Raw genomic sequence first — 576,716 nt, 5'->3', positions numbered from 1 at the left:
GAGAATTGTGTTGCAAAAAATAAAAGGATCTAAGTGCAAAATGATTATGAACTGAGAAAATGTATGCATAGGAGTCCCTGGTAGAGGATGAAACAATAGAATGTTGAGATCAAATCCATGACGTAAGAGAGAGTGGGAAATTATGAGTAATTGAGAGAAGAATAGTCTTTTGTAGAGAAAAAAGAGATGCATAGCAAATCTATATGTTTCAATCATATCCGAGCTAGAGGAGAAGAGATGTTGAGTAGATCTTAATGTTGTGATTAGATATGGACCAGAGGTGAAGAAAGGTAGTGCAGAGAGAGAGAGTATGATTACAAAAGAAGGCTAAGGAATATTGTGTATGGGATATTTTTAGATGTTGTTATGTTTAGATCTAAAAGAGCCAGTAAATAACTAACGATGAGAACAACTCTAAGAAGGAACATAAGAAACCTTAAGAAAGACCAAGTTAGAGCAACAAATAGGAAGTTATATGAGAAAATTTGTTTTAAAAATCATGTGAATCTAAGTTTGAAAATGTAATGAAAAATAGATTTGATAGGTAAAGGAAGTAGGTTCTTGTAGATCACGGGATTGGAGTCTCCTTCTGGTTGGTTCTTGTAAGTATCAAGGGATTGGTTGTTGGAAATAATACTGAGAGGGGGGGGGGGTGAATCAGTATTATCTAATTCTTTTAATGAACCTTCCTTATTTGATATTTGAATTATATTTGCATGTCAGTACCATAAAATAATGTGCATGAACAAAGAAAACAGATAGTCACACCAAAGAACACAAGATGTAAGGTGGAAACCCAATGTGGGTGAAAACCACCTGCTGCAATATGTCTCTATCTTCTTTCAAATTAGAAACTTCTTTTACAATGGTTTTGTACTGGTGCAGTCCTTTACCAGTACGCAGGCTACAACCTGCAGAGAGCTACAACTCTCTCTCGTTTTCCAGTCTCTCCTGGAAGGGAGCTACAACCCCCTACTTCTTTTCTTACAAGGACCACTTTTCATAAATTTTCAAACTGGATCCATAAGCATCAATTGATCATCAAGTATGAGAGAATCACCCAATCAACTGTAGTAACCAGATCAAACAGTATTAGGACCAAACCCAGAACACAACAATGATAAACAAAGATTTTAAGAGAAGGAAGCACCCTGCTCCACTGCTAGCCTGCTTCCGGACTCACCCTGCTCAACTGCTAGCCTGCTTCCCGGACTCACCCTGCTCAACTGCTAGCCTGCTTCCCGGACTCACCCTGCTCAACTGCTAGCCTGCGTCCCGGACGCACCCTGCTCAACTGCTAGCCTGCGTCCCTCGCTCTGAGTCTATTGAACTGCCTGCATCCCGGCGCACCTGAACCCTTCTGTGCCTGCGTCCCGACGCACCTGAACCCTTCTGCGCCTGCGTCCCGGCGCACCTGAACCCTTCTGCGCCTGCGTCCCGGCGCACCTGAACCCTTCTGCGCCTGCGTCCCGGCGCACCTGAACCCTTACTGCACCTGCGTCCCTCCGGGCATAGATGATTTCAAGACTTCAGAAGTAACCCAGACAGTCAGATCTATAGATCTGAACATGCGCCGAAGAGATCTCGGTCCATCAGTAGATTCGCCTTGTTTAGATCTAGACCAGATCTAGCCCTCATAAGATATTCAACCAAAACCATGCTCAAACCAAATGATCTCCTTTGCTTTATATAGGCAAGCTCCTCCTAAAATCATGGAACAATACCACGAGCCGACACCATAATAACCCAATACCGTCGGCTAAATACCAAGAGTAAAACATAAGAAACCCCATGTGTGCTTTTCTCTGCCTTGAAATGTGTGCACTGGGGGGACGCACCTCCTGAACGGCTGCCCTGCGTACCTGGACGCGGTCCCTGCATGGTGTACCTGCGGGTACGCACCTTATGAGCTGATTTCCTGCGTCCTTCTTAATTTTCAATAAAATGAGAGCCTTGCCACGGGAGTTGCCATCAAGTACAACATCTGTAACATATAGCCATACCAAAAACATAATGCCAACAATCTCCCCCTTTGGACTTGATGGAAACCTCACAAACTTCAGCTTCATTCTCCCCCTTTGACATCAAGGGCAAAGGGGTATGCTCCCCCTAAGATCATGCTCCTCCTGAAAATGAACCAGATCTGCAGCAAAGAATCATAATCCACCATGAAAGAGATAGAGACATATTGCAGCTATTTCCAAGATCTTCTTCTGACCATCCTCCATAATGCCAACAATGCATTATATGCTCCCCCTGAACCTGTGAGCCAACCATGACTGAACCATTTCCTGAGTCTGTTCTGCTCCCCCTGAGCCTGAGCCAACCATGACTGAACCTGAGTCTGTTCTGCTGCCCTTTCTTCATATACGCGACTTTGCAGCCTGTAACTCGCGTATATACGCGACTTGTCTTTATTATATCAGCGTATGCAAGATGGAATACTGAATTTCATCACTTTCAGATTCCCCTGTGTCTGTTATGTCCGCTGTCTGAATTATGCCACACCTTTCTGTCTCTGTCTTCTTCAATTCCTGCAACTGTGATGATGTATGGTCCTTTTGTTTTGAATTTTGAAATCTGCTCCTGCATTCCCTTGCTTTATGCCCATAGTTGTTGCATGTATAACATCTTACATTTTTCATCTTCCTTCTATCACAATCAATTGCTTTGTGTCCATATGCATTGCAGGCAAAACAATATCCTCTGAAATACCTGGGATGCGATGATCTTTCTTGAACCATTCTACTTCTACATCTGGCTGCAACATGTCCAAGATTATGACATACATAACATTCAACATTTTTCAGTGGAGGAAATAATCGTCTATCACGTCCATAGTTAGGAGTAAAGGATCTTCCTTGAGGAATTTCTTTCCTTGGTTGTTCCTTGTTGAGCATTTCAGATTTCTCATTAGAGTTTCTTGCCTCACCTTGTGAACTAGATTCACCTTCAACATATTCATGAAAACCAAGACCAGTCTTGATAGCAGGAGACCTTTGACTATTAAGAATATCATCCAAGACTTTAGTACTATCTTGAAATCGTAAAAGCTTATCCTTTTCTTCTATTTTACCTTTCAAGATATTTACCTCAACTTGATGTTGTTCTTCCTTTTTCAGATATTGATTCCTTAGGTCTTCTTCAACTTTTCTTCCTTCTTCCACTTGTCGCTTTAGTTTGATCACTTCATGTTCTTGATCTTCAAGATCTTCTCTGTTCTGTTCTCTTGATTTTTTAAGATCTTCTTTTAGAGAGAGGATCCTTGATTCAAGTTTCTGAATAGTTGTACTCTGATCCTTTACTATATCCTGCAATTGCTCCCTTACCCTGATTTCTGTCTCCAATTGTTCTTTTAATTTGGCAACTTCTTCAGTTTCTGCATTCTTCTCTTCATGTGCCATGAGACTTTTAATATCTTCGCTATTATTGGATGAAGCATTCTTCTTCTTATGTGCCATGATACTTCTAATATCTTCACTATCATTGAATGAACTTTTAATATGGGTATAATAGCTTCTACCATCTTCTTCAGATATCTTTCCTTTGTTATGAGGACATCTAGCAGCATAGTGACCAACTCTACCACATAGAAAACATTTGAAAGGTAGCTTACCTTTGAACCGTCCAGTTACTCGTTCAAGATTCTTGACAAAATTTACCTCATCTTCTTCCTCTGACACTTCGAATGCGGCTTCTGGTGGTACCTCTTGTCGCATTTCAAAAGCAGTTAAGATCCCATGAAGTTGTGACATGGTGATTTTCTGCACATTCTCCTTTTCTTCTATGGCAGATACTTTAGAATCAAATTTAGCAGACAGAGATCTCAAAACTTTTTCAACTAAGACAACTTCCTCAAATTCTTCACCTAGATCCCTCATACAATTCACAATCTCATCCATACGCAGGAAATAATTAGCTATGCTTTCATTATTACACATCTTAAGAGTTTCATACCGGATTCTGAGAGTTTGAAGCTTTGCTCTTTTTACCTGATCATCTCCTTCGTAGCTTGTGACGATTTTGTCCCATATTTCCTTAGCTGATTTGAAATGCATGATCTTCATAAATTCTGATTGAGTCAAACTACTCAATAGGACAGTAACAGCTTTGGCATTGAGCTCATATTGCTTTTTCTCTGCTGGATCTGTAGGAGTTGCTGATGGGAATTTGTATCCTCCTTCTACGATTCCCCAAACTTCTGCTCCAAGTGATTGTAGATATGCAGTTGTTCTTATCTTCCAGTGAGTAAATTGTTCCCGTCAAAGATTGGTGGCCTGATGTGTGCCTCTCTTTCTGGATTAGCCATTCTGATGGATCTTTTCCTTCAAGCGATCAAGCTTCCTCAGAAGGACCTCCTCTGATACCAATTGTTGGAAATAATACTGAGAGGGGGGTGGTGAATCAGTATTATCTAATTCTTTTAATGAACCTTCCTTATTTGATCTTTGAATTATATTTGCATGTCAGTACCATAAAATAATGTGCATGAACAAAGAAAACAGATAGTCACACCAAAGAACACAAGATGTAAGGTGGAAACCCAATGTGGGTGAAAACCACCTGCTGCAATATGTCTCTATCTTCTTTCAAATTAGAAACTTCTTTTACAATGGTTTTGTACTGGTGCAGTCCTTTACCAGTACGCAGGCTACAACCTGCAGAGAGCTACAACTCTCTCTCGTTTTCCAGTCTCTCCTGGAAGGGAGCTACAACCCCCTACTTCTTTTCTTACAAGGACCACTTTTCATAAATTTTCAAACTGGATCCATAAGCATCAATTGATCATCAAGTATGAGAGAATCACCCAATCAACTGTAGTAACCAGATCAAACAGTAATAGGACCAAACCCAGAACACAACAATGATAAACAAAGATTTTAAGAGAAGGAAGCACCCTGCTCCACTGCTAGCCTGCTTCCGGACTCACCCTGCTCAACTGCTAGCCTGCTTCCCGGACTCACCCTGCTCAACTGCTAGCCTACTTCCCGGACTCACCCTGCTCAACTGCTAGCCTGCGTCCTGGACGCACCCTGCTCAACTGCTAGCCTGCGTCCCTCGCTCTGAGTCTATTGAACTGCCTGCGTCCCGGCGCACCTGAACCCTTCTGTGCCTGCGTCCCGACGCACCTGAACCCTTTTGCGCCTGCGTCCCGGCGCACCTGAACCCTTCTGCGCCTGCGTCCCGGCGCACCTGAACCCTTCTGCGCCTGCGTCCCAGCGCACCTGAACCCTTACTGCACCTGCATCCCTCCGGGCATAGATGATTTCAAGACTTCAGAAGTAACCCAGACAGTCAGATCTATAGATCTGAACATGCGCCGAAGAGATCTCGGTCCATCAGTAGATTCGCCTTGTTTAGATCTAGACCAGATCTAGCCCTCATAAGATATTCAACAAAAACCATGCTCAAACCAAATGATCTCCTTTGCTTTATATAGGCAAGCTCCTCCTAAAATCATGGAACAATACCACGAGCCGACACCATAATAACCCAATACCGTCGGCTAAATACCAAGAGTAAAACATAAGAAACCCCATGTGTGCTTTTCTCTGCCTTGAAATGTGTGCACTGGGGGGACGCACCTCCTGAACGGCTGCCCTGCATACCTGGACGCGGTCCCTGCATGGTGTACCTGCGGGTACGCACCTTATGAGCTGATTTCCTGCGTCCTTCTTAATTTTCAATAAAATGAGAGCCTTGCCACGGGAGTTGCCATCAAGTACAACATCTGTAACATATAGCCATACCAGAAACATAATGCCAACATTGGTGCCTCCAGAAAGTTGGTGCTTGCAAATAGTGGGAGTTGGTGCTTCCAGCAAGTGGGTGTTTGCAAAGAAAAAGAGGGCGGTGTCTCCAACAGGTTGGTTCCTGCAAATAGTTGGAGTTGGTGCTTATAGCAAGTGGGTGATTGCAAAGAAAAAGAGAGTTGGTGCTTGCAAATATTGGGAGTTGGTGCTTCCAACAAGTGAGTGCTTGCAAAGAAATGAGGGTTGGTGCCTCGTGTAGGTTGACGCCTACAAAATATTATGTAATTTGAAGTTGGTGCTTGCATTTACATTATAATTGAAAGAAGAATTGTGGTTTTCTCTAGTTTTGGTTTCCATGTAAATTTCTTTTGTTCAAGCTATATGTGATTGGTGCACAATTGAATTGTTGAATGTGTTTGATTTGATAAATATTTGTCAAATTTTATAAAACATTAATTCATCCCCGTCTCACTATTTTCCTGGTTTCCAACAAGTCATTCACAAGAAAATGTGTAGGTGTTAAAAGGGCTTGGATATTCTTATTTTTAAACTCTATTTTCAATGTTATGATAATGGAAAAGTGTTATTCTTCAACTAGTTGTCATTAGTTGTTCACAAGTTCCTTGTGAGGACCTTGGGTAGGGCACATCTAAGACACTTTAAAGGACCTTTTGTACCTTTATTTATGCTACTGCAATCATTTTAGTTTCTTTTCCTTATACTAGGGATAATGCATAATTAAATGTACGCTTATTGTAGTAGCTTTGTTATAGCATTTCATTGTGCCATTACTTCTTCTATGACAAAAAAACAATTTTCACCTAGTTTAATCAAATAGATTTTATTTGCATTATATGGTTATTATGGTATTTTCCTTTCTTGTAGGCATTCCTAATTTCCTATATAATTTTAGGTGCCATTGTTTGTATGCTTGCAAAAATTTTTATGGCAGCACAAAATTCTTGTAGTAGAGTTTCTAGCTATGTTTCATTTCATTTGTAGACCTTGTTGGAAGCAGATCATCACACATAAGGCACACACATGAACACAATGATATAAGGTGGAAACCCAATGCGGGAGAAAACCACCTGCTGCAAGTCATCTCAATCTTCTTCTTAATAAGAAAAATTCTTTTACAATATTTGTACTGGTGCAGCCTTATACCAGTACGGGAGTTACAACCCCCTTTGCTCTTGCACTAGCCGATCCATTTACTAGTACGCAGGCTACTACCTGCTACAATGCTCCAAAGATTTCCTTTAGCTCTTGTACTAGCTTAGATACTAGTACGTAGGCGCCGGCCTACAATCTTCTCTCCTTCAAGTACCACGTTTCATCAATTTTCATACTGGATACACTGAAGCACAACCCATAAACTGAAAGGCCACATTTCATCCAATTTTCATACTGGACCCAACAATAACATTGAAGCTCAAACAACCTTCTGAAACACCCAATCAACTGAAATAACCAGATCAACAATAATAGGACCAAACCCAGAATACAACAATGATAAACAAAGATTTTAAGAGAAGGAAGCACCCTGCTCAACTGCTAGCTTGAGTCCGGACTCACCCTGCTCAACTGCTAGCCTGAGTCTCGGACTCACCCTGCTCAACTGCTGGCCCGCGTCCCTGGACGCACCCTGCTAAACTGCTAGCCTGCGTCCCTCGCACTGAGTCTTCTGAACTGCCTGCGTCCCGGCGCACCTGAACCCTTCTGCGCCTGCGTCCGGCGCACCTGAAACTCTTCGCTCCTGCGTCCCGGACGCACCTGAACCCTTACTGCACCTGCGTCCCTCCGGGCATAGATGATTTCAAGACTTTAGAAGTAACCCAGACAATCAGATCCACAGATCTGAACATGCGCCAAGAGATCTCGGTCCATTAATAGATTCGCCTTCATTAGATCTAGACCAGATCTCACCTCATAAGATATTCATCAAAAGACATTCCTAAACCAAATGAACTCCTTTGCTTTATATAGGCAAGCTCCTCCCCAAAACATGGAACAATACCACGAGCCGACACCATAGAAACACAAAACCGTCGGCTAGATACCACACAAGAAACCCCCACGTGCTTTTCTCTGCCTTGAAATGTGTGCACTGGGTAGACGCACCCCCTGAACGGCTGGCTGGCATCCCTGGACGCGGGTTCTGCATGGTATACCTGCGGGGACGCACTTTCTGAACCGATTGCCTGCATCCTTCTTAATTTTCAACAAACTGAGAGCCTTACCACTGGAGTTGCCATCAAGTACAACATCTGTAACATACAGTCATACCAGAAAACATAATGCCAACAGACCTTAGTAAGAATTAGAAATGGTGTATTGGACCATGAAATACTCCATCTTTACTTCATAAGGATTCATTTTCCTTCATTTATCTTAGTTCAACCTGTGTAGTAGAATAGATTATAAATAATGTTTACTTTGTTTTGACTTGCATAGATCGCTGCAACTTGATTTATAGCATGTTTAACTCTTTCCTCGCCCTATAAACTTTCTTTTTTCCCCTTCATTCAGTGAATTTATAGTTTTTTAGCATTTATTTTTAAAATATTCTTTGATTCTTTCAATTATCAACTATAACACTCCCTTATAGAGTAATTTAAAGTGTATGTTGAAGAATTAGTCTTCATATAAAAATACACATATAAAATCTGCATACATAATGCACCATACTTTTTAAGTTTAGACAAATCCCAACTTAACATTATAAATGTTGAGCTAAGGAGTAGAACATTTTTTCTATTATTATGAGCTCCATCACAATTAAATAAATAAGATTAATTAAAATACTAGTAGGAAAATTGGAGAAAAATACCTCAGATTTAAACAAAGCCCCACCTCACTGAGGGTTCCAATGTAGAAACGCATGTTCCCTTATGCTAATGTTATTACGGATAGTTTTGGAACATAGGAAAATTACATCAATAATCATATGAATGAAAAAGGACTTGCACAAATTCATATTCATAAGGCTCCAAGATTGAATCTTATTTAAATACTTATACTAAAAAGAACGGTTTCATGTTTGTTTCCAAACTTTCGTAAAACTTCTTTATAGAAGTATCAATGAGAAGCTTCTTTATAGCACTACAAGCGTGGGGAATTTCTTCGATTTAATTGTTGAGTGTTGGAGTTGTAATAAGAATCTCTATCCTATTATAATGTACACATGTTTCCCTTTTAGATGTTTGCTTAATGCAATTGGCAAAACATTATACAGCTAGTTGAAAAAGGAAATTTCACCTCATCCATCTTGTTAAGTAGGGAATTTCACCTATCGACATGGGTGGGTTGATTAAAAACAATCATAAATGCTTCTAAACAAAATTTCCTAGAAATCATTTTCTTATCCTAATTGATATGATTTAGTTTTAATAATCTATTTTTTTTAGATTTGTGAGTATTATTTAGTTTCACCCAGAAGCTTTATATAATCCAAATAATCCCATTTGTATTTTATTATTATATAATCCAAATATACCTATTTGTATTTTATTATTATTATTTTTAATTGAGTCAATTTTATTTTTTAATTATTTTTTATTATAATTTTAATTTCTTATTTTTAATGTAATTTTATTTTATTTTTAGCATTTTTTTAATAATTTTTTTAGTGATCCAAAAGGTTTTTATGCAAAACTTGGGATCACTAAAGTGAATCCATAAAATGGGAAAATTTTAAATGAGGAGGAATGAATATCCACACACGTGGGCGCCTAAATAACCTAATACTTTTTAGTGCGTATTTTACATCTACATTACACTTAATTTCTTTCATGTTTTTTTCCAGGTTATGAATTGTTATCTTCTTTGCAACTAAGAAAGTGATTGAATAACTCTCTCCCTCCAACTGCTTATTTTACATTTACACTACATAAGTTAATTCTTTTAAGGTTTGATTGAATTTTATGCATTGTGGGTCAAAGGATACTCAAATATTAAGAAACTAATGATGTTAGAAATACGATATATATCATTATGAGAGAGCACTCCTACCATGAATAGTCACAGAAAATAGAATAATTAAAAGATGAATTCTTATTATTATTAGGACAATATGTCTTCAAAAAAATTATTTTTCATAATCTTGAGATTTGAGATTAAGTATATAAAAACTAAAATAAATAAATAAATAAAATAAACAAAAATAAATAAATAAAATAAAAATAAATAAATTATGGGCATTATATTTATTACAACTAAAATTAGAAAAAAAAAAAATAAGAATAATGTACTACAATATTATAATTTATTTATTACACATGTGGTTTAGTATAAATCAATCTAAATCCATCATAAACTCAAATCCATCAAGTGATGAGAGGAATCAAATCTCTCAAGGTGTGAACGATTCCTTAAGTTTTCACTCAAAAATAGATTTGCACCTCAAAAGATTTGATCCCTTTCCACACATGGTAGATCCAAGGTAAAGATAAATCTAAATTGATTCATATTAAATTTACTATTATTATATTTTAAAATTTATATAATATTATATATTTCATCAACATATGTTAACCTTATGTTATTATTTCTTGAATTCTTAAGTGTAAAATGCATCTTACCTTTCTGGAGAGAGTTTTATTTTAATGGATTAAAAATTGTATTACCTTTTGCATAGGAGATTACATTAAAAGATGGAAATTTTGGATTGGTTAGTCACTAGAAAACTCAACAAACTCCAAAACCAAAAGACAAGTTAACCTAAGATTGAAAATACAAATACATATAGTGAGATTCTGGTCTTTGAGGCCATGACTAGTCATGGGTTTTTCCAAGGGTCTTTTATTACGAACATCAATCCATCTCAAGAAGTTGTCAAGAGTAGATGGTTCGGAGAAAATTGCTACATTTTATTGAGGAAATTCCATTTATGGAGGGTCTCCAATCGTGGTTGCTTCCTTATCATTGTCCAAGTGATCTGATTCATGAAGACATTTGTGTCTACTCATGGACAAAACCAAGATCATGGATGTGCCTCTTTCTTCTAAGGGATGGACCCCAGAATCTAAGGGATGAGATAGCGTTAAAGCTAAGGGACTAGATTTTGTTGCAGAAGCTTTTTGTTGTTGCATGTTGTGTTTCTTATAAATTGAGGAATGCTTAGATAATTTTGGATACTTTGGGTCTTTCCATCCCTAATTCTTTTTCTTAGCATCTAGGGGGAGAGAATTCCCTCAATAAGGAGGGCAAACATTTTGGCCTATGACTGGGATGTTGACAGGACCTGTTATCACTCCAGGAAACTCTCCTAGGTTACAGCTTGGAGATGCCTGGTAACATATAATCTTCAATATTGTTCTTTGAACTATTGGAATGAATGATGGTTTGGATCAAGCCAGATAACCATTTCAACTCTGTTTTTACTCAAGACATGCATGAACACCCTCAGCTTACAAGGCTTTAGACCACTAATGCTCAATAGTTTGTAGATTCAATGAATAAATGGAGAATACTGACCATACCGACCGATGCATATATAAAACATATGAATGGCTAGCTATAGGCAGTAAAAGAAGCTTTCAAATCTAATTTATCAATGCAGAGATAAGATGACAATTATTTGGCATTAGATACAGAAGAAACATGAACAACCTGTTCAAGTGAAAGCTTAGAATAGAAGAGAAAATAGACATTGAACATATAATAGCAAAAGAAGCTTGTATTGCTAATGAATGAAGATGAGAATCTTGAGTAGAAAAGTCCCAATAGTCTCCAGAAGTTGAACCCTTGTTACATTTAGTTTCCATCATTTTATAGGCCTTTTACAATGCTCCTGAGCTCTCAAAGGCTTGGAGTCTTAATCTATCCTCTCTGTCTTGTTAATTGATTGATGCCCTGACTAGGCAAGAGTGGGCTTGGAGGTTTCTTCTTCTGACAGAAGATTAACCATATTTGGGTAGTTTGTTGCACTGTCTAGGAGCTCCCTTGTGCTAGAGATGCCCCACAATCAGTTTTGTTTTTTTTGGTTGAGCGTTGTTTGCTCCATGATTGTTTGTTTCAGGTTGCATCATGTTTTGTTGTGTTGTGCTGCTCCATGACTGCTTTGTCGGTTTGGGATGAGTTGTGTGTGTTGTGGCCCTTTCAAATGCTTAACAATGATTGCTTTATGTTAACACAGAGCAACGCTGCCATATTGTGGACTTCTGCCAAAAATAATGATTGTTTCTGTTTTAAACAAAAAATGCTGCAACAATGAGAAATCCCGCCCATCTCTGTCCTTTTCGGACTTCAAAAGTCCTAAAAAATGGTTTATTCCTCTATCGGGTCCGCCCTTTGGGTCGTTGTCGCCTATCGCAAGTGGCCTGGTCCCTTGCTTCCTTTGTATTTTGAAATACGCTTGAAAACACTGAAAATACATGAAAATTGGCCTCCCTCCGAACTTCAAATATTATAGATTTCATTCCCAAACCCTTTCGGGTCTGGGACTCATCGCAATCGGCGCTGCCAAGCTTCCCTTTGTATTTGGTTATATAACGAAAATACACGAAAATACATTAAAAAAGGCTTACCTGCAGACCTGAAATATTATAAAATAACACTTATAATGCCATCGGGTCCGGGACTTATCGCATCGGTGTCACTCCTTAAGGTTTCTCCAATTGTGATCCACCGATGCGATGTGGGCCGTCGATATGCACACGCGATCAATGGTCCACGTTTAATCACTGATTGTAATTGCAATGCCCATACTGTAGTCATCGATTTGCCTCCGTTGATGCGACCCGCCGATCTGATCATTGGAGATTGCTGATCGACGGTGTCTTGCACCGATTGCCACTGCCCGCCGATCAGATTCGCCGATTGTGATTTGCCACTTAGAAATGGGCCATTGATCAGCCAGATCTAACGGATGCTGTGCGTTCTTCAGTTTAAGCCTCCGAAACATGGTTTTTTTATGGTTTTCAAGTGTTTTTAGCCTCCCGATAGTGTTTTTCCTCCCTTTGAAGGGCTCTCCTCTTGCGCTTATTTCAATATTTGGATGATCTTAAGAAATATTTGAAGACTTCAAGAGCATATATGGATCCATTGGCATGATTTTAAGCAAATTTGGAGACTTTGTGGCATATTTGGTTCCATTTTTGGGCCATTTTCCAACAAGGCTAACACTGGCTCCTTCTGGGGATGAAAGCCTCCCTGTGACGTTTAAAGAACTACAAAACAATGTCTTTCCTGTAAAAAAAAAGATCAAATCTTCCTCCTAGTGTTGCATTGGGCATGGAGTCTATTTAGAATGAAATAAAAACTTGAAAAAAAAAACATATTTACAATACCAAGGCTTGAAAGCCTTAACTGAAATAAAGTTTGAAGAATAGCCCATTGACCGGGCCATCAAAAACATCTCCTCCTTCCTTAATTGACCCTTTTTACCTTTCTGCCAAAGGTTTCTTTTTATTGGTCAATGTGCATATCAACAAATTCATCAAAGACTTGCAAAATCCTATTAATTTGATCATCTACTTCAAAAACTTTCCAGCATTTGACATTATCAAGCAAAGATGGTCTATATTTCACCTCATCTCTGTATGCTTTCAGCCTTGGATGTTTTGCTTGGAAGGTTTTGTTCACCTGAAAAGTTAATATAAAATATGAATTAATGCATTCCTGTGTGGGGGACACAAGGACTACACCTGCTCATGCAACTTCTTTAGAGCAAGCCCCATCAAAGAACATATCCCAAATATGTGGGCCTTCTTCCTCTATGATCTGGAAAACTGGTTTCTTAAGCTGAGTGGAGGCCAACTGAGATTATTCAATCTGAAGGAAACAAACTCCAAAATCAATGTCAAAAGCATAGATGGGATGATTGGTGGGATTCCTTTCATCACTGATTATATAAGTCAACTGAGCCTCTCTATATAACCTCCTGCATTCGCCTCCAAAAACTGGGACATAGGATAGATCATTTTGTAATGTTCCACCTAATCTCTTGATCCAGCCTCTGGAAAGCAACATGTCAAACTTGGGGGGTACATTTTCTACCACAACATCCATCATCATGCTCTTTATGGGAAGCTGAGACAAAGTGATGGCTAGGTCCTTGATTAGTCCTAGGCATTCCACTTTTCTAGAGTCAAAAGAAAATAGGTCATGGTAAGGCTTGGTAATGTCAAGACCAAATTTATCCATGATAGCCTTGGGCATTATATTATGGCTGGCTCCAGTGTCGAGAAGGCAATTGTGAAGGATTCTATCATGAATAGACAGAGAAACATAGAATGATGGGGAGCTGTCTTCACAATTTTCAATCAATGGGTTGAGAATAACAGCTGGTTGGTCATCTTGCAGATTTACATAGTCGGTGGAGGCTTGGATGGCTTTAGGCTCAAGAGCTTCAAGGATAGATGTCTTGAAGGACTCATTCTTCACTAGTTCAATCAAAGGCATAGGTATTCTTAGCTTCTAAATTTCTAATTGAAAACTGAAAGAAGAAGGGGACTTGTCAAGGCCTCTTACCTCTATGGCTGGAGCTTTGAGGATGATGGGATCAACTGCTAGTTGCTTCTGCTTATTAGCTTACTATACTGCAGGGAAAACAACTCTTTGAATAGGAGTTTCCTTGGAATTATTCATCTTTGACCTCAATTTATATCTTTGCTGATCTTTAGTTTGTAGAATAGCTTCGCCGTCCCACTCTTGGCTGATCTGGTCATTGCATAATGACTTTTCATAGGCAGCTTTGGTAAAAAAGGGGCACTGCCTTTGTCTTCCATACAATGGATCTCCTCATCTTCTTCAAACTGCTCTTCTTCTATGACTACATTTTGAAAAGGGGTCTTCACCCTTTGGTCTTCATTGGCATCTTTGTTTCTTTGCAAAATCTGCAACTGCTTATTTGCTCTTCTATATGGATTTGGATTTGGAGGAGCAAAGGTGTTAGGAACTCTTCCTTTCCCAGAGTGCTGCTCAACCTTTAATTTCGAAATTTCAGAGGCTAATGACTTTATCATCTTGGCCATTTTATCGATCTTGGGATCTGAAAATGATGGAGACTCGCCCCTCTGTCTCCTCCTATCAACATTACCTTTGGGCTTTTCTGCAGCCATGATGTTTGATTCTACTTCCAAGGCTGCATCTTGCATATCAACCAAAGTATCACATCGCCTCTCCCTTAACAATAAACAGAAGTCAGGATCAAAGGCACTGGCATAAATGAGTCTAGCAGAGGTGGTGGTGAGTTTTACTTCAGCTGGTATCTTGTTGTACATGTGGTTAAACCTCTTATTAAAATTAGACAACAACTCACCATTTTCCCTCTTTAAGTTCCCAAACTCAGTGTGGTAGTAGAGGAGATCCTTCTTATCCCCCCAATGCTTTAGGAATGCATCATTTAAAGCCTCAATATCTACTATAGATCTTGGGGTCAGTTCTCTGAACCATTTTCTAGCCTCTCCATCTAGGCTTTGGACAAAGACTCTCATCCAGACATCATCTTCACTAATATCCAGGTTATCAGCATAGCTATAGAATGACTCAAGGTGTTCTTCAGCTCTAACACCTTTAGTCCCAGTGGACTTAGGCATATACTTCTGATATTCTCTAGTAGGCATGGCATTCGAAGGAGTGGGCAGTATTAGAGGTCCATACCTAGCAGCTATGATTCTTTCCATTTTGGTGGGTGCTTGTGGACTTTCCATAGCTGTGGTGGCTATAAGAGTATTGGCAGTCTGAATGATAGAGGGCTGAGGAGTGATTGATAGGAATGAGGGAGTATGATGGATAGGAGTTGAGATTTCCTTTGGTCATATGACAAAAGGAGAACCTAAATAATAAGGAGCTTTATGAATATCTAAGATTTTTTCTTCACTGCTAGTATTAGAAGCTATACTCTCAACATGTATTTGTTCTATTACAGGCCTTTCTTGAAGAGATATAGGAGATTGTTTAGGTTTACCTGAACCTGATGCTCCTTTATGCAATACCTTTCTTTCTTTGATGATTTTTTCAAGGTCAAGTACTGGGTCAGCTTGTGACTTCTAAGGATTTCTCCGAGTATGCCTCACAAACTGAGCCAGAACTATGAAGTGGAGTTGCCAAGAGGTTCGACCTCCAGTAGAGTCACCAGATAGATGATTACAACCAAAAAAGTGCCCAGAATTTGTCTATCATTAAAGCTAGATCTCTGTCATTTCCCAGGGAAGCTGAGCTTCAGTTTCCTCTCCCTGGCAATGGCGCCAATTATGTTATCACTCCAGGAAAATCTCCTAGGTTGCAACGATGCTTGGTAACATATAATCTTCAATACTGTTCTTTGAACTATTGGAATGAATGATAGTTTGGATCAAGCTAGATAACCATTTCAACTCCGTTTTTACTCAAGACATGCATGAACACCCTCAGCTTACAAGGCTTTAGACCACTAATGCTCAATAGTTTGTAGATTCAATGAATAAATGGAGAATACTGACCATACCAGCAGATGCATATATAAAACATATGAATGGTTAGCTACAAGCAGTAAAAGAAGCTTACAAATCTAATTTAACAACGCAGAGATAATATGACAATTATCTGGAATTAGATACAAAAGAAACATGAACAACCTGTTCAAGTGCAAGCTTAGAACAGACGAGAAAATGGACATTGAACATATAACATCAAAAGAAGCTTGTATTGCTAATGAATGAAGATGAGAAGCTTGAGTAGCAAAGTCTCAATAGTCTCCAGAAGTTGAACCCTTGTTACATTTAGTTTCTAGCATTTTATAGGCATTTTACAATGCTCTTGAGCTCTCAAAGGCTCAGAGTCTTAATCTATCCTCTCTATCTTGTTAACTGACTGATGCCCTGACTAGGCAAGAGTGGGCTCAGAGGTTTCTTCTTCTAATAGAAGAGTAACTGTATTGGGGTAGTTTGTTGCGCTGTATGGGAGCTACCTCGTGCCAGAGATGCCCCATAATCTATTCTGTTGTTTTTGGTTGAGCGCTGTCTGCTCCATGATTTTTTGTTTCGGGCTGCATCATGTTGTGTTGCGCTGTGTTGCTCCATGACTGCTTTGTCGGTTTGGGTTGAGCTGCGCATGCTGTGGCCCTTTCAAATTCTTAACAATGATTGCTTTCTGTTAACACAGAGCAACACTGGCATATTGTGGACTTCTACCAAAAATAATGATCATTTCTGTTTGAAAATGCTGCAACAATGAGAAATCCCTCCCATCTTTGTCCTTTTCGGACTTGAAAAGTCCTCGAAAATGGTTTATTCCTCTATGGGGTCCGCCCTTTGGGTCGCTGTCGCCTATCGCAAGTGGCGTGGTCCCTTTCTTCCTTTATATTTTGAAATACGCTTGAAAACACTGAAAATACATGAAAATTGGCCTCCCTCCAAACTTCAAATATTATAGATTTCATTCTCGAACCCTTTCAGGTTTGGGACTCATCGCAATCGACGATGCCAAGCTTCCCTTTGTATTTCGTTATATAACGAAAATACATGAAAATACATGAAAATACATTAAAAAAGGCTTACCCGCAGACCTGAAATATTATAAAATAACACTTATAATGCCGTCGGGTCCGGGACTTACCGCAATCGCAATGCCCATACTGTAATTGCCAATTTTCCTCCACCGATGCAACCCGCCAATCCGACCATTGAAAATCGCTGATCGGCGGTGTCCTGTGCCGATTGCCACTACCCGCCGATCAGATCCACCGATTGCGATTTGCTGCTTAGATCTAGGCCGTTGATCCCAGATCTAACGACCGCTGTGCGTTCTTCAGTTTAATCCTCCTATACATGGTTTTTTATGGTTTTCAAGTGTTTTTAGCCTCCTGATAGTGTTTTTCCTCCCTTTTAAGGGCTCTCCTCTTGCGCTTATTTCAATCTTTGGATGATCTTAAACAATATTTTAAAACTTCAAGAGCATATATGGATCCATTGGCATGATTTTAAGCAAATTTGGAGACTTTGGGGCATATTTGGATCCATTTTTGGGCCATTTTCCAACAAGGCTAACAGGGCCTACAATGGAAGTTGTGATTTTGTATTTCATTAGATGCGAAAAGGTTAGTCCATTCCAATTGATGAGGATTTGATCAGGCATCCCTTCACTGAGATATATTTCGATTTAAGTGCATGTAAAGGTTAAAATACCCCTACCTAACCTGTTTTTATTTATTGTAACAAAACAACCAAGCAAGTTTCCTACAAAAGCTTAGATATCTAGACTTAACAAATGAATGGGAATATTAAGGAGTCTTACCCAAACTGGACTGGCCAAATCTACCATGGATAGAGGGTTGAATTTAGGAAACCATGGATGAAAGGAGAGCCTAGAGAAACCCCAAAACCAAGGTCCTTGATAAAAAATCCTTTGAAGATCCCCTTGATTTTTGAAATAAACCACAAAGAAATGCTTCAAACTAAAAAACCATTCCCTAGGACTGTGTTTGATTCACCCATTCCTAGAGTGGAGATGTCGATGGCCAAAGCCCATTAAAATGGAAAATAATGGAAATTTTCTCATTTTCCGTAGGAGAAATATTAGATTGGGGGTTATCCACCTCTAGGGTTGGAATATTTGTTAGAAATATTGAACAATACTAAGAGGTGGGGGGAATCAGTATTGTGCCTTATGAACAATTTTTACCAATTTTTCTTTTCTTATTTCAAAACCTTATTTATTCATCCACTAGCAACATAACACATAAGAAGATCTATGCATAACCAGCTCTCTCGTGGAGCATGTTTCAGTATTTCACACTGGATCCACAACCTTCGAAATCAAAAAACTTGTGAGCCTAATTTCTTCCATTTTCATATTGGACTCACAACATCCTCTATGGTCATCAAACTGAATATAATTTGCAACACAATATCAACCACAATCAATTTCAACCAATGCATCATCCCAACATCGTCAATCTACTTTACAAGATCAAGTTCTACACACTCAACCATCAATAACACAAACTAGTAGCAATACAAAAACTCGACTTTGATGCTACATCAATACATTCTCTACTAAAACCCTCGCAACACAAATACATCAATAATTTGAACTCTATTGTAGCATCTAAAACAAAACATTAATCTCCATATCAGAAGCAATTGGGAGCAACACAATCTGCAACACAAATATATTAGACATCTAGAACTATTGTAGCTCCATCATCCTCTAAAATATGCTCCAAGTTTGAGCTCTGATTTACTCTCTGACTCTGAAAACTTGTAGCATACACTCTCTCTCAATCTAATCTCTTATATGGCACTCTCCAACATTTTATAATTGATGGACGGATGAAATCAATACACATCACTAAACCTCCTCATTTTTTACTTGAGCACCTTCTAAATGATGATTAAATCAAGGTGACTCTCTCCATCAAAAACCATATGCAATTATCATGGTTTATGCCAATGGAAATCATTGGGATATGCATAGAATCTGGAAAACTGAGTCTAGAAGGGGTAACACAGGTAGTCCCTTCAGGAACTGAGTTACTAACACTGGTAATACATTGAGAAATTATGTTACCCTAGGGTATAGCATTGGTATTCCATTGGAAACATGAATTACAATTTACCCGTGTTCAACCCAAAAACTCAGCTAAATTTGCTCCAACTCCTCCTAAACCTGACCATTTGTTCCTACAATCATCTCCTAAGCCTGTAGATACTCTGCAACCTCATGTCAAGCCTTTGAATATTCATCTCAAGGCCTCCAAACTTATTTATGTCAATGCCAACATAATCAAATCCTCAGCTGACTCCTTAGGTGGACACCTAGGTTGACATCCTAACTTGAATACCATAAAAAATTGACTCCACAGCCGAGTCCATAGCCAAAAACTTCTGTAAAACAATAGGATCATGAAATCCCTCACATAAATTCCAATACCATGAGACTTTTTAAACCAATAGGATCATTAGGGCCACCACTAGTAGGTTGATATCATGAGGACTACCCCTACTAGGACGACATCAATGCCAACACCATGACACAACATGTCCAACAATATATTATATTCGTTCAACAATGAAGGCTAGCCCCGAGAGATATTTGTTAGTTGGTTACGAGAACCTTGGCTTTAGAGCATCCTTAAAGGATCATGACTGAGAGGAAGAAGGTGCACCCCAACCTTTAACTCATTTTTTCAATCTTGAGACTAGGAGGATTAAGGCTTCCTTAGCTATACAATCATCTTTAACTAAATGACCTTCTTAAAGTTTCCTTCCCCCATGTAGGAGACGCAATGAGATGGAAGATATTATTGTATAGTTTTTAATTTTTGTTGCAAGTCTAGAGACAATGTTAGCAGCTTTCACTTGCATATAGAGGGTACCCCATGAAATAAGCCTTATCAAGACTGAAAAGTTTGAGAGACCTTGAGAAATGACATCATTTTGGAGGAAGGAAAAACCCTATTGCAAAAGAAATTCCCCTTGGTTTATCGGATCTGTAGTAATCACACCAAAATTGGGTGGCTTTGAACAAAAGGAAGAGTCCTTATTAAGCTAAAAATCTCCTAGAGATAGGGTAGCGACAGAAGGTGTTGGGGTTTCCATTGCGATCTCTATATGAAGTTTATATTTACTTTTCTTGACAAAGTTAAATATTAATTAAAAATAGATTAAATCTCAATTATTAATTAATTAAAAATATTGCCCACGAGGCGTAGAATAGATGGTGATGGGGTGTACTGTTAAGTCACTATGTGATGTGAAGGTCATCGGTTCGAAACTCCGTGGGTAAAAATCCAGTCATGTTAAGAGTTGGTGTGGTCCAGGCTAGGTGTGATCCCCGAGTGATTTTAACAACTTAGATGCCCGTGGGTCGTGGTTTCTCAAGCTATAGGTCAAGCTTGATGTAATCTCTCGAGAACTCAGACAACTTGACCAAATTTTTTTTTTATTAATTTTTAAAAATAGTTAGTAATAATAATAAAATTAATCTAATTTTATGATTACGGCTAAGTCAAACACCAAGTTGATGTATGAGACACCCTTGTTTGTGGGAGAAAGGACCTTCCACACGAATTTATATTATTACTAAAACATTTTGTCTTCAAAGGATATATTTTCCATTAAGTCTATAAAAAATTAAAAAATTAAAAGTTTTTTATTTTTATTTTTTTTCCAAAGGAAAAAGCGAAACTTTTTATTAATATTTATAAAAAGTTTACATTGTAAATGCAGAGCATCACTGATCCGTCTGAGGGATTACCATAACTGTTTTACAAAAACATGATGTCTTATACATCACCTGTTCCTTAGTAAGCTGCTGAAACTGTTTTGTTACCTCTGAACCGAGGTGCCATTCAAATGCTGAAAATCAAAGTACTGTTTGCACAAAAAAATAAACCAGCATGCCGGGCCTCCTCAACATAGAGGAAAACAACCCGACACCTGATATGGAGTTTTATAAGCCGATCTACCAAAACTGTTATGTTTGTATGGAATTACGAAAATTTTTGGAAATAGTAGCGTGACGCAAAAAAACCGCCAGAGTGTCAGAAAGGTTGATTATAGGGCGGCTGATCAGTTCTTCTGGTTTGTCCTTGGTCTTCTTCTACGATCTTCCAGCTGCCCAAATCCTGTTGAAGACCATCTTTAGAAAGCTGGTCCGCTGATTCATTTCTTTCCCTGAAAATGTGGCAAAGAGAGAAACTGTTAAAATAAGATTTTAATCTCTGAACTTCTCCCAGGATTTGTTTTAATAGTTGGTTTCTACAGGTGCTTTGTCCATTTACCCATCTGATCACTATTTGGGAGTCTCCAAAAATTTGAATTGTGAGGGTGCGCCTTTGAATGAGCCAGCATATAAGGAGTTTCAGGGCAAGTAGTTCAGCATAGTTATTAGAGCCAGTTCCAAGTCCCACAAAAGCTCTTAAAACATGAGATGGGGATTCATTGATGACTAAACCTGCTCCAGCTTTATTGTTTTGAGATGCACCATCAAAGAAAGCCCAGGGGATTCCTTCTGTGATCTGCATTTCTGGGATGATTCTTTGGGGATGAGCTTCCTTAGGCTCAGGGATACTAGAGAAGATGGCAACGCTCTGGCTTGCGGTGATAGCTATAGGAATTTCCTTATCCTGGAAAATACTCCTGTTCCTAGCTATCCAAATACCCCAACTAATGATGAGAGGGAGGTTGTGCAGATTCCCGTTTGGATGAGAGTCCCACCACTTTTGCCAAGCTTCTTGCACAGTGTGTCCATCCCATTCTAACTTTTTGTTCATGAGGTTCCCTACCTCGCCCCAAATTTTAATAGCTTCTGAGCACTTTAAGAAGAGATGGTTTATAGTTTCTGCTTCTGATTTACACAGAGTGCATCTCCCAGGCCCATACATAAATCTGGTCTGCAGGGAGTCCCAAGTTGGGATTCTGCTTTTTAAGATACACCAGAACAGGATTTTTGACTTTGGGGGGCTCTTAAGTTTCCATAGTTGTTTAGACCACCACTCAGGATTTTCCCATCCTTTTCTTGACATGAGGAAGTTATATCCACTCTTTGGAGCGTATTCCCCAGAGTCTGCATGGGCCCAAATTAACTCATCCTGTCTGTCATTCAGCCGGACATTTGTTCTGAAGAGTTCTTGAGTAAAGGTACTCCATTCGTTCCACCATCTTTGCTCCAGATCCAACTCTTCACCATTCTTCCAAGCTTGGCCCCAGATGGTTGAAGATCCCGGATTTGCCACTTGGCTAAGGTAAAGAAGCCCTTTATCCTCTAACTGCTGAACCAGTTCGGGGGTAAGGGCAAAACTTTCCGTACAGCCGACCCAAGGGTCCTTTCCTATCTTAACCTTTTCTCCATTCCCGACTTTCCATGCTAGACCTTGTTCAATCACTTTAAAAGACTCGAGAGTTGCTTTCCAGATTGCCGACACATTCTTATGGCTCTTGACTGGGTTCCTGATCCAAACTTCCAAAGGAGTTGGATCTATGTATTTCCTTTTAACTGTTCTAGTCCAGAGATTTTCCATCTTAATGAGGTGCCACCCTGATTTTGCTGACAATGAAAGTCTGAAATCGGGTAAACTTTTTATCCCCCAACCGCCCCAGTCTTTTGGTCTCGCCACTTTCTCTCATGCAACCCAAGGGAGAACCGAAGATTCTTTGGATCCTGCCCACAAAAATCTGCTACAGATTCTCCTAATTTTCTCCAGCACACCTTTAGGGACCCATATTAAAGCTGCCCAGTATACTGGGATGGCTAGTAACACAGATTTTATCAGGGTCAGTCTCCCTGCTCTAGAAAGCCATTTAAAGCTCCAATGCCTGATTCTAGCTTCAATTTTTGCAATTAGCCAAGACCAGTCCTCCTTCTTATAATCGTTTGGCTTCAACCAGAAACCCAAATACTTGAACGGGGATGCCATATTGCACATTTCATATGGAAAATACAAGCTGAACTGTTCCTTTTCCTGTCTACTTAGCCCTTCCATAATGATTTGTGATTTCCTGGGGTTTATCTGCATTCCGGTAGCTTTCAAAAAGAGGTCAAAGATATTTTTTAGCTCCTTTAAATCATTTATGGAGCCATTAGTAAAAACCAGAATATCATCTACAAAGAGAAGATGGGATATGAATAGGTTTACTGCTACCTCTATACCTTTTATCTTACCTTCCCTTCTACTTTTATGAATCAGCTGGCTTAGACCTTCAGCCACCAAGAGGAACAGCAGGGGGGACAGAGGGAAACCTTGCCTCAGTCCTTTTTGTCCTTTGAAGAAAGGTTTTGCAGCTCCATTTATGAGTATTGCATAACTAACATCCGTGATGCACCCCATGACCCATCTGATGAAATCCACTTTGAATCCAAGGTGCATTAGGAGCAGGCGAATATATGACCAGTTTATCCTGTCATAGGCCTTTGATAGGTCAATTTTTATTACAGCCCCCTTCTTGTTTTTCATCTTTACACTTTGAAGGACCTCCTAGGCCACCCCTATTGCTTCATGAATTTGTCTCCCATTCAGGAACCCAAATTGTTCAGAAGAGATATGCCTTGATAGAATTGGTTTGATCCTGAGAGCTATCACTTTTGCAATTATTTTATAAATACTATTGCAAAGGGAAATGGGTCTAAAGTCCTCAAAGGATTCCGGGGCTTCCTTTTTTGGAATGAGAGCAATGAAGGTTGCATTGAAAGGACTATATATTTCTCCCTTTTGTCTGGATTCCTCCACAACTTCTGATATTTCTTCTCCTATCTGCTCAAAGAAGTGCAAGAATAGCTCTACCGTCCAACCGTCCGGCCCGGGGCTTTTCTCTTTTGCCATGGATTTTATGACACTTTCCACTTCCTCCTTCGAGACCGGCTCCATTAGGAAATCTGCATCTTCCTCCTCCACATATCTGTGAAAACATTGCGCTGTTTGGATGACTTCCGCAATGGTAATCTCACCATTGTCTTTGAATAAAGATTGGAAGTGATTTACCCCAAGGGATGATAGGGCTTCAAAAGTCTTAGCCTCCCTTCCATCTTCAGACTTTAGGTGCCAGATTGTGTTTGCACTCTTCCTTCCTTTTGCATAATTATGGAAGAAGCTGGTGTTGTCATCCCCAGCTTTGAGCCAGATTGCTCTGCTCTTAAGTCTCCATTCTTCCTCTCTAGCCAGCAGGATTTGATTCTTGTGCTTTTCCAGGGCTACAATTTTCTCCTTTGATTCATGAGTCGCATATCCATCTGCCTCTATGCTTTCGAGATTTTGGAGTTCCTCGGTTATCTTGGATAGGTCTTCATTCTGCTTTAGTTTCCTATCCTTAGCCCACGATATAGTTGCCTTTTTCAGTCTTTTGAGGTTTTCCATAAGTAGAAATCCTTTATTCTCTTGAGAACCTCTGGCAGGATGAATCCATATTTCTTGGAAAAGTTTGATGTATGATTCTTCTTGAAGCCAGGAGGCATTGAATTTGAAGGGAGCTGGAGGCTTTGAGGGGCCAATGGAGAGCTCAAGATAAATCGGAAAATGATCCGAAGGGCCCCCTTCTTCTACCCATTGCCTGAATAAAGGAATTGCATTAGATAAGGCCTCATTAATTAGGAAACGATCTAATCTCTTCGCCACTCTGGCAGCTCCAACTCTTCTGTTTCTCCATGTTGGTTTCATCTTGATGAGATTCGCTTCAATAAGATTATTTGAGGCTAAGGGATCCATAAAAAACTCTGATTGCGGGTCCTCTCTTGCAGCAGGGCCCCAGGCTTCCGCTCTTCCTAAAGAGAAGTTTAGATCTCCTCCCATTACCAGGTAGTTATTCTTCATAAGCGAGTTTCCCATCAAATTATTCCAGAATGGAATCCTTCCTTGACACGGCCCATAAATATTGATGATTGTTAAGGGGAATTCGAATTCTGTGGACTGGCATTCTATCCCCAACACCTGCTTCATTCCCCACCGGTTCCAGATCTTAATTTTACCTTCTCTGATTCCAACAGCCAAGCCTCCAGAGTGGCCGTCAGAATCCATGGCTATAAAGGACCATCCTGGAAGGAGAGCATTAAGCATTGATTCAATGTCCTCCCCTTTCCCCAAAGTCTCCTGAAGAAGGAGAACATCCGCTTTTGAATTCATCACTAACTCCCTAAGGGCCAGTTTTTTGGGTTTACTGGCTAAACCCCTACAATTCCAGGAGGTAATTATCATTTTGAAACAGGTGCGGGGCTTTGCACTGCTCTAAGTGCCCCTGTTATTGAAAGTTGTTTCCCATCTGCCACATCGAAGATAGCCTGGACTTTGGCTTCAGAGAGCTTGGATTTCCTACCCCTTTTTTTCCCTGGCTGGCTCAGAGATGAGGCTGGGTCGATGCCCCCTACAGCTGTCATGGAACCAGACTTGCTTACAAGGGAGCGGAGGTTATAGGGACATAGGGGTTGTTGGTCCGGGGCAGGGGAGATTAGGCAGCACCCATCACTATTCAAATCCAGGGAGGGGATAGTAGCTGATAAATTTTCAATTGAGTTTTCCAGTTTGCCATCTTCCATCATTACATTTTTAGCATTTAAATCAGAATAAAGAGATTTAATTGTTGGATCATCAGATGAACGTTTATCCATACAATTGTCTTTATTTTCCACAATAGAAGGAGAAGAGAGAATTGAATTTGAATTCATACCCTTTTGATCCTCTACAAGGCTTGGGGTTGCGGTCGATGGTGCCTCTTCAACGGCCTTTAGAGATTCCCCTGGTTCCGGATCGGCAACATTTCTTTCCTTTGGTGGTGCCTGGGTTCCTGCTTCCTGGCCTTGGCTCTCCTGCTGCATGTATATATCCATATGATCATCCTCCTGAGCTGCTGGGATCTCCTTGTTTGGATGGAAATGAGGGCGCCTGTAGGTCTTTTCCGTCCTCTCCCTTGTTCTCTGAAACCTTCTCCAGCGTCTTCCTAAAGGGAATTCCTTTGCCAAATGCCCATACTCATGGCATCTATAGCAGCGAAACGGTAAATATTCATAGTCCAAGATTTGTTCAAAAACATAATCTTTGTACTGAAGGATGATTTTCTCTGCCAATCCTCCAATGGGCTTAAGATTAACCAGGATCCGAGCCATTGTCCTGTTGTGAGTTTCCTGAAAAGACATATCAGCCTCCAAATAAGTGCCTAGCCGGTTCCCGATCGTCTTGAACACCGATTCGACCCATAGGAACGATGGTAGCCCTGGTGCTCTAACCCATACCGGGAAGACATCTGCCTTTTCGTGGTCTGCATCAAACATTGGACTCCAGTTTTTAAAAAGCACCGGGATGTTTCCAAGCGACCAATGTCTCTTCATAACCCAATCTGCTGCCTCTTTATTGTCGAACCTGACTGAGAACCATCCTTTAGGTAAGGTCATAACCCGGAAATCTCTAATTAAATCCGATTGCCAGTTCTGCTTCCCCCAGGCTTGAATGAACTCGGAAGAGAATTTCTTCCCTCTGACTCTGCCAACCAGGGTACATTCAGCGACCTCCAATACTTCTTCAATCTGGACATCCATTCCAAGCACCAAATTCCCTTCTACCCCTTGGGATTTGATCAGTTTCTGCTTTTTCCTCTGCCCTTCTGAAGCTTTGGTTCCTCTTGTGGTGTTTCTTAGGGCTTCGTCCGTCTGCAATCCTCTATGAGGATCTGGCCCAGCGATCTGGGGAGAAATTCCGAGCTCCGGGCTAATCTCCTTCTCATAAGAAATCGGAGGATTTAGGGATTCAATCAGAGAGGGATTAATTACCTGAGACCCTTGAACAGATCACCTTTCTTCCTCCCTTGACTCCTGGATTCCTTCGTAGCTCTGATCCGGTCTCTCAGTCTCTTTAGGGCTGTTCCTGCTAGATGCTAAAGATACTCTTGAAATGGGTGCTGTATTTCCGGCTTCTCCTCCCGGCCTTTGCCCTAGCTTTGAGCCAAGGTTTACAATATCTTCCAAGCCGCCTGAAAGAAACGACCCTGGAAACCCTGATTTCCCTTTATTTCCGAAGTGGGGTATGATCGAGCTTGTCTGTTGAAATCCCTTGGGCGATCTTGGCAACTGGTGCTGAAACTTTCCTTTTGGGAGTTCTGCTGCCGTCTCATGCGTTTCTTTGGTCGCGATTGAGAGGGTATGAGGGGATCTAACAGAGTCCGAACAGAACGGAGAAGGTGCTAGGTTTTCCACCGTTCCGAAGTAGCGATCAACGTTCTCAGATGTTGGGTCCTTCCCCCAGACAGAGAGAATATCTTCCATAGCTGGGTCCAGGTCAATACCCTCCTCCGGATTAACCATGGTTACAGAGCAGATCACGGTTTGCTGTCGGCTTGTCGAGTGCTGAGAAGTCGCTGTTTGTAACAATGCAGTTCCTTTTACCCCAGAGGGATTAACCTTCACTATTTACTGTAACTGTGATCGCCAGGTGTCCTTCCTTGCGAAACGAGGACCTCCACCTGCCGAAACCTGCCTACCTTTCACCTGAACGGGTTCAGTCTGCTGCTACCTACGCCCCGTCCGTTTGGTGATGGGCCCTAACCTCGGCCCTACGGGCCTAGGTCTGGCTCATCGCCTGCTGCCGACAAACTTCCTGCTGCGATCCTCCGTCCTCCATCCGAAATATCGAATTGTTCAGTTTTTTATTATTATTATTCTTATAGGTATTCTATTTACTACATCAAAAAGTAGAAAGCCAAGAATAAAGTACTGCAATATTATAATTTTCTTATTACATAGTTGTAAAATAAAAGGAAACAAATATTAATTATTGAACATTGAATAAGCATTATAACAACATGTGGTTTAATATAAACCAGCCTAAATGTGTATTAACCCCAAATCAATAAGTGTTCAAAGGGATCAAATCTCTCAAAATGCAAACATTTTCTCAAAAATTGTATTTTTAAAAAAAATATTGCACTTGGAAAAATTTAATCCATCTCTACACTTGATAGAGCATAAATTTACTATTATCACATTATTTTGAAGAATTTTTTTCGTGATTTTTATCCACAGTGAATACATTTCAAGTCCAGATCAAGACTCATCATCAATTTAATCAATGTTTCAAGTCCATATCAAGACCCATCATCAGGAGTAATTGATGATGGGTCTTCATATAGACTTGAAATGCTCATTAAAATTATTCATTGTGGATAAAATCTGGAAACAAATTCTTCAAAATATGAAAACCAGAAATTTGCAAACAAGGAGAATATTTTATATTTAATCAACATATTTTAACCTCATTTTCACTCTTAAAATGTAAAATGCATCTCAATTTTCCCCCCTAGAGAAGCTAGACAACCATTATAGGAGAGTAGATGTCTAGGCATACATGTTTAACATTTAACATTTATATGTAGATAAAAGGTTAAAAGTAATATAGAATCCACTATGGGGGAGATGTTGTGTGTAAATGAGTGTAAACATTTAAATCTTGGCTCAATTAATAATAAAAGGTTAAAAGTAATTAATTTTATTTTGCACGAGAGCTTAAACCCTCCAACTTAGGTTATCAATTATGATATGTGAAAAATTGCATATACAATTATAAGCTAGATTGGTCAAAGATAAATTAATAACAGTTGATAGACAAACCATGCTATGGTCTTGCTTTGGTGGGAACTAATAAATTGAGATGTGAAGTGGATCAGTAAATTGTTTGTTTAAGCATAAGAACTTGCATAAATTTTGGTGGGTAGTAACCACTGGTAAGCCTATGCATTTACAGTTTTACTTCTCCATAAGTGCTAAGCAAAACATAAATAATGGTGGTAAATATGTTATTTACTTGAGTATAAGTTATTTTCAAATATTTTATTTTTAGAAGGTTTTCTTGCAAAGCATATGAATAAAAAATCACTACACAAATATCTAAAAATCATGCATGAATATTGCAAGCATATCTATAAATAATGGCATAAAATGTGTAAGGTGGTCATCCACATGGCATTAGCTTCAAGTTATGGTCCAATCAAATGTTTGAAAAATATTTTTTTTAATAATATTGAAAAAAAATATTTACAATTTGTTATATTGTAATTTTGGTTTGCACAAGAGCTGAGCACCTCCAACTTAGGTTAGAAATTATGCTCTGGGAAAAATTGCATATACAATTATAAGCTAGATTGGTAAAGGATAATTTAATAATGGTTGATAGACAAGTCATCCTGTGGTCTTACTTTGGTAGGAACTAATAAATTGAGATGTGAAGTGGATCAGTAAATTGTCTTGTGGTCTTACTTTGGTAGGAACTAATAAATTGAGATGTGAAGTGGATCAGTAAATTGCTTGCTGAAGCATAAGAATTTGCTTAAATTTGAGATGTGTAGTGGATCAGTAAGTCTATGCATTTACAGTTTTACTTTGTAACAACCCCAGTGAAAATTCCATGTAAAGATATATAAATACCACGGATGTAAAAATATGTAAATACCAAGGCTGATGGGACATGTATTCCAAGCTGAATGGTGGGAAAGATATCCTAGGGGGTGTTCATTTGGTTGTTTATGGCTAAGGAAATTGGAAAAGGAAATGGCTAAGGCATTAAAGAGGCAAGAGGTATTTTGGCACATTTATTTATGAAAATAATGGAAATTAGGAGAAAAGGAAGGTAAAAGGTCACAGGTTGCATGTGAGGAGGAAAACGAAGGAAAATAATGGAAATTAGGAGAAAAAGGAGGTGAAAGGTCATAGGTTGCATGTGAGGAGGAAAATGAAGGAAACTAATGGAAAATGAAGAAAATAGAGGCCTCATTAGGCTCAGACTACAGATGCATGGTAAAGCTTGAGAGACTAGGAGGCACTCAAATTCCTCACGGTGTAGGCGGAGAACTCGGGTGGCATCCACATTGATTGGTGTTTTTTGATGTGTTCTATGAGTCCGACATTCATGCTTGGAATATGGCACGGGGGTGATTGGCTGAAGAGAGACTTGGCTCAACCAATCTATGGTTGGGTGGAACGTGGTAGTCCCATCGCCGATTGGTTCATTGCATTTATATATGGATTTTGATTGTTGATATGTTTATTGTATTTCATTTCCTATTATGTTGTTTATATGTACGTTTACCTCTGAGGGTGTTACAAGTGGTATCATAGCATGGTTCAAACACTTGGACTGGATGGGCTATATCATAAGTAAAATGAAGAACAAAGGTTACATTTTAGACCTTTCTGTCATATCTGTTATAACTTTTTTTTTGTGGAATATTAGAAGTAAAAGTTTTGTCCATACTGAAGGTAAATCCCACTGATAATGTGGTAAAAATTTCAGATATTGGTTCACAATACTTTAGGAATTATGATCTAAGGAAGATGACCTTCCTGAATGGACCTTTAGACAGGTCATGTTGGCTTTTTTGCAATAACTTTTCTTCTGTAGGCTTTGAGAAGCTGAAAAGTCGTCCACATTGAGGGGAAATACCAATGATTATGTGGTAGAAATTTTAGATATTGGGTCGCAATATTTGAGGAGATGTGAGTAGAGGGAGTCGAGCCTTCTGAATGCTCTTAAAATCAAGCCTTCTGAATGCTCTTAAAATTAGGTCTCAAATAGGTCATGATGAAATTTTTGTTATAACTTTTATTCTGGGCACCCTTAGGAGTTGAAATTTTTTCCACAATGAGAGGAAATCCTAGTGATATTGTGATAAAAATTTTAGACATTTGTAGGCTATATTTAAGGATATATGACTAGTGGAAGTCGAGATTTCTGGATACTCCTATAATTGTGCACCAAATAGGATTGTGTTGGTATTTTTGTTATAACTTTTCATCTATGAAATATTAGAAGTGAAAATGTGAACCATAGTGAGGGATAATTCCACTAATCATATGGTTCAGTTTCCATAACTTGTTCTACTACAGTTTAGGATATATGCATTGAATCATTCACTATATTAGTTTGCATGCAAAGTGTTTGATGAAATGATTAAATGGTTCAATGATTAATTGCATACAAACTGTTTGATAAAATGCCACAATGAGTATGTTGTTTGTGGTTGGGGATAGTATTGATGTGTAATAGTATTTATGTAATTGATATATTCTTACTTGTATGCAAATAGTTTTCTATATTACTGTTATCACTGACAAAATTTCAAAGAAAAAAGGTAAGGGAAGAGTTAATTGATCCTGGACATATTCATGCTGATCCTGGACATATTCATGCTGATCTTGGTCATGTTCATGCAATAGACATTTGATACAATTCTTAGTTTGAGCAAACAAGCCCACGGTGAGCAGACATTAGAAGTCTTCATCAAATTCAAGCAAGGCAAGATACATCAGATGGATTAATAATAGGCTCAGACCCAACATCAGAATTATGAAGAGGCAAATTGAGGATTTGAAGATACAACTAAGCCAGCAGAAAGGATTTCCTTAGCTAAGGAAAATCTCACAGCAAACAAGGTTAGTCCTAAAGTTTGATCATTTACCTTTTTGAAGTTTTCCTTAAAGAGTGGTTCCTCTGCATTCAGTTTTGAACAGCTTCAGGGCACCGAAAATGGAAATTTCAAGATAAAGAAGCTCAAGATGGTCAATTTTTGGCATTAAAACTGCATTTTTGAAATTACACAGCAGTTTCGTAGCGCGCTACGAAACTGCTGAAGATGATGCCTAATGCACAGCAGTTTCGTAGCACGCTACGAAACTGCTGTAGCTGCATGTTATAATTCAGTTGATCAATTGAGAGTGAAAAAGGGCAAATCATTAACAAAGTATGAGCATCCAGCAAAGGCAGAACAAGCAGAAGAAGGACATATATGAACTCTAAAGCTATGTGTTATAAAATGGTCATTATTCATAGCTAGTTTTGTTCATGATGCATCAGGTAGCATTAAATGGTTTTGTTTTCAAATATACATGGGCCAAGTCTGAAGTGTATGTAAAACAAGATAATCCAATGCAATTTTATGAAGAACAACAGGGATAATTGATTTCGAAGATCCTTGTGGAGACCAAAAGCAAAAAAGGAGGAACTTTCTCTCCTTGTTTTTACCAGTCAATTTCTAGAAGAGTTTATGAGTAGTTAAAAACTCATCTCTAAAAAGTGAAAGAGGTTTTCATTCTTAAGATACTGAAGTACAAAAACCTCTTCCACTTTCTTCGAATCCATTATTATTTGAGAGAAATGAATGATCAAAATTGCGCTACGAAACTGTTGTAGGTGCAGTTTTTCATCTCCTGTTTTACACCTGTTTTTCAAAGACACATTCTGGAAGGTAGGGAAGGTGTTTCAAAAAACCAAGAGAGGTTTTTGTTCAGCATGGATTGGTTCACAAAAGCCTCCTTCAGTTTTTCCAAATACGTTTTTTGTGAGAAGTTATGAGCTCTGTCCCAAGACCCATTTTTCAGCTAGAACAGAGCAAGGGACAGTCTCCTAGTTTCTAGGAACATCAAAAGGATGAGTCATCAAGGACCAGCTGGAAGGTTATGAGCACCATCAAATTCGACTTCATGGAGTTTTAGGTGTCAAATAATGTTTTAAATTTTTAGATAAGGTTGTTGTAATCATAATAAGGAGTTACACTCCTAGTTGTATTAGGCCTCTAGGACTCCTAGTTAGCTGTCCTTTGTATTAAATAGTTAGTTTTAAGTGTCAATAGGTGTTAAATTAGGAGGAATTCGAATTCCCCTCATGCTGGAGGAATGAATCTACATGAACTCTATATATGGGAGAAGAACTAATGTACAAGGGGTTGGAAAATGTTAGAGAAAAAGACTACTTTTGTAAATGATACGCAGGGATTTATATATACAGAAGCAGTTGGACTTTTCTGAAGCTGAGATTCTTAGTGTACTTCAGTGAGCTTCATCTTTTATCTTTGAAATGCTTTATTTCCATAGTCTTAATGCTTACTTCTCAGGATTCATGAAGGATTTTTTATGTGCAGAATATGTGATGTTGTCCTTTCCTTAATTCTTACAGTGGTATGGATGTATAATCACTCAGAATTCACTGAATGTGCTCTGACTTCCTGTATACATTCATAAACTGTGTGGTCCCATATGAGTTTATGTTCTGAATGTTTAAATGCTGAATGCCCTGACTTCCATGTAGGTATTAAACTCTGATCTATCACTTTAAATTCTTTCCTTTTGAATACCTTGATGTATCATTACTCAGAATTCATGCCCACATGCTCTGACTCCTATGAACTTCAAGTTATTGAGACTTTCTTGAATGTGTCACTCTTTCATTGAAGTATATACAAGCCTCAGTTTTATAAGAAGAGCTATTTGTTATCCTTATCTCTGTCACTGACTCCATAGCCCAATGGTAGCAAGTCTCCATCTTCCAATCTACAAACATATAAAATCACAAACCATAGAGTTAGCCATCTATCCATATCTTTAATCAATATCATTAACCCTTTGAGAGAGCCCTCTCAGGCTAAGGAGGCTAAGCCTCAGCCTAAAGTAGGTTTGAAATAGTTACTTAGAGTCAACCTGACCATCAGCCTATCAGGGCCTGATTTTGAGATAACAATTAGTTTGCATATAAAATGTTTGAAAAAATGCTTACATCCAAATGTAATAGTATAGTAGTTGTTTGTAGAAAATGTAAAAGTATGGTAATTGTTTAAAGAAAATGTTATTTTTTTATTATGGGATAGTATTTTAGTATGATAATATGGAAGTATTTGATCTATTCCTAATTGCATGCAAAGAATTTTAAGAGTTGCCTGTAGGGAATTTGAAAGGTTGCATGCAAGGAATATGAAAAGTTGCATGTAAGGAAATGGAAAAGTGGCATGTTTTTAGTTCTGATGTTACAAGTGGAATAAGTGAAATATTTTTGACTTAGTCTCATACAAATGTATGAGAAATAAAAATCAATTTATTTTCAAGTATGGTTAAATTTAATAGAGCATTGGAGATCCCATTTCCATAATTGGACATTGGATATTGGGCCTTTATAGTAGCTTCCTCCTTCTACCTTAGTGTGGACCATGGATAGTAAGGGGGTATGCTTATAGGTTGTTAGTATTGGTGAATATTGATTTCAAATTAATAGACACGATGTATTGATTTTTGGAACGTTCGACTGACTGTGTATGGATTATATGCCGCTTACATGTTGATTTCATGATACCTACTTACATCCTTGTATGTTAGGTTATGTTTTTCAATATTTTGGATTACATGTATTAGTCTTGTAGGTTGATTACAAGATTTGATTGCTTATGTTCGACTACATGCATTTATGCATAGGTGTAGTTGATTTGGCATTGCTTATGCATATTGTTGGTTGCATGTGGTAGTGTGTGCAATGGAGTAATGGTTGTTGTCATGCATGAGGTCATGGTTTGTGTAGTTGATATGGTCATGCATTAACGATTAGACTTTAGCTAGAATGATGTGTGTATGGTTTGGTACTCATTTGTTATATGTCTATATACAATTGTTATGCATGTATGGTCTTGGTTATAGTTTGAATAATAGGTCAAACATTTCTTTTGAAGTCATGGTATGCAATTTAGGTCATCATGATGCTATTGGTTGTTATGATGCTAATGTGTTGGCTGAGATAGAGCAGGAGACGTAGATTATCATAATGAGGTTGCAACATTGGACTTTGGGGTAAGAACAGATCGTCATACATGTATTGTATGTTCGACATGCAGGAATGTAAGTTAAGGATTTTTATATGCATTAGGTTTATATACATTAGGTTTATGTACATGTCTTTTGATGTTATGGTTACATTCATGATAGTTGTTGGTTGATTAGTGTAGTTATATGCACATGTGTCAGATAGTCAAGAATGATAGTAACCTATAGTTGTATACATTGCTATTGTTGTTTTATATTAGATAACCTAATGATTATTTTGTATGTTGTTGATGAGTATGATATAAAGCTTATTGTTGTTATGTGCTATTAACTTGATGATTAGAGTTATTTCATTAAGATATTGATGTCGTAATTTAGATTGGTCATATGTGTGATGGTTATGTTCATTGCATTAAAGATCTTGATGTTATATGTATTGTGCTAACCTGGTTTGGCCTATGCAGATGCTTATGATTGTAATATTTAGGTATGAGCCGACATATTTGTGATATGGTGTCATACTAATCTAGATTTATCATACATATGTGATTGTTATGCATGAATGACAAATGCTTATGAACTTATAACGTGAACATGTTAGTTAGTTACTATTAGGGATATCATGATTTATGTTTGAGTTGATATATTCTGATTTATATCATGCTAACCTAGCTTTATTGTGTAGACAAGAAAGCCTCCTCTGATATACATTAAGGTATGAGTTTTCTTATGTCGTATATTTGGTGCTTGGTTGTTTGATTATGACGTCTATTTGGTGTTTGAGTGTTTGGTGCCTAGTTGATTTATTTAACATGGCATGTTTGCAAGTGGTTGAATGATTGTCGAATTTCTTAATATGAGTAGGTGTTCCAATGATCTTGTTTTAAGATGATTGCACTAACATGTCTGTGTTGAGACAATTGATCTGTACTTGAATGTAGTTTATAGTTGTAGCATTATGTCTAATGACTATGGATTATAACATGATTGTTTGTAAAAGTTGTTTTCAAATTGATAAATATGATTGTCTTGATATTTTGAACATGTGGTTGACATCTGTGAGCATGATGTAGGGAGTTGCATGGCAAGAGAGGTTGCCATGAAATCTTGAAGAAGGCTCAGGTTGAGCTTTCCCTGGGAACCATGGGAATTAAGTCATGGTGTTTGTGTTAGTCTTCCGATTTTGGTATTTTATGAATTTTTGAGCTTGACTTGCGGCTTTTTTTATGTCTAGTGTATGGCCATGCCACTTTGTTTACAGAGTTATGTTGTTATTGATTTTTATGGTCTTCTTCTTGTTTGTTTCTTGTCTTGCCTTTTATTGTTTTGAGTCTTGGGAATTGGTTGGGAAAGAGGAAAGTTGATAGATCTCAGGGAGAGATGTGTGGTACACAAGAGGTGATGTAAGACTTAGATGGAGCTTGGTGTATGAGTAAGAAAAATGGAAGGGAAGATTATGACAGTCGTTTGGACTGGTTGGGTTCATTGTGGTAAATGGACCATGACAGTACATACATGAGAAAGGTAACTAGAAAAGGTAGAGTAAATGGATATGAGGCCTCAGATGCCTTGTCTATGTTGGGAACTATTGTTCTCAATATCATGCATGTCATGCATGAATAAAGGAAGTTCTCTTAACCTTGACCTTATGTTATCTGACAATTTTGTTAAGATCATGATTATGTTGATGTTTATATATGTATACATGTATCTATGTATGTATGTCGTTGTCTAACAAGATCATGATTGTTTTATTCTAACGTTTATATATGTATGTATGTATCCATGTATCTATGTTACTATCTAACATAGTTGTTAGGGATCACTCTTGTGGAGGAATGATTGCTTATGTGGGAGAAAAACGTGAAGAGGTTCATGGTCTTATGAGGAATCAATTGGGCAGAATAGTCACGACAAATATACGAGGTCAACATCATATGGATATGATTTGATATTGCATACTTGTATTATGCCTATGTCTATGTTATAACAGGTAATGTTCAAGGATACATCAACAAAGTGAAAGCAATGTGGTATGCGGCATGCTAGGATAAGCATGGATGAGATACTGGAAGCAAGGTTTCTTGGTAAGTATAGTATGGTTTTGGATGTGTGGTACTACTGTTATGCATATGTTGTATATGTTGTACATGTTGTATATATGATGTGTGAACTTGTGGTGTTGTGTATATGTAGCATGTGTACATGTTATTTATGCAATGTTATGTACATGATGGTACAAATAGGGTTGTGCGAATATTGCATGTGGGGTGTTGTATACATATTGTAATGTCTTCATTACGTATATGCGACGTGTGTGCATATGATGCTATGTACATGTTGGATATGCAGTATTGTGTACATATTGTACTGTCTGATTGATGAATATGCAATGTTGTTTGCATATGGTGCTATGCACATGTTGGATATGTAGTGTTGTGTGCAGATGATGCTATGTACGTGTTGGATATGCAGTGCTATGTACAAGTGGTGTTGCATGCATGTGGTACATTGGTACTATGTACATATGGTGTGGTGTGCATGATTGTACAAGTGGTGTCGTGTGCGTGTGATGCTATGTACGCATTGTACAAGTGGCGTTGTGTGCATGTGGTGCTATGTACATGTCGTGCATATGGCATTGTGTACATGTGGTGTCATGTATATGTCATGCGTGTGGTACTGTGTACATGTGGTATTGTGTACGCATTGTATAGTGGTGTAGTGTACATGTGGCGTTGTATACACGTTGTGCAGGTGGCGTCGTGCACATGTGATGCTGTACACATGTTGTGTAGGTGGTGCAGTGTACATGTGGTACTGTGTACATGTTGTACATATGGTACTGGTGCATGTCGTCGATGTTGTGTTATGGGCATGCAGTATTATGTATGTGCATCATGTAGTCATGGTATTGTGGCTTGCGTACTCGTTGTGTTGTACTCTATGTAGGTACATGTATTGGGTGGTATTGCACATCGGGTATAGATGGATGCATTGTATTGTATACACTAGGTGTAGGTGTATGTGTTATATGTGAGGTGTAGATGCATTTTGTGGTATGTCATGTGGTTGTATGTGTGTGATGCACACTATGTGTCTATGCACATGGTTGAGGAGAAGGCTCTGGGTGTTTGTCGAGTGTAGCAACTGATCCAGAGTGCGTATGGAATAAAGACAAAGGTAGAAGCTAAGGATTGATGAAAGGATAAGTATCAACATTTTATTTTAGTTTTATTATGCATGTGATTTATGACTATGGTATATGATGATTATATCTGATCTATGATTTTGGTTTATTTATGATTTTGATCTATGATGGTTGTGTTTGAGCTAACCTGATGTGATATTTTTATACATGTTGATTTGGTCAAAGATGCTAGTTTGACTTCTTGTGACAGGAAGTGAACAAGATTCCAAGTGTACCTTATTGACGAACTACCAATGAGGTATGATTTGAAGTTATTTCAATTTATTTTGAATCTAATGGAAGTTATGTTCTTGGTACAGGAAGAATGAACATGTCCGATTGGGTAGTTGAAATCAACTACAAGAATTAGCAGCTTGGTATGGTGGTTTGGTGGTTGCTTATAGTGGTTGGGTAGTTGCTTTATGATGGTTTAGTATTTGATTTATGTTGGTTTAGTATATGCTTTATGGTGATTGATATATGCTTTATGATGGTTGATATATGCTTTATGATGATTTGATATGTGCTTTATGTTGGTTGATACATGCTATATGATGTTTTGATATATGCCTTATGATGTTTTGATATATGCTATATGATGATTAGTCTATGATTGATATATGTTTGTTATATGATTTGGAATATGTTTTGGTATATATATTTTGATGATGTTGTTATATGTACACCCGTGTATAGATGCAAATACCGTAACGAGCTATGTTATAAAGCTTCACCATGCGGTATGGGTGTAATGCTATTATGCTATCATGTAGTTATGTTATCATGATGTTATGATGTCATATGAGTTTTCTTAAGTAGAATGATCATTGTAAATACCGTAATGAGCTGTGTTATAAAGCTCCACTATGCGGTATGTTTTCATGTTTCCATGATGTTTTGATTTTGACAGATATTTCATTGTAAATATTGCAGTGAGATATGTTATAAAGCTCCATCGGAAGTATGTTTTGTTTTCAAAAGTATTTTTGGTTATAGGTGTCATTAAACACCGAGGATGGTGTTCCCCCAAGGGGGAGGGTCTTGTAACAGCCCCAGTGAAAATTCCATGTAAAAATATATAAATACCACAGCTGATGGGACACATATTCCAAGCTGAATGGTGGGAAAGACATCCTAGTGGGTGTTCATTTGGTTGTTTATGGCTAAGGAAATTGGCAAAGGAAATGGCTAAGGCATTAAAGAGGCGAGATATTTTGGCACATTTATTTAGGAAAATAATGGAAATTAGGAGAAAACAAAGGTAAAAGGTCATAGGTTTCATGCGAGGAGGAAAATGAAGGAAAATAATGGAAATTAGGAGAAAAAGGAGGTGAAAGGTCATAGGAGGCATGTGAGGAGGAAAATGAAGGAAACTAATGGAAAATGAAGAAAATAGAGGCCTCATTAAATAAAAGGTTTCTGAGGATCAGTTGCCAAGACTTGGTTAGTTTAGATTTGGAGCTCTCTCATTACTCTCTCTCTCTCTCATACTTTTGGACACTTAGAGTTTTCTTGGAACACTTTGGCATTGGAGCAAGAAAAGCAAAGAAGGCAAGAGGAAGGAAGGATCAAGCAGGGAAAGTGATGCCACCCTAAGCCGATAATACCCACATTATGCAAATAAAATTGCATATCACTGGTCCCAGGCCTTAATCACCTGATCTATGGTGAAAATCTTCACAAATTAAGGTTTAGGATCTTAATTAAGTTTATGCGGAAACATTACTTTTGACCATCCAAGTCTGATCCTCAATTAACCTTTGAGTGGTACTTTACTCAACCTTCAATAAACTTTGGTTAATTCTATAATCCCGCACGTATTAACCATACCCTCTTAACTCTGGTCTCGGCTTAACTCAACATTAACCACATCATGGTCCCAGACTTGGTTAAACTCAAATTAACCTTTTAATTCATTAATCTCACTTTATTTCTATTATAATTCTCTTATAATAGAAATATAACATAAACCGCACTTAACCTTACCTTTTCGCCAATCCACGGCCTTTGCACATTTTTCGACGCTCACCTTTATCTGTTCAATCTTCCACCGTCGATTTCACTTCCTCAGATCAACGGCTGCTGTGCGATTTCCGTTCATCCTCCAGAACTCAAACAAACTTAAACTCACGTCCCTAAACTTATCGGGTCCGCTCAAGCCCAAATCCTATCAACTTCAATCTCCGTCGTTGATCTCATCCTTCAATCCGACGATTGATAATACACTCGAGCATAGCACATCGTAAATCACATTTTCTTAAGGCCAAGGTTCATCCACTCATGAAATATTGCGATGCAAAACTAATGAGTGATCTCCCACCGTTGATCAAAGCACACTTGATCCAACGTTTAACAGCGATATTGGGTGAGGCACTTGCATGAGGATTACCTGACCTTACGGAGTCGATAAGGAATATAAACCCTTGATCTATAGATTTTCAGGTCTGATTTTGAATTTATTGTCTGATCACTTTATGACCGGATATCCATTGGATATAAGAGGCCATCAGATCTACGGTTTGTGGGACTTTAACTAGCACATGGCTTAAAACGGCCTTAACCCCCACAGTTGATTGTGATCTAAGAGTTTGAACATGAGATTGATGGCAAGGAGTGAGTGCAGGACTTCAGCCACGATCAAGAAAATCCGTACTCTCCTACCCCCGCAGTTGCTGATCACCGTCGATCTAACAAATATGTCGATTTGACAATCCATATCTATTCCTCCACCATTCTTCTTCTGCTAACACTTAAGTTAATCTCCACCGTTCATTTCTTTTACTTTATGCTACGCGACTTAATCTTAGTCACCCATCTCCTTCAACCTCGTTATTTGATCTTATAGATCCAACGACTCCTGTGCATCATCACCTCATTTCTTCGTCCTTCTCTTTACTTCGGTTTTATGCCATTTCTTCAGTGTGCTTCTGTGGTTTCGGGCTTACTTCAGGGTTTCTGGTTTTTTTAGTTGTTCTGCATAACAACTTCCTCCTAAGCTTAACTCTGTGTACCCTTATTCACTACCATCCTTGAACTTCACTTGGATCCTTTGATCAGATTCATTGATCAAAACCTGATTCTACATACTCCCCTTCTTTTCTGTATTCAGCTCAAATTTCACCTGCATACATATACTATGCAGAAACTTCTAATTCACACACAATTCGTAACTCCACTAATAAATACACACCACATAATACATAATCGAACTATCTGTATTGATAAATAAATATTTACATACGAGTCTCTCTCTTTCTCTAGACTAATATTCTAATCAGTGGCCTCTGTTTTCCTACATGCCCGTAGGCTTACAGTCAAACCTCTAACTCACAACCTCTAACTAGCTAACCAGCTAACTATCTAACTTGACTAACTTGACTAACTCTTTTTATGCCTTTTAGGCTTACATTTATACAAAAGGATTCGACAACCAATTCCTGGTTTAGATCCATAACCTTCTCAACAAAATCCTAAAATATCTTCCTTATCTCTAAGGATCCTCTCTAATCCACAAAATCATGAACTAACTCCTAATCTATGTTTTACAATTAATTCTAAAATCTCTCAATCTCTCAACTATCTTGATTCTCTCATGTTGTCCTACACTCAAGAGCATTTACAATATGCCTCACAATACTTAATTAATTCCTATTTTCATTAAAATCACTCTAAAACCTAAATAATTACATTAATTTGACACTTGGGAAACCAACTTCCTTAAAATACAAGACCCCCTATGTCTACTAAAATACAATGATTTTTATTGAGCTGAATGCTTCTGCATCAAACTCCCAAGGTAGAAAATATTCATGATCTCCTGATCATGTGTCTTCATATGTTGATAGAAAACCTCCAGGGTCCCAAACTTTATTTTGTAACTGCCCAAATGCCTTGCACCTTTGTTGCTGCTGTATATATGTTGTCTTCTGATTCATTTTCTTCTCTTCAATCATTTTCAAATTCTAATTGAGGACTCGTCTTGCTATCATTTTCCTCAACCTGGACTGTTTCATCATTAACTGCCATAGTTCTTCAATCTCCATTTCCAGCACATCCTTGGGCTAGTCCATACTCTGCCATTTACTACTATCTCTTCCTCTCTGCTTCAGGTTGTTGTTGTTGTCCACTAACTTTGGCACCTTCACATTCTGCATCTCACTGCACATTGTCCATTCATATTCAAATTGCTGATTACTTTCCTCAACCTTTTCTACTTCAGCTTCTGCTATTACTCTTGATATTGCTCCAGGTACTGTTGTAGATATTGCTTCCACCCAAGCTTCTTGAATATCCTTGAAGATATCTTCCTCTGCAACATCTAATTTCTACTCCTTGTCTGCAACAAAACCTGTAATCATAAAACAATTGTTAAAATAAAAATCATAAGGCTTTTGTGCCTTTTCTTCCTTTGGCAACAATTCAGCTTGCTGCTCTAATTCTTCCTCCTCTGTCAGCACATTAGTATGTTGTTTTGAATTCTCAACAGAATTCACGAGACTGTCAGCTAGTCTCTCCTCCACACCATTTGTTTCAATGATGTCTTCCTGTCCTTGTCCACTGTAGTGAACTTCTTCTTTCTCATTCAGTTCTGATTTTACAACCTGAACACTTACTTTTTGGTTTTCTAACCTTTTCTCCAAAATACTTAACTCATGCCATAAATTTGCCATATCATTTGGAATTTCTCCTAAAAGCTCTGTACAATCCTCACTATCTTCTTCTTGGTCACAAGTATAACTTCTTGTTGACACTACTTCTACATTCTTGATTAGAATAAAATTATGATCCTCCATCTCTATGATAGTTTTAGATGTTTGTCCATCACTCTCCCTTTGGCCATTTAAGAAAGTCAATTCTTCGTTGTTCTTACCATTAACAAATTTCTTATCATAAGACATAATTGTCTCATCTCTACTGAAGATATTTCCTCCACTAAGCAAGTAATTTATGAACTCCTTCTGCTGTAATAACTCAACTTGATATTCATTTGAAAGACAGTCATCATCATACTTTGCTTGGCAACTTTCAGCTTCATTCAAGACAGTTCCATAAGATGTTTTGTCTTCTGCAATACCTGCGTTCACACACAACTTGTCAGTTGTAAAACCACAAGACCTCATGATCTCATTTGATGATTCAATCACCAAGTCCTACTATTGTTCCAAGTTGTTTACATGACTCAGAAATATTTCAATGGTCTTCTCTTCAATCTCATCAAGTCCTTCACTTGATTGCTTGATAGCCTTCTCTACTTCTCATTTTAGAACAAAATTTAGATTCTGCCTGTCTTCTTTCTCCTTTATGTCAATATCAGCAAATTGTCCTTCCTCACATGTTTCACCTGCAAACATACACAAATTGTCAGATTTAAAATCATGTGACCCTTTGGTCTCACTTGAAGTTTCAGTCTTCAAGTCTTCATCTTCACCCAGAACTTCACCCTGTTCTGCTTCACAAATGGAAACTTCCATTTCCAATTTAGCTTCTCTGAGTTCTTCCACCAAGCTCTTCACTTGCCTCTGTTATAGCCTTCTCTGTAACTTATGCCACTTCACTGGATTTTTCTTCAAGACCCAACCTAGTCTTTGGCTCTCCTCAAGTATCATACTCAATACATTGAGTTTTCCTTTCATCTCAGCAATCTCTTTGTCAATTTCCTCTTGACTCGTTCTCTTGCCATTTGCCTTGGCATTCTCTTTCTTCACTTTTCTTATACTGTGTTCTTCCTTAGAACCTCTGCTATAACTATCAGTAGTCATCTTATTCTCCATCCCTATGAGTTCTTCACTTGCTCACTATGAGCTGCACTAAAGCCTCTGCAACAACAAGTCCTCCCTGCTGCCACTTACCTCACCAAGCTTTCCTCTATACTTGGTTTTTTGGCAAGCATTTGGTTCTCTATTTTTGGAACCTATTTGAGCACTTCTCTCTGCTCCTTCTAGGCTTCAACTCATCTGCACCTTTTAAGAACACAACTGTCTTCTTGATCCAACCTCTATTGGAATTACTCAAAGTTCTGCCACATTCTTCTTTCATTCAGAAACTTTTACCAGCTTCTTTTATCCCTTAGCAATTCTACCCACATCCTCTATGGAATTGCCTTTGTGAGCTGCAACAATACCTCTGCAGTAACAAGTCTCCTTCTTGCTACATATGCCTCACTAAGCTTCTCTCCTTTGAGCTCAATCTTTTGGCATCTCTCTAGTTCTTTCTTCTGGAACCAATTGAGCACTCCTTGCTCTAGGTTGCTACAATCTTCTCACCTTCTTATGCTGCTACCTTCAAGATCTCTGCATGATCTTGTTCTACCATTCTCCTGCACTTTGAATGGATTGTTCTCTGTTTCTTGCATCTGTAAATTCTGTTGCACTTTATCCCTGTGTGCCTACTGCTTGTCAGATTAAAATCTGATCTCCTCTTGCTTGCATACACATCTTAAAACATAACTCTGTTATAAATTTCTCAAAGGTATTTTACACAGAATTTCCTTATTCTGTTATGATATCAATTGTTTCAACCACAATTCTTCTCTGATACCAAATGATGCCAGTCTAAGCCGACAATACCCACATTATGCAAATAAAATTGCATATCACTGGTCCCAGGCCTTAATCACTTGATCTATGGTGAAAATCTTCACAAATTAAGGTTTAGGCTCTTAATTAAGTTTATGCGGAAACGTTACTTTTGACCATCCAAGTCTGACCCTCAATTAACCTTTGAGTGGTACTTTACTCAACCTTCAATAAACTTTGGTTAATTCTATAATCCTGCACGTATTAACCATACCCTCTTAACTCTAATCTCGGCTTAACTCAACGTTAACCACATCATGGTCCCAGAATTTGTTAAACTTGACTTAACCTTTTAATTCATTAATCTTGCTTTATTTCTAGTATAATTCTCCTATAATAGAAATATAACATAAACCACACTTAACCTTACCTTTTCACCAATCCATGGCCTTTGCATATTTTTCGACGCTAACCTTTATCCGTTCAATCTTCCATTGTTGATTTCACTTCCTTAGATCAATGGTTTTTGGGCGATTTCCATTCATCCTCTGGAACTCAAACAAACTTAAACTCATGTCCATAAACTTATCGGGTCCGATCAAGCCCAAGTCCTATCGGCTTCAATCTCCGTTGTTGATCTCATCCTTCAATCCGATGGTTGATGATACACCCGAGCATCACACATCGCAAATCGCATTTTCTTAAGGCCAAGGTTCATCCACTCATGAAATATTGCGATGCGAAACTAATCGACGATCCCCCACCATTGATCAAAGCACACTTGATCCAATGGTTAACAGTGATATCGGGTGAGGCACTTGCATGAGGATTACCTGACCTTACGGAGCCGGTAAGGAATATAAATCCTTGATCTATAGATTTTCGGGTCCGATTTTGAATTTAAAGTGCGATCAATTAATGGCCTGATATCCATTGGATATAAGAGGCCATTAGATCTATGGTTTGCGAGACTTTAACTAGCACACGGCTTAGAACGACCTTAACCACCATAGTTGATTGTGATCTAAGAGTTTGAACATGAGATCGACGGTTAGGAGCAAGTGCGGGACTTCAGCCACGATCAAGAAAATCCGTACTCTCCTACCCCCGTAGTTGTTGATCACCGTCGATCTAACAAATCTGTCGATCTGACAATCGAGATCTATTCCTTCGCCATTCTTCTTCCACTAACACTAAGTTAATCTCTGCCATTCATTTCTTTTACTTTATGCTACGCAACTTAATCTTGATCGCCCATCTCCTTCAACCTTGTTTGTTGATCTTATAGATCCAATGACTCCTATGCATCGTCACCTCATTTCTTCATCCTTCTCTTTACTTCGGTTTTATGCCATTTCTTTAGTGTGCTTCTGTGGTTTTGGGCTTACTTCATGGTTTATGGTTTTTTTAGTTGTTCTACATAACAACTTCCTCCTGAGCTTAACTCCATGTACTCTTATTCACTGCCATCCTTGAACTTCACTTGGATTCTTTGCTCGGATTCAAACCCCGATTCTACATACTCCCCTTCTTCTCTGTATTCAACTCGAATTTCACCTGAATACATATTCTATGCAGAAACTTCTAATTCACACACAATTCATAACTCCACTAATCAATACACACCACACAATTCAGAATCGAATTCTCTGTATTGATAAATAAATATTTACATATGAGTCTCCCTGTCTCTCTGGCCTGATATTCTAATCAGTGACCTTTGTTTTCCTACTTGCCCGTAGGCTTACAGTCAAACCTCTAACTCACAACCTCTAACTAGCTAACCAGCTAACTATCTAACTTGACTAACTTGATTAACTCTTTTTATTAGGCCTACATTTATACAAAAGGATTCTACAACCAATTCCTGGTTTAGATCCATAACCTTCTCAACAAAATCCTAAAATCTCTTCCTTATCTCTAAGGATCCTCTCTAATCCACAAAATCATGAAATAACTCCTAATTTAAGTTTTACAGTTAATTCTAAAATCTCTCAATCTCTCAACTATCCTGATTCTCTCATGTTCTCCTACATTTGAGAACATTTACAATATGCCTCACAATACTAAATTAATTCCTATTTTCATTAAAATCACTCTAAAGCCTAAATAATTACATTAATTTGACACTTGGGAAACCAACTTCCTTAAAATACAAGACCCCTGTGTATACTAAAATACAATGATTTTTCTTGAGCTGAATGTTCCTGCATCAGAAAGGTAGGATCAAGCAGCTACAACAGGGTTCATTGCAGGTATCAACTTGCATGTGTATTTTCCTTGCTAGATTTGGCATGCATGGGATTGCATGTGTATTTTCCTTGCGATATTTGGCATGCATAGGATTGCATGTGTTTCTTTTTATACCATGGCATGGGTTTTTCCAGGCATGACATTATTTTCAGCCTAGCCTTGCCATTTCCTGATAGCTTTGATGAGATGGGTTCTCTCATGCATTTTCTGGGGGATGGCTGGATTGGATTCGAAGCTGGGTGGGGTGGATCTCCGAATTGACAAACACATGGTGGTAGTGGTCCCTGAACCAGACTGAGGATGCATGAAGCCACTGGCCTAGTAACCCCTGAACAAGACTGTTGGTTGCGGTAAAGCCAGATTGTGTGCCTCATTGGGCCTAGGAATCCTTGCCAGTGAATGGCGGGATATATAGTGAAGCCAAGAGGTGTATTTTCTCTCTGTTGGGCCTAGTGATTCTGGGATGGAATGCACGATAAAGGCTAGAGAGTATGTCTCGGTGTAGGGCCTAGTGATCCCTGGATCAGACTACAGATGCATGGTAAAGCCTGAGAGACTAGGAGGCACTCAAATTCCTCATGGTGTAGGCGGAGAACTTCGGTGGCATCCACATTGATTGGTGTTTTTTGATGTGTTCTATGAGTCCCACATTCATGCTTGGAACATGCCACGGGGGTGATTGGTTGAAGAGAGACTTGGCTTAGCCAATCTATGGTCAGGTGGAACGTGGTAGTCCCATCACCAGTTGGTTCATTGCATTTATTAATGAAAAATTAATTCTCTTGATTTTCATGTGAACATGTACTGATATATATATGGATTTTGATGGCTGATATGTTTATTGTATTTCGTTTCCTATTATGTTGTTTATATGCACATTTACCTTGGAGGCTATTACATACTTTTCCCTAAGTGTTGAAGAAAACATAAATAATGGTGGGAAGTAACTCCTGTAAGTATACTTTTTGCATCTTATTCCTATCCATTTTTATGCAAAAACTTGCTTAAATTATGGTGGGAAGTAATTGATGGTATATATGTTATTTACTTGAGTATAAGTTATTTTCAAATATTTTATTTTTAGAAGGTTTTCTTGCAAAGTTTACCAATAAAAAATCACTACACAAATATCTAAAAATCATGCATGAATATTGCAAGCATATCTATAAATAATGGCATAAACTGTGTAATTCAATGATCCACATGGCATTAACTTCAAGTTATGGTCCAATCAAATGTTTGAAAAATAATTTTTGAATAATATTGAAAAAAATATATATTTATTTTTCATAGTTAGTATTATAATTTGCATTGGCCAATGCTAAACTAATAGTGATCAATAGACAAATTGATTGTTAACCTTAAACATATTTAAATTCGACTAACAAGTACATAAAAACGTAATACTTACAATAAAATTACAATATAACAAGTTTCTTAACCATGGATATCCACTCCTATTGGGGCCTTTGTTTTGAGATTTTGTGGAGAAAGAAGTCGACGACAAGCGGCGGAGATGATCGTTGGAGTTGTGGAATTGGCAGTCAAGGGAAGATTAGAAATTGAAGGATGACTGGAAGTCGTAGAGAGGTGGTAAGAAGAAGCAGGGACAGTCAAGCGAGGGAAGAGTAGAGGCAACCAAGCGAAAGGAAAGCAAAACTAGCAGTTTGAGCAGATGGCAGGAGACAAAAAGCAGAAGAAAGAGCAAGGGAGGGTTGTTGTTGCTAGTCAGTAGAACGAGTTTGTCGCAGTTTGAGTCTTCCTATGTTGTGAAGTAATGGGAATGACTCCATGGCCCTGTTTGTTTTAGTTCATGCTAGTTGTGTTATTCCTGTTGTTAATGATCGTGCCTTGAGCCTTATGTATTGCTTTATGTTATGTTAATGGAGAATATTTTTTCAGAACCACCTTGTGTCTTTAAGCATTGTGTTAACTCTTTAAAAAATTTAATGGATGCATTCTATTAGATAGTCTCTTGATATAGTATGAGTATATTTCTGAGATTTGGTTCGTTTGGATGTTAAACCATTATATTTCGGTCTCTTCTACTTGGTATTACTCGGTATCTAATTCTACCCTCATCCAAATTCAGTTGTGGCACGCCTCGGGTGAGACTCCTTACCCTCTCTGGGTAAGGTGAAAATGTTGGCATTGCTCTAGACTACAATGGAGCCTTATTAGCCCCTTGTGCCTGAACCCAGGGTCTCAACCCTGCTATCATTTTCATGCCAACAAATGGTTTCGTTGTCGGGAACTAAAATAAAAAAGGAGAGTTCAGAATATGGTATCAAGGATTTTTAAGAAGCAAATATGAAACTGGTGGGACGAGCAAGTGGATTGGGTTATTTCTCAGCAAGCTCTACTTCGTCGTCTAGCTGTTGTGAAACTAAAATACAAAATCGTGTACTCAAAGGCCACAAGCGATTAGTACGAGATCTTCTGCTGTAAGTTTCTAGAAGAATTTTGTAACTGGTTGAGAAGATTGCAGGTGAAGGGTAGGTCGGTAGGACAGACGTTGTCTCATCGTGACTGGACTTCGGTGGATCTCACTGAACTCTATTGTCTTGACATGGATCTGACAAGAGAAATATATTTCTGGGTGCAGACTACTGTAGAAGGGTAAATTTTTGAGTTCGTGGCAGAAAGCCACCAGTCCTTTTCAAAAGTCAACATTGTGTTTCAAGTGGGGTTGAGAGGGAAGTTGTTGAAATAAATAACCCTCTAGATTAAAGTCTTAATGGTGGAAGGAGGCCTGCTTATATTTGAAAGTCCAAGCATGGCAACATAAACCCCTATTACTGGAGGAAGGATCTAAGGGTAGAAATGTTACCTAGACAGGGATCATGAGGCTATTAGAAGGATGGACGCAGAGGATTCACAGAGGTCCAGGGAAGTGAGAGCACAAAGGAGGGTGCAGATAGTGGAGAAATAACAGGAAAGGGCCATGCAGGCTATTAGAATCCAATTGTAGGAACTACACCAAGAAGGAGTGGTGATGAGGAGCCCATAAGAGGAAGATGGGATGGAGGAGAACTCAGTGAAAGGGATAGAGACGAATAGGACAGTTGGAAGTTCAAAAGGTGATAGGAGCCCTCCCTCGCTGATTGCAGGGGAGGGTTCGAATGGAATTGGTTGTGTTGGCTTAGAGGAAGACTTAGAGAATGAGATGTGATTTTTTATGAGGAGATTGTTCGTTGAATATGATGCGTCTAAAAGAATCAAAGATTCAACCCCATGAGGCTCGGGTAGCATCTCCCCCGACCTTCCCCTGGTACTCTACAACAGCCCTGGAAAATTTCTTTCTAAGTTGCTTAAGACGATAAGAGTGAATAGTGTGAATGTTAACTATAAGAGTGATACTGCTAGTAGTAGTGGTGGAAATAGTAGTAATAATAGTTTGGAGTTACAAGGATCTCAACAGCTGGGATCATAAGGTTTTGTGCTTTTAGCACAAACCCAATCTATAATGGCGGGGTCATTTACAAGATATCCAGAATTCTCCAGTAGAGGGAATGAAGACGTAGAGAAACACTGGTACCTATGTGATGCTATATGGAGGGCTTTCCATATGCTTGACAACGTGAATCTGATAGAATTCCATACCACTCTCAGGGAAAGGGCCCTGAGTTGGTTCATCAAGTGGTTGGAGTTACACCAAAACCCGATGGTTGATGAGATTAAAAGAGAGTTTTTACAGGAATTTAAACTCCTCCAGATGGATCAGCAAGGGTTGTCAAAGTTGTGGGAGATCAAGCAGCGGGAGGGAGAAACTGCTTAGGAACTAATGCAAAGGTTTAAAGACGCAATTGGTAAGTTCATCTATACCATAGAACCAAATCACCAGAGGGATTGGTTCATCAAAGCCCTATTACCCCTCATGCAGATGCTGCTAACACAGTAGAAAATTGAGACATTGTGGGATGCCCTAGAGAAAGCAACCCAAATAGAGGCTATGGTGGGGTATCCATACGAATATTAGGGAGGGGATCCAATTCACACAACCCCTCTATCCTGGGTCTTTAACACCAAATTTCAAGTCTAACGAAGAAGCTGAAAGATCTACAGCTAGCCCACCCAGCAAGACAGAATGTGTGGTGTACCAACTCCTTAGTGGAGGGTCATGTTTCCATAGAGTGCCTGAGGTTGAGGGGCGCAGGTGCCATGTTAGGGCCTAGGGGACCATTGGGTCCCCCACCTACTATAGGAGTCGCGGTGGTAGGGTCGCAAGGAGCATATCTGGGCCGCAAACAACCAGAGTACTGCAAAGTGTGTAAGGGGTATGGACACCCTCTGCGCCTGTGCCTGATATTACAGAAGTATTGTAATGTCCCGAATAACAACTACTGTGAGTTTTGTGTGTCCACCACTCACCACACTGACTAGTTTCAAGTGTTAGATGTGCTAGCGAATTGGTTAGACTGCTCGACCTTCCAGGTCAACGAGACAACTTGTGGTGGGCGAGTAGGGGGAGGAACGAGAGGAGGAAGGGCAAGGGGTAGGGGACCTCTTCGCTGTTACAACTGTGACCAAGAGGGACATGTCAAATAGGACTGCCTTCTACCAAGGAGACCTTGGTGCTCTCAGTGCAGGGTTAATGCCCATGTGACAGAGGATTGCTTGGAGCTAATCGCAAGATGGGAGGAGCAGAACAGAGAACGTGGGACGAATTTGATCAATGCAGAGCCCCCAGGATTACAGAGGCAGCCCTGTTGTCCAACATAAACATATTTATCTGTGGCAGCAAGAAGACTAGAGATTACTAGGGAACTCTAGACCAACCCACAATCATCCAAGTAGCCTCCCCAAAGCAGTCATATAACTTTGAGAAGCAGAAATAGTACTACAAAGAAGAAGCCAAATTGTTTGACAATCTAACTGAGGGCACATGACCATCAAAAGAGAAGACAAAGACTCGTAAAGAAAAGGCTTCATACCTTCCAAAATCCACAAATATTATACCTATTGAGGAATGGTTCATGCTATTCCTACAGATTGCCAATGATAATTAGATGTTGGGGCAACTACATAGAAGCCTGAGGGCAGCCATACCGAAAGAAGAAATTGAAGGGGGGGGAATCTCTGCCAACTTGCCCAAATGGCACACTAGGAGATTAAAGGGAAATAAGAGGAGAACAGGTAGGGAATTCAAAATCGATGGTCAGATTGCAGGATTTCAAATCAAGGACGCTATGTTATACCTGGGCTCCGATGTCAACATCCTACCAAGAAAGACATGGGAGGCAATGAGGAATCCTCAGTTAACATTCTCACCAATCCAGTTACAAATGGTAAATCAATGTTGTATGCTTCCAACTGGGAGATTGGAGGGCATGGACGTGGATGTAACAAGGGTAAAGATACATGTGGATTTTGAAATGATCGATATAATGGGAGACAAAGATCCTTCCTTGGAACTGCTAGGTATTGACTGGGCCTATGAAAATTATGCCATCATAGATTTGAAGAATGATCTGATGATATTTGAAGTAGAGGGAGTAAGAGTCATCCAACCACTAGACCCGTATCAGGGGCCCAGATTCATAGAACCTGTAGACGATAGAGAAGATCCATGGATGTTAGATCAACTCTACATATTAACGGCAGGTAAGAGAGAAGATTAGATCAACCCAACAGTTGAAGGATCGGTTAGTTGGAGGAGTATCTAGAACTTTTAGGTTAGTTCAGAAGCTGCATGGGATGCTTGGAAGCAAGGCCGATATGAGGTCAACACCAGATGTTGCGCTACAGTATGATGCATCAATTGGATCAGAACGGGGGTAAGATATTTTCCCATCTTCAGTGGAATAGAATCAGTGGATTTATTTCTTAACAAAGTTGATGTAACCGTAAGGGAGGAACATAGAATACCGTTATTAGATGTTGCACTGCAAGTGACCCCAACATGATGGTGGGGGTCCACTGCAACTATCTCCAAGACTAGGAAAGAATCAAGATAGAAATGAAGGAAAGATTCAATCAGGCGGGGGAATATTCGTAGGGATTTGCAAAATATATGGGGGAATTTGATCCGTGACAAAAGTAGAAAATTGTAAGGATAGATGGAACTAAGAGGGGGTTCCGAAATAACTTTGGGCGCATGGGTTCATACACACATTGGGTACATTCCCTAAAGCCTGGTATGTATAAGAAAAAATAAGGAGGCAAATGGGAGATTGGGACGCCCTGGCAAAACATTCTATTCGTAGTTTCCCTTTTAGGGACAATGATAGAAGGCTAACTGAGGAATTGTATGCTATCAAATGGATCCTCCTTACATCAGGACAACTCTGGGATGGATGCATAGACCAAAGAATCTTACAATATTTCTATCAGGATATCCAGAGGCGATGGCCTATGGGAAGGTGGACAAAGAACCAGATGAGGATGACCTAGAAGGGTTACAAAATTTGTCATTCCATGAAACTGAAGGGGGGAGAGATATACAGAATGGACATGTAACTAATGCTCCACACTTTCTCCCATTGAAGTTGCAGAACCACAACATTGGCACAGAGGATAAACCTAAGCTGGCATCAATTGGATAATATTGGGATAAACAAACAACAAAGGACATTTTTGATCTCCTAAGGGAGTACGAGGATCTATTTCCCTCATCAATTGCGGAGTTAAAAGGGATTAAGGGAGACATAGGGGAAATGAAAATTGTACTGAAACCAGATTCAAAGCCATTGAAACACAGGCCATACAGGTTGAACCCAAGAGTCAAAGAGAAGGTGAAGAAAGAAATAGACAAGATTCTAGAGGCAAGACTTATTTTTTTGATGAATGAGGCAGAATGGGTTAGTATGATAGTGGTACAGAACAAAAAGGATGCTACAGAGATAAGAGTATGTGTGGACTACCGTAGCCTTAACAATGCCTGTGTGCACGACGCATTCCCAACACCATTTAACAATGAGGTCCTAGACAATGTAGCAGGGAACGAGGTCAGAATCTTTGAAGAATACAAGAAGAATACCACCTTTACTACAGAATGGGGGTCATATGCCTACCATGTGATGCCATTCGGTCTTAAGAATGTGCCCACAGTATTCTCGAGAATTGTGATTTCAGCCTTCGGGGATTACATCCATAGGTTCTTGGAGGTATACATGGATGACTTGACAGTATACAACCTACTCAATAAATATTCAAGCCTACTTAGGATAATGTTTGATCACTACTGACAGCTACAAATATCCTCGAACTTGAAGAAATGCATATTTGCGGTCCCATTTGGAACATTTTTGGGCCACATTGTGTGCAAAGACGGGGTATGTGTATATCCTTCCAAGGTTGTAGCAATAGTCAACATGGACCCACCTGCGAACGTCAAGCATGTCATATCGACATTGGGGCACATTGGATGCTACCGAAGATTCATCCACAACTATGCCTCCATCACCACACCAATGGAGAAGTTACTAAGGAAAGCAGAAGCAATTGCATGGTCGAAGGAGTGTCAAGTTGCATTGAACATACTAAAGGAAAGGATGGTAAGTGCATTGATTCTAGTCTATCCTGACTGGAGTAAACAATTCTATGTCCATATTGATGCGTCCAATATTGCTCTAGGGGAAGTGTTGGCACAACCGGGGGAAGGGAACCTAGACCATCCAATCTACTTTGCTAGCAGGAAGTTATCTACTGCAGAAAATAATAACACTACGACTGAGAGGGAAGCACTAGCCATGGTCTATTCTCTTCAGAAATTTAGACATTACTTTCATGGGGGTCCATTTAAGTTATTTACTGACCACTTTGCATTGAATTACCTAGTCAACAAGCTTGTACTTGAGGGGAGAATATGTAGATGGTTGCTAATATTTCAGGAATTTACTTTTGAGGTGATCCTCAAACTAGGTCGATTGAACGTCGGACTTGACCACCTTTCAAGGTTGCATTTAGGAGAAAGTGGAGGTTCCCTGGATGACCACTTCCCGATGTCGATTTGTTCATAGTAGAAGAAATACTGGATTATCTAGAAGAAATCACATCTGTTAGAAATTTACTGCATAACATAAATAATTACTGAGAGGAATAAATATAAAAATAGCTAGCAACAACCATAAACACATAAACACAAATGTTTATCCAGGAAAACCCCAAATCTGGGAAAAACCCAACCTAATAAGATCTCATTAGCATTGGCCAAAACCCTGGCCAATCCGACCAAGTGAGCCTTCACCACTCACCTCCAGGTCTTGCATTACAATGAAGTCCTTCCAGCCTTTTATAAGCTCCATTACATATAATACCGCGGGCAGAATACTATAGGTGCACAATACCATGTGCCCCAAAACCATCATTGTTTAACCTGGTCAACTTTGACTCTATCCTGAGTCAAGTTTACCTAACAATTCCCCCCTTAAACTTGACTTGGGGTTCCTTGACTAACTCCAGCCAAACCTGCTAAGTGAGACAATCCCGCTCACTCTAGCTCTTACCCCCCTTAGAGTTTTTACCTGGGGTATTGTTAATCTGACATCCCCCTAATCACCTAGGTCTAACCCAGACTTTATCGGTGATCATCGAGGGGTACACATGCCTTACTAGGTCTTACAGTAGTATGCCCATTTACATGCAATAATTTTGACTTCACTAAATTTTTTTAATTTTTTTTGTTTATTGTTGTTGTGATTCTGATCCATCCTCTCTCAATTTGATTTGCTCAAAAACTTCTATCAAACGGCTCCAATTGCGAGCCGTAACTGCACTGTGATCACTAGTAGTTACGACACTATCTTCCGCACATTCTCCTCAAGTTCTTCCGCGTACGATTGTTCCACCATTATTTTCAAGACCTAGATCTGTAAAAAGGCTGCATTGATCTCATCAGGCACTATAAAACCCTGGCATCAAAGAATCCCTTTGAAGCCAATATCTGGCTCTGATACCAATTGTTAGAAATTTACTGCATAACATAAATAATTACTAAGAGGAATAAATATAAAAATAACCAGCAACAACCATAAACACATAAACACAAATGCTTATCCGGGAAAACCCCAAATCTAGGAAAAACCCAACCTAATAAGATCTCATTAGCATTGGCCAAAACCCTGGCCAATTTGACCAAGTGAGCCTTCACTGCTCACCTGCAGGTCTTGCATTACAATGAAGTCCTTCCAGCCTTTTATAGGCTCCATTACATATAATACCATGGGCAGAATACTATGGGTGCACAATACCATGTGCCCCAAAACCATCATTGTTTAACCTGGTCAACTTTGACTCTATCCTGAGTCAAGTTTACCTAACAACATCTTTCCTAGCTATAGGGAAGTATATGGATGACTACATGGCTACGCAAAGACGACACATTGTCATGCAAGCAGCTGATTACCAACAAATTGCAGGGTACCTATACAAACCGGGCTTGGATTAGGTGTTTCGGTGATGTGTCATTCACCACAAATGACATGAAGTTTTATGGGAGTGCCACTCAAGAGTTGCGGGTGGCCACGTATGGGGAAAAACTACTGCGCAAAAGGTGTTATAGGCAGGGTTATTGTGGCCAATGATCTATAAAATATGCCAAAGAATATGCTAAGGGATGTGATGTGTACCAGAGAGTTGGGAAACCATCACATCACGACGAACTTCAATTACAGCGATGATGTGCCTTACAGATATTTGAAAAATGGGCAGTTGATTTCATAGGGTTGATCAATCCGCCTATGCGTCACACTCAAGCCAGGTACATAATCACAATGAAAGAGTACTCACAAGATGGGTTGAAGTAGCACAGGTGAAATAATGCACAATGGATATAGCCACAAGGTTTATGTTTGAGAATATCATCTCATGGTTCGACTACCCTAGGAGCCTAAACAACGACCAAGGAACTCATTTCATCAACGAAACAATTGCTTCTCTGCTTCAAAATTTCATGATACAACATCACAAGAGTAGTCCATATCACCCGCAGACCAATGGAACTATAGAAGCATTCAACAAAATACTGGAAAAGGGATTAACTAAGGTGTGTTTGACCAATAGAGATGATTGGGATGAAAGGGTGCCAGCCACGCTATGGGCATATCACACAACAGTGAAGAGACTACACAAACATACACCCTTCCAATTGGTGTATGGATGAGAAGTCGTGGTTCTAGTAGAGTTCGCCATCCCAAGCATCTTTATCGCCCAGGCCACAAAAATGACAGAGGAGGCATCACTCCAGAAGCGATTGGATGAGTTATTGGAGCTAGATGAAGCAAGGTTCCTGGCAGATTTTCACTAGTCGGTCGAGCAGAGAAGGCAGAAAGCATGGCATGACAAACACATCAAGAAGAAAGCATTTATAGTCGGGGGGCATGTTCTATTATATGACAGCAAGTTCTAGAAGTTTCCGGGCAAGCTACAGATGCATTGGTTAGGCCTATTCATAGTTGCATAAATTAGAGAGTCTGGAGCCATCAAGATCGCACAACTAGATGGAGTACTGATACTAGGTTGGGTGAATGGCGCACGCTTGAAACCCTTCCACACATCAAATATTGACATTTAAAATTGATTAGGTCTCTAAAAAGAGATCATAGGTAGGGTTAGGAAAAATCAGTAGGAGTCAGTTAGTCAATCTAGGGCAAGTTTAGTTAGTCCGTTAGCTAGTTGTCAAAATATTTCCAATAAAAATTTGGGATGTCAGTTCAGTTACGGCTTCCATGTCACCACACTGCAACTATTTGTGGTCTGGGGGTAAGTCACACATGCTAGGAGTCATTTTCGTAATAATCAGACAATAATGTTGGTGTCAGCCCAGATTTCCATAAAATCTTTCCCATTATAGAAAAATTAATTCCTAAATGTCTTCCATTACGTTAGCATAATTACCCATCAACTCCACCTTGTCTTTTTCTGAACTGCGTCAGCCAAGTCAGGTCCATCTCATCTAACAATGGATTAACATGTTCGATTCTGCATAGGGAAATTTGTCGTAGTAATTAGCTAGCGAGTCTCTTCAGAAACGTCATGACGTGTTGGTCTACTTATTTTGCATGGCAATGTAGAATTTCTCAAAGTTTGAAGCTAAGGTGATAGAGTCACTCTAGTCACAGTCAAGTTCTCAGTGCTTTCATCCAAGAATTTGTTATTAGCCACTGGTAATTGTATTCTATCAACGACATTCCAGCATGACAAAGCCAATTCTTTCCATTCTTGAAGTCAGGTTGGACGCAAGTATTTTAGTTGCAGAATCGCTCTATGGCAAATACAATAAGGCCATGCTCGTCGACAATGATTTATCAGATTATTTTCAATTCCCAACCCTGAAGTAGGAAGTATATATAGAGACAGTCACAAAAGAGGACATGACAACAATAGTTAAGGCCAAGGTCGAATACAAGGGAATTCAATGGTCCACATTATTAAATTTGAGGACTTTTCCTGTGTTTGGCACGACTCTCGCAGCAATGCAATGGACTAAATTGTTGATCAGAAAGATGCATGGCGGGTTGCTTTGGCTGGAAAAGGAGTACTTGATTCATGTGGTCGATATTCAGAGCTTGCAGGTCTATCAGCAACAGGGGATGCAGTTTCAGCAACGTTCCAGTCGAACTCAGAAAGATAAAAGGAGGGAGATGCCAATTACTATGCCAAGTACAACACCAAGAGAGGAGGGAAGGAAGCGTGAATCGACCTCGTCAACAAGGAAAAATTAAGTTTTCTTGCTACATCATTGCAGGGAAGTTGATGCACCATTTCTCAAGGAATGAGTGCACCCTGGACACAATATCAGTTGCAGAGCATTGTACAGAGGACGCCCAACTGAACTAGTGCACGCTTCTACTTAATATGTTGTTTGAGGCTTGTGAAGACATTTATAAGTGGAGCACCAACTTCATCTATGGCTATCTAGTAGTGGCTCTAGAGATGTGGAAGTGGTGCCCACCAGAGAGCAGGGACTTGGGGCCAATTTCATAGGACCAACCCTTAACTCTCCAATATGTACCCTGGAGGACTTCGGGAGACCCGAGCATCAATATAATAAATGAGGATTCCTTTAGAGGGTGGTATGCCAAAATTATCGAGGTGATCAAAGCCATGGAAAGAATCCCCAAGTCGCTGTTAGATGAGTATTCAGAATAAATTTGGTTTGGGGCTACTCATGGGAATACCTTCATAACGTTGCATTGCATTCACCCGCACACCTTTCAGATGCAGGCCTAGAAATTCGTGCTATCAGCTGAACCTTTTCATGCGAAGGTCGAGTCATGGCCAGGGGTCACAGGGGCAATTAGAGAACAAAAGTACTTGTACTTCTTTGATAGGATGGTACCACCGCCGTTACCAGGAGAAACAGTCATGGACACCAAGAAGCAGATCGTTGAGCATGAGCTGCAGTCAGTCTTCACTGAAATGAAGAGGCAAATGAGTTTGCTCAAGGAAACCATTGTGAGCATAACCAATTCATCAAGTGTGGTTCCTAACTCAATTCAATTGCAAGGTTTTATGCAGTAGAACCCTTTGGTCACCACCCCGCTTATTGTTGCCATACCACCTGTAAGACCTCATTCGCAGTCTAAGCCAATCATTCCCAAACCTCGAAAAATAAAAAGCACCAAGCCTCCATTTGTAACCAAGAAGAAAAAGGTAAAACTTGTAGTGGCAATCGTCAACCTCACCATTGAGGGACCCCATACTGTTATGGCCTCCCCAATCATAGAAGAACTCCCACCCTCCACCTCCACCATTTCACCAAACTCGCGTGACCCATCCCTGCATATCGCATCCACTTTCGCAACCCTGTCAGATACCATCCCCTCTGGCACACGGCTAGGCATCGAAGATATGAAGGTTGACTCCATTGTTCAGTCTGCCATGACAGTCCCCAATGGAGAAAATTTCATGACCTTCATGATATCCCTACTGTTAGAGTCAGGCCCACTGTTGAGCGCAATACCCATCATCTCCCAACCACTTATTATAGCTATCGAGCCCTTTGTGTCCCACTTTCCTTTAAATCTCCCGATTGTACTAGCTCCTATCTATATACCAACAACAACCCAATTTGTAGAACCATCGTAGTAGGCCACATCACACCATGACCATTCAGAAAAATATGTTGGTAGTGGAGAGCCCTTGCAGAGTCGGTTCCCGAATCCATCCAGCATGCACCAGAATGACCTCCAGAACTAGCTTTCAACTCAGTTATTCATTTTTATACAGCAAGCACTGCAGAGGGTTGCAAAAATTCATAATGATCTTTTCACCAACCACGAGCAACAACAACAAAAAATTGTTTCCCTTACGGCCGAACGAGACCAGATCCACCAGAACAATCAACAACTACAGGAACATGTTGATCAGATAACTTCACGGTTCTAGATGCTTTGTATGCCCATCTCTAAGGTAGTCATTGAAGCTCTGGAAGAATTTTCCTCTTGCAACCTGGTTGAATGTTGCAACCACATCCAAGTTGCATGCAACGGGTTAATCTCCTCTAATAGAGAACTCAGACAGAGCCTTGATGTTGCAAGGAAGTAGCTACTAGATCCTTCCATGGCATATGTCGCTGAAATTGAACAAAAGATAACTGCTGCAACCGCTCTGAAAGCCTCCATTCTCGATGCTCTGAATGATGGGTACACATTGATGCAACAGGTCCATGACTATTCCGACAGTCTAGCAAAGAAAAATCAACCAATCTACCCACTCCGCCAGAGAATTAATAATCTCCTCGTCGACTTCAAGAGCTCTAAGGACAAGGATCAACAGAAGAAGAAGATCGAAGCGAAAGTAGTCTCTCTGGAGGTCCGGATCTAGCAAATCGAGGATGAATCGACGAAGACAAAACAAAAGCTTTGCAATCTTCGACTGTTAGTCTGAACTCATGTCAACGCCCTGCGAGAGCTCAACGAATAAATGGAGGAGCAGTGGGCTTCCCTATTGAGAACCCGACCAGCCCAACCAACTTCTAGCACGGCCATAGAGTTCATCAAGCACGTCGCGATAATCAATGAACCCTAGCAACCAACACTCGATAACTACACTCAATTCCGCCAGGGGACAACAATTGTCATGCCAGAGTTACGACCTTCATTTGGTAAAGAAGGCCAAGAAGAAGCAGTAGCATGACAACAAGAAGCAACAGTAGCGGCAGGGGAAATACCCGCAACAGTAATAGCAGAGGCAATGGCGGAAATGTCAACCGCACTAATGATCCTAATAAATGGGTAATTATATGGGCTCATTTTACCTCCTAACCTAGTCAAATCAACCATTCTCTTAGCTTATTGTATGATTTTCTAATTATATTTAGGCTTATAGAGTGAGTTGAGTTAGTTATGATGCCATATGGTCTAACATGTGTTTAATATAGATTATTGATGATTTTCGAGGTCAAAGTCAAAGATCCAATGGAAAAATCGTAGCAATAACTCGAAGTGGACGAAGGAGAGGACCTATAGGAGGGAATCCCCCTCATTTATTACTCCTCACTTCGAATTCCCATTCATTGAGCTCGGAGTACAAGCAACCAATTCATGCACTAGAAGGCATCCAAGCAAGTGGAGGATGACTGATGATTATCTCGAGTTTAGGGAGCCAAGCCTCCTTGATTTTAAGGAAGTTGTTGGTAGCTTCATTTGTATAAGTAGAGCCTCACTAGGGTCGGAAGTTTTGTCGGATTTTTGTTGGATTTTTGTTGTACTTTTGCTTATGTAAACTCTTCTCAACTTCGAGCTTACTATTTTTGTGACAGTTTCATGTAATCTTGTTATTGTTTTGAAATAAAGATGGAATCCTTTTTGAGTTAGCACTGAGTTACCTCAGAGGGCTGAAGATCTTGGGTTAGGGCCCAATCCAAGAATCCAAGCTCCTCTTTACTTGTATTTGTATGTTTTATTTCAGTTTGTAGATTAGGTTGTTGTTGGATGAATTTCTTTTATAATCAAGAATAGATTGCTTTTGATGATTCAATAGTTTGCTTCCATTTGTGTTTTCTATAGCAGGTTAAGCTATGATAAAGAAAAGATCCAAAAGGCTAGCAACAGTGCCTTGGCCTCTCTTCCTCCCTCTGGGACCATGATTTGAGGCAAAGACCCTCTTGTTGCCCCAAAAACACAGATTTTCCTCATTCATAGGACTTCTAGTGTTTACAACTTTTTAGTTGGTTAATAGTCTAGTTTTATTTGCTTCAGAACTTCTTCATCATGCTCACTTCTTTATTTACCATAGTCTTCTTCCATGCTTTCCTTTCTTGCAGCAGTTATCAACATTTCCTTTCATAGATCACAGTTTAGATTAGTTTGATGCAAAACTTTGTTTTTCTAGATGCACTTATTTCATTGCTTGCTTAATCTCATTGGTTGACTGTCAGTTTTTTATGCAGCAAATATCTTCTAGCAGTAGGCCAGCCTATCAACCATCCCATCCTCCATCTGATCCATGCCCTACAGGTCGCCCAAGTCTCCCCTCAATTCTGCCTTAGTTTCCTGCATTTTCCATAGAACTTTTTCCTCTCTCCTTAAGCAAATCCAATCATCTTTCTCTCTCCCAATGATTCTTGGTAGACCCTAGGTGCCCTAACACTTCATTCCAACCTTCATCCACCTTTTCCACCCACTCTCACACCCTCAAAACAACCAAAACTGCTCTCGGCCTCCTCCTGTAGGCCTCCTATAGAATGTTGTTTTTCCTCCTGTAGATTTTCTTGTAGGCTTTCTTTTGAAGGCCGAGTGTGGGAAAAGCCTCCAAAAGGCCACTTGAGACCTCCTAGGACCCAACCACACCATCCTACATCCTCTCAAGTCCCAAAACTGCCCTTCAACACCACCTATTCGTTGCCACATTCACAAACAATAAATCACATGCATGTTAAATTCACCTAAAAATACATAAAAATTCAAAAAGATGTTTTTTGCTCATTTACTTCCAGAAATAGCTTAGTTAGATGTTTTTTACTTCCTTGAGTAGGTAATGACATTATTTTCATGGTTTTCATAGTGCTTTATGCAAAAGTAGGATTCATTGGTTAATTAGGATTTACTTGGTTTGCTTTACATTTCAGTGTTTCTCCTTTCTGTAGTTAGAGTAGTATCTGTAGAGTAGTCTTTCTCTCCTTTCATCACATATAGAGCTTCTTCTAAAATCCATAGAAGTTGGCTTGAGCTCCTAGTGATCTTGCGCCGGCTGACCAAGTGACAACCTGCAGTAAGAACTAGTACTTGTGCATACAGCACCGTCGCTTCCAAGTTTGTTACGAACTACGAGGTTGATCAGAGTCTTCTGTGATTACTGCTTTCTTCTATTTTCTATTGCAACATTATGCTAATAGTTTATTTCAGCAAAAGTAGACTAGTCCTTTCTTTTCCTTCAAGTTCTGTATTTCTTTGCTTTCCTTTTCAATTCTGAAAATTTCATTTCAGCAAGAGTAGACTAGTCATTCTTTTCTTTCAAGTTCTGCATTTCCTTGCTTTCCTCTTCAATTCTGCAAATTTCCATTCAGCAAGTTTATTTCAGCTAGTTGCAATTTGTTTTGTTCAATCAATTTCAGTTTTGCAGGTACTATCAGTGTGGGGAAAAAGAAACAAAAACCAACCAAAAAGATTTCCTTTCATGCCTCGTAGCAATAGAGATAACTCAGGAAAATTCTTGCCCAACAACCCCACTGTTTCACACAGCCAACCTTTTCTCTTCTTCGGTGGCTATGATCAAGAAGAACCCTTAGGTGAACAGCTAGACTTATTTGAAGAACCGATAGGGGAAGAAGAAGAGGAAACCATTCCTTTGGAGCCAATGGTTGAACACAGAAATGCCAGGGTGAATGGAGAGAGAATAGAGGGTACCTTTCCTATTCAAAAGACCAATGGGGACACCAAAATGAAGAATATAAGCCCTTCTGCCCTACCTCATTTCCACAGTCTGACTATAGAAGATCCTGACACCTTTTTGTTTGAGTTTGTTGTTATCTGTCGAACCTATGACTATGCAGAAGATGAGAAAAAGTTGAAACTATTCCCTTCTACTCTCAAGGATGTAGCATTGCACTGGTTCATGGGATTACCTGGCAATAGCATCATAACTTGGGCTCAGATGCAACAAGCCTTTAACAACAAGTATCAAGACTATTGTAGGTCAAAAGATACTAAAGAAGAAATTTTCCGAATGACTATAGGTAGTGATGAGTCCCTGGAAGACTATGAGAAGAGGTTCTAGCTCAGTTACAAAAGGGTCGGGTGTACACTTGACCCTGAGTCTCTGAAGCTGGTCCTGCTCAGGGGAATTCGGGAAGATCTTTTAGACACCCTCCATCTACTAGCTGGGGGAGACATCTACCAACTATCCTATGAGAACATAAAGACTGTTTTCAGGAACCATTCTAGAGCAGCGAGAAAGAAAGGTAGGGGGAGTCAACCCATAACCAGTACCTCTTCCTCTAACTCATCTATTAGAGGAGAAATTGGAAACATGCTAGAAGATTTCAAGAGTGAGATGCTGCAGAATCTTTCCATGGAAATGGATACCTTGCATATCAAAAGGAAACAAGAGGAAGTAGAGAGGGCTTTGGCCATTTTTTTCCCTAGATGCACCAGGAGGCATATTAGGAATGAATGCCCATTTAACTCTATAGAGGTTTGTTCAGTCTGTGAAGAAAATCATTCTACAGACAAGTGCCCTTCCTTACCCAGACTTAAAGCTGTATATCAAGGGGCTTAGGGAGTCACTGAACAACTCTATTACATAAACGAAAGGAGGCCACATGGACCTAGACCATATCAGTAGGGGATGCAAGGGACATCTCAGGCATACTACAACCCCAACCAAGTCACTTACATACTTTCTTGGGCCCCCCCTGCTCATCCTTCCTGGTCCACACCTCCTCCTTGGTCCTTCACATCTCCATATCATGCCCAACTAGCCACCCATTCATTTCAATCCTATGCTCAGCTGCAACCTCAGTGGAATGCATCTCATTAGGGGTGGAGGCCCCAATATAACTCTCCTCCCACTCTTTTGCCTCCACCACCTGCCCAACCACAATTGTTACCTCTTGCTCCACCAAAGTAACCCCAAATGCCTGCCTAGCCAAATCCGAACCCGAACAACAGACAGGCTCAGCAAGTGTGTAGTGGGGAACCATCATGCCCGACTTATGTTGTGGAGATTCAGGAAATTCACTTGTGATATGGGAAATTTCTCCTAGATAACTAGCCTCCACCCAGGGAGGTTAAGGAAGATAAAGAGGAAAGAGAACTTAAAGAAAATCCACCCTTCCCTGAGAGACTATCCGCAACAGTCCAACCTACCCCAGAAGAAACTAAACTCTTGGGATGATTGACACATTTATGTGTGAAGATACCACTTCTCCAAGCCATAAAAGATGTGCCTATCTACAATAGGTTGATCAAAGAGAAGTGCTTTAGGCATCTAAGAAGGCACAAGAGGGGTGCCCCAACCATCAATGTCATAGGGCAACTGTCTGACCTGATGTTGGGGCAAGTAATCTGTCCAAAATATCTGGACCTTGGAAGCCTAGTAGTTGATGTCGACATCAATGGCACCATGATCCCACACACCTTGTTTGATCTAGGAGCTGCCATTAATGTGATGACAAAGGACACAATGCTCAAACTCAACCTCCAGGGCTCCTTGAGGAAGACCATGACCGTGCTACAGCTTGCAGACCGCTCCACCGTGACCCCTGAGGGGATTTTGGAAGATGTGATGGTCTCCATTGATTCTTGTGAGTACCCTGCTGATTTCTTAGTTCTCCAGCCAAAGGCAAAGCTCACTGGGTATCCTCTCATTCTGGGAAGACCTTGGTTGGCTACCACCAATGCCTACATCAGCTATCGAGCTGGGAACATGACCATAAAGAACGAACATATGTCTAAGTAGTTAATCCTATATCCTCCTACCCAACTCTTGCTAGAACATGATCTACCTCTCTAGTTGGAGGAGGAAGATGAGGATGAAGTCTATTCTGCACCGCTTTGTGCATTAGAAATTGCCATGGGGGGGAACCGCAAGATGAGAATGATATGATTGAAAATATGATTCCGAATCGACCTCCCAGTGTATCACCATTAGAGGACATAGTAAGAGAAACCCAAAACAACCCATCAACTGATCTCTGTGCAGCTGACTCCACTCCTCTCCGTGTTAAGAATATAGAGTTCGACCTAGAAAGAACTTTGAAAATCAATCCATCCCTATCCACTTCCCAGGAGAAGGAACTGTGTACCTTGCTGAGAAAACACCTAGATGCCTTTGCCTGGAGTTATAAGGAGATGAAGGGAGTGCATCCTTTAGTATGTACTCACCCTTCCAGTTAGGCAGGCTCAAAGGAGGATGAATCCAACACTTAAAGATATTGTTAAGGAATAATTGCAGAAATTGCTTGATGCCAGATTCATTTATCTCATCTCCGATAGTGAATGGGTCTCTCCTTTGGTGCTAGTGCCAAAGAAAAATGGTAAGTGGACAATCTGTGTCGACTATCGGGAATTGAACAAATCCACTGAAAATGACCATTTTCCTTTACTTTTCATAGTTCAAGTGTTAGACGATCTGGCAGGGAAAAAGTTCTTCTCTTTCCTAGATGGGTTTAGTGGGTACAATCCGATTCAAATCAGCCCAGAAGACCAAGATAAGACCAATTTCACTTGTCCTTGGGGTACCTTTGCATACCAGGTCCTTCCTTTTGGTTTGCATAACGCTCCCGCCACTTTCCAAAGAGCGGTATTTAGTGTATTCTTTGAATTATTTCATGATGCAGTAGAGATATACATGGATGAATTTACTCCTTATGGCTTTGACTTTCAGGAAGCCTTATCTAATCTAAGAAAAGTTCTAGACAAGTGTATTGAGATGAACCTGTCCCTCAGTTCGGAAAAATGTGAATTTTTGATAACTGAAGGGATCGTGCTAGGTCGCGCAATATCTCAACAGGGATTACTGGTGGACCCCAACAAAATTGCCTTCATCCAAAGGGTCCCACCTCCTCAAAAAGTGAGAGATGTCAGATGTTTCCTAGGTTTAGCTGGGTATTACCAGAGATTCATTAAACTTTTCAGCAAGCTAGCCTCTCCTTTGTTTGGTCTCTTAGGTAAAGATGTCGAGTTCATATGGTTGGAAAACTGTCAAGAAGCCCTAGATACCTTGAAGAGCAAGCTCGTGATTGCCCCAATTCTGAGAGGCCCAAACTGGGCCCTACCTTTCCACATTCACACAGATGCCTCGAACAAAGCAATAGGAGCAACCTTGGGACAAATTGATGAAAAGTTGCCTTATGCCATATACTTTATAAGCAAAAACTTGTCAAAGGCAGAGTTAAACTATACGGTGACCAAGAAGGAACTCCTAGCTGTCGTGCATTCCTTAAACAAATTCAGACATTATATCACAGGCTATGAAACTTTTGTGCACACTGATCATGTTATAATTATATATTTAATAAACAAACTGGATGTAAATGCTCGCATTATTAGATAGTTGCTTTTACTGCAACAGTTTGACTTGACCATTATTGATAAGCTTGATAAAGAAAATGTTGTCGCTGACTTTTTGTCTAGAGTAAATTTGCCTGTAGGTGAAGAAGGAATGGTGGATAACCAAATGCCAGATGAACATATGTTTTCTATCTGAGTACTCTCTCCATGGTTTGCTAATATAGCAAACTACTTGGTTTCAACATAGTTTCCACCACACCTGGCCTCAAAAGAGAAGAGCAAGATAGTAAGGAAAAACACCCCTTTCACCTGGATTAGGGGCAATCTCTTCAAAATTGGCCCAGATCAGATCTTGAGAAGATGTGTCAGGGAGGAGGAAGTCTTTGACATCCTCCTGACCTGTCATGATGGGCCTTGTGGAGGTCATTTTGCAGCAAAAAGAACTGCCTTCAAGATACTGCAAGCAGGCTACAAAAGTGGGCTAATACTAGTGGGCAGAGACAAAAGAAATCAAAGCAGCGACAGAGGAAAAAGTAGCTGAATTTTTGAGAGAGAACATATTCTACAAGTTCGGGTATCCAAGAGAATTGGTCACAGATCAAGGTAGTCAGTTAACTGCCAATTTGATTGAAGACTTGCTCACACATCATAGAATCAAGCACAGGGCTTCAACTCCTTACCATCCACAAGCCAATGGGCACATGGAGGTTACTAATAGAGCATTAGAAGGGATCCTGACAAAGGTAGTGAGCGGCAGCAGAAAAGACTAGGCGGAAAGATTAGTTGAGGCCACTTGGGCCTACAACACAACTTGGAAGACCACTACGGGGTTCACACCCTATGAGCTAGTCTATGGGAAGAAGGCGTTGCTGTCAATAGAATTTGAATTCAATACCCTAAGGATGGTAGCTCAGCTGGATCTAGACCTCAGCCATGCACAGAAAGAAAGATTACTTCAACTCAATGGTTTGGATGAACACAAAATGTAGGCCCTTCTCCATACAAAGGTAGTTCAGCTTCAGATAAAGATATGGCATGACAAAAATATCAAGGAGAAGTAATCCCAAGAAGGAGATTGGGCACTACTATATGATTCAAGATATAAAGATTTCAAGGGCAAGCTAAAGACAAGATGGCTGGGACCCTACACTATGGAGAAATGCAATGAAAATGGTTCAGTTCTGATCAAAACCATTGATGATGAAGCCATCCCCATGCTTGTCAATGGACATTGTTTGAAAGTCTACAAGAAACCCCTCTCCAAGCGAGAGTTCATTGAATATTTGAATAAGACAGTGATGGTAGTGGAGCATGTCTTAGCCTCCACTTCACCCACTCACTGAAGAAAAAGAAAAAAATAAAAAATAAGGACTCAAGTGAAAACCTCCATGAGGCGCTTGAGTCCCATCATTGGGTTGAAAACCTCTTCTGAGGCAGCCCAGTGATGTCAAAAAAAGAAGAGAGAAAAATAAGATCCCTGGGTGAAAACCTCCCTTGGAGGCGCCCAGGGTAGGCAATTAGGGTGAAAACCTCCCTGAGGCGCCCTAGTTGTTTTCAAAAAAAAAAAAAAAAGAGAAAAAGAAAAATGAATTTCTAGTTGCATTGCAGGTTTGCAGGAGGACTACAAGAAGTAGCAGAAGGTGCCAAGGGAGCCCTGAAACCAATACCAACACTTATCCTACCTTCCCACACCTTTCTCCATCATTCTTGGCATTTTTTTCACTTCACTGCGCTTATTTTTCAAAAACTATGTTTTCTATAGGAGGCTCTGTGTTTTCTACGGGAGGCTCTTGTAGGAATTACAGAGAGCCAGAAATGGATATAAAAGGTAGTTTGAGGGACAGGGAAGCTTCATAAAAAATCTATAAATCCTCCTGCAGTCTTCAAACCTCCTTGCCATCATGTCCAAGCCTGCATCACACCCCAAGCATCATTCTTCTTCCTGTCCAAGAAAAACATAGAAAAAACAGTTCTTCAGGAAAAGAAAAAATAAGAAAGGGAACAACACCATCAACCTCACCTGAAGCCTACCTATTACCTCTCCATCTCTATCTACATCTCTGGCATCATCCTCACAGCTCCAAGCACAGAAAGAAGCTGAAGTTTCAAGGGGAGAAGCAGCTACAGGAGCTCCTGTAGGAATTCCTGTAGCAGCTGATCCCATTAAAATCCAACATCAGCAGCAAGAGGGTGCAAATATGAAGGTTGAAGAAGACACTTGAAGCTCAGATCTAGCCAGAGAAGAACCTACACAAGGCACAACCACACATCAACAAGCAGACATGATGCATCAAAAGAAACAAGGGAATGCAACAGAGAGAAAGAACCACAACACCTCACAAGCAAATACATTCGGATCTCAGGTAAGTAACTAACCCGGTCCTCTATTTGCATTTGTGTAATTAGAAGGCATGAAAAAGTAATGAGATGGTTGAGGTTGAACGAGGGAAAGGTGGCCAGTTAAATTGGTCACCTTCATCTAGTTGACTCTACTCATCCTAAGATGTCACCCACACGTGCGCATAGTCAACTCAAGAAAGATGTCAAGGACAAGTAGTGGAGGAAGTGTGAACTTCGATGCAATCATGAGGGATGATTACGAGGAAAGGGCCATGATGAGAAGGCAGGAGGGGACCAACGGTCCGAATATGGCCAATGTATACTTTTCCTGCTCACCCTCCATCACCGAAAATATCCATAGAAAGTAATAAGTACTCCTACCCGATCACTCTCACCACCTTTTCCTTCATTCTCTCCTCGAAACTCTGCTCCTGCAATCTCCTCGTGCCCCCACAGCCTCGTAACCATCGTTCTCCATTAACCTCTCCCATATTCCTGTTGTCGGCGTTTTCTACAGGAGCACTTACAGGTTCTACAGGAGCACCTACAGGGATTCTACAGGAGGGACAATAGTCTTCTACAGGAGGGCCAGTGAGTTGTTTTGAAGGGAGAAAACACGGGTTTTAGCACGATTCTTGGGCTGAGGAGGTAGGTTCCATGCATACCCCCATTGAATATCAAAATATGCAAGCAATGGTTTAAATTGGAGGGTGAAATCAAGCCTTTAGGTGGAGGAAATACATAAAAAATTTCTACTTATTTCTATAAAAAAAATAGTCTCTTTGTTTCTCTATTTTTCTTCAAAAATTGTTGTCTCCTTCTCCACATTTTGTTTTCCAAAGAAGCATAAACAAAATGATAGGAGTTTTTAAGAGGAAAGAGCCCACCAACTCCTCCAAGCTCCATGCACATCCCCAAGTAGTGGTCATATTCACAAGAGTAAATTGGATGAACTTTTTTGAGAAATTCCGAGGGTTTGATGAGGAAATTACTCAAGAATTTTCCCACTCTCTGGTCCCTCACACCAGAACACATGCCACTGTCACCTTTAGAGGTCTTTTCATGGAGATAACCCCTGAATTTATCAGTAGGGTCACTACCCTTCCTCTTGGATTGCCTTGGAGTAAGGATGAGAAACCAATTGGCCAGGCTGCTAAGAAAAACTTCTTCCAAAACAATGAAACCCCTATAGAGGATAAAAATGGCATTAGAAGGGCTAGCATACCATATCCTTGGGATGAGGTTAGCTACCAAATAATCAAATATATTTCCTGTGAGGGGAGGTATAGCATTGTCTATGGCTACCACTTTAGAATCCTTCATGAATTAAGGTATGGCATGGACACTCCAGCCCCTTAGAAGCTCAACATCCCTTACTTCCTCCTGCAGTCTCTCATTGACTCTAGCACTAAAGTTCAAGTAGGGAATTCAAAGCAGCTCGCTCACCATGGGTTAATCAAAATTATAGTAGAAGAATCCATCAATACATTTACACTCCCTATAGCATGGGAAATCTTTCGAAACATGACAGTAGAGGATGACATAAAAGCCCTAACCTATGATATCAGTCCTACTGGTAGTAAGGAGGAAAAGCAGCAAGGGGGAGAAGGTGAAGCAACTGGTGACTTAGCAGAACAAGAAGGGAAGGAGGAAGAAACTAAGATAGTGGAGGAGAAAGCTAAAGAAACAGAGCGGGAAGAAACAGAGCAAACAGAGACAGAAAGAGAAACAGAAGGAGGAGAAAAATGGGCAGAGAAGACAGAACAAGGAGAAGTGTCCCTTAAGACTCTAGAAAGAGAGGCAGCAGCTACTCTCACTGCCCTCAGTACACCCATCAAGCCAAAACAGAAGAGGAAAAGGTAGACCTCCACGTATTTCAGGGCTAGGAAGAGCACAAGAATCAAAATAGGGAAACCCCAACCTTCTTCAAAAGTGCCAATTATAATTGAAGATTCACCCTCTGCCCAAGGAAAAGAATCCCCTCCTAGGGCACCTATCACATATGAAAGGGGGACTCCTAGAGCTCCCACATGGAAAGAAAAGGTAGAACTACAGGACCCGAAAATAGTCCTACAGGAGGCACAAACAATTCTACAAGAGACATTGTCAAAACTACAGGAGAGCCAAAAGCTTGAGAAAAGGATAGAAGGATAGCCAAAGGGAAAGGAGGAAGAAACATAGCTACAAGAACTTGATCCCCAGCCCAGTCTTGGCTTCTACTACAGTCTTCTTGAGGGGGGAAGAATAATTCCACAAAAATTTGCAATTCCATTGTTCTTTGAATCAAAGAAAGAGAGGATAAGAACACATAGGTGGATACAAATAGCCACATCCAAAGGAGTTGAGGACATTGGCCATATGGAGAACAAACTTAGAGAAATGGGCAGAGAGTTGAGTGCTATCAGACATAGGGAAGAAATTACAAGAAGCCAACTTGAAACAGAAAATGAATTGCTAAGGAGGAAGCTGCAAGACCCAACTGGCATGCATGGCCAGCTAGTCCATGGAGGCATTGCAATGTAGAACACCAAAAAAATCCTATGGCCTGTATCTCAAGGACCAATGGTTGCAATTTCAGATAAAGACTTTGGCACAAAGAGGCACAATGCCTTTCCAAGATTACAGAAAGTTTATGGACCTGTGTGACCAAAGCACATAAGAATATAAGGCAAAGATGGCAAAATTCTACCTACATAACATAGCCCTAACAGACATGAATGTGTGGGACCCCAATGTCAGGCTAGGGGACCTGCAACTAATGGCCATGGCCTCATGGATGAACCATGAAGAGTTAAGGGTAGTAGAAATAAGAAGGCTGATGGTAAAGGAGCAGAATGAGCCATTAATGATCAGAGTTGAACCATCAGACCCCATGGCACTCATCAGCACACATAACCTGCTTGCTAATAATCCTTATATTGCCCCTAGATATATAAGTGATCAGGCACAAGCCATTGCACACTTTGAGGATATGGAAAGGCTACTTGGGGATGACTGTGTGCATGCATGTATGAGGAGATGGAACACCTTACCACACAGTCTGCAGATCAGGGAATATCATTCCCCAATGAGGATGAGGGAGGCATTAAGGAGAGTGCCATTGTATAAGCGCTCCATGCAGAGGCTAAAGGTCAATTGGATTGACCTCAAATTGAGTCCCCCATTACTGCTAGGCATGCTGGAAGGCAGAAGAGAAGAAGAAGAGCAGGAGATGTGGGAAGAGATAGACAGGAAGGCAGGATTCTATGACAAGGAAGAGGAGACCACATCAGAAGAATGGGATGCTAGAGAGGCCACCAGGGCCATAAAAGATGAGGAGATGGGCTAAGTTGCTCAGAGGATGAGAAACACTTTCAGTAGGGGGTGATGATGAACCTCATAAATGGGTAATTATATGGGCTCATTTTACCTCCTAATCTAGTCAAATCAACCATTCTCTTAGCTTATTGTATGATTTTCTGATTATATTTATGCTTATAGAGTGAGTTGAGTTAGTTATGATGCCATATGGTCTAACATGTGTTTAATATAGATTATTGATGATTTTCGAGATCAAAGTCAAGGATCCAGTGGAAAAATTGCAGCAATAACTCAAAGTGGACAAAGGAGAGGACTTATAGGAGGGAATCCCCTTCATTTATTACTCCTCACTTCAAATTCCCCTTCATTGAGCTCGGAGTACAAGCAGCCAAGTCAACACTAGAAGGCAACTGAGCAAGTGGAGGATGACTAATGATTATCTTGAGTTTTGGGAACCAAGCCTCCGTGATTTTAAGGAAGCTATTGGTAGCTTCATTTGTATAAGTAGAGAGGCCTAGGGCCTCACTAGGGTTGGAAGTTTTGTCGAATTTTTGTTGGATTTTTGTTGTAATTTTTCTTATGTAAACTCTGCTCAACTTTGAGTTTATTATTTTTGTGACAGTTTCATGTAATCTTGTTATTGTTTTGAAATAAAGATGGAATCCTTTTTGAGTTAGCACTGAGTTACCTCAGAGGGCTGAAGCTCTTGGGTTAGGGCCCAATCCAAGCAACCAAGCTCCTCTTTACTTGTATTTGTATGTTTTATTTCAGTTTGTATATTAAGCTGTTGTTAGATGAATTTCTTTTATAATCAAGAATAGGTTGCTTTTGATGATTCAATAGTTTGCTTCCATTTGTGCTTTTTATAGCAGGTTAAGCAGTGATAAAGAAAATATCCAAAAGGCTAGCAACAGTGCTTTGGCCTCCCTTCCTCCCTCTGGGACCATGATTTGAAGCAAAGACCCTATTGCTGCCCCAAAAACACAGATTTTCCTCATTCATAGGACTTCTAGTGTTTATAGCTTTTTAGTTGGTTAATAGTCTAGTTTGCTTTGCTCCAGAACTTCTTCATCATGTTCACTTCTTTATTTACCATAGTCTTCTTCCATGCTTTCCTTTCTTGCAGCAGTTATCAGCATTTCCTTTCATAGATCACAATTTAGATTAGTTTGATGCAAAACTCTATTTTTTTAGATGCACTTATTTCATTGCTTGCTTAATCTCATTGGTTAATTGTCAGTTATTTATGCAGCAAATATCTTCTAACAGCAGGCCAGCCTATCAGCCATCCCATCTTCCATCTGATCCATGCCCTACAGGTCGCCCAAGTCTCCTCTCAATTCTGCCTTAGTTTCCTGCATTTTCCATAGAATTTCTTCCTCTCTCCTTGAGCAAATCCAATCATCTTTCTCTCTCCTAATGATTCTTGGTAGACCCTAGGTGCCCTAACACTTCATTCCAACCTTCATCCACATTTTCCACCCACTCTCACACCCTCAAAACAGCCAAAACTACTCTCAGCCTCCTCTTGTAGACCTCCTGTAGAACGTCGTTTTTCCCCTATAGATTTCCTGTGTCCTCCTGTAGATTTTCCTGTAGGCTTTCTTTTGAAGGCTGAGTGTGGGAAAAGCCTCCAAAAGGCCACCTGAGATCTCGTAGGACCCAACCACACCATCCTACATCCTCTCAAGTCTCAAAATTTCCCTTCAACACCACCTATTCGCTGCCACATTCACAAACAATAAATCACATGCATGTCAAATTCACCTAAAAATACATAAAAATCCAAAAAGATGTTTTTTGCTCATTTACTTCCAGAAATAGCTTAGTTAGATGTTGTTTAGTTCCTTGAATAGGTAATGGCATTCTTTTCATGCTTTTCATAGTGCTTTCTATAAAAGTAGGATTCATTGGTTAATTAGGATTTACTTGGTTTGCTTTACATTTCAGTGTTTCTCCTTTCTGCAGTTAGGGTAGTATATGTAGAGTAGTCTTTCTCTCCTTTCATCACATATAGAGCTTCTTTTGGAATCCATAGAAGTTGGCTTTAGCTCCTAGTGATCTTGCGCTGGTTGAACAAGTGACAACCTGCAGTAAGAACTAGTACTTGTGCAAACAACACTGTCACTTCCAAGTTTGTTACGAACTACCAGGTTGATAAGAGTAAAGTAGGTAGCCCAGGAATTGCAGCATTATTGTTGCAACACTGGCGCTCACCACGCACTGACAGCACCAAAGGAAGATTGACTCGGGGACGAGTCAATAGACTGTGGTTAGGGCCTTTTGGGGCCTTCGTTTTGAGATTTTGTGGAGAAAGAAGCCGTTGACAAGTGGCAAAGATGACCATTAGAGTTGCGGAATTGATAGTCAAGGGAAGATTAGAAACTGAAGAATGACTGGCAGTCGTGGAGAGGTGGCGGGAAGAAACAAGGACAACCGAGCAAGGGAAGAGTAGAGGCAACCGGGAATGAAGGTAGTCGAGTGAAAGGAAAGCAACACTAACAACCCAAGCAGATGGCAGGGGACAAAAAGCAGAAGAAAGAGAGAAGGAGTTGTTGCTGCTAGTCAGTAGAATGAGTCTGTGATAGTTCAAGTCTTCTTGTGTTGCAAAGTAATGGGAATGACTCCATGGTCCTGTTTGTATTAGTTCATGTTGGTTATGTTATTCCTATTGTTAATGATCAGGCCTTGAGCCTTATGTACTGATTTATGTTATGCTAATGGAGAAGAATGATCAAAACCACCTTGTGTCTTTAAGCATTGTGTTAACTCTTTAAAAATTTCAATGAATGCATCATGTTAGATAGTCTCTTGATATAGTATGAGAATATCGCTGAGATCTGGTTCATTTGTATGTCAAGCCACTATATTTTGATCTCTTCCACTTGGTATGACTCCCTTGGTATCTAATTCCATGCTCATTTAACTTTAGTCGCGGCACGACTTAGGTGAGACTCCTTACCCTCTCTGAGTAAGGTGAAAGTGTCGGTGTTGCTTTATACTACAACAGAGCCTTGTTGGCCCCTTGTGCTTGAACCAAGGTCTCAACCTACTTTCATTTTCATGCCAAAAACCCCCACTTTACCATGGATATTATTAAGTTGTAAATATGTTTTGTTACAATACCATGGATCAATACCATGGCTTATTGATACCACATGCCCAAAAACCATAACTCATTTCACAATAAAAAAATAGAATGTAAGATATATTAGACATTGCATATTATAATACCATTGATAACATTGAGTGAAAATTCTGGATCATATGGATGGAGGCCACAGAGAGAAAGAGAGAGACAATTGTGGATCATATGAATGGAGGGGGGAGAGAGAGAGGAGAACAAAGACATAGATAGATAGAGGTAGAGAGAGAGAAAGGGAGTGACAAGGAAGAGATGGAGAGAGAGAGAGGGTGAGAGGGTGAGAGGAGATGAGGGAAGATAGAGAGAAAGGGAGGAGAGAGAGAGGGAGACAAAGGTGTTATCACTTAGAATTTAAAAAAAAAAATTCTTTTTGCATATAATCCTTTGTCCTAGTTCAATGTCAAAAGTCTGTGGCAAATTGTTTTCGTTGTATGTTTCTTACTTAGAGTTGGAGCTTTAAAGGTGTTTGATTTAAATTATACTCGAATTCTATTGGTCCTCCTCCACCATCATGGTTTCATAAGTCATGTCTTGTCTTATCCTAGTCACCGATTCTTTTCGTGATTTCGCAGCGTAATATCCTATTGGCCAGTTTCACAGCGTAATCATTGTTTAGCCATTCCGCAGCGCGTTATCATTAAGCCGTTTCGCAGCGCATTATTAGAATTCAAAACTAACCGCACTGCGAAATCGTGGATTCGTGCATTTCGCAGCGAACCTTTCCCAAAGTGTCAAGTCCGTTGATGAGTCACCAATTCTGTCCTCTCATGTCAGTTTGTGTACCTCCCGTAGCATGTCTAAACGCTCATTAGTCACTACTCCACCAATAGATTTGTTGAAATGCACAGAAATATCATTCCAATGGATTTTACCGTGCATGGATCTTTATGATGATCGTAAGTGATGCATAAGTGACAAGCTCGTATGATGATGTATTTGAGTTTTCAAGCGAGGTTGTTTTCAAGCGAGCCTGATTACAAGCGAGGCCGAGTTAAAGAGAACTGAACCGCCATTTCAACTGAAGCTGTTGGTCATTGTGTGTGTGAAGATTTCAAAAGCAAAATGGAGAGGAAAGAACATAGATCTGGAAAATGCCAGAGGACAGAACCCGAAGGTTTGGACATAGCATTGAGAGATGAAGGCGTGAAGAAAGCATTCAAAGATGCCGGGTGCTGGAACTTTTGTAAAAAGCTGCAAGGAGGACATGCGCAGGTAACCAAAGAGTTTGCTTTAAACTTCACCGGTTTAAATTCAAAAATAGCTATGTTGGAAGTTCAAGTGTCTCCGGAGGCAATAGCTGCTGTAACAGAGATCCCAAGAGGTCGGCAAGAATGGTTTAAGAATTTTAAGTTTGATATGAATCCATGCAAAGAGTTTTTAAAAGAGGCATATGTGAATGAAGACCTAACAAAAGCAGTGCCCAGAAACTATGTCAAGGAGCATTATGCCCTTCTTCTCACCTGTATTCAGAAATACTTGACCTGTGAAGGAAGATACAATAAGGTCTACTCTTATCACTTCAAGCTGCTTTTACATTTCACTGGGAAAGCTTCCATAGACATTCCTTTTTACTTATTTCGCAGTTTGAGTAAAATGTGTGATAAGGTGCAGCTGAGGAAAGAGGATTGTGAAACCTCTTTGTTTCACCATGGTTTGGTTAAATTGTTAGTTTTAGATGGCCTCCAGAAGATAGGCAGAGACTGGAATTCGTTCATCTTCATGACTGGTTTCCAAAACAAAACTGGCCTTACTCCACAACCAGTTAAAGAACAATCAGTCAAAGAACTCACGATAGCTGAGCTTCAAAAATAGGCAAGAGATAAAAAGCAAGCCAAGTCACAGCTAAGAAAACCAGTGAAGCCACTGATCATTAGAGAACAACCTCAGCAATCAACAAAAGAAGAAGCTCAGCATAAGAGGACTGTACTTGAAACAAGTAGATCTGAAACAGTGTCAAGGGTAAGGACAAGAAGCCAAATAAGTAAAGAAAAAGGTAAAGCCTTAGCTGTTGAAGAAAGCCCAGTATCTAAGGCAAGCCTGAATGATTTATTGGAGGCCATTGAGTTTGAGCAAATTGAACCAGTGCATATTGATTTGACACAGTCATCACTAGAAAGTACCAAGAAGTCTAAGGCCTCAAAAAGGCTGAAGTTTGATGAGCCAGGTGAAGAATTCATTTTCAAACCCAGAAGACCTATTACAAGGAAGCAAGTAAAGGAAGCCGAGAAATTGCCTAGAACAGAGGAAGCCGAGGAATTGCCCAGAACAGAGGAGGCAGAGAAAATTAAGCAAAAAGACACAAATAGAACAGTCATCATATCTCAAGGAGGTAATATTATAGCTATAAGGAAACAGTTAGAAGCAGCTAAACATGAGATTGCTACGGTGAAGAATGCCACTAGGGAGACTGCAGTCAGGTATGCAAATTATCGTAAAGCTGTATGGAAAGGAAGTGAAAACCTAGTAAACCAGTTGGATTCAGTAGCCGATGTTTACACATGGACAGTTCCGGCAATTAAAGAGGCTAAATTCATCAGAAAGATAAATATGCATCTAAGAGCTGAAAATAAAGCTATGAGGAAGAAAGTTGAAGACTTGAAGGCACAGCTAGGCCAGTTAGCTGCTAAATGAAGTTGCTGTTCAAAGAAAGGTTTTGTTCTAAATTTTGTCAAATTTTGCTTAGTTTTATTGTTTTGAGGACATGTAGATCCCTGCTATATGTATCAAAGATCAAAAGGAGTTTTGGCAATCAAATGTCTAGGCGGTAAATACCTCAGGGCAAAGACAAGCTGTTTAAACAATTCAGCAGTTTCGTAGCGCGGTGGTGTTTTCAACGCAGACAAACAGTTTGGTAATATGTGCGGAAATTTTCAAAAGGAAACACCTGAAGGATATGTAAGAGACCAAATGAAGCCATCACAACCATTCAGATCAAGACAGCTGTACCTTTAAAAGGTGGAATGCTTTAACTCAAGTTTAAAGTTTCTGTTATAAAGCCACTTTATTACCGGTCATAGGGTATTGAATGAGTTGCATACAAGGAATTTTGGCTTGCACACTTGGCCATCGATGAAGCCTCCAACACATCAGGAACATGGTGGTGTTCTATATTTTTGGGTTATTAAAAGGGCTAAAAAACATGCTGCTGTATTTTCGAAGTTATGGAGGACTGGAACCGAAAAGCAAGGGATATCATCTAACAATCACTGAGCAGTTAAAGCATTCAGCATCCGAGGCCAACATGGAGCATTAAATACTCATCTCAGCCATCTCAGCCAAACTGAAAGGAGACCACGTGTCAAAGAACAAGAAGGAATCATTCTACGAAGAAGATAGAGTTAGAGTCATAGTCAAATTAGAACTCTTTAGAACTCCAGTTAGCACTAATTGTATTTAATAGTTTGTTGCAAAGCAGATAGGTGTCATAAAAAGTAGTTGTTGAATTCCCCTCATGCTGGAGGAGGAATCTCGAATTAGGTAGAATAAGAATTCTATATATAGCTAAGACAGTGATGTAATGAGGGTTGGATATTTTATAAAACAGAGGACTGTTTTGGCTTATGTAAAAAACAGAGTTCAGTAATATAAATGACTGTTTTACTTCTCAGGATTCATAAGGGATTTTCTTGTTCAGAATGTGTGATGGTATATTTTCTTTAGTGTTCTTTTACAGTTGTACAAATGCATAATCACTCAGAATTCATTGATCATGCTCTGACTTCCTGTATGTCTTTGTAAACTGTGGTTTTATATAAGTGGTATTCTGAACATCCAAATGCTAAATGCCCTGACTTCTATGTAAGGCATCATCATTGTTTGCTGTAGTATGTTTGACTCCATAGGCCCAATGGAAATTTATGTAATGTTTGTCCAGCCTTCATTATTTGTCAATGTTATTCACAAGAGTTAGCCATCTTATTAATAGTCAAAATCAATAATCCTTTGAGAGAGCCCTCTCAGGCTAAGGAGGCTAAGCCTTAGTCTAAAGATTGGTGTGAAATAGTTACTTGAAGTCTTCCTGGGTTGCAGCCTTCCAGGGCTTGATTTTGAGATAACAAAAGGGAAGAGAGAGAGGGAGACAAAGAGATAGAGGGGGGAGAGAGGGGAAGAGAGAGGGAGGGAGAGAGTAACAAAGTTGGAGGGTGGAGAAAGGGGGGGGGGGACAGAGGGAGGTGGGAGAGAAAGGGAGAGAGAGGAATTGAGAGAGAGAAGGAGAGAAGAAGGGAGATAGAAATAGAATTGAAGGGGGGGAGAGAGGAGGGAGGGGAGGAAGAACAAAGGCATAGAGACAGAGGTGGAGAGAGAGAGGGAGTGACAAGGGAGAGTTGGAGAGAGAGCAAGTAAGAGAGGAGATGAGGGAGGAGAGAGAGACAGAGAGGAGAGAGAGAGGGAGAGAAGGGAAAGAGAGAGAGAGAGGGAGACATCAAGATGGAGGGGGGAGAGAAAGAAGGAGATAGAGAAGGATATAGTGAGTGTAGAGAGAGAGATATAGAGAGAAGGGGAGGTGGGAGAGAAAGGGAGAGAGATAAAGGAAAAAAGAGAGGTCTTGAGAGAGAGAAGGAGAGAGGAAGGAGAGAGAGAGAGATGGAGTTGGAGGGGGAGGGAAAGGGAGAAAAGAAGAAATACATAAAGAGAGAAAGGTGGAGAGAGATAGGGGGTGACAAGGGCGAGAGAGAGATGGATCCAACCTAGATATGGTCTGTGTGTATATAAAAGCCAACCTAGATCTATCTTAACCTCGGATTTATCAAGTGCCAAGAGGGATCAAATCTCTTGAGGTACAAACATCTTTTTAAGTACAAAACTTAAAGAAAAAATTGCACCTTGAAAAAATTGATCCTCTAAACATTTATATATCAAAAATTAAAATAAATCTAAACTCAGCTTACAAGGCTTTAGACCACTAATGCTCAATAGTTTGTAGATTCAATGAATAAATGGAGAATACTGACCATACCGACCGATGCATATATAAAACATATGAATGGCTAGCTATAGGCAGTAAAAGAAGCTTTCAAATCTAATTTATCAATGCAGAGATAAGATGACAATTATTTGGCATTAGATACAGAAGAAACATGAACAACCTGTTCAAGTGAAAGCTTAGAATAGAAGAGAAAATAGACATTGAACATATAACAGCAAAAGAAGCTTGTATTGTTAATGAATGAAGATGAGAAGCTTGAGTAGAAAAGTCCCAATAGTCTCCAGAAGTTGAACCCTTGTTACATTTAGTTTCCATCATTTTATAGGCCTTTTACAATGCTCCTGAGCTCTCAAAGGCTTGGAGTCTTAATCTATCCTCTCTGTCTTGTTAATTGATTGATGCCCTGACTAGGCAAGAGTGGGCTTGGAGGTTTCTTCTTCTGACAGAAGAGTAACCATATTAGGGTAGTTTGTTTCACTGTCTAGGAGCTCCCTTGTGCTAGAGATGCCCCACAATCGGTTCTGTTTTTTTTGGTTGAGCGTTGTTTGCTCCATGATTGTTTGTTTCAGGCTGCATCATGTTGTGTTGCGTTGTGCTGCTCCATGACTACTTTGTCGGTTTGGGATGAGTTGTGTGTGTTGTGGCCCTTTCAAATGCTTAACAATGATTGCTTTATGTTAACACAGAGCAACGCTACCATATTGTGGACTTCTGCCAAAAATAATGATTGTTTCTGTTTTAAACAAAAAATGCTGCAACAATGAGAAATCTTGCCCATCTCTGGCCTTTTCGGACTTGAAAAGTCCTCAAAAATGGTTTATTCCTCTATCGGGTCCGCACTTTGGGTCATTTTCGCCTATCGCAAGTGGCCTAGTTCTTTGCTTCCTTTTTATTTTGAAATACGCTTGAAAACACTGAAAATACATGAAAATTGGCCTCCCTTCGAACTTCAAATATTATAGATTTCATTCCCGAACCATTTCGGGTCTGGGACTCATCGCAATTGGCGCTGCCAAGCTTCCCTTTGTATTTTGTTATATAACGAAAATACACGAAAATACATTAAAAAAGGCTTACCTGCAGACCTGAAATATTATAAAATAACACTTATAATGCCATCGGGTCCGGGACTTATCGCATCGGTGCCACTCCTTAAGGTTTCTCCAATTGTGATCCGTCGATGCGATGTGGGCCGTCGATCTGCACACGCAATCGATGGTCCACGTTTAATCACTGATCGTAATTGTAATGCCCATACTTTAGTCGCCGATTTGCCTCCGTTGATGCGACCCGCCGATCTGATCATTGGAGATCGCTGATCGACGGTGTCTTGCACCGATTGCCACTGCCCACCGATCAGATTCGCCGATTGTGATTTGCCACTTAGAAATGGGCCATTGATCGGCCAGATCTAACAGATGTTGTGCGTTCTTCAGTTTAATCCTTCGATACATGGTTTTTTATGGTTTTCAAGTGTTTTTAGCCTCCCGATAGTGTTTTTCCTCCCTTTGAAGGGCTCTCCTCTTGCACTTATTTCAATATTTGGATGATCTTAAGCAATATTTGAAGACTTCAAGAGCATATATGGATCCATTGGCATGATTTTAAGCAAATTTGGAGACTTTGTGGCATATTTGGATCCATTTTTGGGCCATTTTCCAACAAGGCTAACACTGGCTCCTTCTAGGGATGAAAGCCTCCCTGTGACGTTTAAAGAACTACAAAACAATGTCTTTCCTGTAAAAAAAAAAGATCAAATCTTCCTCCTAGTGTTGCATTGGGCATGGAGTCTATTTAGCATGAAATAAAAACTTGAAAAAAAAACATATTTACAATACCAAGGCTTGAAAGCCTTAACTGAAATAAAGTTTGAAGAATAGCCCATTGACCGGGCCATCAAAAACATCTCCTCCTTCCTTAATTGACCCTTTTTACCTTTCTGCCAAAGGTTTCTTTTTATTGGTCAATGTGCATATCAACAAAATCATCAAAGACTTGCAAAAGCCTATTAATTTGATCATCTACTTCAAAAACTTTCTAGCATTTGACATTATCAGGCAAAGATGGTCTATATTTCACCTCATCTTTGTATGCTTTCAGCCTTGGATGTTTTGCTTGGAAGGTTTTGTTCACCTGAAAAGTTAATATAAAATATGAATTAATGCATTCCTGTGTGGGGGACACAAGGACTACACCTTCTCATGCAACTTCTTTAGAGCAAGCCCCATCAAAGAACATATCCCAAATATGTGGGCCTTCTTCCTCTATGATCTGGAAAATTGGTTTCTTAAGCTGAGTGGAGGCCAACTGAGATTATTCAATCTGAAGGAAACAAACTCCAAAATCAATGTCAAAAGCATAGATGGGATGATTGGTGGGATTCCTTTCATCACTGATTATATAAGTCAACTGAGCCTCTCTGTATAACCTCCTGCTTTCACCTCCAAAAACTGGGACAATAGCATAGGATAGATCATTTTGTAATATTCCACCTAATCTCTTGATCCAGCCTCTGGAAAGCAACATGCCAAACTTGGGGGGTACATTTTCTACCACAATATCCATCATCATGCTCTTTATGGGAAGCTGAGACAAAGTGATGGCTAGGTCCTTGATTAGTCCCAGGCATTCCACTTTTCTAGAGTCAAAAGAAAATAGGTCATGGTAAGGCTTGGTAATGTCAAGACCAAATTTATCCATGATAGCCTTGGGCATTATATTATGGCTGGCTCCAGTGTCGAGAAGGAAATTGTGAAGGATTCTATCATGAATAGACAGAGAAACATAGAATGATGGGGAGCTGTCTTCACAATTTTCAATCAATGGGTTGAGAATAACAGCTGGTTGGTCATCTTGCAGATTTACATAGTCGGTGGAGGTTTGGATGGCTTTAGGCTCAAGAGCCTCAAGGATAGATGTCTTGAAGGACTCATTCTTCACTAGTTCAATCAAAGGCATAGGTATTCTTAGCTTCTAAATTTCTAATTGAAAACTGAAAGAAGAAGGGGACTTGTCAAGGCCTCTTACCTCTATGGCTGGAGCTTTGAGGATGATGGGATCAACTGCTGGTTTCTTCTGCTTATTAGCTTACTATACTACAGGGACAACAACTCTTTGAATAAGAGTTTCCTTGGAATTATTCATCTTTGACCTCAATTTATATCTTTGTTGATCTTCAGTTTGTAGAATAGCTTCGCCGTCCCACTCTTGGCTGATCTGGTCATTGCATAATGACTTTTCATAGGCAGCTTTGGTAAAAAAAGGGGCACTGCCTTTGTCTTCCCTACAATGGATCTCATCATCTTCTTCAAACTGCTCTTCTTCCATGACTACATTTTGAAAAGGGGTCTTCACCCTTTGGTCTTCATTGGCATCTTTGTTTCTTTGCAAAATCTGCAACTGCTTATTTGCTCTTCTATATGGATTTGGATTTGGAGGAGCAAAGGTGTTAGGAACTCTTCCTTTCCCAGAGTGCTGCTCAACCTTTAATTTCTAAATTTCAGAGGCTAATGACTTTATCATCTTGGCCATTTTATCGATCTTTGGATCTGAAAATGATGGAGACTCACCCCTCTGTCTCCTCCTATCAACATTACCTTTGGGCTTTTCTGCAGCCATGATGTTTGATTCTACTTCCAAGGCTGCATCTTGCATATCAACCAAAGTATCACATTGCCTCTCCCTTAACAATAAACAGAAGTCAGGATCAAAGGCACTGGCATAAATGAGTCTAGCAGAGGTGGTGGTGAGTTTTACTTCAGCTGGTATCTTGTTGTACATGTGGTTAAACCTCTTATTAAAATTAGACAACAACTCACCATTTTCCCTCTTTAATTTCCCAAACTCAGTGTGGTAGTAGAGGAGATCCTTCTTATCCCCCCAATGCTTTAGGAATGCATCATTTAAAGCCTCAATATCTACTATAGATCTTGGGGTCAGTTCTCTGAACCATTTTCTAGCCTCTCCATCTAGGCTTTGGACAAAGACTCTCATCCAGACATCATCTTCACTAATATCCAGGTTATCAGCATAGCTATAGAATGACTCAAGGTGTTCTTCAGCTCTAACACCTTCAGTTCCAGTGGACTTAGGCATATACTTCCGATATTCTCTAGTAGGCATGGCATTCGAAGGAGTGGGCAGTATTAGAGGTCCATACCTAGCAGCTATGATTCTTTCCATTTTGGTGGGTGCTTGTGGACTTTCCATAGCTGTGGTGGCTATAAGAGTATTGGCAGTCTGAATGATAGAGGGCTGAGGAGTGATTGATAGGACTGAGGGAGTATGATGGATAGGAGTTGAGGTTTCCTTTGGTCATATGACAAAAGGAGAACCTAAATAATAAGGAGCTTTATGAATATCTAAGATTTTTTCTTCACTGCTAGTATTAGAAGCTATACTCTCAACATGTATTTGTTCTATTACAGGCCTTTCTTGAAGAGATATAGGAGATTGTTTAGGTTTACCTGAACCTGATGCTCCTTTATGCAATACCTTTCTTTCTTTGATGATTTTTTCAAGGTCAAGTACTGGGTCAGCTTGTGACTTCTAAGGATTTCTCCGAGTATGCCTCACAAACTGAGCTAGAACTATGAAGTGGAGTTGCCAAGAGGTTCGGCCTCCAGTAGAGTCGCCAGATAGATGATTACAACCAAAAAAGTTCCCAGACTTTGTCTATCATTAAAGCTAGATCTCTGTCATTTCCTAGGGAAGCTGAGCTTCAGTTTCCTCTCCCCGGCAATGGCACCAATTATGTTATCACTCCAGGAAAATCTCCTAGGTTGCAACGATGCTTGGTAACATATAATCTTCAATATTGTTCTTTGAACTATTGGAATGAATGATGGTTTGGATCAAGCTAGATAACCATTTCAACTCCGTTTTTACTCAAGACATGCATGAACACCCTCAGCTTACAAGGCTTTAGACCACTAATGCTCAATAGTTTGTAGATTCAATGAATAAATGGAGAATACTGACCATACCAGCAGATGCATATATAAAACATATGAATGGCTAGCTACAAGCAGTAAAAGAAGCTTGCAAATCTAATTTATCAATGCAGAGATAAGATGACAATTATCTGGCATTAGATACAGAAGAAACATGAACAACCTGTTCAAGTGCAAGCTTAGAACAGAAGAGAAAATGGACATTGAACATATAACAGCAAAAGAAGCTTGTATTGCTAATGAATGAAGATGAGAAGCTTGAGTAGCAAAGTCTCAATAGTCTCCAGAAGTTGAACCCTTGTTACATTTAGTTTCTAGCCTTTTATAGGCCTTTTACAATGCTCTTGAGCTCTCAGAGGCTCAGAGTCTTAATCTATCCTCTCTGTCTTGTTAACTGACTGATGCCCTGACTAGGCAAGAGTGGGCTCGGAGGTTTCTTCTTCTAATAGAAGAGTAACTGTATTGGGGTAGTTTGTTGCGCTGTCTGGGAGCTCCCTCGTGCCAGAGATGCCCCATTATCTATTCTGTTGTTTTTGGTTGAGCGCTGTCTGCTCCATGATTTTTTGTTTCGGGCTGCATCGTGTTGTGTTGCTCCATGACTGCTTTGTCGGTTTGGGTTGAGCTGCGCATGCTGTGGCCCTTTCAAATTCTTAACAATGATTGCTTTCTGTTAACACAGAGCAACGCTGGCATATTGTGGACTTCTACCAAAAATAATGATCATTTCTGTTTTAAACAGAAAATGCTGCAACAATGAGAAATCCCTCCCATCTTTGTCCTTTTCGGACTTGAAAAGTCCTCGAAAATGGTTTATTCCTCTATGGGGTCCGCCCTTTGGGTCGCTGTCGCCTATCGCAAGTGGCGTGGTCCCTTTCTTCCTTTATATTTTGAAATACGCTTGAAAACACTGAAAATACATGAAAATTGGCCTCCCTCTAGACTTCAAATATTATAGATTTCATTCTCGAACCCTTTCAGGTTTGGGACTCATCGCAATCGGCGATGCCAAGATTCCCTTTGTATTTTGTTATATAACGAAAATACACGAAAATACATTAAAAAAGGCTTACCTGCAGACCTGAAATATTATAAAATAACACTTATAATGTCGTCGGGTCCGGGACTTACCGCAATCGCAATGCCCATATTGTAATCGCCGATTTTCCTCCACCGATGCGACCCGCCAATCCGACCATTGAAAATCGCTGATCGGCGGTGTCCTGTGCCGATTGCCACTACCTGCCGATCAGATCCACCGATTGCGATTTGCTGCTTAGATCTAGGCCGTTGATCGGCCAGATCTAACGACTGCTGTGCGTTCTTCAGTTTAAGCCTCCTATACATGGTTTTTTATGGTTTTCAAGTGTTTTTAGCCTCCTGATAGTGTTTTTCCTCCCTTTTAAGGGCTCTCCTCTTGCGCTTATTTCAATCTTTGGATGATCTTAAACAATATTTTAAAACTTCAAGAGCATATATGGATCCATTGGCATGATTTTAAGCAAATTTGGAGACTTTGGGGCATATTTGGATCCATTTTTGGGCCATTTTCCAACAAGGCTAACAGGGCCTACAATGGAAGTTGTGATTTTGTATTTCATTAGATGCGAAAAGGTTAGTCCATTCCAATTGATGAGGATTTGATCAGGCATCCCTTCACTGAGATATATTTCGATTTAAGTGCATGTAAAGGTTAAAATACCCCTACCTAACCTGTTTTTATTTATTGTAACAAAACAACCAAGCGAGTTTCCTACAAAAGCTTAGATATCTAGACTTAACAAATGAATGGGAATATTAAGGAGTCTTACCCAAACTGGACTGGCCAAAGCTACCATGGATAGAGGGTTGAATTTAGGAAACCATGGATGAAAGGAGAGCCTAGAGCAACCCCAAAACCAAGGTCCTTGATAAAAAATCCTTTGAAGATCCCCTTGATTTTTGAAATAAACCACAAAGAAATGCTTCAAAGTAAAAAACCATTCCCTAGGACTGTGTTTGATTCACCCATTCCTAGAGTGGAGATGTCGATGGCCAAAGCCCATTAAAATGGAAAATAATGGAAATTTTCTCATTTTCCGTAGGAGAAATATTAGATTGGGGGTTATCCACCTCTAGGGTTGGAATATTTGTTAGAAATATTGAACAATACTAAGAGGTGGGGGGAATCAGTATTGTGCCTTATGAACAATTTTTACCAATTTTTCTTTTCTTATTTGAAAACCTTATTTATTCATCCACTAGCAACATAACACATAAGAAGATCTATGCATAACCAGCTCTCTCGTGGAGCATGTTTCATTATTTCACACTGGATCCACAACCTTTGAAATCAAAAAACTTGTGAGTCTAATTTCTTCCATTTTCATATTGGACTCACAACATCCTCTATGGTCATCAAACTGAATATAATTTGCAACACAATATCAACCACAATCAATTTCAACCAATACATCATCCCAACATCGTCAATCTACTTTACAAGATCAAGTTCTACACACTCAGCCATCAATAACACAAACTAGTAGCAATACAAAAACTCGACTTTGATGCTACATCAATACATTCTCTACTAAAACCCTCGCAACACAAATACATCAATAATTTGAACTCTATTGTAGCATCTACAACAAAACATTAATCTCCATATCAGAAGCAATTGGGAGCAACACAATCTGCAACACAAATATATTAGACATCTAGAACTATTGTAGCTCCATCATCCTCTAAAATATGCTCCAAGTTTGAGCTCTGATTTACTCTCTGACTCTGAAAACTTGTAGCATACACTCTCTCTCAATCTAATCTCTTATATGGCACTCTCCAACATTTTATAATTGATGGACGGATGAAATCAATACACATCACTAAACCTCCTCATTTTTTACTTGAGCACCTTCTAAATGATGATTAAATCAAGGTGACTCTCTCCATCAAAAACCATGTGCAATTATCATGGTTTATGCCAATGGAAATCATTGGGATATGCATAGAATCTGGAAAACTGAGTCTAGAAGGGGTAACACAGGTAGTCCCTTCAGGAACTGAGTTACTAACACTGGTAATACATTGAGAAATTATGTTACCCTAGGGTATAGCATTGGTTTTCCATTGGAAACATGCATTACAATTTACCCGTGTTCAACCCAAAAACTCAGCTAAATTTGCTCCAACTCCTCCTAAACCTGACCATTTGTTCCTACAATCATCTCCTAAGCCTGTAGATACTCTGCAACCTCATGTCAAGCCTTTGAATATTCATCTCAAGGCCTCCAAACTTATTTATGTCAATGCCAACACAATCAAATCCTCAGCTGACTCCTTAGGTGGACACCTAGGTTGACATCCTAACTTGAATACCATAAAAAATTGACTCCATAGCCGATTCCATAGCCAAAAACTTCTGTAAAACAATAGGATCATGAAATCCACCACATAAATTCCAATACCATGAGACTTTTTAAACCAATAGGATCATTAGGGCCACCACTAGTAGGTTGATATCATGAGGACTACCCCTACTAGGACGACATCAATGCCAACACCATGACACAACATGTCCAACAATATATTATATTCGTTCAACAATGAAGGCTAGCCCCGAGAGATATTTTTTAGTTGGTTACGAGAACCTTGGCTTTAGAGCATCCTTAAAGGATCATGACTGAGAGGAAGAAGGTGCACCCCAACCTTTAACTCATTTTTTCAATCTTGAGACTAGGAGGATTAAGGCTTCCTTAGCTATACAATCATCTTTAACTAAATGACCTTCTTAAAGTTTCCTTCCCCCATGTAGGAGACGCAATGAGATGGAAGATATTATTGTATAGTGTTTAATTTTTGTTGCAAGTCTAGAGACAATGTTAGAAGCTTTCACTTGCATATAGAGGGTACCCCATGAAATAAGCCTTATCAAGACTGAAAAGTTTGAGAGACCTTGAGAAATGACATCATTTTGGAGGAAGGAAAAACCCTATTGCAAAAGAAATTCCCCTTGGTTTATCGGATCTGTAGTAATCACACCAAAATTGGGTGGCTTTGAACGAAAGGAAGAGTCCTTAAGCTAAAAATCTCCTAGAGATAGGGTAGCGACAGAAGGTGTTGGGGTTTCCATTGCGATCTCTATATGAAGTTTATATTTACTTTTCTTGACAAAGTTAAATATTAATTAAAAATAGATTAAATCTCAATTATTAATTAATTAAAAATATTGCCCACGAGGCGTAGAATAGATGGTGATGGGGTGTACTGTTAAGTCACTATGTGATGTGAAGGTCATCGGTTCGAAACTCCGTGGGTAAAAATCCAGTCATGTTAAGAGTTGGTGTGGTCTAGGCTAGGTGTGATCCCCGAGTGATTTTAACAACTTAGATGCCCGTGGGTCGTGGTTTCTCAAGCTATAGGTCAAGCTTGATGTAATCTCTCGAGAACTCAGACAACTTGACCAATTTTTTTTTTATTAATTTTTAAAAATAGTTAGTAATAATAATAAAATTAATCTAATTTTATGATTACGGCTAAGTCAAACACCAAGTTGATGTATGAGACACCCTTGTTTGTGGGAGAAAGGACCTTCCACACGAATTTATATTATTACTAAGACATTTTGTCTTCAAAGGATATATTTTCCATTAAGTCTATAAAAAATTAAAAAATTAAAAGTTTTTATTTATTTATTATTCTTATAGGTATTCTATTTACTACATCAAAAAGTAGAAAGCCAAGAATAAAGTACTGCAATCTTATAATTTTCTTATTACATAGTTGTAAAATAAAAGGAAACAAATATTAATTATTGAACATCGAATAAGCATTATAACAACATGTGGTTTAATATAAACCAGCCTAAATGTGTATTAACCCCAAATCAATAAGTGTTCAAAGGGATCAAATCTCTTAAAATGCAAACATTTTCTCAAAAATTGTATTTTTAAAAAAAATATTGCACTTGGAAAAATTTAATCCGTCTCTACACTTGGTAGAGCATAAATTTACTATTATCACATTATTTTGAAGAATTTTTTTCGTGATTTTTATCCACAGTGAATACGTTTCAAGTCCAGATCAAGACTCATCATCAATTTAATCAATGTTTCAAGTCCATATCAAGACCCATCATCAGGAGTAATTCATGATGGGTCTTCATCTAGACTCGAAATGCTCATTAAAATTATTCATTGTGGATAAAATCTGGAAACAAATTCTTCAAAATATGAAAACCAGAAATTTGCAAACAAGGAGAATATTTTATATTTAATCAACATATTTTAACCTCATTTTCACTATTAAAATGTAAAATGCATCTCAATTTTTCCCCCTAGAGGGGCTAGACAACCAGTATAGGAGAGTAGATGTCTAGGCATACATGTTTAACATTTAACATTTATATGTAGATAAAAGGTTAAAAGTAATATAGAATCCACTATGGGGGAGATGTTGTGTGTAAATGAGTGTAAACATTTAAATCTTGGCTCAATTAATAATAAAAGGTTAAAAGTAATTAATTTTATTTTGCACGAGAGCTTAAACCCTCCAACTTAGGTTATCAATTATGATATGTGAAAAATTGCATATACAATTATAAGCTAGATTGGTCAAAGATAAATTAATAACAGTTGATAGACAAACCATGCTATGGTCTTGCTTTGGTGGGAACTAATAAATTGAGATGTGAAGTGGATCAGTAAATTGTTTGCTTAAGCATAAGAACTTGCATAAATTTTGGTGGGTAGTAACCACTGGTAAGCCTATGCATTTACGGTTTTACTTCTCCATAAGTGCTAAGCAAAACATAAATAATGGTGGTAAATATGTTATTTACTTGAGTATAAGTTATTTTCAAATATTTTATTTTTAGAAGGTTTTCTTGCAAAGCATATGAATAAAAAATCACTACACAAATATCTAAAAATCATGCATGAATATTGCAAGCATATCTATAAATAATGGCATAAAATGTGTAAGGTGGTCATCCACATGGCATTAGCTTCAAGTTATGGTCCAATCAAATGTTTGAAAAATATTTTTTTTAATAATATTGAAAAAAAATATTTACAATTTGTTATATTGTAATTTTGGTTTGCACAAGAGCTGAGCACCTCCAACTTAGGTTAGAAATTATGCTCTGGGAAAAATTGCATATACAATTATAAGCTAGATTGGTAAAGGATAATTTAATAATGGTTGATAGACAAGTCATCCTGTGGTCTTACTTTGGTAGGAACTAATAAATTGAGATGTGAAGTGGATCAGTAAATTGTCTTGTGGTCTTACTTTGGTAGGAACTAATAAATTGAGATGTGAAGTGGATCAGTAAATTGCTTGTTGAAGCATAAGAATTTGCTTAAATTTGAGATGTGTAGTGGATCAGTAAGTCTATGCATTTACAGTTTTACTTTGTAACAACCCCAGTGAAAATTCCATGTAAAGATATATAAATACCACGGATGTAAAAATATGTAAATACCACGGCTGATGGGACATGTATTCCAAGCTGAATGGTGGGCAAGATATCCTAGGGGGTGTTCATTTGGTTGTTTATGGCTAAGGAAATTGGAAAAGGAAATGGCTAAGGCATTAAAGAGGCAAGAGGTATTTTGGCACATTTATTTATGAAAATAATGGAAATTAGGAGAAAAGGAAGGTAAAAGGTCACAGGTTGCATGTGAGGAGGAAAACGAAGGAAAATAATGGAAATTAGGAGAAAAAGGAGGTGAAAGGTCATAGGTTGCATGTGAGGAGGAAAATGAAGGAAACTATTGGAAAATGAAGAAAATAGAGGCCTCATTAGGCTCAGACTACAGATGCACGGTAAAGCTTGAGAGACTAGGAGGCACTCAAATTCCTCACGATGTAGGCGGAGAACTCGGGTGGCATCCACATTGATTGGTGTTTTTTGATGTGTTCTATGAGTCCCACATTCATGCTTGGAATATGGCACGGGGGTGATTGGCTGAAGAGAGACTTGGCTCAACCAATCTATGGTTGGGTGGAACGTGGTAGTCCCATCGCCGATTGGTTCATTGCATTTATATATGGATTTTGATTGTTGATATGTTTATTGTATTTCATTTCCTATTATGTTGTTTATATGTACGTTTACCTCTAAGGGTGTTACAAGTGGTATCATAGCATGGTTCAAACACTTGGACTGGATGGGCTATATCATAAGTAAAATGAAGAACAAAGGTTACATTTTAGACCTTTTTGTCATATCTGTTATAACTTTTTTTTTGTGGAATATTAGAAGTCAAAAATTTGTCCATACTGAAGGTAAATCCCACTGATAATGTGGTAAAAATTTCAGATATTGGTTCACAATACTTTAGGAATTATGATCTAAGGAAGATGACCTTCCTGAATGGACCTTTAGACATGTCATGTTGGCTTTTTTGCAATAACTTTTCTTCTGTAGGCTTTCAGAAGCTGAAAAGTCGTCCACATTGAGGGGAAATACCAATGATTATGTGGTAGAAATTTTAGATACTGGGTTGCAATATTTGAGGAGATGTGAGTAGAGGGAGTCGAGCCTCCTGAATGCTCTTAAAATCAAGCCTTCTGAATGCTCTTAAAATCAGGTCTCAAATAGGTCATGATGAAATTTTTGTTATAACTTTTATTCTGGGCACCCTTAGGAGTTGAAATTTTTTCCACAATGAGAGGAAATCCCAGTGATATTGTGATAAAAATTTTAGACATTTGTAGGCTATATTTAAGGATATATGACTAGTGGAAGTCGAGATTTCTAGATACTCCTATAATTGTGCACCAAATAGGATTGTGTTGGTATTTTTGTTATAACTTTTCATCTATGAAATATTAGAAGTGAAAATGTGAACCATAGTGAGGGATAATTCCACTAATCATATGGTTCAGTTTCCATAACTTGTTCTACTACAGTTTAGGATATATGCATTGAATCATTCACTATATTAGTTTGCATGCAAAGTGTTTGATGAAATGATTAAATGGTTCAATGATTAATTGCATACAAACTGTTTGATAAAATGCCCCAATGAGTATGTTGTTTGTGGTTGGGGATAGTATTGATGTGTAATAGTATTTCTGTAATTGATATATTCTTACTTGTATGCAAATAGTTTTCTATATTAGTTTGCATATAAAATGTTTGAAAAAATGCTTACATCCAAATGTAATAGTATAGTAGTTGTTTGTAGAAAATGTAAAAGTATGGTAATTGTTTGAAGAAAATGTTATTTTTTTTATTATGGGATAGTATTTTAGTATGATAATATGGAAGTATTTGATCTATTCCTAATTGCATGCAAAGAATTTTAAGAGTTGCCTGTAGGGAATTTGAAAGGTTGCATGCAAGGAATATGAAAAGTTGCATGTAAGGAAATGGAAAAGTGGCATGTTTTTAGTTATGATGTTACAAGTGGAATAAGTGAAATATTTTTGACTTAGTCTCATACAAATGTATGAGAAATAAAAATCAATTTATTTTCAAGTATGGTTAAATTTAATAGAGCATTGGAGATCCCATTTCCATAATTGGACATTGGATATTGGGCCTTTATAGTAGCTTCCTCCTTCTACCTTAGTGTGGACCATGGATAGTAAGGGGGTATGCTTATAGGTTGTTAGTATTGGTGAATATTGATTTCAAATTAATAGACACGATGTATTGATTTTTGGAACATTCGACTGACTGTGTATGGATTATATGTCGCTTACATGTTGATTTCATGATACCTACTTACATCCTTGTATGTTAGGTTATGTTTTTGAATATTTTGGATTACATGTATTAGTCTTGTAGGTTGATTACAAGATTTGATTGCTTATGTTCGACTACATGCATTTATGCATAGGTGTAGTTGATTTGGCATTGCTTATGCATACTGTTGGTTGCATGTGGTAGTGTGTGCAATGGAGTAATGGTTGTTGTCATGCATGAGGTCATGGTTTGTGTAGTTGATATGGTCATGAATTAACGATTAGACTTTAGCTAGAATGATGTGTGTATGGTTTGGTACTCATTTGTTATATGTCTATATACAATTGTTATGCATGTATGGTCTTGGTTATAGTTTGAATAATAGGTCAAACATTTCTTTTGAAGTCATGGTATGCAATTTAGGTCATCATGATGCTATTGGTTGTTATGATGCTAATGTGTTGGCTGAGATAGAGCAGGAAACGTAGATTATCATAATGAGGTTGCAACATTGGACTTTGGGGTAAGAACAGATCGTCATACATGTATTGTATGTTCGACATGCAGGAATGTAAGTTAAGGATTTTTATATGCATTAGGTTTATGTACATTTCTTTTGTTGTTATGGTTACATTCATGATAGTTGTTGGTTGATTAGTGTAGTTATATGCACATGTGTCAGATAGTCAAGAATGATAGTAACCTATAGTTGTATACATTGCTATTGTTGTTTTATATTAGATAACCTAATGATTATTTTGTATGTTGTTGATGAGTATGATATATAGCTTATTGTTGTTATGTGCTATTAACTTGATGATTAGACTTATTTCATTAAGATATTGATGTCGTAATTTAGATTGGTCATATGTGTGATGGTTATGTTCATTGCATTAAAGATCTTGATGTTATATGTATTGTGCTAACCTGGTTTGGCCTATGCAGATGCTTATGATTGTAATATTCAGGTATGAGCCGACATATTTGTGATATGGTGTCATACTAATCTAGATTTATCATACATATGTGATTTTTATGCATGAATGACAAATGATTATGAACTTATAACTTGAACATGTTAGTTAGTTACTATTAGGGATATCATGATTTATGTTTGAGTTGATATGTTCTGATTTATATCATGCTAACCTAGCTTTATTGTGTAGACAAGAAAGCCTCCTCTGATATACATTAAGGTATGAGTTTTCTTATGTCTTATATTTGGTGCTTGGTTGTTTGATTATGACGTCTATTTGGTGTTTGAGTGTTTGGTGCCTAGTTGATTTATTTAACATGGTATGTTTGCAAGTGGTTGAATGATTGTTGAATTTCTTAATATGAGTAGGTGTTCCAATGATCTTGTTTTAAGATGATTGCACTAACATGTCTGTGTTGAGACAATTGATCTGTACTTGAATGTAGTTTATAGTTGTAGCATTATGTCTAATGACTATGGATTATAACATGATTGTTTGTAAAAGTTGATTTCAAATTGATAAATATGATTGTCTTGATATTTTGAACATGTGGTTGACATCTGTGAGCATGATGTAGGGAGTTGCATGGCAAGAGAGGTTGCCATGAAATCTTGAAGAAGGCTCAGGTTGAGCTTTCCCTGGGAACCATGGGAATTAAGTCATGGTGTTTGTTGTTAGTCTTCCGATTTTGGTATTTTATGAATTTTTGAGCTTGACTTGCGGCTTTTTTTATGTCTAGTGTATGGCCATGCCACTTTGTTTACAGAGTTATGTTGTTATTGGTTTTTATGGTATTCTTCTTGTTTGTTTCTTGTCTTGCCTTTTATTGTTTTGAGTCTTGGGAATTGGTTGGGAAAGAGGAAAGTTGATAGATCTCAGGGAGAGATGTGTGGTACCCAAGAGGTGATGTAAGACTTAGATGGAGCTTGGTGTATGAGTAAGCAAAATGGAAGGGAAGACTATGACAGTCGTTTGGACTGGTTGGGTTCATTGTGGTAAATGGACCATGGCAGTACAGACATGAGAAAGGTAACTAGAAAAGGTAGAGTAAATGGATCTGAGGCGTCAGATGCCTTGTCTATGTTGGGAACTATTGTTCTCAATATCATGCATGTCATGCATGAATAAAGGAAGTTCTCTTAACCTTGACCTTATGTTATCTGACAATTTTGTTAAGATCATGATTATGTTGATGTTTATATATGTATACATGTATCTATGTATGTATGTCGTTGTCTAACAAGATCATGATTGTTTTATTCTAACGTTTATATATGTATGTATGTATCCATGTATCTATGTTACTATCTAACAGGGTTGTTAGGGATCACTCTTGTGGAGGAATGATTGCTTATGTGGGAGAAAAACGTGAAGAGGTTCATGGTCTTACGAGGAATCAATTGGGCAAAATAGTCACGACAAATATACGAGGTCAACATCATATGGATATGATTTGATATTGCATACTTGTATTATGCCTATGTCTATGTTATAACAGGTAATGTTCAAGGATACATCAACAAAGTGAAAGCAATGTGGTATGCGGCATGCTAGGATAAGCATGGATGAGATACTGGAAGCAAGGTTTCTTGGTAAGTATAGTATGGTTTTGGATGTGTGGTACTACTGTTATGCATATGTTGTATATGTTGTACATGTTGTATATATGATGTGTGAACTTGTGGTGTTGTGTATATGTAGCATGTGTACATGTTATTTATGCAATGTTATGTACATGATGGTACAAATAGGGTTGTGCGAATATTGCATGTGGGGTGTTGTATACATATTGTAATGTCTTTATTACGTATATGCGACGTGTGTGCATATGATGCTATGTACATGTTGGATATGCAGTATTGTGTACATATTGTACTGTCTGATTGATGAATATGCAATGTTGTTTGCATATGGTGCTATGCACATGTTGGATATGTAGTGCTGTGTGCAGATGATGTTATGTACGTGTTGGATATGCAGTGCTATGTACAAGTGGTGTTGCATGCATGTGGTACATTGGTACTATGTACATATGGTGTGGTGTGCATGATTGTACAAGTGGTGTCGTGTGCGTGTGATGCTATGTACGCATTGTACAAGTGGCGTTGTGTGCATGTGGTGCTATGTACATGTCGTGCATATGGCATTGTGTACATGTGGTGTCATGTACATGTCGTGCGTGTGGTACTGTGTACATGTGGTATTGTGTACGCATTGTATAGTGGTGTAGTGTACATGTGGCGTTGTATACACGTTGTGCAGGTGGCGTCGTGTACATGTGATGCTGTACACATGTTGTGTAGGTGGTGCAGTGTACATGTTGTCCATATGGTACTGGTGCATGTCGTCGATGTTGTGTTATAGGCATGCGGTATTATGTATGTGCATCATGTAGTCATGGTATTGTGGCTTGCGTACTCGTTTTGTTGTACTCTATGTAGGTACATGTATTGGGTGGTATTGCACATCGGGTATAGATGGATGCATTGTATTGTATACACTAGGTGTAGGTGTATGTGTTATATGTGAGGTGCAGATGCATTGTGTGGTATGTCATGTGGTTGTATGTGTGTGATGCACACTATGTGTCTATGCACATGGTTGAGGAGAAGGCTCTGGGTGTTTGTCGAGTGTAGCAACTGATCCAGAGTGCGTATGGAATAAAGACAAAGGTAGAAGCTAAGGATTGATGGAAGGATAAGTATCATCATTTTATTTTAGTTTTACTATGCATGTGATTTATGACTATGGTATATGATGATTATATCTAATCTATGATTTTGGTTTATTTATGATTTTGATCTATGATGGTTGTGTTTGAGCTAACCTGATGTGATATTTTTATACATGTTGATTTGGTCAAAGATGCTAGTTTGACTTCTTGTGACAGGAAGTGAACAAGATTCCAAGTGTACCTTATTGACGAACTACCAATGAGGTATGATTTGAAGTTATTTCAATTTATTTTGAATCTAATGGAAGTTATGTTCTTGGTACAGGAAGAATGAACATGTCCGATTGGGTAGTTGAAATCAACTACAAGAATTAGCAGCTTGGTATGGTGGTTTGGTGGTTGCTTATAGTGGTTTGGTAGTTGCTTTATGATGGTTTAGTATTTGATTTATGTTGGTTTAGTATATGCTTTATGGTGATTGATATGTGCTTTATGATGGTTGATATATGCTTTATGATGATTTGATATGTGCTTTATGTTGGTTGATACATGTTATATGATGTTTTGATATATGCCTTATGATGTTTTGATATATGCTATATGATGATTAGTATATGATTGATATATGTTTGTTATATGATTTGGAATATGTTTTAGTATATATATTTTGATGATGTTGTTATATGTACACCCTTGTATAGATGCAAATATCGTAACGAGCTATGTTATAAAGCTTCACCATGCGGTATGGGTGTAATGCTATTATGCTATCATGTAGTTATGTTATCATGATGTTATGATGTCATATGAGTTTTCTTAAGCAGAATGATCATTGTAAATACCGTAATGAGCTGTGTTATAAAGCTCCACTATGCGGTATGTTTTCATGTTTCCATGATGTTTTGATTTTGACAGATATTTCAATGTAAATATTGCAGTGAGATATGTTATAAAGCTCCATCGGAAGTATGTTTTGTTTTCAGAATTATTTTTGGTTATAGGTGTCATTAAACACCGAGGATGGTGTTCCCCCAAGGGGGAGAGTCTTGTAACAGCCCCAGTGAAAATTCCATGTAAAAGTATATAAATACCACAGCTGATGGGACACATATTCCAAGCTGAATGGTGGGAAAGACATCCTAGTGGGTGTTCATTTGGTTGTTTATGGCTAAGGAAATTGGCAAAGGAAATGGCTAAGGCATTAAAGAGGCGAGATATTTTGGCACATTTATTTAGGAAAATAATGGAAATTAGGAGAAAACAAAGGTAAAAGGTCATAGGTTTCATGCGAGGAGGAAAATGAAGGAAAATAATGGAAATTAGGAGAAAAAGGAGGTGAAAGGTCATAGGAGGCATGTGAGGAGGAAAATGAAGGAAACTAATGGAAAATGAAGAAAATAGAGGCCTCATTAAATAAAAGGTTTCTGAGGATCAGTTGCCAAGACTTGGTTAGTTTAGATTTGGAGCTCTCTCATTACTCTCTCTCTCTCTCATACTTTTGGACACTTAGAGTTTTCTTGGAACACTTTGGCATTGGAGCAAGAAAAACAAAGAAGGCAAGAGGAAGCAAGGATCAAGCAGGGAAAGTGATGCCACCCTAAGCCGATAATACCCACATTATGCAAATAAAATTGCATATCACTGGTCCCAGGCCTTAATCACCTGATCTATGGTGAAAATCTTCACAAATTAAGGTTTAGGATCTTAATTAAGTTTATGCGGAAACATTACTTTTGACCATCCAAGTCTGATCCTCAATTAACCTTTGAGTGGTACTTTACTCAACCTTCAATAAACTTTGGTTAATTCTATAATCCCGCATGTATTAACCATACCCTCTTAACTCTGGTCTCGGCTTAACTCAACGTTAACCACATCATGGTCCCAGACCTGGTTAAACTCAACTTAACCTTTTAATTCATTAATCTCACTTTATTTCTATTATAATTCTCTTATAATAGAAATATAACATAAACTGCACTTAACCTTACCTTTTCGCCAATCCACGACCTTTGCACATTTTTCGACGCTCACCTTTATCTGTTCAATCTTCCACCATCGATTTCACTTCCTCAGATCAACGGCTGCTGTGCGATTTCCATTCATCCTCCAGAACTCAAACAAACTTAAACTCACATCCATAAACTTCTCGGGTCCGCTCAAGCCCAAATCCTATCAGCTTCAATCTCCGCCGTTGATCTCATCCTTCAATCCGACGATTGATAATACACTCGAGCATCGCACATCGTAAATCACATTTTCTTAAGGCCAAGGTTCATCCACTCATGAAATATTGCGATGCGAAACTAATCAGTGATCCCCCACCGTTGATCAAAGCACACTTGATCCAACGTTTAACAGCGATATCGGGTGAGGCACTTGCATGAGGATTACCTGACCTTACAGAGTCGATAAGGAATATAAACCCTTTATCTATAGATTTTCGGGTCTGATTTTGAATTTATAGTCTGATCACTTTATGACCGGATATCCATTGGATATAAGAGGCCATCAGATCTACGGTTTGTGGGACTTTAACTAGCACATGGCTTAAAACGGCCTTAACCCCCACAGTTGATTGTGATCTAAGAGTTTGAACATGAGATCGATGGCTAGGAGTGAGTGCAGGACTTCAGCCACGATCAAGAAAATCCGTACTCTCCTACCCCTGCAGTTGCTGATCACCGTCGATCTAACAAATATGTCGATTTGACAATCCATATCTATTCCTCCACCATTCTTCTTCTGCTAACACTTAAGTTAATCTCCACCATTCATTTCTTTTACTTTATGCTACGCGACTTAATCTTAGTCACCCATCTCCTTCAACCTCGTTATTTGATCTTATAGATCCAACGACTCTTGTGCATCATCACCTCATTTCTTCGTCCTTCTCTTTACTTCAGTTTTATGCCATTTCTTCAGTGTGCTTCTTTGGTTTCGGGCTTACTTCAGGGTTTCTGGTTTTTTTAGTTGTTCCGCATAACAACTTCCTCCTAAGCTGAACTCTGTGTACCCTTATTCACTACCATCCTTGAACTTCACTTGGATCCTTTGATCAGATTCATTGATCAAACCCTGATTCTACATACTCCCCTTCTTTTCTGTATTCAGCTCAAATTTCACCTGCATACATATACTATGCAGAAACTTCTAATTCACACACAATTCGTAACTCCACTAATAAATACACACCACATAATACATAATCGAATTCTCTGTATTGATAAATAAATATTTACATACGAGTCTCTCTCTCTCTCTAGACTAATATTCTAATCAGTGGCCTCTGTTTTCCTACCTGCCCGTAGGCTTACAGTCAAACCTCTAACTGACAACCTCTAACTAGCTAACCAGCTAACTATCTAACTTGACTAACTCTTTTTATGCCTTTTAGGCTTACATTTATACAAAAGGATTCTACAACCAATTCCTGGTTTAGATCCATAACCTTCTCAACAAAATCCTAAAATCTCTTCCCTATCTCTAAGGATCCTCTCTAATCGAAAAAATCATGAACTAACTCCTAATCTATGTTTTACAATTAATTCTAAAATCTCTCAATCTCTCAACTATCTTGATTCTCTCATGTTGTCCTACACTCAAGAACATTTACAATATGCCTCACAATACTTAATTAATTCCTATTTTCATAAAAATCACTCTAAAGCCTAAATAATTACATTAATTTGACACTTGGGAAACCAACTTCCTTAAAATACAAGACCCCCTATGTCTACTAAAATACAATGATTTTTCTTGAGCTGAATGCTTCTGCATCAAACTCCCAAGGTAGAAAATATTCATGATCTCCTGATCATGTGTCTTCATATGTTGATAGAAAACCTCCAGGGTCCCAAACTTTATTTTGTAACTGCCCAAATGCCTTGCACCTTTGTTGCTGTTGTATATATGTTGTCTTCTGATTCATTTTCCTCTCTTCAATCAGTTTCAAATTCTAATTGATGACTCATCTTGCTATCATTTTCCTCAACCTGGACTGTTTCATCATTAACTGCCATAGTTCTTCAATCTCCATTTCCAGCACATCCTTGGGCTAGTCCATACTCTGCCATTTACTACTAACTCTTCCTCTCTGCTTCAGGTTGTTGTTGTTGTCCACTAACTTTAGCACCTTCACATTCTGCATCTCACTGCATATTGTCCATTCATACTCACATTGCTGATTACTTTCCTCAGCCTTTTCTACTTCAGCTTCTGCTATTACTCTTGATATTGCTCCAGGTACTGTTGTAGATATTGCTTCCACCCAATATTCTTGAATATCCTTGAAGATATTTTCCTCTGCAACATCTAATTTCTACTCCTTGTCTGCAACAAAACCTGTAATCATAAAACAATTGTTAAAATAAAAATCATAAGGCTTTTGTGCCTTTTCTTCCTTTGGCAAAAATTCAGCTTGCTGCTCTAATTCTTCCTCCTCTGTCAGCACATTAGTATGATGTTTTGAATTCTCAACAGAATTCACGAGACTGTCAGTTAGTCTCTTCTCCACACCATTTGTTTCAATGATGTCTTCCTGTCCTTGTCCACTGTAGTGAACTTCTTCATTCTCATTCAGTTCTGATTTTACAACCTGAACACTTACTTTTTGGTTTTCTAACCTTTTCTCCAAAATACTTAACTCATGCCATAAATTTGCCATATCATTTGGAATTTCTCCTAAAAGCTCTGTACAATCCTCACTATCTTCTTCTTGGTCACAAGTATAACTTCTTGTTGACACTACTTCTACATTCTTGATTAGAATAAAATTATGATCCTCCATCTCTATGATAGTTTTAGATGTTTGTCCATCACTCTCCCTTTGGCTGTTTAAGAAAGTCAATTCTTCGTTGTTCTTACCAATAACAAATTTCTTATCATAAGACATAATTGTCTCATCTCTACTGAAGATATTTTCTCCACTAAGCAAGTAATTTATGAACTCCTTCTGCTGTAATAACTCAACTTGATATTCATTTGAAAGACAGTCATCATCATACTTTGCTTGGCAACTTTCAGCTTCATTCAAGACAGTTCCATAAGATGTTTTGTCTTCTGCAATACCTGCGTTCACACACAACTTGTCAGTTGTAAAACCACAAGACCTCATGATCTCATTTGATGATTCAATCACCAAGTCCTACTATTGTTCCAAGTTGTTTACATGACTCAGAAATATTTCAATGGTCTTCTCTTCAATCTCATCAAGTCCTTCACTTGATTGCTTGATATCCTTCTCTACTTCTTCTTTTAGAACAAAATTTAGATTCTGCCTGTCTTCTTCCTCCTTTATGTCAATATCAGCAAATTGTCCTTCTTCACATGTTTCACCTGCAAACATACACAAATTGTCAGATTTAAAATCATGTGACCCTTTGGTCTCACTTGAAGTTTTAGTCTTCAAGTCTTCATCTTCACCCAGAACTTCACCCTGTTCTGCTTCACAAATGGAAACTTCCATTTCCAACTTAGCTTCTCTGAGTTCTTCCACCAAGCTCTTCACTTGCCTCTGTTATAGCCTTCTCTGTAACTTATGCCACTTCACTGGATTTTTCTTCAAGACCCAACCTAGTCTTTGGCTCTCCTCAAGTATCATACTCAATACATTGAGTTTTCCTTTCATCTCAGCAATCTCTTTGTCAATTTCCTCTTGACTCGTTCTCTTGCCATTTGCCTTGGCATTCTCTTTCTTCACTTTTCTTATACTGTGTTCTTCCTTAGAACCTCTGCTATGACTATCAGTAGTCATCTTATTCTCTATCCCTATGAGTTCTTCACTCGCTCACTATGAGCTGCACTAAAGCCTCTGCAACAACAAGTCCTCCCTGCTGCCACTTACCTCACCAAGCTTTCCTCTATACTTGGTTTTTTGGCAAGCATTTGGTTCTCTATTTTTGGAACCTATTTGAGCACTTCTCTCTGCTCCTTCTAGGCTTCAACTCATCTGCACCTTTCAAGAACACAATTGTCCTCTTTATCCAACCTCTATTGGAATTCCTCAAGGTTCTGCCACATTCTACTTTCATTCAGAAACTTTTACCAGCTTCTTTTATCCCTTAGCAATTCTACCCACATCCTCTATGGAATTGCCTTTGTGAGCTACAACAATACCTCTGCAGTAACAAGTCTCCTTCTTGCTACATATGCCTCACTAAGCTTCTCTCCTTTGAGCTCAATCTTTTGGCATCTCTCTAGTTCTTTCTTCTGGAACCAATTGAGCACTCCTTGCTCTAGGTTTCTACAATCTTCTCACCTTCTTATGCTGCTACCTTCAAGATCTCTGCATGATCTTGTTCTACCATTCTCCTGCACTTTGAATGGATTGTTCTCTGTTTCTTGCGTCTGTAAATTCTGTCGTACTTTATCCCTGTGTGCCTACTGCTTGTCAGATTAAAATCTGATCTCCTCTTGCTTGCATACACATCTTAAAACATAACTCTGTTCTAAATTTCTCAAAGGTATTTTACACAGAATTTCCTTATTCTGTTCTGATATCAATTGTTTCAACCACAATTCTTCTCTGATACGAAATGATGCCAGTCTAAGCCGCCAATACCCACATTATGCAAATAAAATTGCATATCACTGGTCCCAGGCCTTAATCACTTGATCTATGGTGAAAATCTTCACAAATTAAGGTTTAGGCTCTTAATTAAGTTTATGCGGAAACGTTACTTTTGACCATCCAAGTCTGACCCTCAATTAACCTTTGAGTGGTACTTTACTCAACCTTCAATAAACTTTGGTTAATTCTATAATCCTGCACGTATTAACCATACCCTCTTAACTCTGATCTCGGCTTAACTCAATGTTAACCACATCATGGTCCCAGAATTTGTAAAACTTGACTTAACCTTTTAATTCATTAATCTTGCTTTATTTCTAGTATAATTCTCCTATAATAGAAATATAACATAAACCACACTTAACCTTACCTTTTCACCAATCCATGGCCTTTGCACATTTTTCGACGCTCACCTTTATTCGTTCAATCTTCCATTGTTGATTTCACTTCCTTAGATCAACGGTTGTTGGGCGATTTCCATTCATCCTCTGGAACTCAAACAAACTTAAAATCAATCCATAAACTTATCGGGTCCGATCAGGCCCAAGTCCTATCGGCTTCAAACTTCGTTGTTGATCTCATCCTTCAATCCGACGGTTGATGATACACCCGAGCATCGCACATCGCAAATTGCATTTTCTTAAGGCCAAGGTTCATCCACTCATGAAATATTGCGATGCGAAACTAATCGACGATCCCCCACCATTGATCAAAGCACACTTGATCCAATGGTTAACAGTGATATCGGGTGAGGCACTTGCATGAGGATTACCTGACCTTACGGAGCCGGTAAGGAATATAAATCCTTGATCTATAGATTTTCGGGTCTGATTTTGAATTTAAAGTGCGATCACTTTATGGCCTGATATCCATTGGATATAAGAGGCCATTAGATCTACGGTTTGCGAGACTTTAACTAGCACACGGCTTAGAACGACCTTAACCACCATAGTTGATTGTGATCTAAGAGTTTGAACATGAGATCGACGGCTAGGAGCAAGTGCGGGAGTTCAGCCACGATCAAGAAAATCCGTACTCTCCTACCCCCGTAGTTGTTGATCACCGTCGATCTAACAAATCTGTCGATCTGACAATCCATATCTATTCCTTCGCCATTCTTCTTCCACTAACACTAAGTTAATCTCTGTCATTCATTTCTTTTACTTTATGCTGCGCAACTTAATCTTGATCGCCCATCTCCTTCAACCTTGTTCGTTGATCTTATAGATCCAATGACTCCTATGCATCGTCACCTCATTTCTTCATCCTTCTCTTTACTTCGGTTTTATGCCATTTCTTTAGTGTGCTTCTGTGGTTTTGGGCTTACTTCATGGTTTATGGTTTTTTTAGTTGTTCTACATAACAACTTCCTCCTGAGCTTAACTCCATGTACTCTTATTCACTGCCATCCTTGAACTTCACTTGGATTCTTTGCTCGGATTCAAACCCCGATTCTACATACTCCCCTTCTTCTCTGTATTCAACTCGAATTTCACCTGAATACATATACTATGCAGAAACTTCTAATTCACACACAATTCATAACTTTACTAATCAATACACACCACACAATTCAGAATCGAATTCTCTGTATTGATAAATAAATATTTACATATGAGTCTCCCTGTCTCTCTGGCCTGATATTCTAATCAGTGACCTTTGTTTTCCTACTTGCTCGTAGGCTTACAGTCAAACCTCTAACTCACAACCTCTAACTAGCTAACCAGCTAACTATCTAACTTGACTAACTTGATTAACTCTTTTTATTAGGCCTACATTTATACAAAAGGATTCTACAACCAATTCCTGGTTTAGATCCATAACCTTCTCAACAAAATCCTAAAATCTCTTCCTTATCTCTAAGGATCCTCTCTAATCCACAAAATCATGAAATAACTCCTAATTTAAGTTTTACAGTTAATTCTCAAATCTCTCAATCTCTCAACTATCCTGATTCTCTCATGTTCTCCTACATTTGAGAACATTTACAATATGCCTCACAATACTAAATTAATTCCTATTTTCATTAAAATCACTCTAAAGCCTAAATAATTACATTAATTTGACACTTGGGAAACCAACTTCCTTAAAATACAAGACCCGCTGTGTATACTAAAATACAATGATTTTTCTTGAGCTGAATGTTCCTGCATCAGAAATGTAGGATCAAGCAGCTACAGTAGGGTTCATTGCAGGTATCAACTTGCATGTGTATTTTCCTTGCTAGATTTGGCATGCATGGGATTGCATGTGTATTTTCCTTGCTATATTTGGCATGCATAGGATTGCATGTGTTTCTTTTTCTACCATGGCATGGTTTTTGCCAGGCATGACATTATTTTCAGCCTAGCCTTGCCATTTCCTGATAGCTTTGATGAGATGGGTTCTCTCATGCATTTTGTGGGGGATGGCTGGATTGGATTCGAAGCTGAGTGGGGTGGATCTCCGAATTGACAAACACATGGTGGTAGTGGTCCCTGAACCAGACTGAGGATGCATGAAGCCACTGGCCTAGTAACCCCTGAACCAGACTGTGGGTTGCGGTAAAGCCAAATTGTGTGCCTCAGTGGGCCTAGGAATCCTTGCCAGTGAATGGCGGGATATATAGTAAAGCCAAGAGGTGTATTTTCTCTCTGTTGGGCCTAGTGATTCTAGGATGGAATGCACGGTAAAGCCTAGAGAGTATGTCTCGGTGTAGGGCCTAGTGATCCCTGGATCAGACTACAGATGCATGGTAAAGCCTGAGAGACTAGGAGGCACTCAAATTCCTCATGGTGTAGGCGGAGAACTTCGGTGGCATCCACATTGATTGGTGTTTTTTGATGTGTTCTATGAGTCCCACATTCATGCTTGGAACATGCCACGGGGGTGATTGGTTGAAGAGAGACTTGGCTCAGCCAATCTATGGTCAGGTGGAACGTGGTAGTCCCATCACCAGTTGGTTCATTGCATTTATTAATGAAAAATTCATTCTCTTGATTTTCATGTGAACATGTACTGATATATATATGGATTTTGATGGCTGATATGTTTATTGTATTTCGTTTCCTATTATGTTGTTTATATGCACATTTACCTTGGAGGCTATTACATACTTTTCCCTAAGTGTTGAAGAAAACATAAATAATGGTGGGAAGTAACTCCTGTAAGTATATTGTTTGCATCTTATTCCTATCCATTTTTATGCAAAAACTTGCTTAAATTATGGTGGGAAGTAATTGATGGTATATATGTTATTTACTTGAGTATAAGTTATTTTCAAATATTTTATTTTTAGAAGGTTTTCTTGCAAAGTTTACCAATAAAAAGTCACTACACAAATATCTAAAAATCATGCATGAATATTGCAAGCATATCTATAAACAATGGAATAAACTGTGTAATTCAATGATCCACATGGCATTAACTTCAAGTTATGGTCCAATCAAATGTTTGAAAAATAATTTTTGAATAATATTGAAAAAAATATATATTTATTTTTCATAGTTAGTATTATAATTTGCATTGGCCAATGCTAAACTAATAGTCATCAATAGACAAATTGATTGTTAACCTTAAACATATTTAAATTCAACTAACAAGTACATAAAAACGTAATACTTACAATAAAATTACAATATAACAAGTTTCTTAACCACGGATATCCACTCCTATTGGGGCCTTTGTTTTGAGATTTTGTGGAGAAAGAAGTCGACGACAAGTGGCGGAGATGATCGTTGGAGTTGTGGAATTGGCAGTCAAGGGAAGATTAGAAATTGAAGGATGACTGGAAGTCGCAGAGAGGTGGTAAGAAGAAGCAGGGACAGTCAAGCGAGGGAAGAGTAGAGGCAACCAAGCGAAAGGAAAGCAGAACTAGCAGTTTGAGCAGATGGCAGGGGACAAAAAGTAGAAGAAAGAGCAAAGGAGGGTTCTTGTTTCTAGTCAGTAGAACGAGTTTGTCGCAGTTCGAGTCTTCCTATGTTGTGAAGTAATGGGAATGACTCCATGGCCTTGTTTGTTATAGTTCATGCTAGTTGTGTTATTCCTGTTGTTAATGATCGTGCCTTGAGCCTTATGTATTGCTTTATGTTATGTTAATGGAGAATGTTTTTTCAGAACCACCTTGTGTCTTTAAGCATTGTGTTAACTCTTTAAAAAATTTAATGGATGCATTCTATTATATAGTCTCTTGATATAGTATGAGTATATTTCTGAGATTTGGTTCGTTTGGATGTTAAGCCATTATATTTCGGTCTCTTCTACTTGGTATTACTCAGTATCTAATTCTACCCTCATCCAAATTCAGTTGCGGCACGCCTCGGGTGAGACTCCTTACCCTCTCTGGGTAAGGTGAAAATGTTGGCATTGCTCTAGACTACAATGGAGCCTTATTAGCCCCTTGTGCCTGAACCCAGGGTCTCAACCCTGCTATCATTTTCATGCCAACAAATGGTTTCGTTGTCGGGAACTAAAATAAAAAAGGAGAGTTCAAAATATGGTATCAAGGATTTTTAAGAAGCAAATATGAAACTGGTGGGACGAGCAAGTGGATTGGGTTATTTCTCAGCAAGCTCTACTTCGTCGTCTAGTTGTTGCGAAACTAAAATACAAAATCTTGTACTCAAAGGCCACAAGCGATTAGTACGAGATCTTCTGCTGTAAGTTTCTAGAAGAATTTTGTTACTGGTTGAGAAGATTGCAGGTGAAGGGTAGGTCGGTAGGATAGACGTTGTCTCATCGTGACTGGACTTCGGTGGATCTCACTGAACTCTATTGTCTTGACATGGATCTAGCAAGAGAAATATATTTCTGGGTGCAGACTACTGTAGAAGGGTAAATTTTTGAGTTCGTGGCAGAAAGCCACCAGTCCTTTTCAAAAGTCAACGTTGTGTTTCAAGTGGGGTTGAGAGGGAAGTTGTTGAAATAAATAACCCTCTAGATTAAAGTCTTAATGGTGGAAGGAGGCCTGCTTATATTCGAAAGTCCAAGCATGGAAACATAAACCCCTAGTACTGGGGGAAGGATCTAAGGGTAGAAATGTTACCTAGACAGGGATCATGAGGCTATTAGAAGGATGGACGCAGAGGATTCACAGAGGTCCAGGGAAGTGAGAGCACAAAGGAGGGTGCAGATAGTGGAGAAATAACAGGAAAGGGCCATGCAGGCTATTAGAATCCAATTGTAGGAACTACACCAAGAAGGAGTGGTGATGAGGAGCCCATAAGAGGAAGATGGGATGGAGGAGAACTCAGTGAAAGGGATAAAGACGAATAGGACAGTTGGAAGTTCAAAAGGTGATAGGAGCCCTCCCTCGCTGGTTGCAGGGGAGGGTTCGAATGGAATTGGTTGTGTTGGCTTAGAGGAAGACTTAGAGAATGAGATGTGATTTTTTATGAGGAGATTGTTTGTTGAATATGATGCGTCTAAAAGAATCAAAGATTCAACCCCCTGAGGCTCGGGTAGCATCTCCCCCGACCTTCCCCTGGTACTCTACAACAGCCCTGGAAAATTTCTTTCTAAGTTGCTTAAGACGATAAGAGTGAATAGTGTGAATGTTAACTATAAGAGTGATACTGCTAGTAGTAGTGGTGGAAATAGTAGTAATAATAGTTTGGAGTTACAAGGATCTCAATAGCTGGGATCATAAGGTTTTGTGCTTTTAGCACAAACCCAATCTATAATGGCGGGGTCATTTACAAGATATCCAGAATTCTCCGGTAGAGGGAATGAAGACGTAGAGAAACACTGGTACCTATGTGATGCTATATGGAGGGCTTTCCATATGCTTGACAATGTGAATCTGATAGAATTCCATACCACTCTCAGGGAAAGGGCCCTGAGTTGGTTCATCAAGTGGTTGGAGTTACACCAAAACCCGATGGTTGATGAGATTAAAAGAGAGTTTGTACAGGAATTTAAACTCCTCCAGATGGATCAGCAAGGGTTGTCAAAGTTGTGGGAGATCAAGCAACGAGAGGGAGAAACTGCTTAGGAACTAATGCAAAGGTTTAAAGACGCAATTGGTAAGCTCATCTATACCATAGAACCAAATCACCAGAGGGATTGGTTCATCAAAGCCCTATTACCCCTCACACAGATGCTGCTAACACAGTAGAAAATTGAGACATTGTGGGATGCCCTAGAGAAAGAAACCCAAATAGAGGCTATGGTGGGGTATCCATACGAATATTAGGGAGGGGAGCCAATTCACACAACCCCTCTATCCTGGGTCTTTAGCACCAAATTGCAAGTCTAACAAAGAAGCTGAAAGATCTACAGCTAGCCCGCCCAGCAAGGCAGAATGTGTGGTGTACCAACTCCTTAGTGGAGGGTCATGTTTCCATAGAGTGCCTGAGGTTGAGGGGCGCAGGTACCATGTTAGGGCCTAGGGGACCATTGGGTCCCCCACCTACTGTAGGAGTCGCGGTGGTAGGGTCGCAAGGAGCATATCTGGGCCGCAAACAACCAGAGTACTGCAAAGTGTGTAAGGGGTATGGACACCCTCTGCGCCTGTGCCTGATATTACAGAAGTATTGTAATGTCCCGAATAACAAATATTGTGAGTTTTGTGTGTCCACCACTCACCACACTGACTAGTTTCAAGTGTTAGATGTGCTAGCGAATTGTTTAGACTGCTCGACCTTCCAGGTCAACGAGACAACTTGTGGTGGGCGAGTAGGGGGAGGAACGAGAGGAGGAAGGGCAAGGGGTAGGGGACCTCTTCGCTGTTACAACTGTGACCAAGAGGGACATGTCACACAGGACTGCCTTCTACCAAGGAGACCCTAGTGCTCTCAGTGCAGGGTTAATGCCCATGCGACAGAGGATTGCTTGGAGCTAATTGCAAGATGGGAGGAGCAGAACAGAGAACGTGGGACGAATTTGATCAATGCAGAGCCCCCAGGATTACAGAGGTAGCCCTGTTGTCCAACATAAACATATTTATCTGTGGCAACAAGAAGACTAGAGATTACTAGGGCACTCTAGACCAACCCACAATCATCCAAGTAGCCTCCCCAAAGCGATCATATAACTCTGAGAAGCAGAAATAGTACTACAAAGAAGAAACCAAATTGTTTGACAATCTAACTGAGGGCACATGACCATCAAAAGAGAAGACAAAGACTCGTAAAGAAAAGGCTTTATACCTTCCAAAATCCACAAATCTTATACCTATTGAGGAATGGTTCATGCTATTCCTACAGATTGCCAATGATAATTAGATGTTGGGGCAACTACATAGAAGCCTGAGGGCAGCCATACCGAAAGAAGAAATTGAAGGGGGGGGGAATCTCTGCCAACTTGCCCAAATGGCACACTAGGAGATTAAAGGGAAATAAGAGGAGAACAGGTAGGGAATTCAAAATCGATGCTCAGATTGCAGGATTTCAAATCAAGGACACTATGTTATACCTGGGCTCCGATGTCAACATCCTACCAAGAAAGACATGGGAGGCAATGAGGAATCCTCGGTTAACATTCTTACCAATCCAGTTACAAATGGTAAATCAATGTTGTATGCTTCCAATTGGGAGATTGGAGGGCATGGACGTGGATGTAACAAGGGTAAAGATACATGTGGATTTTGAAATGATCGATATAATGGGAGACAAAGATCCTTCCTTGGAACTGCTAGGTATTGACTGGGCCTATGAAAATTATGCCATCATAGATTTGAAGAATGATCTGATGATATTTGAAGTAGAGGGAGTAAGAGTCATCCAACCACTAGACCCGTATCAGGGGCCCAGATTCATATAACCTGTAGACGATAGAGAAGATCCATGGATGTTAGATCAACTCTACATATTAACGGCAGGTAAGAGAGAAGATTAGATCAACCCAACAGTTGAAGGATCGGTTAGTTGGAGGAGTATCTAAAACTCTGAGGTTAGTTCAAAAGCTGCATGGGATGCTTGGAAGCAAGGCCGATATGAGGTCAACACCAGATGTTGCGCTACAGTATGTTGCATCAATTGGATCAGAACGGGGGTAAGATATTTTCCCATCTTCAGTGGAATAGAATCAGTGGATTTATTTCTTAACAAAGTTGATGTAACCGTAAGGGAGGAACATAGAATACCGTTATTAGATGTTGCACTGCAAGTGACCCCAACATGATGGTGGGGGGTCCACTGCAACTATCTCCAAGACTAGGAAAGAATCAAGATAGAAATGAAGGAAAGATTCAATCAGGCGGGGGAATATTCGTAGGGATTTGCAAAATATATGGGGGAATTTGATCCGTGACAAAAGTTGAAAATTGTAAGGATAGATGGAACTGAGAGGGGGTTCCGAAATAACTTTGGGCGCATGGGTTCATACACACATTGGGTACATTCCCTAAAGCCTGGTATGTATAAGAAAAAATAAGGAGGCAAATGGGAGATTGGGACGCCCTGGCAAAACATTCTATTAGTAGTTTCCCTTTTAGGGACAGTGATAGAAGGCTAACTGAGGAATTGCATGCTATCAAATGGATCCTCCTTACATCAGGACAACTCTGGGATGGATGCATAGACCAAAGAATCTTACAATATTTCTATCAGGATATCCAGAGGTGATGGCCTATGGGAAGGTGGACAAAGAACAAGATGAGGATGACCTAGAAGGGTTACAAAATTTGTCATTCCATGAAACTGAAGGGGGGAGAGATATACAGAATGGACATGTAACTAATGCTCCACACTTGCTCCCATTGAAGTTGCAGAACCACAACATTGGCACAGAGGATAAACCTAAGCTGGCATCAATTGGATAATATTGGGATAAACAAACAACAAAGGACATTTTTGATCTCCTAAGGGAGTACGAGGATCTATTTCCCTCATTTGCGGAGTTAAAAGGGATTAAGGGAGACATAGGGGAAATGAAAATTGTACTGAAACCAGATTCAAAGCCATTGAAACACAGGCCATACAGGTTGAACCCAAGAGTCAAAGAGAAGGTGAAGAAAGAAATAGACAAGATTCTAGAGGCAAGACTTATTTTTCTGATGAATGAGGCAGAATAGGTTAGTATGATAGTGGTACAGAACAAAAAGGATGCTACAGAGATAAGAGTATGTGTGGACTACCGTAGCCTTAACAATGCCTGTGTGCACGACACATTCCCAACACCATTTAACAATGAGGTCCTAGACAATGAAGCAGGGAACGAGGTCAGAATCTTTGAAGAATACAAGAAGAATACCACCTTTACTACAGAATGGGGGTCGTATGCCTACCATGTGATGCCATTCGGTCTTAAGAATGTGCCCACAGTATTCTCGAGAATTGTGATTTCAGCCTTCGGGGATTACATCCATAGGTTCTTGGAGGTATACATGGATGACTTGACGGTATACAACCTACTCAATAAATATTCAAGCCTACTTAGGATAATGTTTGATCACTACTGACAGCTACAAATATCCTCGAACTTGAAGAAATGCATATTTCGGTCCCATTTGGAACATTTTTGGGCCACATTGTGTGCAAAGACGGGGTATGTGTAGATCCTTCCAAGGTTGTAGCAATAGTCAACATGGACCCACTTGCGAACGTCAAGCATATCATATCGACATTGGGGCACATTGGATGCTACCGAAGATTCATCCACAACTATGCCTCCATCACCACATCAATGGAGAAGTTACTAAGGAAAGCAGAAGCAATTGCATGGTCGAAGGAGTGTCAAGTTGCATTGAACATACTAAAGGAAAGGATGGTAAGTGCATTGATTCTAGTCTATCCTGACTGGAGTAAACAATTCTATGTCCATATTGATGCGTCCAGTATTGCTCTAGGGGAAGTGTTGGCACAACCGGGGGAAGGGAACCTAGACCATCCGATCTACTTTGCTAGCAGGAAGTTATCTACTGCAGAAAATAATAACACTACGACTGAGAGGGAAGCACTAGCCATGGTCTATTCTCTTCAGAAATTTAGACATTACTTTCATGGGGGTCCATTTAAGTTCTTTACTGACCACTTTGCATTGAATTACCTAGTCAACAAGCTTGTACTTGAGGGGAGAATATGTAGATGGTTGCTAATATTTCAGGAATTTACTTTTGAGGTGATCCTCAAACTAGGTCGATTGAACGTCGGACTTGACCACCTTTCAAGGTTGCATTTAGGAGAAAGTGGAGGTTCCCTGGATGACCACTTCCCGATGTCGATTTGTTCATAGTAGAAGCAATACTGGATTATCTAGAAGAAATCACATCTGTTAGAAATTTACTGCATAACATAAATAATTACTGAGAGGAATAAATATAAAAATAGCTAGCAACAACCATAAACACATAAACACAAATGTTTATCTGGGAAAAACCCAACCTAATAAGATCTCATTAGCATTGGCCAAAACCCTGGCCAATCCGACCAAGTGAGCCTTCACCACTCACCTCCAGGTCTTGCATTACAATGAAGTCCTTCCAGCCTTTTATAAGCTCCATTACATATAATACCAGGGGCAGAATACTATAGGTGCACAATACCATGTGCCCCAAAACCATCATTGTTTAACCTGGTCAACTTTGACTCTATCCTGAGTCAAGTTTACCTAACAATTCCCCCCTTAAACTTGACTTGGGGTTCCTTAACTAACTCCAGCCAAACCTGCTAAGTGAGACAATCCCGCTCACTCTAGCTCTTACCCCCCTTAGAGTTTTTACCCGGGGTATTGTTAATCCGACATCCCCCTAATCACCTAGGTCTAACCCAGACTTTATCGGTGATCACCGAGGGGTACACATGCCTTACTAGGTCTTACAGTAGTATGCCCATTTACATGCAATAATTTTGACTTCACTAAATTTTTTTAATTTTTTTTGTTTATTGTTGTTGCGATTCTGATCCATCCTCTCTCAATTTGATTTGCTCAAAAACTTCTATCAAACGGCTCCAATTGCGAGCCGTAACTGCACTGTGATCCCTAGCAGTTACGACACTATCTTCCGCACATTCTCCTCAAGTTCTTCCGCGTACGATTGTTCCACCATTATTTTCAAGACCTAGATCTGTAAAAAGGCTGCATTGATCTCATCATGCACTATAAAACCCTGGCATCAAAGAATCCCTTTGAATCCAATATCTGGCTCTGATACCAATTGTTATAAATTTACTGCATAACATAAATAATTACTAAGAGGAATAAATATAAAAATAACCAGCAACAACCATAAACACATAAACACAAATGCTTATCCGGGAAAACCCCAAATCTAGGAAAAACCCAACCTAATAAGATCTCATTAGCATTGGCCAAAACCATGGCCAATTTGACCAAGTGAGCCTTCACCGCTCACCAGCAGGTCTTGCATTACAATGAAGTCCTTCCAGCCTTTTATAAGCTCCATTACATATAATACCATGGGCAGAATATTATGGGTGCACAATACCATGTGCCCCAAAACCATCATTGTTTAACCTGGTCAACTTTGACTCTATCCTGAGTCAAGTTTACCTAACAACATCTTTCCTAGCTATAGGGAAGTATATGGATGACTACATGGCTATGCAAAGATGACACATTGTCATGCAAGCAGCTGATTACCAGCAAATTGCAGGGTACCTATACAAACTGGGCTTGGATTAGGTGTTTCGGTGATGTGTCATTCACCACAAATGACATGAAGTGTTATGGGAGTGCCACTCAAGAGTTGCGGGTGGCCACGTATGGGGAAAAACTACTGCGCAAAAGGTGTTATAGGCAAGGTTATGGTGGCCAATGATCTATAAAATATGCCAAAGAATATGCTAAGGGATGTGATGTGTACCAGAGAGTTGGGAAACCATCACATCACAACGAACTTCAATTACAGCGATGATGTGCCTTACAGATATTTGAAAAATGGGCAGTTGATTTCATAGGGTTGATCAATCCGCCTGTGCATCACACTCAGGCCAGGTACATAATCAGAATGACAGAGTACTCACAAGATGGGTTGAAGTAGCACAGGTGAAATAATTCACAATGGATATAGCCACAAGGTTTATGTTTGAGAATATCATCTCATGGTTCGACTACCCTAGGAGCCTAAACAACGACCAAGGAACTCATTTCATCAACGAAACAATTGCTTCTCTGCTTCAAAATTTCATGATACAACATCACAAGAGTAGTCCATATCACCCGCAGACCAATGGAACTATAGAAGCATTCAACAAAATACTGGAAAAGGGATTAACTAAGGTGTGTTTGACCAATAGAGACGATTGGGATGAAAGGGTGCCAGCCACGCTATGGGCATATCACACAACAGTGAAGAGACTACACAAACATACACCCTTCCAATTGGTGTATGGATGAGAAGTCGTGGTTCTAGTAGAGTTCGCCATCCTGACCATCTTTATCGCCCAGGCCACAAAGATGACAGAGGAGGCATCACTCCAGAAGCGATTGGATGAGTTATTGGAGCTAGATGAAGCAAGGTTCTTGGGCGATTTTCACTAGTTGGTCGATCAGAGAAGGCATAAAGCATGGCATGAAAAACACATCAAGAAGAAAGCATTTATAGTTGGGGGGCATGTTCTATTATATGACAGCAAGTTCTAGAAGTTTCCGGGCAAGCTACAGATACATTGGTTAGGCCTATTCATAGTTGCATAAATTAGAGAGTCTGGAGCCATCAAGATCGCACAACTAGATGGAGTACTGATACTAGGTTGGGTGAATGGCGCACGCTTGAAACCCTTCCACACATCAAATATTGACATTTAAAATTGATTAGGTCTCTAAAAAGAGATCATAGGTAGGGTTAGGAAAAATCAGTAGGAGTCAGTTAGTCAATCTAGGGCAAGTTTAGTTAGTCAGTTAGCTAGTTGTCAAAATATTTCCAATAAAAATTTGGGATGTCAGTTCAGTTACGGCTTCCATGTCACCACACTGCAACTATTTGTGGTCTGGGGGTAAGTCACACATGCTAGGAGTCATTTTCGTAATAATCAGACAATAATGTTGGTGTCAGCCCAGATTTCCATAAAATCTTTCCCATTATAGAAAAATTAATTCCTAAATGTCTTCCATTACGTTAGCATAATTACCCATCAACTCCACCTTGTATTTTTCTGAACTGCGTCAGCCAAGTCAGGTCCATCTCATCTAACAATGGATTAACATGTTCGAGTCTGCATAGGGAAATTTGTCGTAGTAATTAGCTAGTGAGTCTCGTCAGAAACGTCATGACAAGTTGGTCTACTTATTTTGCATGGCAATGTAGAATTTCTCAAAGTTTGAAGCTAAGGTGATAGAGTCACTCTAGTCACAGTCAAGTTCTCAGTGCTTTTATCCAAGAATTTGTTATTAGCCACTGGTAATTGTAGTCTATCAACGACATTCCAGCATGACAAAGCCAATTCTTTCCATTCTTGAAGTCAGGTTCGACGCAAGTATTTTAGTTGCAGAATCGCTCTATGGCAAATACAATAAGGCCATGCTCGTCGACAATGATTTATCAGATTATTTTCAATTCCCAACCCTGAAGTAGGAAGTATATATAGAGACAGTCACAAAAGAGGACATGACAACAATAGTTAAGGCCAAGGTCGAATACAAGGGAATTCAATGGTCCACATTATTAAATTTGAGGACTTTTCCTGTGTTTGGCACGACTCTCGCAGCAATGCAATGGACTAAATTGTTGATCAGAAAGATGCATGGCGGGTTGCTTTGGCTGGACAAGGAGTACTTGATTCACGTGGTCGATATTCAGAGCTTGCAGGTCTATCAGCAACAGGGGATGCAGTTTCAGCAACGTTCCAGTCGAACTCAAAAAGATAAAAGGAGGGAGATGCCAATTACTATGCCAAGTACAACACCAAGAGAGGAGGGAAGGAAGCGTGAATCGACCTCGTCAACAAGGAAAAATTAAGTTTTCTTTCTACATCATTGCATGGAAGTTGATGCACCATTTCTCAAGGAATGAGTGCACCCTGGACACAATATCAGTTGCAGAGCATTGTACAGAGGACGCCCAACTGAACTAGTGCACGCTTCTACTTAATGTGTTGTTTGAGGCTTGTGAAGACATTTATAAGTGGAGCACCAACTTCATCTATGGCTATCTAGTAGTGGCTCTAGAGATGTGGAAGTGGTGCCCACCAGAGAGCAGGGACTTGGGGCCAATTTCATAGGACCAACCCTTAACTCTCCAATATGTACCCTGGAGGACTTCGGGAGACCCGAGCAGCAATAAAATAAATGAGGATTCCTTTAGAGGGTGGTATGCCAAAATGATCGAGGTGATCAAAGCCATGGAAAGAATCCCCAAGTCGTTGTTAGATGAGTATTCAGAATAAATTTGGTTTGGGGCTACTCATGGGAATACCTTCATCATGTTGCATTGCGTTCACCCGCACACCTTTCAGATGCAGGCCCAGAAATTCATGCTATCAGCTGAACCTTTTCATGCGAAGGTCGAGTCATGGCCAGGGGTCACAGGGGCAATTAGAGAACAAAAGTACTTGTACTTCTTTGATAGGATGGTACCACCGCCGTTACCAGGAGAAACAGTCATGGACACCAAGAAGCAGATCGTTGAGCATGAGCTGCAGTCAGTCTTCACTGAAATGAAGAGGCAAATGAGTTTGCTCAAGGAAACCATTGTGAGCATAACCAATTCATCAAGTGTGGTTCCTAACTCAATTCAATTGCAAGGTTTTATGCAGTAGAACCCTTTGGTCACCACCCCCCTTATTGTTGCCATACCACCTGTAAGACCTCATTCGCAGTCTAAGCCAACCATTCCCAAACCTCGAAAAATAAAAATCACCAAGCCTCCATTTGTAACCAAGAAGCAAAAGGTAAAACTTGTAGTGGAAATCGTCAACCTCACCATTGAGGGACCCCATACTGTTATGGCCTCCCCAATCATAGAAGAACTCCCACCCTCCACCTCCACCATTTCACCAAACTCGCGTGACCCATCCCTGCATATCGCATCCACTATCGCAACCCTGTCAGATACCATCCCCTCTGGCACACGGCTAGGCATCGAAGATATGAAGGTTGACTCCATTGTTCAGTCTGCCATGATAGTCCCCAATGGAGAAAATTTCATGACCTTCATGATATCCCTACTGTTAGAGTCAGGCCCACTGTTGAGCGCAATACCCATCATCTCCCAACCACTTATTATAGCTATCGAGCCCTTTGTGTCCCACTTTCCTTTAAATATTCCGATTGTACTAGCTCCTATCTCTATACCAACAACACCCCAATTTGTAGAACCATCGTAGTAGGCCACATCACACCACGACCATTCAGAAAAATATGTTGGTAGTGGAGAGCCCTTGCAGAGTCGGTTCCCGAATCCATCCAGCATGCACCAAAATGACCTCCAGAACTAGCTTTCAACTCAGTTATTCATTTTTATACAGCAAGCACTGCAGAGGGTTGCAAAAATTCATAATGATCTTTTCACCAACCACGAGCAACAACAACAAAAAATTGTTGCCCTTACGGCCGAACGAGACTAGATCCACCAGAACAATCAACAACTACAGGAACATGTTGATCAGATAACTTCACGGTTCTAGATGCTTTGTATGCCCATCTCTAAGGTAGTCATTGAAGCTCTGGAATAATTTTCCTCTTGCAACCTAGTTGAATGTTGCAACCACATCCAAGTTGCATGCAACGGGTTAATCTCCTCTAATAGAGAACTCAGACAGAGCCTTGATGTTGCAAGGAAGTAGCTACCAGATCCTTCCATGGCATATGTCGCTGAAATTGAACAAAAGATAACTGCTGCAACCGCTCTGAAAGCCTCCATTCTCGATGCTCTGAATGATGGGTACACATTGATGCAACAGGTCCATGACTATTCTGACAGTCTAGCAAAGAAAAATCAACCAATCTACCCACTCCGCTAGAGAATTAATAATCTCCTCGTCAACTTCAGGAGCTCTAAGGACAAGGATCAACATAAGAAGAAGATCGAAGCGAAAGTAGTCTCTCTGGAGGTCCGGATCTAGCAAATCGAGGATGAATCGACGAAGACAAAACAAAAGCTTTGCAATCTTCGACCGTTAGTCTGAACTCATGTCAATGCCCTGCGAGAGCTCAGCGAATAAATGGAGGAGCAGTGGGCTTCCCTATTGAGAACCCGACCAGCCCAACCAACTTCTAGCACGACCATAGAGTTCATCAAGCACGTCGCGATAATCAATGAACCCTAGCAACCAACACTCGATAACTACACTCAATTCTGCCAGGGGACAACAATTGTCATGCCAGAGTTACGGCCTTCATTTGGTAAAGAAGGCTAGGAAGAAGCAGTAGCATGACAACAAGAAGCAACAGTAGCGGCAGGGGAAATACCCACAACAGTAATAGCAGAGGCAACGGCAGAAATGTCAACCGCACTAATGATCCTCATAAATGGGTAATTATATGGGCTCATTTTACCTCCTAACCTAGTCAAATCAACCATTCTCTTAGCTTATTGTATGATTTTCTAATTATATTTATGCTTATAGAGTGAGTTGAGTTAGTTATGATGCCATATGGTCTAACATGTGTTTAATATAGATTATTGATGATTTTCGAGGTCAAAGTCAAAGATCCAATGGAAAAATGGTAGCAATAACTCGAAGTGGACAAAGGAGAGGACCTATAGGAGGGAATTCCCCTCATTTATTACTTCTCACTTCGAATTCCCCTTCATTGAGCTCGGAGTACAAGCAACCAATTCATGCACTAGAAGGCAGCCAAGCAAGTGGAGGATGACTGATGATTATCTCGAGTTTAGGGAGCCAAGCCTCCTTGATTTTAAGGAAGTTGTTGGTAGCTTCATTTGTATAAGTAGAGCCTCACTAGGGTCAGAAGTTTTGTCGATTTTTTGTTGGATTTTTGTTGTACTTTTGCTTATGTAAACTCTTCTCAACTTCGAGCTTACTATTTTTGTGACAGTTTCATGTAATCTTGTTATTGTTTTGAAATAAAGATGGAATCCTTTTTGAGTTAGCACTGAGTTACCTCAGAGGGCTGAAGCTCTTGGGTTAGGGCCCAATCCAAGAATCCAAGCTCCTCTTTACTTGTATTTGTATGTTTTATTTCAGTTTGCAGATTAGGTTGCTGTTGGATGAATTTCTTTTATGATCAAGAATAGATTGCTTTTGATGATTCAATAGTTTGCTTCCATTTGTGTTTTCTATAGCAGGTTAAGCTATGATAAAGAAAAGATCCAAAAGGTTAGAAACAGTGCTTGGCCTCTCTTCCTCCCTCTGGGACCATGATTTGAGGCAAAGACCCTCTTGTTGCCCCAAAAACACAGATTTTCCTCATTCATAGGACTTCTAGTGTTTACAACTTTTTAGTTGGTTAATAGTCTAGTTTTATTTGCTTCAAAACTTCTTCATCATGCTCACTTCTTTATTTACCATAGTCTTCTTCCATGCTTTCCTTTCTTGCAGCAGTTATCAGCATTTCCTTTCATAGATCACAGTTTAGATTAGTTTGATGCAAAACTCTGTTTTTCTAGATGCACTTATTTCATTGCTTGCTTAATCTCATTGGTTGACTGTTAGTTTTTTATGTAGAAAATATCTTCTAGCAGTAGGCCAGCCTATCAACCATCCCATCCTCCATCTGATCCATGCCCTACAGGTCGCCCAAGTCTCCCCTCAATTCTGCCTTAGTTTCCTGCATTTTCCATAGAATTTCTTCCTCTCTCCTTGAGCAAATCCAATCATCTTTCTCTCTCCTAATGATTCTTGGTAGACCCTAGGTGCCCTAACACTTCATTCCAACCTTCATCCACCTTTTCCACCCACTCTCACACCCTCAAAACAGCCAAAACTGCTCTCGGCCTCCTCCTGTAGGCCTCCTATAGAATGTTGTTTTTCCTCTTGTAGATTTCCTGTGTCCTCCTGTAGATTTTCTTGTAGGCTTTCTTTTGAAGGCCGAGTGTGGGAAAAGCCTCCAAAAGGCCACCTGAGACCTCCTAGGACCCAACCACACCATCCTACATCCTCTCAAGTCCCAAAATTTCCCTTCAACACCACCTATTCGCTGCCACATTCACAAACATTAAATCACATGCATGTCAAATTCACCTAAAAATACATAAAAATTCAAAAAGATGTTTTTTGCTCATTTACTTCCAGAAATAGCTTAGTTAGATGTTTTTTACTTCCTTGAGTAGGTAATGACATTATTTTCATGGTTTTCATAGTGCTTTATGCAAAAGTAGGATTCATTGGTTAATTAGGATTTACTTGGTTTGCTTTACATTTCAGTGTTTCTCCTTTCTGTAGTTAGAGTAGTATCTGTAGAGTAGTCTTTCTCTCCTTTCATCACATATAGAGCTTCTTCTGAAATCCATAGAAGTTGGCTTGAGCTCCTATTGATCTTGCGCCAGCTGACCAAGTGACAACCTGCAGTAAGAACTAGTACTTGTGCATACAGCACCGTCGCTTCCAAGTTTGTTATGAACTACGAGGTTGATCAGAGTCTTCTGTGATTACTACTTTCTTCTATTTTCTATTGCAACATTCTGCTAATAGTTTATTTCAGCAAAAGTAGACTAGTCCTTTCTTTTCCTTCAAGTTCTGTATTTCTTTGCTTTCCTTTTCAATTGTGAAAATTTCATTTCAGCAAGAGTAGACTAGTCATTCTTTTCTTTCAAGTTCTGCATTTCCTTGCTTTCCTCTTCAATTCTGCAAATTTCCATTCAGCAAGTTTATTTCAGCTAGTTGCAATTTGTTTTGTTCAATCAATTTCAGTTTTGCAGGTACTATCAGTGTGGGGAAAAAGAAACAAAAACCAACCAAAAATATTTCCTTTCATGCCTCGTAGCAATAGAGATAACTCAGGAAAATTCTTGCCCAACAACCCCACTGTTTCACACAGCCAACCTTTTCTCTTCTTCGGTGGCTGTGATCAAGAAGAACCCTTAGGTGAACAGCTAGACTTATTTGAAGAACCGATAGGGGAAGAAGAAGAGGAAACCATTCCTTTGGAGCCAATGGTTGAACACAGAAATGCCAGGGTGAATGGAGAGAGAATAGAGGGTACCTTTCCTATTCAGAAGACCAATGGGGACACCAAAATGAAGAATATAAGCCCTTCTGCCCTACCTCATTTCCACAGTCTGACTATAGAAGATCCTGACACCTTTTTGTTTGAGTTTGTTGTTATCTGTCGAACCTATGACTATGCAGAAGATGAGAAAAAGTTGAAACTATTCCCTTCTACTCTCAAGGATGTAGCATTGCACTGGTTCATGGGATTACCTGGCAATAGCATCATAACTTGGGCTCAGATGCAACAAGCCTTTAACAACAAGTATCAAGACTATTGTAGGTCAAAAGATACTAAAGAAGAAATTTTCCGAATGACTATAGGAAGTGATGAGTCCCTGGAAGACTATGAGGAGAGGTTCTAGCTCAGTTACAAAAGGGCCGGGTGTACACTTAACCCTGAGTCTCTGAAGCTGGTCTGCTCAGGGGAATTTGGGAAGATCTTTTAGACACCCTCCATCTACTGGCTGGGGGAGACATCTACCAACTGTCCTATGAGAACATAAAGACTGTTTTCAGGAATCATTCTAGAGCAGCGAGAAAGAAAGGTAGGGGGAGTCAACCCATAACCAGTACCTCTTCCTCTAACTCATCCATTAAAGGAGAAATTGGAAACATGCTAGAAGATTTCAAGAGTGAGATGCTGCAGACTCTTTCCATGCAAATGGATACCTTGCATATCAAAAGGAAACAAGAGGAAGTAGAGAGGGCTTTGGCCATTTTTTTCCCTAGATGCACCAGGAGGCATCTTAGGAATGAATGCCCATTGAACTCTATAGAGGTTTGTTCAGTCTGTGAAGAAAATCATTCTACAGACAAGTGCCCTTCCTTACCCGGACTTAAAGCTGTATATCAAGGGGCTGAGGGAGTCACTGAACAACTCTATTACATAAACCAAAGGAGGCCACATGGACCTAGACCATATCAGTAGGGGATGCAAGGGACATCTCAGGCATACTACAACCCCAACCAAGTCACTTCCATACCTTCTTGGGCCCCCCCTGCTCATCCTTCCTGGTCCACACCTCCTCCTTGGTCCTTCACATCTCCATATCATGCCCAACCAGCCACCCATTCATTTCAATCCTATGCTAAGTTGCAACCTCAGTGGAATGCATCTCATTAGGGGTGGAGGCCCCAATATAACTCTCCTCCCACTCTTTTGCCTCCACCACCTACCCAACCACAATTGTTACCTCTTGCTCCACCAAATTAACCCCAAATGCCTGCCTAGCCAAATCCGAACCCGAACAACAGACAGGCTCAGCAAGTGTGTAGTGGGGAACCATCATGCCCGACTTATGTTGTGGAGATTCAGGAAATTCACTTGTGATATGGGAAATTTCTCCTAGATAACTAGCCTCCACCCAGGGAGGTTAAGGAAGATAAAGAGGAAAGAGAACCTAAAGCAAATCCACCCTTCCCTGAGAGATTATCCGCAACAGTCCAGCCTACCCCAAAAGAAACTAAACTCTTGGGATAATTGACACATTTATGTGTGAAGATACCACTTCTCCAAGCCATAAAAGATGTGCCTATCTACAATAGGTTGATCAAAGAGAAGTGCTTTAGGCATCTAAGAAGGCACAAGAGGGGTGCCCCAACCATCAATGTCATAGGGCAACTGTCTGACCTGATGTTGGGGCAAGTAATCTATCCAAAATATCTGGACCTTGGAATCCTAGTAGTTGATGTCGACATCAATGGCACCATGATCCCACACACCTTGTTTGATCTAGGAGCTGCCATTAATGTGATGACAAAGGACACAATGCTCAAACTCAACCTCCAGGGCTCCTTGAGGAAGACCATGACCGTGCTACAGCTTGCAGACCGCTCCACCGTGACCCCTGAGGGGATTTTGGAAGATGTGATGGTCTCCATTGATTCTTGTGAGTACCCTGCTGATTTCTTAGTTCTCCAGCCAAAGGCAAAGCTCACTGGGTATCCTCTCATTCTGGGAAGACCTTGGTTGGCTACCGCCAATGCCTACATCAGCTATCGAGCTGGGAACATGACCATAAAGAACGAGCATATGTCTAAGTAGTTAATCCTATATCCTCCTACCCAACTCTTGCTAGAACATGATCTACCTCTCTAGTTGGAGGAGGAAGATGAGGATGAAGTTTATTCTGCACCGCTTTGTGCATTAGAAATTGCCATGGGGGGGAACCGCAAGATGAGAATGATATGATTGAAAATATGATTCCGAATCGACCTCCCAGTGTATCACCATTAGAGGAAATAGTAAGAGAAACCCAAAACAACCCGTCAACTGATCTCTGTGCAGCTGACTCCACTCCTCTCCGTGTTAAGAATATAGAGTTCGGCCTAGAAAGAACTTTGAAAATCAATCCATCCCTATCCACTTCCCAGGAGAAGGAACTGTGTACCTTGCTGAGAAAACACCTAGATGCCTTTGCCTGGAGTTATAAGGAGATGAAGGGAGTGCATCCTTTAGTATGTACTCACCCTTCCAGTTAGGCAGGCTCAAAGGAGGATGAATCCAGCACTTAAAGATATTGTTAAGGAAGAATTGCAGAAATTGCTTGATGCCAGATTCATTTATCTCATCTCCGATAGTGAATGGGTCTCTCCTTTGGTGCTAGTGCCAAAGAAAAATGGTAAGTGGAGAATCTGTGTCGACTATCGGGAATTGAACAAATCCACTGAAAATGACCATTTTCCTTTACTTTTCATAGTTCAAGTGTTAGACGATCTGGCAGGGAAAAAGTTCTTCTCTTTCCTAGATGGGTTTAGTGGGTACAATCAGATTCAAATCAGCCCGGAAGACCAAGATAAGACCAATTTCACTTGTCCTTGGGGTACCTTTGCATACCGGGTCCTTCCTTTTGGTTTGCATAACGCTCCCGCCACTTTCCAAAGAGCGGTATTGAGTGTATTCTTTGAATTAGTTCATGATGCAGTAGAGATATACATGGATGAATTTACTCCTTATGGCTTTGACTTTCAGGAAGCCTTATCTAATCTAAGAAAAGTTCTAGACAAGTGTATTGAGATGAACCTGTCCCTCAGTTCGGAAAAATGTGAATTTTTGATAACTGAAGGGATCGTGCTAGGTCACGCAATATCTCAACAGGGATTACTGGTGGACCCCAACAAAATTGCCTTCATCCAAAGGGTCCCACCTCCTCAAAAAGTGAGAGATGTCAGATGTTTCCTAGGTTTAGCTGGGTATTACCAGAGATTCATTAAACTTTTCAGCAAGCTAGCCTCTCCTTTGTTTGGTCTCTTAGGTAAAGATGTCGAGTTCATATGGTTGGAAAACTGTTAAGAAGCCCTAGATACCTTGAAGAGCAAGCTCGTGATTGCCCCAATTCCGAGAGGCCCAAACTGGGCCCTACCTTTCCACATTCACACAGATGCCTCGAACAAAGAAATAGGAGCAACCTTGGGACAAATTGATGAAAAGTTTCCTTATGCCATATACTTTATAAGCAAAAACTTGTCAAAGGCAGAGTTAAACTATACGGTGACCAAGAAGGAACTCCTAGCTGTCGTGCATTCCTTAAACAAATTCAGACATTATATCATAGGCTATGAAACTTTTGTGCACACTGATCATGTTATAATTAGATATTTAATAAACAAACTGGATGTAAATGCTCGCATTATTAGATAGTTGCTTTTACTGCAACAGTTTGACTTGACCATTATTGATAAGCTTGGTAAAGAAAATGTTGTCGCTGACTTTTTGTCTAGAGTAAATTTGCCTGTAGGTGAAGAAGGAATGGTGGATAACCAAATGCCAGATGAACATATGTTTTCTATTTGAGTACTCTCTCCATGGTTTGCTAATATAGCAAACTACTTGGTTTCAACATAGTTTCCACCACACCTGGCCTCAAAAGAGAAGAGCAAGATAGTAAGGAAAAACACCCCTTTCACCTAGATTAGGGGCAATATCTTCAAAATTGGCCCAGATCAGATCTTGAGAATATGTTTCAGGGAGGAGGAAGTCTTTGACATCCTCCTGACCTGTCATGATGGGCCTTGTGGAGGTCATTTTGCAGCAAAAAGAACTGCCTTCAAGATACTGCAAGCAGGCTACTACTGGCCCACTCTTCATTAGGATGTGAGGAGATATACTAGCCAGTGTGATCAGTGTTAGAGGATGGGGAAACCTACTCTAAAGGATGAAATGCCCATGCAACCTCAAGTGACCTTTGAGCCATTTAAGAAGTGGGGCATGGACTTTGGGGGGCCTATCAGCCCTCCTTCAAAGCAGAAGCAATACATCATTGTGTGCATCAATTACCTAACAAAGTGGGCAGAGACAAAAGAAATCAAAGCAGCGACAGAGGAAAAAGTAGCTGAATTTTTGAGAGAGAACATATTCTACAAGTTCGGGTATCCAAGAGAATTGGTCACAGATCAAGGTAGTCAGTTTACTGCCAATTTGATTGAAGACTTTCTCACACATCATAGAATCAAGCACAGGGCTTCAACTCCTTACCATCCACAAGCCAATGGGCACGTGGAGGTTACTAATAGAGCATTAGAAGGGATCCTGACAAAGGTAGTGAGCAGCAGCAGAAAAGACTAGGCGGAAAGATTAGTTGAGGCCACTTGGGCCTACAACACAACTTGGAAGACCACTACAGGGTTCACACCCTATGAGTTGATCTATGGGAAGAAGGCGTTGCTGTCAATAAAATTTGAATTCAATACCCTGAGGATGGTAACTCAGCTGGATCTAGACCTCAGCCATGCACAGAAAGAAAGATTACTTCAACTCAATGGTTTGGATGAACACAGAATGTAGGCCCTTCTCCATACAGAGGTAGTTCAACTTCAGATAAAGATATGGCATGACAAAAATATCAAGGAGAAGTAATCCCAAGAAGGAGATTGGGCACTACTATATGATTCAAGATATAAAGATTTCAAGGGCAAGCTAAAGACAAGATGGCTGGGACCCTACACTATGGAGAAATGCAATGAAAATGGTTCAGTTTTGATCAAAACCATTGATGATGAAGCCATCCCCATGCTTGTCAATGGACATTGGTTGAAAGTCTACAAGAAACCCCTCTCCAAGCGAGAGTTCATTGAATATTTGAATAAGATAGTGATGGTAGTGGAGCATGTCTTAGCCTCCACTTCACCCACTCACTGAAGAAAAAGAAAAAAATAAAAAATAAGGACTCAAGTGAAAACCTCCATGAGGCGCTTGAGTCCCATCATTGGGTTGAAAACCTCTTCTGAGGCAGCCCAGTGATGTCAAAAAAAGAAGAGAGAAAAATAAGATCCCTAGGTGAAAACCTCCCTTGGAGGCGCCCAGGGCAGGCAATTAGGGTGAAAACCTCCCCGAGGCGCCCTAGTTGTTTTCAAAAAAAAAAAAAAGAGAGAAAAAGAAAAATGAATTTCTAGTTGCATTGCAGGTTTGTAGGAGGACTACAAGAAGTAGCAGAAGGTGCCAAAGGAGCCCTGAAACCAAAACCAACACTTATCCTACCTTCCCACACCTTTCTCCATCATTCTTGGCATTTTTTTCACTTCACTGCGCTTATTTTCAAAAACTATGTTTTCTATAGGAGGCTCTGTGTTTTCTACGGGAGGCTCCTGTAGGAATTACAGAGATCCAGAAATGGATATAAAAGGTAGTTTGAGGGACAGGGAAGCTTCATAAAAAATCTATAAATCCTCCTATAGTATTCAAACCTCCTTGCCATCATGTCCAAGCCTGCATCACAGCCCAAGCATCATTCTTCTTTCTGTCCAAGAAAAACATAGGAAAAACAGTTCTTCAGGAAAAGAAAAAATAAGAAAGGGAACAACACCATCAACCTCACCTGAAGCCTACCTATTACCTCTCCATCTCTATCTACATCTCTGGCATCATCCTCACAGCTCCAAGCACAGAAAGAAGCTGAAGTTTCAAGGGGAGAAGCAGCTACAGGAGCTCCTGTAGGAATTCCTGTAGCAGCTGATCCCATTAAAATCCAACATCAGCAGCAAGAGGGTGCAAATATGAAGGTTGAAGAAGACACTTGAAGCTCAGATCTAGCCAGAGAAGAACCTACACAAGGCACAACCACACATCAACAAGCAGACATGATGCATCAAAAGAAACAAGGGAATGCAACAGAGAGAAAGAACCACAACACCTCACAAGCAAATACATTCGGATCTCAGGTAAGTAACTAACCCGATCCTCTATTTGGATTTGTGTAATTAGAAGGCATGCAAAAGTAATGAGACGGTTGAGGCTGAACGAGGGAAAGGTGGCCAGTTAACTTGGCCACCTTCATCTAGTTGACTCTACTCATCCGAAGGGCCACATTCATCTAGTTGACTCTACTCATCCGAAGATGTCACCCACACGTGCGCATAGTCAACTCAAGAAAGATGTCAAGGACAAGTAGTGGAGGAAGTGTGAACTTCGATGCAATCATGAGGGATGATTACGAGGAAAGGGCCATGATGACAAGGCAGGTGGGGACCAACGGTCCGAATATGGCCAACGTATACTTTTCCAGCTCACCCTCCATCACTGAAAATATCCATAGAAAGTAATAAGTACTCCTACCCGATCACTCTCACCACCTTTTCCTTCATTCTCTCCTCGAAACTCTGCTCCTGTAATCTCCTTGTGCCCCCACAGCCTCGTAACCATCGTTCTCCATTAACCTCTCCCATATTCCTGTTGTCGGCGTTTTCTACAGGAGCACTTACAGGTTCTACAGGAGCACCTACAGGGATTCTACAGGAGGGACAATAGTCTTCTACAAGAGGGCCAGTGAGTTGTTTTGAAGGGAGAAAACACGGGTTTTAGCACGACTCTTGGGCTGAGGAGGTAGGTTCCATGCATACCCCCATTGAATATCAAAATATGCAAGTAGTGGTTTAAATTAGAGGGTGAAATCAAGCCTTTAGGTGGAGGAAATACATAAAAAAATTCTACTTATTTCTATAAAAAAAATGGTCTCTCTGTTTCTCTATTTTTCTTCAAAAATTGTTGTCTCCTTCTCCACATTTTGTTTTCCAAAGAAGCATAAACAAAATGATAGGAGTTTTTAAGAGGAAAGAGCCCACCAACTCCTCCAAGCTCCATGCACATCCCCAAGTAGTGGACATATTCACAAGAGTAAATTGGATGAACTTTTTTGAGAAATTCCGAGGGTTTGATGAGGAAATTACTCAAGAATTTGCCCACTCTCTGGTCCCTCACACCAGAACACATGCCACTGTCACCTTTAGAGGTCTTTTCATGGAGATAACCCCTGAATTTATCAGTAGGGTCACTACCCTTCCTCTTGGATTGCCTTGGAGTAAGGATGAGAAACCAATTGGCCAGGCTGCTAAGAAAAACTTCTTCCAAAACAATGAAACCCCTATAGAGGATAAAAATGGCATTAGAAGGGCTAGCATACCATATCCTTGGGATGAGGTTAGCTACCAAATAATCAAATATATTTCCTGTGAGGGGAGGTATAGCATTGTCTATGGCTACCACTTTAGAATCCTTCATGAATTAAGGTATGGCATGGACACTCCAGCCCCTTAGAAGCTCAACATCCCTTACTTCCTCCGGCAGTCTCTCATTGACTCTAGCACTAAAGTTCAAGTAGGGAATTCAAAGCAGCTCGCTCACCATGGGTTAATCAAAATTATAGTAGAAGAATCCATCAATACATTTACACTCCCGAGTCCCTATAGCATGGGAAATCTTTCGAAACATGACAGTAGAGGATGACATAAAAGCCCTAACCTATGATATCAGTCCTACTGGTAGTAAGGAGGAAAAGCAGCAAGGGGGAGAAGGTGAAGCAACTGGTGACTTAGCAGAACAAGAAGGGAAGGAGGAAGAAACTAAGATAGTGGAGGAGAAAGCTAAAGAAACAGAGCGGGAAGAAACAGAGCAAACAGAGACAGAAAGAGAAACAGAAGGAGGAGAAAAATGGGCAGAGAAGACAGAACAAGGAGAAGTGTCCCTTAAGACTCTAGAAAGAGAGGCAGCAGCTACTCTCACTGCCCTCAGTACACCCATCAATTCAAAACAGAAGAGGAAAAGGCAGACCTCCACGTATTTTAGGGCTAGGAAGAGCACAAGAATCAAAGTAGGGAAACCCCAACCTTCTTCAAAAGTGCCAATTATAATTGAAGATTCACCCTCTGCCCAAGGAAAAGAATCCCCTCCTAGGGCACCTATCACATATGAAAGGGGGACTCCTAGATCTCCCACATGGAAAGAAAAGGTAGAACTACAGGACCCGAAAACAATCCTACAAGAGGCACAAACAATTCTACAAGAGACACTGTCAAAACTACAGGAGAGCCAAAAGCTTGAGAAAAGGATAGAAGGATAGCCAAAGGGAAAGGAGGAAGAAACAGAGCTACAAGAACTTGATCCCCAGCCCAGTCTTGGCTTCTACTACAGTCTTCTTGAGGGGGGAAGAATAATTCCACAAAAATTTGCAATTCCATTGTTCTTTGAATCAAAGAAAGAGAGGATAAGAACACATAGGTGGATACAAATAGCCACATCCAAAGGAGTTGAGGACATTGGCCATATGGAGAACAAACTTAGAGAAATGGGCAGAGAGTTGAGTGCTATCAGACATAGGGAAGCAATTACAAGAAGCCAACTTGAAACAGAAAATGAATTGCTAAGGAGGAAGTTGCAAGACCCAACTGGCATACATGGCCAGCTAGTCCATGGAGGCATTGCAATGTAGAACACCAACAAAATCCTATGGCCTGTATCTCAAGGACCAATGGTTGCAATTTCAGATAAAGACTTTGGCACAAAGAGGCACAATGCCTTTCCAAGATTACAGAAAGTTTATGGACCTGTGTGACCAAAGCACATAAGAAGATAAGGCAAAGATGGAAAAATTCTACCTACATAACATAGCCCTAACAGACATGAATGTGTGGGACCCCAATGCCAAGCTAGGGGACCTGCAACTAATGGCCATGGCCTCATGGATGAACCATGAAGAGTTAAGGGTAGTATAAATAAGAAGGCTGATGGTAAAGGAGCAGAATGAGCCATTAATGATCATAGCTGAACCATCAGACCCCATGGCACTCATCAGCACACATAACCTGCTTGGTAATAATCCTTAGATTGCCCCTAGATATATAAGTGATCAGGCACAAGCCATTGCACACTTTGAGGTTATGGAAAGGCTACTTGGGGATGACTGTGTGCATGCATGTATGAGGAGAAGGAACACCTTACCACACAGTCTGCAGATCAGGGAATATCATTCCCCAATGAGGATGAGGGAGGCATTAAGGAGAGTGCCAATGTATAAGCGCTCCATGCAGAGGCTAAAGGTCAATTGGATTGACCTCAAATTGAGTCCCCCATTGGTGCTAGGCATGCTGGAAGGCAGAAGAGAAGAAGAAGAGCAGGAGCTGTGGGAAGAGATAGACAGGAAGGCAGGATTCTATGACAAGGAAGAGGAGACCACATCAGAAGCATGGGATGCTAGAGAGGCCACCAGGGCCATAAAAGATGAGGAGATGGGCTAAGTTGGTTAGAGGATGAGAAACACTTTCAGTAGGGGGTGATGATGAACCTCATAAATGGGTAATTATATGGGCTCATTTTACCTCCTAATCTAGTCAAATCAACCATTCTCTTAGCTTATTGTATGATTTTCTGATTATATTTATGCTTATAGAATGAGTTGAGTTAATTATGATGCCATATGGTCTAACATGTGTTTAATATAGATTATTGATGATTTTCGAGATCAAAGTCAAGGATCCAGTGGAAAAATTGCAGCAATAACTCAAAGTGGACAAAGGAGAGGACTTATAGGAGGGAATCCCCTTCATTTATTACTCCTCACTTCAAATTCCCCTTCATTGAGCTCGGAGTACAAGCAGCCAAGTCATGCACTAGAAGGCAACCGAGCAAGTGGAGGATGACTAATGAGTTTTGGGAACCAAGCCTCCGTGATTTTAAGGAAGCTATTGGTAGCTTCATTTGTATAAGTAGAGAGGCCTAGGGCCTCACTAGGGTCGGAAGTTTTGTTGGATTTTTGTTGTACTTTTTCTTATGTAAACTCTGCTCAACTTCGAGCTTATTATTTTTGTGACAGTTTCATGTAATCTTGTTATTGTTTTGAAATAAAGATGGAATCCTTTTTGAGTTAGCACTGAGTTACCTCAGAGGGCTGAAGCTCTTGGGTTAGGGCCCAATCCAAGCAACCAAGCTCCTCTTTACTTGTATTTGTATGTTTTATTTCAGTTTGTATATTAAGCTGTTGTTAGATGAATTTCTTTTATAATCAAGAATAGGTTGCTTTTGATGATTCAATAGTTTGCTTCCATTTGTGCTTTTTATAGCAGGTTAAGCAGTGATAAAGAAAATATCCAAAAGGCTAGCAACAGTGCTTTGGCCTCCCTTCCTCCCTCTGGGACCATGATTTGAAGCAAAGACCCTATTGCTGCCCCAAAAACACAGATTTTCCTCATTCATAGGACTTCTCGTGTTTATAGCTTTTTAGTTGGTTAATAGTCTAGTTTGCTTTGCTCCAGAACTTCTTCATCATGTTCACTTCTTTATTTACCATAGTCTTCTTCCATGCTTTCCTTTCTTGCAGCAGTTATCAGCATTTCCTTTCATAGATCACAATTTAGATTAGTTTGATGCAAAACTCTATTTTTTTAGATGCACTTATTTCATTGCTTGCTTAATCTCATTGGTTAACTATCAGTTATTTATGCAGCAGATATCTTCTAACAGCAGACCAGCCTATCAGCCATCCCATCCTCCATCTGATCCATGCCCTACAGGTCGCCCAAGTCTCCCCTCAATTCTGCCTTAGTTTCCTGCATTTTCCATAGAATTTCTTCCTCTCTCCTTGAGCAAATCCAATCATCTTTCTCTCTCCTAATGATTCTTGGTAGACCCTAGGTGCCCTAACACTTCATTCCAACCTTCATCCACATTTTCCACCCACTCTCACACCCTCAAAACAGCCAAAACTACTCTCAGCCTCCTCTTGTAGACCTCCTGTAGAACGTCGTTTTTCCCCTATAGATTTCCTGTGTCCTCCTGTAGATTTTCCTGTAGGCTTTCTTTTGAAGGCTGAGTGTGGGAAAAGCCTCCAAAAGGCCACCTGAGATCTCCTAGGACCCAACCACACCATCCTACATCCTCTCAAGTCTCAAATTTGCCCTTCAACACCACCTATTTGCTGCCACATTCACAAACAATAAATCACATGCATGTCAAATTCACCTAAAAAAACATAAAAATCCAAAAAGATGTTTTTTGCTCATTTACTTCCAGAAATAGCTTAGTTAGATGTTGTTTACTTCTTTGAATAGGTAATGGCATTCTTTTCATGCTTTTCATAGTGCTTTCTATAAAAGTAGGATTCATTGGTTAATTAGGATTTACTTGGTTTGCTTTACATTTCAGTGTTTCTCCTTTCTGCAGTTAGGGTAGTATATGTAGAGTAGTCTTTCTCTCCTTTCATCACATATAGAGCTTCTTCTGGAATCCATAGAAGTTGGCTTGAGTTCCTAGTGATCTTGTGCTGGTTGAACAAGTGACAACCTGCAGTAAGAACTAGTACTTGTGCAAACAACACTGTCGCTTCCAAGTTTGTTACGAACTACCAGGTTGATAAGAGTAAAGTAGGTAGCCCAGGAATTGCAGCATTATTGTTGCAACACTGGCGCTCACCACGCACTGACAGCACCAAAGGAAGATTGACTCGGGGACGAGTCAATAGACTGTGGTTAGGGCCTCTTGGGGCCTTCGTTTTGAGATTTTGTGGAGAAAGAAGCCGTTGACAAGTGGCAAAGATGACCATTAGAGTTGCGGAATTGATAGTCAAGGGAAGATTAGAAACTGAAGGATCACTGGCAGTCATGGAGAGGTGGCGGGAAGAAGCAAGGACAACCGAGCAAGGGAAGAGTAGAGGCAACCAAGAATGAAGGTAGTCGAGTGAAAGGAAAGCAACACTAACAACCCAAGCAGATGGCAGGGGACAAAAAGCAGAAGAAAGAGCGAAGGAGTTGTTGCTGCTAGTCAGTAGAATGAGTCTGTGATAGTTCGAGTCTCCCTGTGTTGCAAAGTAATGGGAACGACTCCATGGTCCTGTTTGTATTAGTTCATGTTGGTTATGTTATTCCTATTGTTAATGATCAGGCCTTGAGCCTTATGTACTGATTTATGTTATGTTAATGGAGAAGAATGATCAAAACCACCTTGTGTCTTTAAGCATTGTGTTAACTCTTTAAAAATTTCAATGAATGCATCGTGTTAGATAGTCTCTTGATATAGTATGAGAATATCGCTGAGATCTGGTTCATTTGTATGTTAAGCCACTATATTTTGATCTCTTCCACTTGGTATGACTCCCTTGGTATCTAATTCCATGCTCATTTAACTTTAGTCGCGGCACGACTTAGGTGAGACTCCTTACCCTCTCTGAGTAAGGTGAAAATGTCGGTGTTGCTTTATACTACAACAGAGCCTTGTTGGCCCCTTGTGCTTGAACCAAGGTCTCAACCTACTTTCATTTTCATGCCAAAAACCCCCACTTTACCATGGATATTATTAAGTTTTAAATATGTTTTGTTACAATACCATGGATCAATACCATGGCTTATTGATACCACATGCCCAAAAACCATAACTCATTTCACAATAAAAAAATAGAATGTAAGATATATTAGACATTGCATATTATAATACCATTGATAACATTGAGTGAAAATTCTAGATCATATGGATGGAGGCCATAGAGAGAAAGAGAGAGACAATTGTGGATCATATGAATGGAGGGGGGAGAGAGAGAGGAGAACAAAGACATAGATAGATAGAGGTAGAGAGAGAGAAAGGGAGTGACAAGGAAGAGATGGAGAGAGAGAGAGGGTGAGAGGGTGAGAGGAGATGAGGGAAGATAGAGAGAAAGGGAGGAGAGAGAGAGGGAGACAAAGGGAAGAGAGAGAGAAAGGGAGGAGAGAGAGAGGGAGACAAAGGGAAGAGAGAGAGGGAGACAAAGAGATAGAGGGGGGAGAGAGGGGAAGAGAGAGGGAGGGAGAGAGTAACAAAATTGGAGGGTGGAGAAAGGGGGGGCGGGGACAGAGGGAGGTGGGAGAGAAAGGGAGAGAGAGGAATTGAGAGAGAGAAGGAGAGAAGAAGGGAGATAGAAATAGAATTGAAGGGGGGGAGAGAGGAGGGAGGGGAGGAAGAACAAAGGCATAGAGACAGAGGTGGAGAGAGAGAGGGAGTGACAAGGGAGAGTTGGAGAGAGAGCAAGTAAGAGAGGAGAGGAGGGAGGAGAGAGAGACAGAGAGGAGAGAGAGAGGGAGAGAAGGGAAAGAGAGAGAGAGAGGGAGACATCGAGACGGAGGGGGGAGAGAAAGAAGGAGATAGAGAAGGATATAGTGAGTGTAGAGAGAGAGATATAGAGAGAAGGGGAGGTGGGAGAGAAAGGGAGAGAGATAAAGGAAAAAAGAGAGGTCTTGAGAGAGAGAAGGAGAGAGGAAGGAGAGAGAGAGATGGAGTTGGAGGGGGAGGGAAAGGGAGGAAAGAAGAAATACATAAAAAGAGAAAGGTGGAGAGAGAGAGGGGGTGACAAGGGCGAGAGAGAGATAGATCCAACCTAGATATGGTTTGTGTGTATATAAAAGCCAACCTAGATCTATCTTAACCTCGGATTTATCAAGTGCCAAGAGGGATCAAATCTCTTGAGGTACAAACATCTTTTTAAGTACAAAACTTAAAGAAAAAATTACACCTTGAAAAAATTGATCCTCTATACGTTTAATATATCAAAAATTAAAATAAATCTAAAATAATTAAAATATAATTAAAATTAAATTAAATTCCAATGAATAATAAATACTAAATAATAAATTTATATAACTACTATCAACAAAATAAAATAATATAATGGTTAATAAGAAATAAATTTCGTACGCATATGTTGAAAATATTTAAGAATACAACAAGTAAAGTGAAGTTTTTTATTTTTTAAATGATAATTTTGCCAAAAATAAAATAACATGAAAAAGGAAAAATTTAAACCTTAAGCATTTTAATATTAACCAGAGATAACATTTGAATTGAACCATCTATACTCGTTTTTAAAATTATATATAATTCCATAAAATAAATAAATGAAAATCAGAAAAAGAACAAGTTTAATAAAACAAAACAAAATAAACGTTGTTAATTGATTTTATAAACGTTAAGTTACAAATCGAATTTCTGTTATCTCAATCAATCAATCAAATAGAATACAAAACTATACACACCAATCATGACAAAAGCTCTCAAGAAAAGTATCTAACAATGGATGCCTCTTTTACTTTCTGCAAACAAAGAGCCTGCTAAAGAGTTTAGTGGGAGCTTTAGCTTTGGATTGGGACTGTGTGATGGGAGTAGGTCCGGGGGACGCTTTACTGCTGAAATTGATGCCTCTTTCGTTCTCATCTTGCCAAAGCCATTTCTTGTTCTCAGCCTCCAAATTAGAAAGAGCTTCTTCAGAGGATGACAATGCTTTCAACTGTGTTCCCAGAATTTGAATAGTCTGTTGACATTTTACTAATTTTTCATTGGCTTTCACAGCTTCCACCTCCACCTCCTGTTCATAACAACCAATTCAAAATTGTGATTAACAAACTGGTATCCTTTTCCAGGTTTCTTAGATTAAAGATATTAGAAGATTAGTGTGAAACCATTTCAGAAGAAGAGAAAAAATATATATTGTAGCTGACCATTTTCACCTTCTGGTGTTCATCCTGTGCTTCATTGGTCTCCATGAGGGCTTTCTGGTACCTTAATCTTTGAAAACAAAAATCCATGAATTGGACAAGTATCAGTAAAAATATCAATACTAATAATAATTCTAATTTTTTTTTAAAGTCACAGCAAAGTCAGACTCCAAATTGGTATTCGACAGCAAAGTCAAACTCCAAATTGGTATTTGAGAATTTTTTATTTCTGTGATAAAAAATCTTTAAGATATATCTATCTTTCTGGTAACTTATAACCCATTATGAATGAACTCATATTCTTAATCATTAAAACCAAACACAAAAATGTGGTTCCATTAAACCCACTGCCATTAAACCCACTGTGGTAAATATTGAATAGAGAAGCCACACAAATGTAGTAAATATTGAATAGAGAAGCCACACAAATGTAGTAAATATTGAATAGAGAAACTTACTTTTGTAGGTCTGTTTGAATCTCCTGGTGACGTGCTACTAAATCTCGATGCTCTTTCTGCTCAGATTCAAGCTCCTTGTTCAACCCATCAATCTGTTGATGCAATTTATCTATTTCCATTTCACAGTCCCTGATACGAGATTGCAATTGGGTTATAGTCTCTTTGGTATCCTCTCTTTCTTGGGTTTCCTTGAGAGTACTGCTCACAGAAGAATTGGCTCTCTTAACACTTCTGAGATGATCAACATGATAGCCACTCAGATTGCTGATGCTGTCGCATTCTTCCTGATCAGAGAAGCCATTTGGATGCAGGGAGCTGCCATGGGATAAGATGGGATTGAGGAGGGAGAGGAGTTCTTGAAGAAAATGGAGCAGGGGAGCAGTGGCATTGTCCTGAAATCGATGTTGGGTGATTTCCTCTTTGGCCTGAACAAGTTTTCCCATTTCAAGGTTCAAACTGGAAGCTCCAGGATGGATGATTTGAACTATCTCGCCAAGGATGGCAAAATTGGCAGAGCTCTGCTCATTTTTTCCGGCCTTCTTGAAGTCATCGAGCTCTGCCAAGAGGGCAGATGCCCACGATTCAGCACAGCTCATTTCATCTTCATTATTCTCATCCATATGTACTGTAGATGCCACGCTGCTGGCATTATCTACTGAATGTCGGGAATGGGAACGGCGGGGAGATTTCAAGGTGGGTAATTTTGATGCAGAGAGCTGGAGGAGGTCATGGTCCAACAAGTTTTTGCTTGAATCAGGTGAGGCTGGACACGGCTTGGTTAATGATGATCTGCTTGGCTGGGATATATTCTTGCCCTTCTTGCCCACTAATCCTCTCAGCCTCTGGCATTCTGATTGGAGCTGAGCAATCTTTCTGACATTCTCCAGGTATTGCATGTGGGAAACCTCTGCAGCTTTCATGGAGTGCTCCCTCTCTTCGCTCCGGATTTCAATTTCCTTGTTAAGCAAGTGAAGTTCATACTTCAAACGAGACTTTTCCTTTTCTGCAATCTCCAGTTTCATCTCCATGGTGCGTAATTCATCTTGGGATCTCCTTTTGGAGTGGAGGGCGTCCTGGTATGATGTGAAGAGAAGATTCTTTTCGGATTTCACCTTATCGATCTCTTCCCTGCCCAATTGAAGTTCTATCTGGCATTCATTCAAGGCTCTTTTCAGTTCAACCTTCTCTGCAATTGCGACCTCCAGCTCACGCTTTGAAGTTGCCGCTTCAGCTTGAGCAGTTTCCCATCCTACCTCGAAAACAAAAGGAAAATAATGTATTATCAAATTTCAAGGATTGTTTTTTCAATGGGTGGGGTAATCTACAATAGAACGCCACTGGATGCATGAAATTGAGTATGATCCAAACAATCTGGGGCTCATAAAATACACCACAGGATAATTGGAACTCAGTGCCATGTGAAAGTAATTGAAGGTTATGTGGAAATAAGCAATTGAAACCCACAAATTCTTAATTATTATTTATTCATGTGATGCAAAGGGGTTTTAGAGAAATAGGTTCGGTTTACCTGTATATTTTTATATGCATTAGATAATGCTGGTAATGTTGGTAGTGATAGGTATACTTTATTTGTTATATGTTCTGGAAGGTTGTTTTTATATTTTTTTGTTTAATTTGTTTAAAATTTAATAGAGATCTATTGAAACTATATATTTAAGTTGTGAAATTTTTATAATCTAAGTATTTAAAAAAAATTTCAAAATACTAAATTCATATATATCATCAAAAACTCCAAAGTCAATAATCAATAATCAATATGAATAACTGTGAAAATCTTCCGATAATATATAATATTAATAAAGAAATTGAACATGGAGAATCAAAGAAATTTCACAACTAGGCGAAGCATTTGTGTTGGCTTACCAGTTTGAGACTGTTTCTAAGAAGCAATTCTGACAGCAGGTGACAAACTACTGGGTCAAGGAGAAGATATACAAGGTCTATAATCTATTTTTCGAGACATCAAACTTTGCCATCATATTCAAAAACACTCACACATACTCACTGACAGAAACACGTTACACATTGTGGAGAAGAAAACTCAGAAAACATATATATTCAGCTCACAAGTAAACAACCACAAATCATCACCTAGAATGAATGTCAATCGAAGAAGTTACACAACCAGGTCAACCAATTTGATATTGACTAAACCGTTTTGACACAATCTCTGGAACGTGCTTGCTTCTTCAGCTCACTGATCGCATATTGAAATTGAAGATATAAACAATCTTGAGGTGTATCCTAACCGTGCCTGTAAATGGGTAGAAGATTGTTACCTGAAACTGCCTCTTCCAAAAGTTTTTCACGCTGCTTCACCATATCTTCTTTGCTTTCTGTTGCCAATTCTTCCTCCAAGTGCACTTCCTGCTACACCAATAATATAGAACATCAAAAATCATTTCAAAGCATTAAATCTATATAACATGAGTTCTGATATATAAGAAATTAATGCCCCACCTCATGAGTCTGACCAGACGAGCAGGTAACATTAGGCTTCTCTTCTTCCCTTTCCTCCTGCTTCTTTTTCCATGGCCAATTTTTTCGTCCCATCTGGTTATATAAACATGAAATACAAAAAGCTGGTTCATCTACCCAATTTCTTCAAGCTTTGTCACATTGAAACTTAACATAATAAAATTAAGGAAAGCCAAATTCCTTGTGCTTCGTTGCAGCTTTGTCTATCTAAATGTAATAAAGTGCATCATCCATAGTTACCTGCACTGCACCCTGATCAAGTACTGTTGCAGAATGTCAAATGACAGGACAGTATTGTTATTTTGTTGGAGATATGTCATTATAGTTGGATTGGATTCATCTTCTTCAAGAAATGTGTAGGCAAAAGTTCTTTATTCCCTGGCTGACTAACTTTCAAAGGATCGCTTCCTCTGGCTAAGGTTGGAAGAATATCATAAAACAAAAAAGCATGGAGGTCCAACACTAAAGTTGAAAAAAAAAAATCCAAAGATACGCTACCCACAGGGAAAAAATGGCAGGGGAACCAAACAGAAAGAGTTCATCACGCATCTGCCACCTTTTTATGACTTTACTTCATCTCAAGGGACCTGGAAGACAATACACATGGATACTTAACCAAAAGGCAAATCTTTGCTACTATTTTAATGGAAAGTTTGGAAGTTCGTTTAATCAAACCAAAATCTTAGAATGCAGTAAGAATCACACTAGCTTACAATTAATTAATAAGCACAAAAAGAAAAAGAAAAAAGTATGTTCTGTATTATTCCTTTGCCGAAAGCAAATGGTGATGTGAGTTTTTCTCACAACAAAGCCCCCACATGTTATAAATTTTTTTATTTGACATGAAATTTATGTCAACGGAAGTGGCTCACCATGCTCACAGTTTCTCCTGTGTAAATGCAGTTTCTCCTGTGACATTTACAGACTGTCACAATAATTCTTCATACATGGCATCCATTAGAGCTTTTCACATTATATATATCTTAAGTTTTGTCTTCATTTTCATAGATTAAGATTTGAATTTAAGATTTCTAGTTCGGTTTGGCTTCATTTTTACAGATATTGCCAATTAAACTACACATTTTCATATTCAAATTTTCAACTTCACTCCAGTTTCATATTCTTTATAGCTTTATAAGTATATATTTTTACACTTCTCTTCAGTTTCATATTCTTTACAGCTTTATAGGGTATATATTTTTACACTTCTCTTCATTTTCATACTCCGGTTTTCTTTCTCAGACAATGTGACACTCCCAAGTCAGTTTTCATATTCAGATTTGCATTCCTGTGACACTTTCACTTCAGTTTCATGTTCAAATGTGCACTGTCAACTCAGTTAATCAGATTTGCATGTTTAAATAAGGTTTGAGTTGTAATATTTATTGGTAAAGCATATAGAGTATCTTTGACTCACCTATATTTAACATTTCAATGAGCGCAATTCCAATTAATAAAGAAAGCATAAAACTTTAAGAATCTTTCTTATTTCTGTGTAATATTATAAAATGGTGAATCATTTTTTAAGTCAATTTATATGTTTATTTAATTTATGTTTTTAGTCGATTCTTTAATATATTATATGTGAACCACTTTCATTTGGTATTAGAGTAATAAGTTATTGAAGCAAGAGGAGTGAGGGGATGTTCTATTATTTGAACATTTTTCAAGAGATGGATAGTTTAAAGTTGAAAATGTCATTTTCATCAATATCATTTATTTATTTGGTGTTAAGAGAAATAAGTTATTGGAACAATAAGAGTGACTAGATGTTTTATTATTTGGACATTTTTTAAAATTTTCAAGAAAAAATAGTTCAAAGCTGAAAAAATTATGGCAATTAAGGGTATTTAGCTTTAAATTATTGAATTCTGATTTTTGAAGTATTAAGTTGAAGAAGTCATTTTGCTCTCACAATTTATGAAATCTGATTGCTAGATACCTAATGTTATATAGTTTTAAAATTTATGATTTATGTGTTCTAACTAAAGTTAGATACTTAGTGTTTATTGATCAAATCACTTGTAGTTATGACATAAGATAAAAAAGACTAGTCTTTTTTTTAATGTGGTTCACGGTTAGGGATTGGTGACCACTACATCCACGAAATCGCTATACCAGGAAGATCTACCCAAAAGGATCACTTCATGCTGGATCCATCATGGAGCCTATTAGTTTATGTAGCTTGGACAGGTGTACTAGCTTCATATGGTGTCTATGAGGCTATGGAATACATTTTCTCCAATACCAAGAATTGGTCTCGTGAGAAAAGGCCCTGATTAGATTTAATTAAGTAGTTAGTTAAATTTTCCTAAGTCTAACTTAGGGAAATAGCTTAATTAATCAGTGTTAATTGGGGAAAATTGATTATGCTCTAAAGACTTCCAAAAAAGTTACTTGATGGAGGCAAGATGATCTTAGTCAACGATTGAGATTAGATCATAGTCATTGATTGCTCAACAAGAGATTATAAAAGCAAATCGATGGGGTTGGAGAGACACACTTAAGCAAATCGACTCACCTAGTTGCAAAAATAGTAAGGGTGCAGTTGAAGCAGAGGAAGACACCGACAACAATGGTTTCAACAGAGATTTGGGAGGAGATTTCTACAAAGGATTTCCACATATTTTCCAATGTTCTAGTGACAGGAAAGGAGGTCGGTTTATCTGCAGAAGAGAAGGTTGATTCAACTAGTGCAATTTAACTAGTTTACCCAGTGCGCTTAGCTACAACAATATTTCCATTTCCAGTAGTCGGAAGAATTACTGAAGGAGGTGCAAGTAGCTTCAGGAGGCAATTTTACTTGAAGGGAGAGAATCGTGAAGGTAGTGTGAATTTTCTAGAGAAATTAGTGTGCATTTCTAGGCAACAGTGCAAGTACCAGGGAGGAATGCGAGTTTGTTGAAACTTGAAAGAGGCCAGATCAATTTGCAGAGGAGAATTTTTGTCTCCAGATTATTTTACCAGTGGAGATTATTATTTGTGAGAGCTTTGTCATCATCATGCAAGCAATTGTAATTTCTCAAATTGTTGAAGCATTAATAATATAAACCCTCATATGTTACATTGGGCTTCCCAACATTAGGGTTTTTCCCAGTACGATTTGTCCAAAAATAATGGTGCCATTTATCTTGTGTGTGCATTATTTTCTTAGTTCCTGTATTTAAATTTGTGAAGATTGTAGTAGTGAATTTATCGTTATTTATTGTAATTTTCTGAAGATAGATAAACTACATAAGTTAGGAGATTAAATTCATTTATTGCAATCAGTGTAAATTTCACTGAGTCTGGCCTTGAGAGTGTTGAGAGAATTGAACTCGTGACCTATCAATAGCAAAGGTGCTTTAACAATGGGGACTTGACCCACTGAGCTAACCCTCAAGACTATGGATAAAAAAGACTAGATGTTACAAAAAGAATAAAAATGACTTAAAAATGGTCTTCTACATTCAACAAGCCATGCATCAATTGACCTTTTTAATGTTGCAATAATGACCGAGTCAAAGGAAGCATCTAAAACATGGGATTTTTTTATAAAGTGCATATCAAGGAAAAAGATGTAGTAAAGATTATAAGACTTCAAATGCTAAAAGGGATGTTGAGAATTTGTTAATGAAAGCATCAAGATCTATTGGTAGGTGTAAGCTAATGATGGTCTCTCATGACATGTTAGTGGTAATGAAAACATGAAAAAAGACAATATATTAACAGGGAGGGATTATTTTAAGTACTTTTACAATTAATTTGAATATGGTGTCCAAAGATGAAATGTAGGAAATTGAATTAGCTTTGAGAATATATGAATTTTATTTAGCGAGTTTGTGCATAAATATGTGAAATTTGATTTTTTCTAATGGTGGTATGTTATTTTTCATGCAAAATATAATGCATGTGTTTCCATAAGTGTGGGTGTTGAATATCTTAACAATGGAATTTCCTTAAATTGAACTGTAGAGAACACATTGTTCTAGTGTAAATTTTTATTGCAAAAAGTATTAATTTATTTTTTTAATTTCTTTTAAATTATGAAAGTGATTATATCCTTGAAATTACAAGGCTTTGCATTAGTGCAAAGTACAAGGACCTTGACATTATCAAATATTTCTTAGAATATGATATAAGTCAAAACAAAAATATATTAAAAATAGAAAAATGTGTGTGTGTGTGTGTGTGTACAGTTTCACCCAAAACATATTCATATAGCCTCCACAAAAAGACTGTCAAAAATAGAGTTATTGAGAGGTATTGAGGAAAATGGAGGTTTTAATATGTTTGCATCCTATACTACTAAGTTTGTCACTCTTAACCTAAAGTTTGGGTAACCAAATCAACAAATATGTAGGTGAATGTTGTCACTCTTTGCTAATAGAATTGAAATGGAAGGAACACACACACATTATTGAGCATGTGCACATTCAAGAAATGTGTGTGTTCAAGGAAAATACATGCACTTTTTTACTAACTACTCAAAAGGTGGTTTCAACAAGAATGTTCTAAATAAAGTTTGTAGGCATCTAAGTCCCAAAACAACATGTTTACCCACCATAAAGAACCTTTCAAAGGTATCCTTGGTATCCTTATTAGGATAGACAACATTCATATGGGTATTGGGGCCTTGGACATGACTCATGGAGGAAACATGAACATTAGACCCTAAACCTTCCTCCTATCCTTCATTCCCACCACTCCCCCTCTTCTAGTTACCGACCCTTAACCCTTTCTCACATACTACCCCCTTTTCACTCTCACCACACCCCCTCATGCCCACCTCTCCTAGTATCACATATCTCCCTCTCTTCTCCCTCCTCACCCTCTACCTCCCATGCCCATCTACATTCCTTACCTTATCACCTCATATCCCAACCTTTTGATGGTTTTTCCCTCCTTTCCTTCATTCCAACCACTCCCCATCCCCTACCCATCATTTCTTTGCCTCTTCTCATCTCCCTAGCCCATTGTTGCAGTACACACACACAAGACTTCATCAAGACCTCACTTATGTCATCATTTGACCCTCTTCCATACATTATTAGAGGTACATATTATCAATTTTCTTTCACTACTATACCTTCCTTACGATTTGGGATTATCTTATACTTTTAGCATTTTTCTATTTTTAGTAAGCTTATTTTTAGCAAAGGGCATTTCCTAGGATGACATGTGGTAGTGACTGAGCACTAATTGGATAATGACATGGTGACTTTGATTGTGAGAATTATTTCAGCAAAATCACATAGAGAATCATTTGTCGACGCATTTTGAACCAACTAGTGTGGTTCATCGTTAGGACATGGTGACTTCCTCTCCATTATTATGCATCACCTCATTCCTAAGGTCACTAATCACTAATTCTCATCCCCTTTCTTCTTCCTTTTTGAGTCTACCTTATCCACTCACCTACCAACATTATCCTTTGACTTTTAGTCCTATTTTTGTGGTTTCTTACCATTTTTTAGTTAGTAATTACATGAGGGAGTACATGCTTTAGTTCTAAATTATTTTTAACTCCACTTAAATTTAGTCAAACCCTATTTTATATTCTCACTCTCTTTTAGGGTCTCCTACTTTGATTCCAGGCTACTAGCTAATCAAGGAAAGTAATTTTCTATTTTCTAGGGTGGTTGCACTATTTTTTTTCCATTTATTAAGCAGATTTATATTACTGAGATATTGCAAAAGACACAAAAATGGCTAGTTATAATGGTTTTCCATAGGGGAAACCATATGAGTAGGATAACACAAGAGTTTTTCCATGACATATTGTTTGAACTTGAAAACAAAATTAACTAGATAATAATTTTTTAGCATATCTACCTTTTTGCTAATAGAGACACTAGAGTTCATAGCTATGGTTGCAACATTGTAGTTGATGAAAATAAGCACAAACATTAACTGAGAGGTCATTTAAATTTATGATTAATCAACCTATATTGCATCAGGATGAGTCTTCTCTTCATCTAAAGTTGAGAATCGAGAGTTAGATATTTTTTTTTCCATGATTGATTTTATGTCAATGCGATTTTTTGTTTTCATTTGAATTTTTTCTATACATAATAGTATTTCTTGTTGAGTCTTTTATCACACCACTAATACAATCCCCATGATCATCTTCAACAACTAGTAGATGTTAATGGTTTGCATATATTTTGGATTTTGGTAGTGGTACTCCTAGTATCTGGGACCCATCCTCCAAATTTAGCTTCCACATCTGCATTTATAACGAAAAAATATTCCTTCCTTTCCTCCTAGTCAAACTATTAGATTTCATGTCTAAAGAAAGGAGAATTGAGTGAAGATAAATTGAAGTTGAATTCTCAATAGAGCACTATGCATTAGAGCTATAGGGGAGAGGGTTATTTCTCCTTCCCCCACTTCCTTTAGGTTGATGCCTTAATCTACCCATAGTAAAAATAAATAGAATGGCATTGGGGTGATAGAAAGAAAGGAGGAGAATAGGGTAGGGATGTGAAAATTCAAAGCACAAAGGAGAGTGTTAGAGATCCCATAGATGGGAAAATCCAAATCAAAGTATTAGGAGCGCACAAACACCTAGAACCAATAGATAGAAAAACCTAAAATCAGGGAAGGTTTCCCAACTAAAGAGAAAACAAGAAACCTGCACCAAAATGGATAAAAGCCTTCAAAGTAGAGATGACATGAAAGAGATATAAAAACGAAATATTAAACTGAAACTAACATAATCCCAATTTATCCAAATTACTAACAAAATGTTGTTGATCCTGAAGAAAAAATAGGGAAAAATGATGTTATGGCAAAGAAAAATGAGTAGATTGCAATCTACTAAAGGGAGTGTCATATACTATCCCCCAAATTCACCTTGGTTGAGACTGATTTATAGCTCACGAGTACATTGAGAGAAGGAACCCACTACTAGAATACCCAATTAAGAAAGAAGTTCCCAAGGACCCCTTTATTAACAACTACTAGAGCCTCACATTTGTGCTTGAGAAAGTTGGTATAGTATGAGTAGGGGTTCTTTTTAAACCTATAAAATGTGCATAATGAAGGACAACTGGAGACACTAAAGGTTATCAATCGATCATCATGAAGGTTCCTAGATCCAATTTCCCATATCTTTATATGATTCCATTCTAATTTCCCCCTGATTGTGTCTTTTCTTCTCATACACTCCCCATGAAATGCCATGAATGTTTCCATGTCTCAAGTGATCTTGTGAAAAATATGAGTTCTCATCGTCTAACTCAATCACTCTACATTATATTTGTTTTTTTTAATCATTGTTTAGTTTCATACCATAGTGATTATGATGATGCCAGATGGGGGCTATCGCAATCTCCCAGTTGCCCCTTATGTTCCATCACTATCCACTTGAATTAATAATTTTCGTGTTCACCAAAAGTGGGGGAATAATATTTCAATGCAATGTTGATGCATAGTGATTTGAGGGGCTCTTATATGTTATCATTCTAGTGTGTATCTAGGGAGGATGTTCATAATATGGTTTCCCTCATTACCAAGTCTATCAACTAGCTTATAACCTATTCTCCTGATATGATTTAAGATGGATGTTGGAAGTTCAAGAAGCAACATTTTTGTTTTTTCCAACCCCCTTCCAATCTCCAGCTTATTGAGACTTTGCATAGGATGAGCCATCTTGAATTCTCTTGTCCATTCCTATAATCAATCGAGAGTCCCCTTCTATAATAAGATTAAGCTAATTATTTTATATGGCCGCTTGAATCCCATGATCTAGAACATAGATTTTATCCATATTATCATTTTCATAGTCTAGATATATAGCATACACATGAAGAATTGATCATTTATGATCTATGAATCCCCCTCCCCGAAAAAAATAAAAAATAAAATTATATATATATATATATATATATATATATATATATATATATATATATATATATATATATATATATATATATATATATATATATATATCTTGATTGTCAGCTCTGGGTTGCCTTTGAGGCTCCATCAAAGTTCGGATTTATAAATCCCTATAGAGGAGAATTCCAACAATTTGGACTAGATCATTTTGGAGGGATTGAATTATTCAAGGTAATTTCCTCAGTACGAATGATGAATAAAGACTTTAAAATGGTGGCTTCCCTTCTACTACAAGACCAAACCTGTATGGAATAGTTGCCAATTAGGATGGTTTCTTTGATGTGTCTTTACATTATTTCCCATACACTTTCCTCATTGTGTGCTTCCTCCAAAATTATTATATTTGTCTCCTTCCATAGAACCCAAATTATGAAACCATGGAGAAATTTCCATGCTCCATTAACTATAGGTTGTGAAAAAGTAGAAGATGTTGAATTAGAGAGAGTTTTGGATATGTTGTTGTTTGTTCTATCAGTTTGGAAACATATGGATTTTGATTTTAATCATGGAAAGGAGAAGATGCATGAGTTAAAGAGGTGTTCAACATTTTCCATACTATTTTTACATTTTGGGAAAAGTCCTAGTCCTTGATGATCTCTTCTCTAGAGGTGATCCAAGTCAAGGTTTTTCCATGAATTAATAACCAAATGAAATTCATCATTTTGGGTCATATATGAAGACTCCATAGCTTTCTCCATATTTATTCTCGAGGTAGGTCATTTGAATCAATTGAGTGGTTATAGAATTCTTTAATATTATAATTTCCAAGTTCCTTATAACCCCATCTAAGTTTGTCTTTCCCCTACTGAATTTTAATTTTCCTTTGGTTCAGCTCTATCCATAGTCATTATCGATTCAAATTCCCTTGATCTTAATACCGATTCTCTCTATTAATCCAAATTCTTTATATTTCTTGTTCAAAATTATTATCCCAATATTGCACTATTGTTTTCCTCCCTTCCTACTACATATTAAGTTGAATGCTTTAGAGATCCTTCAGTTTTACAAGCTGATTCCAAGAATTGTCCCAAAACAAAGCCTAATTACCATTTTGTATTTCCCAAAAGCTATGAGTTTTTATATGCGGCATTCCATATGTGTGAGCCTTTAGGGAGACCTTTAACTCCAATTAATTAATGTTTTACTAGATGGGGTGAATAATTTGATTTCCATAAGATTCCCAATAAATTTGTGATTGAGTGGAGTCATCTCCACTAAGTTTTCACCTCCAAAATTTCACATATGTTTTCAAGATCCTAAATTACTAGTCCTCCTTATGATTTGGGATGAAATGTATTTTCCCAAGCCACTAGAGCCACTTACCTTAAAGAATCTCTCCCCTCCAAAGGAATTTTCATTGGAGATTCTTGATTTTATTAATAATGTCTTTGGGGATGCTAAAGCTAAGAAGATATAGAGGGGTGTTTTTTGCAAGATAGATTTTAAAAGGGCCAACCTCCAACAAAATTGAGGTATCCAAAAGTCTAATTGGTAAACATTTTCTCAAATTTGAGGAGAATATAATCCCAAATAGCATGGTGAAGAATGTTCTTAATTAAGGGGGAAGCTAAATTTTTGGATGGAAGAGAAATCCTTTGAAATCCAAGGAGAAAATTGGTATGAGTCTCGATGGAAATAAGAGTGTTAAAAAAAGAAGAGTTGTGATTTCTCATGATTAATTTTAGTTCCATAAGCTTCTTGGAAATCCTCTAAGATTCTTTTGAGAGACATCAATTATTTCATCATAGGAGTTCCCATGAGTAAGGTGTCATCCATGAATTGCTATTGTGAAGAGGAAGTTTCACAGTTGTTAAAACAAATACCTTTTAATCTATTTTTAGCCACTACCACTTTAATAAATTGACCCAAACTTTCAACGATGAGAAGAAAGAGAAAATGTGACAAAGGATCACCCTACCCCATTCCTCTCGATGGTGAGAAAGTATGGGATGGTAAGCCATTAATGAGGATTGAGAAGAAAGACTTATATACATTAAGGAAATTTTTAGGTTAAAATGGTCCTTAAAACAAAACTGTACAAATAAAATTAACTTTAAAAGAAACAATATGATTCAATATGATAATGCCATCCCTAGGGATAAATATCATGGAGGGAAAAGAAGAAAACTATTTTTATAATTATATTTTATACTTATATATTTATAGGTTTACTCAAATGTCAAGTGTAGACATTCAATCGATCTAGAATCAAATTCCACATCCAATGAGTACCCACTCTGCATACTTCTTAGTAGACCCACATAAAAAAATTGAAAATACATGAAAAAACTTGTTCAACAAACTTGTTTCATGTATTTTTAATTTTTTTCGATGTGGTTCTACTGAGAAGTATGCAGAGTAGGTACTTATTGGGTGTGGAATTTGATTCTAGATCCAATGAATGTTTACCCTTGACATTTGAGTAAACCTATAAGGAAATAAGCCAAAATAAAATTAAAAAGTAGTTTCCTTTCTTTTTCTTTACAAATTCATCACTCTTATTTTATTATCTTAACTACTATTTTGTTACTTTCCTTAGGATGCCCATTTTAGACCTCAAAATTCCCTTGACCTAATGAATCCAATTTCCATCAAATCAAGAAGAAGAGAGCATAGGGAATATGTTTTACCAATTGATTCTGTCAAAGGCATTGGAGAGGTCTAAATTTATAAGCATCCCAGATTTTTTTGTGATTTTTAATGAATGGGCGATCTCATGGGCTAGAAGGATACCATTAAGGATTTGACGAACTTGAATATAACTAGTTTTATCTAGGGAAATGAGGCCATGAATCAAATATTTCAGCATATTCACAATAAATTTGGATGTGATTTTATACATAGCATTACAGAGGGATATATGTATAAAAGAGGAGGGGTGTTTAGCTTGTTTTCTTTTGGGGTGAGAGTTATAAAGGTGGTGTCTAGGGCTGAAGATATAGAAGTTGTCCTTTGATATTTTTCCATATTACTGTGGAAACCATTGCTTATAATAAACCAAATATATTGAAATAAATTAGCATTGAATCCATCAAGTCTATTGGATTTTCCATTAGGAATTTCCATCACACACATTGCACTTCCGAGAAATATATTTCCTGAAGAAGGGATTTTTTATACCCCATGGTGATTGTTGGTGGCTAGATTTGCATACTTTTACTCACCCTTTTACCATGTTCTTTTTATCCATTTCACGCCAATAATGGTTAATCGATATCTTAAAATGCACAGGTATACCTCTTGTCATGTCTTTATGGATTATTGGTCAATGAAGCATAGTCGTAGGGGATTATTACCTAAGTGGCTTGCTAATTCAGTTATTTATGTAGATTTGAAGGGAGAACCAAGACTGTGATTCACTGGATAATACCGTCAAATTTGGGAGCGCTATCCTTGGATATTGGCTACAACAGTGAATCAATATTTTGATTGACACACTGTTATCTTTTACATTCTGTTTCGTTCTGAAAACCACCATGTAATTAAAGGAAGACAGTGTCGTAATTCTAGGAGTTGTATTATTGAAAAATTGTATAAAGTAGAGTTGCGGGCTATGAAATCTATCGTTGTTAAGAGTCATTAAGGTTACAGGAGAAATACTCTAACTTTGAGTCTGTAACAACATACTTGTAATATTTCTTTAATTAATGACAGTTTGATCTTCTGAGCATATCGTGATTCGTTGATCTCACCACAACCCTGATCAGGGAGTTGGGTCCACTCTCCTAACCAGGTGCTATTGGATTAGATGTGTGTTAGGTTTATTTTCATGATTTTATTATTGTTGTGAATGTTTATCAGTGTGTTACTGTGAGTCCTAATTGTTGTTACAATTATTACTTGTTGTTACTCTTATTTGTTGTTACATTATTGCTTGTTGTTACACATTGATGAATTTATAATTAATGTTCAATACTAGGTAGGGAAATTTTGGCCTGCACATACAGTGCACAATTGCCTTGAAACAACGGGTAGAACCTTGGGTTGACAATTAAATGTGGATTGGGTGAATTGCATGATTCATACTTGGACACCAACATTTTGGCGTCATTTCCGGGGAGGTTATCAAAGGTGTTAAAATACGACCAGTATTGACCATAGGACTGATCTCTCGTCTTGGGGAAGGAAGCTTACACCTTGATCCAGGTCATGAGTATTAGATCGTTTGGTTTTTTTGTTTCTTACTTTTCTTGTTTTTTGTAGGATTATTCTCTCATCCTGGGGAAGGAAGTTTTTATCAGATTGCTCTAGGTCTAGAGATTTAGATTTCTTTGTTTTGCTTTCATTAGTATTGCTCTCTCGTCCTAGGAAGGGAGGTTTTATTTTTCACCCTGTTTCAGGTCCTGAGCTTGATTTTTTTGATTTGTTTATTTTCTCTCTTGTTTGCTTTAGGGGCCACTCTCTCATCATGTGGAGGGAAGTTCATATCCTACTCTAGGTCTTGAGCTTTTAATTTTTTTTAATGTTTCCCTTTTATTTCCTAATTGTATGATGAAAGAAACCAATAAAAGGGGTAGAGGGAGACCCCCGAAAAGAAAAGGGGTTGATTTGGGTAGAAAAACTTACATCCAAGAAATCATCTCAAGGGATGAGTTTGGAGCATCGTCACTAGCTGTTGCTAGGGTAAGATATCATATGAGACCTGGAGGACAATCAGTTTCACAAGCAGAACCTCCTCCAATAGTAGAAGTGCAATTCGGGGAAGAAAAAGTAGCAAGCAGAGGATTTGAGGAACTGCATATTGCAAGTTCAGAGGAAGAATCTTTGAGGGAATTATTTGCACCATTTGATAAAGGAAATGTTGTTAAACAACTTTCATCATCTATTATAGAACAGCCAGAGCTAGAGCCTATTGAAATTCCAAGTGGGTATTGGCAGATATTCATGGTTCTTGCAACTTCTTCGATTGAATTTCCAATTGGAGATATCATAGGTGATGCACCTATGAAGCCTATTCCTTTGACATAACTACCTAATTTCCATGGACTTAATTCCAATGATCCGGACACATTCCTTTTTTAATTCGATGTCATTTGCTTGGGGTATGATTGCATTTGTAATGCTCAAAAATTGGAGATACTCCCCGCTACTTTGAAGGGAATAGCTTTGAGATGGTTTATGGGTTTAGGAGGAAAATCTATTGCTACATGGGATGATATCAAGACGATTTTCCTTGAGAAATATTAGGACTATTGCAAATCCCGAGATGTAAAGGAAGAAATTTTTAAGATTATGCATAAATAGGATGAGAATATGGAATATTTTGTGGAACATTTTCAATATAGTTTTCAGAGATTAGGCCATAGTGACTTGGATAAGAATACCTTGAAGATCATTTTTCTTAAAGCACTGAGGGAGGAATCTCTGGAGCTATTGAACATAATAGGGAAAGGAGATATATCGAAGGAATAATTTTATACCATCTATGAATTATGGATCAAGTGTTCACGAGGGGCTGTGAGACAGAGGTGAGAATCCAAACTCTCAAAACATCCAGTGGTGGATTTACGAAGGCTGAAATTGGGAATCTGTTGGACAACCTGAGAAACGATATCCTGAGCACATTATCATCACAATTAGACGTGTTGCAGGCAAAGCAGAAGAAGATGGAAGGAGAGAAGGCTATGTCTATTTTCTACCCTTAATGCAGGAAGAAGCATCTATTGAAGGAATGTCCATTAAATTTTGTGGATACTTTTCTGATATGTGAATAGAGTCATTCCACTAGCACTTTCTAGTCGCTTCCTGGATTGAAGGGAATCTTTCAGGGAACAAATGAAGAACCAAATCAACTTTATTTTATGGGATCAAGGAAACCATGGCAACCACGGCCGCCGAACATGAATCAAGGCATGCCTCAACACCTGTCTCAGTATTTTAATAATATGAATTTTGGTCAGAAACCTGTACCTTTTTCACCTTCTTGGCCATAGTCTTACCAATATCCAATGACCTGGCAACCCTAGTACCCTCAATCTGGTCCATATTCTTCATGGTTTGAGAACTGGCATGGACCTCCTCCTCCTCCTTCAGGACAGTTCTCCTAACCTATCCCACAACAACAGCTACAAGTGTCTGCTAATTTGTTTTGGAGAATTTAGCATCTAAAGATAAATACTAATTCACTAGACAAGTAGCTGTGCCTAGAACAACAGCTTAAAGTGTTTTAGACTTTCCCTATAAGCAATAGATAAGAAGAGAGGATAGAAGGCCTACCTGTAGTTCCGCTTTCCTCTCATCTCCCTTGTATCGATTCTGTCGCTCCTTCTTGTACTTAATCCGCTTGAAAAGTACCCTGTCAACACAATAGAAGACGAAAACCCATCAAAGCATATGATCCATTGAATATAAATGAAAGGAATCAGAAGCAATTCATACATATAAGCATTACGAAAGATAAGCTTGGATCCCATCCACATCACATCAAAAGCAAGACAAGCTTGTGGCATCACATCATTTGCTCCAAAGTCAAGTCTCATAGCAGTATTATCTCCTTATAATTCAACATAATCCAGCCAACCCCTGATCACTTAGATGAGTGGTCAATTTATAGGAAGATGAAGGATGTTTTGTCATTAATGGTGACATTGAATGGACTTCCATACTTAGAATTAGTTCCATGGAGGAAGGGACGAGAGGATAAGATGCTCCTTAACTCATTCCTTATCCATTTTCGAGCTCACAAGAGTTGATAAGACAAGGAAACTTCTAGATGACTCCAAAAGATAAGAATATTCCCCAAACCCTATGTGAATTTCGCTCATTCTCACCTAGCGTAGATGAAAGGAAGCCTAAGTGCTCTGCAGAGCACCCTGGCAGTGGACTCAACTGCTCTACAGTGCACCTTCATAAGGGCTTACATGTGCTGGTCCCTCTAGAGGCAATTTCTAGATGTCTTCAAGTCATGAAACTCTCTCGGAAGGAGGCATTCAAAGGGTTGACTTGTTTAGGGCATGAAACAACTAAATTTAGGGTTTGATGAGTCCTAAAACACTTATCTGAATGTTGGGATTTGATGTGCCCAAATGGATCTGTAACAATTGCCCCCTAAAGCATGAAGTCAGAAAAATGCCAATGTCGAATGAAATGCTTTACGATGTGATGAGGAGGTATCGAAGTGGAAGGTGACCTGCATAAATTACAATACATATATCATGATATTTAATTTTACATGAATTTTTGAGGGAAGGCATACCCATGCTCATCTTATAATCTTTCATTACATGTACATAAATATTCGTCTATAGATATAGACCCATGATCAGAATGACTATCAATGTAAAGCTATTGTACATATGATTTAGTACTCCTGATATCGCAGCCCGGATGGATGAAACTAGATCTGGGGTCTTCAATCTCGTTCAAACATTCACTCAAGTACGAGTGTAACCATGTGAATATGTGATTTGAAGTCGAACATGGGAAGACACCATCTGATTACCAGCCGATGATGTAAGCTGTTAATAGATGTGAGAGAAATCATCAATAATTATAATGATCCTCAAGGTACTACAGTAAATTTTGCGTGGTGTGAATGGATGATTTGATGGCAAACACCATACAAAGTATTTTGGTCGAAGGCCATTGATGTATGCCTATCGCCAAAAGCGAGAAACCTGCCATTGATGCATGCAAGCTTCAAGGTACTAAATGGGTGTTTCTAAGTCAACTTCTTGGACAATGAGTTGATGTCGACAAGAAGCGACTCGTCGTAGGAGGGCCTTGATGTATCCCACATCAATGGCACAAAACGAGTGTAGTGATTTTAGAGATGGAATTTGACTGATGACACAAGGTTTAGGAATGGTAGTCATGAAAATGAAGGTTTATGGTATTGCAAAATATGGATTTTGACTGGATGATTTCTCTTGAACATGTCGGCGACACTAAAGTGAATTGGTAGCATTGACCCAAAACAAAGTGATGGATGCTATGATAGACCAACGGTGTGATAGTCATCAAAGATAATAACCCAACCCAGATAGTCACGGTGATGGAGTGAAAGTGTCATGTTCAAGAGCGACCTACTACCATAAAGTGGTTTTCCCCTTTTTCCATTTTCCCCAGTCATTGCTGACCAGTACCTCTTTATTTTTGTTTTTATTTCGATCCCCAGTGGAGTCGCCAATTTGTTTTGGAGAATTTAGCATCTACGATAAATACTAATTCACTAGACAAGTAGTTGTGCCTAGAACAACAATTTAAAGTGTTTTAGGTTTTCCTTATAAGCAATAGATAAGAAGAGAGGATAGAAGACCTACCTGTAGTTCTGCTTTCCTCTCGTCTCCCTTGTATCGATTCCGTCGCTCCTTCCCGTACCTAATCCGCTTGAAAAGTACCCTGTCAACACAATAGAAGACGAAAACCGATCAAAGCATATGATCCATTGAATATAAATGAAAGGAATTAGAAGCAATTCATACATATAAGCATTATGAAACAACACATATATGGAAAAAGGTTCAAACACTTTATTAAATAGAAGAAGGAATTACAACCATCAGTGTCTGATTCAAATTCATTCCTCCAGCATGGATCCCATCCACATCACATCAAAAACAAGAAAAGCTTGTGGCATCACATCATTTGCTCCAAAGTCAAGTCTCATAGCAGCATTATCTCCTTACAATTCAACATAATCCAGCCATCCCTGATCACTTAGATGAGTGGTCAATTTATAGGAAGATGAAGGAGGTTTTGTCATTAATGGTGACATTGAATGGCCTTCCATACTTAGAATTAGTTCCATGGAGGAAGGGATGAGAGGATAGGATGCTCCTTAACTCATTCCTCATCCATTTTCAAGCTCATAGGAGTTGATAAGACATGGAAACTTCTAGATGACTCCAAAAGATAAGAATATTCCCCAAACCCCATGTGAATTTCGTTCATTCTCGCCCAACACAAGTGAAAGGAAGCCTAAGTTCTCTACAGAGCACCTTGGTAGTGGACTCAACTACTCTGCAGCGCACCTTCATAAGGGCTTACCTATGCTGGTCCCTCTAGAGGCAATTTTTGGATGTCTTCAAGTCATGAAACTGTTTGGGAAGGAGGCATTCAAAGGGCTGACTTGTTTAGGGCATGAAACAACTGAATTTAGGGTTTGATGAGTCCTAAAACATTGATCTGAATGTTGGGATTTGATGTGCCCAAATGGATCTGTAACATAATGTGCCCACTAGTAATCCTCCTCTTCATCCTCAACTACCTATCCAATCCAATCCAAATCCAAATAACATAAGGGCTCAACAGGTTGAGACACTCAACCTCCCTACATATAGTATTTCCACTATGGAATGTAACAAATTAAATCTTCAATCTGGTTGGGTGGTCAATGCTTAGAATTCACCTATAATTGTTGAGCATACATATGATGAAGTCTCAAAACCAGAACAAAGAACATAGGGGATGAGCCAACACAGATTCCTATAAATCAACAAACTCGTTCACAAACTATTGTTACTAGAGGATGTCAGACTGGTCCACCCTATCCTTAAATATTATCTTTAAGCAAATAAAGTCCTCATCCCGAATTTGATTTTTTAGGAGAATTGTAGAATTTATTCGTTAAAATTCTATTACTTCAAGCTATGAAGGGCTTAGTGATGTATGCTAAGACAATTAAAAAATATTGTTCTAAGAAACCTAGTAGAAAACCAAAGGACCCACTTACTATTCATGTCATGGGTAAATTATCAGATATAATGTTGGGGAAATCTATACCTGTCAAATACGGGGATCCTACGAATCTAATTTGACAGTGTAGATTAATGGGGTGGATATCCCAAATGTACTAGTAGATTTGGGGGCAACGATTAATGTTATAACCTCTGCAACTGTGATTACCTTGGGTCTGTGGAACCTTAAACCAACTCCCACCGTCCTAGAATTGGCAGATCAATCTACTATTAGACTGGTAGGGAAGCTAGAAGATATCACTATTTTGGTAGACTCATGGCAGTACCCCATTGACCTTTTGGTTTTACATACCCAATCCCCAGTCGGTGGGCATCCTTTGATTTTAGGAAGACCTTGGCTTGCAACTGCAGATGCTTACATTGGGTGTCGATATGGAAACATGGTAATATCCAATGGGGAAGTTACAAAGAACCTTATCCTTTATCCCTTGTAGAACCAAGTTCATCAAATAAACCCGGATTTACCTTGATACAAAATTCTCTACCTACCAAAGAGCCTGAATCTGAGAATGAAGAAGTTAGACCCATCCTTACCATTAGCGAGGCTCTCTGTTTTAAAGATGAAATGGAAGATGATGCCATTAGCACCTTTCTCAGCAATCCCAACTCTGTTTCTAATTCAACCCGTCAGCTATTAGAAATTGTCATGATCTACAATGTTCAAGAAGATATTGAACTAGAAACAGAAGTAGAAAACATTCCTGAAATTGTACCTCGTAATAGTGTTCCTGTAGAAATTGAACCAGGGAAAACATTGAATATTAATCCTGACCTTTCACACTCCCAATCCGAACAACTGTTGAAAGTCCTTCGGGAGCATAAAGAATCCTTTGCTTGGGAGTATACCGATATGAAAGAAATAATTGCTGATTTATGTACTCATCATATATACATTAAAGAGGAATTTCGACCTATTAGGCAATCACAAAGAATAATGAATCATGCCTTAAAAAATATTGCTAAATATGAATTGTAGAAGCTATTAGATGTGGGTTTAATTTATCCGATATTGGACAGTTAATGGGTTTCCCCGTTGGTCATTGTCCCTAAGAAGAATGGCAAGTGGCAAATCTGCGTTGATTACATGAAACAAAGCAACTCAGAAAGACCATTTTTCCTTACCCTTTATTGACCAAGTCCTTGATACATTAGCTAGGAATGAGTTTTTCTCCTTTCTAGATGGATTTAGCGGATATAATCAGACACAAATAGCTCCCAAGGATCAGGAAAAAACTACCTTCACATGCCCTTGGGGAAGCTTTTCTTACTGATTTCTTCCATTTGGCCTCTGTAACGCACCTGCTACCTTTCAAAGGGAAATATTAGTAATTTTATCGAGATTCCTTTACAGAAGATTTGAAAAACTTAGAGAAAGTACTTGAGAGATGCAAGCAAACACATGTTTCTCTTAGTATAGTCAAATGTCATATAATTATGAAAGAAGGAATAGCGCTAGGACACTTGCTTTCAGCTGCAGGAATTTGGGTTGATCCTACAAAGGTAGAGTTAAACTTAAAATTTCCTAAACCTAAGACACTGACACAGGTACACGACTTTATTGGTTATGTTGTCTATTATAGGCATTTCATAGAAGAAAATTCTAAAATAGCATTCCAACTTTTTCAATTGCTACCTAAGGATGTAGAATTTGTGTGGACAGATGAATGTGAAGCAGCTTTTGTAGAAATCAAAGAACTATTCTGCAAGGATCCAATACTACATTGTCCTAACTGGAAACTCTCGTTTCACATCTCTATTGATGCTTCTCAAACAGTAGTAGGGGTGGTTTTGGGGCAACAAGAGGACAAGAAACCGTACACATTTTACTATGTCAGCGAGAATTTGACCCCTGCTGAATTAAACTATACGGTAACTAAAAAGGAGTTATTGGATGTAATTTATGTTGTTAATAAATATCGGCATTATATCACAAGGTATCCTACTTTCATGCACACTGATCATACAACTATCAGGTATCTGATGAACAAACCAATAACCCTTGGTCACATTACAAGATGGTTACTGTTAATTCAAGAATTTGATATTACCATTGTAGATAAACCAAGGAAAGATAATGTAGTTGCATATTTCCTGTCTAGGACAGATACTAGTGATGAAGGTACACCTCTAGAGGATAGTTTTCCAAATGAACATCTTTTTGCAATTTCTAATCACACTTCGTGGTATGTAGATATTGCTAACTATCTTGCTACAGGAAAGGTGCCTCAACACTTTCCTTACAAAGAACAACGAAGGATTATCCATCATAGTGCTCATTATTCATCGATAGAGGGATATCTATTTTACACAGGATTTGATCAGCAAATCTGGTGCTTCATAAGTAGAGATGACATCTATGATGTATTGAAAGTTTCTCATGATGGCCCCTATGGGGGAAATTTTGCAGAAAAGCAGACAGGCCATAAGGTGTTACAAATCGGATAATATTGGCCTTCTATTTTTCGTGATGCAAGGAAATATGTTAGAGGGTGAGATATTTACCAGCGGATGGGTCAGCTTGGTCAGGTAGATGAAATATTGTTACAGCCCCAACTAGCTCTTGAGCCCTTTGAAAAATGGGATATCAATTGTGTTGGCCCACTTAGTCCACCTTCACAACAGAAAGTTCACATTTTGGTTTGCACGGATTGTGTGACAAAGTGGGTAGAGGCCAAGGCTGTTGTGAAAGCAATAGAACAGGTTGTCTCTGACTTTTTATTTGAAGAAATTCTTGAATGGTAAAAAGCTCTTAAAGAGATAGTTTTGGATGGAGGGGCACCATTTACATCACATCTGATAGCAGGACTTATGAAAAACTATGGAATCAAGCATAGGGTAACATCTCCATATCACCCTCAGGCGAATGGTCAAGTCGAAAGCACAAACAAGGTACCAGAAAATATTCTTACAAAGACTATAGTGAACCATTGCCAGAATTGGGTGGAAAAGCTTCTTGAGGCATTGTGGGCTTATAGAACAACATGGCGAAACACAACACGATTTTCACCATATGAGATTGTCTACGGGAAATCTCCTTTGTTTCCAGTGGAATTCGAAATTAAGGCACTCAAGACTGCCCTTGAAGTAGGTTTAGATCTTTCAGAAGCCCAGAAATACCGAATGGAATAGTTGAATGAAATTTGTTTGGTAGTTTTCCAGAATACTACTGCAATCCAAAATCAATGAACTAAATGGCACGACAAATTCATTAAGAAAAAGTTGTTTCAAAGAGGAGATTTGGCATTACTCTATCATTCTCGATTCAAGGATTTTGAGGGAAACTCTGCTCCAGGTGGATGGGACCATCTGAAGTTGACATGGTGTTCGATAATGGGATAGCTAGAATTATAAAAATTGATGAGGCACATACTCCTTTGATCGTGAATGGACATAGCCTCAAATTATATGTTGGCTTAAGGGGGTCTAACCTAGGTTCAGAGTTATTCACACCAACCAACAAAACCCTAACTACTGACCCTTTCAATAACAACCTGCGTAGCGCAGGCTGTAGTCTCACCCAAAGCAATATTACAGAATGCTAGAACCAGGTTTCTACATCCAGGGGCCTATGTGATGGTCTTCCTAAGGATATTATAGCTTAGATCTTCCTTCGCTCAGATCTATTCCTTCCAATTGTCAACTACTGCAACTCTATTGAAATGACCTTCAGACCTTCGTGAATGTACCTAATTTTACTTAACATGCATAAAATATACAGATTCACTACTTTAGCACAATAAACTGTATATTCTGAAGCCCTTATGACCTAGATCTGTTGTCGCGTAGATCTACCATTTCTAAAGAGTTAGCAAAATAATATCTATATAGAAACTTCTCGATCTCCATGAAGGAGGTTAATTATACCTATTATGGCTAAAAATTACATATCCATCCGTTTCGCGCAGAAATTAATCATTAATTCACATCAAACAGATCACAAAGCGAAGATACATAAACTTAAACATAAGTAAATAAACAAGGAACTTGTGCACAAATTCAGCTCAAAATAGTCTTTGTTAAGATGTAAACATCGAGATATAGACTTCTTATCCCTGCGCACCCAGTTGCAGGGGCCCGCTCACTCAGTTACGGACTTACCAAGGTCTCCGCGCACTCAGCTGCAGGAACCTTCCCCTTTCGCCTAAGTACAGGAAATAGACTTTTCCTAACTTAGCACCTTGCCCTTACAATTATTCTTCACCAAAATTTATCCCTTTAGACTCATTATATATAGCCTTTTCGTTATAATACCATGTCCTCTGGACCATGGGTGAGTCTCAAAACCATCCTATCACCTAGCCATACAAGGGACTCATGCGCCTTTGACTCTTACTTAGCTTCACACTCAGCTTCCATATTTTGCGGAGATTTTACATTATTTCACAAAAGCTATTGCAAAAATTAACTTTACTGACAAAATTTGACCTTATAGATCCCATCCCAACAGGCCCCCAACACAAATATGGTGACTCGCCCTCGAGTCGCTCAGTTGGCTTCTCCACTTTGTTGCAGAGTTCATTGAACTCCATCTTCAAGACTTCAAGGTCCGTTGTGCTTTGTACAACAACCTTCTGCACTTCTTCGACTAGCTTCTTTATAGTTGGCCCCTCCATCGTGAGGCGCATGGTCCTCTGCGTCTGCTGGAAAGTCTTCAGCTTCTCTTGGATAGCCAAAGTAATTTGGCTCGCTTCCTCTATTGATGGTTGAATATGAGCCTTCAAAACTTGTTATTTTCACTGCATCTCCTCAACCTTTCCCTGCAGCACCTTCAATTCTAAGCGTGCGAAGCACTGGATTGGCCTCAAAGTACGCATAGTCACCCTAATCTCATCGACTTTCTATTGTGCCTCTCTGATCTATGTACCCAATCTCTGTAGTTTTGATTCCTCATGAAAAATGGTGCATAACTCCATTTCATTTTCAAAGAAACAATTGCATCCCATTACTGCATTATCCAAGGTAGACATGTGTTCTCCGATGGCTATGCCACGCTGCTCCCTAACCTCTGGTGGAGTAATCAGCTGCACTTTCAATTGTAGTTCCGAGATATTCATCTGGAAATCAAAAGTAACTTGGACTACCTCCTCCTTAGATTGTTGCACTACAACGGCCAATTTCTGAACCTTTTCTGAAGTTGATGCATCCTCTGGAATGTGTAGCTCCGATACTAAATTACATGCTTGTGTCATTTCTGCTTCTAGGCTCTGGCTTCGCATTGCTAGCTCTTCCTTTTCTTTAAGAGCCTGAAATTTTTCAGTGAATATCTACTCATTGTTAATTTTGACTTTGCTAATTACCGAAAGTGCACACTGCTCTCTAATCTGAAGCTCATCTGAGACCCCCTGATGCAGCGCATGGAGGATTTGAAAGGGTAGTGCGACTAAATTCATACCCAGGCCCTTGATCTTTCCAAGCTGAGAGTTATCTGCCTTTGACTTTGAGTGTAATTTTCCTTCTCACAAGGGAATGAATCTGAGGTCGAGGGTTCATTCTATTTCCATTATGCTCTCACTTGCGTGCTGCAGGCTCGCTTGGACCCCACTCGCTTATTCCACGCTCACCTAAATTCTGCCTTCTTGAATCTGCAACTCGTGTAGATCCTTTTGAACACTCCCCAATATCTGCATGTACCACTGATCAAATTGAGTCCACAACTATGTTGTTGTGTTGCAGACCTTATCCCTAATCTCATCCAAGTCCCCCTCAATGTGGACCATTGGGTCCGTGTGTGCCTGCTTGTCTGATTTTTACTTCTTTCGGGGTCAAGGAGTCATTTCCTTGGTCCTCTTTTGCAATTTGAAGGGAGTGCTCTACTCGTCACCCCTGCCTCCTTCCTGCTCGGATTATTCCTACTCTTTAGTATGATGGGAAGTCGATGCTTCGACTTCTACTATGGCCTCTTTTGTAACGCGCTCTTTATCGCTAGTTTCCTTAGCAACAGTTGCTTTAGCAGTAGCTTCTTTCTTCTTCTGATCAACTAACTATAGCACTGATGGTTGTGTTGATTCTTTCTGTTTCTGTGCAGCTATCGTCTGCGCAGAAGAGATTTCTACGCCTTTGTTGGTACCTGTGCCAAGATCTATGTGTTGTAGCCACTCTACTGGCCATGACCCAACAATCTCATGTACATCAGCCTTCGTTACTAGGTATGGAAACTTGTGCCATACCTTCTTAGGATCTCGCTTTGCGCAGATGGATACATTATGAAAATTGGACTTAAATTCCACGAAGGTCCGCAAATGCTCAAACAAGGTTGGAGATAACCTTGGCCTCCAACTTATCACTACATGGAGGTTCATCACGACTAGTATCCAAAATACTTTTGACTCTGTAATCCTCTATAGATCCTTTGTCGCCCACAATGAGGCAAACTACGCTGCCTACAGTGAATTTTGATCCTATGGAGGGAACTGACTATCATCCGGAAGTCGCCATGCAATGAGTACAATTAATAGCAGGGGCCAGACATAGTGAAATTCCTTTCTTTCCTCCTGCACTTCGTGAAAATTTATTAAAAATTCCTTCTAGAGGTATTGCGTGATGAGCCTAGGTATTGCAGCAAGAATGCTACAACCCCAGGGCTACCAGCTTTACTTATCAACCTGAGGTTCGTACAAACTTGGAGGTGACTGTGCTATATACACAAGTAGAAGTGAAGGTACTGCCTGTTGTCACTGCTCATCTGGCAAGAGACACCAGGGGTTCCAAGCCAGACTTCTATAAGGTCAGAAGAAGTTTGATTTTGATGGAATGAGAGCAGACCTATACTAGGGGAGAGCTATTCTACTGCAGAAATGAAAAAAGAAATCATGTAATGCTAAACTCACACCAGACCTAGCTAACCAATTAAACAACTATGCTAAGCAGAATTACTAGGTCAATCACTAATCTAATGATAATTATCTAAGTTGCAGAAATAAGAGGATCAAAACTAAACTAAGGGGTAAACAATGGAAACTAAGCTGAGTTTGTGTTTAAGCGGAAGAAGTAGTCGGAGGTCAAATTAGTGAAAAGAGGATGTGAGGGAGCAACAATGCCTAAGAACCGTTGGATCAGGTGGGTGAAAGGCAAACTAATGGCTAAGATTAGATCGTTGGAGGGTACGTAGGTAGATGGGTGAACAGGGTGAACTAACATGATGAACGACTAAGATTATATCTCGCAGGTGGTGTCAGGAGATGGACAGACAGGATTAATCGGCATATGGATGGGGGATATTAGATCGCGGGAAAAAGAAACATGGGAAATGGTATCGGGTGATGCGATGGCCGTCATATTAGGAGAAAGATTGACAATAGAGATTGGAGTGCTTAAAGGAATGTGCAGAAATAAGGGAGCAGGTTTAGATGGCAGTAAGAAGTATTTCGCATGCCCTCAAAGCTGGAAGCAGTTTTCTTAAATTTCACGTGATTAGCCTTCCTAGTCGACATGTAGCACGGGGAAACCACCCATTTTGCGTACCCTCGGGCAGATAACAATCAGATAGAAATCCACGCGATATCGTGTGATGGCTGTCTGATCTGGTGAGGCAGATCAATGGTGAAGTTTTGACCAAGATGGTTGGTGAGCAGGTACACGATAGCTGTCAGATCTGACAAGGAAGATCGATGGTTGGGATTTAAAGTGCACAAAGTCAAACACTAAAAGTGAATTTGGGCGGTGATTGGTCAGTTTTGCTGTGTGAGGCGATCTATGGTTAAAAACCGTTTGGACGTGGATTAACAACTTCCGCTCAGCTTTTCATGCTGAAGGAGAATGAAAGGGATGTGAGGGAGATCAAATGATGGGAAGAGAGCGAAGGAGCAGATGACCATTAAAGGAACAGAGTGATATGAAATGAGCTCAGTGATTGTGTTAAACAACAAACTCCCTATGAAAACCAAAAACATGTGTTTTTGGGGTTGCTGCAGGGTTTCTTCCTCACGTCATGGTCCCAGAGGGAGGAGGTGAGGCTGAGACACCTATGGCCAACCTTGTGGATCTTTCCTTTGCTACCATGCTACTTGAACGAAAGCATAAATGAAGTAAACTGAAACACAACTAATATGTTCTACCCTGTTGTAATGGAAATGCAACTACTTAAACAAATAAATAGAAAAGCAGGAAAGTACTTAAGTAAATGAACAGAACTAGAAATCTATGCTATCATGCTGTAATGGGAATGAACTTACTGAAGCAAGTGAACAATCAAACCATGCATCTATGCTACTATTGTAATGGAAATGAACTACTTCAATAGATGAACAAAAATCTATGCTACTTAACAATACAATAAAGAGGAACTTTGGCTGCTAGGGTCAGGCCCTAACCCAAGATATTTAGCCCTCTGAGCTAACTCAGTGCTGGCTCAGAACAAAACTCATCTTCATTATAAAAACACTGTATTACATCAAGAACTGTTACAGGTCTATTTCTATAGTCAAAAGTTTGAATTCTTGCTAACTCTTGGTAACTGACTATTGGTGACTAACTGTGACTAAAATAATTGAGGTCCTACGCCTCTCTACTTATACATCTGAAGTCTCCAATGACTTCCTTAAAAATTAGGGAGGTACAGCTCCCAATTCAATGATAAACTTGTGCTTTCCCTTTCACTAGCTCGGTTGCCTTCTAGTAGGGAGGCTTGGCTCCCAACTCAAGATAAATTCGTACTTTCACTTGCTTGGCTACCTTCTAGTACACCTGATTTGGCTGTTTTCACCTTCACTTGCTTGGCTACCTTCTAGTACTCCTAATTTGGTTGTTTGTACTTTCAGCTGATGGAGGGGCGGTAAATGAGTAGGATTTACCTCCTGTAATTCCTCTCCCTTGTCCCATTCGAGCTTTTACTAAGGTATTTTACCATAGTTTCTTGCTTTTATCTTTTTATCCCTACATTTTCCTTGCTTTTTTCCTTTATTCCTGCATTACATGCACATTAGACCACAAAGCAAAATATCCAACTCTACTCATCTCATAAAAAAAATATAATCAAAAGTATGCAATAAGTTGTGAGAATAGTTGGTTTGACTAAGCTAGGAGGTGAATTAAGGCCAGTTAAGGCCCATATAATTACTCAATGATGAGGCTCATCATCAACCCCCTATTGGAAGTGTTGCTCATCCTCTAAGAAACTTAGTGGCTCTAATAGCCTCTTTGACATCCTATGCTTCTGTTATGGTCTCTTCTTCTTGTTCATAGAAGTCTGCTTTCCTTTCTACTTCTTCCCACTAATATTCTCTGATCTTCAAGCTATGTGGCAATGTTTTCCATCTCCTTATGTAGGCAAGTATATTATCATTTCTTAGTAGCCTAAACATGTCCTCAAAATGTGAAATTGCTTTCTCTTGGGCAGCAAGATACCTAAGTGCCAGCTGAGGATCATTTTCAATTAGATGGTGTGGATTAGGGCCATGGGATTTGATTGTTCAGCTGCTTCTCTGTCCCTGAAGCCACTTAGCTCTTTTGTTTCTTGCTGCTCTTTCATTTTTTCCTATGTTTTCTTCCTCTTCTATTTCAGCATCATGTTCCTTTGTATTAGTGTCTTCTTCATCATGTCCCTCTGTATTAGTTTCTTCCTTATACACCTCATCCCTATCTAGCTCTGTATCTTCTTCCTCTTGTTTTTCCTCCTCTTCACTGACAGAAGGACTAACACCATAGATGAAGGTTCTGATGTCATCCTCTGCTGCTAAGGCATTGAAGATTGTCCATGTTATAGGGATCCTGGGGTTTAGGAGGGAATCCTAAATGAGGATTCTTATCAATCCATGGTGAACCAATGGTTGGGAATTTCCTTTCTTTACTTTTCTATTGGAGTCCACGAGTGATTGCATCGGAAAATAGGATATGCTGAATCTTTGGTGAACTGGTGTTTCTACCCCAAATCGTAGTTCTTCAAGCATTCTAAAATGGTATCCATAAACAATATTGTAATTACCCTCATATGAGATATACTTGATGAACATCTTGCTTGTGAGGCTTGAAGAGGAAATGAGCAAATTCCTGAGAAAATAGAGTTTCCTGTTTATGTAATCCACTAGCATTTTTTTTAGAGGAAATTAGCCACCTTTTTACTTACAAACCAACTACCTCTTAACCTTTACAACTTTTGATCAAATGATGCATATGAGTGAGTGAGAAGGATACTTACATGTGGCCTTAATGCCACACTATAGTTGTCAAATATCAGAGGTGCTGCTGATGGGCATTCTTCTTCCTCCTCTGTTGTCTGCTGATGGTTTCTTGACTGCAGATCTGATGTTGTTGAATGGAAAAAGGGAGTAGGAGTGTGTGTGAAGGTAGAGATGATGGTAATGGATGAGGTGAGGGGTCCCTGTAGAAAACACAATTTTCACCTGAATTGGAGAAATGAAGTGAAAAACAATGGAATTTATGGAGGGATGCATGGTAAGGAGTGGAGGAGATGAACATATGTGAGGCAGGGCCCCCTTTGGATCTTCTCTTTGCTCCCTGATTTTCTTTCTCATCATACTTAAAATAACAATTATGTTTTTTTTCCCTTTTTTCTCTTATATATATATAAACACCTAGGTTGCCTCAGAGAGGTTTTCACCCTAGATATTTTCCCTAGGCGCCTCAAGGAAGGTTTTCACCCAAGGATCTTCTTTTTATTTCCATTTTTCTCATCCTTGGGCCGCCTCATGGAGGTTTTCAACCCAAAGATGGGACTCAGGCGCCTCATGGAGGTTTTCACCTGAATCCTTATTCTATTTTTTTCTTTTTCAGTGACCTGATGAGGGAGGAGCTGAAACTTGCTCCACCATCATCACTGTCTTATTGATACTGTCAATGAACTCTTGTTTAGATAAAGGCCTCTTGTACATTTTCAATCTATGTCCATTAACTAGTAATGGAATGGATTCTTCATCTATAGTTCTGATCTGCATTGAACTATTGTCATGGCATCTTTCACCACATAAGTTCCGAGTCATCTTGTCCTTATCTTTCCCTTGAAGTCTTTATACCTAGAGTCATATAAGAATGCCCAGTCTCCTTCTTGAAATTGCTTCGCCTTAATGTGCTTGTCATGCCATATTTTCCTCTGAAGCTAAACTATCTTTGTATGGAGGAGGGCCTGCATTCTGAATTCATCCAAGCCATTCAATTGGAACAATCTTTCTTTTTGTGCCTGACTGAGATCCAAATATAGTTGGGCTGCCATCCTCAATGTATTATATTCAAATTTGATGGAAAGAAAAGCCTTTTTCCCATAGACCAGCTCATAGGTTGTAAATCCAATGGTGGTCTTCCATGTCGTATTATAGGCCCAGGTGGCCTCAACTAGTCTTTCTACCCTATCCTTTTTGCTACTATTCATTACCTTGGTTAGGATGTTCTCCAGTGCTCTATTGGTCACCTCCACTTTCCCATTAGCTTGTGGATGATAAGGATTGGAGGTCCTATGCTTGATTCTGTGAAGGTTAAGTAGTTCTTCAATCATGTTGGAGGTAAACTGGCTACCTTGGTCTGTGACTAGCTCTCTATGGTACCCAAATTTGTAGAATATATTCTCCCTTAGGAACTCAACCACCTTTTCTTCTGTTGTTGCCTTAATTGCCTTGGTTTCAGCCCACTTAGTCAAGTAATCAGTGCACACAATAATGTGTTATTTTTTCTTTGAAGGAGGATTGATAGGCCCAATGAAGTCCATGCCCCATTTGTCAAATGGCTCGAAAGTCACTTGAGGTTGTAGAGCTATTTCATCTCTTGAGTAGGCTTTCCCATCCTCTGGCATTGATCACACTGGCTAATGTACTTCCTCACATCCTGATGAAGAGTAGGCCAATAATAGCCTACTTGAAACACTTTGAATGATGTCCTCTTTGCTGCAAAGTGACCTCCACAAGGCCCATCATGACAGGTCAGAAGGATGTCAAAGACTTCCTCTTACCTTACACATCTTCTCAAGATTTGATATGGGCCAAGTTTGAACATATTTCCCCTAATCCAGGTGAAGGGGGCACTTTCCCTGATTATCTTGCTCTTTTCTCTGGAGGGTAGGTTTGGTGGGAACTGTGCTGATACCAAATAGTTTGCTATATCAACAAACCATGGGGAGAGCACTGAAATAGCAAACAAATGCTTGTCTGGTAACTGATCATCCACCATTCCTTCTTCACCTGCAGGCAGATTCATCCTAGATAGAAAGTTAGCAACAACATTCTCCTTACCAGGCTTATCAACAATAGTTAGATCAAACTGTTGCAATAAAAGTAACCATCTTATGATTCTAGCATTTACATCTAGTTTTTTCATTAAATATTTAATTGCAGCATGATCAGTATGCACAAATGTCTGATAGCCTGTAATGTAATGCCTAAACTTGTTCAATGAATGCACAACAGCCAGGAGTTCTTTTTCGGTCACAGTATAATTTAACTCAGCCTTTGATAGGTTTTTACTGGTAAAATAGATGGCATAAGGCAATTTATCCTCTACCTGACCTAAGGTTGCTCCTATGGCTTTATGTGAGGCATCAACATGGATATGAAAAGGGAGGGCCTAGTTTGGGCCTCTAAGGATTGGTGCAGTGGTTAATTTACCCTTTAGAATGTCTAAGGCCTATTGCCATCTCTTTGACCATATACATTTAGAATCTTTGGCCAACAACCCAAACAAAGGAGAGGCCAACTTGCTGAAGTCCTTTATGAACCTTCTGTAGTATCCATCTAACCCTAAGAAACTCCTGACATCTCTTTGCTTGTGTGGAGGTGGGACCCTTTGAATGATGCCTATCTTGTTTGGGTCCACCTGCAGTCCTTGCTGAGATATGGAATGACCTAGCACAATCCCTTCAATCATTAAGAATTCACATTTTTCTGGACTGAGAGACATGTTCATTTCAATGCATTTGCATAATACTTTTCCTAGGTTAGTCAGGGCTTATTGGAAATCACTGTTGGGTTGTGTTATATTCTTTCCACGACTAGCCCATGTAGTTAACTAGGGGGTTAGAGGGGGGCGGAGGCCCCATTTCATTGCGTCGATTGCATAGTGGGGGGGGGGGTCATAGGGGGTTTGAGGGGTGCAAGTAACCCCACCCTATGGGGTCACCTTGGAAAATTTTGGTTTTGGAACCTATGTTAGGTTGGGCGGACCCACCTATGCTTTTGTGCATGATTTTCGCACATGTTTTTGGACGCAATGGTTTTCGGTCCATGGTTTTGGACGCGATGGTTTTTGGTCCATGGTATTGGATGCTTTGGCATGTATAAATATGTATTGTAACATTGAAAGGAATATAATGAATCAAGCCGGTAGTCTCGGTTTTGGGATCCAAGGGAAAACCTCTGTGTATATGTGTTTTATGCGTTATTTTCTCGCATGGTTTATTTTCTGTGTTTTAGAATTCGTATGCAGGTAATTTCTGTATGGGGTTAAAACCTACATTTGGTATCAAAGTTGTTTTGGCTTCAAGGGGACGCCTTTATTGCTGAGGGGTTTCGCTGGGGCCTATGGTAGACCCTGTTCAGTGGGAGATCTATGAGATCGTTTTGGTGGTGAAAGAAGATGGTGAGAAGTGGAAAGATAGAGATCGAGAAATTTAATGGTCGGAGTTTTGAGTTGTGGAAACTCAAGATGGAGGATCTGTTGGTGGATAAAGATCAGTGGATCGTGGTAGATCCGGGTACTAAACCAACAGGAGTGTCTGATGAAGAATGGAAGAAGTTGGATCGGAAGGCAAAGAACATAATACGGTTGTGTGTCTTAGATTTAGTATTGCTAAATGTATCAGGGAATCTATGACAAAGGCTTTGTGGGAAAAGTTAGGGACTTTGTACCAATCTAAGCCTCTGGTGAATAAACTGTTCCTGCGGAAAAATATGTATAACCTGAGATGGAGACTTGGTGACAGAGCATCTGAATGCATTTAATACTATGGTAAGTCAGTTAACATCTGTTGATATTAAAATTTCAGATGCAGATAAGTGCATCAGTTTGTTGTGTTCTCTACCAGATTCGTGGGATAGTCTGGTTATTGCAATAGGTATCAATGCAACTGTCTTGCAGTTTGATGAAATAGTCTCATCCTTGCTTACGAAGGAGATGAGACAAAAAAATATGGAGAGACAGAATGGTGATGCCTTGTTTGTATGAGGATGGTCCTAGAACAGAAACAAAAATAAGTCATTGAGTGGGAGATATAAATCTCCAGGAAAACCTATAAAGGTGGTGTGCTGGAAATGCAGAAAGGAAGGGCACTACAAAAGGGACTGTAAATCTAAAGCTCCTGATAAAGGAAAGGGATCTGATGATGCTCCTTCTGCAGAGGCGAAAACCACCTCAGATGAAGGTGGGGATGTGTACTTGGCTTCTTCAAGTACACATGTAGATCATGAGGCATGGTTGATTGAATCAGGTGCATCCTTTCACTTCACTCCTCATAGAGAGTGGTTTTACGAGTATGAGAAATATGATGGTGGTGATGTCTTCTTAGGGGATGATAGAAAGGCTAGAATTTTTGGTCATAGAAAAGTAAAGTTGAAGTTGCAAGGTGGAAGGGTTAGGACACTTCCGGGTGTTCTGCATATTCCTGCATTGGCCAGAAATCTGATTTCTGTAAGCAAGTTAGATGATGTAGGTGTAAAAACAGTGTTCGAGAAGGATACCTGCAAGATGGTAAGGGAGCACTGGTATTGATGCGAGGAGTTTGGATTGGAACTCTGTACAAGCTGCAAGGTAGCATGGTTGTTGATGGGTGCAACAGTTTTGTGGTTCCTGAAAGTGGAGCAGAAAATCTAGTGGTCTCTGGAGAGAAGACCATGTTGTGGCATCAAAGGCCTGGACATATTGGAGAGAAGGGATTTCGAATACTTCATGGTAAAGGTATGGTAGAAGGTATGAGTAATAGCTCTCTGGATTTTGATTTATGTGAAAATTGTCTATATGGGAAGCAGAATCGGGGGAGTTTCCCCTCTGGTGGTAAGAGGGCGAAACATATATTAGAGCTTGTGAATAGTGATGTGTTTGGACCTGTGAAGGTTCCATCACTGGGTAAGTCTGTGTACTATGTATCATTTATAGATGACTTCTCAAGGAATACATGGATATATTTCCTTAAGAAGAAATCTGAAGTCTTTGACAAGTTTAAAGAATTTAAGGCTCTGGTGGAAAACCAGACAGAGAAGAAGATAAAGGTGTTGAGGACAGATAATGGTGGAGAGTTTTGTAGTAAGGAATTTGAATAATTATGTAAGAAGTGTGGTATAGCACGACAGAAGAATACTCCATATACACCTCAGTAAAATGGAGTTCCAGAAAGAATGAACAAGACGTTGATGGAAAGGGCAAGAAGCATGCTCAGTGGTGCCAGGTTAGGACAAGAATTCTGGGTAGAGGCGGTGGAGACAACATGTTACCTGGTCAACAAATCACCTTCATCAGCATTGGAGGATAAAACTCCACAAGAGTTATGGACTGGTAAGAAACCCTCTCTTTCACATTTGAGAGTATTTGGATGTGATGCATATGTACATGTTGCAAAGGAGAAACGAACCAAGTTGGATAGAAAATATGAAAAGTGCATCTTTATTGGGTATAAGGTGGTTTAAAGGGTTATAAGCTTTGGAACCCGGTAATAAGGAAGGTTGTGTACAGACGAGATGTGGTGTTTAGGGAGGTGAAAGATATTATTAAACATGAAGTCCAACCAAAGGAACCTGAGAAGATAGAGTTTGAGCTAAAGGAGGAAGAATCAAACTCTACAGCAGAGGAGGAATTAGAAGATGAAAAGCCACAAACTCCGGGTGTGAGAAGATCAGTTCGAGAAAGAAGGCAGCCAGAAAGGTATAGTCCATCTGCTTTCTCTTCAAATTTTTCTTTATCTATTACTGATGATGATCCCATAACTGTGAAGGAAGCAGTAGATTCAAAGGATGGAAAACTCTGGAAAGAGGCCATGGTTGATGAAATGGCATCTTTGTACAAAAATGAGGCTTGGGATCTGGTGGAGTTGTCGGCTGGAAGGAAACCCATTGGCAACAAATGGGTGTTCAAGAAGAAGACAAATGTAGAAGGAAAGTTGGAGAAATACAAAGCTCGGTTGGTAGCAAAAGGTTATTCCCAGGTGCCAGGAATTGATTTTGGTGATATTTTTTCTCCTATTGCCATGGTAACTTCTATTAGATTACTTTTATCTGTTGTTGCTGCTTTTGATTTTGAGGTAGAACAAATGGATGTGAAGACAACATTTCTTCACGGGGATCTGGAAGAGGAAATCTACATGAAGCAACCTGAAGGCTTTGCGGTGAAGGGTAAGAAAGCACTGGTATGCAAGTTAAAGAAGTCTCTATATGGGTTAAGACAGTCACCAAGGATGTGGTATCAGAAATTTGATACATTTATATGGGGACTTGGCTTCACCAGAAGAAAAGAATATCACTGTGTGTATTTTAAATTAATTGGTGACCATGTTATTTATTTTGTCTTGTATGTGGATGATATGTTTCTGGTTGGAAATGACAAAGAAATTATCCAGGATTTGATGACCCAATTTTCCTCCAAATTCGACATGAAAGATATTGGTGCTGCAAACTATATTTTGGGCATGGAAATTAAAAGAGATTGGGCAAAGTGGAAGCTCTGGTTGAACCAGAGGAAGTATGTCGAGAAAATATTGCAAAGATTTAATATGCAGGATAGTAAACCAATGAAGGTTCCTATTCCTATAGGTGTAAAGTTATCTATTGAACAGTGTCCTAAGACACAAGAAGAGGACATGTCCCATGTTCCATAAACAAATTCAGTCGGTAGCCTGATGTATGCAATGGTTTGTACTAGACCAGACATTGCACATGCAGTGGGAGTATTGAGCAGGTTTATGTCAAAACTAGGAAAGGAGCATTGGACACCAGTGAAGAGGGATTTAAGGTATTTGCGTGGCACTAGTGATTATGGTTTGTGCTACCAAGGAAGACCAGGATTGGACAGAGTGTTGGATATTCATGGCTTTGTTGATGCAAACTGGGCTGGAGATCTAAATCAAAGAAGATCTACAAGTGGGTATGTGTTTAACCTATTTGGAGGTGCAGTCAGTTGGATGAGTAAGAAACAATCTGTAGTGGCACTATCAACTACAGAGGTAGAATACATGGCGGCCACTCATGCAAGCAAGGAAGCAGTTTGGTTGTAGAGATTGTGTTCAAGTATGGGTTAGTACAGGGAGCTATAAGGATAGACTGTAATGGCCAAAGTGCAATTTTCTTGGCAAAGAACCCTGCATATCATTCAAAGACAAAGCACATCAATGTTTAGTATCACTTTGTGAGGGATATGATAGAAGGAAAAAATGTGTTGCTAGGAAAAGGTGGACACTTTGAAGAATACTGCAGATGCATTGACAAAATCTGTGAGCTCTGAGAAGTTCTCTTGGTGTAGAGAAATAATGGGCATTGCAGGGCTGGATAAATGACTAGGCTCTCTTGTGGCCCCCTGTGGAAAGAAAACAACAAGTGGGAGAATGTTGGGTTGTGTTATTTTCTTTCCACGACTAGCCCACGTAGTTAACCGCAGGGGTTAGAGGGGGGCGGAGCCCCCCTTATTTGCGCCGATTGCGTAGTAGGGGGCTCATAGGGGGTTTGAGGGGTGCAGGAAACCCCACTTTATGGGGTCTAGGGCAGCCCCCTAGAAAAGTTTGGTTTTGGAACCTATGTTAGGTTGGGCGGACCCACCTATGGTTTTGTGCATGATTTTTGCACATGTTTTTGGATGCGATGGTTTTCAGTCCATGGTTTTGGATGTGATGGTTTTCGATCCATGGTATTGGATGCTTTGGCGTGTATAAATATGTATTGTAACATTGAAAGGAATATAATGAAAAATCAAGCTAGTAGTCCTAGTTTTGGGATCCAAGGGAAAACCTGATCCGGATTTAAACAGGAACGCAACAAATTACAGAGATAACCATATACACAAAGATGCAGCGGAAATAACACTTCATTTCATTAATGGAAAATACTGAAATATGCTTACAAACAGAAATGGCAATAAACTAGCTAGGGCGATGGTAGCTTATCTCTGAGAAGAGATGTGATGGCTACATGCCTCTGAACTGTGTTACAATGAGGCTCGAAGGCCTATTTATTGTTGAGAAACAATGGAAAAACCCTTAACATTCCAAAACCTAACCCTAGGAGATGAAACGCCAAACTGTGGGCCCCGTTTGGGGGTAAGTTGGTACATCAACTTCCCGGGGTCGTAACTTTGGCATATGATCTCCGTTTGACGCGTACAATAGCTCATTAGAAAGATCTATCCGAGCACTATCATTGCTGGAACGGGCAACATGAGTCCATTCCATGGACTCGTGTTGCCCCTGGATTCCCCAAAAAACGTCGTTTAGGGCCTCAAAACGGCTCCGGAAGTTCAGGACCCGAAAAACTGCTAAAAATAGTAAGTTGTGCTACAATTAAGGAAACTGAAAATGCTGAGAAAGACAATGGTGGGGGTCCAGGTGGACTTGGCAGGTGGTCACCAATATCCACCTGGATCATTCCTCCCCCCTTAGGAAGCAATGGTCCCCATTGCGTTGAGCTCCTCCATGAGATGAGGAAACTTCTGCTGAACTTGTTCCCTGGTGAGCCACTTGCCCTGCTGAAGGAGTTGGCCCGCTTTGACAACTCGATACAGTTGGATATTCTGTTGGCGAGTGTTCTTGATCTGTGTGTCCATGATCCGATCAGTTGCAGCTTGTTCCATGCAATCTGGATTTAATTCTGTGGGTTTGAGCTGTTCTGCAATGTCGGATGTGTCTAGCAATGGTGGAAAGTATGGCCGAAGGCGGTCCACATTAAATACTGGGTGCAGGCCAAGGAATGGGGGAATGCTGAGCTCAAATGCATTGTCTCCCATAGCCTTAGTAATGGTGTAAGGACCATATCGGAGTGGTCTCAATTTCCGATAGGCTCCAGTAAGGCGTTCCTTTTGCAAATGCAACCAGACATTGTCGCCCACCTGAAACTTGTGTGGCACCCGATGTTGATCATGTCGCTGCTTGTACTTGGCATTTGATTTCTCAAGAATGTCATGGACCTGCTGGCGAATATGTTGGATGCGCTCAATGAAGCTGGTGGCCTTATCTGTTTTGGACTGGACATGAGCTGAATTCATGTGAGTAGCTGCAAGTGGCATGGCCACATCAATGGGGCATAGTGGCTGGAATCCCAAACCCACCTGAAAAGGGCTATGGCCAGTGGAGCTGTGAAGAGCTCGGTTGTAGCTGTGCTGAACGTAGGGGAGGCTCTCGTCCCATGTGCGTGGATGCTTTGAGTTATACATGCGCAGAATGTGCACAATCATCCTATTGACAACCTCTGTCTGGCCATCAGTTTGAGGATGGAAGGCTGTGGACTTCGTGAGTTTGGTGTCCAACATTGACCAGAGACTGGACCAAAAGGTGCTGAGAAACCGACTGTCCCGATCTGAGATGATAGACTGTGGGATCCCAAAGTGCACCCACACTCGTTCAAAGAAGAGTTTAGCAGTGGCTTCTGCTGTGATATTCTTCTTGCAGGCCATCATAATGGCCATCTTTGAGAACCTGTCGACGACCACAAAAACACAGTCATTTCCATGCTTAGTGGAAGGAAGGCCTGACATGTAATCCATGGAGATGGATTCCCAAGGTCGACTAGGGGTAGGCAACGGGGTATAGAGGCCTTGCTTCTTAATGGTCGGTTTGGCAATGGCACAGGCAGTACATGATCGGATGTACTTCCCAACATCCTGTCGAAGATTCGGCCAATAGAAATAGTTTTGCAGTACTGCCACTGTTTTCTCGACCCCGAAATGCCCAGCAGCCCGACTGTAGTGTGCTTCCCAAATCATCTTGGCACGCTCGCTTGAAGGAACACAAAGGTGACCGAGGTGGCATAATAGGGCATCCTGTAGGTGAAAATCTGCAACCTGCCGACCCTCCAAGAGTGTCTGGTATGTGTGGCCGAATTCTGGGTCGCTTTTGTAGAGAAGTGGCCAATCAGAAGTCTCGTGCCCGCAAGAGTTGAGCACGGTGGTTAGCGCCATGATCGGTGGTCGACTGAGGCAATCTGCAACATTATTGGTGCTTCCCTTTTTATACTTGATATTCAAGTGAAACTGTTGCAGGTATGTAGACCACTTCTGATGGCGATCATTCTGCAATTTCCCTTGGGTCTGTATGAACTGCAGAGGTCGGTGGTCTGTGTGGATGACCGTTTCCTTCCCCAAAATGTAATGCTTCCATTGTCGGCAGGCCTGTACAATGGAATACATCTCTTTATCATAAGTGGGGTACTTTCGGACTGTGTCTGAAAGTGTTTCACTGTGATATGCCACTGGATGTCCATGTTGAGTAAGGACTGCCCCAATAGCATAGTCAGAGGCATCTGTCTCGACCTCAAATGGTTGTTGTAAATCTGGTAACGCGAGCACTGGTGCCGTGCAGAGGCGATCCTTCAACTCCCTGAATGCCTTCTGTTGAGATTCAGACCAAAAGAATTTTGCTTTCACCCCGCCCTTGGTGACTTGACTCAAGGGCCAAGAAATATGAGAAAATCCCAACACAAACCTGCGGTAGAAGTTGGCAAGACCTAGAAAGCTGCGGAGCTCTGTTAGAGTGGTTGGAGAGGGCCAATCCCGAATGACTTGGACCTTGGCTGGATCGACATGCACCCCCTGTTCATCAATGATGTACCCAGATACTGAACCTCGGTCATGCCAAAAGTGCATTTCTCCAAATTGGCACATAGCTTGTGTTGCCACAGTGTTTGGAGAACCTGTCGGATGTGGTGGAGGTGCTCTTCCCAACTCTGGCTGAAGATCAGAATGTCATCCAAGTATACTACTACAAAGGAGTTGGTGAATGGCCGCAAGATGTCATCCATTAGCCTCATAAAGGTTGCAGGAGCATTCGTCAATCCGAAAGGCATGACCAACCATTCGAAGAGGCCCTCCTTGGATTTGAAGGCAGTCTTCCACACATCTGAGGGTTCAATTGGTACCTGGTGATATCCTGACTTCAGATCGATCTTGCTGAAATATTTCGCCCCCTTTAGTTGGTCTAGGAGGTCATCAATCCGCGGGATCGGGTACCTATTACGGACAGTGATCTTGTTCAGCGCCCGATAGTCAATACAGAGTCTCCACGTCCCATCCTTCTTCTGTACCAACACTATCGGGCTCCCACAGGGCGAAGAACTCGGACGGATGTGACCTTTCTGTAGGAGCTCCTGAATCTGCCTCTTGATTTCATTGTTCTCCAGAACGGAGCGCCGATAAATTGGTCCATTGGGTAGCGGCGCACCTGGGGTCAGATCGATGGAGTGCTTGACTTGACAGTGCAGAGGAACCCCTGCCGGGGAGGTGAAGATGTCTTCGTACTCCTCCACAATCTTGTCCATCTGTAGCTGTCGTGCAGAGGGACCCCGTTTGGAGGCCGCGACCACTGTCTTCTTCTTCCCTTGAGGGCGTATCATCAGGAAAACAAATTTCCTGGTTTTGGAAATGATCTTACTGCATTGTTTTGCAGTAATCAAAGAGATGGCGGCAGGTGGTGCTACCTCTGGTATCCTGAACAACTTATTTCCCAATGTAATAATAACAGCACGGGGCCTTGATTCATACACAGCATGTCGCTTCCACAAGTATGGTTGTCCTAGTAATACATCACAAACTTCAAGGGGAGCAATGTCACACAATACCTCATCCGTGAAGGGCTTGATGTTGTATGGAAGGCGACACTGCTGGCTCACGCGAAGATCTCGCCCTTGGTGAAGCCACCCAATGGTGTATGGTTATGGATGTGCTGTGGTTGGTAGGCCCAACCGCTTCACGACCTCTGCCGAAATGGGGTTCTTTTGACTCCCGCTATCAACAATGAACTGTATCGGGGAGCCCTTTACCCACATCTGGGAGTGGAAGAGACGCTCCTCCTCCTCTGGATCTTCGGGTTCATTTTTCTGGATCTTTGCGGTAGCAACAGTGGCGCTGGGATCCGCATCAATGATCTGCTTCCCTTTTTCATACCCCTTATCGGGTTCTGACTCAGAGTCAGAACATGCATCTGATTCTGAAACCTTTAGCTCAGCCACCAGTGACTGCTTGGCCCGACACTCACTTGTGTTGTGAGTGGAGCTCTTATGGAACTCGCACCATTTTCCAGTGTCCTTTCTCGGCTTCGCGGCGTTGCTCTTTGCTTGCAGCTTCGGCTGGTTGTCTTGGGCTGTCCCGCCTTGGCTTTGTCCTTTGTTCTGTGGTTTAGGGGCACCTTTCCCCTGCTTTGGATTCGCAGATCCAAAGTCTCGCTTCTTTTGTTTAAACTTCTGCTCGACCTTGACGGCATACCGGTATGCTGCGCCGAGCGAGGGGATGTTTAGGAACTGTATTTCTTCCTGGATGTACTTGTGCAGGCAGCCACGGTATTTGAGTATTGAATGTTGCTCCGAATCCTTGATACCCAACTTTGTGCGAAGGGTATGGAAAAGATTGGTGAACTCCGGCACGTCTTGGTCCCTTCCCTGCCGCAGCGTGGTCCACTTTATGTATTCATCCTCATAGCTTCCGACAGGGTAGTACTGCTCCTTGATGGCATCCCGGAACGAATCCCAGGTGGGTGCGGCTGAAAATAGTGAGCCAGTACTTTCATCCTTCTGCTCGCAGTAGGTTTCCCACCAGTCCTTGACGTGGGGGGCTGCTTTGAGAAGAGCAAAAACAATCTTTTCCCAACTCGAAAATTCATGAACAGAAAAATAACCCTCTAGCAGATTTAACCATTTATCTATGGCATCGGCGTCTATCTGACCCTCGAATATGGGGATTTCAAAATTAACTTGTACCTTAAAGGGTGTGGCGTTTCCAGAGGAGCTGCTGGAAGCCGATGCGCCGCTTCTGGGTAGCCGCTGAAGGATCTGCGCAAAGCTGTCCATAATCGCGTTCCGTTGTCGCTCGAGCGCTTCTTCGAGCAAGATTTTGATGGGATCTCCTGCCCCCTCGTCTTTCTTCTCGTCCGCCATGGGAGGCCGTCGGGATTTGCGAGGCTGGTCTTGCAAAGGTTCAACCAGTTCAAGCCCTAACTCCTTATATCCCGACCTTGTTGGGGACATGCAAAGAAAAACAGAGAAAAAGCAGACCGCTCTGATACCACTGATCCGGATTTAAACAGGAACGCAACAAATTACAGAGATAACCATATACACAAAGATGCAGCGGAAATAACACTTCATTTCATTAATGGAAAATACTGAAATATGCCTACAAACAGAAATGGCAATAAACTAGCTAGGGCGATGGTAGCTTATCTCTGAGAAGAGATGTGATGGCTACATGCCTCTGAACTGTGTTACAATGAGGCTCGAAGGCCTATTTATTGTTGAGAAACAATGGAAAAACCCTTAACATTCCAAAACCTAACCCTAGGAGATGAAACGCCAAACTGTGGGCCCCGTTTGGGGGTAAGTTGGTACATCAACTTCCCGGGGTCGTAACTTTGGCATATGATCTCCGTTTGACGCGTACAATAGCTCATTAGAAAGATCTATCCGAGCACTATCATTGCTAGAACAGGCAACACGAGTCCTTTCCATGGTCTCGTGTTGCCCCTGGATTCCCCAAAAAACGTCGTTTAGGGCCTCAAAACGGCTCCGGAAGTTCAGGACCCGAAAAACTGCTAAAAATAGTAAGTTATGCTACAATTAAGGAAACTGAAAATGCTGAGAAAGACAATGGTGGGGGTCCAGGTGGACTTGGCAGGTGGCCACCAATATCCACCTGGATCAAAACCTCTGTGTATATGTGTTATGTTCTCGCATGGTTTATTTTCTGTGTTTTAGAATTCGCATGTAGGTAATTTCTGTATAGGGTTAAAACCTACAATCATAGCCATAAGGTGTAAAGTCATCCATATAGATTTCCACAACGTCATGCACTAGTTCAATAAAAATACTCAAGATTGCTCTCTGGAAAGTGGCAGGAGCATTGCATAAGCCAAAAGGAAGGACCCTATAGGAAAAAGTACCCCAAGGACAGGTGAATGTGGTTTTATCTTGGTCTTTTGGGCAGATTTGGATTTGGTTGTACCCATTGAATCCATCTAGGAAATAAAAGATTTTCTTCCTTTCCAGGCCATCTAGCACTTGGTCAATGAAGGGTAGGGGAAAGTGATCCTTCTTTGTGGCTTTGTTCAACTCCCTATAATTGACACAAATCCTCCACTTACCATTCTTCTTGGGAACTAACACTAAAGGAGAGACCCACTCACTGCCAGAGATAGGGTAAATGAACCTTGCATTTAACAGTTTTTGTAGTTCTTCTTTGGCGATGTATTTAAGGGTTGGATTCATTCTCCTTTGTGGTTGCCTGACTAGCTTGCAAACTTCCTTGATGTATATGTGGTGAGTGCACACTGAGGGGTGTACTCCTTCATTTCCTTATAGCTCCAAGCGAAGGTTTCTAGGTTCTCTTTCAATAATTTGCATAGTTGTTCCTCTTCTAAAGTAGAAAGAGATGGATTAATCTTCAAGGTATTCTCTGGGCCAAATTCTATGGTTTTGACTTAGAGTGGGTTGGAATCGGCCAAGCATAAGTCAATTTGATGATTTTTCAGTGTTTCCTTTACTTCTTCTTCTAAGGGTAATGAACTAGGAGTTGGACTTTGGAGCAGGTGTTCAATTAAGTCATCCTCCTCTTGTTGTCCTCCTCCTATGATTACTTCCATAGCATAAAGTTGGGAAAAATAAGGCTCATCTTCTTCCTCCTCCTCCAACCATAAAGGTTAATCATGTTTTCGAGAGGGTTGAGCAGGAGGGTATAAGACTAATTGTTTGGACATGTGCCCATTCTTGATGGTCATATTCCCAGCTTTGTAGCTAATGTAGGCATCAGCTGTGGCCAACCATGGCCTCCCAAGGATGAGAGGGTAACCAGTAAGCTTAGCCTCTGGCTGGAGAAATAGGAAATCTGTAGGGTACTCCCAAGAGTCAATTGAGACCATCACATCCTCCACAATCCCCTCAGGGGTGACTATGGAATGGTCTGCAAGCTTCAACACTATTGTGGTCTTCCTTAATGACCCTTGGAGGTTAAGCTTGAGCATGGTGTCCTTGGTTATCACATTAATGGCAGCCCCAAGATCAATCAGAGTGTGTGGGACAATGGTGCCATTGATGTGCACATCAACTATAGGGATTCTAGGGTCTAAGTATTTTGGACATATTACCTGCCCCAACATTAAGTTAGATGACTGCCCAATGACATTAATGGTAGGGGCATCCCTTTTTCTTCTTCCTGGATGCTTAAAGCACTTCTCCTTAATCAATTTATTGTAAATAGGAACATCTTTGATTACCTGGATAAGGGGGATATTTACACATAGGTTTTTCAATTCTCCCAGAAGTTCATTTTCTTCTGGGGTAGGCTAGAGTGGTTAGGCTAATCTTTTAGGAAAGGGTGGATTTTCTTTAAGGTTGCTTTCCTCTCTTTCCTCCTCATCTGCCCTATGTGGAGAGGGAGGTTGGTTATCTGGGAGAATTCTACCAGATCTTAAGTTGATCTCATGGATTTCTACAGCATAAGATGGGTATGATGTCTCTCTACTGTATCCTTGTCGAGCCTACCTATTGTTTGGGTTTGGATTTGGTTGGGCAGGCATCTGGGGTTGCCTAGGTGGAGTAGAGTGCAGGAGTTCTGGTTGGGTAGGTGGTGCAGGCAATAGGGTTGGAAAATTGTTAACTTGGGGCCTCCACCCCTGAGGTGGGGTATTCCACTAGTGTTGTAGCTGAATGTAAGGTTGAAATGGCTAGCTGGCTAGCTGGGAATGATACTGAGGTGCATAGGACTAAGGAGGGGGTGTAGACCAGGAAGGTTGAGCAGGGTATCCCCAAGAAGGTATAGTTGTGGTTTGGTTGGGTCTGTAATATGCATGGGATGATCCTTGCATACCCTGCTGGTATGGTCTAGGCCCAGGAGGTCTCCTTTGGTTGATGTGGCAATGTTGCTCAATGACCCCTTCAGCTCATTGATATATAGCTTTGAGTCCAAGTAAAGAATGGAACTTTTCTGTGGAGTGGTTTTCTTCACAGACCAAGAAAATCTCAATACAGTTCAATGGGCATTCATTCCTAGGATGCCTCCTAGTGCATCTAGGACAAAAGATAGCCAAGGCTTTCTTTGCTTCCTCTTGCTTCCTTTTGATATTCATGGAATCCAATTGTAAGCCAAGGGTTTGAAGCATCTCACTTTTGAAGTCCTCTAGCATATTTCCAATTTCACCCTTGATGGATGAGTTGGAAGATGATGTACTGGCCATAGGTTGACTACTCCTACCCTTTTTCTTGGCTTCCCTAGAATGGTTTCTAAATACGGTCTTGATATCCTCATAGGGTAGTTGGTAGATATCTCCTCCTACTAACAAATGCAAGGTATCTAAGATATCCTCCCTTACTCCTCTAAGCAGAACCAACTTCAGTGACTCAGGGTCAAGTGTGCATCTAGACCTTTTGTAACTGAGATGGAATCTTTCTTCATAGTCTTCTAAGGATTCATCCGGGCCTATGGTCATCCTAAAAATCTATTCTTTTGTGTCTTTTGACCTACAGTAGTCCCTATATTTGTTGTTAAAGACCTGCTGCATCGGAGCCCAAGTTATGATGCTATCTCCAGGTAAACCCATGAACCAACGCAATGTTGCATCCTTGAGGGTAGATGGAAACAATTTTAACTTTTGCTCATCCTCTGTATAGTCATAGTTTAGCATATAACAAAAAACTCAAACAGGAAAGTGTCAGGGTCCTCTGTGGTCAAGCCATGGAAATGAGGTAGAGCAGAGGGGCTTATATTCTTCATTTTAGTGTCCCCATTGGTTTCCCTAATGGGGAAGGCACTCTCAATTCTCTCTCTATTTCCTCTTTCATCTTGGTTTTCAGCCATTAGTTCAGTAGGAATGGGTTCTTCCGTAGAAATTTTGAATAATTAAACACTTATTCACAGAGATTATCTTGATTATACACTAATGCGGAATACATGCATAATACATAACCTCCTCTATGTTGATCATCAATTTAGCATCATTATAATCAATGAAACATCAATCGCATGCGCACATTAACACAATATGTAACCCAGGGAAAGCATACAACTGAAAACCCCACACTACATGTAACAATACATAGTACAATACTCCTCTCAAGTACTGAGTACTATCTCCACCTGTTACTCACAAAACTAGCTCAGATCCGAACAAGTCACAAGTTCAAATCTCCTCCACTACTTTGCCTGCCTCCACTGCACAATCCCGCAAGAGAATCACGTGAGCACAAGCTACAATTGCCTTGATATTTGCCCACACCGCGCAGTCCTCATTGGCATTACTCAAATCCATGCATGTGCAAATCTCATGCACAACTGATAGTCACAACTCACCCTTTCACTTACCTCTAACACCTGTCTCTGTTGAACTGCCCATGCACTGAGTTAACTGATGTATTCTTTAGTTTCTTTATGAGTTAATAATTAGTGAATTTATCAACAATCAATTCACACAACTCATCACTAGTGTATTCTTTAGTTAGACTAAATACAACTAGTTCAACTAATTCAAACTGAACACAACTCCATTAACTCCACATCCAACTCCACAGAACTCACATGCATGAGTTCTAACTGAAGTCCTCCATGCAATAGCTCAACTAACACATAAGAAACCACGTGATTCATTTTGTCAGCTGCATGTGCCACATTTGTAGCTCGAATTGAAGTGCTCCAAGAGAATAAGATAATGTTTAGAGTCCAAATATTAGTAAGGGCTAATAATGTTTGACTGTTTCTATTTTTAGCCTGCCAGTCTAAAAATAGACTCTAATCACTCCGCTGTGAACCAAAAATAGAAGTCCATCTATTTTTCCCAACATGACCAATCATCCATAAACAGCATCCTGCAACTCATAGACCATGATCCATATGTCTAAAAATAGACTTTGCGCCAAAAATAGCCTGCAGGCCCACTTGGTGAAGGCGACTCTTTTCCACTAAGATCCATCATCTTGTTGCATTTTCAACATCTTCCTCTTCTTATTCCCCTATAGGTTCCTCAAATAGGTAAGGTTTCTCACCTAAAGGGTCTTCCAATTCACCCATAGTGAAGAAGAAAGAAGGTTGAATGTTGGATGTAGTGGGGGTTTTTGACAAGGATTTTCCTGAATTATCCCTATTCTTACGAGGCATGAAAGGAAATGTTTTTGGTTTTTTGTAAGATTCTTCTTTAAAGCTGGAAAGTATTCTACAAAAAGGAAATTTCTGATTAAATGAAAAACTACTAACAGAATGGAAACTACTTGCAGAATGAAATTGCTTGACTGAATGAAAGACTACTAACAATAGGAAACTACTTGTTGAATTGAAATTCTACTTGCAGAATGGAAAGGAAAGCAAATAAATGACAAATGAAAGAAAGAAACTAGATTACTTTTGCAGAAATAAACTAATGGAAGAAAATTGAAGACTAGAAGTAGAAGAAAGGAAAGCTAGAGACTAGAAATAGAAGAAACAATAATTCACATCCTACTTTGACACCTCCCCAGCAACAGTGCCAAAAAGTAATGAGCCTAGGTATTGCAACAAGAATGCTGCAACTCCCAGGGCTACCAGCTTTACTTATCAACCCGGGGTTCATACAAACTTGGAGGTGACTGGTCTATATACACAAGTAGAAGTGAAGGTACTGCCTGTTGTCAATGCTCATCTGGCAAGAGACCCCAAGGGTTCCAAGCCAAACTTCTATAGGGTTAGAAGAAGCTTGATTTTGATGGAAGGAGAGCAAACCTATTCTAGGGGAGAGTTATTCTACTGAAAAAATGAAGAAAGGAATCATGTAATGCTAAACTCTCACCAAACCCTAGCTAACAAATTAAACAACTATGCTAAGCAGAATTACTAGGTCAATCACTAATCTAATGCTAATTATCTAAGTTGTAGAAGTAAGAGCATCAAAACTAGATTAAGGGGTAAATAATGGAAACTAAGCTGAGTCTGTGTCTAAGCGGAAGAAGCAGCCGAAGGTCAAATTAGTGAAAAGAGGACATGAGGAAGAAACAACACGTAAGAACCGTTGGATCAGGCGGGTGAAAGGAAAACGAGCGGCTGAGGGTACGTAGGTAGATGGGTGAATAAGGTGAACTAACAGGATGAACGGTTGAGACTATATCACGCGGGTGGAGTTAGGAGATGGACAGACGTGATTAATCAACATATGGATGGTAGAGATTAAATCGTGGGCAAAAGAAATGTGCGGAAATGGTATCAGGTGATGTGATGGCCATCAGATCAGGAGACAGATCGACGGTAGTGATTGGAGCACTTAAAGGAATGTGCAGAAATGAGGGAGTGGGTTTAGAGGACGATAAGCAGTATTTCACGTGTCCTCAAAGCTGTAAGAAGTTTTCTCAAATTTCACGTGATTAGCCTCCCAGCTGACACGTAGCATAGGGAAACCACCCATTTCGCATGCCCTTGGGCGGATAACAATTGGACAAAAATCCACGTGATATCATGCGATGACCATCAGATCTAGAGAGGCAGATCAATGGTGAAGGTTTGACCAAGCTAGTTGGTGAGCAGGTGCGCGATAGCCATCAGATCTGACAAGTTAGATCGACGGTTGGGATTTTAAGTGAACAAAGTCAAATGATAAAAGTGAATTTGGGCGGTGATTGGTCGGTTTTGCTGTGTGAGGTGATCTACAGTTAAAAACCGTTTGGACGTGGATTAACAACTTCCACTCAGCTTTTCATGCTGAAGGAGAATGAAAGGGATGTGAGGGAGATCAAATGATGGGAATAGAGAGAAGGAGAAGATGACCATTAAAGGAACAGAGTGATATGAAATGAGCTCAATGACTGTGTTAAACAACAAACTCCCTGTGAAAACAAAAACCCTGTGTTTTTGGGGTTGCTGCAGGGTTTCTTCCTCACATCATGGTCCCAAAGGGAGGAGGTGAGGCTGAGACACCTGTGGGCAAGCTTGTGGATCTTTCCTTTGCTACCATGCTACTTGAACGAAAGCATAAGTGAAGCAAACTAAAACACAACTAATCTATTCTACCCTGTTGTAATGGAAACGCAACTACTTAAAAAAATAAACAGAAAAGAAGGAAACTACTTAAGTAAATGAACAGAACTAGAAATCTATGCTATCATGCTATAATGGAAATGAACTTACTGAAGCAAGTGAACAATCAAACCATGCATCTATGCTACTACTATAATGGAAATGAACTACTTCAATAGATGAAAAAAAAGCAATGCTACTTAACAATACAATAAATAGGAGATTTGGCTGCTAGGGTCGGGCCCTAACCCAAGAGCTTCAGCCCTCTGAGTTAACTCAGTGCTGGCTCAGAAAAAAACTTGTCTTCATTATAAAAACATTGTATTACATCAAGCACTGTTACAGGTCTAGTTCTACAGTCAAAAGTTTGAATTCTTGCTAACTCTTGGTAACTGACTATTGGTGACTAACTGTGACTAAAAAAACTAAGGTCCTAAGCCTCTCTACTTATACATTTTAAGTCTCCAATGACTTCCTTCAAAATTAGGGAGGTACAGCTCCCAATTCAATGATAAACTCGTGCTTTCCCTTTCACTATCTCAACTACCTTTTGGTAGGGAGGCTTGGCTCCCAGCTCAAGATAAAATTTTACTTTCACTTGCTTGGTTGCCTTCTAGTACGCCTGATTTGGTTGTTTTCACCTTCACTTGCTTGGCTTCCTTCTAGTACTCCTGATTTTGTTGTTTGTACTATCAGCTGATGGAGGGATATTCAGATGGAGGGGTAGTAAATGAGGAGGATTTACCTCCTATAATTCCTCTCCCTTGTCCCATTCAAGCTTTTACTAAGGCATTTTGCCATAGTTCCTTGATTTTATCTTTTTATCCCTACATTTTCCTTGCTTTTATCCTTTATTCCTGCATTACATGCACATTAGACCACAAAGAAAAATATCCAACTCTACTCATATCATAAACAAAATATAATCAAAAGTATGCAATAAGTTGTGAGAATAGTTGGTTTGACTAAGCTAGGAGGTGAATTAAGGCCAATTAAGGCCCATATAATTACTCAATGATGAGGCTCATTACTATGCCCAGTTGTACTGCACCCCCTTTGTGCAGCCAACGAAATTACTGGCACCAGAACCTTGTCCGCATGACATTTTTTCACGACCTTCCTGGCCAAAATTTGAGCAGAAAACTGCATCGTTGGGCCTGTAATAGAGTGGATAGAGTATCCGCATGACTTCTTGACCAATCCAAACTTAATTTTCATTTTATATACAAGTTCCTTCTCTTTGATTTTTCCTCCAAAATCCTTAGGGAAACTTTGTAATTCTATGGATCACCATGTCTGTTATGGGGATGGGCTTCTAACCACAAACACCCATCGTGCACCAACATAAGAAATTGGCACACATAGACAATAATGATAATTGACCTGTGAAAGTGTAGCACACACACCATATGTAGAAATTCGGCCTTACTAGGAGCGGGATCCCCCAAGGGAAGCTTTGGGGCTAAAAACCCATGTTTAAGTAAATTTTTGTAATATTATTTTAAAGAATCCATATTTTGTGGTCACAAAGCACGAAGGTGTTATGTGTCATAAAGGGTAGTCTACCCTTAGTTTTTTAAAGTAAAGTCAGTTGTAAGAGATCTACACATGGTCAGCGGACCATGGGATTATAGAAAAAGAGCTAAGCTCTAAGTAGTTTGAAGGACACAAGAGGGAAATAGAGTCATAGCCGTGAAGAAAGAAGTCTAATTCTTGGGTTTTAGTGTAGATAGAGGCTCTGCAGCTAAGTGTGTAGAGGCCTAGGGTAGAAGTCTGTAGTTGAGTGCGTGGAACCCTGCAGCTGTGTGCGCAAGGTGAACAGAGTCTGTAACACTTGGGAGATATTAATAAAAGGAGTTATTCTGCGATTTCTGTGTATTTTTTTTTTCGATGAGTTTGGATATTTGTGTATGAATTTCCTTTATTATGCTTATATTATGCATGAATGAATGCAATTACACTGAAAAATTGAACGCAATTACGAATATCTACTTATGCGATAATAACCTCAAGTATTTGATAAGATAGGTAAGTCACTTAGGATAATTGAGGAATCCGCACGGCACGCTACCATAGCAGCACGAAAGTACTTGAGCCACAGGATAGGGCTACGCGAAGGTCGATCGTATACTTTCACGAAGTTATTGAAGGCTAGAATATAGGGTTTGTCTTACAATCCCTAGAGTGGGACCACCTGTGCGCAGGTAAGGATAGAAGAAATCAACGATATTACAACCATCTCAGGGTGCGGAAACTTGGTCCCAACATCCCCCCATACTACTTTGGGTGAGACTTTAGACCACTCTCCACGGGCTGATACCGAAAGGGCCAGTAGTGTAGGGATTTTTTTGGCTAATTCCAGGTTAGGGCCCCTCAAGCCAACAAATGGTTCTGTTGCTGGGACCAGAATCTACATAAGAGATGTGTGATGTCGTATCACTAGAATCCAACTAAGAAGGAGATTGGAGACTAGTTGGATAGAAAGATCCACGAATTTGCAGCACAAGAGAATAGAAACCCACAACTGACAAAATAACAGTGGTTGGACATATACCTATATATAGAGATCCATGAGATATTTTTCTGCTCCTTCCCTATCGAGATATATGAGTGGATCGTGAAGCTAACAGATAGCCAAGGAAGGTGGAAACTTGACGGTCCTATTGTGTGGACCCCGGAGCTAGTGTGAAGGTTGGAAGCATCGGAGGATAAGATCGCCCGCATTGTCGATCATTGGCTCGATCGTGTCATAGGAGGATTTGTGACTGAATTCGTGGTTGACACCTTAGTCAGCTACAATGAGGTGGAACGACGCTTTTTCAAAGGACCACGAGGTAAGTACATAAAGTCTTTGAATACTTGGATTAAAATGATATTGTGCAAAAAATGGGTTATGCAGCTACCTTGATGTTCAGAACTACGCGAAGCAGAAAAACTTACAGGAACAAAGGAAAAATGGGTCCAAAGTATAGCCCCTCGATTTCGCCTCCACTAGGTGACGAAGAAGGGATAGCGAAGGTTTCTCCGTGAAGTGTTATTCAGTTAATAAGTCAAGGATTCTTGCGAATACCACCTCCGCCCACACCACCTCCAATTTCACCACCCTCACCTCCAAATTCACCCATACCACCTCCACCTCCACTGCGGTTCAGTATGGCAAATACAGTGAAGTTGCCTTTATTAAAAGGCTTTGAAAATGAGGACGTGGACCAATTTTGGTTCGTAGTAAGGGCTGAATGGGAAGCTCAAGGCATTATAGATGATCATATAAAGAAGGTGACACTAGTTAGTGCTTTGCAAGATCGCATGCTAACCTAGTATATTAAGTAGTATAACGATAACCCAGATGCTGGAGTAGTAGACATCCAGGCATAACTAAATAGGGAATTTAGTAGGCCTAAATCTTAGGTGCAGTCAATTGTGGGATTCAAAGAGATTGCGATGCAACCAGGCAAGACAACTTGGGAACTAGATCAGAGGCTAAAATGTATAATCCACAAATCCAACATGAATTTGACAGATGGACAACATTGCGAGTGGTTTGTGGCTTCGCTACTGCCACATTTAAGAAGTGCGCTGTCGTAGCAGAAGATAACAACTCAAGCCGAGGCCTTGGATATTTCCATGAGACTACACAAAACTCCGATACAAGATCCTAATATAGGAGTTCAGCAAATCCATGCACAACTGAAGAATCTGTGCCTTGAGATGAAAAGTCTGAAGCAGGATAGGACGGTTCGACTAGAGGTGCACGAGGAGGTATGGTGCTTGAAATGCAAGATTCAGGGTCATGACAAAGACCACTGCCTGGTATTTGTAAACTATATTGCAGGAGGATGACCGATGCCTTTAAGGCTAGAAGCTCAAGCAGGACCTAGCGTGGGGCCTACATTATGGTGCGCTATCTGCCAAGTAGCTGAAAAAATGCCACATATAATTGTCACTTGCTACAGAAGTTTGTATAGTCACCGCAACAGTTGTTCTGCAACTTTTGTAGGTCGGTAGGTCATGATGAGCGTACTTGCAGAAGCTATGAACTGATGATGGATAGAACTCTCACCTATAGGGTTCAAGCCGAAACGCAACCCCTTGACCAGAGCGAAGGAATGGCGCGGAAAAGATTTCAGGGGCAAAGAAGAGGTCGAGGTGGAGGAGGACCTATTAGAGGTCGAGGACAATTGATTTGCTACAATTTCGAGGACCAAGACACTATGCCCGTGATTGCAATAATCCAAAGCATCCCTCATGCAAGTATTTCACACTGTTTGATCATGAAACAGAAGACTGTCCTACGCTGATAGCTAGGATACGTGACAAAGGGGTGCTACCAACCCCGCCAACTCAGAACCTGCATATGATGAGGTATGAGTCGCGTGAGGAATATCTGAATGTAAATATAGTGCTCATAAGTGGGATCACAATAGGAGATGACAAGGGGAAACAACCAAAAGATAGTACATGGGTTCGCAAAGCCCAGGAAAAGGAGGGGGAGTTCAACTTGGAGCGCACTCGTGAAGCCTTCATGAAAGCTAAGAAGAGCTTTGCTGAGGCCTCCACCTTAGGAAGTAAGGATAAGCCTGAGCAGGAGATGGACCCCTCGATGCTCACAACTCTCCTAGAAACCTGTATGAAATTAATGCACGACAGTAAGGCTATGAAAGGGTTACAAGAACTAATCAATAGATATGTTGGAACCACGCCATGTGAGCCACGCGTAGTACGAAAGATTGGCAAGCATAAAACAAGGACGGGACGGGAGATGAGACTGACCACACAGATAGGAGAGTATGAAATAGATTAGGTCATTTTGGACCTAGGGTCAAATATGAATGTCCAACCAAAGCAGACTTGGGAGCAAATGGGGAGACTTGCATTGCAATGGTCTCCGATTCAGCTAAGGATGGTGAATCAATAGAAGATCATCCCCATGGGGTGGCTACAGGGGGTGACCGTGGATATTGAGGGAGTAGCACACTAGCTGACTTTGAAGTGGATGACAACAATCCCATCCTGCGCTCCTGGGAATTGACTAGGCTATTGACTTGAACAGGGTAATCAATCTGAAGAAGCAAAAAATTATCTTTGAGAAGAAATCGTTGTGCGTAATAATACCCCTTGATCCTACTGAAGGATTGCGCTATACTGAACCTGCCCACGATTATGAGAGTGATGACGACTTGGACTGTATCTATAAGATAACAACGCGAGACCAAGATTGGGTGAATCCCACCACGGATGGACAGATTACATGGGATCGCAAGAGTTCTTGCACTTCGGACTCCGACGAAGAAATAAAATGCTGGCAAAATCGGTTACATGAAGTAAATACCCTGAATCGCAACATGATGACCCATTCGCTACGTTGTGTGTCGTCAAAGGTAAGAAATCTACCTACTTATGATGGTCTAAATGAGGTAGATATCTTTTTGGATGCCTTTGAAAGGGAGGTACCAGAAAAGCAGTGCTTCTAGGCCTTGGACTGGGCATTGCATGCTACACCTGTAAGATGGTGGGGTACAAACAAGGGAAGATTTGATGACTGACACGAATGTAGGAGGATGATGAAAACACGATTTGGGAAGCCTAAGATTCAGCTGATAGACAAGTATGATGGGAAAAGCGATCCGCACACACATTTGGCCAAATGGACCCTGGCTTATGGAGAAAAGCCCCAGCCTGAGTGGGTGCACCTGCTCTATCATACCCTAGATGTTATCCCAATGAATTGGTATATAGAAATAGAGATCCACTATGGGACAAGTGAATGGGATATCATGTGTAAAGGATTCATGATGACATTCAATTTTGAGGATGGGTTTGATAGTATTGATGAAGTGCTACAAGACGTGAAAGCAACAATATTTAGGATACCGCAGGAACCTTTAGACATGACTCAGCCTGAATGGGCTACTCAGCTAAGTTGCGCAATAGAATGTTATAATGTAACTGCTGAAGAAGAGGACGGGGATCCACGGAAGATTAACATTCTAGAAACAGAAGGTCATTGCGAGGTTCAAGGACCGCAGATTGAGAACCCTGATATAACCGCACCGTTGAAAACGAAACAAGTGAACATTGGTATGGAGGCAAAACCCAAATTCGTAAAGATTGGAGACTACTGGGACGATGCGATGATGGATAAGGTCGCTGAACTGCTCTGCAAATTCCAAGACTTATTTTCTACCAAGTTCACGGATCTGAAAGGAATAATTGGGGACCTAGGAATGATGAAGATCACGTTAAAGCTCGATGTGAAGCCAATTAAGCAAAGGCCTTACCGTCTCAATCCGAAATATAAGGAGAAGGTCCGTTTATAACTAGAAAAAATTCTCACGGCAGGCATCATTGAGCCTATGGAAGAATCTAATTGGGTAATCCCAAAGGTGGTGCAAGAGAAGAAGCAGAAGGATGAGATAAGGATATGCAAGGATCTCAGAAAACTGAATGACGCTTGTGTGCATGATCCTTTCCCTACTCCGTTCACGGATGAAGTGTTGGATAATGGAGGTAGCCAGGAAGCATATTACTTCACTGATGGGTTCTCTGGGTACCACCAAATCAAAATCAGATCGGAATATAGGAGCAAGACAACCTTTGCAACTGAGTGGGGTTGTTTTCAATACATTGTAATGCTATTTGGATTAAAGAATGCACCTACAATCTTTTTGCACGTGATTGTTGTGTCATTCAAGGAATTTATTCATAAGTTCTTGGAGGTATATTTTGATGACTGGACTATATTTGGGTTGGTTAAGTGCCATGTAGCAAGCTTGCACATGATACTAGATACCTGTCGAAGATACCAGATCGTGCTCAATCTCAAGAAGTGTTTATTTTGTGTTCCATTTGGGAACCTATTGGAGCATGTGGTTTGCAGATAAAGATTGATGCTAGACCCCGTGAAGATCGTGGTGATACTGAACTTGGAAGTGCCGAGAAGTGTGAAACAACTACATGCTACTCTGGGACATACGGGATATTATAGAAAGTTTATCAAAAGCTATGCCTAGATCACCGCGCTTATGGAGAAATTGTTGAAGAAGGATGTCATGTTCTGTTGGAACGATGGCTATAAAAAGAGCTTGGATATATTGAAAGAACATATGGTTACCACACTGATTCTAGTCTTCCTAGACTAGAAGAAAGAGTTTCATGTACATGTCGACGCGTCATGTATAGCGCTGGGAGCAGTACTAACACAGGCTGGTGGAGAAGGCTTGGACCATCCTATCGTGTTCGCAAGCTACATATTATCCAAAGTAGAGAAGAACTATTCCACCACTGAGCACGGGGGGATAGCTATGGTGTACGCGCTCCAGAAGTATATGCACTACTTGCTAGGAGGCCATTTTAAGATGTATACGGATCACTCTGCGTTGAAGTACTTGGTCAATAATTATGTGTTGGGGGGCAGAATCTGCAAATGGATCTTATTATTCTCGGAGTACGATTGTGAAGTTGTTGTGAAGCTTAGACGATTAAACATGGGACTAGACCATTTGTTGCGCATCAAAATAGGAGAGGAACCTACTAACTTGGAATAAGGATTTCCTAACACATAACTATTTGTAGTGTGTGTTGTGGATGGTCATTTTGAGGATATAATCCACTTCCTAACAATAGGAAATACACCGAAAGGATACACTGTCCAACAAAAGAAGGAATTAGTGGTGCGCACAGCTGATTTCTCTGTCATTGATGGGCATCTATACAAGATGGGGACTGATGAGATATTGTGATGGTATGTACCTGAGTTCGAAAGAAGTAGCATCCTCATAAACGATCATGGGGGCACCGTAGGAGGACATTATGCAGGGAGAGAAACCGTGCAGAAGATTCTACATGCAAGATTGTGGTGGCCAACCCTTCATCAAGATTCAAAAGAATATTGCAAGGCGTGTGACATATGTCAAAGAATGGGCAGGCCATCACGAAGGGATGAAATGCCTCTGAATCCAAAAATGGCATTGTAACCATTCGAGAAGTGGGTGACAGATTTTGTAGGACCCATTCAGCCACAAGGGAAGACAGGAGCAAGGTGCATTATCACTGCAAGGGAGTATTTGACTCGTTGAGCAAAAGCGCAGCCGGTGAAGGATTACCAACGAAGGAGCAGTACAACTAGTCAAGTTAAATGGAGAAACCTTCCCAGGAAAGGTGAATGGCATTTTCTTGAAGCCATACACCAGTGGTCCATCCATGTGACTAATGAAAGTAGCACAATCTTAATTCTCTAAGCAGCTGAAAGGAGGCGCGAGACTATAAACTACACTGCCAGGGTTGGGAAGCTGCATGATTGGAAAATGGTGCGAAGCAAGGACTTGTCACTGGGTCTACGACAGCGTGGAGGGAGTTACTCTACCCTGGAAGAAATCATGCAAGTCAGCCGGAAAGTGACCATTATAGTCATTGTTCATGAAAATACAGTAGAAGTGAGGCCAAATGGAGTGGGCGGCTGGCATTTAAGACGAAACTTATGGCTTAGATCCTTGAAAATATTCTGCCAATCCAGCACTAATGAACTGATTTTGGGGGGAACAGTCGGATTTGAATTCAAAATGCCCTATAAACTACAAGTGGTTGCGCAGTGAAAAACACTTGGCATTTTGAGAATTGAGTTGTTGTGCTTTCAGGTGCACATGAACTGTGAATTCTTTCAAGATCTAATAGTGAGTCCGACGTTTGAACAATTTTCAAAGGGGACCCAAGACCTAGTGAATAGCATCATGTCGACCCACGCAGAAGTTATGGACATCAAAGGAATCACAGTCGAGGAGAGTGTGCAGGAAATTTCAATGGGAGCCGAAGTAGTTGCCCCGGAAGTGGCCGAAATATTGGTGGAGGTCCCTAAATCTTTGAGAACACCAAGACCAAAGCCCACCCCAACCAAGGAGACCATGAAAGACAAGAAGGGCAAGAAACCTTGCACACTGGTGCGTGTGTCACCAAGATGAAACCCACCAAAGCCCATTGCCCAAGAGAAAGGCAAGGCTATAAACCTAGAAGGAGAAGAGGAGGATATCGAAGACATCCCCATGGACAATGAGGATGTGGGAATGGAGATAGAGGAGGTTGAAGCCTCGGGTGCAGATTCTATTACACAGTTGACGGAGTATGTCCCTCTGCACAAGCCTAAATCCAAGGTCCCAAAGGACATTAATGAAAGGAAGTCTCCCCTGCAAACCCCTTTGCTACCGGATGAAATCTATTTCGACGGTCCGCGTTTGGCATGGGTACCGATATTAAAGCTCAAAGACTGGGACTTTGCAAACCATGAGAAGTTCCCACACCTAGCGATCAAACAGCTGATGCATCACATCATAGACACAAATATGGGGATGACTTCACTGGAGTTGCAGAAGTGGCTCAAAGGAGTAGAGAAGGCAAGATTACTCAACCTGCTCTGGGTGCCACACTATAACCGCACCCCCGTGACAGTTTTGGTCATCAAGCAGCTGTTGTGCTTGGTGCATGATGGGTGTCTGTGGCTGGAGGAGCCGATACCCATCACTGATATGTTGATTCACAGAATAACGTGCCTACCGTATACAGGCAAAAATCTAGCTATGATCTTTCGTGGCAAGGGTTGTGAGCAGGCACTCACAGAATCAATGAAAGAATAGTTCAAACTGGTCAAGAAGTCGTGCGAGTATACTTTCTCTAGCATCTGCGACCCTGTTGTGAAGGTGGCAATGCAAATCCTTGCAGGGAAGGTGATGCGGAAGTACGGCGCTGATGAGGTGCTGACGGATGTCATCGCGCTCGCACAACAGTGCGTGGAAGGAGTCTAGTTTAACTAGTTAGACTACCTTTACAGAGAGTTCCTGGCGAACTGCTGCGAAGCACAAGAGCAAAGCAAGACCTTCCACTACTTGTAGCTCTTGCTATCGATCATGCTCGTAGCGTGGGAGCTACCAGAAGAGAGCCAATTCCCCTCGGTCGCGCCATACCTTCCTGAAGCAGTGAAGTACGCTTTGTTGTGGGCGACTAAGGATGCAGAGCGTGTTCGGGACAACAAGATCTTCTGGATCTTAATCGAAATGAATATCAGGATGGCTATCAATTGCAAGTCACGATTGTCTCCCATAGTGTATGCTAACCTACAGAGTTATGCCGAATTTAAAGTTGATTTCCATCGGATATCAATCAGGGCACAGAAGGACCCTACGCAGAAGTGGTACAATTTGCTATACCTAGCCATAGATGATGCCATCAATGTGGTGTTGGATAAATGGGCAGCGGAGTGGCGCACCACCACGGACTTGGTGGTGGGTGGAAGAAAGTCCACTGAATAGAAGAAGAAGGAAGAGGCCAAGTTGAAGATGGCACAGCTGGTCGAAAAGAGGAAAAAAGAGGCCACTAAGAAGGCTCAGATGGAATAGGCGGGAAAGGAGGCAAGAAAATAGACAGGTGGCATAGAGAGGGGCTCTGCTAAAGGCGCGTGATCTCCTTCACCTGAGACCAAAAAGGAGGACACAGATCAGCACGGCGCGGACCTTCAAGAGACATCCAACCGCATTAAGTGCCCGAGAGGGTTGGAGAAGGGAGGGTCTAGAAAGAAATCCAAGGCAACCAAAACCTCACTGGACCCTATCACATTGATGGAGGGCGACTTATATGACATCAATGACACAGTTCGAGATGTCACCACGGAGGCCCTACAACAATTTGAAAAGCAACAACAGATCATCCTAGGGGCCATCCAGACTAGATTGCAGGAGTTGCAGACCCACGCATCACAAGTTGGTACGATGTCTACCAGCTTGGCTATCAGCGCATCAAAGGTTGTTGATATGCTGTGCACGAAGGCTTCCAATGTGCTAGTGCTGCCAGATGGAGCACTGACAACAGAAAATGAGGCTGACAGGCCCACTGTCAACGCCTTGAAAGGATTTGGACTGAACCTAGCAACGCTCCCATGCGAAGCACTCCACCTCTTGCAGGACGGAGTTATTGTAGCGCTGAGGGCCCGTGAACACCGTGCCCTCCAAGTGATCAGTGAACATAAGATAAACAACCAGCGAATGGCCCTACAAAGTAATGCTACCATCGTCACTGAGGCTGAGGCAACCAACCAGAGCAAGAAGATCCTATAGGTCGTGGTGGAGGCATGCAGAATGGTCCCGGAATTGGCCATTCTGGAGGAGGATCCAGTCGAGGTACGCATCTGCAAGTTGGCCACAGGGGTGCGTGACACTCGGACAGAGATAGTGCAGGTTTAGTTGGAGCTGAACCTATAGATTACAAAGCTCTAGTTGAGGGCCCAACATTCAACACAGCCAGAGGTAAAGGAACAGTGGACAGCTGCTATCACATAAGTAGTCGCGATTGTGGAGAGTGTAATAGCAAACTGCACACAGTTGTTCGAACAATTGTTTTAGGTCCTGACTGACTTGTAGGAGGACCCAAACATCTAGAGGCTAGAGATGGAAGCGTGCAAACTCGAACAATGCTATGATGAAGTTAAGGGCACAGTGTGAACCATCATGTTGACACAGAGGTTAGCCAAGTTTCAGGAAGCCAAGCAGCTAAAGGAACAGGTGGACGCAATGTTGCACAAGGAAGTAGTGTTGAAGGCATGACTAAAGCCTTGGCTGGAGGAAGCTTACACAGTCACAAGAAACATTGAAGGCAAGCTTGCGACTCTGCAAGCAACGCAACAACAACTTCACGCTGATAGTGCAGGGGAAGTAACCGAGAAAACAGTTGAAGATGCAAAGCAGGAATCAACTTAGTGCATAGTCGAAGTTGCAGTTTTCAGGGTCGAGCTAGACGAGCTTCGCGCAAAGATCTTTGCGCCTACCAAGTGACTCGAGGGCGAGTCACGATGTTTGTGTTGGGGGCCTGTTGGGAGTGGGATTCCCCAAGGGCAGTTTGGGGCTAAAAGCCCATGTTTAAGTATATTTTTGTAATATTATTGTAAAGACTCCGCATTTTGTGGTCACAAAGCATGAAAATGTTATGCATCATAAAAGGTAGTCCACCCTTGGTTTTGTAAAGTAAATTCAGTTGTAAGAGATCTACCCATGGTCTGCGGACCATGGGATTGTATAAAAAGAGCTAAGCTCTAAGTATTTTGAGGGACACAAGAGTGAAATAGAGTCATAGCCGTGAAGAAAGAAGTATAAGTCTTGGGTTGTAGTGTAGATAGAGAATCTGCAGCTGAGTGTGCAGAGACCTAGGGTAGAAGTCCACACTTGAGTGCGCAAACGCCTACAACTGTGTGCGTAGGGTGAACAGAGTCTGTAACACTTGGGAGATATTAATAAAAGGAGCTGTGATTTCTATGTATTTGTTTTGTCGATGAGTTTGGATATTTGTGTATTAATTTCCTTTATTATTCTTATATGATGCGTGAATGAATGCAATTACACTGAATAATTGAATGCAATTACGAATATCTGCTTACGCAATAATAAGCTCAAGTATTTGACAAGATAGGCAAGTCACTTAGGATAATTGAGGAATCTACATGGCACGTTGCCATAACAGTGCAAAAGTACCCGAGCCACAAGATAGGGCTGCGCAAAGGTCGATCGTATACTTTCGCGAAGGTATTGAAGTCTGGAATAGAGGTTTTGTCTTACAAGCCCTAGAGTGATACCACCTGCGCGCACGCAGGGATAGAAGAAATCAACAACATCACAACTATATTAGGGTGTGGAAACTTGGTTCCAGCATCCCCCCATATTGCTTCGGGTGAGACTTCGATCCGCGCTCCGCAGGTTGATGCCAAAAGGGCTAGTAGTGTAGGGATTTGTTTCGCTAATTAACGTTGAACCTAGGTCAGGCCCCCTCAAGCCAATAGGCCTGCTCAACCCCTTTTACCCATTTCATTGGTTACAACCGTGTGACCCTAGTCTCTTCATAATAAACCTTGGTCATGTACTTATTGGTGGCCAAATGTGGAAATTTCTCATGGTTAGTGAGATCCCAATCCTCTACTTTTAACACATGGATATGCGCTAAGAGCGCACCTTCAAATACCATTTCTTCCAGCAGTAGCGACATAGATATTGAGAACTTGCTTGAATCTGAGTCCTTGGTTACCTTTTCTTTTCCTTTCCACGAAGGGATATATGCTGGGAGCCTAGCGATAGGCTCAACCTCATGAGCACCCAATTCCTCAACTCCATCATGGAGTTATTATGTGTCTAAATCCATGGCTTCATATGGTTGTTTTTCCTTGTCCATCCTCCCTTTCTACCGAACCTCCGCAGGGTTCTTCCTCATTGACTGCCTCACCGGTACAGGTTGTGGTTTCTTCTGCTTTTCCTTAGCAGTAGATTACTTCATCCTAGGCGACTGTGGTGTCGTAGGCATAGATGGTGTACCTTCCATTGAGGCAACTTCAGGGGCCTCTGCTTGAGAGACAATGGCTTCAGAACTTACAAGCTCGATAGACATCTCTTCAAGGATAATCTTCTGGTTCCACTCAGGAAATCTTGCAAATGTCAAGTTTGAACTAAATCCTCCCAAGCCTTCCATTTGATAGAGTGAAAACAAGAAAGCTTATACGTTATTTGCAGAAGGAAAACTGTTCTATAGTAGACCAACATTCCAGACTTATAGGCAATTTTGAATTCAAATCCAACATTTCCTCCATTTTCTGATCATAAATGCACCTTTGGTGGCAGATCTCCAAAGATTTTCACCATAAATATCACCTACCCGCTCCTCGTAATGAGATTTTTTCTATCCAATCGTGAATAGTGACGCAACCTCCTTACTGTGTTCTTCTTTTCTTTGGGAAGTGTAGTTTATAGTTCCGCTCTCCCTTGGAACTTCCTGAAGCACTAAGATTGTCCTGCTACCATGTAGTCATTGCGCAGGGGCAAGATCCCTTGTATACAACTTCAACCAACTGCCATTCACCCTTCTATGGAACAATTCGCCATTCAACTTCACGAGCTGAACTGCGCCACCATCCTTGATTTCCTTAACTATATACAGGCCTAACTAGTGGATTTGGAACATTGTAGGAAACTTTGTAAAATTACTATCATGGAGAAAAACCAACTCGTTCACTTTGAAAGTGTGCAGCTTAATATGCCTATCATGCGAGGCCTTCTCACGTTCCTTTTGCACTTGCTGGTGAAATCCTACAAGAAATAGGTCTTCTTCCAACTTTAGTAACTATGCAAGGCACTCCTCCATGGTCTCGCAATCCATCTCAGTCAATGCTGCAATCCATAAACCTAGCATAATATACTCCATCGACATGACTGTTTCTATCCCATAAACCAGTATGAACTAGAATTTGTCCTGTTAGCTTCTCACATGTCGTCCTATAGGCCCATAGGACTACAGTTATGTGCAAATCCAAATAATTCCTCTTTGTGTTACAAACCTTTGTTAATGCATTCTCGAGAATCTTATTAAATGCTTCCACTGTACCAATGTCTTGGGGATGATAGGGTGTACTCTTTTGATGGTACACCTCGAATTCTTTGAGCATCATGCTAATTGTTTTATTCAGGAAATGTGTACCCCTATCATCCATTAATACCTTAGGGTACCAAAACCATGTTAAGACGTATTCAAATAGGAACTTCACAGTGGTAGCAGCAGTACAATATTTCATCGGCTACGCTTCTACCCATCTAGTTAAGTATTGCATCGCAGTAATAATGTATCGCGTGCCTGTCTTCCTTCCTAGTGGTTGTATCAGACCTACAAATTCAATTGCCCATTTTTCAAATACCTATAACGAAACCTGAGGGATTAAGGGCAGTTCATCTCCTCGCGAAGGCTTACCCATCCCTTGACAAGCATCACACGCTTTACAAAATGCCTTAGAATCGTTATGCAATGTCAGCCACCATAACCATGTGGGTAGAATATTCTACGCAGTTGCTCTACCTACATAGTGTCCTCCCACCACTCCTCCATTGGCTTGCAAGGATACTAGCATGCTCAAACTCAGGAACATATCAGCACAATATTTCATATGTTCCCATCTTATACAAGTGTCCCTCTATAACAGAAAAATCAGTAGTGTAGACCACCATTTCCTTCTTCTATTGAGTAGAATACCCTTCTAGAGTTGTTCCAGTAGTTAGAAACTAAATTATATCTGTAAAATGATCATCCGCAACGCGCACAACAAAGGGTTGTGCATTCGACAATCCTTCTTCCAAATTGTTTGGCTCTTCACCTGTCTTGATTCATCTTAGGTGATCCGGTCCTATGTTCAACCATCTAGGCTTCACTATTACTTCAAAGTCATACTCTTGGAACAACAACAACCACCTAGATATTCCCCCCCCCCCCATCACAGGCTTGTTGACCAAGTACTTGAGAGCGGAGTGATATGTGTACATTTTGAAGTGTTCACCCAATAGATAATGCCGAAACTTTTGCAGTGTGCAGACCATCGTCAACCCTTCATGATCTGTAGTGGAATAATTCTTTTCAGCTTTTGATAGTTTCCTAATTGCAAAGGCTATTGGATTATCAATATCTCCTTCGCCAGGTTGGGTTAATGCCACACCAAGTGCAATACATGAGGCATCTACATGCACATGGAACTCTTTCTTCCAATCCAGAAATACTAAGATGGGCGTAGTCACCATCTTGTCCTTTAACACATCCAGACTCTGTTGACACTCCTCATTGCAACAAAAAGTCGCATCCTTCTTTAATAGTTTCTCTATCGACGTAGTTATCTGGGCATAAGACTTGATAAAATTCCTATAGTAGCCTATATGGCCTAGCGTCCTGCACAACTTCTTAGCATTCTTGGGAGCTTCTAAATTCATAATCACTACTATCTTCGCAGGGTCCACCATCATTCCCTGCTTGATTACTACATATCCTAGAAAAATTCCAAAAGGTAAACAAAATATACATTTCTTCAAGTTCAACGTGATCTGGTATCTATGACATGTATTCAGCATGAGGCACAGACTTGTAACATGGTGCTTTACCAATCCGAACACAGTCCATTCATCAAAATATACCTCCAAGAATTTATGAATAAACTCCTTGAACGTCGCGATTACTACCGGGGAGAAGATCACAGATGCATTCTTCAGCCCGAATGGCATTACTATATATGAAAGCAACCCCACTCAGTGAAAAAATATGCCTCTTATTGTCCAAAATTTTCTAAAACTTCATCTATGAATGGTGTTGGAAATGGATCATGCACACTTGCATCTTTCAGCTTCCTCAGATCTAGGAATATCCTAATTTCGCCTTGTTGTTTCTTTTCCTGGACAACCGTTGGGCTTACCCAATCCGATTCTTCTACTGGCTCAATAATTTTGGCCTCTAACATTTTGTCCAGTTCCTTCCGCACCTTTCTTTATACTTCGGATTGAGCCGATAATGTCTTTGCTTTACAGGCTCCGCATCAGGTTTGAAAGTATTTTTTATAACGCCCAAGTCTCCTACAATACCCTTCAGATATGAGAACTTCGTTGGGAATAGATCCTGGTATTCGTGCAACAGTTCGGCCACCTTATCGACTGTATCTTCATCCCAATAGTCTCCTACCTTCATGAACTTGGGCTTCGCATCGGATCTAATATTTACTTGTCGGGTTTTCAATGGATCTGTTACATTAAGTTTCTCGATCTGGGGTCATTTGACCTTGCATTGTCCTTTAGTTTCAGGAATGTTTATTTCTCTTGGATCATCCTCCTATTATTTAGTAGTCATATTGTAGCATTCCAGTGTGTGGCACAAATGTGTACTCTAGTCTGGTTGTACCCATTCCACCGACTCTTCAAGCGTTCTAAAAATAGAGGCCTTAATTTCTTGTAGTGCTTCATCAATGCATTCAAAACCATCCTCAAAGCTAAAAGTTAATAAGAATCTCTCCCTCAAGATATCCCATTCAATTTTTCCATGGCATAGCTCCATTTCCAGTTACCAATTCATTGGAATAGTATATAAGGTGTGATAGAAGATATGCACCCACTTTGGCTACGGTTCTTCTCCCCAAGCTTTAGTCCACTGTGCCAAGTGTTCGTGTGGGTCATCCTTCTCACTGTACTTCTAATTCATCCATGTGTTAGCATATCCAACCCACAGCTTCATCATCCACTCATATTCCTTCCAGTTAGCGAAGCTTTCCTTATGCATACCCCACCATCGGGCAGGCGTAGCGCACAATGCTAATTCTAGTGCCTAGAATTGATGTTCCTTGGGAAACTTCTTTTCAAATTCATCTAAAAAGATATTAAAATCATTCAAACATTCATAGTGCGGAAGATTTCTTACCTATGTAGATACGAATTGTTGTGATTTGGTCATCATATTGCAGCGCAGTGTAGATACTTTATGCAACTGATTCGTCGATGCTCGAGTTCTTCAACCGAGTCTAAGGTACAGGAACTATCCCTATCCCACGTAATTCATACATTGGCCATAGGATTGATCCAATATTCATCTCGTGTTGTGATCTTGTATATCTGGTCTAGACCATCATCATCCTCCATAATGTCACGAACAGGTTCAATATAGCATGCTCCTTCAGCAGGGTCTAGTGGCACAATAATCTTGAGCGCCTTCCTCTCAAATGTCATCTTCCTCTTCTTTAGGTTAATCACTGCATCCATTTCAAAGGCCCAATCAATAATTAGTATTGCAGGATACGGATTTTTGTCATCTATTATTTCTATTACTTTAAAATCCACCAGAGCACTTGCTCCTTCAATATCGATTGTTACCCCATACAGGCACCCCATAGGAATAATATTTTGTTGATTGGCCATGCGTAGCTGTATAGGAGACCATTGCAGCACAGGTCTCCCCATCCTTTCCCATGTCTTCTTAGGAAGCACGTTCACATCAGAACCTAAATCTAGGATGACTTGGTCCATTTCATATTCTCCTATCTGCCCAGTGAGCCTCATCTCGCACCCTATCTGCTTCTTATGCTTACCTAGCTTTCTTACAACACGTTGTTCTAAAGGAACCTTAATCTTAACCACACAGTTGTCTATTAACTCTTGGATCCCTTCTACTACCTTCTTATCGCGCAACAACTTCATATAGGTCTTTAGGAAAGTAGCTAACAATGAAGGATCCACATCTTGCACTTCATTGTTCCCAGCTAATTTCTCTTGACTCCCGGACGTAGAAGCTTCAGCGAAATTCTTTTTAGCCTCCATAAAAGTTTCTTTATCCCATATTAGGTCAAACTCGACTTCCTTTTAAGCGGCCTTGCCCACCCATCCTTTGGTCTCTAGTTGCTTTCTCTTATCTTCATCCATGGCCATACCACTGCGCATTACTATATTAACACTATGACCTTATTCACGCAGTTCCGCTCTCATCATCTATATATTTTGCATAGTATGTTGGGTCTGTGTCTTCTTTTCTTGCATCTTTGCTATAAGGATCAAACAATCTTCTATCACATGATCGAATTGTCTACAATATTGACAAGATGGATGTGTTGGGTTATGACAATCATGCACAAAATGTCCAGCTCCACTAGATTTATAGCAAATAACTTGTCCACGACCTTTGTCAACCCCTCCTCCTATTCTTCTTCCATGGCCTTGGAATCCTCCGCACGCTACACCTGCTTTGCTCCTGAGGCTTAATTTCCGAATACATTCTATAGGTAGAGGTTTTATTCATCATTAATTCATAACTTCGACAATGGTGCTCATCATGACCTACATATTTGCAGAAATTTCAAAAAAAATACTGAGGGGTATGTATAAACTTTTATAGCAAATGAACATTGTCCATCGTATGCTTTCTTGTAACCTAACAAATAGCGCACCATGGCACTGCTCTGTGCTTGGCCCAATAGTATTTTGTGGCTTTAGGGGGACAACCCCCCCCCCCCCCAATAAGATAGTTTTGATAAACCGGGCAATGGTCCTTATCATGCCCATGCCCCTTGCATTTCAAGCACTGAACTTCAGTGTGCACCTTAGGTTGGGCTTCATTTCCTTCTTCAGGCTCTGTAACTCTAGGTGCAGACTTGCCAACTGCGAGTGAATATGTTGTACTCCAATGTTAGTATCTTGTATTGGCGAGGCTTCTAACCTCATCGCGATCTCTACAAATTTTGTTTGCGTCGCTATCTTCTGTTGTGATAATGGTAATCTTAAGTGGGGCAACAACGAAGCAATGTACCAATCTTTGCGTTGTCTGTCTGTGATGTTCATATTAGTCTGTAGGATCAAGAATTTTAGCCTTAGATCAAAATCACACAAGGATTCATTCACCACTTGCTTTATCTCCTTAAAGTCTGTAACAGAATGCACCTAAGATTTAGGCTTCTTAAACTCGCGGTTCAATGCTTGATGAGTATCTGCCAACATCGCGACAGGGTGATCTTGAAAGTACTTAATATATCAACTCAACACTCTGTCCTACAACGCCGTGACCACTTGTGCTTTCTTTAGATTATCATCAGTGATCTGTTGTGTTGTCCACACAGTGTATGCAACAAACCAACACTATTCGGGGTCTTCGCTTCCTACCCCTTTGAAGATCGGCATCATCATTGCATTCACTGTGTTGAATGGTGGAGGTGGAGGCAGAGGTGGAGGTGGAGCTGTAGGTGTATGCGGTGGAGGTGGAGGTGGAGGTGGAGGTGGAGTGGATGGATGAGGTATCCGCAGGATACCCTGACTTACCAACTGCATCGCACTTCACAGTATATTCATAATCATTCCTTCGTCGTCGCTTGAAGAGGATCCCAATAGCGGGCTATATTTATAGCTAGATTCTTCGTTCCTTCTGAAGGGTTTTCTTCTTCGCGTAGTCCTAAACATCATGGTAATGACATAACCTTTTTTTCACACAAAAGCCTCTTAATCCAAGTTTTCAAAGATTTTAAATACTTACCTCGCAGTCCCTTGAAGAGCTTGTGTTCTGCTTCGCTATAACTGATGGATATATCAATCGCAAGCTTAGTGACAAATCCCCCTAGTATGCGATCAAACTAGTGATCAATGGCCCACATGATGTTGTTTTCTAAAGCTTCCAAGCGTCTCACCAGCTCTCGAGTCCACACAATAGGGTCATCACGTCTTCACGTACCCTGACTGTCCACCAATATAGACAACCACTCGTGTAATTCGAAAAGGGAAGAAACATAAAAGTTTCTCAGTTTTGTCTGATTATAGGTATCTACTCAACCGTTGTTCCTTGGAAAAATGTGGGTTTATGTTCTCCTGATCCACGAACTCGTGTTACTTTCGATCGAGCCACTTCTTAATTTCTTTCTTGGTAGGGAACCACTTATTCAAAATCACACATTCCTCAGATTGATCCTGGTCCCAATAACGAAACCATTGTTTAGCTTAAGGGGGCCTAACCCAGGTTTAGAGTTATTCGCGCCAACCAACAAAACCCTAACTGCTAGCCCTTTTGGAAACAACCTATGTAGCGCAGGTTGTAGTCTCACCCGAAGTAGTATTGGGGAATGCTAGAACTAGGTTTATGCATCCAGAGGCCTCTATGATGGTATTCCTAAGGATATTATAGCTTAGATATGCCTTCGCGCAGATCTCTTTCTTTTGATTGCCAACTACTGCAACTCTATCGAAATGACCATTAGACCTTCGCTAAGATACCTGATTGTACTTAATATTCATAAAAGATACAGATTCACTACTTTCGTGCAATAAACTATATATTTTGAAGCCCTTTTGACCTAGATCTGTCGTCGCACAAATCTACCCTTTCCGAAGAGTTAACTAAATAAGATCTATCTAACAACTTCCTGATCTCTGCAAAGGAGGTTATTTATACTTATTATTCCTAAACATTACATATTCATCCATTTCACGCAGAAATAAAGCATTAATTCACATCAAATAGATCACAGAGCGAAGATACATAAACTTATAGAAGTAAATAAACAAGGCACGTGTGCACAAATTCATCTCAAAACAATGTTTATTAAGATGTAAACGTTCAGATACAGACTTCTTACCCCTACGCACCTAGTTGTAGTGGCCCGCACACTCAGCTGCGGACTTACCAAGGTCTCTGCGCACTCAACTGTAGGAGCCTTCCCCTTTCGCCTAAGTACAGGAAACAAACTTTTCCTGCCTTAGCACCTTACCCTTACAATTATTCTTCACCAAAAGTTATCCCTTTAGACTCATTATGACTCACTATATATAGCCTTTTCATTACAATACCATGGCTTGCGAACCATGGGTGAGTCTCAAAACCATCATATCACCTACCCATACAAGGGATTAATGCCCCTTTGGCTCTTACTTAGCTTTGTGCTCTACTCCCATATTTCGCAGAGACTTTACATTCTTTCACAAAAACTATTACAAAACTTGACTTTATTGACAAAATTTGACACCAGGGATCCCATCCCAACATTATGTCACCGTCTAGATCCAAGAGAGTCCTATATTAAATATCTCTCTGATAAATCTGGTTTTGAAATTATTAGTGTAGGGAATTCTTCCTCTGCACCCCTGATCTGAGCAAAAAAATAAAATAAATAATATATATATATATATATATATGTGAAATATAACAAAATGTTGTTACTCCTCCGGTGTTGTTACTCCGTCATGATTTTAACTAAGTGTTCAAGCGATGTTGTTACTCCTCGGGTGTCGTTACTCCCTCCAATGTTGTTACTCTTCCACTGGCATTACTCTGTCAAGGTAAGTTTCTAGGTACATCCCCGATCGACGTTGTGGATTTGATTAATAATTCATGTGACATGACTTGATATGACCACAAATTGTCATCCATTAGTTGGGGGGAGGTACTATAATAAATGAAAAAAGATGCCATAATGACTTCCTATTATCATTATCAAACCTTGTGCTAAGTGCATACACTCCATGATTTTCCACCATACTTCGCATGATTACCCAAATGTATCGGGACTTGAAGTTAGTTCCAATGTCATAATGAATGGTCCTTTCCAATGCTGCGAAGTAATTACTATAATTACTATTCATTATTACCATTATCCACCATGATTTTTTTCCATATTTCATCATTATCCTCCTGGTTTTCACTCTCATTGCCCCCATCGCTATCACATCTCTCACTGAAAATCTACCTGTCGATACTCCTCCTCGACGGTCTACTGTTACTCCGAAGTGTTGTTATAGAGCCATTGCAGAATAGGTGGGCAGGTTGTGAGACACGAACCAAAGAGCACAGAGCAGGTTCGACGTAATATAGATGTTTGGCAAGTCTTCTCGAATGCAGGGTGGTATGTGTATTTTGAGAGGTTACAAGGATTTGACAATTGAATTTGTGTTAAACCTTAAAGGAAATCATTCTAGAGTCTATGGGTTGTATATTTTTGTCATGGAGGAAGCTATTTTGATTGCCAATGGGTTATAACGAGGAGGTCATAAATGGCTCTCTCGGAAGTCTCCTCTACCAAAGTTTCCGGAATTGTTTTTGCGGGCTGGGGAGACAATGGTCCAGAAAGGAAGAGGGTATGATCGTAAATCTCTACCATATCCATGGGTTGAGGTGGCGTATTTTTTTATGAGGTATGTTACCTGCGAATGTCATTTCTCTACATTATTTAAATATCATTTCGAACTCTTTGCATGCCTTCGGTTTCGTCATTTGCAGGTTCTTGCTTTAGACATGCCATACTTTCTATGGAGCAACCTTCACTTAATGGCGCAATCTGCCTGCTAGTCTCAACAACCATTTGCAGTTCTCACAAATCATGGGTTGGTTAGATTATTGGTGGTGCATGCTCTATCTCGAACCTCCATGGCTTGGCCACAATTCACTGAGTTAGCAAAGGAAGAAATTACAGGTATGTTGCCGGCAAGGGAGGAGGAAGAAGATGTAGCAGCAAAAGAAGAGGCCATAGATGACATTGTTCCAACGTCACCTGTTGGCCCAAAAACAATAGACACAATGGAGAAAGAAGAGAGTGCAATTGACGTTGTTCCATAGGAACCAGCGTCAACTACAAATTTAAAAGGAGAATCACCACCCTTGGATGTCGTTACAGGTGGTGCTGACACACAAGAACCGACATCACATGTCCAAGCAGTTGAAGAACCTTTGGATGGAAATGTAGGTGGTGCCACCACGCAAGAACCAACACCACCTACTCCAAAACTCCACAAGAGCCAGTGTTGATTGTTGGGCAGAAGGACGATTTGGGATAGGCATATGAAAAAGGAGAAAAAGGGAGGAAAAAATAGCAGGTGAACATAGAAGAAGAGGAAGGAGGGCCTGCATTAGCAGGCATTGAGAGAATTAAAATCGATGAAATTATTACTCGCTCTCCTTTTCTTGCATCTTTTCCAAAAGGGGTAAAGAAATCACATTCCTCTATACGCATGGAGAAAGAAGAAGCTTTTCCCCCAATCCTAAAATTTGTTGGGATAGCTAAGGGCACCATTATCGACACTGTTACTCAAAAACTAGTGTCGATTGGTGAAAGAATTGAGCAAATTGAAGGGTTGGTGGTCGGAACTGCCACACAAGAACCAGTGTCAACCGAAGGACAAAATTAAGAATTTATGGTTGTTACTACTTGTACAGAGACCATTCTTGAGCAGATGACATTGCTGATCAGACTAACCCACAAGGGCTAGAGACCATTCCTGAGAAGATGGAGGAGGATGTTGCTGATAAGACTAACCCGCAAGGGTTAGAAACCATTCTTGAGAAGATGGAAGAGGATGTTGTTGATCAAACTAACCTACAAGGGCTAGAGACCATTCTTGAGTAGATCGAGGAGGATGTTGCTGATAAAACTAACCCAAAAGGTCTAGGAACCATTCCTGAATAGATGGAAGAGGACGACCGGGCAATAGAGTAACTACACGAAGAGGGTGTCAAGGACACTACCCCACAAGACCCTGTAGTGAATCCAGAGCCATGGAGGGAAGACGTAGAGGTCCCAAGACCTAAAGAACGAGATGGCAGGGTTTTTCCCCAAGTTGAGGAACAAACGGAATAAATCAGAGTAAAACAAGAACCTGTTGACGACTTTGTCAATGTCAACTGCTATAGGGATTAATGTACGGGTGTTTTGTGATGTAGAAAACCGTCAAGGATCTTCTCGGGATCCTCAACAGACAGTCAAATTAGCTGCAACTATCACAAATATACATGCATACCTATGTTTAACAAATGAATATCAAAGCGAGAAGGAATTACTACCTCGAGTCTTAGTGTGGTGTTGCTAGAGAACGCAATGCAGCTAGGCGGAAGACCCCTGAGCCGGTTCCAAATAAAAACCTGCACATAGCAAAGACAAGAATAATATCACAGCATAAAACCTTGATAAACAAATGCATGAACATATAAAAGATATATAGTTGCATATAACTAAGCCACTCATGCTAGAAGATATTAGATCAACATATAAACAAGTTATACTACCAACATCATGGAGTGGACAACACAACTGAAATTCTATATTGATGTAGAAAGAGTGATTACAACCATGAGTTGCATCAGCCTTCCCTTACCCCTCCAACTCCTCTCTCTCTCCCCCTTCTTAACCTCTTCTGATGCCTTAGTCTAAGACTCTGCTTGACAGTCAAATAGGCAATCCTTTCAAATGTTTCGACCTCTTTCAAAATGGCCCAAGCCTTGCATATATAGCATGTAGGGTTAGGGTTGCCAAGTCCTTCATGAGTTCCATTAGGCAAAAGCAGTGATGTTTCCATGCTTTAGTGCTCTTTCCCATTTGCATACTCCATTAGGAATTAGTAATTCCCCCAAATAGGTCGAGTTCTGATGTTTCCCTGCTTTTATGAGCTAACATAGGAGAGAATCTAGGGATATTTTCTCAGTCAATTCGCTCCTTTGACCCATAGAAACTGATGTAGGTTCACTAACATTGTTCCCAAGGTAGCAAGTAGAGTTACCCTAGGCACTAACGCACCCTTAAGCTTGTTGAGAAGCTTTATAAATCAGGTTAATAGTGTCTAGACAATGTTAGCTTGACAACTGGGCTTGTGAACTTGGTCAGTCCTTCAGTCATCATGTCTTTGTCCTCTGAGTTGATGAGGAGGTCATTTTCTTGTATAACAGATGCCCCCTAAAGTGTGATATTGGAGGCTGTGACAATGGTTGAAATACTTTATATTTAACTATCATTTTCTTTGGAAAAGAGAGAGAGAGGAACAGAGCTTTGGGCGGTATGAGAAACCTGATACAAAACATATATATATAACAAATAAAATCATGTCCTGGGTCGGGAAATTCCACGCTCAGTAGCTATGTCAGAGTGATTTTCTCAGGAAAGCAATATGATGATGCCAGTCGTTGATAAGCACAATGCGGAACCTGTGTCATAATAGGATCATTCTGATGAGCTATCTCCAAAAACCAATAAACACAACTTGGGAGAGAAAACAAGGTTGAATGATGCAAGCATCTACCCAAGGTCATGATTTCCACTTCACCGAACAACATAGATCGATACATGTGAATATATGCATTGATGTTGAACATGCACGAAATCATCTGATTACCAGTCAATAATGGAGACCATTAACAGACATGAGGATGGCCACCGATAATGGTGATGGTATCCAAGATGCATAGTACAATCTAGCAAGTGTGATGATCCTAGGTATTGCAGCAAGAATGTTGCAACTCCTAGGGCTACCAACTTTACTTATCAACCTGGGGTTTGTACAAACTTGGACGTGACTGTGCTATATACACAAGTAGAAGTGAAAATACTGCCTGTTGTCACTACTCATTTGGCAAGAGACCCCAGGGGTTCCAAGCCAGACTTCTACTAGGTAAAAAGAAGCTTGATTTTTATTGAAGGAGAGAAAACCTAATCTAGGGGAGAGCTATTATACTGTAGAAATGGAGAAATCAACATGCAAGCCTAACTCACACCAAACCCTAGCTAACCAATTACACAACTATGCTAAGCAGAATCAGAAATTAACACTAACCTACTACTACTATCTAGGTTGAAGAAGCAAAAAGCACCAAAACTAGGCTAAGTCTGTGTTTCGACTGAAGTAGTGGTCAGAGGTTGAAATGGTGAAAAGAGAACGTAATGGGAAACAACACATGAGGATGGTTGGATCAGGCGAGTGAAAGTAAAATGAGCGGATGAGATCAGACAGTCGGAGGGTACGTAAGCAAATGGGTGGACATGATGGACTAATAGAATGGACAGCTGGGATTATATCGCAAACGTGAGTGGCAAATGAACGGCGGAGATCTGCCAAGCTAGTTGGCGATCGGGTGATGTGACAGCCATCAGACCTGGTAGGGCAGATCAACAATGGAGGTTGGAGCATGAAAAGGAACATGCGGAAAGGACGAGCAGGTTTGGAGGGCGGTAAGTTGTATCTCGTGCCCCCTCAAAACTGTAAATGGTATTTTGAGAATTCATGCGACTAGCCTCCCCAACTGACACGTAGCACGGGGAAACCACCCATACCACGTGCTCTCAGCCCGATAACGTTCGGACAGAAATCCACACAATATGGCATGAGGGCCGTCGGATCTTAGAAAAGCAGATCTATGGCGAAGAGGTGATCGAGCAGGTTAGTGAGCAGGTGCGCGATAACCATCGGATCTAACAAGGTAGATCAATGGTGGGGATTTAAAAGGCAGAAAGTCAAACGTGAAAATTGGATTTGAGCGATGATTGGAAAATTTGGCTTTTGAAAGGTGTTTTATCAGTAAAATCGTTTAAACATGAATTCACAGCTCTCGCCGAGCATTTCAGGCTGAAGGATATTGATAGCGTGAGAGATCTTGGAAGAGGGTGGAGGTCGAAATGACAGAAAGAGAGTGAACAAGCTAATGACCATTAAAGGGGCAGAGCACTATGAAATGACTCTAGTGACTGTATTAATGACAAAACTCCATTGAAAATCAAAACCTTGTGTTTTTGGGGTTGTTACAGGGTTTCTTCCTCATATCATGGTCCCAGAGGGAGGAGGTGAGGCCGAGACACCTGTGAGAATCTTGATGGATATTTTCTCTGCCAACCTACTGATTAGATGAAAGCATAAATGGAACAACTGAAACACAACTACTTTGTTCTACCCTGCTGTAATGGACTGCAACTATTCAAGCAAATGAACAGGAAACAGGAAACTTCTCAAGTCACTAAGAACGAAACCAGAAATCTGTGCTAAACCACTATAATGAAGATGCATTATAATGAACATGCATCTACTTAACCAAAGGAATAATCAAACCATACATCTATGCTAGTGTTGTAATGGAAATGAACTACTTAAACAAATGAACAAAAAGTAGGATTCTATGCTAGAATACAATACAAGAAAGAGGAGCTTTGGCTGTTAGGGTTGGACCCTAGCCAAAGAGCTTCAGCCCTCTGAGTTAACTCAATGCTGGATCAAATCAAAACTCATCTTCATTATCAAAGAACATTGTATTACATCAAACTGTTACAAGTCAAAAGGTCTGAATACTCACTAACTGACTGACTGACTATTGGTTAACTGCCTTAAAAAATGAGGTCCTAAGCCTCTCTATTTATACTTCTAAAGTCTCCATGACTTACCTCAAAATTAGGGAGGTATAGAATGGTAACTTTTCCTTTCACTTTCACTAGCTCGATTACCTTCTAGTAGGGAGGCTGCTTGTACTTCCACTTGCTTGGTTGTCTTTTAGTACTTCAGACTTGGTTGTTTGTACTTTCAGCTGATGGAGGGATATTCGAATGGATGGGCAGTAAATGAGGAGGATTTACCTCCTGTAATTCCTCTCCCTTGTCCCCTTTGAGTTTTTACCAAGGTCTTTTACCATAGTTCCTTGATTTTACCTTTTATTCCTGCATTACATGCACATTAGACCACAAATAAAAGTATCCAACTCGTACTCAACCCATAAGCAAAATATAATCAAAAGTATGCAACAAGTTGTGAGAATAGTTGGTTTGAATAAGCTAGGAGGTGAATTAAGGCCAATTAAGGCCCATATGATTACTCAATGATAAGACTCATCAAAGTGTGAAAAATGTTTCTGTCGTTGAACACTCGTAGAATCATTTAACCAAGAGCCAATAATGAAAACCCCTAATCAAACACAAGGTGACCTGCCACTAATGTCTGCAAGTACCAAGGCACTGAAGTGTTTCTGGGTCTTCTTCCTAGATAGAGTGTTGAAGTTGATAGGAAGAGACCTTTCAAAAGGTAGGCAATAAGGTGTCCTAGATCAGTTGACACGAAACAGGACAAGAATGTTTGTTTTTTGAGGAATCTTTTGAGCATTGGTTCAAAGCGACAGAGGGCATGAATGTAGGATATGCTTGATGGGTTGATGGAGGAAACAGAAGATAAAGGTTTTCCCTTGAACAATAGAAGGCATGACAATGGTTTTAACCATGCAATACTAGACTCATGAACACCAAAGAGTGTTAGGATACAAAGATGCAAGAACATCGGGGTATATAGGCTAAACTCATAGGATAGTAAGATTCATATTGAGAGGCCATCACAAGGAAGGTTTATCTAAGGGAGTGTCATGTTCAAGGGAGCAATCGCTGCCAAAAAACTCTTTAAAAATATGGAACATAATGCATTTGTATTGTCCACTTTCCCCATCTAATTAGTTTAGTGAGTCTAGACTGGCAAACTCATTGATATTTTCATGTTTTAAGAGTCTGAAAAGGACCGTAAAAAGAACGACTCTATGCCCTATCTGATTAGTTTAATTGGTCCAGACAGGCAAACTCATCCATATTTTCATGTTTTAAGAGTCTAAAAAGGATTGTAAAAGAGCGACTCTATACCTCGTCTATGTAATTTAATGAGTCTAGATGAGACAACTCGGTGGTCTTTTCATATTTTAGAGAGTCTGAAAAGATCGTAAAGGATGACCCCAGGGTGGTCACTTCGTCATAGTTTTTAACTTGGTGCGACAAAAGTTGAATAGTATACCCAGAACGGTTCCTTTTCCGTGAGTTAATCTACTAAGTCCAGATAAAGAGAAACCTATGCTCAATAGATGTTTGCCTCATTTTGTTACGAGTACAAGGAGATAGAGTAAACTCGATTTTCGTCGTGAAACTTTAATGAGTCATGCGATGACAACTCATGGTATCTTTTTTAGTTTAGTGAGCGAGAAAAAAGAGGTAAAAGAACTACTCATTCCTTCTTCATAGATTTAATGATCCCGAAGAAGGGAAAAACTCGGGAATTTTTCGATTTAAGAGAAAGAAATAGTCCCAAAAAAGAAACCACTCATATTGTCGTCGTAAATGTTTAATGATCCCAATCACGAAAACTCAGGGTTTTTTCAGTTTGAGAGCGAGAAAACATCCCATAAAAGAAAGTGCTCATAGAGAATTGCACATGGTCATTTCTGTCGTTCAATCCTGAAAATTCTTTCATCAAAACATGAGCAATTTCTATTAATCTGGGGTCACGACAAATGACAATTATCATTGGAAATGGACTACTTCTACTTTAATGACTTCAGTTAAGATAATTCATGTCTCCAAAGTGACTATAAGGGAGTTCTTGAGCCTCCACTTTCACCATTTGCATCATTTGAGAGATGTAAGAGTGTTTTGGAGCTAAAGAGGAGTATATTTTCCACGGACGATTGCAGGAGATCCAGGCGACCATTCGATGTGCTGTCATTTCCAAGTAGATGCCAAAACCTTAATCTTGCATTATTCAACCTTTTTTAGCAACTTTTTGGGTGATTTTTTGGAGAACTGCGGAACCCTACTTCTTTAACTGTGCCAAACGCCCCCTAGCAGGCCTGTAGGGGGCGTTAAACATCCTTTACAACCTGCTGGAGGGTGTTAATCCTCCCTGTATCTCACTATGGGGAGCATTAGTGCATGAGTGAGCACCCCAAAACCCTAGGTGGTGATTTAATAAGCATCTTTGCCCCATTTGCACTGATTTTTGGGTTGATTTTTACAAGTTTTGAGCCATTATGACTAGTCTATGGAGAGAACGCGCATGAGCGACAAGAATTGTTGATGTGAAATGATCCTGCTTGCATACTTGCATTGTGCCGTTTTGGGTTGATGTAGTATGCTAAATTGGACTTGATGAAAGGTCAGGCGGACCTGTTGAGGTGGATTATTTAGCGCTGGGATGAACATGAGCAGGTGTTCAGGATTGGAGATCATGAGTTGGCCATTGATCGTGATGATATATACTTTTTGACTGGTTTGTCATGCAGAGGAGCATGAGCAAACCTGATCGAGGGTAGGCCTGATCCTCGATCCACCCTAGAGCTGGTTCAAGCTTACTGTATCCCTGAGAGTGGACTCATCAACAACAGAGTCCCCATAGAGAGGATTAGGTCCAGATCTATGAGGGCCATTTTATGGTTGATTGTGCATTTGGCGGGGTCAAAGAGTCCCCACGTTGCAACAAAGGCCCAACTATTGCTTGCAGTTGACTGTGTCCAGCCTCAGATGTTCAACTGGTGTGAAGCAATGCTTCGCTAGTTGAAGGCAGAATTGACCACATGCAAGACTCAAACCCAATAGAGTTTTGGGTATGGAACTCTCATTGTCTCATTCATACTTGAGAGGGTACCTGTTATGCGCCCTTGGATGAGCTTAGGTCCCTTTGATCTGAGGGAGCCGAGACAGGGGCGATGGGCATCATTTGATCCTCACATAGGAGGAGGACCTATCCGACACTTTTTGAAAGAAGATTTATTCGAAGTCTTAGTGGCCAGATTGTGATGATTGATGACTATGCCTATGAGAGCATGGACTTCACCGACGACCCTAACTTGATTCTGCCTGAACTGGTGGCCTCAAGGTAAGAATGATTTTGAGAGTATTTAAAGTATTTTTAAGCTTTTTAATATTTATGTTGATTTTATGGGTGAAAAAGTATTGAATGAAGATTTTTGCTTGACACAGATGTGGCACCGGTACGATTTGCAGGCAAACCTCGCCAAGTGAAGCAGGGAGGCCAACTACCTGATGGGGGGCATGATGCTAACATTCTTCGCGAGTTTCCGAGGAACCTGGAGGGCTTGAGCATGGGTGTGCCCCCCCTTCCTATGAGGGAGATCCCCAATCATATGCAGCGGCACACAGTCGGTGTACCTGAGTAGTTTCTGGTTCCTCTTCAGAGGATAGCTAGAGCAGTAGGCTCTATTAGCAGGCGTTTTGGCATAGCCAGAGGGTGTCTATAGCTAGGCTTAGTAGCCATTTTGTACTTAAAACGCCCAATTTATGTAATATTTTGATGTAAAAGAGTGGATTCGATATATATATATATATATATATATATATATATATATATATATATATATATCTATATATATATATATATATATCTATATATATATATATATATATATATATATATATATATATATATATATATATATATATATATATATATACATATTTACAGATATTTTGGTATTTTATGATGTAAATTTTTTTCAAGTGTTTTTGTAAATTTTTAACTGTGTAAATATTTACTTTTCATACATGTATCTATAGTGAATGAGACAAATGCCAATCTAACACATAGTTTACCAATGAATCAACAACTATATTAAATTCTCTAGGAATGTGCTTATATGTGATAACTTCAAATCGATGCTCCAAGAGTCGTACCCTTAAATAATGACATAACAAGGTTGAATTACGAACGTGATAATGATTTGTCAATTGCATAACAACAAGCTGAGAGTCTAACCTGACCACCAGATTGGAGATGTCCCTTGATGATGCTTCAGTGAGAAGTGAAATTACAGACATGTACTCAGCAATATTGTTGGTGGTAGTACCAAGAAAGACTCCCCCGGAACAAAACAGTTCTGACTCAGGTGTGTAAATGACCCAAGCAGCTGATGCAATGTGCCATGTGTGATGATTGGCACCATCTGTGTATCCTATGTATGCTAAGGGTAATGAAGGCATCTACATTACGAGAAATATGTATGAGACAAATACTTCAATAAATACCAAAAAATCCAGTCACATCAAAAAAGAAGCAAAACTTATAAATACATAAAATTACAAAGCACATGCCTAGTGCAGTACTAGGCATAATACTTTTTCAGATAGAGCCCATTTCGGGGCTCAGCGAGTGGGACTCCTTCCCAGTCCTGAAGTTCATATGCCCCTTTTGAGAGGGCTTTTTTGACGACATATGGACCGAGCCATAAGGGTTGAAGTGTTCCTTCCCCCAAGAGGTCATGTTTTTTATCATAGAGTAAAATAAGATCTCCCTCTTGGTAAGAATGAGGCTTGACCTTTTTGTCATACTGGGCTTTGAGCCGACACTTTTGGGCTTCGAGTGCCAATTCGACATATCGATGGGTTTCATCAAGTTGATTTAGGTTTAACAGGCACTCTTCTTCGGCAATAGTGTCGGGAAAGAGTTCAACGACGATTTGTAAGGAAGGAATCTGGCACTCGATTGGTAAAACTTCTTCCAGGCCATAAGCCAGTTGAAAAGGTGTGAAGCCTATAGCATTCTCAACTGAGGTTCGGTATGCCCATAGCACCGGATATAACATTCAATGCCAGTGGGTTTTATGATTCCCTACTAACCTACGAATCATGGATTTTAAGACGCCATTGACGACCTCTACTTGACCATTAGCTTGGGGGTAGTAGTAGGATGATTGATCCTGGAAAAAACCTAGCAGTGATGTTAAGTCAGACATCATGTGATTATGAAAATGAGACCCATGGTCTATAAAGATCGTGCGGGGCACACTGAAGTGACAGATGACCTGATTAAACAAGAATAGTGCCACGGTTTCTCCATCGGCCTAGAAGGTTGGAAGGGTTTCAGCCCATTTTTTGAAATAGTCCACAACTACAATAATATAGTTGTGTCCAGCAGAGGAAACGGGGTTGCAAGTTACGAATTCTATCCCCCATTTGGCAAAGGGCCTGATGGAGATAAATGTGTGCAATAGGGCCGGAGGAGTGCGCATTTTCTTTGTAAACACTTGACAAGGATGGCATTGCTAGATAGTCTTGATACAATCTTTGAACAAGGTCGACTAGTAGTAGCCTGCGCGCAAAATTTTATGAGCAGTAGATATGCCAGAAAGATGACTGCCGCATGCCCCAACATGGTAGTCATTTAAAATGTGTTCTACCTCTTCATGAGTGAGGCAACATCGAATAACTTTATCCGCACCATGGCGATATAATGTATCATTAATCACTAAATAGTGTCATGCTTGGTGGCGGATGCGACAACGTTCACCTAACGATAGCTCAGGGAGGAAACATTGCACTTGGAGGTAGACAAGAATGTCACCATACCAAGAGTCAGTAATGTTGATAAGATAAACAGATTCATTCAGAAGAGGATCGTGGGCTATCTTGTTAGGATTGACAATGGGAAGATCTGACAAAAGTTCGGCGAAGACTAGGGAACTTTTTGCCTTGGTAGAAGTGAAAACCAAATCAAATTATTGGAGAATCATGATCCATTTTGAATATTTACCTCCAATTACTTGACGAGACAAGATGTGTCTCATGGGATTCTCCAAGGCGATGACAGTAGTCTGTCGCAACAGTATGTAATGTTGGAAGCGGTTGACAACAAAGACAACTACCAAGGACAGCTTTTCCACATGTGAATATTTGAGTTCGGGTCCAGCCAAGCATAAAGCCTTTTGTCAACTCAGCATAGTTTACGATGAACTGTCGTAAAAATTTTTCTTTCCCTTGCAAACGTTGGAGCTGTAGAATGGATTATGGTTCAGGAAATTGAGTAATTTCCTTTACCTTATCGGGATCAACCCTTATCCCGTACTTGGAGACAATGAATCCGAGTAAGCATCTAGACTCGACAAAGAAAACACATTTATGTGGATTCAGACCCATGTTATAAAACCAACACCTAAGAATGATAGGTCTTAAATGATCTAGGTGCTATGCTCACTTCCTGGAATGGGCTAGAAGGTCATCCAAGTAAGCTTGAACGATATGTCTGATATCGTGAAATGCATATTCCATGGCCCTTTGAAATGTTGCTCCAACATTCTTTAAATCGAATGGGAGTTTTCGATAGGCAAAGATTCCCCATGGGAAAATGAAGGTGGTTTTGTGCTAGTCTTTAGGTTTTATAGCAATCTGGTTGTAACCTAAGAATCCATCTATGAATGAGAATGATTCACAACCGACGCAGTCGTCGATGATTTTGTCGATGAACGGTGTTGGATAATTATCCTTCGAACGTGCCATGTTCAAGTCTCGATAGTTGACACATACGCGGATGGTTCCTTGTTTCTTATCGATAGGAACCAAATTGGAAACCAATTATGTTAGGGGAAAGGGATAGACAAAACCATCACGTAACAAATTTTCCACCTCAATCTTGATGGTTGCTATTTTGCGAGGGTGGACTGGTTGAAGCCTTTGGCGGACAGGTTTAGCATTGTCGTATATCTTGATCTCATGCTCAACAATAGATGGATCTATGTCAGGCATTTCCTTGTAAGACCAAGTGAATACATCGCAAAATTCCTTAAAAAGGCAGGTGAAGCTTGCAATTTCCTCAGGATTGCAATCTTCTCCAACCTAGATGTTTTCTACGATGCCTGTCATGACAGAAATATCGATGAGCAATGTCTTTGAAATATTGCCCATGTTTCCTTCCAAGTCCAAAGTTTGGATAGTCGTATATGGTGAGGAAACGATTTCAGGTGCGTCAGATGACAGGATTTGAAGAGGCATCATGTTCGAATCAAATATCGATACACAATGGTGTGAGTCCTCCCAAGGTCTCTCTTCTAAACTCATGATCTCTCTAATGGCTTCGTCTGTAGGTAGGACTTGATTGAGGGGATCGAAAGAAGGAGAAGTTATGGGAGGTGTAGTGGTACCATTGGCCATCACCAAAGTGACTAGAGACTCAGATGCAGATTGAATGGCATGGTAGGCTAATTCAGCTGGTGAAAGCGACATTTTTTCTCCGTAAGTGTCAATTTCTGAAGGGGCTGGTAGGATCTAAGGATCGGTCATTTCGTGACGAACGGATGAAACCATATTGACCATCTGTGGAACTGCTAGTGGTAGAAGAGGGAAACAACCCATCAAGGAAGAGCCCTTCAGTAGACCAATACTGATACTGACGTAAGAATCAGGTACACCACACACTAAGGTTACAGAGCCACTGGGTAATGGGGAATAATCAGGGGTGAAAAAGGAGAGCTGGCCCACTGTGACTATCTTTCCATCCAATGGAAATAAAATGATGTGAAAGATAGTAGACACAATGGCAGTCATGGTGTGAGTCCAACTGCAACCCAACAAGAGATTATAGTCGAGCTTTCTATCTACGACTTCGATGTCCATCGTTATCGTTTTCCCATACAAGGTGATGGAGTAAGTAGCTAGGTAACCTTTTGGGATGAAAGTGTGGCCATCGAAAGCTTTAAGTGAATTCGATGGTGGGGATAGGGTTGGAGAACCCAAAGTGAGCCAACATGAAGCCGACATTACACAGGTTGAAGCACCTTCATCTATGACAGTTCTATGTATTCCCTTACCTTTCGAAAAAAGTTGCACCTGAAATGCAAGCTGGTGAGAAAGGGGAGGTTTACATTTTTCCATGTCAAAAATTGCAAGCATGGAATCCTGAGGGTCAATACCACCAATAGCCGAAAGTAGAGCTTTCCTTTGTGCTGGATAAGTTTGTAATACTTTGAGCGCCGACATAGCTGACGACGCTTGCGCCAAGTCTTCTACAATGCTGTAGTTTTGGGTGGCACGTGAATATGTATTGTGCGTTGTGTGACGAAGTGCCCCTTTAGGGGGGCGAATCACAAGGTCATCAACCGACCTTTCGATATGAAGATTGTTAGGCGGTGGTGGGTTTTGACTTGAGGAAGGTTCCTCTACATGAGTGACTGCAACTCCATAAGATTTGGCTCTGGTTTGTAGATCTACCATTTCAAAGGTGTAAATGGTAGATGGTCCTTCACCAACTAGAGGATGTTGCGAACCACCATTTCCCCCTTACGGTGGTCGGGGTTGGTTTGCAATAAGGTGTTGTTGTTGCTAAGCAGGGAAAGGATTATTCAGGATAGCAAGGGTCTTGCCAGTGTCATTTTTAGCAATGAAATCTGTGCATTCCTAAAGACGCGAACAACAATAGGTTGTGTGGTCTTCGACATAGATTTTTCAAGGGAATCTGGCAGGTTTATCCTTTCCATCATTAGAGGGTGCAAAGCCTTCTTCTTTGGGTTTTGTTGCTTTATTGACTGCTCTTCAGAAGGAGCGGTCTTTTTCTTATTCTTCTTGTTCTTACCACCGGGTTTTTATGTAAACTGCACAGAGTTTATTGTGGTGGTAGGAAGAGAAGTCAATTTGGTAGAGGGGTCCACTAACATCTGGGCAATGTGACTGCTGAGTTGTTTTACAGCAGCCCCGGAGGTTGCGCCGATAATCCCATCGGCGTGTGCTCCAAGTTGCTGAGTAGCGGGAGAATTGGAGTTGCGAGGGGCATTGGGAATTACATCGTATAGAGTGCCAGACTGCGAATATATCAGATCTAAGTGTTGGGCACGGCGAATGGATTGGTATTCTGTGACCGCACCACCTAAGGTGACATAATTAGCGATTTTGGGGAGTAGAGACTTGCAGAACCAATCTGCTAATAGATAGTCTGGGAGGGGAGCTTTTCCTAACCTCCGCCTACGTCTCCATTCATGTATATGGTCAGAGATGTGGGTGGCGGAATCCTGACGTAATGAAGTGAGAAGTTTCGTCCCAGTTTTATAGTGGATGGGTAGCTGGAAGTGCTTTAAGAATTCCATTGCCAAAGCGCCAAAGGTATTGACTGCCACGCATGGTAACTCAATGTACCACTTGGCTACATTGCCAGTAAGGGTGCGGGGAAAGAGACATAACCAGATACTATCATCTACCATGGAGTTAGAAACACACCATAGATGATAGGTGGTGATGTGTGTACTCGAATCCTCCCCTTATTTCACTTCGAACTTCGGGATGTATGTCGGTATTTTATGCGATATTGGTAGCCAAAGTAAGTTATGATAGATGGGGTCATTTGTAAGTTTGTACAAGTCGAGGATATCAAGCGTTGCCAAGAAATGAAAAGTGTTTGATGCCCCTGAATCGAACCAAGGCGAAGACATATGACTTGAGGATCCTTGCAGTCCTCCCATAGTGTTGTTCCCAATATTATACACAGGTTGCGTGGTATAGTAAGTCCCTTGGGGTATGGTATTGTATTGTGGGTTTCCATAGGGATTGTTAGGCTGGAGGATAGAAGTGCCCCCAGGATAAGGAGTGCCCCCTTGACTCATTTGAGGTTGTGAGTAGGGTGCCCCCATGGATTGATTGGGACCTTGTTGAGGGTTCTTGCTCGCCACATAACTAACCATAGGTCCTTGACTAACATAAGGAGGGTTCATGTCAATCAGTGATTAACCATGTATACCTAAAAATAGAGGGGGAACTATTATGCTCCTGGTCAGTATATGCATATTGGGAGTGGTACCCTCAGATACCTGAATCTGGGGGTTAGAACTATATAATGGATGCCAACCATATTGTAGGTTGAAGGGACCTGCGCTAACTATGCTATATTGAGCGTTATAAGGAGCACTATATATAGCACTTGTCGAAGGACCAAGGGTTGACACAAAAGGGGTGGAACCAGAATGTACTGGGTTCCACTCATGGAGGGTGTCACAATAGGGTTTGAACCTAGGACAAATTGGATAAAAGGGTTTGCGATCAAAGGTGTGGTAGTGACTGTTGACTGGGGAAGTGGTGGGGGACCAAAAGTGTCCAAACAATCCCACGACCCGTTAGTCATTGGCGGGATGGATGGAAGTGTTCCAACTCAAGACAAAGGAGGTACAGATGCAACGGGGACCAAGAGTGGGCCCAACAGATTCGTGATCAGAGGATTGTATGGAGGAAGAAATCCTTTAGTAAAGAAATCCTTCGGTAAGATTGAATCGTGGGATGTCCAAACTGATTCTATGTGAGATCTTGAAGACTGATTTCTCGAAGACGGGGAATCCGGTTCACTGGAGCTCGGTGGATCCTCCACTGTGAGTGGGGGAAGTCCTAACAACCATCTAGATTGACGACGAGGGTTGGATGTAGCCACGATGGCCAATAATTTTTATCAGTAAATTTTACAATGATGTTTATTAAAGTCTCAATGATAACACTCTGGCACCTAAAAAATAAAAAATACACTAAGTAAATCAATCAACAAGCAGAGGGAAATGTCACTGTCTGATAAGCACCGATCATTAGAGATGAAACCCAGTATCACAATGAATAACAGAGAGAGCTGGCCAAATGTATAGTTACGGTTACTCTAGAGCTTCACTCAAGCCTCATATTAATGGGCCAAATACTCTCGTGAAGAGGAGCACCCTCCCAAAAATCAAAGACAGAGTAGGTTCGTCTGTGTTATGTACCAGGGCAACCCACCCCAATCACCTTGTGTTAGTCCCTAAAAGGATGGCCACTAAGCATACCTCAGATCACAGACACTACTGGGGGGGACATAGTCACAGATAGTACGCTGTGTGGGTAGGATACCTGAGTCCCCGTCTCAGCTCCGATATCCCCAAGGGGATCCCTGATACATAGAATACCCAAAGGAGATGTAAGCAAAGGCGGGCTACCTTCACTTACAATCTGATGTTGTCTCATATTTAGCTCTGCTTTTACTAGAGTGGTCCCGGATATTATAAGTGCAGAGGGATTTCTCTCTTTTAGTGACACTAGTTTCGGTGTATGATCTTGGGCAGTTAACTCACATTGCCTGTCCCAAGATCCTAGCCTAAATTAAAGTGTGTTAACTCTAAAAAGAGTTGTTGATTGATTTTATTAGGTAGATTTTAAATGTACTTCATTAGAGTCTTCAGTAGGGGTGTTGACGTATGAAATTATATGGGACTCTGACTCAAATCATGCAAAAATGATGCTTGTAAATTTTCACTTTCAATGAATAAGTTGCTTCTATAAAGGGAGATTCATTCATATATCAATATTCATTCCATGCATCCTATTTAGTACAACACTAGCATAACCAAAAAAACTTCAATGCTCACTAACAACTATTGAAACCAAATAATGTAGAACTTAACCAGCTAAGCAGAAAACAGTAAATTTTTTTGTATTTTTTCTTTAATGAAAACAAAAACTTTAAGAAGTAAAGCTTTTTTTTTTTTTAAGAAGTTTTTTCAAGACATAGATCAGTCAAACAAGTGCATCTGCAGATCCCTGATCAGTCTATAAGCAGATTTCCCAACCCATGAGTTCACAGGGTAAGTTGTTTATCAAGAAATTGCTAACTAACGCTCTGTACTAGAGGCTACATTGAGTTAGTTTTAGCACTAACGCTCTGTTTGTGAGGGAACAATGCTTTATAAAGCACTGTTTTCACTGGTAACCTGCATTAGTGAGGAAAAACACTCAAAAAAATATGTTGTGGGGATCAGATCTAGGGCTGAGCACTAAAAGAAGGGTGTTTTATGGTCCTAAGTGGTCGGAAAGGGGATGATGAAGTATAGGAAGGCCTCAAAGAAAGAGAGATCTAGGAACTTTATGGGAAAAACCGGGAACTAAGTGTAGTCCCCAGCGGAGTCGCCAATTCTTTTATAGGGATTAATGCACGGGTGTTTGGTGATGTAGAAAACCCTTAAGGATCTTCCCAAGATCCTTGGTAGATAGTCAAATTAGCTGCAGTGTCACAAAGATACATGCATATCTATGTTTAAAAAATGAATATCAAAGCGAGAAGGAATTATTACCTCGAGTCTTATTGTGGTGTTGTTGGAGAGCGCAATGCAGCTAGGCGAAAGACCCCTGAGATGGATCTAGATCAAAACCTGCAAATAGCAAAGATAAGCATAATATCACAGCATAAAACCTTGATAACCAAATGCATGGACATATAAAAGATATCTAGTTGCATATAACTAAGCCACTCGTGCTAGAAGATATTATATCAACATATAAACAAGTTATACTACCAACATCACTGAGTGGATAACACAACTACAGTTCTATATTGATGTATAAAGAGTGATTACACCCATCAGTTTCATCAACCTTCACTTACCCCTCTAGCTCCTCACTCTCTCTCCCTTCTTAACCTCTTCTAATGCTTTAGTCTAAGACTCTACTTGACAGTCAAATATGCAATCCTTTCAAATGTTTCGACCTCTTTCACAATGGCCCAAGCTTTGCATATATAGCATGTAGGGTTAGGGTTGCCAAGTCCTTCATGAGTTCCATTAGGAAAAAGCAGTGATGTTTCAATGCTTTAGTGCTCTTTCCCATTTGCATACTCCATTAGGAATTAGTAATTCCCCCAAACAGGTCAAGTTATGATGTTTCCCTGCTTTTATGAGCTAACATAGGAGAGAATCCAGGGATATTTTCTCAATCAATTCACCCCTTTGACCCATATAAACTGATGTAGGTTCACTAACGTTGTTCCCGAGGTAGAAAGTAGAGTTACCCTAGGCACTAACGCACCCTTACACTTGCTGATAAGCTTTATAAAGCAAGTTGATAGTGTCTAGACAACATTAGCTTGACAATTGGTCATGTGAACTTGGTCAGTCCTTCAGTCATCATGTCTTTGTCCTCTGAGTTGATGAGGAGGTCATTTCCTATATAACATCAACCCGCTAGGCCCTAGGCCAGCTGCGAGGCATTTGGAAGAAGTTGTTGTAAAACAAAAGTTCATCGAGCAATGTGTGAAAAGGAGACCCCCTATTAAGGAAAGATATCTGACACAATTGAGAAAAAAGATGCAGTTGAAATTGTAAATCATTAAAGTGAGGAAATAGGTACAATGCTTATGAAGGAGAGTGAGGAAGCACAAGAAAAACGCTGCGAAGCCCCGACCTGAAACTGTTTCAGTGGCAACACAGATTGAAGATAAGCCAATGACTTCAGTGGCTACATAGGCAGAGTCGTTTTGCATATGATCAAGGCGTGGGAGTTTGTCATGTCTGCAGAAATTCAAAAGTTGCAAGCTGTAGTAGCTCACTTTCAACGAGTGACCATTCCTTTAGAAGCACACTGGGAAGGAATAAGGAAAACTCATGAGAAAGATGCTAAAATAGTCTCTGGCTACATAAAACAGATAGAGAAGTAAAAATGGAAGCAGGAGAGACAGCACAAGCAAATTAAGGGACTAGAAGAACAATTGAAGCTATTAAAGGTCAATAAGGAAGAGATGTTTACTTTGGCATAGCAGGAAATGGCTTGTTGCCCCCCTACTCATAGTTACGCCTTATTCCTCCATGAAAAATATCTATTCTTTTGTTTAGAAAGTGTCTTCCAGGAGCTTAGTCATCAGATGGAAGATTCAATGCAGTTCTTGTGCATCTTGATATGCCACAAATTCTAGATTAGCATTTGATGTGCGAGTTGTACATGCATGACTACTTTCTAGGCAATGATCAATCATTTAACCCAGTACCATATATAGGAGACATTCAATTGAGAGCCTTTACCTCCTACACAATCAATAAGGTTAAATGGAAGAAGGCCTTTTACATGTTCAAAGAAAATCAAGCAAATAGGCCACTTATCATTCGGATGGAGAATTTTCAGTTTGTGAATGTTTATAACAGACAAGAAACCCTCCTAAGGATCGAGGGACGGAAAGAAAATATGTTTGCAGTTCAACAATGGTGCGTTGACATATGCACAAAACATATCTTTACTTGTCAAGAGGAGGCCCGGGACATCTGCCAGAAACGGTGGATGTTCTCGTCATCAGTTGTTAAGATATGTGAGCCTTTTGGGGCCCCCATTTTTTCTCGGGCTCTAAATAGGGTACCTCGATGTATTGCATGCATGTGGCTTCGTGGGGTCTGATGGATGGGTTTGAGGTTTCAATTTCCAATCATCTAGCTACCAACCTATTGTTACACTCTAGCTTATGAGGTAGGCGAGGATTGGTGGAAGGAAGTCATCCAGATAGATGGGTATAAGCCTCCAAGAATAGAGATGTCTACAAAATACGATCTTGCACAACTTCAAGTTGATCATTGCGTCTCTAACCCAGACTTGCGCAGGCGATGAAATGCATGAGGACATGCAGTAAGGCCAGTTCGGGGGAGATGTTGGTGGCTAGATTTGCATAATTTTACTCACCCTTTTACCCTGTTCTTTTCATCCTTTCATGCCAATAGTGGTTAATCTATATCTTAAAACACACAAGTATACCTCTTGTCATGTATTTATGGATTATTGGTCAATGAAGCATAGTCGTAGGGGATTATTACCTAAGTGGCTTGCTAATTCAATTATTTCTGCATATTTGAAGGGAGAATGACCAGGACCATGATTCACTAGATGATATCGTCAAAGCTGGAAGCATTATCCTTGGATATTGGCTGCAACAATGAATCAATCTTTCAATTGACACACTGCTATATTTTAAATTTTGTTTCGTTCTGAAAACCACCATGTAATTAAAGGTAAACGATCTCGTAATTGTAGGAGTTGTATTATTGAAAAATTGCATAAAGAAGAGTTGCGGGTTGTGAAAGCTATCGCTATTAAGAGTCGTTAAGGTTACAGGAGAAATACTCTAACTTTGATTCTATAACATCATACTTGTAATATTTATTTAATTAATGATAGTTTGATCTTCTGAGCATATCGTGATTCGTTGATCTCACCACCGCCCCAATTGGGGAGTTGGGCCCACTCTCCTGACCAGGTGTTGCTGAATTATATGTGTGTTAGGTTTACTTCCGTGAGTTTATTATTTCTTTGAATGTTTATCAATGTGTTGTTGTGAGTCCTAATTGTTGTTACAGTTATTACTTGTTGTTACTCTTATTTGTTGTTACAGTATTGCTTTTAGTTACACATTGATGAATTTATAATTAATGTTCAATGTTGGGTAGGGAAACTGTGGCATACACATATAGTTCACAATAGCCTTGAAACAATAGGTAGAACCCCGAGTTGACAATTAAATGTGGATTCATACTTGGACACCAACAATGATGAGGGGAGGAATGCGTTGTGATATTTTTCCAATAGCTAGGCTTCGATCTAGTTGTGGATCCAAAAGAGAATATTTGGATTAAGATCCCATATCTTTTTCCATCTCTTGATGCTTCTCTAGTTTTTCCCCTAGAAAAATTCAAATGCATGAAATTTTGTTGTGGTGACAATGTTGAACCATCGATCTATGAAAAGCAATGTACTTTTCGCTCCTTCTTTGAGCCATAAAACCCTTAACTTTTGCTTCTTGAGATTGTTGTTTTGTTATGCTTGAGTTTATAATTCATTATTCCCCAACTCTTATAATATACCATCCCTCATAATGTTCTATTAAAATCATCTCTTCTTTTGCATGAATATTTCCAAAATCTCATTTAATCCAATATTTCAACTTATTTTGTATAAAATTTAGTTTGAAATGAAACTTTTTACATTAGCGATCCTTCTACTAAATCAGCCTCTTGCTAACAATTCTCCATATTTGTTTTGAAGGAGGGATGTAGAAAACCGAATGCTTCAAACCTAAATGGTTTACTTCTTGGGCTTCCTTTCCAATCAATGTGGAGTATTATTGGCCAGTGATAAAAACCATAATTTGAAAAAACCTCCACTTCCATGGCTACTCCAAAAAGAATGAATGATTCATAGCTTACTAATATGTCAAGTCTTGAGGAAACATGAGCATCCCCTCATATCTGTTGTTCCATGTATATATAACATTGTTGGTATCCTAATCTATCAGCTTGAGGTTCTCTATCATGGCTTGGAATTGGATGAAGCCTTCATCTAACCACTGGAGACCTCCTTTATTTTTGTCAATGATTGAATTATATTAAAATATCCTCAATTATCCCTCGATCATTTTGAGTGTGCTTGTTTTTTTTGTTGTAAGGATCATAGAAAAATTATATATATCCCTAGGTATGCTTGGTCCATAAACATTGGTAATAAAACCATATTTTGTTGATTCTTTTTTTTTTTAATTTTCCATTAGATTCCATTGAGTGGCCATAAATTCAACAAGATTTATTTCCTCTAGGTTCCAAAAGATGGCTAGTCCACCTACTTCCTCAGTAGCATCAATTGTTGTCACTCTACAATACCTTCATATAATGTGTACAATTATTTTTATTTGCAGACATCCACATTTTGTTTCTTGCAGCATAGCTATTGGTTATTTTTGTGATATTTTTATTTTGAGAAGTAAATGTTTGGCCTTACAATTTAGACCTCTCATGATAATGCTTTCATTATTCATTTTGGGGTTGTTGTGAAAATGACTCTATCATCAAAGTTATCCATCCTAAATTAATGAAGAATTCTCCCATTTCTTGTATTAAATGTTTACACTTTTTTGCACTTTTTCCTTTTATTCTTTTGCAGGTTTCGCCTTATCCATACAGATGGTTTTCTTTACCCAAAGAGAAGGGGAAGACTTATTTTTCATACCTTTGAGCCATTGATTTAAATTTTGTTGAGGTTTAATGTAGACATTTGAGATTAATTCTACTTCCTTATCTAGTAATGTTAAGGGGTCTTTATTTTTCTAGGTTATGGGAATTGATTAGAGATACATATCTTCCAACTCCATCTTTTCCACCTCCGTTGGTACCATTTTATCCTTTGGCTCTTGTATCATTTCAACATCTTCAATGCCTTTATTTTCTATCTGAGAATGTATTTTTGTTATTTTTTGTTGGATCTTCTAGATGATATTATTTGTTCAGTAGTTGGTTGTCTTCCACTTATTTTTGGTCACTTTCATTGTTTCCCCTTTCATTCCCTTGATTTTTTAATGTTTCATATCAATTGTCTTATTCGATTTTGTCCTTGATGGACCTCCCAACCCTTTTGTATTCGATCGCCTTCTTTGAGTAACTTTTTCAAATCCATCTTGATATTTCTCAGTTTGAGGCCACTAATGTTATTGAGGTTGATTAAGGGGGAATTCTCTAAATAGATGCCCATGATCATGACATTTTCTACAACCAAAAGGTATGTCTTCATAGTCGATGAGCTAATTCCGTAAATTTTCCTAATAACTTAAGTAGATGTTGGCTTGTAAAGGTTGTGACACATCCATATAAACACAGATGTGTGTATATGATATGTATATTCCTTGTTTTGTGGCTTTTGAGCACATGACAAGTGATCCAAGAGTGTTTACTATGCCTTCTAAAATTTTGGGTTCCTAGAAATCCTGGGGAAGGGAGTATGTTGGACCAATATTGAAATTTTATTTGTATGGATTAAATATTTTTGTCTAGAATCTCATTGATAACCCTACCAAGTTAAATAGATAAGGACCATTTTGAAAGTCCTTGTTTCTATCATCCAAGTTATTGAAGATGACTTTTAATAAACCTTTGGATCCAAGTTTCAAGTCCATCTCCCCTTTGGGTTTTCAGTTCTTTCAAATCCAAGAAATTGAAGCTCTCTTAGTTAGCCAAAACCTTATAAACTTTCTAATCAAAGCATTATCTTAATTATATTGATTTTTTCTTACAATCATTGTGGAAGCTATCTCATACTTTGGAACTTGTGTTTCCTATGGAATGCATGTGTTGGATGGGTTTCTTTCTCAAGTTCACTTTCCAACAAATTCAAAGATCCAGAGAAAGTTCCTACCATTTCGTTTGTGTGCTACAATTTTTCTTGATCCATATTGTATTTTCTACTGATATTGTTGGATTTGTGGGGATTTCAACCTAAGCCTCCTCCAGCCACCACATTTCTATATGAAGAGATTGTGACCAATCAATCCTTAGAGTTGCTCACATTTCAGGAAATTTTTCAATCAAATCCAAACCCTAACCCTCATGTTGTGTTGGTCATCTTGTCTTAATATATATGCAACAAGGTTAACAAAACTTACTTATCTAGTGTGGATGCACCATGTAACTCTAACCTAGTGCACATTGGTTCCCTCTCAAGTAAGGTTATTTATGTTTATTCATTTCAAGAAATAATATATACAAGAGTTTGTGGGTAATTAAAATTGGTCTCTTTAGTTTCTTAATATTTTTTAGTGCAATTCCATTATCTCTTCTTTCTTGTTATGCAATTGCTAGTGTAGTATATTGTGACACAACTAGATTTTGTGCTTGTGCTTAAAATCTAACATGGTATCAAAGCATTAGAGTCTTTGTGATAAATATTAACATATTATTGTAGATTATTCAAGACCAAATAACCCAAAGAGGATGGATCATTCAGCTATCAATGTAATTATAACTCCATTCAACTACTTTGAGTGGAATCCAAATATCCTACTACTAATGCGTAGTAAGGGACTCTCTAGTATCATTATGGGGAGTAAATTAGAGCATAATCATCTATTACGAAATAAAATTAATTCAACAGAATGGAAAAATCCTATGGGATATTTTGTTTTCCTATCTCTCCTGATTTATTATTTCATGTAGAAGCACGTGCAAATCCTCATGATGTATGAACAAAATTGGAGGGATTGTTTTGAAAACATGATGAGTTGAGAGGACATCAGGTAGAGAATGAGCTTACCACTCAATATCCCAACCATTTTGAGACCCCATAGGATTTACTTTCTAAGTTAAATACTTGTATGTTTTAAGTAAAGTCTTGTGGCATAACTAGGAAAGAGGAGAAACTTATCCTCTCAGTACTTTCTAAACTAGGTCTTGAATATTCTATCTTTTTATCTTCATTCCATGTCACTAGATGGACAAAATTGGAAGATGTCACCAATGGATAGTTTTGTTGACTCCTTAATGCATGAGAAGACTAAACTCATTCACATGGGGGTTGTTAAGTCTCTTGATTCCCATGTGTTTATAGTGAAGGAAATAATAAGCAGAACATGTGGGATCTTGATCATATAAATGGAGAAAGAATAGAAACTATGAAGGGAGGAAAATATAGAAGGAGAGAATAGGGTGTAGGGGATTTCATCTAGAGAGTTCTTGTGTGGTGAAGATAATTTATCTCATGGACAAATAACTTCAGAAGCATAATCTAGATGACTTCATCATAAATAATGTTAAGAAGAATATTGAAGAAAATCCACCAAAGGATTAAGTCATGGGTCATGTTTTGACCACCATTGCTTCATCATTTGATAGATGGATTGTAGAATCAGGTTCCTCTATTCATAAGGATGCATCAAATCATTAATTTTCTTCTTTGGTACCTATTGATCCATTTTCATGTTTCACTTTAAACTCTGAATTCTCCCCTGTAAAGAAAACTCATTTTTTCCTCCCAAATTTGCATTACAACAAAGGGCGGTCATGGATAAATCATATTTAGTCATTTCTTAAAGCTTGTGCAAATATTCATTCTTTTGAAATTATGTTATGCACGTTGCACATGCTTCGTCTACTCACATTCTACTTATATGCATGCATCCTTTACTTATTTGCTTGACATTTTTGTATAGAGAACCTTACATCACATCCCTCCACACACCCTTTTCCTTGAAAAATATTTCCCTTTACACACCCTATACTTTCACACATCAAATAGTCCACACATACACATAGTCTAATTGTAGAAGCTTAGTTTCTCTCTATTAGGTTTTGTACTTAGCTGAGTTTTTTTAATATTACATGATTCAGGTGCCTTATAACGGTAATTCATGAAGCATTAAAGGAGTCCCAATGTATTAGGAAAATTGTGGAAATGTAGCATAATGTGAATCAACGATCATATTCTTCCATGAAAGATGTGCCTCTTTCAATTAATTTCCAATTATGATTCTTGCATGCCCCAAATAATATGGTATTTGATGAAGAGATGTTGGAGTAAATACCATTCATGAAATAAGATTTTAAATAGTCAAGGGCTCTGTAATGCAGGATTAGAGATGTCATGGATGTCAAAATGTGTTGGAAGAATAAGAAATATGGCAACTAAAATGAAGAAAGAGTCATTTTGTGGAGATATTGTCAATTTCCTTTCTCATTAATATAAAAAAATATCCATTGGTCAATTGCATATAAATGGTTTTTAAATCTAACTTAGAACAAAAGCTCAAAAAAATGATTCATATTATTGGATTAGTGAATGTTGGTTATGTCCTTGAGGTTTTTTATTTTAGGGAGTTAATTTCCTAGTGTGCTTTCCATATTGATCTAAAAAGAAGAACAATTCAAGTCTCAATAAAAGGGAAGAAACCAATTCTCCTTACACCAATAGTTTTTAGAAGAATGTTGTGAATACCATATCCTAATAAGGCTGAGCATGCGGGGAAGACTATGCATCATGTTTGTATAGAAGATGCTCAAGTCATTGCCAAAGTTGCGCAGTTTCACCATCGTAAATTTAGAGAGGCCCTGGAGATTGAGAAAAGGCCGAACAATCTTAATAGGGATGATGGCTGGAAGATTAGCAGTTGCTGGGTCCCAGCGTTGTCTTCCTAGCCTCCACCCTTCCCTCTTTGTTCCTTCTTAGGGTTTCTGTCTTCTCTCTCCTCAAGTTCCTTCTTAGTATTTTAAATTAGATTAGATTGTTTCATTGATTTTTACTTTTAACTGATTTCCTTATATTGAATTAATAAAGGCCTTCCTTTTCTAAACCTTATAAGTGATAAGATTAATAACTAATAACATAATTAATTCTAATAAGAATTTTAGTAAATTATTATTGATAAATTACTGAATATAATTAATGATAAGAGGTAATCCAATTTTACCTAATGACCCTTAAGGTTAAATGATAAACAAGAAATTATTAGAAAAATATATGATATACCAATAATATTAGGTTAATGAATATACTATTATTAATAAACATGTATGTTAATTATGGCATTTACCTTAGGTAAACTACATTCTAGGAATATTAATTTAACTAAAATACTATTTATTGTTTTTTAATATTATTAGAACTATAAATTATTAAGAAAATATAGATTAGTGGTTAGTACTTATTAATTTAATTTCGAATGGGCCTTTACAATTAAAAATTTTTAAATTAAAATGATTTTTTGGTTTAAACTTTTACCTATTATAACTTGATTCTAAAAACAATAGTAATTTATTACCATTTATTTAGAGTTAAATAATTTGGGAATATTAATATAATTTATTAATGACCATTATAGGTAGTTTACCATTATGAATTTACCATAATTTATTAACTATTATATCTTTACCATTGGATCCTTAGGTATAAACAATTTTTAAATACGCAATTACCATTGTAACTAAATTCTAAAGATTAATAGTATTTTAATACTATTTATTTGGAATTAATTAATTTAAGAATAATAATAAATATAGATTTTTAATAAATATAATGACCATTATATTTAAACATTATATTTATTATATTCAATTAACTAATAATAGTAGGTTTCGGTTAATAATAAAATTATTAGTTTGACTAAGTCAAAATTAGCCGTTGCAATATAACCGTTGGGATCTCTGCACACTCTATTTAATCAGGCTTAGCCAGATCAGTCCTTCAACTTGTCCTGACGATGAACCACACTGGTTGGTTCGAAACGCGTCGACAAAAAATTGATTATGTGATTTTGCCGAAGACTATCTTAACAAAGCCTAAAGCTTCTTTAGGTTTACCCTTTTGTAGACTCTCAGGGTAGTAGGTTAAATTTATTAAAAGATTTTATGGCTTGACCAATTGATATTCCTATTAATCTCTCAACAATGGATATTTCATCGTTAGTAGAGCCATATCAAGACTTTTCTTGGTTATTTACATAATTAATTAGATGAGATTCATCCTTGCATATTCCCAAGTAAGTTTTGTATATTCTTTATGTTTCGTTCATGAAAAAATAAATAAAAAAAATCCATGTTTGACTGGGCCAAAATGATCTCAAATGAGATTCATTCCAATTGGAAAACTCTCTAAACAATTAAAGGTTTTTAATGGCTACATAATTAGTCCTAGTGGTGGTTTATTACAATGTGTTCAATTGATTACCTTTTTAAAGTAATTTGCATGTTGAAATTGAACTTCTTTAGTTCTAGTATCCTATTTTTTGGAAGCATAAGGCCCATTTTCATTTGTTTCCTTATTTAGGATAGTGTTCTTAGAGAATTCACATATATATTAATAGGAACAAAACCAACCAATATTGTCTCATGAAGTAGGGGATTTCTTAAGGGGAAACGAATTCGCATATATAAGGAAAATTATACTTGCATCAGACAATATGAATATGAAGGGAGTCCTTTACTTATTCCTGTATTTGTTTGTGATAGATTTTTCATTACTGAAATTTTTATATAGAGTATACGTCATGGTCCATTATTTTTTATAGAAATAAAAAGAAGCATTTTATTTCACTACCTTTTAACATATCTAATGTGAACATTGGAAATTCCTCCCATCTGAGTAAATTATTTAAAACACTTAATGCTTTTAATTTCAAAAAAGTTGAACCCCTCAAAGGTTTTGACCCTAAAGGGATATTTTCTAAACATCTGGAATCTATGAGATATGGAATTTTTTTTTATCAAAAATAGAAAAGGAGCAGATGGTAATGACCCAAATACTCCCGAGAAAAAGGAAAAGTTGATATGCAATAATGACTTTGCCATTGAAACTAGTAGAAATACTCAATAGTAATAAACTAGGAAAAGGTAGAGAGTGAAGAATGCAACCAATGTACAAGCTTCAAGTGTCTCCAAGAAATCTAAGAGTTCCTCTTCTGCACAAAGCAAATAAGAGTCAAGTATGAGTAGAGGAGAGAACAATGACCTACTTAATAAAGGGGACGGTGGTGAGGAACCTCTCTATATTGATATCGAAAAGGATCATGCATTCATGCAATATAAAAGTAAGGAAATTTTAAGGGAAAAGGGTTCAAAAAAATCCAAGGGTCCAATAGATATCAACGACATGAAACTTGATTGTGATGTTGTGTCAGATTGTGTAGCAGTAAGAATTTCCAAAATTCAAAAAATAACAAAGGAATAGGCTCAAGAGGAAACAACTACTTTTGAAGAAAAATATTAGACAATGCACAATTCTCAATACAATGAAGTAGAAATAAATATACAAATTGAAAATGCACATGTATATAATAGAAAAGTAACTCAAAAGTGGAGTTCATAAGTTGGTGTTTCAAGAGTCGGACCCAAAAGACTCCTTAATTACATATGGCTACTAGAGAAGCTCTCGCTCATTTTGTCTTAGGGCAAGAGCTAGAAAATATGAGATTAAAAGGAAAAATAAGTGAATTAGATGATGTTTTAAGGCTTAAACCTTTGTTTACATCGCCATTGGTTATAGTTGCACTAGATAAAACATTACAAAGTACACCTGGAGCATCAAGTAAAATAAATAAAGTTGGTAAATTACTCAATGGAGTAATATATTATGTTGCGAGTAATATATTATGTTGCAAAGAAGATTAATAAGCAGCTGAATATTATTTTATAACATTGGAAGGTTGTTTTGGACTTGGGGAATCTCTCTTAATGGATTTCCTTCTTTATTGAATATTTACAAAATCATTTAAAACATGACTAACATTTTTGTGAAAATGATTTAGACACTTTCATTACACATGTTTCAAGTTTAAGTGACTTTCAAATAAACAGCCTTCCATCTAAAGAATGAAATGGGTAAAATCGAGATCATATTCCAGAATAAAAGTGTTGCAAGAATCCATCGCTAGTTGTACAAAAATTAATGATAAGAGAAATTATGCTTTCTTTAAATAAGTCAAGGTTGTTAACGATCTTGAGGGACCCCAATTAATAAGAGACTATATGTTAATACCAAAATATTAACTAGATATGGATTTGATCATAGTGAGACCTCCATAGGATAGTGAGTTTGATAATCTCATGGATTTTCTAGAACAAGAAATTAAAGAGTGGCTAGTTATTTTTATAAATGATTATGAAGACCACCTAGTGACAGTATAACAATCACACTTAGATTTTAAATAAATAAAAGAGGAAATATTTTCACTCAAGGTAAAATAAGATATTATTGTTTCACCCATGAAAGATCATATTCAAAATTCTTTTAAAATATCTTGAATAGAAATTGTTGACCTAGGATAACCAGAAAAGGTGGTTACATCGAGGGAATTCGAAGACTAAATGTATGCTCAAAGACATGGATGCAAAGGGGAGATATCATTCCATCCACAATTCCTCAGCATTTTTTTTAGTCACATTTAATTTTGAAGCAATTTCTCTTCTTTCTTTCCCAGTTTTGATCATTTATCTATTTTAACTGTATTGTTCATTTCTAAAGTTGATATTTATTGCATTTCTCTTTTCTTCTAGGTTATTATTACTATTTTTTTTGGTCCATGGAAAACACATCCTTGTCTGCTTAGGATGCATTTCCTTTTAGTAATTAAGTATTAAGAACATCGTGTTATGTGATAGGCATACAATTTATTCAAACTTGAACTTTCAATTTGTAATATTTTTTAGTCTCACAAAGAGCTATTCTAGGAGTTCATACCATTTTTAGTTCCAATATTTTTTATAAAGCATGACATATCATATGCCTTTCACCTATGCATCTTATGATTTTAAATGAATGAAATCATTTAAAGATCTATAAAATTTTGGGCCATCAGTCTTATTTTTCTATCTATGAATATTGATTCAAATTTTTCTTCCACATCATGTGAATGGGTGGATGTGATGGAATGAGTTTATTTATTTCATTTTTCTATATTTTATTTATTACTTTTTCTTTTAAACTACTTAGTCCTTTAACAAGTCGTATATTTTTTAATGTTATATTTATCTATCTAAGGATATATATTTGAAATTTGAGCCTGAAAGAGGAGTACCTGATGGCCCTCCTGAATAGGTACAACGTAAGTCCCATATAACCATCCTTAGACATATTTAACCTTTCTTCTTCAGTTAATCATGTATTTTTGAAATTTAATATGTTCTTAGGAGGGTTCAGAGATAATTTCCATATATTGTGTGCCTAATGCATATATGGTGTGAGATATTGAGGATATTTGATGCAGATCACGCAAGAGTCCAACAAGAGAAAATATGGGGCTTGTCCCATACTGAAGGATAATAAAAAATCTCTAGGCTCAAGGACATTATCACCTACATATAGTTACGAAGTCATTAGGGAACCATATCCTACTTTCTATGGTTTTCAGAGGGAAGAAGACCTCTCTTCAAGGAAGCTACCATAAATGTGGGACCTTAGTAGCCCATTAGGGATTCATAACTTTGGAGAGAAGATAGTGAGTAGTAGAGAAAGGGATTTTTCCTATTGTTTTAGTTTTTTCATATTCATGTATGAGAAAATTGGTTGAATATTGAAAAGCACTCTTTGGTTTCCGGTCTGACCTGAGTCTCCTTGGGTTAGGACCCAACCCAGGTGCTCAAGCCCCCTTCTTATATCTTTACTTTCCATGCATTTAGTTTATTCATTCATTTCTACAAATCTCATCTCTAAAAAATATTTTCTTTGCAAGGTTAGTGAATAAGATTCTCTCTAAATTTGTTTATGCATCTTGCTCTGATGAATCTAGAAATAGTTTCTTCATTTAAATTTCAACTCATCCTTTTTGTTGTTTTATTTTTTGCATTTAGTAGTTGATCAACCATTCATGCACTTTACTTTTACTGTCCAATCATGTATTTTTCTTTCAGCTAGACAGTAGTTCTTAATAGGTATAGTTAGTATTGGTTTTGTTACACTTGACTTGGTTAGATCATCATCTTTTCACTTACTATTACCCATTTCTGCAATCTGTTAGCAACTCGATTCCTACTTGGACGAGCTACATGAACCCCTTTATATGTATGTTTGTTGCGTGAATTGACCCATCAAGGGCACCTAAGCTTGGGAAAGACACAATTACCTTTATACATCCCTCCATCTCATTCTTCACCCCTCAGACCACAAATAGAATGCATAAAATTTATCTCAATTGTTTCCTATATCAAAACAGGGGCATCTTATAGCAGTACTCAGATTGGACTAGAGCACCTCCAAATTTGTAATCAAATATTTTGTATCATTCCTTAGCACATTAAATTCACATCAAACCCTAGATATGGATTTTAAAAGTTCAGAAACCCCTTAGGAATCTTACCCTAGTAGTTGTACAAAAAATTTCTTTTTCTTCTATAATTAGGGTTTACTATTTGAATGTTTCTTTCAGCTGTAAGTTGATATATCACGCATCATTGTTAGGTCCCTATTGTAGCCCCATATTTTTATTCTTATTCCCCATAGAAGTCCACTATTGTTATTGTTGTGCCCTTACATTATTATTGTTATGTAGGCCCTAATTATATTTTGACCTCTCACACTCCTATATATACCAAGGAGGTCTTGCCATTTGAATCATCCAAGAATTTTTCATTTATGTGATGTAAAATGAGGTTTCCCCCTCAAGGAGGCTTATTTTCAATTCGTTGTTCTATAGTTACATAACATTTGGTATCAAAGCTTTGGTTCCTAGAGTTTCGCTGCTTCAAATACGACATCTTGTTATTTTGGCTATAACATTTTTTATGTGAGGCTTTAGAAGATGAAAATTTTAACACGTGTAACTTAAATCTTGGTGAACGTTTTATAAAAAAAACAGATCTTGTTCACTATATTTTCATAGATATGGTCCAAGAAATTTAGGGCTTTTGCATGCTCTAGAATTCAATCTCAAAAAGGAGAACTAGGAAAAAGATACATAATTGTAATAACCTTGGTGATAATTCCATGTAATAAAAGTAAATAAAGGAAAAAATAATAACCATGGTTGATGGGACACTTATTCCAAGCTGAATGTTGGGCAAGACATCCTAGGTTTGTTCATTTGGTTTATTATGGCTAAGGAAATTGGCAAAGGCAATGGCTAAGCCTTTGGAAAGGAAAAATTGCATTTTTGGCTCATTTATTTATGAAAATAATGGAAATTAGGAGAAAAAGGAGGTGAAAGGTCACATGATGCATGTGAGGAGGAAAATGAAGAAAATAGAGGCCTCATTCATAAAAAGGCTTCTAAGAATCAATTGGTAGTTCAGTATTAGAGCTTTCTCATTATTCTCTCTCTCACTCACTCTTGGACACTTAGAGTTTTCTTGGAGCAATTTTTGGCATTGGATCAAGAAAGTCAAAAGAAGGCAAGAGGAAGCAAAGATCAAGTAGGGAAAGACAATATAAAGTAGCTACAACAAGATTCATTGCAAGTATCAATTTGTATGTGTATTTTCCTTGCTAGATTTGGTATGCATGGTATTTCATGTGGTTCTTTTGTTGTTGCGGCATGGGTTTTTCCAGGCGTAACATAGTTTTCAGCCTAGCCTTGCCATTTTCGGATAGACATGGTGTGATGGGGTTCTCATGTTTTAGTTGAGTTGGGTTGCTGGAAGGATTTGAAGTTGAGTGAGGTGGATCTCCCAAATGATAGAACACATGGCCTAGTAACGCCTAAATTGGATTGTGGGTTGCAGTAAAGCTGGATTTTATGTTTCCTTGGATGGCCTAGGAATCCTTGCCAGTGAATGGCGGGATATATGGTAAATCCAAGAGGTGGTTTTCTCTTCGTTGTGCCTAGTAATCCCAGGTTTGATATATGCATCAAAGCCTGGAGAGTGGGTCTCAATTGAGGGCCTAGTGATCCGGGTTTGGATTGCAGTAAATCTTGAGAGACTAGGAGGCAAGAAAATTCCTCACTGTGTAGGTGGAGAAATCTGGTGGAATCCAAGCTTGTTTTGCCTAGTGATCGGGTAGAGATCATGGTAAATCATGTTATGATGTGTTCATTGTATTGGACTAGTGATCCGGGACAGATTACGATAAAGCCTAGTTTTTATTGACGAGGGTGAGGTCGTTTAGCCTCGGTATTCCCTAATTGGTTCTTTTGGTTTGAGTCCCACATTCATGCTTGGAATATGGCACGGGGATGAATGGTTGAAGAGAGACTTGGCTCAGCCATTCTATGGTGGTATGGAATGTGGAAGTCCCATTCCAGGTTTGGTTTTTGCATCATTAATGAAAGGTTATTTGTCCTTGTATTTCTATGAGCATTTTGATGGATTATATGTGGCCTATATGGCTCTACTTTCATGAGTATTTATTTTGTTATTATGTTGGTTATATGTGTGTTTTATGACAACAACTATGTAGACCTATGTTTAATTCTATTGGTTACACCTGTAGATTACATGCTTGCGACATGTTTGACGAAATGCATGCCATGGCTAGTAGGGGTCTGATTAAGGCCTTGTTTAACTTATTTCTTTTTCATCATTGTTTCCCTATTCTTTTACTAGCCCTAAGTTATCATTCCATTATCGAAATTGACCTGGGATCTGGGCCTAAAACAATGGCTCAAATCCTGGGGACATTGGCACAGAACTGGAAAAAATGAGCCTCTGGATGCTGGCAAGCAAGCCTGTGAGAGCGACTATGGGTTTCTGGACATTGTCATGCCTATAGAATGAGAGGGATTGAGTCTTAAGTTGGTCAACACTTCAGTAGGACCCAAGGTCAATGTGTGAAGTGTTGGATTGGTTCCTAAGGGTCCTGAAGCTGATGTTGAATGTTTGTGTGTTATGTTTCTGTCGATTCCATTTCCTTAAGGTCAAATAGGAGGTCGAATCCAATCATAGTAACCTCTCGTCGCATGTTTACCCCAATTGGCATGATTATTTGGGTAGATGTGGGAGGAGGATGTTACAGAGTGGTATCAGAGCTCACCCCTTGGACTGGATGGGCTATGTGTTGGTCATGCATGCATGTTAGTTTCATGCGTTTCTCTTACACTTGCATTCCATGCGCCTGTTTCATTTTCATAATGTTGATCATGGTTGTAGTGATGTTGTCATGTGGAATTTGATGTTGATTTTGTGGATTGCATCGTCATGAGTGTACAAATGGTTACATATTGTTATATGTCACTTACATGTTATTATATGTCAATTGATTACCTTCTTGTATGTTTGGTTATAGGTATCAGTCTTATAGGTTTGGTAACAAAAATTAATCGTTTATGCTTGACTACCTGCATTTATGTGTATGTGTAGTTGATTAGGCATTACTTATGCATGTTGATGGTTGCAAGTGGCAATGTGTACAATGGAGTAATGGTTGTTTCCATGCATGAGGTCATAACATGCATTGTTGATATGGCTTGGCATTGATGACTGGACCCTAACTAATGTTGTTTATGTGTTGATGCATTTATTTGTGTATGTCTATATGTTTTTATGTTTATGTTATACATGTATCAGGTTGATTTTTTGATCTTGCAGATAAGGTATCCTCCCTGAGCTATGCTAAGGTACGTTGATTTATTATGATTTAGTTTAGATGACATAGTATGCCTTGCAGGAAAGAGATCAAATGGCTAGCAATATGGTAGACTACAAAGACTCTCCCTATGAATCAGATGAGAAGCATGGTCTGGGGCACTCATCTGATTTGGAAAACATAATGAGAAGCCTAAAGGAAGAAATAAGGAGTTGTAAGGCTGAGAATGACATGATCATACAGGCACAAGAGAAACAAGCAGAGGTTAACATTGTACTTCTTCAGAGTTTGTCAAAATTGTAGCGACAAGGGCCACTTCAGATCAGCCATGGACAGGAGGATAGAACTAATGGGGCATATGGAAGTAGGTATCCTGGTAGACATATGTTAGATAGATCTGATACGGTGAGAGATGGCAGGTTGTTGGACAATCTGGATAGGAGAGGTGATGAGTACAGGCATTATTCTAGTTTTGGTTCTAGTATACATCATGACCATCATCGTTATCACCCTTACAGGAGGAGTGATAGGTGATACTTGCTAGATGAGTTTAAGAAACCGAAGCCACCTACTTTTGATGGAGATATGAAGAATTTGGAAGATGCAGAGGCTTGGATACTTGGGATGAACAAATTCTTTGTGTTGCATGAGTACACAGATAACATGAAGGTCAGAATTTCTATCTTCAACTTGAAAGGTAAAGCAGACATTTGGTGGGAAGATGTTAAGTGGGTCAGCGACATTAGGATAGATGGTTTGAGTTGGCATGAGTTCAAGAGGCTTTTTAGGAAGAAATACTTGTCAAAAAGGTATTATGATAATAATGCCTAAGAATTATGTGAGCTAAAGATGGGATAAATGACAGATGAAGAGTACACGACCAAGTTTCTGGATTTATTGAGGTATGTGCCATATCTTACTGATTAGAAGGCTAAATTTCAATGGTTTGTCAGTGGTTTTCCATTATCATTTAGAGATCGGATTGAGTAAGATGAGACTCAGTCACTTGAGGAATTTATTGGGAAACTGAAGCATTTCTATGAACAGTCAAACTGTAAGAATGAATCTCAGCAAGGATGGAAGGGAAAAGACAAAGGTAAAGGTACATGGAAGCCTAAGAGGACAAGGCCTCAAAATTCAGATGAGAAAGAAAATGTGTCACCACAAAATAGGTTTAATGTAGCTAGACATGGACATGAGTCGTAGCAACAACATAAAGGTGTTGGTACTAGTCGATTGGAGTGTTGGACATGCAACAAGGAGTACCTTAAGAGAGATTGTCCACAAAATCATGGTAGTAGAACTCAGATATATAGTGTGTAGGAGGCACATATTGTTGAGATGTAGGCCAGAGAATTCCTCGTATTTATGCAGTTATGGAGAACAGGTAGGCAGAACACTGGGCATCTATCATTAAGATGGACAGTAAGATTTGTGGTCAATTTATTTCTATTTTGATTGACCCTGGATCTAATTAAATATATGTTAGTCCCAACTTGGTGGATAAGTGTGGTTTGAGTAAGGAATTTCATTCAAAGTCTTAGTTAGTGCAGTTGGCTACAGGTACGAAGAAGTGATTTCATCATTTGGTAAGAGCTTGTGCATTTGATTTGAATGGTATGCCTAGAGAATCACATTTGAATGTATTACAGTTGGGGATCATACAATATGTTGTTGGGCATGGATTATTTGTATCTTCACAGAACCAAGGTAGATTTTTATGACAAATCCATTGAGTGTATTGATGAAAATGGAGAACCAAGAGTCTTGCAAGGAAAGAAGAAAGCTACATCAGTTAGGATGGTGACAATTATGCAAGAAAAGTGTAGTCATAGAAAAGGGTGTAAGCTATTTGCAGTGCAAATTTCTAGTGATAAGGGTAAGGAAGTTGAGGATTAGATGTGTTTCCTGAGGACATTACAAAGTTTCCACCACACAGGGAGGTAAAATTTTCTATTGAGATAGTGCCAGGGGCAGCTCCAGCATCAAAAGCACCTTACAGGATGGGCACACCTGAGTTGGTTGAGTTAAAGCTATAGTTTAAGGAAATGTTGGACAAGGGATACATTAGGCCAAGTGTATCACCTAGGGGCACATAAGCATTGTTTGTGAAGAAGAAAGATGGTACTCTTATATTGTGCATTGACTACAGGCAGTTGAACAAAGTGACTATCAAAAATAGGTACCCTTTACCAAGGATTGATGATTTGTTCGATCAATTGAAGGGAGAAATAGTGTTCTGCAAGATCAGCTTGAGATCAAGATAGCATCAGGTACGCATCAAGCAAGAGGATATATTCAATACTGCATTCAGGACCAGGTATGGGCATTATGAGTTTGTTGTTATTCCATTTGGCTTAACTAATGCTCCGGCTACATTTATGTTATTGATGAATAGTGTGTTGCCTTCATATTTGGATAAGTTTGTTATTGTGTTCATTGATGATATATTGGTATATTCTAAAAATGAGGAAGAGCATGTCGAGCATTTGGCATTAGTTTTGAGGTTGTTGAGAGAGCATACATTATATGTTAAACTCAGCAAGTGTAGTTTCTTTCAGACTAAGGTACACTACTTGGGGAATGTTGTCTCCAAGGAGGGCATTGTGGTAGATCCATAAAAGATAAGAACCATCATGGAATGGGTAGCTCCTAAGAATGTGGATGAGGTGAGATCTTTCATAGGTTTGGCAGGCTATTATAGGAGGTTCATCATGAACTTCTCGCAGATTTCTTATCCTATCACATCATTGCAGAGGAAAGGTAAGAAGGTTGAATGGATAGAGGAGTGTGAGGCTAGTTTTGAGCATCTTAAGCAGTTGCTGACACATGCACCATTGCTACAGATTGGCTTGTAGTATGTACAGATGCTTGCAATAGAGGACTTGGTGGAGTCCTTATGCAGGATGGACAGGTGGTATGTTAGGAGTCGCGGAAACTGAATGAGCATGAACATAACTACGCCACACATGATCTTGAGTTGGCAGTGATTATACATGCATTGAAGATGTGGAGGCACTATCTTCTTAGCAGGAGGTTTGGACTAATGAGTGATCATATTGGGTTGAGGTATTTGTTTGATTAGCCAAATATGAATGCTAAGCAGGCTAGATGGTTGGCCACAATCAGTGAGTTTGATTTTGAGATAAGGTATATCAAAGGTAAAGATAATAGGGTGGCAGATGCTCTCAGCAAGCGAGTACAGGTAAATCACTTGGAAGCTATGTGCTCCTATGGGACAGACTTATAGGATAGGATCTTATAGACAGGTCAACAAGATGTCAAGTATATAGAGATTGTGCACAGGTTACAGCAAGGTGTTGGTACAAGTACATGTGATATTACAAGTACAGGTATAGGTGCAGGTTCAGTTACATGTACATGTAGTGGTACAGGTATAAGTGGAATTGCACATACAAGCATAGGTACAGGTATAGGTATAGGTGCATATTCACAAGGTATGGATTATTGTCTTACAACGGATGGATTGATCATATTCATAGACAGGATATATCTGTCAAATAGCAGTGAGATCAAGAAGGTGATCTTGAGAGAATTTCATGCGAAACTTTATTTAGGTCACCCAGGTTATCAGAAGACACTGATAGTAGTGAAGAGATTTTACTATTGGCAAGAAACTGAAGAGGGATGTAGAAGATTTTATGGCTAGGTGCTTCAACTGTCAGCGAGTGAAGGCAAAGTGTAAACATCCAATGGACAAAGGTTTCACACTTCATTCCAATGAGGTCTACATTCTCAGCTACCGATGTAGCACAGGTATTCATCCGAGATGTGGTTAGATTTCATGGCGTTCCAAAGAATATTGTGTCAGATAGGGATGCGAAGTTAACTTCCAATTAATGGAAGGACTTGTTTTCAGGCTTGGGCGTAGAGTTGTCCTTCAGTACATCTTATCATCCGCAGACAAATGGAGAGACAAAGAGGGTCAATAGGATATTGGAGGACATGTTGAGCATGTATGTGATGCATCAACAGTGGATGTGGGAAGATTATATATCACTAGTAGAGTTCGCATGCAATAATGGTTATCAGGAGTCATTAAGGATGAGTCCTTTCAAGGCATTGTATGGGCGGAGTTGCAACACTCCCATTAGCTGAAGTGATCTGGTGAACAGGGTGTTTATTGGACCAGATATGTTGGTAGACATGGAATAGGAAATGTGGCTTATCAAGAAGAATCTAAAGGTAACATAGGTAGGCATAAGAGCTATGAAGATTGGAGCAGATTGCTAAATGAGTTCCAGGTTGGGGAATAGGTGTTCTTACGCATCAAGCTGAAGAAAAGTTCCTTACGAGTTGGATCATGTTCCAAGTTGGCACCACTGTTTTATGGACCCTTTAGTATAATTGAGAGTATTGGGCCATTAGCCTATCAACTTGCACTTCCTCTAACAATGAAATTCCAAGATGTTTTCATGTGTCATTTCTTAAGAAATATGTTAAATATGTTGATCATGTGATTGACTGTTTTGTATTGCAGGTGGAACCTAGATGGAGAATTCCAGTCGAACCCTCAGTGTATATTGTAGAAAAATGTGCTCATGCTCCAGAACTGAGAAATCGAGCAAGTTAAAGTGAATTGGAATCACTTTGGTTCCGATGAAGCTACATGGGAGATGGCAGATTAGATGTAGGCTATGTATCCTTCCTTGTTTTCTGGTTGAGGCAAAGCAGTTTTGGTATGGTGTTTTGGCATATGTCTTGGTATATGTTTTGGTACATGTTTTGGTGATGTTTCTATATGTACATATGTATATGGATGTAAATACCACCATGGGCTAATTTATAAAGCTCCAATAATCAGTATAGGTGTCACGTCATTATTTTTTCATGTTGTTATGATGTTGGTTTGCTTTTTAACAGGGTGATCATCATAAATACTGCATCGAGCTATGTTATAAAGCTCCATAGGTAGTAAGTTTTATTTTCAGCGGTTTTTTTGAGGTCATGGTGTGATTTAGCACTAAGGACGGTGTTCCCCGAGGGGGTTCTGTAACACCCTGGTGAAAACCCCATGTAATAAAAGTAAATAGAGGAAAAAATAATAACCACGATAGATGAGACACTTATTCCAAGTTGAATGTTGGGCAAGGCATCCTAGGGGGTGTTCATTTGGTTTATTATGGCTAAGGAAACTAGCAAAGGAAATGGCTAAGGCTTTGGAAAGGAAAAAGGACATTTTTGGCACCTTTATTTATGAAAATAATGGAAATTGGGAGTAAAAGGAGGTGAAAGGTCACAAATTGCATGTGAGGAGGAAAATGAAGGAAAATAATGGAAAATGAAGAAACTAGAGGCCTCATTCAGAAAAAGGTTTCTGAGGATCAGTCGGTAATCTTATGTTAGTTCAATTTTAGAGCTCTCTCATTATTCTATCTCTCTCTCTCACTCTTGGACACTTAGAGTTTTCTTGGAGTAATTTTTGGCATTGGAACAAGAAAGGCAAGAGGAAGCAAAGATCAAGCAGGAAAAGGAAGGATCAAGCAGCTACAACAGGATTCGTTACAAGTATCGATTTTCATGTGTATTTTCCTTGCTATATTTGGCATGCATGGTATTGCATGTGGTTCTTTTGTTGTTGTGGCATAGATTTTTCCAGGTGTAATAGTGTTTTCAACCTAGCCTTGCCATTTCTAGATAGCCATGGTGTGATGGGGTTCTCATGTTTTAGTTGAGTTGGATTGTCGAATGGATTTGAAGCTGAGTGAGGTGGATCTTTGAAATGATAGAAAACATGACCTAGCAACCCCTAAACTAGAATGAGGGTTGTGGTAAAGCCAAAATTTATGTTGCCTCGGATGGCCTAGGAATCCTTGTCGGTGAATGGCAGGATATATGGTAAATCAAAGAGGTAGTTTTCTCTTCGTTGGGCCTAGTAAGCTTGGGTTTGGGATATGCAGTAAATGCTGGAGAGTGGGTCTCAATTTAGGGCCTAGTGATCCGGGTTTGGATTGCAGTAAAGCTTGAGAGACTAGGAGGCAGAAAAGTTCCTCACGGTGTAGGTGGAGAAATTCGGTGGCATCCATGCTTGTTTGGCCTAGTGATCGGGTGGAGATCACAATAAAGCCTATTATGATGTGTTCATTATGTTGGCCTAGTGATTCGGGATGGATTACGGTAAAGCCTAGTTTCTACTGATGAGGGTGAGGTGGTTTAACCTTGGTATTCCCTAGTTGGTTATTTTGGTTTGAGTCCCACATTCATGCTTGGAATCTGACACGGGGGTGAATGGCAGAAGAGAAATTTGGCTCAGCCATTCTATGGTCAAGTGGAACGTGGAATTCCCATCCCGGATTTGGATTTTGCATCATTAATGAAAGATTATTTCTCCTTGTATTTCTATGATCATTTGATGGATTATATGTAGTCTATATGGTTGTAATTTCATGAGTATTTTTGTTGTTATTGTGTTGGTTATATGTGTATTTTAGGACAACAACTATGTATGTCTCTCATCATGTTTTTACTTGTACATGAATGGATAATGTATCTATGGTCTAATAAATGGTAATGTAGAAAATCACATGAGGGAACAATGGTTCTTAGCGATTCTTATATAAGTACAAGATCCCTATGTTTAATGTTGTTGGTTACACCTGTAGATAACATGCTTGCGACATGTTTGACAAAATGCTTCTCATGGCTAGTAGGGGTCTGATTAAGGCCTTGTTTAACTTATTTATTTTCCATCATTGTTTCCATATTCTTTTACTGCTCCTAAGTAATCATTCCATTCTGGGCAGTGACTTGGGCTCTGGGCCTAAAAAAGTGGCTCAAATCCCAAGGACACTGGCACAGAACTGGAAAAATGAGTCTCTAGACGCTGGCAGGAAAGCATGTGAGAGTGAATCTAGGTTTCTTGACGTTATCATGCCTATAGCATGAGAACGACTAAGTCTTAAGTTGGTCAACACTTCAGTGGGATCCAAGGGCAAGTTGTCTGAAGTGTTGGATTGGTTCCTAAGGGTCTTGGAGCTGATGTTGAATGTTTTTGTGATATGTTTCCATCGATTCGACTTCCTTAAGGTCATATAGGAGGTTGATTCTAGTCATAGTAGCCTCTCATACATGTTTACCCCGGTTGCCGTGGTTACTTGGGTAGATGTGGGAGGAGGGTGTTACAATAACTTTCTCTTCAAGCATCAAATTTGAATTTTGTAAAAAGTTATTGAATGTACACGACTACAGTTTCTTGGGGATGATTTTCCGGAATGAAGATTAAAATAGTGACATGTGGCAGTCTGTACAAGTTTTTTATATTGAACCAGTCCATAATCAGGTCATCACGGGAGATTTGGTATAACTTTATCTCAAAGAATCCAATTTCAATATAACTTGTGGGGTTTAAAAAAATACATACAAAGATATGTCGAAGAAGGAAAGAGAGAAGGTGAGAAAGGAAGGGAGAAGATGAAAAGATTGAGAAGAAAAATTTTCAGACCTTGAGAGTCCAACATTACAAAGATACAATAGTTTCAAGATTGAGCTCCTAAAAGTAAGAAAAAGGTGTGTATTTTTTAAAATTTTCATAACTTTTGTTTGAAAAATTAATTGAAGTGATTCAAAGGGAATAATGAATCATATATATCATTATTTGGTTCCAAATTGCCTCAAAACAAAAATATGGATACACCCAATAAGCCATCAGAAATATCTACTGTGATGCATGAGGAAGAGGAAGAAATGTAACATGATATATCAAAATTACGAGACCAAGTGCAAAAAATTTCACTCTCGCAAAGAGTAACCAAAAATGAAATGGAAGCTAAGATGGATGGTTTGAAGAATAGTTTAACATGGTTTAAAAATATAAATGAAAAGTGACTTGGAAGGTTTAAAGGAAGGTTTGACAAAGTTGCTACAAGAAATGCTTCCTAGTGGTGACAAGGTACTTTGTGAAAATTGTGATGAGGACAAAAGGAATATGAATTATGATTTTAGAGACTCCAATGTTGGGTTTAAGACCCACCAAATTCTAAATATTGATATGAACAAGTTTGATGGCAATGATTCAATAACATGGATATTACATATGGAGAAGTTATTTGATCTACAAGATGTGCAACACACACAAAACATACTCATTGCATCTTTATATTTAGAATGCAATCAATTTGTATGGAATTGATGGATTTTTTTCTCATAAAGCACTAGTCACTTGGATAATTTTTATGAAGGAATTGATAGCACATTATGAGGATACAAAGAGAAATACCTTCTTTATCCAAATGATAAATCTTAAACAAAAGGGTTCAGTTGGGGACCACATTGAGGACTTCCAAATATTAAATATCAATGTAAGTGATATTCCAAAGGAGCGTATGATTGATATCTTCATAGGGACTTTAAAGGATAACATCTAACATGAGTTTCTCCTTTGGGAACCTAAGTCATTGGAGAATGCATTCAGGATGGAAAGAAAAATTATGGCAACAAGGAGGTCTACCACTCACAACTATAAACATAAAAGTGTTGTCGCTCCTATATTTGCACAACACCACAACAACTAGAGGAAAAAAAGAGAAAAAATGGATTTGTTACAGTTGTGATAGAAAATACACTAAAGGGTCATAAGCGTGCTGAGAAGATATTATTTTACATAGATTTTGAAGAGGAGGAAGAAAAGGAACATGAAACATAAAAAGAACAAGATATACTCTAGCAACCAACCCCAAGTGCTGAAAAATAAGAAATGAATCTAAACATATCTTGTAATGCAATGGCAGTAATTACCACACCTCAAACTCTGAAGATAGAAGGATATATCAAGAAGAAAAAGGTAATAGTGTTGATTGATTCAGGTAGTATGCATAATTTTATTTATTGTAAGATAGACAAGGATTTGAATTTCTTTCTATATCCAACACCAGAATGTCAAGTGATGGTTTCAAATGGAGGAACTATAAATTTCTCATGGAAGTTCCATAATATAAATATAACCATGGGGGAATATGTATTGAATAGTCTAATGTTTGCCCTTCCAATGGGTTGTGGGGATGTTGTATTAGGATTCCAATGGTTACAATCTTTGGGGATGACAAATGTTAACTTTCAAGAAATTTTCTTGATTTTTTTTCTCGGAAGGAAAGGAAATTGAATTAAGGGGTACCTTTGGGAAACCTGGGAAGATTATCAGCTCTAATGGCATGAAAAATATTTGAAGAAGGATCAACCAGGGGTAAGTGCACAATTATGTTCCCTATATGTTCAAACAACTAATTCATCCATTTCTCCAGATCTCAAAAGAGTCATTGACAATAATTCAAAGGTATTTGAGACTCCCAAAGGTATCCCACCTATTTGCAATCAGGATCATGTGTTATTCACTTGTTTTCAGGAAGTGTTCATTCAAACATTAGACCTTATAGATGTCATTATGCCTAGAAGAGTGAAATTGGACATATGGTTACAAAAATGTTAGAGGTGTAGAAATTTTGAATAATTTAACACATATTCACAGAGATTATCCTGATCATACAATTATAAGCAGAACATGTATAATACATAATCTCCTCTACGTTGATCATCAATTTACAGAAGCAGAAACATTCACAGGCGTACATAGAAGCATCAATCAAACTCATAAACACAGTATGTATCCCGGGGAAAGCATCTCGCTAAAAACCCCACACTATCTGTATATTATATTGATTGAATCATGTAACAATACAAAGCATAATACTTCTCACAAGTATCTCCACCTCTGTTACACACAATACAGCTCAGATCTGATCTCCAAATCTCTTCCACTGCTTGCCTGCCTCCACTGCTCAATACCTGCTCAAGAACTGATGAGAATTGCTTCCCAAACTCGATTTTCACCTGCAAAATAGTCACTCACTCTTTGTGGACGTGAGCAAAGGCTAAAATGCGGGCCAAATACGTGAGCAAACTCATTGGCATACTCAATCCTTTGATTGTGCAAGATCTGGTGCACAACTATAGTCACAACTGATAGCAATCTGATTCTCTACCACCTGTCCCTATTGAACTGAACATGCACTGACATGCAACTGAGTTAAATGATGTATTCTTTAGTTGTATTATGAGTTAATAATTAGTTTAACAACTCATCATTAGTCTATCTGCAGTTAGACTAACTACAACCAGTTTAACTAAGTTAAACTGAACACAACTCCATCAACTGTACCTCCAGTCCACTAAACTCAACTCACTTGAGTTCTAACTGAAGTCATGCATGCAACAACTCAACTGACTCATAAGAAAAACGAATTTCCTTCTGACAGCTGCATGTGCCACTTCCGTAGCTCAAACTAAAGTGCTCCAAGAGAATAAGATTAAGTTTATAGTCCAAATATTATTGTGAGATAATAATATTTGACTTTTCTATTTTTGACAGCCAGTCTAAAAATAGACTTGATCACTCACACTGTGATCACTCACACTTTCATCAAAAATAGAAGTCCATCTATTTTCCCAACTTGATCAATCATCCATAAACATAGACATGATCCATATGTCTAAAAATAGACATAGTCTAAAAATAGACTTGCGCCAAAAATAGCCTGCGGGCCCACTTAGTGAAGGCGACTCTTTTCACTAAGCTCCATCATCTTGTTGCAATCTCAACACTCCCTCTCGACAAGATATGGATTATCAGCAACCCCTATCCTGCCTCGGTGGTACTCGAATTTGCTCGTGGTGAGAGCCTTCGTCAGAATATCAGCATCCTGATCCTCCGTTGGAATGTACGAAAGTAACATGATCCTCCGCTGCACACAATCTCTGATATGATGGTACCTGATGTCAATATGTTTAGATCTATCATGAAATACAGGATTAGCCGAGAGTTTAATGCAACTCTGGTTATCACAGTAAATCACAGTAGGATCCAAATGAGAACCGAACAAACCAACCAGGATCTTCCTCATCCATATATCCTCGCATGCAGCCAAACTTGCTGCCATATACTCGGCCTCCGCTGAACTGAGTGCCACAGATCTCTGCTTCCTGCTGTACCAAGAAACTGCTGTCGATCCGATACTGAAGACCCCTCCTGATGTGCTCTTTCTGTCTGTTGGGCTCCCTGCCCAATCTGCATCCGTGAAGCCACATAGCTTCACCTCATCCTCCTGTCTGTACCACAAACCATATCCTGATGTGCCTCTCAAGTAGCGCAATACATGCTTGCCCGCCTTCCAGAAGAGCTTGGTAGGCTTAACCATAGCTTGTGAAAGCTGGTTAACTGCATAGCATATATCAGGTCGTGTATTGACCAAATACATCAGCGACCCCACCAACTGTCGATAAACAGTGGCATCCACTTCTTCTCCCGAAGTGGCATCCTCCTTCCTCCAACCTCCAGGAAGAGGAGTATCAACAGGCTTGCAGCCATGCATGTTGAACTTCTCCAGTATCTCCCAAGCATACTTGCCCTGAGAAACAAACAGTCCACCACTGCGCTGCCATATTTCCAATCCTAGGAAATAGTGAAGGAGGCCCAAATCCTTCATCTCAAACTCTGTAGCAAGATCCTTCTTGCATGACAGTATCAACAGCTCATCACCCGTTAGAATCAAATCATCAACATACAGTACAATGATAAGCAACTTACCCTCCACCACAATCTGGTATAGGTTCGGATCCGCCTCGCTCTTGGAGAATCCAAGTCCTGTGAAATAGCTGTCTATCCGTGTGTACCAAGCACGTGGTGCTTGCTTCAACCCATACAGCGCTCTCTTGAGCCTGCACACATGCGACTCACTGCTGAAGACTTCAAAGCCTTCGGGTTGCTCAATGTACACCTCCTCCTCAATGACTCCGTTGAGGAACGCAGTCTTCACATCCATCTGATGAATGTGCCATCCCATTTGCACTGAGAGAGCAAGAATCGTCCGTATGGAAGAATACCTTGCGACAGGTGCAAAGGTCTCCTCATAATCGATCCCCTCAATCTGTGAAAAGCATCGAGCAACAAATCTTTCCTTGTACTTCTCCACACTCCCGTCAGCTGCCTGCTTAACTTTGTAGATCCATCTCGAACCTACCACTGATTTCCCTTCCGATCTAGGAACAATCTCCCATGCACTGTTTCTGACAATAGAATCATACTCTTCCACCATGGCGTCTACCCATGCGGGATCCTCCACAGCTTCCTCGAAAGAGGATGGCTCAGTCACAACACACTTGCTCATAAGAGCCATGTATCCAGTGTACCGATCAGGTGACTGTCTCTGCCTGCGTTGGGTTGTAGGTGGTCCTACAACTTTCTCTGCATCTTGAGCCAGTCGCTCAGCTTCTGTCAAGCGCTTTCGCCCTCTGATGGTTGGCGCTGCATGAGTGGTCTCTTCCACTCCATGAACCTCGTCCTGTGGCTGATCCACGTCCTGAAGCTCATCCTTAGGAACTAATAGCTCCTCATCTGCATGCAAGTGTAGCTCCCTCTCAAGCGAACACTTCATGACTTTCTCCTCCTGAAATTTTATATCCCGTCGCACAACAGTTTTACCACTGTCTGGCAAATACACACGATAGTTGTGGGGCGTATCAGTGTACCCCACAAATATCCCAACCTCTGCAGTCGGCTCCAACTTCTTTCTGGCATCCTTCGTCACATGCATGTAAACGTTAGCACCAAAAATCCTCAAATGAGAAAGATCAGGCTTCTTACCAGAATAAGCCTCCTCGAGTGTACTCATGCCAAGTATCCTATGAGGACAACGGTTCTGCACATAAACTGTTGTATTGCATGCTTCCGCCCACAAGTGAAGGGGTAGGCCCTGATCATGCAACATTGCCCGTGTAGCACCCACAATCGTTCTGTTCTTCCGCTCAGCTACCCCGTTCTGCTGTGGGTTATGGGGAGCTATGAGCTCTCTACGAATCCCTTCTGCCTTGCAGAAATCCTTGAACTCATCCGAGATGTATTCACCACCATTATCGCTCCTAAGAGCCTTCACCTTCTTCCCCGACTCCTTCTCGACCAGTGCTTTGAATTCACAGAACTTTGAATATGTCTCGCTCTTCTTCTGCATGAAGAAGATCCAGCACTTACGAGAGAAATAATCAACAAAAATCACATAATACATGTGTTTTGCTGTCGAAGCAACTGAGAAAGGTCCACACACGTCTGTGTGAATTCTCTCAAGGATCGTCGTGGCGCGACTATCCTTCTCGTGAAAGGTGGCTTTCACAAACTTCCCCAAAGTACACCCCTTGCACTGATCTGACTGCGCAAGTGTGCCTTTAGGAAGCCCTGTAGTGATCTGCTGCAGTATCTTCAAGGCTCCATGGTGAAGGTGACCCAATCTCCTGTGCCACAACTCGCCATCATCCTGGCTCACCAATCCTTCTGCCTTGCCTGCCATTGCTGCGCATCCATCTACATGCAACTGATAAAGGTTCCTCACTCGAACCCCTATCTTCCGGGTCTCACCAGTTGTCTTGCTGCGCAGGAAGGCCTTTCCCTCGCTGAAAACAACATCATACCCCTTGTCTTCTAACATTGCCACTGAGATGAGATTCTTCTTCAATCCTGGAACATGCATGACTTCCTTCAATACAAAGGGTTTACCAGACTCCCTCTCAAAGGAAATGGTACCGATACCGGTCGCACTGTATCTACCATCATCGCCCATCTCGATGTGCACTCCAAGATCTTTGTCCTCCAGATCAGAGAACAAATCTCTATCTCCCGTCATGTGAAAAGACGCACGACTGTCCAGAAACCACACTGAACCCATCACACTTGAAACCAAGCATGCGATCAATGAAAAATCAAGCTCAAACTGAGAAGCTAAAGCCTCTCCCCCTGCAGATCTAGCAGCTTGCTTGTTCTTCTTCTTCTGCGGACAATTTGTGGCATAGTGTCCATGCTGGTGACAGTGAAAACACTTCACCTTGGACATATATTGCTTCTTGCCTTTCGCACCAGACTGAGAAGCTTTCTTGCTCTTCCCTTTCTTTGCTTTGGCAGCCAAAGCGCAATTCTCTTCATCAGATACCTTTGATGAAGATCCATTCTCACCTTTATTGTTTCTGAGTTTATCCTCGAGCACCAGGTCGCTCTTGCTTTGGAATAACATTTGCAATCCGTTGAAAGACATTTCAACAACACTGCTGCAAATTCGAATTCCACCAGCAACCAACTCAACTGCTTCCGATCTAGAATTCGTGAGAACACAATATTTCTCGTACAGAGATTGACTGTATGGGCTTTTACCGGATATTTCACCTTCCAAAGGAAGGATGAATCCAGAGGCTACCTGGCTCGATTACAGACTCTGCCAGAAGAAATAGAATGTAAACACTTCCTGAATAGTAGATCTGATGATCAATCCTCGCTTGATATCCTGTAAAAATCTCTTCTACAAATCAAGCTGCTCTGATACCATGTAGAAACTTTTTCTACAATTATCTAGCTCGCTCTGATACCATGTAGAAACTTTGAATAATTTAACACATATTCACAGAGATTATCCTGATCATACAATTATAAGCGGAACATGTATAATACATAATCTCCTCTACGTTGATCATCAATTTACAGAAGCAAAAACATTCACAGGCGTACATAGAAGCATCAATCAAACTCATAAACACAGTATGTATCCCGGGGAAAGCATCTCGCTAAAAAACCCCACACTATCTGTATATTATATTGATTGAATCATGTAACAATACAAAGCATAATACTTCTCACAAGTATCTCCACCTCTGTTACACACAATACAGCTCAGATCTGATCTCCAAATCTCTTCCACTGCTTGCCTGCCTCCACTGCTCAATACCTGCTCAAGAACTGATGAGAATTGCTTCCCAAACTCGATTTTCACCTGCAAAATAGTCACTCACTCTTTGTGGACGTGAGCAAAGGCTAAAATGCGGGCCAAATACGTGAGCAAACTCATTGGCATACTCAATCCTTTGATTGTGCAAGATCTGGTGCACAACTATAGTCACAACTGATAGCAATCTGATTCTCTACCACCTGTCCCTATTGAACTGAACATGCACTGACATGCAACTGAGTTAACTGATGTATTCTTTAGTTGTATTATGAGTTAATAATTAGTTTAACAACTCATCATTAGTCTATCTGCAGTTAGACTAACTACAACCAGTTTAACTAAGTTAAACTGAACACAACTCCATCAACTGTACCTCCAGTCCACTAAACTCAACTCACTTGAGTTCTAACTGAAGTCATGCATGCAACAACTCAACTGACTCATAAGAAAAACGAATTTCCTTCTGACATCTGCATGTGCCACTTCCGTAGCTCAAACTAAAGTGCTCCAAGAGAATAAGATTAAGTTTATAGTCCAAATATTATTGTGAGATAATAATATTTGACTTTTCTATTTTTGACAGCCAGTCTAAAAATAGACTTGATCACTCACACTGTGATCACTCACACTTTCATCAAAAATAGAAGTCCATCTATTTTCCCAACTTGATCAATCATCCATAAACATAGACATGATCCATATGTCTAAAAATAGACATAGTCTAAAAATAGACTTGCGCCAAAAATAGCCTGCGGGCCCACTTAGTGAAGGCGACTCTTTTCACTAAGCTCCATCATCTTGTTGCAATCTCAACAAGAGGAAGGTATAATTCAACCTAACCAAAGTTCTCTCTCTTCTTAGGTAGTATTGGTGCACAAGTATGGATCATGGCATATGTGTCCTGATTATAGAGAGCTCTACAAGCTCATTATTAAAGATAAGTTTCCCATTCTTTTCATTGATGAATTGTTGGATGAACTACATGGAGCAATTTAATTCACAAAGTTGGATCTTTGTTCACGATATCACCAAATTAGAATGAAGACATAAGATATTTTGAAAACAAAATTTAGAACTCATGAAGGTCATTATGAATTTTTGGTCATGCCTTTTGGCCTTTGATCAAGTGCTCAGAATTATACTCAAAAATCAAACTATCGTAATCTTGTCAAACTCAGCTTCAGATTGAAGATCTCGTCATTCTGATTCCAACAGTGCGAACGACACTCAAATTCGAGTTCATATGCAGAAGTTAGAGCAAGTCAAAGTTCAAGTTTGACTTTCCTACATGACAAGATTGGGATGATGTGTCAAGTCTTCAACAAATAAGGAGGTGCCAAGTGGCAGCCCTCCATTGGCCCTCGCAGATCACATATCGTAGCGGTAAGTGTTTCAGTGTTACAAATTGGCCCCCAACAGGTTCAGGGTTGCGATGTGATGAGGTAATCGCAATCACTGAAAGGGATCAGAGAACAAGTATCGGCCCTAGCCCCGACAAGGTTAGCGATGTGATCGCATATCACAATTGCAAAAGTAATAGGAATTCGCCCTAGTGCAGGTTAAGTCCTGAATGTTAAAGACCCCAAACGCAATAACATTATATGTCACAGTTTAAAACTCCAATGGGCCCGTAATATCGCAATCGCGGCATTTCGCTGGGTAAGCAAGACACTCCACCCACCGATTGCGATCTACGATAAGTCTGACGGGATATGGCCTGTAGTGCAGCAAAAATTATTGCCCGATTAGTGGATTTTGGGGCTAATTTGTAGTTTTCTGCCAGTTTTGGAGCATTCTATGGAACTAATAGTGGGAGAACTGGCAGAAGTCATAACTCCTTCAATGCTTATCCAAATTTGATGCAAAATAGTCGATTCTAGCATTTTTTGGTATTCTTAACTCATTGAGACAGGTTTCAGAGGCATCTAAGCATTGTAAACACACTTTTGATGTAAATTGAACATAATACAGAGACCCAAGCCATTGGAAGCTGGACCAAGGAGACCTCCTTTATCATGTTCTTGTTGTGTGTTGTACATTGATGTTCATTGCTATTATATTGTTGTTGTTCAACATATGTTTTTATGTTAAATTTTTTATAACATTTACATAGGAAACTCTCATGGAATTTTTTAATTGAAAAAGTTTTTGAATCCCTAAGCACTTGAAAAAGAAAATGATAAGCATCTTGGGTTTATTTCTGAATGGGGAATTAGCATAGCATTACTAATCTACTCCAATTCAGATCAAGTTGATATCAAAGAACTGGTTTTGCTTACTATATTTTCTTTGTGAAATAAGGATTTAATTGTTTGCAAGTTCATGCTCACAAGGTTAAAGCTCAAAAGAGGTGAAGTAAAGCTAGTTGAAAGCCCTAAAATTGGGTCAAAGAGAAGAAGAGCAAGGTTGCCAAAGTCGTCTACACCATTTCAGCCTCAAGTTGCAGAAGTTGTAGTTGAGATTCCAACACTAGTACAACCTCAATTTGTAGTTGAGTCTTCAGAGACCATGTCTCATGAAGGAGAACTTATCATGAAAGAATATGAGAAGGCCTTCAGAAAGGCTTTCTTTGATATGACAAAGATGGTTAAGGTCCTCTATGAAGAGAGGAATAATAGACTACAAGGAGAAAGTTCCAAGCCTCCCAATGGAGAAGGCTCTTCAGGAGAAGGTAATGGAAAAGAAGATAAAGGAAAAGGAAATAATGGGAATGGAGGCAAACCTCCACCATCTCCACCATCTTCTTCATCTTCTTCTTCGAAATCATCTTCACACTCTTCCACAAATACCACCGTTACTCATACTCATCATCATTCTTCAAAAGGGGTTGGTAAATCACCTTTTCTGAAGCTTGATGTTAAATTCGAGTTGCCTATGTACAATGGAGAAGTTAATGTAGAGAAGTTGGATAACTGGATTCGTCAGTTGGAGGTGTATTGTAGAATTTAGAACCTTCAAGAGGATGATATCAAGATTCAGTTGGCTTCATTGAGAATGGAGGGTGCAACACTTGTATGGTGGGAAGCAAGGACTCAAGACGAGATCAAGAAACATGGTAAGATCTCTATTACTTGGTTTGATTTCATTGCTGCTATAAAAATACAGTTCTACCCTTTAGCTCATATGCAAAAAGCCATTATGAATTGGCAAAATTTCAGACAGTTGAAAGGTCAAAATGTGCAAGAGTATACTCAAGATTTTAGGAAAAGAGCTCTTATGCTAGGAGTAGACTTACAGTCACAAGATACCTTGTTGAAATACATAGGAGGGTTGCATAGCTATCTTCGACATACCATTCTTATGTTCAGTCCCACAAATCTTGATGAGGTCTATGTTCAAGCTACATACCTCGAAGCAAGAGGGAAAAATATACAGGAAGAAGGTAAGAAGAAGCCATTTCAGAGTGTTGAAAAAGGGAAGAAGTTTAAAGGAAAGCAGAAGAAAAATGCTTCTGTTAAGAAAGAAAGGGAGAAACCCGTGTGCAATAATTGTTCCGATGAAGGACATGATGAAGCGCATTGTTGGAAGCTTCATCCAAAATTACAACCGAATAAATTCAACAATAAAGGGAAATAGAAGACCAATAATGTTGAACAACAAGACTTGGGTTTAGACTCAGGAGATGAAACAAAAATCATAGCCACAGTCACCAAAGGAAAATTCATGGCAAAAGCAAGAAAAGAGGTCAGCAAAGAGGCAGTCATAGCAAGTACCAGCGCAACAAATAATACCCACAATGTTTCAAATGAGGAAAATCAAATAGAGCTATTCCATATCTGAGTCATTTCCAAACATAGGAAAATTGATACGTTGTTTGACAATGGATCGCAGGCCAACTTAATTTCTACAGATTTAGTCAAGAAATTGAATCTGGAAACCGTGCCTCATCATAACCATATCCGTTGAGTTGGATAACCAAGGATGCCAATTTTCAGGTCACACAGAAATGTGTTTTCAGATTTGCAATCACCGCCAATTTCATTGACGAAGTTGAATTAGACGCCGTGCCATTGGATATCTCGGGAATTGTGTTGGGAATTCTGTATTTATATGACAGGAAGGTTGTCTTCCACAGATTTGAGAACAAATACCATTTGTTCAAAAACGGAGTGGAGTACATTGTGAGATCTCATCGCAGAAAACTTAGTCTGTCTTTGGCAAGCACAGGTGAAATGAAACAACTGGTTAATTCCAGCAAGAGTCTCGTGCTCCTCATGATCAAGCAGAAGAATGACACAAAGTAGGAATCCTTTGTAGGTTGTGATGTGAAGCTGAAAGCTAAATTGGTTGATGTGGTCAATGAATATGGGGACATGTTTCAAGAACCAAAGGGACTGCCACCAAAAAGAGGAATTTAGCATGAAATTCAGCTACAACAGGACTGTCCACTTCCAAATATTGGTATGTATCAAATGTCAATTCTTGAAAGTTTATAAATTAAAAAACAATTCCAGGAATTGTTAGATAAAGGAGTAATTCATCCTTCTATTTCGCCATGTGGTTCACCAATGGTATTGATACCCAAGAAAGATGGAACCTGGTGCATGTGTGTAGATTATCGAGCTTTAAGATCATAATAAAGAATTGATACCCATTGCCTAGAATAGATGATTTGCTAGATCAATTGAAAAATGCAAAGTATTTTACTAAGTTAGACTTGAGAAGTGGATATCATCAAGTTATAATAGCTGAGGTGGACATATGGAAGACTACTTTCAAAACCAAACAGGGATTGTTTGAGTGGTTGGTTATGCCTTTCGGTCTTTGTAATGCTCCAGCTACATTCATGAGAGTTATGAATGATGTTTTAAGATCATTTCTTGATGAGTTTTTAATTGTCTATTTAGATGATATTTTGATATTCAGCAAATCACGAGAAGAGCATGTCAAGCATGTTAGGAAAGTTTTGGATATCATGAGAAAATAACAGTTATTTCTAAAGATGTCTAAATGTGAATTCGGGAAAACTTCCTTAGTGTATTTAGCCACATAGTTGGAGGAAATGAGTTGAATATTGATCCCTCTAAAGTTTTTGTCATTGTGAATTGGCCAACACCCAAATTAGTTACAGAAGTAAGGAGCTTTCTAGGAGCAGCACAGTATTGGAGGAAGTCCATTTCCAATTTCTCCTCCTTAGCATCTCCACTACATGTGTTGACCAACGTGAAGTTTGTCTTCCAGTGGGGAGGAAAACAAGAAAAATCATTTGATGCTTTGAAACAAAATATCAGTTCAGCCTCAGTTTTGGCATTGCTGGATTTGAAACAACCCTTTGAAATACAGACATATGCAAGTGACTATGCCATGGGTGCAGTTCTTTTATAGCATGGTAAGCCCATTTCATTTCATTTTGAGATTTTTGATGGTGTTGTTACAAACTATCCTATGTATGATAAAGAGCTTTACACATTGGTACAAAGTGTGAAGAAATGGAAGCATTATGTGATGGGAAAAGAAACAATTATTCACACTGATCATCAACCTCTGCAATATCTGCAATCTCAAACCAAATTGCAGCAGTCAAGGCACTTTCGTTGGATGGAATTATTACAGCAATTCCACTTGGTAAGCATGTACAAGAAAGTTATATATAACAGAGTTGATGATATGTTTTCTAGATCGATTGTAAATGTAGCCATTTTACTCAAGAATAATTTTGTTTTGCATGAAAGTTATGTTGAACAATACGCACAGGATGTTGACTTTCAAGAGGTATATTTAAACTTGAATCAAGGCCACCAAGTTGAGGAATTAGACTACCATTTAAATAATAATATGTTGTATCATTTGGTAAAACTTTGTGTTCCACAGGGAGAGAGAGTAAATGTCACAAGGGAAGCGGACACTTCTCTTATTGCTGGACATTTCAGCGTAAAGAAAATAGTGGAAAATATTCAGAGGTATTTTTATTGACCTCATATGCTTGAAAGTGTGTCACGTTTTATAATAGGTTGTTCATTGTGTGTAGTCAGTAAGCCTAGTAATAGGAAACTAGGATTGTATACACCACTTCCAGTGCCTTCAAGACCATGGGAAAGTGTTTCTATGGATTTTGTAGGAGGTCTTCCTTTATCAAAGGAAAGGTCGTGATTATTTAAATGTAGTTGTGGATAGGTTCAAAAAGATGTGCATTTTAATGTCTTGTAAAAAGAAATTACAACTAAACAAATAGCTCAACTTTTATTTCAAAATGTATGGGCTCATTTTGGATTGCCTACTTCTATTGTAAGTGATCGTGATTCTTGATTTGTTGGGAATTTTTGGTCAATTTTATGGAACTTGATGGACACCAAGTTGAAGAAAAGTACATCCTTCCATCCACAAACAAATGGTCAAACTAAAGTGGTAAACATGACAATAATTCATTTGTTAAGAGGATATCCTAAGTTGTGGGATGAACAATTGCATTATATTCAACATGCTTACAACCGAGTAAAACACTCTTCTACTCTAACTTCACCTTTTAAGGCATGTCTTAGTTATTTGCCTAAAACACCTTTGGATTTCATCTTTGAGAAATATGTAGCTGTAGATGGACATAGTGACATAGACAGGGCAAAGAAATTCATTGAGCAAATTCAATTGATTCACCAAACAGTTCAAGAACAACCAGAAAAGAGTCAAGGCAAGGCATACTAAGCATTGTGTGGATCATCAGTTTCAAGTAGATGATGAAGTTTGGCTATACATTAGCAAGGAAAGGCTTCAAGGTGAAGGTAAAAAGCTGAAACCAATTCATTATGGTCCATTTAAAATTATAGAAAAGATTGGTAATAATGCTTTCAGACTTGATTTTCCTTCATATATGCAAATCTATTCTGTTGTTAATGTTGAAAATTTGAGATTGTATGAACCTCCTTTTATTCAAGATCAAGGAGAGAATGTTCAAATTCAATCTATTGAAGACTTTTCTCCAGAATACCTTGATATGCTTCAGCAAGACACTATACTTGACAGAAGGACAAAGACAATTAAAAGAGGAAATACGGATTATCTTTGGGTGCGTCTCAAAGGTACACATCCATAAAAGGCCAAATGTATTGACGTGGGGAAGGTGAGGGAACAGTACCCTCATCTGTTCAATAATTGAAAGTGATCCTTTTGGGGTCCAAAAGGCTTCTAGTGGGGAGGAGTGGTCAGGTGCTCAAAATTATGCTCAAAAATAAAAGTGTGAGAATCTTGTCAAACTCAGCTTCAAATTAAAGATCTGGTCATTCTGAATCCAACAGTATGAACAACACTCAAATTTGAGTTCATATGCAGAAGTTAGAGCAAGTCAAAGCTCAAGTTTGACTTGCCTACATGGCAGGATTGGGATGATGTGGAAAGTCTTCAGCGAATAAGGAGTTTCCAATTGACAGCCCGCCATTGTCTCTCACAATTCACATATCACAATCATAAGTGTTTCGGTGTTACAAATCACCCCCCTGCTAGTTCAGGGTTGTGATACGATGAGGTAATCACAATCAATGAAAGGGATCAAAGAACAAGTATCGGTTTTGGACTCAATAAGGTTAGCGATGCGATTGCATATCGCAATATGCCCTAGTGCAAGTTAAGTCCCAAATGCGAAAGACCCTCAATGCAATAACATTATATGTCACAATTTAAAACTCTGCGGGTCTACGATATCGCAAGTGCAACATTTCATCGGGTAAACAAGGCATTCCGCCCGCTGAAACCAGCCGATTTCCATATGTGATAAGGCCGACAGGATATGGCCCGCGGTGCGACAAAAATTATTTCCTAGTTAGCGATTTTGGGGCTAATTTTTATTTTTATGCTGGTTTTGGAGCATTTTGGGGAACAAATAGTGGGGGAACTAGGAGAAGTCATAACACCTTCAGTTCTTATCCAAATTTGATGCAAAAATAGTCAATTCTACCATTTTTTGGTATTATGGACTCATTGAGATGGGTTTTATATGCATCTGAGCATTGTAAACATACTTTTAATGTAATTTGAGCATAATAGAGAGGCCCAAGCCATTGGAATTTGGACCAAGGAGACGTAGCCCAAGAGCGGTGAACTCCTTTATCATGTTCTTGTTGTGTGTTGTATATTGATGTTCATTGTCGTTATATTTTTTTTGTTCAGCATATGTTTTTATGTTAAATTGTTTATAACATATACATAAGAAACTCTCATGGGAATCTGTTAATTGCAATAATAAAAAATAAAAATAAAATAAAATAAATCCTTAAGCACTTGAAAAAGAAAATGATAATCATCTTAGGTTTATTTCTGAATGGGGAATTAGAATAGCATTACTAATCTAATCCAATTCAGATCAAGTTCAGCCTTACCTATTCACCTTCTACTTTTCAAAGTTTGATGAATTCTACTTTCAAACAGTTCCTTATAAAATTTGTGTTAGTATTTTTTGATGGTATACTAATCTATAACAAGTCTTGGAAAGAACATGTTCAACAAGTTGACGGGGTGCTAAAACTATTAGAGGAGAAACAAGTGTATGAAAAATCCTCCAAATGCTTCTTTGGTGTACAGGAAGTGGAATATTTGGGTCATATTATATCCCATGAGGGTGTTAAGGAAGACACTAACAAAATTAAAGCCATTAAGGAATGGAAAATCCCCACAATCTTAAGGCATCTTCAAATATTTCTCGGGTTGACAAGGTATTATGCAATTTTGCTATGAATTATGGGAAGATAACAACACCTCTATCAATATTACTAAAGAAAGATGCATTTTTTTGGACTCTAGAAGCAAGTAAGGCCTTTGAACATCTTAAAGAGGCAATGTGCCAAGCTCTAGAATTAGCTACAACAAGTTTCAAAAAAACATTTATTCTTGAATGTGATGCCTCGGGAAAATGGAATTAGTGTTGTTTTAATGCAATAATGAAGACCCATTACTTTTTAAATTCATCTAATCAACGGAAAGTATTTATAGAAACCTATTTCTGAGAAGGAAATGTTGGCAATAGTACATGCATTGAAGAAACAACACCCTTACCTAATGGGAAGGCACTTCAAGGTAAAAATATATCATGATAGTCTTAAATACTTCTTGGAACAAATATTGTCTTCAGAAGAGAAGAAAAAATGGGTCACAAATTTGTTGCGTTATGAGTTTGAAATCATCTAAAAAAAGGGAAGCAAAATTTTGTTGCAGATGCACTCTCAAGAATGGATGAGGATGTGGAAGCATTTCTCTGTTCCATTTCTATCATCCAACTTGATTGGATAACTGAAGCAAGGGATGAATGGAAGAATGATGAAGAGGTGTGGACACTCATTCAAAAGTTTCAGCAAGATCTTAGTGCATATGATTCCCTTATTTGGAAAAATGATTCACTATGATACAAATATCACTTATATCTATGTAAGATCTCCCAACTTAAGATATATATATATATATATATATATATATATATATATATATATATATATATATATATATATATATATATATATATTGGAACCGCACACATCTCCTATAGGAGGGAACTTAGGATTTTTAAAAACTTACCACAGGGTCAAGAATGAATCTTTTTGGAATGGACTTAAATCTGATATTCAAAAGTTTGTGGTGGAAATTTTGGTTTTCCAACAAAATAAAGTTGATACAATTAAAACCGTAGGTATTTTACAACCATTAATTGTTCCAAGTCAGCATCAGGAAGAGTTCTTAATGGATTCTATCACAGGTTTACCCAGGTTTGAAGGAAAGAGTGTCATCATGGTTGTAATTGATAGACTTACCAAGTATGCACAGTTTTGTGCACTATCTCATCCTTTCAAATCCAATACAGTAGCTACTACATTTATGGAAATAATTCAAAAGTTACACGGAAACCTAAAGATATTATAAGTTATAGAGATCTCGTTTTCACTCGAAATTTTTGGATGGAACTACTTTATTGTCTTGGTACTCAATTATCTCATAGCTCATCTTATCATCCTCAATCTAATAGGAAAAATGAGATAGTGAATAAATGTTTCGAAGGATATATTTGTTGGTTTGTATCTGGTAAACAAACATAATGGATCAAGTAGTTACCCCTAGCATAATGGTGTTATAACACTTCCTTCCATACCGCGGAAAAAATGACTCCATTTATGGAATTTTATGAATATCATCCACTATCCATCACATCGTCTTAAAGAGACAATTCTAATGTTCAAGCAATGGAATATCACATCAAGCATAAACAACAAGTTCTCCAACTCTTAAAGGATAAACTGACTCTGGCGCAGAATCAACTGAAACAACACGCAAATTAGCATTGCAATGAAAGAATTTTTTATGTGGGTTATTGGGTATTTTTATGACTACAACCATACAAACAGATGTACCTCAAGCAAGATAAGAATGATAATAAATTACCACCCAAAGTACTATGGCCCTTACAAGCTATTGCAAAATATTGTTACTATGGATACAAATTGGAGTTGTCGGCATCTTCATGAGTAGACTTAGTTTTCCATATTTCATGCTTAAAGAAGGTTATAGGTGACAAGCTTCCAATTGAAATGATATTACCAAAACTTTATGAGGAAGGAAAAATCATTTTGAAGCCTGAAGTATTCACAGAAACAAGAATCTAGCGGCTACAGAACATATCAATTTTAGAGTATCTCGTTGAGTGAAGAAATTTATTGTTGAAGACTCCACATGGGAGGATAAGCATTTTATTCAAAGGCATCCATAACTACTCAAGTGTTGAGGACAACACTTTTTTGAAGGAAAGTGTCATGTTAGGTCCCGATAATACTAGTGTAGTTTCATATTGTTATTATCGTGCCCCATAGAATTCCACTATTGTTGTGCCCTTACATTATTATTTTTATGTAGGCCCTAATTATAGTTTGACCCATCATACTCCTATATATATCGAGGTATTTTCATTTGCATCATCCAAGATTTTTCATTTATGTGATGTAAAAGGAGTTTCCCCACTCAAAAAGGACTATTTTCAAGTCGTTGATATATATTTTCTTTTGTTCTTGTGATTTGGTTACATAACAATCATAGAATAGATTTGATATTGCTACAACTTTCTTGAAATGATTTTCTTTCCTTTCCTATATTTAGCATAGATTTATTTCCTATCATTTACTTTCCTACAAAACAGAGTAGGTTTATTTCCTGTCATTTATTTTTTCTGCAAATAGAGTAGGGTCACCTTATGTCATTTTATATTCTACAAATAAAATAGGGTTAATTTTTGTTGTTTACTTTTGTGAAAATTAGAGTACGTGTATTTAGTGCTCCTTGTTTTTCTAATCATTCCCTACAGCCTAGACAGAAAAACTGGTCTTTGTACATTTTAGCTTCCCTTCATTTGCATTAGATCAACCAAAGGAGAATACATTGAGTGCTACACACATAATGGTGACCCCTCCTAATTTTGTATGAACCTTGGGTTGATAATTAAAGTTGAGACCCTCAGGAGTTTCAACATTCTTGTTGTAATACTGAGGGCCATCACTTTTTGGCGACGTTGTTGGGGAGGTGTCAAAGTAGGTACTTTTTTCCTCTCTAATTTGATTAACTTACTTCCAATAATTTCCTAAAACAAAACATAAAAAATTGCATCAACATTTCTATCTAAACAAAAAACAAAAAAATCATTTATTTCATGCCTCATAGATTTAGGGATAATACAAGAAATTTTTTACCTAAAACCCCTACTCCTACAAACATCCAGCCTTCGCTTCTTGGTTGTCGGCTTATCACTATATCTACAAGAGATATAGAGGCCTTTTTAGGTGAGAAAAAAGGGACTTTTGAGGAGCTTGCAGAAGGATAAGAACCCATATCACCCACTAATACCATGGCTATAAATAGGAATCCTAAAGTCTTTCCTATCAAGGAGGAAAATGGGGAATCTAAAATGAAAAATATCAGCCCCACTGATCTTCCATATTTCAATTGAATGGCTTCTGAGGACCCTGAAACCTTCATGTTTTATTTTTTTATATTTTGTAGGACACATGATTATACATTAGATGAGTAGAAGCTCAAATTATTTCCTTCTACCCTCAAGGATACAGTCGTGTGTTGGTTCATGAGCTTAGAATAAGGAAACATCACTAAATGGGGACAGATGCAGAAAACATTCAACACCAAATATAGGAATTATTGCAGAGCAAGACATACAAGGGATGAAATTTTCAGAATGACCCAAGGGCCAAATGAATCACTAGAATACTATGAGGATAGACTTCAGTTCAGCTATAGGAGGGCACATAACTGCACTCTTGATCTAGATTCACTGAAACTATTCTTGCTCTCGGGGGTGAGAGAAGAACTGATGGAGACCATCAATATGTTAGTCAATGATATATTTATTAGTTAAACTATGAATACATCAAAACAATCATGTTCAAAAACCATTCTAGAGCTGCTATAAAAAGAGGTAGATCCAGCTAGGGTTTGGTAAGTCCTTCATCCTCTACTTTAGTCATTAAGAATGAAATAGGAGGTATGTTGGAAGATTTTCAAAGTGAGATCTTACACACATTTTCCCTGCAAATGGACACTATAAATTAAGAAAAAACAAGAGGAACTAGAAAGGGAATTAGCACAATTTTTCCCAAGATGCACTAATATGCATCCTAGAAATGAGTGACCCTTAAATGTTATAGAATTTTGTTTTGTGTGTGAAGAGAACGATTCAGCTAAAAAAGTCCATCTTTTCTAGGTTTCAAATCATTGTACCAAGGAGAAGAAGGCATTGAGTAGCTATTCTTTGTCAACCAAAAAGGGCCACAAGCACCCAGGCCATATCAGCAAGGTAAGAACTATCCCTACTCTTTCAATATTACTTATAATGCATAATTTTTACCTTGATATCCACCTAGAACCTCACCTTGGTATATTCCTACTCCATGGTCCTATCCTCCCCAATCTGTCATTTCTCCTTTTCAACCATACCAACATCAACCTCCTCAATGGGGCAATCCATCATCAGGGTGGAGGCCTCATGAAGCGTAACCACATTCCTAATGCATCCTCCTCATCAACCATATCTACCCCAAATCAATCCTCTGAAATAGCCACAAATTCCTACTCAACCAAACTTGAACCCCAACAATAAGTAGGCCCAACCAGTCTACAATGGAGAGACATATTGTCCTCCCTATGTTATAGAAGTCCAAGAAATAAACCTTAAGTCTAGGAAGGTACTTCCTAATGCTCACCCACCTTCTCCAACAGAAAATATTGAATAACAGAAATAAGACCACACTCCTCAAGCCAAGAAGCCTACCTATCCTAAAAATTTGGTCCATCTTAAAACATACACCCCAGAATAAGCTAAAATTTTGGGTGAACTAAAAAATATGTGTCAAAAATCCCCTCTTACAAACCATAAAGGATGTTCCTATATACAACATATTCATCAAAGATGAATTTCTTAAGAGGCCAAGAAGGAGAATAAAATATGCCCCTGCTATCAATGTGAGGGAAGCTAGCTGATCTTATGCTTGGGAAGTTCATCTTCCCAAAGTATTTGGATCTTGGCATTTTATTAGTATATGTGCATATTAAAAATACTGTAGTCTCCAACAACCTCATTGACTTAGGGATTCCAATCAATTTCATGACCAAGGAGACTATGCTTAAGCTTATCTCCAAGGATTCCTTAGAAAAATGACCATGGTGCTGCAACTTGTTGATAGATCCATAGTAGCACCAAAGAGCATCATTGAGGATGTCATGGTTTCCATTAATTTATGGGATTACCCTACTGGTTTTCTTGTTCTTAAACCCAAAACCAAGTTTAATGGCTATCCTCTTATCCTAGGAAGACCTTGGTTGGCCACTATTGATGCCTACATCAGTTGTAGGGCTAGAAATATGACAATCACAAATGGGAAGTTAAGAAAACAACTTGTACTATATACCATTGCTCAACCCCTTATTGAGCATTATTTTCCTATGTGGGTATAAGAGGAAGAAGACAAATAACTTTATCGATCATCACCCTACCCCATTTGTACATTAGAAACCACTATTGGTAGTAGACAATTGGATGAGGACAATCAAATTGATAAATTTCTAAAAAATAAATGTCTTGTTGCCATCAATATTGATGGCCTACAAGAAAAAAATTTAGGAAAGCATGCCTTCTCTTAGGACATCTCATGGGAATATTTAATCATTGTTGGTTCTGACCAAATTAAATCTTAGAAACCATGTTGCAAGAAAAAATCTAGTAGCAATAGTAATTGTGTGTAGATATTGTAAGTAAGTGTAATAAGTAATTTTGTAATATTATTAAAAATTGAATGGTGATTATAATCCTTCGTGGTAGTGTGCCTATATAGGAATTGACTGGCCACGAGGGTGAGTGGTCGCACCTTTTGACCTTTTCCCTTTCATAATTAATGGGTCATTAATTAATTTAATTATTTAATTTATTATTAATGTTATTATTTTAATATTATTTATTAATTAATGTTTTAATGAATTTTGTATTCATAACATTTCCACCCCCTTTAGAGATTATTTTTCCTTAAAGCATATCAAGAGGGGTTTATTTAGTTGAACATGTTGTTGTGGAATGGCATCTATTTTCTTTGACTTTGTTTGTGTCTTGTGAGTTGGTGAAATTCTCAAATGAATCTGCACCTTCCTTGAAACTTGGAGTCTTAACACCATATAATTTATAGTGTTGCACTTACCAACTAAACTCCATGAACTGTTCTTTAAGGGTTGTAGTATAGATTGATAATTGTATTAGTCATTTTTCACCTAACACTATATCCATTTCCTTGCATGCTATGGCATTTGTTTGTAGCTCTAGTTCTTGTATCTGAATTGAAACCTTAAGACATTCTCCTACCTCTTCGAACGTTTTCCCAGTAGCGATAGTCATGCCCAAGTCCTTGATTGGGCATATACAAAGATCAAGTTGTTTAGCAAGATCAATGTTTATACAATTGCGAGTATTTCTAGAATCTACAAGTATATTGACATTTATGTCTCTTATGAGCCCTTTGAGCTTCAGGGATTTAGGGTGTAATCTCCTTGTCATGTTTATTGGTAGAGTAGTAGGATTAATGTTCTTTCGTCTTGGAGACTGGTTTCTATGCTTCAAAAGGCGTGGTGGAGCATATTTTGCAATGACTTGTTGTTTTTGACCTTTTGAAGAATTCCTTTCTTCACCCAGATTTTGTTAGAAACATGAGATTGTAGCTAATGATGGTTCCTCACGATATGAATCTTCACTGTGTGCGACAACAATTTATTCATAAAGCTATTGTACTTCAACTTTCTTCCCATCTATTATTTTATAGTAGCACAAGGACATGTCTTCACATTTATGTCCTGGCGCCCAGTTTTCTCCACACTTGCGACAATTATTTTTCTTTTTTATTCTTTTCTCTGACTCATTACTTGAAGTGTCCGACTCTTTCTCAACATCATAAGTACACAATTTCTTATTAAGGAATCTTTGTACTGACGTCCATTTGTTTCCACAATACCTACATTTGCTTGACTACTTTTTACCTAAGTATTGTTGTTGGTCTTCATCTTCCTTGAATGATGACATTTCGAATTTATGTTTTTGTTCAATAAGCTTTGTCGCATGTTTGACTCCTTTGATAGTTTTAGGTTTGTATAATTTCAATTCTGTGCGGATGTAATCCTTGAGTCCACATCTATGCATTTTAAGTAGTTGTTCATCGATAAATCCTCATTGTCTTTTAGCTAATACTTCCCATTCGTCGGTGTATTTGCTTACAAACCCTTTTTGCTTGAGATGAACATTTTTTTTGTAGACATCATCTTCTTCGTCATCGTAGAATATTTTTAGTGAGGCATCCACGAATGTCTTCCAATGAAAGGAACGAGCGTCACATTTTCCATACCACCATAGGGACCAATCATATGCCTCAACTTCCAAATTGTTGGATTTGGTCATGTTTTTTTTTCTCGTTCTCCTATTGACGAGTTTGATTCAAAAATGGATTCCATTTTGATAACCCACACAACAACACCTTGATGATATTTCCCATCATATTTGGGTAACTCATTTTGAATCTGTTGGTAGTCTCTTTCTAGAAATTTAGTGTAATATTGGCTACCTAATAAACAAATCTCAGGTGGATCAGCAGGTTCATCTATGTTTTTCTTGGTATTATAAGGAGATAGATTTCACCCCTCTATATGTACTCATCATATATACATTAAGAAATACCATAACATGTTCACCAACCTCAAAGAAGAATGAGCCCTGCACTAAAGGGAATTGTAAAAGAGGAATTACATAAATTATTAGATGTAGGTTTTACCTATTCAATTCCGGAAAATGAATGGGTGCCACATTTAGTAATTCTCCCTAAGAAGAATGTAAAATGGAGTATGCTTTGATTACGGATAACTTAATAAAGCCACCAAGAAAGATCATTTCCCCTTTCCCTTAATTAACCAAGTTTTAGATGTTCTTGTAGGGAAGAAGTTCTTTTCATTTCTGGATGGGTTCAGTGAGTATAATCAGATCCAAATAAGTCCTAAATACTATGATAAGACTACTTTCACCTACCCATGGGGGGCCTTTTCCTACAGGGTCCTTCCATTTGGCCTATGTAATTCCCCTTCCACTTTCCAAAGGGCAGCATTGAGTATGTATTCTAACCTTGTACATGACTCAGTAGAGATTTACATGGATGGTTTCACACCTTATGTAGATTTTTTCCAAGAAGCTCTGTCCAACCTATGCAAGGTTTTGTAAATATGCATAGAGATGAATCTCTCCTTGAGCCCTAAAAAGTGCCATTTTTTTATGAATGAAGAAATTGTTTTAGGGCACTTCCTCTCTAAAGAAGGAATTTAGGTTGATCCCAATAAAATATCCATCATTAGGAAGGTTCTTGTTCCTTAGAAACATAAATATGTGAAAGATTTTAGGACTTGTTGGGTACTATAAAATATTTATTTAGAATTTTAGAAAAATAACTTCACCTTTGTTTTTTCTACTAACAAAAGATTTAGAATTTTGTTGGATAGACCTATGTCAAAAGAAAATTGAAGAAATCAAAGACAAATTGACAATTGCACCAATCCTCAGGGGCCCAAATTGGTCCTTTCCCTTCCACATCCACACAAATGCATCAGAGAAAGAAGTGGGGGAAACATTGGAGCAACTTGAAGGTAAATTTCCTTATGCCATATATTTCATTAGCAAGGAATTGTCAAAGGTTGATATTAATTACACAGTTACCAAAAAATAATTTTTTTTTGCGTATTCTTTGAATAAATTAAGGAACTACATTCTAGTATATCAGGTCTTTGTTGATAAACCAAGAAAAGAAAATGTTATTGTAGATTTCTTTTCTAGACTAACCTTATCTGCAAAGAATGAAGAGATGGTGGATGACCAACTCCCTAATGAGCACCTCTTTACCTTATCAGTGTTGTCTCCATGGTTTGATGATATAGAAAAAAATTTGGTTGTTGGCCAATTCCCCCCTCATTTTTCTTCAAAGGAGAAAAGAAAGATTGTTAGGAAAATTACTCCTTGTACTTGGAATAGGGGCAACCTCTTCGGGTTGGGGCGTGATAAAATACTAAGAAGATGTGTAAGGGAATATGAGGTCCATGATATCCTCTCAACCTATCATGATGGACCCTGTGGGGACCATTTTTTTGCTAAGAGGACAACCTACAAGATTCTCTAGGAAGGATGCTACTGGTCTACCCTTCATCAAGATACCAAGAGATACATTGCATAATGCGATGAATGTCATAGGATGGGGAAACATGCTCAGAGGGATGATATGCCTCTACAACCTCGAGTGATTTTTGAGCCATTTGAGAAGTTGGGCATGCACTTCATTGGCCCATTTGACCCTCCATATGAACAGATGAAGTGCATCATTGTGTGCATAAACTATTTGACCAAGGGGGCTGAGGTGAAAGAAGTCAAGGAAGCAACAACAAAAAAAAGTAGCATAGTTCTTAATGGAAAACATCTTTTATAAATTTGGTTTTCCAAGGGAATTAGTGAAAAACCAAGGTTCTCAGTTCACTTCTATTATGATAGACGGGATCATGAGGTAGCATCATATTAGACATAGAAAATCTATCCCATCTCACCCTCAAGGAAATGGGTAAGTGGAGGTGAATAATAAAGCAATGGAAAGCACTCCGACTAAGGTAGGTAGTTAGTAGCAACAAAAATATTGGGTAGAAAGGATTGTTGAGGCAATTTTTGCCTACAACACTACTTGGAAGACCACTATTGAGTTCACCCCATTTGATTTGTTCTATGGAAAGAAGGGCCTACTATCCATTGAGTTTGAGTACAATACACTAAGAATGGCAGCATATCTTGATAGGGACATAAAAAAAGCTCAAGAAGAGACATTGTAGCAACTAAATGCACTTAATGAACTCTGGATGCAAGCTCTAATGCACACTAAAGTAGTTCAGCTACAAAGGAAAGTTTGGCATGATAAACACATTAAGGCCAGAACCTTCCAAGAAGCTGATTAAGACCTCTTCTTTAATTCTAAATTCAAATATTTCAAACAAAAACTCATGACCATATTGTGTGTACCTTATTAGGGGGAAATGCCATGATAATGACTCATTTAATATCAAGACAATTGATGGGGAACATATCCCACTTCTAGTGAATGGCTATAGATTGAAGTTTTATAGGAAGCCCCTCTTAAGGGATGATTTTGCTAATTCAATAAGCAGAGGATCATAGCTCCCAATCCATTCAACCTCTAATCAAAAGGAAAGTAAGAAAAATAAATAAATAAATAAATAAAAATAAAAATAAAAAATTCCCAAGTGAAAACCTCCATTGAGGCAACTAAGGCAGGCTCATGGGTTGAGAACCTCCTTGAGGTATCCAGTGAGGTTGAGTAAAAGAAAAATAATAAAATATTCCCAGCTAAAAACCTCCCTTGAGGCACCTGGGGCATACCCACTAAAGTTGAAAACCTTCTTGAGGCAGCCAATGGGCCTCGAAATAAAAAAAAAATAAAGAAAAATAAAGAAGAAAATAAAAATATGAAGACACAAAATATTCTTCTCTATTTTATCTATTTTGACAATTGTACAGGAATAGAAAAGGACCAACTGTAACACAAATGGACCATCCTGTAGTTACCATCACACTCACCTTTAGAGAAATCAGGAAGATTCTCCACATCATTTTCATTCATTCCCACACCATTCATAAGCTTCATCCATCATTCCTAGGTATCTTCCATTTTTTTTATTCATTGTCTTAAGTTTCTCCAAGAAGATCTTGTATTGCTATAGGATACCACATAATGAATGGAAAGAGTGCAAGATTGAGGCTTTACTCACCTGCAAGAAATAACAAGTTACATGGAGGTCCCTAACATCAATACATCCCATAAACACTTGCCACCTTCCATTTTTCCCTTCACTGTCTAAATGTTCAATCATAGCAGCCCAACATTTCCACTCTTTCCCATCAGTCACAACTGAAAAATACCTCCCCATCACCACAAATAGCTTCCTTCTAAATTATGAAAATTTTATGAAGGCTCTAGCAAGAAAAATCGTGAGCCTAACAAGATTTTGTGGTTGCTATATGAAAACACATAGTCATGTAGCATCCTTTAGAATCCCTGGCCCAAGTCCCCATTATGTGTAAGGAGAGCCACAAATTCCACAATATCCTGAGGACAGGAAAATTAGTCCTAACCAGCTACAGGATATCCTATAGGCTACTATATGATCTTCAACCACCTACGAAAACAACATTCAACCACCTATAACAATAACATTTCAACAACTTGAACCAGAGTCATTTCAAGCAACAAAAGCAGCACTAAAGATATTTCAAAAGGTCTTCAGAATCAACAACAGTAGCATTAGAACCTCCAATAGATCATCAAATCCAATAATATCATTTAAATATTCAATCTCATCAAAGGAAGCCTTAGCATTTACACCAGTAACATCTAGAACATCTGCAAGAAACACTAAAGATATGGCACATGTATGCAGTCTCTCAAAATATTCCTTCGAACCTATTCTAGCTTGAGGAAACATTAAAAGTGTAAGAACGAAATATTTTATAGCCAAATTTAGTAAACTAGCAGCCTCAACCATATCTAGCAATAAACGTAAGTTTTCTCCAAAGGACACCCACACTTGTGGGAGAAGAATGAGACAAAAAAAAGGAAATGACTCAAGAGGGTGGACTAATGTTTTTTACTCATTATGGAACATGGAGCTTGACGTGGTACATGAGGTCCAACTCACCATTGCACGTTGATACCATCACCTCAACAAATGACCACCTAACTTGAGTCCCTCTAAGCCTATTTTGTATGAAAATATATTTTAAAACTCTTATGAGGCCTTGTCATTGCTACAGGATGTCAACCCAGCTGAAATATTTCCAAGACAACACGCTAGAGAAAGCTACAAGAATATAGAAGAATTATTTATAGGAAATTAACAAAGTGCTACAAGAAATCAAATTCCACTAAGAAACAACCATCAAACCTCGATAAATAAAGGAAATACTTAGAGGAAATGTATATGAATATTCTCCTCACTAACATTTGGAAGAAGTATTCGAAAAACACCTCAATTATTAGATAAAAGTACTCAGCATTTTACAGTTGGAATTTCAGTAAATACATCAGTTGAACGGGTTGAGTATTTCTTAAGGATATGGTGTGTTAAATAAGAGGTGCATGTTATAGTTTATTCTTTTCCACCACCTTGAAAAACTATCAACTTTTCCCTGCTACAACATTCCCCACTATATAGGAAACCCTAGGCTCCTATAGCAACAGAAGAAAAATCTCTTTATTTAGATTATCTTATGGATACATCGCATAAGGTTTCTTTTTTATCGACGTTTTGAACCAGCGACGATGGTTCATCTTCAAGATGTGAAAGATTATTGAAAGACTGGTCCAGTCTTCTTTTTCTTTAAGAGCCATCTGTATCATTCAAATCTGCGAACTTCTTTCATTATCTCCCTTCCGTATTGGGTGAGTATCTTGTCTTTGAGGTTTATGCGAGTCTCATTATTATTTAGATAATCTTCTGGATACATCACATAAGTTTTCTTTTTTTATCGATGTTTCGAACTAGCAACGGTGGTTCATCTTCAGGATGTGAAAGATTATTGAAAGACTGGTCCAGTCTTATTTTTCTTTAAGAGCCATTTGTATCGTTCAAATCTGCGAACTTCTTTCATTATCTCCCTTTCGTATTGGGTGAGTATCTTGTCTTTGAGGTTTCTGCAAGTCTCATTATTATTTAGATTATCTTTCGGATACATCGCATAAGGTTTCTTTTTTATCGACGTTTCGAACCAGCAACGGTGGTTCATCTTCAGGATGTGAAAGATTATTGAAAGACTGGTCCAGTCTTCTTTTTCTTTAAGAGCCATCTGTATCATTCAAATCTGCGAACTTCTTTCATTATCTCCCTTCTGTATTGGGTGAGTATCTTTTCTTTGAGGTTTCTGCGAGTCTCATTATTATTTAGATTATCTTCCTGATACATCGCATAAGGTTTCTTTTTTATCGACGTTTCGAACCAGCGACGGTGGTTCATCTTCAGGATGTGAAAGATTATTGAAAGACTGGTCCAGTCTTCTTTTTCTTTAAGAGCCATCTGTATCGTTCAAATCTGTGAACTTCTTTCATTATGTCCTTTCCGTATTGGGTGAGTATCTTGTCTTTGAGGTTTCTGCGAGTCTCATTATTATTTAGATTATCTTCCGGATACATCGCATAAGGTTTCTTTTTTATTGACGTTTCGAACCAGCAATGGTGGTTCATCTTCAGGATGTGAAAGATTATTGAAAGACTGGTCTAGTCTTCTTTTTCTTTAAGAGCCGTATGTATCGTTCAAATCTGCGAACTTCTTTCATTATCTCCCTTCCGTATTGGGTGAGTATCTTGTCTTTGAGGTTTCTGCGAGTCTCATTATTATTTAGATTATCTTCCATATATATTGCATAAGGTTTCTTTTTTATCGACGTTTAGAACTGTCGATAAAAAAGAAACCTTATGCGATGTATCCGGAAGATAATCTAAATAATAATGAGACTCGCAGAAACCTCAAAGACAAGATACTCTCCCAATACGGAAGGGAGATAATGAAATAAGTTCGCATATTTGAATGATACAGGTGGCTCTTAAAGAAAAAGAAGACTAGATCAGTCTTTCAATAATCTTTCACATCCTGAAGATGAACCACCGTTGCTGGTTCGAAACGTCGATAAAAAAGAAACCTTATGCGATGTATCCAAAAGATAATCTAAATAAAAATGAGACTCGTAGAAACCTCAAAGACAAGATACTCACCCAATACGGAAGGGAGATAATGAAATAAGTTCATAGATTTGAACGATACAGATGGATCTTAAAGAAAAAGAAGACTGGACCAGTCTTTCAATAATCTTTCACATCCTGAAGATGAACCACCGTTATTGGATTGAAACATCGATAAAAAAGAAACCTTATGCGATGTATCCGGAAGATAATCTAAATAATAATGAGACTCGCAGAAACCTCAAAGACAAGATACTCACCCAATACGGAAGGGAGATAATGAAAGAAGTTCGCAGATTTGAACGATACAGATGGCTCTTAAAGAAAAAGAAGATTGGACTAGTCTTTCAATAATCTTTCACATCCTGAAGATGAACCACCGTTGTTGGTTCTAAACGTCGATAAAAAAGGAGCCTTATGCGATGTATCCGGAAGATAATCTAAATAATAATGACTCACAAAAACCTCAAAGACAAGAAAAATCCCTTTCTCCATTATGTTATAAGTATATTAAGCCATGTGGGGGAGCTGAGGGGTAGATTTAATAGGAGATCCAACTGACCCCTCAAAATTCCATCAAAATTTTGAGGTGAGAAACATTTTTGAAAATTTTCAATGGCTAGGGTTTTTTAAGAAGTTGAGAGGCTTTGATGATGAGGTTGATCTAGAATTTTCCTAAAATATCTAACAACCAGAAGGGCTCAAGGTTATTACCATAATTAGAGCCTAATCATCTATCTAAATGAATATTATATCTATAGGGTCACCACACTCCCCATGGAGGTTAAATGGAATAAGGTGGAGAGGCCTAATGCTGCTATAGCTAAGAAAAAAATCTTCCTTCAGAATGAGCAACCTATGGAGGATAAGAACAGCGTGAGAAGGGATATCTTGCCATATCCATGGGATGAAGTGGCTTACCATATCCTCAAATACATTTCTTGTGAGAGAAGGCTCAACATTGTATATGCCTACCAGTTTACATTGCTTTACCAGTTATGATTTCAAGTGGATTTACATGTCCAAGACAAACTTGGCATTCCTTATTTCCTCCTTTTGTCCTTAAAAGAAATGATCATAAGAGTGCAAAGGGGAAAGCATAATTATATATATCACCATGGGTTGATCAGATTGATAGTCCTAGATGCCTTGGAAAGCCTACAAAACCATGTCTCCTGAACTGATTTCATCAACATGGAAAGGGAATATTTCTTGGAGACTCAAATAGAACATCAACTGGACCTAGAGGGGGCAGAAATAGAAGAGGAAATCAAAGAATGATTAGAAGAAGAATTTGGGATAGAAGGGGAATAATAAAAGGAAGAACTAGCATAGAAGACACAAAAGGAGGCAAAAAATAGACAGAGACGTAAGTTGAAACAGAGGAAAAGGAAGAAATGGTTAAGGAAGGGCTAGCTAAGCTAAATTTAATAGAATCAAAGGCTCAAAAGCCTCAAGTGGCTATTGAGACATCATCTAGGCTATCACAGAAGAGGAAAATGGGGGGAAAGGAGATCACTCCAAAAGAAAACTTAGAAGAAAAATTCATTGCCACCTTAGTATCCTTGAGCACCCCAATAAATTCCAAAGTGAGGAAACCTATGGAAACTCGTTTTTACTTTAGGAGAAGGAAGAGGAACAGAATAAGGTCCACTAGAAAGCCTCAACCACTATCTCCCACTCAAATCACCATTGAGGATTCACCTAGCCTTGAGGAGGAAGAACCTCAAAAGAAAGAAGAACAAAAATATGTGATAACCTTCACATCACTCAAAGTAAAAGAACCATGGGCTCATCCAGAAGGTCCAAGAAAACAAGATACAATGCTTCCAAAATAAATTGTGGTTCCATAGGAACATAAAGAAAAGCTACAAGAGAATACTATAGAACTATAGGATAAAATAAATACCTACAGGAACCAGATCCTCAGCGAGAACTTTCATCTTATTATTCTTGGATTGAGGTAGAGAAGGTGCTTCCTATCCACATTGCACTTGTCATATTCTTTAAGCTATAGGAAGAGAGAGGAAGAACCCATAGATGGATGAGGAAGAACCCATAGATGGATGCACATTGTAAAATCCAAAAGGGTTGTTGACATTGACATCATCGAGGAGAAGATGAATAAGATGGGAGAAGAAATAGCCAACCTCAGATTCTGTGAAGCAAACATAAGAGATCATCCACAGAAGGAAAACAAGAAGTTGAAAGCCCAGTTGCTACAAACACCAAAGTTGTTGTAGGAGAAAGAAGACCAAATTTCCACTATAGCCAATCTCTCCATAGAATCTATACATTATAGACACCCTTCAAAAACTTATTCTATGTTTTTAAAATATTAGTGGTGTCAATTTCAGATTAGGACATTGGCACAAAAAGGTTATGTTGTAGCGGCTACAACCACCCTTCAAAATTTAGCCTTAGCTTTGTTTTGGATCCTCCCTACCAACCTTTCACAGCACCATGTCTTGCTTCGTCAAGTACACAAGCTTCAGTGATTTTCTTGCAGAAAGGAAGCTTGTCTATCAAAGCTTGATGCATTCCCCTCACAGGTTGTTTCCTCAGACTTGGTCCAGCTGTAGGCTGAGTAGCTCCCTCAAGAAATTGCGCAATTCTGGAGGGAAACCATCCTTTCCTCCATTAATTGAGCAATTCAGTTTGGCAACTTGTTGGGCTCCAGAATTGCGCAATTCTTCCAGTCAAGCTTCATCCAAAAAATTCCACAATTCCTCCCAGGAGGGTTTCTTAGCCCAAGAATTGCGCAATATTGGGTAGCAATTAGCTACTTTGCCCAGAAATTGTGCAAATCTCTTGGGCAGTCAGCCCAGTTCCCTTCCAGAAATGTGCATTTTCTCCCAGCAGTTGAGCAAGCTATTGCATGTGCAGTTGGTTTAACCAGTTCCACCCGGGACTAAGAAAACTTGACTTGCATGCATGGACTACTTTTTCCCAGAATGGAAAAAGAAACATACAAAAAGCATGCCTAGATTCTAGGGAGCTATTTTTAGCAGCTGGAGATTACATGAAAAGATTGTTTTAGAATCTTTCCTCCAAGTGTCGCTTTTTCCTAGATTTGTGGCATGCACATCATGAGATTCAAACTTATTTATTCGATGCTTTAGAGCTCATTTCTTCACATCGATCTTGGAGCTCTTACATCCCACAGTACACCCAGGACTCTTTGACACATCCAGCTCAGCTATTCATGGGTAAGTGGTCTCAACTTGTCTTTTACAACATTTTTGTCACTTTTTATGTTTTCACTTATGCGAGTGTTGTTTTCTTGATTTCTTTGAAGGCTTGTTGTCGGTTGCATGCATACTAGCTTGTAATAGCACTGTTTCATTTTTCGTTACTACCTCATTATTGTCGCATGCGTGAAACTGTTTTGCACGAACGGTCGCCAATTTGGTGACTCACTTCACCCACATGCATGTTGTTCCATTTTATAAATATTTCATTCACTATTTTTATGCACAATCTTTAGCTTCTACTTACACTCAGTATCGCCATGAATTCACTTTCACATTTGCTTTCAGTTTCCCATTAACGGGTCTTGGCAACCTTGGCCCAGACTCTACCTCACCAAGACAGCATTGCGCAATCCTGAGATGGAAGGCTTTGTCTTCCCCTCAGGAAACGCACATTTCTTCCCCAGGCCTTCTTTGTGCAATTCTGAGGGACAGTGACTACTGGCCCAAAAAATTGCACATTGTATTCATTAGGCCTACAACCATTGCCAGCTGAAATTGTGCATTGCGTAATTCCAGCAGTCAACAGTCAGCCTGGATTGCACATTGCGCAATTCCAGCAGCTATTCATGCCTCCCAGATAGCCCAAACTTCCTTTTGCATAGTTCTGGCAGTTATTCACTCAGCCTCCCAGAAGAAATTGCGCAATCTTTTCCTATCAATCCCCAGGTATGTGTTATGTCGTTCCTGAATTTGCTTTGGTTTTCGCTGACAGATTTCTTGCCATGCATGTCGCTTTGTCTCCAGATCTAGCAGGTGTTCATCCACCTCTTAACAGTTCAGGATCAATGGCCTTCAGGAGATCAGGATCAAAGGACATTGATGGAAGTGCAACTGGAGCCGCGGTTGTGCGAGTGTCCACAAGTCTACCGATCTATGAAGATACCAAGATCATTCTAGACAAGGACATCAAGATGAAATGGAAATAGGTCAATGATGCATTTATAAGTACATTTGGGGAATACCTTAAAGACCTACAGGTATACGTGAAAATCCATAAGTCCGGCTTGTACTGGATTTCATGCAGATACCCTATGTTCCCATGCATGGAGATAATACATTGGATCGCCTCGCACATTGAACCCGAGACGATGACCTTGAGCAGTGTCAGCGGGATGAAGATTGCAACCTTCAGAGTAGAGGATTATGATGTGATGTATCATATGTTGGAGCCCGTGACTATCATGGAGACTCCCTTCAACTTACCAGCAACAATTCCAACTCCAAAGACATTTTGAAGAACTGGATAAAGGAACCGGCTAGATTCAGGATGACACCCAACTAGACCTACAAGAAAAAGATACTATGGAAGGCATATCAATACTTGGTCATCTTTGCATGCTGACTGTATGGCCAAGAAAGCACGGAAACCTTCCCAGAGAGTTGGGTGATCGCACTAGACCCACTGGCCAGAGAGGGAAAACCATGCAACTGGTCCAGTATGTTGGCTCATCAGCTGAAGGAATAGGTAATGAGGGTTCAAAAGCTACCCAAAGGTATACAAGCAGAAATCTACATGTATGCCTACATCTTAGATGCAGTTTGTGCCCAGCAGGAGTTCCTGGGCTTGAAGTGGGCATGGTAACCAGCGGGGACAATTGTGAACACTTATTGTAAGATGTTGTCCGAATGCAGCTTGAGTGGACTTATCACACAGCTCTCTGATCATTTTGTCACCCCGGTTTACAAGATTATATTCGAACAGGATCCACCCTGCATGTCAATGGTAGCAATGGAGGCATTGATAGACATAGTTGATTGGTATGCCTCACCGTTCGACACCTTCATACGAATGTACAGTGCGGAGAAGCCTCCGCATGTTCTACCGAAGTTTTCCTTGGACGTGCTCGTCATGCAGGAAGTAGCATATCACATCTCAGTAGGATTGACAGCTAGGCTGCACTAGAAGAAGAAGGCACCTTGGCCCGCTCTTCCACTGCGCATTGGGTTATATGAGATCTGAAGTTTCAAGCATGCGGATGTCGAAGCAGAGCATATGAAGAAGTATCCATTCAACCTCCAAAGTTATAATCCGTATGACCCACATTGTCTTGTGAAAGATCACTACATGAGAGTACAGTTCAACTGGATCCACGGGGCATTTCATTGGGTGGAGGAGGACCCATGGAGATATTGCTATAGTTTCTCTAGACCCAATGAACAAGTTGGCTTCACTGTGGAATGGTTAGTGAAGCAACGTGAAGCAGCATCTCGGAGAGCACCAGAAGCAGCAGCAGCAGTAGAGGTGAACATAACAATGTGCGACAAGGGAAAGAGTAAGATTTTCGATCACATGGAGGAAGAGAAAAGATGCAAGTTCCGATCAGATCCACTTGTAGAGAAAGCAGCTATGGCTATAGAGGCGAAGAGGCAACAACGCGATAAGCGAATCGCGAAAAGGCAGAGGAAGTAACGGAGAATGGAGGAAACATAGAATGAGTTGCATGAGTTAAAGGAGAAACTCTGAAAGGAACAAGAGCTGCGTAAACAGGAGAGGAAAGCGCAGCAACAACAAGTATGGTAGGGGGCACAACATGTGCAGACGGATGAAACAATGCCCATACATGTAGTGTACTCATCAGAATAACTGGCATCAGGTGAACAGGGTGAACCATCACAGGAGTGGGACTTCACTCAGGAGATAGATCGAGCGCTTGAACAAATGGATACAGACATGGAGCAGCAGGAGTTAGAGCAGGACATCGACCTCATGCATCACCACCAAGAGGTCGACCCACCAGCTTCACTACATCCAGAAGATGAGCAAGTCCCAAGTGACCAAGGAGACACTGAAATCCTTGGAGATCAGTCAGAAGGAGAGATGCACAACATCTCATTCGACGAGTCTCAACATAGAGTTGTGCAATCCTACAAAGTGTCAACTCTAGAAGATCATACATCTCCTGCACAGTATGAGGAATGAGTGATCGTTTCTAACGTGCGCAAACATCCAATAGCCTTGGTAGATGGTACCAGAGTATATGTTGAAGCCACTAGCTCAAATGTTCACTTTCTGATAGTTGAGAATGGGTGAATGGCTAAGGAACTACAGACGGCCAAGCAATGAGGGGAGTTGGTGACACTGTCTGCCAGAGCTAAATTGAAGAAGGCAATACTAGATGAAGTATTGTCCCTTGACATTGTTATTCTTGTATTCCAAGTTTGGTACGTGCATAAGGCAGTCGTCCATCTCAATGGATGGCAGCAATGATGTGCTAGAAGAGCATGTATCTTGTCGAATGTGCATGTTGTTTTTTATTACATGCATACATGGATGATGAGACACAAGGGAGCCTCGCTTCACTTCCCTAAGATTATGACGCCCAGAGAAATCGACCTGAAGGCACGCCTCCGGAGTTAGATCCGAAACTATGAAGAGCTCCTGTAGCTCATCACTAATCTTTAGGCTTCCCATGCATGTGTATTCAAGAGTATGGATGTTGTGGTGCATGCACATGTGATCCCATCTATTGGGAATCTCACCCAGGCGAAGACAAAGGCACAGGTACGACTAGACCTTGACTCGTACTTTGACGAGTTGATGCGCATTTCCACTAGCCCAAACTTGCCCATCAGTGAAGACATCATGCACAAGTATGTTGCTGGTCTAGCCGCATTAAAGAAAATGATGTGCATGCTTTCAGATGATTTGGACAGAGGAGTGCAAGAAGTGTACCCAGATGCTATGGAGGCAAGAGTCAAGTTCCAGAAAGTTTTCACCTTGGAGCACAAGGACACCATCGCAGACTACCGATATTGGCATCAGTTTGCTACTATCAATCATAATGAAGATGTCGAAGAGTTGGTCTTCCAACAGTTGTCCGAGTCATAGTGATGTCTAGCAAGGATTGCTCAACCTGTTTTTTCTCACATGGGTACATGTGCATTGTAATGTAACATCTTGTCAAGTTTGAGTTCAAGTGTCGATAGTTGGACGTAACATTCATAGAGTAGATGAAGAGTCATGAGGGTAGATGAACTGTCACAAAGGGGAATGTCAAGGGTCACCCGACCCTTTGCTATAAATAGTCCTTCATAAATCATTATATAGGCTTTTGGTCAGCCAAGCTTCCGATAAGACTATCTTAGAGAGAGCTTGGAAAGTATTGTAACGATCCTTGGCTTCTCCACTGCACAGAGCTAGTACATCTCTTTGGAGAAGCAGGCGGTTGTGGCTGTAACGTTCCGCTATCGGAACTAGTGGTTGGACATGGATGTATTGTATGACTGGAACTTACACTTCTTAACATAACAAGATCCAGCACATTTCATGCATATGTTGTATTGTATTTCAAATATCTGTTTACTCTAAATGATATATGTATTTGTTTTCTTACGCATGCATGTATAGCTATTTATGTGTATGTATGTATGAATTTTTTTGAAATGTGTTTTTGGTTTAACCATCACTTTGGATTGCTAGCTAACTTTCCTTCCATGTTGTGATGCATCCTTGCTCGTGTGTTCCCTTCTTAATTCCATGCTATCACAAGTTTCCAAGGGGTGCACTCATCTCAACCCCCGTGTGTTAGAACCTCTCATGCACCTTCCTTGGCTTACTGCATATGTCACACCCTTGCTACCAACAAAGTTATCTTACTTTCCTCTGTGTGAAATCGCGGTCAAGGAATTACCATACGACCCACTGCTGACACTCCTACACCAAATGTTAAGAGGTCTAATTGGGACTTCTTACCAGGGATATCCCCTAACATGTTGGCAGGTCCAGCACCGTCAACATTTCTAGCACTTGAAGGAGGGCCAGATGACAAGTTGTGTCCTCTCATCCTGTTTTGAACCTTTGCATATCTATCATGGATTCTTGCACTCTTCTCCCTCCACGATGTTTTTCGAATTTTGAATCTGTTACCATCATGAAGGAGTTTTTTTATCACTTGTCCACATACACATATGATGGTGAAGGCAAAGTGACCTGGCCTAAGTTCTTACATGACTTTCTTTCCATGCTCCATGAGGAAGATGGATGTACTAACGAACAAGCCAGTTTACTACTTGCATACACACTTCACGAATCTCCACATCGATGGCTATGCATCCTACTGGCTAACAGCATGCACTCAATTGAGCACTTCTGTGATCTCATTGAGGACACTTTCTATCATTTTGATCCATACCATCTTGACCCAAAACTACTACAACAATGGAAGGATCTGCATGAATCACCTATGGATTTTTGGCAACGCTTTCGTGATTTGCAGTTTCAAGCTCCGAAGAGCCAGATGAAATTTTTCTATCTCTTGGACCGATTCGAGTACTGTGTTAAGAAATCTACCCATCCCAAGAAGAAGTTTGAAATCAAGCCTTGCTCAGTATTCTTCAGTGATGGAGCTGTGAAATCACAGACAGATGCGGCCACTGTCACAAGTGATTTTCTGATGTCCACTCATCAAATAGCTCCGCCACTACAGAGTGATGTGGGAGATCATGCTCACACATCTGTTCAACTGTCACATCCTCCCAACATCACTTCGCTTAATTTTCGCGTAGATTTGTTTGTGAGTCCAGCAAGTTTCCATATGCATTTTGTTCCACAACCTCTATCTTCGCACTCGGCTAATCCTTAGGATGATATTGTCTTGTGTTCTTCCATTCTGGACTCTACACTTGTTGTGAATGAGGATCAAGCCACTGAAGGAGTTGGTGTTGCACAACCAACATGCATTATCATTCATGAAGAGTATGACTGGGAGATTGAACATCAACACTCAGCAAAGGATGACTCCCTTCCGTCTGAGCCCCCTCCATTCTTTCCTGACATATTTGGTGAACCTACCATCCATGATTTCACATGTGTATCTTCATCTACAAATGCACCCATTGTTGATCACTCGTAGGATGCACCCGACGTTAGTCCATCATCTGACAAGAGAGAGGATAAGTCATTCATTGAAAATCCACTTGATTTTCCATCTGCCTTTTCTGGAAACACAGAGGATAAATTTGTTCTCTTCTCATCTACCCCTCTGTTTGATTCATTAGATCATGAGGATGCCAATGAAATCATTGATTTTTCTAATTGTCACTGTCGTGATCAATTTACTCCCATATTCGATCAAGATCATGTTTCTATTGCAGTTGATTTTTCAAATCCACCATTTATGATGATCTATCTGACGATGAAGTCGAAACACCCAAGACTGTCGAGGCACTTCAGCCCGAGCTGATGGTTATGTCACGCCCTCGCTCTCGTGGGGTTAGTTTCACTTCTGATCAAGAAATTTTCTAATCACCCAAGGCTCCTCATCACTCATATGTATGCATACCAGATCAATCTCACACACAGATCATGCTTCCTCTTCTCGAACTGCACGATCCCATCGCTCATGCATTGGAGGAATCTTACATTTCAAGCATGCGTGCACAATGCAAGTTGTCTTTGTTTTTTTCGTTTGCTTGCATGTCACAGTCAAGGGTATGAGTATGCTTCAAAGTTGCACGCAGTGTCGCATAGCACCGTAACAAGACCACAAACCACATGTCATGCACTTGCACTCACTTATGTCTCGTGGATACTGTTAAACATGAAGTATGTGTCTTCATTGTTATATCTTTCTTGATTGCTGGTCCACACAACTTGGTTGCTCGCAGACCAAGCCTTCACCAACATGGGTCAACCAATGCGCTAATGGCTGTAATAGAAATATCACTTCACATGATCAGGCCCATGCACTATTAGCTTAGGAGTAGGAGTAGTATTTTCTTTCAATTGGTGTGCTTGCATGCTTGTCTGCTTACTTTTTTTGTTTGTTTGTTTGTCTGCTTGCTTGTTTGCTTACTCACTTTTCTTTCACTTTTGCTTTTTCTTTTGCTTTGCTTTGTTGTTTGTTTTCTTTTTTTGTTCGTAGGTTAGTTTCGCATGAAACCATGTATGACTCTTGAAACAAGCTGGGTAAAGTACAAGAGGCCTTGTACAGCTATCACTACTTGGTTATCTGTCATCTTGCCTCTGTATGATGAACTTATTACCTTTAGTCCATGATACGTCGAAGGAAAATACATACCGTTCGAAGTGAACCTTCGTGAAAACACAACAAATGTGTTCTAACTAGTGTCACCTACTCTAGTCGATTGTTTTTGGGTTAACCCTTGTCAGCGCAGTCAAGTAGAGTAAGGTGAGGGGGAAAACCTTAACAAGCACAACAAAGGTATATAATAAACTACTTCTTTGAAGGAACAACCTCTTGTACTCTCAATAATTCAGGATCCCTCTTCTGCCTCTTAAATGAATAAGTTCTATGCACAATTATGAAAAAAATGAAAATTGAAAAATGAAAAAAAATCAATAATGAATAAGGCGAAAGATGAGAAAGGCTTCCTGCACAAAGAGGTGATGCAAATAACTCCACTGGGGTACTCACCAGGCTTTCTAGCAGTGAAGCCATGCTTGTATTCCTGCGTGACTCCGTCGGGGTACTATCCAAGCCTGCTGGCAATGGAGCAACACCAAAGATGAAACTAAGACTCTGACGACTTTACTACTTTTGCACCAATATACCCCTCAACCCCAATCGAAACAACTGTGTTTCTTTGGCTTGGAATGTGTGTCATTTGACCAAGAGCTTAGCAGATGCTACATATTACAATCAAGCTAGCATGAAACCAAGACGAACTAAGAACTGAACAATACTTCCGGAGGTGTTAGACATGTTTTTCACGAACAAGGTCCATTTAGGGAGCTGGAGTTCTACCAGTGTGTCGCCAAGTGTTGTAGCGACTACAACCACCCTCCAAAATTTAGCCTTAGATTCATTTTGGAGCATGCCTACCAACCTTTCACAACACCCTGTCTTGCTTCATCAAGTACTCAAGCTTCAGCGATTTTCTTGCAAACAGGAAGCTTGTCTATCAAAGCTTGATGCATTTCCATCATAGGTTGTTTCCCTAGACTTGGTCCAGCTGCAAGATGAGAATATCCCTCAAGAAATTGCACAATTCTAGAGGGAAATCATCCTTTCCTCTAGAAATTGCGTAATTCAGTCTGGCAGCCTGCTAGGCTCTAGAATTGTGCAATTCTGCCAGTCAAGCTTCATCCAGAAAATTGTGCAATTCCTCCCAACATGGTTGTTCAGCCTAGGAATTGTGCAATCCTAGGCAGTAGTCAATTGCTCTGGCCATAAATTGCACAAATCTCCTAGGCAGTCAGCCCAGCTCCCTTCCATAAATGCAGATTTTGTCCCAGCAGTTGAGCAGGCTCTTGCATGTGCAGTTGGTTTGACCAGTTCCACCTAGGACAGAGAAAACTTGACTTGCATGCATGGGCTGCTTTTTCCTAGAATAGAAAAAGCAACATGAAAAAAACATCCCTAGATTTTAGGGAGCTATTTTTAGCAGTTGAAGGTTACATGCAAAGATCGTTTTAGAAACTTTCCTCCAAGTGTCACTTTTTCCTAGATTTGTGGCATGCGCGTCATGAGCTTCAAACTTATTTATTCGACGCTTCAAAGCTCATTTATTCACATTGATCTTGGAGGATCTTGGAGCTCTGACATCCCACAGCACATCCAAGACTCTTCGACACATCTAGCTTAGCTATTCACGAGCAAGTGGTCTCAACTTGTCCTTTTCAGCATTTCTATCACTTTTTGTGTTTTTGCTTGTGTGAGTGTTGTTTTCTTCATTTCTTTGAATTCTTGTTGTCGTTTACATGCATACTAGCTTGTACTAGCACCATTTCAATTTTCATTACTAACTCACTGTTGTCGCATATATGAAATTGTTTTGCATGAACGATTGTCAATTTCGCGACTCGCTTCACCCACATGCATGTTGTTCCATTTTTTGAATATTTCATTCATTGTTTGCATGCAAAATCTTTCGCTTCTGCTTCCACTAAGTATCTCCATGCATTCACTTTCACATTTACTTTCAGTTTCCCGTCGGCGGGTCTGGGCAGCCCTGGTCCGAACTCTGCCTCACTAAGACAGCATTGTGCAATCCTAAGATGGAAGGCTATGTCTTCCCCTCAGGAAATTCACATTTCTTCCCAGCAACAATTCCCCACGCCTGTTTGTGCAATTCTGAGGGACAGTGACTGCTGGCCAAAAAATTGAGCAATGCAATCACTGAGCCTGCAGCCATTTCCAGCTGAAATTGTGCATTGCGCAATTCCAGTAGTCAAAAGTCAACCGAGATTGTACATTGCGCAATTCCAGCAGCCAGTCATGCCTCCCATATAGCCCAGACTTCCTTTTGTGCAGTTCTGGCAGCCAGTCACTCAGCCTCCTAGAAGAAATTGTGCAATCTTTTCCTATCAATCCCTAGGTATGTGTTATGTCGTTCCCAAATTTTCTTTGGGTTTCGCTGACAGATTTCTTGCCATGCATGTCGCTTTGTCTCTAGACATAGCAAGTGTTCGTCTACCTCTTAACAGTTCAAGATCAATGGCCTCCAAGAGAGCAGGATCAAAGGACACTGATGGAAGTGCAACTGGAGCAACGATTGAGCGAGTGTCCACAAGTCTACTCATCTATGAACATACCAAGCTAATTCTAGACAAGGAAATCAAGCTGAAATTGCAAGAGGGAAATGATGCATTTACAGGTACATTTGGGGAAGACCTCGAAGACCTCCAGGATTATGTGAACATCCGCAAGTCCGGCTTGTATCGGATTGCATGCAGATACCCCGTGTTCCCATGTGCGGACATGATACAATGGATCGTCTCGCACACTGATCCTGAGACGATGACCTTGAGCAGTGTCAGTGGGACAAAGATTGCAACCTTCAGGGCAAAGGATTATGATGAGATGTATCAGATGTCAGAGCCCATGACTATCATGGATACTCCCTTCATCTTACCCAGCAACAATGCCAACTCCAAACACATTTTGAAGAACTAGGTAAAGGAGTCGGCTAGATTCAAGATGACACCCAACCAGATCTACAAGACAAAGATACTGCAGAAGATGTATCAATACTTGGTCATCTCTGCATGCTGACTGTATGGCCAAGAAAGCACGGAAACCTTCCCACAGATTTAGGTTATCGCGCTAGACCAACTGGCTAGAGAGGGAAAACCATGCAAATGGTCCAGTATGTTGGCTCATCAACTGAAGGAACAGGTAACGAGGGCTTGAAAACTGCCCAAAGGTATGCAAGAAAAAATATACATGTCCGCCTACATCTTGGATGCAGTTTGTGTCTGGCAGGAGTTCCCGATCTTGAAGTGGGCTTGGTCACCAGTGGAGACTGTTGTGACCACTTATTGTAAGATGTTGTCCAAATGCAGATTTAGAGGAGTTATCACACAGCTCTCTGATCATTTTGTCACCCCGGTTTACAGGATGATATTCGAACAAGATCCACCCCGCATGTCGATGGTAGCAATGGAGGAACTAATAGACATAGCTAATTTGTATGCCTCACCATCCAGCACCTTCATACGAATGTACAATGTGAAGAATCCTTTGCATGTTCTACCAAAATTTTCCTTGGATGTCCTTGTCATGCAGGAAGTAGCATACCACATCTCGGCAGGATTGACAACTAGGTTGCACCAGAAGAAGAAGGCACCCTGGCCTGCTCTTCCACTGCGCATTGGGTTATATGAGATCTGAATTTTCAAGCATGCGGATGACGAAGAAGAACAGATGAAGAAGTACCCATTCGACCTCCAAAGTTACAAACTGTATGACCCATATTGTCTTGTGAAATATCATTGCACGAGAATACACTTCAACTGGATCCACGGGGCATTTCATTGGGTGGACGAGGACCCATGGAGATATTGCTACAATTTTTCTAGACCCAATGAGCAAGTTGGCTTCACTGTGGAATGGTTAGCATAGAAATGTGAAGAAGCATCCCAAAGAGCACCAGAAGCAGTAGCAACAGCAGTAGAGGTGAACATACTAGTGCACGACAAGGCCAAGAGTAAGATTTTCGATCGCATGGAGGAAGAGAAAAGCCACAAGTTCCAAGCAGATCCACTTGTAGAGAAAGTAACTATGGCTATAGAGGCAAAGAGGCAACAACATGATAAGTGAATCGGGCAAAGGCAGAGGGAGAAATATAGAATGGAGGAAATAGAGAAGGAGATGCATGAGTTGAAGGAGTAACTCTGAAAGGAACAAGAGATGTGCAAACAGGAGAGGGAAGCACAATAGAAACAAGTACGACAAGGGGCGCAACATGTGCAGACGGATGAAACAGTGCCCGTACATGTAGTGGACTCATCAGAACAGCTGGCATCAGCTGAACAGGGTGAACCATCGCAGGACCAGGTCTTCACTCAGGAGATAGAGTGAGCACTTGAATGGATGGATACGAACAAGGAGCAGCAGGAGTTGGAGTAGGACATCGACCTCGTACCTCACCACCAAGAGGTCAACCCGCCAGCTTCACCGCATCCAGAAGATGAGCAAGTCCCAAGTGACCAAGGAGACACTGAGATCCTTGGAGATCAGTCGGAAGGAGAGATGCACAACATCTCATTCAACGAGTCTCAACATAGAGTTGTGCAATCCTGCAGAGTGTCAAATCCGGAAGATCATACATATCCTGCACAGTATGAGGAACAAGTAATTGTTTTTGACGTGCACAAACATCCAACAGCTTTGGCTGATGCTACTAGAGCATATGCCGAAGCCACTAGCTCAAGTGTTCTCTTTCTGATAGCTGAGAATGAGCGAATGGCTAAGGAACTATAGATGACCAAGAAAGGAGGGGAGTTGGTGACAGTGTCCACCTAAGCTGAACTAAAGAAGGAAATACTAGATGAATTATTGTCCCTTGACACAATTATGCGAGTGTTGTATTCCAAGTTTGGTACCGTGCATAAGGCAATCATCCATCTCAACAGATGGCAGCAATGATGTGCTAGAAGAGCATGTATCTTGTTGAACGCACATGCTTTTGTTGATTACAGGCATACATGGACGATGAGATACAAGGGAGTTGTTACGAAACCAACTCAAAAAAAGATAGAAAAGATAGATCAACACCTTAGAATTCAGCCTCTTCGAGGGGAAAACCTCCTTTACATTACATAAATGAACAATTCTTCGATGATACAAATGACAAGACCTCCTTTCTATATAGAGGAGTCTAAGGGGTCATAATATAATCAGAACCGACATAACAATAATAATGTAAGGGCACAATAATAACAATAGTGGGCTTCTATGGGGCACAATAGTAACAATATGGGGACTACATGGGTACAACAATATAATAAGGGGGTTGTACTAATAACAATAAGGGGTTACACTAGTAGTATAGGGGCCTAAAATGCCCCTCTCCTTCAAAAAGTGTTGTCCTCAACGCTTGAGTAGTTCTTGATGCTTCTGTATAAAATTCTTGTCCTCCCATGTGGAATCTTCAGTGGGTAAGTTCTTCCACTTGATGAGATACTCTGAAATTGATCGATTTCGTAGCTGTCGAGTTCTTGTTTCTATGACTGCTCCAGGTTCCAATATGATTTTTCCTTCCTCTTCAAGTTCTGGAAATATTGTTTGAATTGGGATCTTCTGCAACTTTTGAATGAGTGGCCACACTTCTTCATCCTTCTTCCATTCATCCCTTGCTTCATTTATCCAATCTAGTTGGGTAATAGAAATAGCACAAAACAATGCTTCCACATCCTCATCCTTTCTTGAGAGTGCATCTGCATCAAAATTTTGCTTCCCTTTTCTATAGATGATGTCAAAGTCATAACCCAACATATTTGTGACCCATTTTTTCTGTTCTTCGAAAGATAATATTTGTTCTAAAAAGTATTTAAGACTATCATGATCCATTTTTACCTTGAAGTGTCTTACCATTGGGTAAGGTTGCCATTTCTTAAGTACATGTAGTATTGCCAAAATTTCCTTCTCATAAATAGCTTGCTTGAGATGTACCCATAAAAATTCCCAATCACCTACATCAAAACATTTTTCACTGCGATGTTGATCTACATGTTGTTTCATTTGATTCTATACCAAAGTGGCGTTATCCTTTAAAAGTTGGAGAACTTGTTGTTGATGCTCAATGTGATATTTCACTACTTGAACCTTTTTCTTCTTGATATGTCCTATCTTTAGAGTTTGAGGAGTGGTAATTTCTTCCAATGCTTTACAAGATATGGTTAGATTCATTTCTTGATGCTCGATGTGATCTTTCATTTCTTGAACATTTTTCTTCTTGATATGTCCTTCTATCTTGATAGTTTGAGGAGTGGTAATTCCGGCCAATGCATTACAAGATATGGTTGGATTCATTTCTTCTTTCTCGATATGATCTTTCACTTCTTGAACGTTTTTCTTGTTGATATGTCCTTCTATCTTGAGAGTTTGAGGAGTGGTAATTCTTGCCAATGCTTTACAAGAGATGGTCGGATTCATTTCTTGTTTCTCTGGGGTTGGTTCCTAGTGTATATCCTCTTCTTTTGATGTTTCTTGATCCTTTTCTTCCTCCTCTTCATAATCTATGTAAAATAATTTCTTCTCAGCACACTTATGACCTTTAGTGCATTTTCTATCACAATTGTAACAAAGCCCTTTTTCTCTTTTTTCTTCCAATTGTTGTGGTGTCACCCTTGTAGGTTGTGGAAGCCTAGGAGAAACAAGACTTCCATGTTTATAGTTGTGAGGGGTATAATTCCTTGTTTCCATAATTTCGTTTTCAATTTTTCTTGCCAACTCGAATGCCTCGTCCAATGAATCAGGTTCCCAAAAACGAACCTCATGTTGAACATTATCCTTTAAAGTCCCTATGAAGACATCAATCCTTTACTTCTCTAGAATATAATTTACCCTTCTATTCAATTTTTGAAAGTCCTCAATGTGCTCTTCCATTGAACCCTTTCGTTTGAGATTTACCAATTGGCTAAAGGAGTTTCTCTTTGTATCCCCATAATGTGCTATCATTTCCTCCGTGAAAATTGACCACGTAACAAGGGGTTTACAAGAAGAAAGCCCTTTATACCATAAAAATTGATCCAGTTCTAAATATGAAGATGCAATACGTACCTTTTGTAATAGTTTCACCTCAAGTAGATCGAAATATTGCTCCATCTGAAGTATCCAATTTACCAGATCCTTGCCATCAAACTTCCTCGTATCGCCTTTTCTTGATTTTGGGAATTCTATCTTGAAACGACTATAATTTTGTAATTTTAGTTCTTCAAGTTCTAAAATTGCAACCTGTATTAGCCCTCTACATCCTCTTTCCAATGCCACCAGTATAATCCAAATTGAATTCTCCAAGGAAGAGTTATGCAAAATCTCCCACGGTGACCTGATTATAGACATTTTCAGAAGAGTGAACTTGTATGAAGTGCCGCGTGTCACTGTTTTGACCTTAGGATCTGAAAAATATACACAAGAAACTAAAATTTGTCCTCTTTCTGTAACTCCTTACGAAATTTCAATCTGATGCTCAAAACAAAAGTTATGACTATTTTCCCCAAGTCACCTGTTTGGAATGTAATTCGAGAGTCTGCAAAAAAGCCAACTTCCTCAGATAATATCTCCGCAAATATAGCTCAAAAAGCTCTAAAATTTGGATCTACAGTTTAAAATGATTTCGACCCAAATGGGTTTTTTTTTAGCATCTGAAACGTCGCAGAAAAAAGTTATAGCGAAAATTCCATGATGACCTGTTTGGAGCAGCGAAACCCTAGAATCCAAAGCTCTGATACCAAATGTTATGAAACCAGCTCACAAAAAGATAGAAAAGATAGATCAACGCCTTAGAATTCAGCCTCTTCAAGGGGGAAACCTCCTTTACATTACATAAATGAACAATTATTCGATGATACAAATGACAAGACCTCCTTTCTGTATATAGGAGTCTGAGGGGTCATAATAGAATCAGAACCGACATAACAATAATAATGTAAGGGCACAATAATAACAATAGTGGGCTTATATGGGGCACAATAGTAACAATATGGGGACTACATGGGTACAAAAATATAATAAGGGGGTTGTATTAATAACAATAAGGGGTTACACTAGTAGTATAGGGGCCTAATAGGAGCCCCACTTCACTTACCTAAGATGATGAAGCCCAAAGCAGTCGAGCTGAAGGCACACATCCGGAGTCAGATCTGGAACTACGAAGAGCTCCCACAGCTTATCACTAGTCTACAGGCTTCCCATGCATGTGTATTCAAGATTATGGATGTTGTGGTGCACGCACATGTGATCCCATTTATTGGGACCCTCACCCAGGTCAAGACAAAGGCACAAGTCCGACTAGAGCTTGACTCGTACTTTGACAAGTTGATGCGCATTTCCACCAGCCCAGACTTGCAGACATCATGCACAAGTATGTTGCTAGTATGGCTGCATTAAAGAAAATGATGTGCATTCTTTCATATGAGTTGGACAGAGTAGCCCGAGCAGTGTACTTGGATGCTATGGAGTCAAGATTCAGGTTCTAGAAAGATGTCACCTTGGAGCACAAGGGCACCATCGCAGACTATCGATCTTGGCATCAATTCTCTACTGTCAATCATAATGAAGATGTCTAAGACTTGGTGTTCCAACAGTTGTCTGAGTCATAGTGATGTCTATCAAGGCTTGCTCAAGCTGTTTTGTCTCACATGGGTATATGTGCATTGTAATGTAACATCTTGTCAAGTGTGAGTTCAAGTGTCAATAGTTGGACGTAACAGTCATAGAGTAGATGAAGAATCATGAGGGTAGATGAACTATCATAAAGGGGAATGTCAAGGGTCACCCCACCCTTTGTTATAAATAGTCCCTCATAACTCATTGTATAGGTTTTTGGTCAGCCAAGCTTCTAATAGGACTATCTTAGAGAGAGCTTGGATAGTATTCTAATAAGCCTTGGCTTCTCCACTAAGCGAAGCTAGTACATCTCTTTGGAGGATCAGGCGGTTGTGGCTGCAACATTCTGCTATCGGAACTAGTGGTTGGACATGGATTTATTGTATGACTAGAACTTACACTTCTTAATATAACAAGAGCCATCACATTTCATGCATATGTTGTATTGTATTTCAGCTATCTATTTACTCTAAATGATATATGTATTTTTTTGCTTACGCATGCATGTATAGCTATTTATGTGTATCTATGTATGAATCTTTCTAAAATGTGATGTTGGTTTAACCATCACTTTGGATTTCTAGCTAGCTTGCCTTCCATGTTGTGATGCATCCTTGATCGTGTGTTCCCTTCTTAACTCCGTGCTATCACAAGTTTCCAAGGGGCGCACTGATCTCAATCCCCGTGTGTTAGAACCTCTCATGAACCTTCCTTGGCTTACTGCATATGTCACACCTTTGCTACCAACAGAGTTAACTTACTTGCCTCTGTGCGAAATCACTGTCAAGGCATTACTGTATGACCCACTATCGGGACTCCTACACCAAATGGTCTAAGGTCAAATTGGGACTTATTACCGGGGAGATCCCCTGACATGTTGGTGGGTCCAGCACCGTCGACAGGTTCACTTCCCCTACATGATGTAAGAAAACTCATAGATTTTTGTCTACAATGAAACATACAAGATAGATCCAGAATTGTAGAATTTTACATGCATAATTTATTATTGCTTGACATGAACATCTAGGACCCTAATTCCAAATTGGGTAATGTAAAATTAATGGCTCTAAATTCATGGTTGAACCATGAAGAAATTAGGGAAAAGGAAATCAAAAGAATACTAGCCAAGGAAGTAGAACCATTATGGGTCGTGGCAAAGCTTCCATACCTACATCTCATCATTTCCAATCATAAGCTCATAGCAGACGATCCTAACATGGCAACAATCTACAAGGAAAAGTAGGAAAGGAAATCCTTTACTTTGAGGATACCTTTAGGTTATTGGGTGAGGAAAGTGCATGCCAAAGAAGATGGCACACATTGTCACATAGTTTGAGGGTAGGAGCATATCATTTACCGAACAAGTAAAGGACTACATTGGCCAAAACCCCTTTGTGCAAAAGAATCATCAAGAGACATGAAGTCCATTGGTTTTGACTCAAGTTCAGTCCTCCCTTACTATTGACCTATAGGAGCATCAAGATCAAGAAGAGGAAAATAGGGAATGAACGGAAATTGAGGGGAATTTAGGGTTCCATCCAGAATGGACTACCACATTTGAAACATGATGGGATGTCAGACAAACCATCAAGATAATGAATAATAAGCAGTAAGATTAATAGCTTACTCAGAGGATGAGCAACAATTTCAATATGGGATATGATGGGCCTCCCAAATAGGTACAAATTAAGGGCCATCTAACCATCCTTAGGCATATTTAACCTTTCCTTATGCACTTAATGATATATTTTCCAACTTTAATACATTCTTAGGAGGGTTAAGAGATGATTTCAACATCTTGTGTGCCTAATGAATTCATTGTGTAGGATATTGAGGATACTTGATGCAGATCACGTAGGAGTACAGCAAGAGAAAACTATGGGTCTTGTCCCCTGCTAAAGGATAATCAAAACTCGCCTGGCTCAAGGACATTATCACCTCCCTATAGCCACGAAGTCACCAAGGAACCAATTCCTACTTTCTAGGGTTTTTGGAGTGAAGTTGTACACTCTTAAAGGAAGATGTCCCTTAAGCATTTTTTAATAAATAATGGGTGTTACTAGCCCATTAGGGATTCAAAACTTTGGAGAGAAGATAGTCAGCAGTAGAGAATGGTTTTTTTCATGTTATTTCAGTTTTGTCATATTTCATGTATGAGAACATTTGTTGATTAATGAAAAACACTCTTTGGTTTCCAGTCTAATTTTCCTTTATGGGACTTGGGTCTCCTTGGGTTAGTGTTCAACCCAGGTGCTCAAGCCCCCTTCTTGTATATTTACTTTCCATGTATTTACCTTAGCCCTGCATTTTTCCAAATCTCATCTCTTAAAAATATCGTCATTGCAAGGTTAGTGAATAAGATTCTATCTAATTTTGTTTATCTTTCTCTAATGAAATTAGAAATAATTTCTTTCATGCAGTGATACTCTTCATTTCAATTTCAACTCATCCTTCTGTTGTTTTATTTTTTGCAGTTTGTGGTTTATCGACTATTCATGCACTTTACTTTTCCTAGTAAATCATGCATTTTGCTTTTAGTTAGACAATAGTGCTTAAAAGGTATAATTAGTATTGTTTTTGGTGCACTTGACTCACTTAGATCATCATATTTTCACTCTTTGTTACCCATTTATGCAATATGTCAGCAAGTTGATTTATGTATGGATGAGCTACAGGAAACCCTAAATCTGCTTTTTTATTGTCAGTTAACCATCAAGGGAACCTAAGCTTAGGAAAGACTCCTTTACCCTTCTACAACCCTCCTTCACCTTCTTCACCCCTTAGACTACATATAGAATGCATAAAACTACTCTTAGCTGTTTCCTGTAGCAAAACAGGGCCATCTTGTAGTAGTACACAGATTGCACTAGAACATCAAACTTTGCACTCAAAGCATGTTTATCATTCCTTGGCACATTGCATTGCACATAAGACCCTGGAGATGGATTTTATAAGTTCATAGACCCCTTAGGAACCTTACCCTAGTACCTATAGCAAAAACCGCTTTATTTTCTATAATTAAGGTTTATTGTTTGAATGTTTTCTTTTAGTTGTAGGTTGATTTATCATGCATCATAGAATAGACTTGATCTTCCTCCATCTTTATTGAAATGATTTCCTTTCCTTTACTACAATTAGCATAGGTTTATTTCCTATCATTTACTTTCCTGCAAAACATAGTAGGTTTATTTCTTTTCATTTACTTTTTTGCAAATAGAGTAGGGTTACCTTCTGTCATTTACTTTTCTGCAAATATAATAGGGTTACTTTATGTTTTTTATTCTCCTGCAAACTAGAGTACGTTTATTTGTGTTCCTTTTTTTTTAGCATTTCCTGTAGTCTAGATAGAAAAAGTGGTCTCTATACATTTCAGCTTCCCTTCAGTTGCATCAAATCAACCAAAGGAGAATACCTTTCCTATTACACACATAGTGCTAACCCCTCTTAAGTTTGTAAGGACCTCAGGTTGATAATGTAGGTTTTAACCCCATACAAAAATTACCTACATACGAATTCTAAAACACAGAAAATAAACAATGCGAGAGAATAACACATAAAACACATATACACAAAGATTTTCCCCTGGATCCCAAAACCGGGACAACCAAATTGATTTTTCATTATGTTCCTTTCAATGTTACAATACATATTTATACATGCCGAAGCATCCAATACCATGGATAGAAAACCATCGTGTCCAAAACCATGGATCTAAAATCATCACGTCTAAAACCATGTGTGAAAACCATGCACAAAACCATAGGTAGGTCTGCCCAACCTAATATTGGGTCCAAAAAAAATTTCCCGCAGCACTACCTTGGACCCCGTAGAGGGGGGCTACCCACCCCCCTCAAACCCCCTGGACAGGGGGGGCTTTCACCCCCCTTGTGACCCCCCCATTGCGAAATCAACGCAACAAAGGGGGAGCTCCACCCCCCCTCTATCCCCCCAGTTAACTACTAGGCTAGTCGTGGAAAGAATATAACACAACCCAACATTCTCCCATTCGTTGTTTTCTTTCCACATGAGAGCTTAGTCATTTATCCAGCCCTGCAACGCCCATTGTTTCTCTACACCAAGAGAACTTCTCAGATCTCACAGATTTTTTCAATGCATCTGTAGTATTCTTCAATGTGTCCACCTTTACCAGTAACACCTTTTTTTCTTCTATCATATCCCTCACAAAGTGATACTGAACATCAATGTGTTTTGTCTTTGAATGATAAGCAGGGTTCTTTGCCAAGAAAATTTCACTTTGGCTGTCATAGTCTATCCTTATAGCTCCCTGTACTAACCCCATACTTGAACACAATCTCTGCAACCAAACTGCTTCTTTTCTTGCATGAGTCGCTGCCATGTATTCTGCCTCTGTAGTTGATAGTGCCACTACATATTGTTTCTTACTCATCCAAATGACTACACCTCCAAATACGTTAAACACATACCCACTTGTAGATCTTCTCTGATCCAGATCTCCAACCCAGTCTACATCAACAAAGCCACGAATATCCAACACTCTGTCCAATCCTGGTCTTCCTTGGTAGCACAAACCATAATCACTAGTGCCATGCAAATACTTGAAAACCTGCTTCACTGTTGTCCAATGCTCCTTTCTTGGTTTTGACATAAACCTACTCAATACTCTCGCTGCATGTGCAATGTCTAGTCTAGTACAGACCATTGCATACATTAGGCTACCCACTACACTTGCATATGGAACACAGGACATGTCATCTTCCTCTTCTTGTGTCTTGGGACACTATTCAGCAGATAACTTCACACCTACAGGAATAGGAACCTTCACCGGTTTACTATCCTACATATTAAACCTCTGCAGTATTGTCTTGACATACTTCCTCTGGTTTAACCAGAGCTTCCTCTTTGCCCGATCTCTTTGATCTTTCATGTCGAATTTGGAGGACAATTGGGTCTTCAAATCCTGGATAATTTCTTTGTCATTTCCAACTAACAACAGATCATCCACATAGAGGACCAGATAAATAACACGTCACCAATCAATTTAGAATACACACAGTGATTTGCTTTGCTTCTGGTGAAGCCAAGTCCCCGTATAAATGTATAAAATTTCTAATACCACATCCTTGGTAACTGTTTTAACCCATACAGAGACTTCTTTAACTTGCATACCAATTCTTTCTTACCCTTCACCGCAAAGCCTTCAGGTTGCTTCATATAGATCTCCTCTTCCAGATCCCCGTGAAGAAATGTTGTCTTCACATCCATTTGTTCTACCTGAAATCAAAAGCAACAACAACAGATAAAATTAATCTAATAGAAGCTACCTTGCCAACAGGAGAAAAAATATCACTAAAATCAATTCCTGGCACCTGGGAATAACCTTTTTCTACCAACTGAGCTTTGTATTTCTTCACCTTTCCTTCTGCATTTGTCTTCTTCTTGAACACCCATTTGTTGCCAATGGGTTTCCTTCTAGCCGGAAACTCCACCAAATCCCAAGCCTCATTTTTGTGCAAAGATGCCATTTCATCAACCATGGCCTCTTTCCAGAGTTTTCCATCCTCTGAATCTACTTCTTCCTTCACATTTCTAGGATCATCATCAGTAAATTATAGATAAAGAAAAATTTCAACATAAAGCAGATGGACTATACCTTTCTGGCTGCCTTCTTTCTCCAACTGAGCTTCTCATACTTGGAGTTTGTGGCTCTTCATCTTCTGATTCTTCTTCTGTTGTAGAGTCTGATTCTTCCTCCTTTAGCTTAAACTCTATCTTCTCAGGTTCCTTTGGTTGGAATTCATGATTAATAACATCTTTAACCTCTCTAAACACCACATCTCAGTTATACACAACCTTCCTTGTTACTGGGTTCCAAAGCTTATAACCCTTTAAACCATCCTTATACCCAATAAAGATGCACTTTTCAGATTTACTATCCAACTTGGTTCTTTTCTCCTTTGGAACATGTACATATGCATCACATCCAAATACCCTCAGATGTGAAAGAGAGGGTTTCTTAGCAGTCCATAACTCTTATGGAGTCTTATCCTCCAACGTTGATGAAGGAGATCTGTTGACTAGGTAACATGTTGTCTCCACCGCCTCTGCCCAGAATTCCTGTCCTAACCTGGCACCACTGAGCATGTTTCTTTCCCTTTCCATCAATGTCTTGTTCATTCTTTCTGCAACTCCATTTTGCTCAGGTGTGTATGGAGTAGTCTTTTGTCGTGATATACCACACTTCTTAAATAATTCTTCAAATTCCTTACTGCAAAACTGTCCACCGTTATTTGTCCTCAACACCTTTATCTTCTTCTCTCTCTGGTTTTCCACCAGAGCGTTAGATTATTTAAACTTGTCAAAGACTTCAAATTTATTCTTAAGGAAATATATCCATGTATTTGTTGAGAAGTCATTTATAAATGATACATAGTACACAGACTTACCCAGAGATGGAACCTTCATAGGTCCAAACACATCATTGTGCACAAGCTTTAATATATGTTTCGCCCTCTTACCATCAAAGGGGAAACTCACCCGATTTTGCTTCCCATATACACAATTTTCATAGGAATCAAAATCCAGAGAGCTATTAGTCATACCTTCTACCATACCTTTACCATGAAGTATTCGAAGGCCCTTCTCTCCAATATGTCCAAGCCTTTGATGCCATAGCATGGTCTTTTCTCCAAAGACCACTAGATTTTCTGCTCCACTTTCAGGAACCACAGAACTGTTGCACCCATCAATAACAGTGTTACCTTGTAGCTTGTACATAGTTCCAATCCGAACTCCCTGCATCAATACCAGTTCTCCCCGAACCATCTTGCAGGTATCTTTCTCGAACACTATTTTTACACCTGCATCATCCAGCTTGCTTACAGAAATCAGATTTCTGACCAATGCAAGGATATGCAGAACACCCAGAAGTGTTCTAACCCTTCCACCTTGAACTTCAACCTCACTTTTCCACAATCAACGATTCTAGCCTTCCTATCATCCCCTAAGAAGACATCACCACCATTGTATTTCTCATACTCGCAGAACCACTCTCTATGAGGAGTGAAGAGAAAGGATGCACCTGAGTCAATCAACCATACCTCATGATCTACATGTGTACTTGAAGAAGCCAAGTACACATCCCCACCTTCATCTGAGGTGGTTTTCACCTCTGTAGAAGGAGCATCATTAGATCCCTTTCCTTTGTCAGGAGTTTTAGATTTACGACCCCTTTTGTAGTGCCCTTCCTTTTTGCATTTCCAGCAAACCACCTTTACAGGTTTTCCTGGATATTTAGATCTCCCTCTAAATTTAGATCTCCCACTCGATGACTTATTTTTGTTTCTATTCTGGGACCATCTTCGTACAGACAAGGCATCACCATTCTGGCTCTCCATATTTTTCTGTCTCATCTCCTCCGTCAGCAAGGATGAGACTATTTCATCAAACTGCAAGGCAGTTGCATTGCTACCTATTGCAATAACCAGACTATCCCATGAATCTGGTAGAGAACACAATAAACTGATGCACTTATCCTCATATGAAATTTTAATATCAATAGATAATAATTGACTTACCACAGTATTAAATGCGTTCAAATGCTTTGTCACCGAGTCTCCTTCTTTCATCCTCATGTTATACAACTTTTTCCATAGGAACAGTTTATTCACCAGAGACTTAGATTAGTACAAAGTCCATAACTTGACCCACAAAGCCTTAGTCGTAGCTTCCCCTGATACATTCAGTAATACTGAATCTGAGACACACAATCGTATTGTTCTCTTTGCCTTCTGATCCAACTTCTTCCATTCTTCATCAGACACTCTCATTGGTTTAATACCCAGATCTACCATGATCCACTTATCTTGATCCACCAATAGATACTCCATATCGAGTTTCCACAACTCAAAACTATGACCATTAAATTTCTCGATCTCTATCTTTCCATTGCTCGTCATCTTCTTTCACCACCAAAATCGATCCCACAGATCTCCCACTGAACAGGGTCTACCATAGGCCCGAGCGAAACCCCTCAGCAACAAAGGCATCCCCTTGAAGCAAAAATAGCTCTGATACCAAATGTAGGTTTTAACCCCGTACAGAAATTACCTACATACGAATTCTAAAACATACAAAATAAATAATGCGAGAGAATAACACATAAAACACATATACACAGAGATTTTCCCCTGGATCCCAAAACCGGGACTACCAAATTGATTTTTCATTATGTTCCTTTCAATATTACAATACATATTTATGCATGCCGAAGCATCCAGTACCATGGATAGAAAACCATTGCGTCCAAAACCATGGACCGAAAACCATCACATCCAAAACCATGTGCGAAAACCATGCACAAAACCACAGGTAGGTATGCCCAACCTAATATAGGGTCCAAAAACAATTTTTCCAGGGCGCTAACCCGGACCCCATAGAGGGGGGCTACCTGCCCATCTCAAACCCCCCTGTGATCCCCCCATTGCGCAATCGATGCAACGAAGGGGGGGCTCTGCCCCCCCTCTAACCCCCCGGTTAACTACGTAGGCTAGTCGTGGAAAGAATATAACACAACCCAACAGATAATTAAAGTTGATACCCTTGGGAATTCCATCATTCTTGTTGTAATATTGAGGGCCGTTAGTACCACCTCTATAAAGATGTAGGAGGAATGTTAAAAATTCCATAGGAGGTTGACTCCCATCCCTAATAGGAAAAGAGATCAACAATACCTTGTACTAGGCATACTACAATAGCTTCTCCACCACCGCTTTTTGAGGGAGATCTTCAAGATGATTATGAATACTATTATTTTTATCAAATTTTAGGATCTAAGTTAAAAGTTCATCAAAAACCTATTCAATCCAAAATGCAAGTTACGAATAACACATCACACTTTACAAGAAGCTAGTGAGCTAGCGGGGTGATACTGCTAAGACACTGAGAACTCGTTTTCAATCTTTTGGTACTCCATGAGCTCTCATTTCTATTGTAAGAAAGTAAAATGTTGAATAAATAATAAAAGGTTTCTCATGTGATGGTATAAGATAGATTCAAGGACATATACATAATGGGGTTGATCAACAACACAAGCATTATTTATAGCAACTACATAGTAGACATATATTATGTGTTGTATTTTGAGAGGGGTGGGGGTCTTTCTATTGGGTTTTCCCTATTTACCTTTATTTTATCATATTATGTCTCACATAAGTTGTTAATAAGTTCCTAATATGGCTGAAAATTGGGAGATATGAGGAAAGTGTGGATATATTCATGTAGATGCACACCCAGGACCTCACTAAGGCCATCATTTGACTCTTTTCCATACAATATTAGCAGCACATATGACCACTTTTATTTCACCACTATACTTTTCCTACCATTTTGTATCATATTCTATTTTTATTTTTTTTTTATTTTTAGTAGATCTAATTTTAACAAGGGTGGCACCTAGGATGACATGTAACATTAACTAAGCAGTAACATAGTGATTTCTTCTCCATTATCATAAATTACATTATCCCTAAGGTCTGGGATTACTAATGCACATTCTCTAACTTATTTTAGGAGACTACTTTATCTACAACCTTATCCACTCACCTACCAACCTTATTCTTTAACTTTCAGTCTTATTTTTTAAGGTTCCTTGTTATTTCTAAGTTAGGAGTTGCATGAGGGAGTACACACTTCGGTTCTAACTTATTTTTTACTCCACTAATATTTATTCAACCATATTTTATATTCTCACACTAATTTATGGTTTCCTACTCTAATTTAAGGCTACTAGCTAATCAATGAAAGTGTTTTTCTATTTTCTAGTGTGATTGCACTATGTATCCCTAGTGCACATTGGTTCTCTATAAAGGAGAGTTATTTCAATTTTGTATTGTAAGGTAATAATACAAACAATATTTTGTGGATAATTATTCTTTTTATCTACTTAGTCGTTTTCAGTGCAATTCCATCCTCTCTTTTTTCTTGTTATGCAATTGGTAGTGTAGTATTTTTTACACAACCAGACCTTATGTTTGTGCAAAAAATATAAACCACATATCCTCTTCCCTTGTCACCCTCCTTCACCCCCCCCCATATTTATTGTCCCTTCCCCTTGAATCCACCCTCATTTCCTTTATCCAAACTTCATCTCTTCTCACCTTCTTCCCCTTTTCCCCTCCGATCCCACCCACTCATGCCTACTTACCATAGTCTCACCAATTTCCCTCTCTTCGCTATATTCACCTCATCCCTTCTCCTCCCCTCCCTCCATATTTCCTCCTTATCCCCTTTATCTCTTCCCTTCTTTTATTCATTACTACCAACACAACTTCACTAGCCATCAACTCTTTTCCTCCTCTTACCTCCTCCATGCTTTCTCCTCTTTCCCCACCCTCTCATTCCCCACAACATCTCCCTTCTCCTTTGTCCCATAAAACCCATATCCCCTCTACTCCTTTTTCCCTATCTCTACTTAAACCCTAACCTTATATGTGCTTAGGCTTATCTACTTGGATACTAGCTCGATTTGTACCTAAGCACCTAAATCTATTACTAATGCATCAAAACACTACACATTACCTATGGATGGTATCCTTGACATCTAAAAAAGCATGGTAGTTCCCTCATGAGTTTTTTTATCATTAGGTGTTGGTCTTAAGGCATTGGCATGTTTGAGGGATGAAACATAAGATTTGGTTAAACTAATATTTTATCCCCAACCCCATAAACTTTATGGACCTTACCTCTTCTTTCATCCCCATCTCACCTTGATACACTAATGCCATCTTCCATTGGAGCTTTACCTCTACCTTGACCACCTCCATGTCAAGGTCATAGCCTCCCCCCTTGGGATATCATCACCTCTACCCTTGGATCCTCTTCCCTAAGGTTACATTTTGTCCCTATCCCCTCTTCCCTAAGGTCAAATTCCTACCCCCTAGAACTTTCACAACATTTATCCTTATGTTTGGGCCCCCTTCACCCTATGTCTCGCGTTCCTTTGACTCATAACCATATCCCTTGGCCCCTCATCTATATCCTATCCCTAACCATAACCCTTGGTCGCTAATTCCTTAAACCTTATCCCCATGTCCATGGATCCTTCATTGATGAATCCAAAATCCCCTTTATATTTTCAACATATTCCCCACCCTCACTACAACCCTCTTCCCTTGGGTCCTCACCTCCCAACTATTACCCTAACACTATTCCCTTCACACTCATATCTTAGACCCTAGCTCCATTTGTACTTGACCCCTCATCTCCACTTGATATTCATACCTCATTGCTCTTAAGTTTCCTACCCCCTACACTTATGTGGTCGTCAAACCTATTCTGGTAATTCCCTACAACATATACTTGTCCCCAGGCCAAGAGAATTTGACAGTGCTAGAATCCTCCACACATGGGCCTCTACATCTCCCATTAAAGAAATTTTCCCCTACCCTCAAGCCCCTTAATGATTGGGCCAAGCCTATGCTCATATTCCCCTCCACCCCTAGGACCTAGACCCCTTCCCATGAGTCCCTCCACCATTGACTCCCAACCTGTGCCCCTAGCCCACTTCCCTTTTATCTCCCAACCTCAACCCTTGAGTCCACCTCTACCCAACCCTTAGCCCCCTCCATGCCTAGGCCTTAATATTATTATTCCCATGCCACGTCACGGGGGAAAGGGACAAGGAGGGAGTGGGAGGGGTAGGTAGGGAGGGGGGAGTAAGGAGGAGAGGATGGATATTGATGATAACATGGGTGAGGGAGAGGGGAGGCATGATTCTAAAAAGAACCCTTCCCCCTTGAAAAAGGTTTGAATTATGTTTTTTAATTATATTGTTTTTATTTTATTTTTTTAAATTATTTTCATTTTAGTTTTATATTTTACTTAGTTTCTATTTTATTTTATTTTATTTTATTAGTTGGTTAAGTTATAATCAAGTTAGCCCATCGGGGCAGCTCAACCGGCGATTGTCGTGTAATGAAGTATATGTAAACCATGACATTCAAGGTTCAAATACCTTGTAGGTCTAGCCAACCACAAAGTTTCTTTTCTTTGACCAACACGAGATTTGAACCTTGAATTTCAGGCTTTACACAATACTTCATCACATTGCCATCACTAATTGAGTTGCCCCCTGTGGAACCAAAAAAAAATTATAATCAAGTTTTTATTTATATTTTATAAGTTTTGTTTTATTTTGTGATTTTTAGTTAATCCCATAGTTGCATGGGAATCGTTCTCAGCATCTTCAAAACTCGTTCGCATATTTCAATGTTTTTGGAAACCTAGGAATGGCGAGAAAATATCCCCAATTGGTTGGGAACAATTCTAGGAACTTGGGAGCTTCAACGCAAAGGAAATGGGAGCTTGGGAATGATTTTCCAATATAGACTATATTTAAATTAAAATTCTATTTTTTAATAGTAATAAAACCAATTTACATTAAATGCCTATAGTTGTGGATATGAATAACCTTTAATGCATGTATTTTTATCTTGAGTCTAGACTCATGGGGAAAGTTTAATAAATCAACACCTTGCCAATTGCAAGCATTTTTTGCAGTGTGTTATTGTTGTCAATCAATCATATTGTTAATTTTTATTGTGTTTACATATTATGAGAGTAGTACTATCTTTTTTCCAATCTGAACTAGAACAATAGCTCAAATTTACACAAATGTTCAAAGTTTATATATGTAAAATTTAATTTTACAAAGATGTTAAAATTTTATATACGTATTTTGTTTCTCATTTTCTAGTTGAATATCTATGGATATTAAAGTTTCTTATATTGTTAAATATGTTCATATAATTGTCACATCTGTCTAGCATGATTGGATTTCAAGGGTTTCATTTTGTAAGATGGTCAAGGATTTGAACTCGTGGTAGTTGGTAGGAGACACCAAAAAAAAAGGTCCATCCATGTTAAAGGTTGATGTGGCTCAGGTCGAGTGTGATCCTCAGGTGATTTTGACGGTTTAGATGCCCTTGTGTTGTAGCTTCTCATACCACATGTTAGTCCCACAAGTCATGGACATGTTAGCAAAACAAAAAATTTATATAATTATTAGCTCAAAACAAATTAGTAATTTTGATATTGTAGGTGTTCAAAAATTATAAGTTTTTTTATTTTGCATAATTTAATATAGATCAAAATTGGAATTTATTAATTCGAAAAATAGAATTTAATATATTAACATAGTAAAAGCTAGTATACTATAGTATAAGCCCACATAGTGTACCTCAATTGACAATCGTCATGATATGAAGTATTATGTAAAAAATGAGATTCAGGGTTCAAATCCCTATGGGCTGAACCTATATATATATACATATATATTTGTGTGTGTGTGTGTGTGATCGTCGTGATATGAAGTATTAAGTAAAAAATTTGATTCAAGGTTCAAATCCCCGCGTGTTGAACCTATATATATATATATATATATATAGTAATTCTAGCGCATTTTAGAAGCAGAGATGTAGATTGGCCTCCAATTTGCTTGAAATAAATTTTAAATGTACCATTATTTCGTTACATTGTAATCTAGAATATTTTCTATAGTTTTTAATATATAAAGCTACTACTCCCAACTTGATATCTCTTACAACCTTAGGAAAATCTTCTAGCGATTTTGAACACTCGTATTTACATTCTCAATGTTCCCATTTTCCCATTTTGTGAGGAGGGTGTTCCTTTTCCATTTTTTTTGTTATTTTCCATTTTTTTTATTTTTCTTTTGTGTGATCTTCGTTTTTTTGCGTGGGAGTCCTTGTAGATTATTTTTACCTTTTTTGTTTATTTTAATATCTTAAACTAAAATGTGGATGTGATTTAAATTTTTTTGTTTTTGTTTTTTATTTGTTTTTTCTAAATTTGTTTGCAGAGGTCCTTCTATGTAAATTTTAAGGAGAAAATAATTTGGCAAATAATAAAGGTTCAATTAATGATTTAGGAGTCAATTTTTAATGTTTTAAATCTATGGTGGTACTCATTGTAGAGGCCAAAATTTCTATTAAATTGTAATTTAATGTCCAAAATGAATGATGTGGAACCTATGTAATTGAGATAAAAGCCTTCAAGTAAACATCATCCTATTGAAAAGGTCATTGAAGAAAAAGAAAAGACAAGGTAGGTATGACAAAACATAGGCTTCTAGCAAAGACCAATCCAAATTTTGGCACAATGTATGCTACTATTGTTCCTCCACTATCACCATAAGAAAATCCTAGGATTTTAGTAGAGGCTAATCCGATTTAAATGTCTAGTTAAGCTCTAATGTTATTTCATTAATATAAGTTGTTCGGGATGACAAGATGATGATGCATTTGTTTGGAGGCTACTACATGATGAATGAAATTAGAGAGACAACTGGTGCAAACCATCTTGGTGAAGAAGTTCCTATGGTAGAACCTATTGTTCAACAAATAGATATTTTAGAAACTACCCATGAGCATGTCCATTTTTCTGTCAACATTAATCAGCAAGTTATTGCAGGAGTAAGTGTTAGAAACCAAGATACAGAAAGGGGGGGTGAATCAGTATTGTAGGAATTTTACAATTTTCATTTACTTGCACAAGATATTAGGACACCAATTAATACTTCAGTAATTAATTCAGATGAGCATGGTTAGAATCAACATAAAACACACAAGATATCACATAGATTCTTTAAAACTTTTCTTCAATCTCTTCATAAGGCAAGTTACTACTTGTTGTTACAAAAGTTCTTTAACTACAACCAAAAAGAAGCAACTACTCCGGGATTTATCAGCTAGAATTGAAAGGAGTTACAACCCCTAAGTTTATCAGCTACCACTAAAAGGAGCTTCAACCCCTAAGTATTTATTAGCAACTACTAGAAGGAGATACAACTCTTGGTCTAAAAGCAACAACATGCTTGACCTCAAAGATTCATCTTTCATACCATGTTTATACTCAAATCATTAAGGCTACTTTCATACATAAATAAATAAATTTGACTCCTCAATCACTCACCAAAACCACCATACAAACACCTTCAGCAATCTCTGATTACTGAACAATCCACCAGCATCAATCCATTACCAACACAAATGCACTATTGTACCTTGCAAATTTGATTATACTTATAAAGCAATTTGGATTGATATTTTTGGAATTTTGATCTTTAGTTATCTTGCACTTTAATGCTTTCATGAATCTTTATTTTTGTATTTGTATTGCTTCTTTCAAGTCAATTGAATTTTCTCTCCAAGTCTTCAAACTCTCCTTGTTTCTGCAAGAAAAACTAGGCCTAACTACTAAATTTTGTTATTCTGGAATTTTACAGAATTTAGCTATGACTTTCTATATTTGGTGCACTGCCAAGTATAGCCAAATTGCCACATAAATACCAAATATGTCCACCATATTTGTTGCCAACTCGTTTCCCATAGTATCCCTTTAACATAGGCCAAAGCACTTTAATATAACTAAATTTCCAAGTTGTCAACCCTTTCATCCAAATAAATATGGTGTATAACGCCAAAATTCTAATGGAAAATCTTAGGTTGTTGACTCATCCATCCACAAGCCCAAAGGCTTTAAACATAGCCCAAACTACATAGATAAAGACTATATATCTACTACGAGCCCGAGCACTTTTATATAAAAAACACTACCAAATACAACTTTTTTGGGCCCATTTTACCTTAAGCCTTGAGGGCTTATTTTACTTTGCAATTTCTTCACGCTGCAACATAAACCACGTCATGGTCCCTAAACTTTAGCCTTGGCTTAATCTCTTTCTGGGATCACGTGTCTAGTGGGTTCACCCTACTTTCACATGCGCTCTGTTCTCATCGGTCCTGTGCTCCCAAACTATACAGTCATAGTGTCTCAAAACTCTGTCAGCTCGAAAATCCTCCTCTACGCTCACTTGTGTTACCTCCGACGTCCAGTGACCAGGATGAGTTGTCCCAATGGATAACATCGTCGCAACTGTGAGCCAATAAACGACAAGCATGGGTTAGTTGTCTTCTAACTACTGCCACATCCGCTTGGTGCTTACATTAACCTAGAGTTGTTTGTCGCACTCGCTTGAAATCTCCCGGGACGCGAGAACCGGGATGACCTCATACTCATGTCATCACAAGCAAATAAAACACTACCATGCGTTTGTCAAAGAGGAGAGAGAAAAGGGTTCGCGGGCCTTAGTTTTGTCTTGATTTCCTTTCTTAAAAATTTAAGGTTTTTGAGCCATTTTCAAAGGAAAAACCACTAGATTCAAGCTTTTTACATCATTGAATACCACGACTGCCCGATTGCCTTTATCACTAGTTCTTTGTCATGCTATCCCGACACTTAATCATCCCAACCCTTTCAACTGTGCTTGCCTTATTACTTCCGTGGAAGACTTCTCGGACATTGTTGTCCCGTGGGGACCTCCACTTTTAAAAACTCCTGCCAATCATCTGCCTTTGTCGCTTGCTCTGCTCTGATATGTCTTTGTCACTTGCTCTGCTCTGATATGCCTTTGTCGCATGCGCTTATGTCATCTCAGGCTTGGGTCATCCCAGGTGTTCCCTTTGTGCACAACTTTGATTTCATTCGATGAAACTTCCACTGGGATGATGTGTTATGAGGGCTCCACCAACGACCAATAAAAACACTTTTGTCGTTGCGTTGTCTGCTCCACATTTGCACAGATCTCCTCTAGCGTCTCTGCCAACAGCTCCACTATAATGTGCTCGACTACCTATTATGTCCACAACTATTACCCTTGTTCCAACTTTAACTCTACACATTTGACTTTTAGGGGTACCTGACTTTGAATGGAAATAACTTATGATCCAAGAGGCCTTTTTTGAACTTTTATATGCCACTGGAAACCTCTTTCAAAGCTCTTTGCATCTGAGTGGGTTCCAACTGCATTTGAAGTGATCTGCCATACTAGAAATGGATCCAAAGTCTCTGCACCTTGACCATCTTTGCCCTTTCTATACCTTGAATTGGTCTTCATACTTGACTTTCAATCACTTATGCATTTGCCTTTATCCTCATCCCCTTTGCCATCAATGACAACACATTTCTAACAGTAAGAAATCTTATGTTTGTAACTTCACAATTAAGAAGTCGAGAGTGCTAGAATACAAATTCATCGTTATGGTGATTGAATCATTTTAACTAAAAACACTTGTAGGCATTCAACTGAATGAACATGGTCTAGCATCACTTGAATCTAAGTTAGCTAAATGAATTATTCATTATCAATCATACAAAATCATTGAAAAATATTTTCAACCAAAATATGATGTAGCTAAATGTTAATTATTTTTGTTTTTGTTAAAATTTAAGAGTGACTATTATAGGAGAATCTTGGGCATTAAAATAGTTAAAAGTTTAAGAACAAGTATCATATTGTTAGAATCCTAGTGGATTTTTTTCATAAAATTGATAAGAAAACCCATTCTCAAGATCATAATGTAGCCCAACATGTTTTGTCACGATAAATTGTTAAGAAGATCACTGGCAAGTAGTGTTTACTCAAGCAAACATCTCATCTCATTAAAGTAATGTTAAAACCCTTTGAAAATATTATATTAGATGAGATAGCCTTGACATAGGTGACCAAACAAATTTGTAAGCCTTCGCTAATAAGCTACATCATTCTACCATTTTTAATTTAGTCAAGGACCTAGTACAATATTTTTAGCATGAGAATATTGGGCTTTCTTCCAACCAAAAAGATGTACTAAAAGTAAAAAGGGGGTTCCATGGATCATGAACTCCGCATTAAACAATTTCTTAAACATGACATAGACATAACTATATGATAAATTTAGGAAAGCGCATAGTGCACTTCGCTGGGGCCAAAGTTCTTTTGAGAAATGGAAGCATTAGTATGATCGAATAAACACAATATGTAGTACATGGTGTTGTAGATACCACATTGAAGATGTTTATTATTATCTCACACAAACACATATTTGATGTACTACATAACATTGTTGTGCATAAATGCTTAGTTATATTATTGATAACATCATCTAAAGACTTATTCACAAAATTATATGAACAAGGAAAAGAGATATATATTATATATATAAAAAAATTGCTTAGATAGGACATGCCCGAAGTGTGTGGGAATTCCATTACTAAGAAAGTGTGTGCATCTGAGGTATGAGTACGATGGGGAAGAAGTAGGTTGAGTTAAACAATTTCAAATGTCATGTATGATACCCGGGAAGGGAATGAAAGAAAAAATATGCAGTTGGTGACTTCTCATGTTAGTTATGAGTACTTGAATGGTTTCTTTTCTTTCATATTGCACTTTGAAATGTAATAGGGGGAAGCATTGCAATAGTGAACTTATATATGTTTTTATTATTGTTCAAGTATGAGTTTGTTATTTCATCAAGGACTACTTCAAAAATACCCAATAATATGTTTAACATATCCATGGGGAAAGATGAGTTTTTTCAGAATATGTAGAGATACATTTCTAGTTGGTATTATTTTATTAGCAGTTCATTTTGTCAAGAAATACACCCTTAAATCAAAAATGAGATTCAAATCCAATATTACACTCAAAGTAGGTTAGCATAATGGTGCATATTGCATACATGCATGGACTAGGTACTAGCAAAGACAACAAAGTATCACTTCTATCTAAGTCACAATAGGTGCCATGACTTCACTTATGTACAACATTGCTTTCAGTTATTCCACAATCACTTCAAGGAGAATAATATACATATAGATTGTCATTAGATTTATTCATATGGTTGTACAGGCCAGTTCAAAATACCTATGTATTTCAATGGTTGTATATGTTGCAAAAAAAATATAAAGTGCCGCATCTTTTAAACTATTATATGGGTGGAAAAAAGAAAGAACAGCATGATGGAGAACACACATGCATCAAAACTATATTACATAGGAAATAAATGAAGCTTGCAACTATTTCTATCCTTTCATATGAAAAATCTATTGTTGAATGGTGCTCTTTGGTAATGGTTGAGGGAATAAGAAGGTGATAAGACCAATCAGCATGGAAATGAAATGTTTAATTCTATCATTTTCATATGAAAAATCTATTGTTGAATGGTGCTCTTTAGTAATCGTTGAGGGAATAAGAAGGTGATAAGACCAATCAGCATAAAAATGAAGTATTGAGATATTTTTGAGAGGTGGTCAATGTAGATCTATCACATATATATGAATGTAAAGCAATCTAAGACACTCATGGATACATTAGATAATGTTATGACTAAAATTTGGACAAGAAAATCTAAAGCATTCTTGGATTTCATTCAATTCAATAACTAAGCAATGTTATAGTTGGAATATGGATAGAAAACTTTTCTTGCTTCAGTGTGTGTTGCATGTTGCAGTAGTGAATGAAACAGTGTGAATCCATGAAAAGGGTTGATATGTGGGATTGTGTATCAATCCCCATTTGTCAATGTATAACTAGTGAATTATCACAATTAAAGGAAGACCAATCAACAATTTCATGATATTATGATCACATCTTAGATCTTGTACAACTAGGCTTGGTTAATATTTTATTAATTTTGATTAAATTGGATAAATACAATATGCTTTTTTGATTTAGTGAAAAGTGTTAAAACTCCATTTCTTGTATGGCACATATACATAGTGGTCATCCCAAAAGCTAGTGAATGAGGTATTAACTATTGGTTGGTACAATGTTTAAAAGCTAGTGAATGAGGTATTAACTATTGGTTGGTACAATGTTTAAAGGGAGAGCAGAGCCTCGATGTCTTAGTAATAGACTTTGAAGTTATTCAATTTTATATTTGGTCAACGGCATAAAGGAGAATGTCTAAGACAAGATAAAATAATATGTAAGAAAGATGATTACATATTTCAATATTATAGAATAGGTGAAACCATAACCATTATACAAACTTAGTTAACTTAGTTATTGAAACTTTCAGGGCCAATAAGGTAAACAGTTCGAACTGGTCTATATTGGACCTATATATGTGGGAACAGCTAGTGTTTGCACCGTAGCTCTTTCTAGGCATGCTCGATACGAGCATTTTTGTTGTAGGCGGTACAAAATGCATCTTTCATTTCTGCTGGAAATAGAAACATAATTATATATATATATATGCTCCAATACATTTATTCTCTGTGTCGAATGGGCATGTTCTGCCGGGTAAAGAGAACAAAATTGCGGTTCAAGAATGCTGAGCTTCTCCTTCAAGTATAGACTAATTTAAGTCAATCATACTTATGAACAATTTGCAAAATACATAAATTTTTAAAGATCTGGTTTTATCTTTTGAATATTCTTGAAAATATGTCCACCGATCATTCGTTCCAAATGTTTGGGTCTTCAAAACAAGGCATTTACATTTGTAAATAAGTGCTAATCTCCAAATTCGAGAAACCTCGTATTGCGGATGATCTGTTTCAGTGCCTTTAGAAGTATACAACCAAATTCCTATGAGTGGAATCAAGTGCTCATTAGAAGTATACAAGTCTGACGGCGGGAAATATAAGTAATAGAGGCGGCATTTTAGCATAAATTTTACTATAAATAATGAACACAATTTCCAATATATGAAGAGTTAAAAATATGAACAAAAATACGAAATAGTTAGTAAAACTCATCTTTATTTCAAAAGTGGCAGAAAACTCTGACAAATTCAGCAGTGTTCTAAGGTAAAACATGGAAATAATCAAGACTTTGGATTATGGATAGGAAAATAAATCAATATAATAATATCCTAAAGTTGCCAGACTGCCAAATGCATCAATTTATAAACAAATCAAAGACTTCAATCCTACTACATGCAGTAGCTCAATCCTTTCTCCAAAAAGGCCCAGAAACTTCTATATCACTTGACTGTAACCTTTCTAAACATTGAAGGTTTTAATGTCTGATGTTCCTTCTACCAAACCAAACAAAAGGCTGTTACCCATATTATAGCAGACTCCATTTTAATACCAAGTTTTCTGTGTTGGAGCTACAAGAGTGGCCTTGATACATAAAAATCCATTTACTCAAAAGTATACCCTGCTTTCTCAATCAAGATTCAAGTAGCCGATACATCGTAATTTCTTGTTGCTTGAAGTATCTCCTATCTTCCTCGTCCACCAGAACCAGGTTCAAGTAATATTTGACACTAAATTTATTGTTTATGTTGCGGTAAGTTGGTGTCAAATCATACGGACTCAAGAATAATCTGATTGGAATCGATTCCCCTGCAATAGAAAGAGAAAAATGCCGTCTCAGATGTGATTCAAAATCCGAAAACTTTTCAGAGACAGAACAGAACAGTATACAGGGCCCCATGAGAACTACAAACTAATTAAGCCTCTTATGCATCATGGGTAAAATGTAACTTAAATTTCACTTATTTTCTAGAATGAAAGTGTATGCAACAAGTTAGAAAAATGGACCAACTCAAAATGGATTTACAATTCTTATTGAACATGGATAGTTGAATATTGTTAAATCTTCTTTCTTGTGTTAACAAATGATGTAGATAGCCCACAGGGGGCAGCTCAATGTTATGAATTAGTATGTGAATTGTGAGATTCAAAGCTCAAATCCACCCTTGGGTGTTTACCCACAAAAAAAATTAAAATTAAAATTAAAAAATAAAAAGCAAATGATGTAGATAACTAGATTGACAGACGGTGCATCATCATGTTCCAACAGTGAAATCAAGATACATTCATGCCCCATGTCCTCAAAAAGCTAAGGAGTTTTAACTGCAGAATTTAAAAGTAATCCTGAGAAAATCTCACTGAATTTATATTAAAAGTTGTGGAAAATGTTTTTGAAAGCTCCAATATAAGCACCATATATTAGTCCACAAACATATATAGAAAATGTAAGACATAAATTTCTATAAAGCTAGAAGCCAGAACTTCTCTTATAATCACCAAAGCAAGTAATCGACAAACTGCCAAAGGACAGACTCAACAATATATATATTCAAATGATCAAACCTCAAAGGCAAAATCCATTGTAAAAAAAGAGTGTTACTGTGTTTAAGATATTATATTGAACTACTTTGTGGAAGTTGAAACCTTACATATTGGTAGTATGTCAAGCCAAAAATTCTATTGCCTCTCGTGCTACAAACAAGAAGTTAGAAAGTGTTAAAATTGGCAACTAGGCCAAACTCCATGTGGGTCACCTTATTTATGGCTGCTGATATTTTTCCTAGATTCCTCTCATCGAGAGGTGTAGGATTGATCTAAAGATCATCTGATTCTGACAAGTCTTTATGGAGATATGAATTTATTTCTAATTACTTGACAAATTGTCAAAGTCAGCCAGCAGCTAAGTGTGTGGCACACACACCCAGTGTTTCATATAAATAGAAGAAAGGTTTGAGTCATTTGGAACTCATTCAATCACTCATCTTCTCTCTCTCCTATGCATCAAAGGAGTCTCTCTCTCTCTCTCACATGTGTGGCTGGAAAAGAAGACGCAGTAGGGCAAGGCAGACGCAGGAAAGAGGACGCAAGGGTTGCAGGTCATCTCTTTGACCAGCGTTGACCAAGCATTTCCCATCTAGGAGTGCAGATTTGGCACAACTCCCTCTCCTAGGCAAGCTGCAGATTTTGGCACGAAAACAGAGGTGATCTGACCTCTGCTTTGACCGGTGTTGACTGCCCTAGTTTGACACAGCAAGTTGACTTCAGTCAACTACAGTTTGACTGCATTTTCAGGGTTGTTTCTTCAGGCTGTTCGAGGATTAGCTGACCAAAAATTTACCAAACATATTGGAGGTCAATTTCCACTCATTTGACCAAGTTTGACTTTGTTGATCTAGGGTTTGCTGCTGCTGATATAAAATTACAGAATTCTGATTTTGTACTATTTCTCTCTGTGAAACTATTGAAGATAAAAGAAGATTTGATCAAAGGGTTTCCCCGCATTGGGGTTTGTCCCTGGCTAGCCGCCACATCTTGTGTCTCTTGTCTTGGCTTGTTTTCTGTCGATCATTTAATGTTCTATCTGCACTTTACTTTAGGTATATGTGATTGCTAATCTGTGGATAATAAGAAGAAAAACAAGTAAACTGCTCTAAGCATAGAACATACCATAATTTAACATGGTATCAATGCTGAGGTGAAGACAAAGCCCAAGCAAGAGCAAGAGCAATCACCGAAGAGAAGGTTGGCAAGGCTATCTTAAAGAAATCATGGGGTCCTCAACACACTTCCCTGCTGAAGACAAACTCCGTGAGAATTCTGACTATCATGGATGGAAGATGTCTCTCGATCTAACATTAGAAGAGCAAGAGGTGTTGGACCATGTGAGAGGCGGAATTGTTGAGCCTCCATCAAATGCATTTGCTGCTGCTAGGAACAAATGGACCAAGGGAGAAGTCAAAGCAAAGAAGATCATCCGGGACTCTATCAACAAGCGCTTGGTGGCCTATGTTTCCGAGCTGACCACCTCCAAGGAAATCTACGATACACTGGTGAGTTTATTTAAAGTTAATGATGCAAATCAAGTTTTGTTCCTTAGAAATAAGCTGAAGTAAATTAAGAAGGGCAAAGATGAGAGTATGCAAGCATATTTCTTAAGGATCACCGACATCAAGAACGATCTCCTATCCATTGGGGAAGTAATTCCTGACAGGGAAATGACACTCCCAACTCTTGGAGGACTGCCATTTGAATGGTATATATTCAGGACTACTCTTCTCAACAATAACATAATTCCTGGATTTGATAAATTGATGGCTAGATGCATTCAAGAAGAAACGAGGATGGAAGAACAAGAAATGCCCACATTTAAAGGCCATCCCTCTGCTTTTTCTTCTCATGCTAAAAGAAGAAACAATTCCGAGGCTAAATTCAAAGGAAACGCTGGACCGAAGGGTGGAAGAAATGGACGATGTTACAATTGCAATAAAACGGGCCACTATGCGAGAGAGTGCCCTGATAAAAGGGACTCACACCGGGACGATGATCAAAATCACTCTCAAGGCAATCAAAGGAATGGCAGGTCAAATGGCAGAGGTAAAAGAAATGCCAGAAATCAAGGAAGAGGACAACCCTTCAAGAAGGCAAGAAACTCCAGGTATGAATCTAACGTTGTTAACAATAAGCAAGATGAATATTATCTACTAGCGGCTCTCTCTACTACTGCTCCCCCGGACTCGCTAGGAAATTGGCTTATTGATAGTGGTGTCTCAAGGCACTTCACTGGTTACAAAGAAGCTCTCTCTAATCTAGTATAGGAGACCAACCTGGAAATTGTACTTGGGGACAATTCAAAATATCCCGTGAAAGGCGTAGGGAATGTCACTCTTCAATTGAATCAGGGAAATACAATCCATTTACAAGATGTATTATATGTACCTGATCTCAAAAAGAACCTAGTGTCCATTTCGGCAATGGAAGACAAAGGCTACAAGGTGACCTTCAGCGATGGCAAGGTACGTGTATGGAAAAAGAACTTTAAAGATGCTTTCACTCTTGGGTTTCGAGTTGATTCATTATATCAGGTCAGAGGATGTCCGCTGCGTGTCATGACTTGTGACACATCTCTTCAATCCGAACTATGGCATCGGAGGTTTGCTCACCTTAATTATAAAGCTCTACCCGATGTGAGAAAAATGGTGACTGGGATGCTCGAGTTCAGATTAGAGCAAGAAGGTGTATGTCCAGGATGTGCCGAAGGAAAGTTCAAAAGGGGACCATTCCCCTCAAGCCAAAGCAAGACCTCCGATATATTGCAGTTGGTTCACTTAGACATATCCGGTATGATGCATGTGAACTCCTTGGGAGGATATTTATATTACCTCACTTTTACAGATGATTATTCTCGCAAGACTTGGATATATTTCTTGAAAAAGAAGGATGAAGTGTTCTCTTGGTTTCGGCACTTCAAAGCCTTGATCGAGAATCAGACCGAAAAGAAGATCAAGATCTTAAGGACTGATAATGGGACTGAATATGAATCCAATGAGTTTCATGACTTTGGCAAAGAGGCTGGCATTAAGAGGGAGACTACTACACCATATACTTCTGAGCAAAATGGTGTGGCGAAAAGGAAGAACCGTACGATTGTGGAAGTTGTTCGTGCTATGCTTCATGATCAAAGACTTTCGAAGTTTCTATGGGCAGAAGTTGCAAATACCGCCATATATGTACAAAACCGATGCCCTCATCAAGCATTGGGTTCCAAGACTCCCGAAGAGATGTTCACTGGTAAGAAACCTGACGTATCTCATTTTATAATTTTTGGAAGTCCTGTATATTTTCATGTGCCGAAGGAGAAAAGGAATAAATTGGGTGCATCTGGAAAGAAAGGAATCTTCGTGGGCTATAGCGAAAATACTAAGGGCTATAGAATCTATGTGGCTGGTCAAAGGGAAGTCGAGATTAGCCATGACATCACCTTTGATGAAGATATGGCTCTAAGAAAAGTAGACAATCTTCCTACTCTAAGAGGATCTAAAGAAACTGACACTGGGAACCGAAGGAAAAGGAAGATGAGACAATGCCCGATGTGGAAGAGGCCTCCTCCGCAAGAGCCTTCCTCTTCTAGGAAGAGGCCTTCATGGCTTAGGCGGACACTTGATGATGCTGAAGGACACATTGCAACCAGAGGAACCTTCTGTGAAAGTAAGAAGCCAAACAAGTATCAGGGATACCTGACCATCATGAGCACAATCATCCAAAATGAGCCTTCGTCATTCACAGATGTTGTCAAACATCAAGTATGGAAGGATGCTATGACCGAGGAATATGAGTCCATCATGAAAAACAATGTTTGGGATGTGGTCCCTAGACCCCAGGACAAAGCAGTTGTCACTTCAAAATGGCTTTACGAGATAAAGCATGCAGTTGATGGAAGTGTTGAAAAGTATAAGGCTCGTTTTGTCACTCGTGGCTTCTCCCAGAAGGAAGGTATAGACTATGACGAGATATTTGCACCTATTGCCCGATATACCACCATCTGCTCGATCATAGCCCTTGCTACTTCGCAAGGATGGAACCTACATTAGATGGATGTCAAGACTGTGTTCTTACATGGTTCAATCAAAAAGGAAGTCTATGTGGAGCAACCCAAAGGATTTGAGATTCCTCATCGAGAATCTCATGAGGTTGAAGAAGGCCCTCTATGGGCTGAAGCAAGCACCCCGAGTGTGGTATGAAACGGTCGATAGCTACTTGATGAAGCTGGGATTTACTAGGAGTGAAGCCGACCCTAACCTTTACTTTAAGGTTGAAGATGAAAATACTCTCACACTAGTGTTGTACGTTGACAACCTCTTTCTAATAGGGGTAGACCCTCTCATTCACAAATGTAAGAGGGAGTTGGCTTCTGAGTTTGAGATGAAGGACCTAGGACTGATGCACTATTTCCTAGGACTTGAAGTCTGGCATAAGCCAAGGGAGATTTTCCTATCTCAAGGAAAATATGTGGTGAAGATATTGGATAGATTCGGCATGGTGGATTGCAAGCTCGTAACTACCCCGATGGAGCTTGACTTCAAGAAGTTAAGCGGTAGCGCTGCCGAACTTGTTTTATGAAATGCTACCGAGTATCATCAACTCGTCGAAGCATTGATGTTCTTAGTGAACTCCCGTCCAGATATATGCTTTGCAGTCAACACATTGAGTCAACATATGGTTGAGCCTCACCACTCACATTAGATTGGTGCCAAGAATCTGTTACGATATCTTCGTGGCACGATCACTCATGGGTTGAGATACACTGCCTGAGATGTGAGACTACTTGGATATACCAACATTGACTGGTCAGGCAGTGTGGTGGACCGAAAGAGCACTTCAGGGTGTTGTTTCTCTTTGGGGTCTGCCTTGATATCCTGGATGAGCAAGAAGCAAAAGTCAGTGGCTTTAAGCACCGCCAAGGCAGAGTACATTGCTGCTAGTATGGCCTCCTGTGAGGCAGTCTGACTGCGAAAGCTCTTCAGTGAGTTGCTTGGATTTACATTGGATACCACAGTGATCCTGTGTGACAACTAGAGTGGGATTCGCTTATCAGAGAATCTCGTATTTCATGATCGCTCCAAGCATATCGATATCAGGTACCACTATATTCGAGATCTGGTGCAGCGAGGAGTAATAAGGCTCCAACATATCGGTACAGATGAACAAGTCACCGACATTTTGACAAAGCCCCAGGGAAAGGTCAAATTCTTGACTTTCCGAGAACGACTTGGTGTCGTTTAGAGACCCTCTTATGAGGGTCGAGTATGATGTATTGAGCTCTGGGAGCTCCAGGGGGGCGCGGGGTACTTCTTGGAGCGACATGTGACCACAGGGCGACTCACCATCTCTTGGTGGGGCACTATGTACAGGGAAAAAGGTTCAACCTTCCCCTATGACACCCCGTGGTGACTGTGGAACAGGATGATTAGTTCTCCTGTGGGCTAGGATGATTCATTCTCTGTGACGACTGTGGAACAGAATTATTAGTTCTCCTGTGGGCCAGGATGATTAGTTCTCCATGGCATCCATTGGACAAGATGATTTGTTCTCCTGTGGACAGAATGATTAGTTCTCCTGTCGAGGCATCCTACCCATGCAATGTGGGACTCATGGGAAATACCTCTCATCTGATCAAGGAGCAGGGAAATGAGGTTAGGGACCATAGTAATACTATCGATGGATGCATCGTTGTATCTACCATACTCCCTATGCTCGAATGACCTCCATTGATTTGGGATCAATGATACTGATCTAGGATCAGTGGTACACACTCTAAGATTGACTTCGGGTCAGTGAAGGATGGTATGATACATCTTCGATCATTTCTTCTTCTTCATAGTTCGAGCAGAGCAGGGGTCTAGCTGTGCAGGGCAGTGCATTTGATGGATGGATAGTAGCGACAGTCAAACGGATTGCACACGGAGTTCTCCTTAGTTGAGAGCATTGTTTTAAAAGTCATTCGGCTCGGAACCGACTCGGCTAAGTTGGTCTGAGCTAATAAAAAAATTTGCAACCCGGCCTTTGAACCAGTTCTGCCGGCCGGGTTAATACCGAGCCGGACAAGTCATGTAATGACTTGGCCGGCTCGGTCTTAACCCGACCGGCTCGGTCTTAACCCGGCCGGCTCGACCGAGTCCGTATCAACCCGGCCAAGTCACTTCCAGCGGCCAGTGAACCCCCAAAAACACAATTTTTTTTATTTTTTTATGTTTTTCTGAGTGTGGGGGACTCCAAATGGTTTTATGAATTGGTTTGTTGGTCTTTGGGGTCCATTCCCCTCTCCCAAACCCTATTTAATACTATTGATATGCTATTCATGGTAATGTTAAATTCTTAAAGTAAAAGTGACATTCTTCTTAATCTTCATTTTCATCCTTTTACTTAAATTTTTAACATTACCATGAAATGACTCAAGATGTTTGATAGTGGTTCCAGCCTCATTGGATTTCATATGGAGAAAGTAGAATTTTAAATTTCATTCAAAATCCAACAGACTTATCAATTTGTCAGGATTTCAAGATTGGGGGATTACAATGTTTCCATTGAATTTTGTCATGTATTAGAGTATGGAACTCGTATTTAATCAAGAGCACCAATCCCTCTATGTACCTTGATGTTAGTGACATTGGTTGTCAAACTCCTCCGAGATTCACTCCCAAACCGGGAGCTTCTGAAAATGTCGCTCCTGCTCCCATTTTCGCTCCCGCTCCCAAGTAACACTGAGCCAGATGATGTTAGCAACTCTAGCAGTAGCCAGTAAACCTGGTCACAAACTTTTGTTGTAGAGGCCATTTCTAGCCCCCTTGGTTATGTGTTTTTGTTTTGATCTCTATATCATCATCGTGTATGTATTGGACAGTGCACTAGGTGCCATTTTGATATAATGGATATATTCATGAGCCTACTTTGATCATATGTTGTCTTCTATCTATATTCTAATTTCTAATGATGTGTGTTTGGAAACATGAATGAAAATCTTTAAAATTATGTGTTTAAAAAAAAAATATATATATATATATATATATATATATATATATATATATTTAATGTATTTTTTACAACAACCAAGTCATTGAAATCGAGTCGGCCGAGTCGATACCGAGTCGGAGTCGGAGTCGGAGTCGACCCTCGGTTGAGTCGGAGTCGGAGTCGACCCTCGGTCGAGTCGGAGTCGGAGTCGACCCTCGGTCGAGTCGGAGTCGGAGTCGACCCTCAGCCGAGTCGAAGTCTACCCTCGGCCGAGTTGGAGTCAGAGTCGGAGTTTTAAAACATTGGTTGAGAGGGAGTGTTAAAATTGGAAACTAGGGCCAAACTCCATGTGGGTCACCTTAATTATGGTTGTTGATATTTTTCCTAGATTCCTCTCATCGAGAGGTGTAGGATTGATCTAAATATCATCCGATTCCGACAAGTATTTATGGAGATCTGAATTTATTTCTAATTACTTGACAAATTGTCAAGGTCGGCCAGCAGCTACGTGTGTGGCACACACGCCCAGCGTTTCATATAAATAGAAGAGAGGTTGAGTCATTTGGAACTCATTCAATCACTCATCTTCTCTCTCTCCTACGCATCAAAGGAGTCTCTCTCTCTCTCACACGTGTGGCTAGAAAAGAAGACGCAATAGGGCAAGGCAGACACAGGAAGAAGGACGCAAGGGTTGCAAGTAATCTCTTTGACCAGCATTGACCAAGTGTTGACCATCTAAGAGTGCGGATTTGGTGTGGCTGCCTCTCCTAGGCAAGCTGCAGATTTTGGCACAAAAACCGAGGTGCTCTGACTTTTGGTTTGACCGGTGTTGACTGCCCTAGTTTGAGGCAGCAAGTTGACTTCAATCAACTATAGTTTGACTGCATTTTCAAGGCTGTTCAAGGGTTGTTTCTTCAAGCTGTTTGAGGGTTAGCTGACTAGAAATTGACCAAACATATTGGAGGTCAATTTCCACTCGTTTAACCAAGGCTGACTTTGCTGATCTAGGGTTTGCTGCTGCTGATATAAAATTACAGAATTCTGATTTTGTACTATTTCTCTCTGCGGAACTATTGAAGATAAAAGAAGATTTGATCAAAGGGTTTCCCCGCATTGGGGTTGTCCCTGGCTAGCCGCCACATCTTGTCTCTTGTCTTGGCTTGTTTTCTGTCGATCATTTAATGTTCTATCTACACTTTACTTTATGTATATGTGATTGCTAATGTGTGGATAATAAGAAGAAAAATAAGTAAACTGCGCTAAGCATAGAACATACCATAATTTAACAGAAAAAAAGATTAATTAATGTCCTCGGGTGACCACAAAATTAGGCCAATGGGACTAAAAAATACATCCGGTGTAAATACAAGACATGTGGAAATACAAGCCATGTGGGAGTGCAAATGCAACTCCATTGTGACTCCAAAGTTAATATGTTAAATTTAAGTATGTTTTATGCTTAGAGCAATTCACTTCAATTTTTCATATTAGCCCAATGACAATATTCAGATTAGCAATCACATCAGCATAATAGTAAAGTGCAAATAGAACATAAACATAAACCGCAGAAGACAAGCCAAGACAATAGGACACAAGATATGGTGCCAGCCAAGGACAAACCCCAATGTGGGAAAACCCTTGATCAATTCTTCTTATATTCTTCAATAGTTCAGCAGAGAGAGAGAGAGATAGTACAAATATACAAATCAGATATTGTATGACAACAGCAGTAAGTCCATCATTCTGATAATGATGCTTGTTCTAGAATGCAGCACCTACAGATTTCAAACACTCATGAACAGTACTGTATCATATCCTTTTGTTAGATCATCAATGCTGCTGCAATGTTCCTCTAATTGCCTGATCCTGCAATTCTAGTTAGGGCACAAGAAGAAGCCCTTTAACCTTCCAAGTTGTTAGACAACTAAGCCCTTCAAGGGCTTCAGTCCACCTAGGAGAGTCTCTCCTAATCCACGCTGCCACCTGTACTCAATGTATACTGCAATACTGCCTTGGAACAGCCTTAGCTGCTTGCTATGGCTTGCAGCCTAGCAGAGCAGCTAGCTGTAGTTTCAGATTCGTCCAACAGGCCCAAGTAAATCCTTAAATCATGCCTAGTCATAAGCCCTTAATACAACGCTGTCACCTACAGCAATTTATGCTATGATAGGACTCCTTTTACAGTGGCCTAGAGTCTCTCTTAACTGCGTCTTGAGGCCTCTCTTAAGACTGCGATATTAGGGCCTCCTTCTAGCTTCGGATTGCTGTGGATAGGCCTCTTCTGGACAGCATAGTGACCTTGCTTTTGCTGCGGATAAGGGCTACTCCTTTCAGCAGATTAGGGCAGTGTATGGGAGTCTTAGGACCTTCATGAACTGCGGCTAGGAGAGCTGAGTATAAGGCCTTTTTATGACAGCAAATAGGATCCTTTATAAACTGCATATGTGACTCTCTTGACAGCAGATTATGTCTCCTCATGTAGCTGCGTATTAGGGTCTAAGAGACTGCGGATTTAGGCCTCTTAGAACAGCAGATAGGAGCCTCTCAAGACAGTGGATCAAGGTCTCCTTTTTGCTGCGTTTGAGGGTCTCTTGTGACAGCAAGTTAAGGTCCCTTCATGACCTGCGGCTAGAGCATTTAGAACAGCATATGAGAGCTTCTCCTTCAGCTGTATATAGGCCTCCTCTACTGCGTCTAGGTCTCCCTCTAGGACAAAGAATAAGGGCCTCCTTTGAGCTGCGTCTAGGGCATGGTCTCTTCTTCAGAATGCAGCTAGATTTCCTTCATTTGACTGCGGTTAGGGCTTTACTCTTAGTCTCCTTACCTCCTGCGTCTAGGGCTTCATCATCTTGACCTCTCTTGCCACCAAAACCCAAAACGAATGGAGAGAGTTCATGAGTGAAGTGAGTGTGAAATGACTTGAAGGCCACCTCTATTTATAATAAAACGTTGAGGATAAGTTGGGGTAATTTGGTTGCTGGCCGTCCCTGACAAATTGTCAAGTAACACAAATAAATTCATATCTCCATGAATACATGTCAGAATCGGATGATCTTTAGATCAATCCTACACCTCTCGATGCGAGAAATCCAAGAAAAATATTAGCTGCCATAAATAAGATGACCCACATGGAGTTTGGCCCTAGTTGCCAATTTTAACATAATAAGACTAAGGTATGACTAAAATTGGGCTAACATGAAATAAAAGTACAAATAGAGAATGTATAAAGTCATATGAGATGACTAAAAACGAGAAATGTGAAGTATGTTTGTTGTTGGACTATGCAACACCACAGAAGGGAGGGGGGAGCTGAAGATGAAGCCAATGGGATCAGCTTCTCCCGAATCTGATGGCCAATGACGAGAGAGGCGAGCAAGGCAATCTCTATCTGTCACGGTCCTCCAAAACTGTCAGGGAATCCAACTGCATGATCATAGGGGGAGTAGAAGCGTGAATGTTACTCCTAACATCAAAGGCCGAAAGGAAGAAGCTGCTAATCATTCTCTATTGATTTTGTTGTGTCTGAGCAGAGATCTAGCAGGCGAGAGGCGCCTTGCACTGTCTCTGCCTCGAGCCATTCCTTCTGAGTCTTTGGGGGTAGGTTGAATGAAGCATGGTATGTCGTCTATGGGTTAGTCTCAAATATACTTGTCTATCTCAGACAAGGGGGCGGGAGGGGCAGAAAACCACAAGGTCTCACCATTCTCCCATCTGCTACAAACTGAGACTGCATGTCGTTTGTTTTTTTACCAAACAAAACAACATGGAAAGTAAGAGGTAATAGTTTTAGAAGCCTCAGGGTGAGTCGATGTGTGGAAGAGTTGAGATCAGTATGTAAAGATCTCCCTCATAAAAAGGGCTAGGTGTTCGAGAATGTAACTAGTTTCGGTCTTCATAATTTGTACCATTATGTATTTTTATGTAAAAAGGCAAACGAAAGGAAAAAGAAAATTGTTATTACTTTTCTAGATAAGCATGTTCTTCATGCTTCTAGGTTTTCGAGACAAAGAGTCAAAGTCCTCTTTTGGACCTATTGTAAAAGAAAAAGAAAAAGAATTTTTTAAATGTAAATTTTGGGACAGACACCCCTCTAGATGCCAAGTCGGCTCTGCCCCAATGGACATGTCTATTCGCACCCCCTCTAATCTATATAAATAGAGAGTAAATGGAGCTCATTTGGACACACACTTGGATAGTTTTGGTCTGAAATGTCGCAGAGAAGATGGAGAAGATAAAGAAGGTTGAAGTCTAGAAGATCTTCCTTCGTACATCTCTTGTTGTTGGTTTCTTGTTGGTGAATCTGTTGGAAGGAAGAATGATTTGACTTGGCATCTAGAGGTGGAAATTTTTGTGGTTATGGGTCTTGGATATCTCATTTGATCTGATTTTATAAGAAGAGATTTTTCTGGGTTTTCCCCTTGGAGGGGTTTTGCCCCTGGCTTGGAGCCTATATCTTGTGTTCTATTGTCTTCTGTGATCTTCATGTTTTATGGTAATTGCTTAATGAAGAATGAAAACATAATAATAATAATAATAATGCTGACAAACTCACAAGTAATTATCATGAATGGAAATCTAAGATAAAATCGAAAAACCTCCCGATTTCCAACATGGAATCAAAGTTAAGGTTTAGAGTAGCAGGTCGAAGATCACTTCATTGGAATCAAAAGTATTAAGCAGTCTATCTCAAAAGAATTCGAGTATGTGATTCTATGGCTCAATAAGCTCGTCGTTATGATCAAAGGCACACATTACAGTGATTTATACAATTTTGGGCTCGATGATTTCAAATGGTTCTTTATGCTTTGTAATAACATCGCATTGAAGATGTTCAGTGGCTTGTATCGATGTATATATAGCATCATAATATCGTAAGTTTGTAAGTTACTCTACAAAGAATCGTAGTAATGACACTGTAACACGATCAATATTTCGGTGACATCATATTACTATGGAAAACGAATTTTTTTAATGATACGATACTTTGTGAACGGATATTAGCAGAAAGACACATAGTTCTATGGTTCACATGATCTGACATACACAGAGAGGAATCATCTTTGCGGTAAGTGGTATTAAATCCAAGTCTCGCGTCCTAAAATTATAATGGCACTCAAGAATCACAAGTCTCGTATGGTGTGACTGGCTCAACGTGTATGGCCTGACTCGCTTTTAGTGGTATCTATGTTATGGGAATCATATGGGAATTCGTATTAAAAGTCTTGAGGCCCTATGTAGTTACTTCATATGGCATCAAGTAGCACCACATATTTTTGTGTGCCATCAATGATACTCGCATATCTTCCATGACTCGATTTTCGTGGCTCAAGTATACACTAGTATCACATCATATGGCTTATTGTCTTCTATGAAATAACCTTGCAGTGCCACAAACATAGACAAACATTTGTTATGAACTTTGGATCGATTCTGTGAAATTGAGGCATTACAGTTACAAGGTTCGATGGTGGACCCGATATATGCCTTTAATGAATCAATGGTACGAATTACAGGACGCCGGCTCATATACATTATAGTATGACTCTATGAGCAAATATTTTGTGATTTGATAGCATATCTGCTTGCCACGACGATAATAATTTAGAGGCTTGACTCTAAAGAACCGAGACTATGGCATATTTGAAGATCAATGGAATCTTGCAGCTTATCAAAAGGATTCTAAAATTGAAAAAGTCGAGGTTCCTATAATTAAAAGATAACATTTTGTGTTGACACTCGAAGAAGAACCGGAATTGGCAAGAAAAAATTGCAAAGTGACTATCATTTGACAATGACAATTGTTGGGAGTTAGAATGACTTGTATATGGACAATGAGTCTATGACTTGCATAGACTTCGATAGTGAATTCATGTAAGGAAGTCGACCTAAAAGTAAAATATCATGAATAACCATATCATGTGCAAATTCGGTCAGGGAAATTGACTCATTGCAACAACTATTATTGACCAGAACGATAGCATTTGAGCTTAGAGCAATAACTTCCCAGTGATCAAGCCTAAGGAAGTGTCGACCAAAAATGATAAATTTGTTGATTAAAGTATATGGCATTCTTGGAGTTAAAAGTAACATAATTGAGGTATGTAATTTGTGCACATGAATATGTTTAGGGTCTTGCAGTTAGGGTTTCTCAATTCAGTTATGATAGATTTTGATAATGTTGATAGGGTTTGTAAATAAGTAGTCTTGAAGACTATTTATAATTAGGGTCACTAAACCCTAGTTGATTGAATTAACCCTAGGAGTAAAAATCCTAATTGGTTGTTCCTTCTAAGAAAACCCTAGCAAGGGTTGAAATAAAGCATGGACTTCAAAGTCGAAACCCTAGGGCTAATGTTTCCACTGAAAGTAAAACCCTAACAAAGGTTTGTAATTAAAACCCTAGAGATGAATCCTCTCAAAAACCATGGGACCCTAGATTGGCAATATTGACATCATGCTCCTATCTTTGTATATTTTTCTTGGTTGTATTTGTTGGTGAAAATTGCAAGTACATAAAGGAAGCAAGATATGAAGGATGAAAGAACAAATCAAAGCAACACTTGTGTTTGTTGATTACTTGAAAATGATGAGCATGATGGAAGGAGGGAACTATAAGGACCCTGAAGGAATTGATGCTAACAAGTTCATTGATGATTAAAAGAGTAAGCATGCATCGTTGCATTTTCTAAAAGAGTCTTTGTTGTTATGAAGCATGGCATCATAGATAGAAGCACATGATAGTAGAAAAAATAGAATCTACTTATTTGATTTGCTTTGGGAAAGATCATCTAGTTTAAAGAGAATGAGAAAATTGGAACCATATTGCATATTATTGTTCATCCAAGCATTTTCTAACATCATGTTAGAGGGAGTCATTTTGCAAAGAGGGATCATAAAGATCCTATAAGAATCATCATTTTGGAAGATTCTTGGTAGTAGCATTATGATTGATATATATTCCATCTAGTATGGAAACAATACTCTTGAAGGATGGCGGAATGCAAATGGTCAAAGTTCCAGGGAAGGTTACTTGGGAGCGGGAGCGGGAGCGGAAAGCACATTTTCAAAAGCTCCCAGTTTGGGAGCAAATTTTTATAATATATATTTTGATGCATATATGTCAACAAAAGAATCTAGAATAATGAATTAGATATAAAAAAAATTAAAAAAATAAATTAAAAAAAAAACATGGATTGAACCATATAACATCAATCATCTAGAAGTTATAATCCTCATCAGCCACATCCACAACTTAGTAACATACAACATATCGAGTCTCATGATTCATCAATCTTAAAAGTTTCAAGCTTTCAAAATTCGATATATAACATTTATCATCATTCACCACTAAAGTTGTAACTTGTACTTGTAACCATTACCATTAACAAGTAACCAACCGATAACAAAGAATATCTAACATGAAATGAAATGTTTCAACTTTCACTTTCACGAAGCATCATATTCATAATTCATTACCAATGAGTTATAATTGCCAACTTCAAACTTCAAACTTAAATTGTCATATATTGTTTACAAAAAATATCATAATAAATATGAAAGAGTCAACAGTTATAAAAACTACTAGAAACTAGAAAAGACAAGTAAATCTATTATCTATTGCTAATGCTTGGGCCTCTTGCCGCCACGAGAAATGTCTAATTTCTGAGAAAGCATGTAGAATGATGAATTAGTTATAAAAAACATAAAAACATGGATTAAACCATATAGCATCAATCATCTAGTAGCTACAATCTTCATCAACCATAGGTCCACAAGTTACAAGTTTTGATTTATATAGCATGTAAGGGTGCACATAACCAAAATAACATAGAGTGCAATCCATCTCTAAACCAAAAATACATCAACAAACAAGCTCTAGATGGCCTCTATCATCCAAAAAAATCATGCTACAACAAATACCTACATATCATCAAAATCATTGCCTATCTTGGGATCTTTGTCATTAATATCACCCTCTAAGCATTAACATAAGATAGAAAAAGCATAGCATGTCAAATCAAGATTTTGTTTGAGTGATGGGTATATTTTTAGTAGGGTCGTGATAGAGGATTTCGACAACCAATGTCACTAACATCAAGGTACATAGAGGGATTGGTGCTCTTGATGAGTTCCATATCCTAGTACATGACAAAATCCAATGGAAACATTGCAATCCCCCCAATCCTGAAATCCTGAAAAAACAGATAAGTCTGTTGGATTTTGACTAAGATCTAAAATTTTACTTCTCCATATGAAATCCAATGAGATCAAAACCACTCTCAAAACATCCAGAGTCATTCCATGGTAATGTTAAAAATTTAAGTAAAACGATGAAAATGAAAGATAAAGAAAAATGTCACTTTTACTTTAAGAATTTAACATTACCATGAATTGCATATCAATACTAGTGCCATAGGCTTGATCATTACACTACCCCCCTCAAAAATTCTTGTTTCTTTAAAAAAAATTGCATTTAAAACTTGTTTGCAAAAAAAAAGAGCAAGGGAGCTAAAAAAAAATTAGGGAGCGGGTTTGAGAGGGGGGTGGGGGGGGCACTACCCCACAACCATGGTTCCAGGTACAAGAAGCAAGCTAATTCAAAAGGGATGGCTAGATGATTGCATAAAAAGCAAAGGTATGCATATCATAAGTAACTCTTCAGGAAAAGGTTCATATCTATAAGAATTGCAAAAAGAGTTGGATATAAAATATGCTCGATAAGCTTTCCATATAGATGTGTGATGTCCAAAAGAAGAAATGTGACATACTTTGGTATGGAAAGAGATCAAGACTCTCTCACAAGATTGCATGGCACAAATATAACAATGTTGATCAACATCAAGTATAGTCTTCGAAAGAAAAGAAGGGAGTTAGCAATGACACCTCCAAGGAGGATATTATAGCTTGGTAATCAAGCTTGATCCATGGGCACTCTAATTAAGATGAATGCATGAAAAAAGATTCATGTGAAGATGGATCATGCGATAGGATGTTGATCTCAAAGAACTCAAATAAACTAATGCTTTGATGAGAAGGCCATCATGATAAGGTAAGTCTTTGATGTTAATATTTTTGTTATTGGTTATCTGGTTAACATATTGTTTTGCTATCTGGAAGGATATTACAGGAATACATGATAACAGTTGAGGCAAGTTCAATTATATATGGTTTTTGCAATCATGTAGTTAATATGTTTGCATCATCATCTTGGGATTGAAAGGTAGCAACGTGAACAGACAACCTGAATTTCAAGTTTGTACAATGAAGATCACTCTCAAAGGGAGCTATGATTGGCTCGAGGTTTGATAAGGCTTAATATAATACCTTTATTGAAGATAAAGAAAGGAAATTGATATGCAAGGTCCTGTCACTAGATTGAAGAAAGAGATACCAAGGAAAGAAGGAACCATGCAGCTATCTCCATGAACAACTGGTAGTTGATACTCTTATAGAACAAGCTAGAGAGCTTGTGGTTATGCCTTCTCAAATTGAAAAAGAAGTCAAGAAACTCCTCTAGACTTGACAGGGAGTAAAGGAGTCTCCTTGAACAGGAGTAGGGATCTATTCCCTAAGCAAAAGGGAATGGGAATATCCTCTTTGGTTGAGAGGGAGTGATGATGGACATCACATTTGTATTCTCCTCTTCATGTGTCATGCACTTGACCAAAACTAATAACCATAAGTCTAAGTGAAGGCCATGGAAAGAGAATGGTGGAGGACTGGTTGAAGCATCTGCGGTTTTCTTATCCAATAAAGGAAAGATACCGACACTCTTTGAGGATAGGACAAGTATCCAAGATAATGGTGGTCAAAGAAGACCGATATTCTTTGAGGATTGCGGGTTAAAAATCCAAAATAAGGATAGTCCTAAAAGGACATGCCTGGTGAACATCCGGATGGGGTATGTGCCTTGGAGGTAGTGATGTATCTCACATAAAGCCTCCTAGCATAATGCTCTTGAATGAAGTTGAGCTTATCAAATTAGGCCTCAATGACAGTGTTGGTCATAATGTTGATGCTTACAGATGGCTTATCAATCCAACTCTTCTTATGAGAATATTTCAATTTGAGAATATCCTTGTACGAGGTGTACAATTATAAATACCTCCCTAGTTAAGAGGGAGTGTTGGAGAATGTGACTAGTTTCGGTCTTCATAATTTGTACCATTATGTATTTTTATGTAAGAAGACAATAGAAAAGAAAAAAGAAAATTATTATTATTATTCTAGATAAGCATGTTCTTCATGCTTCTAGGCTTTTGAGTCAAATAGTCAAAGTCCTATTTTGGACCCCTATTTTAAAAGAAAAAGAAAAATAAATTTTTAAATGTAAATTTTGGCACAGAAACCCCTCTAGATGCCAAGTCGGCTTACATGTCAAGGTGTCTCTGCCCCAATGGACGTGTCTATTCGCACCCCCTCTAATCTTTATAAATAGAGGGCAGATGGAGCTCATTTGGACGTACACTCCGATGGTTTTGGCCTGAAATATCACAGAGAAGATGGAGAAGATAAAGAAGGTCGAAGTCTGGAAGAATATTTGCCTTTGTACATCTCTTGTTGTTGGTTTCTTGCTAGTAAATTTGATGGAAGGAAGAATGGTTTGCCTTGGCATCTAGAGGTGGAAATTTTTGTGGTTATGTGTCTTGGATATCTCATTTTGATCTAATTCTATTAGAAGAGGCTTTTCTGGTTTTTCCCCTTGGAAGGGTATTTCCCTGGCCTGGAGCCTATATCTTGTGTTCTATTGTCTTTTGTGATCTTCATGTTTTATGGTAATTGCTTAATGAAGAAAGAAAACATAATAATAATAATAATAATAATAATAATGTTGACAAACTCGCATGTAATTATCATGAATGGAAATCTAAGATAAAATTGAAAAACCTCCTGATTTCCAACACTAGGCATCTCTGGTCTTGGTACCGAAAAAAAGTATACAGGGAGCCCCTAGAGTCCCAATATAAACAGTGGAAACGTCCTCTGATCTCATAGTAAACAAGGCACCCGAAGAGGAGGTGCAACTCAATCTCCGATTCCAAAAGATGGCACACCTGGCAAATTCTGTCTGATCGCAGAATATGATGGTCAGTCTCAACTCTAAGGCGATGCATGCCAACACGAAGCTACCCCAGGGGTATCTTGAGAGAGTGCATCCAATGTCGGTGTAGGTAGGGAGGGCAGATGATAAGGCCATCCTAGAGCTCTAAGAAATGCTCCAAATAGAAAGACATCTTCGGACCAAGGACGGTAGGAGGTGAAATCCATGTGATCTGAGTGTATAGCCGATAGATATCCTCTCTGATAGACTGGTTCAACACCTATTTAGTTGGCAGAAGATGACTCAGCGCATCAAGAGAGAATCTGAATGGGGGAAGGCACTCTGGGGAAATGGCCACAGACTGGAGGAGTCGGGATGCCTCCGAGAACCACCCACGTGCACGACCTATAGATTGGTCTAAAGCGAGGGCCTCCAAGGAGAAAAGTGCCAAGTAGGGGTAATGCTCTCTCCCTGTCACCGAGTCCCAAAGAGATCTAACTCTGTGGAGGAAACTAGGTGGAAGATGACCTCGAGGCGGAATGGATGGGCACCGAACTCTGCCTAGATAATAGGCTATGGAACTGTACATTTGCATCTTTTGATGCGTTTGAGAAGTAAGGTCCGGACTCTCTCCATTGGAGCCCAATCCGTCTAAACTAAGCTTGGCCACCAGACCTCAGAGCCATAAAGGACCGTAGGTCGAATAATCGTGTCCATGAGGTGGAGTTTGGACGGGACATCCTGAAACCGACTCTGAAAGCACTGTCTCTCGATAAGGGCAAGGGAGCCATACCCTTTGTTGAGTTGGGCCTAGAGGGCTTGCCTCATTCTAAGGACCAAAACAGACCCTGTGAACTGCACTCCCAGGTACATGTAAGATGAGGCGATCTCAATCTCTTCTCCCCGAAAATAAAAATGCAAGTTTGTAAGGGATCTCTTTGATGCATTGAAGATCATAACCTTGGTTTTACCTAGGTTGACCTTCAATTATCGAATGTCAAAGAAATTGGCTAGGGCATCCAGTTGTCTCTACAGGCCCTCGGGGTAGAGGCCAATAAAACCAAGTCATCAGCAAAAAGGAGTAGAGAAATCAACACCTGATGGAGACGGCAGTCAGCCCCCTCCTGCGTGTGCCCCTAGAGGAATGACTCCAACTCATTGATATAAATCCCGAAAAGGGTAGGCTAGAGAGGGAAATCCTGTTTAACACCAATGGTACTCTTAATGAAATCTGACAGGCTGTGAGCCAACTTTATGAGTCCAATAACAGATTCATACAATCTCATGATGGCTGCCAAGAGAGTCTCGGAAAACCCAATGTCACGGAGTCTCTGAAAAAGCGCCTCCCTTGGCATTGTGTCGAACGCTTTCCGGAATTCAACAAAGCAGCTGTAGACTCTCAAAGAACAATGTCGGGCCTCCTCACTGAACTATACCTAAGATTTGTTTGAAGAAAGACAATCGTCTTGGAATTTAACTGTATAAAGAAAAGAAATGATTAAATGCAATATTCTCAATATAGGAAGTATGAGTAGCTCTACGTCCTTATAATATGTTTGCTGAAAGATTTGTATATCCAATTTGAATTAAACTGTTAAAGTATTCTCATTTCAAGAATGTACGTCGCTGTTATATAGAGGTTCAATCATACTTGAAAGACCTTTCCTTTAGCTTGCAAGTAATTGTGCCCGATTTCACCCTCCTTATATTATATTTTTTGTTAGTATAAGAAGCATTTTTCAAATTAAAATATAGTTACATGACCAAAGACAGATAATTTGCATCCTCTCATCTATTTGCGGATTATCAAGCCAGAAACTACAGATATAAACTCACTGCATACATTGTAAATTAGCTTTTGCAATGAATTATTTTGTCTGGGCTGATTTAATAAACTGTAATATGTGTTGACGCACAACACCTGAGAGGTCTTAGGAACATGGAATCAGCAAGAAATATAAAAAGGAGGAGATACTAATCAGGTAGCAAATATTACAAGTCATATATGGCCATGCCAGATAATTTTAATAGAGGGATCAACAGGTCCATAAGGCATGTCATCAGTTGAAACAAATTATCCTGTGCTACATACTTCGTCACAAATGTGAACATACAAAAGGAAAAAAGGGCAATCCCAAAAACAAGAAACCAGGACATAATATTTTCCTTAGTGAATGAATTTCAGACACTATAAATGATCAGGAGCCTGAAAAGGACGAATATACTAAATTATTGTCTAAAAACTTAAATAAAAACCAAAGTTCCACTGAAAATGAAAAAAATTTACCTCCACTGAGACTAAAATATATTTACCTCTAACAGGAGCGCCATCCATGAGTTCAAATTTTGCAAGGGTCTCTGTTTCAACATATGTATTTGGCCCTGATCCGGTGGACTCTCTCCGTCTAATCTCAAGCTCCATGTTCTTGATCTTGATTCTGACAAGAAGAAAGTATATCTTGCCAATGACTACATCTTTCAAGTGATACCTGGGCAGAATATTTAAGCAGTTAGAAACATTTTCTTCTGCTGCATTATAAAACCATGAAGTAAATGCAGCAGCATATGACTCACTTGCTTTTGCTATATTCAAACTCAATATGTAGGCAATCCTCAATCCCGACCTCCATCTGAATAACAACCAATCTCAATTAACAGACAAAAGCAACAATCAAATCTATAACCAGCACAGAATTTCCAAAAAACAAAAAAGAAGAAAAGTATCCATATAGGCCAACCCCTATTTCTGTTCTATTTGCAGAAGATGACAGGTTAAATGGACAAACCTTGATGCTGTTGTTAACTGTTGGAAGTGGTGTATAATTCCGTACCTATTTCAAGCAGGTAAAGTCATAAATAACAGATACGACAGTTCCAAACTAAACGTTTATCCTCTCCCTCAAATACTATACATGGAATTCTACAGTACAAATCTGTAGAAATATGCTAGATATGAAGTATGAATAATTTAAAATTTATAAATTAGATTGTTAGCAGTGCATAATAAACCATCTTTTAGTCCATGGAAAATCTCACAGGGTACCCAAGGGATGCTTTCCCACATTCATGGATGATATTTCGATAGTCGTAAGCCCATTGGGATAGACTAGTGCACCACACCCAGGGGAATTTGAATCAGGCACCTACATGCACAAAACTAACCAAATGCCCAGTAAATTGGCGACAAACAGTTGAGCTAACCCCTTTGGGCTATACTAAAGCATCTTATCTTTGTGTTTCCAATGTTTATGACTGCAAAACCTTTGATAGGTACTGCTCTGTGTTTCCAATGTTTATGCCTGCAAAACCTTTGATAGATACTGCTCTTCCTTCAACTCTTACATGTCAATACAGTTGGCTACAAATATCCGTGAAGCAGAAAATATTTTAGTCTTGTATGTACTAATTTATCTTGACTAGCTTTTTTCTCAAGAGTGAAGAAACTCCAGGGCAGACATTAAAAAAAATAATAGAAAGAGAGAAACTCAAAAATTAAATAATTTAACGACCAGGTACATGATAAACCATATACCCAAAAAGTCAAAACCCTTGCAATAATTCTAACTTGCTTTAGTTAATTCTTAGCCATAAAATATAGTGGCTTTCTTGTTTCAGATAATTAATGTTTACTGATTAGCATTCAACATCTCTAGTGATGCACATTAAATAACTTCCAAGTGCTGAAGGATCCAATAGACTTACCCAGAAGTCTTGGTACTCGACAATGTTACTGACATAGTTACGACTGATAGTAACCTTCAAAATGTACCTGCAAGACAAAAAACAGGTCATGTTGATAAAATATATAAGCAAAAAATCAGAGCACATTGAGTTGGTTAGGAAAAAGAAACAATCAATTGGTTTTTCAATATAGATGATGTTTAGGTTTAAGAAAATACACATCATACATGGACAAAAATATCTTCTTTATCAGCGAACCATTGAAATTGATGTTCCACTTACCTTAAACCTTGAATATTCTTATCACAAAATCAATGATATGATGTCTCAAGTTATATTAAGGGAGGCAGTAGAAACTCAAGAAAATCACTACTGTAGCACAAGAATATATTGGAATAAACAAGCAAACAAGAAGATCATCAAAAGCAACACGTAAAAAGGCTTCAGCTATCCATTAAAAATTATGCTCGAAACTCCATAATCTATCGATCAAAGAGAAGTGAAACAAAATAGAAAGAATACATAATCAAAACCATAAAATGTTCACTAAAAGACCCTATTGCATGATTTCCCTGCAAGGCTATCTATGTCATTACGTTGGTGTGGAGTGTCAACCACGTGACAAATGATATCACATTCAAAATATTTCTTACTACTATTAGTCTATGTTCCACCAAGTTTCTGGGACAGGGGAGCACGGGAGCAGGGAGAGGCACAAGGGGGACATGTGCGAGGACCACCAAATTTCAGGAAAATTCAGGGGGAATGGGGGGATGTCAGAGTCCCTAGCAAAGGGGTCCCTGTCTCTAAAATTATAAAAATAATAATGATAAAATCCAAACAATAACAATTCATCCCATGCAAATTCATATGCAGTCTAGTGGAAATGCTATAATCCTGCCAATACTTGAATTCTGAAAATTGTAAGTCTGCTGAACTCTGAATGGGATCTGAAATTCTACTTTCTCAATATAAAGTGATGAGGTTGGAACCACTCTCAAACATCCTGAAACTATGGCAATGTTAAAATTTAAGTAAAAGGATAGAAAAGGTAAGATAAAGAAGAATGTAACTTTTAATATTACCATTGATTACCAAGGTCCTAGACTCCTCTCTTCCTCTCAAAGCTTTTTTCTTCTATCCTCATGGGTTGTTTGACAAAAAATCTAGGGGAGATCCAGGCATACCCCTTCTGGGAAGAAGTGCACTCAAACATCCCCCTTTCGGGGAAACACATTCCCCACACTAGGGAAACATTTCCCCATGTGTTTCCCCAAGTTTCCCCCAAAGGGGCATGTAGAGAAATGTTTCCCCAGGCATCCCATCGTCCCCAGAGCATGGGAAACATGAAAGGCACACCCCTCACCCTGGAGGAGGCATCCTCGTGGAACACTGCTATTAGTCAATTACCACATACCAACCCTTCAACACACTTCTATTTACATAAATATTTACCCTTGTACCTAACAGTATTCAGCTAGGACAAGTATGATTATCATCAGGAGGCAAACAGGTTTATCAGGGCATGGTTTAACAATGTGTGCAAATTTCAAGTAGCAGCACTTAGCCAAAATTAAAAAAATACCACCTCATTTACTTGAGGTTTTCTGGTTCTATTTCCTGTGAACTTTCAGGCTTCTGACAGAATCTGAAATATAAATTACAACAGCATATATTTCACTTCCCTCCAACCAAATACATAAGGCAGCCCAAGAAAATAAACACAGAAACATTGTACTTCAAGGGTGCTAGATTTCCAGGTCCAATGGCACAATCTCCAGAATATAACAGATCTGAGAATAACTTATAAACAGCAGTTTTGTTACAGCCACAGATCTGACCTCTGGCTTCTATTTACTAGTCAAATCACTAAACAAAAGTTGTTCATTTTTATGTTTAATCGGCACACAGGAGCCCCACATAAAATTATTAAATTGCCATGAGAACATAAGCAGAAAATCAGATCTAGAAGTACACAGCTTCAACAGAAAGGTATAACTCATATATACAACAAATGAAATTACAACTACATAGCAACAACATATCACAAGCTGGTACAAGATGTCCTTCAAGCTTAACACAAGCTAGGACTCTCCCATGCATCCAAACCGTAGCTAAGGCTTCCACAGTCAACAGCAAAAGCTAACAGATGAATATGACCTAGCAAGGCATCACACCAAGCTACCCTTCGCCACACCAAAGTTTCAACAAGAAGCTAGCATCAGCACCCACAAGTCCACCCTTGATCTTTCTCCAGGCATGCCTCACACAAGTTCCCCCAGCAAAGCACTCCAAGTCTCCTCTAAGGTTTATTGGCCAAAAAACCCCAGGCTTTTATTACACGAGGACTCCAACCCTAGCACTTCTAGTCTTCTCTAGGTTTTGCCTCTCATAAACCATAATGCCGTCCTCCCTTCATTAAGACAAGTACAAAGACTCAAGATAAGTTCATACCCAAGATACAATGATCTAATGAACTCTTGCTAGAACTGAAGACCTTCTCCTCCCTTTACAAAGAATAGGTGAGAGGTGCCAACAACAAACGAGGTTGACTACATCGACAAGCAACCTAATCTAACCTCAAGATAAGTTCTCCAAGTGAATCACTCTCTTTTCTAGTGATTTGGGGTAGCATCGGATGTGCTCTAGCCATGAAAATTGGTGGAGAGGCTAAAGCACATGAGATCTCCAAGACCCAGAAATGATTTGGGCAGATTCTACCTGGTTAAGGAGATATTAAAATAATTAATATTTTTAATGGAGTTCCTAAGTCTAAACTTAGGAAAAATAAAATATTAATGGGTATTAATATAAAACTGGGTTAGAAAGTTCTAAATGACATGTATCAAGCCAAATCTAATCTTAGCAATTGATTAGAGATGTAGTCTCGGCCATTGAAGACTCAACAGAAAAAGTATAAGAGGAGGCTTGAGGGTCAGTTGGAGATACACCAGAGTGATCAGTCATTCAATTTTCTAGAGCGGGGTTTGCTAAGAGAAATCGAATCAATGATCAGTTGCAGAGAGGCAGAGATAGTGTCGAGAGACCAGCGCAGAAGTAGAGAGAGGCAGACGTTGAGCCAGAGGGAGCCACGCAGAGGCAAAAGGGACTGCGCAGAGGCCAGAAGGGTCTGCGTCATCCATGCAGATAAGTTCTCCAAGTGAATCACTCTCTTTCCTGTTGATTTGGGGTAGCATCGGATGTGCTCTAGCCATGAAAATTGGTGGAGAGGCTAAAGCACATGAAATCTCCAAGACCCAGAAATGATTTGGGCAGATTCTACCTGGTTAAGGAGATATTAAAATAATTAATATTTTTAATGGAGTTCCTAAGTCTAAACTTAGGAAAAATGAAATATTAATGGGTATTAATATAAAACTGGGTTAGAAAGTTCTAAATGACATGTATCAAGCCAAATCTAATCTTAGCAATTGATTAGAGATGTAGTCTCGGTCGTTGAAGACTCAATAGAAAAAGTATAGGAGGAGGCTTGAGGGTCAGTTGGAGATACACCAGAATGATCAATAATTCGATTTTCTAGAGCGGGGTTTGCTAAGAGAAATCGAATCAATGATCAGTTGCAGAGAGGCAGAGATAGTGTTGAGAGACCAGCGCAGAAGTAGAGAGAGGCAGATGTTGAGCCAGAGGGAGCCACGCAGAGGCAGAAGGGACTGCGCAGAGGCTAGAAGGGCCTACGTCATCCATGCAGAGGCTGCAGGAGTGAGCAGAGAGTCAGAGAGGCTGCGCAAAGCCTCAGAGAGCTGACGCAGTGAGTTTCGAGCTAACACAAAGGCCAGGAGGGCTAACGCTAAGCTTCATATTGTGCTGGAGAGGGTTTTGTTGGGCAGACTTTCTGAATACCTGCTTCCGAATAGAGAGGTATTACTGCCGGATTATTTTCTCTGGCGGGTGAGCTGGTTTGGCACTCAGTTGTACTCAGAAAGACTGCATAATAAAATAACCCTCAGAATTGTTGCACCTGTTTTCCCAAGTTTGGTTTTTTCGGGAACGAGTTGTCCAAAAATAACAGTGTCACTTGTGCGTTTTCTATTTCTTTCAGTTGTTGATCTGTAGATGGTTGAGACTATATTGTGTTTATTTCAGTATTTATGTGATTAAATAACTTGTTCATAATTAACAAGTAGGAGAAATAAACCAGAGAATACAGATAAAATTTCTAGCGGGTAATACTTAGAAATTTCAACATTTCCAAGGTGTACACATGTCAAGAGAATATTCCTCAAGTGGTGTGTCTCTAAGCATGGGATCCAAGAGTCAAGTGCTCCTCATCACAAGGTTCCTCACTCTCCAAGTGTTGGAAAATGCAATGTGGCAGCTATTAATTCAAATTTTCTTTAACCTTAATAATTGCTTGTGAACTTTATTAATTTTCTTGTGTTTTCTTTATTAGTTCTTCTTCATCAAACAATTATCAAGAGAAAAATAGTAAAGACAGTGGACACAGAAATTAGGCTCCAACCCAGACAAAAACCCCTCCAAGGGGAAAACCCAGAAAAATCTCTTCTTCTTATAGAATTTGCTTCATATAGGACAACCAAGACCCAAACCCTAGACCAAGTCCTCCTCCAAGCACCAAGTTAGCCCTCGAAGAAGCCCTTCCAATAGGATTAGATCAATAAGGTTCGATCCTGCTTTATTGAACTTCCAGCTTCAACTTCGACCCTGCAACTTCGTCATACAACTTTGATCTTGTAGCTGCTGCAAAACCCTAATTTCGGCACAAGACAGTTCTTCAAGAGATCCTCCTTTGAGCAAGATAATGTCTTTACAAGGCCAACGAAGTCAAATTAGAATATTTGCTCTTCCAGAAACTTGATCCTACAACTTGATCTCCTGCAATTCGGACCTGCAATTTCGGCCTTCCTTGAAGTTGTAGAAACCCTAATTTTCGCACATGTGAGAGAGATAGAGCCCAAAAACAATCCTTCTTCTTCTTGAATTCTCCTTGCCTTCTAGACCTTCGTTCTTCCTTTCTTCTAGCTCCCATCTTCAGATTAAACATTTTATGAGAGAGAATCGAATGAGTGACTAATAAGGTTGAGGTTGCCTGTATTTATAGCCTTTCCAATGGGCTGAATCCACCCCTTTAGGCGGACTTGTAGTTGCTAGGGCCAACCTGTACTTTAGAGGTTTCCACGACTTTCTAGACTCGAAATAAATTCTTTTACAAGGTACATCTTTCCCAAAAGGGTCTTATAATCATGATGTTGACTCTCTTGACTCATGACAATAAATCCTATGATCTAACAAACCCTAGAAGCATGAAGAACATGCTTTTACCTAGAACACCATCAATATGAAACCCATGCTTTAAAATAACAGTTTTTCTTTCTTCTTTTGTTTGTTACATAAGATATACATATTGAAATGAGTACAATAACAACTATGAAGATCGAAACTAGTTACATTTCCAACACTCCCTCTTAACTAGGGAGGTATTCATAATCGTATAACCAGTACAACATCATTCTCAAGCTAAAGAGTTCTCATAAGAAGAGTCGAATTAACAAGCCAATTGTAAGCATCAATATTATAACCAGCATTGCCTTTGAGGCCTAACTAGACAAGCTCAAGTTCATTCGAGAGCATTATGTTGGGAGGCTTTACGCGAGATATTGCACTACCTCTAAGCCACATACCCCATCCAGATGTTCACTAGGCAAGTCCGTTTAGGACTATTCTTATCTTGGATTTTTAACCCTTAATTCTCAAAGAATATCGGTCCTCTTCGACCACTCTTATCTTGGATAAATGTCTTGTCCTCAAAGATGCCAGTACCTTTACTTTCTTGGATTATCTATCCTCAAGGAAACAATAGATGCTTATCCAACCCTCCACCATCATTTTTCCATGGCCTTCACTTAGACTTATGTTTCTCAGTCCTGGTCAGGTGCACGACACATGAAGAAGAGAATGCACATGTGGTGTCCATCATCACTCCCTCTCAATCAGAGAGGATATCCCCATGTCCTCTTGATTAGGGAATAGATCCTTGTTCCTGTTCAAGGAGACTCCTACACTCCCTCTCAAATCTAGAGGAGATTCTTTACTTCCTTTTTAATTCGAGATGTCATAACCACAAGCTATCTAGCTTACAAGAGTATCAACCACTTGTTCTTTATGGAGATCATTGCATGGCTCCCTCTTTCTAGCGCATTGAGCTTTCTTTCTTTATGGGTATCATGGAGCCATCTAATTCCTTCTATCTTGTGACAAGGTTTAGGTCATCAATATTTCTCATCACTTTCATCTTGTCATCATCAACAAAGGCATTATGTTGAGCCTTGCCGAACTTCAAGCTAATTATAGCTTCCTCATGAAAGTGATCTCCTTTGCACGAGCTTGAACTTTAGATAATCTTCTCGCATTACAACCTTAAGATGAAAACATCTTGACTTCATAATTGCCAGAATCATATGTTGAGCTTGCCTCAACATTAATCATATATTCCTACAATATCCTTCTAGGTAGCAAAACAATGCGTTAACCAGATAACCAATAATAAAAAACATTAGACTTACATCATCAAGATGACTTATCAAAACATCAATGTCCTCATGATCCATCTGCACGAGAATCTCCCTTCATGCATCAAATTTCCCAAGGATCAAACTTGATTACCAGGTTACAATTTTCTAATAGAGACTATACTGGATACTGATCACTTATTCTATATAATCCAGTGAGAATGTCTTGAACCCTTATCCATTCTAAAGTAAGTCAAATTCTTCTTTTAAGCATCATATAACCATACTAAGCATATTTTATGACCAACTTCTTTTACAAGATTCTTGTACATATGAATCCTATCCAGGAGAAGAGTTACTTCAAATATGCATTCATATGCTTTCATCCAATCATCTAACTATAAGCCTTCAACTTGACCAACTACATTCCTTCATCCTTCAAGAGTATTGTTTCCATACTATATGGAATATATACTAACCTTGTCATAATGCTTAACCTTCCAAAATGATGGTTCTTATAGGATCTTGATGATCCATCTTAGCAAAATGACTACCTCTAACATAATGTTAGATAATGCTTGGATGAACAATAATATGCAAAATGGTCCTAATCTTCTCATTTTTATAAACTAGATGATTCTTATTGAAGCAACTCTAATTCTTCTATTATCACATGCTTATGTCTATAATGCCAAGTTCTTACAAAATCAAGACTCTTCTAGAGTAAACAACAATGCATACTATTCTAAATGAAGGAAAGATAAACTTCATAAGGAACCTGATAGAGAGGATGCCTTCTTCAATAGTAAAGATCTTTGACATATTCTCTCTTCGGCGTCTTCTCAGGTTCTCCCTTCTTTTCAGCTATGTGGGCTTCACTTCTTTCCTTTCTTTTGTTCTTCAGCTTGTTAGGACAGTCCCTTTTAAAGTGTCCATATTCATTGCATCCAAAGCATTGAAGCTTCGACATATTTGGCTTCTTCTTGGACTTTCCAAACTTTCCCTTCTTCAACTTCCTAGTTCTTGCAACGAAGGCTTGAGATTGTTCATTTGATTCAGTGCCATCCTTTGCCTTGATCCTAGTTTCTTCCAAGATGTGTTGAGCCCACAACTCGTCAAAAGGAGTAGTATCTTTCTTAGAGTAGATGCTAGTTGCAAAACGGCTCCATTCTAGTGGCAATGCATTTAGTACACAGATGGTCATTTTAGAGTCAAAAATTGTCTCCCCAAGCCCATGTAGTCGATCTCTTATTTGTGAAATCTTCATTAGATGGGAGGCCATGTCTTCATCCTTCGATTTCCTTATTCTGTATAGTTGGTTTCTCAAGGAAATCTTTTGACCTGATGTACTTATAGAGTACAACTTTACTAGCTTATCATACATAGCCTTAGATGTCTTTAAATCAGCAAGGGAACTAGATGATCCTTAATGGATTCAGCAATGATCCTTTGTGCTCTTACTTCTCCTTTCTTGTATTTTGCTAACTCTTGAGTCTTGTCTTTACTAGGTTTAGCAACTTCACCCAGGACATATTCCATTACTTCGTGTTTTGTAAGTGTTAGGACAATCCTTTTCTTCCATCCTAGGAAATTTGTTGAGCCAGTTAGCATATTGCTTTCCTTGCAGAAAGAACCCATATGACCTATAGATTCAGACATAACATAACAATATGGTACTTACTTGTCAACCAAGAATATTTTCTTCTTTGATGATGTCTCCCACTATCTTGATGCTTTCAAGATCTTCAAAGAGACTTCAATGATGTCCTTGAAAGATGTTTTCTAGGATTCCTTCAACAACAACTTCCAAGAGTGATGAATGACACCAAGATTCTTTGATGCTTCCTTCAAAGATGTCTTCCAATGAGCCTTTAAATAGATCTCCTTCCAAGAGAGATCAAAAACCTTCTTGTGATCTTCTTTGATGAGAGCTTGATGTAGTCTTGATCCTTCTGCAAGTGATTTCCCTTGGCAAACCTTTCTTATGTCCACAAGATGATCTTTCCAGTTGCCTTCTCTTGTTCACCTTAGCTCTAATACCATGTTGGAAAAATGCAATGTGGCAGTGATTAATTCAGATTTTCCTTAACCTTAATAATTTCTTATGAACTTTATTTATCTTCTTGTGTTTTCTTTATTAGTTCTTCTTCATCAAACAATTATCAAGAGAAAAATAGTAAATAAAATGGGCACAGAAATTAAGCTCCAAGCCAGGGGAAAAACCCTCCAAGGGGAAAACCCAGAAAAATCTCTTCTTCTTATAGAATTTGCTTCAAATGAGACAACCAAGACCCAAACCCTAGACCAAGCCCTCCTTCAAGCAACAAGTCATCCCTCCAAGAAGCCCTTCTAATAGGATTAGATCAATAAGGTTTGATCTTGTTTCAACTTTGACCCCAACTTCTACCCTGCAACTTTGATCTTGTAGCTGCTGCAAAAACTCTAATTCCAGCACAAGACAATTCTTTAAGAGATCCTCCTTTGAGCAAGATAATGTCTTTCCAAGGTCAACGAAATCAAATCAGAATATTCGCTCTTCCAATAACATGATCCTGTAATTTTGGCCTTCCTTGAAGCTACAAAAACTCTAGTTTTCGCACGTGTGAGAGAGATAGAGCCCAAAAACAATCTTTCCTTCTTCTTCTTCTTGAATTCTCTTTGCCTTCTAGACCTTTTCTCTTCCTTTCTTCTAGCTCCCAACTTCAGATCGAACTTCTTATGAGAGAGAATCGAATGAGTGACCAATGAGGTAGAAGTTGCATGTATTTAAAAGCCTTTCCAAGGGGTCGAATCCCCTCCTTTAAGCCGACTTGTACGTTGGAGGTTCCCAGGACTTTCTAGACTCAAAATAAATTATTTTACAAGGTACATCTTCCCCTAAAGGGTCTTATAATCATGATGTTGACTCTCTTGACTCATGACAATAAATTATGATCTAACAAACCCTAGAAGCATGAAGAACAGGATTTTACCTAGAAGACCATTAATATGAAATGCATGCCTTAGAATAATAACTTTTCTTTCTTCTTTTGTTTGTTACATAAGATATACATATTGAAATGAGTACAATAACAATTATGAAGACCAAAACTATTTACATTTCCAACACCATGATGAACACCCAATGCTCCAATGCACCTCCTCAACATATGTGTCTTGGGTCCATAGTCAACCTAGAGCAATGTTCCCTCAACCAAAGCATCTTCAAGTCAAGTGCTCCTCCTAAGGTATGTCAAGTGGTCCCAATGCTCCTAGGGTCGACTACCCTTCACTTTAGTGCCCAATGCTCCTCCAAGTTAGATCCATACACCATATAAGATAAACCACCTTCTCAAGTAGTGTGCCACTCTAGCACCAAGTCCAAGGTCAAGAAACCAACCATAAAAATCCCTCCAAATATTATGGACCAAGATGTCTAGGATACAACTAGGGGACCAAAGTTCCACCATGCACCCCACACCACATCAAGGCATCGCTAACATGGTATAAACACTCCCAAGCAACCCAAAAGATAACACTTCCTCTTTGAGAGGAAAACGTCTTAACAAATGCAAACCTTCTCCCCCTTAATGTGCAATGGACCTACTACCTACAAATCTACATTCGCAGTAGTCACGAAATAAAACACTGACTCAACCAAAGGTTCTTTAACAAACCAAGATACCATCAGCACGTCTCAAACCTCCCCAATCCTATGGGCTTGGCAGCCTATAAATCTAAAGGAACATAACCCTAAACCATTAATGAACTATCGAATTCCCACACTTCACAATCCAAAATCTTCAAAAACCACATCATGAGTTTTTATAAGCTTCTTGCAAAGATGATAACATCTTTGTACAAGACCAAGACAAGTGGATCAAATCCAACTTCACATTCCAAAATCTTAAGAAACCACATCAAGAGTTATTTTGAGATTCCTACAAAGATGATCACATCTTTATGCAAGACCAAGACAAGTGGATCAAATCTATCAAAATCACAAACATAAAATTCTACAAAAATCATATCCATCCTATAATACCAAGCTCATAGTGCAAACAACAATACACGGGGCTTCCAACAAACTATAAACATGAGTACCTTGTCCATGCACCTCAAAACATATGGTAATTGAAGCAAAACCCTTAACAGGGCCAAGTCTCTCCTTTGAGAGAGTCCTTAGTAAATAGCGCAAGAGGCTTATTAAGGTCAACTCCCTCTTTTTGAGAAAATCCAACAAACCTATCATGGTACTCTTTAATACTTCCATCAACTACATGTTTGGATCAATCATTGTTTCCATAATAGGTTTTGAAAATATCTCTATGAAACACCACCATACATACTCTGCATCTGCCTTATTAAAACTAAAATGCTCATTCAACATCACAATGACATGTATAAATGCCATAGGATCAACTAGAAAACTATAAAGGCCACAATCAGGCACACCTCTAGCCAAAGTCCTTAAACTTCCAAGACTGCAATCATCACTAATACATTGAAGTCCGTCAAATACACTCTACATTGAACTCTATTATTCAAGAAACTAAAAGAAGATTTTCTTCAAACTAGGAAAAAATATCCATCATTCAACTCAAGAACACCACCTACTGAGATCCAAGAGGAAATGTATCCCAATCCTTTCACAAGCTAAGTAGCATGATCACCCAACTCCACACTCATTCCTCCCTCTTGTTGAATATTTGCTTGTCATAAATCATAGGTCGCCATGGCCCAATGTGCACATGCCACCCAACACCTAAAACAATGTTGGAAGATAAACAAGAAACCATGGAGAAAGAGTTGAGAAATCTGGGGCGGTCGCATAAAGATGATTTCTCTTGCAATGATAATTGTGTGTGAAGGCTTTTTCTTTTCTTGATTAGGTTCTTCTTTAGCTTTGATTATTTTTGTGTTTTCTTCATAAAAGAGCTACGAAAAACATAATGAACAAAGAGACAAAGGACACAAGATATAGGTGATCAGCTAGGGCCAAAACCTCTCCAATCTTGAGAGGAAAACCCACAAAATTCCTCTTCTTATAGAATCTTCAATTGACGAATTCCAAGACCTAGACTCTTGACCAAGAACTTCTCTAAGACCAAGTAAACTTGCCTCAAGTCAAAGTTAATCCTTTCTTGATTCAACTGCAATTTCTTCTTTCACTTTAGCATTCGCTCCTGCAATACTAGTCTGAGATTCTCGGCCTCCTTGAATGCAACTTTCGGCTTCCTACAATGGACTGTACTTTTCGCATGTGTGGCAGACTTGGGGTAATTTTAGTCCTTTTCCTCCTTTGCTTGACTAGAGTTAGTCTTCTTGTGATCTCGGCTTGAAAGATAGATCAATTCCTTGTCTTGATTCAGCTTCCTAAGGGTCTACAATTTAGCCTTTCTGCAACAGGTGAATGCCCTAATCCTTCCTCGCACGTGTGACAGATTCAAGCCCTAAAATAGATGCAAACCTTTGATTTCTTCTGTTGGAGATTATCTCTTTCTTCGCTGCCCTTTTCAGTCACTTCTTCTCCCTTAGATCGAACTTGATGATGATGAATGAATGCCTCCTTAAGTGAGGCTAAGTCCTCCTATATATAGACTCTTCCTCCATGCTTTTAGGCCAACTTGAAGTTGTCTTTAGGTCGACTTGATGCTTGAGAAGGCTGACTTGTTCTTTTGCATTATGACTTGGTCTTTGGAGAGTTCTTTGACTTGACTTTCATAAATCTTTTTACAATATGTAACATGCCCAAAAGGGTCATTCATACATGACAATGACTCATAAGCCCTAGAAGCTCTCAATGGGAGCTTGACCTATAAAATAAATTCCTCTTGAGCATGAAACCCATGCCTCAAGGTCAACAATAATAATTTATTTTTCTCATTACATCAAATACATAAAATCATGATTACATATGTCATTATGAAGGCCGAACCTAGTTACATATTTCAACACTCCCTCTTAACTAGGGAGGTATTCAAAATCCATACAAGGTACTTGCACGTTCTCAATCTGAAGAATTCTCATAAGAAGAGTCGGATTGGTAACCCATTTGTTTAGCACAATATCATCCAGCATTGTCACATAGCAAGGCCTTAACTAACAACTCAATCTCTCCACAAGATTAGAGCACAATGCTGGCAAGACCAATGATTTATAGACACCTTCATCATTGTCTCTCAAGGAAGATATCCCACCCGAGTTCTCTTAGGATATGTTCTTCTAGGATTATTCTTATCTTGGATTCCTAGTCCTCAAAGAATATATGTCTTCTACAACTACTCTTATCTTGGATGCCCTACTACATCCTCAAAGAGTATCGGATGCCAAATGCTTAGCCAATCCTCCATTCTTTCTTCCCAAGTGAAGACAAGAATGATGTGTCTATCTCTCACTCTCATTCAGGGAGGATACACCCATTCCTATGAAAGGAAAGTACCCAAGCTCCCTCTTAACCAGGGACTTGTCCAAGCTCCCTCTTAACCAGGGACCTGTCTAAGCTCCCTATTAACTAGGGACTTGCTTCCAGCAGCTCTCTAGGTGGAGATCATGGGACAATCAGCTACTTGTAGGGCTCCCTCTTTCGATGTCATGAATTTTATCTTCTTTGATATGGGGCCTTCATCTTTTGGGACTTCTTCGTAGGGTATCATCCATCCATCACTTTCCTTCTTGAATTAGAGCAGTCATGTCATCCTTCCTTTCATCAGAGAGTGATCCATTGGACCATATCTAGCTTTTCCTCATACAACTACCTTTTCCACATCATGTATCTTTCAGGGTCTTTCATCCTTCCACATGAGTATCAATTGTAGATGACATCCACACTTTTAGGTAGACCTGTATTAGCCCATCCAAATATTATTCAAAAATCAAAAATTAGATTTTGTGATGGCCCTTCATCATGACATTTGCGTGTTGCAACATCAACATCCTGCATTCATATTGACACATCTCCAAGATATTCGATGTCAAGGGATTCCATTCTTTCCATTACAGACTTCATATCTTTCCTATGGAGATATCATAGTCAATTCTTCTAGACATTGGAAGTTGATTTCCTTTTCCATAGTTGCATCTTTCACGATCTCTTACTTTCTTCACATATTTCTCCTCAGGAACTTCTATCCATAGTTCCTTCATTTTTGTCAACCACCTCATATTCCATATGAGGTCTTATTATGTTGATTTCATCAAGTCAAAATGTGAAACACGCCTTCATGCATCCTTCCAAAGGACGAGATCCCTTTCTCTTGATCATGCTCATGAGGGAGAGCATTTATCCATGTTATCTGCAACTACATGACATGACCCAATTTTATTAATGTTGATTTGGGGTAGCATCGGATGTGCTCTAGCCACGAAATTTGGTGGAGAGATTAGGGCACATGAGATCTCCAATACCCAGAAAGGGTTTGGGCAGATGCTAAACAAATCAGGAGATATTAAAATAATTAATATTTTTAATGGAGTCCCTAAGTTTGGGAAAATAAAATAATGTGTATTAATATGAAATTGTGTTAGAATGGTCCAAAAGACATGGATCAAGCCAAATCTAATCTTAGTCATTGATTAGGGACTTAATCTCGGCCGTTGATATGTCAACAGGAAAAGTATAAAAGGAGGATTGAGGGTCACTTGCAAACTATGATATGAACTGTCTTCATGAATTTCTCGGTCTTCTTTAGGAATTTGACTCCTTTATAAGGATGTCTGGGAATCATGTGGTTGCTACAAATAATTTGGAGATGAAAAACAATCTTCTTCTTTAAGTCACAGAGATTCGATCTTCTTGTCAAAGGATTCAGACTATTTTGAATATTTGAATTAGGCCTTCGGCCTCTTGAAATAGTGATGTAGTATCTTCAAAAATCGCTTCATTATGCACACAGTTCAGAAGTCTGCTTACTTGGAGAAGGACTGATATTGAAGCCAAAATTTTTAACTTTGGAATGAGTTTCAATGTCTTGAGAGAGATATAGTCTTCTTGAGATTTCTTTGTTTTCAAACTTGAAAATTTCAGAACTTGGTCAATCCTTCTTAAATTTTGAGTATTCCTTTTTTTGAGTTGATAATTGAGCGAGGTACCCAAGAATGCTAGGGTTTTTGAGATCTTCTTTTATGTAATCCTTGTCCTTGAAATGCCTTGGAGATGACAGGATCTTCTTGATGCCCTTGATAATCTTTTGGTCCTTGAATGTCCCTTATTGGGCTACCCTTCCTTGACTTGTCACCTTAGGTTTGATACCATGTTGAGAAACCTGGGGCAGTAGCATAAAGATGATTTCTCTTGCAATGATAACTGCTTGTGAAGACTTTTTCTTTTTCTTGATTAGGTTCTTCTTTATCTTTGATTATTATTGTGTTTTCTTCATCAAACAACTACCAAAAACATAATGAACAATGAGACAAAGGACACAAGATATAGGCGATCAGCCAAGGCCAAAACCTCTCCAAGCTTGAGAGGAAAACCCACAGAATTCTTCTTCTTATAGAATCTTTAATTGATGAATTCCAAGACCTAGACCCTTGACCAAGAACTTCTCTACGACCAAGTAAACTTCCTCAAGTGAAAGTTAATCCTTTCTTGATTCAACTACAATTTCTTCTTCCACTTTAGCCTTCGCTCCTGCAACACTAGTCTGAGATTCTCGACCTCCTTGACTGCAACTTTCGGCTTCCTGCAATGGACTGTACTTTTCGCATGTGTGGCAGACTTGGGGTAATTTTAGTCCTTTTCCTCCTTCGCTTGACTAGAGCTAGTCTTCTTGTGATCTCAGCTTGAAAGATAGATCAATTGTCTTGATTCGGCTTCCTAAGGGTCTGCAATTCAGCCTTTCTGCAACAAGTGAATGCCCTAATTCTTCCTCACATGTGACAAATTCAAGCCCTAAAGTAGATGCAAACCTTTGATTTCTTCTGTTGGAGATTATCTCTTTCTTCGCTGCTCTTTTCAGTCACTTCTTCTCACTTAGATCGAACTCAATTATGATGAACGAATGCCTCCTTAAGTGAGGTCGATAGACTCTTCCTCCATGCTTTTAGGCCGACTTGATGCCCGAGAAGATCGACTTGTTCTTTTGCATTATGACTTGGTCTTTGGAGAGTTTTTTGACTTAATTTTGACTTTCATAAATATTTTTACAATATGTAACATGCCCAAAAGGGTCATGCATACATAACAATGACTCATAATCCCTAGAAGCTCTCAATGGCAGCTTGACCTATAAAATAAATTCCTCTTGAGCATGAAGCCCATGCCTCAAGGTCAACAATAATAATTTATTTTTCTCAATACATCAAATACATAAAATCATGATTCCATATGTCGTTATGAAGACCGAACCTAGTTACATATTTCAACAGTAAATGTAGTATTAATATGGGAAGCTCAGTGATGCTCTCTGCTACAAGCCTTGTAGTCCCTACAACTTCTCTATGTTGCTCGGCATTCCCATTCTTTTTCTTTGTACATTGTTTGGCCTAATTTCCCTTCTGGTGACACCTAAAACATTTTAGATTACTCAAATGTTTCTTTCCTTGGCTTGACTCTTCCTTGTTACCATTCTTGTATCCTTTCTTATTTCCCTTCCTCATCTTCCTTATGAGAGTTATGCCTTCTACTTCACTTTGTTTAACTAAACAAGGTTATCTCTTCCAACAAAAGTCATCCCAAGGCCTCTCAAAAGACAGTAACTTCTCACAAACACAAGCACCCTATATAAATGGTTTCTGGGACGAAACAAACCCATTAAAGGCATGGGCAACAACTCCTCGTCCACCACTTTTGTCTCTATTGCAAGGAATTGTTCTCTCAATTATGTGATTCTTGCCAAGCAGCTAATCATTATATTTGAGTCTGCCATGTGAATGGTTAAAAGCTTGTTTCTCAAGAGCATTCTCCTAAATACACTCATACTCTGGTATAATGCAACCAGGACATCATACATCTCCCTACCAATCTTTTCTTTGCAATGAGTGATCAAATTATTCTTCACCAAATCAAGAACGATTATTTTTACCTTGGTCTCATTCTTATGATGTTTGGTTACCTATTTTGAATCAAAAGATATAGTGATATTTGTCTCAACATGTTGCCAAAGCTCAACCTCTTCCAATAGCATCTACAACCTGCACTTCCAATGTGTAAAATTGAAAGCATTTCCCAACCTACCCCACTCACTAAGACCAAGAGTAGTCATCCCTAGAAAATATGAAGTAACCCTCAAAGCAAAATCAAGAACAAATCAAGTAGATCACCTTTCTAGGCTTCAAGCATTTCATCCAGAACGCGTTAAGGTTTCACACCCAACAACCTATGATAGTTCAAGCACCTCTCCCAAATCTAAAACAACTGAAATACCCAACTCCCTCTTCACCAAGAGAATGATCTCAGTCAAATCAACTCAAATACCCTAAGTTACCAGGATTCAGATACAGATATGGATACGGCAAAGATACGTCAAGTACAAAAAAATAAAATATAATAATATTTTTTAAATTTTAAAGAACACTTTAGAGTTCAAAAATCAAATACTCCCTGAAATCATCAAACACTTTTAGAACTGAAACCATTAGATATATTATAAATATGAAGATTGAAACACTGAAATAATGCATCCTCCTTCATACAAAGTAACAAAAAAGGATCATAATATCATAAATGATAATAGTAAAAACATTAACATATCCTCAAATGGATCTACATTGTCTTTTGCACATTGCAACTCTACATCATGAATAGATGATGGGGGTCCTGGAATGTAGGAAGTTGCATTAGTAGGTTGGATTGTTGAAGAAAGTGTAACTAGGTTTGGTCGTCATAAATGTAATTTTGATCTTTGTAATTGTAAAAGAAAAGAATTATTATTTTTGTCATTTGTAAAAATGAGTTTCTTACTCATTGCATAGATCAAGCACATGTTTAAGTGCTTCTATGAAAGTCAAAGAGTCAATGTAATTGTTAAAGACCCATGAGGGCATGTTACACTATGCAAATCTATGTACTAGAGTCAAAGAAATATGTCAAAGGTGATCCTCCAAAGCAAAGACAAGTCTCCTCTTCAAAGTCGGCTCAAAAATTATTTTTTTGGTGCACTCAAGGGCATGTCAGCCCATTAGCTCAAGTCGGCCCAAATAGGAGGGACAAACTCCTATATATAGGGTAGCTCGACCTCACAAATTAAGCATTAAGTGATCTCTGAAATCAGCGAAGAAGAAGGCTAGAAGAAGTGCGAAGAAACAAGAAGAAGGTGTCTCTAATCCAGCGAGAAAGGAAGGAAAGAAGGCCGAGTTTGGAAGGCCTATTTCAGACCTAATTACAGTCACACATGCGAAGGTGAAAGGGCTCATTCTGCTGCCATATCGGATCAGCTATTACAGTCATAAGAAGAAGCTCAGTTGGGCTAGAAAAGATCACTAATTAAGCCTCCTCATCAAGCGAAGAAAGAGACACCTAAAGTGAAGGAAGGGAGCAAACAAAAGGGTCAATTTCAAGCCTAGATCAGCCACACGTGTGAGAAATCATAACTGCAATAGGGTTAGGAGAATCAACCTCTCAACTCATAAATATACCTCAAGAAAAGTCCTATCTTCAAGCCTAAGTATCAAAGAGAAGGAAGACTGCCTAGCGAGGTAGAGAAGGAAAGGAAGACACCAAAACAGAGATCTCTAAGGAGACCTAGGGTTTCGACAGTTGCCTGAAAAAGAGCGAAGAAAAGTGCTATCAGTTGTCGGAAGACGTGCAAAGAAAGAGATCAAGGTGCAGAGCAGAAGAAGGCATTGATTGAAGAACAAAAGGAATAAATATTATGTCTTGTGCTTGGAAGATCTACTAGACAAGGGTCTCAGCTTTGGCATTTGTCAATTGAAGCTTCAATAAGAGAAATTTGCAGCAAGGTTTTCCTCTCTAGGAGAGAAAGGTTTTGCCCTAGCTGAGAACCAACATCTTGTGCTCTTGTCTCTTTTGTTTTGGTAATTGTTTGATGAAGTAAGAGAACACACTCTAATAATAATAAGAGAATATTGCGCTAATAAGAAAAAGTAAAAAGTATCTCACAAATAGTTATCATCGTTAGAAGAATTTCATCCTACCTAGATGCCCTAGATTCTTCAACATGGACTGGTGGTGCAACAATATCCTCAAGTAGGTTGAGGTGAGTCATTGCATTCAGTGTCAGGTTCAAGTTAGAGATCTCAGGCTCCACATCCCACACCCTGCTCAGACCTTTTTTATACTCTAGTTAAACATGTGATAGAAGACGGAGGTTGGAATGAACATACACAAGATCCTCAGCCTTTGCCTCTCCTAACCTGTTTCGCTTCACTGAATCGATGAAGCCATATGTATTCCAATTCCTCTCAGCTGATGAGGAACTAGCAACATGTGATAACAACCTGGTGGCTAGAGTAGAGAGATAAATGCTATCCCTACCATGGAAGCCCCAATAAGTAATAGGATCAAGATGCCCTCGATCATCCATAGCTACTGAATTTGAAAAGCTACCAGTAGATTGTACAAACCCTCCAAATTCTTGGTGTACTTCCATTGCAACTCCCATATCTCTATAAATTTTCCTCAAAGTTGTCTTGTATCCTTGTATCACTTCAGAATCCTTGTTTGGCGTTGTTCTACTAGGTCAAGAGAAAATTTTGGAATGATAATATTTAGGGTGCAATGCATAAGCCAAAAGGTGTAATGGTGTGATCATTTTGTTCCACCTTTTTGTAACTCTGTCCTTCACTAAATAATAGAATGTTTCATAAGAGTCATTTTCACTAGCCCCGATAATTTCCCTTATTCTCTCCAACATACTATCAATGTTTTAGTAAACTTTCCCCAAGCAAGGTGTATCTGTGTCAAATGCCCTGATCAAGGTCAAAATTGGTTCAGTAAACCGTAGAATGTATTGGATCATCAAGAATGATGGACTTGATTTTTTTGCCCACCATGCATCATCAAGAATGATGGACTTGATTTTTTGCCCACTATCAGAAGTGAAAGTCCTCCATGATTCCCAAAGAGGGTCAATGACCATTGCTTGTAATGCTTGTCTCACTGCACAAGCCTCTTTATGACAAGAATGTGGGAGGAAAAACGAGTTTCAATGACCTACAAGTTTCAAAAAGTCAAATCTCAAATGAGAAATCATATATAAATTTATAATTAAAATTAAGAATTTCTAATACAAATAATATTGATTAAAAAAGAGTACCTTCAGTAGCTCCAACTTTGCAAAACCCCGATAAATGGCTTGGACGTTGAATGATTGGTTATGAATATTTGTATTTCTTTTGCTGCTACATATATTTCATTAGTCCATTCAATCTCACCAATCTTGGCAAGCATAAGGTTCAATGAATGTACTGCACATGGAGTCCAAAAGATGTGAGCATATTGACCCTCCACAATCAAACATGCAGCTTTACAAACCTGTGTGTTGTCTGTAATGACTTGAACAACATTATGTGGCCCCACACTTTCTATTGCATCAATATGAATTGTGGATATGAAAGATGCATCTTTCTCTATTCCATTGCAATCAACAGCCTTCAAAAACATTGCCCCTTGGGGGCATATTGCAACAACATTAATTAATGGACGGTTTCTTTGGTCTCTCTATCTATCAGAAATGATGGACACACTTGTTTCTGCCCCTGTACCTCGGATTGCCTGTAGCTGTCTATCCACAGATTGTCTCTCTGATGCCAACAAAGTAGTTCGAACCGTTTTCATATCGTAGGCTTTTGTACCCTTTTGGCGCTTCATTAATAGTCTTAATCATTTGTTGCCAATAAGGGGAACACACCAAATTGAATGCTAACCCATTTACATAGATGCAACGAGCTACATGTTCATCGGCTATGTCTCTATCTTGATTATTAAAAACTGCTTCAAGAGGGCCAAGAGTGGGCCTTCTATTAGTTGTGGCAACAAGCCTAGATGGCAATGGAGGCCTAGTTGTAAAGCTTTGCACAGATGTTTTCCCTTAGCAAACTTCCTATCAGCAGCGTCTTGCAAAGATGCATAGAATTTCATTTGTCCAGGACTCAAACCTTGGCCAGGTTTTCCATTTGCATCTTTTGGCCTGGTGCATACTTGCACCCTGTGTTAGTTTGACCAGTGAGATGGACCTTCACTCTAGTATATGAGCCATTTTTGATATCTTGGCATCCATTGCACTTCCATTTAAATGAACCACCTCCGAGATTTTTTCCAATAATCTCCACATACTACCATAGAGGCGATTTTGGGTTTGTTTTGATGATTTCCTCGTCACTTTGTTCATGTTGTGATGGTTACATAATGATAATGGTCTATAGGTTACCTTACTACATATTAAATTCAAATTAAAATATATTATCAATAAACATTTAAAAATTAAAATACACTTCATCTAATACACAAAACGTTCTCTGCATTTTTGATGAAAAACCATGATGTATTTGTCACTGTTGGGAATGTCTAATAGGAGTCCAAGTTGATACAATGATACTTAATAAAAAAAGAGTGTGATACTTAATAAGAATAGGATTTGATACTTAATAAAAATAGGGTTAGCCAAGGTTTAGACAAGGGTTTATACATAACATTTAATTACAAATTTAATTACATAACATTGTCAATATACTTAAATGTTCATAAATTTAAATGATGGACTTCGTAAATTTAAATGTTAAAAATATATATTTAAAAAATTAAATGTATTTGTAAATATACATAATACCATTTACAAAAGTTTGCTATGTCTCGATAATAGATATACACACACATTTTACTATTTAGGAAGATACGCCAGACAAATTACATGGTTACATGGACCATTTTATAATATATATTAAGTCGCTGCAATAGAGACGGACTCGAGAGGTAGAGGAATATTGCGGCAATAAAGACTATGATGAAAAACCATGATGTACTTGTCACTGTTGGGAATGTCTAATAGGAGTCCAAGTTGATACAATGATACTTAATAAAAAAGAGTGTTATACTTAACAAGAATAGGAGTTTCACATAGGATTTGATACTTAATAAAAATAGTGTTAGCCAAGGTTTAGACAAGGGTTTATACATAACATTTAATTACAGATTTAATTACATAACATTGTCAATATACTTAAATGTTCATAAATTTAAATGATGGACTTCGTAAATTTAAATGCTAAAAATATATATTTAAAAAATTAAATGTATTTGTAAATATACATAATACCATTTACAAAAGTTTGCTATGTCTCGATAATAGATATACACACACATTTTACTATTTACGAAGATATGCCAGACAAATTACACGATTACATGGACCATTTTATAATATATATTAAGTCGCTGCAATAGAGACAGACTCGAGAGGTAGAGGAATATTGCGGCAATATAAGACTATTTAGGATCATACACCATGCCAATTACATTGTTACATATCAGACTCGAGAGGCAAAGGAATACCGCGACATCTAGCAAATTAGCAATGAACAAATTAAACTGTTAAATTTTATGATTAATGGGGAAAATTCTAATGCAAAATTTGCTAAAAGACGGACTCGAGAGGCAATGCATAGGCTTTATAATATATATTAAGCCGTTGCAATAGAGACAGACTCGGGCAAGGGAATATTGCGGCAATAGAGACAGACTCAAGAGGCAAAGGAATACCGCAGCAGTGAGAGGTTAACGACGACACATGAGCCATGACCCACGAGAGGTTAACAACGACACACATATTCATATCTGGCGCACATAATACGACAAGGTTATACAGTATACCTTGGTCTGAACATCGAACAGCGAGCTGAAAGTTGAATAATGTCGAACGTCGAATAATGCCAAACAGTTCCTCGCGAGTTCCACTTGTGTAGGGTGCATTGCTGACAAAAAGGGGCCACCTGGCTTTTATCTTATCGAATAGTCAAGACTCAAAACCCTAAATTTCTGAGCTTTCCCCTTTCATGAGCCTTTCATTTTCGGGCTTTTAATTCTGCGGGTTCTGGCAAAATTCATCGGATTCGTTTCCCAAAAAACAAAAACGCCACCTACCATATTTTCACCGTATTCCAGCGGATCCAAATCCGGATCAGATCCGTGGATCTTGCCCCTCCCTCTGCCGGATCTGGTAACGTAACAAATACCATTTGGAAATCTAGAAAATCCATGCTTAAGACAAACTCATAAATTTCACCTCATTTACTTGGCGTTCCCATATCTATTACCTGTGAACCTTGAGCCATATGGCTGACTCTAAAATATAAGTTATATCAGCCTATTTTCCACTTCTATCCAACCAAATACATGTTGCAGTTCAAGAAAACAAACACCAAAATAGTGTACTTCAAACGAACTAGATTTCCAGCCCTCCAAGCACAATATGCAACATATAACAATTTGAAAATAAGATATAAACCATAGTTTTAAAAACCGGAACCAGGTTTTGAACTAGGCCAATAAAACCAAGGTTCAAACCAGATTCAATCAACTGGAATTGAAAAGAATACATAAAATAATTAATTTTTAATGGAAAAAAATTATTTTTAAGATTTCAAACCACTAGAGACAATATATGCAAACTTTCTTCGTCTATATACCATATAAGGGTGCATATATCACAATGGCGTTGAGTGCAATACATATCATGAACAAAATACATAATCAACAAGCCTCTAAATGGTCTCTAGAGTCCCAAAACAACTACTAGGCCACTAGCGCACTACAAGTCTACAAATCATTGATCAACATGATGACTCATCAAACTCATCACCACTACTAGACATGGATCATCACCAACAGCGATATAAACATCATCTGGCTCAAAGTTTGACGACTCCTCAGACTCCTCTCTAGCCTGAGTAGTACTAGTAGTAACACTAGGCCTAGCAAACCTAGAAGCACGAGTTGGCAAAGTTGCGTGACTACTACTTCTCTCACCATGCACCATTCTTAGTGATTTGCATCCTTCATCTCCCTGTTCGATTACCAGATCTGCATTGGGATCAACCCCCGCCAAACTCCACGATTGATCCAGATGGATATTGATGGCCACCACCTCTTCCACTACCTCATCGGTTCTCTATCTTCTTGGCACTTTTTCTATAATTTTTGGGTCCCAAACTTTCAAGACCATTTTGAGGCCCTAAACAATTGTTTTGGAAATTCAGGGAGGTGGCTAGGGGTTGCCATGGCATACACTAGTCCGAGTCAAAAGTTGTAGTCCTCAAATAGTTCTTTCCAACGAGTTATTGTGCACCCCAAATGGATATTGTATGCAAGATTTGTGCCCCTAGAAAGTTGATGTACCAACTAACCACCTTGAGGATCACAAAACTTTTGGTGTTTCATCTTATAGGGTTAGGTTTTTGGACCTCTAGGGTTCTTTCTTCATGTTAAAAGACCATTCTTTTGGCCTCTTGTAACAACTTTCACAAATGTGTATAGCCACCATCTCTCTCTGTTCAAAGATAACTACCACCATTCTTGGAAGTTTGTGTTCTATAGCACTTTATTATTCATTCATTAATAGCAGTTGAGTTTCACCATATTATTGTACTCTTTGTTATATTTCTGTGTGTGTTCCATTTACTTTCCTGCAATTCATTTCATTCCTTGAACAGCTTGGATCAATGACATCAATAGAAAAATCAGCATCAAACTCAGTTGGTTGAGTCTCCTCCACCCATTCTGAACTTGGATAAATATCATCCAACACAATGGGATTTGCATCAAATCTTTTGTTCAACAATTGGTTGTGCCTTAGTCAAAGGTTGTATTGCACAAAGACGAGATTATTTGACCATTTTTGTTCCAAATGATTTATCTTCTTTGTGTGAATCCACTCAAGAACAGACCAATTGCGCTCACACCAAAAGCACTACAAGTTTGGCTGAGAACTCTAACTTTGCAAATTTTTGCAAGTGAGGACATTGGCTACCAAATGACCCCCACCAATGTGTTGCAAAGACAAAGACTAAAACTAGTCCAGTGTTCAACAATTTAGATGGTAAGTTTGGCAATGTGAGGCACAATGTGAAGTTTAAACAATTGAACTAAAAAAACTAAAAAAGAAAAATAAAAAATTGGAATTGCTTACCTAGTTAATCCACATCTCTTGCAACCTTTATCAAGTTTTTGCCAAATTTACATGTGCCCTAGTGAAGGTATGATCTGATGATGTATTTCCAACTACTCGTGCTCATCACGGACCATGGCCTCCAAGCACTCATACAACCTGTCTTTGACCTCCCCATTGTGATCTTCTCTTAACCGAACTTTATAATGGTACCTTGGGTTCAGGAAATACCCAGTTGCATGTATAGGATGATGGAGTTGATTGTTCCATCGGCTGTCAATATCTCCCAAATACGCTCATATTTACCTACTATATCCTTGTAGGCTACCCGTATCTACTCCTTTTCCAACTTCTCCCCATCCACCAACAGCAACACCTTAGGGCTCGCCAATTTTTACGAGCTCTAATACCTTCTTCCAAAAATTGTTGTCAAAAAATTTATTTTTGATGTCTTTTCATCTGCTCTACAAGCCCACCAAGATGAATTCCAATCATTGTTAGAAAACATTTCCGGCAAGTTTTGTCGCCGGGAATTAAGAGATTGCAATAAGAGGAAGGGAGTCACAAAATTTCGTTCTGGCATGCCTAGCAAGCTCCTTGCCTTGTATGTTTTTCCTCATTAGGCTTAACACCAATGAGTGGTTAAATTGTATTTTGTGATACACTTCGCATGCTCTATAATGTTCTTTACCCACTCCACTTTGTCAGACTCCTCAAGCATGAGGTATACGCAATGTGCAACAAATGGGGTCCAAATATATGGTCCTATATTTGGACTCTAGCATCTTCCCAACAGAACACAGTTTACGCATATTTGTGATAACCTACACAACATTTTGCTCCCCCATTGTCCTAACCATCTCATCCAAAAGTTCAAATAATAGGTTGGCATCTTTCACCCTATCAGATGCATCTATTGATTTCAAAAACTTGGTTCCTCGGAATGAGAAGCGAATTTATCATAGTGCAGTTTTTTCCATCAATCCATCCATCTGACATGATGGAACAACCTGTTTTAGTCCACGACTCTTTAAATTCAATCAAATAGTCTACAGTGGACAAAACCTTTTTTGCAAAAGAGTTCCCCTCAAGTCATACATACTAGGGTCTTTGAAGCCCTTTCCTATAGATATAACAGAGTCCCACATAGCTTGGTAATAAAGTGGGTGGGCAACATTAAAATGGATATACGCATCATACCACCATTTGGCAATGTACTAAATAGCAACTTCTTTGCACTGCCTTTTCCAATGGTTATTTAAGGTGGGTTGAGCTAGACTTGGTTGGGAAGCAATGGCACTAGTTGTGAAAATTCCTACACTCTAAGGAACTCTACTGCAACAAATCTGAATCTACTTCACCTACTTGATTTTTAATATTCATTGACCAAGTTATTCTTCTGAATACTGAAGAAAATTACTTTTGCAGCCTACACTAATTAAATATTTGATCTCATGAAACAGAAAACAGAGCAAAGAACAAGATACATAGGACACACTTATTTTTGGACACAATAGTCCCCGGAAAAACCCAATGCGGGAAAACCAATGCAGCAGTTCTGAGGGTTTATTATTATGCAGGAGAAATATCTGAATACAAATCTAGGATGCTCATCTAGCAATCCTTTACAGGGAAAATACTGGCGGAAAATCTGAGTGAGTTTTACCTCACTTCGCCCGGCAAAATTTCGATTGTTCCGGCACAACACTGGCTAATGTTGAAGTTTCTAAGTCTAACAATTAGAAACCCTCCATGCACTTTACTGATTTATTCCTACCTACTTGTTCTGTTAATTAACAAGTTATTTACCATGTAAATATTGAAAATAATTACAAGTGCATGCTCAACACATTACAGATCATCAACTGAAGGAAACAGAAACAAGCAAACAAATGACACTGTTATTTTTGGACTAATGTCCCCGGAAAAACCCAATGCAGGAAAATTAATGCAGCTATCTTAGGGTTTTATTATTAAGCAGTTCTTTTCTGAGTACACTGGGTGCCAAACTGGCTAACCCAACAGAAATAAAAAAAATTTGGCAGCATTACCTCTCTTCGGAAACAGGTATTTGGAAAGCCTGCTCCACGAAATCCCTCTCCAACCCAATCTGAAGCTCAATGTCAGCCCTACTGGCCTCTGCACCAACCTGAAACCCTCTGCGTCAGCCTACTGAGGCTCTACGCAGCCTCTCTAGCTCTCTACGTCACTCCTGCAGCCTCTGCGTGGAGGATGCAGGCCCTTCTGGCTCTGCAAAGTCTTTGTTGCCTCTGCGTGGAGGACGCAGGCCCTTCTGGCTCTGCAAAGTCTTTGTTGCCTCTGTGTGGAGGACGCAGGCCCTTCTGGCTCTGCAAAGTCTTTGTTGCCTCTGCGTGGCTCCCTCTGGCTCTGCGTCTGCCTCTCTCTGCTATTGCCTGGTCTCTCAGCACTGTCCCTACCTCTTTGCCTCGTACTCACTGCCCCTCGTTGCAACTGATCACTAATTCTATCTCTCTTAGCAAACCCCGCTCTAGAGAAAAGAATGACTGATCACTTTGGTGTATTCTCCAAGTGACCCTCAAGCCTCCTCTTATACTTTTCTCGTTGACAAATCAACGGCCAAGATTAAGTCCCTAATCGACTATTAAGATTAGATCTGGCTTGATCCATGTCTTTTGGACTACTCTAACACAGTTTTATATTAATTCACATTAATATTTTAATTTCCCTAAGTTTAGACTTAGGGACTCCATTAAAAATATTAATTATTTTATTATTTCCTTAACTGTTTAGAATCTATCCAAACCCTTTCCGGGTATTGGAGATCTCATGTGCCCTAACCTCTCCACCAAATTTTGTGGCTAGAGCACATCCCATGCTACCCCAAATCAACAGCTAACCCCGGCTATTTCTTCGTTGGCTCTATGTCGGCCCTGCGTCACCTTCTATGCCCTCTACGTCAACTCTCTCGGCTGTTCCCGACAATTCCAGCGGTTTTCATTGTTCCGGCAGTTTTGTATTATGCATGACAGATAGCTTTTCTGCGTCAGCTCTCCCGGCTACTACACTGCCTCTGCGTCAACTCTCTCGATTGTTCCGGCAGTTTTGGATTCTGCGTGACAGGCATTTTTCTGCGTCAACTCTCCTGGCTACTGCATTGCTTCTCTGCAAGCTCTCTCCGCCTCTCTGTCAGTATTCTTCAGAAAGTCCTCCTTTCGGATTCTCACTGCCCCTCAGCTGTAAGATCTCCTCAATCAATTTCCCTCCTTGCGAACTTCTGACCTTAGAAAATTGATTTCCTCAATCTCTCTGTGTGTGTTTCCAAATGAACCCCAAGCCTCCATTTTATACTTTTCCTATTGAGTCTTCAACAGCCGAGATTAAGTCTCTAATCAACGGCTAAGATTAAAACATGACTCAATCCTCCTTCTACATCATTCTCACCCATATTTTGATTAATACCCATTAATATTTTCATTTCCCTAAGTTTAGACTTAGGAACCCCATTAATAATATTAATTATTTTAATAAAATACAATCCGGGTAGAATTTCACCAAACGGTTTTTGGGTTCTTTAGAACTCATGTGCCTTAGCCTCTCCACCAATTTTCAAGGCTAGAGCACTTCTGATGCTACCAAAAGCTAACACTCCCTCTTAGCGAGGAAAGTTCTCTAGCAACAATATCCACTTGCATGTTGCTCTGTTTTTGAAGCACCCCTTTTTTGCACTATTGTTGCCACCAACACTGTATTGTTGCTGCTACTGTACTACTGCCCATGACACTGCCACTTCCACTGCCATTGCCATTGTTGCATCTGTACTACAACTCCCTCTCAAATGTTGCATCTGCTATGCTACTAACACTGCATCTATACTGCAACTCAGTTGCTGAGAGAAGCAACTGAAAAACATCCAAAATTAGCTGAACTTAACTGTGTTCAACATAATACAATGAATATTGGAATCTGACCATTGCTGACCCTCTGAAACTTCTGCGTTGTTGTTGACTTCTGTACTGTGCCATTTGCACTGCTGCCAACCTTCCTCTGCGCTGATCAATCTCTGGTACCAAGCTACTGCAATTGTCCTCTAAACATTCCACTGCATCATCTGACACTAAGTCCACTGTTGAATCTTGGGCTCCCGTAGCAAGGAATTGATCCAAGAGGTGGACTCTTCAAGGATCCATCCCACATGTAGTCCTCCCGATTACAACTCAATATCGCCCCATCTCCCTCCTGGAGATACGTGGGCACTCATGGCAAACTCATCCTCGTCAATCTTTGTTGAAGTAGCCTTAGGATCATGTTTCTCATCCTTATCTTTTTTCTTCAAAGAGCACTGGGATGCATAGTGGTCCATCTCGCCACAACTAAAACATTTCATCTTCAAAATGTCCTTCTTTCGTTTCGGCTTCTGTTGTCCCTTCAATGCCAGAACTACGTTTTCCTCCTCCTCCTTCATCTTTGTGCCACTCCCACTGCTGCCATTAAGGTTGACATTCACTAGGTCCCTCCTTAACTCCTCTTGTTGAAAAGCCGCACACATCTCCTCCCATGAAGGTAGTTTTTCTCTGCCCAATATGCTTTGGACGAAAACTTGCCATTCATCCGAGACTCCATTCAGGGCTATCCTCACCATCGTTGTTGGCTGAAGAGTGGACCCCATTGCAGCGAGCTGGTCTCTAGTGTCCTGAAGACACTTAAAATAGAGGTCCACCCCTTCTCCTTTCTGCATCAAAATCTGCTGCAACTTTTGCTCTAGGTACATCTTTCATTGTTCGTAAGACCCTTCATACAGAGAAGACAAGACTTCCCACAGCTCTCGGGCTGTATCCTTGCCCTACAAGTGTGAGACCACATGATCTCGAACTCCATCGAGAATGAGCCTCTTTGCCTTCCCCTGCTCAGCCTTGTACTTCTTCTTTTGATCGTTGTCAGCAGGAATAGCTAGAACACTTTTGACGTAGGTTTTAAGATCATTTTCCTCCAGAACAGCTAAGATTTTGGTTTTCCATATGACATAGTTTGAGGCTCTGTCCAAGTTGTCCTGATCTCTGAGCCCATGTGATGCCATCTCACCCAACTGTCGAACTACCTCTTCTAGTCAATGAGTCACTGCTCAGCAAGTGAGAAATTCGAACTTTCTGGCAGAAAGTTCTCTGAGGAGAAAATTTCCCTTCTACGTGTCTTCATTCTTTTCTAGCGGATTTCTACCCCAGCAAAAACTGCGCCCTTCAAGCACTGCGCTGAGGCTCTGCATCACTCCCTCTGCTTTTGCAAACTCACAAACTGGAAATCGTACATCTCCATTGTCTCACACAGAGAGAGATTTCCTCGGATCTGCTTCCCGACAAGGACTACGCAATCCCTTCAAGGGGATTCGAATTGCTGCCAAGTGCAGCTTTCAACCTCACTACTCAGCACTGGATCTGCTCTTCTTGTTTCAAAATCACTCCTCTGATACCATGTGAAAATTCCTACACTTGAAGGAACCCCCACTATAGCAAATCTGAATCTACTTCACCTACTTGATTTTTAATATACATTAACCGAGTTATTCTTCTAAATACTGAAGCAAATTACTTCTGCAGCCTACACTAATTAAATATTTGATCTCATGAAACAAAAAACAAAGCAAGGAACAAGATACATAGGACACAGCTATTTTTGGACACAATAGTCCCTAAAAAAACCCAATGCGGGAAAACCAATACAGCAGTTTTGAGGGTTTATTATTATGCAGGAGAAATATATGAATACAAATCTAGGATGCTCATCTAACAATCCTTTACAGAGAAAATACTGGCGGAAAATCTGAGTGAGTTTTACCTCACTTCACCCGGCAGAATTCCGGCTGATCCAACACAAGACTGGCTAACCCCAGCTATTTCTTCGTTGGCACTGCGTCAACCCTGCATCACCTTCTCTGCCTTCTACGTCAGCTCTCTCCGTTGTTCTGGCAGTTTCAGTTGTTCAGATAGTTCTGGACTCTGCGTGACAAGCAACGTTTCTGCATCAGCTTCCCGACTATTGCGTCAGCTCTCCCCACTGTTCTGATAGTTCCCGGCAATTCCCAGCAGTTTCGGTTGTTCCGACAGTTCTAGATTCTGCGTGACAGGCATCTTTTCTGCGTCAGCTCTCCCGGCTACTGTGCTGCTTCTCTGCAAGCTCTCTCCACTTCTCTATCAGTATTCTCCAGAAAGTCCTCCTTCTAGATTCTCATTGCCCCTCAACAACAAGATCTCCCCAATCGATTTCCCTCCTGAGAACTTCTCACCTAAGAAAATCGAATTCTTCAATCTCTGTGTGTTTCCAAATGAACCTCAAGCCTCCATTTTATACTTTTCCTGTTGAGTCTTCAACAGTCGAGATTAAGTCTCTAATCAATGGCTAAGATTAAAACATGATTTGATCTGTCTTCTAAATCATTCTCACCCATATTTTGATGAATACCCATTAATATTTTCATTTCCCTAAGTTTAGACTTTGGAACCCCATTAAAAATATTAATTATTTTAATAAAATACAATCCTAGTGGAATTTCACCAAACGGTTTTTGGGTTCTTTAGATATCATGTGCCTTAGCCTCTCTACCAATTTTCAAGTCTAGAGCACTTCCGATGCTACCAAGAACTAACACTAGTAAAGGTAGAGGTGGGGGAAGTGTGAAATAGCTCTTAATGTTCATCCTCTTTCTACCTTTACCTTAGGCTTTATTTTGAGACCTAATTCCAACAAAGGAAGGAACATAATGGAAGGGGCAAGAAGATTGGTGGAAAGGATATAGGAGTCTTGAAGCTCAAGATCATCAAACCCACTTGCACCTCTCCTAGACATAGCTTCTGCAAGCTCCTCCTTCCTTGCAAATTTTTATTGTATAGCCTTTTTCCTAGCCTTTTCCTCCTCAAACTTCTAAAACTTTGCAATGTATTCTGCCCTAATAGCCCCTATCACCTCATCTAATACTTGGCCTCATATAACAGCCAAGTGTTGTTTCAACCTAAAAATATTCATCCTTCCCCCCACCCCCCCACCTTTTCATTCAATGCCCACAATATTTGCATAACGTTTTGCCTTCTACAATGTCACATTGAACATATGCATCATCTTTGGCTTTTGGCGCCATGGTGGATGAAGAAATTTCAGATTTAAAGGGAAAAAGATCTGCAAATAGAAAACAAAAATGTAACTAATTAAAATGCAAAACTTATGATAAATTTAAAGAAAAAAATGAGACATATTTGGCGTATAAAGAGGAGTTGTTTTTTTACATAAAAAGTGCAAAAAAAAAATAAAAACAAGGAGAGCAATCAAAATTTTTAAAGAGAGAAAAAATACATGGGAATGAAAACTAGCTAAAAAGCTTTTGTTGAAAAATGTGAACTCCACGAGACAAAATCAAACTAGCTACAGGATAACAAAAACCTCCAAACTTTTTGTTGTTGTAGAACTCTCTAAGCTCTCTTATGCTCACAAAAACTTGAAATGAGAAGTGTGAGGCAAATAAGAGCTCAAGCCTGCTTTTATAAGTTTCGAAGGCTGAATAGTGGAGAGAAATTGCCCATGGTTTCCTTAGAAACCACCCAAAACCCCAATTGGTGGGCCCACACCACTTCTTTGTTGCACTTTAGCTAATTGGGCCAGTGTACCCAAGTGGTGGGCTTTGGGCACATATTTGTGGGCTAAAGACCCAAAAGATATTATTCTTAATTCTAATTATTGATGTGGAGGCATCTTAATGATGTAGGAGTCCCTAAGACAATGATTAGAGAGGCTCTAAATATAAGTGACCTAAGTGGAGGTCAAACACATCAAGTGCAACTCATATTATGTGAAGACAAGAGCCTAAGAAGACCACAGATCCTGAAGAAGCCGAGTTGGAGTGAATGAAGAAGGACGAGTACACCTTTTCTCGTGTTCTAGCACAAGTCGAACTAAGGAGGGTTGGTCAAACTTGTTTGTGGAATGGTTCTGGGCATATGATTTTGGAATATCTTTGTGAACAGGCCGAGTTTAATTCTATTGCATTAAGGTAGGTCAAGATCCTTGTTTTTTTACACACTAGGGTTATGAGGCTAGTGGAGGTGCTAGAGTGAGGGCTCGGTTCCTACAAGGGCATGTGCACGAGTTAAGGACTGGGACGTGAGGTATAAGCAAAGTTTAGAGGATTGGAGTGGCCGCAGGTTAGCGCACATCCTGAGGTAGTTGCAGGAGCCCTAAGAGGGTCGAGAAGCCTCTAAAATTTGTATGCACAGAACCAAGGATCTTCATTGAAGAAGGTATGAGGCATTGTTTTCTATGTTGATGACTGCAAAGCGGATAATGTATTGAGGTTTGTTTAACAAGGAGGGTCATGAGGCAAGTGGAGGTGCTAGAGTGAGGGCCCTATTCCTTCAAGGGCATGCGCACGAGTTAAGGGTTGGGACGTGAGGTCTAAGCAGAGTTTAGAGGATTGAAGTGGTCGCAGGTTAGGGCGCATCCTGAGGTCGTTGCAGGAACCCTAAGAGGGTCGAGAAGCCTCTGAAATTTGAATGCACGGAAACAAGGGTCTTCATGACTGAGTAGAGGCATTGAAGAAGGTATGAGCCATTGTTTTCTAAGTTGATGATTGCAGAGTTGATAATGTATTGACGTTTTTTCAACAAGGAGGGTTTGAACAGTGTGTTTTGTGCCCTACATACAATCATCTTGATGAAGCAATATGGTTGTGAGTGCGAGTGTATATTAGGCATAATGAACAGTAATATTGTAGGAGACAAATCACTGTGAGTAGACCTCGTGTTGTAGCCTATGTATAGTCACCTTGGAGTAAGCAAAGGGACTATGTTGCAAAAGTATTAGTGCCTATTTACAGTGTATTTGAAGTGGCAAACCATTGTTAGAGGGCAGATTTGTTGAGCCTAAGAACAATGACCTTGGAGGAGCATTGTCAATGTGTGAAGGCAAATTGTTGGAGCTGAAGTGTGCAAGGGTTTTTGGAGGAGAAAAACTCTTGTGAGCAGTAGAAGGCAGAGGTATTGAGGAAGCAGTGTTCTCTGTAGGTATAGGTCGCAAAGGCCCTGCCAGGTGTTCAAGACAAGTGGACTAAAAGGGCTTGTGTAAGCGCTTCTTCAGCAAGTAAGTCAAGTTTGTTCTTGTTCTTGGGCAGATTGAGAGTCATAAGTTGTTGATCTCAAGCCCTAGTTTTCCTTGTATTAGCGTTAATTGTAAGGGCCATGATCCCTGGTACGAGAGCCCTATGTTTGTTGTATTAAAACAAGCAAGTTTAGGATTGCAAAAATATTGTGTACTTTATTGGTTCACTACTATTACATTTCCGTTGTGCAAAGTGCTAGTGAGTTGTGGTATTTCAGTGTGTTTGTGATCGTGTTTTATACATATTCCTGATTATGAAGTGCTAAGGAAAAATATGCATAACAATGTTAGGGCCAAGTGCTTTTCGTCAGAGTGCCCAATGGTCCTCCTCCAAGGTAGATCCACTACCCATGCAAACAACACACATAAGATAACTACCTCCTCAAGTAGTTGCTACTATAGCCCCAAGTCCAAGGTCAAATAACCACCCATGGATCTCTCCAGATGTAATCAACCAAAATCTCTAAGACACAACTAAGGGGCTAAGGTATCACCATGTACCCACATCACATGAAGACACCCCTAGAAGGGTATAAATACTTTCAAAGCAACCCAAAAGCTAACACGATATTGAAAATGCCTATATAACAATGATCCAAGTTCAAACCCATTAGGCATGCTTCACTCCTCGTGTTCATATGGACCTATTCATATTCCAAGTGAACTAGGCCAAGTGAAAGTCCTAGCTAAGTTTTCACAAGTCCTAGTGGAATTTTGATAACACAAATGCCCCATAGATGTAGTTGCTTATATACGCATCCTAAGTTTGACAGTGCACTCTCTTGTTAATGTAGGAGAGAATATTCAATTTTTTCCTATGGTGAAGCATGTAGGCTAGCCTATCAATGTCGTCCTCCCGCAACTCCATGTAGAACTTTGCATAAAGGGCATCTTGTGTTTGGGCCATCAGGGTGGGACCTAACCAAGTGATCTAGATGCATTGTTTGTAAATATATTCTTGAATGATCCTGTTCAACTCCTACTTCAATAATAGTTTGCCAAGGGAATCCAACAAGTCTCTAAATAGGGAAAGTTTATCCATCGAGATCCCTATAAATTGTAATAAGCGCATAACCCCAATGAATCTATAATAGAATCATCAAGTGGGGTAAATCAAGGTAATGGCCTATAAGGAATAGTACGCAAGGCAAGGTTACCAATCTTTATTGGTGGTTGAATTAGTAAAGCTCCAAACCCAATGTAGTGAAACTAGTCCAAAAATGGCCTAAACCCTAAACAATGTGTTAGGAACAATCCTCTTGTATCTGATAATACAACATAGCATGAGAATTTGAACCCTCTCAATCCTAGCCCAACCATTCTCAACCAATCAAGTCCCCAAATCTCAAAGTTGTTCAAAACTATGGATTTGATAATGCTTTCCAAAAAAATCCAAATTAGATAGAATGCCCTAAAATTGGCGTTGAAAACATTGTTGCTCAAGAAGGGCTATAGAACCATAGCGATATTGATCTAAGGCTAGAGAGTCTATCACAAGCTAAAATCAAGGCCTTGAAAATTAAGAAAAAAAATTAGTTGTAAGTTGTGATGATCTAGGATTCTAGATGTCCTCATCGTAAAAGTAGAAGTACTAATTTCATAGGAAATTCTTCGAGTTATTGAAGATCATAATCTTGGTTTTCTAAAGGTTGATAATAAACTATCAAAGGTCACAATTTATATAAGGCATCCAACTATATCTGAATACCCTTCAAGGCAAATGCTAAGAGGATGACATCATTCATGAAGATCAAGATCAAGATCAAGACATGGTGAAGGAGGCAACAATCCTTAAGCAGGATATGTTCCTTCAAAAGTATTCCAGCTCACTGGCATATATTCTGAACAATGTCAATATGAGAGGACATGGTGCATCTAATAGTCCATCCATTGTGTGAAGGAAACCAATAATATAGTTATAAAGACACATAATAGTAGAGGAGAATCTCTAAAATGATAATGTCACTAAGTCTCTAGAACATGGCCTCCCTCAACACCAAAGTCAAACACATTTCAAAAGTAGACAAAGTAGTAGCAAACATTTGAAGAGCAGTTCTTTGCCTCATCAATGATGGCCCAAAAGGTGAGGATATGATCAATAGTCTAGTACCAAGGTTGATAGCCTAGCTAACCCTTGGCTCGCAGAAATCTCTCACGAAGTACCTCTAATAAAACCCAATGGAGGTCAACAGCATACACCTTGGGTAATATGTGACCTACAATGATCAGTTGGTTATTCATATTAGCACTAGAGCTTTATTTGTAAATTGTGTGGATTGTATAGTCAAAACAAACTAGTGTGAACCTTACACAAACAACAATGTTAAATAGATCACCAATATAGTAAGCCAATGAATCAATACCATGTTTGAAACATTATACCTAAAAACCCTCATTGTTTGTTCTATGAGTATTCATCTCCCAAATCCCTTATTGTTTATACAACCCCTAGATATTGTGACAGGAAGATGGGGGTAGGTGACAAGGACTTGGGGCTACCCAAGAACATTATAAAGGAAATCATCAAGATTAAAAGGTAGACAAGAAAGTTGGAGGAAGATTTTGCACCAAAATTTTTTGAGAGAGTGGCAAAGGATAGCACGCAATTCTCGTCTCCTTTGAAAGATCAAAAGGTGTTTGTTCTGATACAGTAAATAATATTAGGATTTTTGAAACCAATGGTACACTAGGGGATCATAGAAGAACATGTGACAACAATATCTAAGGTAAAATTTACATTCATCATCGTACCATCAGTGCATAGGGTTGTTGAATTCAGACTCCGAGGAATGGGTGGGGAATTTAATCATATGGGAATAGTGAATAGGCCAACTCAACTGATGAGATGCAAGAAAGGAGGGAAGTAGAGTAGAGTAGGCATCAGAATACGAATTGCCAAACCAAATGATGGTCCAAGGAACCTCAAGCGGGACACTAAATGGGAAGGGAGAGGATTTCAACAGATGGAAATAGAGAGAAGGGCATGGACTATAAAAGGGATCTGAGAGATGTTAGTTTATGGTAGCATCAGACAGGTGTTTTAGGATCAGATGATGCTAAGAGGCTAAGGAACACGAGATCTCCAAAACCTAAAAAAGGTTTTACAAGATAAGCTTAGTAAACACCTTAATTAAATTAATTTACTACAAGTAAAAATATTTCGTAAGTCTATCTTAGGAAAAGTGGTAAATTAAAGTTAATTAATTAAGGATGTTTGAGATTGCTCTAGAGACTTTTATTGATGAAGTTTAATTGATCTTAGTCATTGATGGAGATTTAATCATGGTCGTTGAAGACTCAACGAGAGATTAGAAGAGCAGCTCGAATGGATGGAGAGAGACATATCGAGAATCAGTTGCATTGAGGCATATCGAGCTACCCAATTTGCATATTCAACAAGGGTACAGTTCAAGCTAGAGGGAGAGCATCAGAGAGAAGGAGCAGGAGTCTCGAGACTTTCCCAGAGATTTTCCAGTGCCAAAGAGGCAAGAAAAGGCAGTCTGAAATTCATATGTAGGGAGGTCGTACAAGCAGTGTGAATTGCCAAAAACCCCAGTGCGAGTTGCCGCAAGAGCCACAGATCAACAGCTAGAGGTCGGATCTAGTTCTGGAAGGCAAAGCGAGTGGTTTCCAGTGACAGAGGCAGGCAAGACAACTCAGTTAAAGCTAGTTTCCAGGCAGTGCGAGTTATCCAGAGCCAAAAGCGTGAGTTCCAAGTTGCATTGTGGGGTTCGAGCAAGCTAGAGGAGGCTGAGTTTATTAGCAGAGGATATCTTGGATCTCCAGATTATTTGGCCAATGTATTTCTGGAGGATTGCCAGTTCAGCATCCAGATTGTAATATTTCTCAAATTGCTGCATAATAAAATAAACCCTCATTTGTTGCACCAATTTTCCCTTTAGGGTTTTTCCATGGATGTTTAGTCCAAAATAAAGGTGTCAAATTTTTATGTGTGTACATTTGTTTCTCAGTTCATGAGTATATATATTGTAGCATATTTTTTATTGTGAAGAATTCATCAGTGATTTATTCATTATTTAACATAAACAAATAAATTGCTAATCAATTAGAAGAATAAACTCCAGTTGATGAATTCAAGGAAATTTCACAAGGGATTGAGAAATAACAAATATATGAAAGCAATCTTTGGTTGGCTACGGCATTGTTGATGACACTAGTTAAGATATCTTTTGTATTTGAACTTCATAAAGGCAAATAATGAATGCAATGTACAAGAAACATTTTGTTGGGATGGTGAATCTCCCTATACCCTTGGCTTTGCATCTTTTCCATGCTTTGGAATAGTAAGCTAGCCAAACGTTGAATTCACAAGCCATGAATTCATGCATGGTATCTTAAACTTTACATTTAATGGCACTCTCTTCTTTCTCATCAACATGTACCCCCTTAAATTCGCACAATAATAATCTCTTGCATCTCACACTACTCCTTATATGTTGATGTTTGTAGCTTGGGCAAGTGCTTTTGCATTGGCCTAAGTGTATAGGCCTGTAGAAGTCGCCTAAGATCTCCTTAGAACACTTGCTCTAGTGTAAGAAAGTTGCATTTGTAACTTAGCCTAAGTTAGACTTAGGAAAAAGCATATAAATGTTATGTTGGCTTATAAAGTTAAAGTAAACCTAGAAAAAGTAAAGTAAATTACTTTAGTGAATATGTTTTAATTTCAACCCTTGATCTCAAGTGAGGCAAGAACTTGTCCTGGTCGAGATTTAGCTCAATGTAAAGCTATAAAAGCAAGGCTAGGGAGAGGGAGAAGACACCATATAGCAGCACAAGATTGCAAAAGGCTTCTCAGTGACTGTGTTGGGTCTGAGAAGGGGCAGCAAGGAGATCCAAATCACACAAGGAGGGCTTGATAAACAAGATCAGATCCAGTATCATATGCAATTCCTCAATTGGGCTATTTTCCCAGGAAAGTAGCCCAAGTAAGTTTAGAACTTAACGAAAAACTCAAATTGGGCAAAATTTGTGTCATTTATGCCACGAGATTGGTAAATTTGCCTTCGCTAAATTTAATATTGTTAATAGCCTAGATGGAGCTTTTATTCAATAGTTGTCCATCGACAAGTACACTTAGTTGCATGGGCATCGGTTGACAAGTAGGCATTTGACAATCTGTGTGTGAAGGTTTGTTAAAATTTGCAACTAGGGCCAAATTCCACTACCTAACAGCTCATTTGATGGAGATGATTATTATATTGGAATTCCCCTTTTTGAAAGGACCAAAATCGACCTAAAGATCATCAAATTTGGACAAGCAAAAATGTGTTTTTGAATTTATGCCCACACATGTGCACATTGTCACGGTCGGGCACATCTTCATGTAGGCTCATGAAGCGCAAGAGACATGTCACTTCACCCTCAATGATTTGTATAAATAAGAGAGACCTCCAACCTCATTTGGCAGCTCACTCACTCACACATCCTTCTCTCTCCTCATCTGATTGGTTTGTACAACTTATTGGGCATCTCTTTTCCTCACACGTGTGGCAGCAGAAGGACGAATTGCAGGGCCGAAATGACAGACTGTTGCAGGTTTGACCAACGTCGACCGAGGGTTGTTTGACCTCCTTTGATTGTGGTTTTTGTACCATAATTTCATTTTTGGCAAGCCGCATCTATTGGCTCAAGAACCGACGTATTTTGTTGCTTTTAACCGCTAAGCAATCGTAGGGTTGACCATAAACCTAATCACAGAGTTAACCGCATAGTTTGACCAAGTTTGACCATTGTTTTCATGACTATTTTGGGCTGACTTTGACCACTTCAGAAGGCTGAGTTTTACTGCTTTTGACGAGCTCCATAGAGGGCTATTTGTTGTTGCGTCGACAATCGTTGACTTTTTAGTTAGGGCAGAATTTGACTGATGTTGACTGCAGATTTGGCAAGGTTGTTTTAACTCTGATTTGGCAAGTCAATTTTGACTTTTGTACTCTCTCTCTCTCTCTCTCTCTCTGTTGAATATTTGATATAATAATAAGAAGAATTGATCAAAGGGTTTTCCCCATATTGGGGTTTTTCACTAGCATCCGCCAAATCTAGCGTCCCCTTGTCTTGCCTTGTATTCCGCATTTATGTTTGATGCTAAGTTGCAGGAAACATTGGAGAAGGGTCCGTTTCCGACCGGAAATGAAACGGAAAAGAGGAAACTCGTACCGTACGACCTGGAAACGTGTTTCCGACTGTACTGGCCCATTTCTCGAGGAGGAAACGTGGCCAGTGAGGCCGGAAACGCGTTTCCAGGTCGTACGACGGAGTTTCCTCTTCTAAATTGACATTTTCTTGTATTTTTTATTTACTTTTTTTCTTCTAATTTTTTATTGGGCAACTAAAATATCTTTTGGATGCCTCTCAAGCTATAAAAAAGAAGATTTTTTTGAGTGGGGCAGCCTAATGTTCAAGCCTATGGCCCTAGTGTTGATACGCAATTCATGGTAATGTTAAATTCTTAAAGTAAAAGTGACATCCTCCTTTATTTTTCATTTTCATGGTAATGTTAAATTCTTAAAGTAAAATGATTGCAATGTTTCCATTGGATTTTGTCATGTACTAGGGTATGGAACTTGTATTTAATCAAGAGAACCAAGCCCTCTATGCAAGGGAGACTCCCAATAATCAAGAGCACGTAGGATACTAGGGTATGGAACTTGTATTTAATCAAGAGCACTAAGGTCCTTCGACTATGTAGGAGGAGACTCCCAATCAAGCATGAGACAAGAAATTAGAAATTTCTCGTGGCTGATTTTGGATATTGCTATTTTCATTATGTGATCATTCATGAGTAAATGTGATGTAAATTTAGAGGCTTATAGTTTATGCATTGACAATTTAATCATAATGTAATGAATTAGAATGCATCATATATGCTTTATGATTGCACATATTTCTTAAATGTCCTTATATATATATATATATATATATATATATATATATGTGTTTCCCCGTTTCCAAAATTTGGTGGGGTCATGTTTCGTACCCGTGCCAGTTTCGGAAACTCGTACCCATTTCCCCGTTTCGTGCAACTTAGGTTTGATGTTTTTTCATCAGTTACTGTCATATGATAATGGTTAATGTGATTGCTAATGGATTAATGGAATTAATAATGGGCTACTGGATTAATGAAGTAACTAACCTAAACAAAGAACATGTTAACACAAAAATTAACATGGGATCAGAGCTAGGTGAGGACAAGCCCAAGCAGGAGTAAATGAGAAAGAAATCACTAAGAGAAGTTTGTTGACAAGTCTCCATGATCTCTGTGGTCTCTCCTTTGCCATTTTGTGGGCCTATTCACTGAAGAAACATAGTCTTGATCAATAGCATATGGAGAATTTCTGAGGTGTGAATTGTATGATATGGACTGTGATTTCAGTCCTGGTTAGGGTCTATTTGAGACACAAGATCAGCCTTTGTCTGAGACTATTTCAGCCCTAGAACAGAAGCAAGTTCATGAAGGATTTCTTCGATGAATTATTCGTCTGTTGCAGATGCTCAAAGATCTCTGTGGCTGAGTATTGAAGACCACATTTGACCTCCTTTCTGTGCCACACAAAGAAGAAAAAAAAAATAGACTTCTTCACTGAGTTTTTATGACAAGCTGAGCCAAGTTTCTTTGTAAAAGTCTGTTGAAATTCTGAGACAATTTTGAAAAACTTTTGATGGCACATCTGTGGGACAGCTCAAGCCTTCTGAGGTGGTTTCTTGTATTTTTTGTGGTTAATCTCTGTGGCTCATCAGGTTCAGATTTCGGCCCCTCTCTGAGGCTAGTCCTGAAGCATTTATGAAACAATTTTCCACTGTCTTCATGGCTGGGTATTGTAAAGAACATTGTTGACAGAATGTGGATATTGTGCTACTAATTGAGGCTAAACTTGTCAGGTTACAAGTGTGTTAATTTATCGTTGATGTGACTTATTACATTGTTGCTAAAGAGAATGACAATGGGGTTTGAGCAGAAAACCTTGTGTTAGGTACCCTAATCCAATGAGTACTCCTGAGGCCATTCTCGGCTTGTTTGAGGCTCAGATTAGCATTTTCTTGTATTTTTTGTGGTTAATCTCTTCAGCTCATCAGGTTCAGATTTCAGCCCTTCTCCCTGAGGCTAGTCCTAAAGCATTTATGAAACAATTTTCCAATGCCTTCATGGCTGGGTATTGTAAAGAACATTGTTGACAGAATGTGGATATTGTCCTACTAACTGAGGCTAAACTTGTCAGGTTACAAGTGTGTTAATTTATCGTTGATGTGACTTATTACATTGTTGCTAAAGAGAATGACAATGGGGTTTGAGCAGAAAACCTTGTGTTAGGTACCCAATCCAAGGAGTACTCCTGAGGCCATTCTCAGCTTGTTTGAGGCTCAAATTAGCATTTTCTTGAAGCCCTACAGAGTGGCACAAGTTCAGCTGAGTTATTAAGGTCTCCTGGCTCCTTCAGAACTTGTATTGATGACTGTCCAAGCTCCTTTCTTGACAAATTCTGTGGAATAATTTTGGAGTGACGTAACTACATATCAAGGTCTGGGGGTTTGACTTAGGAACTTGTATGTTCTAAGGCATTCACATTTGGCACATCTGAAGGCAGGACAGTTCTATTGTTGGGAAACAGGCTATTGAGGAAAACAGCAAACACTCCTATTGACAAATAAACAACACACTACTCAAGGTATGACTTATTGATATTTGCTAGGGCTTGATGCGATTAAAGTGGATGCTGCTACAGGGGTTGATATTACTTCTGATCAATGTTTTGTCAGTAAAGAGTATTGTGTGAGCAAAAGGTATGGTTTGGTGTGCTAAGATGATAAGTGTGTTGGTAAGGCCAAAGTCTCTGTTATAGCTATTACACATATTTGGCCAAGTGTTCATTATTGCTACTATAACAAAGAGATGTATATATGATGATGTTGCTAAGTAGTGTTAAGGATTGTACTTAGAAATCAGACTGGCTTGAACTGTGTGATGGCAGAGCAGGGTTTGCTTGGATGAGGATGTTGCTTGTTGAGTACAAAGGACAGACGCCACTGAGCTAGGAGAGGCTGACGCAGTCCAGATTGGGCAGACGCTGGGGTTTCAGGGGTAGATTGGTGCTGAGTAGCTGCCGGAAGGATTATCCGGGGTTTCAGCCAGTAGATTTGTTTGAAACGGAGAAGTATTACTGCTAAGGAAATTCTCTGTTGGGTAGGCCAGTTTCGGCACCCAGAGTGTACTCTGATATTGCTTAATAATAAAACCCTCATATAGTTGCACCATTTTTCCCACATTGGGTTTTTCCGGGAACATTAGTCCAAAAATAATGGTGTCATGTGGTGTGTTTGTTCTTGTTTCTTTTAGTTGCTGATCTGTAATATGTTGAGCATGCACTAGTGTTTATTTTCAGTATTTACATTGTAAATAACTTGTTAAAGAAAATAACAAGTAGGTGGGAATAGATCAGATAAAGTGCATGGAGGGTTTCTAACTAAGTAAATTTAGAAACTTCAACACTAGCAAACCAATACAAACAGAGAAAAATTAGAGCTTCTCATCATTTTTCATGACCCTAATTGCAACACAATTTTAATTCTCAAACAGATGAATCAATCCCTATACATTTCAATGATGTGTTGTCGGATATATGAAAGGTGCTACAAATGTGGAATGTGAAATAATGAATGAAATACAAACCAGGAAGTTTATAATAAAAACATAAAAATATACATAAGTATAACCATAAATAATCAGCGACAAGTCATAAACACCATTTCGACGCTAGCATCAATCATCTCATATTATGATTCACCTTCAAGCTTAGGGGAAATGAGAAAAAAAGGAAAAATGCAGAGAATATAAAATGGGGGCGTGGGCTGTATATATGGTAATTGTTTCCAAGATCCTAGCTACCCACTGCTGAATTATTTTCTAACTTACATCAAGACAGATATGGCAAACACAATTTTAATTCTGAAACAGATGAATCAATCCCCAATGATGTGTTGTCAGAAATATGAAAGGTGCAACAAATGCGAAACATGAAATAATGAATGAAATGCAAACCAGGAAGTTTCCAATAAAAACATAAAAATATACATGATTATAACCATAAATAATCTGCGACAAGTCATAAACACCATTTGGATGCTAGCATCAATAATCTCATATTATGATTCACCTTCAAGTTTAAGGGAAATGAAAAAAAAAATGGAATGCAGAGAATATAAAATGGGGGGTGGGCTGCATATATGGTAAATTAGTTTCCAAGAGCCTAGCTAAACACTGCTGAATTATTTTCTAATTTACATCGAGACAGATATAGCAAACATTTAGAAAACATTGCAGACAATATTGCCGAGATACCCATAGAGGTAATATTTATAGTATTTACTGCAAAAACTGTCCGAGAAAATTTTCAGCTTCTCAAAACTAACAAGTAGACTTTATCTTCAATCTGGTTAAAATGCTAATCTATGTTACACCTATGGAGGATATGATATTAATGTTTCTGCAAATATGGAGCAGGATCTACTTGGGAAGATATATTTCCAGCTCACCAGAAACATTAATATGGCATATTGTCCATAAAAATCATTTTAAAAAAACATGTAAAAAGGAAAAGAGAGAGATGTAGAGCACCGATACCCTAATTTTTGCTCATAAAATAATCCCTTTCAGAGTTCCGACATCCTAAAACACACAAATATGATATTTTCACGGCAGTCTGCATTTCTGATGAGAGCAATTTGTAGTGAAATATATTTAGAGATCTAAATTTATATGTTTACAGAATATAAGTGTATTTGTGTCGTTTCCCCGTATCCTCATCTTGTCTTTTCAAAAAATATGGTAGATTCAGATCTGAACCCAGATCCATTTCCATGCAACTTTGAAACTATACAAAAGTCACACAAAAGGGTGGAAAAGACAATTGTAACATACCTTAGCCTCACATTTACACCATTGTATGACTCATATGGCATCTCAACTGTGGAGAACTCGAATGGATAGGTCTTACGATCATGAAGCTCACCAGGTACATCTAGCTCCCGAACTGTAAGACCAAACTTATATCAGCTTCAAACAAGAACTAGCTAAGTTTGACAGAAGATGGAACGATAACATTAAAAGGTAGTATGGCAACATGTGCAAAGAAAACACAGCTCAGTGTTCTAAAAAACACAAGAAAGCAAAAAATAGTGGCATTTAAGATTTTGCATTGAGTGAAGTGTATTTAATGTCCCAAAGTGAATTCAAAGTGGCCAATGATTGGTATCTTTGAATGTGTAGGAAAAAAGTTCCAAGTCTTATGGGCAATGACACATACTGCAGAGGATACTTGTCTGCTAAGAATTATGAGACATTTATAAGAAGGTTAAATTATTATGATAACATTGTGAAGTATGTTGATTTATGTACTTGCGAAAGGTCTTCCTCTAGCTTTGTGTGTTAGCATAGAGAAGAATTTCAATGTTGTACGAAGAGGGTGTTGTTAACTTGTTACCGCTCAAACTAGCAGGGGTCCTAGGAGGGGATCCTATAGAGCGACTACTAAGTAAAGTGGCAACAATGGAGCGATAGCCCACTGTCACCTCAACAAAAGCTCCCTGCCTTTTATGGATTTTCACCAATGGGAGGAGACCCGGTATAAGAGGAATCACAAGGATAAATAGCTCAATGATGGGATGAGGAGTGATTCCTAAAGCCTATTCACAAGAGAGACTCAATCAAATGGCTTACATGCTTCAGAAGCAAGGTGGTAGGCTCTCTAGGAAGGGCTAAGGGGATACTTAAGCCTAGGTTTGGAGAATTTCCCTTGAAAAGATGTATTCCAGACCTAAAGATCCCCGAGGAGAAATCGCTTCTATGCAATCCTTGTACAATTTGAATTACAAAGTTACGGACCACCAAGAACCCAAGTGGACCCCAACTCGGTCAAGGGTGTGGAGTTGATCAACAATGGAGAGGCTTGACCAAGTTAGGTAGGAGAATAGGATCAAAGGCCCAATTTTCTTTTGAAATTCAAATGCAATAATCCAAATGACGACACTAACCCAAAGCAACCTAAGGAGAAGAATGATCCTTGAGCTAGGGCTTGCGATATCTCGAGATTCCACCATCAAATCGAGCTCAAACTTGGAGGAACCCTAGAGAAGACCCCAATACAATTATGGACAAATTTTCGAGGGCTTTTGATGGCTACAAAGGATTTCTCTTTATGCCCTAGGAGAACTTTGGGGGGTTAGGCCTAGAATTGGAAGAGATGAAGAAAAAAGAGGTCATTTTGACCACTAAAGGAATGTGAGGATCAGTGTCTTGCTTCTTGGGCTTAATGGAGTAAAGATACACCTAGATCGAATATTTTCTCATGCTAAGGAGCCCTAATTTACCTTCATTGGCCTTTCCAAGTGTAGCATCTAGGTTATTGGGGATTTATACTTCAAATTTGCAAAGGAGATGAAGCTTTCAAGGCTTTTTGACCTAATAGGTGCCTTGAGGAACATTCACCCACTCCCTCAAAGAGAAACACATGCATTAAATCAATTATTCAAGGTTTCAAAAAGAATTTTGCATTATTTAACCCACACAAGAATAATGATGACAATACCATGCATTAGACAAGTAAGATAACAATAATAGCATTAAAATTCACTTATATGAGAAAGAGAGTATATCCATTCATCAACTTCGCATTAGAAAAGAAGCTCCAAAGACAATAGCAAAAATCCAAACATCATAGTGCATCAAGAAACTCCAAAATTTCGTCCAAGAAAGTTAGTGTGAAAATATCTTAAGGGATACTAATCCAATCCAAGTGATGATAAGAGGAATGAATAAGCCTATACAATCCATAAGGGCGTTCGAATAGCCTAATTGGCCTAATAATTCCCCAAATAATAAAATAATATACAATAATAACATGACTTGGTGACAAGCCCACCAAGATAGCTCAATAATACAAAGACAAAGCCTCTCAAGAGGGCAAAATAGTAATCATAATGAGTCGTAGGGCCATTGAGAAGGCCTAGTGGAGTCCAAAGTGTGTCAATGTGAGAGAGAAGGCTCCAAACATAATGATCAAGGGGATGGCCCCTTGATATCCAAGCAAATCCAATGTGGTGCCCCAAATGGGTGTGGGGGCACAACAACAGCCTCATGGGTCTCCAAGTGGATCGATAATGCTTGTATACCATCTGCAAAGGCTGGAATGATGACATAAGCCCTCCCATTATCTCCTGTGGGGAGACACATCCTCATCTAGACCCTGGAACATCTGCCAAGTGTATGGTGCAAGTGTGAAGCCAGCTGGGCAAGGTGGTCCAAGTGCATCATCCTCATCCAAAAGGTGGAAAATGAGAAATCAACAAGTGGTGTTGAGGGATCCATGAAGTGGAATACTTCTCTCTGTTGTGGTGGAGGCCTATAAGTGCCAATGTGACCCTCTGGAGGGCTTGGACCCTGCATAGGGAAGACCAAGCCCCAAAAGAAGACCCACCTGCAATCATGCATAAGATCTAATACGTCTCCTCGCCTTCCAGTACAACAAATCATTAGAGTAATTCAATAAAAGAGCTTACAAATCATGGAAAACAAGTGGACACTTCATAATGGCATGCCCTTCCATGGTGGTCCTTGGCATGTACAGGTGTCTCCAAGCTCAATAAAAAAGTTAACCAAGGACTCTATTAGGTGGTCTCAGCCTTCAAAGGGGGTGACATGTCCATGGTACATCCATCAAGTGGTAGGTGGCATGTGATATAATGATGGAATAGAACGGGGGACCAATGTCACATGGTTCGGGTTCGGGTTCGAGTTCGACAATGATTAAGTTCGATTCGAATTTGAATTTTATGATAAGGTTCGAACGAGGTTCGCCATTAAATTCGAGTATGTATATATATTTCCTAAATTTAAAATATAACCCAATATAATATTTATACATTAAATTTTTAATGCTTATATTATATAAATGAAATTGCCTCGTCCCCGCACATATATATAAAACATAAAATTTTATTAAATTTAATATATAACTCATTATAATATTAAAATATTATGTTTAATATATATGAAACAATATATAACAAATTATTTATAAAATTATCTTTCTATAAGATATTAAATTTAAAAGCAATTAAATTAAGTTAAATTTAATAAATAATTTATTATAATATTGATATATTATTTTTTTTAAATATATAAAACAAATATGTATCTACAACAAATTATAATACTACACTAATGTGATTCAAATTAAAAAGAAAAAGAAAAAAATCGTTAAAGCTTATTCCCTAACCTACCGAAGCGTCATTCCTCTGTGTAACCTATCAAAGTGTTATTCTTCTCTATGCGAGTGCAACTCCATCGATGGTTTCTTAGCATATATTATATGTAAAATCATTGGCTCTCGGATGTGTGATGGCCCTCATATAGCATACAGTTATCTTTGTGCACATTTTCATCGTGATGGTAAAATTTGAATATAAATTACCTTATGGAATGTCACAAAAACCATTGTCTGTGCGCTTAATGACCCTAACAAAGTTACCCTTCATCTACACACTTGACGACTCAAATCAAGTTAGTGGGGCAACTTGAATATAAACAATCGATAGGAACTTCAAAATTAAAATATGGCAAATGACAGACCTAGTACCGTAAAATAACGCAAACAAAAAAGAGATCTTGAACCAAACATGATTGAACCTCATGCGAATTTGAAAATATTTTCGAGGTTCACCGAATTTCGAACCTAAAGGTTCAAATTCAGCGAACCCTGTGACATAGCGGGGGACCAAGGGTAAGGCTCCAAGCCACATGCCATGGTACAAGGGTAGCTATAATAGGGGAAGCTCACACTTGGGTGCATGAATGTAGGAGGGAGAAATCGTGGTACATGAGTTACCCCAGCCTTTATTTTTCCACCCTTCTTCATATGCCTTTTGCCTTTAATTGATTTTTATTCATAACTGCTCGAGGCTCCAAGGGATGAGAGCATGATGTGTAGGGTATAGCAGTGGATACCCCCTTAAGGTGGGGTAGTTCATCACCCACCAGGGTTTGGGACAATCATGGGTCCCTTAATGATGAAGGGGACTCATATAGGGCCCATAAGAACCGAGGTGATGGCCATAGATAAGGGGTAGAGCTCATGCTTGGCCAAAATTTGTATGTCCTGGCCATCTTTTGCATTTTGTGGTACATTTCCTATTGAGATTGGCCAAATTATGTCTTTTTCCTTTTCTTTTAGCTGCATCAACTTCAAGGGCATTGTTCCAGGCCTGACCCAAGGTATCGACAAGGGGAGGGTGAGGTTAACTCCTTGTGGACCCAGTGGACAAATGTGGACCCAAAAGAGAAAAAAGATGAATGGGGTTGTAATGAGCGAAGGGGAGTAATGTATGTGGTATCTGGAAGCGAGACCACACAACCAAAATTGGGGTTTCCCATGTAGTGTCGTCCCTAAAGCTAGTAGCCAGTAAAGGAGATGCCACGGGACTAAGATGCAAGGTTATCTATCAAATTGGGCAGAGGAGACAAGAGTACAGACCTAACCCACTGTTTCTGCCGAATCCCCCCACTAATCCATGCCTAAAAGTATCCATGACAAGTAAACAAAAGTACCCAACTACACAATCAAAAGTCACACCTTCGGGTTTGGCAGGCCCACCTTCAACATATGATCATAACAAATGGGTGAGAGACCACATGGTTGACTCAGGTGGCAGAGAAACGGCCCACCGAGCTATCTAGTGGCTGCAAGGGGCTACTGGCTGTTGGTTGAGGACCGTCTAGGAGAAAATCTTCTCTTGTGGATGTCACCCACAAAGTGGTGGGTAACAGGTGCGTTATTTGGAATCGAAGTATCAGAAGTGCCATTTTCCAAAAATCCTCAAAAGTGAAGCGTCTTGACAACATTTATTATATATACATCCAAAATGACAAATTTGTTTCAGAATATATCAAAGCATGCATATTGTACACAAATCAAGATAGAAATGGCATCCATAGTACATTAATAATTAATTATTCGAGCATCAACCATCTAGAATCTAGAAACTTCTCCTGTCTAGCCTTTGCCTCTACCTCGATTCTCTAGGTATATTAATCAACATCGTCCAATTTTGATCAAACAACCTAATCCAAGCCTTAAAATATGGTAGAAAAAGCTTAACATGCCTGATCAATGATTTTGACTTGAGTGAAGGGTAAATTTTTTCTAAGGCCATGACAAAGGAGTTCAACAATCAACACCACCAACACTAAGGTACATATAGGGCTTGGTGCTCTTGATTAAATGCCAATCACATACCCTCATACATGATATAATCTAATGAAATGGCACAATCCCATTGATATTGAAATCCTTAAAACTGTTAAGTTTGCTGAATTTTGAATGGGATATGAAATTCTATTTTCTCCATAGGATGTCCAGTGAGGCTGGAACCACTCTCAAACATACTAAATCATTTCATGGTAATGTCAAATATTTGATCTCCTTTATCTTTCATTTTCATCCCTTTACTTTAAGAATTTAACATTACCATAAGGGAGCATCTAGGAAGCATGTAGAACGCATCAAAGGAGCACCTTGAGAGTGTTCGGGAAACATGGTTCCTCACATAGGAGTTCCAAAACTCCAAAAAAGAAATTAAAAAATAACTGCTTCGCAGAACCATGCGAGTAATTTTTGGAACCGCGCGAGAACTGTGCCAAAACCACAATTTGGCCTGCAGAACCACGAACGGAACCATCACAGTTATCACAAGTCCAGGCAACGCAATTTTTCGGGTGAAGCATGATTCTGAAATTTCAATTGGCAGTTCCTTCCATGGTTTGCCTACAGATCTGCACGGTTCGCAGTTTCGATTCTGATCCGTGGGCAAGGGGGATGGTTCCTGCAATGTTGAAGACTTTGATTTGCCTCTTTGGGTGTCTACATGCAAGGTGTAAGTGATTTTTTTATTTCTTTCGTAAGTTTAACTTGGAAAAGTTCAATAATTAATAATTGAGAACTACTAGGCCTAAGTCTAACGACAAGTAAGTTACTTTATTTAAGTGACTTAGATAATATCATCTAAATTGTTGGTCTCAAGTGATATTAGGATTTAATCCTAGCCATTTATCACATGGAAAATTAGGGTTAGGTATTTGGCCTAATGAAATCATTAAATAAGCCTAAGGATGAGTTGAAAGGCAATCTTTTGGGTTGAGCACTTGAGCAAAATATTTGCCCGAGAGGTTGGCTCGACTTGATAGAGAGAGGAGGAATTTAATAAGGGTCGAGTTGGAGAGAGAAGGATGTCGAGACAACAAGGAGGTGTTGATTTGGGGTAGCATCGGATGTGCTCTAGCCACGAAAATTAGTGGAGAGGCTAAGGCACATGACATCTCCAATACCCAAAAAGGGTTTGGGCAAATTTTAAACAGTTTGGGAGATATTAAAATAATTAATATTTTTAATGGAGTCCCTAAGTTTAAACTTAGGAAAAATAAAATATTAATGTGTATTAATATAAAATTGCGTTAGAATGGTCCAAAACTCATGGATCAAGCCAACTCTAATCTTAGCCGTTGATTAGGGACTTAATCCCGGTCGTTGATTTGTCAACGAGAAAAGTATAAGAGGAGGCTTGAGGGTCAATGGGAAAAGAGACTGAGGGAGACCAGTCAGTTCAATTTCTAGAGCAGGGTTAGCTGAGAAATTGAACCAATGGTCTAGAGAGTAGTCAGGAGGCAACAAGTATGGAACAGAGAGACGGGAGATTAGCACAGAGGCATAAAAGGCAGACGTAGGGCTAGAGGGAGCCACGCAGGGGCAGCAAAGACTGCGCAGAGCTAGCAAGGCCTGCATCATCGACGCAGAGGCTGTAGAAGTGACGCAAAAGGCCAGAGAGGTTGCATAGAGTCTCAACAGGCTGACACAGAGGGTTTCAAGTCACGCAGAGGTCAATAGGGCTGACGCTGGGTTCGAAAGAAGTGCTGGAAAATTTTTCTATTTGTGGGTAAGCCAATTTGGCACCCTATTGTACTAGAAAATTGCTGAATAATAAAATACTCCCTTACTGCACCGGTTTTCCCACATTGGGTTTTTCCGGAGACATTAGTCCAAAATAACCGTGTCAATGTGTTGATTCTTGTGCATATGTTTGTTTCTATATTACAATGTGATATCTGCAACAGTATTTATTTTAATGTTTATTGAAGTAATTTCATGAATACCTTATGGTGAAATAAGTAGGAAAAGTAAATTAGTCGCTGCAGTGATAGAATTTTCACATGGTATCAGAGCAAGTAATCAGAGATAGAAAGGGAAAATCAGTTATGGGTCGAGACCACGATGCAGAGGCATCCACCTCAGGGGACTCACGCAGATTTTCAGAAGATTGCACAAGAGAAAAAGACTTTGATTTCTCTATGTTGGCTTACAGGCTAGAAGAAGAAGTGGCGTGCATGACTAGTGTTGCATCATCAGAAGTATGGTATATAGACAGTGGAGCCTCGTGGCATATGACGGGAATCAGGGAGTGTTTCTCAGAATATTGAGAAGAGAAGATGAACTTTCATATCACCATGGGGAACAAGGCAAAGTGTACTCCAGTAGGGAAGGGTACCATAGTTTTTCAAACAGAATCAGGAGAGCAGTTCTGTGCCACAAATGTACCAGGATTGGGGATGAACTTACTTTCGGTGTCACAACTACAAGGCAAGGGTTATGACGTCTTCTTCATCAAGGGAAAGGTATACGTCAAACACCTAAGCTGGAAAAAGAAAGTGCAGATCAGGATCAAAAGTAATCGATTGTATAGATTACAACTAGAATCACCAATGGCACTAATAGGCAGTGATGGGGACAAGGACTTGAATGAACTATGGCACAGAAGGATGGGTCACTTGCACTATGGAGCTCTGAGAATTCTTAGAAGCATTGTAACAGGAGTTTTGGATCTAAGTACGGAACGAGATGATGTATGCAGGGGATGCGCTCTGGGAAAGTATGCCAAGGCAGCATTTCCTAGGAGCAAACACAGGGCCAAGAGTGTACTAGGATTGATACACTTAGACATCTGCAGACCTATGTCCGTCAAAGCTCTCAGTGGTGCCAAGTATTTCCTTACTTTCATTGGTGCCCACTAGAGGAAAACTTGGATTTATTTTCTGAAAACCAAGGATGAGGTTTTCTGTCGATTCAAGGATTTTAAGGCTCTGGTGGAGAATCTGATTGGGAAGAAAATAAAAGTTTTGCGCTCAGATAATGGTGGAGAGTATGTCGATAAGAACTTCACTGAGTATTGCGCTAAGGAATGCATCAGAAGAGAGTTGACAGCTCCCTACAATCCAGAGCAGAATGGGGTGGAAGAAAGGAAAAACAAGACTATTGTAGAAGCAGCTAGGGCCATGCTATATGATCAGGATATGCCAAAATTCCTGTGGGCGAAAGCATGCAACAGAGCTATCTACGTTCAGAACAGGACTCCTCATCGGGCATTGGGCAAGATTACTCCAGAGAAAGTCTTCACTAGGAAGACACCTGAAGTTGGTCATTTCAGGATATTTGGGAATTTAGCATATTTTCGCATACCCAAAGAAAAGAGGAAGAACCTGGATCAGACTGCAGAAAAGGGATATCTGGTGGGATACAGCGAGAACGCTAAGGCATACAGAATCTATCTTCCAGAGAGCATGAAGGTAGTAGTACGACGAGATGTAAAGTTAATGGAGGACAGAGCTTTCAAAAGATCTCGTGAAATGCCTTCCGAGGAGCAGTCGAAAGAGGATCCGTTGGTCATGCCCCTTCAACCAACAGAAGTGAAGAATACTTCCTCAGGACAGAAAGATTCTAAGGATGAGGAGGAGCGAACATAAGCACTCGCTGGCAGAGGAAGAACTAGCAGGGAACTTCGTTAGATTCTGCATGATGCAAAGAACTTCGTCGGTGAGCCAAGGAACAGTAAGAGGGAGCGAAAACAGCCAAACAGATATTAGGCGTTAGTAGCTCAGGATGGAGAGCCTGCCAGTTTCAAGGAGGCAGCTCAGCATCAGGTCTGGCTAGATGCGATGGTAGAGGAGTATAACTCCATAATGGTGAACAATGTCTGGGAGGGGTTGTCAAGGCCTCAAGACAGATCTGTGGTAGGTTCAAGATGGATCTACAAGATCAAATATGTTGTGGATGGCAGTGTTGAGAAATACAAGGAAAGGTTTGTGGCTAAGGGGTATGCTCAAAAAGAAGGGATTGACTATGAAGAAACCTTCACCCCGGTAGCCAGGTATACATCTATTAGGATCATGATATCTCTTGCAGCCCAGATGGGATGGGAGAACGATCAGATGGATGTCAAGACGGCATTTCTGAACGGAGTAATAGAAGAAGCATACATTGAACAACCGGAGGACTTTGAAACTCATGAGAAGAAGTCTCATGTATGCAGACTGAAGAAAGCCTTGTACGCATTGAAGCAGGCACCGAGAGCATGGTATGGTCGAATAGATGGCTACTTGCAGAAGATGGGGTTTGTCAAGAGTGTCGCAGATTCGAATCTCTACTATCTGGTCGTAGAGAACGAGCCACTTATCTTAGTATTATATGTGGGTGATCTCTTTCTGACAGGATCATCCAAACTCATTGAGGACTGTAAGAAGAATCTAGCCATAGAGTTCGATATGAAGGATTTGGGACGAACGCACTACTTCCTAGGGTTGGAAGTTTGGCAGCAGAAAGGAGAAATCTTACTTGGGCAAGGGAGGTATGCTACAGAAATCCTGAAAAGGTTCATGATGGGAGACTATCGACCTATGGCTACGCTAATGATCACCAACTGGAAGAAGATTGATGCATCAGAAGAGAAGGATGTCGAACCCACCCTATACCGGCAGCTCATAGGGTCCCCGATGTATCTGGTCAATACCAGGCCAGATATTTGCTATGCTGTCAACACCCTCAGTGAGTTCATGGTGGAACCAAAGAGGGCACATTGAGCAGCAGCCAAACACGTTCTCAAGTATTTACAGGGAACAGTTGATTATGGGCTCTTATACACCAAGGGGAAGGATATCAGGTTGAGTGGATTTACTGATGCAAATTGGGCAGGAATTTTAGTGGATCGGAAAAGTACCTCTGGGTACTGTTTCAACATTGGATCAGGAATGACCTCCTGGTGCAGTAGGAAACAGAAGTCCGTGGCTCTGAGCTCATCTGAAGCAAAATATATGGCAGCAAGCACAGCTTCATGTGAGGCCATATGGCTTATAAAACTGCTAGTGAACCTATTCAGAAGAAATATGGAGGCGACCAGGATCATGTGTGATAATCAGAGTTGCATCAAACACTCTGAGAATCCAGTGTTTCATGATAGGTCGAAGCATATTAATATCCGGTGTCACTTTGTCAGAGACTGTGTCCAACGAGGAGTTGTACAGTTCAGCTACACTCCTACAGGAGAACAAGTGGCAGATATCCTCACTAAGTCCCTTGGAAAGTCAAAATTTGACTACTTCAGGGAAAAGATGGGGATGGTAAAGAACCCCTTTCAGAAGTAGAAATGAGCGTGTTAGCAGCACGAATGAAGAGGGAGTTGCAATGTAGATGTAGTGTTGGGAGAAAGGACCAGCAGTAGCACAAATGCAGAGGGAGTTGCAATGCGGATGCAGTGTTGGGAGAAAGGACCAGCAGTAGCACGAATGTAGTGTTGCGAGAAAGGACCAACAGTAGCACGAATGCAGAGGGAGTTGTCTTACAGATGCAGCAGTGGTAGTAGCAGAGTCATGGGCAACAGTACAGGATGCAACAGTGTAGAGGATGTTGGGCAGCGAGGCTTAGCATCAGCACAGGGACCGAAGCCAGATGATCAGGGTGATACTCAGTGAGGAGTATTACTAGAGCACAATTCTCGCTAAGAGTGAGTGTTGATTTAGGGTAGCATCGGATGTGCTCTAGCCACGAAAATTGGTGGAGAGGCTAAGACACACGTGTTAAAATTGACAACTAGGGCAAAACTCCATGTGGGTCATCTTATTCATGGCTAATAATATTTTTATTAGATTCCTCTCGTCGAGGGGTGTAGGATTGATCTAAAGATCATCCGATTTCGATAAGTATTTATGGAGATATGAATTTATTTTGATTATGGAATAATTATCAAGCCGACCAGCAACTCATGTAGGCTCAGAAGCCCGATAGTCGCATCTATTCGATCGTCAACAGTTGTGTATAAATACAGGAGGTCTTTTCCTCATTTGGACTCACTCAACTCATCACATCTCTCTCTCCCTCCTGCGCAGAAAAGAGGCTCTTCTCCTACTACGCAAAAAGAGACTCTTCTCTCACACGTGTGGAAGGAAGGTGCAGAATTTAGGGTTGCAACTATAGATCAGAAGTTTGACCAGCGTTGACCATCAGACTCCCTCCTCAGAACTGCGCTATAGGTGAATCTGGATCTCCTCTGAAGGCCGCATTTTTTGGTGAAGGAATCAAGCTGATCCGACGGTCGGCTTGCAAGATATATTCTACCCTAGTTTGGCTGATCTAGGGTTTGCTGCTGCTGATGTAAATCAGATTTATGTACTATTTCTCTCTGCTGAATTATTGAAGATAAAGGAAGATTTGATCAAAGGGTTTCCCCACATTGGGGTTTGTCCCTAGCTAGCCGCCACATCTTGTGTCTCTTGTCTTGGCTTGTTTTCTGTCGATCGTTTAATGTTCTATCTGCACTTTACTTTATGTACATGTGATTGCTAATCTGTGGATAATAATAAGAAAGATAAGTAAACTGTTATAAGCATAGAACATACCATAACTTAACATGGTATCAGAGGTGAGATGAAGACAAAGCCCGAGCACGAGCAAGAGCAATCACCAAAGAGAAGATTGGCAAGGCTATGCTAAAAGAACTATGGGGTCCTCAACACTCTTTCCTGCCGAGGATAAGCTCCGTGAGAAAGCTAACTATCACGAATGGAAGATGTTTATTGATCTAACCTTAGAAGATCAAGGAGTGTTGGACCATGTGAGAGGCAATATTGTTGAGCCTCCATCAAATGCACCCGCTACTGCCAGGAACAAATGGAAAACCGGTGAAGTCAAAACAAAGAAGATCATCCAGGACTCTATCGACAAGCGCTTGGTGGCCTACATCTCCGACCTGAACACCTCCAAGGAAATCTACGATAGACTGGTGAGTTTATTTAAAGTTAATGATGCAAATCAAGTCTTCTTTCTTAGAAATAAGCTAAAGGAAATTAAGAAGGGCAAAGATGAGAGTATGCAAGCATACTTCTTAAGAATCACCGAGATCAAGAATGATCTCCTATCTATTGGGGAGATTATTACTGATAGGGAAATGGTACTCACGACTCTTGGAGGATTACCATCCAAGTGGTATATGTTCAGGACTACTCTTCTCAACAATAACATAATTCCTAGTTTCAAGGAATTAATGGCAAGATGCATTCAAGAAGAAACAAGGATAGAAGAGCAAGAAATGCCCACGCCTAAAGGTCCTCCTGCTGCCTTTTCTTCTCATGCTAAGAAAAGAAATGATTCCGGGACTAAATCAAAAAGAAAGGCTGGACCTAAGGGTGAAAGAAAAGAACGATGTTACATTTGCGATAAAGCAGGTCACTATGCAAGGGAATGCCTTGATAGAAGGGACTCACACCAGGACGATGATCAAAATCCCTCTCATGGCAATCAAAGGAATGGCAAATCTAATAGCAGAGGTACAAGGAGTGTTGGAAATCAAGGAAGAGGACAACCATTCAAGAAGGCTAGAAATTCCAAGTATGAATCTAACACTGTTGACAACAAGCAGGATGAATATTATCTACTAGCTGCTCTATCTACCTCTGCTCCTCCGGACTCGCTGGGAAATTGGCTTATTGATAGTGATGCCTCAAGGCACTTCACTAGTTACAAAGAAGTTCTCCATAATCTGATAGAGAAAGAAGCTAACCAAGAAATTGTCCTTGGAGATAATATGAAATATCCCATGAAAGGTGTAGGAAATGTCTCTCCTAAGTTGAATCAAGGTAATACGATCCACTTACAGGATGTATTATATGTACCTGACCTCAAAAAGAACCTGGTGTCCATCTCGGCAATGGAAGACAAAGGCTACAAGGTGACCTTCAGCGATGGCAAAGTACGTGTATGGAAAAACAATGTTAAAGATGCCTTCACTCTTGGGTTTCGAGTTGATTCATTATATCAGGTCGGAGGAAGTCCGCTAGGTGTCATGTCTTGTGACACATCTCAAGCCTTCATCGAGAATCAAACCGAAAAGAAGATCAAGATCTTAAGGACTGATAATGGGTCTGAATATGAATCTAACGAGTTTCATGACTTTTGTAAAGAGGCTGGCATTAAGAGGGAGACTACTACACCATATACTCTTGAACAGAATGGTGTGGCAGAAAGGAAGAACTGTACAATTGTGGAAGTTGTCCGTGCCATGCTCCATGATCAAAGACTTCCGAAGTTTCTATGGGCTGAAGCTGCAAACACCGCTGTATATGCACAAAATCGATGCCCTCATCAAGCATTGGGTTCCAAGACTCTTGGAGAAATGTTCACGGTAAGAAACCTGACGTATCTCATTTTAGAATTTTTGGAAGCCCTGTATATTATCATGTGCCGAAAAAGAAAAAGAATAAATTGGGTGCATCTGGAAAGAAAGGAATCTTCGTGGGCTATGGTGAAAATACTAAGGGCTATAGAATCTATGTAGCCGGTCAAAGGGAAGTCGTGATTAGTCATGATGTCACCTTTGACAAAGATATGGCTCTCAACAAGCTCTCAAGAAGCAGACACCAGGGAACCAAAAGGAAAATATGATGAAACAATGCCCGATGTGGATGAACCCATGGATCCTATTGATCCATCTGAGCCTTCCTCTTCTAGGAAGAGGCCCTCTTGGCTTAGGGGGCTACTCGATGATGCTGAAAGACACACTGCACCCCGAGGAACCTTCCGTGAAAGTAAGAAACCCAACAGGTATCAAGGATACCTGACCATCATGAGCACAATCATACAAAATGAGCCTTCATCATTCTCAGATGCCGTCAAGCATCAAGTATGGAAGGATGCTATGACCGAAGAATATGAGTCTATTATGAAGAATGATGTCTGGGAAGTAGTTCCCAGACCCCAGGACAAGACAGTTGTCACTTCTAAATGGCTTTACAAGATAAAGCATGCAGCAGATGGAAGTATGGAAAAATATAAGGCTCGTTTTGTCGCTCGTGGCTTCTCCCAAAAGGAAGGTATAGACTATGACGAGATATTTGCAGCTGTTGCCAGATATACCACCATCTTCTCGATCATAGCCCTTGCGGCTACTTGATGAAGCTAGGATTCACTAGGAGTTAAGCCGATCCTACCCTTACTTCAAGGTTGAAGATGAAAAACCTCTCATACTGGTGTTGTATGTTGACGACCTCTTCTTAACAAGTGCAAACCCTCTCATTCACAAATGTAAGAGGGAGTTGGCTTCTGAATTTGAAATGAAGGACCTAGGACTGATGCACTATTTCCTAGGATTTGAAGTCTGGCAGAAGCCAAGAGAAATTTTCCTATCTCAAGGAAAATATGTGGTGAAGATATTGGAAAGATTCGGCATGGTGGACTGCAAGCCTGTAACTACCCCGATGGAGCTTGAATTCAAGAAGTTAAGCAGTAGTGCTGCCGGACCTGTTTTACGGAATGCCACCGAGTATCGTCAACTCGTCGGAGCATTAATGTTCATAGTGAACTCCCGTCCAGACATATGCTTTGCAGTCAACACGTTGAGTTAACATATGGTTGAACCCACCACATACATTGGATTGGTGCCAAGAATCTGTTAAGATATCTTCGTGGCACAATCACATATGGGCTAAGATATCCTTGGGATTTGCTTCGATATCCTGGATAAGCAGGAAGCAGAAGTCGGTGGCTTTGAGCACTGCCGAAGCAGAGGATATTGCTGCTAGCATGGCCTCTTGTGAGGCAGTCTGGTTGCGAAAGCTCTTCAGTGAGCTGTTTGGATTTACATTGGATACCACTGTGATCCTATGTGACAACCAAAGTGGGATTCGTTTGTCAGAGAATCTTGTATTTCATGATCGCTCCAAGCATATCGATATCAGGTACCACTATATTCGAGATATGGTGCAGCGGGGAGCTATAAGGCTCCAACATATCGGTACAGATGAACAAGTCGCCGACATTCTGACAAAGCCCCTAGGAAAGGTCAAATTTTTTACTTTCCGAGAACGACTTGGTGTCATTCAAAAACCCTCTGATGAGGGTCCTGTATGATGTATTGAGCTCTGGGAGCTCCGGGGGGGGTGCGGGGTACTTCTTGGAGCGACATATGACGAACAGGGTAAAAGAATCAAAACTTTCCCTGTGACACCTCGTGGCGACTATGTAGCAGGATGATTAGTTCTCCTGTGAGGTCTGGATGATGTGTTCTCCATGACGATTATGTAGCAGGATGATTAGTTCTCTTGTGAGGTCTAGATGATGTGTTCTCCATGATGATTATGTAGCAAGATGATTAATTCTCCTATCGAGGCATCCTACCCATGCAGTCTGGGACTCATGATGTGTTCTCCATGACGATTATGTAGCAGGATGATTAGTTCTCCTGTGAGGTCTGGATGATGTGTTCTCCATGACGATTATGTAGCAGGATGATTAGTTCTCCTGTGAGGTCTAGATGATGTGTTCTCCATGACGATTATGTAGCAAGATGATTAGTTCTCCTGTCGAGGCATCCTACCCATGCAGTCTGGGACTCATGGGAAGTACCTCTCATCTAATCAATGAGCAGGGAAATGAGGCTAGGGACCATAGTAGTACCGATGGACGCATCGCTATATCTACCGTACTCCCTATGCTAGGATGACCTTCATTGATTTGGGATCGATGATACTGGTTTCGGACTAGTGGTAGGAGTTGTACCCACTATGACACTGACTTCGGGTCGGTTGAGGACTGGTCTGGGACCAGTGGTACACACTCTGAGACAGACTTTGAGTCAGTGTGATACATCCTCGATCATTTCTTCTTTTTCATAATTCGGACAAAGTAGAGCAGAGCAGAACAGAGCAAAGCAGATCAGAACAGGGCAGAACAGAACAAAGCAGAGCAGGCAAGATAGAGCAGAGCAGAGCAGGGGTCAAGTTGTACAGGGCAGTGCATTTGATGGATGAATAGTAGCGACCGACAAACAGATTGCAGATAGAGTTCTCCCTAGTTGAGAAGGAGTGTTAAAATTGGCAACTAGGGCCAAACTCCATGTGGGTCATCTTATTCATGGCTAATAATACTTTTATTAGATTCCTCTCGTCGAGAGGTGTAGGATTGATCTAAAGATCATCCAATTCCGATAAGTATTTATGGAGATATGAATTTATTTTGATTATGGAATAATTATCAAGCCGACCAGCAACTCATGTAGGCTCAGAAGCCCAACAGTCGCATCTATTCAATCATCAACAGTTGTGTATAAATACAGGAGGTCTTTTCCTCATTTGGACTCACTCAACTCATCACATCTCTCTCTCTCTTGCGCAGAAAAGAGGCTCTTCTCCTACTGCGCAGAAAGAGACTCTTCTCTCACACGTGTGGAAGGAAGGTGCAGAATTTAGGGCTGCAACTGCAGATCAGAAGTTTGACCAGCGTTGACCATCAGACTCCCTCCTCAGAATTGCGTTGTAGGTGAATCTGGATCTCCTCTGAAGGCCGCATTTTTTGGTGAAGGAATCAAGCCGATCCGACGGTCGGTTTGCAAGATATTGTCTGCCCTAGTTTGGCTGATCTAGGGTTTGCTGCTGCTGATGTAAATCAGATTTATGTACTATTTCTCTCTGCTGAATTATTGAAGATAAAGGAAGATTTGATCAAAGGGTTTCCCCACATTGGGGTTTGTCTGTGCCTAGCCGCCACATCTTCTGTCTCTTGTCTTGGCTTGTTTTCTGTTGATCGTTTAATGTTCAATCTGCACTTTACTTTACGTACATGTGATTGCTAATCTGTGGATAATAATAAGAAAGATAAGTAAACTGCTATAAGCATAGAACATATCATAACTTAACAACATGAGATCTCCAATACCCAGAAAGGGTTTGAGCTGATGCTAAACAATTTGGGAGATATTAAAATAATTAATATTTTTAATGGAGTTCCTAAGTCTAAACTTAGGGAAAATAAAATATTAATGTGTATTAATATAAAACTGTGTTAGAATGGTCCAAAAGTCATGGATCAAGTCAGATATAATCTTAGCCATTGATTAGAGACTTAATCTCGACCGTTGATTTGTCAACGAGAAAAGTATAAGAGGAGGCTTGAGGGCCACTTGGAGAAGAGACTGACGGAGACCAGTCAGTTCAATTTTTGGAGCGGGGTTAGCTGAGATATTGAACTAGTGGTCTAGAGAGAAGTCAGGAGGCAGCGAGTACGGAATAGAGAGACGGGAGATTAGTACAGAGGCAGAAAAGCCAGACGCAGGGCCAGAGGGAGCCACGCAGAGGCAGCAAAGACTGCGTAGAGCCAACGAGGCCTGCATCATCCACGTAGAGGCTGCAGGAGTGACGCAGAAGGCCAGAGAGGTTGCGCAGAATCTCAACAGGTTGACGCAGAGGGTTTCAGGTCACGCAGAGGTCAATAGGGCTGACGATGGGTTTGGAAGAAGCGCTGGAAAATTTGTCTATCTATGGGTAAGTCAGTTTGGCAACCTGTTGTACTAGAAAATTGCTGAATAATAAAATCCTCCCTTCCTGCACCGGTTTTCCCACATTGGGTTTTTGTGGGGACATTAGTCCAAAATAACTGTTTCAATGTGTTGATTCTTGTGCATATGTTTGATTCTGTATTATGGTGTGATATCTGCAGCGGTATTTATTTTAATGTTTATTGAAGTAATTTCATGAGTAACTTATGGTGAAATAAGTAGGAAAAGTAAATCAATTGCTGCAGTGATAGAATTTTAACAGGAGGACACTGAATTGTTGGCAACAGCTCATGTGTAAAGCTGAGAGGAGGCCACGGCTCACACGTGTGGCTGACATAGACCGTACAGAAGCGCATGGGGCCAGGTTTGGGCACCAGGCCAATTTTATTTGCAGGCTGAATTTTTCCAGAAGCGGGCTGAGTTTTTCTGAGTGGGTTTTCCTTGGGAACTGTCTCACAGGTTTCCCTAACAGCTGATAATTTCTGCGTATTTCTCTGTGGGTCTTACACAGTATTTTCCAGATTTAATAAAAATGAAGGAAAAGTGTTGTGGGTAATTTTTTCAACTGTTCCATGTCATTGATTTCTCATTTTTTATTCCTCTGCAAATTAATTTACTGGATTAGAATATCAGCGTATATATTTTACAGCAATTTCTAACTTATTTGCGAGAAATATTTTCTGGGTTTTGCATTAATTGCAGAGATAAAATAGATCAGTGCTGATATTAAAATCTAACAAAATATACACAGGAATTAGGAAATAGATCGCATACTAAGTAACATATAGCAGTATTGTGGTTTGAAAACCTGTAATACTTTAAGGAAATAAATCTATCCTTAAATTTTCTAGTGGAATAAGTTTTAACATAAATAAAACCTTAACTTACCAAGGGAAGTAAAATCGTAGAAGTTACCCCTGTCGAAATACAACTCTGCAAAAAATTGATGGAAATGATTTCAATGATACTATAAAAAATAATGCAACAATAAATATGTTACTCATTAAACTCTGATGACAACAATACTGATAATTACAACTAACAAAAGGAAGACAGTGCCAATAACATACCAAAAACTTAAAATGAAGCCAGAACAAGAGCATGCTTTCAACCCTTAAGTCTCAACTAGAAAATTAGAAATATGCCAAGTTTAATGTAATTCCAATGATAATGGAACCTACAATACGTTAACGAGAAAGAGCAGGGTTGGTTGGATTGAAAGAGCAGGGTTTGGCATCCTTGGCTGCTTGCTCACTACAGCAACAATTGAATATTTGGAAATAACTAAAAGTTCTCCAGCCACTGTTATAAATAGCTCTCCCTATCTTTCATCAGATGGGAACAGTGACCCTTATCCTCCTATTTTTCTGTATCAGAGATGGGGCTAAAGTGTGCCACAAATTGGGAAAATTATGCTCTTCCTCCACCTTGGTCACTCTGCTACAGATGTAGAGACTGCCTTCTAGTTGGATTCTGCAAGGAAGATCTCCATCTAATGTCAATTAAGCACAGGCCTTCTTATTTTGGATACCCAATATCAGGCCATGAATGAGACAATGTAAAGTGAAATCAACCATTGGTAAACCAAAATATAATTCAAATGATGCTTAACCTTTGATCCACTTAACTGAGCTACGTAATATTATACATAGAAATAAATCTAGAACTTCTAATGCTGTGAAGAAAAGCTGGAGGCATTATGAGCACAGTTAACAGCAATACAGATACTCAGAAAAAACACAAGGATGCATGTACTCAAAAGGAGATTTCCAAACTATGCATCATGTACACTCTATTGTGTATTAGGTATTTATAGGACTACGAAATTGACGAAGAGAGAGACATTGTGTAAATCAAGATAAGGACTGCAGTTTAAACTTTAGACTCAGTGCTTGGAAGGACACTCTTCTGCTGTGAGCCTAAAGGAGTAGGCCGAAGGGATAAGCACCAGACCAGAACAAAGAATCATGGACTTCTGGAGATTGTCAAGGCTAACAGTGGTTCCTCCAAAATTCAAATGGCAAGGAAATAAGATAAATTTATTAATGTCCAACGAATGACCACAATGAGTAGGTGAATGGGACAGAAAAGTAGGTCAACAGTAAATACATAGCGGGAGTGCAGAAGCAGCTCATAGTGCTACTCTATCAACCACAAGAAAAGAGGTACGTAGCTAACTAAAATAAAAATGCAATAAGTCCAAAAATCAAAACCATGACAAGTATAAAGGATAGAAAGGCATGCTCAAAATAGAAGCTGAGACAGCAGGGGGGAGAGAGAAGAAGGCTCCTCAACTAAGTCATCCATCACCATGAAAGCATCAAATGCACTATCTGGTAATATTGTTACGAGAGTACCAAAGTCAGAAGGATTTGGTTTTGTAATCCTAGGTCAGACATACCAATAAAAGGTCCAAAGGGAAACATGACTAAACACTTAGGATGACAAGTGTTGGCGAACCTACTTCCCTGACCCACCCAAGATGATAGTGTTTGGTGAGTAGTTTGGTAAGATGCTAGAGTGAGTTAACTAACTGCTGAAAAACCAAATTCATTTGGTTCCCATTGTCCATAATTAATGTGCAAGTCATCCCCCAATACAGAAATTGTGAGTGAAATGAGCTACCCTCTCATGGCTAGTATAATTCTTTGCCACAAGAACTAGTTGATGATTGGAGGACCTGTTGGAAAATGTAACTATGTTCGGTCTTCATTAATGTACTTGTTTTATTATTATTATTGTGACTTATTAAAGCATGGGTTTCATGCTTGGGTAACCATGTTTTAGGTCATAGTCCCCATTGAGGACTTCTAAGATTTATTCTAAGTCAATAGAGTCATTGTAATTTTAAAGAGACCCTTCTTGGGCTTTTGAATCATGTAAAAGGGTTTAATATTGAGTCAAATATGATTTATGTATCCTCCACATTAAGTCAGCAAAAGGGCAATCAAGTTGGCCCAAGGACCCTAATTCGACCCACAAGAAGCCTATAAATACAAGTTAGTCGAAGTCATTTGGAGCATCAACTCTCAAGCAAGTTCAATATCTCAAAGAGTAGCTAGAGAAGAGTGTAGTCTGTGCCGGGAAGCCGAGAGAAGTGCGAGATTGTGGAAGTCTAAGGAGAGGAAGAAAATCGAGATTTTGGTGCCTCTCTCTATTTCGTGGTCTGGATTGGGACATTGAAGTCTCCTAAGTTTCGATGTTGCTGGAAGTTGTTGCCTATTCAAATTTGTTGGAAGGGGTCGAAGATTTGGAAGGCTGACATGGTGTGGAGGGAAGATCTGATCTTGGTCTAGGGTGAACAGTCTCAAAGAATACTATTCAAACGAAGAATTATCTTCACTGGGTTTTCTCTTCACTGGGGTTTTGCCCTGGCTGTTAGTTAAATTATGGTATGTTCTATGCTTAAGAGCAATTTACTTCAAATCTTCTTATTAGCCCAATATCAATTTCCAGTGTAACAATCACATCAACATGATAGTAAAATACAAATAGAACATAAATGTAAACAACAGAAGACAAGCTAAGACAAGAGAGACAAGATGTGGCACCAGCCAGGGACAAACCCCAATGCGGGGAAACCCTTTGATCAATTCTTCTATATTCTTCAATAATTCAGCCAGAGAGAGAGAGATAGTACAATATCACAAATCTGTGATTTTACAACAGCAGTAGTGTAATCCAAATCAGCAAGGTCAAAGCTGGTCAAACAGCTCCCAAGTGACCTCAAGACAAACAAGGAGAACTCGGCCTCCAACAGCAATATATAGCAGCCCAAAACAGTCCTCAAAACATGGTCAAAACAACAGTCAACATATCAGCTCCTGCAATCAGCCCTAACCAGTGAACATTGTCCCAAAACTGTGGTCAAACAAAGGTCTGATCTGAACTGCAGCTAGCAAGATAGAGGCTCCCCACACAAATCCGCAGTCAAGGGTGTCTACACGCTGGTCAACGCAGTCCTCTAGCACCTCGGTCAACCCAAAACAATGTTGTTGTACCTTCCTGCGTCCCCCTGCACCCACGTCACAGCTGCTGCTCCTAACTGCATCCTCTTTCTTCCCATGTGAGAGAGAGAAGCTCCTCCTATGCATACCCAAACAAGCTAGGAGAGAGAAGAGATGTGGAGATGAGATGAGTGTGATAATGCCTCAAGGTCTCCTCTACTTACATGCCACGTTGAGGTTTAGCTAGGGGTGTACAACACTACTTTACTTGCTAGCCGACCTTGACAAATTGTCAAGAAATACAAATAAATTCATATCTCCAATAATACATGTCGGAATCGGATGATCGTTAGATCAATCCTACACCTCTCGACAAGAGGAATCCAAGAAAAATATCAACTGCCATAAACAAGGTGACCCACATGGAGTTTGGCCCTAGTTTCCAATTTTAACACTCCCTCTCAACTAGGGAGAACTCCATCTACTAATCCATCTGTCTGTCGGTACTATCTCTGCCATCGAATGCACTGCCCTGCACTGCTCTGCTCTGCTGAACAATGAAGAAGAAGAAATGATCGAGAATGTATCATACCATCCTTTACTGACCCGAAGTCAGTCCCAGATAAAAGAGAGTGTCTAATAGCACTCTTACTGACCCAAAGTCAGTCCCAATGAAGAGAGTGTGTCATACCACTCTTATTGATCTGAAATCAATTCCAAATAAAGAGAGGATCTCATACCACTCTTACTGACCCGAAGTCAGTTCCAATTGATCCCAGATCAATGTCATCCTAACATAGGGAGTACGGTAGATACACGATGCGTCCATTAGTACTACTATGGTCCCTATCCTCATTTCCCTACTCATTGGCCAGATGAGAGGTACTTCCCATGCGTCCCAGACTGCATGGGTAGGATGTCTCAGCAGGAGCAGGATGAACCATTTTTCTTGCCTACATGTCGCCATGGGGTATCACAGGGGAAGGCTAAACCATTCACCCTATACACAGCACACCACTAGAGGAGGATGAGTCACCCTATGGTCGTTCGTCGCTTCAAGAAGTACCCCAAGCCTTATGAAGCTCCCAGAGCTCAATGTATGCATCATATAGGACCCTCATAAGAGGGTCTCTCCACGACTCCTAGTCCTTCTTGGAAAGTCAAGAATTTGACCTTTCCTAGAGGCTTCGTCAAAATGTCGGCGACCTACTCATCAGTCCCAAAATGATGGAGCCTTATTGTTCCTCATTGTACCATATAAATGAATTCCACTCTGGTTGTCGCAAAGGATCATGGTAGTATCCAACATATGTCCAAACAGCTCACTAAAGAGCTTCCGCAACCAGACAACTTCACAAGAGGCCATATTCGCAGCAATGTACTCGACCTCAGCGGTGCTCAAAGCCATCGACTTTTGCTTCCTGCTCATACAGGAAATCGAAGTAGAACCCAACGAGAAACAGCACCCGAAAGTGCTCTTTCGGTCCACCACACTGCCTGGCCAATCAACATCGAAATATCCATGTAGCCTCACATCTCTGGCAGTGTATCTCAACCCATGGGTGATTGTGCCCCAAAGATATCTCAAAAGATTCTTGGCACCAATCCAATGTGAGTGATAAGGCTCAACCATATATTGGCTCAACATGTTGACTGCAAAACATATATCCGGACGGAAGTTCACCAAGAACATCTATGCTCCTATGAGTTGATGATACTCGGAAGCATTTCCCAAAATAGGTCTGGCAGCACCACTGCATAACTTCTTGAAGTTAAGCTCCATCAAGGTAGTCACGGGCTTGCAATCCACCATACCAAATCTCTCCATATCTTCACCACATATTTTCCTTGAGATAGGAAAATTTCTCCTGGCTTTTGCCAGACCTCCAGTCCTAGGAAATAGTGCATCAGTCCTAGGTCCTTCATCTCAAATACGAACGCCAACTCCCTCTTACATTTGTGAATGAGAGGGTTTGCACCTATCAAGAAGAGGTCATCAAAATACAACACCAGTATGAAAGGTTTGTCATGTTCAAAGAGAGAGCCTTATACTTTTCAGCACTCCCATCAGCTCCATGCTTTATTTTGTAAAGCCACTTCAAGGTGACAACTATTTTGTCCTTGGGTCTGGGGACCACATCCCAGACATCATTCTTCATGATGGACTCGTATTCCTCATTCATAGCATCCTTCCATACTTGATGCTTCATGGGTTCTTCGAACGATGAAGGCTCATTTTGAATGATGGTGCTCATAATGGTCAAGTATCCCTGATACCTGGTCGGCTTCTTACTTTCACGAAAAGTCCCACTGGGTGCAATATGATTCTCGGCATCTTCAAGAGTCTCCCTAAGCCATGAGGGCCTCTTCCTCAAAGAGGAAGGCTCTTGCGGAGGGGGATCAATAGGATCCATAGGTTCTTCAACATCGGGCATCGTCTCATCTTCCTTCTCATCCGGCTCCCTGGTGTCAACTTCTTTAAGAGTCATATCTTCGTCAAAGGTGACATCATGACTTATCTCAACTTCCCTTTGACTAGCCACATAGATTCTATAGCCCTTAGAATTTTCGCTATAGCCCAAGAAGATTCCCTTATTTCCAGATGCACCCAATCTGTTTCTTTTCTCTTTCGTCACATGAAAATATATGAGACTTCCATAAATTCTAAAACGAGACACATCAGGTTTCTTACTAGTGAACATTTCTTCGGGAGTCTTGGAATCCAATGCTTGATGAGGGCATCAATTTTGAACATATACGGCGTGTTTGCAGCTTCGGCCCATAGAAACTTCAAAAGCCTTTGATCATGGAGCATGGAATGAAAAGCTTCCAAAATTGTACTATTCTTTCTTTCAACCACACCATTATGCTCAGGAGTGTATGGTGTTGTGGTCTCCCTCTTAATGCCAGCTTCCTCGCAAAAGACATGGAACTCATTGGATTCATACTCAGTCCCATTATCAATCCTTAAGATCTTGATCCTCTTCTCGGTTTGATTCTCGATCAAGGCTTTGAAGTGACTAAACCAGGAGAACACTTCATCCTTCTTTTTCAAGAAGTATATCCAAGTCTTGCGAGAATAATCATCTGTAAAAATGAGATAATATAAATATCCTCCCAAAGAGTTCACAGGCATCATACTAGATATGTCAGAGTGAACCAACTGCAAAATGTCGAAGGTCTTGCTATGGCTTGAGGGGAATGGTCCATGCTCTACTTTAAACTCTGGCATCCCTATCACCATTTGTCTCACATCGAGTAGAACCTTATAATGAAGGTGGGCAAACCTCTGATGCCATAGTTCAGACTGTAGAGTTGTGTCGCAAGACATGACTCCTAACGGACTGCCTCCAACTTGATATAAAGAGTCAACCCGAAACCCAAGAGTGAAAGCATCTTTAAAATTCTTTTTCCACACACGTACATTGCCATCGATGAAGGCCACCTTGTAGCCTTTGTCTTCCATTGCCGAAATGGACACCGGGTTCTTCTTGAGATCAAGTACATATAGGACTTCTTGCAAATGAATTGTGTTACCCTGATTTAATTGAAGAGTAACATTCCCTACACCCTTTACGGGATAGGTGGAATTGTCTCCAAGAATAATCTCCAAGTTTGTCTGCTTCTCTATCAGATTAGAGAGAGCTTCCTTGTAACCAGTGAAGTGCCTTGAGGCACCACTATCAATAAGCCAATTGCCCAACGAATCTGGAGGAGAGGTAGTGGAGAGGGCCGATATCAGATAATATTCATCTTGCTTATTGTTAACAACATTTGATTCATACCTGGAGTTCCTTGCTTTCTTGGAGGGTTGACCACTTCCTTGATTTCCCGCATTCCTCTTTCCTTTTCCATTGAACCTTCCATTCCTTTGATTGTGGTTGGAGTTGCCCCGGGAGTGATTTTTATCATCGTCATGTGATGTTTCCTTTTTAATTGGACACTGCCTCGCATAATGACCAAATTTATTGCAAACAAAACATCTTCCTTTCCTTCCAACCTTTGATGTGGGCTTTCCTTTGAAATGACCTTTGGCCCCATAATTATTTCTCCTTTTGGCATGAGAGGAGAAAGTAGTGGGGTTGCCTTTGCCTGAAGGCATTTCTTGCTCCACCATCCTTGTCTCTTCTTGAATGCATCTCGACATCAATTCTTCAAATCCTAGAATTCGATCATTATTGAGAAGAGTGGTTCTAAATATATACCATTTGGATGGGAGCCCTCCAAAGGTAGTGATAGTTAGTTCCCTGTCAAGAATGACTTCTTTAATATATACGAGATCATTCATGATCTTAGTGATCCTTAAGAAGTAGGATTGAACATCTTCATCCTTGCCCTTCTTAATATCCTTCAACTTATTTTTGAGGAACAAAACTTGATTTGCATCACTAACTTTAAACAAGCTTACCAGTGTATCATAGATCTCGTTGGAGGTGTTTAGCTCAGAAATGTAGGCCACCAAACGCTTGTCAATTGAATCTCGGATGATCTTCTTCGCTTTGACTTGACCCCTATTATATTTGTTCCTTGTAGCATCCAGTGCATTTGATGGAGGCTCTGTAATTCTACCCCTCACATGGTCCAACACTTCCTCCTCTTCGAATGTCAGGTCAAGAGACATCTTCCATTCGTGATAGTCAGACTTCTCACGGAGCTTGTCTTCAAAAGAGAAGTGTGATGAGGAACCCATGAAGCCTTTTGACTTTTTCCAACTGACTTCGGTGATTGCTCTTGCTCCTGTTTGGACTTTGTCTTCACCTTAGCTCTGATACCATGTTAAATTATGGTATGTTCTATGCTTAAGAGCAATTTACTTCAAATCTTCTTATTACCCCAATATCAATTCCCAGTATAGCAATCACATCAACATGATAGTAAATTGCAGATAGAACATAAATGTAAACAACATAAGACAAGCCAAGACAAGAGAGACAAGATGTGGCACCAACCAGGGACAAACCCAAGAATCCTTGACTCTTGACCTTGTTGAACAAGTATCTAGAAAACCCTAACCTAATGGTATGCTAATTTGAATGTCTGAAACCATACGCTGCTTAGCAATATTGTGAAATCCTATTTGAAGTTTTTATTGATGATGTCACGTTTCGGATATTGGTATGATCAGGAAAACCTAACTTGTTAGGGTTGAATGATAAAGACTAAAATCTCAAACCTTTGAAGTTTTAGTAATGTTGGGTTTGCTATGTTTCTAAATTGAAACCCTAGCTCATTAGGGTTTGGTGGAATGTGTGAGAAAGACCCTTTCAATGACTTAGAAATGATTTCCTTAGTGTGGGTGTGTTTGTCAAATCAAAATCTAGTTTAATCAAGTTTGTATAGTTTGTACGTCTAACTCTTATTTGATATTTTTGTGAAGTTGGGTTTAACTACCATATGATACGAAATGTATTTGTGTGATGATAAAATCTAGGTATATATAAATATGTCCTTTTGCTCGAATCCTTAGCTTGGTCTAGGTCAGATATATTGATGTTGTCGAACATATGATATGCTTCTAAATTCCTAGATATGTGTGTTGACCTAGTTATTGATGGTCATCAATCTTAGGATGTAATGCAAGTCCTTGTCTGAGACTCTAGGATGATGATATTTGGCAATCTAGGGTTCGTAGCTAAATCCTAGTAGTAGTTAAATTCTCTAGTATGTGTGATATAACAATCCAAGATCTATTTAATGATTGGGATTGTGAAAATGGAATTCTAGGGTTTTGGAGTTGAACCTTAGTAGAACTAAGTTCTCTAATGTATGATGACAATGTGATAATTTGAGATTTGTGTAAGATTGTTGAAATCTAAGTTTTGGTTGGGATTGATGGTTGATCGGAAATCTAGGGTTTGCAACTAACCCTAGTGGAAGTTGGTCATGTTAATGACTAAGTTGTGATTGTTTTTTGATTGATTCCTTTGTATGAAATCTAGGATTTCTTTGAAACCCTAGTGAGAAGTCTAACATATGATTTTTTTAAAGTTGTCAGATGCTTTATATTTGTCTGAATTGTTTCTACGGTTTGCTATATGTTGTAGTAAGGTATGTCATATCTTTGGAGCAAACATTGGAACCCTAGATGTAATTAAAGTTTATTATGATGTAGTCTAGGGTTTATGACAAAGTCCCTAGCAAGATATTGAAGAGTATATGTCTCTTGTTTTTAAAGGTTGGGTATCTGATATGTATAAAGTTGAAATGCTTCTGTGATTCTGATATGGCTAACTTCATGCTTCTATAGTTTTGGTTGTACTTGGTATCTAAGTTGTGCAGGTACACAATCTTCAATTTGATGAAGATACTCGATATGACAAGCATGATGAGGATGATAATAACTCCGATGAAATGGTTGGAAGCCGCGAAAGATTCTTGATGCATGAGAAGTAGGAAAGTAAAGTATATAATTGAGGAATCTTTTGTCAAAGATTCGGTTGATAGTCCTACTGAGTTGAGGAGCAACATCTAGAACAACCCTGGAGGTTTGTATTTGATTATGTACATGTGAGAGTACATTATTGATTGGGGTTGTGTTTGTACAAGTAAATCTCTCTATGGTTTTTGATAGCATGCTGGTTACCGATCAGTTTGATAAAGAGAGATTTGTGGTCCTTGATCTATTGGATCAAGGGGTGTTGAGCTTTGTGAGTGAAGCATTGCCTGGGAGGACATTTGGCCGGCACTTTGTGTTGATGTCCCGAAGGTGGAAAGGTGGTGTTGGTTATTGAGCTCTATATTTTGGACACACACCTGGATCTTTAGTTTGGTGGTTAGCAAGTAAGCCTGATGGTACCTAGAGGGGCTGAAAGCTTGAGTCCATCTTATTCCCACTTGAATAGATTGCCTTGGTGAAGAATCTAGTCCATGGCATTGCGGTGCTTAAGTTGTAGAGAGACCAATTGATAGATTAACTTGATCAGGAATCTAGTCTGTGGCAATGTGGTGCCTAAATTGTTGAGAGACCAATGGATAGATTGCCCTGGTCAGCAATCTAGTCCATGGAATTGCAATGCTTAAAGTTCTTCATGGTTCATATAGTTTGAGATCTTCCATTCTACTTGTAAATTATGAATACCTCCCTAGTTAACAAGGGGTGTTGGAAAATGTAACTATGTTCATTTCTTCATTAATGTACTTGTTAAGAGAATAAAGAAAAGAATTTTTATTATTATTATTGTGACTTATTAAAGCATGGGTTTCCTGCTTGGGTCACCATGTTTTAGGTCAAATTCCCCATTGAGGACTTCTAGGATTTATTCTGAGTCAATAGAGTCGTAATTTTAAAGAGACCCTTCTTGGCTATGTTGCACAAAACTTCAAAGAACCCGGTGTTTTGGGCCATACCCATACCCGAAACTCCGAAACTTGGTCGAAACTCTATCGAACCTTGACCATTATGTAATCATCTATTAGAGTTAATATAGACTTGTTTTTCCTTTTAAATTGTCATATATGGGTCTTATTCCCTTTTTTCTTGCAAAATAATGTGTTATTCACTTATTTATTTATATAAATATTTTTTATATATACATATATGATGTTTCAGCCGACCTTTCCATTTTTTGGAGGTGACGTTTCTAAACATACTTGTTTCGGAAACTCAAAACATTTCTACGCTTCGAGCAACTTACCTTCTTGGGCTTTTGAATCATGTAAAAAGGTTTGGTATTGAGTCAAATATGATTTATGTATCCTCCACATCAAGTCGGCCTAAGGGCAATCAAGCCGGCCCAAGGACCCTAATTCGACCCACAAGAAGCCTATAAATACAAGCTACTCGAAGTCATTTGGAGCATCAACTCTCAAGCAAGTTCGATATCTCAAGAGTAGCTGGAGAAGTGCGAACTCTGTGCCAAGAAGCCAAAAGAAGTGTGAGTTTGTGGAAGTCTAAGAGGAGGAAGAAAATGGAGATTTTGGTGCCTCTCTCTCTTTGTTTCGTGGTCTGGATTCGGAGATCGAAATCTCCTAAGTTTTGTTGTTGCCGGAAGTTGTTGCCTAGTCGAGGTTGTTGGAAGGGGTCGAAGATTTGGAAGGATGACTTGGTGTGGAGGGAAGGTCTGGTCTTGGTCTAGGGTGAAGAGTCTCAAAGATTACAATTGAAAGGAAGAATTATCTCCACTAGGTTTTCCCATCTAGGGGCCTTTTTCCCTGGCATAGTGCTTATATCTTATGTCTCTTGTTTCGTGATCTTCATACACACATAATATGGTAATTGCTTGATGAAAGATAAGATAATAAAGAAGTAAAAGAAGCCAACACATTCACAAGTAATTATCAAGAAAGGACAACCAAACCCTAATATAACAACTTTGATTTTCCAACATGGTATTAGAGCTAAAGTCATCAACAATCGAAGATCACATTGTTGGCATGGATTCTCCTTCTAGGATGAACTACATAAGAATGGGTTTCAACACTGTTCGAAGCTGGATCAAGAAGGTCATCTACTACTTGTTCAACAAGGTCAAGAGTCAAGGATTCTTGGCTGCTCTTACAGGTTCTCTTGCTAATGACAATGCATGGATCATTGATAGTGAAGCTACAAGCATCGAGACAAATGACATGTGAAAGTAAACAATTTCATACATTATCAAAGGAACCATCTTCTCATGCAATGGAATTGGGTCACAACAAAAGCTATGTTGTTAGAGGCCTGGGATCAACATCGATGAAGTTGGATAATGGATCGAAGTTGCATCTCAACAACATTCTATATGTTCCATGTTTAAAAAAGAATTTGCTTTCTATTTCTTGTTTAGAAGATAAACGGGAAAAAACTGCTTTTGTTTATGAAAAGACTCTAGTATTGATAAAGTTATGGTTATTGAAGTTCGTGAAACTAGGTCTAAAGAGATATTAGACCTCATCCATTCCGATGTGTGTGGGCCCATGTCTGACAAATCACTTGGAGGTCATCTATAATATGTGACATTCATTGATGATCATTCTAGAAAGACATGGCTCTACCTCCTCAAGACAAAAGATGAAGTATTTGATAAGAAGGAGTTAGGGCTGAAGTGGAAACCCTAACCAAAAGAAAGATAAAAACTCTGAGGTCTGGCAATGGTGAGGAATACAATTCTAAGGAATTGATTGCATATCGTAAGGAAGCAGGTATTAAGAGGGAGCTCAATGTTCCCTATTATCCCAAACAAAATGGATTGGCCAAAAGGAAGAATAGGTCAATTGAAGGTGGCATTCGAACTATGATCCTTGATCAAGATCTACCAAATTTTTCATGGGGAGAAGCAGCAATGAAAGTAGTATACATTCAAAATAGAAGTCCTCATAAGAGTCTTGATAATACAACACCTAAAGAAGTATTCACAACAAAGAAGTTGAGTGTGGATCACCTCTGGAATCTTTGGAAGTCCAGCATATCTTCATGTTCCGAAAGACATTTGCTATATTCTCAAGGAGTATGAAAGAGTACCTCTCAAGACAAGGTTAGTCAAAGAACAAAGGTATGCTTTAAAACATTGATTTCTTTTGTTTATTCATTTGACAATCTATTACTAACATTGGTATGTCTAGTTATATTGAATCATAGTGATTCTTGTTTTGGGTGATTCATCTCTTGATAAATCCACCCACCCCACTCATATTCTTAACTGATTTTGTAGAACCCTAGACAGTATGTAGAAAACCCTAACCTAAGGGTATGCTAATGTGAATGTCTGAAACCCTAAGTTGCTTAGGGATATTGTGAAATGTTATTTGAAGTTTTTATTGATGATGTCATGTTTGGGATTTTGGTATGATCAAGAAAACCTAACTTGAAAGGGTTGAACAATAAGGTCTAAAATCCCGAACCTTTGAAGTTTTGGTAATGTTGGGTTTGTTATGTTTCTACATTGAAACCCTATCTCATTAGGGTTCAGTGGAATGTGTGAGCAAGACCCTTTTAATGACTTAGAAATGATTTCCTTGGTATGGGTGTGTTTGTCAAATCAAAATCTAGTTTAATCAAGTTTTTATAGTTTGTATGCCTAACTCTTATTTGATATTTTTGTGAAGTTGGGTTTAACTAACACATGATATGAAATGTATTTGAATGATCATAAAATCTAGGCATATATAGATATGTCCTTTTGGTCGGATCCCTAGCTTAGTCTAGGACAGATATATTGATGTTGTCCGACATATGATATGCTTATGAATTCCTAGATATGTGCATTGACCTAGTTATTGATGGTCATCAGTCTTAGGATTTAATGGAAGTCCTTGTCTGAGACTCTAGGATGATGACATATGGCAATCTAGGGTTCATAGCTAAATCCTAGTAGTAGTTAAATTCTCTAGTATGTGTGATATAACAATCTAAGATCTATTTAATGATTGGGATTGTGAAAATGGAATTCTAGGGTTTTGGAGTTGAACCTTAGTAGAACTAAGTTCTCTAATGTATGATGACAATGTGATAATTTGAGATTTGTGTAAGATTGTTGAAATCTAAGTTTTGGTTGGGATTGATGGTTGATCAGAAATATAGGGTTTACAACTAACCCTAGTGGAAGTTGGTCATGTTAATGACTAAGTTGTGATTGTTTTTTGATTCATTCCTTTGTATGAAATCTAAGATTTGTTTGAAACCCTAGTGAGAAGTCTAACATATGATTTTTTTAAAAGTTGTCAGATGCTTTATATTTGTATGAATTGTTTCTAGGGTTTGCTATATGTTGTAGTAAGGTATGTCATATCTTTGGAGCAAACATTGGAACCCTAGATGTAATGAAAGTTTATCATGATGTAGTCTAGGGTTTATGATAAAGTCCCTAGCAATATATTAAAGAGTATGTCTCTTTTTCGAAAATCTGGGTATCTTATATGTATAAAGTTGAAATGCTTCTGTGATTCTGATATGGCTAACTCCATGCTTCTATAGTTTTGGTTGTACTTGCTATCTAAGATGTGCAAGTACACAATCTTCAATTTGGTGAAGATGCTCGATATGACAAGCATGATGATGATGATAATAACTTCGATGAAATGGTTGGAAGTCATGAAAGATTCTTCGATGACGAAAAGAGGAAACTAATCTCCCTAAGGAAGCCTGCATAGAAGAGATTTCCCTAAGATTAAGAGGGAGTATGGATGAAGAGATTCTTCCTTGTTTAGAGGGAGGGCATAGCTTCGCTTTGATTAATAATTTCTGGAGTATATGTTGTTGCATGAGAAATAGGAAAGGAAAGTATATAATTGAGGAATATTCTGTCAAAGATTCAATTGATAGTCCTACTAAGTTGAGGAGCAACATCAAGAATGGCCCAGGAGGTTTGTATTTGATTATGTACATGTGAAAGTATATTATTGATTGGGGTTGTGTTTGTACAGGTAAATCTCTAGAAGGTTTTTGATAGCATGTTTGTTACCGATCAGTTTGATCGAGAGATATTTTTGGTCCTTGATTTGTTGGATCAAAGGGGTGTTGAGGCTTTGTGCGTGAACCATTTCTTGGGAGGACATCTAGTCGGCACCTTTTGTTGATGTCCCGAAGCTGGAAAAGTGGTTTTGGTTAGCAAGTAAGCCAAATTGTACGTAGAGGGGTCGAAAGCTTGAGTCCATCTTATTCCCACTTGGATAGATTGCCCTTGTCAAGAATCTAGTCCATGGCATTCCAATGCCTAAATTGTTGAGAGACCAATGGATAGATTAATGTGGTCAGGAATCTAGTCTGTGGCAATGCGGTGCCTAAATTGTTGAGAGACCAATGGATAGATTTCCCTGGTCAGGAATCTAGCCCATGGCATTGTGGTGCTTAAAGTTCTTCATGGTTCATATAGTTTGAGATCTTCCATTGTACTTGTATATTATGAATACCTCCCTAGTTAAGAGGGAGTGTTGGAAAATGTAACTATGTTCGGTCTTCATTAATGTACTTGGGTCATCATGTAATGTACTTATCAAAGGAATAAAGAAAATAATTTTTATTATTATTATTGTGACTTATTAAAGCATGGGTTTCATGCTTGGGTCACCATGTTTTAGGTCAAATTCCCCATTTTTGGACTTTTAGGATTTATTCTGAGTCAATAGAGTCGTAATTTTACAGAGACCCTTCTTGGCTATGTTGCACAAAACCTCAAAGAACCCGGCGTTTCGGGTAGAAACCATACCCGAAATTCCGAAACTTGGCCAAAACTTTGTTGAAACTCGACCATCATGTAATCATCTATTAGAGTTAATATCAATGTTGCGAACATCGCGATCAGGATTAAATCGGCGAAGGTCTAAAATCGGAAAAAAAACGAAAAAATCGACAAAATTAAGAACAAGACAAATCAAAAAAAAAAATTAATACAAAAATCAAGATCACGATTTTTTTAAAATGAAAAAATCGTCGATTTAGTCGACTGATTTAATCATTTCAGCGAAAATATCGCAATTTCCGCAACGCTGGTTAAAATAGACTTCTTTTTCCTTTTAAATTGTCATATATGGGTCTTATTCCCCCTTTTCTTGCAAGATAATGTGTTATTCACTTATTTATTTATATATATTTTTTCATATATACATATATGATGTTTCGGCTACCGTTTCAACCGGTGTTAGCATTTTTGGGAGGTGATGTTTCAAAACGTACCTGTTTCGGAATCTCTGAAACATTTCAGCGTTTTGAGCAACTTAGCTTCTTGGGCTTTTGAATCGTGTAAAAAGGTTTAGTATTGAGTCAAATATGATTTATGTATCCTCCACGTCAAGTCGGCCTAAGGGCGATCAAGTCGGCCCAAGGACCCTAATTCGACCCACAAGAAGCTTATAAATACAAGCTAGTCGAAGTCATTTGGAGCATCCACTCTCAAGCAAGTTCGATATCTCAAGAGTAGCTGGAGAAGTGTGAAGTCTATTCTGGGAAGCCGAAAGAAGTGCGAGTTTGTGGAAGTCTACGAAGAGGAAGAAAATCGATATTTTGGTGCCTCTCTCTCTCTGTTTCGTGGTCTGGATTGGGAGAACGAAGTCTCCTAAGTTTCCCTGCTGCCAGAAGTTGTTCCCTAGTCAAAATTGTTGGAAGGGTTCGAAGATTTGGAGGGTTGACTTGGTGTGGAGGGAAGGTCTGGTCTTGGTCTAGGGTGAAGAGTCTCAAAGAATACTATTGAAAGGAAGAATTAGCTTCACTGGGTTTCCCCCTCTAGGGGGGTTTTTTCCTGGCAGAGTGCCTATATCTTATGTCTCTTGTTTTGTGATCTTCATCCACAGATAATATGGTAATTCCTTGATGAAAGATAAGATAATAAAGAAGTAAAAGAAGCCAACACATTCACAAGTAATTATCAAGAAAGGACAATCAAACCCTAATATAACTACTTTTAATTTTCCAACATGGTATCAAAGCTAAGGTCAAGAACAATCGAAGATCTCTTTGTTGGCATGGATTCTCCCTCTATGATGAACTACACAAGAATGGGTTTCAACATTGTTGGAAGCTAAATCAAGAAGGTCACCTACTACTTGTTCAACAAGGTCAACAGTCAAGGATTCTTGGTTGCTCTGACAGGTTCTCTTACTGATGACAATGCATGGATCATTGATAGGGAAGCATCGAGACACATGACAGGTGAAAGTAAACAATTTCATCTACTATCAAAGGAACCATCTTCTCATGCAGTGGAATTGGGTGACAACAAAAGCTTTGTTAGAGGCCTGGGATCAACATCGATGAAGTTGGATAATGGGTGAAAGCTACATCTCAACAACATTCTATATGTTCCAGGTTTGAAAATTAATTTTCTTTCTATTTCTTGTTTACAAGATAAAGGGGAAAAAACGGCTTTTCTTTATGAAAAGACTCTAGTATTGATAAAGCTAGCGTTATTGATGTTTGTGAAACTAGTAAAAGTAGGTCTAAAGAGATATTAGACCTCATCCATTCCGATGTGTGTGGGCCCATGTCTGACAAATCACTTGGAGGTCATCTCTACTATTTGACATTCATTGACGACCATTCTAGAAAGACATGGCTCTACCTCCTCAAGACAAAAGATGAAGTATTTGATAAGTTCAAGGAGTTTAGGGCTGAAGTGAAAACCCTAACCAAAAGAAAGATAAAAACTCTGAAGTCTCACAATGGTGGGAAAACACTTCTAAGGAATTGATTGCATATTGTAAGGAAGCGAGTATTAAGAGGGAGCTCATTGTTCCCTATTATCTTGAACAAAATCGATTGGCCGAAAGGAAGAACAAGTCAATTGAAGAAGGCATTTGAACTATGCTCCTTGATCAAGATCTACCAAAGTTCTTATGGGGAGTAGCAGTGATGACAGTCGTATACATTCAAAATAGAAGTCCTCATAAGAGTCTTGATAATACAACACCCGAAGAAGTATTCACAAGAAAGATGTTGAGTCTGGATCACCTCTAGAATCTTTGGAAGTCCAGCATATATTCATGTTCCGAAAGACATTTGCTCTATTCTCAAGGAGTATGAAAAAGGACCTCTCAAGACAAGGTTTGTCAAAGAACAAAGGTATACTTTAAAACATTGATTTCTTTTGTTTATTCATTTGACAATCTACTACTAACATTGTTGTGTCTCGCTATATTGAACCATAGTGATTCTTGTTTTGAGGGATTCATCTCTTGATAAATCTACCCACCCCACTCATTTTCTTAACTGATTTTGTAGAACCCTAGACAGATTCTGGAAAACCCTAACCTAAGTGTATGCTAATGTGAATGTTTGAAACCCTAAGTTGCCTAGGGATATTGTGAAATGTTATTTGAAGTTTTTATTGATGATGTCATGTTTGGGATTTTGGTATGATCAAGAAAACCTAACTTGTTAGGGTTGAATGATAAGGTCTAAAATGACGAACCTTTGAAGTTTTGATAATGTTGGGTTTGTTATGTTTCTACATTGAAACCCTAGCTCATTAGATTTTGGTGGAATGTGTGAGCAAGACCCTTTCAATGACTTAGAAATGATTTCCTTGGTATGGGTGTGTTTGTCTGATCAAACCCTAGCCTAATCAAGTTTGTATGTCTAACTCTTATTTCATATTTTTGTGAAGTTGGGTTTGACTAACACGTGATATGAAATGTATTTGCATAATGATAAAATCTAGGCATATATAGATTTGTCCTTTTGGTGGAATCCCTAGCTTGGTCTAGGTCAAATATATTGATGTTGCCAGACATATGATATGCTTATGAATTCCCAGATATGTGTGTTGACCTACTTATTGATGGTCATCAATCTTAGGATTTAATGGAAGTCCTTGTCTGAGATTCTAGGATGATGATATTTGGAAATCTATGGTTCGCAGCTAAATCCTAGTAGTAGTTAAATTTTCTAGTATGTGTGATATGACAATCTAAGATCTATTTAATGATTGGGATTGTGAAAATGGAATTCTAGGGTTTTGGAGTTGAACCTTAGTAGAAGTAAAATCTTTGATGTATGATGACAATGTGATAATTTGAGATTTGTATAAGATTGTTGAAATCTGAGTAGTTTTGGTTGGGATAGATGGTTGATCAAAAATCTATGGTTTGCAACTAACCCTAGTGGAAGTTGATCATGTTAATGTCTAAGTTGTGATTGTTTTTTTATTGATTCCTTTGCATGAAATCTAGGATTAGTTTGAAACCCTAGTGAGAAGTCTAACATATGAATTTTTTAAAAGTTGTCAGATGCTTTATATTTGTCTGACTTGTTTCTAGGGTTTGATATATGTTCTTCCTAGTCATGGGCTTCCCCCTCCATGTGCAGCGTGGCCATCTTGATGGCTTCCTGTTCTGTCATCCAGTTGAGTTGGAAGTAGTTGTCCATATTCTCAACCCAAGCCCTAGCAGTGCACTTGGAAGTGCCATTTATTGTAGGGAAGTACATCCTCCCTATGGTCCTCTGCAGCTCATAGCTTTGTGTACCCTATCCTCCATAGCCCTTGCTCTTCTCATTTTGCTTGAGCTTGCAAAAAACTCTGAAAGAGAGTGCTTCCCTGAAGTCTGCATCCATAGATTGCCCCTCTAAAATGATCTCCCATCTGTGTGGGGTCTTCACCCCTTGCTGGTTCGATCTGTGCCACAGGTACGAAAGAGGGCAGTGTGGCTCGAGTTGGCCCACTAGCTGATGGGTGTTGTGCTGTTGGTGAGGGGTGATCGAATGGCTGGGAGGCTCCAGAAGTTTCCCCAAATAGAAACCCTCTAGGAGTGGTTCTCTCTCTGTTCTGCATCTTTATCTCCTCCAACATCTCTTTCTGGCCCTTGGCTAAGTCATTCAAAGCCTTCAGGAGGCTGTCGAAAGCCATCTCTTCCTTGCTCTTGGGTTCCACCATGTCCTCCTCTTCTACCACTGCTTTCCCCCTGTCCTCCGTGTCTGGAGTAATCTCCAGCTCTCTTTCTCTGCAATAGTATCTCTGCCTTCTGTATGTGATGTTTTGTTGGTCCCCTTCTCTCATAGGAGAAAATCCACACAGTTGGGCCAAAACCTAGGCTCTAATACCACTGTAATGTTCCTAAGTAGGAATACAATAAATATACAAGCATACAATTAGTTCAACAAACAAAAAAACGAAATAGACACTAAGCACCCTTGGAACAGCTGGAAATAAGGAACTACTAAGCCATTTTATTACTTCTTCAAGAGTAAAATACAATAGTAAATAGAATGGTGCACCTGCCCTTGTCTCAATGGAAAGCATGACCAAACCCAGGTGAGCAATAGTTGAATTGAAGGTAGCTACAATCGCTGCACCAAACTGCACTGCGCTGCCTAGATCACTGCTCTTTCTGCTGACTTCGAAGGGTTGGAATCACTGCTTCCCTTGCTCAGATTATTATGAAATTCGAGCTCATAACTCCTTAGCCTAAACCCTAGAAAAACCCACGAAGGAATTTGGCTAGTTCAGACTTCTCAAATTCAACCCCCAAGGAGCCCAACTTCAACTGCAACTGCAAAACTCGACCTGTTGGATTCTGACTATAAAACCTCCTGGAAAGTGTCCAAAAATGTTGGGATGATCCCTCCTGTAGATCTCTTGACTTCCCGGATGAGTTTCCGGGCTGTAGCTCTTGCCCTCAAGACCCACGAAATTGCAAAACTGGCCCTCTACATTGTCTCCCAAGCTTGGAATTCAAACTGCTGGGTTGTTGGCTTCTTTGGCTCCAAAACTCTCACTAAATGTTGGCCTAGTGTTGTCCTTCAGATTGCTTGACTCCTCTAGCAAGTGGCTGATCCAATGTGGCTCAATCTCCCTCCGCGTGTTTTCCCTGTGGCCCAGAAAATATGCACTTCCTAAGTGTAGCTGAGTGATGGTGTTGTAGAAACTCCCCGAATCTCCTGAAAATGCTTCTGGAACTGCCTTCCTAGGGTGGGCACTCAAAGTCCCCCGAAGGTAAGGTTGAATCTCACTCTTGAGAGATTCGTGGCTAAACAGCCAGTTGACTCGGATAAGCAGCTGAGCAAAAAGTCAAGTAAATTCGATATGCAAGGTGAATGAATGAATCCCAATGAGAGCTTCCTCCTCGTTTTGTCTTCATGGGCCCCTCCAATCAGCATTTTGAATTCCCTCCAAGCCATTTAAATGGCCCAGTTTGAATTCCCACATGGGTCGCCCCCACCTTCCACTAGCAATCAAATTAAGCCGAAATTTCTCCTAAGTCACTAAGTTGAAACAGTTGGGTCCTTTTCCTTCGCCAAAAATGTGCAAAAATGTGTAGAGATAACCTATTACGAATGTGTTTGAGAAGTGTAAAAATCTTTGTTTTCCCACCCCGGTTTTCAGTTTCTCCTTATTTCTCCCATGTAGTTAAATGCCCATTCCCATAACCATACATTTAACAGACTGAAAAAAAATAATATTGCTGAAAACACAAATTCTGGAAATTTTTCAGAATACTGGAAATTGCAGAATTAAAAATCAGCAATCAAAAACAGCCATTAAAACACTGATATTTTTGGTCAACTTGACCCTGGAAAAACCCCCTACAACTCTTGGGGAAAACCAGTTTGAGAGCTCTTCTTTATTTCTGAAAATTGTCCTTTTACAGTGAGAATTATTCAGCAAAAATCAGCAAGCAAATTTACAACTTATCTCATTTCCCGTGCCTCACAGCAATCTGGAAATTACAGCAAACAGGACAGCAATAAATGCTGTACGGCCTCCGTTTTGTGTGCAGAAAAATCAACAAATTGCTCCTCGATTTTTGTGCAAAAATCTGCCTTTCACTATGTGCTGAATCAGTTGTACAAATCTGCTCAACTGCTGCCTTGGAATGTGTGCCAAGCTGTTGTCTCCTTCTCCTCCCTGCTCAGAAATCTCTCTTGCTCTCTTGCTCTCCTTCTCCCAATCTGCTCATGAAATAATGAATGATCTTTTCTTCATTTTCCTCCTTTTATATAACTCCAAGTGACTTTTGGGTGATCCAAGTGACTTTTGGGTGATCTCTAAATCCAATGGCTGAAATAGATTTAGATCAATGGCTGAGATTAAATGCTCATTTAAATCTCACTTTCTATTTTTTAATTCACCCCACTTTAATAAAGACCCACTTAGTCATTTATTTCCAAAGTCACTTTTCCTTTCTAATTTTTCATCGACTTTATAAAAGTTACTTTAAAATTAGACTTAGTAACTTTATCACTTAAAGTCACTTTTAAATTAGATTTAACTTTATAAAATTATAAAGTCAGTTTAGGAGAAAAATTAAATTCTTTTGGACACTTTTCCCTAGGCCAAAGATCAAAGCCTAAGGGAACCACATGTCCTCCGGTACCAAATTTCAACAAGAAGGGACATGACAATTCACCGAAACCCTCAATATAACATGGTACAACCTATTCAGGATATAAGGTGCAGCGGCACAACCAACAAGGCATATTTATACCATAGTGCAAAAAACCACAATTGGACAGTCCTCTTAAAGTCATCCCAAGAGCCAATGTTGGTTTATCCACAACACTCCACTATGTGATAGTCCATGTCATCATAAAGTACTCCATGTGTAAAAAACCTCCAATAAAGCTAGGGCATTCACATTATGAGGCTCAAACCAAGCTAAAGCATACCAAATAAACCATTGAAATCACTAGAGGGTGTATATGCAAAGCACTCTCAAAAAAATGTTATCCATGCAAAGAAATAATGCCCAATGTGTTGGGGTGCTCATCAACTAGGCTCATGCACTATCAAACCCTATCTAAACCACATCCAAACCTAGCCATGTAATCACTAGAACAATCAAAAGAAAAAGGAACAATGGAAGAGCTATATCATAGTGGAAAACCAATACATGAAATATAAAACCACCATACAAAGATATAGCAAAAGAAACAAAGGGCACTGCAATATCAACCCATGGAACACCAATAAGAAACCACTACAAACAATGTTATGCTCTAGGGAAGCAATCAAATTATCGTGCAATGGAAACTTTCCTCGAGACACCACACACCCATTGTTGGAAATGGTCAACTAAAGTCACAAGGGAAGTGTCGAGGAAAGAAGTGCACCAATAACAATGTCCTTCTATCCATCCCTTGTTATCCTATGTCTTCCTGCAAATTTTTGACATATGCAATGAAAAACACAAGGGGTATGATTAAAACCACAATTGTTTTGATGAAAATATGTGGTAATAGTCACAAAATTATTAAAGTTATTATCCACAAAAAGCCCTATAGAAACAATGCCAACCCAAAATCAGATAGTATTGGGGGAGGTTCATTGTCGAAACTAGGTTATCTCAAATTTGGAACCAAGTTAAAAAGTTCACCTTCCAACGGCCAAATAGATGCTCTACAACTTGATGATTAGCTTAAGAAATTAAAAATCATACTAGGAATTGCACCAATACACAGATTGATACAAACTTACCTTCACAAAGTTCAAACCTACGAGTGCAAAGGTTTGCTACACTAAGGGAATTTATTTCAGCACAAATTGGCCTTCAATGCCACAAAAATCACAATTCAATGTCACTATCAAGGATAAAGTATATTTTGTCACCTACAAGAAGAAACAACAACAATAGTGAAAATGCTTACAGTGGAGGTCCAATTAGATGATAGATACCTACTTCTAGGAATTGAACCATTATACAATTTATCCCAAAGCAATGGAAAAAGAAGCAAAGTTGGTAAATAAGTTCATTGGTGCATTTATTACACCATCACAAAAGGAACTTGAGATGTTCCACGGAAACACAGTCTTGAAGATGCCTGTCGAAAGGCAAAGTAGAGGCTAAGTACTGTTGAAATTTGGTACCGGAGGACAGGTGGTTCCCTTAGGCTTTGATCTTTGGCCTAGGGAAAAGTGTCCAAAAGAATTTATTTTTTCTCCTAAAGTGACTTTATAATTTTATAAAGTTAAATCTAATTTAAAAGTGACTTTAAGTGATAAAGTTATTAAGTCTAATTTTAAAGTGACTTTTATAAAGTCAATGAAAAATTAGAAAGGAAAAGTGACTTTGGAAATAAATGACTAAGTGGGTCTTTATTAAAGTGGGGTGAATTAAAAAATAGAAAGTGAGATTTAAATGAGCATTTAATCTCAACCATTGATCTAAATCTATTTCAGCCATTGGATTTAGAGATCACCCAAAAGTCACTTGGATCGCCCAAAAGTCACTTGGAGTTATATTAAAAGAGGAAAAGGAGGAAAAGGTCATTCATTCTTTCATGAGCAGATTGGGAGAAGGAGAGCAAGAGAGCAAGAGAGATTTCTGAGCAGGAAGGAGAAGGAGACAACAGCTTGGCACACATTCCAAGGCAGCAGTTGAGTAGATTTGTACAGCTGATTCAGCACATAGTGAAAGGCAGATTTTTGCACAAACATCGAGGAGCAGTTTGCTGATTTTTCTGCACACAAAACGGAGGTCGTACAGCATTTATTGCTGTCTTGTTTGCTGTAATTTCCAGATTGCTGTGAGACACGGGAAAGGAAATAAGTTGTAAATTTGCTTGCTGATTTTTTGCTGAATAATTCTCACTGTAAAAAGGCAATTTTCAGAAATAAAGAAGAGCTCTCAAACTAGTTTTCCCCAAGAGTTGTAGGGGGTTTTTCCAGGGTCAAGTTGACCAAAAATATCAGTGTTTTAATGTGTTTTAATGGCTGTTTTTAATTGCTGATTTTTATTTCTGCAATTTCCAGCATTCTGAAAAATTTCCAGAATTTGTGTTTTCAGCCATATTTATTTTTTTCAGTCTGTTAAATGTATGGTTATGGGAATGGGCATTTAACTACATGGGAGAAATAAGGTGAAACTGAAAACCGGGGTGGGAAAACAGAAATTTTTACAAGTACAACTGAGGAAAGACTAACAATGTTACTAATGTTAGTTCTAGTTAGGAGAAGAAGGTTGTTGCCAAACAGAGTCAAAACAAAGACATGATTGCTTGGTCAACGCTTGGACTATGTGGTCAAATATTGGAGTGCTCCACTTCTCCTTCCTTCACATAGATGAACAAAAGATATTGTATGTGTGATTCGAATTGGTGTTCAATGGAGGAAGACGAATGGTGTATATCAGTGTTGATAATATCGCCGAGATATCGGCGATATTCGTAAATATCGCGCTATTTTCTGCCAAACGAGATATCGCCACCCAAATATCACGATATTTTCCCGTTTTTAAAATCTCGCGAGAAATCCGATATTTCGGCGATATATTCCAAAATATCGCGCGATGACCATAAATATCGCGGCTGACTGTTAAAACAATACGCGCGGGCTGTATAAAGCGATTTTTGGTCTTTGTGTTAAGTAATTTTGGTTTTTTCTGAGCGCTGGAAGGTTGCTGCAAAGGAGGCCCGAGGGTTTGAAGTTTGAAGTGACTGAACGTTGATTCTATATTCTCTGATGTGGTGTGACTGTAATCCAGCTCAAGATTTTCCGTGGAAGAAGAAGACCGAAACTCTGCCTTCATTACAGACCTTGACCGAGCTGCTCAAAGAGGATTTTGTGGACAAGTGAAGGAGGGTGGACTTGTCATACAGGTACCTTAAACGTAACAGAGTTTTCAGGGCTTTACTTTAAGTTTATAGTTTATACACGTTACGTTTATTATCAACACTGCTGAAACGACATGTCTTAAGATATTGACCCCATTCAGGGCTTTACTATATCTGTCAAGTGACATTTCCCAAGAAATTGACCCTGTTCAGGGCCTCACGTTATCCCCAAAGCAATTTCCCAAGAGCTTGACCCCATTCCAGACGAAAAAAGGATTTGCTGGTAACCGTAAACCCATACAAAATGAACATGGAATCTGACATAAGCTAGTTGTGTTTAACACAAAATTATAACCCACTGAATAGATAATATTTGGCATTTGTCATGGTTTGAATGTTGAACTAGTTAGTGATAAGTTATAAGTTATAAGTCTTTGATAGCTGTAGGATAACAATGACAACAACGTAAGGAATGGCAGCGTTCTAATTTCTGCAATATGACAGTGCTCTATGTTCCAGCGACTCAGTAACTTTGATCATCAAAAGAACAATAATCATTTGTAAATTGTGATGACAGTGAGACGTGACTGGTTGGAAATGTTCTTGTCATACTAGTAACTACAGTGATCAACAAGAATGTTCTTGTCATACTATAGTCACTGTTTGACACTATTAAATTCAAAATTCTGTATACATGTAGTACAGTGATCAACAAGAAAGCAAGAAAGCAATCTATGTCACTGTCATCATGAGTCATAACAGTTATATATTTTTAATTTTTTACACTACACTTCAACAGTCAACTTGTATTACACTTCTATTCAACAGTCAAGTTAAAACTGTTTTGTAATGATGTGGTTATTTGAATTTTGTAATTTGAAAATTTCGTATTACTTATTAGTTACTAATTCCAATTTTTTTTGGTGCTGCAGGTTTCCTTTTGAGATAGCCCACTACAAAATACAAATATGCCAAAAGCTTTGGACCCATTTTGGGAGTATGGGACCCCTGATGGTGGGACAAATCGTGCATATCTTTCATGCAAATTGTGTGGGAGCCAAATGACAGGTGGGGTTACACGACTGAAATACCATCTTGCTAGACTCACTGGACATGATGTTGGCATTTGTACAGTTTCTAGTCCGGAGCTTATACAAAAAGCTCTTGAGGCAATTGAAGAAAAGGGCGGAAAGAAGGAAGAGGCAGAAAGAAACAAAGCTGAACGTGCAGGTAGATCTTTCGGGATATGTTCTCCTGATTTTGGTGTTGAGAGTAGTGGGCCTACTGGCCCTAGTGGGAGGGGCTCCACAACTGGCACACCATCACATGCTACTGCTAGTGTGAATGCGAGGTCATCATTTTTTGTTCCACGAACAGGCGCTGGAGCACAACCTGGCATAAAATCGCTTGTTAAAAAAAAGGAGAAGCAAGAAGCAGATAGAGTCATGGGGAGGTGTATTTTTTGGAGCGACTTACCTCTCAGCATCACGAAAACCAATCCATATTGGCAGCCAATGTGTGATGCTATTGCTGTTGTGGGCCCAGGGTACAAAAGTGCCACATATGAGGAGTTGCGGGGGCCAATTCTTCAAGCAGAAAAACAGGACATCAACTCTAGATTGGCGGAGTTGAAAAAGACATGGGAAGTCACTGGATGCACAGTGATGTCTGATGGTTGGACAGATAGGAAGGGTAGGACCCTTCTAAATTTCTTGGTACATTGTCCTAAAGGTACCATGTTTATTAAATCGTTGGATGCATCAGAACATATCAAAGATGCAGCAACGATATGTGAGTTGATAGATGGGTTCATTCGGGAGATTGGTGTGCAGAATGTGGTGCAAGTCATAACAGACAATGCAGCTAATTATGTGTCTGCCGGCAAAATGCTTATGGAGAGGCATCCCACATTGTTCTGGACTCCATGTGCAGCGCATTGTCTTGATTTGTTGCTTGAGGATATGGGGAAACTCTCCTTCATCAAGGAGGCAGTTGATATGGCTAGGAGCATCCCCAAGTTTATTTATAACCATGCTTTTGTTCTTAGCCTTATGAGGAGGTTCACTAGAAACAAGGACATGTGGCGTCCTGCCATCACAAGTTTTGCCACAACCTTTATTACTCTTCAGTCTTTGCTTCGATGTCAGTTCGAGTTGAAGCAAATGTTTGTGTCTGATGATTGGCGTAATTGTAGATACAGCAAGAGACCTGATGGGATAGACATTGCAAAAATGGTGTACTCTGAGACATTTTGGCGTGGAGTAGAAGAAGCATGTGCAGTTAGCGAACCTATAGTAAAGGTTCTTAGATTGGTGGATGGAGAGAAGCCTGCAATGCCTTATTTGTATGAGGGCATGGATAGGGCCAAGGAGGCCATTCGTTCCTATTATGCAGACAAGGGTTATGCTGGCCTTGATAGGCAGATGATGTTATGGGATGTGATCGATAGTCGGTGGACAGGGATGCTTCATCGACCCATTCATGCAGCAGCACTCTTCCTCAACCCCGCATTTTCATACAAATGCAACTTTGATTTTGATGGCGAGGTGATGGAAGGGCTCCATTCCTGTATTCAGAGGATGGTACCTGATCCTGAGCTTCGTATCAAAATCAATTGCGAGATACAGTGTTATCAGGATTGTGTTGGCCTATTTGGCTTTGATGATGCCATTAGGGAAAGGGCCCTCTTCATGCCACGTAAGTGACAAGTCATCACTCATTAGAAATTAGAAATTTGAATTTAATTATGTTTTAACTTTTAACTTTTAAGTTTTTGAATTTTTTATTTCATTATTTTGTTGTAGATATTTGGTGGCGAAGCTATGGTGCAAGGGCACCAAATTTGCAAAAATTGGCTATACGAATCTTGAGTCAAACATGTAGCTCTTCAGGGTGTGAGCGCAATTGGAGTGTATTTGAGAAAATACACGCCAAAAAGCGCAACAGGTATAACTTTGAACTCAAGCCTTCAGTTGAGCAATTACACTTATTGTAATTTTTAATTTTTAATTTATGACCTTCAAGTGTCAAGAGTCAAGAGTCAAGACTCATTACTTTTTTTGACACTCTTACAGGTTGGAGTTCGCACGCCTCAACGATTTGGTGTATGTGCATTACAACATCCGACTTCGAGTGAGGCAAATAGAATCACCAGTGGATCCAGATGCCATTTCCTTAGACAATATTGATGTATTGTCTCCGTGGAGGGTGGAGTCTGAGGAGCCCATATTGGAGGAGTCACCTTCATGGTTAGAGCCAGTGGCAGATGATCCATTAGAGCAGGGGCAGCAAGAGGAGGACTCGGAGTCAGAGGAGCAGCAGCACTTAGAGGAGGAGCAGGAGGAGCAGGAGGAGGAGGACACTGCGGGAGCATCAGCATCAACACCATCTGCTATAGATATGGGAGAGCATAGCTCCATGCCTAGCACTCATTATTTGACATTAGGTGCAGAGGCAGGGTCAAGGCCTTCTACTACTAGGGGCAGGCCTGGCAAACAGCCCATCATGTTTTCCCGTAAAAGGGGGAGAGCGCAGTAGATAGATAGCTGCTAGTTTTATTTGTTATGCTACATGTAACTCATGATGATGAGATACTTTTATTATTATATGTGATGTTATTTTGTATTGGTTCTCCACATTTGAGTCCCTGAATGGACAATTATCAAGGATTAGCACGATTTGGTATCGCCTTTGATATATCATTTCTATTTGACATCATATGTATCAGTGTTTTCTTCATATTTACGTGCCAATGTGTTTATTTCATGTTGTTATTGCTTTATATGTTTAAAAATCTGAAAAAAAAAAAAAAAAAATGAATATATTATGCATTTTTTATGCTTGCCGATATTTGCCGATATTTTGTCGATATTTTCGCCGATATTGCCGATAAAATATTTTCTGGACCCTCGCCGATATTTTCCCGATAACGACACTGGTGTATATATAGTTAGATTAGAGTGCATGAATGGGCAAGTCACTTGGGCTAGGCCAACTTACGTAGTTGCAGCCAACTTGACTTTTTGGATGCAATTTAAATTCAAATTTCTTCTTTTATATTTATTTTGTGGGTCGACTTAGATTAGCTGAGAATATCGATCGCAACTACCCCAAAATTCAACACTCCCTCTTAGCTAAGGGGGTATTCTCTTTGATTTCTCTAGATGATCTCTTCTTGAAAAATTTCTCTATTCCAAGAAAAGTTGAATTTGCTACCTATGTTGATGAATCCATCTCCCTCAAGTCCTATACTATAACCATGTGGAAACCATCCCGCATCAACATCATACAAAGGAATCTAGTCACCCACTAAACATAACCCCTTTGCAAATGGATCTAGTCACCCATAAGCCAATTACCCATTAGCTGGTTAGGTACACCTTAACATAAGACTAGTCCTTGTTTCGCCAATCCACCAAGTCGTCACTTGGAATCAAGCACCCCCTAACACATTGTGAAACTCTGGGCCCATTTACCATTCCCACATGTCGCCATAGGATATTGAATGGAAAATCACTTGACCGACGCTAAAGGCACTCACTCAACCCACTAGCCAAATAACCATTGGCAGTATGGTCAGGTAACCCCTGACCGGGGGAGCACTCTGGGCCATAATACTAACTAGGCCAATCTCCCTAGCCACATTACATGGCCTCAGATCAATATCAATGCCCTGTCAATATCCTGACCTAGGGAGAATATCTGCCCCTTGATGCTACAACATCAACACTCCCTTAAATCAAGGGAATCATTCTCAACCAATACAAGCTTGTCCCTGAAGTATACAAATCATCCTGGACAAAGACTTTGTGAGAATGTCAGCAATCCTAATCATTTGTAGAAACGCATTGGAGCCTCACTACTCCTGTCTACACCATATCCTAGTACTCGATCTCAATGTGCTTCGACCTATCATCACGGTCGTCTCCAACATCTAATCAAACAATCCTGAGAATAGCTTTTGAAGCCACACTGCTTCACAACTCACCAAACTAGTTGCAATTACTCAACCTCTGCAATCCTGAGTGCGACAAATGTTTGCTTCTTGCCCAAGTGGAATCCACACTGAACCATCATCCTAATGCGCTCTTCATGTCTTCAACACTCTCTGCCAATCTGAATTTCTATATCCCAGCAACTATACTTTATCATATGAAACATATCCCAATGTGTTGAAAAGTGTAACTAGGTTCGGACTTCATAATGACATTGTGATTTTTGTAAAAGAAGAAAAATAAAATTTATTATTGTAATGCTCGCTTCATGGGTTTCATGAGCAAGAGATTTTATTGTTATATGGCTCCCATTGTGAGCCTTTAGGATTTGTCATTAAAGTCAAAAGAGTCAATGTCATGTATGAAGAACCCTTCTTAGGCATATTATAAAGGTATATCAGTCTATAGAATTGTCTAGAAGCCCTCCAAAGACAAGCACAAGTTCTCCTCTTCAAGTCGGCCTCAAGAAGAAGTAGAAGATCTCATGTCGACTTCACCTAAATAAAGACACAATTGTTTGAATAACACATGTCAGCGCATTTACTATGGATGCACCACTATATATACAAACCTGGGATTTTCGCGTTTCACCATCTCAGAAGTTCGCAATTTCAGAGGGAATAATTTCGATGATGCAACAGAACAATAGCTCATATCTCAAAGATAATTTCGGTGGCAATCATAGTAGTAAGTTCGGATCTCAGTAAGACAAATTTCGTGCAATCTCAAAAAGGATATTTCGATGTATCACAGTGAGAAGTTCGGTGTTGAGAGAAGACTACAGTTCGGTGATCTGAGAAGACCACAAGTTCGCTGAAATTTTTGTTTAGATGAAGGGGTCTCGGTGCCAACACAGAAAGAAGGATCCAATGCTAACTATGCCCAAGTCACAATCACAGTGATATCACAGTTTGGATATTATTACAGTTCATGAAGTCTCGATGCTCCTACAAAGTGATAAGATCTCGTGAATGTCTCAATGATGTAGTCTCAATGTTAAGAAGGTCGAAGTGGAAGAGGAATCAAGAAGAGGAAAAGAGCAGAAGGTTCACAAACTAGTGTTTTGGTCTTGAAGTGGAAAATAGGTCTAAGGTCTTGGTCTTGGTATTCGTCAATTGGAATCTCTATAGAAGAATTTGTGTGGGTTTTCCTCTCAAAGAGTGAGAGGTTTTGGCCCTGGCTCATAGCCTCCATTCTGTGTCTCTTGTTTATTTATGTTCATGCATTGGTAGTTGTTTGATGAAGAAGAACACTAATAATTTAAGTAAAAGAAGATCCTAATCTAAAGTTGTAAAAAGCACTCAAGCAGTTACTAATTGAAGAGAAATCACCTAATACTTGATGCCCTCAGTTCATCAACATGGTATTAGAGCTAAGGTAACTAAAGGAAGGGCATCTAATCAAGAGACACTCAAGGATCAAGTTTCAAGGAAGGCATCAAAGCAAAGATCATCGTGAAGTCAAGATCTACAAAGGAAGCATCATAACCCTAGATCGAAGAAGAAGTCTACACAAGCAAAAGTCTTGGTATCCTCTAGTCATCATCAAAAGACCACAAAGACCCTCATCAAGTTGAAGAGATCTACAAAGCAAGGTAGCCCAAAGTATAGACATCCAAGAGAAGCACTTCAAGGACAAAGATCACATCATCTTGGAGAAAGTCGAAACCCTAGAAGCATTTCTAGATCTGCACTCATTCACCACCGTAGAAGTCAAAGTATCTTGAAGGCTAAAAGGCTAAAGGCATTGTCATCATCTTCAAAAGGCTATAAGGCAAGTTCCCTATCATTGAAGTAATGACCCCTCCCTTATCCTTAAAGAATATCATCCAAGGAAGCATCAAGACATCCTCATCAATCACCATCAACAAAGGGAGCTAGATCAAAAGGTGTTGTCATCATCAATGAAATTTTTGTTTAGATGAAAGGGTCTCGATGCTAAAACAGAAAGAAGTATCCAACGCTAACTTCACTCAAGTCACAATCACAGTAATATCACAGTTTGGATATTATTACAGTTCATGAAGTGTCGGTGCTCCTACAAAGTGATAAGATCTCGTGAGTGTCGCAGTGATGTAGTCTCAGTGTTAAGAAGGTCGAAGTGGAAGAGGAATCAAGAAGAGGAAAAGAGCAGAAGGTTGACAAACTAGTGTCTTGGTCTTGGAGTGGCTGTTGATTTAGGGTAGCTTCGGATGTGCTCCAGGCCTCAAAATTTGCAGGAAGGCTTAGACACATGCATTCTCCAATACCCAGAAATCATTTTGGGAAATTCCACCTAGAGATAGTTTTATTAAAATAATTAATTATTTTTAATGGGACCCTAAGTCTAAACTTAGGAAATTAAAATAATTAACAGATATTAGTCTAAACTATGGGTGAAACTTCTAGAAGAAGGCAGAGATCAAGTCAAATGATCCTAACTATTGATTAGAATCTAATTTGGGTCGTTGATTGATCAACAAGAGGATTATAAGACGAGACTTGATGGGCACTTGGAGAACACACCAGAGGCAGATACTTAGTTACAGAGTAAGATCGATTTTCTCACTGGTCGAAGTTCGCCAAGAGAAAATCGAATCAGAGAGAGTGTTGCAGGTGAAAAAGGAAAAGAGGGCATCAGCATATTCAGAGAGTGCAAGGCAGCAAGATGCAGAGCAGGAACAGGGTGATGCAAATAGCGGCAGCGCAGAGGCAGATTGACGCAGAGCTCGCGTGGGCAGCTTGACGCTAAGCCAGTGTGAGAAGTTTGATGCAGAGGGACGCAGAAGGATTCCGGGAAGAAGAAGTGCTTCACCTGGGGTAGAAAATTGTCAGGAAGTGTCTGTAAAATATCTCATTCCTATTTTTCTGGTTGTAATTTGTACATGAGAATTTGCTGAAGAATAATAAAACCCTCATCTATTGCACCAGTTTTCCCACATTAGGTTTTTCCGACAACGATTGTCCAAAAATAACTATCATTGTGATTATATTTGTGCCAGCATTTTTTTCTTACATTTACTTTCTGCAATGTTTCAATTGTGAAGGTTGCAGTAGAATATATTTTGATATTTGCCATAAGAATACTGTGAATAACTTATTTTTGAGATAATAAGTAAAAGAAATAATATTAATCTATGCAGTAGCATTTCTATTTAGAAATTTTCACATGGTATTGGAGCTAAAAGGAAGCAAAAGGAAGAAACAGGAAGACCCGACGTTGAAAGGAGAACGGAATTCGAAATTCCTGTAGGGGCAGTAATTCGAATCTCCTAGGGGCTTGCACAGTTCAAAGCCAAGAAGATTGAATTTCGTGGGAAAACTCTCTCTGAGTGAGTCGACAAAGAGGTAAGTCTTTCCAATTGAAATTTGTCAGTGGTAGAAGGAACAATGTAGCTATTCAACAAGGAGGGTTGTCTCAGGTGGGACGCAGTTTTTCCTGCAACAGTTGTTGGGACAGGTTAGCGTCAGAAATTGGCACAATATGGATACTAAAAGTGTCTCAGATTTATCTACCATATTAGATGAAGAATTCACATGCCTAGCAAATTCAGCATCAGCAAATGTTTGGTACATTGATAGCGAGGCTTCAGCTCATATGGCTGGAGTACGAGAACATTTCTCGATCTATCAAGAAGAACAAATGGACTTCCAAATTACTATGGGAAACATAACGAAATGTACTCCAGTAGGGAGAGGTACCATAGCATTTCAGACGGAAGCAGGGACTAGCATCCGAGCCACCAATGTTCTGCATGTGCCAGGATTAGGAATGAACCTAATCTTAGTGTCCCAGTTACAGGACAAGGGATATGTGTATACTTTATGGAAAAGAAAGTATACGTCAAGCATCCAAGCTAGAAGAAGAAAAGGCAAATAGGGATTCGAAGCAACAAGTTGTATAGATTGCAGCTTGAATCACCAATTGCACTGATAGGCAGCAACTATAATGGTGGGAAGGAGTGAAAGGAATTATGGCACAGGCAAATGGGGCATTTACACCATGGAGCACTGAGGATGCTCAGAGAGACTGTTACTGTTATAGGAGTACCTGTCCTTGGTAGTGAACATGATGACTTATGCAAAGGAAGTGTGCTAGGGAAGTACGCTAAAGCAACTTTTTCTAGAAGCAACAATAGAGCAGAATGTGTATTAGGATTAATACACTCAAATATCTGCGTTCCTATGTCCACAAGAGCTCTTAGTTGTGGCGAATAGTTCGTCGCCTTTATTGATGATCACTCAAGAAAAAACCTGGATCTATTTCTTAAAGACCAAGGATGAGGTATTTGACCATTTCCGAGAGTTTAAAGCTCTTGTTGAAAATATGACATGGAAAAAGATAAAGATATTGCATTCAAATAATGGTGGAGAATATACTGACAAAGACTTCACAGATTTCTACGCAAAGGAGGGCATCAAAAGAGAGCGGACAGCTCCATATAATCCGGAGCAGAATGGAGTAGCAAAACGGAAAAAACATAACTATTGTTGGGGCAGCCAAAGCTATGTTGTATGATCAGGATCTACCTAAGTATCTATGGGCAGAAGCTTGCAACATAGCAATGTACATTCAGAATAGAACTCCTCATAGAGCATTAGGGAAGAAAACGCCTGAAAGAGTCTTCACAGGGAAGAAGCCAAAAGTTAGTCATCTCAAGATATTCGGAAGCATGGCATATTGTCACATTCCACACAAGAAGCGCAGTGAACTTGATCAGACTGCAGAAAAGGGGAATCTCATAGGATATAGCGAGACCTCAAAGGCATATAGAATCTACATTCCTAGCAGTAGGAAGATTGTAGTAAGACGGGATGCAAAGTTCATGGACGACAGAGCTTTCAGGAAATCTCGTGAGATGCCTACAGAAGACCAGTCAAGAGATGTTCCATTAGTCCAAGAGCAGCAGGGGCAGCAAGGAGGACAGGCAGGAGGACAGACACCTAGATCGAGTATAGTGACCAGTACCAGTATCTCCTCAAAAGGAGGAAATGCAGATGGAACGACAGGATCAGGAGGAGGAGTTGGTTGAGCATCCCACCACCAGTGGTAGAACCAACAAAGAAGTATGGTAGACACTAAGGGACACAGAGGAGTTTGTTAGAGCTCTTAAAGCCAAGAAAAGGCAGTGCAGACAACCAAATAGATAGCAGGCATTGGTAGCTCAGGTTGAAGAACCCTCTAGCTTTCAGGAAGTTGTTCAACACCAAGTATGGGTGGATGCCATGGTGGAAGAATACAACTCCATCATGACGAATGATGTCTGGGAAGTAGTACCTAGACCAGAAGATAGATCAGTTGTAGGATCACGATGGATTTAGAAGATCAAGTATGTTGCAGACGGCAATATAGAGAAGTACAAGGCAAGGTTCGTGGCAAAGGGGTATGCTCAGAAAGAAGGAATAGACTATGAAGAGACCTTCACCCCAGTTGCTCGATACACCTCTATCAGATCTGTTATATCCCTAGCAGCTCAAATGGGATGGGAGATTCACCAGATGGATGTCAAGACAACATTCTTGAATGGGGTGATAGAAGAGGAGGTGTATATAGAATAGCTCGAAGGCTTCGAAACTCATGAGAAGAGAACTCATGTTTGCAAGTTAAAGAAAACCCTATATGGGCTCAAGCAAGCACCCAGAGCATGGTATGGTTGGATTGATAGTTACTTGCAGCAGTTGGGATTCGTCAAGAGTGATGTTGATCCCAATCTCTACTATTTGATGGTAGAGAATGAGCCACTTATTCCGGTATTGTATGCAGATGACTTGTTCCTAACTGGGTCATCCAGGCTCATTCAGGATTGCCAGAAGAATCTTGAAGCTAAATTCGACATGAAGGACATGGGGTTGATGCATTATTTTTTGCGGTTGGAAGTTTGGCAGAAGAATGGGGAGATCTTCCTTGGACAAGGAAGGTACGCTACAAAAATTTTGAAGAGATAATGCGGTATTGTCGACCCATTGCTACTCCCATGATCACCAACTGGAAGAAAATAGATGCATTAGGAGACAAGGAAGTAGATCCCATCTTGTACAGGCAGCATTGGGTCGCTTATGTATCTGGTCAACACTAGGCCAAACATTTGTTTTGTTGTCAACACTCTTAGTCAATTCATGTTGGAACAAAAAAGGGTGCATTGGGCAGCAGCTAGACACATTCTTAAGTATGTACGCGGAACAGTCGGATATAGGTAGAACTACTCCGGAGGGGAGGACGTCAGTTTGAATGGGTTCATTGATGCAAATTGGGTAGGTAATTCAGTAGACCAAAAAAGTACCTCGGGGTACTGCTTCAGTGTTGGATCAGGGATGATATCTTCGTGCAGTAGGAAGCAGAAATCGATAGCTCTGAGCTCAGCAGAAGCAAAATATATGGCAACCAACACAGCTACATGTGAAGCTATATGGCTTAGAAAATTGCTTGTGAGCTTGTTCAGAAAAAGGAAGGAAGCGACCATGGTTTACTATAATAACCAAAGTTGTATCAAACTCTCTGAGAATCCAGTATTTCATGATCGGTCGAAACATATAGATATCTGTTGTCACTTTATCAGAGACTGTGTTTAACGTGGGGCAGTATAGCTACAGTATGTCCCCACAGGAAAGCAGGTGGCCGATATACTCACAAAGGCTCTTGGAAGAGCTAAGTTCACTCAGTTCAAAGAGCAGATGGGTGTGGTAGAAAATCTGTTTCAGTAGCAGCAGTAGTTTGAAGTGCGGGAACAGTTGGCAGTGCCAGTGCCAGCACAGATGCAGACATTCAGAGGGAGTTGTAGTACGGATGCAGTGTTGGCAGTGGTAGTGTTAGCAGCAGTACAGTTACAACAGCAGCGCAGTAGTTGGATAGCATGTCATTGATCAGCAGCGCAGAGGACGATGCTTCAGAGTCAGAGCAGTATGCAGCAGCAGTATATTGCTAGAGCACATTCCTCGCTAAGAGGGAGTGTTTATTTGGGGTAGTATCAGATCTGCTCCAGACCTCAAAATTTGAAAGAAGGCTTAGACACATGCATTCTCCAATACCCAGAAATTGTTTTGGGAAATTCCACCCAGTGACAGTTTTATTAAAATAATTAATTATTTTTAATGGGACCCTAAGTCTAAACTAAGGAAATTAAAATAATTAATGGGTATTAATCTAAAATATGGGTGAAAATTCTAGAAGAAGGCAGAGATCAAGTCAAATGATCCTAACCATTGATTACAATCTAATATGGGTTGTTGATTGATCAACGAGAGGATTATAAGAGGATACTTTATGGGCATTTGGAGAACACACCAGAGGAAGATACTTAGTTACCCGAGTAAGATTGATTTTCTCACTGGTCGAAGTTCGCCAAGAGAAAATCGAATCAGAGGGAGAGTTGCAAGTGAGAAAGGAAGAGAGTGCATCAGCATCAGCATATTCAGAGAGTGCAAGGCAACAAGACGCAGAGCAGGAACAGGGTGACGCAGATAGAGGCAGCAGAAACAGATTGACACAGAGCGTGCATGGGCAGCTTGATGCTGAGACAGTGTGAAAAGTTTGACGCAGAGGGACACAGAAGGATTCCAGGAAGAAGAAGTGCTTCACCTAGGGTAGAAAATTGTCAGGAAGTGTCTATAAAATATCTCATTCCTATTTTGTAGGATGTAATTTGTACATGAGAATTTGCTAAAGAATAATAAAACCCTCATTTGTTGCACTAGTTTTCCCACATTGGGTTTTTCCAGGGACGATTGTCCAAAAATAACTGCGTCATTGTGATTGTATTTGTGCCAGTATTTTTTTACTTACATTTACTTTCTGCAATGTTTCAATTGTTAAGGCTGTAGTAGAATATATTTCGATATTTGTCGTAAGAATACTGTGAATAACTTATTTCTAAGATAATAAGTAGAAGAAATAATATTAATCTCTACAATAGGATTTCTATTTAGAAATTTTCACAGTGGCAAATAGGTCAAGGGTCTTGGTCTTGGTATTCGTCAATTGGAATATCTATAAGAAGAATTTGTGCGGGTTTTCCTCTCAAAGAGTGAGAGGTTTTGGCCCTGGCTCATAACCTACATTTTGTGTCCCTTATCCATTTATGTTCATGCATTGGTAGTTGTTTGATGAAGAAGAACACTAATATTTAAGTAAATAAGATCCTAATCTAAAGTTGTAAAAGGCACTCACAAGCAGTTACTAATTGAAGAGAAATAACCTTTTTTTCCCCTTGGAAAAATCGTAATCTTTCATTAATATTGAAAAATTACATGTTGTAGATGCCTTCCGGCATATGCTGTAAACAGATGTCAAAAATGGTGCTTAAAAAAGATGCAATGATCCGTCATCACCGCGCAGGGTGTACGAAATCAAGAAATAAGCATGTTATGCAGATATGATTATGTACATGTGGGGGAAAGTCAGAGTTTTCGCCCCTTTTTCTTCTCAACTTTTTTCCAAATCCCCTGTGACTCTGTTGGACTTATGAGTGCAAGTGCAGATTCAGCCACAGGTTGTGGATTGTCTTTATCAGAGTCTGACGAGTCTGATATGTGTTGTCTTTTGTTTCTGCCCATGTTCATAGTATCTGTTAAACTTTCCAGTGTTGTATCTATCTGTTCCTGTGGTATTTTGTCTTCCTCTGTTGGTTCTTTGTTCATCTGATTGGGCTGGTTGGGGTTTGTAAACTCCATCTCTTCTTCCTCCTCGTCATCTGAAGCAGGTGGGGGAAATTGCCATCCCTTCACTTGTTTTTCTGTTTTCTTCTTTCTTCGATTGTCTTTTTTGGCTGCTGGACATGTGCTTTGTAGGTGTCCTGTTTGTCTACATATTCGACATCTGAAAGCAGTATTTTCGAAGTCTAGACCCTGTGTCCAGCTCCTCTGTCGATGCTTCAGCTGAATCTGGTCTGGCAGGCCTTTGCTGAGGTCTACTTCCACACATATCCGTGCAAATGTGTAAATTCGTTCCTCCACTCGCTGGGTATCCCATTTGATGTAGCGTCCAATGGTATTTCCAATTCCAGCTAGTACTTGATCAGTCCAGAGATGTATTGGGAGGTTGTGTAGTCGCACCCAAACTGGCATTTTGGTAACAACCATTGTATTTGCGTCAAATTCCGGAAACCAAGGTGTGATGAAAAGTCCTGTGGATCCCCAAAACCAAGGTCCTTCCTGTATTACTGTGTCCCTGTCAATTGTTGATAAGAATTTTACTATGAAAAATCCTTTGGAGCAGAGGTGTATTTCGCATTGCATGGTCCAGTTCGTGAAGATCCACTGGAATAAATCCATTGGTTTGGGCCAAAAGCTGTTAAATCTGCATATTATTGCTTGCCTTTCGTAAGTAGTACAGTGCTCCTCTATTTCTGGTGTGTCTATGTTATATTCTGGGGTATGATCCAGCTGTTCCACAATATATGGTCTGGCATCCATACCTGTTTGATTTGGTGTTGTTCCTTCTGTGTTTTTCCCTTGTAGGATGTTTTTGAAGGATATGTCACCTGGTTTTTTCCCTGCACCTGTAACACTCCCTTCAGCGCTGTTATTATTCCTGCCATTGACGGATGCTCCCCCTCTTATTCTCAGATTGAGTATGATTGTTGACAGGGGTTCAATTTGGTATTCCCAGAGATATTTTGTACCTTGAAGCGCTCTGCCCTCATATATCAGATTTTGTGATCTGATGGGGAATCCCAACTGTTGCATAATCATTTCCTGCACTTGCTTAACAGTATCAGTTTCTTTTACCCAGATAAATTTCGATTTTCCTTCAGGGAGTTTTATAAATACTTGGAATCCTCTTGCCGGAGATCCAACTCTTGTGTTCGATGGATCTAATGCAGAAATTTTGTTCTGTGGCTTTTGCATGCCCCATATCAGTGGTTGGGCATCCAGATCTGACATGAGATGGGACCGATCTACCATGCGGGGTTCTAGTTCGAAGGGCCCAAGTCTCGATCTGTGCATAATCCCATGGATCGGGATAAAAAAGGGTCGGTTTACCACCAAATGGTCTAGATCTGATAGCCCGGGGCACGATCTGAGCTGGGTGCCGCGGAGCGATTGGAATGACTCCCAATCAGAGCTCCCTGGTAGGTGGGTAGCCAGATCTACACCATAAATAAACAGATCAGCATTCTGATATTCAATGAAAAGGGTTTTTCCTCCATACCTTAAACAGAGTCTGCGTTTTTCCATCCTGAGGGCTCCATTATTGTTGAAGACATCTCCCCCGTCAAGGTTGATCTCGTTGGCAACTACGGCCTGGTGGCAGACTGTCGAATGGCCGTTCAACCCGCTTGTACCGATCCGAGGATTGTCGGCTATCTTCGCCTTCTGGGTGTAACCCGTATTTGCCAGATCTTGGCAGATTCGCGCCTCAATCTCCCCTATACGCCCTGTCTGCTGTGTAATACATTTGATACTTCCGCTCTGTACCCCGGAGATGGCCCCGACTGTTCGCGTTTCCTGCTTCTTGGGCTCTCTAGAGGGTTTGTCGGCACATGTGGGAGTCATAGCTAACGCAGATCGTCCGCCTCCAGAAACTTTACTATCCGCTTCTCCCCCTTGAAGAGAAATAACCTAATACTTGATGCCCTAGATTTCTCAACACAATGAACTATACTATGTTGGTACCTCAACATATGATGTACCACAGCTGCTTTCCAGTCACCATGGCAATCTTGGTTGCTCCCTATGCCCCTCAGCGCCTTCATATTGGTAACCAAGAGAATGGTCATGGACTTGTTATCCATCATCCCAAATCACTAAAAAAATCGTAACAATATACTTATTTTTCACCAAGGAAGATCTCACCCGGCGTCTGCCACACTTCAAGTCCCAAGAGTAATGTATCCAACCAAGATCCTTCATCTCGAATTCGGAGGTCAACTCCTTCTGACATTGAAGTAGGGCTTGACTACTCCCTTTATCATGAAACTAAATCCTTCTGCCACTATTGCTCCCTCTGTTACCTGAGTCCTTCTAACCACTGGATCAAACGTTTCCTCATAGTCCTCTCCCTCTTTCTAGGAGAATCCTCACGAATCTTGCTTTGTACTTCTCTATGTTGCCATCGACCCCATACCTCATCTTATAGATCCGCTTGGAAGTCAACAATGACTTTTCTTCAGCACAATTTCCTCAACCATGGCATCCTTCAAACTTGTTGGCCTACTTGCTCCCTCTAAACTAGGAAATCTTCTGGTCATCTGGCATGGTCCTAGATGTCAGTACAATTTCTCCCTCTTATACACAAAAGATTCCATGAGAATCCTCTTGTCACAAGTTTTGCTTTGTTCTTCCCAATGCTTTCATCTGTTATCAAAGCCTTGGCAGCATTCACGATCTACATGCAACACTCACAAGGAGGTCATGGAAGAAACAATTATACCCCAACAAAAGGAACAAAGACAAGAGTCTAACTAATAATAAAGTAACAAAGCTATAATCAAGGAAGAAAGATATAAAGAGTACTCATCTTTTTTCTGAGGATTGGAGTGATTTGAAAACTCCCTCTTGATCTTTGCCTTCTTGCAGAAAGCATTGAAGTCCATCTGCAAACTCATCATTTTCGTCCTCATCATTAGCCATTAATGCATGTTGCTTGCCTTTCCTTCCTTGCATGAGCTCGGGTTTCTTCACTAAGCGGAATCATCAATCTAGGTCTAGCTCTAGGGTTTTATCCAAAAACCCTAGGGCTTTCCTTTTCAAATTTTCATCAAGCTTTGTCATGTGAAAATTTTCTTGTTGTAATCAATATAGGTGGGACAATTCATCCACTCCATATCTAAATGTCTAAAACCATAATTGGATAAGAATGTACCATGGAGTCCATGCTTCCGCTTATTTAATGAAGTTGTCAATAAAGTGATCGCCCTATTCCGTCATGTTGTCAGTCGATCAAGGAATGCTCCATCTTGGCCACACTATCAATATCAATCCAAGCAAATGTATAATGATCAATATAGCCTTTGTAAGTCTTGTATTCCACCTCTTTGTTGACTAGTACTGCAAAGATACAATGCCATCCAACTATCATGTCAACAAAACAAATTATTGTAGGTAAATCTCTAATAAGGAATTCTTCATGAAAATAAGATGTTTCAAAAGAGAGAAATTTTCTCTAGAGTTTACAAACCCTAGGACTTCCAGCTGATATGCTCATGTTTTTCAACATAAATCCTTATGAACAATTCTCACCAGTATAGTCTTGGTATCACAATTCAACAATTTTGTCATTGGAACTTTGGTAATTTATAGTAGCCTCATCATTACTTCAGCGAGAAAAATTTCATGGTCAATCATGAGGATATTATGTGTTGAGAAATTTAGGGGAGTAGTATAAGGATGAGTTCTCTTAAATGATAATTGTTTGTGGTGTATTTTTGCTCATCTTTATTAGCTTCTTCCTTCGTTTGTTTCTTATTAGTGTATTTTCCATCAAACAACTATCAAATCATAAAAAACAATAAGACAAAGGACACAACATGTAGGCAATCAGCCAGGGCCAAAACCTCTACAATCTTGAGAGGAAAACCCACATAATTCTTCGTCTTATAGAATCTTCAATTGGCGAATTCCAAGGCCTAGACCCTCGACCAACAACCCCTCCAAGACCAAATCAATGCTTCCTCTGGATGAACTTCTCCTTCTTCAAGTCAACATTGGGCAAACTTGTACCATAGCTTCAGATTTCGGCCCCAACTCAGAATTTCAGCTAGTTGTTGCAGACCTGCAATTTTCAGCTTCTTCTGCAGAAACCCTAGGTCACACGCGTGGTAGAAAAATGAAGGGATTGACTTACTTTTGATTTTGCATGACTTGATTTCCTTTCCTTATCAATTCGGCTTTGCTAAATAGACCTTCTTTGACCCAACTTCGGCGCCCTTGAGTGAGGGTAATTTTCGATTTCTGCTGCGTCATAATGATGCCCTAATCTTTGCACGTGTGGAGGAATTTTAGCCCAAAACAAATATAGAATGCTTCTCTCTTCTATCTTCTTCCTTCGCTAGATATTAGGCTCCTTTCTTCTCCTTGATCGAACTCTTCTCCATGCTTGAGTTGGTGATCCTTTAGTGAGGACAAGTTCCCTTTATATAGCCCTTCATGAGCCCTCAAATAGGTCGACTTCATCTTCGAGAGAGTCCCACTTGCTCCTTTGTACGCCAACTTGTTCATTAGCACTTGACAAGGTCTTGGAGGGTTATTTTACTTGCCTTTGATTCAAATAATTTCTTTTTACAATATGTAACATGCCCAAAAGGGTCATTCATACATGACAATGACTCATAAGCCCTAGAAGCTCTCAATGGGAGCTTGACCTATAAAATAAATTCCTCTAGAGCATGAAACCCATTCCTGAAAATCAACAATAACAATTTATTTTTCTCGTTACATCAAATACAAAAAATCATGATTTCATATGTCATTATGAAGACCGAACCTAGTTACATATTTCAACATTCCCTGTTAAGTTTTAAATAGGGAGGTATTCATAATCCATACAAGGTACTTGGACATTTTGAATCTAAAGAATTCTCATAAGAAGAGTCGGATTGGTAACTCATCTATTTAGCATCATATCATCCAGCATTAATAATTGTGTGAGGTTCCCAAGGATGCTTCACATGTAGAAACTAAGGTTTTTGAGATCTTTTATTGACTTCCTACAAGATGATGATGTAAACCTTGTCCTTGAAATGCCTTGGAGATGAGAGGATCTTCTTGATGATATGATGCCCTTGATAATCTTCTACAACTTCGATCCTTGAATGTCCTTTATTGAGCTGCCCTTCCTTGACTTGTCACCTTAGCTCTGATACCATGTTGAGAAATCTAGCGCAGTAGTATAAGGATGATTTCTCTTATAATGATAATTGTTTGTGGTGTATTTTTGCTCATCTTTATTAGCTTCTTTCTACCCTTGTTTCTTATTAGTGTTTTCTCCATCAAACAGCTATCAAATCATGAAGGACAATAAGTCAAAGGACACAAGATATAGGCGATCAGCCAGGGCCAAAACCTCTCCAATTTTGAGAGGAAAACCCACAGAGTTCTTCTTCTTATAGAATCTTCAATTGACGAATTCCAAGACCTAGACCCTTGACCAATAACCCCTCCAAGACCAAGTCAATGCTTCCTTTGGATGAACTTCTCCTTCTTCAAGTCAACACTGGTCAAACGTGTACCAAAACTTTAGATTTTGGCGCCAACTCAGAATTTCGGCTACTTGTTGCAAACCTACAATTTTTGGCTTCTTCTGCAGAAACCCTAGGTCACACGTGTGGCAGAAAAATGGATGGATCTACTTCCTTTTGGTTGTTGGTCAATGCTTGGACTTTGGGGTCAAACTTTGAACTGCTCCTCTTCTCCTTCCTTCGCGTAGATGAACAGAAGATATTGTATTTGTGTGATCTGAATTGGTGCTCAATGGAGGAAGACAAATGGTGTATATATAGTAGATTAGAGTGCCACTGTCGGCACATCCCTTGGTTTGGGCCGACTAAAGCAATTGGAGCCGACTTGACTTTTTTGAGGATATTTAAATTCAAATCTTTTCTTTTACATTTCTTTTGTGGACCGAGTTGGGGTAGCTAGGAATATTGACCACAACTATCCTAAAATTCAACAACTTGAAGCATTCCTTAGGAAATATATGTATATATACATACTCCAAAGGGATGAATATCTCAATTGGTTGCAACTAATATTGTTGGGAATTTCTCTATTATCGTGCAATCAAGTGCTCAATTTGAATCCCTCTTTGATCGAAACACTAATCTATGCTAACAAATTACTAGGCATAACATCCAAAAATGTGACAAAGCATCCCCTGGGATTCCCCATGAGGTTTTCACTGAAAAAGCAAATATATATGGGGAGAGGGAGAGAGAGAGAGAGAAGTTTTAACACATGCTATGAAAGATTAGGGCACATGACAAATGCATTATTCATTTCACTTAGTAAGGCATCACCTAATGGATACTACCACTTTCTTAAAAAAATATCCACACACAACGGATTTCTAATGAATTTCCATAATCATATGCATAAAAGAATATTAAAGCTAAGAGAACCAAGGCGAACTCAAAATGGCATCTTGAAAGGAAAACTATTCAATGATTATTTGTGGGCAAAAGAAATTATCCAGTATAGTTTACTTCTTGCAGTCAATGACTTGGCTAGAAATTGAATTGAGTTGATTCAAATGATTTTGTTCCTACGAACAGAGAAGAAAACCAAAAAATTACAATTCCAAACTCTGGATGCCTATAAACTAAAATTAAAGAAAAACTCCTTATAATGCAGGATACATTAGCAAGCTTGTAAGAATTCAAATATATGCAGATCTAATTTATTTTCTTTCTATGATTGTTCTCAAGGTACATGCCCTTCTACCTCAAGCAATTGTTGGAGCTGTGGAATGGCATCATTGTCTGCCCCCCGATACAGAGAAACATTGGATGTACTCGCTCAAGATCTCTTTGGAACAACTACGAATCAATTCTCCTCAACTCCAAATATAAACAAACCACCATATACCATAGACTAATAGCATCGGCCAAATGTGCTAGTTATAGGAGTAGGAGACAAAGATGCACCTCATTTTTTGACAGCCCCTAATACTATGAGATCAGAGGACACTATCACTACCTTTATAAGGACTCAAGGAGATCCCTCTCAACTTTCTTCTAGTACCAACACTAGAGATCCCTAGCCCTCTTCATCAAGATATCTCCAGCCATATATCTTAATTTCGACACAACATGCGTCGTCTTGGGATGACCAAGATGATAACCTCATACTTTCAGGTTGATCCATCACGCTAGAGCAACAAGCGACAAGAAGAGTCCCAGAGTGCACTAGACAATAGATTGGTGAGACCTTGTGCCTCTCCTCAGCTTCCGCCCTCTAGGAGATCATATAATATCATTGAGACGAGTTTAGAGGTGTCAAACCATACATCAATCCGTACATAGAGAAATAGAGGGATCAACTCCAGACAGACCCTGAGCAGGGGCACTCTCCACCCATCAAATTACCTCCTAGATTCGGAGAAGTAGCCAAAGATTTATCCAAAGTTTCCTTCTTTTGACCTTGGATGCTACAGGTATCCCCTGCTCCTACATCCCCCTAGGATCATTCAACCGGACCCCTCGATGGTTCCGAAGGACTACGACAACAAGCCAGTACCCAATTTGCTCCCTTCACCTTCGACCATCAAACCCTAGAGACCCTGACATCATTAGCTTCATCATCTGATCTCTCTCTCGCTCTCTCTCCCTCTATGTTGACATCTTCTTGAGTTGCCCACTTTTCCAGCCTTGGACATACTTAAGAGTTTTCATTTTGTATCATCATACCTTTGTCATAGTTATATATACATGTTTTAACTTGAGGCCATACTACAATAAGTTCCTTTCTTTCTTTACGTCGTCTTCGACATTTTCTAGGAGTTACACTTGCAATCCCACACTGTACTCATACCGATTGTATTCTTCAATCCCACTGACCAACTTTTGTGGTCATTCATTGCACATTAATAAAATTATCTTATCTTTTAACTGGTATGTTTTCTGATAAGATGCTTCATATTTTAATTGTGCAACAGGAATGCCCTTCTCCAATCTAAGAATATTATAATGTGAATGGTCAGCCTCAACACTCTATAACGATCACATTGGCTAAGTAGCTACAGGTAAGGAATATCTATTCCAAAGTCATCCAAGTCTTTCACTTGGCTAGACACACTTGAAACACCCTGCTTGCACATGCAAGATGGCCCACAAAGGGCAAAATATATATTTGTGGTAGGGGAGAATTTGAGCCTTGGTAGGGAGTATGAAACACATACACATTACCATCTAACCGAGGCCCCATTCATAATCTCATAACTATTATTATTTTTGCACATTTCCCTTTTCAATGATAAGTTCAACCACCCAAGAAGATTCTCTATTAGAAAGTTCATTGCATATCCATTAGTGGTTTGTTTCTCCGAAATGTATCAAAGCCCTCCTTAACTTGTTAAAACTGGAATCCAATTCCCCATCTTTTGAGTCCCACATATATTCAGTTATGTTTATTAAATTTCACGAAATCAATTAGAGTAAAATTCATAGGCCTAAAAACTACTTGAATAAAGATCTTGTAGATTATATTCACTATTAGAATTTTTTTACCATGGTGAATCGGTAACTCATCGGAGTAATCTAGGCAAAGCCCAAGATCAAACCTAGCAGCTGCCACTATAACACCAAGAGTATATCCAACGGCCTGTAAGCCAAATATACTAATAATTTATGACTTAGCAAGAGCCGAGACTCCACAAGGGTAGGGGAGCCTACTTCTTAAGCCTTATCACAATGAGGCAATGATGTCCCCGCAATAGGATTTGAAACAGGGTCGAGGGGATAACATCCCATTGTATCAACCACTCGATCATCCCACGAGGAGACACTATTAGCATTAAATCTACAAACTACTCAAGGGATGAAGGATAAGATATCTTCTTGCAATGCAGATTTGTCACACTAGGGTATGGAATAGGCAGAAAGGTCAAGTAGTCCACGGCAAGCTATGTTACCGGATCCGTCAGTCCCAATGGTTGGATCCACGGATCCCTTTATCGGAGACGGATTCGGATTCGGATCCACCCAGATCCACCTAGCATCTGTCCATGTCTAAAATTGTTCAACGTTAGCATAAAATTCCAAGTCAGCGTACGAATCACGTGATAATGTAAAAAAAACAGCATATGAATCATGTGATAATGTGAAAAAAACCAGCGTAGCAAATAATTATCAAGGGAGTTGACTGCAATAGTTCATTAATTTTTTCTTTGGTTGACCATATTATAAATTATACGCTGTGTTGCATGGGTACCCGCACCCGGGGGTGGGGTTCTCGAACCCGTCCCGGGTCCCCGCACCCAAGTACCGGATTCGGGTACGGGTTCTTCCCAGACGAACCCAGAAGAACCGGGTTCTTCCATGAAGAACCGGGTTCTTCAAAAAAAAAAAATTGGGTTCTTTTCCTTTAACGGGTTCTTGGGTTCTTGGGTTCTTCGGGTGCTTGGGTTCTTGGGTTCTTCGGGTTCTTCGGGTTGGGTTCTTCGGGTTCTTCGGGTTGGGTTCTTTGGGTTCTTCGGGTTCTTCAGGTTGGGTTCTTTGGGTTCTTCGGGTTGGGTTCTTTGGGTTCTTCGGGTTCTTCAGGTTGGGTTCTTTGGGTTCTTCGGGTTCTTCATAAATAAAACTATATTAAAAATTTAATTTTCAAATAATTTTTTTTATTGAAATTTAAAAAATAACTTATAACAAAGGTAAAAAACTTAAAAAACCCTAAATCTTTAAGACTTTAACTCTTTACACAAGCAAATATCTGATAGACTGATACCGTGATACGTGATTATTCTTGGCGGCAAAGCACCGCGACGTACCAGAAGAACAAACACCGTGATCACTGATTACTAATTTCATTTAACTTTTAAGTTTTTTCCATTTGGTTGAGGCTTGAGCAGTCCCCGTTTACCATTTCCGGCGGCAGTGGGCAGCTTCAACAGCAGTGGGCAGTGGGTAGCTTCAGCAGCAGTGGACAGAGCAGCTTCAACGACAGTGGTATTTACGAGTTTTCGTTTTCAATTTTATTATTCCATGAAAAAGTTTCACAAGACCCGCGTGTGAAAAATATAGGTGCATTATAATTTATATTACACATTTGAACAGTGAACACCCACAAGGGCTCAACTGCATTAAGCTGCATTACACTTTCATTGTAAGTGGATCGCAATTGCTCACTAGCAGTCACTACTGCAATATCCCTAATGCTATAGGTGTTCGTGATTACTTAAAACCAAAAATCCAAGCCTGTAGACCCGTGTTCTCTGTTCCAACGATGAGCTTTGTGGAACGGAACATAGCCACCATCTAATTTGTAAGGCTCCTTGGAGCATATTAGCAAGTTTAATTGCAATGTTTTCCATTGACATGTAACATTGAGTTGGCAAAAAATATAATAAATAATTCCCTTCTCTATACAGATGGACATTCAATTGTAACAACTCAATTTAAAAGCTAAATATGTCACTTATGTCGAGAACATAGAATATATGGCATCGAAACCAGAACTGGAAAAGAGACCTCTTACTCTGTAATTTGAGCCTGCAGATTCTTGTAAATCAATTTGGAATGAAACATTCATTCCCGAGCCAAATAACCATCAAATTATAAACTGTAAATGCACACATACAGGTTCAGACATTTTCGGTCAAATAGAAAGTAGGATTGAGACCAGCCATAAGCTGTAATCAGCTGATGTTGTTAAATGGCGAAGGGCTATTTTGGACAATGGCTAAATTAAGTATCAAAATCTGCCAATTTCTCACAGCATTCTCAAAGTTTTCTTGTTTAAAGTTGAAAAAATATACAAATTCAAATTTCATATATATTATTAATTATAAATTTATAATTTATAAAATTTAATTATTAAAATTTAATATTATTATACTACCCGACGAACCCACGCACCCTGTTTCCAAAAATGCCGTCCCCGTCCCCGTCCCCGCACCCACGTTTCCTGGCAACATAGATTATAAGCTACGACAGTTTAGATATTCTAATTAAGTTTTATTTTTATTTAAAGTGTAAAAAAGTGAGTTTCATAAAGTTCGTTCCATAAAGTAACTTTAATGGTCATTTGATTTAAATATACAGTAATTTTAATGATTATTTAATTTAAATATAATAATGTTTAATGGTCATTTAATTTAAATATAAAGTAACTTTAATGTTAAATATAATAATAATAATTGATGTTTGAATATTATGATATATTAATTTTAATATTATTAAATTAATAATTATTTTAAAAGTATTATATAAAAGTTTTATATTTAAAATTTTAAATATAATTTTTTATTTTATATAAATTTAATTAATATTTATCAATAATATATTAATTCTGATATTATTCATCTAACAAATATTTCTATAAGTATTATATATAAAAACTATATATTTAAAAAGTAATATATGTTTTCCTTTTTTCATATAAATTTAAATTTTAAAATTTTTAAAATATTTTATATTGTTTGTACTTGCTGTATCCGAATCCTGGCTTTTCAAAAAACTGGCATATCCGTATCCAAATCCTGGTAACTTAGATGGCAAGCTATAAAAAATTTCAAACAATTTCTAGTTCTGAAAATAACTGGAAGTCCGCAATGACCCTTGCAAAGGCTGTTGAAAAGAACTTTCTGAAACTTAGCTTATGGATCAAGTACGAATAATAAAATGCCACAATTGCAAATTGCAACTGCTTTAAGCATTTAAAGCTCATAGGCACTAAATGTTGATTTAAACAAAAGCTTTATGAACAAGCAAATAAATCCGTACCTATTTGGCCTAGAAGCTCAATTTTTACACCATTATGCTCAACTTTTTTACCAGCAACAGGTTCTATCGAAACCTGTAGAAACAAAAAAAATAAACTTCTAGTAAGCTCAACTTTTACACCATTATTTTCAACCCTTTTCTCAGCAACAGGTTCGATAGAAACCTGTTGAAAAAACACACTAAATTCAACTTATCAACATCTACTTAGTGGCTGCAAAGAAAATTTTGCTTCAAGCATGTTTATTGCAAAGCAACTAACAAACAAAAGTTTCAATCCTCTAGTTTCTCTGCTGTCACTGGCCTTGAACTGGTATTAAACATCTGATCAGCAGATAGTGCTCCCAAAAATGTCATGCCAGAACCTTTTAGAATTGAAGTAACACTCTTTCAAATGGTGTAAAAAATCAACTTACCTCTCCAACAACATTTTCTTGGCTTTGAAAAAGAGGCACCAAGGCAGTTTGCCCATTTTCTTTCTTTACAGTAGCCTGTAAGAACAACATAGCATTGAAATATTTAGAATGCAAATTACCACGACACAACCAGAAAAATTAAGCATGCTTTCTAGAGTCTAAAAAAGGAAAACAGACAAAGTGTCATTGCTCAATTATAATCAAATTAGGAATCAGGATAACAAAATCTAATTGCCAGACCTGTACAACATGCAAAAATGAGCATCGCAGTGATTACCATGGTCCCCTCTATGTAAAATTACAAATCAAGAACTAAAAGCATGTGAAAGACTATGTTAATGCATTCATGAGAAATAGAATCCTAGCAATCATACCTCCATTTTCAATAACTGAGGAAGGTTAAGTTATCCAGTATCCATCTTTTATTATTTGCTTCGTTTTGGAGTCTAGTTTAATAGGTTGTTCAGAAGCAAGGTCCAATTTCACAACAATGAAGTGTTATAGATTCATGAAATGAACCAAAAGTATTAGTTGTCCTAAACTAAAGAGGTTAAAACCCTAGTCACATGCCATTGGGACACAGAATACACAGGACATGCAAATTTGAGTATCCAACATGGCACACAGTGACCCTAGAAACAGGACATGGGGGGAGATGTTATATATATCACAAATACAAAAAAGAAAATATGTAGATAAAGATCCAATTTTCTCAGAAATTAGAATATTTACAAACTATTGATACTTATTACTACATCAATGATGATCAAACACACAAGAAATTAAATTTTCAATACACATAAAATACAAGTTCAAAATTTAAAAATATAAACTGCAGTTTTCTTGTTCGGTCATTTAATGTCATCGAAATCAAAATCGGAAGTGCCCTGGTACAGCGTGGAGTGAGCATCCCACATTTCTTTGGTCGTTCCCTTGGCCACTATATGTGAGACTATATGATCCCGGACTCCATTTAAGATCAACCACTTCACCCTAGCCATTTCCTTCTTGTATTATTTTTGTTGACCTGCATCATGTGGAACTGCCACCACATTATCAAAGTAGGCTTTCAAGCCATATTCATCTAGAAGGAAGGACATCCTAGCCTTCCAGATGACATAGTTGGAAGATCAATCCAACATTTCCTGATCTCTAAGCCCTGCAGTGGCCATCTCTACAATTGTCAAAAACTCCCTCTTTCGTTGTGCTCAGTTGTTGCTCTATTATTCGCACTCCCTCCTGGAATGTGTGGCTCTGCTAGCTACTATTGCCAATCTACAACTGGAAATTCGAACTTCCGAGACTCAAAGTTCCATGAGGAAAATTTTCCCTTTGTTGTGTGTGCTTTTCTCTTCCACCCGACGCAGATTCTGCTTCTGCAACCTGCAGCAAAACCCTCTACATCCAACTAGAAATCTGCTCAACGAAAATTTGAGTTGTCGCAGCTCCCTCTCGCTATTGGAATAACTAATCTGGGAGATTCGAACTTTTTCTGGTTCCTGCACTGAAAAAATCAACTCCCCCAAGCAACTTGGCCTACCTGGCAATGAACTGCGCTGCCTCAAGAATTTCGGCTTGCTGCTCCTTTTGAGCAACGAAATTATTTCCTTCGCTTTTGAGCTTCCAGCTGATCGCTTACGCTCTGATCCCATGTGAAAATTCCACAAACTAGAATCCTATTGTAGCAACTGGTATTATTTCTTCTAACTAATAAATTAATTATTCAGTTTATTGCTACAGCAACATCGAAATAAACACACTGCAACCTTCACAAATAAAAACTGCAGAAATAAAATAGCGTTGGAACTGAGAAATGTTAACACACACACGCATAAAATTAACACAATTATTTTTGGACAAAAATACCAAGAAAAACCCAATGTGGGAAAACCGGTGCAGCAGATGAGGGTTTTATTTTATTATGCAGCAATGAAATTTGAGTACAATCTATGGATGCCTGAATGGCAATCCAAATAGCAAGTATCTGACAGAAATAACTAGAGAGAAAAATTCTCTCACCCCACAAGCAATCTCGGCACTGGCTTCTTCAAAAAACTGGTCGTCCAAACCCCAGCGTGAGCCCTTCTGCGTTGTCTCTCACACATGTGGCTTGTTTTTGCCTCTAAGAAAGTCGTCTAGCTTGTCTTTGTTGCTAGAAGTGACTCTCTGGCCCTCTAGAAGACTTCCTGGCCTCTGGAAACTGAATCAACCTCCTCCTCAGCTAAATCGAACTGCTCTACATCAGCTTTTGCGCAGTCTTTGTGCTACTTCTGCGTGGATCATCACTTTTTTTTGCCTCTCTGGATCTGGAAAACTTCCTTCGGATCACTATCCCTGCCCCTCACTGACCCTGCTTCAATCTTTGTCTCTCTGGCAACTATTGATGCTCTATGGAAATCGATCTGCCAAGGAAATCGAACTGCAAAAGTGTCGTCTCCAAGTGCCCATCAACTTCCTCTTATAGTCCACTGTTGGAGCTCCAATGACCAAGATTAAAACTTAATTGATGGCTACGACCATCTTGGAATCGATCCGTGTGAGTTTCTAGATGATTCTCACCTTGACTTAATTAATACTGATTAATTAACCAATTTTCCTAAGTTTAGACTTAGGAAACATTAAAAAATTGGTTAATAATCTAATTAAGTCACTTCTAAGTGGAATTTCCAAAAACGATTTCTAGGTCTTGGAGATCTCATGTATTCTAGCCTCTCCACCAAATTTTGTGGCTAGAAAACTTCCGATGCTACAAAAACTAACAATTCAGCTGAAGGGAAGGTTGATTCAGTGTGTTCATCTGTTGCTGCTACTAGTGATCTTCATGCTACAGCGTGTTCAGATTTGGGAGAACTTACTCATTCTCTTGACCTCTCATTGTACTATGTATCTCTGTTGAACAATTGATTTCTAATAGAAGAAGAATCTGGTTGGGTTTTCCCTTTGTGTGTTTTGTCCTGGTCATTGGACCTAAATTCTCTGTGTCTCATTTTGTTCTTTATTGTCTTCTGTTGTGCACTTGATTTATGTTCTATCTACAATTGTTTATCTAATATTGCAGCATAAAGAAGTTTTCTAATAAGTGATTGTTACAGCATAGAACATCAGAATTTCTTGTGCACTTGATTTATGTTCTATCTACAATTGTTTATCTAATATTGCAGCATAAAGAAGTTTTGTAATAAGTGATTGTTACAGCATAGAACATCAGAATTTCAACAATCAGTATGGGTACAACAACATCTAATCAATCAAGCCTTCATTTTGGTTTATTGGTTGCATTGGGGTATCAATGAAGATTCTTTTAGAACCATCATTTTATTGGGTTATTGGGAACTTAGCGATAAGCCTTCATTACATGTCACTTATGAATGTTTACCATGAAGAATTGTAAACTTCTAGCACTTTCTAGAATAAAGGATATATTATTTTTCTTATTGTAAGAGGTAGAGCTAGAGACTATTTAAAGAGCAGCTCCTTCACTTCTTATGGTATTGATGTATTTGGGAGAACTCTCTCCTATGGAGCTCAATGCAATATTCCCTGATGTGCTTGGAGGCTCTACAACTCTCTTGTGGGTGAGGTTGACTTTAGCATTTTTATTGTTGCTTCCACTTTGCTAGAATGGCTTTTAACATGTGCTCAAGGAGTAACAACTTGGTATATGCTATGCCCCTTCCATCTTCATTTCAAGCTATCAATGGAATTATTTTTATGATTGTACTTCCTTCTCTATTTAAGGATGGCTGCACATTAACATAACTGTAATCTCCTTGAGTGTGGGATGTTGTTTAAATATGTAACAGACACAACTTTAATTCTGCAATATAGGACAACAAAGGGTGCAGTAAAGTTGGAAAGGTAACAATAGCCAACCTCCTAAACACACCAGTCCATCATTTGGGTGCTTTGGACCTTTATACTTTCAGTGTGACAGATTGAGCGGTAACAGGGCTGCTATGATTGTCTTTCTTTGCTTATGTAGGGTGGCTATGTTTGTTAATTCTAGGTATGTTCTATGCTTAGAGCAATTTATTTCAATTTTCACAGTTAGCTCAATATCTTTTCCAGATTAGCAATCACATCATCATTAAAGTAAACTGCAGATAGAACATACACATAAATCGCAAAAGACAAGCCAAGACAAGAGGACACAAGATGTGGCGCTAGCCAGGGACAAACCTCAATGTGGGGAAACCCTTGATCAATTCTTCTTATATGTTCTTCAATAGTTCAGCAGAGAGAGAGAGATAGTGCGTTTACAACAGAAGTCAACACTTTGACTTATCTAGATAAGAGCATAGATCATCTCTAAGAAGATGATACATGAGATCAGTTGAAGACATGTTGCTTCAACTGATTCTCAAAGGTAACTCCTTCACCTATCGTTGTGCTGCATTTCGTCATGATGCTGCACCTCACCGCGCTGCACCATGCTGCACCAATCATCACTATGTTGCATCTCATCACACTTCATTAATCATGATTGTACCCATCATTGTATTGCATTATGTGCCATTGTTGCACCATGTTACCATACTGACCTATGCGTTGGCTGCACCTTGTTTGCTTGTTGTCCCTAGCATGCTTGTTGTCCTTAGCATGCTTGCTATTGCATGCTAGTTGTCCCTTGCATGCTAGCTGTAACATTGCTAAGTACCATACAATTGTCCCAATGTCCCTTGCATGCTGCTCTTCTTTAGATACAGATGCTCTGGCTGTTCTGGCAGTTCCCGGCAGTTCTGGCAGTTCCGAATGTTCCCGGCAGTTCCAGCAGTTCCCGTTGTTTCTGACAGTTCCCGGTAGTTCCGGCAGTTTCGATTATTCCCGATAGTTCCGACTTCTGCCCTCTACGTCAGCTTTCACGACTGTTCCAGCAGTTCCCAGCTTCTACCCTCTGTGTCAACGTTCCCAGCTGTTCCGGTAGTTCCCGGATGTTCCGACGTCTGCGTCAGCTTTCCCGGATGTTCCGACAGTTCCGATCTCTGCCCTTTGCGTCAGCTTTCCCGACTGTTCCAGCAGTTTCGGCTTCTGCCATCTGTGTCAGCTTTCCCGGTTGTTCCGGCAGTTCCGGCTTCTGCCCTCTGGATTAGGGCAGCGTTATCCCTTAAGATCTCTCCTCTTACTAAAACCCAAAGACAAGTAGAGAGGAAGAGATCCCAAGTGTGTTGAAATGGCTTGAAGGCCACCTCTATTTATACTAAAATGTTGAGCACAAGTGGGGTTTATTTGGTTGTTGGCCGACCTTGACGAATTGTCCCATAACACAAATAAATTCATATCTCCATGAATACTTATCGGAATCGGATGATCTTTAGATCAATCCTACACCTCTCAATGAGAGGGATCCAAGAAAAATATCAGCTTCCATTAATAAGATGACCCACATGGAGTTTGGCCCAATGTTGCACGAAGCGGGAGCGAAGCGGAAGCGCGAAGCGGAAGCGTGGAGCGCGGAAGCGTCATTTTCCAAAAATCTAGGGAGCGAAGCGTCCGCGGAAGCGTCTGCTATATATATATATTTTTATATATTTTTTTGCATTTATACTCAAAACAAACATCCCAAATACCAAATTAATTGTAGAAGACATGAAAACATGCATATTTTTGCATAAATTAAGATAGATATGGCATCCATGATTCCATTGTAGTTACTAGTATGTACAACAATCATCTATATTCTAGCTATTACAAACATACATCAAATTTTTAAGCATATTATAAAACATAAAACATTTAAGCATATTATAAAACATAAAACATAGAGCATATTATGATTTATCTAGCAAGTGAGCAACTGTCAACATTTGTCATGTCCAAAATTCAAATAATAATGTTTACAAAATATGTCACTTGGTCACCGCCAAGCCAAAAAGGTTCAAAATTCAAATTCACAAGTCTACAAGTCTAATGAGTAATCTATGACAAAAAGAAGTAGATTGTGAATATATCTACTAATCTCTCCTCCTTCCACCACGAATAGAACGTGATGGCGGGCCTCCACGTGGTGGCAATGAAGAAGATGGTCCCTGTGTAAGTCGTGGCACTGGAACTGATGAAGAAGAACCCCCTGCCGTTGGTGTTGAACCATGGAACCTAGAAACCAAGGGACCAGATGGGGGTGGGGGTGGTGGCATATCAACACCCGTGTCATCATCCTAGAATCGCTCAAAAAATTCATGCAAAAAAAAAAACACTAGTTAACAAAAAAATTAAAAACATGAATTAGAGAAATGCTTTATAAGGGAAAATTGGAAAATTCATACCACAATGGACATACCTGGATAAGAGAATCCTCTAATTGCTCTAGTCGCAACACTCCATCCTCCAAATTGGGCTCCTCTGGATTCTTGTCCCAAGTCAACAAGTCTTTATTAGACTTTGCATCTTCACAGTAATGGGACAACAATCGCAAGTTGTAATGAACATAAACCAAGCTCTCTGCCCGGTCTAAATTCAACCTGTTCCTTTTAACACTGTGGATGAAAGAATAAGAGCTCCAACACCTCTCTGCAGAAGAAGTGTTTACCACCTGTGATAGCACCCGCAATGCCAAACTCTGTAGAAGTGGAGTAGGCCCTCCATGCATGTTCCACCACTCAAGAGCAGAAAAATGCTCTCGATCTTGAATTGCATGCATGCTCGAAAATGGACCAGTGTTGCTCGTATAGTTGCTCACCTGTCTCCGTACCAATGCAGCCTCCTCCTCATCAGGGATTAATCTACTCAATGCAGCCATATATTTTTCGTGAACCTCTTTATCTTGGTGTGGTTTTCTCCTGACTCCCCCCCCAGGTGCTGGTTTTGAAAGCCATGATGGATGATAGTATTTAGGTGTCAAAACATATGCTAATGCATGCAATGGAACATTTAGCATATCCCATCGTTTTTCCACCTCTTCACGAATATAATTGTACAAGGTGGTATCTCTAGGCTCAACAATGTCTTTAATCTGCCCCAACATGCTATCCATTTGCTCATACACCTCCCCAATTACTGGTCGATCTGAATCTGCAAACTTGATCATGTAATAAATTGGTTTGGTGAATTGCAAAACATATTTAACCTGTGACCAAAAGTAACTGTCAAGAACAGTGTCCTTGACTTCATTAGCACCATCTGTACTGACGTTAATTTCATCCCATGTTTCAGCACACACCAGATTAGTTAAAGCTTGTCTCACCCTCACTAGCCGCCTAAAGGTGAGGTAATAACTAGCAAATCTTGTCTTTGCAATTTTAAGCAATTGCAACTTGGAGTAAGTGCCATAGAAGTAGTTTACCCTTGTATGCCCTGTGATGAATTTAATGAGCTGCTTCCCTTTCCTGTAAACCTCAGCAATCCACCCACAATCTTTGTGTTTCACAATATCATGCATCAAAAGGTTCAATGTGTGAACCAGGCACCCAGACCAAAAGATGTGTGGATGAGTACGCTCAATAATTTTTCCTGCTAACTTACAATTTGCTGCATTATCTGTGATCACTTGAACCACATTATTCGGACCAACATCTTTGATTGATTTCAATAGGAGATCTGCAATGTTTGGTGCAGTTGCACTGATGGAGGAGGAGTCATGAGATGCAATAAATACTGCACCACTAGAAGAAACACCAAGAACATTTATCAAATGTTGGTTTCTAATATTTGTCCACCCATCTGATACAATGGATACCCCAGAATCCACCCACTCATGTGTAAAACGTGTCAAAGCTCTTTGAACCTTAGCTTTTTCTCTTTCTAATAACATTGTTCTAGCTTTCTCATAGTTGGGGGCCTTGTATCCTTTTGGGGCTTCATTGATGGCCTTTACCATTTCATGCCAATAGGGAGAGCGAAGCACATTGAATGGTACACCGCAAGCACAAAGAAAACGGACTATCTTTCCATCCACATCATCCCTCCCAGTAACATTAAGGAAATCCCCTATTGTTTTTCTACCTCCAGAGGTTGCAAAAGTACCATGAGGAGATGGGCAACTACCAAATTTAGAGGTTGCACTTGATTCAGAATGAGTTTTTTGTTTCTTGTTTTTTCGTTGTGCAGCCATCTCTATTTTGATGTATTTTTGTCTTTGTTCACTTGAAATGTTTGGGCAAATGGTTACCCCCACAGAACCCTTTTTTTCATCACTGTCTAGCACCCCACAAAGATGCCTCCTCAGACGGGTATATGAACCCGTATATGGTTTTCCTCCATGACAACCATGAGGGCACATCCATTTGTAAGATCCACCACCCTTTCCCCCTTCAAGTTTGGTCACATAGTTCCACGAGGGATTTGATGTACCTTTCCCATCTTGTGCTTCAGTGTCCTCTTCAAGTTCATCCCCTTCCTCTTCAAACCCTTCCTCCTCATCATACATTGGGTCACTACTATTAGGACCAAGTTCATCCCCTTCCTCTTCCCCTCTATTCCTCACCCTTGCCATCATTAAAACCAAGAGTGGAATGATACATAGAAGCCAAAAGAACACCATCTTGGAATATGGATATAGGTGGTGGACAACCTGTAAATAAAGGAGCAAGTAGAAACAATGGGAAAGAGTAGGAGAGAGAGGAGAAAAATACAATTTTTTTTTCAAAAAGACAAGGGAGTTTGGGGTTTGAACTTACCTCTTTAGCTCTTGTAGATGAAGTCCTCCAAGCTCTTGCTCCAAGCTCCTCCTCCTTCTCCTAGCTCCTCCTTCTTCACTCCTCCAAGCTCTCCTCTCTTCTCCTCTCCTTTCCTCTCTTCTCTTCTCCTCTCCTCTCTTCTCTTCTCCAACTCTCATAAACTCAAAGTGAGCAAATGAGAAGAGAATGGGGGCTTTATTCTTTTCTAAAGTCACCCTAAACTCACCCTAAACTCACCTAACCCACCCCCTCATGCTAGTTAAGTTAAACTTTAAAAGAAATTAAAAAAAAATATATGTTTAATTCGCTGCCCGCGGGGTTGCGTCCGGGTTGCGCCTGGGTGGCGTGCGGGTGGCGTGCGCTTCCGGGCAGGTTGCGTGGCGCCACCCCGTGCCCGAAGCGTCTGCCGAACCGCGATTCCGGGGGGCCGCAACATGAAATGGCAGGAATCGTTTTTTTTGCCCGGAATCGCGCCACCTCCAAAACGGAATCGCGCTTCCAGTGGGGATTCCGGATCGATTCGCTCCGATCCGCGATTCTGCCTTTGGATCCGGGGGGGGGGGGCGATTCCTGCAACACTGGTTTGGCCCTAGTTGCCAATTTTAACACTCCCTCTCAACTAGGGAGAACTCCATCCGCTGATCCATATGTCCGATTGTACTATCTTTGCCATCAGTGCCCTGCACTGCTCTGCTCTGCTTTGCTCTACTCTGCTCTGCTAAACCATGAAGAAGAAGAATTGATCGAGAATGTCTCATACCATTCTCTATTGACCCGAAGTTAGTTTCATATGAAGAGAGTGTGTCACATCACTCTTACTAGCCTGAAGTCAGTTTTGTTGATCCCAGATCAATATCACAAGAGAGTGTGTCAAACCACTCATAATGATCCCAGATCAATGGAGGTCATCCTAGCATAGGGAGTGTGGTAGATACATCGATGCATCCATCGATAGTACTACTATGGTCCCTAACCCCATTTCCTTGCTCATTGATCAGATGAGAGGTACTTCCCATGAGTCCCGGACTGTATGAGTAGGATGCCTCGACAGAAGAACTAATCATCCTGTCCACAAGAGAATGAATCATCCTGCCCCACAGTCGCCACGAGAGAACTAATCATCCAAGCCCACAGGAGAACTAATCATAATGTTTCACAGTTGCCACGGGAAAACTAATCATCCCGGCCCACAGGAGAACTAATCATCTTGTTCCACAGTTGCCATGGGAGAACTAATCATCCCGGCCCACAGGAGAACTAATCATCCTATTCCACAGTCACCACGGGGTATCACAGGGGAAGGTTGAACCTGTCATCCTTTACATAGCACACCACCAGGGGAGGGTGAGTCGCCCTGTGGTCGTATGTTGCTCCAGTAAGTACCCCAAGCCCCCGAGAGCTCCCAGAGCTCAATGCATGCAACATGCAGGGCCCTTATAAGAAGGTCTCTCAACGACTCCAAGTCGTTCGAGAAACTGGGGCTTTGACAAAATGTCTACAACCTGTACATCAATCTCAATGCGATGGAACCTCCTCGCTCATCGACTTACCATATCCCAGATAAGGCAGTATCTGATGTCTATCTGTTGGAGCAATCATCGAATACGGGATTCCTCAATAATCGAATTCTCCCCTCTGGTTGTCACAGAGAATCACAGTGATATTCATCATGTCTACAAACAGCTCACTTAAGAGCTTCTGCAACCATGCAGCTTCACAGGAGATCATACTCGTAGCTATGTATTCGGTCTCAACGATACTTATATCAACCGACTTCTGCTTCCTGCTCATCCATGATATCGAAGCAGAGTCCAAAGAGAACCAGCACTGTGAAGTGCTCTAGTGATCCTCCACACTGCCTCCACAGTCAGCATTCAAATAGTCATGCAGTTTCATATTTCTGGCAATGTATCTCAATCCATGAGAGATTGTGCCCCGAAGATATCTCAGAAGATTCTTGGCACCAATCCAGTGAGGCTCAACCAAATATGAGCTCACCATGCTAACTGCAAAACATGTCCGGACAGGAGTTCACCAAGAACATCAACGCGAAAGAGTTTATGAAACTCAGAGGCATTTCCTAAATCTAGTCCGACATCACTACCATATAACTTTTGAAAGTTAAGATCCTCGAGGTAGTCACAAGCTTGCAATTTATCATTCCACATCCGGAATCCAACTCCCTCTTACTTCTGCAAATGAGAGGGTCTGCACCTGTCAGAAATAGGTCGTTCTCAGAAGGTGCCGATATGAGAGGTCTATCATCCACAACCTTCAAACAATGGCTTGGATCAACTTCATTCTTAGTGAATCTCAACTTCATCTGATAGCTATCAATCCTCTCATATCAAACCCAGGGTGATTTGCTACAAGCCATAGAGGGCTTTCTTCCACCTGCACACATGAGATTCCTGATCATGAATCTCAAACCTCCTCTGGTTGTTCCAAACCTGCGGACTTGCTACATGAGGGGAATGGTCCCCTTGTAATATTTTCCTTCGGTACATCTCAGACATGTACCTTCATGCTCCTTTTGAATTCAGGCATCTCTGTCATCATCTGACTCACATACCTCCAGTGCTATGTGTCAACTAACATGGTCCCCAATGGACCATCCTGCAACTTGATACAAATTTCCAACCCTGAACCCATGAGTAAAAGCATCTTTGAAAATTTCATTTTCAAACACATACCTTTCTATCGATGAATGCCACCCTGTAGCCTTTGACTTCCATTGCCGAAATGAACACCAGGTTCTTCTTGCGATCAGGTACATAAAAGAGATTCTGTAAATGAATCGAGTTACCCTTATTCAATTGAGGGGTAATATTCCCTACACCCTTTCTGGGATAGGTGGCATTAGCTCCAAGTATAATCCCACGATTGTTTCCATCTCTACTAAATTAGAGAGATCACCCTTCTATCCGATGAAGTGCCTTGAAGCATTATAATCAATAAGCTAGATTCCCACAGAATCTGAAGGAGAGGGCCAATACAAGATAACGCTTCTTTATCTTATCAGAAACAACATTGATATTTCATACCTGGGGTTCCTTACTTTCTCGAAGAGTCGGGCGTTTCCTTGATGACTTGCGTTACCTGTCATTCCTTCGATCATTGAAGATGTCCCTGGAATGATTGTTATCTTCATCAAGAGAAGTGTCCCTGCCATTCGGACACACCTTTGCATAATGGCCGAACTTATTACAAACAAGGCATATGTCTTTCCTTCCACCCTTAGATCCGGACTTCCCAATGAAATGATCTTTAGGTAGGCCATCAGAAGCTTCCATTGCGCCATTCTGATAATATTCTCTGCTTCGATTTCACCCTCGGCGAATTTGAAGTGGGATGAGGAATCCATTGATCCTTTTTTCCTTTCCCAATTGTCTTAGGTGATTGCTCATTCACTCTTGCTTGGGCATTGCCTTCACCTTAGCTCTGATACCATGTTAATTTTAGGTATGTTCTATGCTTAGAGCAATTTATTTCAATTTTCACAGTTAGCTCAATGTCTTTTCCAGATTAGCAATCACATCAACGTTAAAGTAAACTGCAGATAGAACATAAACATAAATCGCAGAAGACAAGCCAAGACAAGAGGACACAAGATGTGGCGCTAGCCAGGGACAAACCCCAATGTGGGGAAACCCTTGATCAATTCTTCTTATATGTTCTTCAATAGTTCAGCAGAGAGAGAGAGATAGTACGTTTACAACAGAAGTCAACACTTTAACTTATCTAGATAAGAGCATAGATCATCTCTAAGAAGATGATACATGAGATCAGTTGAAGACATGTTGCTTCAACTGATTCTCCAAGGTGACTCCTTCACCTATCGTTGTGTTGCATTTCGTCATCATGCTGCACCTCACCGCGCTGCACCATGTTGCACCCATCATCACTATGTTGCATCTCATCACGCTTCATTAATCATGACTGTACCCATCATTGTATTGCATTGTGTGCCATTGTTGCACCATGTTACCATACAGACCTATGAGTTGGCTGCACCTTGCTTGCTTGTTGTCCCTTGCTTGCTTGTTGTCCCTAGCATGCTTGTTGTCCTTAGCATGCTTGCTATTGCATGCTAGTTGTCCCTTGCATGCTCGTTGTAACATTGCATGCTTGGTGTATTTGCTGCTAAGTACCATACAATTGTCCCAATGTTAGTTGTCCCTTGCATGCTGCTCTTCTTCGGAGACAGATGCTCTGGGTGTTCCAGCAGTTCCGGCAGTTCCCATTGTTCCCGGCAGTTTCGACAGTTCCCGACAGTTTCGGCTGTTCCCGACAGTTCCTTCTGCCCTCTACGTCAACGTTCCTGGCAGTTCCCGGCTTCTACCCTCTACGTCAGCTTTCCCGGCTGTTCCGGCTTCTGCCCTCTGCGTCAGCTTTCCCGGTTGTTCCGACAGTTCCGGCTTCTGCCCTCTGCGTCAGCTTTCCTGGTTGTTCTGGTTGTTCTGGCTTCTGCCCTCTACGTTAGCTTTCCCGACAGTTCTAGCTTCAGCCCTCTAGATTAGGGCAGCATTATCCCTTAGGATCTCTCCTCCTACTAAAACCCAAAGACAAGTAGAGAGGAAGAGATCCCAACTGTGTTGAAATGACTTGAAGGCCACCTCTATTTATACTAAAACGTTGAGCACAAGTGGGGTTTATTTGGTTGCTAACCGACCTTGACGAATTGTCCCATAACACAAATAAATTCATATCTCCATGAATACTTATCGGAATCGGATGATCTTTAGATCAATCCTACACCTCTCGATGAGAGAGATCCAATAAAAATATCAGCTTCCATTAATAAAATGACCCACATGGAGTTTGGCCCTAGTTTCCAATTTTAACAATGTTTTATTCACATAATATAGTGCCTTCATGTAACACTTGACGTAAGCTTTTGTGATGTCCTCTTCGAATTAATTGCCCAAGGAAGGATGTAGTAGCCTATTTAACCCCATAGGCTATAGTCATTTCAAAAGGGGAAATTATTATTTAATGTTACTTAGGTAACATTAGATAATAAAAATTAAATTGGGGCAAATGGAGGGAAACTTGCAAGTCACTCAAATTTGAATTTAGGAGGGAAAAGCCCCAAAGAGAAACTATAAAAGGAAGGGAGGAGAGTCATTATGATCATCATGGATTGTTATTTCTTTTGATTTTGGGCTGAGGCTCTTGGAGAGTTTTAAGACCTCTTTTCTCTGATTGGTTTTCTAAGGGAGCAAAGGGCTGGAGTTATCTGTGTCAACGAACGACTTGTAAATTATCTTTCTGACGCAGCGAAGGCTGGAAACTACTTTCTGAGGCAGTGAAGCCTAGAACTTTCTGAGGCAATAACAATGCAGGGCAGCAAACGAGGCTGGCTAGTGTGATCCTACAGCAGCAAGGCCGAGACAGGGCCCTAATTTGTATCTTCATCTATTGATGGATACAGCAGTATTAGCTACAGTTTAATAAGCTATGTTTGTGTTCATATCTGTGGATCTTGTAGGTCTGCGATAAGCTTGTTGAATTGGCCCTACTTATAGTGGTTGCATGTGGAAGCAACTGTTGCTTGAGTTCTTTGTTATACCACTTGTGAATTCAATAAAGATCCTCAATGTTTTTATAGATTGGTGAGTAATGCAACACCGTTATGAAATACAATTTTGTCACGTGTTTTATTGAAACCCTACCTCAGAATTGCATCCCTAGGGTAATCTCACTAAGAGCGATATTACAACTTCATGAAATTTTGATGTAATATAAGTGTGTTAATACAAACTCTGGGGGGTGAAGATCTACTGGACACTTCAGAACTCAATCATCTAATTTGACAATCACTTGAATTATCGTGTAACAGCATAGACCCATATTAACTTTGTATCTATTAAGCAATGATGGATCAAAAAAATTGAAGCAAAAGTTCCTAAGATGACATGGGTCTATATTGGTGGGTGTGTGTGTGTATATAAACCCAACTGTATGGATTTAAAGCAATGTTCCACCAAGACTCCGGGATGGGGAGACAAGGGTGTGGGGAGATGCACAAGGGGGACGTGTGGGAGTACCCTCAAATTTTAGGGAAATTTAGGGGGGACAGGGGGACATCGGGGTATATATATATTTTTTCTTTTTTAATATATATATATATCAAATTTCGTATTCAATAATGAAAGCATAAATACAATGAACATACATAATGGAATTAAATAATGAAATACATTGATCCATACTCATCATCCTTACTAATACATACATGATTCATCCATAGACCACAAGATTCAATAATGAAATACTCCAATCTATATTCATTATTCATTATTCACCATTCTAGAATCCACATTGATTTAAAAATTAAATTCATCATTCTAAATTATAAATTGATTTAAAATTAAAATTCATCATTCATCATTCTAGAATCTAATTAGTACTATGCAAAAAAGACTATAATAGATACTGTAATCTGAACATTGGAATAATAAATTGATATAACTAAAACTCAAAAATAGTGGAGTGATGAGTCTAAAAGTCACTCTAAAGTACAAAGAGGGTTGGGTGCTCTTTATTAAATACTAATTCCATACCCTTGTACATGACAAAATGCAATGGAAACATTGCAATCCATCGAATCATGAATTCCTAAAAACTGTTAAGTCTGCTGGATTTTGAGTGAGATCTAGAATTCTACTTTCTCCATATGAAATCCAATGAGGTCAGAACCACTCTCAAACATCCTGAGTCATTTCATGGTAATGTTAAAAATTTAAGTAAAATGATGAAAATGAAAGATAAAAGAGAATGTCACGTTTACTTTAAAAATTTAACATTTCCATGAATTGCATAGCATCAATAGGGAAATATGATCAAATACTAGGTTTTCCCTGTCATAAATCATTGTTTACAAGCAAATTTAATGTGGGACGCATAGCCCATATTGAGGGGGGACGCCTGCCCATATTGAGGGGGGATGCCCAGGCATCCCCCTTTTGGGGACTCGCATCCCCCACACTGGGAAACGTCCCCCCTGCATCTCACTGCATCTCCCCAAAAGGGGGATCTCACTGCATCTCCCCAAAAGGGGGACGTGGGGAAACGTTTCCCCAGACGTCCCCCCATCCCGGGTGCGTGGGGTGCGAGGGGTGCGCACACCCAACCCTGGGGGACGCGTCCCCGTGGAACACTAATTTAAAGTCAATGGGGTTTCGCTTGGGTAGTTGGAAAAAATGTTGTCATTCTACCCATTCAGAGTCAATTCCCACATGTGACACGCTGAGTTCATAATGAGTATTTCTTGTAATGGCTTCAAGCCTTGTTGTCTGAGTAGTCCCTTGACGACTGAAACATGCATATTACTCGTATGAAATATAAAGATATTTCCCATGGACTAAACAAAAAAAACAATCTCTCTCTCTCTCTCTCTCTCTCTCTCTCTCTCTACATATATATACACTATTAGATTTATTTTCCTAAATTTTCATTTTTACATTGAGAATTTTTTTATATGTTGATTTATACGCATGATTGTTACACCTCTCATCCCCACTTTTTTAATTACTATATTTGGAGACTTATGCCATGTGTCAACTATATATATATATATATATATATATATATCCTCTTAGATTTATTTTCCTAAATTTTCATTTTTCACTTTGAGAATTTTTTGTATATGTTGATTTATACACATGATTGTTACGCCTCACATCCCCACTTTCTTTAAATTACTATATTTGGCCAACTTATGCCATGTGTCAACTTAGCATCAGGCACAGACATTACACATCTATCTCACACTGGTTTGTTGAATGTACCTCGCTTCTCTTGTTTCTATGCTGTTGTACATCCACTTGTAGGCTAAGTCACCTGACACGGGGATTCGGGACACGTAGGATTCGGGATTCGTGGTGTCGGATTCGGGACACGCTGACCCCCGGAACAAGACACGTTAGGACACGTTATATATTATTTTATTAAAAATATATATATATATATATATATATATATATATATATATATTTAAAATATATATATATATATATATATATATTTAAAATATATATATATATATATATATTTAAAATATATATATATATATGATGATATATCTTAAAAATTAGTTATTAGCATATTTCTTACACAAATTTTAATTAATGATACAAATTTATTGATTTCAAACATAGATCTTCATCTATAGCTATTAGCATGCATAGTACATACAAAATTCAAATAAATGTCAGTGGTACTGGTCACATAAATGATAAATGATAAATCTATTAAAAATTTAAATCATGATTCATAATTCATAACTGAAAGACAACTTACAACTACAAGATAGTAAGATAAACACACTGACAACTGTAGTTTTCTCATTAAGTCATCAAATCAAAATCTGTTACATAGGTAGTGTTGGTGCAATGCCAATGGCAAATAGAAATAGAAAATATAAAACAACTATAGGTATACAAGCCTCAAGGCATCAATCAGCATCAGAATCAGCATCACTGTCCCCATCATCATGGTCCCCACTGCTCTCCTCTGCATCCTCCTCCTCCCCTGTATCCATAGTCGCCTCTGCATCTGCTGGTATGGAGGTTGACCCCTCTAAGTCATCAAAACTAATAGGGTCTAGCACTGGATCACCGAGATCCATGTTGGCCAATGCCAACTCAACAGTGGTGTCCAGACCCATATCTTCAGGAAAGACATCCCACATCTTTGTCTTTCCCCTCAACCACTCTTCCCTCTGCCTGTAAATAAGACGAAGGTTGGTGTGCACATACACCATTGTCTCTGCCCTGGACTGCTCAAGCCTGTTCTTCTTCACAGTATGCAAATTCCCATATGTGCTCCAATTCCTCTCGCAACAAGAGGATGAAGTCACCTGAGAGAGGAGCCTCATGGCTAACTGCTGAAGAGGACGGCTTGTTGCCCCATGATATGCCCACCAAGAGTAGGGCTTCTTAAGCCCCCTGTCTCTAATCACATCATAACCTGCAAACCGACCAGTGCCAGTGGAAAACTCTGCAAATGAATCCTCCACCTCAGCAAGCAATGCACTACCCTGATAAATCCGCTGAAGCGCCTCTTTCCTCCCCTGTGAGATTTCACCATCCATGTGAGGAGGGAATCTGCGGGAAGGTCCACCATTCAGCCACTCATGGCTGTAGTATTTGGGGTTCAATGAGTGAGCCAAACAATGTAAAGGTGTACAATTCTTGTCCCATCTGCGGACAAGAATATCATGTATGGTATCGCAGAAGGCCTCTGGTGATGTCTCATACGGGGGGCACTCACTCTGTAGAATAATGCTCCTCACAGACTCAATCATGGAATCCCATCCCTCATAAACCTCTCCTAGGATGGGTTTGTCTGTATCTGCAACTCGAAGCAAAGAGATGATAGGGTCCATGATCCGAATAATTAGATCTACCCTCTCCCACCAAGCATCATCTAGTACCGTGTCCTTCACTCTTTTAGAGGCTGCCTGATCTGTCTTTCTCCAAAAAGACCAAAACTCAGAAATAACCATGGACCCAAGAGCAGTCTTGACCTCCCTCAACCTCTTCAACATCATGAATGAAGATGCAAACCGTGTATCAGCAATCTTCAACAATGATAGATTGCTATACTCCTTGTAGATAGTGAGGGCATTTGTATGATTTTGCACAAAGTTACGAATATGTCTTGCATCCTCAATAATGCTTCCAATCCAAAGCACATCAGAAGCAATGGATTTCAGTGCTAAGTTCAATGAATGGACAATGCAAGGTGTCCAAAACACTTGTGGATATTTAGCTTCCACAATCATGCCAGCCGCCTTGCAAACAGGTGCATTATCTGTAATGATTTGCACACAAGAATCAACACCTACCTCTTCAATAACTCTAATAAATAACTCACCCATAAATTGTGCATCCTTGTATTCGCCAAGTGTATCCACTGCTTTCAGGAAAACTGGACCATTCAAGGAAGACACCATGAAGTTGATGATTGGGTGTCGTGCTGGATCGGTCCATCCATCAGAAACAATGCTAAACCCAGATGTTGGCCATGATGCCTTAATAGGCTCGAGCATTTTTTGCACCTCTTTTTTTGCCTTCGTCAACAATGTGGTTCTCAGCTTCTCTGACCCAGGAGGCACATACCCTGCTGGAGCCCCTTGAGTTAGAGCTCGGCACATCTCAACAAATAAAGGTGAACGTGCAACATTAAATGATATGAAGTTTTGATAGAAAAAGAAGGCAATGGTGAGATCAAGCTCGTCCCATCTCTCTTTTTGGAAAATCCTGTCCATTGGACCAAGTGATCTTCTTTTTAATGCTTGTCCCCCAGTAGAAGTAGAACTCTCAAATGGAAATTTGGAGGTGGCTTTCCTCAAAAATGGAAGGGGGTCTTCATTCCTGCCCTTGGGTGCTTTTGATTTTGAAGCCAGTGCCACATGTTCCATACCAACATGGGCCTCCTTTACCAATTCTTTTCTCTTTTGTTTAGGAATATCTTTACAAGCTCCAATCCCCTTACCAGGTATAGCCAACAAATGTGCTCTCACACGGTGATATGTGCTTGTGAAAGAAATGTTACAAAAGCTGCATTTCCATTGCACATTGCCTCCTCCCTTTCCCTTGCTGTTTGACCCACCCTCTCTTGCGACATATTTCCACAATGGATATTTTTCATTGTCTTTAACTCCTCTTCCCTCAAGATTACTTGCAGCAGATTCTGATGATATTGGGGGAGGAAGAGCATCTCTACCCATGACATTCTTGCCCTTCCTTGCTGCCCCTGCCGTTGATTGAGCCATGTTACCTCAACCTGTAAAAAAAATGAACAAACTGCTGTAAAAATTTAAATGAACAAACTGCTGTAAAAATGAACAAACTGCTGTATTACGAAACTGCAGTCAAACATTCAAGTACTTTATTTCTGAACTATGATAATTATTTCCAATGCTAAGGAGTTTATTTCTGGTTATGAACATTGAGGTCAAAGTTAAATGTCATCTAGTAACCATTCTGTAAAGAATCAGATTCATTCACAACTGCCAAATGGTAAAAGTCACCTAATAAAAATTACCCCCACTAGAAAGTGCCACCAAATGGTCAAGACAAGCAAAAGTTCTTAAAACTTATCCTGAGAACAGCACCTTCTAAGCATGATAGGGATGTCTTTTTTCCTAGTTGATAGAGTCCCATGTTTTATTCAAGCAATAAACAATGGTATAAAAATATTGCAAGCCCACAGAGGAAAACATAGTAATTAGTATACATAACAGAGATTTGCAGAGGACACGGGCAGATAACATAGTATACATAGCAGAGATCTGGAGACAAATGGATGATCCGACAGGCAGACAGGAATTGTGGGGCGCGATCATGCTGGCAACTTAGAACAAATGTGAAAATCAAAATTAAAAAAAAACAAAAAGAAAAAGAGCTAACCCTAACACATACCCAAACGATAAAGCAATTAAAAAAAGATGAAAATCGAATGTTTGTGCAGGTCTGGACGGCGGCGGATAGGAGCTCGAGCGGGGGGCGGAGAGGGGCTGCAGGTCGAGTTCGCAGGTTGATGTAGCTAGGGAGAAACAAGTCTGTGAAAGGGAGGAAGGAGCCGTGGGTATAGAGCCTCACGATCATATATACGCAATCACAATCGCAGTTTACCATCACAATCAGACTATATATACGCAGGCGGCAGACTATATATACGCAGGCTATACAACACAGCAACTTAAAACTGAAATTGTAAACCCGTTCCCTTACCTGTAGAGTCTAGACTGTAGTGACGCAGCAACTGGACTGTGGTCTCCTCGCACGCAGCAACTGGACTGTGGTCGTTCGACAGCAACAAAGAATGATCATAGCAGCAGCCCGACGCCCCTTTTTAACACTGCAGAACCTCAAAACGAACCCTAAAACCCTCCAAACGCGTCGAAAAACCAGGACTCGTTTCCAGGATCGAGACACGAATTCGAAAATCGCGGCACGTTACGGGACACGACGTGCCCCAGTATGACACAACGTGCCCTCTAAACATGACACGAATCAGCACAGAATCGTGTCCGATTCGGGATTCGTTGCCTGTTTAGAGCGAATCCGGTTTCATAGCTTGTAGGTATATATTCATCAAAAAATCTTCCTTAGCCCTTGCTTTTGTCAACATTCACTACTATAGCGACACGTGCACCCAAACTCCCCCTGCGTATTCGACGCATTTTTGTTTCAAAACTTTGAAACACGACTAAAATGTGTTTCCCTTTATCTTTCATTTTCATCCCTCTACTTAAATTTGTAACATTACCATTAATTGCTTTAGGATGTTTGAGTTCATATCCCATTCAAAATTCAGAAGATATCACAGCTTTTAGGATTTCAAGATTGGTAGGATTGTACGATTTTCATTAGATTCTATCATGTATAAAAGTCTGGAATTGGCCATTAATCAAGAGCATCAAGCCCTTTATGTAACCTCGATGGTAGTGATATTTCTTATTTGACTCCTTTGTCATGTTCTAGCAAAAATGTACCCTTCACTCTAACCAAAATCATTGATTAGACATGCTAAGCTTTTTGTACCAGATTTTAAAGCTTGGATTAGGTAGTTTCATCAAAATTGGATGGTGTTGATTGATGTCCCTAGCCGATTGAGGTAGAGGCAAAAGGTGATACTAATGATGTGTTGAAGAAAGTTTAACTAGGTTCGGTCTTCATAAATGTAATTTTGATCTTTGTACTTGTAAAAGAAAAGAAATATTATTTTTGTAAATTATAACAATGAGTTTCTTGCTCATTGCATAGGTCTAGCACATATTGAAGTGCTATAGGGAAGTCAAAGAGTCAAAAGAAAATTGAAGAGCTCTTCTTGAGCATATATGTAATGTATATGAGTCAACCTAGTGTCTAGATCAGCCCTCCAAGACAAGCACAATCCTCTTGAAGAAGGCAGCAAGCAAAACGATGAGAAATGCAGCCATGTCAGCTCAATAAAAGGACACAACGTTTCACATCGTCACGTCGACTTAAGTACATGGACAGAAAACTATATATACGCAACTAAAGTCACCACAGGAAGCACAGAAAACTTGGACTTCTCTAAAACTTTGAATGATGACAGAGACACAGAACTTCAGAAGGGTATAGGGGGTACAGGAATCTCGGACCAAGGCAGTTGTTCAGTACTTTCGATGGAGAGGTATCACTATGTTTCTTGGATGGGTAATACAGTGAGGTATTCTCAGCATAACAGTGACTAGGTGCCAAGAGAACACAATCTCATTCTCAGTGAAAATTCCAGTGTTGTCACAAGTATTCTACAATACCCCACACAATCTCGACATAATTAAGATGGAAGGATCTCATAGTGACACACTATCTCGGCATACAATTAAGTGCAGTCACAATCTTATGACAGTCATGATATCGTTCTTGATGAAGACATAGTCACAAAGGTTATGATCTCGGTGAAGGAATAGTTGTGATGAAACTATCATGATATTGGTGGATCTACATGCAGCTCTCCTATACATATCTCAATATGAAGATCTCGTTGATAAAGACCTTGATGATGGTGCAGCAATGATGATGATCTCAGCAGTGTCAAAGAAGAGGATTGGTGTCTTGGTCTTGGAGTGGCCTAGTAGGTCAAGGGTCATGGTCTTAGTATTCGTCAATTGGAATCTCTATAAGAAGAATTTTTGTGCAAGTTTTCCTCTCCAAAAGGGAGAGGTTTTGGCCCTAGCAGAAAGCCAACATCGTGTGTTCTTGTCTCTTTGTTTTTTGGTAGCTATTTGATGAACTAAGAATACACGCTCTAATAATAATAACAAGTGAAGATTGTGCTAAGAAGTAAAGTTAAACAACTCACAAATAGTTATAATGCAAGAAGAATCTCATTATCTACATGTGCCCTAGAATCTTCAACATGGTATCAGAGATAAGGTGTTGAAGTCAAAGGAAGGGCAGCAAAAAGAGGCATACAAGGATCAGTTTTCAAGAAGGGCATCAAAGCAAGTTGAAGGGCTTTGTCAAGATTGAATGACTAGTCTACAACAAGCAGCCTACAACAACAAGGGTTTTTGTCTACATAATCAAGGAGACAGTCTACAACAGCAAGAACTTTTAACTCCACAGTCATCATCAAAAGGCCACCAAGACTCTCATCAAGATGTCTACAAAGCAATGAAGCTCAAAGGACCTCAAAATCGAAGATCACATCATCTTGCAACCCTATAAGCAGTCCTGATCTACACTACAGAAGAAGGCAAAGCATATTGAAGGCAATAAGGCATGGACATCTTCAAAAGATCATCCGAGGAAGCAACAAAATCCTCATCAAAAGGAGCAACCTTTTCTATTGAAAAGCTCTCTCATTGGAAAGAAGATCATCCAAGAAGAAGCTCTAATATATCTTCTTCAACCATCATCAAAGCAATTAAGGTGAAGATTTCATCTTCACATGTCAAGTAAGTATCTTTTCATTCTATAATCAAGTTTGGTTAAATGACTTCGTGTTTGCAAGGAGATCTATAAATCAGTTGGGTCATCAAGATTCCTTGCATAAGAAAGGAGGATAGATATAGTCCCCGGAAGAGAAGTCATATGAAATCAATAAAGATCCTTTCATCCCTATGTAGCAGGAGAGGTGACATAAAAGAGAGATATGAAATGCTAGAAGATATACTCTCTGAAATACAGTGAAGAAGGTCATATCACTTAGACCTAATTGAAGGTATCAAAGAATGAAGGAATATCTTCATAAGATCTCAATTGGGAGATGAATATAATCATCATTGTTCTAACTGATAAGCAAGGTAACAAATGTCCATGAACAAAAAGGTTACCTCATTCAACAATTTGTGGTCTCTATGCTAGATAGAGAAAAGTTGATGGCAAAAGTATTGAAGGTTAAAGGACTCAAACATGTGCAGAAAGGAAAGGGAAGTTTGATCCTCAAATAGTATAGCTAAGATTCAATGCTATGGAAAGATTATGGAAAGAAAACTCATATCGCCGGAAGGATGGAGGAAGTTGAAGAAAAGGACAAAGGAAAGAGGGAGTAACAAATCTCTACTATGATTGAGATGATATCCCTCACAAAAGGATCCTATCATAAGCTCCTAAATCTTTTGTTACAAATATGACCATGATAATAAGATGTATCGTGGCATCATGGAAGCATTAGAAACAAGAGCTTGTGACATCACCATGGGAATCATGAAGGACAAAATCCATGACAATCAAACATGAAGGATATAGCTCTTGGGAACCTCATTGGACATTAAAGGAAAGGAATAAGTCATCCAGGACAAGGCTCATCATACATCAAGTCAAAAAGGAAACATTTTCCAGATGGGGATATGCAAGATCCTCAAGATTCTCTGATGGAATCCTCAACGGAGGGTTCACTAATCTAGAGAGGAAGCAAGTGTTTCATCAGGAAATCCAACTTATGGAATTCATGAGATGATGGTATGATGACATGAGAAATGAAGCAGATCAAGGGATTGAAGATATTTTCAATCAAGGAAGCTGTTGGAAGAAGCCTAGATGACCTAAAGGTAAAATGAGGTATGTATGCTTGTATTTAATATTATAAAGTCATGTCGTATGGTTGCAGGTAACATGGATCACTACTTCTATCTTGAGAAGCATGATCAAGAGAAAAAGGATCTCCTCCTCTGAAAGGATGCAGGAAGGCATAAATCACACTAGATGAAATCAACATAATATGTCCTCATATGAAGTATGAGGTGGTTGACTACAATTAAGAAACTCTGATTGAAAGCTCTTGGGAATGGAATGTGTGAGGAAGGAAGAGATCGTGAGATATGCAACCATGATGAAGGCAATCAACATCCAAAAGACCAAGAAGATTTGACTAGGAAATCTCCCGAAAAGATATGAAGACTCTGATGGAAGTCTGAAAAAGATGAAGACCCTTGACAATGGATATTTTGGGAGATGTGTCAACATGTATGCAGGATGTTGATACCTATAGGAAAATGTCATGATGAATAACCATCTCATAAGGTCTATTTGATTTAATGTTATGTTTTGATTTCTTGAATAATATTTGGATGAGTTCATGCAGGGCTACTGGAACAAGAGTTGTAAGTACAAGTACAACTAGCATTCATGTGGTGGATGGAAATCCCTGAAAGAAACATGATGAGGAAGAAGTAGCCATATGACGAAGGTTCCAGATATGTATCAAGAAGGTCACTTTCCATGAAGAAAGGAATGACATGACAAACCAAGAAGAAAAGTGATGGATGGCTAATTCCCTACAAGGAATAAGCTCTACTGAATTTCATGACATCAAGGAAAAAAATTGATCAAGCAGCTGAAAGACCCACGAAGAAGAAGTTGTTGATGAAAAGGAGAATCCCTAGTTAAGACGAAGCTCTGACAAGTCCCTAATTAAGAGGGAGCTTGGACAATTTCCTAGTCAAAGAGAACTTGGGTACATTCCTTTACAAGAATGGGCATATCCTCCCTAATTGAGAGAGAGAGAGAGAGAGATAGACACAACATTCTTGTCTTCATCTATGAAGAAAGAATGGAGGATTGGGTAATCATTTGGCATTCGATGCTCTTTGAGGATGTGTAGGGCATCCAAGATAAGAGTAGGCAAGAGGAACGATATTCTTTGAGGGTTGGGAACCCAAGATAAGAATAGTCCTAGAAGGTCATACTCAATGAACACCCGAGTGGGTATGTATCTTGAGATACAATGATGAAGGTGGCTATAATCATTAGTCTCCCCAACATTGTGCTCTGATCTAATGAGAGATAGAGCTGTCAGTCAAGGCCTTTCTATGGAAACAATGTTGGTTACTATGATGCTATACAGATGGGTTACCAATCTTATTCTTCTTATGAGAAATTCTTCAAATTGAGAATGACCAAGTACCATTATGAATACCTCCCTAGTTAAGAGGGAGTGTTGAAGAAAATGTAACCAGGTTTGGTCTTCATAAATGTAATTTTGATCTTTGTACTTGTAAAAGAAAAGAAATATTACTTTTGTAAATTATAACAATGAGTTTCTTGCTCATTGCATAGGTCTAGCACATATTGAAGTGCTATAGGGAAGTCAAAGAGTCAAAAGAAAATTTAAGAGCTCTTCTTGAGCACATATGTAATGTATATGAGTCAACCTAGTGTCTAGATCAGCCCTCCAAGACAAGCACAATCCTCTTGAAGAAGGCAGCAAGCAAAACAATGAGAAATGCAGCCATGTCGGCCTCAAATTGAATTAAATAACTAAAGGACAGTCATGTCGGCTCAATAAAAGGACACAATGTTCACACTGTCATGTCGGCTTGAGTACATGGACAGACAACTATATATACGCAACTAAATTCACCACAGGAAGCACAGAAAACTTGGACTTCTCTGAAACTTCGAATGATGGCAGAGGCACAGAACATCGGAAGGGTACAGGAGGTACAGGAATCTCGGATCAAGGCAGTTGTTCAGTATTTCGGATGGAAAGGTATCACTATGGTTCTCGGATGGGTAATACAATGAGGTATTCTCGGCATAACAGTGACTAGGTGCCAAGAGAACACAGTCTCATTCTCAGTGAAAATTTCAGTGTTGTCACAGGTATCCTACAATAGCACACACAGTCTTGGCATAATTAAGATGGAAGGATCTCATAGTGACACACTATCTCGGCATACATTGAAGTGCAGTCATAATCCTATGACAGTCATGATATCGTTCATGATGAAGACATAGTCACAAAGGTTATGATCTCGATGAAGGAACAGCTATGATGAAACTATCATGATATTAGTGGATCTACATGCAGTTCTCCTATACATATCTCAATATGAAGATCTCGTTGATAAAGACCTCGGTGATGGTGCAGCAATGATGATGATCTGCGCAGTGTCAAAGAAAGGGATTGGTGTCTTGGTCTTGGAGTGGCCCAATAGGTCAAGGGTCATGGTCTTGGTATTCGTCAATTGGAATCTCTATAAGAAGAATTTTTGTGCGGGTTTTCTTCTCCAAAGCCAACATCGTGTGTTCTTGTCTCTTTGTTTTTTGGTAGCTATTTGATGAACTAAGAAGACACACTCTAATAATAATAACAAGTGAATATTGTGCTATGAAGTAGAGTTAAATAACTCACAAATAGTTATCATGCAAGAAGAATCTCATTATCTACATGTGCCCTAGATTCTTCAACATGATGAGGATCCCAATATGAGTTTGTCATTTAAATGTTCTTGCCTATTTATTCATAGTGATTTTTTTCCAAGTATATATATATAGATCATGTTTCCTCATTTCCAAATTTGTGGGGGTGATGTTTCCAGTGAGTTTCCATTTCAGAAACATGTACATATTTCCTCGTATCATGCAACTTCACAAAATATGAATCCTTCTTGTACCAGGATGGAGTTTGCATGAAAGTCCTTGGCAAGAATGGTAACAATAGTTCATCAGCCTTCCTCAAATCTTCCTTAATAGCACATGTCTTCGCCATAGTTATTGGACTGGCCAGACCAGACTAGTTCACCCTAACATCCCCCATTATTGCAACCTACCCACATGGCAGTTTGAGGGGCAAATCAGAAATGAAAAGAAAAGGAAAAATAAAAAAAGGGGTGCCCCTCCCCCTCACACCAAAACCTTATGTGCCAGCAGACATTGAGGATGACAACTTAGGTGGATGGACCTGAATCCTCAAGTAGCACCAAGCACTCATGTCCCTGAAGAATTGCAACAAAGCCCAATGGAGACAGAGGACTGCAATATCGATGATGACGATCATGGTGTACGGGAAGATTTTGAATATATGTAGTTATTTATTGTAGCATGATGTTTTTGTACTCTAGAGGCCATATAAAACCTCGATATTTATGTATTGTTTTCATACACATATCACACCTAGTGTCGTTTGCTATATTCACCATTATATAATATATACATCGCCAAAATTTGTATATTTTGGCGACTAACGATTTGGATTAGCAGTGTAATAAATTTTATAATGTATGCTTTCCCTTCAGGGTGTTTTGCACTATCATATGTAAAGTGGATGAAATAATCAACCATGCAATATTGTTGAATGTAACAACTAGGACCAGCATGGTGATTTTGTACATGATAAACGGCATATCCTTCGACTTCAGAAAATAACAGTAAGTAACCAAAATTAAAATAAATAATTGACCCTCTAGAAGCTACGCAATATAAGGACCCACAAACCTGATAAGCTAGATCGGAAACCTAATCCATTATGTGTCCCCAACCATCAAGAAGTGACCCTAGATGGTCTCAAAAATCCAAGAAGATGTTTCTAAACTGAGATGTGATTCCAAATACCTAGTACATAGGTTGTCTACTAAGAGAGCTTGCAAATCTCACATACCAAATATCACAAGAAAGACAAAAGAACAACACAAGACAACATATTTCAAGAAATCATACGCATAATAGCAACTTCTCCTTTTCAACCTTCATCAAACAGCAAAATTCTATTATTCTATGACAAGTTTGAATAGAATGTTGATTTAAAATTGGAGTCAATGTTTAAAACAGTTACCAGATAGCCTTCCATACAAAAGATTCTATACACACACACTGGAGTGAAGCCGTGGAATTAAAATATCACTAGAAGAAAGAGACAAGTCTCCAAGTGCAACATGTACTGCTACATGAGTATCACAAGTCAAAACAATCGACCATTTAAGCCACATACCTGCTTACGAGTTTTCCCATCAGAAAAGGTGATAGATATTATACAAGGTGGCTTAAACGCTCCAATGAGATAGTTCTGGCAAGAATAATAACACAGATTTAGAAAAGCCACTGATATTAAAATGAAATTATAATCATGCTACTCCAAATAGACAAGAAGATCTCCAATTTCCTTTCAGGAACCAAATAGCCCCCTCAAAGTTAATTTATTCACGACAGGTATAGTTATTGATTAGCAAAGTGTGTGAAGATCACTGGAGCATTCCTGTATTTCAAGTATTTTTGACTTAACAAATTACATAACAACTTTGTGAGCACTTTTGCATTAACAATCAAGAAAATTTTGCTGAGATCCATTTCGAGGATGTTCACTTTGTTTAAATTGAACAGTTCTCTTCATCTACCCAATGTTCAACCAAGTTCCGTAGATGTGGGAATGTAAACAGTTCTCTTCATCTATCCAATGTTCAACCAAGTTTCAGGGATGTGGGGATGTCTCTGAGGGATGTGTGGAGAGAACCCTCAAATTTCAAAGGACCCCATGTGTTAAATATATAAAAAATCAAAATATAAAAACAATAGAGATTTTTAGGCACAATTAATCACAAATCTATAGTATATACAACTAGCACAGCCATATAAATTAAATGGCTGGTAAACAATGATAGGCACCAAAGCATTTACTTCATGTCACATTTCACATTACCAAGATTTTTAAAAATCATAAAAATTAACTAAATTATAACTTTATTTATTAATTATAAAAAGAATTAATATACAAGTGAAACATATATACATTTGCAAAAACATATAACAAGATTTTTAACCATAGAGATTCACCACCACTTTACCATGGAGATTCTTAACCTGTAAATAGGCTTTGTTACAATACCATGGGCCAATGCTATGGCTTACTAATACCACATTCCCAAAAACCATAGCTCATGTTTATATGACATTCTTTTAATCAATCAATTTAATTAAATGGCAGAAAGGGCATAACTAATTTTGAAATAAATCTCAACCTCTGATCTGTGACTACTACTAAAAATATTCTAGAATATTCTGTGGAGGTTAAATCCTTCCATCCACCTAGTAATTATTGATAATTAAATTTAAATTCTCGAAGCCCTATTCCAAAATACACATGCCTATCGGCATAATTAAATCAACATCATCCATGATCCAATTGACAATTACACAAATTTCAAATTGGTATTCAAATTAGGACAGCCATTACATTTGTCATTGTAAAATCATCAATATCACCTAAAAATGAAATTACAAACTGACATGATCATATAATTACATCCATCATCATTCTGATAGTAAAGGGTCAAGGCTGTCATAACAATAAATAATAAAAAAGAAATATATCAAGGCTCAATCAGCCTCTCTTTGTTCTTCTACATCTATGTGCTACAAGAAATTATAACATAATATATGGGAATGTAATGACGCCAGCCACTAATTCAACTCTAACTGTTTCTATAAATTTTACAGCCAAAGAAGTGAAAAATGACTGATGCTTGCGCATGTTTTCATTGAATGAGTGTTTGTTGGACCTCAAATTCTCTTGGAATATCGTATATAATCCTTATTGTCCACACTTTCTTCTTTTAAAAGCTTCTTGTTCACAAAAAGCCAACTTCATGTTAGCTTTTCACTTGTGATTTCTCAGTCAGTGTTTTCCCTCCAGCAGAGATGACATGTGTCAGATGAGATAGCAGGCGACTATATACCCTATCCTCGGGGTCTGTGCACAGCATCAGAGGTGCCTTCAGTATGGACAACAGCAACATCAATGAGGTGCAGCCGCAGATTAAATGGACAGCAAGGTAGAGTAAACATGCACATGCACATGCATGCTGTAGGCATGTACGTGCCAGAGTAAGAGTAGTTCTAAAATTAGTTCATGTTATTAAATTAGATGTGCTGCCTTTGTGTTGGATTAGGTTCTACTTTAGCAGTGAATTAACTGCTGTTCCAGAAATCATTGCCAGGAAATACTTCAATAATATAAACAGACATAAAATCTTAAGTCATGCACCTAGACGTGAAGGATCCCAAATATGTAGATCTTTGGCAAAAAGTTGTCCCTTTGATCAAATCTGGTGCCTATTGGACCCCAGACAATGGCCAAGATATTCACCTGTGGACAAATTCAATCTGGCGAACACTCCTCGGTCCCAAATAATCCATCCTGAAACTGTTGAGAATATGGCTTGGTAGAAGGAACATTTGAACTATCTCTGATATTTCCAAATGGAGGAAAGGCTCCGCCTGATATGGAAAGGTGGAAATGTCCTGCTAACATCCCCCATCATTTGCTCAATACATGGTATGAGATAATCCCCCAATTAAAATGTGAAGACCCCTCTGATAGAAATGATGAGGATTGTTTCTCATGGGGATCTATAACAAATAACTACCCAGTTCAAGAAGACTACATAGTGCTTTTAGGGCAATGAATCACCACATCAACCACCTCATTGACATGGAGCAATGTCTGACTTAACTTTTTGATTCCCAAGGTCAACTTTTTCTATTTGACTCTCGCCCACAAAAAAGTTACAAGTTCCAACTACTAAAATATTTCTAGACAAGGCATCGGAAACCACCATGATGTGTTCTGTGCAAATCTGAAGCTGAATCTTCCTTTCATCACTTACTCAAATGCAAGTTTTCTGTGGTTGTTTGGAACTTAATCTAATTGATGTTGGGGCTCCAGTATCCACTCGGGCACTGTCTCTGGATCAGATCTACAATGAATGGAATAAGATGTACCCAGGCTCCCTTCAAAACAACACCTGATCAAAGCAATCTGTAACTTGATGTCCAGATTTATTTCCTCAGAAATCTGGGTTAATCAAAATGACATTTTATTCAATGATGAAATGAAATCAGTTGAACAAGTTAAAAAGTTCACTGTAGCCATGATCATAGAAATAATAGCATCAAATCTCCAAGGTAAGATTAAAGAGTCACTCTAATTCCTATGAGGATAGAGAAAGAAGTTGATTTGAAACATGGTGTATTCCAGATTTGGTCAAGAATCAGAAAAACATAACCCTCCTTTGCAATTGCTTGTCAAGTAGGGAACCTCCCAACAGTGATACAGCAGCATGGATAAAACCTCAGAGGAAGCACATACTTATGTTTAATGGAGCATCAGCAAGAAATCATTCTGGTTCGGAGGAGTGATTTATGATTTCAAAGGAGGGGTTGTGTGCATATATGCTTAAAATATAGATAACAACACAAACAGTATGGCAGAATCAATGGCAGCTTTAAAGAGGCTGGAAATTCTCCCAGAATTCATAGGTGGAGATATAAAGTGTATTGGGGACTCAAAGGTAATAATCTCAGCACTTCAAGGTCATCATGCCATAAAGAACTCAAAAGTTGACAGGGTAATTCAGAGATGGCTTGGACTCCTGTAATCCTTATCTTTGCAGTCCCTTCATGTTCTAAGAAAATACAAAGGAATAAGCTGATAAAATGGCCAACGAAGCAGCCACTATCCCAGATGGATCTCTCAAACTCCGAACTGCGGATGACCATGGAAGCGCAGAATTTACTCCTATTCCAAATGACCTTTTCCATGAATCAAGAAATTTTGATAAGAGAGGATAGAGCCTCAGGAAGCTCTGATACAGAACAGGAAGAGCAACAGTGAAAAATCAAGTGATGAATGAAGGAAACCTGTTTCAGGGAGTTTGAGCAGCCGCAGACCAAACCACGGCATTCTGCATTTGTTGCTGAGTTTTTTCAGAATCAACGCTATTCAAGAATTTCAGAATGTTTGTAGCAGCTTTTAATGTGCATGGATCTAACTGTTTAATTATTGTGCCAAGACCAAAACTATGTTAGATGTGGCTGTCTATCTCACTGCAATGTGAAAGGAATGATAATGAAGCGCTGGAGTCAGTCCAGAAAGAAAAGGGATCAGTCCCCTTAGGACAAAAAAAGAAACCTTAACATGATAACCAATTTACAGCCATCTGCATATATGTATGATTACTTGATTTACAGGCAACAGCAACTCTTGTGTTGTTATAAAGAAAAAATAAGATATTGATTGCTAATGATTCCTTACTATACACTTGGGATTGCTTGATTATTTTAGAAACAATACATTTCACCCTGCCACGCTAGTAGATAAGAATGAAAATATGTGGTCAATTAGATCTAAATTGGGTGGTTAACAGGGGAAGTTGTTATCCTCCCCATCCAAGTTCAAATACTGCTTGTGACATGTTTTCCCTCATGGAATGATTGAGGCTGGAAAGGTAATAGCAATCTCACTCTCATTTAAGTGCTTGAGGGTGGGACAAAACATTTCCATATAATTTCAAAGTCAACTGGGTCTAGTTTGCTGGTTGAGAGAAGTTACCATCTCCCACCCAGGTTCAAATCCTTCTTGTCACATTTGGCCTCTCGTGAGCCCAATAAGGCTGATAAGGTACCAGAAATCTTGCTTTTGCTTAAGTGCTTGAGGGGAAATGAGATGTTTCTTAAAAAAAATCCCAAGGGGTTAGAGCTCAACCAGTGGTCGCCAATGTTGTTAGGCAATTGGTTAGTTCTGTGCCAGCAGGTGCCAACACCGATAGATTTACAAGGGATGCCATCTACAAATGTGTAAAAGCATCCCTTGGCTTTCCCTGCGAGGTTTTCCATGAAAAAAATGTATGATCGTATGTTTTTTTTCTGATTGAAATTTCATTTGCAATTTTTTCATATTGCCATGTACACTCAAAATCAAAGCATAGTAATCCTCTTATATCATTTTGTTTTACAACAGAAGTGATACAATGACCAAAAGCATGTGACAAGAAGGAAACATGCTACAATGGGGGAAAATTTCAATACCATATTTGCAACTGGTCAATGCTTTTAAGTGATCTCCAAAACCCAAAATCTGCAACAAACACTAAAAAATATTAGCAGACAATTTAGAATTTGGATTATATGAGCCAATCTAAAAACATAGCTAAATATTCAGGTAAAATATAGACCAATTTTGAATATATTACAATAATAAGGATTCATAATTCATATATATGTTTGTATACTTGTTTTTTTAAAAATATTGCCTACAATTTCCCATTGGCAAAGCAGTCGTGCTATGAGGAGCATTTCTATGAGATCAAAAATCACACAAGGCTTGCACTTAGACTAGCATGCACCCACTCAGGAGGTTTTAAACTTGGTTCTCTGCATCAATAAAAGTTCAATGACCTAGTAACTTGCCACTAGACCATACATGCATGGGCATATGTTCATATTCTTGTGAATCTCCTAGTCTAGAATCTCAAAACAGGAACCGGTGACCGAACTGATCCACCTAATAAACTGGGTTTCAAACCGGGACTGGTCAGATCTCAATGAACCGTTTTTTAAAAAAATAAATGAAATAATTATTTTTTAATGAAAAAAAAAACTTTTTTTAAGATTTAAATCCATGATTCCAAACCAATAGAGACAAAATATGTAAAGTTTGCTCATCTATATACCATGTAAGGGTGAATATATCAAAATGGCACCGAGTGCAATACATATCATCGACAAAATACATAAGCAATGAGGCTCTAAATTGCTATAAAGTCCAAAAACAATGCTACAAGCTATGGGACCATTGGCCTACTACAAGACTACAAGTCTACAGGTACATACCAATGATCAACATGATCATTCCTCATCATGATCAAACTCATCACCACTACTAGACACAGGATCATCAACAGGGGCTACATATACATCATTTGGATCAAAGACTGAGGATGCCTCAGCCTCATCTGCAACCTCAGTAGTAGCACCAATAACAATAGAACTAGGCCTAATGGAAGCACGAGTTGGTCAAGTTGCATGACTAGTGTCTTCTATTGGTTGCCTTTGCTTGATCCGGCTACTAATTATGGTTCTAATGGCTCTACCAGATCTGCATTGGGATCAACCCCCCCCAACTCCAAGTCAAAATCAAAATCAACATCAAACTCAGTTGGTTTAGTCCCCTCCACCCATTCTGATGTTGGATCAATATCGTCGAACACAATGGGATCTAGATCAAGTCTTTTGTTCATCAACTGGTTGCGCCTTAGTCGAAGGTTGTATTACATGAAGACAAGATCATTTAACTTTTTTTGTTCCAAACGGTTTATATTCTTCATGTGCATGCACTCAAAAACAGACCAATTGCGCTCACAACCTAAAGCACTACAAAGTTTGGCTAAGGACTCTAACTGCAAACTTTTCCAATTGAGGAAATTGGCCACCAAATGACTCCCACCAATGTGCTGCAAAGAAAAAGACATTAATTAGTAACCTAGTTCATTTCATTACTTATTTACAAGTATTTACAGACAGACTACAGTTTGAATTGTAAATTTGTAAACAATTAAACTTTAAAAGAAAAACATATTGGAATTGCTTACATGGTTGATCCACATCTCTTGCCATTTTTGCCAAGTTTTTGCCAAAGGTACCCACTGCCATTCTGAAAGGAGTAAGTTGTTTATGTATTTCCAATTGGTTGGAATGGTTAGGGACCATGCACTCCAAGCAATCATACAACCCATCTCTAACCTCCCCAACCTGCACATCTCCTAATCGAGCTTTATAATGATACTTTGGGTTCAAAAAATACTATGGAGTTGATTGTTCCATCTATTATCAATGATCTCCCAAATACGCCCATATTTAGCTAATTTATCCTTGTAACTTGCTTGTATCTGCTCCTTTTCCTGATCAATAGCCTCATAGATGTAGCCCATGGCCAACTTTTCCCCATCCACCATCCATAGCACCTTAACAAAGGGCTCGGTAATTTTCACAATCTCTGCAAACTTTTTCCAAAAACAATTGTCAAAAACTTTCTTTTTGGTGTCTTTGCCATCTTGTCTACGAGCCCACCAAGATTGCAAATATCGTAATTGCGGGTCCAACAAGCTCTTTGCCCCCAGTGTTTTTCCTCATTAGGCTCAATAATCATGAGTGGTTGTAGATGTATTTTGTGATGCACTTGGAATGCTCTACAGTGTTTTTCACCCACTACACTTTGCCTATGTCCTCAAGCATGAGGTCTATGTAATGTGCAGCACATGGAGTCCAAAATATGGTCTTATATTTAGACTCTAGCATCTTTCCAGCAAGAACATAGTTTCGGGCATCATCTCTGATGACTTTCACAACATTTTGCTCACCCACTGCGTGAATAATCTCATCCAAAAGCTCAGATAGAAGGTTTGCATCCTTCACCTTAACTAATGCATCAACTAATCTCAAAAACATGGTTCCTTGAGGGCAAGAAACAAGGAAATTAATGATAGTGCGGTTCTTTCCATCGGTCCATCCATCTAACATGATGGAACATCTTGTTTTGACTTGTGACTCTCTATACTCAGCCAAATACTCATCAATGGAACAAATCTCTTTTTGCAAAAGAGCACCCCTCAAGTCATGCACACTAGGGCCTTTGAAGCCCTTTCCTGCATCTATAACAGAGTCCCACGTAGCTTGGTAATAAGGTGAGAGGGCAGCATTAACTGGGATATTTGCGTCATACCACCATCTTGCAATGTATTGAAAAGAAGATTCGTTGCATTGCTTTTTTCCAATGGTCATCCAAAGTGGGTTGACATTGAGTTAGACTTTGTTGGGAGGAAGTGGTATTAGCAGAGATAGTGGTGGCAGAGATTGAGAAATAACTCTCGATGTTCATCCTCTTTTTTCCTTTAGATTGTTGGCCTTGATGATAAGACCCAAGGGCAGGAAGAACATAGTGAAAGAGGTCATTGCTAGAAGGGATAGAAGAGGAGTCTTGAATCTCAAAATCATCATACCCACCATCTTTCATAGCTTGTAAAATTTCCTTCTTCCTTGCAATTTATTCTTGGATAGTCTTTTCCCTAGCCTCATTCTCCTCAAACTTCTCAAACTTGGCAAGGTATTATGCCCTAATAACACCTATCAATTCCTTCCGTGCATCACATGGATTTACTTGCCCTCTTATCTCAGCCAAGTGTTGTTTCAACCTGAGAATACCTCCCTCCCAATAGATTTATTGCAAAATTTTCATATAATTTTCCCATCAATCACATCACAATGAGCCCATGTAGTGTCCTTGGCTTTTGGAGGCATGGTGGCTAGAAATATTTGAAATTTAGAAATGAAAGAAATCTGCAAATTAAGAAACCGGATTCACCCTCCCCCTCGTGTCCCAAATCCCACGTGTCGGACACAATTCTCTGGGACACGTGTTTGATTCATGGCTCAAGCGTGTCCAAACACATGGGATTCGCATGTCCTGATTTCGGAACACGTGTCCCTCTAGAAAAGCATGTCATGGGTTCACCAAAGCGATACATATTGTAGAGGGGCTTCTTTAGCGATTCGAACTCCCAGTTTATGATCATATCCTAAAGTATCGGTTGATAAAGGAGTTTATAACGGACCAGTTTCATGAGTTTATGGGGCCTATAACTTGACATCACTACGCTGCAGAACTTTCCTACCTCAACTTGATGGGCCATGCATTATATATGAGGCATCCGTTGAGGATAGATCAGGCGCCATACACATAGTTTCATTCACGCTAGGATGGTTTTCAATTCCACTTTTCACTTTGCCATCTAGAGATAGTTTGCCGTGAGTTAGGATACGGAGTTGGAAGAGAATGCCAGTATATCAGTTCATCTTCATCAAAGGCCAAGGGCCAAGAGAAGCATGGCCCACATGGATGGAAGGGAATGGAGGTAAGGAATAAAGGCAATTAAGGAAGAGCAATATATCAAGTGTAGGCATGCAAGTGTAGGCAAGCACTCGAGCTTACCGAAGACCTTCTTAGGCTCGGGAGCAATCTCCATCCTTTCACTAGGGAGCTAGTCATATCATGTGACATGAGTCTCCATATTCTCGGGTGGAAGGCCAAGATATGGACGGTTTGATCCCAAACTAATAAGTCTCGCATAAGAGTGGGAAAAAGGCAAGAAGGTGACTTGATCTTTTTAATCCGGATTTAGGCTACTTTTTCCTCATTCGTGTGTCTCTCTCTTGCTATGGGTGTGTGGGAGCAAGTAACAAATAGTTTAGGAGCGTTTTGGAGGTGATTCAAGCCACTGGTAAGTGCATTTTGCTTCCATTTTTTTCCATTTTTGCTACAGCAGTTTGTCTATCCATTTTGTTTACATGCTAGTGCATTTTTTCTTTATTTTTTTACAACATTCATGGATCAATCAAGAGCAGCAGGGAAGGGGCAAAAGAAGGGGAAGAATGTCCCCATTGGTGATACTCCTCCTGTTCCAGTTTCATTAGGGTCTGCAAGTGTTCCCTTTGTTGGAAGTGGGGCTGCAACTTCAAATGTTGAGGGCAGAATAAATTTAGAAAGACAACAGGCTCAAGAAAGTAAATATTCCTTGTGGAAGTATGTCATAAGAGATGACTTAATGAGAAAACTATAGTTTCTTTTCTTTCTCCTATTGTATCATTGATGAATCTGTCACAATTGTATTTGTAATATGTATGCATAATGTTACAACTTACAATTTTACAATGTAGAATCTAGATCTGTGTCTGAATTTGTATCATGAATGAGAATTTGTGTAATATGAAGTCATTGAAATATCTATTTAGTATTAATTATATATATATAACATGTCCTAAGTGCCCTGTTCCGGGGGGTCTACGTGCCTCGTGTCGGACACTCGAATTTGTGTGTCCTACGTGTCCCGTGTCCCCATGTCCGGTGACTTAGATGGACATCATTGAAATATGGATTTTTTCAAGTGAAAATCATTACCTGGAAATGCAAACTAGCTCCCTTAGCCTCCTCTTGAAGATGCCAACTCCACTAATAGCTCCAAGTCCAACTCCAAGCCTCCAAGATGACTACTCAAGCAAAAACTCAAGACTCTCCAAGCTCCCAATAAAGCTCAAAAAAACTCTAAATGAGATGTGTGTGGCAAATGAGAGGGGAGACTTCCTTTTATTGGTTTGGAGGGGTTGTTTTTGGAGGGAAACAACCCTTAGTTTCCCTCAAAACCACATCACAAGCCTCAAAAAAAGCATTTGGTGGGCCACGGTCGGTTTGGCAATGAATCGGTCGGTTTATGACGAAACCAATCAGTTTATGGGAAAACCGATCAGTTCCATCATAAACCAGTCGGTTTATGCCTGATTTGACCCAAAAACCGATGAGGGAGGAGGGTTGACTCGGTTTTTCTACCAGGTTGGTGGAGTTGGCCAACGAACCGGCCGGTTTGACCAATTTCCGATTCAAACTGGCCAGTTTTGAATATTATGATATAGATATGCTTTTCAAGTATGTATATTTGGCATAACAGAAGAAAATTTGATTTGGTTGGACTTCCCTCTTTTGCATTTAAATTTTTAATTGGCATTCCCACAAGGGCATCAATAGAATTTTCAGAAAGGAAGCCAAGCTACCTAGTGTTTCAAGGCTTCTTACATAAATGCATTTTTTTGAGAAGATTTTTCGGCATAAATCACATTAGAATACATTTGTTGACACGTTTCGAACCAGCGAGTGTGGTTCATTGTCAGGGCAAGTTGAAGAACCAGATCTTGGCTACAAGTTAAATAGATAGAGCAGATCATCCAGCAGCTATATTTGACTAGGAAACGGCTATATTGGACTGGGCAACTAGACTGGATCAACGGCTATATTTGTCTACAAAATGGCTAACTGGACTAGACCAAGGGATAGGGACAGGAAAAAAAATATCATTAGTTAATTAGTTAGTAAGTTAGTTTTATATCTATTATCATATTTAAATAAGGTAATGTATGTATTTAATTAATATGATTCAATTAGTTATCAAAAGGCTTATATTAAAGTTATATAATTAAATAGTTAGTTAATTAATTGTAAGTTAGTTTTGTTATAGTTATTAGTTATTACCATAAAAAGTAATTGTTTGAATAACCTATTAATAGATCTAATTATTATTATTAAAGATATTTAATTAAATATAAACTTAAATCATTAAGCTATTAAATATAAACTTAAAACTATCTAATTAAATATAAAATTTAAATCATTAATAATATATAATAATAATAAAATTATTAAAAGGATAACTTATTAAGTTAGTTAAATAATGGACCTTCTAATAAATTTAAGGAATAGAATATGTGGCAAATTTCCCTAAAAATAACTAAAACCAATGAGGAACTAATGAGAAAGAAAAAAGTTTATTTTAATTGGTTAGTTAATTAATTATTAATCTTATTTAATTCTATCCAAAGGATTGGTAAGATAAACAGTTCACATCTTAAAAATTCCTTCATCAATATTTAGGTACAGAATATTTATTTTGATAATAAAAAGGATTTTTATTCCTTATACAAACAATTTGTTCTTATTATTAATCGAGAAGGAGTGAAAGAGAACAAGCGAACATAAATATTAAAAAGCATAAAAATCAAAGAGACGATAAAAAAGGAAACACCAACGATCCAGAAGACGAGGGGGAAAAAACAAAGAAGACTCCACAGAAAAGAACAACACAAGGGGCGGGGGCGGGGGGGAAACGGCTAGGAAGAAAGGGCAGGGATCCAACAACTGCTAATTTTCCAGCCGTCATCTCTATTGAGATTTCTCGACCTTTTTTCAATCTCAATGGCTTCCCTAAATTTCCGGTGATGAAACTTCGCAAGCTTGGCAATAACACGGGCCTCTCAATACATACATGATGCTTAGTCTTCCCATGTTTTAAGTCGGCTGAGTGCTCACTAATCCTCTGATTAATAGAACGACCAGTCTCACCAACATAGGGGGTCCCATAGGAACAGGGAATAACATAGACACCTTTCATGTCCTTGGGGTCAACCAGGTCTTTTACCAATCGAAGGGAGCTACGGATGGCGTTAAGGGGTCTAACTAACTTAATAAGTTATCCTTTTAATAATAAAAAAAATTATTATATATTATTAATGATTTAAATTTTATATTTAATTATAGTTTTAAGTTTATATTTAATAGCTTAATGATTTAAGTTTATATTTAATTAAATAGTTTTAATAATAATAAATAGATCTATTAATAGGTTATACAAACAATTACTTTTTATGGTAATAACTATAACAAAACTAACTTACAATTAATTAACTAACTATTTAATTATATAACTTTAATATAAGCCTTTTGATAACTAATTGATTCATATTAATTAAATACATACATTACCTTATTTAAATATGATAATAGATATAAAACTAACTTACTAACTAATTAACTAATTATATTTTTTTCCTGTCCCTATCCCTTGGTCCAATCCAGCTAGCCATTTCCTAGTCAAATATAGTCGTTGATCCAGTCTAGTTGCCCGGTCCAATATAGTCCTAGTCAAATATAGTCGTTGGATGATTTGCTCTATCTATTTAACTTGCAGCCAAGATCTGGTTCTTCAATTTGTCCTGACAATGAACCACACTCGCTGGTTCGAAACACGTCGACAAATGTATTCTAATGTGATTCACACCAAAAAATCTTCTCAAAAAACTTGATATGGATCACAGAAGCCTAAATTCAACAATAAATGCATGTTGTTAAAGACATACTAAGCATCCAATAGTTGTTCTAGAATCTATAAATGTGTTTTAGTCCAATATAACAAACTTCATACAAATTAAAATAAGAAGCTCACTATAAAGATTATAAAGTTCGTAAGCCTATGTCTAGATCTTGATTCCTGAAGATAACTTGATTTGCACTAGATTTTTATTCAGTAAGCTAAATAAATTTTGGCCCTAGTAAAAAATTATAGAGTTATAGGTTAAAATTATTGGAAGCCAAATGTTAAGGATTCCAATAAATTTGTTACCTCTTAAAAATCCTTTCCTCGTTGTCCTTCTAGATAGTAGTTCAGAAACACACAAGATTTTTCCAAGGGAGTAATAGACATAATTTGGATCTTTGGTCCTTGAATTTATAAACTATTCACATAAACAATAATACATATAGTTGAAGGGAGAAGAAAGAATGATTGCTTAATAAATATGCATACTGAGATAACAAACTAATATGTCTCGTGGGTGAGATGGACTTCAACATTGCACAACTATAAACAAATGACAATAATTTTTTTAAGTGACTTTATTTGACCACTAACTCAGAAGCATTATAATTTATAAAATACAGTGTAATATGGCCATTATACTACATATACTCCATCACACTCCATTAATGGCCATATGTCAAACTACACCAACGTTATCCAAAACATTATAAAATTATATGTAACTAACAAAGCAATATAAAGGCTTGCTGCATCCACTGTATCATCGTCGCAATAGCCGGGCACATACCAGTCGGAAGGCGTAGGGAATCTTCTTCTCTGGGTGACCAGCATCTCGAGCCTGGAGTGTTTTTGGTTTGTTACAAGCGACGGCAGTCCAAAGTAAATCACTACAGTCACAGTTTTCCGTTATAACATCCCGTTTTTTAACCCCAAGATTAGGGTAAAGGCCGTGTCTCTTTAACCGTTTTGCTGTCGTTTTCCTCGAATCGGTCTCCCAAACTATGGTTAATCCCAAGGAGTTGGTGGACCTGGACCCGGATCTAGAAGACATTCTCTCAATGTGGGGTATGGAACCGTCAGAACAGAATGTGAAAAAATATTTTGGGGCTTTTAAACTGTCGAGGTCTGAGTCCTGCGCTCAGCAAGATAAACCAGCTTTTTTGCATAAAAGTAAAGACCATGGCAGAGAAGTCACTAGAATACAAAATCAGGTTTTCCACTCCCAAGTGACAAAGGATGACCCGGTTGACGGCCCGGCAGGAGGGCTTGGCACGACTAGGGTCTCCGGTGGAATTCCTTCGCTATCCAGGGCTCCCCTGCAAAAAGACGCTCCCCTGCCAAATGGAAACTTTGTAGGAAGTTCCGACGGCCTTTCCGTCAGTATATCAGGAGAAAGAGGCGGTCTCGAGGGTGCGGGGGTTGGCCATCTCTCCTCAGAGACTATAGACCCTGTTTTCTCGCACCATGTCCAGAATCAACCGGAGGAAGACGCGCGTGGGGGGCCGGTTCAGGAGGAACCTAAGTGGTTAGACGGCAGTGGGGAAACCAGGGTTTTTGCGGAAGGTATAAGGAATAAAGGGGGAAAAAGAAAACCTCATAGGCATATTGGATCTCAGGAGATTATAGGGAACGTGGTCCTAGGCATGGAGGTATCCATAGAAGAATCCCTAGCTATTGCTGAATGCACACTTGTTGGAAGAGTTAGAGGAAAGAAATTCTCGTCGGAATTTCTTCATTCATGGGGAGAAAACTGTTTTGTCTCAGATAGACCCCTCCATTTCGAGGCACAATGTCTAGCGAAAGGTTGGTTCAAGTTCAGTTTTGAGGACAAGGAGTCGGCAGATTGGGTTCTTGAAAGGAATTGGGCCATTGGGCACATCCCGGTTCTGTTAAAGAGATGGAACCCTCTTTTTGATGCTATCAAAGAGAGGACTGATGAGTTCCCGGTCTGGGTGAGAGCTCCGGGTCTTCCCTCATTCCTTTGGACAGAGTCGGTGTTCAAAACCATAGGGAACAGGTTGGGATCATTCCTTGAAGCAGATATGTCCTTCTTGGAGACAAAAAACAGAGCTATGGCGCGCATCTTGGTAAGTTTAAATCCGAGCAGAGGTCTGGCCCAAAAAATCAATTTACAGTATAAAGATTATGTGTTCGAGCAGTTGCTGGATTATGAGCACCTGCCGTTTAGGTGCCATCGCTATCATGATCACGGGCACCTTGCAAGGGATTGTCTAATGTTTAAAAGAGGGAGGCGCTTTCGGAGGAATCCAGTCTTCAAAGCACCAGCATACGATCCACCTCAAGCGCCTCAGGAGAATGAAGATATAGTAAAGCAGTCATCAGATGCATTGGAGACTGAGGAACACCTAAAAGAGCAAGTATCCGAAGACCCCCATGTTGAAAAAGCGTCACAACCTTCTGTAATGCAACCGGTGGATGCAGAGGAGGAGAATGCAAAAGGGGCGCTCGCAGACGAAAGGCCATCCAGTGCCCCGGAAACTGGTATGCGCATTGGCCACCTTCTTTCTCCTTTAAAAAATCCTGAACATGTTTCTGTATCATTACATGGCTCGCCCTCACTATCTCCCTCTCATATAAATGTTATAAACGAAATCATGGGAAATGCAAAGACTTCTCCAAATGTAGACCCTATATCGGCTGTCATGCCGTCCCTGGAGCTGAATTCTGATGATATGTGGCCCCCTCTTGCCTCCCCTGTCCCACACACCCCATGCCCTTACAATCTTAGATCTATGGGAGGGAAGTCCGGTCAATCGAATGCAATAGGTGGTCTAGGTCAGTTTTCTTCTCAGAGTTATGTTAAAAACAAGAGAGGACGGAAGTCAGACCTTTCCAAGGCAAAGCTTAAAGCCAAACTGGATGTCGCAGACGGGAAACAATTCTCAATCCCCGGGGTTCTTAGAGCAGCTCAACCCCCTGTCTCTGTTACAAAATGATCTTATCATCATGGAATTGCAGAGGTTTGGCCAGTAAACCTAAAAAACTGGCCTTAAAAGACAGGTTTCTAAATTCAAAAGTGGACATTCTATTTCTGCAAGAAACCTTGGGGAAGGCTAATGAAGTAGAATCATTGTTAAAGGCTCTTCTGCCAGGCTGGTCTTTTTCTGCAATTGACTCCTCAGGACACTCGGGGGGTCTTGCAATTGGGTATAGGGACAGTCGCATTAAGGTCATAAATCAATGGGGGATGAAGCAAGTTATGGGCATGGAGGTGATGTCCCCTGATTTCATCAATCCCATTTCTATTATAAACATATATGGCCCATGTCAAGGAAGGGAGACTTTTTGGGAAGAATTGATGTCAAAACCTCTGATGAAGTTCCCCTTGGCAATTGTGGGGGGTGATCTAAATTTCTCCATTGGCAGAGCTGAAGCATGGGGTCCTTCAGCTAGGGAAGACCCTCTGTCAGATTTCTTTCTTAATCTTCTTTTAGAAAAGAATCTTATTGACCCTACCCCGGTCAATCTTAAGCCTACATGGAGGAACAGAAGAGCTGGGGAGGACCGGATCGCCAAAAGATTAGATCGTTTTCTGATATCAGAGGATTTAATCTCAAAAGCCCCTTTATTCAGGCAGTGGGTTGAGGAAACTGGCAACTCAGACCATTTCCCTATTTTCCTTGATCTCTCTTGCCCCCCTCCAAAACCTCCCTCCCCCTTTAAATTCAATCCTTCTTGGCTTCAAGAACCATCATTCATCAACCTTTTCAAGGAAACGTGGCATCATCCTGAAAGAAATTCAAGAGAGAACAAGAGCTTCCTGTTTATGGAGAATCTCAAAAATCTGAAAAAAGCAACAATAATATGGGCAAAGAACAGAAAACTAAAACAGAATGAAGAATTGGTTGGAATTAGGGAGGAGCTGAAGTTGTTGGAGAATCCTGAGGAAGAGGGATACTACTCTCAGGCCTCAAAGGACAGAATTCTTCACCTGGAAAAGCTTCAAAACAAAATCCTCTTGGACAAGGAAGAAGAATGGAGGCTTAAGAGTAGGGCAATCTGGCTGAAATCAGGGGATGAAAATACCAGATTTTTTCATAATTTTGCCAAAGGAAGAAAATCTGCAAATACTATTTGGAGACTTAAAGATGAAGAAGGCAGGGAGGTAAGGTCCTTCTCAGAACTCTCTGGTTTAGGAGTGAGGCACTTCCAGGACATTTTCTCAGACCCTGGAGAGGCTACCATAGCAGAAGTTATAAGAACAGCTCAATGTTTTCCCAGGTTTGTTGGAGAGGATGAAGCAGAAGAGTTATCAACCCCGGTGTCTAAGGAGGAGGTTGAAGCTGCTATGAAGTGCATGGCCAAAGATAAAAGTCCAGGTCCCGATGGATGGACTATTGAACTTTTTCTTACTTTTTTCGACTTAATTGGTTCGGAAATTACTGATGTTGTAGAAGAATCTAGACAGAAAGGAGAAATTTATAGACCTTTCAATTCTACTTTTATAGCCTTGATTCCGAAGAAGGATGATCCGGAGAGTTTTGAAGACTTCAGGCCAATTTCCCTGTGTAATTGCATTTACAAGATCATTGCAAAGGTAATAGCTATCCGAATTGTTCCCATTCTCTCAAGGAATATATCAATGGAACAATTCGGTTTTTTGGATGGAAGACAAATTCACGAAGCCATTGGAGTTGCACAGGAGGTAATTCACAGTGTAAATCAAAAGAAGAAGAAGGGAGTTGTTCTTAAAATAGACCTTTCCAAAGCTTATGATCGAATAAGCTGGCTCTATCTCCGGATGCTGCTCACCCACTTGGGCTTCAATTACTCTTTTATTAGCTGGATTATGGGTTGTATCTCAAATGTTAGCTTTGCGGTTTTGATAAACGGAGCTGCCTCCCCCTTCTTCAACAGTCAAAGAGGTCTCAGGCAAGGCTGCCCTTTATCCCCCCTCTTGTTTCTCCTTGTGGCAGAAGGGCTAAGCAGACTGATTCATAAAGCAAGAAGAGAGGAGAAGGTAAAAGGTATTGAGGTAGCAATAAATCTATTCATAACTCATCTGCTTTTTGTCGATGACATCTTGATTTTCTCCAATGGTTCCCTCAATGAACTTAAGGAGTTTAAATGTATTTTAGATCTTTTCTTGAAAGCCACAGGAATGCAGATAAACTCTAGAAAATCACAAGCCTGTGTGGCAGCTTTTAACAGAAGAGAAAGATCTTTGATGGAAAATCTCTTTCCTTTTCAACTCCAGCCTCTGGACTCTCCTTTCAAATATCTGGGTTTTTGGCTGAAGCCGGCAGCTTATAAAAAAGAGGATTGGAATTGGCTCATAGCAAAGATTGAAGCCAGGATTTCCCAATGGAGCTTCAAGTGGCTCTCAAGAGCTGGCAGATTGACTTTAATTAAATCTGTCTTGCTTGCCATTCCCGTATATTGGGCAGCCTTAACTTGGATTCCCAAAGGAGTAATGGAAAAAATCAGAAGAATTTGCTGTAGATTTCTCTGGGCAGGTTCAAAAGAATCCTCTGCACTTCCCTGGGTGGCATGGGACAAAGTGGCTAGACCAAAAGAGTGGGGAGGCTGGGGAATAAAAAGGCTGCCTGAATTCAGCATTTCTCTAGCAGCAAAATCAGGATGGAGACTTGTCACTATGGAGAATCTCTGGACAAAGGTGGTAAAAAGGAAGTACATTGATCCAACTCCCTTAGATGAATGGATTCGAAGCCAAGACAAGCAAGTAAAGAATACCTCAGTCATATGGAAGGCCACGGTGGTGGCTTTCACTGTGATTGAGCAAGGTTTGGCATGGAAAGTGGGAGATGGAAGGCAAATCAGAATTGGCAGAGACCCATGGGTTGGCTGTAATGAAGCCTATGCACTGTCACCTGGTCTACTCAGACATCTTGATAACAAAGGTATTTCAAATCTAAATCAGGTGGAGAAAGTTGGGCTTTCTACAATTTGGGGCCAGGCGTGGAAGAATGATGAAGACTTAGATTTAAATTTAAGGTGGAAGAACGAGTGGGCTTCCTACATCCAAGAACTGCATCGCACAAATGTTAGACTAAAAGATGAACCAGATCAACTAATATGGGCACAAGGCAAAACAGGAGATTACTCCCCAAAAGATGGTTATACCTTCTTAATGGCAAAGAAAGGATGGGGAGTCCCGGACTGGTGGGCGAAAAACATATGGGAATTAAAATGCCTAGCAAAGGCCAGGATCTTTTTATGGTGCATCCTAAAAAGAAAAGTCCCTACCTGGGACATTTTACAAGCCAGATATCTTGTTGGGCCTGGGAGGTGTCCCTTATGCAAGTCAGAAGAGGAATCAATCAATCATCTCTTCTCAGTATGTACAGTCTCAAAAAAAATATGGGAGGAGGTAACCTGTCTTCTTAAGGTAAAAGCTCAGTGGGGTTCGGATCCTCTGGAAGAGTCTTGGAGGAAGTGGTGGAAATCCTATCCGGAGGGAAACATGAGGAATTTGCCCCTTATTTTCTTTTGGGGAGTCTGGCTAGCAAGAAATAAAGCTCTGTTTCAAGACAAGGACTCTCTCACAGCCACCATTGCCATAAGCTGTGCCGCCATCTACTCTGCCATCCCGCTCCCTGCATCCAAAGACACTCAAAAGAAACAAAAGCCTGTTTCTCTAATGGAGGGCATTCCTTGGGCATTCTTTGATGGAGCATCACAGAATAACAAAGCTGGGGCTGGCATATGCATTCACCTGAACCATGATCATATTCTAAAGGCTTCGGTAGGGCTAGGTTCTGGATCTAACAATTTGGCTGAGCTATCTGCTCTGCGCTTGCTTCTCTGCTGGTTACTTCAAAGAAACATCCACACAATACAAATTTTTGGAGATTCTCAGAATGTCATCAATTGGGTTAATGGAAATGCAACCTGTAGAAATCAGATCCTGAAGACTATTGTAGAAGAAATTATGTATTTAAAGACAGCTTTTAACAGTTTATTTTTCTGCCATATCTACAGGGAGAAGAACATGGAAGCAGACCAGCTTTCAAAGGCCGGTCTACAGCAAGATCTGGGCGCTTGGTCAATAGCAGAATCCAGACAGGGGCAGATTCTTCTGTCTCATCAGGCTCCTTTTAATCCTCCTCTTTGATCGAGAATTCTTCACCTTTTTGGTAGCAGCTTCGCAGTTTAAAGAATTTTTGTAACACAGTTCTCAGTTTTGTTTTCTCCCGTTCCTGTATATATATAGTTAGTACTACAAACAGACAATTTTCCTCTCTGTTTTTATTTTCTCTGTTTTTACAATACGACTCTGTACATACAATTTCTGTTTGGGGTTGTTTTCCTTTTCAAAGGAGACCCCGGGTTCCGCAGTTCCGCTGGATTATGTTTTTATAATGTCCCCCGTAGGGAGAAGGTATTACTGGCTTATGCCAGCAAGTTACAGGATGGTCAACTCGCTGTAGTTGACAGAGCTAACGTTTCCGGTTAACTTTTTCAGGTGTCCATATCGCACTTTTGGGTGCATCAGGCGTGCAAAAGATTTAACAAATATGTAATCTTTTTAGATGATCAATAAAAAGATTTTGCTTTTTTCCACGGAAAAAAAAAACAAAGCAATATAAATGAAATGGTTGGTAAATGCCAATTACAACATCATTCTAAATTCTTATTATTATTATTAATTAAAAAAAAAAATATATATATATATATATATATATATAAGTTAAACAATATACATTTAAAAAAAACATGTAACAAGATTCTTTACCATGAAGATTCACCCACCACTTTATCATGGAGATTCTTAATATGTAAATAGATTTTGTTACAATGCCATGGCCCAATACCATAGCTTATCAGTACCACATGCCTGAAAAATCATAAGTCATTTCATATGACATTTATTTTAATTAAACAATTTAATTAAAAAGGAAAAAGGGGCATAACTACTTTGGACAGGAATCTTAACCTTTGATTTGTGAATACTACTAAGAATATCCTAGAATATTACGTGAAGGTTAAATCCCTACCATCCACCTAACAAATATTGATAATTAAATTAAAATTCTGGAAGCCCTATTCCAAAATAAACATGCCTATTGGCGTAACAAGAGGCTTGGTGAAAATGTTTTTTTATCTATTCCTAAATTTCACAATATTGCAACCTTATTCCTCCATTTTCCATGAGTTGGTTGAATATAATGGCAATGGACCTCCACTTGCATCATCCATTAATGAGCCACTGCACTCCCAAAGTTAACATATTGTATTTGGAGCTTAGCTCATTGAGAGGTCACCCATCCTTAAAAGGCAAGTGAACAAGGGTGGATTCCTTCTGTAAGAGGATCAATTATAAGGTGTTGCCTTACCTTAAGGGTTATGTTAAAATTGACAACTAGGGCCAAACTCCACATGGGTCATCTTATTTATGACAGCTGATATTTTTCTTGGATTCCTCTCTCTGAGAGGTGTAGGATTGATCTAAAGATCATCCGATTCTGACATGTACAAATGAAGTTATGAATTTATTTTGATTATGGTCAAATTGCCAAGGTCGACCAGCAAACTTATGTAGGCTCAGAAACCCAACAGTCACATCTATTCATCCTTAACGCTGCATATAAATAGAAGGTGACTTAGCCTCATTTGGACACACTTCTCTCTCTCTCTCTCTCTCATTAATTGGGTACGAATTTCTGGGCCTCTCTCTCTCTCCACACGTCTGAAATTTCAAGAGAGCAAAATTTTGAGACCAAATTTTTGGACAATTTGACCAAGTGTTGACCAGCATGCGTTGACCTCCTTTGACTACGTTTTTGTGAGGGTTATCTCTGTTTGGGCAAGCCACATTTCTGGGCACAAAAATCGAGGCTAAACGTTGACTATTGACCAACATTGACTGCAACTAGGGCTAACCGCAAGTGCGTTGTTTGACCAAATTTTGACTGGACTGTTTTTGGGTTGTTTTGAGGGTTGATTCATCTTGTTGTTTGGAGGCCGAAGTTGACCAATTTGTTGAGGATCAAATCTGCCTTGTTGAACAACATTGACTTTTCTAGTTAGGGCTCTTTTGTTGCTGTTATAAATTATCAGATTTGTAAATTGTACTATCTCTCTCTGTTGAACTATTGAAGACTAAAAGAAGATTTGATCAAGGGTTTCCCCACATTGGGGTTTGTCCCTAGCTAGTGCGACATCTTGTGTCCTCTTGTCTTGACTTGTCTTCTCCTATTTATGTTTATGTTTTATCTGCATTTTTACTATCATGTTGATGTGATTGCTAATCTGAATATTGATATTGGGCTAATAAAGAAATTGAAATAAAATTGCTCTAAAGCATAGAACATACCATTGTCGCCTAAAATTAACATGGTATCAGAGCTGAGATGAAGACAAAGCCCAAGCAAGAGTGAAAGAGAAATCACCAAAGACAGTTGGACAAGGACAAAAGGTTCAATGGGTTCCTCATCCGAGCAAGCTCCATGATAAATCTGACTATCATGGATGGAAGATGTCTTTTGATATGACCTTGGAAGAAAAAGAAATGATGGACTATGTGCACGTTAAAATCCTTGAACCTCCTTCAAATGCACCGGCTGTTGTGAAGACCAATACAATAGGGTTGAAGTCAAAGCAAAGAAGATTTTCAGGGATTCCACTGACAAGCATCTAGTGGCCTACATCTCTAAATTGAAGACCTCCAAGGAGATCTACGACAGGTTAGTCGGCATGTTCAAGGTTAGTAATGCTAATCAAATTCTATTTCTCGAGAATAAGTTGAAGAATATTAAGAAGGGCAAGGACGACAATCACTGAGATCAAGAATGACCTACTCTCGATTGGAGAAGTCATTCCTGACAGGGAACTTACTCTCACCACCCTTGGAGGACTCCCACCTGAGTGGTATGTATTTAGAATCATCGTCCTCAACAATCATCAAATTCCAAGGTTTGAAGAATTGATGTCGAGATGCATTCAAGAAGAAACAAGAATGGTGGAGCAAGAAATGCCTTCTAATAGAAGCAACCCCACTACATTCTCCGCTCATGCCAAAAGGAGAAATAATGCAAGGTCTAAAGGTCATTTCCATGGAAAACCTGGATCTAAGGGAGGAAGGAAGGGCAGGTTCTTTGTTTGCAATAAGTTTGGCCACTATGCAAGGGAGTGTCCAAATAGAAGGGACACATCGCATGATGATCACAATCATTCCAGGGGCAACTTCAACAACGATCAAAGGAATGGCAAGTCCAATGGAAAAGGAAAAAGGAATGCAGGACATCAAGGAAATAGTCGACCCTCCAAGAAATCAAGGAACTCCAGGTATGAAGAATCAAATGTTGTTAACAATAAGGAAAAAGAGTACTATCTTATATCGGCCCTCTCCACTGCCTCTCCTCCAGACACTTTGGGAAATTGGCTGATTGATAGTGGTGCTTCAAGGCACTTCATCGGATACAAGGAAGCCCTCTCTAATCTGATAGAAAAGGAGACAAATATCCCATGAAGGGAGTAGGGAATATTACCCTTCAATTGAATCAAGGTAACACTATCCATTTGCAGGAAGTTCTATATGTACCTGATCTCAAGAACAACCTGGTGTCCATTTCAACCATAGAGGACAAAGGATTCAAGGTGGCATTCATCGATGGAAAGGTACGTATTTGGAAAATAAATTTTAAAGATGCTTTTACTCTTGGGTTCAGGGCTGACACTTTCTATCAAGTTGGATGAAGTCCATTGGGAGCCATGTCTGGTGACACATCTCTACAATCTGAACTATGGCACTGGAGGTTTGCCTATCTTTATTATAAGGCCCTACCCGATTTGAGACAGATGGTGACAGGTATGCCCGAGTTCAAAGTAGAGCATGAAGGTGTATGTCTAGGATGTGCCTAAGGAAAACTTACAAGGGGACCATTCCCCTCAAAGTAATAACAAGACCACAGATATATTGCAATTGATCCATTATGACATATTTGGTATGATGCCTGTAAACTCTTTGGGAGGATACTTATATTATCTCACTTTTACGGATGATTATTCCCGCAAGACCTATATCTACTTCTTGAGGAAGAAGGATGAAGTGTTCACTTGGTTCCGACACTTCAAAGCCTTGATTGAAAACCAATTTGAGAAGAAAATCAAGATATTGAGGACTGATAATGGGACTGAGTACAAATCCAATGAATTCCAAGATTATTGCAGAGAAGTTGGCATTAAGAGGGAGACTACAACGCCATACACTCTTGAGCAGAATGGTATGGCTGAAAGGAAGAATCGCTCTATTGTAGAAGCAATTCGTGCCATGCTTCATGATCAAGGCCTTCCGAAATTCCTATGGGCTGAAGCTGTAAATATCGTCGTGTATGTTCAAAACCGATGCCCTCATCAAGCATTGGACTCCAAGACTCCCGAAGAAATGTTCACTGATAAGAAACCCGATGTCTCTCATTTTAGAATTTTTGGAAGTCTCTTATATTTTCATGTGCCGAAAGAGAAAAGAAGCAATTGGGTGCATGTGGGAAGAAAGGAACCTTTGTGGGCTATAGCGAAAATTCTAAGGGATATAGAATTTATGTGGCTGGTCAAAAGGAAGTTGAGATAAGTCATGATGTCACCTTCGACGAAGATATGACCCTCAGGAAGATCAACAACCTTCCTATCCTAAGGAAGGACAAAGAAGCTGACACCGGAAATTAGGGTGCAAAAGAAGACGAAACAAGGCCTAATGTTGATAAACCTATGGATCCTATTGATCCTCCTCCTCATGAGCCCTCCTCCTCTGAAAGGAGACCCTCATGGCTTAGGGAGACTCTCGAATATGCCAAGAGACACATTGCACCAAGGGGGACTTTCCGTGAAAGCAAGAAGCCGAACAGGTATCAAGGATATTTGACCGCCATGAGCACTATCATTCAAAATGAGCCTTCATCATTCGAAGAAGTCGTGAAGCATCAAGTATGGAAGGATGCTATACATGAAGAATATGAGTCAATTATGAATAATGATGTCTGGGATGTGGTCCTTAGACCACGGGACAAATCAGTTGTTACCTCTAAGTGGCGCTACAAAATCAAGCATGGAGTTGATGGAAGTGCAGACCCTCTCATTCACAAATGTGAGAGGGAGTTGGCTTTTGAATTTGAGATGAAGGACCTAGGACCGATGCACTATTTCCTAGGGTTGGAGGTCTGGCAAAAGCCAGGTGAAATTTTCCTCTCTCAAGGAAAATATGTTGTGAAGATATTGGAAAGATTTGGGATGGTGGATTGCAAGCCTGTGACTACTCCAATGGAACTTAACTTTAAGAAGTTATGTGGTAGTGCTGCTGAACCTGAATTGGGAAATGCTTCTGAGTATCATTAACTAATAGGAGCACTGATGTTCTTGGTGAACTCCCGCCCGCACATATGTTTTGCAGTTAACACATTGAGCCAATATATGGTTGAGCCTCATCAAATAGATTGGATTGGTGCCAAGAATCTTTTGAGATATCTTCGGGGCACAATCACTCATGGACTGAGATACACTATCGGAGATGTGAGGCTGCATGGTTATTCTAATGTTGATTGGGCTGGCAGTGTGGTGGATCGCAAGAGAACTTCTAGATGTTGTTTTTTGGGTTCTACTTCGATATCCTAGATGAGCAGGAAGCAGAAATCGGTTGCCTTGAGCACCGCCGAGGCCGAATACATAGCTGCTAGTATGGCCTCCTGTGAAGTTGTCTGGTTGAGGAAGCTCTTCAGTGAGTTGTTTGGACATGTGCTAGATACCACCGTGATCCTCTGCGACAACCAAAGTGGGATCCGATTATCAGAGAATCATGTGTTTCATGATCACTCCAAGCATATAGATATCAAGTACCACTTTATTCGGGATACGGTACAACGAGGAGCAATAAGGCTCCATCACATTGGTACTGATTAGCAGGTCGTCGATATTCTGACAAAGCCCCTAGGGAAGGTCAAGTTCTTGGCCTTCTGAGAACGACTTGGAGTCGTGGAGAGACCCTCTTATGAGGGTCCTGTATGAGATGGACAATGAGCTTTGGGAGCTCCAGGGGGCTTGGGATACTTCTTGGAGTGATGAACAACCATAGGGTGAGTGGTTCAACCTTCCCCTAGTGGTTTGCTGTTTACAGGGTGAGTGGTTCAGCCTTCCCCTACGATACCCCTTGGCGACATGTAGGCAAGATGAGTGGTTCATCCTTCTCCTGCTAGGACATCTTACCCATGCAATTTGGGACTAATGGGAAGTACCTCTCATCTAGCCAATGAGTAGGGAAATGAGGATAGGGACCATAGTACCACCGATGGACGCATCGTGTACTACCGTACTTCCTATACTAGGATGACCGATATTGATCTGGGATCAATTGAAACTGATTTTAGGTCAGTAAAAGTGGTATGAGACACTCTCTTTTGATTGGAACTGACTTCGGGTCAGTAAGAGTGGTATGAGACACTCTCTTTTGATTGGACTGTCTTCGAGTCAATAAGAGTGGTATGACACACTCTCTTTTGATTGGGACCGACTCCGGGGTCAGTAGAGAATGGTATGATACATTCTCGATCACTTCTTCTTCTTCATAGTTTAGCAGAGCAGAGCAATGCATTGATGGCAGAGATAGTACAGATTGCCAAATGGATTAGCAGATGGAGTTCTCCCTAGTTGTGAGGGAGTGTAAAAATTGGCAACTAGGGCCAAACTCCACATGGATCATCTTATTTATGACAGTTGATATTTTTCTTGGATTCCTCTCTCCAAGAGGTGTAGGATTGATCTAAAGATCATCCGATTCTGACATGTACAAATGAAGTTATGAATTTATTTTGATTATGGTCAAATTGTCAAGGTCGACCAGCAAACTTATGTAGGCTCAAAAGCCAAGCAGTCACGTCTATTCATCCTCAACATCGCATATAAATAGAAGGTGACTTAGCCTCATTTGGACACACTTCTCTCTCTCTCATTGATTGGGTACCGATTCCTAGGCTCTCTCTCTACACACATCTGAAATTTCAGGAGGCCGAAATTTCAGGAGAGTGAAATTTCAAGAGGCCGAAATTTTAGGAGACCAAAATTTCAAGAGACCGAATTTATGGATAGTTTGACCAAGTGTTAACGAGCATGCATTGACCTTCTTTGACTGCGTTTTTGTGAGGGCTGTCTCTGTTTGGACAGGCCACATTTTTGGGCATTGAAATCGAGGCTAAACGTTGATTGTTGACCAACGTTCCCTGCAGCTAGGGTTGACTGCAGGTGGGTTGTTTGACCAGATTTTAACTGGGTTGTTTTTGGGTTGTTTTGAGGGCTGATTCATCTTGTTGTTTGGAGGTCGAAGTTAACAGAAGTTGACCAATCTATTGAGGGTCAAATCTGCCTTGCTGACCAGCGTTGACTTTTCTGGTTAGGACTCTTTTGCTGCTGTTATAAATTATCAGATTTGTAAATTGTACTATCTCTCTCTGTTGAACTATTGAAGACTAAAAGAAGATTTGATCAAGGGTTTCCCCACATTGGGGTTTGTCCCTAGCTAGTGCCACATCTTGTGTCCTCTTGTCTTGGCTTGTCTTCTACTGTTTATGTTTATGTTCTATCTGCATTTTACTATCATGTTGATGTGATTGATAATCTGAATATTGATACTGGGCTAATAAAGAAATTGAAGTAAAATTGCTCTAAAGCATAGAACGTACCATTGTTGCCTAAAATTAACAGGTTTTGATATCAATAGTGTGAACTTTGAAGCATTTCTAATATCTTGTTTGTGATTCAATTTCTTGGGTAACAAGTATTAGAGCTCTTTCTTGGGCCAAAAAGAAGAAAAAAATATATATATTTTGCAGGTTTTCAAAGGGAAACCAAAGGGTTGTGATCTTCAAATCAATTGTTGTAGCTTTATGAGCATAATTTGAAGAAACTAGCTATATATTTGAGTTCCTCATGGAAAAACAACCAGTTCAAAAAAAATTGTCCAAATTGAAGTTCAGCAAGTGCAAGTATCGCTAATTTAAAATCAGCGAATTAATTGTTTTTCCGTGATGACCGTGTGGAATACAAAGAAGATATCTTTCCATAGAGTACTCAGATTGCCATTAGACCAATGCCATTGGAAAGAGAATTTAGGGCTTTGATTTGGTATATTATATGATATGTTTTAAATCAATATTGAGTGTGCCACACCTCTTCAAAAATTCTAACCTCAATACCCTACCTCTCATACTTACAATGGCTTATGGCATTGCATAAGGATATATTAGCCCCCCTCATTAAGGAATATCCAATGATATATGCAGATTATGTGACAAATGAGGGAGGTTCATTACAAATTCATCATTAAAAAATATCCAATGATATATGTGGATTATGTGACAAATGAGGGAGGTCCATTACAGATTCAAATTTGCAGATGGAAAGTTTGGTTGAGTTACAAAGGGAGCACAGTCAGCACACTAGTGTTGGCGAAGACACTTTCCCAGTAAAGAGGGGAAGTTAGCTTTTGAGGCTATTCCGAAAATGTTTACACCATGCATGGGATGCTTCATGTGATATGGTGTGTGGGGTATATCAAAGACCCTTGGTTGTAACATGATGGACATACACATTGGAGTTGACTTGCTCATTGAATTTTATGCCTTAACTTGATGCTTGTGTGGAATTCTTCCTTGAAGCATTGTAGACCTATGGACTTTCTAAATTCTTCATGTCACCAGCAATTAGAGGGAGTTGCTTGCTTAGAAGGACTACTTGCCCTGGAGGAGTGTTTTGCATCTTGGAGGAAGGCATTGAGCCCTAGATGGCATGGGGACCTTGGGTTGCTTTCATGGATGCTTGTACTTGATTTGATGAGGCTTGGGTTGAGGAGAGACCATGTAGGTTGGGTGGACCCAAAGGAATAGATAACTTAGGAGGTAGCTTTGGAGCTCTGTAGGCCTTTGTAAGAGAAGCACTAGATGCTTTGTTGTTGTATTCATCTTTGGATCCTTTCTTGTTGGACATGCATACCTTGGAGCCTTGCTTGTTGGACATGCATGCTTTGAAGCTTGACATGTGCCACATAGAGTTGGAGTGCTCCACATGTGGCCCTACCTTGTTAAAGGTAGGTTGCTTGTAGTAGATTAGGCCCACATTGTATTGTAGGCCTCCCTCACCTCTCATATGAATAGGGGAATAAAAAAGTCAATTGTCATAGTTGTACTTGTTCATTCTTGAAATCACATACTTGAGCTGATGTGAGCTAGAGATGTGATACTAGGGCAAACTTGTCTTCTTGTAATCTTCTTCATGTATATTTTCTCTTTGTCTTGGACGCTAAGTTCTTGGAGGGATTTCAAGGGGAAGTCTAGAGTTAGGGTTTTACCCTAAGAAGGCAAAGAAGACTAGGGTCTAGGACAAACCCTAAAGGACCAAAGGAAGCATTTTATCTTGCAGCTCTTGTGAAAGGAGAAAACTATAGTTTTATGGCATTTGGATGTTGGAAATGTAACTAGTTTTGGTCTTCATAATTGTTGTTGTACTCATTTCAATATGTATCTTATGTAACAAACAAAGGAAGAAAAGAAAAAGTTATTATTGTAAAGCATGGGTTTCATGCTCTTTATTGATGGTCTTTTCGGTAAAACCATGTTCTTCATGCTTTTAGGCTTTGTTAGGTCATAGGATTTATTGTCACAAGTCAAGAGAATCAACATCATGTTTATAAGACCCTTTTGAGGAAAATATATCTTGTAAAAGAATTTATTTTGAGTCTAGAAAGTCCTGGAAACCTGAAAAGTACAAGTCGGCCCTGAAAGCTTCAGGTCGGCCTAAAGGAGGGAATTCGACCCCTTAGAAAGGCTATATAAAGGAGCAATTCGAACTCATTTGGCACTCACTCATCATCAAGTTCGATCTTCCAAGAAAAGGTTCAATCTAAGGTTAGAAGAGTCAAGGAAGGTAGAGCTAAGTTCTAGAAGGCTAAGAGAACTTGTTTTTGGGTTCTATCTCTCTCACACGTGTCAAAATCTAGGGTTTCTGCAACTACAAAGAGGGCCAAAACTGCAAGTCTAAATTGCAGGGGAGCGAAATGCAGAATCTAGTCGTTGGAGGAGAGAATACTCTATCTTAACCTCGTTGACCTTGGTAGGATGTGTTTTGCTCAAGGAAGGACTCAAGGAGAGGTTGGATTAGGGCTTCTACAACAGCGACAGGGCCGAAGTTGCAGGTCGAAGTTGTGGTCAAAGCTACAACTGGAAGTTGGTTGATGCAGGATTGATTTGTGATATTGGAAGGGTTGACTTGGTACTTGGAGGACTTGGTCCAGGGTTTAAGTCTTTGTTGTCTCATTTGAAGCAGAATACATAAAAAGAGAAGAGTTTATGGGTTTTCACCTTGGAGGGGTTTTGCCCTGGCTTGGAGCCTAATTTTTGTGTCCACTGTCTTTATTATTTTGCTCTTGATATTTGTTTGATGAAGAAGATCTAATAAAGAAACATAAGAAGAAGAATAAAGTTCACAAACAAGTATTAAGGTTAACGAAAATTGGGATTAACTGCTGCCACTTTGCATTTTCCAACATTGGAAACCCTAGTGCTTCATGTTATGCTTGTTGTGGAGAAGAAGAGAAGGAGATGTCTTGTGCAGTGTTGCAAACATCCACATAGGGATCAAATTGACAAGAGTCCGGAAAACCAAAAAAATCGTAAAAAAGGGGCAAATATCGATTTAGCACTGTTTTGCGCTGACTTTCGCCACTGCTCGAGGCCAAGTTTGACTGCCTTTGATCGAGCCTCAAAGGGGAAGTTTTGCTGCTACGTTGACCATCTTTGACTTTCTGATTAAGGCTTAATTTGACTATAGTTGACCACAGATTTGACATGGTTGCTTTGTCTTTGATTTGACAAGTCAACTTTGACTTTTTGTACTCTCTCTCTGCTGAACATTTGATATAATAATAAGAATAATTGATCAAAGGGTTTTCCCCACGTTGGGGTTTTTCCCTTGCATCCGCCAAATTTGGTGTCCTCTTGTCTTGGCTTGTCTTCTACATTTTTGTTATTCATGTTCTATCTACAATTATTGTCAATGTGATTTATGGTTAATGTGATTGCTCCTGGAAAACTAAATTGGAAATTGTCATTGGGCTGCTAAAGGAACGTTGAAGTAATTGTGCTAAGCATAGAACAAACCATTGTTAACTAAAATTAACAAGGGATTATGACTAGCAAGAAACGATATGACTATAAGGAAAGGACATTCCCATGATTCATGTCATCCATCAAATCCAATATGCCTATGGAGGACCTTAGAGTCTGCCAAAGTTAAATCACTAGAAAGCTCGAAGGCTCTGAATTAACAAAGATGTGCCTAGGGGATTTTTTGACATTGCCTATCATGGAACTTGACAAGCGCCCAAATTAGCATCTTTTTAACACCTATCTGACACCTTTTTTGGTACCCTTTTCCACTTTCATACCACCTTATCACCTATTTTTCCCATATTGATGCATATTTTATAAAAGTACAGTTATCTTCCATTTATATCACTTTAATGTTCATTCTTATATCATGGAACTTGACAAGTGCCCAAATCAGCATCTTTTTAACACCTATCTGACACCTTTTTTGGTACCCTTTTCCACTTTCATACCACCTTATCACCTATTTTGCCCATATTGATGCATATTTTATTAAAGTACAGTTATCTTCCAATTATATCACTTTAATGTTCATTCTTAAGTATTCAGGAAGGAATTTAAATTTTTATGCTAACCTGTGAGAGTCCATGAGAACCACTTTAGGTAGGCACTCTTGAAGCAATAGTAAAGATAGTTGTAAATGTTTTAAAACTCCAAATCCGATTTGGAAACGGCCGAGGGTCGGCTCCGACTCAGTATCGACTCGACCGGTTTGATTTCAATGACTCAGTGGTTGTAAAAAATACAATAAATATTTATTTTTTATAAAAAACATAATTTTAAAGATTTTCATTTATGTTTCCAAACACAAAGCTTTAGAATATAGAGAGAAGACAACATATGATCAAAGTAGGCTCATGAATATATCCATCATATCAAAAGGGCACCCAGTGCACTGTCCAATACAAAGTTCATACTTAGCCACCAATGCCAAGATTCTTTTCTGCATCAGCCTAAGGACAATCACTAGACTACAACAACAATAATACCAATTCTCTACCCCTAATGAAGTCTCAAAACCCTTGATTTAATTCTGGTCAAGCTCCAGAACAATCAAAGGTAAATATGTATTTATTAGTCCATTGCCAGAATGTTTGCCTTTTTAAAAACATTGTATGGCTCAATGTATTGTTTCAGTTTTCTAATTCATGCCACTAGGATAACCATACTTCGGCCTTGTAATTTTCAAAACTTTCTCACAGTGATAGATTACTTTAGGGCTATAAATATGCAATAAACAACAACCCAACCATTGATATGTAGGAGGCGGAACAACTTTTGACAAATGTGCTTCAGGAAATTTGTTAAAGAGCCAAGCCGGCCAAGTTGTTACCGAGCCGGCCGAGTCATTACCGAGTCGGCCTAGTTGTTACCGAGTCGACCAGATCAAATGGCTCGGCAACAACCCAGCCAGCCGTTCTGTTTCGGCCACCGAGCCGACCCGGCCAGGCATTGGCTCGGTCTGACTCGGCCGGGTCAGAGTCGACTCGGTCGTTTTTTAAAACAATAACTTGTAATACCCTCTTGTGTTGCTACAACACTTTTAGGTTGCAGAACACCCTTATATCGCTACAACTCCGACTTCTACAATATAACTAAAGAGCAGGTGTTGCAACACTCACTGCTACAACGACTACAGGGCAGGAACCACAACTCTATCTGCTGCAACATGAACAAGGTGTAATGCTACAACATGACAAAGTGCGGTGCTACAACTCCATTGATACAACACACCATCAAAATCAGTGTTGCAACACGGTTAAACCTCAACAATTAACCATTGAGGATAACTATTGCCACTTAGGGACAGTTGGCACAGCGCACCTCCACCCAGCCTCCAATTGCACAATCATCGACAGGTTGCAAGTTGACAATTTGAGCACCTAATGAAGAAAGTGACAAGAGGTAGTAGGCCACCAACAAGGGAAACCCAACCACAACAGAAGATTGACCAGTAACCACCTGTCACAACATCTGAATGAGTCAGCATTTGTCTGATCCTTTCTACTTTCTGGTGAATTGTTGAAACTGAGAAGGAACAGCTTGAGAGTCTGAAGATTCTCATGGCTGTCCTTCAACCTCTTAATCAAATCCAAACTTCAGTGCTGTGTATAAAACACCTTGCTCTACAAGAGCTAGGGAGGGCAGAATAAATTGTACTTTGATTTTTGAACTTCTGTTAGTATAAAGATCGTGGTTCTGTTCTATAAGCTGTTTTGCTCTGTGCAAATTGTGTGCTGCTAACTTTGGCAATCTACTTTTACAAATAATGCCTCGCTTAAGGAGGTAGGGCCCCCTCCTTAGTCAGGTACTGCCTTTACCCATATAGATTAGTTCTTAGTTTTATTTATATTTCTGTAACCCATTTCCTTTATACTGCTACAACTCACTAATATGATAAATTACTTAGTTTTTGTATGTTGTTGCAACTTGCTAATTTGATAGATTACTCTGTTTCCGTATACTGCTGCAACTCGCTAATCTGATAGATTACTTTGGTTCTGTAAACAATTGCAACTCACTAATCGGCTGAACAACTTTTATGCTATTGATTGATCTGTTAAGTTATTCTGTTTCTTTAAATTGTTGCAGCTCATAATTCTGAATAGGTAACTTACTCGGTTTTACAAGGGCTGTATTTCATTACTCTGTTTTCTAGATTTACAATGTTGCCTTTACTTTATTTTATTGGATTTGATTTTGTACACTCTAAGTTTATCAGCATTCTACCATTGCATATGCATCTTTGTACCAGAGATCAGGATCACCGTAAACCTTGAGCAAGTCACCACTTTACTTCTTATGTGACTTATTTCTGCCTCTGTAATTTACTTTCTCCCTGTGTGGATTGTTCTACCTGTGTTGGGAGTTACAGCATTAAGCTTCCTAGGCCAACTAGGTAGAAGTATGCTATTTCAATTTTGCAAGTGTGGTTTTCTTCCTTCGGTGACTTGTAGAAGATATTAATAACTTGCTCTGAAACATACAATCTAGAATTCTACAACCTCATTGACACTTCAGAGTATTGTACTAGCATATACAGTGCACGGCAGTTCACAAGTTCCATATGAGTACCAAATTCATAATTAAATGCACAGTTCCTCATTTATCTGCTAAATAATTAGAAGGTAATTGAATAACCCATCAGAACTCATGGTAGGTCTGGGGCTGGTGACATTTTATTTAGAGAAGATAAACATTTTATTATAATCGATATGAAGTAGGTCAAGGGACTCTAACAATAGAGGAGAGTTTTATGCCTTATGGTTACTTTTGAGAATTGCTTCAGAAGAGATTTGCCAACGTTATGACAGACTCTAAAATGATTATAGACTGGGAAATGGAAGGAATCATATACAAAACTTGGTGCTGACACCAATCAAGGATAAGATGATGTGGGAAGGAAGGAAGTTTTTTGATATGTCCTTTGCTCACATCTACAAGGAATTCAATAAGTGGGCAAAAAGATTATCTAAAGAAGCTCTATCTTCGCACAAATAAATGTTATCAGAACAGATTAAGGAGGAATGTCTCATTCCTGTTATGTCCAGATTGTCTAATAATGCTCAGAAAATTTATAATCTGTTTTTTCTTAGTGTAGTGAAAAGTTTAGTTTCTTTGCTTTTGAAATGACCTTTGCCAGCCAATGATATGTACGACATTTTGGTGCTGAAAAGCACAGACAAGCAGAAATCGTCCAGGGAACAATCTAATTATTAAGTATAGCTTATCCTCTAGGAGTCTTTTGAGATAGGAAGATGCAAAGACCTAGGTCTCCAAAATATCATAAAGACATGGATGTATATTTTGATTTCGATTTTGACATATCGATTATAATGCCAGGGCATATTTACTGCTGTTATAAAATGCTGTAATAAGATAGTTAAGATATGTTACATGCTTGAAAAAGTTCACCCTCAGAGTTGTAACATTGTGGTATTGAAGTACATTTGCATACTATTTATTCTCTCGAGCTGCCCTGTGAAATAGGGTAGAAGAGAAATAAAATATTACTGCTGTAATTTAATATTTCAGATCAGCCTTAAGGTTGACTGTTCAGAGAGAAAAACGTAGATGTGAGTGCCTAAAAAGCAAACGCAAACAGACATTGATGAGGGGCAGGTGGTGCTTCAACCTCATGGCACACTTGGCAAGCGGAATGGCAGCGTTTTTATGGCGATGGACATTTGGGCAGGCGACTATATTCAACCCGATGGACAGCTCACCCACCAAATTCTCCATGCCAACTACTATGTTTTATTCTCAGTCTGAAATAGCAAAGTATTATCCCACACCCAGGACAAGAGAGTACCCACCAGCACGTGTTATAGAATGAATGCTTTGTCAGTCTTTGGAATTCCGAGCTGCAACAGGCATCTACTCAGAGTGCCGTCCCCCCACACCACGTGATGCTTTTCATTCTGGTAATTAGTTTGGATCCTTGGTTCTCTAGTTGGTCTCATCACTTTGTCTCTTTATACAAGTCTCCGATTCCAGCAACGTCAAAGAAGGAGGACCCCCTTCTGGAGTCCTCCCTATTGCAGATGTGTACTCTAGGATTTTCAGTCAAGGAAAAACGTTCTTTGTAGGCTCGTTTCCAAAGGAAAGGGAGCAGGGAGGTGACAGCATCCAAGGGGCATCCACAGCATTCACATTTGTAGAAAAGTTCCAACAAAGAATGCAGGCCAAGGTTCGAAGAGGAACATCGGGTAGAGGGGCCCTGTGGAGGGGTCTTCTTCAGCAAGACATCAATTCTGAGCGAGGTCTTATTCCTAAGCTCCCACAGTGTTTAGCAAGCTCTTCCTAGTTGACAGAGAAGGGGAAACCTTAGTCAATCAAGCAGTAGCAAACTCACTCACCTTGGAGGCATCTTCTCAGGTATTTTTGCAACTGTTATTTCTTATATTGGAACTGACTGCTTTGTGTTGGTTTTATGGTAGCTTCAGTCAGCATTCAAGTCGGCCCAAAAGAAAGAAATTTACATTTTGAATTTTCACCTCCAAAAATACAAGTCTGCTCCATATTGTTCAAGTCGGCCAGCCCCAAAGGACACACCTATTTGGGCTCATTAGATCTCTATATATAGACAATTCATCCTCCTCTCTTCGCACCAATTCGGATCACTCATATTCATCTTCTGTTCACAGATGGGAGTTTAGAAAGACGATTTCTAAGGCAGCAAGCCGAAATTTCAGGAAGCCGAAATTGTCTCTAATTGACCAGGTTTGACCTGGGTTTAGTTACTGGTCAGTTTGATTTTTATTTGACTGGAAAGTTCAGATTGTATCTCCTGTTGAATTGGATAATTCTCTAAGAAAAGGTTGCTAGGTTTTTCCCTTGTTAAGGTTTTTCCAATTTAAAATTTTGTCTCTTGTTTGGCTGTTTGCTTATGATCCTACTGGCTTTATTGTTTATACTGTTGAAGATTTTCTATGTATAATTGCTTAATGATGAATGTTACACAAGATAAATTAATGGAGAAATCATTGGAAGTAATTATAATTCTAGGAAATCATGAAAAATCAACATGGTATCAGAGCCAGGTTATAGAGCAACCATTAAAGAGGAGACAAGTCTTTGGAATGTATGTCCTGAAGAAGAATTCATCAGCTTGACTAAGATCCAAAGGGAGCTTCTGTTTCTTAAAATACAACAGAAGATACTTGTTGACATTCATCCTTGCCGAATTTGTCTCTAATTGACCAGGCTTGACCTGGGTTTAGTTACTGGTCAGTTTGATTTTTATTTGACTGGAAAGTTCAGATTGTATCTCCTGTTGAATTGGACAATTTCTCTAAGAAAAGGTTGCTAGGGTTTTCCCTCGTTAGGGTTTTTCCAATTTAAAATTTTGTGTCTCTTGTTTGGCTGTCTGCTTATGATCCTACTGGCTTTATTGTTTATGCTGTTGAAGATTTTCTATGTATAATTGCTAATGATGAATGTTACACAAGATAAATTAATGGAGAAATCATTGGAAGTAATTATAATTCTAGGAAATCATGAAAAATCAACATGGTATCGGAGCCAGGTTATAGAGCAGCCATGAAAGAGGAGACAAGTCTTTGGAATGTCTGTCCTGAAGAAGCATTCATCAGCTTGACTAAGATCCAAAGAGAGCTTCTGTTTCTTAAAATACAACAGAAGATACTTGTTGACATTCATCCTTGTAGAAAATTGCAATTTTAGTGAGGCCGAGACCTGCTGATATAAGCGATGCTTCTTGGTGACTTTAGGGAAAGGGTCGAAGCCCTAAGTTTTGGGCCTCATCTGTTAGAGAGACCAAAAGGCCTCAGGATGTTACCAGAGTCCGAAAATGTCCTCAAGACAGAAGGCAGGAAGCTTAGAAAGGACCGAGAGGTCTCTCAACTCTTGAAGTAGAGACGAAATGCCTCAGAAGGCCAGCCAAGATGGTCTTAGTTTGCTAATAATTTAGAAGATCTTGTTTATTGCAGCTCCATATGGAAAAAGGTAATAAGTTTGTTCAAGATCGTAATATTGCTCCATATGTTAAAAATATTGATTATACACCTAAGTTGCACGAAACGGGGAAACGGAAACGAGTTTCCGAAACGGGAAGCGAAACGAAACGCGACCTCCCCAAATTTTGGAAACGGGGAAACGCGAATATATATATATATATATATATATATATATATATATATAAAATATTTAAAAAATTATTAATATATATATGTTATTATGTGCAATCATAAAGCATTAATGATACATTTACTTAAACATTTAAACATTAAGATTAAATTTACATCACATTTACTCATGAGTCATCACATAATGAAAATAAAAATATAGGAACTGGAAAATCCAAAATCAGCCTTTATTTATATTAGTATATGAGGCTGCAAGTACAATAAAGACTATAAGGATGCAAGAACTATAAAGACAAGTCACAAAAGACTAATCCTCATCATAACAATCCTCATCAAAAATAGAAGCAGCAGAATGCTCAACAGTGGATGGTGGTGCTGAAGAGGCACTGCTCTTTTATAACTTTAGAAATGGTTTCTAGAACAGCTTAGAAACCCTAAAAAAAATTAAAAACAAATTAGAAAAAAAAAAAATATATATATATATATATATATATAAAAACAAGTGTTTTTATTGGGGAAACGGGGCCCGTACGGCCTGGAAACGCGTTTCCGGCCGTACGGCCACGTTTCCATTTCGGGAAACGTGACCGTACGGCGGGAAACGCGTTTCCAGGCCGTACGGTACGGGGAAACGAGTTTCGTTTCGTTTCCCTAGGCGAAACGCCTTGTACCCCTGTGTTTCCTGCAACTTAGTTATACACACATCCATCTCAACCACTCAAGAAGACTAGGGCCTAGTAATTTATTCTAAGTCTGATTGGAGAACGAATTCTGGACTACAGAAAACATCTTGGGCCGAGTTTTGAAAGAAGGAAATGTTGCCATCAAGGGAAGGCCTATTCAGGACCTCCTGATTTAATGAACTGATAAGGAGCTATGGATCTCAAACATTCCTTTAAAATGCTATGGGAAATTATTAATGAACCTGTACTATTCTAAACCTAAGGGGCTAGTTGATTATGAAGTACACCTGTACATAAATCTCTTGGCAACCTGAAGTGTGATATGTTGCCTTGTATTAAAAGCAGAGAGCTATCTTGAAGATGAACATTGTCATGATTAAATAAGGGTGAATCTTGTATAAAAGAAGCCTCTGTGACAGCTTTGGAAGACAGCCTGAAATTGTATCCAATAAGAAGGGGCAGAGTTCAATTTTACTGACATGGTAATTGTAAGGGCATTCATAAGTTTACAGTGAAGAAGAGGTCGAGTTCCTCATCAGTTTTTTGGGACTGAATTTTTGTTGTGAAGACCGAGTCACCTTCAGGACTGGAGGTGTACTTGTAAAGGACAAATTGTTGCTATTGCTACAACTGTTTCGGAGAGGCCAAGCTACTCGGTCTAAAAAGTCCGAGAGCAATCATCTGTGAACAAATCCTATGAACAGAACTTGCTAATAACTCTGAAGAAAATCTGGACCTTGCCCATGTCACTTGAAGACTGTTCATTTATTAAGAGTTGGTTCGTGGAGCAAGTTCTCTTGTAAGACGCTATAGAGGACATTGGTACGTCATACCCTCCTTGGATATTTGTATCTATGACTCGACCTGCTACGTTTGTCCTTGACGATAGTTGGAGGATATTGTTTCTTTACAAACTTAAAAGGAGGCAGAATACAAACCCTACAAAAATGGACCATTAATCTTGATACATCACCAAGATAGAACATCCTTGATTGATTGATGACATGATGGATTTCATCTCATATGCAGAGGCATAGGGACTATGATTTCGGACATTTGGATATGGAAAAATGTGCATATGACAAAGTCTGTTGGACTTACAAAATGTGTAAATGAGAACTAGAAATCTAGGGTTTGTAAACCCTAGAAGACTAAAAGTCTTGAATAAGAAAGCCCTAGGATTTGTGGATAAAACCCTAGAGCTGGACCTAGATCAAAGTTTCTGCTGAAAGAAGAAACGCTAGCTCATGAAGGAAAGGAAACCAACATGATGATAATGAGGACAAGGATAATGAGTTTGCAGATAGATTTCAATGATTTCTGCAGGAAGGCAAGGATCAAGAGGGAGATTCTCTACAATCCTCAAAAGATAAGTATTGTATATCGCTCTTCCTTGATCATTATTGTTTTGCTATTAGTTAGCATCTTGTCTTTGTTTCTTTTGCTAGGTTACAATCGTTCTTCCATGGGCCTCCTGGTGAGGATTGCAAGTACATCCTATAGGTTGCAAAGGCTCTGGCAGCAGGTAGAAGTATTGGAAGAACAAAGCAAAATTTGTGGCAAGACGATTCTCCCATAGTCAATGTTTTGTGGAGGGAAAAATTGTACTGGCATCTATAATCATACCTGATGACCGGAAAAGCTACTTGTTTAGAGAAAGCAAGCAAGCCAGCAAGTTTGAAAAATGTCATTGTGTCGAGATTCGTGGAAAGTTAGTGATGACTTGAAGGTGGATTTTACAAGATCAAGCATTTGGTAGATGGCAGCATAGAGAAGTACAAAGTGAGGATTCTACCAAGAAGAGCGAGAGGACTATGAGGAGACATTTGCTACAATTGTCAAAAAGAAGAAGTGTACAAAGAAAAACCTTTGGGCTTTGCGATACATGAGATAGGATCTCATGTTTACAAATTGGAGAAATATTTGCACGGACCTCGGACTTGGTATGGATATCTAGGATATCTTGGTTGATCTTGTTTCTAATGAGAGTAGGAGGACTCACTTGTCAGAGGGAGCAGCAATGGCAGGAAGATTTGTTTTTGTGATAGAAGGAGCAGTCATAACAAAGGGAGTTGATTTCTAGAATCAAGATGAAGGATCTTCGTTGGATCTGTTACTTCTTTGTACTAGAAGTGTGGCAAAATCCAGGTGAGATCTTCCTCGGTCAAAAGGAAGTGTATTATTATGACCCTTCAGAGATTAGGGATGATGGACAGCAAGTAAATGGCCATTCTCATGGTGTCCATTCTGATGAAGTTGAGTAGCAAAGGGAGCAACCTGGATTGTCTCAGCAGAATTTGTTTCAGCATTAGAGGGAGTACCCAGTCACGGTGACCGGAAAGCAACTGTGGTGATGGATTTAAGCTCGTTAGTTTACAGTTAAGCCAGGGCATGTGGCACAACATGTGTTGAGGTACTAGCATGGTACAGGTGGATATGGATCGAGATGTGTCTCATACAATTGCAGGGATTCACATATTCAACTTGGGGTCTACTATGATGAGCAAGAAGTTGATAGTACTACTAAAGCAAAGTATATTGCAGTATGTTTCACGAGTCATGTATCAGTGTTGCTTCAGAAGCTACTTGTAGAATTGTTTGATCAAGTGCGAGAGACGACCGTGATGACAGGTCAAAGCACGTGATACAAAAGGAGCAGTGAGGCTCCTATATATTTCTATCATCACGTTGGTTGTTGACATTCTCACAAAGCCTCTGTCCCTTGATGAAGTTGGCATACTTCAAGGACAAGCCTTGAGTGATTGAGAATGCTTCCCTTGGTTGAAAAGATTGGGTCATGGGTATTTACCAAGAAGCCATGGTTTATGGTTGGGGAGATTGGCCCAGTTAGCATCAACCCCTGGATTGCTCCCTTGGTCAAGGGTTATCTAACCATATTGCCATGGGGTTTGGCTAGTGGGTTGAGCTTGTGCCTTATAGCATCGGTCAAGTATTTTTACCATTCAATAGCATGTGACAACATGTGGGAATGATAAATGGGCCCCAAGTGCCACCATGGATCAAGTGGGTTCCTGACAAGACTCCAAGTGATGACTTGGTAGATTGGTGACTTCACCATGGATGAGGTGGGTTCCTGACAAGACTCCAACTGACGACTTGGTAGATTGGTGACCCAAGGACTAGTGGGTAGCTAGTTCCTTTATTTGATGATGATGCGGGGACACTTTCCTCATGGTTCTATTATAGAACATAAGGTGGATGGATTCATCAACATAACTAGGCTCGCTAAACCTTTTCTTGGTATAAAAAAAAATTTCAACAAGAGAACATCTAAAGAAGTCATTATGAATACCTCCCTAGCTAAGAGGGAGTGTTGATTTTATTGTAGCTTTGGTCGGTATTAAAGTTAGCCCAAAAGAAAGAAATTTAAATTTTTGAATTTTTGCCTCCAAAAATACAAGTAGGCTCCATATTGTTCAAGTCGGCCAGCCCCAAAGGACACACCCATTCGGGCTCATTAGATCACTATATAAAGAATATTCGTCCTCCTCTCTTGGTGCCAATTTGAATCACTCATATTCATCTTCTATTCACACATGGGAGTTTAGAAGGATGATTTATGAGGCAGCAAACCGAAATTTCAGGAAGCCAAATTTGCCCTTGGTTGACGAGGTTTGACGCGGATTTGGTTACTGGTCAGTTTGATTTTTATTTGACTAGAAAGTTCGGATTGTATCTCTTATTGAATTGCACAATTTCTCTAAGAAAATGTTGGGTTTTTCCCTAGTTAGGGTTTTCCTAGGATAATTTTTTGTGTCCCTTATTTGGTTGTTTGTTTATGATCCTACTGGCTTTATTGTTTATACTGTTGAAGATTTTCAATGTATAATTTTTTAGTGTTTAATGTGACACAATAAATTAATGGAGAAATCATTGTAGGTAATTATCAGTCTAGGAAATCATGAAAAATCAACATTTGTAGGGGATAAAGGAAGCAAAGGATAAATTGTTAGCAAGATTGACAAGCTTGAAGAAAGGTTTTCAATTCTAAATAAAAAGTAGGAGTGGTCTCTATTGAAGCTTCAGGCGCTAGCCCATGAGCCAGAGGAAAGCTTTGGCCCCGAGGAGGACATCCCTGCCCCACTTCAAGGGAATCATAAGCAATCTAAGGGTCAGTAAATCAATGTTATCAATGAGTTGCTTATGGCTTTTTCTAATAGTCTGCATCATCTTAGCTATGAAGGTTAGTAGTCAAACTTTTTTGACTTTATCCATAGTATATCTAAAAAATAGCATGAACTGTGAAACTTGGGTTTTGTTGAACAATGGCATCAGGCCAACTTTTGCTACAACTAGGGATTCCCACAGGGCATCCCTGGTTGTTATAATTGTACATTTTTGTATATTTAGCTTCTACTATTTAATATAGACAGGAACTTCACTAAAAAAAATGTTCAGACAAAATATATCTAGGAAGCCTCACGATTAAGATGAAGTTTCGGAGAGTGCAATTTCAGTGAAATTTCTACATGGTATTTCAGAGACTTCCACAAAGGGCATATTCATTGAGGCCTTTATGAGGTAATTGTACCAACCCAGAAGAGCACATTCCTTGAGGCTTTTATGAGGCGGTTGTAACCTCCTTCCCTTAGTCAATAAAAGATGGCGGGCACACTAAAAAGGCAACTAGTGAAAGCTAGAGATAAGTGTTTGAGATTTTGTTGTGATGCCATGTATTAGCAGCCTGTGTGTTAGTTGTTGTTGTGATTTTTGAATAAGAAATTCATGTGATTGTTGTCAGAACCTATATTGTTGTCCTGAGTTCCCAGATTGCAAACTTATGTAGCTTAGCATCTAGTTATCTATTGTTTCAATAAAACTTATAGAATGTTGTGTCTGTACTTTGTACCCTTGAGTTTATCATACATTGGTTTAGCTATGCAGGACTATAGTTTTGATAGTGTATCCTGTAACCCACCAAAAGTGGGTACCCCTAGGAGAATTTTTCTCCTAATCATCTTCTTCTAGCATGCAACTAGCAGCGCCTGACAGCCACCTTATAGCCGATGTGATGTGTTATTTTATCTCCACCACCTGCATCAATTATATGTTTCTTTGCCCATTTGTCAAGAGCACATGTTAGAAGGTGGAAAGTCCGATCCAAAAGGTATGATATTCATTATGCAATCGAGTGCTTATTGCTTGCTTTTCATTTGGGCATTTGTCATGGATTATTGGATGACTTGGAAGAAGGAAGGGTTTTGACCGTGGTTTTGTTCCCTCACCTTAAATGGGGGGTTAATCTTCAATCCTAGTCTAGTGGGACCTCCCCTAATGGCCCATGGCTTTAGGAAGGGCACTACTTGGGAAACCTCGATTGAGATAGCGTGGTCCCGTTTTCCCATTCCATACTTATCACTTCCCTCCATACATTACAAGCCCTATACTCCACCTCCCATCTCTAGGTCCACATGACCATGGGTCCACTGGGTTCTAGCACACCCCCTCCCCTTATCCACATATTTGGGTCGGCCTAGAAACTTTGCCCCAGAGGTTGATGCAGCTAAAAGAAAATTAAAAAGCATATCATGGCCACAACCAAGAAACAAAAGAAAAAAAAAATGCAAGAGATGGTCGGGACAATAATATTACCACGTGAGCAAAAGCCAAGCATGAGGTCTACCCCCTTATCATTATGGCCATCACTTGGTTCCTAGGGCCAATGTTGCCCCAAGAAAGGAACCCTTGCATGCCCCAACCCTTGGTGGGCAATGAACTGCCTAACCACTAAGGGGGTAATCACAGCTACACTTCATTCAGAGCATGCTATCGGTTTCCTAGAGCTTCGAGCGGTAATACAAAGAAAAATCAAGAAAAAGCAAAAGGCAATAAGAGGGGTGGAAAAACAAACACAGGGGTAACTCATGCATCCACAATTGCTCCCTCCTCACATCTGTATGCCTAGAATGTGGATTTTCTCATTATTGCTACCCCTTTGACCATGGCATATGGCCTTGAGACCCCTTGTTCCCCCTCTGTTCCATCATTATTCACATGACACCCATTGATTGAGGGAACACCTAATAGGATCATCTATTAGCCACTCCTACCTAGGGAGGTAACACTATTACGTGATCAAAGCCCCAAATTTGGAAGGGAAGCCCCATATGAAGTGTCAATTTGCCCTTGATTAACAAGCTTGGTCCACTTAGATACATTAATGATTATTGTACCTAATGGTGAAGATGCAACACTAGACATTGTGTGTGATTGGCAGGTGTTTTTCATCATGGGATGGGCAACTTAACTAGGGCCCAAGTCCACTAGAGGAGCATTATGACACCCTACAGGTGAAGCGTTGAGAGCCATGGGACTCTTACCACTTGCAGAGCATCATTCCATTCCATGGGCAACTTCAGCACCCCCAATAGTCTACACTTTGCCCCACATTATTCAAGAGATCATGCACTTGGACCAGTATGCCCCAGCTAACTTCGTAGTGCGCACCTGGTTTGGCAGTTGATCTGAGTTCCATATGAGGTTTGTCTCACCCCTTGAGACATGGGAGGGCTAGTGCCATCCCCTAAGCCTTCAACGTTGGAGCAAAAGCAGGGTATTCTATCACAAAGAGACCCATGAGACCCATTTTGTGCCTAAAACAAACTAGGGTACACACGATGATTTGCATGGAGATCTAGGGCCCAACCCATAGAACATGATTTTTGGAGCCCTCTTCACTCAGTGTGGCACTAGAGGAGTCCAACGCATGCCTCTAAGAGGCCTACACATGCCATACGTCAGCATTTCAGCCCTCTTGTGGGTGATTTATTATGATTTTACATTAGCTATATGGTCGACTTGTGACCTTAGTTTTTGCCCTTTATTTTATTGTTTGAGGGGCTAGTAGGCTAAAATTAAAAATCATCGGATATGCATATACTAGAGAGAGATCATTTCATCTCTCATCATCATCACACTTGGAGAATTTGGACCTCATGAAGGAACTTGCACTTGCTTCTTTTTGGCTATTGGAGTACCTTGGATGCATTTTGATGTTTGGATGTTGTTTTGGATTGTCATTGGAGCTATTTCTTTGGTGAATGGTGGATATACTACATGTTATCTTGTAAGTGCCTATTGTTGAAGATAATTATTTTGACTTTGTCTAATGTATGAATTGTTGCTTCTAGATTATGCTTGTTTATACCCTCATTTGTTGAAAATAAATTTTAAAGGCTATCTAGTTGAGAATTGCATATGTTACTCATTGCATAACATGTAATGAATGTTCCTAATTCGGTGAAAGGTTTTTTGCTTCCTCAAAATTTGATGCAAGTTATTTGGTGAAAGTTTTTTACTGATGTTAAGAATGGAGGGTTTCATGGAGCTGCAATGGGATCTGCAGGACATTCTGGCAATTTAAGGCCTCGAGCCTACTTAGAAAAACCCAGCAAGAGTGAGGCCTCCAACTGGTAGTTTCACTGATTTTGCTACCGATGTGTCAACATCCTGGGCAAATCTTAGGGTTTCTAGCGCTTTGGACTGTGGGAAGATGAATCAAGATCAAAGTTTTGGTCAAGATGAGGTGTTGATGGTGGATGATGGGTTGGAAAACCCTTATTAGTATCCTCTTCCTAGGCAATCTGAAGCATCTCCTCCAAACGGTCAGCCTCTATTTTCTCCTTCAAGCTTAGTTGTAGAAATGTTTCTTTTTGCTTAGGGTTTACAGTGTCCGAAGACCAGAGTTTTCATTTATACGGAACTTTTGTGGATGTTGTTCAAAATAGTGTTGGTTTAAGCCTAGAGCGACAGTTTTTCCCCTTTGTTTCATGGGTACCTCCTTCTATGGCCATTTCGAGTGAAACCCTTGAGAGCCTCGAGCAGTTTGGCAGGGTGACGGACGGAGGCATATGTGCGTCACAAGCACAGGAACAGGAATCTCTCCCCTTGAGAAAAAATTGGTAGTGGATGGAAGCCCTGTGGAACTTGTGGGTGAAACCCTGGGAGTGGAAAGGTCGAGAAGCGAGCAAATAAGAAGGTCAGTTGATAAAGTAGTTGGGACACAAGGAAGCGGGCCACACAGGGCTGGGGTTAAGAGAAAAAAAGGAAAATGTATACAACCAAAACTTGAAGACCACAACTTGGTATTGGGAGAGGACATTCAACTCGAGTAAAATATGGAAATGGCCGAGAATGTCTTGGTCACAGAGTGAAGGGTAGATCATTCCAGACGGAGGGCTTGTGTGAATGGATAAATAAGGCATGGGGTGATACCTCGGCGAAAACTGTTGAGGTAGATATCTTGGCACGTGGCTAGTTCATGCTCGAGTTTGAATCGAGGGAAGCAATCACATGGGTTTTGGATAGAAATTCAAGAATATACTCCTCCTCGGTCATGTTGAAGCGATGGAACCCACTCTTTGACGCCCGCCTCGAACGTCTACACATTGTCCTGGTATGGGTAAATTTACCTGGACTTCTTCCTCCTCTTTGGACTCTAGATGTGTTCTGAGCGATCAGGAACAAGTTGGGACAGTTTCTTGAAGCTAATATGACATTCAAGACCTTAAGGGTGAAGAAAATTGCTCGAATTCTGGTCAATTTGGATCCTCGATAGGGCTTACTTCCTTATATATCCCTCACCTTAAGGGGATATAATTATTTGTAGCAGATGGACTATGAAGAATTACCTTTTCGGTGTAGGCATTGTCACCTCCAGGGCCATCTTGTAAACGATTGTCCACTGAGCTATTGGGGGGAAAGGGCCTAGCATGCAACAAGTTGGCAGTCCATAAGGCTTACAGATGGGTGAAGGTTTGGACGAAATTCTGGAGGAAAACAAGTTGGGCCATTAGGAGGAGGAACACACTCCATCTCAAGCGCCTCCGAACATGGGAGACGAGCTCTCAAAGGGAGATTCAAAGGATGAACGTGCAGAATCACAAGCTATGGATCGGGCTACTTCCTTTGTTGATACATGTGTCTCTTCTCGCCCCCTCTCTGCTTTAGTTAATGATGTTTGCATGCATATGGAGCCTGGTCCTTCCAAGCCTTCCCCCTCTTCATGTGTACCCTCCCCTATTGTCTCACAATTCAACCCCATTGACAATGTTATTAATTCCATTGTCTTCCCGACTCCTCCCCTTGAACCCCTTTCGGAGTCCACTCCCTTGCAACCTTTAGATCCCCCATTACAATCTTCGATCAAGACCATCCAAAGGAGAATCTAGAGGAGACATTTGCTTTTGGGCAGGGGAACTGCCAGGAACTGTCGGAACTGCTGGGAACTGTCGGAACTGCCGAGAACAGTCGGAACTGCGGGAACTGTCGGGAACTGTCGGAGCATCCGCCTCCGAAGGAGAGCAGCATGCAAGGGACAAATAACTAACATTGGGACAGTTGTATGGTACTTAACAGCAAATACACCAAGCATGCAATGTTACAGCTAGCATGCAAGGGATAGCTATCATGCAACAGCAAGCATGCTAAAGACAACAAGCATGCTAGGGACAACAAGCAAGCAAGGTGCAGCCAAAGCATAGGTCAGTACGGCAACATGGTGTAGCAATGGCACATAATGCAGTATAGTGATGGGTACAGTCATGATTAATGAAGCGTGATGAGATGCAACATAGTGATGATGGGTGCAGCATGGTGCAGCGCGGTGAGGTGCAGCATAATGATGAAATGCAGCACAACGATAGGTGAAGGAGTCACTTTGGAGAATCAGTTGAAGCAGCATGTCTTCAACTGATCTCATGTATCATCTTCTTAGAGATAATCTCTGCTCTTATCTAGATAAGTCAAAGTGTTGACTTCTGTTGTAAACGTACTATCTCTCTCTCTCTTTGTTGAACTATTGAAGAACATATAAGAAGAATTGATCAAGGGTTTCCCCACATTGGGGTTTGTCCCTGGCTAGCGCCACATCTTGTGTCCTCTTGTCTTGGCTTCTCTTCTACGATTTATGTTTATGTTCTATCTACAGTTTACTTTAATGCTGATGTGATTGCTAATCTGGAAAAAATATTGAGCTAACTGTGAAAATTGAAATAAATTGCTCTAAGCATAGAACATACCTAAAATTAACACCTTCGTTATTGAGAGGTCACAAGTTCAATTCTCTTGACACTCTCAGGGTCAGGCTGCGTGGTTGAGCCAGCAAGAAGTGATCCCTTCAGGTGGATCTACCTGGTACAAATATTTCGTAGACAGCGACCAATCTTTGGGCTCCAAGAACCACATAAAAAATATATATATATATATATAGATTCATTTCTCCCCCAAATATATATAGACACACACACACATAAATAATTATATATTTTTTGAATAAAGGAAGGGATTTTTATCTGTGTTGCGATGGTTTTGACCTTTATCTTTTAATTAATGACCCTTAATTTAACTCTAGCGTCCCTTAATTATGTATTTAAAATTATTTCCAAGATCTTTTACCCCAAATTAATTTATTTTAAATAATTCTAAAAAGTTTTACTAATTCAAATTTTTCAAATATTTTTACCATGATAATTAAATAATATTCTCCTTAATCTTTGGCATTTCCTTTATGCTTATCTTGACACCTTTGTTTTAAAATCTTCTTAGCCCACTTGCTTCACCATTATGCATCGTATCCATGATGATGGGTGGAGTGTTCATTCGAAACACAATATCAATCCAAAAGCATTACCCCTCAAATCTGACAAATTATGAAAATCTACATAACAAGATGGTATCATACATGACCATCTAAAATCTCCAAAATCCATGTATGGCACATAGTTTTAAAAAATGGAACCATGTTTTGAACTAGGCCACCTATCTAACCAGGTTTCAAACCAGATTCAATAAACCATATTTGAAAAATACATAAAATAATTAATTTTTAATGAAAATATTATTTTTAAGATTTCAAACCATTAGAGACAAAATATGCAAAGTTTGATCATCTATATACCATGTAAGTGTGAATATATCAAAATGGCACTGAGTGCAATACATATCAACCATAGTTTTTAAAACCAGTTTTGAACCAGTAACAAGTCAAACCAGCCAATCAGCAACCCTTTACCATCAACTCAGCACAAAAATTCAGTTAGGGGACCGGTTGGTACTAGTTGGGTACCAAACCAGCCAGTTTGGTACCTAACCAGTACCAACCAGCCCGAACCAGCCTGTTCCGCTCCAAATTAGGCCGATCTGTACTAAGACGTCTGTGGCAAACTATGGAACCAGAGGCTGGTTTGATTCCTAACTGATATCAACCGAGCCGAACCGGCCGATTCTGCTCCAAATTAGGCCATTCCATACTATAATTCTATAACACATGTGGCAAACTATGGGACCTGCAAGCAATTTTTTGGAGTGGTTTTGACGGAAACCAGGGACTGTTTCCCTCCAAAATAGCCCCCCTTAACCTACACAAGCAGCCATCCCCTCCTATTTGCCTCACAGCTCTCATTTTGAGTTTTTGTGAGCATATGTGAGCCTAGAGAGTTTTGTAGCAGCAGCCTAACAGTAGCAAGTTTGGAGGTTGTTTGTCATCTTAGTGTTGATTTGGAGCAATCCAATGGAGTCGGCATCTTTTGGAAGCGGGTTTGGCAACTGGTTTTCATTCCCATGTATGCTTTCTCTTTTTAAAAAAGTTAAAAACAGCCCCTCTTTGTACGTTGAATCTGCCTCTTTTTTGTTTTAAAATTTATCGTAGGTTTTACAACTTACGTATTTGCATTTTTTCTATTTGCATATTTTTTCCCTTCAAATTTGAAATTTTATCATCTGCTATGGCCCCAAAAGCCAAAGATGCTAAATGATTTCACTGTAATGTTGTCAATCGCAAAATGTTCTACAAATATTGCAAGCACCAAATAAGTGGGGGCTGTATTTATAGGTCGAAAAGACATTTTGCTGGTATGAGAGGCCAAGTATCCCCATGTGAACCACCAAATCCAGTGATAGGGTCTATTCAGGTAAAATACCTTGAAAAGATTGACAAGTTTGAGGAGAAGAAGGCTAAGGAAAAGGCTGTAAAAGCAGAAATTGCAAGGAAAAGGGGACTTGCAAAAGCTATGAGAGCAAGTGGGTGTCTTGATTCTAACATTCAAGAATCCTCCTCTATCCCTTCCACCAATGTCCATGACACATTCCACTATGTTCCTCCCCCTCTTGGGTCCAGAGTCAAGCTAAAGGTAAATAGAGGATGAACATTAAGAGCTATTTCACACCTTGCCCTACCTCTGCCTCTGTTAGTGCCACTGCCTACCAACCAAGTCTAACTCAACCCCCTTTGGATACCCATTGAAAAAAGCAATACAAAGAAGTTTTTCAATACATTGTCAAATGGTGGTATGATGCAGATATCCCCTTAAATGATGTTCGCTCGCCTTATTACCAGGCTACGTAGGACTGATATATTTGCAGGAAAGGGATTCAAAGGCCCTAGTATGCATGCATTGAGGGGATCTCTTTTGCAAAAGAAGTTTTGTCAATTGAAGAATATTTGAATGAATTTAAAGAGTCATGGACCAAAACTGGTTGTTCCATCATGTTAGATGGATGGACTGATGGAAAAACCCGCATTATCATAGATGTCTCTTTCCCTCAAGGAACCATGTTTTTGAAATCAATTGAAGCATTTGACAGGATGAAAGATGCAAACATGTTATTTGAGATTTTGGATGAGATGGTTAGGACAGTGTGTGTAGAAAATCCACGAAATTCTGCAACTGCGAATATGAACAATATGAAACTAATTTCTTTTCATATAGACACAGAATTTCTCTACTAATTTTGCAGCGGAATAGGAACAGAAATAAATACACAATCACACAATTAAACACAATTTTTCTAGGGAACCCAACTGCGAAAACCCTCTGCTCGATTGAGAATCTTATTGAAGAAGAATGAGCAATAGATCTCTTACAATACAATATTGTTTCAATAAAGAATACAATAATCTTCCTGCTTGAACTAGGCTTGAAACCCCTATAAGACCCCTGATCTTTATGCCTTCTTGCCTTGCCTGGATGAGCTCCAAAATCCTTGCGCAAATCCTAGGAAATAAGCCCCTATTTCCTAGCGCATGGGCTGCTCCTATTTCTTGGGAATTAGCACCTATTTCCTAGCGCATGGGCTGCTCATTCTTCTTGGGAATTAGCACCTATTTCCTAGCGCATGGGCTGCTCCTATTTCTTAGGAATTAGCCCCTATTTCCTAGCGCATTCCCAAGGTAATTCTTCCTTCTTCAATACTCGCACAAGCTCCTCTTGCGTGTTCTTTCATTCACAAGCTCATAAACTTGTGCTCAAGAATAATTACAAGTGTGCCTTCGTTCCTCCTTATAAGCAATTCGAATGGCTAAATCTAGCAAGTCAATATTTTAGAAATCGAACTGGTGATTGAGGTGTTATCTGAGTTGAAGTGGCTCACGCAATTCGTCCTAAGTCTCAATCTAGAATTAGAGACTTGTCACTTGTCCTTTTCCAAGTTAACTCGCACTAGAAGACAATGAACTCGGCCTTCCACTTTTGCACACTAGTTAACTGCTTCATAACTCGTCCTAACTTTTAGGAACTCATCCTAATTTGTAGGGACTTATCCTAAATCTTAGGAATTTGTCCTAACTTATAGGAATTAGCTCCTAACTTATAGGAATTCGAGCATGCTAAGGAAGAACTCATTGAGGTCCCTTTGATTAAGGAACAAATCAAGGAACCTTTCTCACTACTATTTTCAACAGTGGGGGAGCAAAATGTTGTGCAAGTCATCACAAGAAATGCCTCAAACTATGCTCTTGTTGGAAAGATGCTAGAGTCCAAATATAGGACCATATTTTGGGCCTCATGTGTTGCATATTACATAGGCCTCATGGTTAAGGACATCAAAAAAGCAGAGTGGGTAAAGAACATTGTAGATCATGCCAAGTGTATCATAAAATACGTATTGAGCCTAGTGAGGAAAAACATTGAGGGATAGGAGCTTATTACACCTACCATCACGAGATTTGCAACTCACTTCCTCACATTGCAATCTCTCACTTCCCAGCAACAAAACTTGCAAAAGATGTTGTGTTGTCAAATGATGATTGGAATTTATCTCCATGGGCTCGTAGACAAGATGGAAAAGACACCATAAGGAAATTTTTTACAACACTTTATGGAAGAAAGCAATAAAGCTTGTGAAAATTGGCGAGCCCCTTGTTAAGGTGTTACGGTTGGTGGATGGGGAAAAATTGGCCATGGTCTACATCTATGAGGCTATGGATCAGGGAAAGGAGAAGATATGGGCATCCTACGATAGACTAGGTAAATATGGGCCTATTTGGGAGATCATTGATAAAAAATGGAACAATCAACTTCATTGTCATATACATGCAGTTAGGTATTTCCTGGACGCAATGTTAGTTTTTGTAGATCGAGCAAGTGCCCTAGTCTCAGATGGTGTCTGTGACGCTAGGAAAACAGGTGGATTAATTATCTCCAATACCCAGAAAAAAAAAGTTTCTAACTTAAATGTCTTAATTAGATTTAATTAACCAGTTTTAGTTATTTTCCTAAGTCTAACATAGGGAAATGGGTTGATTAATCAAGATTAATTGAGACAAGTCAATTTCTCTCTAGTGACTTCTAGAAAAGTGATTTGAGGAAGTCAATATGATCTTAGCCATCGATTGTGATTGGATTGTGGTCATTGATTTGTCAATGAGAGATTATAAGAGGAGATCAATGGGGCCTTTAGAGGTCATTCGAACAATTCAAGAAAACAGATTTACAGTGATAGTGAGTGCACAGTGATCGCATGGGAAACACCAGCAAGGGTTTCAGCAGTAGTGATTGAGGAAAAGTTTGCAGGATAGAATTCTTCGCAGTTGCTTCCAATTTCTAAGAGACAAGAGGAGGCTGATTTGTTTTTGCGGAGAGAGGCCAAATTTCCAGAGCAAGTAGTCAGCTTATCCAGTGTGAGTTGTCGAAGTCACAAACCAAATTACCAAAAGGCAGCATGAATTGACTGAGGTGGTGCGAGTGACTTTAGCGAGTTGCTAGAGGCAGTTTATCTAGCCGAAATAATTTCCTAGAGGTAGTGCGCATTTCCAAAAGGTAGTGTGAATTGGTTGAGGTAGTGCGAGTAGCTAGTTTCAGTTAACGTGAATTGCCAAAGGTGGGATGAGTTGCTTTTAGTGGGTCAATTAGCTTCCAGAGGGTCAATTTGACTTACAAAAGTGAAGAAATAATTTTGCTAGAGCTTTTCCAACGAGAGGCAAGTAGATTGTATTTCTCCATTGCAGATTTATTGCTGAAAAACTAAAATATTAATAATAAAGCCCTCATCTAAAAACTAGCTTTCCCTTCAAGGTTTTTCAAGGGACTATTTTGTCCAAAAATATCGACGTCAAATTTTTATGCACGCTATTTTCTTGGTTCTTATGATTAATTTTGGTGAAATTGCAATTGTATTTTTATTTAGTATTTGTCGTAAGCTAATTTACAGAAGACGAATAATCTCTAAAGATAGAAGAATAATCACTAGTAACTGCATAAGAATTTTCACACCCAAGTTATCATTATAGAGCTCAACTATAACAAGACCAACTTGTGGAGGTCAAAGATGTGTTGTATGAGTGCTTGGAGCACACAATCCTTGATGAGTCTAAGCAATTGGATATACATCGATAGATCAATGCTTTCACTAGGGCCACAAGTACCTTTGGCAAAAACCTAGCAAAGACTGCAAGAGATGTGGATCAACCAGGTATGTAATTGGAAACCTTGATACACTACTTATAGTATGATGGCACTAGAACAAATAAGATGGGAACAAGGAGACAAAAATAGAAATTGTGAAAACAAGAAAAGAGGAAACACCTTATCATAATGGCAGCATTCTATCCCAAGATGAATTCATGATAGTTAAGCAAGGTATCCAAATTAAGTAACAACACTATGGAATTGTTAGGATTGGAACAGTTAATTAAACCTCGTACAAATCCCTTATGTATACTGGATGTGTTGGGATAACTATGACACGTAGTAAATCACTTACCTGGAGATGTGGTCCAATTACATAAATTTATATATCACTTACATCACAGGTATTTTGAGGAAAGAGCAACTTAATTTGGAAAATTAAGTCTTACGGTGAGATTAGTGCAGATCAAACCCTAACCACAGCAATTTGCAATAACTTTAGCTTTCTGAGGATTCAAACCAGCAATGTATTTCATACAAACTTTATAATTATCTCTCTCTTTTCTTCTTATTTTTAGCAACGATGATTTTCTAGGCATTTGTGTAGAGAGACGACTTTTGGGTCATGGAAATTTGCTAGTTCAAGGGTTTCTTAAGAAAAGAATAAAAAATATAAATAAAAAATCACAACAACCGGTGATCCAAAAGCAATCCAACTCTTGAATTTCCAATAACCTACTTATACATTAGAAATATCCTAATTGATAATTATCTTGAACACAGAAACCATTAATTAACTAAAATTAAAGGTAGTCAGGGGGTTGGTGACAATGAATCTGAATATGAATCATTCTCTTATTATTCCTAGTTCTCTGAAATTGCCATTGCAGCTGTAGTGAACTTATCATTCAGAAGCCTAGAAGCAGGACTATAAGGCCAGCTATGGCAGCACTATTGGCAGACTAGGTAATCTTAAGCGACGTGGGATTAAAAGAAGGAAAAATTAGTTATAGTTGTAAAACAAGGCTTAATAATATCAAAAACTCATTTAATAGAAAGTGTTAGTGAAACAAGGCTATAAGTGTAAATGGTTAAGTGAATGCTATTTAGGATAGAGCAAAAGAAGATAAAAAGAGAACTTCAAAAGCTATGTTCGCCAAATTGTGTTGAAAGTTATGAATCCTGATTCGCTGAAAATGGGCTACGTGTTTGAATCCCACAAATCAGACACGATTCGGTGAAGATTCGAATCCCAAAATGGGACACAATCGAATCCCGTACGTGTCCCGTTAGGACACAACGTGTCACGATTTTAGGATTCGAATCCCAAAAAAGGGAAACCCACGGGCATAAAAAAGCGTTGTTCTATCAATGATTTACCATTTCTCTCTTTCAGTTTTACATACATTAAGTGGGCAAGGAGCTAAGGGTTTGGAGCAAGAAGCTAAGGGTGTGGAGCATTCGGCAAGGAGATTCAAGCACCAGGTAAGTGCATTTCATCTCTATTTTTTTGCATTTCTATTACAGTAGTTTGTATATGAATTTTTTTACAAATTTGTGCATGTTTTGTTTATTTTTTTTTTAGTATTCATGGCTCAATCAAGGGTAGCAATTAGGGGGCAAAGGAAGGGGAAGAATGTCTCCATTGGAGATGCCCCTCCTCCCCCAATATCATCAGAGTCTGTTGCAAGTAATGTTGAGGGAAGAGGAGGACCTAAAGACAACATTGAGAAATATCCCTTGTGAAAATATGTCACAAGAGAGGATGGGACAAGCACCAAGGGGAAGGGAGGAGGGAATGTGCAATGGAGATGCAACTTTTGCCACATTTCTTTCAAAAGCACATATTACCGTGTGAAAGGCAATTTGTTGGTTTTACCAGGTTGTGGAATTGGAGCTTGTAAAGTTGTTCCTTTACAAAAGAGGAAAGAAATGGAAAAGGAGTTCATTGTTGGTATGGCAAACGTGGCTGCAAAATCAAGAAAAACCAAGAATGAAGACCCCCTTCCATTTTTGAGGAAAGGCACCACCAAATTTCCATTTGAGAATTCTACTGGGGGACAAGCAACAAAAAGAAGAGCAAATTCACTTGGTCCAATAGACAATATTTTTCAAAAAGAGAAACGGGAAGAGCTTGATCTCACAATTGCCTTCTTTTTCTATCAAAACTTCATACCATTTAATGTTGCACGCTCACCTCTATTTATGAGATGTGTCGAGCTCTAACTCATGGGTCTCCATCATGGTATGTGCCTCCTGGTTCAGAGAAGCTTAGAACCACATTGTTGACGAAAGCAAAAAAAGAGGTGCAAAAAATGCTTGAGCCTATTAAAGCATCATGGCCAACATCTGGGGTTAGCATTGTTTCTAATGGATGGACAGATCCAACACGACACCCAATCATCAACTTCATGGTGTCTTCCTTGAATGGTCCAATTTTCTTGGAAGCAGTGGATACACTTGGAGAATACAAGGAGCACAATTTATGGGTGAGTTATTTATTAAAGTTATTGAAAATGTAGGTGTTGATTCTTGTGTGCAAATCATTACAGATAATGCACCTGTTTGCAAGGTTGCTGGCATGATTGTGGAAACTAAATATCCACAAGTGTTTTGGACACCTTGCATTGTCCATTCATTGAACTTAACACTGAAATCCATTGCTTCTGATGTGCTTTGGATTGGTAACATTATTGAGGATGCACGACATATTCGTAACTTTGTGCAAAATCATACAAATGCCCTCACTATCTACAAGGAGTACAACAATCTATCATTGTTGAAGATTGCTGATACACGGTTTGCCTCTTCATTCATGATGTTGAAGAGGTTGAGGGAGGTCAAGACCGCTCTTGGGGCCATGGTTATTTCTGAGTTTTGGTCTTTTTGGAGAAAGACAGATCAAGTAGCCTCTAAAAGAGTGAAGGACACAATGCTAGATGATGCTTGGTGGGAGAGGGTAGATCTAATTATTCAGATCATGTACCCTATCATTTCTTTGATTCGATTTGCATATACAAACAAACCCATCCTAGGAGAGGTTTATGAGGGATGGGATTCCATGATTGAGTCCGTGAGGAGCATTATTCTACAGAGTGAGTGCCCCGAGTATGAGACATCACCATAGGCCTTTTGTGGTACTATACAGAATATTCTTGTCAGCAAATGGGCCAAGAATTGCACACCTTTACATTGTTTGGCTCACTCATTGAACCCAAAATACTATAGCCATGAGTGGCTGAATGATGGACCTTCCCGCGGATTCCCTCCTCACATGGATGGTGAAATCTCACAGGGGAGGAAAGATGCATTTAGGCAAGTTTTCTAGGATAGAGCATCCCTTAATGAGGTGGAGGATGCCTTTGCAGAGTTTTCCACTGGCACTGGTCGATTTGCAGGATATGATGTGATTAGAGACAAGGGAGCTAAGAAGCCCTATTTTTGGTGGGCAAATCATGGGTCAACAAGCCCTCCTCTTCAGCAATTAGCCATGAGGCTCCTCTCTCAAGTAACTTCATCCTCCTGTTGCAAGAGGAATTGGAGCACATATGGGAATTTGTATAGCATGAAGAAGAGCAAGCTTGAGCAGTCCAGCGCAGAGACAATGGTGTATGTGCACACCAACCTTCGTCTTATTTACAGACAGAGGGAAGAGTGGTTGAGGGGAAAGACAAAGATGTGGGATGTCTTTCCTGATGATATGGGTCTGGACAGCAGTGTTGAGTTGGCATTGGCCAACATGGATCTCAATGATCCAGTGCTAGAGCCTGTTAGATTTGATGACGGTGATATTTTAGAGGGGTCATCCTCCACACCAGCAGATGCAGAGCCGACTATGGATACAGGGGAGGAGGAGGATGCGAAGGAGAGCAATGGTGACCATGATGATGAAGACATTGATGCTGATTCTGATGATGACTATGAGGATTGTTGACTCATGAGTCATGGGCTACCTATTGCCTTGAGGCTTGTATACCTATAGTTGTTTTATATTTTCTATTTCTATTTGTCATTGGCATTGCACTACCTATGTAACACATTTTGATTTGATGACTTAATGAGAAAACTACAGTTGTCAGTGTCTTTATCTTACTATCTTGTAAGTTGTCTTTCATTTATGAATCATGATTTATCATTTTATGTGACATATATTTGAATTTTGTATGTACTATGGATGCTAATTGCTATAATGTTACTAACTTACTTTGTAAACAGTAAACCTAACTTCTAGATGAAGATCTATGTTTGAAATCAATGAATTTGTATCATTAATGAGAATTTGTGTTAGAAATATATAACAAATCCTACGTGCCCTGTTCCAAGGGGTCAACGTGTCCGAATCCGACTCTCGAACCCCCGTATCCTACGAATCCCGAATCCCTGTGTCAGGTGACTTAGGTTGAAAGCCATGCTGCAATAAGCTGTTTCAAGGAAAATATGTCTTGTTCCTAGAACGATTGGAGAAGGCAAGGTTCTGTTATTGACTCAACAGAGATTCACTTGGGCATGGGTAATCCTCAATCTAGAAGCAAATCAATTCAAGTTGGTATGGCGTTGGATGTTGAATGTGTACCCCTGTATCGTAGTTATCAGAATTGGATCCAGAATGTAACCAGAATATTATAAAATTGCAAACCAGAACAGAACTGAAATACCACAAAATTAGCAATTTGACTGGAATTATTCTGCTGTGGTATAAAAAGATTCAATTTCTATGTCACAATATCAGCACAGCAAAAAGGCATACTGAAATTCTAACCACAAAAGCTTCCATTACAAGACAGGTGAAGAAGTGAAAATCACCCCAACGAAATAGACATTGAAGTGTAATGCAACGCCCTCAACAGAATCAATGACATGCCAACCCTGCTATAATATGTAAGTAGCATGTAAAAGAGTCATATTACATACAGAGCTGCCCTTCCAACTAATATACTAATTTTGACTTGATTGCACCAGGTGCAAGAACTTTGACCATTTCCTTCATGTCCATGTTTTTCTGTAGATTCCTCTGAGCAGGAGCAACACATAATCAGAGATCGTACTCTAATCACCTCATGGATTTAATCATTTCTAAAATGCAGATCCCAACCCACCAGCCTCTTCCATACAACCCTCTGGGATTGCACAGCTTCTACAGATGGAAGAGGCATCCAGTCTATTGGATCTTGATCAGGTAAACAAAAATTTATGGCAGGCTATGATGCAAGAAGAAGCCTATGTCGTAACTGGGCAAGCCTGGTCACTCAAAGCAGGGATATTCTCATATCTAGAGTCTAAACAAAACAAGCTCTACAGAAATGTTCAGAGGACCACCAGGAATCTGAACAAGAAGCAGTTTTATGAGAAAATTTCTAGAATTTTGGTTCGAGAGATGATTATAGGTCATAGTTATAACTTATAATGAATAATAGTCCAAGTGGTGCCATGATGCAAATTTTCTATAATGAGTCTAAAACAGTGAAGGTCCAGGGTTCAAATTCAAGCAGCCCCATAGCAGTTTTTTTTTAGCAATTATTTTTATACTAGCAAAAGCTACACAAGGCATTATATACCAGAGTGAGCTAGCAAGTGGTATATTAAATACAAGAAAGCAATAAAAATAAGCACAAGCGATGCAGGCTCCAGAAGGCATGCGAGCTTCCATAAAGTTCAGATGACGACTTTACACCTAGAATTACATATAACCTCCAATTCCAGTGTCTGGTATAGAGGATGCCAAAGTCATGGAGACATAACCAAATTGTTCAAAGAGATCCACTTGACTAGATAATAATAACAAATAAATAAAACACCCCAGTGGATTTCTAGGCTTTTAAATAAAGGTCAAGGAGGTCCAACCGGAACCAACACCAGCCCCCCCACCCTAAGGGCTTTTTGCGTATATTTTCACTAAAACGTCACCAAAAGCTAAAATTCTTGCTTTCTGACACACTGAACTTCTTCTATGCATATCCCCCAACAACTTATATTTCTGCTTTGTCGTTTTAAATTAGGACAAGCAGGTCTGCTCAAAATAGAACCAAAAACTTTGAACAGACTTCTTATTCGCCAAAATGTCCGCTTAAATTATAATTCTATACCATTTCTAGGGTTTTATTTTACAAACCTTGGCGAAATGTTTTTTTGAAAAAAAAATCAGTATCTGCTCCAGCAGTTTGTTATCCGGGCTTCAGCTTAGCCTGGCCGTCCATGTATTATTTGGATTTAACACAGCCGTAATTCATGGCAAAAACTCACCTGTACATTTCAGGATTCAGTTTCTTGGTGATTCTGGGCCCTGTTTTGCTCGAATCTGTGCTCAATTTGAAGCCAGCGATCACGAGAATTCAGATTTACTCACTGCATTTACAAAGCTGCAAGACTTCTCCCGCAAACTGGGCCCGAGTCTGGCCAATGTTGTTAAATTGGCACCTATATTCTTTTTCGAAGACCGAAACCCTACATACGGTGGTTGCCCGCATATGGTGGTTGCAGAGGATGAATTAGTTTAACATATCCAGTCCAATCAAAATTAGACTGTCAATCTTTCAAAAACTAGGTAAAGCTAGGTACGCAAATTTAAGTCCGGGTTTTCCAAAAAGTGCTGGTTAAATAGTAATCGTCTTAATCCTACATTGGGAAATTTCTTTCTAAATCATTTTTTATAACCCCCCAATTTCTTACATAAAAACATCTATTTCCACATAAATATACCAAGGGACTAAGTAATACTATAATTTAACACTTAAATGAATTTATTTAAGAATAAGCTTTAACAATCCAAACAAAATTAGACATACATGCTAGCTCTCATAGGTCTCAAAAGGGCTGTAACCAAATACTATAATTTAACACTTAAATGAATTTATTTAAGAATAAGCTTTAACAATCCAAACAAAATTAGACATACATGCTAGCTCTCATAGGTTTCAAAAGGGCTGTAACCAAACATATCGATGAATCAATCCTCAAATGAAGTGTAAAATATGAAGTCAACTGTAGAAGAAGAAAAAAGAAAGAAATTATTTTAACATCCACGAGGTTAAAAATAGCCTATGGGACAGATTGCTTCTTCATCTGCTTGATGTATTCAGCCTTTTTCTGTGAAGCCTCAAAATAAATGCTCCCAGCTTCTCGACAAACTCCTCGCTAAATAGATTATCCCAAGAGCCAGCGGCCAGCATATCTGCATAATTTTCCATGTTGTCTTTGAAGGCCTCACATTCTAAAATGAAATGTTTTTCTGTTTCCACTTTTCCGGAAGAACAAAAAATGCATACTCTTTCCTCCCACACTTCTTTTGGCCTTTTCCAGCGCCTTGTTTCACAACAGAGTTGATGAGAATTAGTCCTTAACTGAGCAATAAGAATTTTGGCTCTCCAAGAGATATTGGCCTCTATGTATGCTTTTGGTTGATGACTATGAATGGGATTAAACACTTCAATATAGTACTTTTTCTTTCTTCCTAGCTCCTTATCCCAAGTACGCTTGTGGAACTTTTCCATAACAAAAACTTTTATCTCTTTGTTGTTTATGGGACACACGTTCAAGCAAATACCCCATTTACTAAATCATTTGTTATTTTGCTGCATCCAAGTGTTTTTTTTCTTGCACAATATGTCATTAAAAACAACTTTAGACCATCTACCCTCTTCCATTTACTCAATTTTTTTTAAATACCTTATCACTCACACCATAGCAATTGCTTCAATAGGAACAGTCCATGTTTCATTTAACAAGATAACATAAGGATTAGACCCGCATCTCGCATACTAAAGTGCATGGACTTGCAACTCCACTAAACACGTTTTTTTTTTCTTGGGCCATATCCCCTGCTGATTGAAGCAAGCTAAAATTTACCAGAATCTAGACTTTTTTTCCTTTTCCTAAGCAGCTGATCAGCAGTATTGAATATTTGTATTTCGATATTGCAATTTAATGTTCTGTTTAATGATTACTTCGATTCTACAGAGTGACCAATGGTTCAATTACGCTGTTATCCTGATTCCTCGCCAAGGGGAACCAAAAACAAGGCCGTTCCTTAACAATTATGTCTCTCTGAAACTCCACGGTTGCCAATCATGAGCACCGCCCCTGCATTTTAACCAAAGGGGTTCCCTTTGTGGCAAGCTTGCCTAGATAGTCAAATTCTGCCCTAAATCCTAAACAAATTCTGCCCTAAATCCTAAACAACTTCAAGATGAGCCCCTAACAGTCACCCGGGAATCTCTACAAATAAATCCTCATCACCGCAAACCCTCCTCCAAATTCTGATTGTCCGAAAACACTTCCAAACCCTAGTCATGGAACAATCCTCATAACCCCCAATTATCCCCCTCAACCGAAATAAATGCAATACTTTGCTACAGCCCTAGTCTCGTGTAACCTACGATTTACGCATACTACAATTATGGTTTTTCATGAGCAACAGAAAATAAATTTCAATGCCAGTGAAATTCGAACAAGAACAAGGAAGATAAGAAGAGCACATACCTGCAATGATTGGTCAGTCCACCCGCAGTTTTCACTTCAAAACACTTGCAAAACTTCCCGAACTCGGCAGACCTCTTAATTCTATCCGACTCATATGAAAATTTCGTTACAGGGTCAGGGGCTTCAATCCACTGGATCATTCGCAGACATCAGCATCCTGACAGCAAGGGATGCTGTCGTTCTGGTTGTTACACTCTCGTTCCCTGCTATGATTTGCTATGATTTATCAACGGGGAATTGGATCGATCGACAAAAACGACAGGTCATAACATGCTTTCATTCCATTCATCCACTCTGACGAACTGAATTCAGATCCGGCTGCCAACAATGAGGTGCTAGAAGGGAACCAAAACGGAGTAAAGCTTACCGTGTAGTGAAAGGGCATTACTTGCGGTCGCAAACGAATTTGGTGAGAATTACACGTATAACCAGAGTTCCGTTACAAGCAAAGTTCCACGCTTTCGATGGATGTACTTTTATTTTACCAAATTTTAAAATCCAAAATTGTTGTAATTCGGTGAGAGTTCCAAATTGCTCAAAGCTTTAATTGGTTATATTTGCCCGAATGCCATATGAGACAAAGAAAGTCACCGCTTCACTACACGTACGTTTTAGCCCATTAAAAAATAACTAGTGGAAAGGAACCCTTATGGGAAGAGCGGTAATGTGGAAGGTAATAATCAAACAAAATAGATAGATAATAAAATACAATTAAAATTTTAGTTTTTATATATCTTTTAAAGAATGAATGTAGTAGGCAGGTTAAATTTAGAAAGAAAGTTATAGTAACATAAATAGCCTAGAACGATGGCAATCCTCGCAAGCACAAGGTACATAGCAAAGGAGTTCAATTTTTTTAGGGTTTTTAAAATGACATGAAATAAATTCTAAAGATGGAAATTATGAAGTATCTATCAGTTAAAGATATCACTGGCTCTTGGGAGAAACAACTTTTATTGGTAAGTTGTTGTGAAGATGAGCGAAAAACGAATTACAGTTAGAATTGTTGTATCGAGAATGTTGTGAAAGTACTTCAAAAGCTTTCTGATCAAGACAATTGAGTCTGGCGTGCCCTTTAAGAAATCAAGGAAATAATGGAGGCACATGTATGTAAATCAATGAAACGAGAGAGTGACAAAGGAAAAAGTAGGAAGTTGAAAGAGGAAAGTGATAAACCAACCTTTGTTCATAGCCTTCAGCTTTGATGTTCTTGTAAATTGCTTCATCACTAAAAAAGTGATCCCTCTTTAGTATATATCGGGATTCGGCACCTGGAACTCATTATGTACTTCTTGGCATAATTGGAGCTGGAGTAGACAATGCAACAATCACCTTTGGAGTTTCGTGTAGATTGCTAGAAGCCCCTTTATTTTGGTTTGATTGTGAATCTCGAGCACTTGACATTGTTGGAGTAGGTTGGTTAATGTGAAAAGTTGCATATGAGCTTTGGGAATGTCCTTGTGGATTTGTTGGAGATGGTGCATTTAATAGTCTTGGGCTAATAACTGCGACTTTCCTAGCATGACCATTGGTTGCGACTAACATTGAAATTGTTGGGCTTTGAGATGGGGGAGTGGTTGTCTTTCCAGACAAGAAATTTCCATTGTCAGGCAAAAACATAATTACTTGAGCTTTCCATCAACAGTTTCATTCACTTAATGTACTAAGAAATTAACTGCATCGACTATATAAATGCAAATGCTCCCATACTAAAGAGAACCTACACATAACAGAAAGAGTATAATAACAATAACAATACCCACATGTTACCTAATTTGGCACGTCAACAGTGTTTGGAGCACCACATGGTAAAAAATGGTTTGATGGAGGAACATGAAAATGGATGAATCTTAATGGTTGGGATGAATAGTGTCTGACCAGGCTAACCCCGCAAAGAGACACCTTTGATGTAACTAGTGAAAAGTGATCCAACCTTTGATTCTAGATATCACGACAATTGTAGTACTATCACTTGCAATCTTGGTCTAATACCACCTATCATGGAGTGACAACAATAAAGAGTGTCTCACTTTCAAACCTTGGTTTTGTCTCACATACCACTCTACATCCTACCAAAGTGTTATGTTACCACATGGCATAGAGACATAGTGGTGAAGAGCATCAAATAATCTTTTGTCAAACGTGCTCTAATACCACCTCTCATAATGCTAGAGGACCCATACAAATATGTGTGCTCTATTGACCTTTGGCATGCAACACTAACACCTTTCATCTTAGTGGTGTGAGAAACCCGACTATACTTTGCTTGTACTATGCCTACTTCTTTACTTTTGTTATTAAATTAAGTATTGTTTACAATAATTTTACACTTAATCAATTAATCATGCCAATGCAAAGTGTCCAACACAACACATTGAACACAAGTAGCTTTTGTGTGGGTGATGCAACTTGGCCCAACACCCATATACAATAGTTACAAGGTGTTTACAACCCTAGGCGTAACAACCTAATACAAGAAATACAATGAGGAAATGGTATACATGATCGTGCCAAAGGACAGAGTCATGTAGTTCTCTGGTGCACACACTCTCCCAATTCACGTGACTTGGGAAACGTACACCACATACAACCATCATACCATGCATCTCCCATTTGTTTTGTTAATTCATGTGATCCACTACTTGCTACGACCCACATTATCCCTTATGGTATAATCTACACTAGTATCACATTATGTCTTTCCCTTGCTCTTGTTTGCTTAATCCTTGTGACTTGCTCTTATTTGTTTGTTGCTTGTGATTTTCTCCCCTTATTCGACTCATTGTGTGGTATATTTATAGGTGCACTCCATCTTCTTAATGATTGGTTATGTCTCCTTGTTCAAACTCAAATCAACCCATTTCATCATGCCTCTTTATGAGGAAACCCCAGTTTTTTGTGGGCTTCCCTATCCAACATCTTGCAAATGTGTGCACTTGCCCAATCTCTTGTGATATGTATTGAGTCAACTTTCCATTGTGTGCTCCTACCTTTCTAACGTACCCATGATATGTTGTGTTCATTCCTTTTCCATTCACTCTAGCCCACAAAACCAATCCAACCACCTCAGAAATGTGTCAATGTCATGCAACCCATGAGTTGCTGACAACCATGATGTGATGGGCTTGTTGCACTCATTGTGCATGCCATCCACAAAATTTGACGCATCCATGTGTACCATGTGCCTGTCTAAATGCTCATATACTAACCAAGACACCCACTCAACTAACAAAGTGTGCCAAATCCTCCTCATGAGTCATCCATGTAGTTCATGCATGGAAATGTCCCCTCGCTTGCTCACACAACCAAGATGACATGCCATGCTTGATATAAGTGTGGAGTGTCATGGACTGTTCAATTTTCTCCCTAGTTGGTGTTGTGGCAACCCCAACTTTAGTCTTGATGAAAACTTTGGTGAGGTTATGTGCACCCATCTCAATGAATGCCTTAAAGTGTATTTATATTTGAATATAGAAGCAATTATAATATTTTCATTATGATATAAAGCTCATATCAATATAGGCTAGTTTACATAGTATGTTATAACTAATTGAAGAAAAATTAACAACACATTTATGGTAAAATAAACATTATCTATTTATTATTAGTAACCAATATAGATTCATCTTAACTTAAGATATATCAAAGGCTAAGAACAATAAAAAGGAACCAAATCTCAAGGTTTGCACTCAAAAAAGAAGTTTGTATTTTAAGAGATTTGATACCCTCTTGACACTTAGTAAATCCAAAATTAAAAAATTAACATACATAGTTTCTAAACAAATATACATTAACAATTTCAAATAAACATACATAACTTTTGTATAGCACCTCTAAATAGTATACCTAAATAAACTTTCTCATATCATTTCCATTAATCATTCTTAATTATTTTGATTCATACATACCTTGTTTTATCGCTAACCTATTTTAATATTTTTTATTTCCTTCCATAATTTAAAAGACTTATTCTTTCCTTCCTTAATTTAAGACCTCCCATATTTAAGACTAGTGTTGATCTCTTCAAACTTTGACTAATAATGAGGGGTTTTGCTTCGTTGTACAAAGATATAAGCTAGATATCTACAAAGGATTTTGTTTAACATTATTTCTTCTAGTTGATCTACTGGTTGGAAGGGGAAGACATTGATATATTTCTATAAATTTATGGGTTATTGAAATCAATTTCACACTCACTTTGACAAATCCTTTATTGCATATAAGCAATAGTTTGGAATATATATGATTAGTGCATGGACATGTCAAATCTCATAACTACACTCGCATTTTTTTGAAATCATAATTATAGTATTATATCATAGAGCCAGACTATATATATTCATCTTGTCCCCTCAGAACTTAACAAACTCCCGTAAGTTTTCCCTTCTCCCTTCTCAATTGCCTTTATGAAAATGTAAGTCATTGCTCTGGTTGATGTAATCTTTGAAAGCGCATGTTGACAACATTTATACATTCCACAACCTTTCTTCTTCTTCTTCTTCTTCTTCCTTTTTTTTTAACAGGTGGGAAAACCTAGCATAACTCAGTTGGCAAACCAGCAGTGAGGACAACCATCTCTGGCTACAAACCATTAATCAAGGAAAACCACGCCACCTGGAATAACCCGCTAGTGTCCATAAGGGGGCAGGCTTTCACTCATGCCAAATGCCTCTGGGTCTTGGGTCGTTAACATGTTTCCTTACGTCCAAGGAAGATGAGCTCTTAGCCAAGCAGAAGCAATTTTAGGGCATACTCTATTATTAAATTGATTGTGTAATCTTATATTTTCTCTTTTATTAAGAGTTAATAAGTATAAAAATGGTTATGTAATAATTAATAAGTATAAAAAAGGTATATATAGCATGATAGGCATGATTATTATATATAATAATTTTAATTGAAGCACACACATCTAGTTTAATTGGGCTATATACTATCCATTGAACGGATATGGGGCAAAGGCAATCATACAAGTAGAATAAAGTTTCCATTTAATTAAAGATTGAACGGTTCTTGTGAAAATTTAATAAAAAGTAATAAATGCAATGGAATAATCTTAAAATTCGGATTAATCAAGTGTTTGTCTCTAGGTGCATTATATTTCCAGATATTCTCAAATGACAAAACACTTTCAGTTAAAATATAAGGTTTAACAACTTTATGCATGAAAGAGTTCAAAATACTACATACTACAAAGAAAAACAACCCTAAGTCTGACAAAAATGGCTATATTTTAAATTTCAGAAATTCCACCCGAGCAATTCAAATGAAATAACAAAAACACATAAAAGGTGATGAAGAAATATTTATAATCCAATTCCTCAATCTTGGGACCAGGTCCACTTGCACACTCGTCGCCAACTCTAGAATCTCCACCAAAAGCATCATCACCAGGAAATCCTACACCACCTTCACCTTGGTAATTTTTGCAATGATAAGATTGCAAGTGGACTCCAGCTCTTTCAACTTGTCCTCAAACACTTCGTTCTCAAACAACTCGTTTCCATCCAACCAGTTGATAATTCCATCAAATGCATCCTCAATTATCTTCTTGCCAATTGAGTCCAACTTCCATACAATCTTATCATCACTGATGGTATTCCTCGTGTTGCATGCATAGTGATTCCTTGGCTTCTACCTTCAATTTCAGCGCTTCATCCTCAACTTTGTATTTCTCTGCATTTTGGACCATATTTTCTATCTCATCCTTGCTTATCCTTCCCTTATCATTGGTAATGGTAATCTTGTTCTGTTGCCCAGTTGTTTTATCCTCGATAGAGACATTCAGGATACCATTGGCATCAATGTCAAAGCAAACAGTGATCTGAGGTACACCCCTTGGGGTAGGAGGAATGTTGGATAACTCAAACTTACCCAAATGATTGTTGTCATTCATTCTTGATCTTTCACCTTCAAATACTTAGATCTAAACACCAGGCTGATTGACAGAGTATGTGGAGAAGACTTGTTCTTTCTTCGCTAGAATCATTGTGTTTTGCGGGATCAAAACAGTCATCACTCTTCCTGCAATTTCCAATCCAAGTGATAGTGGAGTGACATCAAGAAGCATAAAGTCTCACACCTTCTCATTTCCTTCTCAGCTAAGAATTGCAGCTTGAACCGTAGCACCATAAGAAACAACTTCATCTGGATTGACACTCTTGCAGATCTCCTTTCCATTAAAGAAATCCTGCAACAACCGTTGCACTTAATTAGAAAAACATGCAACATCCTCAACTACGCATATTACCATTACCATATTATACCATTTTAATGTCAACATCTTTTACCTGCCTTTCGCATAAAGACAAGAAATGTTTTTTTAGTAAAGTCACAAAAGATATTTTACAATTACGAATAAATAGAAAAGGTTGCGCACATGATATTCTTGATATTAGTACCTTTGTATTATCAAGAAAAAACATCAGATGACAGGAATCACAATACATAGTTTGTTGGCCTAACATGGCCATTTAAGTACTCCATTATGTTTTCAGTACTCCATTTAAGTACTCCATTATGTACCTTTGTATTATCAAGAAAAGACATCAGATGTCAGGAATCACAATACATAGTTTGTTGGCCTAACATGGCCATTTAAGTACTCCATTATGTTTTCAATGAGATACTCAAATAAGTGTAAGGAATTTTCTGCCAAGTGTCATGGGGCCAGCTTTGAGTTGTCACACTGGAGTGTTTGTGGTAGTCGCTAGGGCATACCACTATTTCTAGGTTGAGACCCTCATTCTTTAGTGCTCGCCAATCCTAGAGAGGAGAGTTCCTCGCTTGCAGTAGAGGGAGCTGAGGAAGGAAGAGACAAAGAACGACGAATGTGGTTTGCCTCAAATCTCATCGCCCCATGACAATATCTACCTCGAATTCTCTAATAGTATACATTGGCTTGTGTCTGAACACTTTCATCTAATTGCTTGTCAACTTCTGGAGCTTCCCATGATTAACATAGTTTCCTTTGACGTTATCTTCAGTTTGATTCCATGATTGGTTTTTCTTTAACAGGTAAGCTCAAGATCTTCCTATTCACCTGAAATGTTTGAATATTTTTTGCCATTTGTGTTTTATTGTTTAGAAATCATACAAGAATATCAATCCTTTTTATTTCCTGATATAGTTGTCTCTCACTTTGAATTTCATTTTTTTCTCATTTGGAAATGCATTGAGAGTGTATATATTATGCTCTTGAATGTACATTCTAGAGGTTTCACAATTAATTTTATCAATTTAGTTGATTTCATGAGATTTCTTTTCTAATTTCCAGTTCCATATAGTCACAAGGTCTTAAAATTTGTTCAAGCAAAGAAAGAGAGCAAAATTCAGTCATATCATTTGCAAATGCATAACCTTTTCGAGGTTTCTCAACCAAGAAATTTGTGGCGAGAGCTAGGTAGGATGCTAGATGTTGAATCCAAGTGAGTTTCCAAATTTTATGGTCATTTTATTTTAGTTTGACCCTGCTAATTGATTATTTGTTTTGTCCTATGTAAAGGGGATTGTTGTTTTGGTTTTGGTTTTGTGCAATATTTTGATCCTGAAGAAGTAGCAGAAGCAAGATATGATATGGATAAATAGATTCTTCTTGGACGAGAGATTGTTATTGTATTTGATGAAGTGAGTAAGAAAAAGCTAGAGGTAATGCAGAGCATGTATAAGTAGGGGCCAAATTTTCAGAAGAGATAAATTAAGTGTCATAATAATTACAAATTCCTCCTTTAAGTTGGTTGTAATCCATGATGACCTGGAGCACGACAACCGTGCACGACGTCATCTGAATCTCTACCGTGTAAATATATATAACCTCACAATAAAAACACCTATCGACGTAATAATAATAAAATAATGTTTTATTTTTCGTTGTATGGAAATTCTTAATTAGGATGTTCAAAGTTAGGGGTCAGAAGATTGAATTTATCTTAACTGAATTTATATTAATATTGGGATTAGGATTCAAAGTCCTATGAATAAGGGTTATAGTTGCATAGTAGCATAGTAATTTCTTCTTTGTGCGAGGTCCGTGTTTTGTCGTTATTTGAGAATGTTTCGTTTCTGCAATCATTTTTGCAAGTTGCACCTTCTCACTCCACATAATGAAAGCTAAACCCTTAGATATGCACACTTGGTAATCGCTATAGCAATTGCTCTGAACCGCTGAAGGTATGTGCAGAAGAGGGATATGTGTGGAAGAAAGGATGTGTTCCTTCCTCCACACACATGTTTTCCTGCACATACACAACTTCCACGCATCCTTTATTTACTTTCTTCTTATTAAAATTATGAATGCCCATTTTAAATAAACACGCATATTTGTCTACCTAATGCAATAAAATATATATTTTCAAAACGAGAAGCCTATTCAACATTATATTTATTTCCTTGTAAGTAGTGTGTGTATGAGCCTCTTCCACTTTGAATGTTAACCTTGTGGGGTTGTAGATGTGACAATGGAAACTTACAAAACAAGGTACAAGTTTACATATGCAATGAAAAAGGTTAAAATGTGGGAGTCATATGAAGCAAAGAAGTTATAGACGTAGCACATTTTCTGTTTGAAATCCAAGAACGGTTTTGTGTCTATATATGAATAAAGTGTGTGCAGAGAAAGGGTGTGTGGGGGAGTTTGTGTCCCTTGCTACGCACAGGCATTCCCCGCACATAACCAGCGGTTGGACAAGGCACACTGAACATATCTCAACAAGAATTGAGTAGTGTTCTTTGACACAAAATGAATAGGAACCAACATTCTCCATTGAGTGTGAGTTAGTTTTCCTGAATAAACCAAAATCATATCGGTCTGTCATGTAGTTACCTTCATCAGAATTTTTGGGTGTTACTTATTTTAGCGGTATTATTTAAAAAATTAATCCACAATGAACCTTTTATGTAAACAAATTCATTTTTGAGCCTTGAGCTTAGATTTAGATATCCAATTGTTGGTCCATACCCACTTGATGAACATAATTTGCAATCGGGTAGCCCATTTATAAACTCCTCAATACATATTTTGAATGGCCAAGAAAGATGATGTCGTCCAAAAAGAAAGATGCCCAACCAAGCAAGGAGCTCATATCATGGATTCTAAGTTGTGTGCTTCTAAACAATCACCAAATCCCACATACAAATTAAACCATATGATTCTTATGCATTTTCTTGAGAAGAATTTTATTGTGAAGGTGCCCAAGGTTTTTCAACATGTATGTTTAGTTAACAATTAGGTAGAAGCACACAGTTTGCCTTTTATTGAGTAAGTGACTTTATTGTGCTCCAGAAGAAAATGTTGCAACCTAGTCAATGATTATACAAAGCTAAAAGCACTTCATTAACCAGTATTTTGATTCAAATTCGACATGCAACTAATTTATAAAGCCAAAGCTAAATGTTTTGTCAATTTTGAAAATGGAACTAATATCTCACATATGTTGATTAGGAAAAAAAAAACCACAAGGACGAGAAAACAAAATGTAGATCGTCTAACTAATCTTCAAATATTGATACAAAATCTCTCTTGTGAGTCTATAGCCCACCAACAATTTCCTATCTGAGCACATCGTAATTAAGATTTTATTGATATCATAGGCCACAATGGCCTCTTTCACCTGCCCTCTCTTGGGCAAAGGTCACCTCCTGCTTCCACCTTTGCTTTTGCATCGAGTGACACATCAATTACTTATGGTATGTGAAGCATTAATAGTAATGCCCATATTGTCCTCTATAATTACAAACATAAAGTAGAAAAAATATGATGAAAAGGCCATAACTGGATAAGCTTTGTGGTCATTGTACATCGTAAGGGAACCCAAGTTTTATAAGAAGAAATAGAATATTATTCTACAAAGAGTTTGAATTGCCTAGCACACATGTATTGTTGTTATAGTAGTGACCATGTTTTAGACATGCCAGCTTGTCGATTACCCTCCACACTAGCCCCATGCTACTACAAATTAAATGATTATTATTCTCCAAAACACAAACCAATAAAACTTAGATTGATACATTGTGCGAAGTGTCGAGGAAGAAAATTTCCCTCGCATCTCACACAATGTATCAAAATAAGTTTTATTGTTAATCTCCATAACGTTGATACATTGTGCAGAGTGTGGAGGCGCGAAGGATTAAAGCTTCCTCCTCGTATTTGTTATAGTTTGTTTACCTAGCTAAAGTCGTTGTTTATGATTTTTAAAGAATGTCACGAAATTAATATATAGATAGAGTGTGTGAAGGATAGGGTTTTGGTTGATAAACCATCCTATTAAATTGAATGTTTTTGTAATGCTATTAAGTGTAGTCTGATTGATTTAAATTCAATTAATTCATAAATTCAGTTTAGTTACCTTTTGATATTCATTTATGTTAATATTGAACCCTCAACTTAAGACGTTGTATAGTAAACCATCAACCTGTTGATTGAACTCTAATTCCTCCCTCACAACGATTCAGGTTCATTAGTGCAAGTGGCAAAGATAATAAGCGGGTGAATGTTAATATTCACAACCATCTACGTCTCTGTTACCTATTTTCTTTGTAGTATGGTTTAGATTTATGAAACATTTTTTCACAATTTGAATTTAGATCTTTTCTTATACTTCAATTTGAGCGTGAAAAGCCTCTCATTCCAACAAAATACTCTTTTATCGCATGTGCAAACTACAGTTATAATTCAATAAAATAATTGATACATTGTGCACAGTGCAGAGGTGCAAAGGAAGCTTTCTTCCTCCACACTTCGCGCAATTTTTCCCAAAAGAAAAATAGTAATTTTATTAATGAAAACAAAATTACTTGTTGTAGATGTTGAGATGCATTCATAGGCCAATCAATGACTGCTGATTAGAAGTTGCAAAAAAATAATGTGCATATGGGGAGAAAATCATGTTTTTCTCCCTTTTTTCTTCTCAACCTTGCGCCACTCCCCTTGAGTTGGCATCGAAGATACAAGTGCAAGAAAAGTGTCAGCCTCAGGTTGAGGGTTTTCTTTATCAGAATCAGAGTTGTCTGATGTATGTAGTCGTTTGGATCCACTGGTATCCATTGTGTCTGGTATCTTTACCAGTTGTGAGTCCATCAGAAACTGTGGATGTAATTCCTGTGCTTCTGGTTCTTTGTTCATCTGATTGTCCTCGTTGGGTATGGGATGATCCACATAAGCTTCCTCCTCCTCATCAAAGACTGGTGGGGAAAATTGCCATCCCTTGGCCTGTTTCCCTGTTTTCTTCTTTCTTCGGGTCTCTTTTTTGGCTTTAGGGCACATATTTTGTAGGTGTCTTGTTTACCGAAAGATTCTGCATCCAAATGTTGTATTTTCATAATCTAGTATCTGTGTCCAGCACCATTATTTGTGCTTCAGTTGTATGAGGTCTAGCAAGCTGTTACTGAGATCTACTTCCACACAAATTCGTGTGAATGTGAAAATTCTTTCCTCCAGCCTTTGTGTGTCCGTTTTAATGTATTGCTTGATGGTGTTGCTGATGTCTGCAAGGACTTGTTGGTTCCAAAGATGTAATGGGAGATTGTGCAAATGAACCCAAACTGGCATCCTGGAAACAACCATAGTATTTGCATCAAATTCCGGAAACCATGGTGCGATGAAGAGACCCGTGGATCCCCGGAACCATGGTCCCTCCCATAATATGATGTGTCTAGCCTCTGTTGAAGGGAAATTCACAATGAAGAACCCCTTGGAACAAAGGTGAATATCACAGTGAGTAGTCTAGTTTAAGAAAATCCAATGAAAGAGCTTAGTGGGTTTTGGCCAGTAACAGTTGAATCGAAAGATAATAGCTTGTTTTTCAAAAATATTATAATGCTCATCTATTTCTGGTATATCTATGTTTAGTTCTTGGATATTATTCAATTGATCCACAATATATGGACTATTTTCGGTTCTGGCTTGCTTTGTTGTCGCTGTAGGTGTATTTTTCCATTGGTGGATGTTCTTGAAAGAAAGTCCTCCATTTTTGTGCTTTTGATGTGTTTCTGTATTTTTGGTTGAACTGCTCCCAAAGCCTCATCCTGTATGATTTGTTTTGTTGTAGTTTGTTGCGCCACCTCTCAGGTTGAGTATTATAGTAGACACAGGTAAAAAATTGTAGTCTGTGAGAGGTCTGGGATCCTAGAGTGCTCTGCCCCCAAAAATAAGATATTGTAATCCAGCAGGAAATCCAAAATGATGGGAGATAAGGTTCTTCAAATGCAACACACAGTCTGTTGCATGAACCCAAACCAATAGTGACATCCTCGAAAGGGTTTTAATAAAAGAATGAAATCGGAAATAATTTACCAGTGGTGAGGGTTTTGATTCCGTCTGGAGGCAGCAAGGCCAAGCAACATCAAGTGTGCCACATTGCATTGGCGTCTCTATGGGCTCCTTCAAAAATCTATTGGCCTGTTCCCTGTAGCCAGTCTCCTTCTTGGCTTTCTTTGTGACCCCACAGGCTAACCTGGGGATATACTTCATCGCAGCCTTCGGAGTAGCAATTTGAGCGGCTGCAGCTAGTTCCTTAGCATTGAGAGCCACTGCCTTTGGAGCAACAGGTTTCGCAACAATCTTTGGAGCCACAACTTTCTTTAGGGCCATAGGCACGAACTTCTTTGGCGCCTCGGGCATAGAGGCCTTGGGAGGGGCCTTTGTGGAAGCCTTGGCAGCAGGTGCGTTAGGCTTCTTGGCTGCAGGTTTCTTTTCTGTCTTAGGCTTGGGTGCATCCTTCTTCTTTTCTTTCTCGCCAAGCTTATTAGAGCCTTTCGCTTTGGTTAGCTTGTTGGTATTTGTCAACTTCCGAAGCTGGACCTCAGATTTATGCTTTTCGCTCATGAACTTCACTATCGCATATGCACTCCTTTAGAGTCGTGATGGCTTCAAAGATCCTCTGTAAATGAAGGGGTTGTGTAGGAAGGGATTCCGAACCCTTGTCAACTGTCGACTTCTTTTCCATTTGGGATTTTCCCTTTTTCCCCTTTGACGCCTTCACGGGGTTTTCTCCAACGGCTATGGCATCTTCATTTGCCACGAGCTCAGTCGGGACAGAATCCATAATAGGATCAGTCGAAACCATGGACCATTCATCTCCAAACCCTTGCAGAGCTCCGTCGTTCATCATGTCTCCCCTCCGCACTTCGCACAATGTATCAACGTTAACTATTTTATGTTTAAATGCATGCAATCATGTAATATTGTTCTTTATCATGATGTTTTAGTTTCAATTCAATGTTAACAAAAGTTCCAAAAGGAATGCAATGAATCAAAACCGAACTCAAATTTAGTCTTTGTGGTGAGTTTTATTTTATTTTATTGTGCATATATTGGTTATTTCCACTCATAATATTTTGACATATGATTATCAAGACTTCAATATTTGTTTTTTGAGATTTTGTAAGTCAAGAAAGCAAGTGGAAGGAGTGAAAGCAAAGGGCAATGACTAACGTGATTAGCTACATTTTTTAAATGCACTACATTAGATTTAAACAATTCGTCATGTATACATTTGCTGGTATGTCGTTGTAATCTCCATAACTTTGATACATTGTGCTGAGTGTGGAGGTGCGGAGGAACGAACCTTCACTCTACACAATGTCTCAATCTAAGTTTTATTGTTAATCACCACATCATTGATACATTGTGTGAAGTGTGGAGGTGTGAAGGAAGAAAGCTTCATCCACACCTCCGCACTCAGCGCAATGTATCAACGTTAACAATTTCATGTTTTAAATGCATATTTTCCTTATTGAACTAATAGCTACGGAATTGTGCTTGGAGCTAGAAGGGATGCCACGTGTGAGACTAATGGTTTTAGTGTTTCTACTTATTAGTAGGGCAAAGGTAAGCAATTGAATATGCTTGAATTATACTAGATCCATATATTGAAAGGAATATGGAAGGGACTCTGTAACTTGAGAATTTTACCATGCTTCTAGTGGTATTGTTGCTTTCTCCACTATTATTGGTGCTTGGGAAACATAATATCAATCTGAAACTAGTGGATATGTAACTATATGATTGTTTGGGCCTGCTACGCCTTCCTTTCATTACTACCTAGCATTGTGTTCTCTTTAAGGTATTTATAATCCGGGCCTGAGGGTTTCTTATAATATCTCTCAAGGTTGTCACGTTGGTTCATCTGGTCGCTCATGGTCTCAAAGGTTTTGGTATGAGGCATAGAATTTTCTCACGCTGATAAGTCTAGCCATGTTATCAATTGTTTGGTGGTTGTTATGTTTTCTAGCATCTTTGGTGTGAAGTTGACTTGGATTACAATCAATTTTCGATCAATGTTATGGTCTCATCTATGTTATACGTCTAAAGGGAAGTAATTTGGTAAGGTTATGTCTACTTATATAGGCCCAACCAATACGGCCTATGCCCTTATTTGTGCCTTATAATGCATGTGCAACCCTGTTTCTTTCCAATTTATATATGTGTCATGAGCCGGGGATTTTCCCATAAATAACTAGTTATGAATGGCTCATGCTTTGGTCATGCCTAAAGTTGATCATTTACCAGTCAGACAATACTCGCGAAGTTGAACCAGCCTATAACCATCATCTAAGTTACCAACATATTGGCCAATAATGGTGGGCTAATTGACTGACTTTACCCATAAATACATAGCAGAGACAAAGGTATAGATAGAGTCATAGATGGCAACATTCAAGTTAATCGGTGACCAAGCACTTATTGCAAGCCTGGTCCCACCCATACACAAGATCCTTTATCTTGGTGCCTCAAAGTTGATCCAATTGATTGAGTTTCTCCAACGAGAGAAATAAGTTAAGTAGATAAGGCTTTGTAGATTATTTTTTCTAATTAGTAAGTAACATATCTCTTTGGATTTATTCGCAAATGCCAAACTTGAATTACCTCAAATAGCTCCGATTTTCCTGAACTATTGACCTTTAGATTTCATTAAGTGGGCTAAAGTGGGGTAGACTCTAAGACAACTGTGTCTTCTCTTTATCATATCTCTAGTTACCGAAATGTTGAAAATGCAGCAAGAAATTCTCAATTTGATTTTGCCTTGATTAAATTGAGAAAATTCGGATTTCCACATCAGCAAACAACTTGGATGCAATTAACTTGTGTGACATGGCTTGTGTCACCTAATTCACTCAGTAAATTCGAGTTGGAGGAGTTAGAGTTCAATTAAGAATATGTGATTGCTAATTTGTAGCAATCAAGGTCAATTATCTCAAGTTGTTTTCAGTTAAACTAGTTCCAATTGTTGGAGGAACTAGTGAAGGTTAGTTGTGTAGTGGGACTTCAATCTAACACAGTGATCATCAAGTTAACTTATCAATCAACCCAAAATAGCTACTGCATGCACATAATTCGAGTTCCCCAGTTGTGGTGGAGTTTTCAAGGCATTGTTACATCAATTATAGACTAGTGTTGAGTGTACAGGTGTTGCATGCAGTCAAATGATCAACCTTGGGAACTGCGCAATCAATTTTGGAGAAATTCTTAAATAATAGGGGCCTAATTTCTCAAGGAATTGCGCAAGAAAATAGGGCTCAAGAAGAGGCATAAATTGACTAAGTTTGGGTCAGAGCTTCACAATGAGCAAAGAGATAGGTTATTCACTTGCAGGTTGTGCTCAATTGAGCAAAGTGATTGTAATACATCTCTATTCATCAAATTAATGCAAGCAGGCATTGGGGTTTTTAGCAGATTTCTTTCCCTTGGAAAAAATATGGTGTGTATGTGTGTTATTTCTTATTGCATGTCTGAATTTTTGTTCTAAATTGTGATTTAACTTCCGCAGAGAAGTAGAGTAGGTTTGTGTCTTGTGATTTTGATTAAAATTTCATGAGCAGTTGCAAATCTACACCATAATTTCTACTAGAAATTAGATGAGTCAACTAATGTGTTAAAGTAACACTTCGTGTCACGTCAAATCTATGGATTTATGTGCTTGCTTGCTTATCTCTCTCGTTACTGATATGAGCAAACTTGTGGGGAAAATTAAGAAACTTCAATTACTCGACCATAGGGAGAGGAATGGAGTCACGAAGACCAAAGGGATAACTTAAAGACTCATATAAGTGGTGTGTTCATTCTTTCTTTATGAACTTATAAGTTACTAATATGGTCGGGGGGGGTGGGGGAATAGTTACGCTAGTTGATATGAAGTTCATTAGCCAACATGCTAGAACGATTGCTTATATTTTCCAATAAGTCAGTCATAGTGAATGAATGCCAGCAAAAGCTAGTTGCCTAGTTATCAACTAGCATGCCTAACACAACTTGCTTATGTGCTTCCCGCTTGTTGTTTGTAGATTAGACTATAGTGAGTGGGACATCTAGCTTGGTGTCGAAAGGGCTATAGTGGATAAGGTGGGGAGTTCATTATGTCATATCAGCGAATCTATTAACACATTGGATATCCTTTAGTTAGTAAGATGGTGGTGATTATGCGTATGGGAATGAAAAGGACATGTAGACGGGTGTTAAACTCTATTATGAGGAAAGGGGAAGAACCCAACAAGCTCAAAACCGAACTCAAATTCAGCATATGTGGTGAGTTTTATTTCATTTTATTGTGCATATATTTGCTCTCGCAAGATTTCAACATATGATTAGTAAGACTTCAAGATTTGTTTTTTGAGATTTTGTAAGTTGAGAAAGCAAGTGGGGGGAGTGAAAGCGAAGGGAAATGAGAAACATGAATAGCTGCAATTTTTAAATGCACTAGATTAGATTTAAAAAAATTGCTATGTATACATTTTATTGGTATGTTGTTGTAATCTCCATAATGTTGATACATTGTGCGGAGTGCGGAGGTGCGGAGGAAGAAAGCTTCCTCCGCACCTTCGTACTCCACATAATATATTAATCTAAGTTTTATTGTTAATATCCAACCAACACAGTTAGTGGGGCAACCTGCCTTAGGATAGACCTAATTATTAGATGGAAATAGTTATTCCTCGAATAAAATAAGCTTGCTTTGTCTCTCAAGCCAAACCCAAATCAACTTAATATTCATTCGTGTTATCCTTAAGGTGGAAGGATCCTATATAGTAAAAATAGTAACCTATCCTAATAAGTAGTAACTAAATAGAGGCACATGACGTGCATGATGTAATGGCTGGGGCGGATGGCTTTCACACCCCCCACCTAAGTTCGAATCCTGCGAGGTTGTAAAAAGTGGAAAAAATGAAAAGTTGTAAAAAAGTGGGTCCTACCGAAGCTTACAAAAAAAAAAAAAGTAGTAACTAAATAGAAATATTTTTATCCATGTTTTCCACTAATTATAAGCCCTTATTCTCATTTTTTTTTGTTATTCACATGCTCATATAAAAGATCTCCTTCTGTAAATAGTATTGGAGTTGAGAAGTGGTTATTGAGAAACTTTGCTCTCTGCATTCTAGTAAAACACTTATAGTCCGTGGTAAGCTTGTGAAATGCATATTTATTCCTGAGTGAAATGAGGCGGAAGGGAGAGAAAGGTTCTAACTCTGAGGTGCCAGAAGTGATGCCGATGAAAGGTGAGAAGGGGTTTTCCTCAACCAACGAATAAAGTGTTAAAAGAAGAATTGTGGACAAAAGGATGTGTGAAAGAAAGGGACATAACACTCCACCCCCCCCCCCCCCACCCGTTCACTTACATAAGGGACCTAACACCTCATCAATTCAGGCATCATTAGGAAGACCAATAGCAGTGTTAGGCATAACAGTGTCAATTTCAGAGCACTCACTGACGGAATGGCCACTTACAAAATTAGTCTTTTTATTGTTATTTAAAAATGACTTGTCAGGCACTGACAAATATTGAAAATAAATCGCCTTCCACCAAGGAATTATGTCACATCAAGACTCGCTTTGGCAATGGAAAATTATAAATAAGATTTCCATAAATTAGAAAATTATTTTTGAATTTACAAAAAAATAGAAATATTCATTATTTTCCCAAAAATTTGGTTAAAGTTATTAAAAAGCCACAAACTAATCGAGAGTCAAGGAAGTTTGATCGCAGGGCGAATGCTATTGTCCCTTGCGAGGTAGGGACTAACAAATATGGATGAATAGTATAATAAGTTTTATATAATTTGGATGGCATGAATACATTAGATAGTTGGATTTTAGTTCTCTTCAATCGTCCTTATGTGACATTGGTCTTAGTGGTTTGCACGATTTGAGTTTTGTTGGCTCTAGTTTGTGTGGCCTTGGTGGATCATTGAGTGGTTAAGGTGTTGTTGGCTATGGTTTGCATTGATTGGGTTCTATTGGTTAACACAACTTAAGCTCTTTTGGCTCTATTCTTGTGTGGCTTAGCTTGGTGGTTTGGTATGTTCTATATTGTTTTTTGGGTCTAGAGGTGTGAAATTTGTCTACTTCTTCAAAATCCCCATGGTTCCCTTTACACAGAATTGTAAAAGGATAGTCTTTCTTTCTATTAGGTTTTCTACTCTTCTTCTCCTTTTCAAATGGAATGTTGGAAAGCAATCAAATCTTTGAGTATGCTAGATTGTTCACTATGAGCAAGGGTAAGGGGTTATTTAAGGAGTTATGTAGTGTCTCCATTGTGGATAATGGGCATCGTAGGAGATGTCCATTTTGTGAACCACTAACATTCAGATAGTGTGAAAAGGAAAGGAGGATTGTATCACTAACAATAAGAACTTAGTGTTTTCAATTATTCGTGGGATGCATTATGAGGAAGAAGTCAAAAAATTTGTATTTGCATAGTCAAAAGAGATAAATTGAAGAACCCCAAAGTGAGTGTATTACTCTTCAACAACTAGTTATGGGTTTATTAAGAACATTACTATCGCTAATTTAAATGCTAGGTTGTCAATAGGGTTATAACGGGAAAGGTAAAAGAAAATAAGACTGTGAAGCAATAATAAAAGGGTGTGGAAATGCTAAATATAAATCAAAGATTTATAGCGATCACAAACAACCAAGTGGAAACTTATAACTACTATGATTTTATTCAACAACAAGCCCTTATATTTTGTAAATTTTGTTTTGTTTTGTTTTTTTTTTTTTTTTTTTTTAAATTAGGTGTTGTTTTATAGTTTTTATTAATAATAGTTATCTAAAATATTTTGTGAAGAATTATTTTGTCTCATAAGTCCCTGCCCAGGCAGGACTCTAGCAATCGATTTTCCTGTTGACCACTAATAGTTTAACATTGATCAAGGTAAGTTATAATGTTTAACTTTATAAATAATTAAAGTACTTTTTATTTTTCTAATTTAAAAAATAATTTGTTAGCATTTGATTGGGTAAAAATTTATGTCTTATTTCAGGGTTCTTGACATTTGTCCCATGTCACCCACGAAATTCACTCACCCTAAGAACTAGCTTGTTTTCACGGGATCGTGTGTGGGATCTTGTAACTTGATTAAACAAATTGATAGAAATTAACACATATATGAGTTTTTTTTTATCTGAAATCATCGCCAGTATATGATTAACCTGACAATTACAGCCTTCCCAAGTTTTGATTCAAATTTTGACACCCTTCAATGCAACGACATTCAAAATTACCAAATCTAATTTTGATTTCTACCTAAGGTGAATTCTTGCAATATTATGCTTTCTTTCTAAATGTTTCTCCAGGTAGTTGTAACGGTATTGTTAGTCGACGGTCTCAATTATTTCCATTTACAAGCCATTTTAACCTTTGATTCTTTTGGAAAATTTTGCAAGTAAGGATATTATCACCCATAAGAGAAGAACAAGCCAATCTTTTGTGGAAATCCTGTTTTCCCATAAGAAATATGGTTAAGGTAACTAGTTGACCGATTTCTATGATTCAAGAGGATATTTAACGAAATATTAATGATTTGTCATGTCAATACACAATGTTTTTTTACAATTATATTTAACAATTTACTCTATTTTTCTAGGCCAACACTTTTCTTGTGGACATATAACTTTGTTGAAGCTTTGAAGAGGGAGATGGTTTGAAAAGCTAAAAGATCAAATGTATGGAACAACCAACGTGCTTCTTCGTGAAAATTGTTTAGTCTGAATTTGAAGTCTGAAAAATGGATCAGAGTAACATATTACTCAACTGTTATTTCTTGGCTCACTAAGAATACATGATATGAAAATATATAATATGATAGATGTCAATTCTGTGATCACACATGACACATATACAAATTTTTATTATAGAATCATGTTTGCTTCAAATACATTCTTTTTCAAAATGGCCTATATATAAATTTGGTTCTCAACATGTTTAAATATAAAATTGACAACTCATTTATCTTTGTTTTTACAATATTTGCAATTAACATCTTTTATCAAATAATAATATGTTATTCTTTGTTTTTAAAATATTTGCAATGAACATCTTTTATCAAATAATAATATGTTATTTAGTAATTTCATGGCTACTACCATTATAGATTATATTGCATATTAGGATAATTACTTGCTACCAGTATTCATATGATTTTAATTTAATGACTATTACAATAATGAATCAGTTTTCATGAGAACAATTGCATTTCTAATATTTATATACAGTGAACCAGTGTTTATGTAAACCACAAAATAATGAACCTTCAAGTGAAACTCAAAATATTTTTAATATTGTATATATTTTCTCTTAAAATTATCTCATATCTGTATATATTTTCTCTTAAAATTATCTCATTAAATAATGAAGGACAGATTTTAAATAATTTTAAAAAATATATATTTAATTTTATTCTTAAAAAATTACATATTCTAAATAAATTTATTTATTTTTGATGAGTTATTGTTAATTAATATATTAATAATTATAAAAATGAGACAAAAGATTAATAATGATTTTATCAATACACTCTAAATTATTTCACGAATTAAGAAAAACAATATTAAAACATTTAAACAATAACTTAATTCATATATAAAAATATTATTCTATATTATTTATAAGAAGAAAACATTTTTAATTAATTAATTACCATCCTATTAAATCAACAATGACATGAAATAAAAACTTATTAATAAATAGTGAAATTATTTCTAACAACTTACCAAATTAATAATAAATATTACACAGCAATTTATTAATAAAATAGTATTTATATAATCAAGATGTAAACTAAACTAATACTTGTGCCTAATCAAGTATATATTATTACTTCCTCCTCTTTGATATTCAATGGCTACCCATCAAAACTAAAATCTCAAATTCATGATTTTCCACAGTTATCTGTTTTTTTTGTATTTTGGTAATTTTGTTTCAAGATGTCATGCATATATGCTTTACAAACTTTATTAAGTCACAGGTCAATCTGCTTTATGATTTTTTTTAGACTATTTGTTTTCTGATCATTTTTCTCTATATCATAGACCGTGGCTTCAAATGCCACCTTATGTAAATCTCAAACAATTATATTATCTTAATATAATCAAATCTTGCTTTTTTTCTCTAAAAAAGAAGCAAAATTCCAAGGGATGCTTCACATCGTTGATAACTTACATGTCAACGTTTACGGAAAATTGCGTAGTTGTAAATACATTAAGGTTTAGGGTTTCTGTTTCCACGTGGTGAGTATGCTTGCGGCCCACTCGCAGATTTTTTGTTCTTGTCGTGTAGTGTGAGCTTTGCATATATCTATGTATATAGATCTGAGATATAGTTCCCGGTGCTTTGACTCGTATGTAAAAATATGGGATTTTCAAATGGAGGTGGTTGTTAGTTGCAGCTAATTTGATGTGAAAATATGGAATCTTCAACTACCGGTCAAACATATATTCTTTATTGGGTAGGTATGCAATGGAGAAATATTTTGAAATTTGAAATTAATAAATTAATTTCAAGTGATTAGACCCTTGATGAGGCATTGCAATGCAGGGAACTAATCAAAGGATAACTAGACAAAGGGAGAGGGATTCGAGAGAGAAGCACATGCAAATGATAATGAATTGATAGTAAAGGGGACATGGATAGAATATGAGGAGATTGCAAAGAGGTTATAACAAAGGGGAGGAAATGAGGGTTGGAGGAGCATTCACTAAGTCAAAGTGAGGGTGATGAGAAGATGGGGAGAACACTTTGGATAGAAATAATAGGGAGAGAATGTAAAACTAGATGAGGAGAACACTTTGGATAGAGATAATAGGGAGAGAATGTAAAACTAGAGTGAAGATAAAGAGGACACAAAGCTTAAGGAAGTTAACAAACACAATTTGAGGAGAAATAATTTGAGAGAGGTTATCATGAAAACATTCCAATGTTACAACTTCCAGGAACTAGAACCAAAATTGGTAGAGAAGGATAACTCTGTAATTAAGAAGAAGGAAAATGAATAAGGAAACAACAATGAGCTCGTACAAAACCTCGTACTCAAAATTAAAACTCACATTGATGATTTGACATCGTAAATGCTTGATGCACAACCAATTATGGCCTTTGGTGACCTACAGAATTGCATGAACTTGCACCATAATTAGAAATATTAGAAATTTTACAATATTATATATATATATATATATAATTGCATCCATTTATATATATTATAAATTTAATTTTTGCATTTTAATATTTTATTTTGAAGTTAAGTGTAAGTTTATGAAAACAAAAATTTAGATGGAAGCAAAGAATAATGGTTGGGGATTTCTTAACAATTGTCTACCATATATTAAATCCTCTGTTACCCCATGAAGCCTAACTAGATATAATAAATCTTCATAACACAAAGGCTAGTGGAAGACTTTGAATTTGCAAAGCTTTTTCATATCCTCTAAGAGCTCGACACTTTCATAGATAGTCAAGCTAATGAGGCCAACTCTTTGCAATTTAGAAAAATAAATGAAAAGGGAGTGGGGTGGGGAGGGTTTTTCTTATTGTTACCTCCCATGATAAACATTAGAATCATTAGGTACCACATGAAGTCGTCATGTGCAATGACAAGTGGCAAAATAAGTACCCAAAGTCCCATGCAATATTAATGAGGTTGAACCTCGTGATTTCATATCTCATGATGTGAGGCAACATATTAAAACCCTATTATGATGGGATGAAATGAGGAATGTGGTTTGTTGGAAGGGCTAGTCCACTAGACCCATGAGTTCAATAACTAACTAGGCTCTTTGTTGAATATATAAGCCAAGTCGACCAACTAGTCGAGTTGGTTTCCTTGTTGGATCAACTAAAGAAGTAGTTAAGGTAGTTAGTTGTAATTACCAAGAGTCTAGTTTATATACAAGATATAATGAGAGAGAATGTAATGATAGTTGTAGATTAATACAAATGAGTGGTTTGGTTGGTCTACCACTATTCTTATTTATCTATTTTCTTTATCTTATGTGTTGCATGTCTTCCTTTGTTTAGTATCTACTTGATGTATGGATCTACTGGTAACTGTGTTTATATTTCTCTAGATTATAACATTGGTTCTATTGCCAACAATTCCTACACCCAAATCGACTAAGATGCACACATAAATTTTAAGCTCAGAAGAGATCCAAGAATGGCGGCAAAGAAAAATCAATAATTACTTGAGGAATTATGCCGGGAGAAACCAATTGTGTTTAGCTAAAGCAATATCCCAATTCTTCACAAAAACACACAAAATATTTATTGCATCTATCCCATCGAATTGAAAAATTACATCAACCAACCATCTAATGTGTCGTTTGACCATTGATGCGTGGTTGATTTCAAAAATCATCAATGGCGGGAGAACAAACCAACATGATTAGGTCGAACAAATTATTAGAGAATACCATGAAGAACAAAACAGTCGAGGAACGAACCTCCATCGAAAAAATAGAAGAAAAATTCTACACTTATTTCCATGATTGCTTCTTTTGTACAATACCTTCTTTACTTCACAATTTTCTTCTCGATAAAGGCGTTAGACATATTATTGAGTATCGAGCTCCTCTGCATGAACTAATTAATATGAGCGACGAACAAAGGGAAGAAAACTAGAAGCAATTCCTAAAACCTTGTTGTTTAGACATAAAACAGGATGGGACTACTTTCTCTACAAACACGTATGCCCATGGCTCAGCTTACCGTCAACCAATAGTAAGTTGGGGCCAATGATGGGAGGGTAATTGTCCATGAAGACTCATAATGCTATAGAATCGACCAAAATCAAGGAACTGATATGAAAAAGAGTGGGTTGTCCAAAAAGAATTAGGAGTACACAACCAACGAGGACTCTAAAAAAATGGCACAACATGATAAACATTATTATAAATCAATATCTCATATACAAAAATTAAAAGGGACAAATGGTACAAGAAAAGAAAGGATATACATAACATAATAATAATGTGTTGGTCGATTCAACCTGAAACCTCAAAGCAACATATCATTGGTACATGGAACTCCTCTAAGGATGTCGAAGAACACCCACAATGGAGAGGCATATCCTTAATTTCTCTAGAGAAAAATGAGAGTCTTCAATTGTGTTTAAGCCAAAGGAGACAGGTTGTCTCTACAAACATCGATGACTCTGGGCCGACATCACGTCATTCTCTAATGTTAAATATAACCAATCCAGAAATTTGAAAATTTCTCAATCCAAGGTTGAATATGGAATGAGAACCCTCCTTGAGCTAGTATTGAAAATACGACGAAGGACATTTAAGAGATCAACTCCTTGTAGGAATACTAACGACCAGTTATTCTTGGGCCATAAATGAGGACGTTGACAATATTCTCCTTCACATAAGAGATCTCACCAACGAGCTGCCCCCTGTTGACATTGTTAACTGCAACCCAAAACATTAATCGTATAGATAATGTTGACGAAGAGACACTACCCTTAGTGAACTGATTTATAGAGCATGTAGATAAGTATGGCCAAACTGATGAAATAGTGTTTCCAACTATAAGTATCCGAATTGAAAAACATTCAAGTTCATTTGCAGTTGAAAAACATATCAAAGTGGGTGTTTTGAATTGACCAAATAACTGTCCAAGATGATTCGGTACAACAATTGATCGACCACCATAATAGACTAGTGGCTTCCTCACCACCCCATCAATCAATTGAAGCAAGTCAACTCGTTTAACCTTCAAAAATAACAATGGGTTTGAGCCATATTCCTTGTTACGAAGAGGAAGAGGACCCCAAAATACATTGGTTCATTTGCGAAAAGTTTTGGGATGGAATAGTATCAATGATGAAGATAAGAAGATGACTCTTTTCACAAGCGCTCTCAGGAACACAGCTCTCATGTGGTTCATGAAAGTCACAGATAATAAACCATGCACAAAAAATGAAGTTAAAAATCATATCCTCTCATTTTTAAAGCCCAAGATGTTCATCATCTTGTTGCACAAAAACTCAAGGAGATCAAGCAAAACCTCAGATAATCAGTTCGAGAATAAGGTAAAATATTTAAGGGTCTATTGAGTTAGACTGATTACAATATCGATGACAATCTCCTTGTTCAATGGTATGTAGTTGGACTACTTTAGAATACTAGAGCACCATTGAGAATGCATAAATAATGACATGTGAAGAGGCACTTTAAAAAGACCAACATATTTAAATTGATGATGAATTCCTATTGACTTCCTCATCGATACATTAAATATTAGAGGGAAAATTGGAAAAATTGCAAATTATCTTTTCAAAACTTCATAGTCCAATGGAACGAGATTTAGTGCACTAATAGCATGAATGAAGTACACACAAAAGATAATTGCAAATTTGTAGATTACTTTGAGCAAGATGTCCATTGAGTACAACTCGACTTATGTTGTGAAATATGTCAAATGATGACAAACCACACCATTTTAGATTACCCATACAATCTAAAAAATGTTGAACCAAAATGGTGTGCAATATGTGATGTATAAATGGATTCCACTCAAGAATGCCAACTAAATGGAGACAATAAATTGAATTATCATTCAACCTATCACACACAAGTGGGTGATCATTCGACGAATCCTAATATGTAGGTTGTAAGAGGAAATTCCTATGAAAACAATGGCTCATTGGACCAATTAGGTTGGGTCACAAAGAAATTGACCAAAACATAATAGATATAAAAGTGTTTGCCAACATGGAAAACTTGACCTGCCAGCTATCTATAATCATTACACCTGCACCCTGTCAAGAGATCATAGTTTTTTATGACATACTAATTTGCAACAAATCTTTGGAAGAACATGTACAACATGTTGATAGGGCCTTAATAATTTTGGAAGAGAAACAACTATATTCAAAGCCTCCCAAGTGCACCTTTGAGGTTCAAGAAGTGGAATGTTCGGGTCATATTGCATCCCATGAGGGTGTTGAAGTGGATCCCAACAAAATTAAAGCTACGAGGGAATGGCCAATCCCTAAGACCTGGAAGAAACTCAGAGAATTCTTAAGATTGAAAACATATTACTGCAAGTTTGTCAAGATTTATGGTCAAATAACAACACCTATAACAAAATTATTGAAGAAGGAAGCATTTTCTTGCATTAAAGAAGCAACCAAAGACTTTGAACAACTTAAAGAGGCTATGAGTACTATTCATGTGATGGCTACACCTATCTTCACAAAAACCTTCATTATGGAGTGTGAGTCCTCAGGGTATTGGTGTTGTTTTGATGCAAGAAGAAAGGCCCCTTGCCTATGAAAGCAATGAACTTAAAGGAAATAACTTACTCAGGGAATCTCCAAAAAAGAAATGATGGCCATAATACACACAATTAAGAAATGATGTCTATATCTAATAGGAAGACACTTCAAAGTAAAAATACATCATGATAGTTTGAAGTACTTCTTGTAACAAAGATAATCTCCAGAAGAGAAACACAAATAGGCTACATAGATGTTGGGTTATGACTTTGAGATTATCTAGAAAAAGGGAAAATAGAATAATGTGGCAGTTGCACTCTCAAGGAAATAGGAAGACACAAAGGGTTTACTATGCATTATTTCCATTCCACAATTTGACTGGGTAGAAGAAGTAAGAGATAAAATGGAATCA

General features: G+C 39.2%; 4 protein-coding genes across 5 annotated transcripts; 2 read left to right on the top strand and 2 right to left on the bottom strand.

The window, feature by feature from the left end:
- Positions 1–137,807: 137,807 nt before the first annotated feature.
- On the bottom strand, positions 137,808–141,795 carry LOC149239702 (uncharacterized). 2 transcript variants are annotated; one of them, XM_089367176.1, is made up of 6 exons: positions 141,549–141,795; positions 141,291–141,383; positions 141,110–141,197; positions 138,810–140,058; positions 138,355–138,421; positions 137,808–138,221 (listed from the first exon to the last, which is right to left on the bottom strand). In XM_089367176.1, exons 2-6 carry the CDS (start codon positions 141,381–141,383, stop codon positions 137,943–137,945), a joined length of 1,776 nt encoding a protein of 591 aa, XP_089223302.1. In that variant the 5' UTR covers positions 141,549–141,795; the 3' UTR covers positions 137,808–137,942. The 2 variants fall into 2 exon arrangements, with proteins under 2 accessions (XP_089223302.1, XP_089223303.1); XM_089367177.1 differs by lacking the exon at positions 141,549–141,795 and having other exon boundaries at positions 138,364–138,421; positions 141,291–141,515.
- A 19,606-nt stretch (positions 141,796–161,401) lies between these two features.
- On the top strand, positions 161,402–162,022 carry LOC149239701 (uncharacterized). The gene is made up of 2 exons (XM_089369942.1): positions 161,402–161,631; positions 161,728–162,022. Exons 1-2 carry the CDS (start codon positions 161,402–161,404, stop codon positions 162,020–162,022), a joined length of 525 nt encoding a protein of 174 aa, XP_089226068.1.
- A 160,495-nt stretch (positions 162,023–322,517) lies between these two features.
- Positions 322,518–550,337, bottom strand: LOC149239699 (vacuolar protein sorting-associated protein 26B). Its single transcript, XM_089373493.1, has 13 exons — positions 550,182–550,337; positions 549,815–550,017; positions 492,610–492,658; positions 487,739–487,813; positions 459,429–459,503; positions 459,016–459,088; positions 408,724–408,768; positions 390,059–390,170; positions 345,501–345,567; positions 344,585–344,629; positions 344,373–344,428; positions 344,112–344,287; positions 322,518–323,059 (listed from the first exon to the last, which is right to left on the bottom strand). Exons 3-13 carry the CDS (start codon positions 492,610–492,612, stop codon positions 322,884–322,886), a joined length of 903 nt encoding a protein of 300 aa, XP_089229619.1. The 5' UTR covers positions 492,613–492,658; positions 549,815–550,017; positions 550,182–550,337; the 3' UTR covers positions 322,518–322,883.
- On the top strand, positions 435,996–437,211 carry LOC149239700 (uncharacterized). The gene is made up of 3 exons (XM_089461013.1): positions 435,996–436,371; positions 436,479–436,620; positions 436,749–437,211. Exons 1-3 carry the CDS (start codon positions 436,008–436,010, stop codon positions 437,209–437,211), a joined length of 969 nt encoding a protein of 322 aa, XP_089317139.1. The 5' UTR covers positions 435,996–436,007.
- Positions 550,338–576,716: the final 26,379 nt, after the last annotated feature.

This window comes from Pinus tabuliformis, chromosome 8, assembly GCF_031772625.1.
Source record: "Pinus tabuliformis cultivar Carrire ecotype Pingquan chromosome 8, CPIR1, whole genome shotgun sequence".
NCBI lineage: Eukaryota > Viridiplantae > Streptophyta > Pinopsida > Pinales > Pinaceae > Pinus > Pinus tabuliformis.
This window is presented reverse-complemented; position numbering and strand designations above follow the sequence as displayed.

What these genes read in the sequence shown, in the direction of transcription:
- LOC149239702 (XM_089367176.1), bottom strand. Translation starts at nt 141,383, where the DNA reads ATGGGACGAAAAAATTGGCCATGGAAAAAGAAGCAGGAGGAAAGGGAA. An exon ending in CGTCTGGTCAGACTCATGAG is followed by an intron (nt 141,198 to 141,290) that starts GTGGGGCATTAA and finishes TTGGTGTAGCAG; the next exon opens with GAAGTGCACTTGGAGGAAGA. An exon ending in TTTGGAAGAGGCAGTTTCAG is followed by an intron (nt 140,059 to 141,109) that starts GTAACAATCTTC and finishes TTTTCGAGGTAG; the next exon opens with GATGGGAAACTGCTCAAGCT.
- LOC149239701 (XM_089369942.1), top strand. Translation starts at nt 161,402, where the DNA reads ATGGGTCAGCTTGGTCAGGTAGATGAAATATTGTTACAGCCCCAACTA. An exon ending in TTTGAAGAAATTCTTGAATG is followed by an intron (nt 161,632 to 161,727) that starts GTAAAAAGCTCT and finishes AATCAAGCATAG; the next exon opens with GGTAACATCTCCATATCACC.
- LOC149239700 (XM_089461013.1), top strand. Translation starts at nt 436,008, where the DNA reads ATGCCTTATTTGTATGAGGGCATGGATAGGGCCAAGGAGGCCATTCGT. An exon ending in AAGGGCCCTCTTCATGCCAC is followed by an intron (nt 436,372 to 436,478) that starts GTAAGTGACAAG and finishes ATTTTGTTGTAG; the next exon opens with ATATTTGGTGGCGAAGCTAT. An exon ending in CACGCCAAAAAGCGCAACAG is followed by an intron (nt 436,621 to 436,748) that starts GTATAACTTTGA and finishes ACACTCTTACAG; the next exon opens with GTTGGAGTTCGCACGCCTCA.
- LOC149239699 (XM_089373493.1), bottom strand. An exon ending in ATGGGAAAACTCGTAAGCAG is followed by an intron (nt 459,504 to 487,738) that starts GTATGTGGCTTA and finishes TTGTTCTTACAG; the next exon opens with GCTACTGTAAAGAAAGAAAA. An exon ending in AAGAAAATGTTGTTGGAGAG is followed by an intron (nt 459,089 to 459,428) that starts GTAAGTTGATTT and finishes TTGTTTCTACAG; the next exon opens with GTTTCGATAGAACCTGTTGC.